The following is a 576,716-nucleotide window of genomic DNA, read 5'->3' on the forward strand; positions in this document are numbered from 1 at the left end:
TGGCAGGTGTGCGCGCTGAAATGGTTTTATGGCTGGTTGAGCCTAGATGCTATCTTGCTCGGCCACTGGGAGGGAACTGACCTAACGAGTTCGGCCTGGGGCAATGGTTCTAACTTGTACTGGGGTCAGGGAGAAGTCGATTAAGGAGTATGTGTCCTTGTGGAATCAAATTCAACAGGATTAAGGCCTATGTAAAGGGCAACATGTAGCTAAGGGTTTTTTAGAATGTAAATGACGATTTCGAGGTGAAATCGTCACTCGAATACGCCGAAAATACATGTACTTGATGTACTCGTCATTCTCGGTCTTTTGATACCAAATTCGTCCTATTTCGACGAAGTTTTTATTCTCGAGTCCAGTACTATTAGATGAATCCAGATTTTTCAGAACCACAGACCCTCCTTTTGCCCTTACATAGGCAATTAATCTATCCTCATGTTAATCTGAGTCCAGATCTATATTCCTAAAGTCATTGAGATGTTGCTGCAACATCATTCTAGTGCTGAGCTCATGTCTTGACAGAGGCTTCCTTACACATAATGTAGCGCAGAGGCCACATATTGCAGGAGCACACTGTATGCATAGACAGAACAGGAAAAGAATGGCTAAGACCATCCCAATGACCATCAGAATTTTCCATCCCCAGGCAGATATCAGTTCCCAGAACCATCCCATTAACGACCAATCTCCTTTATCCACATGAATAGATTCGGAAATCTTATGCAGTTTGGAGATGGCCTTGTACACTGTTGGAGCATTATCTGGAATGAAAATGCAACAACTGGACTGGATCAATTTGCATACTCCACCTCGGTCCGCAAGTATTACATCCAAAGCGACCCGGTTCTGAAGGGTCATAAGTCGATCCGACTGGAGCTCAGCAGTCAGGTTACTAAGGGCACCAGCAGTTTCAATCACGGTGGATTCAACTACCCTTGTCAATTGCCTTATGTTTCTGCTGTTAGCCATGGCTCCCCAGAACGGCAGAAAACCCATTGCAAAGTCACCGAATTCTTGACCTGCAGTGTCTTCTTTACTCAAAACACCTCTAACTACCCTTGTCCGATGGTAATCCGCCGCTGCTGTGTAGGTGGGAGGTAAAAGGAATGAAACAAAACATGAGCCCGAGAAATCAGGGGGCAACCATGTATAGGCTCTATCATGGCAGATGAAATAAGTACCCTTAGCGGCTAAAAAGGCAGGGGAAGTCTGAGATCCAAAAACATACGTTTCCGTACAGACACTCTTCCCTAGCTGAGCTCTGGGATTCCTGCCAATACCTTGCAGACACAGGTGACCTTGATGTGGTACGATCCAGATAGGGGGCGATCTTTTGGCTTGCTGTTTCTCACTTAATGTAGTGCCATATCCGGTCACATTCCAACCTACATATGCAAGTATCTCATCATCCGGGGTATCTTCGTAAGAAGTTACTTCCTTGATCATGTCAACTATACCTTTGACTAGTGCGCTAGTCTTGAGGTTGTCTTTTACAGAACGTAGGGGTTGGATTTCTCGTGCATATATGAACATTGTCCTATATGCCCATACTGACCCATTGCGACTAAATGGCAGGACCAAATAGGGGATACCTCTATCCGTGGTGTGGGGCATGAGACCACACACCCAACAGTTAGTTGTGTTCATTACAAGTTGGTGTTGGTGTAATAACTGAACGAAGGAGTTATTGATGAATTCTAATCTCCTATTTGATTCGTGGTCAGGCAAAGGGTGGAAAGAATGAGAGGAAACAGTAGGAGGAGGTATGGGTGATGTAGTGGGCGCAAATGTCACGTGAAAAGAGAATAAAACATAGCTTATCAAAAAGACCATTACGCTGAATAGCATAAAAATACACACTACTATAAAATTTTTCTTCGTCATCGTGCTCAAAAGTCTCTGCTTAAAGTTCATTTGTTTGGCAGGCCTCTCCACATCAGGAAACTCCATCCTCTCTAAGGTGCTGCCCGCGGTGGTAGGTTGTTTCTGCTAAAGGATGCTTCCGTCAGTCTAGGGCAGCTCCCTTGGACCAACTGGAACCAGCGACCTAACGTCGTCAGCTGCACCCAAAAGTCTTTAATCAACCGCGACCCTAGCAGCGGAACCCGGATGGCGGTTCAAGAAAAACAAAAATAAGCAAGTTACCTAGATGGGAGAATCTGCACTTTCAAAAATAGGATTTGGGGAAAAACGCATTTTTTATTAGTCCACAGGTTTTTCTCTCGGATCATAAAATAAATCACTTTTACTTTAGTCTGTTTTTCTTGGTCGTAAATTGTAGCGCCTTTTCCCGGGTACTGTCTGGTCCAGAAATAGTAGTTCAGGTTCCACAGAGTTCAATTGTTCTGGTGGTGGCGCAGTTTCTTGAAAAATGTTCCCACTTTCACAATCAGGATTGGCTTCTTTTACACGTTCATAAGTTGTGCGCTCTGAGTCAGTGCCTCCTTTCCGGACCCATTGGTCATGTGGCAGAGGGAAGGGTATCTTCTTACAATGGATCCCGTGGACCCAATTTGCCTTCCCCTCCACCCTAACAGCCGACCTTGTAGACAGGAGGACGAGGTGAGGCCCGGTCCATCTGGGCTGGTCGTTTCTTGTCCTCTGGAAGTTTCGGACAAGCACCCAGGAACCAGGGTCAATGGAGTGACCCGGTGTCTCAGAGACCGGAGGCAAGGTGTTGTGGACCTGTTGATATAAAACACGCAATTTAGCCGTCAATTCATACAAATAGTCAAGCAAAATGGGGTGTTGCAGCTCGCTAAACTTTGTGGGCCTAGGCACTCCCCATATGTTGGCTGGCCGACCAAAGATTATTTCATAGGGGCTGAGTTTCATTCGCGAATGCACAGTCATTCTGGTGGATAGGAGTGCTAAGGGTAGAGCGTCAGGCCATTTAAGACCTGTGCTCGCTTGGATTTTGGCCAATTTAAGTTTAAGCGTGCCATTGTAACATTCCACTAATCCAGCTGATTGGGGGTGATTTGCAGCGTGGAACCTCTGCCTAATGCCTAGCCCTTCACACACTCTTTTCATCACACAGCCCACAAATTCACTTCCGTTGTCAGACCAGACCATTCTAGGCATTCCGAACCTGGGGAAGAACTCTTTCACAAGGGCTTTCGCTGTGGACAAGGCAGTATTGTCCCTTAGGGGATAGGCTTCTACCCATTTTGAGAAGGCACAAACAACCACGAGCACGTATTTTAAGTTGTTGCACCTCTCCATATGTATGAAATCTAGCTGCAAAACCTCGAACGGATACGTAGGAGGTGCAAAATGACCAGCTGGAGTTGGGGTTCCCCTACCAGGATTGTGCTTCAGACATACCATGCAATTCTTGACAACATTCTCTGCACACTTGGGAATCCCTGAATTCTTCCACACTGGGGCCAACAACTCGCAAATCCCTTTCGCGCTGATATGGGCCATTCCATGAGTCATTGTAACCACTGCAGGCACATATGCATCAGGTAACAACCATCTCTGTTGCTCTGTCGATTCGATCCAAAAACCATTTGCATCCATTCTCCCTGTACTTTCTCTCCACATGCTTAACTCTTTCTCCGTGGCCTCAGCTTGGATGGACTTCACACTTTCTATCGTGTCTTCACATATTCCAACATCACCAGTCCATCTTTCTGGGCTCGCAACATACATTCGGCTCCTCATATTCTTTGCAGTTTCCTTAGCAGTTTCATCAGCGAATGCATTTCCACGACCAACATCATCAGTCACTTTCTTGTGAGCACTACATTTCACGATCGCTACTTTCAGGGGCAACGTCAGTGATTCAAGAAGCTCATTCACCAACTGACCATGCTGAATCTTAGCTCCATGCGAAGTCAGGAACCCACGTTCTCTCCACAATCGTCCAAAACTGTGAGCCACTCCAAAAGCATACTGGCTGTCGGTATAGACAGTCACTTTCATTCCTTTAGATAACACACATGCTCTCGTCAGTGCCACGAGTTCAGCGGCTTGAGCTGAACCATGTGGTATTCGCGCAGTTTCAATGACTGTGTGCAAAGTTGTGACAGCATATGCTGTAGTCACGTTACCATTTGGGAGTTTAAAACATGAACCATCCACCCATAATGTACCATCACATTCAGCAAGAGGAGTGTCGAACAAATCAACTCTCCCTTTCGTCTCTTCCTCTGTTCGAAGGAAACAATCGTGCTGTTCTGAAGCATCCGATTCCTCTGCAATTGGTAACAATGTGGCTATGTTCAAGGTACTGCACCTTTTTATGTGCACATGGCTCGCTAGTAGTGTCAATTCATAACTGGACAGTCGAGCACTAGTTAAGTGCTGTGTCTTGGTCCTATTTAACAACGTGTCTACTGCATGCGGGACCATCACGATTAGTGTATTATTCATTACTAGACCTGCAGACTGTCGAATAGAAACAGCTGCTGCTGCTGTGGCCCTTAAACAACTTGGCAATGCTCGTGCTACCAAATCCAAAGTTGACGAAAAATAGGCGCATGGCCGCTGTCTATCTCCGTATAACTGAGTCAGCACAGACAATGCACAGCCCTCCTTCTCGTGGACATATAATGTGAAAGGCTTACTGTAGTTGGGGTTACCTAACACAGGGGCCGAACATAATGCTGTGCGTAATTCGAGAAAACTTTTCTGACACTCATCAGACCAAGGAATGGGATTGGGTGTGTTTGTACACGTTAGTGCCAATAAGGGTTTGGCTAATAATGAAAAATTTGGAATCCACTGTCTACAGTACGATGTAATGCCCAAGAAAGCACGTACTTCTCTCTGTGTTCTTGGCACATTCAATTTTGCTATTGCCTGAATTCTTTCTGGGGTCAGTTTCCTTCCCTCCTTCGATAAGAGATGACCTAAGTAGGTCACTTCTTGTCGGCAATATTGAAGCTTGGAAAGTGACACCTTGTGATGCAGATCACATAGATGACGCAGTAATGTCAAAGTGGCCATTTTACAGATTTTCTCAGTATCCGCAGCGATGAGCAAATCGTCCACGTACTGTACGAGAGTGGCACCTTTGGGCAAAACCATTGTGTCAAGCTGACTTTTCAGAGCTTGACTGTATATTGAGGGGCTTTCACAGTAGCCTTGAGGGGCGCGTTTAAAGCGGAAACTGCGACCTCCTAAACTAAAGGAAAAAATATCCCTGCTTTCCTCAGCAATCGGGATACTGAAGAAAGCATTCTTCAGATCAATCACCGAAAACCAAGAGGCAGAGACTGGAACCATAGTCAATAATGTTGTAATGTCGGGGACAACTGGGAATTGTGGCACCACTATCTTATTTACTTCTCTGAGATCAATCACGAATCTATACACAGGTGGCTGAGAAGGGTCAGTTCGTTTTAAAACAGGCAGAACAGGACTATTGCAAACCTTGCCTCGTGTTTCTTCAATTTCGTCTTTTTCAATCAATTCGTAAACAATCGCTAGCAAAGCTTTTTCGCCCTCATTGGATATTCTGTATTGGGGAATTCGTGGCATTTTGACATTCGACTTCAATGTTACAACATATGGTGGAATTTCTAAAAGGCCTACATCATTTGGACCAGTAGCCCAAAGAATATCTGGGAGAAGTGCCAATTCTGTTGGAAGTGCATTTCTCGACAAATACATGGGAGAAACCACTTTCTGACCTAAAGTAAGTTGTACTCCCGAGGGAGAACAGTACAGAGTCGCATACAATCTTTTTAGCAAATCCAATCCTAGCAAATTTTCACCACAACCTGTTGTCAAAATAAGGGGTGCTTTGAATTCACAAGGACCAACAGAAAGAGATAAAGGGTCAGAAATTGGATTTCTAACCGGGGCGCCAGAAAAACCTACGGAAACGTTCATTTCGCCAGACAAAGGTGCGCCAGGGAGTTTGGAGTGCATAATAGAACTCTTTGTAGCACCAGTATCCAACAGAAAAGGTTCTGACACACCCGATGTAATCACCTCAACGTAAGGTCCACTCTGATCTACTGGAACTGAAACAACTCCCTCTCCTTGTCTAAGGCTGTCCTAGCAATCATTATTCTCCCACTGCTCATTTTCTGTGTAATACTCATCAACGTAGTATTGGGCTGTCCTGTCAGATACGTTATTTTGCTGGTCAAACCTGTTCATAGAGTTTTGTGGTGGAAGGGGACGTGCGTCCTGAGGGGCGTTTCCACGCCCTCTACCTCTAGGCGCTTGCTGACTGCCACGACCTCTTACGCTAGAAATTCCATTTGCACGTTGTGGTAGGGCAGGACAGTTATATTTGTAATGACCCTCTTGTTTGCAATATAAACACTGGTTGGGACCTACGCGGTTTTGATTGTAATCGAATCTTTGCAAGTTTCTCTGATATTGTTGAGGCTGCTGAAAAGTGTTCTGGTAGTGATTCTGACCATTATTATTTTGATTACCACCACCACGTGCCGGATAGGCTTGCTGTAGCAAAACCTTCGTTTTGAGTTCTCTAGTTTTCTTTTCTACTTTATCTTTCTCATCTTTGTCTCTATTCTCGTAGTACTGTGCGGTAGCTAATATCTGGGCTGAAGATGAGACTGCCCAAGAACTTTCCGAATCTTTTAATTTCCTACACAAATCTGGAAGCAGATTGTGCACAAATTTATCGACAAACAGTCTCTGACCACCTTCTGTGGTCATATCTTGACCGCTGTGGTCAATGAATGTTTCTTCAAATCTGGTGAAGAAATCTGAAACGGTTTCTTCTTTCTTTTGCTTGCATGCAGATAACTTATCCCAATTTACGCGTATTGCAGGCATTATCGTTTTCATGTAATCTACTATTCTACCAGGTAGTTCCGCTATCAGAGGCTCAGGCTTGGCACCACCAACTTGTCGTGCATCTGCAGCAGTAATATTAGCCCACGTGTCACCTAATTCCTGGTCATGATCTACATGACGAATTTTTCCCATAAAGGCTGTGGAACAACGTTCCCGAATAACATATCGATATCGGCCAAATTCATTATACATGACCCAGCAGTTTGCGACAATTCTTTATAGTACCCTGCAGGATTTTTACGCGGATCTGGTAGTGTTTGTTTGAGTGCTAAAACTTCAGCTCGCTTCCATGGGACATGTACCCATACACGGTGAAAGTGTGGCAGGACAGGTGGGACAGCTGTCGCGTCACCCTCTCTCCACTGTGGGGGAACTTCTCTCATAGGGTATTGTCGTGCCTTTTTCCTACTAGATGCACTAGATTCCGATGGTGACCCAGAACTGCTTCCCTTACTTCGATATGAAAATAGCATTTCAACTGCTCTTTCCACATCGGGACCTACAATCATACCCTCTCCAAATTTAAATCGTACACGACACATCTCTTGTAGGATGCATTCTTGATCATTGTCTTCTAAATCTTCGCCAAGAAAGACGCACATCTGTTCGAACACATATCTCTGTGTCGCTGCTTCCCATTGGTGGAAGACTTCCATGACAGACTGTACATCATATTTTGCAGTGTCCATGACCCATTTCCGAGCTAAACTATTCAGGGAATCTCTCTCTTGATAATCAGGCAGTTGACTTCGCAACTGTCTTCTTCCTATGTTAGGGGTCGTAGCAGGCGACCCAAAAAGAGGTAAAAGAAGATTAGTAACAGTGCTGGCCATTTTCTGCCGAAGGGAAGGTGAAACTGAAGGACAAACAGATGAAAAAACGGGGTGAGATAAGGCGGGGTAGAGATGGCAGAAGAGGTATCAGGAATAATAGATGTGGTACTAGGCAAAATCATAGAGGGGGCATTAGGAGATGTAGAAAATACAGTAGGCAAAATCGTAGAAAACATAGGTGAAACAGAAGTGGCCGGTGGGCCTGGAGGAGGCTGCACCGGAAAAGTAGGAGCCAGCTGAAGAACAGCTGGTGGGTGCTGTGGAAGAGCCAGAGGCGCAGCTTGTGCAACTAAAGGTTGCGGGGGTGCTGTGGCGTTCTGCGCATAGGGGGGTGGTGAAGTTAATAATTGCGACATTAATGGGTCTTTCTCACGTTCTTTTGCTGCCCCTTGCTGAAGAGACGGCAAAACTGGATAACACTTATCTATTGCCATTTTACGTTGCCTGTGCAACTGCTCATTTATCTGCTCTTCTTCATTATCTTTAAACTGCACGGCAGCTTGCATTACTGAAAGTCCCCCTTCTCTCTTATTTTTCTTAGCTAATTTAATTTCTTTTTGTTTGGCTCCTTTGCGCCATAAGCGGAAAGAGTCAAACATCGCCGGCCGGGCTTTCTTTTTGAAGAGTTTAACTTCAAGGTTGTCTAAGATTTCAGAATCGAAGCTACCATATTGGGGCCATTTTAAAACACCATCTTTCCTAGTGTATTTAATCCATACCTCGTTGTAAACGATGGGGCCTACCCCATGTTTAACGTATAGTTCGTAAGTTGGAGTTCCAACTGGAGGAACCGGACATGAGTCCTCCAATCGGGAGTCCCTATTATTACTACCAAGAAAAAACCAATTCCCGAGTCTAAGACTAGGCATCCTCGCTCTCTAGTCTAGTTCCAAAACTTCAAAGGATTTATCGATTACGATATTTCTCGTGAATACACGAGTCCTTCGGTTATGGTGCTTGCAAGAACCAATAAAAACCTTTTGTATCTCCAAGATACCACAAAGTAAGTCCAACTAAGGACTGGGAGACGCTCCACTTATACTTAACTGAAAAATATCGATGGAGTCACCAGAAGACTCGTCTCAGCGTTTCGCTCTACCGAAAATTTCAAGGGTCCAACATCAGGGCGATAGCCAGGGCAGCAGTCCTTGTAGCCGTCGGGAAGCGTGGAACCTCGCAGCAAAGACCTTCGGACCACGTCGACATGCAGGGGTCGATGAGGTGGTGGGCCCTCCTCCGGAATTTCCACACGAAGCTCCTCACGATCTTCAGGCTGACTGGTACCACTGGAATCGCCCCAAACGCTGGGCGCCAACTGAGGTACTGGGTATTTAAGAACCGGCACAGAACCGGTAACCCAGCGGCGCCAGGGGATCAACACCCAGAGACCTCGGGTTCTCCTGAGTCAGACCTACAGAAACTCGGAGTCTTCGAGGTGAAGTCAAAGATTAGTTTATTGGTTGCAACCAAGGTAACAGGGTCCTAGAAGTATAATACGAGTATATTCTCAGGAGACTGCACACTTTCACGAAGTCAGGCTTCTCTTCTTATACGTAATTTTCAGCCTTGGGCAAAACATTCCTAGAATTCGTGGTATTTCATTTATAGTTACTGATTACAAAAGAAAAGCAGAGTCATGATGACATGTACATATTTCACGTCGTGCTGCCCATAACAAATTATCCGGCAAGGCCCAACATTTCATCAGATATCGCTGGACCCCTAATAAAAACGGTCACCTCCCCATCATAAAGTAAGTGAAGAAAAGGAGTGGAGAAAAGATGTGAGCGAGATATGGCAGGTGTGCGCGCTGAAATGGTTTTATGGCTGGTTGAGCCTAGATGCTATCTTGCTCGGCCACTGGGAGGGAACTGACCTAACGAGTTCGGCCTGGGGCAATGGTTCTAACTTGTACTGGGGTCAGGGAGAAGTCGATTAAGGAGTATGTGTCCTTGTGGAATCAAATTCAACAGGATTAAGGCCTATGTAAAGGGCAACATGTAGCTAAGGGTTTTTTAGAATGTAAATGACGATTTCGAGGTGAAATCGTCACTCGAATACGCCGAAAATACATGTACTTGATGTACTCGTCATTCTCGGTCTTTTGATACCAAATTCATCCTATTTCGACGAAGTTTTTATTCTCGAGTCCAGTACTATTATATGAATCCAGATTTTTCAGAACCACAATCTGACAGGCAAGAATTGGCTCCACTAACGCACGTTATTAGCATAAGTGCAGTTGTTGGACGGGTATCGATATAAAATGTGTACTGACCTGTGTGAGAATTAGGTCCTCCCTTCCAGGAGTCTGTGGGTGGGTGCCATTAGGCAGGAGATACTAAAAAAGACATAATTGTTTTGTTGCTCGCCAGTTAAACTAATATTTTTGAATGGTAGTCACAAGCTCTTACATTTTAAATTTCTCGATCCTCTGTGCTACACCTTGAATTGATGTCAGGGGCGGCCTGCATCGCTTTCATGTAGGGAGACAGGTGCGGGGGCTGCGGTGGTGTCGTGGAGGTGTCGCGCAGAAGGGGTGCGGGGTTTAGAAATAAAAAATTACCTCAAGGCCGGGTCCCGCGTCTTCTGTGCTCCTGCTCTCCTGAGTCCGCTTCCAGGAACAGGAAGCAGGCAGCCAGGCTCCTTTCCTTAAGCCAATCTCAACGCTGCAGTGCTGTGATTGATCTGAACTCTGTGACACTGCGCTCAGTTAGGGGCTGTAGGGGTGGGCATCATTTCCATGCTGGTTGTAATGCAGCCTGCATAGAGAACAGGGAAGTGTGCATGACTGCTTTGGGCAGCCTGAGAGTGCCGACCAAACAGTCATTGCGCACTTGAGTGGGCAAACCAATCCGCCCCTGCCCTGGTCATTGAGCAGTGCAGCCCCGCCCACCCTCCCGCCCACAAAGAAAACATAACATGATAATCACTGAAAGTTATTATCATGTTTTTATTATCATGTTATGTTTCCTCTTCTCGCACTGCTTGGAAGCAGTAGGGTGACGCTCCTACGCCATAGTGGGAGAGCCGCAACTGATTGTTGTGTACATTTGATGTTTCTATAAGGGCAAAATGTCGACGGGGTCCCATTAATACAGCAGATTTCTTGTACTTGGCTTGGCTAACCATATCTGCTTTTTGGGAGGAGATGAACGGACTGCTTGTGGATATTCTGGGTTAACCCATTCAACTTTACCTCTGGTGGCATTGGTGGGGTCTGTGGCAGCCATTTCCCAAGCTGGAGCTAAGAGACTCGCATTCCTTTTGTTGCTCCTGGCCAAAGGCAGAGAGGCTGTGGCTTGGTTAAAGCACCCCTCAACACTGCCCTCATTAACGATTGGATGCAGGATGCGGACTTTTGCAGTGACTGCAATAAGCTCAGATGTATTCCAATACATGGTCACCCCCGGGCCTTTGGGGATACTTCTGGACTTATCCTTAGAGATGGGTTTTGACTGAATTACAGTTGTGTTCTTCGCCAATGATAGACTCAATGTGATTGATCTGGCCTCGTTTTTCTTAGGCCCTGATAGTGATAATATGACACTTGTCGATGGGGAACTTTATTGCTTTCTGTAGTAAATGGGACATGTTATGCTGTCTGATCGCCATTGATAATTGAGTTGTATGGTTACACTTAAAATACTAAATAAAGGTTTACAAAATATTGCAGGCAATTAGCAAGTCATGCAGTCTCAATAAGAAGTGGCAAGCTTAAATGGTGTCGTACATTTTTTAATCGCGAATACCTTTGGTGCAACTTGATGGATCTCCACGAAATCTGGCAGAGACATATCATGTTTAGCTGACTCTTTTTATTTCTAAATTCATGCAGGTTCCTCAAGGTGGGCACATTTAGCCACATGTTCATTTATAATAAATGTGGCACGGTTTGCAAAATCCACACAAAATTTGACATACATTTATCACTTTCCGCTTTCAGTTGATATGTCAGATTGAGCAAAACCGAACCAACAAAGAATAAAAGCTAAGTGTTAACACCAGACTATAACACAACATGAAAAACAAATACTATCAGCATTGCTTCTATTGTATATTAGGGTACAGCCACCATATACCAGGCCTTATCCCTAAATAGCTAAGTGATGGTGAAATATTTCTTGGGTGCTGCCTATAACGTCAGTGACCTTTTCAAATATTCCCAGATTCTGCTAATTGAATGGCAATTACTGTGACAACCTGCCAGATGCAAAGGCGTTTTAATGAATGGGCAAAGTGGGCAATTGCCCAGGGCCCCCACCTTCCAAGTGCCCCTGATATAATAAGTGGACAATCCAAATTCCTGCCAAACATATGAATCCTTATAAAAAAAGGTTTTTTTTCTACTTTTACAACCTAGCATGCTTAACAGAAAGTTATGCCCACATTAACTAAGGATTTGCACCAGAGAAAAGTTACACAACGCAGCACAAACTCTTGCAAGCGTATTTACATTTCAAAGCAAAAGCAGTTTTGTGCAGGGAAGGTGCCCTTGTCTCAGCGCAAATAGCACTTTGCTCTGTTTTGCATAAAGGGAGCAATACTTGAGTGGATAAACGCAAGTACCCATGTTCTTTTTTTAATTTTAATGCTAAGCCTTATCTCCTAAGGTAGTCAGAATGGACTTTGCGTCACAAAATAATGCCTCCTCGAAGCAGGCACTAGCAAGGAGAAAGTTTACATTTTGTTGCGAACATTCTATGTGTGATGCACTGTATAACACACATACAGTGTGTGGCATGTTTAAGAATTTGCCTATGCATAGTATATTTTACTGCTAGGGTATGTTTCCAGTACAAATCCTATGCTTGACAGCACACACCCCTCTGCGCCATGGTGCAAGGTTGTTCACTGGCATAGCGGTAGTGAGCAGCAGTCAGCAATTTTTAGTAATATAACTCTGTGCTGCTATCTTCCCCTGGAGCATCTCAGCACCGAAAATTTGGTTTCTGCCATGAGTTGCACAACAATAATCTGCCCCCTTGTGTGCATCCGTGGCCTGCCCATCCTTAACCCTCACACTCTCAAGTCTTTGGTGGATTTCCATGTTGTTTCTCTCTCCTTACTTCACCTCACCTTATCTCCCTTAACCATGTCTCTTAACTTTTCTACCACCACTTCTCTATGTACCATCATCCTCAATTTCATCTCTCTCTACCCCACCTTTGTCTTCCTCTCTCACAATATACCCTAAATACCTCACTCAACGTCACCACTGCTTCTCTCTCATGACCTGCTCCTCTCCCTATCACTCTGTGCCTTTGTCTGTGGGGCAATGTCGCTCAAGTTGCAAAGGTAAAATGGCAGGCTGTTCTTCCTGTACATCTCCACATTAAATGTTGACCGGTTCCAATCCGAGAGTAAGCTGAAAATATATATTTTTATGTCCGGGGCATTTTTCAATTTCCTGGCATCGTTCTATTCTTGTTGCACATAGATACCCATTGTATTTTTCATTTATATTGCGAGTTGACATAACATCTGCCCAGGACTTCCAAAGAGTAAACAACGTGTGGGGAAAGAGAGAGCACCACAGGTATTGGGTAACCATTATGTGCACATGTTCCAGATTAACTGCAGTCACGAACATTTTCCCAGGGGCCAAAAAAGCATGATCTCAGGCATGACCAAAGGCCTCAGTGATGCCAATAGGTTGAAGGTCAGGGAAGGTGTAAGGTGGGCATAGGGGAAGCAAAGCATTACTTCATGTAGACAGTGAGTCGTGAAATCATTTTGATGGTTAAATCATGTCCATCCTATACCTTTGCCCACTTAATTGCCATTATGTAAGCTAGATGCCTGCCTCTGGCTCAGCTTGAGGTTTTCTTGGATCTTCGAGCCCAAAGGGACCCGAGCTTTCATGTGGTTTCTGTCTATCACCCACCCTTCAACTTCATGCACCAACAATTAAAGACAAAGCAATAACTTTTGATTTAAACCATGTAAAGGAAAATGATACACATCTAGAGGCTGAATGGTACAATGCGAAATCAGAAAACCTGGGCTCAATCTTAGGTTCTCCACTTGAGCATATTGAGTTATCCCAGGCAATTGGTTTCGTTCATTTTGCCTCGTTTTTCTACATTATCACATTTGAGAACATCTTGAAATATATGAGTTCAGGATGTGCAGTGTACAAAAGCTCGTCTTTTGTGTAAGTTTATTAACTAAAATGTCGATTCAAGTATGACAATAACCTAGGTACCCACAGAGTGCACATGAAGAATGTCTTCCCTCTTGGTTCATTAATGGCATTGTAGGTAAGGTAGGAATATTTCTAAGTTTATGTCTGAAAACTGTCACTTCTCACAAATGCCTCCAATGCAGTGAAACTAGGGTGACAACGGTCTGCATGTTAATGAAATAATTGTAATTTTTTTGATTTTGAAGAGGTTTGGTCATATTTCTACATTTCTTGCACAATGTTTAACATTGATCTTCACGTGTAGTTGTTAGGAGGGCCGCACTTTGAGTATCCCTGTTCCAGATGGCCCTTAGTGGAGGTTCGTATTGTTGGGCAAATTCACAGGCGGTAAAGGCTACAACCCAACTCAGAGCTCCAAGTACCCCGTGGCATAGGACCCTGATTTAATCATCTACGGAAGAGAGCTACGCACTTTAAATTTTTCTATCCCTGCCTTTTCTTTTTTCAAGTCTTGCTAGTTTTGACTGCATTCTATCTTTTTAATACGTTTCCCCTTGCCATTTATCTTTCTGCTGATTGCACCCTCTATCCATTCATTTTCAATTTCTCTCCACTAAAGTTCCTCTTCTCTTGATTTCCCTTTTGTTCTTCATTTTTAATTATCCCCTGGAATAGTTTCTCACCTCCTGTTTGTCTCTGATGTTTGTATTCATTTTCTATTGTTTATGGCCATAAAGGGTAGTTTCTCCACAGGTGCAGTGGGCCCTTGAAAGGCTGGTAGGGGTGGTCAGTTTCAGTGATATGTCCCTTGCAGCCTCTTCGTCTCAGTCTCGCAGATTCCTTTACATTTCGCCTTTTTTTCCCCTTTTGTCACTGTTTTACCTTTGGTGTTTTACTTTCTCCCATTTCCACTATACACTTTCTCTGTGTCGCTCTTGGTCGAAGCCTGGTAAAGCAAAAATAAGTTATGGTCCCCACCACCTGCAAATATCGTCACAAAGTAGGTACTGGGGCTAACGCCGATGAGCGAGGGTTAGTCCTGAACAACTCTAGTCACTCGTGTTTAAAACTGTGTCTGCCGACAAGTCTCTTATATCACCCTATTTACTGTAACCATCTGACGTCTTGCCACATCAGGAACTTGAGAAACCTTGCTCAGGCACACAGGGCAGTCAGCGTTTTAGGTGTGACATTAGGTCGCCAAATGGACAGATGGGCCTGGATATTCACGCAATGACACTCGGCAAATTCATTTCCTTAACTTTAATTTCGTTCAGGTTAGTTCTGCCCATCTGTCCCAGAGTTCCTGTCAAAACAGGTGTCTGAGGTATTTTCGTGCCAGTTCTTCCTCCGAGGCTGGCAAGTTCACTGACACCACGTGCCATATACCGGAAACCAAGCACTTACTGCCCGGAAAAGTGAGCATTCAGAAACTGACACACCGGAACGGAGGGAGGAAATCATCTGTGTCCGCAAACCGCTCAGTCGCGTGGCCTGCTCTGCGCATTTGCTCGAACCCTAAATACTCTTACGTCACTCAACTCGTCAAGGGACAAAAGAGTCCCAGACACGTGTTTCCAGCCACCGGGAAAAATGTGCCTAGGAAACGCCCTGGACTGCTGCCATGACAGAAGGTCACATTGGTCGCAATTAATAATGTCATTGCATTCGTCCATTTGCAGCCGTCACCGCGTTCTGCCCGTCAGTGACCTCAGCGTGCAACGTCCGCCTTAGCTGCAATTGCAGGTTCGCATCCTGCCCACGGTGAGGACATTTCTCTCTGCCAGTCACCGGGTCAGACTGCTGTCTTCAACTTTCAGCTGCTGCCGCGTTCGCCTTGGATATCTATTAAGTATGAGTTTATTTTGTGCATGATATTGTCAGCATGCTAAAACCGAACGTTCGCTTTTCGCTCTCTTAAAGCGTATTCTTGTTCTTTGCGGGCTTTCGCTAACCTCAGGACCAGAAATATAGGCTCTAGGGTGAGATAGTTGGGATGTATGTAAGTCTTAGGATAAATATGTTGTTTACAGCTTATAATAGTATATCTCTAGATCCACTGTACATGGTCTCTCATACCTACCAGGGGGTTTGACAGCAGGACCCTGGGATGATTTCCAGCTGACAGGAGTGACGTCCACGTGTGTACTTTCTAAGTAGATTGGGACATCGCTGTAGGACTTCATTCCAGCCTGCGATATCACTATAGGAACTATATAATACTAAAAGTCTGCACGTTCAAACCCTTTTTTAGTTTTGGCTTTAGTGGTGGTTTGGTGTTATAGGAGTGGCTTATTGCTTTAGCAGCAACAGACAGTAAGGAAGTGAAGCTGTACACAATCCTGCATGCTGGTGTGTCTGTGCTTCAGTGAAACTGGCGCGTTATTATTGCTTGGTTTATGGGGGGACTTCAAGAGCGAGAATATACCTGCGAGTCATACTAATGTCCTAATTACTTTCTACTAGTCTTCCTTACTGAAAGACATGCTCTTCCTCCTGACAATGACGCTAGTATGCGGGTGGTCCACTGAAGAAAACAAAACAATTGATAAGTGGAATGCTTCAATTAATCCCAACCACTTTGTAATTACTCAGGCCGTATCCGATCCATCAGTTTTTGCCCAGCATGCCACCTCACAGAGACCGTACACCAGCCAATTTTGTTACTGCCCCAATAGAAACAGGGCATTCCAAACTGACAGAATATGTAATGTAATGTAATGTAATGTAGATCCACTTATATATCGCACTATCACCCAAAGGGTATCCTGGCGCTTAGAGTTACCAATCAGCTATTGCGAATACTACCCACAACAATAGGGAGCTAATCTCTGGGAAACAGGCTAGTTTTCAGTGTTTTTTGGAAACTTGACAAGGTATTTTTTAGTCTCAGCTCCAAGGGTAGGGCATTCCAAAGTCTGGATGCTGTGAATGAGAAGGATCTACCGCCCATACGGACCCTAGTCACACAGGGAACACAGATCAAATTAGCTGAGGAGGAACGCAGGCATCTAACAGGAGAGTACCATGTGAAGTTCCTTTACCGCATCTTTGGTCCAATTTTATGTATTGCTCTAAAGACAATACAGAGTGCCTTAAATTGGACTCTTTGTGCAATGGGCAGCCAGTGTAGATCCTTTAAGGCAAGTGATGTGGAGGCTCTGCGTGGCTGATTAAGTGCCAGCCTAGCCGCCACATTCTGCAGTCTTTGTAGTTTTTTTTTATCAAGGAGGCAGGAGTGCCCAATAGGAGCGCGTTGCAGTAATCCATTCTGCCTAGGACGATACTCCCTACCACCATAGATGTCGCTGCGGATAGTAAAAAAGGGAGTATCTTCTGAAGAGCTCGAAGCAGAGATAGACAGGTGTTCCCAGTTTTATTTACCTGGGAGTCTAATTGTAGATTACTGTCTAACATCACTCCTAAATTACGCACTGCCTTAGCCAGCAATAGGGTGTTATTAGCCGGACCTGGCCAAAAATCCCCAGGGAGAGGACGAATATGTAATATCTGAACGGGAGTACAAACAACCCTGTGGCTTTTTTGGCCTATTTGAGGCTCTGCAGTAAGGTTAGAAAGCTACCCAGAGCGATTGGCAGTGGTTTCGCTTTTTGCAAGTCTTCCTCTCATCACCCTTTGTGCAGGTCACCAACTCCTCAAGAAAAGCATGTTGCTAACTCACACATAAGGAAATAAACCCTGAACACTGTTTCACCGCTATGTTTTTCTTTCTTTCTTTTCCTTTACTACTCTCCTTCCTGGGGGAGATTAAAAACGGGCCTCTTCTATGACCACAACTTGCATAATCTACCACTGCAGTATCACTAGTGACAAAATGAGATGGCAGCCACTGGGAGGCAAGAAGGAAGTAGAAGTGTGAAAATACTTAGTCATGGCATTACCACTTTGTCCTTTTTCCTTGTCGCCGGTTAATATGATAGAAGTACTGAATAGGCAGTGATCGAGAATTTTGTCACAAACAAACACTGACATCATACGAAGCTGCAACCATCTATGTATAATGTCACATAGAGAATTTACAAAGTATCTGATCTGTTAACTGACAGGCCAAAAGTGGCACAAACAACAAGGTGATGGAAGGAATGATTAAAGTATTTCAAACAATGTTAGTCACTTAGAGTCACATTCTAATCAACTGTTTTTCATCCATTATTCCACCGCAGAAAGATCAGTCATATGTGAAATAATTTTACCATATGCACATTGGGCCCATAAATTCAATTCACCATATTTTATCAATCGGTAACCTACACTCTACTACCAGAAACCCAGTTCCTTCCTATTTATTTGTAATGTACCCAACTTCCCAATCCACTGTCACGGGTACCTATGATCACCATGGATCAGGGAGCTAGCTGTAGAGGAAGGCAACACCAAAATACAAATACCATTTATATTCTTTGCACTCATGTAATAGCCAGAGACACGAGAAGTTTTCAAAGTCTTTATCTAATCTTCTTCAAGGTCAGAAAGTAAAATGTTTACAGCAATCAAACTATCAATGATAAGAAGTACGAAAATTGTATAGCTATGCAAGAAAAGGATAAAGCCAACCATTTAGGACTCTAAAGGGAAGGAAAAGAAAAGGAACATATACTATATGGAAACAATTTATCAATTGACTAAAAGTGTGGAAAAATGGAACACACTAGTATCAATGGAAACACGTGAAAATATGCATTTACCCAAGGACGGGGAAAAGAAGGAACATATGAAATTTAAGCAGTTTGCACAATTAAGGTAGGGAGAGAGAAATGAAATACACAATAATACTTCAAATACCCACACAGACTTATATTTACCTAGGATAGAGTGAAGACCAACCCTGGCCACGGGTTAGTTGGAAAGACAGGAAGGAACCCCAAGGATTTAGGTGTCAGTTGACGAGCAGGTGCAGCTCATGGACAGTCAGGACAGGATAACCCCAAGATTTTGGATCAGGACCGGGTTCACCAAAGGGTACGACCAACACCTGCAGCTTCGGTTGCAACGCCTGCGCTACTCCCTCTCTGCAAGGAATCTGCCAGTAACCCCGATTGGGTTCTCGAACCTCCCAACAAAGTGCTTCGCCAGCACTTAAGGTTTCCAAAACTCCGATTGGGTCTGTGGAAAATTCGGACAGAGTGCTCCGCAGCTCTCTGTACCAGTCACCTATAGAGTGCGTTGGGTCAGTGACAGGTCAGCTATTCGGACAAGTCGGACAAATTCTCTAGCTAAACCTAGGCTAGTTATACTGTTTTCGGGTCAGTGCACCCCCCCCAAATGTTTCAAGAATCCCCAAATTTGATTGGACAAGAGGAAAGGTTAAGTCATCACACAACCTAAAATGTATACTTTCTCAGGCTTAATATTCAATTTTCGTACCCACCCCTTAAATTCTAGTTTCCCATGACACAAGATGTACAGTGAACAATAGAGTATACAGCAGTTATTACAAATGTATCGAAATCAGGTAGAGTTCAGCTGCGCCGGCTGGGTGTTAGGTCGATTCCCAGGAGCATCTTGGCTGTGGCTGCCAGCTGGCTGAGTTCCACCACTGCATGGGTTTCTTTTCCTCATCACGTGACAAGTACCATACGGGCTCTTCAAGATGGAGTAGCAAGCGCCTCCCAGGCCCAAAGAATATGATATATGAAAAGCAAGCAAAAACAATTTAGAAATACAGAAAAAAATGATTACACTGTATACCATGAATGGCTACACTACATCCCTTACTTCATAATAACTACAGCATTAGGATAAGTGCAGAACAGACAGCTTTGCGAAAGCGGCAATGCAAGCTCGGAGCACATGAGAAAAAAGCGGCCATTTTAGCTGTATTGCGCATGAGCAAACATTTTCCCACCAGAACTGCGAGTACGTCACATCACATGGGTATGACCGACGCATGCGCAGTCTAAATTCTCGCAAAGCAGCGGCCATTTTAGAGGCAAGCGTATTAGGAATGAGTAAACACATAAGCAAGCTTCACTGGGACACCCGTGTAGTGTAAAATATGCAATATTAGTAACACAAACATATTGATTTAGTTCAATTAACATTATTTGAAGTTCATGAATACAAGCAAGTCGCATAACGTGTGAATCCTTGCTCCATCAATCCCCTCTTTGATGAGATTTACTATCATCACTATTAATGGAACCAGATGCCAACTTTTCACATTTCATCCAATTCAATTTCTTCAAACTTTCTATTATGTCTTTTTCCATTATCCTTATTAGGATAGAAATTCTTTGCTCTTTTGTAAATCTGATTATTCAGCTCTTCTAATTCGAGTTCATCAACATTTCTCTTCACTCCTCTCTTATTCACAGCATACTTCTTTTTGTGTTTTCTACATTTGCAGCAAATAATTATAGTAAGTACAAATAACCCTATTCCCGCTATTGGCATCAGTATTTTACTCACAAGACTTTTACCTAAGTTAGAAAACCAACTACCTATAGAGGAGAGACCATCAGTTAGTCTCTTCCATGCACTGTCAACTTCCAGTGGTTTGAGCTCTTTTTCCAAATTCGTTATGTTTCCACATATTTATGAATTTCAATACTTTTGTCAGGAATGTAAGTGCAACAATGTTGCGCTTTCAACACTCTGCAGACTCCACCCTCTTTTGCTAATAAGGTATCAAGAGCAAGTCTATTTTGCAAAACCATAGATCTGATCGCAACCATTTCGGTATTGACCATCAGAAAACCTGCAGCAGTGTCAGTTGATAACCGATCTACTACTGTAGACAATTTGCAGATTCTGTGTGTATTCAGAGTCACTCCCACTGAAGGTATCAATGCACTAAATATATCACCCATTATTTCTCCTACACTTTCTCTTTTACTACGTACTAATTCATTAGTGTTTTCATTGCTTCCAGAGACTTCTTTCACATGGTATATTTTTGGGAAGACAATTCCAAAATAGCAGCTTCCATACCAGTGATCTGTCAATTTGAAATAGGCCTTGTTCCCACATATATAATATATTCCAGGAAACACAGGTTCTGACCCATTTTTGAAACCCCAACCTCCAATTACCTTATAATTGTGTTCGCATTGACTGGAACCAATGAAAATGTTATTATAATAACTAGTATTTTCTCTGTTTCCCTTTCTTTTCGAAATCCAGCAACAATGCAGCATTTGCTCCACCATTTGAGGTGCTCCCCATGTTTTCAGCCCACTTAGGAGTTTTCTGCCTTTTATCATTCGCTTTTCTTTGGAAACTTTTTCTTCTCTTCTCTGCCATATTTAGAAACATTTTCTCTTGTTCGTGTAATGAACAGGTCAAGTAATCTCTATGAGCTTCTCCTAAATCTATTGTGCCTATAGTTAGAAAATATTCTCCCATATAACGTGTTACATCACACTTATTATGTTCAGGGTTCAGATTTCCACGTATAGGAAGTTCAGAAAATATTACATCTGAGTAAGAATAATAGTACTGTAACGGTCCTCTTTTATAGAATAAACTAGCTAAAATACTACAAGAAATCCCATATGTTAGTGGCAAGTGAAGATAGGTCTCTCCCTCAGCTACAGAAGTAGGTAGCTTCATACAGACATAACAGTCTTCTATTTCCATTGCTTCTACATAATGTACTAAAAGGTTTGCAAATACATTTAAATGAGTTCTATTCTTTATTCTGTGATAATGTAGTCCTTCCTCATCTGGTGCATCTAGGTCCATTCTAGTTCGTCTAAGGCTAAGTGCTTTCTCGTGTCCTTCTATATTTTGTGGTGTATCTTTCGTTTGCAGCTCTTCTGTGTCTTTTGTCACTGTCTTTGTATGGTACAAATTAGTATCTTTACTCATCATGTAAGGAATAGCTATAGTTAGACCTATCCATAATATAAGTACTAAGGCTATACTACATAAACCTACCTTGCAGCAGGGGTGCTGGGGAAAAAGGACGGTGAGCACTTGAAAAATGTCCGCATCTCCGAGAGACACGTAGTATTGCTGCTAATAGCTGGAAGTGCACACATACACTGATTTGTGTGGGTTTGTGTACATTAAGCACCCTTTAAATGAACCATAGAATATTATGCACATCATAATCAATGATTTTTAAGGGTTGGAGTTCAGCAGAAAACTAAAGAAATGCACAAACCCACTGGGCCATGAAAATAGGAGAAAGACAAGTTCTATGGAAAAAGTATAAAGACATAATAAAATAGACATAGGTAAACATCCATTGGATCCAATGTCTCGCTAGATTACAGTGCCCACTTCAGATTTGACAATCTGAAACTAGACAGACTAATAGCGTGTCCATCTTAAATTCAGGTTTCCACTCAAGCAATGATAAACCAGTGAAGAAAATGTCTTCTACAGGAAAAAAAGAACAAAGGATGGCTTTGCTTACAAAATGGATTTATGTGATAAAGGCTTGATTGATGTTACCCTTCAGGTGTAAAATAGTCCCTTTTGAATTGGTAACAATGGAGTTACCTCAGGTTAGCAGTGAAAGGGTACACAACATCCCATCAGAATACTGTGAGAGTTAAATGTTCCTGAGCAGAATAAACGCAAACATAGAGTGACAAGCCATTAATAACTGAGATAGACAGCATAGCCAATCAAAGATGAACAGGGGACTGACCCAAAGGCTCTCTAAGCAAATGTTATTTAGTTGAAATAATAGGTCTGTCAACAGGTCCCATCTGCCGTGAGGTATGGAATTTATTTTATATGTGGATGCCAGAGGTCATCATTCCTTGATACTGCTACTATTCACCCCCCAAAAACCTATCAGTGTTACCATTTTCTCAGGCCTGTGAAGAGTTCAAGGTGGCCAACCTCACAAGATACAAGCTTGGGTAAAATAATGGAGAGTATATGCGTCTAAGAGCACAGCAAAGGGTGATCTTGGTCTTTCGTCTCTACAATAAAAGAATATCATTCTGAAAACAAGCATAGTATCTTGTAAAGGACATACAACACAACATATTTTCAGATAATGCCCACTGGTGGATCCAGATCCATTAAGGTCTTACAAATAATTGTCTAAAGTCCAAACAGAGACATGCACTTTAATCAATTATATTTTTTTAAAAGAGAATTTTACACCACGCATAAATTTCAAATAACTTATAATGAGAGGCAAATAAACTTGCAGTTGTGTTTTCAAGGTTAGACATAGTAGTTTATTCATTAAAATAAACTACTTGTGGTATAGGGAGGTGAGTAACAGGAAGAGAATAGTGAAAACGGAATTGTGAAGTACAAAGCAGCATCAGCTCACTTTAGAAAGCATGTGTGTTTTTGGGATGCATACTTCAAAGAATTTGTCTCTAAGTGCCTGTCACCATATCATTACCTAGGAGACAGACCTTGGAAAAGGGGATTTTTTTCCCAATGTTCAACCCTAGATCTTTAAATCTCCAGCTTTCCAACATGGGCACCTTGCATTTGACTTGGCCCAAGAAATTTGCCTCTTATGACCGGATCACTTTATTTACGACACTACCAATATATACATGAGATAAAAAATAGTTTTAGAAGAAAAGAGCATTAACTTAAAACAGCACAGTTCTTTAACTTATTAGCTGGAACTGGGGAAAAAAGGTTCACCTCCATCACTTCTTTGAAAATGTAATGCATGATTTCACCGCAAGTATAAACAAAAAAAATCTTTTAAGTATGATAAATAACTCTCGTCTGAAAAGATTGTTTTTGTCAGTCAGTGCAAGAAGAAAAGCAAATAAGAGAAAAACTACAAAAAATAAACTAAGTGCACAAAATGCAAAAAGAATAAGGCACACAACAGCATTAAAAAGCACTTCTTTTCATGCATGCAAATTCATTAGACAAAGACCAGGTGTTTTCTTCTTATTCCCAAAGTACCCGTGTTGCAAAGTAGATTTGTTTCATTTTTAGAAAGTTTAGGCACATTTAAAAGTCAGTTTTCCGCAGTGGAGATTAATTGAGCATATCATTTGGGTTTGTTAGGTGTGATTATTTTCCCTTATGTGAGTCCAGGTTCTGAATTTACATTATAAAAGGATGTACAAAGAATAGTCGTTCCCGTTGACTTCCTCATTGCTTACTATAGCACCTACGCCATCGCAATGAAATCTGAGAGTTGTAAAGTAGCAGATGTTGTTTGTTGTTATCTGAATAAAGATTACTCAATGAAAAGCAAACCTACTTACAGCACCACATGTGCTTTTCAAAGCAGGGATTCCAGGATCATTTACCCATACTATTACACAATTTCTAATTAGCCACGTTTAAACTAAAGATCAAAGGGAGAGCTTGTGTACACAGCGCCAGAGTATTATATAGGTATGCAGGCTCTTGAAGATGCTCTGCCAGGGGCGATAGTAAGAGCAACAAAACACCTCCAGACACTGTCTGACATACAAATCTAACGGGCCGCGGCAGAGTGCAAAACGAGTCTGGGTGCGGTTCTTTATTCTTTCTCTCAGCCTCACCTTGAATTATTTTATCAGTAAGCTGCAGGCAAGTCAGAATGGTGGTCTCCACGGGCACTCTGACTTCTCGACACGACGAGAGGCGGGCGAGCGAGCGTATGGGGCAGTGAGCGCGTAACGCGTCACACTGCTAGAGGGCTGGCCAAAAATGTCCTCCAGGGCCGTCATTGGTGGCGCTCACGCACTCCGCACTCGCTACCACTGATTGACGGCCCTGGAGGACTAGTGTCTGTGCCAACTTGATGGCTGGGTAACGGCCGGGTGTATTATCGAAGCGCCCTACAGTCACAGAGGCCGTTGCCTCGGCTCGGCATCCCTGCAGTCCAGACAGTCAGTGCCGGCCCGAGCGGCCGCCTCAGGAAAGGTGCCGCCTGGGGCGGACCGCTCCCCCCCCCCGCACCTCCCTAGCTACGCGGGTGCCCACTCTGTATCTAAATAGATTTGTCTTTTGGTTCTTATTGGATCGAGTGTTAGGTCGATTATCGGGACCCAATCATCTTGACTGGTTCTCGGCTGTTCTTCCTCAGCTACGTCAGGATCCGCTTCTGGAGACCCCTCAGCTGCACAACCTTCAGCCCCAGTTTCTTCGTCTTCTGTCACCTTTTTCGTATGGCTGGCATGGATCCACTGTGGTACACCTGCACACTTCACCGCTGTTGTGGTAACAAGAATCACTTGTCTTTTCTTTCCCCACTTCGGTGCAAGGCAACTCTTCCGAGTGTGTTTCTTAATTACAACCCAATCACCAGGTTGCAAATCATGGGCTGGAGCTGCTGGCCTCGCGACGGCGTCTTCCCCAATCTGGCGAGAGATAGAACGCACTTGGTCACCCAGTTGCTTGCAGTACTCTAGCACTAAATCATCAGAAATGTTTATCAGTTTGTGTCCTGGCACCCATGCCTGCCGCATTACTCTTTCCATCAGAATCTCGTGGTGACTCAGGCCTGTCTTCCGATCTGGAATACTTCTAAGTCCCATCAGGACAAGGGGCAAAGCATCTGGCCATTCCATTCCAGTAGATTCACACATTTTTCCCAATCTTGACTTGATAGTGCCATTCAGTTGTTCTACCACTCCAGAAGCCTCTGGGTGATATGCACAGTGTAGTTTTTGTGTAATTTTGAATGCTTCACAGATCTGGCCCATTATTTCGTTTTGGAAATGACCACCTCTGTCTGATTCAATTGTGACTGGAAAACTGTACCTGGGTATCAGTTCCCTCAGTAACAACTTAGCTACAGTGATGCTATCATTTCTGCGTGCAGGATAAGCTTCTACCCACTTTGAAAATAGGCAGACAATGACGAGAACGTACTTCATTCCTCGACAGGGGGGTAACTGAATAAAGTCAATGTGTAATCTTATGAAAAGACCCTCAGCTTTTCCAATGGTACCTGGTAACACTACTGTTTTCTTTCCGGGATTGAATAGCTGACATACTAAGCATCTCTGGCAGAGGGCCTCTGCTATGTTTCTGAATTTCGAATTAAACCATGTCTGTCTGAAGACACGGACCATTGCATCTCTTCCTACATGTGCATCCCCATGTATCAATCTAGCTATAGGAGCAAGCAAGCAATCTGGCAACACAGGCATATCATCAATGTAAAAAATGACACCATCCTCATCCCTTTTTCGACAACCAGAATCTCTCCATCTTTTCTTTTCCTTTGGTCCTGCTGCCTTTTGCAAATCTATCAGTTCTTCCCACGTTTGTATTTCTTCAAACACCATAAGTTGGCAGCTGTTTCCACCTAGCCCCAATTTGGTATTGATTGCTATTTTATGTTTAGCACAATGTTGGGCCAGTTGGTCAGCATACCGATTACCTGCTGTCACTTTGTCATTGCCAGATTTGTGAGCAGAACACTTGACCACTGCCAGTTCTTTTGGTAACTGGATTGCTTCCAGTAATTCTTTCACGAAATTTCCATTTCTGATAGGAGTACCTGAAGAAGTCAGGAACTCTCTCTGCAGCCACAACTGGCCAAAGTCATGCACAACCCCATCCCCATACTGGCTATCAGTGTATATGGTTATTCTCATGTTTCTCCCAAATTTACAGGCTTTTGTCAAAGCAACCAATTCGGCTATTTGTACAGACTTGACTCTGAATAAATAGGATGCTACCACCGGGCCTCCTAGAGTGCATACAGCATAGGCGGCACTTAAGCCTCCATCCTCATGTCTCAGGCATGAGCCGTCTACAAACAGCTCATAATTTTCGTCAATTAAAGGGTTTTCTTTTATATCTGGGCGAGGTTTTGTACTGAATTCAGTCAGATCAAGGCAATCATGCTCGACTTCAGTTCTGCCGTGAGAGAATTTGGTAATAGGGTAGCTGGATTCAAAATATTACTTCGGGAAATGTTTGCATTTGCTGCACCTACAAGGATTCTCTCGTACTTAGTCAGCCGACTAGGTGTGAGATACTGGGTTTTAGTTCTGGTCAGTAAAATTACAACTGCATGTGGAACATACACAGTTACAGGATGTCCCATAATGATGGATTCACTTTGTTCAAGACTCATGCAAGTTGCAGCTGCTGCTTTCAGACATCCAGGTAATCCAGCAGCCACTGGATCCAAAGTAGCAGAAAAATATGCCACTGGACATCTGGTTAGACCATGAATTTGGGTCAGGACTGAAAGTGCACAATTGTCTCGTGTGTCACAAAACAGTGCAAACTCTTTCGAGTAATCAGGCATTCCTAATGCGGGAGCTGTACACAGACATTCTCGTAATTTTGTAAAAGCTGTCATGCTTTCGTCATCCCACTCCACTGGGTCTTTTGCTCTTTTCTTTGTCATTTTTATCAATGGTCTTGCTAGGACTGCAAATCCCACAATCCACTGCCTGCAGTATCCTACAACTCCAAGGAACATTCTGATTTCTTTCTGGGTATTGGGTAGTTCTGTAGGTCCTGTACTACCCTGTACTTCCCACTAGGTTTCTTGATTCCAATTATGGGCGAATTACAAGGACGGCTCATCACTTCTTACATGATATTTGCTTCTAACAATCTTTTTATTTCAATGGCAACCCCTGCTTTTACTTGGCTATTTTAATTGGGTCAACATTTGCCATTAATCCTACATCTTTTCCAGTAAAATCCCATACCTCTGGTTTCACTGTCTGTTGGAGCTCTTCAGGTAAGTCTTGTATTGTCAGTCTTTTAATTTCTGAGTCAGGTCTTATTAACATTAATTTGTATATTCCATCTTCATCTGAGGTTTGAATTTCGACGCCTTTTGGTGTGCAAAAGATGGTGCAATTCATTTTGCACAGCAAATCTCGTCCTAACAGATTCACAGGACTGGAATCACAGACAACAAATCTATGCATTTCTTTGAAATTTCCAATTTTGATCTCCATAGGTTCTGTAACTGGGGTACTAATTAACTGATTAGAAACACCCACTACTTGGATTGCTTCTCCCGAGAGGGGTAGGTTTGGAACGTCTGCTGTTCTCATAGTAGAACGGGTAGCACCAGTGTCCAACAGAAAGGTGACGTCATTTCCTTCAACCTTTCCTTCAATGTATGGTCCTGACTGGTCTACCGGTAAGGAGGCGCAAAGCACGCACTCCTCGTCCTCCCCCCTCAGGCACCGTCAGTAAGGTTCATCACAGAGGAATGTATCATTCAACAGAAATTGCGAAGTTGCTGCATTTCTATCTTCCTTTCTTTCCCAAACCTCTGCTTCCTCCCCCTTTTGTGCTTTGCTTCTATAATTCGGCCTAGGTGCGCCAGGCAACTGATGCGGTTTTACCTGTTGCTGTGTCTTTCGTGGTCCCTCATTCTGCGCCTGCGGATTTAAATCATTAATTTGCACGTTATCATTCTGCACATCCTTGCACTCATCTCTCCAGTGCCCTATCTTTCCGCACCCGTGACAGAGAACTTTTTTTGTGCTTCTTCTAGGCTCATTTTTACTCTGGGCTTTCCTCCACCCCCAGGGCCTTGATTCTGATTATTTGCCATTTTACTTAACTGCTGTTCTTGGTGCTCTGCTAATTTTACTTGTGCCCACATGACCTTTTCTTTTAATTCTTTTCGTTTATTTTCAAGCTCATCTTCACAATATTTGGCATACTTTAGGACTTCATCAATAGGTTTAGCTTGCCGACAGATTTTATTGTCTTTGATCCACTGCGAAATCTCAGGTCTTAACCCTAACACGAATCGATAGATGAAGTGGGTCATGTCCTTCATCTCAATATTATCTAGCCCACTGTACGTTTTGAACACTTGTAAAAGTCGTTCATAGTATGAATGTACAGTTTCATCACGATTTTGGGTAGTTCTATCTATGCGGGTCCAATCAGTTTCTTTTGCAGGCACCTTTCCTTTCAAATACAGTATGACCTGGTTGTATTTCCTCATTACGTCTTCTGAAGGAGCTCCTGTCTTTGGGTCTCTGGCATATTCTTCACTTGGCCAATCAACAGCAATTTTACATTCTGTCCATAAATCTACGGGAACTACAATGTCAAAGAACCCATCTAGATCTTTCAGGAGGTACTTTTGGAGTTTAATAAATCTCTCAAACTGTCTGTACCATTCTACAGGTTTTTCTCGTAATTTTGGGAAGGTCATTTGTAAATGACACAATATCCTGTCTGGACCATGGCACATGTAAAATCCTCCACCTGGCACTTCTCGCATAGGGTACAGTTTTTCCACTTGATCTGCTTCCTTTAGAACAAATTCAGATGTTGTTTGCCTTGATCTACTCTCTTCCTTTTTTTTGGCCCACCTGGTTTTCTATTTTTCTAAATCTCCCCATTTTTGCAACAGGTTTAACAGTTCTCTGATCTGTACTTTTTTTTCTGACACATTCATGTTTTCCAAATCTTTGTCTGAAAATTCTGCTCTATAGGGTTTTTGCAACACTTTAGATTTGCTGACATGTATTCCCATGTTAGCTGCAGTGTCCATTAATTTCTCATGGAACACTCTGGTGTTTCTTGTAATACTTTTGCAAATGAAGAGTAACTCCTCCTCACTAAGGGTGTTTAGTCTGTCCAATCCCACAGTCCCAGCCATCAGTTCTTCCAATTCTATTCTTAATTTGTATATATCTAATGGTTTTGGCTGAGGATTTGGTTTTTCTAATTCTCTTGACCATCTTTCGATTTCTTCAGGAGTCACTACCGTAGCACTTCTAGTACCTGAAGATGACTCAATCTGAACTTCTCTTGACCTAACAGGTGTGCTCCTTTTCTGTGAACGGTTTTCTGGTTCCCTAATGGGTAGATCCATAAGAGAAATTGCAGATTCGCATTCACTTGCCTGATCATCCACTATTAAGGGCTCTTTTCTTGGCTGCACTACAGATGGTGTAATAACTGGAGTTTTTGGACTAGCCTGTTTATCCCCATATAGAGGAACAACTGTACCAATAGTTACTGGAATTGTCAGAGCTTCTGGACTTGAATTTAATTGGGATATTTTCTGAATGAGTTCAGCTCTCTGTTTAGCTAAAGCTTCTCTTTCTCGATCCTGTAATACCGTTTCCATGGTGGTTTCATGTACTACTTGTGGAATCAAGGGAGGGTAAAGATTCGGTGCACTTGGATTTGCCATACTTGGTCCCTCACTACAGGATGGCCTATAATATGGAACAGTCAACTTGGACGTGCTCAACTCCTCATTACCGATAGGCCTATAACACGGACCAGTCGGATCAGATGTGCTCGCTCCTTTATTACAAGGAGGCCTAAAGAATGGATTTTTCGTGCTCAGGGACCTAGATTCCTCATTATATGGCGGTGGATTCTTCATTAATAAATCCTCCAAGTATTCATCTTCAGAATCACCAATAGTCATTAAGTGTCTAGTTTTCTCTGTCCTTTTACCTCCTACGGGTTCGTCTGCAGTAAATACTGGGAACATTCCTTCTATCATCATGTTCTGTCTCCACTGCTTCATTTTTTTCTCTTTTGCTTCTCCATGCATTTTCGGGTACCATTTACTTATTCCTTTGTCAATTCTAGGTCTATCTCGCTCAAAGGCCTCAATCTCCCATTCTTCTAAAGCCTCATATTGCGTCAGTCTGGGTTTCGGATGTAAATCATTCATTTGAGTCCTCAAATTAAACAAAATTCTACCATTAAAGGTACCGTCTAAAGGAAATGCAAAAATTCCATCATCTTTTGTATATTCCACCCAATTTTCCAACCATACACAGGTATGATACCCTTTGTCAAATAACATGAATGATGCAGGAGTATTAGGTGTTGGAATAATTATACCTTCTCTAGTTTTGATGGGTTTATCCTTTTTGAAATAATTTTTAACTTTTTCTACGAAAGTCATCTTTCTCTTGCTTCCGTACATATTATAAGGTCTGCCTTTTAGCATCTGCTCCTTAGCAAACCCTAAGTATTTCGGATCAGGTAAAAATTCTGGATACCACATATACTTCGTAAACCTAGATCGTGCGTGAATATGTACTCCTGTTTACTATATTCTTCCAATGCTAGCGCGTCTTTTAGTTTTCGGCAACCAATCAACACTGTGGTTGCAAACAATTTCGACCAATGGGTGCGCGGCCTTTTCGTGAGACAAGTTCTCACACTTCTGCGCTCACCCCTCCTTCACAATACCGCTCCGCTACACTCCCGCTGTTTCGACCAATACCAGCGCGGCACAGAGTGACGTCAGCGCAGCTCCGCAACTGACTCCCTCCTTCACAAGGTAACGGAAACTCAATTTCTTTTCTTAAAGTGCGAGTGCTTTATTTAATTTACAACGTAAATACATTCGCCACTGTACTGGAGTGTCTAGAAAGGAAAGATTTGTTTCACTGCAAGTAAACCTCTTCTGTCTACTTTTCATACACTACAGATAGACCTCTTCTGCCTACCCTTCATTCAAGCATTAGAGAACCTGCTACTTCTTCGACTCATCCACTCTTTTCGGGATATATACTAAGTCTAAAGTTTCACTAGAGAACTCCTTTGCTATCAGTCAAGCTCAGGCGAACCTGCTACTCCTCCTGTGTGACCCTTACTAGGTTGAATCACAATGGAAGTTTCGCCAGTGAACTCTTTGCTATCATTTATTCAATTATTCATACAGAAAAACCCTAATTAGTGCTTCCAGTCCTACCTAACCTGCACCGATTTTTCTCGAGCCACTGAACTCACTTGCGAGGTGGATTCTCCTTACCACCCGCTATTCTGCCCCCGGGGATTCCAGACAAACATATAACAATCACTAACGAATTGTGTTAATACATATATCACTATAGCAGCATTTCAGAGAAAATTTTTAAAACACTTCATAACATTTCAAAACAAAAAAACACTTTCATTTGATCGATCGATACTTTTAGCAGCAATAGAATTTTAGCAGCAATTTTATTTCATACAGTTATTAACCTACCTATCTAAACTAGTCCTTAACCTTTAACTAGTCCCTAACCTTCCTCTGCTACCAGAAAATTACTGATAGAGCGCGCAGGTCACCCGACTATAATTTTACCATATGCACATTGGGCCCATAAATTCAATTCACCATATTTTATCAATCGGGTAACCTACACTCTACTACCAGCAACCCAGTTCCTTCCTATTTATTTCTAATGTACCCAACTTACCAATCCACTGTCACGGGTACCTATGATCACCATGGATCAGGGAGCTAGCTGTAGAGGAAGGCAACACCAAAATACAAATACCATTTATATTCTTTGCACTCATGTAATAACCAGAGACACGAGAAGTTTTCAAAGTCTTTATCTAATCTTCTTCAAGGTCAGAAAGTAAAATGTTTACAGCAATCAAACTATCAATGATTAGAAGTACGAAAATTGTATAGCTATGCAAGAAAAGGATAACGCCAACCATTTAGGACTCTAAAGGGAAGGGAAAGAAAAGGAACATATACTATATGGAAACAATTTATCAATTGACTAAAAGTGTGGAAAAATGGAACACGCTAGTATTAATGGAAACACGTGAAAATATGCATTTACCCAAGGACGGAGAAAAGAAGGAACATATGAAATTTAAGCAGTTTGCACAATTAAGGTAGGGAGAGAGAAATGAAATACACGATAATACTTCAACGGGTTAGTTGGAAAGACGGGAAGGAACCCCAAGGATTTAGGTGCCAGTAGGCGAGCAGGTGCAGCTCATGGACAGTCAGGACAGGATAACCCCAAGATTTTGGATCAGGACCGGGTTCACCAAAGGGTACGACCAACACCTGCAGCTTCGGTTGCAACGCCTGCGCTACTCCCTCTCTGCAAGGAATCTGCAGGTAACCACGATTGGGTTCTCGAACCTCCCAACAAAGTGCTTCGCCAGCACTTAAGGTTTCCAAAACCCCGATGGTCTGTGGAAAATTCGGACAGAGTGCTCCGCAGCTCTCTGTATCAGTCACCTATGGAGTGCGTTGGGTCAGTGACAGGTCAGCGACTCGGACAAGTCGGACAAATTCTCTAGCTAAACCTAGGCTAGTTATACTGTTTTCGGGTCAGTGCACCACTCCCCAAATGTTGCAAATGTAAGAATCCCCAAATCTGATTGGACAAGAGGAAAGGTTAAGTCATCACACCACCTAAAATTTAGACTTTCTCAGGCTTAATATTACATTTTTGTACCCAACCCGTAAATTCTGGTTTCCCATGACACAAGATGTACAGTGAACAATAGAGTATACAGCAGTTATTACAAATGTATCGAAATCAGGTAGAGTTCAGCTTCGCCGGCTGGGTCTTAGGTCGATTCCCAGGAGCATCTTGGCTGTGGCTGCCAGCTGGCTGAGTTCCACCGCTGCATGGGTTTCTTTCCCTCATCACGTGACAAGTACCATACGGGCTCTTCAAGATGGAGTAGCAAGCGCCTCCCAGGCCCAAAGAATATGATACATGAAAAGCAAGCGAAAACAATTTAGAAATACAGAAAAAAATGATTACACTGTATACCATGAATGGCTACACTACATCCCTTACTTCATAATAACTATAGCATTAGGATAAGTGCAGAACAGACAGCTTTGCGAAAGCGGCAATGCAAGCTCGGAGCATATGAGAAACAAAGCGGCCATTTTAGCTGTATTGCGCATGAGCAAACATTTTCCCACCAGAACTGCGAGTACATCACATCACATGGGTATGACCGACGCATGCGCAGTCTAAATTCTCGCAAAGCAGCGGCCATTTTAGAGACAAGCGTATTAGGAATGAGTAAACACATAGGCAAGCTTCACTGGGACACCCCGTGTAGTGTAAAATATGCAATATTAGTAACACAAACATATTGATTTAGTTCAATTAACATTATTTGAGGTTCATGAATACAAGCAAGTCGCGTAACGTGCGAATCCTTGCTCCATCATATGAACATCTTGGTCCTGCTCCAGTAGGAACAGTGCAGCCTAATTTCCCTCTAAATGGGAAAACAAGCAATCACCTCCTTAGGCCTTATATGTTAGGCGAGTCTGGGTGTACAGTGAGCATGGGGCCCATATCTGGGTATACCCATCACACATAAGACTTGTACAGTAACAAACAGCTAGGTGGTGGAAAGACTGCTTGAACTAATTTTACACACTAGGAAGTGCTTGGGCTGCATTCCAGTGCATCCGTTTCATCCACTGTGGCACTGTAGATGGTGACTAGTGGCATCAGAGAATTCCACATGAACATTGAAGGAGGAAGGTAAGATATAGAAAGAGGTACAGTCACCGCACAACTGATATCCTCCATGAAACCCCATGGCGCTAAAACTAAGAATCAGCAGTACAACACATAGAATGTCCGTAGGCAGTAACAGGTAGGATCAGAGCCTGCTTTTACATTATGGACATCACCAGCTGCACAGATCCACTGAAGATAGTAGTGGAAAGTTATAGTCCATTATGCACATGACCATAAGTAACAAAGGGAATGGAAACCAGGTAAGGAGAGGAGCTGGCCTAACGGCTAGGGCGGTTGACCTCGAATCTGGGAAACTGGGTTCGAGTCTCGGCAATGACACTGAACATCCTGTGATTCTGGGCAAATTACTTAATCTACCCGTGCCTAACAAAAATGAATGTGTCCTCATGTAATGCAACGTGTGCTCTGTAAAGCGCACTGATACCCGATTCGGGTCAAGTTTGTGCTATATAATACTCTATAAAATAAAATCCAAGTATGCCTTCACCGCCATCGAGGTATGGCAACTCAGCTCCCGCCACTAAAGACGGATGATAGAACAATGTGCTAATTGGAAAAAAAAATTTGCCTTGACCTTGATGACTACAGATGGATAAGGATGAATAAAAATAAAAAAAAACTGTTGTTCCCGTCAAAGCAATTCTGTAAGCTTACCTAAGGAGTATGCAGAAATGACTGCCACCTGGGTATGGTCTTTTGCAAAACAATCTTCCATGGGCACAAAAGGGAAAGGCTAGAGAACTTGGAGAAACAATCATTGGCAATGCAATAGGTCTCGCATTTTAGAAACGTTGACCTATTGGTATTGTAAATGACAATGACTTTCATTATTGCAGGTTTTTTTAAAGACATAAATAAATGGCACTGACGTTTCCAATGCCAATTGGTAAAAATCTTGCAATTGCAAGACCTATTGCATTGCAAATGCTTGTTGTTTACAAGCACCCCAAGCTGCGCTCATACAGCATGCCTCACAGAGCAGCGCATGCGCTGCCCAGGCTCGACCTAAAAACGGAGATGAAAGCGGCTGTCTGTGGGGGGTTGGCTGCTCCTGGGAAAAACAGCTCTGGAAATAGAGTATGTAAGAAACAAATATTCGCAAAGGCTCCTTTCCCAGTGGAGGTTGAGAAGTGAGAGCATTATACAATAATAATCACTTCCCAGATGATAACGGGCATCTCTTCCAATTACAATAATCTACAAAGGAGGGGGTTTTTAAACCTTCAATCGACAGAGAATTCATGTGCATTGTTTTAATTCTAGGAAACAGTTGCTTAAAAAGCAGCTAGATGTGAAGAAGTGTTGTTGTTTTTGTACTTGTATAGCGCACAGCTACCCGCAGTGGGTTTCCCGGCGCTTGTACGACTACCGCAAGGGAACGCTTCCTGGCTTTCCCTGTGAAGTGTCCACTCCTGGGCACCCCCATGGTGCAGACTAGGCATCCCTCGCGTTGTGGGGGCCATTGTGGAGACTAAGCAAGGTATTGCCCAGTTGCAGCACGGGACCCATGATCAGAATAGGCACTGAGGCGAGAATATCCGGTCAGGGGAATTAATGAGCCCGAGACCCGCTGAGGCGGGAATCGAACCCTGGTCCCTGGCCAGAGCTCTGCATCAAGGTCTGCCTGCTCTAACCATTGAGCCACACTTCTTGAACAGGCTCGAGTTGACGATCACATGTGTCGATCTCTGACTAAGGAATTCGTTTCTCCCATTTCACACAGGAACAGAAAATATGACGCAGTTCGACTGGCCCCCACTCCAGAAACAACATGCGCTCTGACTTGTGTTCAATCTTGGTTTTAAAATGACGCATTAATATTACTTCCTAATACGTTGTTTCCAATAACAACCGTGCATAAATGCTCCCAATTAAGCGTTGTAGGCAGCGCTTTTACCCAAAAAAGCATTTTTTTGTCAAGTTGACACATGCATTTTGAGTGTAAAAGCGCCCTATGAAAGCACACATGGCCCGCTGAATGTTGCAGGAATGCGTGTTGTGCCTTCAGTGAGAGAAACTCATTAAAGAAAATAGTGCTTACAGACTAAATAACAAATACCATGTAACAACCGAAGTAAATGGGCCAGTCCTCATGGGAGGTACACACTCAGAAACACTGACTTTAAAAACACTCCCCGGCAGAGGCCAAATGAGAACGCCGGGAGACGCAGGACCGAAATAGGTTTTTATGGGGCAGGACCTTTGACAAAGTAAGTTGGGACCGGGTGGTTTTCCTCACGGACAGAAGGAGCACATCTTTGGCATCTTTTACTTTAGCGAACCACACCCGATACATGAGTAAGGAATTATGTGTTTTCTCTCCTTTTGTCTCCCACTCAACTTGAACTTACGTTAATCGCATCACAGAGTGTGACTAAAAAGCTACCCTTATTACCGCTCCCCTTTAGATATTTGCAATCCACCATAATTGGGTAAGGACGGCGTGGTGTATGAATTATCAATGATGAATGAATAGTGATATTAACATGATGTGCATGCGTATGGCTTGTCATGGTATGATTTTGTGATTATATATATGTTTAAACGATGAGCTTTCTATAAATTGATGTTCACGGATTGTTAATAACATGCGGGCACTTTACGCACGCCGCATAACCCGACCAAATGGGACAAATAAGTCCTCTATGAGCGCACCATGGGTGACCACAAATCATCACGTGTGTTCAGAATGAGAGCACTTGATGACACCTGGTATGTTGTTACTACACGGGTGAAAATATTATATATGAAGTGTAATATATTAAATGTTTTTGTTCGCCTTTCTCTTACAGGTGGATCTAAGACATACGAAATGGAATGGAAGATAAGTATATCTTCCATACCAGTTGTTGAGAAAGTAGCTTTCTGCTTTCTACATTCGAAAAGTTAAGGAAATCCCTTTTGAGTACAACCAGGGAAGGAACCTCTATTTGCCCTAAGGAAAGCCCAGGACCTAAGTGGCCTCTTTGAAGGGCTGAAACATGTCGGCAAGGCACTAGGGTCATAGGACTATTACCTCCTGAAGACCCATGGTATATATTTTTTTTTATCCCCTACGCCTCCAACAATAGAGGGATACCTGGAGTCGGAGACAGATTTTTATCTTTAGACCGCATGGCCTATCTCTCCTCAGTGCTCACTTGAATATGGTTGAGCCCACCCTGACCTTTAGGAGTCAAGGTGAACCTTATGATGAAGCATAGAAACAGTTTACAGGAGTATAACCCGTTAACCTAGATGAGACCGGGTAAAGTTTGTAACATACGACAATGTCTCAACTGGAAATCATTTAATTAGGACAAAGACAAAAAAAGTGTTGTAGATCACAGCAGGAAGGGGAGAAAGGAAGGAAGACCACAACGGGGATGGTAAAGAAAGAGATGTATTATTTGTAAGTAGTTATAACAGGACTACAGTACATATTAATATACAGTGACCAATAACACACAAAGTGAGCACTGGACATGCTAGTGATAGTGAGCGGCTCAGTTACACAAGGGTGAGGATAACAGCATAAACGGCGAACAGAGTGATACTAGTACAGTGGTCAAAATAATGTAAATGAGGGTTTTTATACAGTGTAGATATTTAGCATTCAAGACAGGTAAAATGACCACATTAGCGCCGATGTTTTTACACAATTACATTTATCTAAAGATGATGGTGCCAAATTTAGTAATGATACACACATGATTATTGAACTTCGGCAGGGCTCTTCAATTTTATAACAATATGGGCACAATACAGTTTGTTTTGGGATTTCATTCAAGATGACATAGAAGGACAGCCTGGCCTGTAGGCCTGGGAAGATGGGTAGTTGTAAATCAGTGCTACAACTTTCCATAGTATTGCAGTGGTTAACTCTTCGTTACTCTCTGGTTATCTAGTAATTTTAAGGTGCCACATTTTAAAACCATCTTTGAATATATTACACACCTCTAAATATGACGGCAGGCTGTCTGATTGTCTCCTTCCACATCGGCCACCAAATCTTACTTCACCGTGGGCCAGATGTAGGAAGCGTAATTCCAGTCGGTAACGGCCGAAATTACCGAATTACGGCCGTTACCGACCGGAATTAGTCTTTTCATATGTAGGTGGCTTCATTTCAGATTCGGTAATTTACCGAATCGGTATTTAAGAATTCGGTAAATTACCGATCCTTAAAAATACCGAATCGGTAAATTACCAAATCTGAAATGTAGGGAGCACTCAAATGAGTGCGTTTCCCATTTTAGGATTCGTTATTTACCACCAACTAGAAGTTGGTGGTAAATAATGAAAACCTTAGAAAAAATATTTTTTTTGCTTTTCCAACAGTGCCATGTTGCAGACATACATGCCCTAAGGGCATGTATGTCTGCAACATGTGCACCCATACACATTTGAGGGGTGCAACAGGGTGTCAAAGTGACAACCTGCTGTCGTATTGTGCTGGTCACCTGTAGCGCATAGAACACAGGATAATAGGTCTGTGATTATATCTTCTTTTATTCGTCGAGTGGGAGCGTGTCACAGCACGTCTGTCCTCTTCATTGGTCGAGGTTATACTGTCCTCTTCCTGTCCCTACAGGATGTGGTGTCCAGTGACCTGGTCACTGCCCTGCGACCCACAGGGTCCTAATGCCCTACGTCTGTGGTCAACCTACTGTCAAGCTATTACATCTCCCCTTTTGTCACAACAAAGCTTTTGTCACATGCATGAACATCAGTGTTCTTTATCGTCGTCTCCTTTTCGTTTTCTTTAGCTGATAAAGATAAAGAGAGAGAGAGAGAGAGAGAGAGAGAGAGAGAGAGAGAGAGAGAGAGAGAGAGAGAGATTCTTCGTTCTTCTTTGATGATCAGATTCTGCCGTCACCATTGATCCCTTTACTTTGGTCACTACTAGCGGATCTTTTGAAAATGGGCTGTCCGACTTCCGTTGTTGTCTCTGTTTCACCAACACCAGGTCCCCTTCCTGTAACTGATGTTCTGACGCGTGTCTCTTCTTGTCAGCATATTCTTTCATTTTTCTCTTAGCTTCTTGATCTCTTTCCATTATGTCACTTCGATCCGTGCTCCCCTTTGCATCTATTTGAGGCAGTCTTGTTTTGCTTGATCTTCCCAATACTAGTTCCGCTGGACATCGACCTGTGGAGCTGTGAGGGGTATTTCTGTAGTCTCTCAGCACTTGACATAATGCTTGTCCAATTGATATCTGTGTCAGTTTTGCTCGCTGGACTGCTTTCTTTATAGTTCCCATAAATCGTTCTGCCATCCCGTTGGCCTGCGGCCACAGGGGTGTTATTTTCCGATGCTTTATTCCCAGATATTCCATAAATCGATGGAATTCTTTTCCTGAAAATGGAGGTCCATTGTCTGTCTTTAGTGTTTGAGGGGAGCCCCAGGCAGCAAATATATCGTCTAATGCTGGTAACGTGGCGTTTGCTGAGGTCGATGGTATTTCTCTCACAATTGGGAATCTTGAGAATTAATCAATGACTACTAATAGATACCTCCCGTTCTCTAGTGGACCATAGAAGTCTGCTGCCAACTCTGTCCATACCGCTGGAGGCAGTTCTGACATTTGTAAAGGTGCTGGTTTGGAGGGTGGTCCCGTTACTTGACAGACATGAAAGTGTGCTACTTCTTCTTCCACCATATTGTCTAGTCCTGGGAACCACACCTTTTCTCTCAACATCTTCTTTGTCGCTACAATGCCTCGATGCGATTCGTGAGCTAGTTCAATTGTTCTTTTTCTTAGTCGGTGAGGTATCACTATTCTTGATCCTCTCATCAAAATTCCGTTCTCGGTTTCAGATAACTCTTCACTTATCTTTTTGAAAGCCAGTAGTTCTTCTTTTATGACTCCTTCGCCTGCGGGGCTGTTGTTGTTGATGTGTCTCCATCTCTGCTGCCGCACCACTTTCCCGATTGCCTGCATTGTCGGGTTTCTTTTTGTTTCTTGCTCTAGTTCTGCAATCGTTATTGACACCGGAGTGTTTTGTTGTAGGACGAAATTTAGGTATTCCTCTGCCATGGTGGTGCCATTTTCTCGATATGGTAGTGGGTGTCATGACATGTAGTCAGCTGGGTTGTGCTCTTTTCCGGGCTTGTGGACAATTTTGAAGTTGTAGTCCATCAGCCTGATTCCCCATCGCTCCATTCTTGGTGGTATCTTGGCATTTGGATTTCCGTATATGGTAACTAGTGCTTGGTGATCTGTAACAATCGTGAATGGCTTCCCATAGACGAACATGTGGTAGTGCTCACATGCCCATACTACTGCCAGACTCTCTTTTTCTGGTTGAGAGTATGCTCTCTCGATGTCTGACAGGCTCTTGCTTCCATATGCTACAATCCGTCGTGGCGAGTCTCGTCCAGGCTCGTGCTGCGCCAGTATTGCACCCAGACCTACTGGGCTGGCATCCACTGTCAACTCGGTGCATAAGTTCGGGTCAAAATATGCTAGGTGGTCTACTGCCGTTACTGACGCCCTTATCTCTTCAAATGCCTTGCTGCACTCTGCGGTCCATTCAAATGTTTGGCCCTGCTTCGTGAGTTCTAGTAGAGGGGTGCTTACTGTTGCGAAGTCCTTTATGTATCTCGCACAGTAGCTGGCAAGGCCGAGGAATGAGCGAACTTCAGCTACATCTTTTGGTTCTTTTGCCTTTTCTAGAGTGACCACCTTGCTGCGATCTGGTCTCATTCCTTTTTTCGAGAAGATGTGTCCAAAGAACACCTGCTCCTCTCTTCCCAATTCACATTTCTTTTCATTGACTGTCAGGCCCACTTCCTCTAGTTGTGAGCATACTTTCCTCAGTGCTTTGTCGTGTTCCTCATCTGACTTGCCAAACACCAGGATGTCGTCGCTGTAATTCAGGCTGTTTTTTATTGGCCTAATTATTTGTCTGATTGTTTCCTGGAAAATTTCAGATGCTGACGATATTCCAAAGCTTAATCGCTTGTAGCGAAACAGACCTAGGTGTGTTGAGAATGTCGTTATGTACCTTGACTGTTGGTCCAGCTCTAGTTGATGGTACCCTTTGCATAGGTCTAGCTTGGAAAATCTTCTCATTCCCGTCAAGCAGCTAATCATGTCATCTAGATGTGGCCCCGGATGGCGTTCTCTTTCAAAGGCTGTGTTGGGAGTTCTCATGTCCACACATATCCTTATTTGTGCACTGTCCTTTTTTGGTACAGCAACTATTGGGGACACCCACGGCATGGGCCCTTCCGCCGGCTCTATGATGTCTTGCTCTAGCAGTGCCTTTATTTCCTCTTCTACCTGCGGTTGTAAGTGAATCGGTACCCTCCTGTGGTGTTGGGCGACAGGCCTGACTGACTCGTTTATGTGCAGGGTGATCTGTCGTCCTTTCAGCTTTCCAAGTCCTTTTGTTAATCTCGGGTACTCCTCTAGGATGTTTCCTTTGTCGGACACGTGATATGTCATCTGTAACAGGCCCATGACCTTCGCTGTGACATTGCTCAGTAGACATGGTGCGGGGATATCTCCTCGTAGTACATGAATTTCTTCTGTGACTGTCTTGCCCTTGTGCGTCATGGTGTCCGTGAATTTTCCCATGTTTGTTACTGGATTGTGTGCACCCCAAGTGAACACTCGTACGCTTGATGGTTTCAGGTTTTCTCTTAATTTTTTCGTATTCAGTGGCACACATGATGTTGCATATGGCCCCGCTGTCTAGCACAAATTCCGCTTGGTGTGGCCCTACTTCAATGGTCACCCAGTCCGTCTTCTTTATTGACTGCTTATCCACCAGTCTGATGTGCTCTTCCTTGTGTTCTTCGTCTGTGGACATGAGGTATAGGCGTTCTACTCTCTCGGTAGTTTCTTCTTCTTCATCTCCCGACTCCAGCGACGAGCTCCTTGTGGTCACTTCCATGTGGCGCACATGTCGGTTAGTTGTTATTCTTTGTCTCCCTGGCCTGCCCCTTTCATTTTTGAATTGCATTCCTTGGCACATGGTGGCGAAGTGGTTGCTTCTGTTGCATTTTCGACATATCTGACCAAATGCTGGGCATGTTCCTCGATGCGGAAATTCTAGACCGCACCTGTAGCACTGGGACTCTTGTTTTCTTGTCGCCTGGTCCTTTGACCCTTTCTTCCAGCTTCCAGTTCTACTCTTGTCTGTCATTCTGTGGACTTGCTCCTCTCGTCGGTCCATCTGTCTGGCATGCGCCATTGCTCTTGCCTCTGCTCTCGCTAAATCCAGAATCCTTTCTAGTGTGGTTGGTTCCTTCAGTATTCTTGTACGAAAGTCTGTGTCTCGACAGCCTTCTATCAATCTTAGACGGATAGCCTGTTCATTGTCGTACTTCTCAAATTCGCAATGTGCTACGAGTTTCCTTAGCCTCGTTGCAAAATCATCCATTGACTCCTCCGGCTGTTGAAAAGCTATGTTGAAGCTATATCTTTCAAAATCAATGTTTCTTTGAGGATCGAATTTGCTTGTTAGACACTTTATTAGTCCTTTGTATGTGCTCCTCTCGCTCTTTGGGAGCGTTATTAGAAGGTCATCTATGTCATCTCCCGCCAGATTTAGGAATAGTCCTAGCTTTTTATCTTCGACTACATCTGTCGCTTCCATGTATCGCTCAAACTTCACAATCCACTTTTCCTATCTTATTCCCACTTGTGGCTCTGATATGCTGAATGGCATCGGTCTGTGATACTGTGCACTTTGTTTTGTATCAGGCATCTTTTGTTACTTTTACTTTGATGCTCTTTTCTTCTCTTTGTCTGTCTGGGGTGTTTGTAGTGCTCTTGCGCTTTCTCCTTTTGTTTCCCTCTTTGATCTTTGTTACTGCGAGGCTCTTTTTGTGCCTCCTATTCTTTTTCTTCTTTATTTCCTCTGAGTTCTGCTTATTCTTCGTTTTTGCCTGTCTTTAAAATGGCCGCCATGCACTTTTCAATGTTATTTTCCTTTTGTGTCCCAACACAAAATGGCCGCCGTGTTCGCGCGAGATTTCACGATCGAAATCTCGCGTTGCCTGTTTCTAATATGGCCACCGCGTTGCTTCTATGCCCTGATTGGCTTTCCTTGCCTGACTGTGCAATGGCCGCCGAGATGTGCCCCTCTCACGAGATCTTGCGCTTCCAATTTCGGGCACTAGCGCTGTTCAGTGAACGCTCCTTACCGCGCTCAGATGATTTCGTGGACGCTGTCGGGATGGGCTCCCGTGTAGCTCCTCGCGTCTTTCTTTCGCCGTTTTGCGTTTCGTCCGACTTCCTGCACATGTGAATTCGTCAATTACCCTCGTCGCCAGATGTCGTATTGTGCTGGTCACCTGTAGCGCATAGAACACTGCACAATAGGTCTGTGATTATATCTTCTTTTATTCGTCGAGTGGGAGCGTGTCACAGCACGTCTGTCCTCTTCGTTGGTCGTGGTTATACTGTCCTCTTCCTGTCCCTATAGGATGGGGTGTCCAGTGACCTGGTCACTGCCCTGCGGTCCTAATGCCCTACGTCTGTGGTCAACCTACTGTCAAACTATTACACCTGCCACCCTTCAATGTTTCCCCCATTTACCGAATCGGTATTTGCAGATTTGGTAATTGACATTCATTCCTATGGGCCACCAGGCCCATAGGAAGGAATGGCAATTACCGAATCGGTAAATACCGATTCGGTAATTACCGAAACTTACCGATTCGGTAATTATTTTTAAAAAAATTACTTACATCCCATTTGCCTGTTCTTAAATATCGAATCGGTATGATTCGATATTTAAGAATCGGTAATCTGGAATTACCTACATCGGGCCCCAAGTCTTTACTTCAAGGGGTGTCCCATGGGACCTCCTTAAGCCGTACTTTGTTCAATGTTTATATGCCCCCCTGGCTTCTTGAGTTGAATCTTTCTGTATCAAAGTGGTTTCCTATGCAGATAAAATTCAGTTCCTACTTTCTTTTGAGTGTGACTCGTCCTCCATGCAGCAACCCATCATGGATTGTCTTTCTGCGGTTTTGATTTGGATGCTGGACCGTCACTTGAAATGTAATTCTGAGAAAACTGAAATCCTTTTGTTTGGTATAGGGCTAGGCCATTCAAGGTGCTGGGCAAACTGCTGGTCCTCTTCTCTACAGCCCTTTCCCAGTCTACTTCTGCGGTTAAGAATCTGGGTGTAAGGTTTGATTCTCAGCTTTCTTTGCATCCTCAGATCTCCTCAGAAGTAGAATCCTGTGTTTTGTGTCCACTCTTGAAAAATTGTGATATGCGCACACATTACTTGTAGATTGGACTATGCCAATGCCTTGTAGTTAGGCCTTTTGGAGCAAGTTATTAGATGGCTGCAAGTGGGCCAAAACCCTCTTGAATGTCTGATTTTGATATTACCCCAACAAACCCCATCTCAAATATCTTAGTTGGCGGTCAGTTGATGAGTGGATTCTCTTTAAAACCTTGCTTTTGACTCTTAGGGTCTTGCATTCCATGGGACCACATTATTTACTGATAAGATTCAGTTCTACCATCCATTTAGAGCACTCCGTTCTTCTCATGCTGCCTTGGCTGTTGCTCCCAAAATCCAATCATCTTGAAGCGGGGGCTGCTTCTTTTTGTTTCTGGCTCCTATTGCATGGAACTGTCTTCTAGTAGAACTCTGCACATTGAAGACAAAGTGACTGTTCTGGGGTCTCATTCAAAAAGGTAAACTTAGACTTTTGTGCAGGTCTTCTATTTTTGTTTTGCAATTCAGCAACTACAAATTAATAGTTGGTTTACGCCTGCAGAGACTAGACAGTCAGTGGGGAGAACTCCGCACATAAAAGATAGGACAGTCCAATCTTTTTATATGCAGAGTTGTAACTAAATTGTCCACCTATCTATAACTTCACTTTAACCTGTGTTTATTCAGTGAATTTCTAATGTTTTTTTAAACGTAACATAATATTTTATTACTATACGTAAAGCCACCCTGAACAGTAGTTATGGAGTTATTTTTTAAAAAGAAGATATTTAGATATCTGAAGACGTGGATCCTATGCGGATGCACTTGCGCAGAATCTGTGGATTCAGCACAAAAGCAAAGCCCTGATTGGCTGACGGCAACTTGAGACAAAAGTTGCGGCCGCCATTTTCTTTCTTGCATAGGGCTGGGGAGGGGGGGGGGGCAGAAAAAACTGACATGAGTGGTCAGGATACTGATATCCTGATCCCATAGGAGAGATGGAGGGGTTGGATCCATCATGGGCAGAGCTTTTTATCACACCTAACTATAACGTTACTTTAACCTTCCATTTTTCCAGTGAATCTCTAGGTTTTTCAAACATAAAGTAATAATTTAATTACCATATGTAAATGCACCACCCCCGACTGTGTGGGGAGGGACTGGCCTCTCCTTTTGGACCCCTCTCTCAGATGACGGGTGTGCATAGTAGGGTGTGGGGAGGGACTGGCCTCTCCTTTCAAACCCCTCTCTCAGATGACAGGTGTGGTAAGTAGGGTGTGTAGAGGGACTAGCCTCTCTGAGACCTCTCTCTCAGATGATGGGTGTCCTTAGAACGGTGAGTGAGGAGGAACTGCCCTTCCCTTTTAGACCTTTCTCTCAGCTAACAATTGTGCATAGTAGGGTGTGTATAGGGATTGGCCTGTACTTTCAGACCTCTCTCTCAGACAATGGGTGTGAGTAGTAGGGTGTGAGGAGGGAGTGCCCTCTCCTTTTAGACCTCTCAGATGATGGGTGTGCATAGTGAGATGTGGGGAGGGACTGGCCTATTTGATGAAACCTCTCTCTGCAATGATAGGTGTGCATTGTAAGGTGTGGGCAGGGACTGGCCTCTCCATTTAGACCTCTCTCGCAGATGACAGATTTGCATAGTAGGGTTTGTGGAGGGACTGGCGTCTCTGCTGAGACATCTTTCAGTAATGACATATGTGCATAGTAAGGTGTGGAGAGAGACTGTCCTCTCCTGTTAGACCTCTTTCTCAGATAACAGATGTGTGTAGTAGAGTTTGGAGAGGGACTGGCCTCTCTGCCTAGACCTCTCTCTGTAATGATAGGTGTGTATATTAGGGTGTGGGGAGGACTGGCCTTTCCGTTCAATCCTCTATCTCAGACGATGTGTGTATGTAGTAGAGTGTTTGGATGAGCCCTAACTCTACTCACAACTCTTCTCAAACCAATGAGCATACATAGTAGAGTCTGATAAGCACCATCTCCAGTAAGACTCCTTCAAACAGCAGCAAGTGTGCATAACAGAGTGTATTCTATGATCATTTACTCCTTTCTATGGTCCACGATCCCGCAAGAGTCTTGCAAGATTGTAACTTTTTTTAACATAAGAATTAACCATCTATTCATCACAGTACTTATCTCTTACACACTTCCTTTCAAAAACAACCACCACAATATGCATTCCTACTAATGGAGTGTATGGGGAACTCATATACTCGTTTATACTGTTCACGATCATGGGAGAGTCCCGTAAGTTTGTAAAAATGTGTTAAAAACAATACACATTTATTTTATTCACAGTAGTTATACCTGAGACGTCTCCTTTCTAAACTTAGGGGGATTGCACGCCTTTCAGCTGCCCCCTTATATAGCATTTTTATTTCATTTCCACAACACCTCCAATTTTTCACAGTAAACAGTAATGGCGGCCATTCCATTTCTAAAATTCCAACAGCCAGCCAATCAGAGCGCTCACAGGACTCTTGGGAGCCTCTTGCTCCTCCGAGAGCATGATGGCTCATGAGAAAAAAGTGCCTTTCGACCAATCACAGGGCTCCATTTTTTATTTCGCTCTCTCACGAGATGCCCACAGGACTCTCATGAGCCCAACTGCCAAAAAATACTACTGTTTTTTACCCTTAATGTCTCAAAAACTACATTTACAGCAAATTACAAAAAAATACACAATCTGTGAACCAAGATCTAACAAAGGCTCTGTCAATGGAAAAGCAGACCTTACTATAACTACCTACTGGGTACCACCAGTAGGATACATATATATATATATATGTATCCTAGTGGTGTGTATGTGTGTGTGTGTATATATATATGTGTGTGTATATTTTATATATATATATATATATATATATATATATATATATATATATACACACACACATATATATACACACACACACATATATATATTCTATTATCCATAGGAAATCTGCAACATTCTATTTAGAATAACTTTGGCGCCGATTGACGACTCTGAGCAAAATTTTCCACACTTTTGGCCAGCTCTGGTCCGCTCCTATCCTGAAAGTTTCACGATGATTCATCAAGCGTGGGCCGAGAAAAAAGGGGGGTCCCAAAACGTGTTTTCCCCATGTACTTTCCCATAGGACCTTTAGCCGCAGCTACAGCCCAAACTGCTGAACGGAATTACACCTAATTTGCCACAGAGGTAGTTCTTGGTTCAGATTCGTGCCTTTTGCTTATTTGGTGTAAATCCGTACAGTAGTTCCTGAGAAAATGACATTTAAAGTCATTTATATATCTACCAGCGCGGTGGATCCGCGTACCTATCCGCTTACCCTAAGCGCAGCCTACGTGCACCCTGCCGTGCACGAGCTGTATTTTAATTGGCTGTCAACACGCCAAATCAGGAAATGTTGGCAGCTATCTTGTGCCTTGGTAGAACCGAGGCACAAGAAACCCCCCCAAAAACGCCGCAAAACGTGAAAAGGGGGCAGGGTAGACACACCCTGACCCCCTAGGCCTGCTCAGGGGGTCCCACAAAGTGGAGAAGTGTGACTCAATGGTTAGAGAGGCAGACCCTGACGCAGAGGTCTGTTCCGGGCCAGGGTTCAATTCCCGCCTCGGCGGGTCTTGGGCTCAATTTCCCCGGACCTGACAATTCTCGCCTCGGTGCCTATTCTAAGCATGGGTCCCACTCTGCAACTCTGGGCAATAGCTTGCTTAATCTCCACAGCGGCCCCAACAGCGCTAGGATGCCTGGCTTCACCTTGGGGGTGCCCAGGAGTGGGCACTTCACAGGGAAAGGCCAGGAAGGGTTCCACAGCGGTATGTGTACAGCGCCTTGAGACCTCTTCGGGGGTGATATGTGCGCTATATAAGCACTACATTTACATTTACATTTACCCCAAGGCCCAAACAATGTAATTCTTTTTAAATCGCGGGATGCGCGTAGGATCCGCACATCCCGCTGCTGCCAAAAAAACGAAGTTCGGGCTCCCGCGCTTTGAAGGTTATTAGTCTCCGGGGGGCCGAATCCCAGGTCCCAATTCCCCCACACTGCCCCTAGGAAACCGCCACCCCGGGGCTCTAACTAAATATAGACTGGGCGCTCACGGCCCCCCCGCAGCCCTGGGGTTCACCACCCCCCGGGGCTTGTTTGAAATGGGTGGGGGGCTCTCAGGCTGAGATGTAATGTCATCAGTGATGTCATCAGTGATGTCACTGACCATGTCATGAATGATGTAATATGTGACATAATCAGCAGTGGATTGCGGGCGCACGAGTTATAGTTAGTTCAACTAACTATAACGGGGGAATTTCAATGGTTTTGTACGAGTGAAATGCCCAACTAACTATAACACCCCTAAAAGCTATGGTTTTTTCAGTGAATTTTTAAGGTTTTTTAAATGCTAATTCCAAAATATATATATATATACATATATATATATACAATGCTAATTAACTGTGTTAATTGAGACCCGTGACATAAATTGTGTGTATATATAGTGCATAGCGATATGGCCAGATGTTAGTGAGCAAGGCGGGAGCAAGCCGCCGAAACGCGTCTGAGCAGAAACTGATCTTGAAAATAAACGTTTGAATTAAGATACACGGAGTCAGCGCCTTCTTTTGATGGAAAGTTTGGTATGGTGAAAATACGAAGGGCCGTTTGTCCTGGAAGCCCTACGCTGACCCTCCTCGATTTGGCTGCACTGTGTCGCAAAGGACAACCAAAACAGAACTTTTGAGGAAAAAGACACACAGTGCCCCCCAAGAACCGGAATGCAAAAAGGACCCGAGTAACCTGCGAAACCATCGAAGATCGGCCACCCGGAGATCAACGATAGCTGGAGAAGCGGTCGGAGACTTCTAGGTAAGCCGTGAAACGGTGTGAATAACAGGGAGCGGGCGCAGAACGGTGGTTCAGTGGGAGAGTGAGCCCTTGTGTGGTGAACCCAACAAACACACGGGCAGTGTATCTATACAAACGCGAAATCAATCAGGAATCCATCAGTATGGCTGCTGAGTGGGAAAGGGGAAGAGAGGAGGCAGCATTAGATATATTTACAGATACGGACACTGGCAAAGGCAATAAAACCAACTCAGGCGCACAAGCACAAACAAAAGAAAAAGATGAAACAAGAACACTACTTAATGAATTGGAAAAATTACGTAAAAAAGAGGTCGCAAAATGGTGGGAAGTCAAATCATTAACAAGATATCTTGAAGTAGGCAGAGTACCACGGGGATTAAGAGTCCTAGTTGCACCAACATATGAGGACCCCGACCCCCTGATGCTACAAATGTGGGCAGAAAACAGTGCCAAATCATCAGAAAATATGTTAAAAATACTCACTCAATTTGCGGCCAGTGACAGAGACAAAATAATCGCACGCATTGAAATAATTTTGAAAGAACTGGATTCTAAAGAAAATAAGGATGAAATCGCGGAATAAATGATAGAGATCAAAGCAAGGATAGAAAAACACGAAAACGAAATTAAAGAAAGAAAAGCCATTAAATTCCAAAGAGATCGGAATGATTATATCAATGGTAGGATATATACATTTGCACAGAAATTCGACCAAATAAGACGGGAACCTCCTGATTCAACACGTAAGAACCAAGATGGTAGAGTGGAACAAAGTGAGCCTGAAATTAGTTCTGAATATGACACTGACAATGAGAGCATTCGAAGTGCGGAAAGGTCAGGCCCAGCACCAACTCCAGCACAAGAATTGATTTTTTTACGCACACAGCGCCTCAGAACATTGCGTCCCCGGACGCCACAGAACCGAGGAGAGGAGTTTGGCAAGAAAAGACAAAATCAAAAGCAACAACTAAAAGCCGGAGGAGAAAGAACAGGAGATGGGGAACAAGAGGTGCAAAGACAAGACAAACCGAAATACAGAAGAAACAGGCGCCGATAATGGACACAGTTAGAGATAACACAGTAATTAATCTAACAAACATGGAGCTATCTCAACAAGAACTGGACATTTTATCTTTGGGGCTAACTTTCTGTAGTAACACCAATTTTGATTATACTCAAACGCGAATCGACTTGTTTTTATATGTGCGAAAACTGAAACTTCAAAAGTATTTTTCCAATTCAAGTCAACACACCACTGAGATACAAACAAACAACGACCCTATACTAATGCTCAATGTAGAGCACATGGAAACGCTACAAAATCTAATAGATCTGGAACAACTAAATGAAAGTGGAAGTGAAGAAATCACACCAAGTGGGGCAGCCATGAGCTCTGATATCAACATTTGGCAGTCAGTTCAAACAGGATTTAAACCGAAATCTATATTCATGCCAACAATGCCTAAAGATGGACTTGACCTCTTTGCTGAATATGTAATCAAAGACCTTAAAGAACTTTCCGTCCAAAGTATAAAACGAAATCATCAAGACAACCAAGACCACAACAGAAAATACAATGCACTAATGGAAAAGATCAAATCAAGATCAGACATAGTCGTAAGGTGGTCCGACAAAGGAGGCAACATAGTACTCTGGCCTCTGGAAATGTACAACAGTGAAGCATTGAGCCAATTACAAGAGAGAGAATGTTATGCAAGAATTAGTCCAACACACCTTATAGGAATCCAAGAAAAATACCATAACGAGCTATACAAATGGAAAGGAAAAGGACTACTGAGCAAACAGGAATTTGAGTTCTTAAAAAATGATTATCCTGTGACAGCACAAATGAATCTAATCCCAAAGTTTCACAAAAATGACAAAACACCACCAGGAAGGCATATCATATCGGCGATTGGGAGTCTATTTGAAAATACAAGCATCTTCATAGACCACTTTCTCCAACCTGAAGTCCGAAAACTTCCAGCATATATAAAGGACACAGGAGATTTTTTAACGAAAGTGTACGATGTTAAATGGAAGGAGAACTATCTATTTCTAACATTAGATGTCCAATCGTTATATACGAGCATCAGACATAAGGACGGCCTAAATGCCATAAAACACTTTTTGGGGAAAAGATCAATAACCTTATTTGAGCACACCAAGATGCTTCTGGAAATGACAGAATGGTGTTTGACAAACAATACATTTATTTTTGACAGACTATTTTACCAACAGGTTCAGGGATCGGCCATGGGTACTTGCTTCTCCCCCAGCTATGCAAATCTACATATGGGCTGGTGGGAGGAGCAGGTACTTATGAAAATGTATCATGGAATTATGACCAAGAATGTGATTATCTATAAAAGATGTATAGATGATATTTTCATTTTGTGGGAGGGCAGTGTGGAAAGTGCAATGGAGTTTACAGAAAAACTCAATGAAAATGCTTTAAATCTGAAATTTACTTGCAATACAAGTAGGGAAAATATACAATTCCTTGATGTAGAACTGTTCATCCAAAATAACAAAATACAAACACGCACTTATTGTAAACCAACTGCTGGAAACACGATCCTTCATGCCAATAGCTTCCATCCTACACCATTAAAACAATCAATCCCCTACGCAGAATGTCTTAGGATGACACGAAACTGTAGCACAAACGAAGGACTAGCTGATGGTAAACAAAATCTCTTCACGAGATTGAAGAAGAGAGGATATTCTGATAAAACACGCAGCATTGCCGAAGTCAAATGCAGTACCAAAAACAGACACGACCTACTGTTCCCAAAGGTAACAGAGGGTGAGATAGCCACACAAGAAAGACAACCCCCGAGGCTAATCACTGGTTTTAATCGACATCACGCAAACCTTCGTAAAATCCTTAGAAGGCACTGGCCTCTAATCCGCAAGAACACAACTATAGGGAACTTAATGGGCGGGAAGCCATAAGTTTCCTTTCGCAAGGCTAAATCTATGCGGGCAGAATTGGTGTGCAATGCCCCGGTTGTCAAGAAGAAGACAAACTGGCTACAGTCCCAATTGGCTTCAGAAAATGCAGTAAATGCAAGGCATGCATCCACGTAATTAACACAACTAGTGTGGTAACACCATTCAGAAAAAAAACCCTTACCATCAGAGAACAGTTTACGTGCAAAACAGAATTTGCAGTATACGTACTCACCTGTGAGTGCGGCAAACGATATGTGGGATCCACTATCCACCAAGCACATGTAAGAATCCTACAGCACCTACGAGCCATCACGAACAGGGATCAAACCTACCCAGTAGCACGTCACATTCATTAAGCGCATGGTGGAGATTCAACAGGTCTGACGTATTTTGTCATAGACAATATCCCCAAAAAAGTGAGGGGCGGGAATCGTAAATTGGCATTACGCCGATTGGAATCAAGATATATCATCCTCTTGAATTCCAAGATCCCGTCAGGGTTAAATGCAGATGAAGCCCTTAGTGTCCATATATAGCTGCCCCACGTCTCATCCCCAAGTACCCCTTTGAAAACATCCACCATCTAAGCACAACCATTGTACTATTACAATAAGATGTCATAACGGGCACCTAAACGCACTACAGATATAGAGGCAGCATCAACATGACATATCCTCCAAATCCCGTAAATCCGGTAAATCCCACTACACATGTATATAATTAAAATTGACCGTGTGACAATCAGCCAGCGCAATCCGAGCCTATGCACACGCACTTACCGGCACAATGCCGCATTCAGGGACACATGCTCCGATATGTGAAAAATGTACCGTGCAATGGCTCCGTGCACCAGCAAGCAAACCAGGTACTGGCGGCATGGTTACCAAGGTTATACACATAACAACATGGCCTATCCAATCGGGATCAGGTTACCATCCCAGCCACAAATAGACAACGTATCACGACAGCGAACACAGACTTTTGGCTTAAATGGGAGGGGTAATTTGAATGTCAGGAAATCACGGAGGTTTTCGTGTTTATGATATATGAGTAGCCCTAATGCGTAAACAATTCAGTTGCATACCCTTGTATATAAAAAATATAAATGCAATGTTTTAAACATGTTGTTAATGCTTTAAAACAGCATATGAGTTGACGAAAAAAAAGGATAAAAAGTCTGCCATGAAATTAATGTGCTAAGTCAGGGAACTTGTCACGTCACTCCTAAGGATGCAATTTGTTTTACCATAGCAACCAAACAATGCTAATTAACTGTGTTAATTGAGACCCGTGACATAAATTGTGTGTATATATAGTGCATAGCGATATGGCCAGATGTTAGTGAGCAAGGCGGGAGCAAGCCGCCGAAACGCGTCTGAGCAGAAACTGATCTTGAAAATAAACGTTTGAATTAAGATACACGGAGTCAGCGCCTTATTTTGATGGAAAGTTTGGTATGGTGAAATATATATATATATATATATATATATATATATATATATATATATATATATATATATATATATATATATATATATATTTATTTATATTAACTGTCGCCAGTAGGTAGTTATAGTTAGGACCAAATTTCCATAGGAAACTCATTTTTTGTTTTCCCAATAACTATGGCGCTGGTTGACGAATCTTCACAACATTTTCTAAAACTTATTGCCCACTCTGGTCAGCTGCTATCTTTAAAGTTTCGGGGTGATTTGCCAAGCAGGGGCCGAGAAAAAAGGGGGGTCCCAAAACGTGTTTTCTCCATGTTAATTCCCATAGGAAACTTTAGACACGGCTACAGCCCGAACTGCTGAATGGAATTACACCAAATTTTGAAAAAAGGTAGCCCTTGTTTCAGAAAGAACTCTTTGTGTTAAATGGTGTAAATCCGTTCAGTAGTCCCTGAGAAATTAAAGAAAAAGAGGTGAAAAAATGCATTTCCCCTTGGAAACTTTAGACACGACTACAGCTGGAATTGCTGAACGGAATTAAACCAAATTTGGTAGAAAGGTAGTGCTTGGTTCAGAAAGCACTCTTTTTTTTAAAATGGTTTAAATCCGTTCAGTAGTTGCTGAGAAAAAAAAAAAAAATGTTGATATATAGAGGCACGGAGGATCCGCGCACCCTGTCTATCACAAGCTGCATTCTAATTAGTTGTCAACACTTCAAACCAGGAAGTGTTGGCAGCCATCTTGTGCCTCGGTAGAACCGAGGCACAAGAAAACAGAAAAACAAAGGCGCAAAACAAGAAAAGGGGGCAGGGTAGAAACACCCTGACCCCCTGGGCCTGCTCAGGGGGTCCCACAAGGACCCCCAGTGCCCAAAAAAGCATTTTTTTTTTTAATCGGCTGAATTTGCGCTGGGTGCGCGAATTCTGGCGAGAAAATATAACAAAAAACGAAGCGCGGTCTCCCGTGCTTCACTTAATTGTAGCCCTTGGGGTGGGCCAAGTCCGGGGGCATGTAAAAAAATGTGTGGGGTGGCCCAATTCCCCCCACACTGCCCCGGGGACCGCCACCCCCTGGGACTTTGCACAAATATTTGCAGGGGGACACAGCCCCCCGCAGCCCCGGGGACCGCCACCCCCCTGGGCTTTGTTTTTTATGTGTGGGGCCTCCAAGTCCCCCCAAGCCCCGGGGACTGCCACCCCTGGGGCTTTCATTAATAAATTTGCTGGGGCACACAGCCCCCCACAAGCCCTGGGGACCGCCACCCCCGGGGCTCTTATTTTTCAAATAATACCTGTGTGGGGGAGCTCGAGCACCCGCACATGCCCCAGGGACCCCCACCTCCCCAGGGCTCTAATTATTCAAATTTGGGGGTCTTTGACGGACCCCCAGGCTCCGGGGACCACCACATCCCCGGGGCCCACCACATCCCCGGGGCTTTGCCAATGGTGGGAGGGTGGCCGCGCGGCCCCCCTCCTGGAGCCAGTGATGGCCCTGGGGACCACCACCCCGCAGGGCCAACTCCTGCAGTGTCCCAGGGTGCCCATCCCCGGGACACTGCTGTTTGCAATGACAGGGCGGGAGCCTCATGGCTCCCGCCCTGTCACTGTAAACTGCTTTGCTTCATTAAAGTGAGATCAGGGAAACCTGAAGCAATGAAGCAAAGCTGAATTGCTTTTCCACACGGGGATCTGAAAAAGGGTGAGCAACCCAATATACCCTTGCGGGCTTGGGCAAATGATAAATTCAGAAAAGTGGGCCAGCAAGGAATTTTATTTGAGTTATTAATATCAGCAACTTTGGGACTCTAGTTAATTAATAACCCACACTACTGTAAGTTAGTGGCTGAAAATAAAAAGTATCTCTAATACAAAAGAATAATGTTACCACACTAACAAAATAAATGAATACAATAACCAGGTTTTTTGAGTCAAAAGATTATTATTTTCTTGAAGACAAAATAATTTGTTTGATAATATAACAGGGTACGGAAAAATGCATTTCAGATATACAAGGGGTATCTCATACACTCCTATAATACATCAGAAAGTAGGTCTAAACTGCTAAGATGAAACAATGACTTCAAATCCAAAAGTAAATGAAAATCAATCGTGGTTGATGAATAACGTGCAGAATTAGACTCAATAGTCGACGTTTTTATGCATCTAAGTGATGACCCTTCAAAAATATGGAACATCCACTTCCCATTTGGGTCAGTGATGTTAGTTGAGATAAATCAATTGATGAGGACACTATGTCAAATATTAGAACAGGAACTTCAATGTAGAAAATGCTTTAGAGTATATTTCAAAAGAGAGGCAGAAAAATGCCACCATTCATTTTCATTGTGTTTGTTACTTCAATTGTAGCTGGTAAGACAACACGATTTATCAAATCGAACAAAACGAGGCAACACCGTTGTCAACGTCGGCAGCAGCAGCGTATCTGGCAAAAACAGCTGATATGCAGTCCCCCTTCTCTAAAACAGAACACTGGGAAGTCTCTGGAGGCCATGCCCCCTTTACCACGACTCTGCAAACGCGCCTCCTGGCGCAGTGGTAGTTGGGAATGAAATCTCCTTAAATGCTAATGGTCTTTGAGGGACAACAAGCTCTCTAGTTACCTCCAGTATGTCCCAGATCGCGGGATTGCTGAGAGGTCTTGAAGACCACGCCCCCTTTCCCCACCACAGTTTAAGGGAATCTGCAAAATACAAGTAGGGACTGCTAAGGACACCACACTAATGTTCATATACAAGGTATAAAAGGTGTGTTTCAAAAAAGGGGCAGCAAATCAAACATGAGAAGCAAATAAATGCCCCCAAACTGGGGGTTCGAAGTGCAAACACAAATGTCTCACTTGGATTCAGGGATGGGATCCAAGCATCCCTCCCTTCATCACGTATCCCCGTTCTTATTGACTTGTAAACTCGGAAGTCTCAGCCGTTTGATACCGTCAGAAGCGGGAGCTCTATTCCCCGTGTCCCACACGAGGAACCCGAACCACGGCGCCCTGAAAACCCTGTCTGGGTGAGTACCTATGCCCCCACTCTCTTCCATTTGATCCGCCCCACTGTAGTGTTATACCGATTTAGTAGCCCTCCCATGAGGTACGGTCCGCTCCCTTTTGGATAACTGGCATTTTTTGCAGATTCACTTAAACTAAACTACTCTGTCTGTAAATCCTGGGCATGCCCTGCTCACCCAGTGTCTACCTTCAATCGGGGAAAGTTGACCCCTTTAACTCTTCCCTGCAGTATTGTTGTTACTGCAAATATATCATCCAATATACATCTTAGATTGTTTTGGTATTGCCTCAGCAAGCCCCCCGGCCTCAGTTGGTGCATGTTTAATTGACGCTAGTTAACCCGCCTAATTTTTCACGGATACCAAATGGATTGTTCTCTTCAGTTGTATCCCTATGTACGTGTGTAGTTGTATCCCTATTTACGTGTGTTTGCGCTCACTTCTGTGCCTCTTGGTTACATCCTATCATACTTCCTGACCTTCCTTTATTCAATCACTAGCAGCCCATCCCGACGTTGTCGGGTACGAAAAAGAATGTCTTAAATGGTTAGATTAGGCAAGGCAAAAGTTTTTTTTAAAGTTCATGGCATAGTACATTTATTGTTTCATGCGACTTGCCTGTGCGGCTGCTCAGAACCCCTCTGCCGAGGCTCACAAATGACTGAAGCTTTGTTTTTGTTCCCGCCGCAAATACTGTGAGTGTTATCACAGTATTTGCATACATCGTGAGCGTGAATGGGCTTGCACAGGGAAATCGGCGGCCATTTCAACTCCAAGGATGCCATTTCTTTATGCCAGCCCCGGCCCCTCTGACAACGGTGACGCCCACAAAGGCGTGAATGTTGCACCGAGTGAATAGTGCACTTTTGAAAGCTGCGTCCCTTTTTTTGATGCCAGCCCCTTCTGCCAACGCCGAGGCTCACAAATGAGTAAAGCTTTGTTTTAGTTAGCGCAGCAAGTACTGTGAGTGTTATCAGTATCAGTAATGGAGCGTGAATGTGCGCGCATATTTTATTATCGTTTTTTGTTTTGGGCCAGGCCCCTCTGACAACGGTGATGCCCACAAAGTGCAGGTTGAGACGCCCATCGCTACTTTGACACGCCCACGCTACTTTGACACGCCCATCGCTGACAGCAGAACGCCAATGCCCACAAGGGACTACTTTACCCCTAAGGTTGTTTGACCTTTCTAATGTATATGGTGGCCAGATGTATAGCCTATGTCCATCTGCTGCAACTCCCCTATACAATACTGTATTGGGTTTTGTGATTGGTGCTGTACTTCTTGAGATTACCCACCTCAAAGGTTTCAGCTCTCTCTTTATTATAGTAGTATAGGTCGCTTTCATGAGTTCATTCGTCTAAGGATCCCGCATTTAATCCTTCATCCATGTGCTCCTAGAACTTTTGCTATGTGTACCTGGAGCCCCAGAAACTCGTGTTCTTCACGAAGTACTGGTAAGACTTTGGATCACTACCACTATTAGTACTCCATAACATATTCCTCTACAGGCATCGCTATTCTATTTCTTTGATTCCTTGGTTTACCCTTATCCTTACAGATATTTTCCTTTGAGCTGATCCCAACTTCTTTTCCTTGTTATTTATCGTTTGGACCATTATGTTCAAGGTATTTATAACTCATTGTCCGTACCTTTTGAGATAGGTACTTACAGCATGGATCTATGGGCACTATTTTGTTTGTTCACAGTGATACACAGTGTCCGTCTGGGTGAAACTCTTTCTTTGATAAAAAACGTTTATGCATTAAATGTCACTAAGTCTCTATTGGTTGTGGAACCCACTTCTTGCTTTACCTACCTTTTCCCTGGTGCACGCTCGTCCCGTTCATGTATTCTTCTCTTATCGTGAATAGTATCGCATTTATTCCTTGAGTGTCTTGTGGCTAACATTTTTAATTGTTTGAAATATCCTCTTGTGAAATATATAAATTTGATTCCGTCATACAACTAAATCAATAATTAGGTATTTATATGGTGTTAACTAATTTTTTGTTTTGATTGTCCCATATTTTGGTATGTTTCCATTGGGTCTTTTTCTCTTTTTATATATCAGGTTTTGTCCTCTGTGTCCCACACCTTGTACTGTTGTCGCCCTGATGAAGGTGTAGCCCGCATTGGTTGAAGCACCGAAACGCGTTTTTGTGCTTTTGAATTCAGTTACAGTCCTCACATAAAACCTTACACACGATAGTCCTTCATCTATACATTGACTCTGAATTTGTTAACCTGTTTTTATAGTTCTGATTATGGTTAGAATGTGTCTGATTGAATATTATGTCTGAGTATTTTTGCATTGTTAAAGTGTTGGATGATTGTTGGGTCTGAAGGTGAGTGCGTGGGACCTGATGTACATATATATGTATATATGTCTGTTGTTTTTCATTCTCATGTCATTAAGGCTATATGCATCTGTTTTTGATTTTTTTTCATGAATATTTATTATGAAAATAAATGTAAATACATTTTATAAAAATGCCTCTGTGATGTAATGATGATCACTTGTACCCTGTTAGCCCCAGGATATGTTGTATTCACTGACCCCTTTGGGGCATAGTTTATCGTACATATAGGTTTTTGTAGCAGTAATCTGTTTGGACATCAGTGGCGGCTCCCCCATAGGGTCGTTGCCCTACTGCTTTCTCGCACTGCGAGAAGGCAGAAACATAAATGGTAATAACTACCATTTTATGTTTCTGCCTTCTCGCGCAGCGAGAAAGCAGAAGTGCCTGGTTGGGGGTGGGCGGTCCTGCTCGAGGGCAGGGGGAGAGTGGCTTGCTGTTGTGCATACTGGGGCCGCCCAAACAGTCAGTATGAACAACAGTGGGCAAGCCACTCCCCCCTGCCCTCGAGCAACACCACCCACTCTCCCTTTGAAAATATGTAGGCAGGCTGCTGCAGAGAAAATGGCCCAGGTGGGGCGCGCTCTGCTGCACCTCACAGCGTTTTGATTGGCGGACGGGACGGAGTGAAGCTGCCTGGCTGGTGATGACGATGCAGGAATTTAATTATGAAAATGCAGGATGGCGGGAGTCGAACGGTGGACCCATCCAGAAGCTGAGGTGGCAGCTGCGCAGGACGGTAAGTTTTAAATTATTTTATATATATGTTTTATTTTTTTAATTAAACAAACCCCTCCTGCCTCCCCCCATACCCCCGGGATGACCCAATTTCCACCCCCTCTTCCGCCACCCGTCCGTCATGCCGGCCGCGACTGAAAGTAGATTCTAAGTTCGTTATTAATCAGTCACAGTAGAAGCGAGTGCAGCATTTAACCCATTCAAGACCTCGTATTGTGTGGCATGGTCATTCATTCTACTGAATGCGTAGCATTAATGCTTTGATGCAGCACGGACGAAACGAAAGGAAAAGACGAAGAACAGGTGAGAGAGGGAGTAGGAGGCAGGGTGAGGGAGAGAGAAAGAAAGACGATGTGAAAGAAATAAGGTGCAGGAGAGCATGATAGGGGTAGATAGAAACATGGTGAGAGATTGCATGAACGAGAATGAAATAGTTGACTATTGGCAGGGGAATAGATTTGTTACAGACACCTGACAGTCTCCAAAACCTATTGTTTATTTGTGGCTACGCCTGGACCCTTATATCTGCCTGGAGTGCATGCTATGTGAAGCAAAATTAGTCATAACACAGTAGGTATTCAAACATACAGGTTGTAGTTTCATGAGCTGTTCCCTGAAAAAAAACGTTTGTGTTCTTTCAGTTTTAAAGTTAAAAAAGATTAAATACAATAGCCATTGTTTTTGCATTTTGCACCGCTGCACAAATGCCTTTTTTTACGGTTTACTTGAAGAAGCAAGTGAGAATATGATGTGACAGGGCTTAGGATGGAAACATTTTTAATTTATGGTGATATTAAAGAATAAGCAGTACTTCTTTTTTGTGCTTATAGTCACAAAATGTTAGCACTAATTGGCCATTTTTTCCACACTTATGATTTTCTTTGTGATGTAACTAACCATTTAACGTTTCACAGAGGCAGTTGGGTAGCTTAGTGGTACACTTTCTTAGTATAAGGTATTGCACCTGTGAGTTATTAATGCTGAGCAGACCTAGCAGATGATGGAAGCAGTGACAGGAGACAGGCTGTTTAAAAACATAGTGACAGGCACACAAACTCTAGAAATGGAAAGCCTGTAAATGGCTAAAGAGCAAAACGATTACATTCAAAGAACCTATGTGTTAGTGAGCGTGCAAAAACAGTCTACTGACAGAAACTGGACATATTTGGGCTTTTCCTGGCACATAACTGGGCATACAGAGTATATGGTCTGTCACAGCCAATCAGTATGCACGCAGTATGACCTGAAAAGTGATAGAACTGCAACATACATGTGCAGGCTTAAAGTTAAAATCACTAATATTTAAGGAAACACACTGTGACCAATAATGTGACACCTCTATGGTCATAATTACTCATAACTGCCACCTATTAAGTTGGGGAACGTTTTCCATCTTGGAAACATGCACTAAGGACTTCTACTAAAGATAATATCCCTCATTCTAGTTTAGCATTAATATGTGCTGGCTCCTAGTTCATGTACTGTTGTAGAACCTATTGCGCCTTTTAGCTTTTTCTATGATAACTGTACAGGAAAATGCATGATTTTGCCTTATTTTTTTAAAGAAGAAAATTTACTGAGGGATAACTGCCGTCACACCACTCTGGAGTATGTCATGAAATTCGGGCCAGGTATTACGCCTCACCTTTTTCAAAGATCACCAGCCGCCACTGTTGGACATCCGGTTTAGGCCACATGGGCCAAAGTCAGGCCTGGAGCTTGGTACGTCTAGGCCACCTTCCGCTGAGCCTCTGGACTCTGCATGCCCGTTGCACAGAGTCGGTCCTCACCCGCCCGTCCTATACGATTCCAAGCTCAATCTGAGTGAATCACACCAATCCCCTCGCCTACCGGTGGTCCGTAGGAGTAGGTTCTGTAGCTCCCAGGCTCTCAGGGGCCACAGCACTCCTTCCAAGGCAGCGAAGAGGGATGGGGACTTGCATCCAGGCATCAGTATCAGCAAGGCCCACAAGTCACCTGGGCCTCCGTAGTTCCTCTCCATCAGCTTCCCCTCCACTCTGCTTTGTGCTGTGGGGGCTTGCCGCAAACATATGCCCGGATGGGACCGGATCACGGGTCTCCCTGCGGAGCATCGTTAAAGCGCATGACCATCTTGCTGTGGCTAGTCACACCCCTAATTTGCAGCACTTGTAACAGCTTTTTTGTTGCCTCTTTCCATTCTTCTTTGTTTATTTCTTTCCATGTTCTTTCCTTCTTTGTTGCTTCCTTTCTTTCATTCTGTCATTCTTTTTCTTTCTTTCATTTTTTCTTGCTTTTCTCTTTTTTCATTCCTTCTTTCCTCCTATATTGCTTTCCTTTTTCTTTCTTTCATTTCTTCTTTCTTGCTTTCCTTTTTACTTTCTTTCCTTTTTTCCTTCTTGTTTGCCTTTTTCTTTCATTGTTTCTTTCCTTTTTCTCTCATTCCTTCTTTCCTTTGTTGCTCTCTCTCTTGCCTTCTTTCTTCCCTTCCTTAACTTCTTTTTCTCTTGCCTTCTTTCTGTCCTTCTTTCTTGCTTTCATTCCCTTTTCTTATTTCTTGCCTTAAATCCTCCTTTGCTTTTTTCTTGCTTTCATTCCCTTGTCTATCTTTCTCTCTTTCCTTCTTTCTTGCTTTTATTCCTACTTTCCTTCTTTCCTCCCCTCTTTCTTTCTTTCCTTCTTCTTGCTTTCTCTTTTTCTTTCTTTTTCACTCTTCCTTTTTCTTTCTCTTTCCCCCGTTCATGCTTGCCTTCTTTTTTGCTTTCATTCCTTCTTTCTTGCTTTCTGTCTTTCTAGCCTTTATTTCTTTCTTTCCTTTCTGTTTTTCTTTTTAACCTTCGTTCTTTCCTTTCTGTCTTTTCTTTCTTTCCTTCTTACTTACTTTCTTTCTTGGCTTCTTTTTTTTTTTTTTTTGCTTTTTTTTTTCTGCTTTCTTTCTCAAATGAAAGAGGCTGGCAGCCAATGGCACAATGATTGGCATTTTCAGTTCTGTGTTAGCCAAGACCTTTTGATTTTACTAAAATGATGTGTAAGTATGTGAATGATGTGATTACTTATTGTTTTCAGTTCCAGTTGTCTGTGCCGTTACATTTTTCTCCAACCCCCTCAAGTTTGCATCAAGGGGCCAAAGTCAGCACACTTCTGCCATTGGCTGACTTCATTATGAGTTAGGTCATGCTGCCCTCTCCCAAGGAGCACATCCACACACAATGATGTCCCCTTCATAGCCCGGGAATACTATGGTAATGAGTGCTTTTTCGAGACCAAAATACATGTTTGCCTTTCCTCGATTTTTTTATATATATTGACAAACTCCGGGCAGCTTTCCAAACAATTACGTTTTCCTAAAGCCATGACAAAACAAGAATACCCAAAAAGACTGGCAAAGAACGCCAGGTATATTGGTTTTTCTCATGCTTGTTCTGAGAAAGGTGGCTAACCAGCCGTGGCTCTCAGGAATAATGGATGCTCGTCGCGAGGGGGCGCTAAGCACTACAAATACTGCGACACCGGCTCGGTGCAGACATGGAGCTCAGCACATCGGACTGTGGCAGACGGACACGCGCAGGTAAGGACTGGCAGTTGTACCTCTTCCTGCGAGGCACGCGCTGCCTTGGTATTTGTGCGTTTCTGCCCCCTCAGGCATCGCGGTGAGCCCTGCCCCCGAGCCTAGTGCGAAAAGGAAGATTAGATAGTCCGGTGAAATCCGAACCCGGGGGAACATGTCACCGAGGGTTGTGCGCAACGAGAGGTGGAGGAGCAGTACAATTTCAACTCCGTTCGTTTTTCGGAGCTTCAGGGCTTTACGGTATAAATAACCAGGTACCTTCTTTTGGAGTCTTCGGGACCTCGAAATAGCCGCCGCTAATTCGCCCGAAGCTGATTAGGTGTCACCGGAGCGGAGCGCGCGCGCCACAGTGAGGTTATGTAGTACAGGCACTCTCCTCGCGCCGGGTCCGTGTCCGGCTCAGCCTTTCACTCTTTCTGAAGTCAGTAGGTGAATACCGCGCGCCTTACTTTCTGAAGTCAGTAGGTGTGAGTACAGCGCGCCTTACTTTCTGAAGTCAGTAGGTGTGAGTACAGCGCGCCTTACTCTGTACAGTGTCTCTGACAGAAGTGCTTGCTTTATAACAATTTGCCACTAATAATACCACATTTTTTACTGTTAGCATTTTCTACAAAAATCTTGTTATAGTTGTGCTATAGTTGTCATTGTAGATGGGGCTGTGATATTTTTAGATGTCTTTTACTAAGCACTGTGCAGCATAAGCATGTCGCGTATCTTCTGTCTGCCAATTCCCGAGCTCTCTAAGCAACAGGTGTTACTGTTACCTGACGTTACCCCCTCGGAAGGATGGAAGTCTGAGTTGGCCCTCTTGTGATTCAAACTCGTAAACTGCAGATCACCACGTGTCAGCAGCTGGCATACACCTCATTGGGCTTTCCTGCTACCTACCTTCTAGGCACTCTTCAGGCACTATTGTGCGCCACATCAGTCTCTCTATCCAATGGCATGTCCCTTTAAATAGGTCTAAGTTTACTACAATGACACACTCAACACTGGCTGTGCCTGTTTTTGATCTCCTATGCTTACATGGTGGATTCACCTGTGGTTCCCTCTCCTCTCCCTTGATTGTACGTTGCTCCGGGTTCAGGTCCACACTTCGGCTTCACCCTTTCAACCCTGCCCACCCTTCCCTTGGAGACAGGTGCCTCCTGTCCTGTCAGCGAGGAAGAGCCTACGGTGAATGAGGTGAGGGGTGAAGACCGTGCCCTGATAGGGGGTGAGGAGGAAGACGGCGCGGGGTTGAGGGGAGAGGTACAGGTTCACCGAGTCATTGTCCAGTTCCTTCTTTCTCAACCTGTTTTACCTTTTTACCTCCTATCTCCCTAAACCACGGGGGCGATTATTTTGGGTTCAGGGTTTAGTCTGATGTATGCAAAGTTTTCAGCAAGGCATTGGTGGAGCTGCACAAATATACAGCATCAGAAAAAGTAGTGCTTGAAAACCAGCAGTGGAAGCAGCAATGCCAGCCAATCAAAGAGATTGTAAAGGGGACATTCTACATAGGAGAGAGAAGTATAAGATTAACAGGCTGGAAGACCAACAAGAAACAGGCAAATGAGTGACAAGGAAAGCAAACCAATGAGTGGGGTCCGAGCCAATCTAAGTTCTTGATAAACTGCAATATGCCTAGCAACAGACAGCACATGTTCAGTCCAGTTCGCTCAATCAAAAACATGCTAAATCATCTTGAATCTCTGAGTAGTGATGTGGATCTAATCTTATGTGGTGCAGTAAAAGTAGTTCATATAAAGTTTTACGCAATGGCAGTGAAAATAACAGTGACCCATTAACACAGGTTATATAACACCTGTAGTAGGATACACACATTCACACTTTTATTACTGCAGTGCAAATTTCCAAATTTCCCAGCGCACAAAAATGGCATAAAACGAACACTTTTACTACATCACAGATTACAGATATCAACTACTTTACTAAGGGAAACAACTCTCTTAATAAATATACGTCTCTACAGTATGATTTTACCTTTCTGCACAAATGTAAACTCTTGAATCCTGCGTTTGTTTAAATAACTCTTGTTAAAACAAAGATACATGAAAATGCCTTGTCATAAACCATATATGCAGATGCAGAGAGCATATGCTATTTTGGTTAACCATTGTTGAGGGAGGGAAGAGGCATCATGACTCACTCCAGGCTTCATCTTTTGTGAGTCATGACACTTCCTGAAACTCAACGAAGGTAATGGATAGCATATTGCCCTCTGCGCATTTGTATATATACTATATATTCCATTGTAGTCAGCAGCAGCGCAACAGTAAGGCACTTATAGGATATCCATGTCTCCCTCAATGTATGTTGACAGACTTGCACACTTTGAAAATACACTGTGTGACAGGAGGAGATGGGGCCTTTGATGGGTGGGACCTGGAGTGGGAGTGAGGCTCTGAACCCATCACTACCGTGCCAACCATGGGAGGGGGCATGGACAGAGGGTGGGGCTAACGGTCTGACACTGCCTGAGCAGGTCTTGCCAACCTTTCCAAAAAAACGTTGCAAAGGCTTCTGAGGCTGCCACCAATATTCTGGAAAGTTGCAAACCCCCGGATGGATGTCTGCTGTGCAGAGCCTCCACACCTGAGCTGAAAACCTGCCCTACAGGAGTTTCCAGCACACTTACTGCGCAAATGTGATGTCAGCTCTTGGCCGAGAGACTCTGAGGAGAGCTGATAATGCCGGTCACGCTGTGGTACAGTGTGAGTTGGCGGGTCTGTGTTTACATCAGGTTGGAGTGTGAAGCATTGTGCACCATTGGTCTGGATGACCACTATTACACGTTCCATCTCAGTCCATTTTCATCCCAGGACGTTGAATAAGTAACTAGGTTCAGGAGTGTGGGACCACCAGTTGTGACAGTCATGTGCCAGTGATCAGCTTTGAGATCATATGCACTGCATACCATTCTGCTTTTCTCAATCAAACTGTGTCCTCAAAAGGTAGATTCAGTGCAATCAAAGCCTGGAAAATGCCCAGTCTTTTTTAGATCTGATCTACAGGTAGGTAAACGGCCTTGCAAGCCTAAAATAGTGCAAAAAATCATAAACATATATGCATGCAAGCTAACATAGATGGGCTTAATGAGCCTCTTCCATAGGTCTGTTCAGTTGACACTGGCATAAGTCACCCTTGTCTTTAAAGTAGGTTTTCAGGTTACAGAAACTCAAAGATAATATAAAATTTTCTAAGCAATAATTAGACCCCACTTTTTAAGCAGTGTGCATTAAAACTAAAATGGATTTTCTATACCTCTCCCAAGTACACCTGCCTGCTAGGAGGCATGTGTTGTGTTGTGGAGCCAGTGAAGGGCGGTAGATCTGAGCAGGATGGCCAGTAGGTAAATGCGGGCCTATCATGCGCAGGGTATAAGCGCGCTTGCGCTAAATCACTGAGACCACACCGTTAGACCGTTGAATGTAATCGCGGGGGTCTTGCTACTGAGCCTGCCGCACGATCATGCACATTTATTTAGAACCGCTCACCTAACGTGGGCTCAACCAAACTCACACACGCCATCGGGGTGAGCCTATGAAAAGCCCTGGAAACATTACAACAGTATGCTCAGCCTGACAAAAGTATTGTGACAGGCGATACTATATTCCTCCCAAAATAAAAATTGAAAAATACTTTTAATCATATTACCGGGGCATAGACCACCAAGATCTCATAATGTTCCACCACTGCAGGTCACTGCCAGGATCTCCGTTCACCAGTGTACTCATCTAGCAGTGATAGTCTCTCAGCCTGCTAGACGGCTGGGGGTTGTGTCTCAGTCCATACTGTGTCTGATTCTCACGACTGCCCTCTCTGGCTGCATCAGGGGTCACGGGCGATACTGGGAGTTCTTGGCTGACTCCGGGGCTCCTTCTTGGGAGACCAAGCTCCTCTGGGTCAGCTGCTTTAGCTTCCTCTTCTGACCATTCTTCCCCGTCCATCTTATCCCTGTTCACATCACTGCTCTGGATTGTTATGCTTGGACCAGGGTGGGACCTCTTAAAAGCCGAGACATACCTCCTGATGGACTCCAGACCTTTCTGGGCCATGACTTGCGTGCCTCTCAGGAATGTGATGCGCCACGGATCCTTCTCGAACGGCAGCCTGAATTTACTGCCAGGGTGCCGATCTTGGACAAGTACCAAATTTCTCACCTTGTGATGTGATCGCTGTCCTCTGTGATGCTTACTGACTTGTTCATTTGACCTTTTTCTCCATATGTCCACAGCTTGGTCATCAATGGCTTCAGGTGCCTACCGTGGGTGATGAGGGTTGGAGTCATTGACTACTCTTCCCATTGAGAGATGACCAGGGGCACGACCTGTTGTAGCATGTGGCGTTTGTCTGTAATACCTTAGGAAGGAGTAAATGGATTGTTCAGGAGAGTCACCATTGCCAGAAGCAATTCTGATCACTTTGTTCAAAGTTCTCATGAAATGCTCAGCTTCTCCATTGGCTTGCAGCCATTTGGGAGTGATCTTCCGGTGGACAATCCCCAGCGAGGCAAGATATGAAGCAAATTCCTGCACCTGGAATGGAAGACCGTTGTCAGTCCTTAGTTCCATGATTAATCCATGGGTGGCCATTACTTTCTCCAGCTTCGTTATTACTTCCCCGGCGCTCAAGGATGACAGCACTTCAACCTCGGGGTACTTAGAGTAATCATCGATCACCACCAATGTGTGTTTATCATCAGGGAGGTATCCAAAATCCATGCTGGCACAGATCCATGGGCCTTACAGGCCTTCATTCTGAGGTTCTGTGAATTCTGAACCCGTGGGTTCCATTTTGTGTATGGCAGCCATTTTGTGTTTGCCCTCACATAGGCCAATGATTGTGGCTGAACTAGTCTTTTAAGGACATGTACACCTTAGCTCTAGTTCATGCTGACTCCTGTTTGACCTGAGTGAACTGACCCTGTTGCCTGAAGCTGACCTTGTTAAACCAGTTCCTGCCCTTTAGCTGATCAAGATTAAGGATCAGAGCACAGGACATCATAAAGTTTTATTGCACACAAACATGCCTTATCCTACTTCTATCTGTTTTGGTCTATTTACTATATGGGTTGTGGTCCTTTTTATTATGGGTTTGTCCGGCTTGTCTAAAGAAGAATGTTGGGTTTGTTCAATGATTGATTATGGTCCGGACAACTGTAAAATGGGTTTGTCGTTTGGCAGACCTTGCATGTCCATGTTAGGCATTTTTTGCATGCTTGCAAAAGCAAGGACTGCCCCTTACTTTTATGCTGAGTTTTGTAACCCTGAGTATATATATGGCCTTTGTTCTTTGTACTCCTCAGACTACCTCATTCAGTTGCTACGGCTTCTATGTGACGTGGCCTCACTTATTAAATTTAATAAAGATGTTTTTTCATATTTTCAGCTTCTGTGCCAAGTTCTTTTTTCTATTAGTAAGTATTCCCTGAGAATGAAGATTTCATTTCTTCAAATCCGTCACAGTCAGTGCAGGAGGGTTTGGCTCCCCAGTCGCTTGACACCATGAACAGGATCGCACTGCATCCTCCACTTTCTTATCCATTAAGAGGAACCACACTTTTGCTCCAACATGGCCTTTTGTCTTCTCCATTCCCTGATGTCCAGCATGGATTAATTGCATTGCTTGATCTACTAACAACACCGGGAAGACCAGGCGATGGCCCCTTAAAAGGCACCTGTTGGGATCAGCACTCAGTTCTTGTCTCACCTGGTACAGGCTCTTTGGCACCCTCCTCACGTCGGGAGTTAGAATAGCCCCTTGGCTTTTGAGATAATGCCCCTTGTTTGTTTTTACCGCCTCAAAGGTTTTCTGTAAACACTCCTCCTGACCAATGTCCTGACATATATCCCCAAGTGAGACGGGCAAGGGGCCACCACATAGCGGACATACTCCTCTGTCTCCTCTGCGTCCTCCATTTTCGATGTGTGTGGCGGCTCAAGGATGACAGGACAGAGTCTGCCAGAGTGCCTGTTTTTGCTTGATACTCAATTCTGCAGTTGTACTCTTGCAGCTGGAGCATACATTTCTCTATCCGTGGTGGAGGCTTTGATGCGGTCCCGGTAAAGAGTGGAATTAGAGGCTCCGTAGTGATGAGGAAGGGCTTCCCATATACATACAAATGGAAGTGGCTGCACCCCCAGTGTATCGCAATGGCCTCTTTTTCAATCTGGGAATATCTCTGTTCCATGGTAGTCAGTGATTGGCTTCCTAAGGCCACAGAAGCCCACTCATCTTCTTCGCTGGGGCGTTGCATCAGGACAGCTCCTACCTCGAGGGCCTGCCTCCACCGCTATTAGAGTGTGTTGCTGCGGGTCAAAGTACCTAATTGTGGTGGAGCTTGAAAGGGCATCTTTGGTGGCCTGAAATGCTGCTCCCTGGTCTGGCCCCCATGACCAGGGAATTGAGGCCTTAGTCAACTTTCGCAAAGGTGTCGTAAGCCAGGCAAGGTCTTTTATGAACGGCCACAATAGTTGAACATGCCAAGAAAGCTGCGCATCTCCGTCACATTGGTGGGTGGGTTCTGGAGTATCTTTAATATCCCATACTTTCTCTTGCTCGGGGGCCACTCCTTCTGCAGAAAAGATGTATCCAAAGAACTGTAGTTTCTGCTGTAGGAACTCACATTTGTCGCAATGGAGGGTAAATCCGGACTCTTGGATTCTTTGCAGCACTTGTCCCAGCCTTGTGTTGTGTTCTGGTATTGACTTTGCGTGGATCAGAATGTCGGCGCTGACATTAACCACTCCAGGGAGGTCAGCGAGAAGTACTCTGATGGTGTTCTGGAACACCTCTGCAGCACTGGATATTCCGAAACTCAACCTCTGGTATCGCCGTAGGCCGACATGTGTGGAGTATGTTGTTATGTACCAGGACTATTCATTCAGGACCAGTTGGTGGTATCCAGACCAGAGGTCAAGTTTTGAAAACCAGCTAGCCCCACTTAGTTCACCAATCAGATCATCAATTGTTGGGGTCAGATGTCTTTCCCTCTTTATCGCGGCATTGGGGAGGCTCATGTCCACACAGATTCTCACCTCCCCGGGTTGCTTGGGTTTTCGCGCAACCACAATAGGCGAGACTCAAGGAGTCGGTCCTTTTACCTTTTCAATGATGCCTGCCTCTTCCAACTTGTTTAGCTCCTTCTCCACTAAAGGTCTGAGATGGAATGCAAGGTGCCTTTGTCGAAAGCTACCAGCTGTGCGGAAGGATCGATGTGCAGATGTATTTGCTTTCCTTGCAGGCACCCTATGCCATTGAGCACTTGAGGAAACTCATTAAGGATGTGACTAATCTCTTCTTGGTGTATTCTGAATGTGACAGTGACTATGCCCAGAGCCTCTGCCGACCGACATCCTGTAAGCATTCTATGACCCTCGTCTGTCACATACACCAGAGCTTTGACCGTCTTTTGGTCATAGGTGTTGGTGGTCTTGAATTTGTATCTGATAACAAGCGGTTTTGGTTTGTCCATGCGCAAAGACCTTGTTTTTGGCTGGGCCAACTGTGGTGGTGAGTTCATTTTACCATAGGCATTGGAAGACATGATATTTATAGTGGCTCCCGTGCCTATTATCTCCGTGGAGGAACGCCCTCCGACTAGTTCTTGGCACTCGGGTAATTGACTCGGTGTTTGGGATGCCGACCCTACGGTGAAGAAAGAGTGGACGGTGTGTTCTCTTCACTGTCATCCATGTCACTGCTTCTTTCCTGGACCTCTGGGATCGTGTTAACATTGGATCTCAGGGTCCGTCCTTTGCTGGAGTGACATACTTTCATAAAGTGGTTAATTTTTCCGCACGTCATGCACTTCTCGCCCTTCTCGCCCTTTGCTTTTCACTCCAGGCGATGAGACAGTAACCGCATCTTTGGGCTCCGCACCCTGCTTGACTGCGACGGTGTTTGGGGCGACAGCATTGACTGGCTCTGTCTTGATAGGTTTTTGAAGAGCAGCCTCCATGTGTGCCGCCTGCACATTTGAGAGTTCTTTGGTCTACTCCAGGGTGAGAATATCAGCTAGTGATTTCCCTGACTCCTCTAGAATCTGTTCTCGTAGCTTCGCTTAAGCACACCCCTGAATGATCTGGCCTCTAATTTCTTTGGTTTCAACTTGAAAGCCACACGTGCCGGCCAACTCCTTTAAGCGCACATGAAATACATTCAAGGACTTCTCTGGCAGTTGCCTTGCCTGCCTGAAGATGAACCTTTCATAATCTTGATTGGCCATGGGCTCAAAATGTGCATTGAGAGCCGCAATAAGTGTGAGGTGTGTTGTGGGTGCTCCTTCCACCACTGTCTTGGAGATTTTGTAAACATCTCTCCCTCCTAGGTGGAGTAGCATGGCACGCTTTTGCGCATTATCAACTTTCGTGGCTTAAAAATACAAGAGAACTCGCTCTACCCATTCCTTCCACCTCAGGGCTTGTGCTGACGGGGCCCCTTATACAACAAAAGGTTCCATAGCAGGAATGCGGGCCATGGTAGCTGCATGCTCTATAGTGTCCCTCTCTGTTCTGAGCCTGGCTTTGGTTCTAGTTAGCGGTTTTGTTGCCTGTGTGTTGCTGCTGTCCTTTAGTGTGCAATGTCCCAGTAATACACCACTCACGGTTGTCTGCCTCATGAACACGACCTCTTGCACAGTTCTGTGGGAGCTCAGCAGGTCTCATCTTTTTGCCACCACGTGCTGGTGCGATCTTCTGGGTGTGGTCCCCTTCTGCTCGATGGCTACCTGCTGTGGCTTATCTTGTTGCTGGCAGCCCCTCTAGAGATGCTTCCGGGTGGTCAGAGGGCGTGCCTCCCGATGCAGCACGAGCATCGCGTACGTGTGGAGATGGTGCATGGCCGCTGCAGAACACTCTGGATGAGCCGGGCCCCACTCGTCATCAAATGTTATGTCGTGGTGCCCGTGAAGGGCGGAGATCTGAGTAGGAAGGCCAGTAGGTAAATGTGGGCCTATTTCACGCAGGGTATAAGCGCACAGACGCTAAATCACTGAGTCCACACTGTTAGACATTTGTACGTAATCGCGGAAGTCTCACTACTGAGCCCGCTTCATGGTCATGAATGTTTACTTAGAACCGCCCACTTAACGTGGGCTCAACCGAACTCACAAACACACACCGTCAGGGTGAACCTATGCAGACTCGCCGGCAACAATGTAACAATATGCGGGGCATGACAAAAGTATCGCGAACGGCGATACTACAGCATGCATGCTGTTTTACTAACATTTTATGACATTATTATTATGTTTAATAGCTACAATTTTGATTGCCAGCATATGACTGCCATGTTTTGTCCTATTTTGGTTTTAGTTTCTGTCATATGCGTGCAATAAAAGGCTCTGACCCATTGGATTTGCCAATGCTTGAACATTCTTGGGGAGATGACTGCGTTCATGCACAGTGCTCATCTTTCCTGGCTTCTCGCCATTTATCGGTCTCCAAGTACCAACACATTCAAAGAGCGCTCACAGTCCACCTCTGCGTGACTTGCAGCCTACCTCTGCGTGACTTGCAGCCTGTATTAGAATGACACAAGGGGGGCCTGGAAAGTTATTAACTCGAATAAATTATGTAAAACTTCATAGAACACAGTGTGCATGTATATTAAAGACGAACAGAGGGTTGAACATTTTGGGAACATATTTTGCCACTGGGACACCAATAGATGTGACACTGATCAAGAACCATCGCCTTATCCACTTTCTCTCCAGTTCAACTTACACGAAGTGGAGCTGCTGTTAATAAAAGCGCCTCTGATAAAGTCCGGGGGTGGAGGGGCGTCCCCATGGATCTATATAACTCAACATGGATCTTTGGGCCCCATTGATTGTTGTGCTTGTTCTAAATGCTGTATGCATTGCAGGCCTCCCTCCGTCATGGCATTTTGCCTTAATTGTGGCAGTCTTTAAAAAGGGTAACCATAGCAACCCTAATTATTACCGACCAATTGCCCTCCTGGACTCTACAGTAAAAACTGCAGGAAGGGTAGCTCTAGACAGAATTCCTAACATGGATTTCAGAGTCGAACATCCTCTCGGAGTACAGAGGGTTTTAGAGAGTATTTGGAACACTTGAACAATGGGTAAACTTGCATTTGTTAATAAGTAATTATACGGTAGCACAATTTGGGGGGGGATTCATTTGGCATTCATGTCCTGCTAGTACCCTCAACAGTGTTTTAATAGATGTAAACTGTGGGGTGTACTTCAGAATATGGGACTCGCAAGTGAGTTAATGGATTTCCTCCACGCCCTTCCTCGTGAGCTCTCTGACACAGCAAGGCATGGGGACGAAGGCGAATGATATGTGGTGGTTCAGACTACATCGGGGGTTGAACCCGATCTTGATATTCTAAGACATATTCTGGAATAAGTACTTATAAACTTTAGATTGGGCATTATTAGCTGTTATCTGTCTTTTCTGTCAGGACAATACAAAACAGCCTCAGTCTGTATTCGCTCCGGCTCTGAATTATCACCACAATCAGCGTTACATCTTACCTTTTTTTGTAACTATTATGAGCCTTTTATGAATCGTCATTAGATACCTCTTTTGAAATGTCTGGGTTTTGATAGATGAAGACAGCCTTATGATTTACAAGTCTTCTCCACTCCACTCCTGCGGTCTGTTTCCAAGTTGTCCTTTTGTTTTTTAAAACCCGCCATCCGGCATTGTAACTGTCTTCTTTTACAATAATACCAATCTTATATGGCCGACCTTCAGTGAAATGTAAACCTAAAAATATTGTATTGATTGTATTTATATAATCCTGGTTTAACTTATTGCTTTTACGTGCTATTTATTGGCATTTTCTGTGCTTTTATGTTTTTTTTAAATATATTCGAATAAAGGTTAATTGAATGACAATATTAGAACACTCGCAGAGCCCTAATATCGCACCCCTATCTTTTGGAGTTTGCTCTGACATATATTTCTGCAGAGACCCTCACAGCGCTCTTGAAAATGCATTTCCTGGAACCCATTTCAGGGGTAATTTGAAGCACACCCTTTTTTCTGATGAACTTACTCCGAGGTTCAGGCACCGCCACCGCCACTAATGTTGAAGTGAGGTGGCTTTACACCATTTACGAATTTCTCGTTCAATCAAGCGTTCCAATTTATTAAATTGTGCTTTCAAGGTGTTTGAAGTCCCTTTGCCATCACCTCTCTCAGAGCCTTGCATGGGACTGCATTTGAAAACATCTGCTGCTTCTTCATTGCGTGCAATTGAAAACAGGGACCCCTCGTACCCAGTAGCGAGGCATTTCTCTCAGTTTCACAATAGTGATTGGAATCTTCTTAAATTCTTTTGCATTTACCAGGTTCAGCTCACTGTGCGTGGTGGAAACAGAGAACTAAAATAACGAAGACTCGAATCTTGATATATAATTGATTTGCATACAATATTCCATTTGGCCTGAACACTGAAGAAGAGTTGTCCATACATTTGGGTTAAAATTACCATCTTGTAATGTAAGAGTGAATTCCAAAATGATACTGAGGCTGCAATTGAAAATTGAATGATATGTTAGTATTATGACCATTATTAGTCACTCAAATATAAGCTGCAATGAATCATTGTTTATTTGATTTTGGATTAAGATGAATTTAAAAAGGAATTGCTTATGACCAATGAGTTAGCCCATCTAGGGCTCAATTGTGTTTCTGTTCCTCTTTTCTAGAAAAAAGGTTTACGGAAAGGCGGAATGTATTGTCATTTGAAAGTTGAATGAATTGATTTTTTATTAAGTCATGATGTAATGATTTAAAATGCCCATTCAGGGCTCAATTGTGTGCTATTTGAAAGTGGAATGAATTATTCTGAATTTCAAATTTCAATAATCATGTTTTGAAACTGATGTTTGTAATAATGCTCGGCATATGCATGTACATTCAAAGATGGTGCTTGTATTGATGGTCAAGAAGCAGTCCACTTTCTATGACCAGTAACGGCTCCGAGTTCTAGCGTGAGAATTTGTAAATAAAATGGCGCTTATTTGCTTTGTGCAAACAAACAGTGGGAAAAAGGCATGTTCGCCGAAACGCGTCCTGCGCGTTTTGTTTTTGCTGAATAAAACTTGAGACCTGTGAATTGACCATGCGAGTGCAGCCAATCCTTCCTTTTTTCCTCGGGGGGAGGAAAACTTTGAGCGGATTTGTTACGCGGAGCCACCGCCGCGGACACTGGTCCGCACCCACTCCTGAGTGCTCGAGGCGACCGTTGGTGGAAAAAGGAGCATTAATATATATATATATATATATATATATATATATATATATATATTTCACACTTACCTGATTACATTTTCATTCTAAAGGCATTGCATGGTTAGGGCGTGCGTTGTAACGGCATATATCCAGGGCTGAGTTGGTTATGGTGACAACCCCATGATCAAGTTGCAGGCCTTTTTTCTTAATGTGAAACGCTATTAAAAGGATAGTAGGCCTCATGTATGTATTGTTGAAGCCAATAGACTTTTAAGGGAGAATTGTTATTGCACTGGGTTAAAGCCGGTAGACTGGTATGGTATCTTGTTACCTGGAACCTTACATATTACAGTGGTAGGCAAAGATTTTAGTATTGCTTAACCCCTTCTGACAAACCCTGGGGGTAGAAGATTTTCCCAGCGATAATCCTTTTTAGCCTCTCTTATTAACGTGTAGTAGATTTTGGCTATAATTACACCTGGGTAGCTCATGGTGCCACACCATTGGTAAACATTATAAGCCTGATTGGTTTATTAGGAAATACTATGTCAGAGGTCATAGATCTGATCAGTTCTTTCTGAAAACTTAAGACAAAGGCAGTGGACCTTATTTATTGTGAAAACCCTATGTTAAAGCCTAGAGGGGTATTTTGTGTACATCAATTATCCTAGATTACCATGGGGCAAAGAATTTGGTGCGGGTTATACCTCCGGCAAACTCTGGAGGTAAAGAAGACCTGTCTTGTGATAATCCTGATAGGCCCATATAGGGCCAATTGTACTTTTTACATAAAAAAATTTAAGATTGTATACTTAATTGAAGCTTGTGAGAAAGATTATCCTCATTACTATTGGTCTGAGTTGCTTATTGTGTCAAGGCAATGATAAAAGCTGTTGGCCTGATTGGTTCATTGGGAAATGTTATGTCATATGCCGTAGGTCTGGTCTGTTTCTCATGAAAAGTTATATCAAAAGATGCAGGCATAACTTATTTATCACTAAAAGCATGTGTCAAAGTAGGACTTTCAGAGGGGGAGTGTTTCAAAGTGAATAGATTTTGTTATTGTATTGCATGAAATGCCATAGATTGCCTTCATAGTCAATGGTTTGGTGTTGACTACCCCTATGACAAATGCTGGTAGGTAGAAGGTTGAGATAATCCTTACTAAATATTGTTAGGAAGTACTGATTTGTTTAGTTATCTGCAATGCTCTTAAAAGCAAATTCTTTAAAAACACATAGAGAGCCTTTAGATCAGCCATATTCTGCGTTTAGTTTCCTTCACATTCTGCTTCTGCCTATGATTGAAAACAGCATGGCACAATGGGTCAGCCCATTTCCACCAATGGCTCTATTGCCCACTGAGTGACAGCATTTAATCTCTTCGTTTGTGAAATTCCATCTAAAAAAGATTGTGCTTCAGTGCCAGGATTAGTAGACACATCTTTTAGATTTCCACTTTTCAAGTAATTTCTTCCGTCCTTTCTCCATTTTTTTAGCATCCTGCAGCTCCATAGATAGTGCTTCCAGGCAATTCCTTTCCTTTATCTGCAGTGCACCACATCTGGCTCATCCACCGCTTCTAAACTGAGCTGTCTACTTGGAATGACAGTGTCCAAAGTGGATAATTTATCTGATAGAGACATTTAGCCGCAGAATTCTTACCTTAGAATATCCCAGGCGTCAGACTGTAATCGGAAAACCTTTGCTAGAGCAATACCCTTGCACGCTGGTAGGTGGCGTTGGTTGGTTCAACATTTTGTCATGGATGTCCACTTCAACTATATAGGCACCACCTCAGCACGTTGACATCAGTTCTTTTCTTTCTATGCCAGCTAGCGTAGATCCGTGAAGAGAGCTACCCCACTGTCACTTTTTGAAAGGCGTTTTTCAACATTTTGTCAAAAATGTTTTGGTGTGTAGGTTTTTCCTTGATGTCAAAGAAGACATCTGGATTCAAACCATGGAGACCTGCCACTTTGTCATGTCTGTGACGGGTCTACACTTAGGGGCCGATTAGGATGGAGGATTTTCTGCCTCCTCCGGGCCGGCGGAAGCCACCTCCGGCCCGGAGGAGGCGGAAAATCCTCTGCGGAGTCACCAAAGACCCACCGCCGCATTACGATGGCTGGTGGGTCTTGGTTTCTGTCCGCTGCTTTTCCGCCGCGGTCGGATTACAACCGCGGCGGAAAAGCTCTCATTTGGCTGGCAGTGTCTATCAGACACCGCCAGCCAAATTAGGATGCTGCATTTTTAAACATGCTTTTCCGCGGCGGTTTTTCCGCTGTGGAAAAGCATGTGTACTTTTGATTTTGGGGGCCCGTTGCGGGCCCCCAGGGTGTAGGCGGGTGGGGGGTGCACATGGGGGGTACCTATGGTACCCCCCAGTATTTACATGCACAAAGCGGCAGGCGCCGCGCGGTGCCTGCCGCTTTGTGCATGTAAATGTAAAACATGCACTTTTAACATTGCGGCGGGTGCTGCTTGAAGCAGCACCCGCCGCAATGTTAAATATCCAGGATGTGACCGCCAGGGTGGCGGTCACATCCTAATTTGCACGGAGCGACCGCCGCAGCCCATGCGGACGGTCCCTCCACCTCTGGGATGGCGGACGGACGCAAGTCCGTCCGCCATCCTAATCGGCCCCTAAGTCTGTCTCTGGTGTCTGGATAGTGACCAGGACTCGAAGTCTTGCTTTGACTGCCAGGCCATGTCTCTGAAAGGTTTTTAGAAAGCAGTACCTAAAACTGCTTGCAGCCTGGCGTTTGACTCCACGCCATTCACCTCAGAGGTCTTGTTCCCTGTTGAGGAGCAGGTCCTGGAACTGCTCCGAGAGTCCTAAGCCTCCTCGCCCTCCCACTCGAAGTTGTCAAGTTAGTTAGGTAAGAGGCATATGAAGCACAAGAAGTTAAAGCGTGCATCAATGTCTCCCAGTCCATCGACCGACATGACGGAGGACCCTCGATGCCCTAGGCCTCGTTCTGCAGAACCCATGCCTGGGTCGGCTCCGTGCTTCCCTGCCTTTCCAGGAGCCAGGGCGAACTCCGCCTAGTTAAAAGAATTCTTTGATGCCATGTGCCTCATATTTGGGTGACCTGAACCTCTCGGCATACCTTCGGAACCCAGAGGTCAGAAGGGGCTCCATTAGTATGGTATGTTTATGAAGAAGTGTAGTGAGCGAGGCAGTATAACCGTTTTTGCTATGGCCACCCTACCAATTACTGACATTGTTAGTGGACCCTAGAATGTCACTGAAGCTGTTAGCTCGTTTAGCACCTGTTCCAAGTCGCCAGTCAATATGAGGTCTTTATTGTGGTAAGACTACACCCCATTCACTTAGACATAGTTAGAGCTCACCATTAGTGCTTAATTTGTAAAACAACATAAGTGACAGGGCCTTCGTCAGGAGGTCACTGCAGCTTGCATCACCTGTAAGCAGGGCCAGTGCCAGTACTAACACAGCTACTAAACATAACACATGTCAGACTATTCCAGGCCTGAAAGCTTTCAGAATGGCTTGGATAGCATGCATTAGTCATTTTAATGTATATTGAATTAATCAACAACTGTCGTTGTGCTCATCTCTAAATTAGACAAAACAGTGCCATATGTCATAAGTACCAGTGCAGACAATTAAGTGCCGTTGCCAAGCACAACCACTGTCTCAATTGAAGCACTGCGCCATAGTGGGCTAACATCTGGTTAGTTAATGTTGACTATATAAATTTTAGTAGTTTGAAGCAACTTTGGAGTATTATGTTAATATGGGAGAAGAGCCCAACGTGTGGTTATGTAGTTAATAAGAGGGACTCAGAACGACTACAATGTAGCCGTTATAAAGCATTATAGTAACAAGAAACAAGAAGTTTCAGTTCACTATGTGTAGATGTCATATTGGTGTAACTTGATAGTGCCGATTGGGAACGCTTTATGAAGATAAGGGTTGTGTATCATTCTAATAATTTTAGTCTTATGAGTGAAATTTTTTACATTTACATGTTTGATTTTTGAAATATTTTCATTAAGTATATTAGATCTCATTCACGTTTTTAGGTCAAGCATTCGAGACCTCTTGTATGTACTTTAGTATATACTTTAGTATATATACTTTAGTGTATACTTATACGTGTATGTACTTTGTGGGCTCTGGAGATCAGCCCTAGGACTTGTCTGCTTCTGCTTAGGGACTTTTTTCTGTTCAACTGCCTCTATTTAACTGTCTTGATAGAAAACGACCAGCAGAGGTCAGAAAAATACCAGAATTGCTTTCTGCTGCGGGACTTTATTTTTTACATTTTTCTGGCTACTGCCTCTATTTAACTTTTTTGATAGAAAATGACCAGCCGAGGTCAGTAAAATACCAGAATAACTTTTGCATTCTTTAGATTCCTGTCCATAGAAATTGTCTTCCACAAGCACCTGTAGACAATAATATTTTTTTCAAATCTTGAATTTTCTGTGATTCGACCACCGAAGGCCCTGCTTTTATATTAAAAACAGAGCTTTGAACTATACCATTTACCGCTGAAAGGCAATATTTCTCTCCATGTGTTCCCATACCTGGCATGTCACGCAGTTTGGTGCTTACTTTCCCTCCATGTTAAAGAACAGTAGATGTTTCAGCACCCAGGCTAATGTGCTGCATAGCTAAATACATATAAGATCCCAAATGCAAGACCGATTGCATTGCAAATGCTTGCTTATGCCTGTTTTCACGATTAGATGAGTTTCTTATTATTTCTGTTTGGTGTCACTTTCAAGATGCCTTATGTAATACGGTAGTTTCTTTTTTTTTCCTTGAGTGTTTTTACACTGCTCAAATATGGCACAGCCCCAATACGCCAATATTACAGCTGATTTGGAATGACTTTTGAAGAAGACAGTTATTTTGTATTTTTATGATTATAGTCTTATGAATTACTTTTTTTAAGTTCACATGTATGGTAGTTGATAGATGTTCATTCAGAGCATTAGATTTTATTTTCGTTTTTAAGCTCGTTTCATGATTAATATGAGTTTCCTACTATTACGCTATGTCTTTACTTTCAAGATGCTTCCTGCAATACAGCAGTCCTCTTACTCTTGAAGTGTATTTATAGTGCTTCAATATGACACAGTTTCAGAATGCCAATACGGTCCTTGCGGTATGCAGTAAGAGTACTCTCCTAGCTGGTAAGACATGATGGAGTACAATGGGTTCTCACTGATCATTGCATAACTGGTGAGGATTTTCTTTTCATACTTAAATATGAGTGTATTTTTTATACTGTGTTTTTTGTGGATAGATTTTTTCCGATTATCCATATGGTTTTTGACATTAACTGTTATATCCTCACATACGGGCTGTTATACTGTACAATAGGAGGTTTTACGTAGTGACCTGGACACTATCATATGAATCCAATAATATAGGATTTGTGCTGATTAAATCTTCCCCTTTGATATGGTTGGTTTGCATATTTGACTGTACACTGGTATTATCACATGGCTATATTGAAGGACAATATCCAAAACTTTGATCTATTATTTGATACTCTGGTTCTATCAACTGTTGAGTTGATGTATTGCGTATGTGATAATTGCAACATAGATCACCATCAGTGCTTAATTTGTAAAACAAACATCAGTGCAAGAGCCTTTGTCAGTAAGGCACTGCAGCTTGCACCACCATTGGCCCTGCCAGCACTGCCAATGGCAGTACCAACACAGCTACTAACCATCACACACCTATAAGTGTGACATTTCAGACTATTCCAAGCCCGAAAGCTATAAGAATGGCTTGGAAAGCATGCATTAGTCATTTTAATGTATGTAGAATTAATAAACAACTGTTGTTGTGCTCATCTCTAAATTAGACAAACAGTGCTACAGTGTGGCAGACTATCATAAATTCCAGTGCTGACAATTAAGTGCTGTTGCTGAGCACCAGAAACCACGGGCTCAAATGAAGCACTGCTCGCCATAGAGGGCCACAGCCCGGTTTGCTATCACCATTGAGTCCTGTGATTTCAGAGGTCAATTACAAGATTTTCCCCAATTGACTTTCAGCCCAGAGGAGGCACCAACATGGTTCACCATCAACATATTTGGGGCAAGAGATGCATTCATGTTCCTTATTTATATATTAAGGTACACCATCTGCATATAGTGAGCTATTATGACAGACGCCTGCAGCCTTGGTAACTATTTCATTTGCTTTTTGGACTTCCTGATAGGCCAAGGGCTTCTTGGCCAATGTAAAGAAGAGTGTGACAGTGTGCACCCCGTCTCGTACCTCTACTCACCGGCCAGTGGTATAAGAGAACCTCCCCCATTCTGAACCTCATGGTGGATTTGGTGAATGATAGATTGATCCATCCCACATATTCCCCTCCAAAATCATATAGTCTAAATTCTGATGCAAATGGTCCCATCTCAGAGAGCAGAATACTTTTTCTGTGTCCAGTGATGCTACCGCTGAGACATGGTCATTGTCTAGCAGGGTTGTGATCAAATGAATCGGTCTCTTCAAGTTTAGGGAAGTATATCTGCCCAAAATAAAGCTGTTTTGATAATGATGAACAAGGTCTGAGAGCAAAAGGGTAACGATCTATGTGCTAGCACTTTCTCCAGGGTCTTATAGTCTAGGTTAAGCATAGAAAGTGGTCTACACAAAGTCCTATCAAAACTATCACAGTCATGTTTCAAAATCACTACTAGGATATCCTCCTGTGTCATTTGTGGGAGCAAGTGGGAGGTTCAAGCTCGGTCATAGAGCTCTAGAGTCAAGGAGTCAGCAGTCTTTTGTACGTCGTGTAACATTCGTCTGGAAGGCGTTCCAGGCATGACATATGGCCTCTAGACATCACTTCTATGGTTTGTCTAATTTCAGCCAGGGCTACTGGTGCCTCCAGAAAAGGTTTCGATTGATTCTCTGACAGAAATAAAGAGCCCAATTCCCTACGCAGAACACCAATATCTCCCAATGGCGGTGGTGCATACAGGTGGTGTAGTAATTAAGGAAACTTTTATTGATGTCAGGCTGGGTAAAGTGCACAATTCGAAGCACCTCCACTGACATTCCGGCCCTTCGGTGGCTAGGATGTGTGCCAACAACAAGCTTGATCTATCACCCTCTGAGTGTTACCTGCCTGTGAAAACCTTAAAATCTAAGCAGATTAGTCTGTTTATGATCTTGCTATATTTTTCCATACATGTTAGCAGTATATCTTTGCTCACTCTGTCAACCACAGAATTCCTGGAAAGAGCATGCATGACGCATACCTCCCTCTCTAGCATCATTCTAGCCCCGTTACTTTCCTAATACACACACTGCTCGAATTACTAGCTTAAACACTACCAATTCGCTAAACGTGCTCCCTGTTGTCCCTTACTTTCCCTCAAATAGTCCACATTGGTATCTTTCATACTACTACTCCCACCCCACATCAAAAGCTGCAGTGCTGCCGGCCTGCGGGTTCTGTGTAGGAATGCTGATGGGCAGTATACCTCAATTCGATGAGTTGCATCTTAGCTTCCAGTTAAGTTCTCCTTTGTTGTTTTACTTCCAGGGTGAAATCAGAAAAAATCAGTGCCTGTGAATCGCCAGTCGTGTATGGGCCATCCAGGTAGGTCAAACGCTTTTGTGGGCCATGGGGCAAAAGATTAGTTCTGGTACTTTGACCCAAAGAACCTGGTTTCAGCCCGGGCTAGCATGACGAAACCATTAGACCCTTGGCAATTACTTTTCTTTGCTGTAATTATGTTTCCATGCCCATTACATTTATAAGCACCTTCAAATAATTAAATTAAGGATGCGCACAGTACAAAAATCTCTCGTATATACGGTTCTCTATGTCACAATATTGCTCGTTCTAAAACAACATTAAAGCCTATATATGACGCAAAAATCAACTTATTGTGAGGGCAGAAGAGGGAAAGAACGAGATGTCCATCCAGTGGCTTAATAGTGCAATCGGTAATCAAGAAACCTTGTTTCAACTGTGGCTTCCCAGCTTGACCAAACTGTGTGACCCTACTTAGTTACTTTTTTCCTCTGTGTCTCCTTTTCAACGATTATCACATTTGAAAGCACATCGAAATCGTTCAGGTCAGGATGTACAATGCACAAATACCTCTCTTGTATATTGTTTAATAGACCATAATGTTGCTCCATCTGTAACATTAAAGGCTAATATAGGAGGCACAAGACAACTTACTTCACTCCAGAGTCGTTATTAACATCATCAGGCAAATGGTGTGTGGTTGACTGTTAAATCTAATAAAGGCCTTCCAGTGCAGTGATATAATCTAGTGTGCCGAAGTAAAACAATTGAAAACTTCATTGTTTTGTTTAAAATGTCATATCTCAGCTATGAACAAAGTGACAGCCAGTGGCGCTTACAGCAGGCAGGACAAGAGCTGTAAGACCCAGAAGATAACAGCTATTCCCTTCTTCAGTGCTGTTCTTCCAAACAGGTTGCAGACTGGACTACAGAAAATTGTGGAATCTGTCAGCGACTCACTACAACTGCCCTGCTTGCGCTGACTGATAATGGGTGGAATATCCTTGGCTGCTGGGTGAAGGTCCTATGGATGTCTACCCCCCACATGCTGTCATCTGCTAGCGTGGCCTGTCTCTCAGCATGGGCATGGGCCTCCTTCATGGCATGGGCTTTGATTAGGGACCTGTCCGTGCTGCCAAACATGCTATGCGAGGGCAGACACGTCAACCATAGCCTGGGGTAGAACCTCTTCAAGGAGTGGGGTCCGAAGAACATTACCCCTTCTGCCCACCTTTTGATGGTGCTGGGGAGATCTTGCCTAGCACACTGCAGAATGACAATGCTGTAGTTTAACAGGTGTTGCTACCACGTTTTGTGTGCCAGTTCAACTGAGAAGGACTTGGTCAGGCGACGGGTGCAACTGTTGTTCTCAGTCACTCTACAAAAACAACAGCTCAGAGCTCTTGCCCTGAGGTCTTTCCTGGAGGTCCACAATCTGAATGCTGTTGCTCATAGCACTTGTACTGCATCTCTGGCCCAGGATCCAGGACTCTTATTTGGTCTTGCATGTCCTCAAAGTGTTCCTAAGAGCTCACATTGCAGAATTCACTGTTGTCAGTTATGTTTGAGCTTCTGATACGAAACCTGTCAGTTTTCTTCTGATCCCCTCTGATCAAGCTTTCCCACAACACTTCAGCGACAACTAGAATGCCACTATTTGCTTGTTTCCAGTGCTACATGGATATCATGTGTAGCCAGCAATATGCGATTTAGTCTGTCAGCAGTGTCCACTGTTGCAAGGCCCACTGTGGCAACAGTCATAGATGTTACAGTGGTATGTGACTGGCTATTAAGATCTTCCAATAGTGGAGGCACCGTATGGATCTATCTAGGTTATCCCATCTTTTTTGGATCACCAAGTGTGATCTATGCAGATGCTTAGGGGTGATTTACCTTGTCCTAATCCTCTTTGGTGTCTGAATCATGCTGTCATTAGACAGTACTGACAGAGGAGTGCCACTGCCCTCTGTTCCCACTTGGCAGGCTGCCCATTCTCTAGTTCTACTATGCCACAATATTCACCTCTTACAGAAACGTGTATGCATAATTAGCGTTAAGTAGCCTCAGGACCTTATGGGTTGGACTACCATGCATTAGTGTGGTGATACAGTAATCTTACAATATCACAACCATATGCTCATTGCAGCAATCATTTTTTTGCACAGTGGTGACCAGCCTACTTACAATTGCGGCAAGATCATTCTTTGCTATTCTCCCGATGAGATTCTCGTCATGGGACAGGAAGTGTTGCTTCCAAGAGTCTAGAGTACTCCTGCTGTCTCGCTCTCCCAACCTTTTTTAGGTCGTGTCTAAACAGCGTGTGCACTGTCGCTTGGCGACCTGTTGTATTTGGTTTGTGGAGTTTAACTCTGCCCATTTCTTGACAATTGCTTTTCATATGTCTATGTCAGTGTCCTTTAAAAAGCTTTGCTTGCTGGTGGTCGGTCCTGCCTCTTTGTCCCTCCTTTTACTCTTTCATTCGTATCATTACGCTATGTTTTTTTTATCTGTTCTATGGAGGACTATTTGTTTACAAGGTGTCCTGCTCTGTTACAGTCTGCCTGTGTTTAGCTTCGGTGCCATGGCTGCTTACATTTAAATATATTATTCCTCCCTCCCCCCTCCTTTTAATGCCCACGTTTGTGTTAGTGCTGCCTCCTGCTCCGTTGCTTGTATTTTTTCGGTGCCTTTTTTTACTCTTTTTGCAAATTTCGATGACTATCAGTTGTGCTTTTTAGGTCTTGCTAGAGTCAGCACATGCGCTGCTCTTGCGAGAAATTTAGTAGGTGGTTTAAAAGTGCTACCCAGGCCGACCACCAGCTTCCTATTACGCGCACAAGCGCGCGCGACGTGCACAGCACTTTTTCCCGTTGCGCGTGCGTGCGCACAACTCGCTTCACCACTCGCGTTTTTTGACATTTTTTAGTTCATTTTGCGGCTGCGCTGCGTTACTTTTACTGCCGCGCGGCCAATGCTTATGTTTCAGAAGCAGGAGTGTGTTTTTCAGACTGGCCCCAGCAGGGCCCTTCTTCACCTCCCCCTACGCCTCCATCTCTCCCCCCCTTCAACAGGGACCAGGCCGGAAACATTCTGTTCCGCACAGTTTATGCGTGCACCCTGTAATCACGGGGGGCACAGATGTCACCCTGGAGATAGGATGATTAGCCACCCGCAGCTGCAGGTATTGCAATTACTGGCTTTGGGGGAAAGTCTGCATCTTAAGGCGACAGGCACACCGCCCGCAGGGGGTTCGGAAGGTGCGTGGGACACTGGGAGTATATCTATTGAGTTATATACATAGCGCTTTAAGCAACGGGTTAGTGTTCTTCTGCACAGCATTGACGCCTTCCTTACAATACAGAGACTAGTTCGCAAGTAGCGCCGCTGCGAGGCGCTTTGGATTAAGTTGATCATATCAGGTGACGCACTGAGGGTGCTGGGGACTACATCGCCATGATAGCGCCAGTTGCTCACATTCCTTTCCAGTCAGAGCCTCACACATGTGCCCTCTCCAAGCTTTTCACATGTCCCACGTGCCCCAAGCGCTTCATCCTAGCCACGTGACCCAAGCTTGCTGAGCTGTACTTAAGTGCCCCTGTAACCTCACACAAGCTGCCCAGTGCACCTCTTCTGTGTCTAATATTCCCCACACTATATTGGCCCCACTTACTGACGTGTATTATGCCCCAGACTCCCCAGACTATCCATGTGACATCAGGGCTTCATTCTGTCCATACTCCACAAAACCCCCTCGCTGACTGTGTGTCCCAAGCCCCTCTCTACTGACAATATACCCAAAGGTTGTCACGCCCCAATGTGCCCCAAGCTCCTCACCTGTCCACGTGCCCAAAGTTTGTCACAATGCAAAAACGTGTCCCATATTCCTCGCAGTTTGTGTGCCCAAAGCAGGGCTCACGAGAGGCGTGGGAGAGTGGGGGTTTCTCTGCAGGGTTGGATTGGGATAAAAAATCGGCCAGGGCACACCAAAAAAAAGCATTGGCATAGCCAATAGGTCTCACTTTTGGGACCTTATAAGTGTTTAGCCATGCAACAGTTGATGTTGTTGCACCAAGGATATTGTGCTGGATAACTAAATAATTATAAGGTCCCAAAGGCGAGTTGGGTAGGATATTGGTTTGGTTTTGGGCTTCCTTTTAAGGGAGATTACGCTTGTTGAAGTCTTGTTTTTAGTTGTGACTGAGACAATCCTAAAAGAGAGGCGATGTTGCAGCAGGACAATTTGAGTAAAAACTATGATAACATTGGGTATTGCCTCAACACACTAGTATTTAAACTTTATCCACCTAAGGCATTACTTTATCTAAATTGTTGTGTACCCGAGCGCTGCGCTTCATGTTTCAGCACGGTGCCCGCTTTCATATTTTTCATGTTACGATGATTTTGCCTGTAGTGTGCGTGTAATGTCTTGCCCCAGCACGCACTCACAAAGTTCCCATATCACTGACACCGTTTATCCGCCGCTGGTTTAATCTTTTTTCAATTTTCAATTACGACCGGCAGTTGAGCTTTTTTTGGAAGGATTTTGTTTAGTTTTGGGCTTCCTTTTGAGGGGGATTGGGTTTGTTTACTTTAGCTGTGACTTGCATGAAATTAATTCTGCAGCAACGTAACTGCCCAGACAGCTATAACCGTGCTCGCTATAGGTAATCAAGTGCCACCTTAACTAGTGCACCATAATTCAAGGAAGTGATGTACCTTCAACTTGTTTTTCTTGTTGGCTTTGGTTCCAGGGCAGGGTTGTGAACACATAACAATCTTAATATATCACTGTATTTTCATGATGAGTCTCATAAAGAAACTCCAGTAACAACTATGAAGGGCCTGCTACAGAGCACGGCATGTTTACTATTTCATTTAGCTTTCACAACACGCCTCAGTAATGCAAACTGTAGTGCTTTCTAATTAGCATGAATCTAACTTGTAATTATACATCATGATATTAACTAAGAGCACTTTCAGCCCACTCGGACACTTATGATTAGTACTTTTTAATTAACATGATGAACAGATTAACATGAAGATCAGATGCACAGAGATGGTGTCTTAAGTGCGAGTTCTGTCTAATCCTAGGAGCTATGAAGGGCTCGCTTCTGGGCGCTACATGTTTAGTTTCAGATTGGGGTTTGCAAGTGCATCACTGTATTGTAAACTGCAGTGCTTTATAATCAGGATGGAATTCACCATTACATTTACCTCATGGTATTATCTTGAAGCTCGAAATGCCACTGCTTTTTAAATTCACACATTAACAGATGTAACCAACAGCAAATAGTCCTCCTCCAGGACAGCAATAAATATAGGGCTTTGAAGTCTGTAGACTTAAAAGAGACACTATATATAGCATGTGGACGTCCTTCGTGAGAGGTAATAAACCAGAGGCAAATTCAGCGATATGCAAAATATTCAGAAAGTAGGTTAGTCACCTACATTGTTTCTGGTAACCTGCGGACTTGCACTCCTTTCACCACTGTCAAAGTGTCAATGCTATTTTATAGGCCACAGAAGTCGACGCACAAGCAAACTGTGCTTTTTTGTACGATTTCTGCCCCAGCTAGACTTCTAGACAGGAGTCACTGTAGCTACCAAGACCCGCTGTGAAGGACCTGCTTATGGCCATCGTATGTGCAAAAATAGATTGTGTTTTCACAATACGTTTCAGTAACACCCAGTGCAGCACTCTCTATGTTACACGCATTTCACTATTACTTTGTATTGATTTCTGCACTTTCCGCATGTGCGGCTACACACGTGCAGTGTGCTTGCAACAACATGGACAATTGATGGACTGTCATAGTGCTTTTAAGTAGAAGCCTAGAAGGGCCTGCTTCTTGTTCTAACATGTTTAATATTTGATTGCGTCTTCAGAACTTGCCCTGGTAATGTAAATCACAGTGCTCTCTAATTAGCATAGATTTTGCTTTTAGATATACATTGTGATAAACTAGACCTTTCTTTCTGTTTGCTTAACATGGAGATCACAGGAACAGAGATGGTGCTTTTAAGTGTGGTTTCTTGATAATTCAGGCAGCTGTGGTTATAAGGTCGAAGCCTACCTTACGATTGGCATTGTGTTTAGTCATTCACATATGCTCCTTTCTGTACACTCGCCTTATTTGCATTTTCACCCGTCTATCTTGTCTTTGTTCCTCCCTACCCCCCCCCCAATCGAGCATTGCCTGTGTATTTTTAACTTTTTGATTCACAGCTTCAGTTTATTAAACATGTGATCATTTTTCGACAATTATTTTTATTTATTTTTTGCTCTTAAAGTGCTTTATGAGTGTGCATGTTTTTTTCCACATGTCTTCAATGTGTGATTCTCTGTCAACTCCAGTACTTCACATTATTTTCCCTCCTATGCAGGGCTGGAGTGGTAAACCATGCATTCAAGGTGGTAGGCCAGTGGCTGAGGCAAAATTGTTTTTTCCAGCTTTTTTTCGGCAGAGCAGGAGGGCAAGGTGGTTGGTGTTGATTATTTTAAGGTGTATGAGGTTGATCCTCCAGGCATTTGTTTAAAGCAAATCCCATTGAACTCTGTTCTTTTTTGTTATTGTTAAAAGACATTGGGGCATATTACCAAGCATAAGCGAAAAATATCGCTAAGCTTGGTTAGCGGCTATAATTATATCGCCGTGCTTCGCCTATTTTTATCGCTTAGGAGCCTTGCTATTATCAAGGTTTATCTTCTAAGCGATAAAAATTGGCCGAAATGCATGAATATCACTGAAAAGTCAGCGATATTCATGCATTACCGAGCAAATGCTCTTAGCCATGTTATCCACCTACCATTGGATAACATAGCTAAGAACTGCTCTGGGCAGGCGTTAGCTTTTGGAGATAATCGCGCTTAGCGCGATTATTTCCAAAAGTAGGTAATAGGAGATAGCAATGTTAGCGACTGTTTCCAGTCGCTAACATCTTGGCACGCCCACTTTGCATGTCATTAGCGATAATTATCGCTGACATGCAAAGTGGGCCCCAAGATGATCGCTATCTCCTAACAGCTGTCGCTAACTGGTGTTAGCGACAGCTAGGTAATAGGGCGCTTAAATTATCGCCGCTTTAGCGGGAAAAATTCCCGCTAAGGCGGCGATAACGCCCTTGGTAATATGCCCCATTATCATTTACAACGCCAAAAGCTCTAACTCTTGCAAATGCGAGACCTATTGCATTGCAAATGCTTTTTCCTTCCAGCCTTCCTTAAGTAAGCAAAGAAAAAAAAAGATGTCATCAGATCCCGCGGGGCGAGCTGTGCTCTCTGGTTACAAACCTTCATTGGGAGTCATATTTGAAGCGCTGGCCGCTGACCTAGAGACTTATTTAAAGTGTGGCAAATGTGCTGGAGATCTGCCAAAAAGTGGTGCATCACATGTTGGCCATAGTTAGAGAGCCATTGACGTCAATGTGCTACTAATATGGCGTTCGGAACATTCGCCACTTTTGAGTGGTTTGTCCTGCATCAGAATAAGCCCCATATTGCGTTTAAATACCCATTTCAATAGGAACAAGCATTTACAATTCAATAGGTCTCGCATTATTAAAGTTTGAGCTATTAGCATTGTAAATGACAATGCCTTTTATTCATTTGTTTTTAAAACCTGCAATAGGTGCATAAACACGCACTTTGAACGTATAGTCCTTGCTTACGATGAGCAAGGCTGGCAGTAAAAGAGACTACCAGCCTTGCTTCTCATAAGCATGGACTATAAGTACAAAGTACTTGTTTACGCACCAATGCAAATGAATAAAAGGCATTGTAATTTACAATGCCAATAGCTCAAACTTTAATAATGAGAGACCTATTGCATTGCAAATGCTTGTTCAACCTTGTCCAGGAATCCTTTGTACTGGAAAGTAAAACACCCTTTGCAGACTTTGCAAGCGTTTCGCATGACTTTGCAACGGTGCAACGCTTTAGTAATTCTAGACTCAAATGGCAAGTGAAGCGCGTTCAAACAAGGGTGCACGCGGGGTTTCGAATACGTAACCTACGAGTGGTCTAAGCTTTATGTAAAAAAACAGTGCTGTGCAGCACAGCTTACTCTCCTGGGATTGTTTTTACGCAGGGGTTTGGAATGGGCAGACCTGCCAACTCATACGGTGCCACACGGTATGTGCTCCTTTCACACGGGTACCGGGTGAGAAGCCGATTTCACATGGGGGACACACAATTAGCTGGACCCCCGGCGGAGAGCAGGTTTCCAGGTAATTGTTTGGAGGTTTAGCAGTGCGGATGTACATGAGAGGTGTGAGACTCCTCCCCCCCCCCGCCCCGAGCATCCGTGGCAGCTTGGAAAGCTTAGACTTTCGTTTTTGGAGGGGTGCAAGGCGGTGGCCCTGAGGCCCAGGGCTTGTCGTGGGAGGGGTGGAGGCGTGTCGTGGGAGGGGGACTGTGGATTTACAAGTGTCTCGGGCTGTGCACTAAGCCTCCTGGCCACGCCCCTCCTCACACGCGAATAAAATCACAAATTGGCAGGTGTGAATGGGGCAGACATATTACTAGTCCCTCTGGGTGGTTTATGTACCATACCCCGAGGGGGTGCTGGGTGAAAAGCCCTCTTCAGTACCGGAACAGCCAACGGCCTCATGTGCACACTGTGAATCCGGCCCTACGCTGGTTTCCACCTTCACTGCAGTTTTTATAGTTGGCATGCAGGCGCTAGATTCAGAGGTGTAAGTACCTATCAGACTATACAAATAACATGGCCATGGGACCCGGGGCTATGTAAGAAATCTTTCAAGAATTGAACTGGGCAAATCTAGAGAGAGATAATCCCAAAAGAGACCAGAGCGAACCAGAGAATGAATATTGATGACAGCCCACACTGTGGGAGCAGCGCTTGGACACCCCTGGGTGGGAGCATAGGCTAGTACTGTGGTCGGTGCGGGCAAGGGCAAGTACCAAGAGGGCGTGGCCTTGGCACATATGGCTGAGTGTACGGGCCAGTACTGAGAGGGGACTTTGGACAGAAAGGGGCCACAGGCAATGGAGCCCATGGGGGCGGGCGCACAGGTGGGGAGTGCTCAGGCCAAAGCTGGGGGTGGGGCTGATACACCTGGGGTGGTGGCACAGGCCAGGACTGTGGGAGGGGCTTAGTACAGATATGTGGCGTAAGTCACTACTGTACCAGGAGGCGGACACGCATGGAGTAAGGTAACAGATCAGTACTTTGTGGGTGGTCTGTGGGACAGACAGGGCAGTACTGTGGATGGGAGTGGGTGAAAGCCCATGGGATGGCGCACAGACCAGTACTGTGTGGGAAGTCTTTCAACCGACGTAGCACAGGTTAGTGCTGTGAGAGTGGAACTGGAAGACACTCAAATTGGGGGGTCCAGGCCAGTACTGCGGCAGGGGGCTTTGAACATCATTGAAGGAACAGGGCAACCCTGTGGGAGCTGTACTCTCGAACCCACATAAAGTGGGGGCGCCGGTACTTAGTGTAGGTGGAGCTGGACACACAAGGGCAGGGGGCATAGGCCAGTATTGTGGGGCGATGCGCAAACGCACATAAAGTGGGGGTACCGGTACTTATTGTAGGTGGGGCTGGACACACAGGGGGAGGGGGCACAGGCCCGTGGGAGGCTGCTCCTTGGAGTAGTGGGCTTGGTCCATTACCAGCAGGTGCTGCTGTTACCCAACTCAACTGTCTTCCTTTTTTGGAGCTCTAAATGATGATGAGCTGGTCCTTTTGGAAGCCGATGTTCTCACCTGCTAATTACATACATATCTTTGCAGCCGAAACATGAACTTTCTAAGGTGAGCTACTCCTTGGATTTGCTGCTGGGACTCAGATCGGCCCTGACCTCACTGCTTACATTTCATTTAAAATACACAGCCAGGCGAACTTTCATCCTCGAGTTGCCATGCCTCCGTGACTGGGAAAAGTTGAGCTAATCGAATCTGTTACCTCCTCTCGCAGTTCTTTGGCTAACCTTTGGCGCGCGTCCCGGAAGGCGCCTTCCCCGGAAAGCCTTCCTTGCTGTCAACGGGAGCCTGGGGCGGAGTCTGACTCTTGTCAAGCCAGTGTCTCTGAACAGCCAGTTGGACTGGTGCAGAGACCGTCACACATCTGTTCCTTCCGTCTGTGCTTGGGTGTAAAGACAACACTCACCATACAACTCCGACACAATGACACCACCATCGGCTGTGGAGACATCTGCGTCACGAACACTTCAAGCATACCATTAAAGGGCTTTCCTAGAGCCCTTAAAATTATTATTTACCATGTGGGCGTTCTGTTACCTCTAACAAAAAGGCCAGTTTGATGGCCACTTGAGCAGGACGGGGAGACGGATTCCTGCAACGACATTAATGTACCACAGGCCCCGATGACGCACATAACAAATACACTTAAGAAGTTGCTTTACAGTTTGGTAACTCAAACAAAAAGGAAGCACGAGGCAAGGATGTTTATTATTTGGATTAAAAAGCAAGTAAACACGGTATACAGAGCTTATGCAAGAATTGTCTCTTTCCAATCCAAGCTTACATTTGCTGCACACACGCCATCTCAAGTTTTATTGTGTATGTCACTGTCCACTGCTTAGTACATGTTCACCTTTATGATATAATAGGCTTTGGCCTGACACCTTATCAAAAGGCCAATAGAGTAATGAAGAAACGGTCACCGGCCTTCAAATCCGCACGGTGCAACCTAAGAAACTTCCTCTTAGCATCACACTGGCCAGCCTGGTGCTCCCTAGCCGTGTTGAGAAGGTTGTGAGTGCAGGAGGGCATTTGGCTTTTTACAATCTTGTATAAGCAGTATTTTTGTGTGTTTGGCCTTGTTGAAAAAACTGACATGCTTCTATAGAAACACTGAAAATCTTCAGTTTGGAAAGGATCCAGGAGCAGTTTCCAAACCTGAATTAACTACTCCGCAAGTATTTGCAATGCAATAGGTCTCACATTTACGTCAGTTTAAGTTCTTGGCATTGTAAATGACAATGCGTTTCAAAAACCAAAACATACATAACAGGCTATGTCATTTACAATGCCAATAGCTCAAACTTGCATAAATGCGAGGCCTGTTGCATTGCCGATGCTTGTTTTCATGTGCTACTCTGAACTGATGCGGACCGCACTGCAAAATAATTAAATAAAGCAGCATGGCCGCTAAAGTGAAAGCAGACCGTGCTGGAATAATGAAAGACCATTAAAGAAAATAGTGCTCACCCACTAAATAACGGAGCCCGTGTTACGAGCCAAGTAAAAGGTCCAGTCGTTATGGGCAGTAACAAATGCAGACAAGGTGGCACCAAGGCGGGACTAACAAGCCTATGTACGAATCAAAAGCCAGCATTTTCGAAGGTCAGTGACATAAGCCAATGACAAATATGGGTGGGGAGTGGGTGGGGCTTTCAGTGCATACCCTAATACAGCATGCCTCGCAGAGCGAGCAGCGCATGCGTGCTGCAGCTAGGCTCGACCTAAAATCAGACACTGTGCACATCTGACCTTGGAAAAATGAAGAAAAAAATCAAAATGCCTAAAGGCAGATGGGCATAGTTTCTATTTTTGGCTATTAATTGGATCTCATAGTTAAATGTTAGGTATTGTGATTTTTCTTTTAATATTCTATCATTTAACTGAGAAATCCAATTAACAACCTAAACAATAACTAAAAAAACTCCTAAGTAAAAACTTCAATATTCTAATACTAGGAAAGTAAAATAAAAGTACTAGATAGGCATAATGAATCTGGATGCTCGCCGAGACCCATAGAACTGTGTTGTGGCTTATGGTTGCTGGCGGAGCTAGGCATCTGATCCCATGGGAAGATCAAGTTTTCCAGCATCCCGCATTAAGGCTGAGATACTCTGTATTCATTAATCAAACTGGGATGCAGAACCAGGTTGCAAGTAAGTAACTTATTCTCTCCCTTTTCGGAATCAGCCTTCAAACTGACCAACTATGCAAGAGCCCGAGAACTGGAATGTAGCTGCAGATGTTCTTGCTAGAATTTTGCAAATTGTTTTTCTTCAAAGATGTCTGAGTCTCAAGACCTCTTGTAACCATTACCCTACCCTCAGTCCACAAAGCACATGATTTTGAATGTTTGGGAACACTGCTTCGTTATTGTTCGGAAACAAAGCTCAGGGCTCAATGTGTTCTACACTGGGTTTATCAGTTCATGATGCTTACCCTTGAACCCTGTGATGAAACCTACGTTATCGATCCCCAGTGAGCATCTACCCTCGACGCCGGTATCTCAGAGCCAGCGATCTCTGATTTGACCCACCATGCCTTTGGCCTTCACCCTCGACAAACATTAGGCCTTCTCCATCATTTCTCAGAGAATGCATCTAGGACAAGGGCATGGAAAGAACTCCCTTTTGATTCTGCTCTACATGTAACAACTAATACCCATGGAGTAAGTGATGCAGCGCTTCTCCGGAAATAATTTCTAAATCCATGTCACCTATCCTTGAAGTATAATTTCTAACATATTCTCATCAGTGGGGCTCATAACACTGCATATCACTCATAAAACACTTACACTCTACCTCATGGATCGGTGAAAATCAAAGGAAAAGCTGCTGTATCATAGTGGAGTATCTAAAACTAAAATTGAACATTTATACTATTTACACCTGCAGTATAGATTCGTTTACCATGGTTTTCATTAAATACAACATTTTATTTAGACACACCACCATTGAAATCAATGGATCTGCTAGTAAAAAAGTAGGCGTAGGAAAACTCAAGACCAGCTTAATTCTCCATTTATCTAATTTTTATGAAGAGCAAATTCAGCATGTCTAAGATTTTTATCACTTTATTTATTTCTTTATTTTAAGAGATGACATTTAAAGAATAAGAGTTTAAATTCAAGATAGCTAGATTCATGTAAGGAAACTCGAAATTAGACAATTTCATTTTATTTTATAAAGCAAGTATTAGCAAAAGACAGATAGTTCCCAAATAATCACTATTTCTCCTAACATCCCTAGCTAAGCTCTCAGCTAAAGGGCATCTCCCTGTGAAACGAAATAAAAAAAAAAAATATTCAGAGTCTTACGTCTCAGGCAAATCAGCATTCCAGCAGCATCTCTGGTAGAAATCGAAGAGAAGTTTTTTTCTTCAATAAAATCAGCATTTTTTATACCTTTTTCACTAGCTCTATCTATCTAAAAGTGTAACTTTCAGCCTAAATTCGAGTTCTGATTGGACAATTTTGGGGTGGATGAGCATCATCTCGTCATCATAATATTACATTTTCCTTCCGTCCGCAATTTTCTAATGGGTCCTTTGTTTGGCCTAGTCCTGTTCTCTACTCGCAACTTTAGCATGTATTCCCATGTTCTGAACCATTGTGCTCTTCCTTTTGGCAGCCATCTATACTTCCAGGCCATCATGTCCTTGAACCGTAGTCACTCCAGGCACAAGCAGCTCGCATTCAGACTGTGCTCGCGCATGCGTATTTCTTTTGTGACTACAATAATCGAGTGACTCCATTTTCTTTTAGGCCTCACGAGTCAAAATGGGAACTATCATAGATACAAACACAAACAAAACTTAATTTAAGAATTTTAACCCTTCTGTTTACCTCCCCCCTTACTAAGGTTTATCCTATTGGTAGTTACCTAGCAAATAAGCAACACTTAAGCATATTATACTCACCTAATCCCACGATTTTGTCACTATAATACATAAACAAAAGCACATTTATGCCGCATTCCATTATCTTAAAGCTGCTCATTAGTTTAGGACATGACAAAATCACATAATTAGTTAATTATGATTGCAACACAAGCAAAATTAGTTCCTACGTGTATTCGTGTAGGTGCATTTCTTATTCTAAGTTGATTAATCAGGTATACCATTCCATTAGTACAAATTAGGGTTATGGAAGTGTGACTTTGCAAGGGGTACACAAAATTTTGCTTCTCCACCTCGCTCCATCATAAGCAGCAAAGTATTTGAAATCTCTGCCTTTTACGAGACCCACTCTGAGGCCTGCTTCACCTTCCGCTGCAAGAAAATTCTGAGATGTCTGTGAGAAAGAAGGATAGCTTACCACCAGATGCAGAGACAAGCATTGTCGGAGTCACTGGACATCTTCAAAGACCTGCCAGGGATCACAGGAGAGGAAGCCTGACCACCAGGCATTCCAATTCAGCAAAATAATCATGAACAAAGGTACAGATTAAATCTACTCTTTAGTTCACAACTAGACATCAAACTCCTAATGAATATCACAGACAACCCAATTCATAAAAAACTGTGGTCATGTGTTCGTGCCAGCGCAACGCTTCAGGAGATGATGGAGAAGTCGACGTTTCGGTCTGTTAATGCAGTCGTCAAGAAGACCATCATCAGGACAAAGTAGTTAGTTGCTGGGACAACCCCCTGAAATTTTCAAGAATGAGCTTGCTTCTCGTATCAATACATGGCAAAAGATGTAGGACTGGGTATCCACTAACTTGATAGGGATCTATAATAGGACATAAGGAGGTGTTGGACCCACTAGTCGTAGGGAGATCAGCGTCGTTCTGGGGATATTAGCACCGTTCAAGTCGGCTGAGACAGTGTAACCTGCAAATATGCGTAATTCCGCTTGGATCAAACCACACTAGTCGCTAGGCATCCGACGTGATGAGAAGTTTTAGAAGTCGTAGTCAGCAATGCAGTGTCAAATCAACAGCATGCCCGGTCATTTTTTCGTCTTTCAATGACCGGGCTGCTGCTTTGTCCTGATGATGGTCTTCTTGACGACTGCATTAACAGACCGAAACGTCGACTTCTCCATCATCTCCTGAAGCGTTGCGCTGGCACGAACACATGACCACAGTTTTTTATTAATTGGGTTGTCTGTGATATTCATTAGGAGTTTGAGGTCTAGTTGTGAACTAAAGAGTAGATTTAATCTGTACCTTTGTTCATGATTATTTTGCTGAATTTGATTTCTGTGTCCTTGTCTCCCCAGCCCTATTATTTGATGCTTTGGCACTTATTATAAAATATTTTTTTTGAATACATTTTACTTCCTCCGTGTTTTTTCTCCTTCCATTTGGCTTGATGTGTTCTAGCTTTCTCCTAAAGTGATATCTTGTTGATACACTGGAGTACGATACATTTGTACAACTCCTAATTGAAATTGAGTTTTTCATTAAATTAAGCCCCTTGTAGCACACTTTGACCTGAAACGTCCAGTACCCAAGCCTACAAGGGTTTATTGGGTTTCCCCTGTTTATATCTCACCAGGCATTCCAGCATGTCGAGCAGGATACGTACATTCTCTGTCGCTGAAGAGAAGGAAGAGTTCCTTGAGTCTGAAGTGAAACACACGCTGGCCCTTGGGCCCAAAAAAAACCAGGTCGACTACATGTGCCTCAAAAGAGCCCCAAAACACTGAGTTGAGCTGGAAATGGCAAAATCCTTTAGGCTTGGCTCCTCTGGGACCAGGATGCCACAGACTCGAGATGCAGAGTCGAAACTAGTGATGAACCATCCAAAGGCAATGAAGTGTGTGACTCTTTGACAATGTCTCGACCCTAAAGCTCTAAAAAGCTGCATTCTGGACTAGTTTGATTCCAACGGCATCAAAATCTGCGACAAAGTCTTCCTTGGTGCTAGAATCATACACCACAGAGAGGTTGATCTTCAAAGCAGTTGGCGGTCCTTGATGGAAAACAAAAGAAACTTTTAACACCCAGACAGATTCTTGCTAAACTTCAGGTTCCAGAGATCATCCAGATCCTGAAAGAATGATGGCTAGCTTTTAAGGAGGATCAAAGCTTCGACTCCTCGAAGCCACCTACCCCTGAAAGGGTGAATGACTCAGCCACCAGCCCAACACTGTTCACTCCCTTACCCACAACACTTCAACCACCACACTCTCTTACCTCCGACCCTCAGCACACTGCTTCAGATCTTGGCAGCCTCTTCTCCTCGCAAGGCCCCTATGATGAGTCTTCAGGCCACGTTAGGGAGACAATCCATGGGAGCACTATATGCTACCTAATATGATCCCAACCTTGAACCCTACCCTGCTAAGCCATCACCACCCAATCACACTACCACTTATGATGCACTAATACAGCGCACAGCACCATCAGCTAAAGATGCACACAGTGAAGGTTGAGGTTGACTTCTTGCTTGATACCCTGCCTAAGACTGAATACACAGTACATTACCTTCCCATGCAAAAGGGAATGCTCCGGCTGCCGCTGGCATCTTTGAAGAAAAAGTCCAGTTTAAGAAGATAAAGGTGAGGGACATTCAACTCTTCCCAAAAATGCGGACAAGAAAGAGTGTGCCAGAATAAGGGATTCACCACAGGAACATCCCCAAAAAAGGCCCATAAAGTTCACGATAAAGGACCTGCGGACAAAAGCCCATCCTTAAAAATAGGCATAAAAAAGAACATTGTTGTACCTCCGCAGGACCAGAGAAGATCAGGCCAGTGCCTTCTATACCCAAGGTAATATTAACCTCTGAGATGAAAAGGGCGCCATCAGATCCCTCATCCAAGAAGAAACTAATGGCAGGAATATCGACATCGTCATCAGCAACGGTAATGATGATATCAATATCGTCGTTGAAGACATGATCGACTGTGGTGTTGACAACATTGTTGAATACCATCTTGTCTATGGAGAAAATACGAACAACTAAATCAATGTCAACGGGAGAGACATTATCAACATTCTTTTGACACAGCAAGTAACCCTCAACTGATCTGATGACACTGTCAACGAAGAAAAAGGACGTTATTTACTTTACTGAGAAGGGTATTCCGATCCCTATTATGCTGGAGCAAACCTCACCCAGTAAGGTATCTCCTCAACCACCTGAACACCTTCTGGAGATTTCATCCTACCCTACCCTGAAAGAGGAGGCGTGTCTCTAGCACACAGATTTTAAATACATTTCTTTTTTTGCGTTTTCCTTCTACAGTATTTTATGGGAAAATGAAGCCATATTTATTTAAATTCTATTAACCTAGTGGTGATGGTAACGTGTGTGTTATTGGAATTCTCATGGTTTCCTATTATATTGAAACAACAAGCACATAATGCTAGTTGTTTCTAGAAGATTGCATGCTGTCTTAAAATGCCTCCACAATATGACCAAACAAGCATTTGCAATGCAATAGGTCTCGCATTTGCGAGAGTTTGAGTTAATGGCATTGTAAATGACACTACCTTTTATTTATGTGTTGGTTTTTAAAACAGATAAATAAAAGAGATTGCCATTTACAATGCCAATAGCTTAAATTCGCGAGAATGCGAGAGCTAGTGCATTGCAAATGCTGGTTAGTAAAAGTGCCCCATGCCGTACTTTCACTTTAATGGCGGCCACACCCCTTCCTTTAGATGCAGCTTGTCTAAAGAAAGGTGCCCAACCGCCATCAAAGAGAAACCACGGTATGGGACAGTTTTACCAAAAAAAAGCATTTGTGATGTCAAGATGACAAACAAATGTTTTTTAGGAAAAAAGCGCCCTATGTTGTTCTTTCACTTTAATGTTGCCCACGCCCCTTTCTTTAGATGCAGCTCATCTAAAGAAATGTGCGCACCCACCATTAAAGTGAAAGCGCGGTACAGTGCGCTGTTTCAAAAAAAGAAAACATTTGTCAAATTACAGATTACACCTAACTCCTATTAATTTAATCTACCACTTACAATCTGGGGTAAATGCATGCCATGGTTTCCTTATGAAGGCACGACTACTACCAATAACCAACAATAGCCTCCCCAAAAAAATATATGTAAAAAAATACTACTAACTCTTTGTTACGGAGCAGCGTGATGTCTGGCTTAAAGTACTACATTACCTCTTCAGGGATAGTGTGCTATAGAAATACAATTACAACACAATACTATGTATAACTTTCCTGCCTCATACTAATACCAATTCCATAGTAGTTGGGCAGTCGAATGTAGTTCACACAGACAGCATAATCTTCCGCATAAGGCAAAATTGCTATGGGCCATCTCAATCACCCAGCACTGTACCAGTCCACGGAAATAAACTACCGATCACCAACTCAAGTGCTGTCATGAAATAACTGAAGAGATCTGCTCTGAGAAGTTGGCCTGGTATATGCTGACCACTAGTTATAGTGGGCACCTTGTACCAGTCCAAACAACCCTACTTGATGAATAGGTTAAAGACAACCTTTATTGAAAGCTATCCTAGTGGTAGCTATGGAGAGCAGCCTTCATGCTAAGTCTTGAAGGAATGTAAAGCAGACAGTTTTACCTGATTGTAACCTCCTGAATGACCAAATGAAAGGAGAACCACACAAGTGTTATTATAAAAATATGTATTTATTAATAAACACTCGCTACTAATCTCTGAGATTAGAGCACAAGATAGATAATATTAAATCACTAGAACAACAGTAAATAGCACAATACACAGGTGGCTCCAGGGGTAGACCGAACCATGTACTAAGAAAGTGGTATAACAGCTACGACTTGACTAGACACAGTGCCTAGAGCACATAGAATCACTGGGACCCCAAGGAACCACCCAAGGTAGTGACACAGGAGACCCACGGATGACATGTGCAGTGGGAGAACACAGCCACGAGCTCCGTACAACCCTATGGGAAAGTCGCGGTTGGAATTTTAAAATTTGAGAACACTTAGGAGAGGACTTTGAGCAAACCCTTTCAAACTTAAGGTTCTAAGGCCAGCACCCATGTGAACACTGGAGTACTTGTGTTACCTAACCCATGGAAGTCGGGGGCTAGGTGTCAAATGGTGTCGGGAATCTTCGTTGTTTTCAGTGGCGTGATGCTGCAAAGTGCTGCTGCCATGAAGAGGAAAAGTGTCCCCGGTGACCCAAGCCTGGATCGAAGCTGAAAAGAACCTGAAAGCAGAGGGGACAGAGTCTGGGTCACTTGCCAGTGACCAGGGGCATGATGGACAAATGCCCACCGATGTCGGGTGCTTCAGATGAGAAGAGGTGAAACTTGACTCTGCAGCCACAGGGACCAGGAGACGTCGAGGATGACCAAAGTCTACAGGTGAGCTGTCCTACAAAGGATGTCGAGTGCTGGGATATCAGTGTCTGGATTGAACACCAACAAGCCTTGGCAACTGCAACCCACGTGATCAGAGAAAAGATGCTTCGGTGAGGACCAGCAAGGTCCTGGTGACTCCCTAAGCAATGGAGAGTCAGGGCACGTCTGGAGCAACCAGGGAAGCCCACTGAAAGTTGCCTTCACAGGGACCCACAGGCCAATGGACTAGGGATCGCGAAGGGACCTCGAGAGGAATCAGAAAATACCAGCCCACGCAATACTCATGGAGTGTAGGCCGGTAATCTTCAGGGTAATCACTGCTCGGGGTCTGGACTACAAGTAGCCCAAAGCACAGCTTCAGGGGTCACCAGAAAGCAGATGATTCTTCAAATGGACACAGTGCCCAGGGGTTCGGGTTGCACGGTCCCCATGAAGGATACGGGTTTTAGGTATGCTGAGTACACTAGTTGACCTTGGGACTCTTGGAAACCCACCTCCTGTGTTGCAAAAGTCTTCGGAGTCCTCAGGAGCTTCAGAGTTGCAAACCGGTCAGATGCATCTTAGGTGCTTGCTTAGCAGGGGAGTAACTCCTTTACTCCAAGGGAGATTCTTCGGTCACCTAGCGCAGTGTAGATCATCAAAGTACTTGGTTTCTGTAGCAGAGTTTGGTCCAGATAAATCCAAAGTCCTGTAGTCAGCGGTTCCTACTTTATACCCAAGGAAGGGGTGGGACAAACTCTGGGGACCCACCAATGGGAGGGTCAGGACAGTGAGGTGGCTACACCCATGTCCTTTGTCCAGTTTTGCGCCAGAGCAGGAGCAAATGGCTCCTGCAACCGGTTTGAGCTGCACTATGCACAGGGACACCAAATGTGCCCCCAGTGCAGACATCAAAGCACTCTCGGAGTGCACCCACCCAGCCCAATACACTAAAGCCTGTCTAGGTGGTTACACCTCCCTCTGACAGGAAACCTATTGTCCAGCCTCCCTTGCCGGAGTTTCATCCAGCAGCAGGAGGGCAGACTGATGTCTGTGGCTGGCAGCATCCATCTTGTGATGCCAGGGTCGAGGAAAGCTGGTACCGGGTAGACCGGTGCCCCTCATTAGTGGTTCTACCATGGAGGAATCATACCTCCCACATCAGTTACTGGTGGGGAGGTAGGATGCCAAGGTGTTTGCCACCAAACACGACGTGTTTCTGTGTAGCCGTTTGAAGGTTAGCCTTTACTGCAAGGTTATATTGTGCTTAAGAGTATATGGTATGGCTGCTTCGCAGAACAACCCTGGAGAATAGATTCCGAAGGCTGCAGAGGGGCTCTGCTCATGCATGGGCACCCTCTCACATAAAACCCAGCACCCTGCCTTCAGAATTGATAAGGCCTGCCATAGGGGTGACTGAAAGGTTTATATGTGTAGTGATAAGGTAGATATAGAGAACCTATATCTAAGTAAGGGGTGTATTCACCACCTTTCTACATGCTGCAGTAGCAGACCTGTGGTGTCAGTTTGAGTGGTCTCCCAGGGGTGACATAAAACATACTGCAGCCCCTGGGAGGCCTCTGGGGTACCTATGCCCTGGGTACATAGTATAAAATATACTAGGGACTTATAAGGGTACCCCAGAATCCAATCTGGAGTGTACCTAAAGTACATGCAATCAATTTAGAGGAGAAAGCAGCTAGGCTGGGGTCCTGAATAGGAGGACCCCAGCCAGACTAAGTCAAAAACAGTGAAACATCAGCAAAAAGTGGGGGTAACTATAAGAAGCAGATCCTTCTCTCCTACATCTGCCATTGACCGCTACTCAACGGAGGACTTTAATTTAGTCCAAGGCTGCAGGTCCCAACTAGCTACTGCTTTTAAAGGCTCACAGTGACAATCATATACAGAATGATAGTAACAAAGTCCATCCCAGCAGATCTCTGATCCATACCTTCCTGCAAACTATGCCTGCTCAGGACCATAAACCTTAAACAAGATATCTCAGACTGGACAACCGAGTGCAGTAACCTGCTAAGTGGACAATGAAAATAAGAAATATAAAGAGATAGGATGAAGTGCTTAAAGCTTCCTGTTTACTGAAAACCACTCACACTTGTTTATCTGTTAAGTGCTGCGTCTGATACCACTATAATTGCACCTCGGTGATCATCACGCACAACATGGAAACACTTCTCACATAGGATCAAAACAAAGACAACATCCTTCCAACCACACACCCTGAGCGTGCTTCCCATGTTGGCTATAGCTTCAACGCCCCAAATAGGGGAAGTAAGCACTCTATAAATGTTACAATACAATGATTGATGAAGAGAATGGTCACTTTAAAAGAAGTACAACAAACTTGCTCTATAAAATCAAAATCTTAATTTTTTTTACTTAACAAAATGATGGCAGTACATTGTGCCAATTCTTTTAAATTACAAAGACTTTAATGGGTTGAGTAAGGAGTACCGATAACGCTTTAGACTTATAATTCTTATTAAATGTATGTTTTCAGAAAGGACGATAGTGTACCATGAATGTTTAATGTACCATTCAAATAATTCCAATCTGGCTATAGCAGGCTATTAACAAGTGGATTCCTTGCTCTTAGGGGCTGCCCGTTTTGCCCTCCATGAAACATATTGAAGGACAGTTTTACGTCTGGGAAGTTTACCTGGCAGGGACCTTTGCCTTGCATCGTGTAGGTCAAACAAGGATACACAAAGTCAGTGGCTGCTGCCTTACTGAGCCAGGTAATCCTCTATATTGATTAATCCCATTTTGCATGAAAATAGGATTAACTGATCCAATTGAAGGAGTTTTCTCAAACAGTGGAAGTATATTATCGACCTTCCTGAAGCTGGATGGATGAGCCCTAGACAATAAAATAGGGAAAAAGAAGGTGTGACTCCTTTTAGAAATGTGAGTATCTCCCTTTGCTGCAGGATCTGCTGATTAGCCTTCCTAACCACTGACATTTGGTTGTGAGCAGGGGTGAATGGCGGCACTGCAGTATCTCGTTCAGAATCTGAACAGTCCTTTAGGTTAAGCCAGCCTTTTGTCTCTTTTCCTAATCACTGTTCAGAGTGGCTGTTGGTAACCAGGTGCAGGTGCTAACACTTTTTTGTGCCTCTCTTTTGGGTGCTCCAATCTGGAAACAACCATTCTATGAAAATCATCACTCTACACAAAGGGTGTGTCTGGGGGACAGCCTAAAAAGGAGACATGAGAGAAGACTCAACCTAATCTGAGAGTGCCAAGAGTGCAAATAGAATCCTCATCCCTTTATTGTTCTATCTGTATAACAGTGGGAACTACTGACCCACTTGTTGCTCCAGTGACAAGTTCTATTTGACCAAGGAAGGGAGTGCTCTTCAGAGTACCCTGCGGACTGCTGTGCAACCAGGGCTGGCGTCTGCCTGACAGCCAGCTTCCCAGAGGTGAGGTTAAATCACCTGGAGTGTGACCGGTAGAGAAGAGTTTTCTCCTTGTCCTTAAATACTTGGAGGCTGACCTGCCTGAGAACAAGAGAGAAGGAGAGTCCCAAACCTGCAATAAGATGCTGACTGCCAGGGCGAGCGGAAGCATCTGAGCCCAGAGATGAGGGTCCATTGGCTCAGATATACTTGAGAGAGTGACTAGTGTGCTCCCAAATTGAAGCAGCTGCACAGTGGCTGTGAGAAAGTGTGCCAAGAACAGACATCCCTGCAGTGACCCTAAAAGCATCCGGCACCATGTTCCTGTCCTAAAGTGTGTCCAAGCTATGACCCTGACCATTTCTGGCCAAAGCAGGCCATGGTGCTGCAGGTCAGGAACTGAGGAAGAAGCAGATCATGCATGGTAAAGGCATCTGTGTGAGGCATACATCCCTCTCAGAGATGTGCAGCAGCATTGTAACTAGTTTCTCAAAGATGTTCAATGATCACAGACCTCAAAGGTGGATTTAATGGGAAGTGAGATCCCGGATCTCTCAGGAATGCGTAATTCTTGCGGGGGGGTCAAGGAGAGGCCAAGCTGTTGCTAATCTGTAAATCTGATAGTGTGGTCACGGGCACACATCAGTGGCTAACGAAAGTTGAGAGGGCCCCCTGCAAAGTATATGGGGGGCCCCCCTCCTCCGGACCCAGTCTGTAGCTTTCGGGCCAGGAACCCATAGCCTGTGAACAGTGCCGAGGGAGCCCCTGGAGCTCGACCGCCCCACACCGCATGGGCTGCGGGGGATAATGTTACGCTACTGGTCTAAATATCGGGGAGACCTGGCTTTTTACTTCACTTTCTCTTTTCAAAGGTGCTCCTCATACCCCTTCCACTGACCCACTTGTTCATCTAGGCTCTACAAGTCATTCATGGCAGTAGCTGCTGCTATAGCCGCCAACTTATAGCTATAGCACCTCATCAGGGAGAGATTACGTAACTGGTCTCCGCGTGATAGGAGCCTATATTGCTATCGAGATTCTTTGGCCTCATGTTATGTTATGTTATGTTATCCGGATTTATAAAGCGCACAGATGCCCCAGCAAAGCATGGTTTATACATATCCCCTGCACCCTGAGAAGGCAATATAGGACAACATTACACGTTACTCATTGTGTATTTTTATACTACATGAAGTATTCTTTGATTTTAGTAGTGTTTAGAAAGGTTTGAGGCATTGACCACTATTTAGTATTTATTGTTTTTCTTAAGAATGGAGTTATGTCGGAGGAATGTGTGTTTTTGTTGGAGATACTAAAATTTAAAATATATTTTAGGCAACAATACATACTATTTAGAATTGGAAATCCAGTTTTAGATGCAAAGCGCATAATAAGGAAATTAGAAACATATTCTAAAATGTGATTTTGTTCTGTAGTTCATTGACTTTATAGAGTAGTTTTAGCCAGACCTATATAAGGATAGTAAACGAAAGTGCAATGTGGAAAAGTGGAACTCTTTGCAGACAGGGTTCTGCTTTTACAATGTTTATCACCGGGGAGGATTCATTGGTAGATGCTTGCATGAAGGGCAGGTGAGCAACTACACTGCAATGGGGTTGGGAAGCAAAACATCCACAAATTAATTATGTACAATGCATCTTGGACATTATTCACAATTAGGTCTCTTTTCTGTGAGATAAAAACTTTGAAACCACTGACCCACAATCAACAAGAAAGCTTACCCCTGTAATTAGAATATATGCAGATTGATCACCTTGTCTACATATTGATGATGACCAATTTAGTGATCTAGCTCTTGGTTCATTATTCACACGCACTGTTACTACCCATCTCAATAGCACTTTACATAACTGTCTGAGAAAACACAGGGTCACTCCTTTATGTTACACAGAGATCTCTGCAGCAGTGGCCATTACCCTCTGAACCTTCATTTCTAATGAGGCGACTAAAGTCAAGTGCGACCTCACAACTGGCTGCTGTTGAGAAAACCAGAAAGGTGTGTTTTCACCTATGAGTCTCGAGGCCTCTGATTATGAGAGGTTTAATTAATGGAATGGTAGCTTTCCAAGTTCTGCTAGTTCACTGAGGAGGCTTTGGCCTGCTTTCCGGAACGAGGCCCTCTGGAGATCAGGCGGAGAAAACCCTGTGTTAGAAAGTGCTCCTTTTAGATGGTCACTCCCCACTTTTTGCTCTAAATGCTGATGGTTAAGACACTGATAGTGCACTGGAGTCTGCTGCCCAGACCCCAGTGACTGTGCTCTCTCCCAAAACTGTTATGTTCGACTTGATAATACCCAAATAGGCAAAGACTTTACCCCCTTATAAGTTCCTAGTATATGGTACCAGGGGTACCCAGGGCATAGGTGGTAAAGGGGTCATTAGGGCTGCATCAGAGTCTTGTGCCACCCTGAGTGACCCGGGCAATCTAATGACAGCAGGACTGCCATGACAGACTGCAGTAGCAGTGCAAACTGCTCAAACTTGACCATTTGTGGCACAGTCAATACACTATTTGTAATATATCAGACACCCCTAAGGAAGGCCTCCTGAGCCCAGGATGAAGGGTGCAGTATATTAAAGGTGAGGATATATAAGTAAACGCATATATGTCCCTATAGTGGTGTTTCCCACTGGAAAGTACAATAAGTGAAAGCGGTCCATAGGATAATATGGGCTGCCACCAGGGCAGTCTCAAGGTTGGCAGCCCCATTATGGTACTGAAGAAAGACGTCATGCTTGGTATCAAACTACACACCCTTTCCCCTCTGACACAAATCTCGGGCCCTGGGTGATGTTGCAAGCCCCCGAGTGGAAACCTTAGAGGTTTCCTGCCTAGTCGCCCCAGCTTTTATGTGCTCTGGTTGGCAAGCCTGTGTTTCCTGTACCTGCTGCTTCCAAGACAGGATTCTGACCTCCTGCCAGGCAGTGTGATCACTCCCAGTAGTCCAGAACAAAGGCTTGGGCACAAAGCAGGTCACACATCCCTCCTCCCAACAGCCTAGTGATGTGGCACATCAAGGCGGTGAGCTTCAAAGGCTACATCACCCATGATATGCATCAAGCTAACTCCCAGTGGAGCAAACTGCCCTCCCCCTGCCTAAGGCACATTTGCACAGGCAAGTAGGACATTACTTATGAAAGTAGGTCTACACTCCCATAAGACTAGTCACACTTTCAGGGTGAGCAGACTGGTCTGTAAACATAAATTCGATTTTATCCATCTTTAGAAGTGGCAGAATAGGGGGTTCTGAGCAGAAAAGGGGACCCCACCCCGAATGTGGTCACCTCAGGAGCGGACTAGCTGCAGGGACAAGCTGCCCATTGGCTACTAGCTCCTACACACCTAACTCCCTTAAATCTAGGATTTAAGGGACACCCTCAGTCACCAGAAACTCATTTCTGAACAACCTGCATCGAAGAGTACAGAAGGAGAGCCCTGCACCAGCGACAACAAAACTTCCCCAAAGCAAAAGAAGCATACCCTGCACCTGTGGCAACACTCTTGGAACTGTCTGATCAAGACTTGTTCTAGGCTATTTCTCGGTTCTCCCAGCCAGAGGGACCCCCATGGAAGCCTGAAGCACCCTCAGACTCCCCGGGACTAGTGGCATGTGTCCCCTGCAAACTGCAGGTAAAACAATGCTCCAGATTCGAAGAATCGCTGGCAATCGGGTTCTTCGAGGGATCACCCAAATCCAGATGGACTAGTGCACTGTGGAACTGTAGTCTTGCCTTCCACAAAGTCACAGGTAGCTACCACGTTCCTTTAGGAGACCGGACATCGAAGTTACTTTCAGCACTGCTTACCGGTGCCAAAGTTTGTTGGTCGCCTGCCAGGCATCTGACCCCATTACTCAACACTGCATTAAGAGGGAATTCCATCCGAACTTCGACCAACGTCAGCAACCACACCCTTGTTGTCTTTTTGCTACTTTTTACACAGCAGCAGTGTTTCAGTGGCAAAAGCAGTTCTCCCACGGTTCCCGTTCAACACCAAGGACAGCCAGGACAACTCTGCTCCCGGGCTCCACAGGCCAAGTAGAATTTAACTGACTGTTGTGGCTTGGTCCTGGGACCTGCATCACCTTAACTCTGCAAGGGTTCAATGCAACTCGGCCTGCAGGTTACCGATTGTCACTAGTGTTTTTTTCTCAATGACTGCAATATTAACTTTTTATTGTATTATTTTGCACTGATTTTGTAGTGCTTAAAACATCTATATCTCCAGTTATATGTATGTTATTCTGCTCATTTTGGAGTCTAAATTAACATAAAATTACTCTCTAATTTGAAACATTTGTGTCAGATTTCTCTTGAGTCATATCAATTAGTTACCATCCATGTTGGTACTCTGAGATGCGCAAAACACGTTCCTCCAGTAAAGCCTGACTGCTCTTTGCCACACTACCAGGTCTGAGCTAAGGATTTATTAATGTGAATCCAATGAGCATCTTTGGGGTATCTTGATAGTATTACATGGTGAGGACTTTACCCCCCCCCCCCCCCACCACATAATACTCCACTTTCCTTCACCCTATTTGAACATGAAAGAGAATTACTGGCTAGGTCAGAGTTTCTGAAAGACCATTAGGCCTGGGGAAGAGTCAGTGGCTAGTCGGTCCAGTGCCCCTGAAACGAGACTGGGCCTGGGGCAGAGGCAGTTAATTGTCAGTCCAGTAACCCGGATAGATAACTGGGCCTAGGGCAGAGACAGTCGCTTGTCAGTCCAGGGCAGCTGAAAGATCGCTGGACCTAGGGCAGAGTCAGTCTCTTGTCAGTCCATGGCAGCTGAAAAAACGCTGGATCTGGCGTAGAGTCAGTTGCTTGTCAGCCCAGTGCTTCTGAAGTAGGACTAGGGAAGAGTCTGTCCACCACAGATCAGTGCAGTGTGCGTTTGGATATGACATGCGGATGTGTATGTGGGAGCGGTAGAGACTATTTACGAGAATCAATTATTGAACCAAAGTAATATTTTAGGACCATCTCCAAAGGCAATTGCATCAACGATTGCATTAATGTCACTTTTGGAAGTGATTCCTTCATACTCTGTGACAGAATCCACGAGGGCTGCCGAAGTTATGGAACATGAGTGGGATAGGGAGGTGACTGGATGGTGTTAGCAGTAACTTGACATGGAGAAGTCCACAAGCTTTGGTGAGAAGGGCTTCCTCTGTGCAAATGTTTTAGTTTTTCCCATTGGAGGAAAGGGCCAACAAGTTGTCCCAATAAATCACCATCACTTTAGCTAGAACTAACTATTATTTACAAGGAGAGTAATAAAATAAATCACTGAGGCATGGCTGAAAGATGAGGGGTAAAAGCCAACGAGCGGGCTGCAACAGAGAATAATTTGCATTTCGAGCCAGAGGGATAACATGGCGGCTAGCTGAGAGACCTGGTTGTGAGCTCTCCCTCTCTGGTGGGGAAAAGTGCATGTGTTGGAGCACAAATGCAACACCTTAACTTGCCACGGTGGGCTTTCGTGTAACCCTAGGCGGTTTTGGTGGGCTCTGGGAATTGTTGATGGGTCTCTGGGCTGCGGTAGCGGCGTCCGGGGGAAAAAGATCACGGTGAGGGCAGAGGGGCCGGGTTGTGAAGAGAAGCAGTGCTAGGGCTCCACAAGGACTGGCGAGCCTCAGCTCAGGTTTCTGTCTGGGGGACACCAGGCACAGTCAGTTCAAGCTGGCCTGCAGATTCACAAATGAGTACATGGAAGGAGACTTCAGATTACAGGCGACTAATGAGTCTAACTAGAGGGGCAGTATTAGGTGGTAGAGGAAACACCCAGGAGTCACTTACTTTGCCCTCATCAGCAAAGAAGATCAGAGGAAAAATGCTTTTGCTTCTGGGGGTAGGATGTGGTGCAGTGGCCGAGCCAGTGGAGGGTAAATAATTAATATACATTACGGAACATCAAAATCAGAGTAGAAACCCAAAAAAGAGACTAGTGGCATTAGGTAGCGAGGTTCAGATGATACATTGACTACGAAAGGATACGGAAGTCCCTGACTCACAAGTGGACAGCTCCTCTCTGGCTCAAGACATACTAGCACTCCCCACCCCCAAAAATAGGCAAAAACATTGGGAGGTGTAACAGTGTCAAATCATTCAGATCTTTGTTTCAAGTCCAATCCAAAAAAGAGGCAAGCATGCAGGTTCTACTATACCAAGATAGTCGACTGAACCTCCCGTATCCTCAACAGGATAACACTTGCGCTATGAATGGTGATAGACAGGACACAGAGAGGGACACAGTGAGCATTAGCACTGAAAATAGATTCCAGGCAACAGCGATATTAGAAAAAGTGTCAGAAGCAGGCCAGGCCGGAGGTCCTCAAATACAGGCTCAATGGACACAGGGGAACACACAAGACACTATGAAACAGCTAGGTGTAGAAAATCTCTTGGCAGCTCTGGCCGTTGACAGCGAGAATCTTAAAGGATTGATGATCATTTTGTTAAAGTAGTTATTACCATTAGTAGAATCTAACTCATTGTGATCTAAAGAACAGATCCTATCAGAGCCCTAAAGGCAGGCTGTTTCAAGAAAGGCGAATGAACCTTCCTCATTGGATCGGACATTTCAAGGACTACACAGGCTAGGCAATGGGAGATGGGGAAGAATATCCAAGATTTTAGGCAGCTGGGAGCTACTGCTCTGCGGAAGTACCCCGCAACCTTGAAAATTATGTGGAACAATAACATGCACAGTCTGAGACAGCCTTGGGAGGTGGAAAATGTAATCAAACAAATTAAAGTATATCAGAAGTTAAACCTGAAGTTATAACGAGACTCCTGAACAGAGGTGGGCTCAAACGGGTACAACAAGGATACCCGTAAGGGAAACAGGGAAGGTTCCCAAGGGAGGGATGGGCTGGGGTTTTCCCAGGACGAGGGATGGTGTGGGGAAGATAGCACCGCGTGGGGAGCCTTTGAGGAAAAATGAAAAAAAAGGAGGGTCCTCATTTGTAAGAATAGATGGCAAAGAGACAGAGGAGCGAGGGGTTCACACTATAGGGGAGTAGTTTTCTTAGGAGTATAAAGATAGACTCAATTTAGACCCTCCCTTTGCGCATCCGATCATGTAATGTGAACAGTCTCAGAGTGAAAAGTAGGAAGAGGAATATCCTGGAATATCTAAAACAATTAGACAGTGGAATAGTATTACTACAGGAGATACGCCTACTGAAAAAAAGGAATGTGGGGGTGTCCTAAAGAAACAGAAATGGATTAGTGAATTGGCATGCACTGATCAATTGTGCTATGCTATAGGGAGTGGACATTCTGATTAAGGGATCTTCTCAGGCAATTTCGAGTGAATACACAGCAGACCCAGGAGGGTGGTGGCTAATAGAATATGGTATCCCTTGTAGGTCATTATGGTCTGAATATCGACGACCCTGCCCCGTATAGGCCTTGTATTCTCAGCTTTTGGAGGTGAAAGTCCCTATAGTGATGGGGGAGTTTTTAACATATTACAGGACCCTGCTCTTGAGAAATCCATGATGAGAGGCACCGCAAATTCTCCCAAGATGAGGTCACATGTGAGGCAGATTATGAAAGATTTGAGGTTAGTTGATTTTTCGAGACAAAGGGCGAACAGAAGGAAAGGCTTTAATGTTTACAAAAAATATGCCCACACCTCCAAAATTGACTTTTTTCAGGTTGACACTAAGTAATAAAGTTAAGGAAATAACCCACCTTCCTGAGCATTTATCAGATAACTCTGCAGTAAGTTTGGAGCTGCTTGTTGACAAAATATCTCTCCTGCCTAGATGGTCTCCGGACAGGACACTACTTCTGGATCAGGGGGTAATTGGCAAGCTAAAACAAGACACAGTAAAAATGTTTCTAAACGAATAAGGGTTAGACCTCCCTACATACAATATGGGACATTTTCAATGCTTTTATTAGGGGACATCAATAAGTCTAGCAGCACATAAACATGAAGAAGCTAAGTGTAGACTGAGGGACCAAGAAAGAAAAATGTAAGCAATGCAGAAAGGCCACGATGTTAAGTATAATTCTCAAGAAGGGTTGGTGTAGCATAATAAAATGAGTGAGGCAAGAGGTGAATTAGCAGACTATCCGAAAGGAAATATGCAGGAAAAATGGGGGGGGCCATTAAGCTTTCTCACTGTGAGTATGGTGAAGGCTGTGGGAAACTGTGATCCTGAAAAACAAAGGTGGAGAAGGTGAAAAATAATATTAAAGGAATTGAAGTCAAAAGGTCGGGTAAATGGTGTGTAGATGATTTAGAGATTGAGCTGGCCTTTGCAAGTTTCTTTCAGGAATTATACACAGATGATTTAGAAGCCTCTAAAGATAAGATGCACAGCTGGCTGGGAATGGTCCACTTGAGTCGGAATTAAAGCAAAGCTCAAACAAGAAAATTCATCTTTAGGAGGTGATGGAGGTAATAAATGCATTAGATAGAGGTAATATGGCAGGCTATGATGCCTACCACATGAGTTGTCTATTTCTCTAAAAGATGAACTTGCTCTGATATTAACCAATTTACTAGTAGGTATCTTTTTCGATGGTCTCGCCCTGCCATGATCCTGTGATGAAGCTATAATTAGTTTTATTTTAAAACCTAACAAGGGCCCCACATTTTGTGAATCATATAAACCGATTTTGTTGCTAAACTGTGATTATAAGATACACATTTGTTAGCTAAAAATCTGGTGAAGGTGGTAGGGGTTTTAGTTCATGAAGATCAAAAAGGTTCTTCTCATGGGAAGGCAATCTATGAGTTGACACATGATCTGATGGGAGCGATTGATATGGCAACAGAAGCGGGAATTCCGTTAACTGTACTAAACTTCAATGCTGCTATGGCCTTTTGGCAGGGTGAGCTGGCCTTTTCTATATGGTGCCATCAAACATATGATTTGGGGGAGGAATTTTCAAGAGCTAGCAGATCAATTCATAAGGAGCCGGTGGTAAGATCTATTGTAAATGGGTAAATGACTAAACAGATCTCTATAAGGAGAGGGACTTGGCAAAGATATCCATTGTCCCCCTGTTTTTCAGTCTGTTTATTGAGTCCTTAGCACGGAAAATTTGGGAAATCAGGATTATTGTTTCTTTCGAGTGTAAGGGATGGGTGAAAAAAGTTGCGTTATACGCAGATGACCTGGTGATATATATTTTGGGAGGATTTCCAGATATTCGTTAAAGCAACAAAAAACAGAATTAATGACATGAGATACTCAATGTGATAGGCCCTTGGTAAAGAAAGAAATATGCTATTTGCAGATTCAGTCGTACAGGAGCTGGAAAAAATGCCCAAATTGAACTTTGATAAACTCATAGTGAAGACCAAGAAATTGCTGAGAGCATGGGGCTGTCACCCTCTCATAATTATCGGAATAACCAATACAGTAAAAATGGCAATACTCCCCATATTTACTTTTATTTTTAACACAATTCCCCTAACTTTTAGATTAGTGGTTTAGAAATTACAGGGTGAAATAACATCCAAAGGAGTGAGGATCGCACAGAAAAAACTTTGCAGGAACAAATTTGAAGATGGTTTGGCAGTACCAGAATTTTAATTCTAATGTTGGGCTTTTCAGCTAAAAAAACATTGTTAGTGGGTAGGCTCCAGCAGAGAACTCCTCTATTTACAGCCCTGGTGAAAAATGTGCTGCACAAAAGTGCGCATTTTTAATGTAAATGTGGCCATTCCAGACTTTAAAAAAAGATCAAGCTGAAGACATTGAATGCTGCTTGTAATCTTTGGGTTTAGATCAGGTGGGTGCGAGGGATACCCTACTACAGTGAGTTTGCCTCAATCTGGAAGTCACCCAGAACTACGTTATGTCTACAGGACAGTCTAGCAAGTCCTTTGATGGAAGCTGGATTATTGAGGCTGGAACTCTGGTACCCTGGGGAACTCTATCCCAAATGATGGGCAATGGGTTATTTAAATTTAAGTACTATCTGTTGCCGAGTTGGGCACAATGATTATGCAAGGATGGAGAAAGGAACTTGGAATGGGAAGAAAAGCTACCAGGATGTGCTCCCCAAAAAAGAGAGGTGGCGAAATTGCACTGGATGCTAGTGCAAGGCGTCGATTGAGTCTTTACCGTGCCAGATGAGACCTGGGGATGGCACCTGCCAACACTGGAGTTAACACGCTTGTGGCAAGTATCACTGTGTACTCTTTGGGACTCAGTAATATATGTATCTTTTAGGAAGAATCATTTACTTACAGTCCACAGAACTTATTGAACTCCAAAGAAATTGTTCAGCTAGGAGGTTGTGGGACGAAGATTTGCTATAAGGGAGGCCTGGAGAAGAGGGACGATGTTCGTATGTTGCTGCATGTCCCAAAATCCAGTTGTTTTGGCGAGAAGTGGGAAAGGCTCTATCTGTCGTACTGGGCAGAGAAATCAAGGTAAGCCTTGCACAGTTGATCTTCAGCACAGAGAGTGATGAGTCCTCGAGGAAATTGCAAAAGAAATAACCATCTCTTCTGTTAATATTGATATTGGTTGCTCAAAGGGAAATATGCGTAAAATGGGTGTTGTCTATACCTCCGTTGTTCACGGATTGGGTGATCTTGGCTCAACTTGTCAACAGGCTTGACCGCTGTTGCCAGCTCGTTAAAAGGGTGGAAATGTGGGTATCTTTCAAGAACTGGTGTAAGGAAAGATTGACGAATTACATCACCACAAGAGAGATCCAGTTGTCCAATGATTATGATTATTAAACCACCAAGTGAGGTGGTACTAGGGTTATCCTGAAACCCTGTCGAAATGTTGGAAGAGGTAATTGACCTCGAGATAGCACACAAGGAGAGAGTAGGTAATAACTTTCGTAGTGACTCCTCACCTGAGCTCCTACTATCTGCCACAAATGTGGACAAAAAAAAATAGCCAATGAGTGATGGAGATCAGGTATGCATCCTTCAATAGCTCTGTTGTGTATGAGGCCCGCCTCCTAGGCTCCTGATGGCACATGTGCAGAAGCACACATCGGAACGGTGTTGGCATTCATGTCTCAGGCAGACTTCAGTAATCCCCACTGCGTGTGCAAAAGTAGGAGATGCTCGTTAGACATGTGCAAAATTTTGATCACGCCTAAAAACTTCACTAATGTTGGAATTAACACAATTCGTGAAATCCGTGATCTTCGTGGTCATTAAGGTTTGCTTATTTACTTTTCTGTGGGAGACTGGTGTGGGCTGTATATGTCCTCTAAACAGTCCACTAGTTGGTATCGCGTGAATTTGAATGTGAGGTATGCACTTGCATTCCATTTCCAAGCGAAGTCATGAAAAGTGAATGTTCAGAATTTTCACAGAGCAAAATTTGCAATTTCATATACTTTTAATTCCTGGAGGGTCTCTTCATCTTTCCACACTAGCATGGAGCCTTTGATGTTAGTAATGAGGTATGAGGTATGGCTCAGGCCAAAAAACAGACCTGACACTGGAGTAACCATTAATGTCATGACAGATGTTGAGTTTGTCCTAGAACCCACAAATGTAAACATCTATGTCTAAGAATGGCCTCAATACAAAGACTGGTTCGCACTTCATATTTTCACTTTGGGCCTCAGGGTGACTTTTGCAACTATGTCATAGAAGTGGCTGCTGCTACAGAGCACCAGTTTAGTTTCTGATTTCCAACCATGTTAGGTCTCATTTTGAGAGTAATGTCTTTGGGCCTGATTCATAAAGGTAAACTTACACTTTTGTGTAACATTATGGTAGTTTGCTATTTACAAAGGTATTTTACTAGTAATATCTTTTCAACTTCGGAGTTGCCGCACATAAAAATATATTACAGTCCTATCTTTTAATGTGTGGAGACTCTGCATTTGTAAATATATTACTAAGGCTACTGGAATTAAGTGTCAAGGCAGGGCCAAATTATGCAGCAGGGTTGAGTAAATTATGCAGCAAGTACAAGCAAATTATGCTGCATAATGCGGCACATTTTGTAGTAGTTACAGTTCATTATTCTGTCATTTTTCACTCGTAAATCACGGTCTGGGCATTGGTTATGCCTCTTTAGTACCAATGTAATATCTAAATGCAGCAATAGGCAACAGAAAGGTCACTAGTCAACTTTTGCAAAGGGCCTTCCAATGCACGGCAACATGTCACTGTTTTTTTAGTACCTTTTGAACCATTTGAGCTAGAAACAAAATGATTTTTTTGTTAAAATCTGAACATTATGCAGCAGATAGGATAAAATGTATAAAGCGCACTTATACCCGAGGGAGTCAAGGCGCTAGGCAGATGGGGGTAAAGGGAGAAGCATAAGACATTCGACTAGGATGAGAAAAGCCATGTTTTCAGAAGCTTTCTGAAAGCCGGAAGAGAGTCTGCATTAGAGATAGAGGAAGGCATGGAGTTCCAAAGTTTGGCGGCCACTACCGAGAAGGAGCGCCCACCCCACCTGGCCCTGAGGTATCTTGAAGAGATCAATTTTTTTCTGGGCGTGGGATCTCAGAACAGATGACAGATTATGTGTCAAATCCATAATTATGAGAAAACGCTGCAGCTGCCCAATTGCATAATACTAGTGGCCCTGGGTACTACTAGTAAAATACCTTTGTGAATAGCCAACATTCAATCGTAAACTTACACAAAAGTGTACTTTTAAATGTAATAATCAGGCCCTTTTTTGACAACTGAAGCCGTTCATATTGATGACTCCACAAACTTCCTAAAACATGTAGCTCAACGCTTCAGAGGCTTCTCATACAGAATTCGGAAAATGGTAGAACCTGAAATTAATACTCTGCTTCAGCAAAACATTATTGAACCAGTGTGAAGGTTTACATAGTAATCTGGTGCCCACCAGACAGTCAGGTGGGCACATTTACATCTGTGCTCACTTAGGTCAAGTTCCTACCCCAATCATCCTTGATAACCAGAGGTCCACTGCCCATTCTCGGGTAAAAAAAGGGCCAAAACCAGAGTTTGCCTGATTTATGGAATATCTGGCACCAAGCTATCTACCTGATTTTGGCCAACCATGAATCCATCATGCAAAGTACGATAAAACATTAAAACCACCATTCATCTCACCCCCACACCAGTACCACCCCAGACGCACTTGACAAAAGGGACGGGTGAGCCAGTGAAAAGACGTCCAGCATTGATTCCAGTATACAGTTGTAGGGCATCCAGCTAAGGAAAAAAGAGGTCAATTTCAAGACCTCTCTGTCTTAAGTTGGGCTGACCGGTCACCCTGCAGCAGTACCCCACCACCCCATTAGACACCTTCCAACCAATCCGAGTGGAAGCAGAGTTTTGTCAGCTGTTGCAGTTCCACCTTTCCCCGGCTCCTGCTACAGTTCCAAAGATACCAATTGCTTCGCTATTGGCCACTCCTCCTCAAACCCACATTGGCCCGCGCCTATCTGCATGGGATCCCCATGCAATCTTAAACAAATCTTCACAACAAAATAAAAGTGCAAGGACAGCGGCTGCACAACTTTCCATAACACAAAGAATAAGCCAAGGGAAGGTGGCAGTAGCACAAGGAACATCACATGATGCACTTGTACATATGGGACTGGTACTACAGATGTAGCTAACACACCAAAGAGGGAGAGAGTGGTGTTAAAGGACTTTTGTACACTCTCCGTAAACAGACATGATCATATAAGAAATAGAAAGTTCCTAAACCAAAACTCAATGAACCTCATACTAAACTGGATAGGACAAACCGACCTCAAGATCAACCCATCAAAATGTGAGATTCCCCCCTGGTTTCCCATAAATGGAATGTCTGGGACAACTCTTTATGGCCCTGCAGTACGCGTGACAGCCCCATGCCTGTTCTGAAGGCTAGAAACTTGGGCATCACTCTGGACACCAAACTGTATTTAGATAACCAGATCTTAAGTGTCCCCAAAGCATGGTTTCGTCAAATAAAGCTATTGGAGAGAATGATGCCCTTACTGGCCTTCCCTTATAAAGTAATGGTAGCAAATGCATTTGTCCATGCCAGACTTGACTACAGCAATCCCATATTAATGTCCTTAATGTTCAGGAAATCTCTTACAACCTGCCGTTTACCCAGTACTGCTTTCTTGCTCTGCTGCCTGTGAGAAATACTAGTGCCAAAAGACTCCTTCTTAAGTGGTTGTTTCGCTAAATAAAAACCCTTAACATAAACTCGTGCAAGAAGCAGCAAGAACCAAAACCAATTCTGGAATTCCCATATTATTATCCACTGATATAGGGTGATGAACCCTCATCTACCTAGTGTGGTATGCTTCATCTGTGGGTTCCACGCGTAGCACTGGGAAGCATCCAAAAGTATTGAGATTCACTAGCTGCACAATCTACTAGTTGTGGGTTCCCTAGTTGAGTGAGATAATGTCCCTTACATCAATGTTTATGTACCCACTTTGATATACCTATGTTAAAATTGTGAATGGGTGAACTAAGTTTTTTTAGTGTTTTTTTTTTACTAATGTCTCCCTACCACAAGAATAAAAACAGGACTATAAAACAATAGACTCTGGACTGGTTCTCTTTTCTGTCAGCACGTTTCAGCGCCTTATGAGTTGAGGTGACTTCCTTAGGAATATAGGTACGTTACATTAAATATTGTGAAATAGTCCCTGATTCATAGGGCATGCTATTCAAATGCAATCAAATATTTCTTTTGTTTTTTCAAAACATGGGTTAACTTCAATGGAAACACCCCCTTCTTAATAGAACTGGCACACCTTAGACGTAAACAGGGCAAGTTTTCCGAATTACAGGGCATGTGCAAGTCAGGCAGCTGCGGGTAAAGCTTTGCTTCCTCACAGAACAGGTACATCATGGCAGTTGCGAAGCACAATTCCCACTCACACGGACTACAGCAAATGCAGTCTTCGATTGCACACTGAATAGATCAGCATGGAAGCTGGTGAAAGATGTATTCGCTCATAGAATGCATACTTTCTGATGAATATTTATAACTGCAGGTATGTCACCTTTAGAATATCCCCTAGGTTTCAGACTGGAGCAGAAGATTTATAAGCAGAGGACCTGTTTGCCCTTAGGTGGATCTGCGTTGTTTTTGCATCGACTCCGATCTTCTCTGGAAGTGACGCTGAAGCTAACTATATTGATGCGACCCAAGTGTACCCTCAGTACGGTCTGTGCCTCCTGAACCCGCATTGGGTTCAGCTCTGAGCTTAGTGTCAAACCCATGCTCAGCACCACTATCCATGCCGGTTCCTCCCACATCTCTGCTGGCCCCAACGGGGGAGGACGTCGATCCCATTATCCTGTCCAACTCCGAACTGAATCCATCCACTGCACACTCACTCAATCTCTCTACATCAGCATGGCACTATCGCCAATAAATTTGCCCCTTTCGAGGCATCATAGTGATTTTGCTTGAGTAGCACATCATCCGCATATAAGGTAATTTTATATTTCCCAGAGTCCAATTTAATACCTGGCGAATCTGGCAGGCACGACGATCTACAAAAGGACGAATAGCCATGGCAAGAGGGACACACCTGTCTGGTGCCCTATAGCAAAATAAACACACCAGTTTTGAGGCTATTTAGTGCAATTATAGCTGGGGAGGGCGGTGGGGGGGGGGAGGGTTTGAGTAGCTAGAAAACACCATCTTTAGAAATGGTGATCTAAACCCCATTTGCTGAAGAATCAGACCAATCCATTCAGTCAAAGGCCTTCTCTGCATCCAAGGATCTGGGAATCATAGGTATGCCCTTCCGTGAGGCCTTTTCAACCAAACGCATTGCTGCCCAGTTGTTATCATGGGTCTGGCATCCCATTACAAACCTGCTCGGGTCTGGGTGAACCAAGAAGGGCAATACTTCGTCAAGGTGGGAGGCCAGGATTGTTGTATAGAGTTTGGCATCTATATTAAGGAGCACCATTGAACCATAGGAGACACATAACATCCTTTTGGGAATAACTGTACCGGTAGCCTCGCTCATTGTGTGCGTCGTGGCACCCGTACTCGCAAAATAATTGAAAATTAGTTAAAGAAACCAGACATGTTCTCCCCGTGTATAACTCGGAGTAAAATTGTCTAAATTCACTGATCTTCAATTAAAGCGTCTCCCGTTGAGGTTTGAAATGCTTACATATTCTTTCTCCTAGCCTTTTTTCACGACAGAAAGCCAGTTTAAAAAAATGTGCGGCATTCACAGAGTTGCCAGTAGCACCACACACTATCAGGAGGCGGCCCGGCCCCTGCTATCGGAGGAAGATCAACAAGTGTATAAGAAGGAATGCCGGGAATAAAGGTGAGGGCCTCGTAAACTCACTCCTCACATCCCACCTCAGCCAGAGAATCCTTTGGCGTTTGCTGCCTGTTGCTGCCTTTAACAGTCACTCCTTTTGGGCACTGTAATTATCCTACGACTTGCGGAACCCGCTCCGCGGGTCCCGCTGCGCCTCAGAGGGCAAGGGAAGACTGTGTTGCACCCGCGTGGACGGACCAGGGCTGCGAGCGAGCGGGGCAGGACTTCCATTCCCAGAAGTCCCTGCTCACCGCGCCTCTGACCAGCTGGCCGCTCTCCCTGGCCATCACCGCGCCCCGCCTTTACTTCTTTAAAGGGCGGAAGTGGATCGTCCGACGTGGGAATCCTTTGGCGTTTGCTGCCTGTTGCTGCCTTTAACAGTCACTCCTTTTGGGCACTGTAATTATCCTACGACTTGCGGAACCCGCTCCGCGGGTCCCGCTGCGCCTCAGAGGGCAAGGGAAGACTGTGTTGCACCCGCGTGGATGGACCAGGGCTGCGAGCGAGCGGGGCAGGACTTCCATTCCCAGAAGTCCCTGCTCACCGCGCCTCTGACCAGCTGGCCGCTCTCCCTGGCCATCACCGCGCCCCGCCTTTACTTCTTTAAAGGGCGGAAGTGGATCGTCCGACGTGGGAATCCTTTGGCGTTTGCTGCCTGTTGCTGCCTTTAACAGTCACTCCTTTTGGGCACTGTAATTATCCTACGACTTGCGGAACCCGCTCCGCGGGTCCCGCTGCGCCTCAGAGGGCAAGGGAAGACTGTGTTGCACCCGCGTGGACGGACCAGGGCTGCGAGCGAGCGGGGCAGGACTTCCATTCCCAGAAGTCCCTGCTCACCGCGCCTCTGACCAGCTGGCCGCTCTCCCTGGCCATCACCGCGCCCCGCCTTTACTTCTTTAAAGGGCGGAAGTGGATCGTCCGACGTGGGAATCCTTTGGCGTTTGCTGCCTGTTGCTGCCTTTAACAGTCACTCCTTTTGGGCACTGTAATTATCCTACGACTTGCGGAACCCGCTCCGCGGGTCCCGCTGCGCCTCAGAGGGCAAGGGAAGACTGTGTTGCACCCGCGTGGACGGACCAGGGCTGCGAGCGAGCGGGGCAGGACTTCCATTCCCAGAAGTCCCTGCTCACCGCGCCTCTGACCAGCTGGCCGCTCTCCCTGGCCATCACCACGCCCTTCGCTCTGATTTGCGGGACTTCCTCTTTAAGTGAAGGTGAACACCGGCTACGCGGGAGCGTGCGGGAGCGTCCCGGGAGAAGCCCGGGACAAGGGCGGGACCGTCTGTGGCCGTCCGGGGCCGGAGGAGGCTGGGCTGGGCCCCACCACTAACATCTTCCTTCCAGACCCTTTTAAACAATCTAATTGTACCTTGGTCATTTTTAATTTTTATTTTTATAGTTATAATTTGTGTTAATATTATTGTTAAAGTCCCTTTATTTGGTTAGTTTAAATTTGTGCATTGAGTGGCTTTGCCACCTGTTCAGGTTGGTCACATTTTTGCCTGTTATACCCTAAAAAAAAAAAAAAAAATTTTTTAGCAAAAATGACCCTTAGATCAGGCAAGGAGAGACAGGTTCAGGTCTCCACCTCTAATGGTACTTTTACTGGTACAATTGATCAATTTTTTAAACGTTCAACTGCCATATTAGAGAAGGAGATCGCCTTAGTTGAAAAACGCCTCTCATTTGATATCATTACTGGCAAGCGTTCTTCATTAGGGAAAATAAGTGAGGCTGTCTCCCCTGTCCCACTCTCTATGTTGAATGCGGATAGCAATGTAGATGTAATGTTGGCACCTGTTCCTGAGATTCATACTAGGGAGATTATGAATTCTAACCAGGAAAATGTTTTTAATACTGCACATGAGAACTTACCCAATGGTGGGACTATTTGTTTTGATCAGTCCGGGGATAATTCGGGTCTTTCAAACTCTCCAAAACTTAATATTAGTAATGATCCTATGGACTCTCCCTCTTTATTAGAACAGACACCGACTCAGAATCCTGGGAAACGTAAGAGGGTAGCCTCACCAGATCTGGAGGAACAAACAGAGGGGGTGGTAAATGCTTCAGTTTCACCCCCACAGTCACCTGACAATAACGCCTCGACCCAACAAGGGGGGGGTGAGACTATGACTATGACTAGCATCTCAGAAGAAATATTTTTGGCCAAAATCGAGTTGCTATTTAAATCTATTGTTTTACCTCTTTTTGAAAGGACAAGGTTGCTAAATGTAAAAATGGACACCTTAGATCTTCTGGTGAAGGATAACTTAGCGACTTCTGATAGAATTCTTTCTAGCCTAGCAAAAGCAGGTTTGTCCCCTTCTGTCCCGTCCAACCCGAAGCCCATAATTGTGACAAATAATAATGCAGGGGGTATTAATACACAAGTAGGAGTATCTAAACCAAAGGCCCCGCAAAAAACAGGACCCGCTCATATGAAAATAGTCCCTTCTGAGAATCCTACGAGGCCTAAGCCCACCAAAAACCAGCAGGTTCAGAACAACCCTACACCAGCTAGGGGCCTAAACACCACTCACCAACCTATTGCCAAACCTATCCGAAAGAAACAGTGTGTGAACCTTCCACCGGAGTCAGTGCCCTATACAATCATTTTAACAGGAGTGGCTCCACTTGTACCCGGTAAGAGGGAAACACACAAGGATCTTTATAATAAGGTCACATTTTGGCTTAATAAAAATCGGCCACTCCCTCCCAACTTAAATCCTGAAATACTCAATGTAAGGAGGGTGGATTGGATAGGTTATGGTAAGAAAGACCTTGAGGGGGACTGTGTGGTGGTTAGTTTCAGAGAGCCCTGGGTAGCCGAACTCATTGGCAGGGAACCAAGATTTGGTAGAGTTGGGGACGTACAAACTTTACTATTGCACTATTTTTATCCAGCCTTACAAGCTAATAGATCCCACACTCCGTTCCAACATACGAGAAGGGACAGGCCCAGAGGGAGATTTCATTTCGATACCCCGCTCTATCCAATATTCTATCCTCACCTTACGAACCGGTTTGCTCCCCTTTCCGGCTTAGAAGGTGTGGATTGACTTGATGTAGAACAACTGAATATTGGGAGTACTAGTGCTGTACTAACTTGCTCTCCACAAATAGTGTGCGTTTCAGGGGTAGAAACTGTTTCTATACCTAGCACTAAAACTAAGAGGGTGGAAAAAAGGGAAACATTCTTGTTAGGTAACCCCAGACAGAAAATCACCAAGGCCACTGTTGACCTATCTGCCAATACGACAGAGAAAACAACATATACCCTTGCAGTCTTGTCTTGGAATATAGCGGGATTGAAGGGGAAAATGTTAGAGGCCGCTTGGGGCTCTTTTGTGGATCTGCATGATGTAATCATCCTGCAGGAAAGCTGGTCAACAGAAGCTATCTATCGGGTGGGCTATCTTAATTATTACAAACCAGCCAGCAAAGGGCCGAAGGGCCGTCCGTCAGGGGGTTTAGTCATTTGGATCAAACAATCCTTAGCTATTACCATCACTGAACTCCCTACTTTGAGTAACGACATCCTAGCTCTGAAATTAACAGATAATAACAATCAGGTATTTTTTCTGTTTAATATATATGCTAGAGGGATACCAGGTGGGAAGCCGGCGGGAGTGGTAGCTGAACTTGACTTCTTATTGAATGACATTAGCAGTGATAGCTGTGTCATGGTGGCAGGCGATTTTAACTGTTGTTTCGAACCATTCCCCAACCTTGATAGTGGGGGATATGGGGAAATTGATCAAATCTGGAACATACCCCCTTTGTCTGTCGCCCCTATTAAAAAAGTCACGGAGGCAGTTATGCAATGGTTGGGTTTTTGTCTTGAATGGGACTTACGCGCAGTGAATGGTAGGACCAAATCAGACCCGATGGGTAAAGTCACATTTGATAATTCCATTAACTCAAGTCGTATTGATTATTTTCTACTTAAGATAGAGTTCTGGAAAATGTTGGTGGATATGGAAGTAGTCAGCAGATCCGAGAGCGACCACAATCCCTTGGTGATTTCATTATTGGTATTTGAGGGTCTCTGTATGAACCCTGTTACAAACATCGAAACTGCAGATGTTGGCCTCACAAACGACTGCAGAAGGGTAAAATGGGCTGGGCTCCAAGACAGCACCGCTACTATTAGCAGCGTTGCCATGGAGGTCTTAGCGGCCACAAAACAGATGGCACCCATACTAGATGCTGGTACTTCACTTGACCAAATTGGTACAATTCATGAGACTCTTTTTAATAAAATTAAGTCTTTTTTTATTAAAACTGTTAAGGGAGGAAGTAACAAAGCCCAAGCACATCCTAGGCTGAAATGGTACGATAAGACCTGTGGTATTGCCCACAGCTCTCTGCTAAGTGCCATTAAATCTAAATCATGTGTGGATATAAGGATAGCTAGGGTGAATTATAAGAAGGCATTAAAAGAGGCAAAAACTAGATGGGATGACCAGCGTTGGTTGGATTTATACCAGGCAAGTACCTCATCCAACCAACAACGATTTTGGGAGGTTGTGAAATGGGGAGAATCGGGGGAACTACATAGTCCGGTAAACTACGTTCCAGCAGAGCAATGGGTCAAACATTACGAGGCGCAGTTCAGCCACACGGAACGGACCTCCCTTACTACCATTAGGGAAGATGCCAGTGTGCAGTCTGAATTGCCCTCATTTGATCACGTTGTTTTTACAGAAACCGAGGCCATCTCTGCTCTTAAACAAGTGCAGAATGGCAAAGCCCCCGGCATAGATTGTATCCCCGCGGACCTCTTCAAATATGATCAAAAACACTGGGTCCCGTATATATTAACATTAGCAAATGCTATAGCTAGGGGCACTAGGATCCCAAATTCCTGGAAAGGGGCCGAGATTTTGCCAGTGCATAAAAAAGGGGACAGATCGGATCCGGGAAATTATCGTCCCATCAGTCTCATCGACGCCCTTCAAAAAGTAATAGCCAGAATGTTGTTGGGGAAAATTCATCTGTGGATGATAGACGTAGATATCCTGTCTCCAATGCAGGCTGGGCTTAGGGCACACATTAGCACAGTTGATCAGATCTTAAGATTTGTCATGATTTATTGGAAAACTGTGTTACTGAGAGATGGGAAGATCTTCGCTGCTTTTGTGGATCTCAAATCAGCGTTCGATCTGGTTCCTAGAGGGAAGATGTGGGCTGCATTGAGAAGGATGGGGGTTCCTTCTGCACTTTTAGATCTTACCATTAGAATGCATGAGGGTAACTTTGCAAGGGTCAGATGGGGTCGTCAGGGCCAGGTCACTGAATCCTTCCCCGTGACTCGTGGTGTGAGGCAGGGTTGTGTCCTGGCCCCCACCCTATTTGTGCTCTTCATTAATCAGGTGGTTGAGTTTCTTTCAAACACCCCCACTGATGCTCCTTCTCTGGGTGGGACAAAATTCCCCCTTTTAATTTTTGCAGACGATACCCTTATATTGGCCAAAACGCAGAAGGGTTTACAGGTTGCAATAAATAAATTTATGGACTTTTGTAATTTGAATGATCTTGAGATTAATATTAACAAAACCAAGTTTATGGTCTTGACCAAGAAAAAGCCATTGAGGGGCAACATTTTAATGAATGGGTCCAGATTGGAACAGGTCGATGTAATGACTTATCTCGGAGTTACTTTGGATTATAGGTTGAAATGGAAAGAGCAAGTAGAGGCACTCTGTTTGAAATTTGCCCGCTTGACTGGTTGTCTAGTAAAAGAGCAGCGGTGCTCTCTGACCAAAAGAGTACTGCCCGCGCTCAAAATTTATAGTGCAAAAATCAGCTCAGCGATATTGTATGGGGCAGATATCTGGGGTTGTGTGGACTTGGCTGTCCTGGATAGGATACAGAATAAATTTCTTCGTAACCTAGTTAGTCTCCCTCCATCAACACCAGTCCTTCCACTTTTGATGGACATGGGCTTGCACAGCATTAAACATCAGGCCCAGTACAGGATGGTGGCTCTATGGAGACGCATATGGTCCACCCCGGAACTGGCCATGTTTGCCCGTGAGTTGCATGATGTGAGACTGCAACAAGGGGCAGGTAACATACCTTGGCTAAAGCAAATTAAGAACACCCTTACTGAAATGGGCCTACCCTTGCTATGGTCAGAGCCGGGTTCCCAAAACTTTCCTACCAAGGATGAATTCAAACACTTCTTCTGGTCCATGGTAAAAACGGAACATGTTGCACTTTCCGAGAAAATGAACTTGACAGGCCAGTTCTTGCTCCACAAAGTAATTCCTAATAAAGAAGTATATTGGGATGCAATCCTTAAAACATTAGACAGGAAACTGTATCATCAGTTCCGTGTGGGCTCGTTGCCCCTGAGGGCCTTTAGTAGCGGCTGGCAGAGGCGGGAGTCTAGCTTCTGTCCCTGTTGTGCCGCTTGTGAAGAAACACTAGGCCATTTTCTATTTGTTTGTACTGCCTATTGCGAACCCCGTAATAAGTGGCTGAAACCTGTATGTTCTAGACTAAACACCCGAGTGAGCAGTGAAGCATTGTACACCTTGAAAACGAATACTTCTGAATGGCTAACTATAGGGGTGGCGAAATTCCTCGGGTGGGCTTGGCTGATAAGGTCTAAGTCAATCAAGTCAATCAGTTCATAAATCACGATCCAAATAACCTGTATACTATGTTCCCTGACTGTTTCCTTGGTCTATGAATTTAATAGTATTGATGATCTGTTAATTTTATATATGATCAAATGATTTTATTATCTTTTTCGACGTCTTTATATGCACGTTTAATTGAGATCTTAACTTTATTTGTTTTGTCTTCAATGGATTGGTTTTGTTTCTCTTCCTTTCTTTTTTTGATTACTACATGTATTTAAATATTTATATCGTTATGACTCTGATGTATCCATTGTAGATTATGTAAATTTTTTTGTATATATGTGTCTTTTATGATGAAAAATCGAAATAAAGACGTTAAAAACTGAAAAAACTGAAAGGTGAGGGCCTCGTAAACTCACTCCTCACATCCCACCTCAGCCAGAGATGCAGTGCTGAGAGGAATGTAGTCGCCGTGTCATTTGTAAAAAAAACAAGCATTAGAAATGCAATAGGTCTCGGGTTTATTTGAGTTAGAGCTAATGGCATTGTAAATGGCAATGTCTTTTAGCCATGTGTTATGGAGTGTATGCATGTGGTGTGTAGTGAAATTATGTGGATTGGATTGGAATTGTAGCAATGGTGGCATGCTGCGCTTTAGATGAATATCTTTAAAAGTAAAGTGCACCATACTGCGATTGCTACAATAGTTAATTGTGGATGCGTTAACAATTGATGTGTGCACTGATGGCTGGTGGTGTGTGTGCCTGTAGAAATTGTACACTGATGGCTGGTGGTGTGTGTGCTTGGTGGAAGCGTGCACTGACAGCTAATGGTGTTTGTGCCCGGTGAAAGCGTGCACTGACGGCTGGTGGTGTTTGTGCCCAGTGAAAGTGTGCAGTGATGGCTGGTGGTGTGTGTGTGTGTGGTTGTGTGTGTGTGGTTGTGTGTGTGGTTGCGTGTGTGGTGGTGAGTGTGTGGTGGTGAGTGTGTGGTGGTGTGTGTGTGGTGTGTGTGGTGGTGAGAGTGGTGTGTGTGTGTGTGGTGTTGTGTGTGGTCTTATGTGTGTGGTCTTATGTGTGTGGTCTTATGTGTGTGGTTTTATGTGTGTGGTTTTATGTTTGTGGTCTTATGTGTGTGGTCTTATGTGTGTGGTCTTATGTGTGTGGTTTTATGTGTGTGGTCTTTTCCTGCGCACTCACTCTTACTCTGCAGTCATTCTGCACGCACTCTGCAGTTATTCTGCTCTCACTCTCATTCTGCACTCATTCTGCACTCACTCACACTCTGCACTTATTCTGCACTCATTCTGCACTCATCCTGCACTCACTCACACTCTGCACTCACTCTGCACTCTGCACTCTGCACTCATTCTGCATTCACTCTGCACTCGGCACTCACTCTGCACTCTCACTCTGCACTCACTCTCACTCTGCACTCATTCTGCACTCCCTCTGCATTCACTCTCACTCTGCACTCACTCTCACTCTCACTCTCTCTCACTCTGAACTCACTCTCACTCTGCAGCACTCACTCTCACTCTGCAGCACTCACTCACACTCTGCAGCACTCACTCACACTCTGCAGCACTCACTCACTCTGCAGCACTCAATCTTACTCTGCACACACTCTGCACCCACTCAAACTCTGCAGCACTCACTCACACTCTGCAGCACTCACTCACACTCTGCAGCACTCACTCACACTCTGCAGCACTCACTCACACTCTGAAGCACTCACTCTCACTCTGCAGCACTCACTCTCACTCTGCACACACTCTGCACTCGCTCAAACTCTGCAGCACTCACTCACACTCTGAAGCACTCACTCACACTCTGCAGCACTCACTCTGCACTCATTCTGCACTCACTCACACTCTGCACTCATTCTGCACTCACTCACTCTACAATCACTCTGCACTCTGCACTCACTCTTCACTCTCACTCTGCATTCATTCTCACTCAGCATTCACTCTCACTCTGCACTCACTCTCACTCTGCACTCACTCTCACTCTGCACTCACTCTCACTCTGGACTCACTCTCACTCTGGACTCACTCACACTCTGCAGCACTCACTCACACTCTGCAGCACTCACTCTCACTCTGCAGCACTCACTCTCACTCTGCAGCATTCACTCTCACTCTGCACACACTCTGCACTCACTCAAACTCTGCAGCACTCACTCACACTCTGCAGCACTCACTCACACTCTGCAGCACTCACTCTCACTCTGCAGCACTCACTCTCACTCTGCACACACTCTGCACTCAAACTCTGCAGCACTCACTCTCACTCTGCAATCACTCAAACTCTGCAGCACTCACTCACACTGCAGCACTCACTCACATTCTGCAGCACTCACTCACTCTGCAGCACTCACTCTCACTCTGCAGCACTCACTCTCACTCTGCACACTCTCACTCTGCACACACTCTCACTCTGCACACACTCTCACTCTGCACTCACTCTGCACACACTCAAACTCTGCAGCACTCACTCACACTCACTCTCACTCTGCACACACTCTCACTCTGCACACACTCTCACTCTGCACACACACTCACTCTGCACACACTCTCACTCTGCACACACTCTCACTCTCACTCTGCACACACTCTCACTCTGCACACACTCACTCTGCACTCACTCACTCTGCACTCACTCACTCTGCACTCACTCACTCTGCACTCACTCTCACTCTGCAGCACCCACTCTCACTCTGCAGCACTCACTCTCACTCTGCAGCACTCACTCTCACTCACTCTCACTCTGCAGCACTCACTCTCACTCTGCAGCACTCTCACTCTGCAGCACTCACTCTCACTCTGCAGCACTCACTCTGCAGCACTCACTCTCACTCTGCACTCACTCTCACTCTGCACACACTCTCACTCACAGCATTTCTGAAGGGGGCAAAAGTAACACTTCCCAGCTCTCCGAGCTTTGGCACTTTACGTCCCGATCCCTTCCAGATGGAGAGGGGCGGCAGCATCTGTCCAGAGGGGGGAGGGGTCCTCTATCGAGAGGGTGGGTGAGAGGAGGTTCTGCACCTTAATGTCTGTTGTTGAACCGGCCCCATCCGCATGTCTCCACTGTGTACATGTGTGTGGTGGGCGAGGTCAGGGCCTCACGCACCGTTATATATTATAGTAATTGGACACACACACGTTAGCTGGAGGGTATGCCGGAAAAGACCCCGAGCGGTCTTCCGCGCTTTTATTATATACCTCGGGGCGTGCCCGTCCCGAGGGTGAAGGCGTGCATGTGTGCGAGTTGTTACAGTGTTGTCTAGAGGCCGGGTGGCTCTCTACATCCCTCCTTCAATTTAGATCATGTCCCAGACTGCTCATGCACATAGCTAAGGGGAAGTGCACACAAAGTCTCGGAGTCTTTGGCTGGGCCCGGGATTGGGCCGCAGGTGATATCGGTGATTGTGCCGGACAGGAGATCCAACAGCTCCAGCCGGGGCTGTCTCATCGTCTCGGGCGGAAGAGGTATACCCGGGTGTCTCACTTTGGGGCCTGACAAGTTGTCGTCTGTCCTCTCGTGGCTGGTCATGGTTCTGGAGGGGCTCGGAGTTTTGGTCCCCTGATCTTACGTCATCCTGACCGCCCGATCCGGCCTCGATGGTTTCATCGAAGTCCCTGGGAACCCCATCTGGTCCCCCTATCCTTTTGAAGCAGGACACATTGCGTGTGACGGTCTGTTGGCCGAGACGGGCAGTCACCATTGTTCCCCGAATTTTCTCCACGATCCATCTTTCCGGTTCAAACGGGGTTCTGAATTTCCACCCAGGGTGCCGATCGTGTATCACAACGGTGTCTCCTTCCTGCAACCCGGGGTGTTTTGCATGTCTCCTTTCACTGGCTTTCTGGTTCGTGACAGTTCTCCGTGCCTGGATGGCGGCACCATCTCTCTCTTCCGGGGTCCACGTAGAGGACGCAGGGATGTTGCCCCTTGGTGCCCTTTTGAACAAGACATGTGCCGGTGCGCAATGGGTGGTGCTATGCGGGGTCTGTCGGTAAGCACTCAGGAATTGGTCCAGCGCAGCTTCCGGATCTTTGCCATCATTGACGGCGATGCGGAGTGCCCTGTTGAGAGTCCGCATGAGCCTCTCCACTTCGCCGTTCGCTTGCGGCCACAACGGTGTGATCTTGCGGTGTTTAATCCCCAGTCCAGCCAGATACGCCTGGAATTCTCGCCCTTGAAAAGGGGGTCCATTGTCCGATTTCACCTCCTCTGGGAGTCCCATGGTGGCAAAGATGTGGTCCAATGCCCTTTTGACGGGTCCGAATGCTGTGGAAGATAGCAATTCCACAACGGGGAATTTCGAGAAGGAGTCCACAACCACCAGCGTGTGCCGCCCGTCTGGGAAGCTCCCGAAGTCTATGCTCAGTTGAGTCCAGGGTGTTGTCGCCGCTTCTGCGGTGATGACTGGGGCCGGAGCTGGGTCTGACCCCGTGATGGTGCAGGCATGACAGGAGCGCACCATCTCATCCACCATGCGATCCATGGCTGGGAACCACACTTTATTGCGTAGCCGGGCCTTTGTCTTGGCTGTTCCCTGGTGGCCCGTGTGGGCGATCGCGAGTGTCTGTTGTTGGAGGCTTGCCGGTACCACAATGAGATGTCCTCGCAGTATAATGCCTTCATCACCGACGCTCAACTCATGGCGGATCTACCATAGCTGTTGTCGGGCATGGCTTATTTCCGGTCGAAGTCCTTGTGCTCCGTCCAGAAAACGAGTCCAGCTTCCTGTCTCCAGGGCCTTCTTGACGCGGGTTAGAGTCTCATCTTCCGCAGTAGCTTCTCCGATCTCCGGCAGGGTGAGGGTCTCCGGGCAAGCGGCCATGGATACCATGTGGACGAATTCCTCCACCACTTGACCATCCGCCAGCGGGGTTGCTTTCCTGGTGACATCGGGGTGTCTGGACAGATAGTCTGCGGGGTTATGGGCGCCCGGCCGGAAGACCAAGGTGAAATTGTAGCCTTGTAGCTGGACGGCCCATCGTTCAATCCGTGGGGGGCAAGCCTGGAGGATCCAGTGAACAGGGGTAGGAGTGGCTTGTGGTCAGTTACGACGGTGAAAGGTTGGCCACAGAGGTATAAGTGAAAGTGGTGGCAGGCCCACTTGATGGCTAGCGCCTCCCGCTCGATTTGAGCATACCGCGTTTCGGTGTCTGTGAGGGCCTTGCTCGCATACGCTACGGGCTTCCATTCATTCTGGCCATACTCCTGCAGTAGAACTGCGCCGAGACCTACCGGGCTGGCGTCCACGACCAATTCGGTCTTCCGGCACGGTTGGAAGTAGGCCATCGTGGCCTTATCCAGAAGGCTCGCCTTGATTTCCTGGAAGGCTTGGTTCGCCGCGCACGTCCATTCCCATTCTTGGTCCTGTCTTGTGAGTGCGCGAAGGGGCTCGGCCAGGTCGGCCAGGTTGGGTATGAATCGGCCACAGTACGTGGCCATCCCGAGGAAGCTCCTCACTTCGGTGGGGTTCCTGGGCGTGCTGGCATTCTGGATGGCTTCCGCCTTCTTTGGGTCAACCCTGAGCCCTTCGCGGGTGAATCGGTAGCCAAAGAAGTCTACTGCTTCCTGGTAGAATGAGCACTTCTCTCTGTGGAGGGTTAGTCCGTGTTCCTGTAGCCTTTGTAGGGTGGCCCTAAGATGTGCATGGTGTTCCTCCAGTGTGTTTGAGTAGATGAGAATGTCGTCGCTCAAATTGATGACCCCACTCAGCCCGGACATAACTTCCTTAATTGCGTTCTGAAACACCTCGGCCGCTGACGACACTCCGAAGCTGAGTCTTTTGTACCTCCGAAGTCCGACATGGGTGGAGAAAGTCGTGATATACCGGCTGCTTTGTTCAAGTTCTAACTGGTGGTACCCCGCGTTGAGGTCAAGTTTAGAGAACCACTTCGCTCCATTGAGGTCAGCGACAATGTCGTCCATGGTGGGCGTGATGTGGCGCTCTCTTTTCACTGCTGTGTTTGGCAATCTCATGTCGACGCACAGTCTGATGGCGCCAGGCTGCTTGGGTTTGGGGGCTACCACCAGTGGGGACACCCAGGGAGTCGGTCCCGACACCTTCTCGATGACGTCAAGGTCTTCGAGCTTCTTCAGCTCTTCTTCCACCTGAGGGTGGAGGTTAAATGGCACTCTTCGGTGTCGCAGGGCGACAGGACGGATGGAAGTGTCTATGTGCAGTTTGACTTTCTTGCCCTTGAGCTTTCCGAGGCCACTGAAGAGTGCAGGGAACTCTGCAAGCATGTTGTCGGCGTGTGACTGGTGGACTTGGTTGGCAAAGAAAACCAGTCCCAGATCTTCTGCTGTGTTGCAGCTGAGCAATGTACCTTTCTTCCCTTCGGTTATGTGGAACCGGGCTTCTGTCGTGTACTCACCATTGCGAATGGTGGTGCTGATGACGCCGCGTAGCGGCATGGGTTCTGTGCCCCCATAGGTGTATATCCGGGCGTTCGACGGGTTGAGAGTGGGTTTAGGCGACATTTGGTCATACCGGTCAGAGTCCATGACGTTCACGGAGGCTTCCGTGTCAATAAGTGCTCTGATTTCGGAGCCTTCCACGGATATCGTGCACATTGGCGGCGGCCTCTTCCGGGTGGCAATCCTGCTGACATAGGATACTACATACACCTCATCGTCCTCCTCGTCTTCATAATACGGCTTCCGGCCCTGGGCTTGCGTGTCTGGAGGCGGGTGTTCTTGTTCTAGTGATAGTTGTCTCACTCTGGATGTCGCCGACCGAGACCCGTATCCGCCTCGCGACCTCGGTGCATTGGGCCTGTATCTTCCTCCTTGGCATACAGCGGCAAAATGATTGAGTCTGCCGCACTTCGAGCACGTCTTTCCTTTTGCGTTGCACACGGCGGTCGCTGCATGGTCTCCCCCACAGTAGGCACACTGAGCGTCCCGGGGTTGCCACTGTCGTGTTCTTCCGCTCGTCGGTCTTCTTTGTATTGCGTCAACGGTTTCCTCCTTGATGGGCGCTATTTTGGGCACGGCCTGCGGAGCTATGGGGGACCGTAGCGCCAGTTCCATCTCGTCAGCTCTGGAGTCCGACAGTTCGTGGGAGCGAGCGAGGACAAGAATGCCGTCCAAAGTGATTCCCGGTTGCCTGAGGATGAGCTTTCGGAGTAGTTTAGATTTGCAACCCACGATGATTTGGTCTCTAATTTCTTCGCGCGGGTCGGCGAATGGGCAGCTGCTGGCCAGCCGGCGCAGCCTCGCATAATACATGTCCACGGATTCAGCCTCCGTCTGCCACGCCCGCTTGAACTTGAACTTTTCATAGTCGGTGTTCACCTGGGGGTCAAAGTGGGTGTTCAGCGCAGCTACTGCCGCATCATAGTCATCATCTTCGCCAGTGTTCGGGAGAGACTCGAAGAGGTCGTATATTTCGGGGCCTCCATAGAGGAGCAAGAGCGATCTCTTCACGGTGTCATCGGTTTCTCGGGTTCCCCTAAAGTACAGGTTTAGGCGCCCCAACCATGCCTTCCATCGCGGCGCCGCAGTGGCAGGGTCCGCAGTCTCGCTGAATGGCGGGATGGGGGCCGCCCCGGTGTGGGCATGATTGACCACGTGGGAAACCGCGTCTCGGCGTGGAGTAGGTCCAGCTGGTCCCGGCACTGCGGCCGTCGTGGCAGTCACTGTGGGGGCAGTTGTGGCTGGCGCCGTGGATGTGCCACCTGTGGTGGGGTCGGACATGTTGGTGACCTCTCCTTTGAGTCACTCCACCCCTGCGCCGGCTGCGCAGTGCGAAGTGAGGTGGGCAAACGGTGGCGCAGGCGATTAGCACTCTGTGTGGGTGGATGGATGAACACGGGTGTCGTCCAGGAGAAGTGGCGTGGGTGGTGGTCGGTCAGCCACCTTATAATGAATGTCTCCAGGCGAGACAGCAATTGCACTTGCCAGTGCTTGATGAATCCTTTCACTCCCCTTCCTTTTTTTTTTTTTTCAGTGTGCAGGGCCTGAGCAGGCCGGCACCGTTGCGCAGGACACAGCGAGTGGAGGCGGAGGGCCAGACAGGCGTTGGAGGCACCACGTGGTCGGGCCTCGGGGCTGACGTGCTGCGTCTCCCCGCTTCACCCCTCCCCCGCCGGGGCAGCACGCTAGGAAGGCGCGCTCGCGCTGCGCGCAGAGCGGGGCGAGCCCCAGGCAGCAGCTCTCGCAGCGCGGGGGGCCGGGCAAAGGCCGCAGGGGCGAGGCACTCACCAGGCGGCTCCCGCCAGCTGAACACGCTCCGACCTGGGAGGCGCGTGGGCGGGGAGCCGACTTCGAGCAGACACAGCAGGCCGGCGGACGAGCTCCGCGGCCAGAGATACCGCCAGGCAGAAGCGGCCGGCAGCAGACAGCAGGTGAGGAGCGAACGGCTCCGGCAGGCGGCCAGGCACGCGTGGGAGCGGAACCGGCCTCGTCGCCAGTGTGGTGGGCGAGGTCAGGGCCTCACGCACCGTTATATATTATAGTAATTGGACACACACACGTTAGCTGGAGGGTATGCCGGAAAAGACCCCGAGCGGTCTTCCGCGCTTTTATTATATACCTCGGGGCGTGCCCGTCCCGAGGGTGAAGGCGTGCGTGTGTGCGAGTTGTTACAGTGTTGTCTAGAGGCCGGGTGGCTCTCTACATCGTGGACAGTCGGGTCAAGCACATCACCAGGTTGCACATGAGTTTAGCATGTCACCCCAAACATCAACAGGATTGTGCAAGGGGTTAAGTACATCCTCCTACAGTCTGCATGAGATAACTACAGCATCACACCATCCTACGGGATTGAACAGTGGGTATTGACCACCTTGCCCTCCTGGGGATAGTACAGAGGGTTATAACGCACTTCACTACAACCTCCTACAGAATAGTACAGTCAGTGGGTTATTATGCTTTTTGCCACCGCCAGCAGGATTATACAGGGGATTTAGTTTACCCTCCCGTAGAATTTACATGGAGTTAAGCACATCACTGCATTCTCCATCTAAATAGTACAGGCCATAAACACATCACCATACCCTCCTGCAGCATGTTCATTTGGCTAAGTGCATCATTACTCCCTCCTTCAGGATGGTATCGTCGGTTAAAAACGTGACGTAAACGGCAGGATTGTACAGGGGTAAAGAAGATCACCGTGCCCTCTGCGAATTTTGCAAGGGGTTACATTAGTTCAATACATTTTGAAACGTGCTGGTGAAGTTCCACAGAACAGTGCTATGGTGCAAGTTAAGCACATCACCTTCATCTGCAGGAATGTACACAGATGGCCATGCAGCTGCTGCGCAGAGTATACTGCTACTTATGTAGCCTACATATCCTGTGCATGGGCTGAAGAGAAGCTGGTGCAAGATCACGGGGCCACCGTGAGAGGTGTGGGGGGGTCTGCACTGAAACATGCGTTCTATCTAAGCACATACTGAAGTGCTTTTCGTGTGCTTTGCATGTGCCATACCATGATAATAATTGTGAGACAATTAAATGTTACTAATGACATCTGCTAATAACTATATGTACAAGGGTATTAGTGCAATTGTGAATTGAATGGTGTGAGCACGACACATTCTAACTAACCGTCTTGTAAGAGGCCCATGTAATGAGATATTTCATTTCACTCGTGTGATTTAACCTCGTGCTCAGAATCACCCTGGCAGGAACCCGACGTGCACTTCTGCAAAGAAGAATACGCTATTTAAACGGCTTTGAGGGACAGACATGGCATCCCCGGAAACTCCCCGTGTCCCTTGCTGCACTCAGTAACGATAATAAACAGCACTGCGCACTCTGGGCATCTGCATACATCACATGCATGTATATTCGTGAGTATGTAGTGTTTGTGTACACACAGATTTCTTTTAAATAAATACAGTGCTGGCAGATTAGCAAATGGTTGCCAGAATCAAGGCTGTGCACACAGTATTTGTAAGGATGACGGTAAATACGGTTGATAAAGTCTCTAGGGCGCCCACCTCAAGCAGAGGAAGCTACGGCGACGTGACTTAGTTCAGTGTATCCTATGTGCAGATATGCGCGGGGGCCTCCCGGACTCCCTGCTCGCCGTGGCCCTCAGGTATGTGCCCCCCCTCTTCCTGAGAGAGGAGGCGTGGGGGTAGTGAGAGTAGGGGACAGTCAAGAGTTTCACTCACACCACTCGACTGAGGCAGTAACCTCTTCCCCATGTATATAGAGATAACTCTAATCACCAGTCTCTTCTTTGTGTGACTTTACATCTTGTACATTTGCAATTTTTTCTGTGTTTATCTTTTATGTAACGCATGTAATCCTTAGACCTTATGTTTTGCAACTGGTTCTTATGTAAAGCGCTCTGACACCTTCGGGTAAAGTTCGCGCTATATAAAATCGCATTAAATAAATAAAAATAAAAATAGTGATACTAGAGGTAGCAGTAACACAGCATCTCAACCTCCTACGGGGCCACGGAGGAAAGGAGGCTGCTGGCTGCACAGCCTATAGCACACTGAAGCCATGCCAAAGTGCGTATGGGCGCTGCAGAAACATGTCTAGTATAAGCAGTAATACTAGTGCAGCTTGGCTATCACCAACCTCCACAGCCCTGAGTCACGCTGGGGTCGTGGTGTTACAGAAGAGCCACCATTAGTCCAGCCGTCCTGGAGTTGACTCGCGTTATGGCATCAATGCGCTGAGTTCGGCGATTCTTTTTTGCATTCTCTTGTGCCCATGATATGACGGGGGCTTTCCACGGTGCGGGCTGGCCCCGGTCCTGGCCCGTGACAGTGAAGCGTAGTTGGTTCACCTCCTCCCGGTCGATGAAGTGCAGCACACTCAGCTAAAACCTCCCAGTAACTTGAGATCGCCTCGGAGTCGGAAGCCGCAAGTGGTGCGCGCACACGCCATATGCGTTCAATTATCGCGCCCGTGCCTGTGCCTGAAATGCGCGTAATAGACACCAATAGGCCAGGGGCAGAGCTATGCGCCCGCCTCTGGCCTATTAGTGTCTATTTGACAAAACAACACGCAGTAAAAGGCCAATAGCAGGCCGAATATTGAAAATCACACGGACGAGCCTGAGGAATGTGCATGCCTATTTTGAAACCCCGTTCAAGAGGGCTCTCTTCCGAGCCCTAATAAATGCGGCGATGTAAGTTTTGCTCATGGGACTGCCGCCGGTAGGTGGGGCCAGACGTCTTGGATTTCCCCGGACGGTCCCGGTTTCCTGTGGTCTGTTCCAGTAGTTATGATTAAAAATAATAAATGTCTGGGTTTTGAGGGTAGGGTCTTGAGCGTGCATGTTCGGTTTTAAATACGAGTACAGGTCCCCTTTCGCTTTTCCCCTCTCCTGTTACATCACCAAGGATAAGAGTGACCTGTTCAACAGTAGTTCTAAAGAATCCCCTGCTGTGCTGCAGTGTTTCAGTGAAGTGGGCGCATCAGCATCTGGAAGACCCTCAGCTGTTGCCCAAGCTTTGCCCTTAACTTTAGCACAACTTTTGCGAGAGAAGGAAAGGGCTGATTTATCGAAAACTCTTCTTCGTGCTATTTTCATTTGAAATGTAATTGTGGTTAGCAAAACGTCCATGCTATATCACGTTTTAAAAAGAGGCCCTTTTATGTTTTCTGTCTAGTTCCATATTGTAGCACACATGTTTTGGGCGGATCCTTGTGCACCTTCCTTTCTATCGCGAAGGCACCTATGTACGCTTGTCAAGTCCTGGCTTTCTGGCACTTTCAGTTCTGTGTTTACCTTTTATAGATGCAAAACTACAAGTCCCAGTAAGCAACCAGACTGAATGAGCCACTTATGGGGCAACATGCCATCTCTATAATGTATTTGGTTTGTGGAACATAGGATACAATCTCTAAAACACAGATTTTGTTTGTCTTGCGAACCTTCCAGCCTTCTATAGGTTTGTGGGATGTGCCAATGTAGTCCTTATAACGCACTCATTGAAATTGTTACATTTCGGCAGGTTTGACCTGCCAAAGTTTAATGGGCCTTGAGGTATTTAACGAATCTGATTATTGTATATGGTAAAGACCATTTAAGTTGTAATCCCAAACCGTGCGTAAACATTGATTTATGCAGGGGTCAGAATACATTGGCCACATCATAATCGGACCCTGTATGTAAATGTTGCATTTAATCATTGGTGGCTAGTAAGGTAGGGGCGTGGTGAGGCGGGGGTGGTCAGGCGTTTTGAATTAAAAAAAAAAAAATCCTGATCTGCCACGTCTTTCCCATGTCGAGTGAGTCTTTTCCAGGGACCAGGAAGTACCCTGGCTCCCCACAGCCAATTACAACTCTGCAATGCAGCGTTGTGATTGGTAAGCACCCAGGCCCCCCTGAGCCATTCACAAAGCTGCAATGTAGTGTTGTGATTGGTTTGAGCGCCATGGTTCGGCGCTCAGCCAGGGAATGGGGCCTGGGCATGATCTCCATGCAGGCTGTAATGCAGCCTGGGCGGTCAAAAATTCATGCACACTTTACAGAGTGCACAACTACTCCTCCTCCCCGACGTCATGGGAGCCAAGACTGACCATATAAAAAAAAAAAAGATAACTTCAGTTATCATTTTATTTTTTCATTTAAACTGCTCCGTGAGCAGTGGGGCCACGCGCCTCCGTCTTAGCGGAGGAGCCGCCACTGCATTTAATTCCTCTTAATGCCATATTGTCTCTCTTTCCTATGTGTCAGTGCTTCTCTGTGCCTCAGGCCATGCAAAATTATACCCTACTGCTCCTATGTTTGTGTGCCGTCCAGGTTTTTGTTTTTCAAAATCTGGTACCGCTAGCCTATTAGCCCTGTGTGAACTGAAGCCAAGCCGCCAGCTTCTGCAGGGCCAACCAACTATCCTTGAACTTCGTCCTCTCCCAGTGACCTTGAGAAGCGGTGACGTGGCTCCAGCTCGGGCAAAGGCGAAGCCTGCACTGAACAGATAAGGGTCCGAGCCTCGGCCTCCACAGCCACCGCTGCTGCCAGATGTGCCGGAACTGCCCCTGAAAGGAGCCTATACCAGACGCTGCAGGAAAGGCGAGTACTCTGGGGCCTGACGGAATGCCATTACTTGGCAGCGAGGGCATGCTTAAACTGTAGCAGCCTCCTGGTCGCGTGCAGTGCGTGTGCGGTGAGGGGGCGGGGCGGTAGTGGGAACTCTTTAACTGCCGGGAGGGAAGAAGGAAAAGGCCCCCACGCCAGATCCTCCTGGAAAGGTGACAGGCGACTACTACGGCGCCTGCTTGAATGTCAATGTTTACCGTGAGGTCCGCTAACAGGCCCTCTGTGTGTGTACTCTGGGGCCTGCTCGTACCATTTACATTTGAGGATATGTTGTGTCATAGGGAGTGCGGCAGAGGGGCCGGAGGAGCTTAGAAACACTGCAGGAGAGGGCAGAGGGGCGAGGGGAGCCCAGAAACACTGGAGGAGAGGGCAGAGGGGCGAGGAGAGCCCAGAAACACTGGAGGAGAGGGCAGAGGTGCGCGGGGAGCCCAGAAACACTGGAGGAGAGGGCAGAGGGGCGAGGGGAGTTCAGAAACACTGGAGCAGGGGCGGCTGGTGACATTTTACAGTGGTGAGGCGCAAACTGATTTGCAAGTGCGGGCCCCAGACCACTCAGGCCGGCGGCGACCTCCCCCCCACCTACACAACACTCACAGAAATGTATTCACACACGCATACACACAAACACATCCATTCACAACACTCTCCCCAAACATTCATGCATACACGCACGCTCGCACCAAACACTTTAAAATAAAAGAAAAACACACACTCTTACCTTGCTGCCGGTCCCGCTCCGCGCCACCTCTGGGCTCTGCTCCCCACACGTCACAGGCTCACAGCGCCCTTGGCCAATCCTGGCGCCAGGGGCACAGGTACCCTCTCGCCCGCAGCACGGCCATTAGGGCTCCTGATGGGCATGCGCAAGGCCGCAAAAACACAAGTGCGCATGCGTGGGCACGGGTAAAAATTCACCCTCCGTCCCCACGCATGCGTACTTGTGTTGCCGCCTGAACAATCATGTCAATCAATCAACATGACGCCCGCCCGCCGGTCTGACGTCATGTTGATTCATTGACATGATTGTCATGAGGGAGCTGCGGGCGGCGTAGGGCAGGGGGGCTACGCCCCCACGCCCCAATGGACGAACCGCGCCTGCACTGGAGGAGAGGGCAGAGGGGCGCGGAGAGCCCAGAAACACTGGAGGAGAGGGCAGAGGAGCGAGGGGAGCCCAGAAACACTGGAGGAGAGGGCAGAGGGGCGAAGGGAGCCCAGAAACACTGGAGGAGAGGGCAGAAGAAACACTGGAGGAGAGGGCAGAGGGGCGAGGGGAGTCCAGAAACACTGGAGGAGAGGGCAGAAAAAACACTGGAGGAGAGGGCAGAGGGGCACGGAGAGCCCAGAAACACTGGAGGAGAGGGCCGAGGAGCGAGGGGAACCCAGAAACACTGGAGGAGAGGGCAGAGGGGCGAGGGGAGTCCAGAAACACTGGAGGAGAGGGCAGAGGGGCCAGGGGAGTCCAGAAACACTGGAGGAGAGGGCAGAGGGGCAAGGAGAGCCCAGAAACACTGGAGGAGAGGGCAGAGGGGCGAGGGGAGTCCAGAAACACTGGAGGATGGGGCAGAGGGGCGCGGAGAGCCCAGAAACACTGGAGGAGAGGGCAGAAGAAACACTGGAGGAGAGGGCAGATGGGCGAGGGGAGCCCAGAAACATTGGAGGAGAGGGCAGAGGGGCGAGGGGAGCCCAGAAACACTGGAGGAGAGGGCGGAGGGGCGAGGGGAGTCCAGAAACACTGGAGGAGAGGGCAGAGGGGCCAGGGGAGTCCAGAAACACTGGAGGAGAGGGCAGAGGGGCAAGGAGAGCCCAGAAACACTGGAGGAGAGGGCAGAGGGGCGAGGGGAGTCCAGAAACACTGGAGGATGGGGCAGAGGGGCGCGGAGAGCCCAGAAACACTGGAGGAGAGGGCAGAAGAAACACTGGAGGAGAGGGCAGATGGGCGAGGGGAGCCCAGAAACACTGGAGGAGAGGGCAGAGGGGCGAGGGGAGCCCAGAAACACTGGAGGAGAGGGCAGAGGGGCGAGGGGAGTCCAGAAACACTGGAGGAGAGGGCAGAAGAAACACTGGAGGAGAGGGCAGAGGGGCGAGGGGACCCCAGAAACACTGGAGGATGGGGCAGAGGGGCGAGGGGAGTCCAGAAACACTGGAGGAGAGGGCAGAGGGGCAAGGAGAGCTCAGAAACACTGGAGGAGAGGGCAGAGGGGCGAGGGGAGTCCAGAAACACTGGAGGAGAGGGCAGAGGGGCGAGGGGAGTCCAGAAACACTGGAGGATGGGGCAGAGGGGCGAGGAGAACCCAGAAACACTGGAGGAGAGGGCAGAGGGGCGAGGGGAGTCCAGAAACACTGGAGGAGAGGGCGGAGGGGCAAGGAGAGCTCAGAAACACTGGAGGAGAGGGCAGAGGGGCGAGGGAAGTCCAGAAACACTGGATGAGAGGGCAGAGGGGCAAGGAGAGCTCAGAAACACTGGAGGAGCGGGCAGAGGGGCGAGGGGAGTCCAGAAACACTGGAGGATGGGGCAGAGGGGCGAGGAGAGCCCAGAAACACTGGAGGAGAGGGCAGAGGAGCGAGGGGAGCCCAGAAACACTGGAGGAGAGGGGCGAGGGGAGCCCAGAAACACTGGAGGAGAGGGCAGAGGGGCGAGGGGAGTCCAGAAACACTGGAGGAGAGGGCAGAGGGGCGAGGGGAGCCCAGAAACACTGGAGGAGAGGGCAGAGGGGCCGGGGGAGCCCAGAAACACTGGAGGAGAGAGCAGAGGGGCCAGGGGAGCCCAGAAACACTGGAGGAGAGGGCAAAGGGGCGAGGGGAGCCCAGAAACACTGGAGGAGAGGGCAGAGGGGCCGGGGGAGCCCAGAAACACTGGAGGAGATGGCAGAGGGGCGAGGGGAGCCCAGAAACACTGGAGGAGAGGGCAGAGGGGCGAGGGGAGTCCAGAAACACTGGAGGAGAGGGCAGAAGAAACACTGGAGGAGAGGGCAGAGGGGCGAGAGGAGTCCAGAAACACTGGAGGAGAGGGCAGAGGGGCGAGAGGAGTCCAGAAACACTGGAGGAGAGGGCAGAAGAAACACTGGAAGAGAGGGCAGAGGGGCGAGGGGAGTCCAGAAACACTGGAGGAGAGGGCAGAAGAAACACTGGAGGAGATGGCAGAGGGGCGAGGGGAGCCCAGAAACACTGGAGGAGAGGGCAGAGGGGCGAGAGGAGTCCAGAAACACTGGAGGAGAGGGCAGAAGAAACACTGGAAGAGAGGGCAGAGGGGCGAGGGGAGTCCAGAAACACTGGAGGAGAGGGCAGAAGAAACACTGGAAGAGAGGGCAGAGGGGCGAGGGGAGTCCAGAAACACTGGAGGAGAGGGCAGAAGAAACACTGGAAGAGAGGGCAGAGGGGCGAGGGGAGCCCAGAAACACTGGAGGAGAGGGCAGAGGGGCGAGAGGAGTCCAGAAACACTGGAGGAGAGGGCAGAAGAAACACTGGAGGAGAGGGCAGAGGGGCGAGGGGAGTCCAGAAACACTGGAGGAGAGGGCAGAAGAAACACTGGAAGAGAGGGCAGAGGGGCGAGGGGAGCCCAGAAACATTGGAGGAGACGGCAGAGGGGCGAGGGGAGCCCAAAAACACTGGAGGAGAGGACAGAGGTGCGAGGGGAGTCCAGAAACACTGGAGGAGAGGGCAGAAGAAACACTGGAGGAGAGGGCAGAGGGGCGAGGGGAGTCCAGAAACACTGGAGGAGAGGGCAGAGGGGCGAGGGGAGTCCAGAAACACTGGAGGAGAGGGCAGAGGGGCGAGGGGAGCCCAGAAACACTGGAGGAGAGGGCAGAGGGGCGAGGGGAGCCCAGAAACACTGGAGGAGAGGGCAGAAGAAACACTGGAGGAGAGGGCAGAGGGGCGAGGGGAGTCCAGAAACACTGGAGGAGAGGGCAGAGGGGCGAGGAGAGCCCAGAAACACTGGAGGAGAGGGCAGAGGGGCGAGGGGAGTCCAGAAACACTGGAGGAGAGGGCAGAAGAAACACTGGAGGAGAGGGCAGAGGGGCGAGGGGAGTCCAGAAACACTGGAGGAGAGGGCAGAAGAAACACTGGAGGAGAGGGCAGAGGGGCGAGGAGAGCCCAGAAACACTGGAGGAGAGGGCAGAGGGGCGAGGGGAGCCCAGAAACATTGGAGGAGAGGGCAGAGGGGCGAGGGGAGCCCAGAAACACTGGAGGAGAGGGCAGAAGAAACACTGGAGGAGAGGGCAGAGGGGCGAGGGGAGTCCAGAAACACTGGAGGAGAGGGCAGAGGGGCCGGAGGAGCTCAGAGACACTGGAGGAAGAGGGCAGAGGGGCGAGGGAAGCCCAGAAACACTGGAGGAGAGGGCAGAGGGGTGAGGGGAGCCCAAAAACACTGGAGGAGAGGGCAGAGGGGCGAGGAGAGTCCAGAGACACTGGAGTAGAGGGCAGGCACTATGGCGGGAAAGGCGGGGTAGAAGCAGGTACTACTGCTTGAAAGAGGGGAGAGAGCAAGGACTGTCTGGGAAAGAGCAAGGAGTGCATACTGCTATGGGACAGAGCGGATAGAGGCATTAGGTAAAGGGATTACACACAAATACAGGATGAATAATAACTATACTCGATAAACTCCATCTGTGGCAGAGTTCGTTCCATCTTTCAAGACTCACTGCCTGATTTAGTGGAAGGTAATTTCGCGTGCAACCCCCCAAAATGCGCTGTGTTACTCATAGTCTCCCCTCTTCCCAATAAATGTGTTCTGATGGGTACACGTGGGGAGTAAGCTGTCTAGGCTTGATTTGAGCCAGGCTAGTCTAGGAGATTGGAAGCGTTTTTGAGTTTGTGTCCTTAAATCTTAAAAGGAAGGACACCCCTACCCTTATTACAGGTGGCTCAGGGATACCGCTCCAGGTAATTCTAACTTTCTCGTTGCGCCTGGGCCTAGAATTACTCGGTCCGCAAACTCCAGACCAGGTAACAGGAGCCCAGAGACACCACATCTGGTAGCCACTGTGCTGGTCTTACGGGGGCTTTTACTGGTCTGAACAGGGCTTTAAGTGAGATGAAAAAACTGGAGGGTCTCTCAATGGGGTGTGGCCAATGTAATTAAGGGCGTGGCTTATAACACTTTTTAAAAACACTTAAACTAAAAATCTGTGCTTAGCATAGTGAACCGCGGGACTTGTATTTTGCTGTTTCAGTCATTGCATCCAGATACATCATACAACAAGTAACATACCTACAACAAGTCCGGGCTATTGGCTTTGTCAATGGTTGTTAATTGCATAAGATAAATAAGCAGCAACTATGGCTTCTATTTAATATTGAAAAAGCTTCCACTTAAAGCCCTGGTGACACCACAACAATGTTGCTGCTCCTGAGTTTCAAAAAGAGAAGGGAGATCCAGAGCAAAAAAACTCTTTGAAGGATTTCCCTTCCCCTACAACTCTCACCTGGCATGACGTCATGCTGTAACTTCTCCACTAGTGAGAAGTGTGAGCACGCGCACACCGATGTGCCTGCTGTCACTGCAGTCCTGGAAAAAACCAGGCCAGGGCACAAAACAGAGCCCAATAGAGACCCGTTTCGAGGCCCCCCTTTAAAAAACTGCCTGTGCTCAGACCCGGTGAGACCCGGCACACTTAAAACCCTGGGTCTGAATATTATTCCCCTAGGGAAAATAGCTCATAATCCCCGCATTTTGATACATGGATAGCTCCAGCAATCGGAAATTCCAGCCCATCCAATATCCCCAACAAAAATATGGGAAACTGGTAATGAGGGCCTGAGACACTATCAAGGGTGTAAAAAGAGATTTGCTCATGCACAGGAGCAGTGAGTACACCACTTTGCAGGAGGCCTCTGTGTACTGTGGCAATGTTGGAGGGAGGATGGAAAGATTCAGGACCTGGACAACTTCTTTAGCATAGCAGTCAAATGGAACTTGGATATCCACAGTTCCGCGTATACAGCAATGCAAGGGCCTGCGTATGTTCTTTAATCCCAACCTCGCACATTGGCTACTCCTGCAGGGGAAGCACACACCACTCTGCAAATGCACCCCCCATTTTCACCCTGCAGCATCTCCTGTTATTTTTGCTCTGCAAACCAAACAAAGCTCTGTATATATGCCTCAGTCCTACCCTGCGGCATAGCTACCATTCCTGTAAAGGGACCCACATTGCTTTACCAATGCTCTTCAAAATTGACATGCAAACACCTTCTCTGGTGCATCTACTGGGAACACTCCAAGCCTGTGGGTGAATCTCAGTCCTATCCTGTAGACTTTAAAAGGTGGCTCCAGTAATACTGTTTTCTTTGGGGGGGTTACACCAGCGGCCAAAGTTGAAACACCTGAGGCCCAAAATGGACAATCATAAAGAGGGAAAGATTACCCTCACATGTGTGTGTCTAAGTATATTGGACCAATAAATGTAATTTTGGGAAAAAAATTATTGGATACAGATTTACACATGTATTACTATAGTGCAAATGTGCTATTACAACAGTAGAGTGTAACTTACTTGAGAACATACTAATTAATGCCTCACAAATGCCATTCTAGAATAACTTTTTAGAAAAATTAAAATGGTCCCCCAATTCTTATACCAGATACATTATGCTATTTATAACCACTTTCGAGTGAGGTAAGGGGCAAAGTTACCCAAAGGGCTTTGCCTTTCATTAATCTTCCCACACTGAACAATAAAAATAAACAGCATATTACACTCTGGACATCCGCATATTTATTCACTGTACTCACACTTTTATATAGACATGGTTATGTGGTACATGAGAACCAGCAGAACTCGCCTGATATGCTCTATTATTACTGACCGGTAATGACATTACTCCTAGTCCATCTCCCTCGCCATCCTTCATTTTCCCTCCCGCCCTCCAGGTATGAAACAACTGAGTTTCTGGTTCAGCTTGTTTACGTACAGGAGGAAAGGGGGATGGGAGGAGCTTTTCTTTGGGGGTAGGGGATGCCTGATTGGAGGCAGAGAAGCCTCATTTGTATTGAAGTATGGCGACGGAGGGACGCGGAGGTAATGCAAGTTATCCGACCTTTTGTAACATTATGGATGCTAGTCTCCAAATCTGTCTTTGTGCCTGTACCATGCTATATATCCAGTTGCTTGAAATGGTCATTATGCCCGACTCCTTGATGTACCCGGCGCACAGCCATTGCTTGAAATGTTATTCTTCATGGCCCCCTCCACCCCAGGGAGCGGTCTAATTGCAGCCTTTGGTATGGAACATATTTATTTCAGCAACACTAGGTTTGGCAGTGGCGGCCACCATAAAATAAAAATGGGGGGCGTACGGGTGGGGGGGGGGAGGGAGAGGCAGGGCTGGGGAAAAGAATAATTTTTTATAAGTACCTTTCCTCTCTCTGCCTCTGACGCCAGCCTCGGTGCTTTCTCAGCAGTCTCTTGGGAAAGCACGCTCCCTACCCAATCCAGACACTGCTCTCATGATGGTCTGCCGCTCAGACAGTCCCTAGGAGCTTGCAGCTTTTCTCCGATCCGGCTGTAAACACAGCTGGGTTGGAGTAATAACAAGCATTTACAATGCAATGGTCTCGGCATTATTAAAGGTAGAGCTATTGGCATTGCTCATGACATTTTTTTTCTTTTTTTTAAAAAACATAAATAAATGGTATTGTCATTTACAATGGCAATAGGTGAGCATTAGAGAGTAGTAGAGAGTATTCGCGGACACAGAGCCACACACACCGAAAGCCACACACACACACACAGAGCCCCACACACACACACACAGCGAGCCCCCACCACACACACACAGCGAGCCACACACACACACACATACAGTGAGCCACACACACACACACACAGCGAGCCACACACACACACACACACACACACACACACACAGAGCCCCCCCACACACACAGAGAGCCACACACACACAGACAGAGCCACACACACACAGACAGAGCCACACACACAGACAGAGCCACACACACAGACAGAGCCACACACACAGACAAAGCCACACACACAGACAGAGCCACGCACACAGACAGAGCCACACACACAGACAGAGCCACACACACACAGAGCCACACAGAGACAGAGCCACACACACACAGTGTGTTACAATGCAACGGTCTCGCCTTTGCAAAAGTTAGAGCTATTGGCATTGTAAATGACACATTTTTAATGTATGTGTTGGTTTGGAAACAGATAAATATATGGCATTGTCATTTACAATGCCAATAGCTTAATCTCTCTCAAATGCGAGACCTATTGCATTTGCACCCACACACACACCACCCATCAAGAAGGGCCATATCAGTTATATTTATGAAAGACAAGAAAAATCTTGAAAAAGTAATGGAATGCATGCTTTCATTGAAACAGCATAAAGCAGTAGACGTGTTAGAATTAAAAACAGACTTATCTGAGACTGAAGCATGGAGGTCATTTCTAAGGGCTTTTACAAGCCTTAACTTGCGTGTCTGTCAAGTAAAGGAATTCCACGTCTCAAAAAACTTTCCAGTTTCATAAATGCGAAGTGTTTACACCATCATATTTACTTAGAAACTAAAGCTAGCCATCTCTGTACTAATGATGCGCTGCTGAGGATAAATTAATGCACATGGCTCCACCTGCAGAAAGTCATGAAATATTTGGACACTGGATTAGAGTCCAAAACCTTGCCAAAACGGGAAAATCCTTATTTTTGTCCATATTAAAAACAAAAATCCTCATACCTTACCAGGAACACTCAAAATCATAAATGCCATTGATTAATACCCTGGATCGAATTAAATAACTAGGAAAAAGTTCAGGAGAAAAAAAACACTCATGGGCAAACAGGCAGCTGTACCCTACCATCTCAGATACTCTTGACCCTGCTTGAAATACCTGGAATTCGTCGAAGAATGAGTGGGCTCAAATCAACCCCTTAAGGACAATTCCATCAGGACGGAGTTCATTCTCTTCGTCAAAGAATCATCCCGTGCCCATCTCTGGGTTGAAATTCTCATTTTAGAATGTCCCCAACAAAACATCTGAATGATCACATGACTTTTGAACCGCACACCACCATAAAATCCAAAGTCACCCACTACCACATCTGCTAAACCAGATCACTCTCGAACAAGGCTCAGTTCTGATTGCAGCTAAAGGTCCCACGGAAATTGTCACAGGTAACACCAACCTGAGTGCACCCTACACGCTGCCAGCCTCAATCAAATGGTGTCATGGGAGTAAGCTAGGCAAACAACCCACCTTTACTCCCCCGAGTTCTCCTCAAATGGATCCGACAAAATGAAGGGTAATACCCGTTTTATTCTGGAAACTACCTGAGAAAATTGGCCTGACTGACGAAGCTTTTTTTTCTTGGAGTAACTGAGTTTCACCGACTTTGGAGGTAAGTTACAGCGGTATACCTTGGTCAGATCCACAGGCCATTTTTCGTGAAGAGTTCCAATATAATTTATGCCTACTCACAAAAAATGTGGGTAAGCCTTACTTTAAAAACTCATGATAAAGTCAAACATAAGCCTGTACTATGCTAAACCTTCTCAAAGAGAATGATTGGTGAATCATGTCTGGCTATTTGAGGTAACTCACGCGAGCAAGGAATTAGACAGACCTATTCATAGAAAAGGCTTTGTGAATCGAGACCAAATAACATGAAATCAAACCACATCTTCAGCTGTTTTGTGAGCATGGAACATTCACCATCAAGAATTATGACAGGCCGCCACTCTTCTTTGCCTTCACCTTTCTGCGAGAATAGCCTAATTACTTTTTCCGTCGACTGCAGTTGTGAACACATTCCTTTTTTGGTTCAAAAGTGTTCTGGTGCCCATGTGCTGGAGTTTGGGGAACAGAAATAAATGTGACCTGCAATCTAACACTTGAACCCCAAATTGCTACTTCTGGAAGTTTGTGTCGCATCACAAACACACAGCAGTACCTAGCAGTTACGGAAACGTGTGCTTTAAGACACACTGTTTCTAAAAGCAGTTTAAATGGAGTTAAGGACATCCAAAAAGTGCCATCCAAAGTTAACCGATGTATAAATCTTTTTTAACATAGTAGTATTAAATTAGGGTTCAGATCTACAAAATTAAACCCTGATGCATAGCAAGATGCACAATTCCACCCAATACTGTAAGCACAAAACAGAAGGCACAAAAGGAGAGTACTAGAGGGTGTTTTCGAAGTCACAGGACACGCCATCACCAAATTGTGAAAGGGAAGAGGGTACACCAAGGCCATCACATGGCCTTACCTGTCATCCTCGCCATCGACCAGCGGTAACGACTTCATGGGAAGAAGCTGACCAGGACCCGCTAGACTGCCACCACTCCCTTCCAAAGAAGTTGAACCGCCTATTCCTGAAATGCCTTCGGCGATGATGGACTGCGGCAAACCGGCCACCGAGTGCTCCATGAGACGCCTTGCATCTGCGATCTGATTTGCCACTGACTGGACGAGTGAGGGTGCAAAGAATTGAGCAGAACTTAGAGGTAGGTATCTGGTGTGGCATGTGCTGGGACACCGGTACACTGGCAGGATAGTGAGCAACACCCTGAGGCCCGTTATGTACAGTGGGGGGCTGGGACACGACAGGTGCGAGGCCCAGACCAGCAGAAGCTGTCAAGCTGATCTGGCTAACAGCGGCTGAGGCAGGGGGAATTGAGCTGACGGCCGGGATCTGCTGATTACTCATTCCTTGAAGCACGGGTTCCAATCCTTGAGCCTGGGGTTTTGCGTGAACGGGGGCGTTCTGCGCTGCCATGACCAGTTGCTGAGGAAGACCCTGCGGGCCCATCGGCACCCCCTGGGGCTGAAGCGCTGCAGGAGAGGTGTAGTCAGAGTGGGGGCACTCTGCTGCATAACGGAGGGCATTCCTTGGTTAATAGCTGCTTGTGCTTGCTGCGCCGTGGAGGGCAGATTCAAGTGCTGACCCACTGCCACATTATGACTGGACTGCGACGCAGTGGGCAGATTTAAGGATTGACCCACGCTGTGACTGACAGGCATTGCAGGGGGAAGATGTATTTGCTGGGGCACATTCTGACTGCTGGCCACTGACGTGGGCATCATCATGGGTGCATGTGCAGCAGTTATAGCAGAGGCCGTGGATTGTGCTTGAGCAGCTGTGGATTGCATGTGTGCCGAAAGATTGTGCCCGGGGTCCGGGAGCCCTGGCTGTCCTGGCGCTACAGAGGTCTGCAGCTTATGGGGGTGCTGCAAGTAATCGGCCACGCTCCCTGTAACAGTAGTCTGAGCAGCCGACATGGCATGGCTCTGAGGGATGAGGGCGGAGGGAATCTGCTGCTGGGCTGCATAGTGGAGCTGCTGGGGCAGAGTCTGTACAGGCTGTGATGTGAATAGGGGGGTTGTTGGTGCACGGAAGGCACGGCCCCCATATTATGACCAGCCGAAGGGTTCAATGGAGGTTGGTAGCCCGGCTTTTGCTGTCCTGTCCATAGCCGCCTTCAGGCGGGTGCGATTGTGCTGGCAAGGTGGCACTCTATGCCCCGGGCTCCGAGTATCCCTGCTGCAGTGTCGGCCTCCTGCAGATTGCTGAGGTTCTCCTCGGATGAGCTGCGCCTCGGCGCGCCTAGGTCCGTGGCCCGGGAGAGGGAGGCGTCCAGGATCTCGGAGGAGGACAGCTCTTCGGTGTGTGACTCGTCCAGGTCGTCGTAGCTCTCCTTGTCCTCGGCGATGCTGTTGTTGGAGCTCAGGCTGGCCGAGGCCTGCGCCGGGGTCACACTGGTGATCTGGAAGCCACTCTTATTTTTAGGCCCAGTGGTCTGAAGTGGGGGCTGCGGGCCCAGCAGCGGCTCATCCAAGCTCAGCTGGCCCACCGAGGCGGCTCCCGTGGCGCTGCCCCTCCATCTTCCTCACCTCAGGTGGAGCCTCGGGCTGCTGCTGCATTGTGTCCCGGAGAGGGCGGGTCGCCCCTGCTCGAACAGTCCGCAGTGAGCTGCGGGCGGCCGGGGCACAGGGGAAGAGCCGAGGTAGGTCCGGCTGGGGGAGATGTGAAAGCGCGATGGGCGGCACAGCAGAGCAGCTCTAAGAGGCCGCAAGCTCTAAGAGGCCGTAGTGAGCTGCGGGTGGCCGGGGCACAGGGGAAGAGCCGAGGTTCGACTGGGGGCTATGTGAAGGCGCGACGGGGCGGCACAGCAGAGCAGCTCTAAGAGGCCGCAGTGAGCTGCGGGCGGCCGGGGCACATGACAGATACACACAAATACACGCAGCAAGGACTTACTGGAAGAGAGCAGCTTAGGCGACCGCAAAATGGCGGCCGCAAGCATCCGAAAATTTCGGAATCGGGGGCGTGTTTTGGGCGTTCTGAGTGACGGATGACGTCACAGGGCTAAAGAACGCAAAAAACACGCCCCCGAATCCGAAAGAGACGGGGCTTTATTGGAGTGACTCCCTTCTCCTCCAATGGCTGGCCTCCGTTTACGAAGCCAGCCAATGGAGGAGAATGGAGGAGGCCTGCGCCGGGGTCACACTGGTGATCTGGAAGCCACTCTTATTTTTAGGCCCAGTGGTCTGAAGTGGGGGCTGCGGGCCCAGCAGCGGCTCATCCAAGCTCAGCTGGCCCACCGAGGCGGCTCCCGTGGCGCTGCCCTCCATCTTCCTCACCTCAGGTGGAGCCTCGGGCTGCTGCTGCATTGTGTCCCGGAGAGGGCGGGTCGCCCCTGCTCGAACAGGCCGCAGTGAGCTGCGGGCGGCCGGGGCCCTGGGGAAGAGCTGAGGTAGGTCCGGCTGGGGGAGATGTGAAAGCGCGACGGGCGGCACAGCAGAGCAGCTCTAAGAGGCCGCAAGCTCTAAGAGGCCGTAGTGAGCTGCGGGTGGCCGGGGCACAGGGGAAGAGCCGAGGTTCGACTGGGGGCTATGTGAAGGCGCGACGGGGCAGCACAGCAGAGCAGCTCTAAGAGGCCGCAGTGAGCTGCGGGCCGCCGGGGCACATGACAGATACACACAAATACACGCAGCAAGGACTTACTGGAAGAGAGCAGCTTAGGCGACCGCAAAATGGCGGCCGCAAGCATCCGAAAATTTCGGAATCGGGGGCGTGTTTTGGGCGTTCTGAGTGACGGATGACGTCACAGGGCTAAAGAACGCAAAAAACACGCCCCCGAATCCGAAAGAGACGGGGCTTTATTGGAGTGACTCCCTTCTCCTCCAATGGCTGGCCTCCGTTTACGAAGCCAGCCAATGGAGGAGAATGGAGGAGAGAGGCGGGTTTATGCCCCCTAACTCCAAAACATTAATTCTTCGGGACTTCGGGCAGTGAGAAGCGACAGTCCCTCAACCTAAAAATGTGCATGTCCAGGGCCGGACTGGGAACCAAAACCAGCCCTGGCAAAGTGCTCAGCCGGGCCCCCAAGGGATTGGGGGTGCAGCCAAGCTGTTTGCCTGGGCCGGTTTCTGCCGATTTTGTTACAGAGGCCGATTTTGCAGCTATGCTGCAAATAACGTCCCTGTAACAAAAACGGTCCCCAGGGGCCCAAACCTGGCACCCACCCTGGCGGCTATCCGGGGAAAAGCCCAGTGCCCGCTACGGCCTGGTAGGCCCTGCGCAGGTCTGTTTGACTTGCCTAAGACGTCCGTCCAAACTTACATACGCATTTCTAGCCCCCAGATTCATCAAGAACACATTTTGCTAATCCTTAATAGCGAAAAATACCGATTCGCTATTAGGAATAGCAAAATGCTATGCATCAAGAAATCACTAAAAAAATAGCGATTTCTAATAATTCCTTAATTGCGACTCGCAAATTGCGAGTCGCAATTAAGGAATATCTCTTCATTCATTCCTATGGGCCTAGAGGCCCATAGGAATGATTGGGAAGACAATCTCAATTTGCTAATCGCAATTAGCGATTTGCAAATTGAGATTGCGATTTCAAGGGTGCAGGGGTATCCAAAGGACATCTGTTGCACCCCTGAAATTGATGTGGGCACATATGGTGTGCGCAACATGAAACTTTGAAAAATGCACTTTAGTGCATTTTTCAAAGTTTTTGCAAATTACCATGAAGTTGTACTTCATGGTAATTTGCGTGCCCTAATAGCGAATTCGCTATTTTTTTCACTTTCATGCATTGCATTTAAGGAATCTCAATTTGAGATCCCTTAAATGCAAAGAATCGCAATTTAGCGAATTCTTAATTAGCGATTTTTGCATTTGGGATGATGCATCCCAAATGCAAAAATACCGCTCGCAAATCTGGCCCTTGGCGAGCGGATTTTTGTTTGATGAATCTGGCTGTAAGTGCCCCACACTCATCCCGGCCTGCCCTACATGCATGCCTAAACCAGTCACAGAAAAATAAAATGATGTTGTTTTATTATCATTACAGAGGAGCCGCTCCAGGCACTGGATGAGCTCCCGAAGGGACTCTGGACTTAGGAGGGTTTTGGAGTCAGAGGGAGAGAGTACCATAGACCTTTGACTCGCAGTAACCTGGAATGCTCCTGAGTCCAGAAGACTGACAATAAAAGAAAAAATAATATTAATATCTTATGGCGTACATAGCCCTCAATAAAGCGTCTTAAATAATAGCCGAGCATCTTTCAAGGTAAACGAATAAGTACGGCTCCCTTTCCTAATGGTAACTTTTGAGTCCCTCCTCCAGTGGTCATCAATCTACTGAGCTATCCCCCCAGAAGATAATGTATTTGTGCAAGAGAACTGAACCCCACCAAAGCTGCACGTTTCAAAGGAAGCGTATGAGTCAGTTACTTCTCAGAAGGGGCCCGGAAGCGGAATTAAGCCATTTCCTCGGCCCAGTGCCTGTTCTCACACCCCACCTGTCTGTGACATCGCTTCCGGGAGAGCTGACTGCCTGCTGCTGGAAGTGCGAATGGAGCACTTCCTTATACCTCAAAAGCACGATCGAAAACAGACAAGTACATTCAAAGCCAGTAGGTCTGGCGTTGTCTGCCTGCTTTGTCAATGTTTGTTTTGTTTTGACATGATTTTATTTTTTACATTACTTTGTTGTTGGGGGATCTTTTAACCCTTGGCATTGCTTAAAAAAATAAATTGTTTGCTGAAAGACAAAATACATACTTAGTTTAAAAAAGCGCACATTGCTATAGTTGTCACTAGTCCTAAAGTGAACTGCTTACGGGTGTGCTCTGCGTGAAAGGGGAGGATGCAGTCGCTCATAGTGAAGTTAACCAATGACTAAAGTAGGCTGACCCACCGCCGGTGTTGCTGTAGTTGGTGGAAGGAAAATATGAATGACACCAAAAATGACCAATGGATGAAGAGGGCAGACTGAAAGCCCCTATAAGTATACCTATGATTAATCCAGACACATATGGCGATTGCTCGTAGGCTCGAGACGGCAAACTTCTGGGGTTCTCATTCTCCATAAAACTATTTCTGACCTCCCACGGGTGCAGATTTGTGTCTTTTTGGAATTTACAATAGCATTCCGGGTTATGCGTAAACATCTGTAATAGTTACATTGTAGGGATGTTTTCTTCCTCTTTTCACCATGGGAAACATTTGATTTCTGGCCTTGACAGGATAACAGATCTAACTTATTACCTTAGGAAGGAAGCCAGGGAGGAGTTTGTGTCTATCCTCAAACATTTAGTTTGGCGGTATTGACAACCTCACCGAGCATTCCTGTCCTATAATGTCCTTTCACCAGTGCTTTAAATGGGCAGGTACTGCCCTCCAGTAGTGAATACGTACACTTCTTTAATTTGAATGGGAAAATTCCTACACTTCTCAGCACTGCTGCAATACGTTTAATGGTGAGAGTACCGGCACTTCTCAGGAGCAAACAGGTGCTTGAAATAGTATCCACTCTTCCATATTTCCATTTAAAGCACTGCCTCGCACCAACCTGTAATATAGTTGACAGTCTAGTAGCTGGGGTGGGCGGAGCTAGGTGGGCTGAGGGGAAGAGGAGGGGTCAATACAGGATGAGGGCAGTTAGAGTAGGGACAGGGTACAGGCTAGATGCAATAGAATAAAGCTCCAGTGATCCTAAGCAATGGTGTCTGTGGTTATTGGTAGCAGGATGCTACAACTGGCGACGAGGGTGGGATAGAGTAAAACCCACAAGCCACAGCACCTCGAGAAACCACCCTGTCCCCGCAGCGTCGAGAAACGAGCTCCGCTGCTGAATGAAATTGGCGCCGAGAAGAGGAAGTCGGCAGCGAGTGACCCCGACCCCAAAGACGCTGGGGAGCCCCGAGAGAGTCACGACCGTGAGCGCAGAAACGCTCGGTGCATGAAAGCATTTCGTGCCGAAAGCGCGAGTCCCGCCGGATACGTGGTGCCTAGCATCCCAAAGGAAACAGGAGTCGGGAGCCCACTCCGACCTGTCCAGTGCCCCCAAAGTGCAGAAGAGGTGCCCTGGCGAAGAGGACGCTGTCCCCGAGAGCCTTCTGCCAAGCGCGGCTGAACGCGCTGGAACCGGAGCCTGGGTGCCGTCGGAAAACCTCACGCCCGATGCGTGAGGTTTGGCATGCTGTCGGAATAAGAGAGCGGGAATTCAGGAATCGAGTTGGGAGCTCACCCCAACCCGATCTGGTGACTGTGGTGGCCAAGAGACGAGTAAACCCTGGGGTAGATCGCCCCACGAAGGCCTGCTGTCGCGCGCTGCTGAGCGCGCAATAATTGGAGCCTGGACTCCGATGTCGGAGAATCTCACGCTGGATGCGTGAGCATTGGCCTGTCGCCGCCGAGGACCCTGCAAGGGACGGCGGGAGCCCACCCCAACCTCACCTGACTGCAGTGGCGACCTGGGGGAGCCGAATTAGGAAGATACTGCTCCCAGAGACGATGGCCGGTGAGTCCCGAGTGAAGAGAGGAGCTGAATGCTGGGAGAGAAAGTAATGCCTGCAGACATCCACGGCGGCCATCTTTGAGTCAGGCGACTTCTGGGACATCCTCCCTGTGCAAACTATAGGCGGCCATTTTGAAGTCAGGCATTAAGCAAAGTGAACAAGCACTGGCAGCAGAAGGAAACAAGCATTGATAACAAACAAGCATTGGCGATAGAAATAAAACAAGCATTGGCGACAGAAATAAAACAAACATTGGCCAATAGAAGGAAACAAGCACTGTCAAGAACCAACAAACAAGCAGTGGCGAGTAGAAACCAACAAGCACTGGAAAAGCAAATAAACACACATTAGCGAGAAACAGCGAACCGGCACGAGCACCTCCAAAGGTGATGGTGAACACATACCGAAGAGCGTAAAGGGGAGGAGCTGCTGGACAGAACCGCACGAGGTTCAGAGGAAGGCAAGACTGCGAAGGACGGTCCCGGAAACAAGCACAACATACACGGAGGTGACTAAAGGACTTGCACTAGCCTCACCGCGGAGAAGGAGCCCTGCGACTGGCACAGTGCGGCTGGGTAGTGGACATCTCGGAACGCAGGAAATCCAAGTTCTAGTCACTGGCGCATACGGTGGTGGTTGCAAGGATTAGTAACGCCCCAGCAGATGACCAGACCCAAGGCCTTGACCAAAGAGGATTAACAAAAAAAGAAAAAAAAAAAAACTACGAGAAGCCGAGTGAGCAACCCGCCTGAACACAATCAATCAGAACCCTCTTCTCATGGCGAAGGAAGAAGTAGCACAACGACGCAACCCTTGCATCAGAGCACCACCCCTAGGAATGCAGTATGATACCTGGAGTCTGTGTCTTGAACAGAACCGATGGCTGGCGACATTGGGTGACTTCCTGGACGCCAATGGTGAACAAAGAGAGAGGAAATGTCTAATGTTGCTCCTCCATTTGGTGGGTCCAGAGGGCCGATGCCCAATCGAAACATTTTCCAAAGAAGACACAGAAATCTATAAAAGATTCCAAGAAAAGCTATGTGCCCGTCTCTCCGCACAAGCGGAAGTGGATCAAGAGCGCATCGCTTTCAACACAGCTCGGCAGGAACCAGGTGAACCATTGCCAACTTTCATCGCTCGGTTGCAAAACCTGGTGCAAGGCTGCCACTTCAACACCTTTACGAACGAGGACGCAGTTCGACTCCGGATAATTGAAGGCTGCGCAAACCCCGACACAAAGCTCAAGATCTTGCGAGGAAAGTGGTCGCTAGAAGAAATAATCAGGAAGGCCGAAATTGGAATGCACGTCAAGGCAAGAGACAAATCAAGGGACCCGAATCTGAAGGCAAATTATCAAGTCGCCCGGACAGATGAAACTCGGAAAACAGACAAAACAAAAAATAGAGAGAGGGAAGGCAGACCAATGAAAAGACAATGGGAAAGACACAATGACAAGGAGTACTCTGAGTCCAGTCAAAGGACAACCTCAAGGAGTTGTTCACTCTCAGGGTATCATCCAAAGTCTGGCCAACGGGAGAGACACAGTGACAAGAAATACTCCAAGTCAATCAGTCAAAGGACAACCTCAAGGAGTTCTTCACCCTCAGGATGTCATTCAAAGTCTGATGAGGGGGGAGCGTCCAGTGGGACAGATAGCACCCCTGGACAAAATGGCAACCTACACAACAAGAGAGTAAGGAAGACGAACTATAGAAGGAGAGCTCCGAATGGTCAAAACTGGAAGTCGGCGCAGGAACACTCTTCGTCAAGTTGTGAAGAGGAGTCTGAAGGAACATCATCCAGTAGGAGAACACATCACACCCACATCATGGGTATCCGAGCACCAAGTAAGTGTGAAGACGAAATAGGTCGCATAAGACGAACCGACCCTCCCCAACAACGAACAGGAAAAGACCAACGCATCAATGGCACCGGGGACAACGAAGAAACTGAGAAGACGTCGTTGACATGTGAGAAAGGCAAAGATGGAAAATCTCAAGAGCAAACACAAAGAACAAGCACGTGGTTGCTGAACAACTTCTCGGATGAAACAATGCCAAAGACAAGTCGACGAAGGCGCCCGGAGAATCGTTTTAAAGACAACCCTGAGTCACCGAACAACGCGTCACGGCCCACTTATTTCAGACATCCAGCACCCGATACACCCTCAAAGGAACGCTTCAAAAGGAGTATGGCCAGGAACTCCTCTGATTCAGAGAGCGCGTCCGTTCGATCCTGGAAGTCGACAAAAGACTTCTCTGACCTAGAAAACACGTTTATGGCCAGGAACTCCTCTGGTTCAGAGAGCACGTCTGTCCGATCCTGGAAGTCGACAAGAGACTTCTCTGACCCAGAGGGTTCGCCTGTTCAATCCCGTGAGTTGACCGAGTCATGGTCCCGACAACAGTCATGGCGTCAACCACCCAAACGCACCATGGAACCAAAGGACATCCTTCACATCAAGAGCAACACGTCACACACTAAGGACTCTGAATACTCTATCATGTCACAAGACAATCTGTCATGTCAGTCACAAGTACATCTGGACATAGATCAGACACCGTCACCCTTGAAGGGGTCCGCGAGGCTGACCCAAAGGACCTACAAAAAGAAAACAGAGACACAGGACCTCAGTCACCAGATGGGAAAGGACCAGCCATCCACTCCGCAAAGAAAACTGGACATGTCGGCAGAGAGAGATCATCAGATAAGAGAGAAACATGCCCATGCACAGATAGCCCACGAGCTCGCCAGACAACCCGAGGCCGTGAACAAGTTATCGAGCCACACCGTACTGTCTGGTATGTATGACCCTGGATTGGAGAGCAGTGTTGCCCTCGACTGGACAAGACGAAAGGAAGTAAAAGTAGATGCTGGTGCTCAGAAGAGGACCCGAACATTATCCACTCATGAAAACGATCGAGCATCTGAACCAACCGTTACACCGCAGGAAGGAAACATGATGACTGCGGAGTGTGAGAGTAAACAGTTCAAACGCAACGTGGTCAGGAATACCCTGATCCAGACAACAGAAAGACTGCCCAAACCAAGCCCACCACTGATTCAACACTACTGAGGTTTGAAGAACCGACCGTCCGCCGACCAGTGTGGTGGATTGAAGAATTGCGAATACTGAAGACATTAAGCTCATTTTGTTAATAAAGGGGGAGATGTAATATAGTTGACAGTCTAGTAGCTGGGGTGGGCGGAGCTAGGTGGGCTGAGGGGAAGAGGAGGGGTCAATACAGGATGAGGGCAGTTAGAGTAGGGACAGGGTACAGGCTAGATGCAATAGAATAAAGCTCCAGTGATCCTAAGCAATGGTGTCTGTGGTTATTGGTAGCAGGATGCTACACAACCCACTTCAAAGATTTTTTCAAATGAAATCTTTGATTAAAGCAATCTGCAAGCATTAAAACACCTTTCTCAATTTCAAAAGTTTTTTTTCACTATTGTGATAGCCTATTTACACAAGTTTGTGGTCTTCCTCCATGTGGAGGTCAGCATAACATACAAAGGAAAAGACCCAATGATAATGCTGTTGCGGCACTGAATGGCGGAGAACCAAGATATACCGCCTGACGCTGGTGTTCGCATATGAGGGTTTTTACTATTATGACCCAATGCACATTATCATAGACCCTGGGAACACAGGACAAGTGGTTCATTCCCCCCCTACTTGATTTTTTGCTCTAGTCCAAGGAAGCTGAATGAACTACGACTTCTTTTTCCCTCCCCAATGACTTTTTGTTATCCTCAAATAGGCCTTTATTCATATTAAATCTGTTGCATAAAATAATTAGCGAAATTTTGGCAGACCGTCTCTACTCACACCTCCTGCTGTTGATACACAAAGTTCAGAATGGCTTCATCCCATAGCAAAATACTTCTCTAAATATTAGGAGGCATTTTAATGTACTTGAGGAAACACCTGCAGGATTGTATTCGGACCCAGTTATTCTCTCATTGGCCTTGCAAAAGGTGTTCGATACGGTCAAGTGGAGCATCCTGCGTGCAGTGATGAAGCTCATGGCTCTAGGTGAAAGGTGGTTCCTGTGGGTCACCCTGCTTTATGCTGCAGTTAGTGCGAGGGTCTAGACAGGCCGCTGTATATCCAATCCTCAGGGAGACGCAACAGTGCTGCCTTTTGTCGCAAATGCTCTTTCCATTGGCAGTGGAACCATTTGCCAGCAAAATGAGGGCCGTAGAAGTGGCATTCCTCTGCATGATGGGTGAGCAAAATGTCTCTCTCTATGCAGATGAGTTCCTCCTCTTTTTACGAGATGCTAGTGAGGACATTGGGTTGAGTGTGAAGCTGCTTGAGGACCTGGGTAGAATCTCTGGACTCGGCACAAATTGGTTCAAAACTGTAACATTTTCGATCTCCTCAGATATGCAGCAAGCCCCAGCGTCAGTGATACAGGAGGGCATTAAATGGGAACCCCAAACCTTCTGGTACCTGGGGGTGAATGTATACCACAAAGATGAGAAAACATAGGAGAAGAGTCTGGGAAGAACACTGTGCGCCATGAAGGGCAACATAGATTTTTGATGCTCCTCTTAAACTGCCCACAATGGCTCTAATTGCATTGTCCAAAATGGTGATGCCCTGTGGCTACTATATCAGAACTGAGAACTATCTTATATGGCTCTCTCGATCTTGGTTTAGAGTACTGGGTGTGCTGCTGAGGGAGGTGATCTGGGATGGAGTTAGACAAAAGGTATGAGTGACCAATTTGTGGTGCCCGATGCAGAAGGGTGGCCTTTAGGTCCCAGATTTAGAACTCTACTATCTCGCAACACACTTGCAGTGGCTTGCTAGAGGACTTGATGGCCATGGGCTAGTGGAGTTGGGGTATGTGAGAGAAGAAAGGCCGGAGGGTGCAATGGTCACTCTGTGACTGGGTCTTAAAATGCGGGCCTCTAGACACTCCAGACTTCTCAAGATCAAATTGTGATGTTGGAAAAGAGTAGTTAGAAGGGTACCTGGTCGTCATCTGTATTCCCTGCCCTTTCATTGGTGGGCATCCCCAGTGCTATGGGTGGGCACCTCACAACTAGATGAATGCGATGTGGACAGAAGCACTGTAGGGGATTGCTATGAATAGTGGAAGTTCAGTGAATTTGAAATCATGGTTGACAATGACTGACTACCGAAACCCCAGGTCTTGGTGTACACTGCCCTGCGGAGGTCTCTGGGGGCTCTGTCGAGAGGACCATCACACTGAATCGCCAATGCATGAGACCCTGCACGTCTTACTCACCTTTGTTATGTTATGTTATGTTATGTTATGTTATGTTATGTTATGTTATGTTACTCACCTTTGTGGTTGGTCGTAAATTGATATCATGGCTTTACAGATCCCTGCAATCCATGACTAGGAACATATTGACGAAGTTGATAAACTACTGGGAGGGCGAAGTGAGGAGGGAGTTGAGGGACAAGGAATTGGTTGTTGTGCTGGACCATTCACATCCGGTATCTAGGAACTCCAGGTTCATCTTCCTGCATCCCGCCTGCCTCATGTCATGGTTGGGACTGACAATAAGCAATGTCCTAGGTGTGCACTGATAGATGTAGGTTTCTTCCATATGACATGGACTTGCCAACAGTAGCGGCCTTCTAGCATGTGGTCACTATTGAGCTAGAGAGGACAGTGGGGAGGATGGACTTATGTACTTTTTAGATATGCCTGGTGGGTTTGTATGCACATCCTTGGAAGTAGAGGTTGAGCTCGAGGTTTCTGGATCTGGCCTTGGTACTTGCTAGGCATGCCATAGCGATGCATGGTTATCTCCGGAGGGCCCATCTAGGTGCAGGTTGAAGTCAGGAAGTGGGCTACGGTGGAGGGTGTGGCATTGCGTGACTAGGAACAGCTGGTGCTGTGTAAACAGTCAATCACCAGCCTAAAGATATACCTGGTAACCTCATTCACTGATCCCCCTGAGTAAACATGGTTATCGTGACCATCAGGTGCACTTTCATCACTGGGGAGGGCATAAACTGGCATTTGAGAGACAATAGATGCAAGTGCTCATGTGGAGGCGGGAGGATATACCCAGAGGTAGTAGCATCAGGTGAGAGATAAATACTGCACTGGGCTGAGCCAAAACATGATTGACAAAGTCTCAAGCCAGTAGTTGAAACAGGCAAATCCAAAACCTGCATCTAGTGTACTGTTAGCAGTCAGTCTATTTTGCAGCTGCACTGTAAAAAAAAATATTTCGAACAAGGCAATGAACCTTAAACTAGGATGAGTTGTAAGCAGATCCACTTAAATTATGCAATTCTGTGGCCACAGTTTTTTGCACATAATTAAGGATTTTGCCGCATTTTACATAATCCATCATCTTCTGCATAATCCGCAGATACAAAAAAAATATTTGTAGCTCAAATGGAACAAAAGTTACTAAAAACAGGGCGATATGTGTGTGCGCTTGTTAGAAATCCCTTCACAAAGGTTAACTGGTTATATTTTAAGATGCTTATTTATTAATTTGGCTGTTAAACTGGTACTAATGGAATGAAATCTTTGCCCACACAGTATTATCACCCGTAAAAATGACAAAATATGGAAGCAATACTATCAGAAAAAGTTGCTGCATTATGCCCATAATTAGCTTTTTTTCATGTCGCATAAGTTAGTCAGCCCTGCCGCATAATGTGGTTCTTCCTGCCGCATATTTGCAGCGGCCCTGGTTGTAAGTGAGTTATCGTCTGTGCTCTGGTTTGACTCAATTTAGTGAAGATACCAAAACGCACACCTCTCCAAAAGCTGAATAGTTTGCACGTCAGAGCATGCTGGAACTGAGGAAATAAAGGAACTCCATGTAGATCACTTGAGGTTCAGTTAAACCCTTTAGATAGTTAATACTAGAAGCATGTCCTGCTTTACCAAATTCCACCAGGCCTCATTACGGACTGAGCCATTACTGAAGCAATGGCCTGCCGAGGTAGTGCTCAATATATAGAGACAGATTTACGTTGCCTGACGCATCTCTGCAAATAGGCAGAGATGCGTCAGGAAAGATACGGCACGCAAGTTCATCCTTGCGCCACCCATGATGCGCCGCATTTACAATGCGGCACACCATGGCGCAGGAATGAACAGATGCGTGTCGCATCTTGGGCGTAAAGTTGGCGCCGTGCTGAAGTTGTGTTGCGTGCGGCACGCAACTCCAGCACTTTTCCAACTTGCCCTATCCTTAACGTGGTGCGTCAAGCCTTACGCCTGCTTCAAGCAGGCGCAGGGTTTTGACGCATCAGCGTTGGGAAAGTGACTCAGTGAAATCTTGTAGATTTCACTGAGTCACTTTTCAGGGGCGTTCCTGCGACGGAACGCCCTCCCCCTGCACCGGAACGCCTACATGAAACCTGACGCAGGTTTCATGTGGCGCAGGGCCCTACACCGTGACGCATCTCCATAGATGCGTCACGTTGTAAATGCCTCGTAGGGATGCGCCACATTTACGCCGCCTTGCGTGACGCAACAGCGGCGTAAATGTGGCGCAAGGGGCTTGTAAATCTGCCCCCTTGTATCTACAGCTCCCACCTCTGCCCCTGGCGTAGGGCTTACCATTTTGCTTACATTTCAGACAATGTCCGTAATGACCTGAAGGCAGGTGGTCAATCAAGACACAATTCACTGGCGTAACGAAACCGGAGCGGGCCCCCCTTCAAGGTACGTGGACCCAATCAGGAGCTCTCAGACCAGAGTACTGGGCTGAGTGACCCCCTGGAGCGTGGGGACCCCCCCCCCCTGACCGCGGGGGCTGCGGGGGCCTGTGTTACACCACTAATCCAATTGTCCAGAGGGGACCCTTCTTGCGTTCAGTTCAATTCTCAGTCACACAAGGGTGACACACATTGTGGTGAAGCGGTGGACTCTGCACGGCTAGGCACAATGCCAAAGATGACTGGGAGGGGTGACTGCAAGGCCAGCAGTATCAGTGTGCAGGAAGCAGCAGTTACAGTAATGAGAGCTTAGTGTCTGGACCCAGGCCAGCCCTTGAGCTGCAGGCGAGGGGGGAGAATGTGTAATAGAAGTGATACAGTGATGTGAACAATATAACCAATGCAATTTAACATATGACCATGTTATTGTATCCATTGCATTTAATTAGAACTGCATCAAAAGTAAGAATGTCATGGCTATGTTTTTGAAGAATGACATATGTTTGATGCTCTGGCCAGGAACCAAGGTCCCGTGGCTAGTGGAGCTCACCTGAGAGAGCTTTTAAAGCCCGTCCTTGTAGTGCTACAGTGATGTGATTGGGCCGTTTGACAGGGATGTCCAACCATGGTCCAGCATCCGATGTCCTTATCATTCCTATGCACTGGCATAGATTTTAAAAGCGTCTCTATGACTAAGCTGGTGTGGTAGTCGGGGGTCTTATTATATTAGGCAGTGCACCCAGAAGCCAACCATTGGCGTCTGCAAGGGTCTTGTGGGGATTGGGATACTAACAGAGCTCGGTATGTCTTTCCATCATGGCCAGGGAGGTATATGTGTACACAGCTATCTGTGAGCCCATGTCCCCTCAGAATGCCATGTGTCGAAGTGGAGTGAATGCCTGTCTCCCTAGCTTTGAGCTTTGAGCAAGATGCCTCTACTTGTTCTGGGTGCATCATCATTCCTGAGGCCCACCTGGCTAGGACTGAGGTGGCCCCTAATAAAAGCCTTCGGAACAGCATTATTCACAACCACATTGGGCCTTCTATGCACTCCCAGGACTGGGAAAAGCCACATGAAGGGCTGTGGGGCTAGGCGTAAGCGGATAAGGTCTCAAGCACATAGAGAACCTGTTGGGTAGTGGGCGCTATGTAGATGTCTTATGCTAAGCTAGCATCCCTCCCAAGTTGGAAACTCTCCTTGTGTGGCGGAGCGCCAGCTCAAAAGCCATGTTACCTACTTGCAGCACTCCTCAGCTATGGTTGAGGGCAGGGCTGGGTAGGCACAACCCAGCTCACACCTCTACCCATAGGAGCACATATATTGTGGTCTAGTGTGATAGACTCAGGGGGCAATTAGAGATCTACCCGCACTGTGGCAGTAATAGATTTAATACAGGATGGCAGAAGGATGTGTGGATCCATCTGCCCATTCTGTTCGTAGTAAGGTGTAGGAAGGTAGATCCCTGACTATGGTTGCCCCCAACTTTTTGCCTGGTGTTTTGCTGGTTTTCTGACTTAGTTGACCTGGGACCCTGCTATTCAGGGCCCCAGGCCTACTGCTCTCTCTGTAAAATGGATTCCATGTACCTTAGGTACATATCTAAATTGGATACTGAGTCACCTTATCAGTCCCTGTACAGTGTACCTTAGGTACCCAGGGCATAGGTGTACCCAGGGCCTACCAGGGGCTGCAGCATGTATTATGCCACCCCTGGCTGGCCATCCAAATCTGACACAACTGGCTGCTTGACAGCTGGGGCAAGGTGGTGTAATCACCCTTTGCTTTAGATATAGTATACCTATATCTAACCCCAAAATGGACACACAGATCTCCTATCAGTCACTCCTATGGCAGGCCTTAACAATCCTGAAGGCAGAGTGCTTGGAATCGTGTGAGATGGTGCTCTGGCATGAGCTGAGCCTGTCTGCGGCTTTCGGGATCTATCCCTTAGCCGTTTCCATGATATCGCATACCATATACTCTTAAGTGCATTATAATCCTCGCGGTTATATGCCAACTCTGGTATCGCTTTATCAAAACATGTCGAGTAAGGTATCATACGAATTGGAATACTAACCCCTCGCCAATTCTGGCGACGGGGTTAGCATTCCACCCTTCTAGAGGGACACAACATGTATGTAACCCCTAACCCCGGTTAAAGTCAAACAGAGCCTCAGCTCCACAAAATGGATGCTGCCACCGAGACACAAGTCTGCCCTCCTGCTGCTGGGAGTCCTCCCAGAGCAGGAGATAAGGACAAAGGGTTTCCTGCCAGGGGCGGTGCCAGCACCGTCCCAGACAGGATTTTGTGTATCCTAGGTAGGCAGGGCTTCAGAGGAAGGTGACTGCAAGTGGCACCCCGGTGCTCACTATGCATAGGCCGGCTTGAACCAGTTCCAGGGACACTCCAGACCCTGAGCTGGGGAAAAGCCCGCCAAGGAAGTGGGTGTAACCACCCCCCTCCTGGTCCCACCCATAGGGCAGGACCTAGTAGCGTGCCAGCCCCCTTTTTCTCAGATAAAGGTAGGAGCAGGCCCCCTTCCAGATCAGATCATCTTTGAATCCTGAAACTACTTTCCACGAAAGGAACTCAAGACTTCTTCCTAAGATTTCTCCCTTGTGACTAAGGAGTAGTCACCCTGCATCCGCAGGCACCATCGCAAGAACACTGCGGTCTGCTGTGAGTCCTTCCTCCGGAATCCGACTGCCCAGCTCGACAAGACCCGGCTTCCCTGGCACCTCCGACCTCTACTCACCTCTACAGCCAAGCTGAGAACCGTGAGTGCGACGAGACCTCAAGGGACCGACTATTGCCAAGACTGCACGACTTCTGCACAGCAAGCCCGCCGAGTAATTTCCTGGCGAGTGCTTTGGGGTCCGAGAAGCCCCGACCCTGAGCAGCTCCAGCACCGAAGAGCAGCCCCCCAGCATCTCCACGATCGGCGTGGGGCCCTTCTGCTTTTTGCTGCTCACCGCGTTGTTTGGCTACTAGCCCGCTGGCTTGTGGCCTTCTGAACGACGCCCGACGACATCACTGCTGCTGGTCTGGTTGCTCCAGACTGGCCCTTGCTCCCTTCCCGAAGAGGAGCACCCCGGACCCTCCTGGTCCACTCAAGACGCCATTTCGAGTCCACCGCGTGGGCTTGAATTAGCCAAGGCTTTGTTGCCCAATCCGGGTACTTCGACGCCGACAGCTTCATCCATCGTGGGACAGCTCGCCTCTCCATCCTGGTCGCCGACAACGCCTCCTGGTCCGTGAGATCTGCAGAGCCAGCGTCGCCCACTCACCTAGTCGAGGTGACTACCATCCGGTGCCCTCCTGGTGCCCACTGACTACTGGCTAGTAGTCACGAACTTGGTCCCCTCTGCTTTCAGGTGTCATCCATCTTCCAGATCCAGGCTTGGATCAACTCGAACTATCTTCAACTGGTCGCCTGCCAGCATCTTCCTTCCAGGCTCCTGGTCCGGCAACGAGGATTCCCGACGTCTTTTGAGACATATGCAGCTGCAGCCCCTGGGCTAGGTAACTTCGGCATTTCGGTGCCCCAGCATAGCCTCACTATCCAAGGGTCAGGATCCACTGTCGTTTTCTCCCTACCAGGTCGGGTTCGCCCGTGAACACTAACTTTAGCGTTACTAGCTACCATAGACTTTGTCCCGCATCCCGCGTGAGAGTGCACACTCTGCACCCGAGTCCCCTAGGCCTCCTAGAAGTAATCTAACGATTCCCTAGTCAAGTCCTAGCGATTCCAAAGCCTATTAGTACTGTACTTACCTGCTAGTAATTTCGCATTCCACTTTTAGAGTATATGGTTTTTCGTGCCCCTCGGGCATTTGTATATACTGTGCTAACTTAAGTATTTTCGTAAGAGTTTTGTTGTGTGCCTAGCACCCTGTCCTCATAAAGAGTACAGGGTTGTTGTGATTCTAATAAATACACTGTTTATTTTCATAACACTTGTGTGGTGTCCTTTCACTGGGTGTTCAAGGGGTAATGTGATGGTAAAACAGCTGGCTTAACATGCCCTCTAGAGTCTTAGCCTTAGACTGCTCGTATCCATGCTACTAGGATAGCTGGTCTATAAGGTTGACTTACAACCAATCATCAATAAGGGTTGTTTGGACTGATATATAGTGATCACTAGAATAGTGAACACTGCACATCAGGCCAACTTCTCACATTGGTGAGCAGCGGTTGGGATTTGAGCTTGCTGTTGTTTTACCACACATATCCTAAGAATATCTTGTGAAAGATCACATAAGTACTAAAGGTACATATAACTTAGCTTAGAATACTCTGAGTTCTACTGAACCAGCTGTTGTAGCTCCTAGGGCCTAGCACACCCTAAACTACAACTCTAGCAAGGGATCAGTAGGCAAACACATAGTGTAGGTAAGTGCACCACTGACACCTCACTAGAAAAGCATGTCTACCCAGGGAGAATCTACTGAGACTCCCGTGGTCAGTGTTGACCCTCCACAGGTCACTTCAAGATATGCAGCTCTCAGTTTTCAGGAGATGAGACAAGTCTGTACCTCCAGGAATCTGAAGCAGGGGTCTAACCCCACCATTCCCTTTCTGATAGGTCTCTTAGAGACATATGATGCCAGAAAGATTTCTCAGTTACATGAGAACATGCCAGCCTTAGAGGGAACCTCTGGGGATCCAGACCTCCCCAACACTGCAACTGCAGTTGTTGAGGAGGAGGATCAAGAGGAACTCTCTGGGGATGAGGTAGACAAAGGTCTTGAGGTAGTCAGAAGGCTAACTAGGGCCAACTTAGACCTACTTGGGGAAGGATCTGGGGGACCCCCAGTACTGACCCTAATGAGGCCTAACCTTGGAGTTAGGAGAGATAGATCTCCTTCTAGGGACTCCATTAGATCTCTGCACTCTAATGCCTCTTCTCAGGGGAGAAGGAACTCTCCCCAGAGGAGATTGACTTCCCCTCAGAGAAGAGAGCATGAAGCAAGGATGAGACAAGCTAGACTGAGGATTGAAAGGGAAGAACTTGCCCTGGCCAAAGAAAAGCTTGCATTTGCTAGAGAGCAGCAGATGAGTGGGTTAGCTCCCACTGGTGGCATTAATCTCCCAAGAGAAAAAGAGAAGGGTTTAGATACTAAACACCTGACTAAGATAGTGCCCCCCTTTAAACAAGGGGATGACATCCAGAAATGGATGGCTGCTTTGGAGAGGGCCTGCACTGTGCAGTGCATTCCCCAGAGTCAGTGGGCAGCTATACTGTGGCTCTCCTTTGATGGTAAAGGTAGAGATAAGCTCCTCACTACAAGAGTGGAGGATGCTAATGATTACCAGGTCCTGAAAAATGCACTGGTTGATGGGTTTGGCTTAACCACTGAGCAGTACAGGTTGCTGTTCAGAGACACCCAGAAAACTCAGTCTCAGGACTGGTCTGACTTTGTTGATTGTGCCACTAAGGCTTTGGAAGGCTGGCTACTGGGTAGCAAGGTTACTGACTTCACAGGATTGTATAATCTTATTATGAGAGAGCAAGTCTTAAATAATTGTCAGAACCAGTTATTACACCAGCACCTGGTAGACTCTGATCTGACCTCTCCACAAGAATTGGGTAAGAGGGCAGACAAATGGGTCAGAACCAGGATTAGGCCCAAGAACCAAGGTGGTGACCAGAAAAAGGAATCAACCAAGCCTCAAGAGAAGGGTGGGAATAAATCTACAGATCAAACCACATCAGGGCCCCAAAAATCCTCTGAGGGGGGTGGGTCCCAGAATCTTTCCAATAACCAGAAGAAACCTTATTGTTATCCCTGTAAACAGGTGGGTCATTTAAAAACTGACAGCAGTTGCCCAAAGAATAACAATAAGGAGAACATACCCCCAAGTAACATTCCCAAACCTCCTGTTACTACTAGTAGTAATCCCCCAGGTGGTGGGAGTGCCCCCAAGAATTTGGGTGCATTTACTTTGGGAGTTCCTGGGGACTCTGGCCTAACCAGGTCCCCAAACTCAGATACTCTTGTCTGTGAGACTGGCATGGGGTTTGCCAACTTCACAACTTGTCCCAACACTTTGGGTAAGTACAGACAGGAGCCCCTCATCAATGGAATGAAAGTTGAGGCCTACAGAGACACAGGGGCTAGCATCACCATGGTGACTGAGAGTCTAGTCCCCTCAAGGCAACTTTTACCTGGTGCCACATACCAGGTGGTAAACATTGATGGAGTGAAGAAAACTCATCCCATGGCAGTAGTAAATCTCAGCTGGGGAAGTGTCACTGGCCCCAAGAGAGTGGCAGTGTCATCCAACTTGCCTGTGGATTGCCTACTGGGGAATGATTTAGAGACCTCAGCCTGGGCTGAGGTAGAGCAAGAAACCCATTCTAGAATGGTAAACCCCCATGGTAAGGTTAGTGGGGCAGTGTTAGCCACAGCCCCAGTCCAAGATGTCCTCCCTGAACAGGTCAGGAGGGTTGTGCCAGTCACAACCCAATCTCAGACAACTCCCTTCCCAGAACAGGTTGTCAAGGCTGTCATGGTAACAGCCCACACCCAAACTGAGCCCCCTCCTGAAAAGGCTGGGAGAGTTGTGATGGCCACAGCTCAAACTCAGACAGATGATAGTGTTGTGAAGCCTGAAACTATGGATCACTCCACTCAGACAGAGAGCATTGAGGAGGAAGAGAAATCTCCCTCCCACCAGACTTTAGGAAAAGATCAGCCTCCTCAGGGAACTGATCTGACCCCTTGTGAAGAAACTGCCACAGAGGTAGTCAGGCCTAGCCTGGCAGAACCCCTGATGTCAGTGGACCCTTCCAAGGTGGGACCCAGTCTGGAGCAGGTAACCTGCCCCTCTCTACCCTGCCTCAGTCAGCCCAGGGCTGTCGAGGTCAGGGAGGCCAGTGTTGGACCCCAAGGGGCCCCCTGTCCAAAAGAATTTCCCAATCAGCAGATTAAGGGCACTGAAGCTAGTAGTCCTAGCCAAGTGAAAATAACACATACTCCTGAGGGATCCCCCTTAAAATTAGTTAGGGACCTCCCACAGATGGACACTGCTGGGCACAGCCAAACTTGGGACCTGAGGGCCCCAGACCTGACCTGTCCCTCCAGTAAGCCAAACAGAGGGACCCAACCTCCGGCTGTAGGTAGCCAGAGGTTGACCCTGAGAGCCCAAAACAACTCAGTCTTGGAAAGAAAAGCCTCTTTGGTGGATGATGATTGGAGGAAGCTGAGCCCAAAATTAGTGGAGCCTCACTTCAGTACTCCATCTCAGCACCAGCCTTTTTTTTTTGACAAAACACACCACAGGTAGAGATTCCCTATGGTGGAGACCCTCAGACACCCTTAGGGTGAGGGATTGCTTAGTGGACCATGAGATAGGGGGTAACCATGCCAGTGCTGGTACTTCCTTATATGGCCACTCAGGCAATATAGGCTTACCTGGCAAGGCTAGCCTTATCTCCTTTCGTTTGGGGGGGGGGGTTATGTAGGAAGGTAGATCCCTGACTATGGTTGCCCCCAACTTTTTGCCTGGTGTTTTGCTGGTTTTCTGACTTAGTTGACCTGGGACCCTGCTATTCAGGGCCCCAGGCCTACTGCTCTCTCTGTAAAATGGATTCCATGTACCTTAGGTACATATCTAAATTGGATACTGAGTCACCTTATCAGTCCCTGTACAGTGTACCTTAGGTACCCAGGGCATAGGTGTACCCAGGGCCTACCAGGGGCTGCAGCATGTATTATGCCACCCCTGGCTGGCCATCCAAATCTGACACAACTGGCTGCTTGACAGCTGGGGCAAGGTGGTGTAATCACCCTTTGCTTTAGATATAGTATACCTATATCTAACCCCAAAATGGACACACAGATCTCCTATCAGTCACTCCTATGGCAGGCCTTAACAATCCTGAAGGCAGAGTGCTTGGAATCGTGTGAGATGGTGCTCTGGCATGAGCTGAGCCTGTCTGCGGCTTTCGGGATCTATCCCTTAGCCGTTTCCATGATATCGCATACCATATACTCTTAAGTGCATTATAATCCTCGCGGTTATATGCCAACTCTGGTATCGCTTTATCAAAACATGTCGAGTAAGGTGTCATACGAATTGGAATACTAACCCCTCGCCAATTCTGGCGACGGGGTTAGCATTCCACCCTTCTAGAGGGACACGACATGTATGTAACCCCTAACCCCGGTTAAAGTCAAACAGAGCCTCAGCTCCACAAAATGGATGCTGCCACCGAGACACAAGTCTGCCCTCCTGCTGCTGGGAGTCCTCCCAGAGCAGGAGATAAGGACAAAGGGTTTCCTGCCAGGGGCGGTGCCAGCACCGTCCCAGACAGGATTTTGTGTATCCTAGGTAGGCAGGGCTTCAGAGGAAGGTGACTGCAAGTGGCACCCCGGTGCTCACTATGCATAGGCCGGCTTGAACCAGTTCCAGGGACACTCCAGACCCTGAGCTGGGGAAAAGCCCGCCAAGGAAGTGGGTGTAACCACCCCCCTCCTGGTCCCACCCATAGGGCAGGACCTAGTCGCGTGCCAGCCCCCTTTTTCTCAGATAAAGGTAGGAGCAGGCCCCCTTCCAGATCAGATCATCTTTGAATCCTGAAACTACTTTCCACGAAAGGAACTCAAGACTTCTTCCTAAGATTTCTCCCTTGTGACTAAGGAGTAGTCACCCTGCATCCGCAGGCACCATCGCAAGAACACTGCGGTCTGCTGTGAGTCCTTCCTCCAGAATCCGACTGCCCAGCTCGACAAGACCCGGCTTCCCTGGCACCTCCGACCTCTACTCACCTCTACAGCCAAGCTGAGAACCGTGAGTGCGACGAGACCTCAAGGGACCGACTATTGCCAAGACTGCACGACTTCTGCACAGCAAGCCCGCCGAGTAATTTCCTGGCGAGTGCTTTGGGGTCCGAGAAGCCCCGACCCTGAGCAGCTCCAGCACCGAAGAGCAGCCCCCCAGCATCTCCACGATCGGCGTGGGGCCCTTCTGCTTTTTGCTGCTCACCGCGTTGTTTGGCTACTAGACCGCTGGCTTGTGGCCTTCTGAACGACGCCCGACGACATCACTGCTGCTGGTCTGGTTGCTCCAGACTGGCCCTTGCTCCCTTCCCGAAGAGGAGCACCCCGGACCCTCCTGGTCCACTCAAGACGCCATTTTGAGTCCACCGCGTGGGCTTGAATTAGCCAAGGCTTTGTTGCCCAATCCGGGTACTTCGACGCCGACAGCTTCATCCATCGTGGGACAGCTCGCCTCACCATCCTGGTCGCCGACAACGCCTCCTGGTCCGTGAGATCTGCAGAGCCAGCGTTGCCCACTCACCTAGTCGAGGTGACTACCATCCGGTGCCCTCCTGGTGCCCACTGACTACTGGCTAGTAGTCACGAACTTGGTCCCCTCTGCTTTCAGGTGTCATCCATCTTCCAGATCCAGGCTTGGATCAACTCGAACTATCTTCAACTGGTCGCCTGCCAGCATCTTCCTTCCAGGCTCCTGGTCCGGCAACGAGGATTCCCAACGTCTTTTGAGACATATGCAGCTGCAGCCCCTGGGCTAGGTAACTTCGGCATTTCGGTGCCCCAGCATAGCCTCACTATCCAAGGGTCAGGATCCACTGTCGTTTTCTCCCTACCAGGTCGGGTTCGCCCGTGAACACTAACTTTAGCGTTACTAGCTACCATAGACTTTGTCCCGCATCCCGCGTGAGAGTGCACACTCTGCACCCGAGTCCCCTAGGCCTCCTAGAAGTAATCTAACGATTCCCTAGTCAAGTCCTAGCGATTCCAAAGCCTATTAGTACTGTACTTACCTGCTAGTAATTTCGCATTCCACTTTTAGAGTATATGGTTTTTCGTGCCCCTCGGGCATTTGTATATACTGTGCTAACTTAAGTATTTTCGTAAGAGTTTTGTTGTGTGCCTAGCACCCTGTCCTCATAAAGAGTACAGGGTTGTTGTGATTCTAATAAATACACTGTTTATTTTCATAACACTTGTGTGGTGTCCTTTCACTGGGTGTTCAAGGGGTAATGTGATGGTAAAACAGCTGGCTTAACACGCCCTCTAGAGTCTTAGCCTTAGACTGCTCGTATCCATGCTACTAGGATAGCTGGTCTATAAGGTTGACTTACAACCAATCATCAATAAGGGTTGTTTGGACTGATATATAGTGATCACTAGAATAGTGAACACTGCACATCAGGCCAACTTCTCACATAAGGTTTCCCCTACAACCCATAGATATAGGAGATCTTTTTTAGATGGAGACAATTCATACCACATAAAAATACGAGCAGACTTCTCTTTATAGCTCTTATTCTTGTCCTGTGTCCTCTTTCAGATGGTATTATGATATTCCTCTTTGCAAACAGATTTTGGACTTTTATTTTACAACTTTTTGCTGTCTGTGAATTTCAGCCTAGGTTTGCTCGAAGTGCACCTTTGGACTAACACACCTAATAAGAGGTGATTTTGAAAAGAAAAGCTGCGACTGGAAAGTGGTGTTCGATGATATGGAGTCATGTGGTCATCCTATTCACGCGGCAATGCACGGCTTCTGTGATTTTTAAATCAGGACTGGCGTAAAGTCTTGCTCTTGAAATTAGATCATTGGACAGCTTTACATAAATTTGATTAAAATACAAAGGTCTTCTTTTGTGCGTCATTAATTTAAACAAAGTCTACGAGTGTCATTCGTAGAATAAACCTGTTGCTCTCTGGGCTCTAGGTTCACGTTTCCTGGAGACTTTTCTCTGCTGGACCAACAACATTAAACCCATCTGTGCCTCTCACTGTTGTCAAGGCTAGCAATATTACAATCTCAAATAGGAGCCTTGTGGGTGATAGTGCACTTTACAAATACACATAACATAACCTCTGTAGGTTCATGATTGGGAATGATCCTCCTGCGTTAACTCTGGATGAATAGCTGATCACTTTTGCCTGATAGTGTTTGTTAGAACTGGTATGCCCGTTTGGGCTGAGGTATGCACGAGGCCAGGCATAATCACCACTGAAGTCATGGTAAGCTAGCTACACACTAAAAGATAATCTGTGCTCACCCTCCGGGAGTCAGACTTATCTAAAGAGGCAATGTGCCAATGTTTAGAAGTTGAGATATAGAGTATTAAAGGAATAAATGCAGTAAAGCTCTTGGAAGCAAGTAGCGCTAGAAAGGTTATTTTAGATCGCCCTCGGCCGGGGCAAAGTCAAAGTTTGGGCCAACCACAATGGAGAGCCCGTCGGCTACAGGACCCATGCAGGCCCCGGTGAACAAAGTACCTTTCCTGGTTGCAAACAATGAGATGCGTCTATCTTCTCCATGCAGTGAAGACAATGTGTTAGTTCTGAAGACTCGTGCCGGAGTCGAGAGGCATCAAACGATTGCTCCGGATTCTGCCACACAGTTGAGGGGCTGCACCAAATTCACCAAATTGCGGTGGCGGGGATATGCTGTTCGATGCGTCCGTCTCCGAAGGCAAAGCACTGGTTCCGATGTGATATGTCGATTTTACTCCCACAACTGGGTCAATGCGCCGGTTTTACTACACACAGACTGGAGATACCACAAAATCCATGTTGCAAGTATCTGGGCTACTTCCAGTGAGCCAGGCACAGGAGCAGGGGTAGAGACTTTGATAACCCTGAATCTCAAGGAACAGGGGGCAAGCAACAAGCCCTTGTAGATCACTTGGAAGGAAGGGAGAGTCCAGCTCTCCTTCAGTAGAGTCAGAGAGCAGCAGGGCAACAAACAGAAAAGCAGGCCTTTCAGATTAGCAGTCCAGTTTAGTCCTTTCAGCAGCACAGCAGTTCTTCTGACAGAGCTTCAGTTACAAGTCCAGTAGTGTCTGATTTTAGTGGGTGAGAGACCCAGTACTAATACCCAAAAGTGCCTTTGATGTGGGGGGTGACTTGAAAGCAGCTCTCTGAAGCGTGCAAATACCCCTTTCATCCCAGTCCTGTCTACCAGGGCATCTGTGGGGAATAATCAGTTCTTTGTGTGGGGACAGGACACAGCTTATTCAAGTGAAGTGGTAGCCCCTCCATTCCACCCTGCCCTGGCAAGGCCATCAGAATACAGATGTATGTAGATGGGTACTCAGACACACTTATCATTCCTGTGTTGTGGCTGTCTATGTTCTGTTATGTTATGTCATTTTTAGAGCACAAACAAATACCCAAAGATCTCAAGGTGCTATCGCAGTGGGAGAAGAAACCACAAGTAAAGTAAAATGACTTAGGGAACAACCATGTTTTGAGGTTGTTCCTAAACAGAAACAGGTTCACAATAGACCTAATGGAAAGGGGGAGTGCCTTCCATTTCTTAGCAGAGGAATTTACAAAAACTATTCCTCCCCCGTTTAATCCTTTTGACAATTATTTTTCGGATGCCTGAAGACCTTAAGCATCTTCCTGGAACATACCATGGAAATGAATGACTAAGAAACTAAGTTCCCATTCTGTGTAAAGCTTTGTGGGCAAGGCAGAGGGCTTTAAATTGAATGCGCTGCCTGACAGGCAGCCAGTGGAGATGTTTAATAGCTTCTGCAGCTGTCTGATGTTTAGGGATTCCAGTTAACAATCTGGCCGCTGCATTTTGCAGGACTTGCAGCTTGTTAAGATGTTGCTGCTGTATGTTCAGATATAGAGCATTGCAGTATTCGATTTTGTAAAGTATGAGAGCAGTGATCACCGTTTTTTGGTAGTTGAGTGGAATGGAAGGAAAAACCTTCCTAAGCATATTAGGACAAAAAAGGTTTAGGATGTGACTGCAATAACCTGTAGTCCAAAAAAGTCAGCTTATTGTCCATGATCTCTTTCAGATTTCTGGCCTTGGATGCAGGTGTAGGAAGGGAACCCAATTATTTTGACCAACCGGACGGTGTCCATAAGGAAGGAGAGTTACCAAACATTATGACCTGTTTTCCCTGAATTTAGTTTTAGAGAGTTCAGGCTCATCCAGTTTTCTACAGCAGTTGATACAGTCATGACAAATGGAACCTGCTTGGCTGTTTAAAGCAGACAAAGTCACCAACATCTGGGTATCGTCTGCTTAAGATGTAAGATTGAGCCCAAATGATCTAATGAGGAGGCCAGAGATTTAACATAAATGTTAAACAATGTGGGGCTGAGTGCAGACCCCTGAGGGACCCCACATGGTATTGAGAAGAGAATGTACAAAGTGTAGCTGTCACTCACCCCAGACCTGTTTTAGAGACAGGCTGTCAGGCACACAGAGCAGTAAGTGCAGCTAAATGCCCACTTTCTAAAGGTTGCATTTCTAAAACAGCAATGATAAATCCAAATTCAACAGTAAGGGGGATTTATCATTACCATTCCAAACATATGAAACATGAACAAGCTACTCCACTCTGATCAAGAATTACGGCTTAAAAGTGCATTAAGGAATTCCCGATTCTGGCCTATGAGAGGAGTAGGCCTCACAGTAGTGAAAAACAAAATGGGCTTTTTGTCTCTACCAGGGCATGATGAACATAAAGGTATGTGTCCTACCTTTTACATACACATCTCACCATCCTTAGGGATAATAGGTCTATCTTAGGGGTGACTTATATGTAATAAGAGGAGAGTTTGAGGCTTGGCAAGTAGTTTTAATTGCCAAGTCGAGGCGGCAGTAAAGTGATATATTGATAGATGTTCCTTTTTGGATACGACTGCCAATAAAAAATTTGTTTACAAAAAAAAAATGGAGGTGGCAGTAAACTGTACACACAGGCACTGCAACAGCAGGCCTGATACTGGTTTGAAAGGCTACTTTTGTGAGTGGCACAATCTGTGCTGCAGCCTACTAGTAGCATTTGAAGTACAGCCCTGGGTATATGTTATTCCACTTTACAAGGGACTTAACAATACAACAAATATACCAAACAGGTATACACCAATGATATCATGTTTAGAATAGAAGCACATGCACTTCCGCACTGGTTAGCAGTGGTAAAGTGCACAGAGTCCTTAAGCCAACAAAATGAATCAGTAAAAATAGGAGGTAAAAAGCAAAAAGTCTGGGAAAAGACCACCCTAAGGATGACAGGTCTCACAGTGTTCCTCGATCTTACAATAGCCATTGAGCTCTATTGACAATTGTAACAATAATTTCTAATTAAAGAGTCCCTGTGCTTAAAGGTTGAAATGCTAAAGGCATATATTTGATTGGATAAAATACTTGGAATACATTTGAAGGAACATATACTGGTGTAATTTAAGGTATGCATAATTTACTGCAGGCTCTCAAATCAGATTGACTTTATATAAAATCAGGACATTTGGTTTGCTGCCAGGTATAGTCCTACACTATAAGTGGAAATTTTGACTCTCTGAAACGTTTTCCAACATATCGATTGATTTCTGTTCAATACACGTATTGGTGCACAACGTAGTCCATAGTCCACAGAGCTGCAGTAGCTGTTGGCTTGGTGTCTATTTCAGGCAGCATGTTAGGAAAGGTAGGGAAGGCACTTTGGCTTTGTATAATGTGTTTACAATTTGTTTTTTGCATGTTGATGGCAGTGAGTGCTTTATCATGCCAGTCACCTATTAAACTAATGTTAATTACAGCTTTTAATAGCATTTAATTTCTGAATAGTACTTTTTTCATGGCGTGCTTTGAAACATAGTTGTTTGTGCACAGTGAGAAGAGTAATGACAACAAAACTCACATGGGATGACTTCATTAGCCTCTGAGGTGGATCGCTGTGTCAGCCCGGTCAGGGTTCAAGCATTTTGCTTGTTTGTGGCAAACAGCTTGCTGCAGCAGGCTCATTTAGCCCATCAGCTTTTTTTGCAGTTGATTGTGTGTTATAATATTGTTGTCCTCTCGAAAATGGATGTCTTTTCCCTCCATGTTGTTACCCACAAGCAGAAACAGTATGTAGTCAGTAGCCAGAACATGCGCCTGATTTTTCTAAAATCTAGGTACTGAATAACAAAAAACAGGATCTTCGGTATCAAGGGGTGGAGGTGACTTTTGTTGGAGTCTGCGCTTGGAGCAGGAACACAAAGCCAATGAAGACTAGACAAAAGTCCAAAATCAGAGGTAACATCCTCATTTCCTATATGTCATATGCCAGAGCAGATAAATAGTGTGCCTCCAGGAAAAGTGTTGTGTTCGTGGCCACTATATTATATGATCGTCATAGCAGAGGTGACGGATGTGGCATACATCTGTAAAGTCTGATCTGTCAGATAATTAATTACCTGAGTGGCTGCCTTATTTGATGAGTGCATGGGTTCTCCAACCCCTTGGATCATTGGCCTGGATGCAAAATTGTTAATTGTGGGTGGTAATAAAATAACAACAACACACCAAGGCAGAACACAGCATAATACACAATACCGTATAAGATGGCTGTGATACATCAGGTATTAGACCAACACAATGACACAAAAGACAGCACAATCCCAACACCAAAAACACAACTCACACATCAGAACACAATAATCAACAACAGTGCAATACAAGAAAACAGCAAATTAGTAATACAGAAAAACTAAATATGAGAACGTGCAACACAACAATAAAACACAACGCAACAACAAAACAGTAACTGACAAAAATACAGCAAGCACCAAGGTTTCAAACATACACAATATTTCAATAACACTAATCAAAAACAGAACACAGTTAACCAAGAACACAATAGCACAGCATAAAAGAACACCAAAAAGCAATAAGGCACTGCGCAATAACAGACACAAAAGTATCCAACAAGATAATTTAAAAATAAGAGGAATTATCTCAACTCAAAACATTATTACATAATTAAAACAAGAACACAGCACACCAGTACAAAACAAGATAACAGAACAACACAATTGTGTTGTGTTTTTGTGTCGTGTAGTTGCTTTGTGCTAGCATGTTGCTGAGGTTGTGTTTTTCTAGTGGTGTGTATATATTGTAATTTGCTGTCATAATGGCGAATTGTGTTATTATTCTATATTGATGTTTGATGTGTGACTGGATGTACGTTGTTACAACGCATGCTTTTACTACGCATGCCTTTACAACGCAGGTTTTTCAACGCAAGTCATTACAACGACTTGCGTTGGGGGGTGCTGGATAGTGAATAGTTTAATTTACTATTCCAACTCCAGTCCCCGTGGATAGTAGGGAAGGTGTTGGATAGTAAATTAAACTATTACCTATCCTAGAGAGCCCCCCAGCGCAATTCGTTGTAATGACTTGGGTTGAAAAACCTGCGTTGTAAAGGCACTGCATGGTAAAAGTTGCGTCGTAAAGGATGTTTCCCGTGTGACTTGAGCTTCAATTGCTTGTACTGGTAGGAAGGTCCTGGGCCCAGATGGGGTTCCCATCGATCTTTTCTTAACACATCTGGAACTGGACCTGTGGGGCCCCCTGCTAACAAATGTGTTTGAAGCAATAGCCAGAAAAGGCCCTTTAGCTTTGTAGAACTCTGGTTTAATTATACCGATCTTCAAAAAAGGTGATAAAGAGAACCCCCAGAATTAAAGACCCATCTCTGTGCTGGACACCACCGCAAAGCTAATGGGTCGCCTATTGTTACACAGGATGGAGAAGTGGGCTAGGGAGAAGAACATACTGATTGTAGTGCAGTATGGTTTCCATAACTGGATAGGTACCATAGACCAGTGCCTCAATCTTAGTTTCACAATCAATAAATATTCTAGAGCTAAGGGAGGTCAGACTTATTTGGCATTCATGGACCTCACTGCTACTTTAGATTCTGTGACCCATTCCAAATTATGGAACCTAATGGAGACTATGGGGATTGAGGAGGCACTAATAAACTTTATCCACCAAGTGTACTCTAACCTAACAACCTCCCTTCATTATGGGAAAAATGGGGAATGCACGCGCCAATTTAAGATCACCAGGGGGTGGGTAAGACAAGCATACGTCCTCGCCCCATTTTTATTTCCAATTTACACACATGGGGTTGAGGTAGCCCTTGGGGAAGCAACACTAGACGTTCACGTTTTTGATAACTTTAAAGTACCAATTTTCGTTTACGCAGACAATGCGGTTTTAATTGCCAGAACAGGGTTGGCCCTTCAGCGCCTAATGAAGTAATATGCAGCCTTTATGTCCTCTCTGGACCTAAGGGTTAATGAATCCAAATCCTTTGTCCTTATAACAGGGCCTCCTATAGCCAAAAGAACATCACAATTCCATATTGGTGCTCAAAGACTGGAGGTGGTAGAGTCCTTCCAGTACCTTGGGGTCACGTTTGACAAATATCATTTGTGGTCGAGCATGGTAGAGAACAAGGCCCTGGAGATGGAGAGGAATTTGGGTGCAATTTCGGGCTTTGTTAAGAAGATGAGCTCAAAACCATTAGCTCCAATCCAAAAAATTTATCAAACAAAAACTGTATCAGTTGTCTCCTATGGGGCAGATGTGTGGGGAATGGTCCTGGTAGACCAAATACAAAAATTGGAAGATAGATTCTTTAAGGGCATTGCCTCGCTTCCCAGGACTCTCCCAAACCACATCTACCATCTAGAGCTGGTCCTGCCATACATGTCGGATTGTATTCATTTAGCTTAAATCATTTTTATGACACTCCATATGGCGGAGGGACACAGTCAAACTAACAAAGACCAAAATAAATAACTGCCTGAAATTAGGCAACTCTCATAAAACCACCTGGCTACAGTATGTGAAATTAACCTTGACCTCACTTGAGCAAAGGGAATTGTTTGAGGAACCTAGTCCATGCCGGAAGATCTCAAAACATGAACTAAGTACCTTTTATTTTGATAAGGCTGCTTTTGATTGTCAGTAAGCAAACCTTTTAAAGAAATCAGTCACATTTTATTAACAAATACCCACAATTCCATATGGCCTGGTACTCCCCCAAGTCCCCTTTTCCACCTTTGGTACCCACGGCCAGCCCTTGCCCGGATGGGGTCTCCCTCCCTCCTTCAAGGCAAGTACTGAGACCACACCAATGTTTTGGATTAAGGGTGTAACCCCCCGGCCGTATTTATTTATTACAAAATTAAAAACATTGTTTATTAACATTATGTACAATTACGCAGAAAGGCTACATACATTGTTAGACGATGATGTCACATGGCTAACCTTATCTCTAATACACACGACACTCCTACTGTAAATCTAACAATGCATATATACGCTTTCTGCGTGTCTCCTCTAGAGCCTACGGCAAGGTCAATGACTGCAACCTCCTGATCCCAGCAAACGACGAGAAATTACTCCACCGGAGTCGGCTTACGCAGGGGGTACAGCTTATCGGACAGATTCTTTCTCCTGGGTCCCCCTATGCCCTGTGCCTTAAACTCCATGACAGGGGCTGCAGAAATTCTGCATACTTGCGCCCTGATGCACATGGGCATGCGGGGGTGGCCACAGGCCCACTGGGAAGAATGACTCCCCCGGCCACGGCACCCCCGACAGCCTACCTACCGGCTGTCACTGCCCCTGGAGTTACATGTTTCTGACCGCTAAGGACCGGAGACTATGCTTACCAATCATGACCTTACCGCCTGACCGGAGACACACAACTAAATACGACATTATTACCTGAAATCAAATAACATGTACTGACATTTATTCAACATTACACACTTCAATTAGATAACTCAGTATTAACCAATCCTGTACTTGACATGCTTAAAATTATTGACACTTTTATTATAAATTCACCAAAACATCACATTTACATTAACTACCTCCTGAGATACCTGCAAGAAAGTAAAAGGAACAAAGCAAACACATAACATTTACATTTCTTCTATCTCCTGAGACACCAGCAATAAAATGTAAAAGAACATAAATACATTACTGAGACATCAATAACATGTACCCCCTCATCAAGCTCACGTTAATGCTATCTCCTGAGATACCTGTAATGAACAATTTTGGAGAAACCTCAAAATACACTCCTGACCAACACATTTAAATTGCCTGCCTTAGGGGATGGTGGGTGGGGAAAAAGAAATTACGGGCCGCTGTTGGCCCGGGTGCTGTGCCCGTGGGGAGCTTCAGAACAAGAGACTGTTCTGCTCCCCACACCCCCTTTTAAAAGGGGGTGCACGGGCCAGTCTAAACTGGTTGGACCCGACTGCTGGGCGTCCCTGTGAAACGGAAGCACTAAAGTGCTTCTGGTTCATGCTCCGTAGTAACCCGCCTACTGGACGCTTATTGGGAGAGGTGGGAGTGCTCCCACCTCCTCCTTTCCCCCGGGGTCAGGCTAGTCCGCCATAAGGACGGCGTGCGCTATTCTAGCGCTCCGCCTTATCCAGTGGGGGAGTACTTCTATTTAGAGATTACAAAAATACCACAGCATAGATACATTTTATTGAGATTTCAAATTAATTTAATCCCTTTGATGTTAGGCTTTCCTGCAGGGAAATGTAGCCACTCTGATTTGTCACCCTGCCCCTGTGATAAAGATTCAAATCAGTCTGATCTCCACATAGTTTTATTCTGTGGTTTTTACAAGGTAAAACGGGCAAGATTTATCCTCCCGACTCTTAAAACGTTTTAATTTCAAACAATGCCGTGTAGTACTTTATTTTTAAAGAGACTTTCCGATCCATTTATGTCTCGTTCAATGGCTTCTTTTTCATGGGCTTGTTCTAGAAGAAGGACAATTCTGCATCATAGCACTTTATAATTTACTATGTTGAATTGTTTTTGCCCGCTAGTCATTATGGCCCTAATTATTAATGTACTGATTATGTTTGGGGCACATTTGAGCTTCTTTTGCAGGGCTTCTGTATTTTGAAATGGACTCTGCACCTAGAAATGAATTCTGTGATAATATGTTTACATATTTTTTTTACATTTGTTTTTATGTGCATTTTTGTACTTTTATGATCTGTATTTTAATTGGATCGAATAAAGAATGTGAAGATGGTGATTATTGCTTGTGCGTTTTTAAATGTTATTTTGAAAAGAAGTGGTTTGAGTTTTTAACCTTTTGTGGAAAGTGCATATGAGTGTTTTGCTACAGAGAGTTTGTTATGCTGCTCTGTCCTTAGTGTGTGTTTTTGATGGGCTGTACATCATTCTTTGCATACATGTGTAGATGACTCTCACAAGTAATATCTGTATGAGCTACCCTGTATTATGTGTAATACAGGCATTTATGGCATAATGGTGACTACCCATAGCAACAGGTAGGCCCTGCCATAATGGTGCTGTTTTTTCTTAAACTGTAGACATCTGTGACATGATGGTACCCATGTATGCATAATGCAATGCTGGCCCTAGCATAATGTGGTAAGTATTGACAGATTGTGGACATCCATCGCATATTCATACCCACCACCCATCGCAATGCTTCACATGGCATAATGCCATTAAGTTGACATAGTGTGGACCACCAGGCATGATGGCGCTGACTATTGTGTAATGCACTTGCAGTGGCATAATTGTGTTTTTTCCTATAACGTGAGTGTTAGTGAAACAATAGTGTGTAGCCATGTGTTATGTGTATTGGTATTTTGGCGATTCCTGACATTTTAATAACACTATCACTTTTGTTGATGTCTTGGTATTTAAGAGTGGCTTATCTAGTCTGTATTCATCCTTGCAAGTACTGCTCCCGATTGCTCAGCCACTCATCCACGGATTCACACAATAAACCATCTATGCAAGGAAACACACAAATTATTCATGCATTCAGTCACACATTCTTCTTTCCAAGCACTTTCTCATTCAACAAAACGTTAGGGCATTCTTACAGTCACCCGCTCATCCGTGCACAGAAACTTGGCAAGCAATGAATAAGTATTTTCAAAATAGTGAGACCTATTGGTGTTGCCAATGCTTTTTTATAAGGACTCAAGACACACCTCTGGTTTTTGACTGGCATTTTAACCCTTAATTGCTGGGAATTTGTGGGTACCCGTACTAGCGTATTATTTAGAAGATATTTTTCAAAATGTCTTCTTATACACTGGCTTTTATTTGAAAGTATCAAATGAAGTGAAACCCAATTGGTAATAACAAATGTTCTACTATTCTATTTATTTATTTAACGATTTATAAAGCGCCTGGTGACCCGGAGGCATCCCCGCGCTGAGAAATTATTGGAGACCGGAGGGAAAGGAGAGGGGTACTATTTGGGGAAAAGGAAAGTTTTCAGTCTTTTACGGAAGAGGGGGTAACAGGATTCCAGACGCAGGCTGCGGGGGAGTGAGTTCCATCCTGAGGACGCTTTTACCGAAAAGCGTCGACCACCGGTGCGTACCTTCCTGAATCTAGGGACAGTGGCCAAGCGTTCGTTGTCCGAGCGCAGGAATCTGGGGGCTTTGTAAGGGGTGACCATATCTTTCAGGACAGCGGGGACAGCACCGTTGATGAGTTTATGGGCAGTGCATAGAGCCTTGAATTCGACCCTCTGACGCACAGGAAGCCAGTGTAAGGCCTTGAGGGCAGGTCTGGCCGAGGCTCTGGGGGGGAGGCACATAATGAGCCGCGCCGCCGCATTTTGGGTGCATTGGAGTTTAGCCAGGGTGGATTCAGGGGCCCCGAGGTAAACGGCATTGCTATAATCAAGCCGGGCAAGAATAAGACCTTGAACCAGTAGTTTCCTTGATACAAGTCTTCCAATAAAAATAGCACCTCACTTTTTTTGTCAAAATTATTTGTATTCATTTATTAGGTATATTGCAATACGGCAAACAAGAGCCCTCAATGGTAGTAATCCCACATTGCAATTTGTAACACCTTTCGAAAACACAATTTGTAGCTCAGTGAGGAAATCCGTGTTTAGCCTTAGTTTGTACATGAACAAAGCAGTCATTGCAAACAATGAAAATAATAAGCAGTAACAAAACAAAAACCAGTGGGGTTCAGGGTGTTTGAATGTCTTATCATGTAGCTGTGTGTGCAGGCATGAATCAGTGGGAGCTGTTGTTGGTCTATCGTGAGTGCTAGAAGTGGCGGAAGAGTCGGGCGAGGGAGAAGGACAGGGTCCGTCCTAGAGCTAGAACGAAATGGAGCACCCTCATACATGTGGGGCAGGCTGTCGGTGGTAGGCCCCTGGACAAATATGATACCAATGGGCCCCACACAAACTCAACATTTTTTAAATCTTCTAAGAAGATCCCAGTCATCCTTTCTCCATGGTGAGAGCCTGCTAAAGGCGGGCATGCCATTGCATGATTGCTGGAGCCTCTTTCTTTTTCCATACTGCTGAGATAGCCATCTTTGCGGTGCCTAGGTATAGCCACATAATGACTTTGTCGTAGTGTGTCTGTCTCTTGAGGGTGTCAACACATAGTCCCAGGAGCGTAAACCCTACTGTGTCTGGAATCGGGTAGCCTAGTATGTGTTAAATTTGTGCCAATATCTTGTTCCAGAAGGGTCGGATATGTGGGCAGTCCCACCATATGTGGCGAAAGTCTCACAAATACCATATGCCCTCCATCAAAAGGCACAAATCCTAGTCAAATAGTATTTTATAGTGGGATTCCCTCAGTCCTAATGAGCGATTATATTTCAAGATATCTTTCCACAATGTGTGCCATTTTCCATCAGCAACAGTGTCCCCTTAGATACGCTCCTAAAATCGTAAATGTCGTGGCTTTATGGAGCAAAGGGCTAGATGTACAATGCATTTTACCAGTCGCAAATGTCCCATGACTTGCATAGCTTACAGCAGTTAATTTTAACGCTGTTAATTGTAACTCAAATCCCTTGAAAATATCAAACTTCGGTAAAAACCACACATTTTCCTCAAATTTGTGTGACAAAAAGTTTTGAAACCTTGGGGGAACCACAAACTTCCCAGACTTCTCCCAATAAGCACAGTAACCATTGTGTGGGTGGGCCAAGAAAACACAACACAAAAGGCCCTACAACACTACGTTGAGAGATAAGTAATGGGAGTAGCTGCCATATTTAGGGCTGTGCTTTGGCTCCATCCATCCAAACCTATGAATTACAGGCATTAATGAAAACTAGACAACCAGGGGATTGCAGGGTGGTGTGTCTTGCTTGAATCCCACACAGTTTTGTTACTCACAACTGTCTGCAAACCTCAAACTTTGCCTGAAACAATGCATTTTACTGCCATTTCTGTGATAGAAACTTCTAGAATCTGAAAAATACCAAGCACCCAGCACTACCCCACGTGTGCCGATAAAAACACTGCCTCACTTGTGTGGCTAGGCCTAGTGCCGGCGACAGAAACCGATCACACCAAGGTCAATGGGAGTCTGTGTGACTCCCATTGGGAGAGGAAAACATCATTTTTTGATCCCGGCAGTGCTGCCCCTGCTCACTGAGTTGGCTTACACCAGTGTCAGTAGTGTTCTTTGGGGTCTGTGTGCTCCACCAGGAGAAACAGAGAGGGACCCCTTCTCACCAAAGGAATAGGATACTAAAAACAAGTAAAAAAAGAAAATCTTCCTTTGGTAACCTTAATACTCTGCACCACTCTCATTCAAACACCAGGCCATACAGTGCCCAATCTAATTAAGCTCAATGGAGTCTAGTTGGCAACTCAAACCAGTCCCCCTAAGATACTTCAATAGTAGAAATTATACATGCCTTTTTATTATAATCGTTAAAAACAGTGATAAAGATTAAAACAGAGTTAAAAATATCACAATATATTAAATCACATACATTTCAGATTCCTATAATGAAGCATCAATATTATAGCAGCAGGTAGCAGGAAAGTTTGCTACCACATATAGAATTAACCAATCAAACAAACAACATTGAAGACAATGAGAGTAATCAAAGACAATACACTTTGTCATAAAAAGCACATTTGTGTATAAGAAACGTTAAGACTGGAACCCGATATGTTGAAAATCGTTGACTATCTATGGTCCCAGCCACCAACACGAATTGTGTGCCAAGACTGGCACACAATTCGTCTGTGTGCGCTGAACAGGAAGTGAGCATGCCTCCATGCTGTAACCCTCTGTTGGTGGGGTGCTCTGCCAGGTCTGAGCACTAATTGCCTCAAAGTGCTCCATGAATCACTACATGAAGCACAGCCTGTATTTAAGAGTCTGTGACTCTTTGCCACAGTGAAATACAGAATGCTTTAAAAACATTCCATTCGTTGCCAGGCATGACTGACGTGGATGGAAGGTGATAATACCACTGTTAAAGCTGCAACTGGCATGCATACGTCATCACTGGGCGGGGACTACCTTGACTCTGGTGTAGTCCATTCCTGAATGCACTCAGTAGCAGAAGAATCCGTGTCGAGGTAAGGGATCCTGGCTGTTCTTAGACTTGGGAGGCAGGGACATCTTAAGGATTTTGGGGGTCTGGGGCCAATAGTTTTTAGAGGGCCCTGTTCAGGACAGTTTTGAATTTATGATCCAGTTTCAGCTTTTTCATGCCCTCTTAGGCCAGGTCACTGACAGTGCACAGGCAGACTCGTCCAAGTCTAAAGTTGTTACATCTAATGTTCATGGATAGCGGTGAGTGTTTTTAATATTGTAGCACAGCAGCAGCTCACTTACATTACTGCAAATAATCTTTGTGACACCTGCCCACTTCTCATATATGAAGTCCTGCTTTGATCTAAATTACACTTTATTTATGGATGTTACATGAAAGAAACACAACGTTTCGCTGCAAAACCTTTGTAATAGACTTTCACGCACCACTCACATCAGAACTAAATTAAAGAGAAACAGTATTTTAAACAATCTGTCTATTAATTATTCAAGGTCATCAGGGCAAGCCTTGCAGAACAGAGCTGGCTCTATCAGGGCCCCCCTAAAAGGCTGGGGCCCTGGGCCAGAGTCCACTTTGCCCATGTCTTACAACGTCTCTGTTGGGAGGTCGGGCTGTGTAAATCATTTGCACTTTCTCCAAATTCCTGGCTGTTTCCAGTTCCATGTTGAGGTAAAGGGACCAGAGAATGTATGCGTATTTTACAATTGGCTTGCTGCGCTTAGAGCAGAAAATGACGATTTAGAAAAGTGACCTAGATTAAATAATATGCTATCGTACAGGTATCTGAGATTTTCAAACTGGAAGAGGAAGAAGCAGGTGTTCATTTGAAATGTTATGAAATCTGCCATTTTAGATATATGTTTTGGACAGCTTGTATTCAAACCTGCAGTTCTTGGCATGAAGGGTTTCAGATAAACCAGCAGGGATTTTCTTCCTGTGAGGTACACTGTGCACTGTCGCTTTGCACCTCGGATAAATTTTGTTTTGTGGAATTACTGATGGGAAAAGTGAAGACTATTCTTTCAAATTACAGTGACAAGAAACTGGTCTACAGATCACCTCAATTGCGGCAGCAGTAGACTGGAATGTCGAATAGGGAATATTGTGGTACCTTAATATCGTAAATTATATATTACTAGATTTTCAGGTACATATATGTAGAGTTAGGTACTAAAAAGCTATACATACTTACCTGTCGATATGTTTGTCCTTGATATTATGGCTGGGATAATAAGGTATAACAATATTCCTTACTCAATATTCAGGACCCACTCCGTCACTCCACCTTAGAAATGTAACTTCATTGAAGGACTCTTACCTACTGGCTGGCATTAGGTGAATTCAGGAGTGATTGCCTTGTGAAGGTGATTTGGCCTTCCTTCTCCTGCCAGTCTCATAGGGTCTGATGCCCACATACAGATGAAAGGTACAGTGCTCGTCCGCCCTGTCTCTTGAGGTCTGCTAGTAAAGATGAAGGCTGCAGCAGATGTCTCCCCTGACGAGGGATGGGACCCCTATAGAGGAGGATAGCTTGTTGCCTTAGTGCCATGTTTTTCTGCAAGTCTGGGTTTTAGTGATTGTGTTGCTCGAGTGCACAGTGTCTCAGGTGAATTCTGGGTGGGTTTCATGACTGAACTGATTGTCTCCTGGGGGGGAGAGAGGGTGCATGCGCATTTCCCCTGTACTTGATTATTAGTGTCTTTCTCTCCTGGGCGTGAATGTGAACTCCCCTGAAGGTAAGTATGTATCTGAAAAGTGGAGAGTTGTGTGCAGCGTTGTGAAATCACCTGCAGGTGATTACTGGATCAGTTGTCTCCCCTGAAATTTAAACTGAAGTCCCCTAAAATAAATCTGGGAGGTAAGAGGTTAGATTGATGTGTCCAGGTGTGACATCCCATGCAAGTGAGAACTGAAGTAGTTGTCTCCCCTGACTGTGGGTGTGAAGCCGTCCTAAGGGTAAGTGTTGGACTTGTTGTCTCTAATGGCGTCCCTCGCAAGGCACCGCCTGCAGCCTCTGCTGCACTTGTTTTGGAGGCAGGAAGTGGTTGTGGTGTTATCAGATCTGCCGACTTTGGAACTGAGGCTGAGGATCGAGTGTCGGCGTCGGCTCAACATCTTGTGATTATGGGCAATCACTTACAGGTAGATTCATCAAGCATTTTTGCGAGCGCAAACGGTGCAAATCGCAAAATTTGGCAGTTTGCACCCGCAAAAATGGCATTTGAGATTCATCAATGGTTCATGAACTCGCAATTTGAAAAATCGCAAATAATTGCGATTTATCAAATTGCGATCGCATTTAAGGAATCTCAATTTGAGATTCCTTAAATGCTATTCATGAACCTTTTAAAAATTGTGAAATCGCTATTTTTGGCCGCTATTTACCGCGAAGTCTGACTTCATGGTAAATAGCGAAAACTTAGAAAAATGCACTTTAGTGCATTTTTCTAAGTTGTATGTTACTCACACACATGTCCTTTGGACATGTGTGTGCGCAACATCAGTCTACATTTACATTTCAGGGGTGCTACAGGGTGTCCTTTGGACACCCCTCGCACCCTTGAAATCGCATCCTTATTTGCGATTAGCAAATTGCTAATCGCAAATAAGGAATGACTCCCCATTCATTCCTATGGATTTAGGCCCATAGGAATGAATGGGGAGTCATTCCTTATTTGCGATTAGCAATTTGCTAATCGCAAATAAGGAAGCTGTAGGAATCGCAAATAAAATTGCGATTTTTACATGAATCCCGTTTTGCGAGTCTTAATAGCGATTCCTTAATAATCGCTATTAAGGACTCGCAAAATGGGACAATGATGAATCTGGGGGTTTGTCTCTCCGGGCTTAAAAATAAATACAATGAATGTGACCTTGTGTAATGTAAGTGGGGATTGTGGAAAGCACTCTAATAAATTCAGGGCAAGTTTGCACTATTGGAAACTACAAAAATAAAGTCACCCATGGCTAACTAGCTCATGCTGGTATTGCTCTGGTAAACAGGTCCTATCAGCAAGCTGGTTTTCCAAGGAGTGCTAATGTTTTTTCAGTAGCAAGAGATCCTTACATTTGCATATGAAAGGCTGTCTCTGCTCTCTCACCCCCTGGGCTGTTTGCTCGTGTTTGCCTTCAAGAAAAACAAGCATTGGTGAATACAAAAGGTCTCGAATATGGGCAAAGTATTGACTTTGTGAATCGGGGGTAGTTGTGAATGGGAGGTTGAGTGGGTGTGATGAAGGAAAGGTGGTAGTAGTGAGCAGGAGGGCAAGTGGGTTTGAAGAACAGGACGGCATTCTGAATCAAGTTTAAATTCCGTAGATTTTGGAAAACATATCATTATATCTAATGAAGCACTTAACGCAGCTTGTTAATACTCGTTTACTAGAAGAGAAGATGCAGCATATTTTCCTGAAGTGTTCCTTTTTGTTTAAATTTGCTTTAAGTATCTGAAATAAAACCTCACAACACATGGTACATTTTTAAGTATGAGTGAACTAAAACCATACAACACATGTAAGTGGGCAAAACTCTCTACAGACCACGTATAGCTGAGGGTTATATGTGGAAGAATTGAATCCTGAGTCAGCCGGCAGTACTTCCCTTATCTCAAAGAGACAGAAAGAGTTAGTCACTGGCTTCTCAGCTTGTAAAGACTCTGGCTAAGTCATCAAACAGAGATTTTGTGATTTCTGGATAACTTTTGGCAAAGTGGAGAACCTTGTTAAAAAGTCTCATTCACCCTGCTGTCCCCGAGCCGTTTACAATGCAACTCAAGAATCAGCAGCACATGCTTGACGAGGCGAATTATTCGCTGTACGACAGGCAGGGAATGGGCAGAGTGTAATCGAAAGCTGCTGGCTCATGATGTTGGCACTGCTACCGAAGAGAGCACCCAAGTACCCGCTACAGGTGTACTGCATATCCGTGGCTTCAAATAGGAGGCTGTGATCAGACTAACCCGAATGTTTGTAATGTCTATTTCACTTTGGGCTTGAGTCCATTCTTATTTTACATATGCAGTGCGGGCATAGTAACCCACAGAGATCGACATAAATGAACAGGAGGCGGTGTGCTTGGGAGCGACATTGTCACAGTAGTAGGACTTGGAAACAGTAGAAGAGCGGGTGGGGGAACAAAATGAAAAAGGGGCAAGAAGTCACAGACGTGGGCAGGTGGGGGGGGGGGAAAGAAGCAACATATGGTAAACAGCCTGAAAAACAAGAACTCATTTGGAGTGCTTCAACACAAACAAAAAGTAGGTCCAAAAAAGGGAGCAGTGAAAGAACACAAGGGGCCTTATTTATGAAAGCCTTGCGCCACCGATGCGTCACTTTTTCCCATGTTAAAAGTGACGCACCGGCGGCGCAAGGCCTGCATAAATAAGGCCCAAGGTACTTGGGCCATGCTCCAGGGAAGGGGTCAAACATGAGAAGAGCATATGATGCAGGCATGCTAAGACAAACACGAACAAAGCAAATTAAAGTGACTTCGGGCTAGCCAATGGTAAGCTATGGGCTAGCTGCAAGCCCCCTAAGTGAACAAAATGCCTCGAAGACACAGTGCATGTGCTGTCTGGGAGAAAGCCAGGCATGAAATTCTATTATGCATTTTGAATCTCTGCGCTTTGGCGCTAGGACACGGGATACAATCATCCTTTTTTAGGTCGAGCGACCTATCTCAATGCGCATGCGCATTGAGCGGGAGCTCAATATATAGGGGCTTAAATAAGCTTTACCTAGACTGGCGATTGACTGGCGATTTGGTGCTGTGCCCGTGCGCTTAATGCGCGTGCACATCATCAAATCGCCAGTCAATCACCAGCAGCACTCCTCCCACACCTTTGAAGTGAAGCTTAGCTTAGCTTCACTTCAAAGGCCCCTGCTGCTTCACACCCTCATGCCGCTCTCCCCGCTCCGCCCTCTCCCGCCGTGTCGCATTTCTCCTCCCCCACTTTCACTTTGACGGCCGCAGGCCGTCTCTCGTGTTTCTCCTTGTTTCCTCATGCTGTTGTTGTCCCCCACCCCTCCTCCCTCTCTCTGTTGTTCCCCAACACTGCCCTGCTCTCGCTGTCCGTTGTCCTCTTCCCTCCCGCTGCTGTTCGTTGTCCCACACCCTCCATCGCTCTTTTCACGTTTTGCTTGCCACCTTCTATATCCCCGAACTGCATGTTTTGGAAAATATTCAGCTACTCAAATGACGCACTGTAAGGGATACAATATAAAATAAAGGTTCTTGAAAGTTATCAGCACTGTGTATATTCTGTCCCTTCTGTGTTTCTGCAATTTTCGTGCTTCTGTCGCATACGCTTAACATAAACCAATAGTGTTCTCGAAAAAAATTACGACTGGGCCACCTGGAGCCGCAAATCCTCCGACTCACTATTTTACGATGTTTTCCTCCTCAAGCTATCGATAGAATAAATAGGGCATTATAATGGGCATCTTCGGTGAACTGCAATTCCACTTTCACTTTGACGGCCGCAGGCCGTCTCTCGTGTTTCTCCTTGTTTCCTCATGCTGTTGATGTCCCCCACCCCTCCTCCCTCTCTCTGTTGTTCCCCAACACTGCCCTGCTCTCGCTGTCCGTTGTCCTCTTCCCTCCTCCCTCCCGCTGCTGTTCGTTGTCCCACACCCTCCATCGCTCTTTTCATGTTTTGCTTGCCACCTTCTCAATCCCCGAACTGCATGTTTTGGAAAATATTCAGCTACTCAAATGACGCACTGTAAGGGATACAATATAAAATAAAGGTTCTTGTAAAGTTATCAGCACTGTGTATATTCTGTCCCTTCTGGGTTTCTGCAATTTTCGTGCTTCTGTCGCATACGCTTAACATAAACCAATAGTGTTCTCGAAAAAAATGACGACTGGGCCACCTGGAGCCGCAAATCCTCCGACTCACTATTTTACGATGTTTTCCTCCTCAAGCTATCGATAGAATAAATAGGGCATTATAATGGGCATCTTCGGTGAACTGCAATTACAGAGGGGCTGGTGCAAATAGTGCCAGTCCTCACTCAGGCCACGTCGTTGTATTTTCCTCCATATTTTCCTTTCCTTTCCTTTTTTGACAATTTCTTCACCGTTATGTATTTGGGTCATTAAGGTAAACTTCTGTGCAAACATTTGCTTTATGTACTGAGCAATTAAAACATTATAGACACATGTACACAAGTATTTGTGTTTTTTGTGTCTGTCTGTCTGTCAGGATCTCTTTTACCATTCTACCAGGGAACTGTTTTACTGCTAGCCTCATGATAACAGCTAATCTGACTTAAATGTACTCTCACAATGGAGTCTGAGAGACACATTTTGCACTTACCTAAGGAGATGAGACACATTAAACATTAGTGCTCGAGTTCAGATTCATATGTGGGGCACATTTCCCTCTGTCCAGCTGCATACGGCTGCCCCGAAGAGCTGTATAACTCATCTAGTTTGAAAATACTATTTTTCTGCCCTTGGTCGATAAAGTCCGTCATTCGGTGAAACATGTCCACCTTGACAGTACCCACTGGCCAAAACAACGAGGTACTGACGTCAGTTTAATTACACATTGTCGTTGTTCATGGCAGCCATAAATGTGAGCTTTGGTGGTGACATGAGTGTTTTAATAGCAAATGTTACCCTTTTGTACAATAAGATTAGTCACTTCCCCCTACACCTTCCCCCCCTTTCTTTCCCATCCGAGTCTGCTTCCAGATACTCAAGCCTGGGTCGAGGAACTCAAAAAATGCATTTTAATTTGCAATGTGTGTGCTGATGTTAGGATATGCCACACTGACATTCCAGGCCTATGTTACCCAGTGTGCACGTTGGAGTGTAGGTGCACGTCTCAGCGCGCTTAGTATGGTTGCATACCGATATTTGCCCACTTGTGCTGCTGCATAGCAAAGATGTTTATGCTCATACATACATTGTAATCTGATCCCATCCTAGCCGTGCATTTTATTTAACTGAGCCCCCAGTCATAAGCTTTCTCGACATGAGAGTTGTAATTTCCCCAGATATATGCTGTACCCCACCTGCCTGATTCAACAGCTGTGTAAAAGCTTCATTCTTTAATGCTCCTTCCCGTTGATGCTCATGAATTAATTTGGTGTTGTCTCTTACCTTGTTTGTCTAACTTTCCGTTTCTCATTTCTTGACAATAATAGAACACATGTATTAACTTTCACGGTGAAACACCTGAGGCTTCCTTGTTTCTTTCTCTTTTCCACCATATGCCTGCTCCCCCTCCCCCGCCCCCCACGCCTCGCACCAGACTCCCCTTCCCTCCCACTGGCAGCCTGCGGCCACTGATCACAGTAAAGGCTTTGATCTATCTCACACCCCTCTCCCACTCCCTCCTCCCACCTGCTCCTACTGCCCATGTAATGGGGACGACACTGCAACAATGGCTGCCTCGCCAGCAATGGCCATCTGTCGACCCCTTCTTACATCTTCCAGACATGGCTGAGGCAGCTTCTTCCTGCAGTTTGTTCTTACGTCCATGCACACCACAATTTCGCCTTGCTTTGTTGTATTTTTGCATTGTTAATGTTCACATTTGTTCGCAATTCACCATGTGCCTTTCATTTCCGTCTCACTCTCTCCTGCCCCTTCCCTGTCTTGGCCTCTCCTTTCTTCCTGTTTTTGTCTCACTCTCTCCTACCCCTTCACTGTCTTGGCCTCTCCACTCTCCCTCTATTTCTGTCTCACTCTCTCCTGCCCTTTCACTGTCTTGGCCTCTCCACTCTTCCTCTATTTCTGTCTCACTTTCTCCTGCCTCCTGGTAGATTTATAACTATTCACTTTACAAAAAACAAAATTAATACTTTTATAATTTGCAACACCAAAAGGTCAAACTCTTCTATTGCGAGACCTATTGCATTTTCAATGCTCGTTTTTTTTCAATCAACAGCATGTTGAAGTTTTTCTTTTAACAGATTCATAATGGGATCAAACTCCCAGCATGCAAAGTGCTGTTGGCTAAAATGCCAACATTGCCTGGCAGTGTTACACATGACATGGCATCTATTGTCAGCTGTCTTTTAAAATGTTCAGAAACTCAGCTTCTCCACTTGAAAAACTGTTTTTTTTACTTGTACGACCAAAAGTAAACTCCCCTCAAATATTTTGCAACTGTTCATTCTTTCTCTTACATCATGCTTTTTAACAGCATTGGCATGGGGGATTTTTGTCTTCCTATTTTGAGTGTCAAGTCAAGTCAAAGTCCACTTTATTCGATTAATTAAAATCATAAAAGTATTCTACAACATATATCATACATTCAAAATGTCTTGGAAGCTGTGGAAAGCTTTATACCGCGCTTCTTCACAACATGATAACACAGATAATAAGTAAAGGACAGGTGGCAGCAGTAGAAAGTACAACACATGATTCTTTTACACATATGGGCCAGATACAACACACGTAACCAATGCAGTAAAGAATGAGTCTGAGGCATTAAAAAAAGAACTTGTGTACTTTTCGTACGTATACTTGGAATAGGCGTGATCATCGGATCCCATCATTCTGCGCAGCCTCATCTGTGCTGCATCCTGTCTGCAAAAAAGTACTGTGGATGGTTAAGGGAACAGTTTGTGGCTCAGCCTGGAACTCCACTCTTCTGCAAATGTTAGCAACTGCTACTTTATTTATAACATAAGTACGAACTCTAATGGGAAAAAGTGTATTTTGGATTGTTTCACTTTAGCACCCTAGATTATATCACTGCTTGAAGTGGTCTTTATTACAATTAGTGAACTGCACCCTTTCTGCTGTGACAATTGTACTAATGACTGAAGTGGCAAGTCAGTGGTCTTGTATCCTCCTATATAGGCCTTTTATTTTTATAGATGGAGCAACGTTATGTTCTTTTAAACCATACACTAGAGAGGATTTAGTACAGTGCATATCCTGAACTAAATTAACACTGATAATGCTTCTGTTACCTCCCTCCATAGAGTGGTGACTAGATATTAACCTAATTTGATGTTTTTCACTTGTGTGATTCTGCTATCCGCATCCCATCCGTTTTTAGGGATTTTCCCGGAGAGTCATCGTCTATTATGAAATCTGTCTACAGATAATTTGTTTATGAGGTTGCTTTTTCTTTCCTGTTCACCGATGAAAATATTTGTAACACTTTTATTGTTTTGTTTTGCATTAGTTGTGCACTTTGAGCTTTTATATACACTGGTATGGTTTCACAAAAAAATCGAATCAAGTTATATGAAAAAATATATAGATATTCTTGGCAACAATATTTGTGGTTCACCATATTTGTGTGCCATGATATTTAATTTCTGTTATTTCTGTCGCCCAATACTTTTAAACTGATATTTTCTCAAAACACCCAATCTTTCATTTCCTCAGAACAGATCCAGCATTGCGTAGTTGTGCACGTTTTCACCTCTCACAGAACATGAACTGTTAAGGAATGAGGGACATGCATACAAAGGTCTGAAACAGGTGCTTAAGTCACTCAGAGGATTGTGGATGAGTGAGTGAGAATGCGACTTCTGACACCATTCTCACTTAAATGATATTCCATGACAGCACCCTGAAAATCCTGTTGCAGTCACTCTGGGATCTGTTTTTTATTGTTTCTTTGTTTTTCCAAATAACGAGAATTGCAGTAACCTAGTAGTCATTGCTGGATGGAGCACAGGTGTCTACCTCTTAAAACGGGGTTGAACACGTGTGCATCAGGCTGTGTGCAAGCCCAGCCTTGATGCTGCATCTGTTGCTGCTGTTGAGGGCCAGCAGTGGTTGTCTCCTCTATGGTAAGGTTGAATGTTCCGTTCCAGTGGAAGACTTGGTTGCAATGTCTACTCATCAAGTCAATACTGAGTGGTTAGCCGGGCATAGCGATGAATGTAATAACATTGTGAGGCTTGTGGGTACTTGAGTCGTTGTCCCCTCCGAGAAGTACAGTTTTCTGCATTTGTGAAACCATTGGATGCATTACATGTCCTGGGTTCCACAACTAGCTCACCACTACATGACAAGGGCCAGCCGATAGGGAATGTATTAGATCTCAGGGCCTATCATTAATTGAACCCTTGTTAATGCTGGTAAGATGTGCTCAGGGGTGACTCTGCCTTCATCGAACTGGCCTTTTTGCTCCCGGTCATCTCCGTCTGTTTGTCTGCTCTATGCCTTGTCCCAAACCTTTGGATGGTGGCCTGTGGTTACATGGTTTAAGGCGAGTAGTTCGTCCCTGATGTTAGTTCCCATGCAAGGTGAAGAAATCTGTAATTTTGTGTTTTGGGTTTTTCTCAATAGCATAGCAATACTTATATACCAAATCTCTTAGTGGAATAAGAACAGGAGACAGCCAGTTTTGCAAGTGCAATTGTTGGCTTTGTGAGTGGTTGAAATGTCAGTGTCTTGAAACACAAAAGTACAGATTTCCTCACCGTCCTTTACGCACTCACAGATCTTGTGATAAGGCTTTGTTAGTCATTCCTAGGATTCATGCCTCTAGATTTGGTGGCTTAGCTTTCTCTTACACGTCTCTGAGGACATGGAATCAAATTCCTGTCCATCTGCGCATCTGAGTGGATTCCACCCAGTTCAAGAGACTTAATAAAACCTGGCTATTTTAGTGAATGTTTGTTGTACTTGGAATAGGCTGAGCGCCCTTTGGGTGTGCTTCGTTGAGCTGCATAAATAGGGGAACAGCATCTTTACCATGCATATGCCTTTACCACGCATATACCTTTACCATGAAAAATGTTAGTATTTCGTGGATAAGTCCAAAGCTGTAGGTAGTCGCCAGTAGGTCGTTATAGTTGGGACCATGTGTCTATAGAAAAAGCATTTTTTGACTTGCTTATATCATTGGTGCAGTTTAATGAATCTTCACAAAAGTGTCCAGAAAAAGTGGCATAGTTTCAATGTTATGGTGAATAGGAGCAGTGAGAGTGGACAGCTCTGTCGCATTCCCCTGCTAACTGGTCAACTTACCGCAGCATAATTTATCCATCTGCACCCTGGCCGTGGGGCTGGTGTTCAGAAGCCTCACACAACTTCGGGAAATTGTGGACCAACTCCTGTGGCCTCCTGACCCGCATGAGGTACCGCCAATCTACTGTATTAAAGACCTTGGCAATATCAATTGAAACAAAGGCAAGCTCCTCGTCTCGACCCTCTACCTTGTGAAGGACATACATTAACCTCAGAATGAATGTTCATAGTGGTGTTACGACTGGGGGTTAACCAACATTGGTCTTCATGTATTAATTGTGTAATTACCGGGCGTAATCTAAGAGACACCTTACAGAGCAGTTTCATGTCTATGTTGAGCGGCCGATATAACCATGGGTCAGAGATATACGACCCCGGATTTAGCATTCTAGAGATGCAACCCTCCCACTTGAACATTCGGGAGTACACCAGTGTCTTTGGCTTCTAAGTAAACCTCAAGGAAGTACTGAGTAACAGAGGGGGAGAAGGTCTGATAAAACTCTGCTGGAAAGCCGTTGCTGCCCTGCACCTTTCCCTTGGACAAGAGCCGAAGCATTACCCAAATCTCTTCCAGATAGGCCTCAAGGTCCAAGACAACATCCCGTTCCAGCCGAGGAAGTGTCACCGTAGTTAGAAATGCAGTTATGCAGTCTGGGTTAGGAGGATGGTGGTTATTGTTTACTTGCCCCAAGTGGTATTCGAACACGTTGAGTATTCAATCTTGGGTATATGTATCTCGACCCTGGGGGGATTAAGATGGAGTTACGGGGAGAGCCAGGTCTCCTGCCTGAGGAACCATGCCAGAAATGTCCAGAGCTATCACTACTCCTTATACATAAGTTTGATATATGATTGCAATGTGTAAGTATCTAGTCAATTCCAGACTTCCGCCACCTGTTGCAGGGCCTCTAGTTCCCTTTCTCTCCCCACCAAAGCATCTGGAAAAAGTTGTTGAATACATGCTAATTCATCTTCCTTTCGAGTCAGGTCTGCCTGCAGCACACTCCTAACTTCACATGTGAGTCCAGTGCTGTGCCCCACATCCCAATCTTCATTGCCTTCTACTCAGAGGACATATGGCCGGTTCGAGGACCAATTGATCTTAAAGAAAAATCTGCCAGTACCTCTCTACCCTCCGCATCCTGGAGGATCTCAGGTCGGAGTCTACAGATCATGGGTGAGTGGGCCCGGTCCCCCTATTTTACCTTGCAGCATACTGGCACATGATCCAATAAGTATGTAGAAATATGGGCCACCTTGACAACCTCCTCCTCCTAATGACTCTAATCTACTGTACCTATTATGCGTGGGGCAATAGCAAGTAAACTCTTTCCCGGAGAGATGGGTATTTCTCCATATGTTGCCTAGCTCCAGGTTTGTGATGGTTTCCTGCAGTGACAATGTCAACCTAGGCTTAGGGCTCTGGTGTGCCGGATGCTTATCTCATTCGCCATTTAAGATGCAGTTAAAATTACTCACCCAAAGGGCCAGCGATGCCCCATCTTGCACTTTCAAAGAAGTGGGATCTTCCTGCTGCTGTGACACAGAGTTTTGCTGACTAGAGAAGCATATTCTTAATGTTTATCTCCAGCAACTTCTTTTTCACCTCCAGGAAGGATTGTGGTGCTCCTGCACTTTGTGGGTGTAGTCTGGATAGGTCGCAATGTTGTGATTCTCAAATTGCAGGTTTGATGTTCCTCTGGCAGCTCTCAAGATAGTGTCTCTATCCCTGTAATTAAGAACTTTAGCAATTAGGGCATACAGCAGTGCACCCGGAGGAGGAGCAGGATCCAGGGCACGGTGAGCCCTTTCAATGACAAAGAAGTCAGACAGGTTCTTAGGCGTAGTGTACACTTCACCCGGGTTTCAAGGGACTGCTCTGCCAAGGGACCCTCTCCTCCCTCCTTTGAGGAAATCCAAGGAGGCATATATTATTTCAATGTGTTCGTCCTTCTGTTTCCTCCACTCGGCTTTCCAATGTTTTTGTAACCACTGTCATTTGGGAGACCTATTGTTTAAGCGGACACACCTTACTCTGGAGAAACATGTTATACATCTCTGCATTGTCCAATTTATCTGCCACTTTCAAGAGATCAGCAGGCAGGAGGGTTATTTCAAAGGAGACTCACACAATTTGCCCCTCCGGTGCTGCTGTAGATCCCTGTGTAGCCTCCAGAATGGCTGCAAAGGAAGGCACCCCCAGCCGTTCTGGTGAAAATCCTGGATTCACTGATAGGACCTGGTGAGGATGTCTAAGTGTAGGATGTTGTGGGGGGTTCACTATCAGAATATTGATGTGCAAAATACAGTTGTTAAAAATATTGATGAAAAAATATAGAATTAAAAAATATTGACTCCCTATAATTTTAAACAGATAAGTACAAAAATATCGAGAAGAAAAATATTGATGTAAAAAATATAGTTGTACACAATATCGATATTTATACATATATATATATATATAAATAAAAGAATAAATATTACATATTTTAAATAATAAAATTAATATAAAAATAAAGTAGATTTAATATACATTTTAAGATATATTACAAAATAAACATAATTAAAAAAAGTTAAACACACAAACATAATAATTAATATATATATTCACTTTAAAACAATTAATAAACTATTAATTTACATTTCTTTATCATTTTAAAGTTATATAAAAAATTACAAATATATATGTATATATACACCAATAACACAAAATCTAATAAATTAAAACATTTAACTATTTGAAAATCTTTAAACTTACATTTCCCACTCCAGTCTGTGCCACAGTAGGGAAAGTGTTGAATAGCAAAGGGGTAAAAGCTACTATTCCCACTCCAGTGATTGTAACAGTAGGGAAAGTGTTGGATGGTGGAGGGGTAAAAATTACTGTTCCCACTCCAGTGAGTTGTATCAGTGTTTCCCTCATAGACCATGATACTTTTACCAAATGACAATATTCACATCTTTAACAAATACATTTAAAAAAGTATACCCCTGAACAAATCAGTTTATCTCAAAATATCTTTTTAATTGTATCAAAGGTTTATCATTATATTTGTATAAAAATGTTTTTATCTTTTTCTTTTTTTCAACACATAAAAACATCAAACATTTAGATAAAGGATTCAACCCTACAATACATATGGTCATTGATACATATATTTCTTTTCAACCATGATCATTATAAAATATATAAATATGAAAACATTTCTCACTACACTATTGTTTGGATCCAAAATCCAGTGGATTCTTTTCGGAGGTGTCATCGGGAGGCCGACATGGAGGCGACTGTTATTCGAAAACAAGGTATTTTACATTCACCGCTATTTTGGATCCAAACAATTTGCAGCAACAATACTTATACCATGGGCTTGGCCCATTGGAATTGAGAAGGACGTTACCTTAGTTTTTAAGCACATCGTGGTATCTTTAAACCCTCCGCCATATTGGAATAGGATACTTCCATATAGCCGACTATGTGAACCACGTACATCTGTTGCTCTTTTGGGAAGTGTGGATAGGATCTCCCCACGTATCGATTGGACGACTTTGGTTGCTACAAAATACCCATATCAATAGGAATTCCGTGGTCCAGACTTGTATGTCCCCTGGAATCTACATGTGGTATATGTGACAAGGTCCTGAAGAAGGTGGTTGTCGAACACCATATAACCCACCGAAACGCGTGTAGACCAATCTAGTGCAGAGTTTCATACATTGCCATTGATACTTCTTGAGTACCGTGTTTGGATATAGTTTGCATTGATGTTTTGAGAATGAAAGCAGTGGTATGATTGTTGGTACGAGTGGTTGTGTGTGAGGTGATCCAGGGGGGTGTAGTGAGAAATGTTTTCATATTTATATATTTTATAATGATCATGGTTGAAAAGAAATATATGTATCAATGACCATATGTATTGTAGGATTGAATCTTTTATCTAAATGTTTGATGAATTTATGTGTTGAAAAAAAGGAAAAGATAAAAACATTTCTTATACAAATATAATGATAAACTTTTGACACAATTAAAAAGATATTTTGAGATAAACTGATTTGTTTAGGGGTGTACTTTTTGAAATGTATTTGTTAACGATGTGAATATTGTCATTTGGTAAAAGTATCATGGTCTATGAGGGAAACACTGATACAATTGTATGCTCTTTCTCCTCTTTTCCCTGACCGCATTGGTTCTACAGAGGGGGTCCCCAATCTTTACACTCCCACTCCAGTGAGTGCCAACAGTAGGGAAAGTGTTGGGTAACGGAGGGGTACAAATTACTACTCCCACTCCAGTGAGTGCAACAGTAGGGAAAGTGTTGGATAGCGGAGAGGAAAACATAACTATTCCCACTCAAGTGAGTGTAACAGTAGGTAAAGTGTTGGATAGCGGAGGGGTGAAAATTACTATTCTCACTCCAGTGAGTGTCACAGTAAGGAAAGTGTGGGATAGTGGCGAGATAACATTTACTATTCTCACTCCAATGAGCGCAACAGTAGGGAAAGTGTTGGATTCCGGGGGGAGTAACAATTAATATGCTCACTACAGTCCGTTCAAAATTTAAAACAAACAAATTATTAACAACAGCAAAAATGTAAAAAACAAAATAAATAAAAATATATATAAATCTTAAAATAAAAATACAAATATATTTATTATTAAAACAATTTTTAGAAACATATAATGTTTAATACATATGACAAATACCTACAAATATTATAATATATAAAATAATTTTTTTTTCAAACAAATATTTTTAATTGCAAATTATTTAGGAACAAAAACATTAATTATTACATTAATTTACTTTACTTTTGATTTCCTACCCTATAACACCACACAATTCACAAACCACATCTACATTTAAAAAAAAATTACTTCCATAATCAACATTATTAATTTCCAATTAAAGAAATATTATTAATTAAAAAACAAATTAAAACTCATAAAAAATAATTAACTTCCCACACTTTACCCCTATAACCCCCACAATGCACAGCTTAAAATTAAACTGTAAAAAAATAATAACAACATAAATTAAAATGTATTTTTAATTAAAAAACGAATAGTATTTAACAACTAATTATAAAGTAAGTAACATTAATTTACGACCCTTCCTTTACCCCTATAAAAGTAAAACCCACACACAAAAATATAAACAAATACCTTAATTAAATATTAATTCATTCATTAATAATGATCAACTAATTATTAATTGATTAAACATAAATTACTTCCCACCCTTTACCCCTATAAATCCCACAGCCCACACCTAAAATTAATTACACAATTTCCATCATTAATTTACAAATAATTAATTGATATAAATTATCAACTAATTATTAATTAAACACAAATTACTTCCCACCCTTTACCGCTATATAAACTCCTCAACCACACCTAAAATTAATGACACAATTTCCATAATTAATTTTCAATGAATTAAATAATATAAATGAACATCTAATTATTAATTAATAAAAAACTATTTACCACCCTATACCCTTATCAACCCCAGAACCCACACCTAAAAAAATTACACAATTACAATAATTAATTACTAACGAATTAATTAATATAATTAACAACCAATTAATAATTAATTACAAATAAATTACTTCCCACAATTAACGATATAAGATCTCAATTAAATGAATATGAATAAATAAAAATAAGTATTACTTTATTATATTGTAATTACTTCCCCCCCTATTCCCCTATAAACCTACAACCAGCTAAGGAACTAAAAACGCAAAATGTAATTAAAATAAAATTGATAACTACTAAAACTGTAACACATATATTAAAAAACATAAACAATACTTATACAAAAACCATACATCACATACATTTAAAATATAAACTAAAATACATAACACTAATTAAAAAATCGATATTTTAAACTATATTTTTGAAAACGATATTTCTTACCTTAAATTCGATATTCATGACCACAATAGTCTTGCTGTCAATATTTCTGTGTCACGATATTTCCAACTCGATATTTGTGTCAGTCGCCATTTCCAACTCGATATTCTGTTTACATACCGTTGTGGGGTGGTATACTGCGTAATGGTGTTATCCGGTTGGTGCAACTGGGGCCTACCTTTCCTCATATTAGTAGGAGGGAAAACAAGTCATCCTAGCACAGTAGTTCAGAGCCAGAAGGGACCAGTGGCAGAAGAAGGAGACCTCCCGGTGAGGATCTGAAGCTAGTGGGTCTCTGTCTCAGGGCCTTCAGGAGTATGATGGAGTGAGCGAGTGACCAATGACTCTGCTGTGTGGCCCTCGGGAACCTGAGCTAGTTGGGCAGGGCTCCCGCTGTAGGGCACACCGGCAATTGTCATTCCAAGGCCCAATTCCAAGGGGGGCACCTCACCCCCGGCCAGGTAGGAACTGATGTTCACAACCGGTTCACTGCAGGCTGAGAGAAGTGTGAGCTGCCGTCCCTGCTCCCAAACTTCTGGCAACAGGTTTTGTGCTGTACTTCTTCATGCTCTGCCCAGTCAGGTACAGGCAGATGTCCATGGCCCGCCAAGGCCCCAAGGAGAAGCAAGCGAGTAGGCACCCTCCTGCACAGTACGGTGGGGGCCCCAAGCCAGGCCAGGCCCCCAGTCTACTCACTCCCAGGGCACACCTTGTGGGGAGGACTTATTGGGTGTGGGCGCAGGCCAGGAGCCCCATTCCTCTGCAGGATGGCGCTGGACTAATCTCGTCGCTTGGTGCCTAGGCCCCGGGCAATCCAACTGGGAGCCACTCCAAGAGCAGCAGGGCCTGGTCTCTGCGCCACCGAGGGGGCAGCCCTACTCCCCCAATCCCAGCAACAGGACTCCCATGGAGGATGAAGGTGAGGTGAAAGGTTAGTGACTGGGCCCTCCGCAACCCCCACAGCCAGACTCCTCCATTCCCTGCATCGGCGGTAACCCCCCCGATCCCAGGGGGCCTCACAGCAGCCCGTGAAGGCCCAGCGGCAAACTAGGAAGACTCCCCAAGCAGGGCATCCAGTCTCCACAGTACTAGGGCACCCCTGTTATAGTCACCTTGGGGAAGGGAATCCCCTTCAGGTAGGTGGCAATATCTCGAGGCAGTGCCATGCCGAAGAAGGCTGTCTCGCCGGTCATGTGGACCCACTCACAGTACCCCTGAGGGCAAAAGCAGGGTGTTGGCGGAGCACGGCCAGCAGCAGTGGTGCACTCAGCCATTTCCACTGCAGGTCATCGTCAGGCCCACCGAAAGAGGCAACTGGCTCCCTGATGCATGCCGCAGCCGGGTGACATTCCAACACCGCGATAGCTCTGCGACAGGCCACTGAGCAGGCCTACGGGCCCTCGTAGACCTCTATACGATAGGGAGAGGCCACCACTTGGCAAGAATCCCCCTTCAGCAGGTCCAGGTAGGATGTGGCATATGGATGGCTCGGTAGACTGGAGTTGGGTGCCGGATTATTACAGGACTAAGCGGTGGGGAGACAGAGCTCCTCAAGGGCACGCCTGTCGGCCATCTTGCCTGACCATGCCCCGAGAACACATTGCACTTTAATGCGTAGGGTATTCTCAGATTTGTCACCATCACACGGTTCTAACTCCGGTAAGTGATATTCTCTAGTGAATAAACACCGACTGGGACCAAGTGATAGGCAATGCGTCTCTAAGGTAGCCTGATCCCAAGCTGATTGCTTCACTACTTCTGGTTATTTACAACAGTATCCCCGGACATCTATAAGAGCCTGACATTCAGTGTGATTTGTGTGCGTGAGAACCTTTGTGTTTTGGTCAGTGTGCCTGTAACCTCAGTGTCCTTATGTGTCAGGGTCTTTGTTAGTCTGTGTGCACATGGATGTTTGCAGGTTTGACTCTCTATATGTGTGTGTAAGAGAGCCTTTGTGTTTTGATCTGTGTGCAATCCCTGCGTGTATGGGCTGGTACCGGTATGCATGTGGTCTGTGTTATGTTATGTTAGTAGGTATTTATTAAGCGCGCGTCCACCCGAAGGTTTCATGGCGCTGAGTACTGAGGGCTGTTGCGACCAGGATACTATGCATACGCTTGCTCAAATAGCCATGTCTTCCAAGACTTTCTGAAACTGAGGAGGTCATTACAGCTTCTCAGAGCCAGAGGAAGAGAGTTCCATAATCTGGGGGCGAGGTGGGAGAAGCTGCAACCTCCCAAACGTTCTCCGTCTGAAAGAGGAGGTGGTAAGCAGAAGGTGATGGGAAGAGCCGAGACTGCGCCGCGGGGTGTATTTGGTGAGCATGCCACAGATGAATCTGGGGCTATTCCCAGGCAAGGCCTTAAAGGCTAAGCAGCCTGTCTTGAAGGATACTCGGTGAGCTATCGGGAGCCAATGGAGTGTGTGTGCGAGAGTCTGTGTACATGAGTGTTTGCAAGGTGTGTGTATTAGAGACTTTGGGCCTGATTTACAGTTTGGGGTATGAGATACTCCCCCACTAAAGAGTAATGTCTAGCTCACATATATGGACTTTACCATTCGCCAAACTCTGACTAAGGCCTTTTGTGTTTTTGTTATGTGCGCTTATATTCTCTGTATGTATTGGACTGGTCTGGTAGTGTGAAGTTCTCTGACAGTGGTTTTATTAGTTTGCGTGTGCATATGTCTTTGACTGTTGCTGTGTGTTTGCGTGTGATGCTTGTATGTGTGTTGTGGTGTCTGCATATGTGCATGTCATCTCCCATTGCTCAGTTAATGCACAGAACACGGAGCTATTGGCATTTTCAATGCTAATGTATGAATAGAGTTTAGCTTCTAAAAAGCATTTTGTACAAGTTTGGCCAAAATTCGACAGCTTCCTTTTTTTCTTACACAAGTGGACGGAGGAAAGAAACAGAAATAAATTATATTTAATGTATTGTTAATGTGATCTTGTATAGCGCTCCATCTGTCTGTCAGCTGTGTCCCGTTGCCGAACTTTGTAATTGGCGCTGTTTCGAAGCTTCCAAACTTCCAAACTTGACTCCACTTTGGTTTTGGAGAACATCATTTAGCAAAAAGTGGGAGTTCATCTCGTGCTGCCCTACTTCGTGTACACGATTTTTGATACTTTTTACAACTTCCAAACTGCAAGGTTTATCACAAAGTTACGGGACTGGGAAGGGATAAACTTCACAACTTGGCACGCCAGGAGTTTTATTACCCTGTGGCCAAGTGCTTTTATCACTTTTAGGGCTCTGACTCTGAAAAGGCTCATTGTATCTGCATACTGGCCTGCTGCTAAATACTCGACCGAATCTTCGGCAGTGACTGAAAACTGTAATATACTATTGGGAAAGTAGTAGAGGGCGGGGCTGAGGAAGAGGTGCTGCGCTCCGTTTGCAATTAAAGGGGGTGCTGCTGGCCAGGGGCGTTACGGAGGCCCGATCAGCCCTAGTGGTGGTGGGGACGGGGCCCAGAGGGGGCACAGGGTTTCTTGTTCTGCAGGCTGCCCCCTTACCCTCATACCCCTAGATGCATCAAGCATCCATTTTGCGATTCCTTATTAGCGAAAAATAAGGATTCGCTAATAAGGAATTGCAAAATGCCATGCATCAAGAACTCGCTTTAAAAATAGCGATTTCTTAAAATAGTTAATTGCGACTCGCAAATTGCGAATCGCAATTAAGGAATACCTCCCAATTCATTCCTATGGGCCTCGAGGCCCATGGGAATGAATGGGAAGATATTCTCAATTTGCGATTAGCAATTAGCGAATCGCAAATTGAGAATGCAATTTCAAGGTTGCAGGGGTGTCCAAAGGACACCCTGTTGCACCCCTGAAATCTGCATATGGGTACATCTTGCACACACACATGCACTAAGGGCGTGTGTATGTGTAAAATGGAACTTTGAAAAATGCACTTTAGTGCATTTTTCAATGTTTTTGCAAATTACCATGAAGTTCAACTTCATGGTATTTGCTACTCCTATTTGCGAAATCGCAATTTTTTTTAGTTTGATGCATTGCATTTAAGGAATCTCCATTTGGGATTCCTTAAATGCAATCGCAATTTAAGGAATCTCAATTTAGAGATTCCTTAATTGCGATTTTTGCATTTCGGATGATGCATCCCAAATTCAAAAAATACCGGTCGCAAAGGGGCAGATTCTGAGAATCTGCCCGTTTGCGACCTGTTTTTTGCTTGATGCATCTGGGCCTTAGTAAGAGTCTTAAGCCACGTCATTGCCTGCCTTCCAGAATGCGTGCAATGGCATGGGATAAAAAATAGTTAAGCGCTCGGGAAAGCCACTCTGCTTTACCGAGTAGACCCCCCCGCAGTGTAGGGGACCACAACCGTTCAGAGGGCCCCCCATTGAGCCCCTTCTGCATGGGGAGGGGGGCGTCATTTTGCATTAAGCCACTGTGCCTGCCCTCCGGATGTTTTTAATCAGTGTAGGTTGTACATCTGTGTCCACTTAGTTATGTTACTTCCCATCACTCTCTTTGTAATTCCCGAGCACGCGGAGAGAGGCTTCACGAGCACCATGGGACCCATCCCTTTTCTACTTTTTTGGCACATTCTTGTGAAACTCCTTGATACTGGAAGTGCATCTCTGAATGGTGGTACAAATATTTGCAATTTTGATCATGAGTTAGTAAAACAAGTTTCTTTATAGATGGAATTTCTTGATGTATGTTTACCCCACCCCTGCAATAGACTTGTTTCTCTTGGTGCTAGCATATGGGAATTATTGGCATGTTTATGGCATGTGTATGTGGTTAGGCTCTGGGGCTGGAATGGTTTTCAGAGTGGAGGCTCTTGCTATCAAAATCACCTTCATAAAGGATTTGGTTTGTGGAACCTCTACCTACTTCTTAAAAAGTCTTTGTGCCAAATGGGAGAGATCCCATTCTGTGGAGCATTTGTGGGGCAGTTGGCGGCCGAGTAATGCATTTTGGACTACATTGTCAGAAGTATATGACTGAACTTGGTGTGGTAGGGCAGCGCTATTTATAGATAGTATATACTAAGTAAACATTACTTTTTGTGCTAATTAATCCCCCAAAGCTACCCTTGAACCAGCATCTTGGTTTTGAATTTGGAAAGAGCAAAGCTTTAAACATGTTCATTTCTTCTATTTGTCTGTTTTAAAGACAGACATGAGGAACCTTGGTGTCTCAGCATGAATGGGCACTTTGCTAGGAGGCATCCCACCTATATGTGAAGGAGTATTGTTTTTCGAGTTAAATAAATACTTTTTAAAGAATTCCCGCATATTGACCATAGGGAGAGTGCACATACTGGGCAAAGAGCTTCGCATGCTCAAGTATAGGGAAAATTAAAAAAAGTTTATTAACCTAGGAAACGTTTGTAAGAATATTTTTATGTTAAATTGTAATGTAAATACTTTTATACATCTATTTATTTTAAATGTAGAACCAAAGGAAAACATGCTACAGCACTATTATCTTAATTTTGAATTAAACCTTAATTAATGTAAATATATTAAATGTATTTTCTAAAGTTTAAATAAAAAAAATTAATTCCCACCTAAAGTCACTTTTTTATTATGCATTAATGTCTATTAATAGTGGTGTACAGAAGTAATTACAAGTATTGCAATTATATTTTAAGAAAAAGCACTACATTCATTTTCAAATCAAAAAAGATTATTGAAATATTTTTATAATTAAAGAATACATATGTACTCTCTATATATTTTTCTAACATTAAATTATAAATATTTACTTTGCTAAACATTTTAAATAATTGAATTTCATTTAACATTATTTCCTATGGGGTTTTAATGTAAGTCCCTGCCTACATTAATATTTATGGATGGGTGTTGCAGTACTAGTGGATGGCCCTGTGTGGTGTTGGACATACCACTGTTTTTATTCAGAGGTAATTTACACTGGTAAGTTTTGCTCCAGCCCCCTCCACACTTTTGAGTACCTTTGCGTTCAGATCTTGTGAATGGCCACAAGTAGTTAAGTTACTCAAAAAATATAAGAGTAAGTTAAAAGTGTAATTTACATGTGTGATTTGCCCCAATAGTTTTAAAATCAAGTCCACATCCCTAGCTGTGTACCAAGGTCCTATTTACTCTAGAGAGGCTTTAGGAGGAGGAAAGGAGAAAAAACAGAAATGAAAGTGCCCTAGTCACAGAGGTAAGTTTGCATGTGTAGATTTACTCACATGTCTGTTACACCTAGACCTAGGTGTAAATCTCCTCAAGGATGGCATTCAACATTTCCATTTTTAGATTTACACCTGATGCAGACTTAAGAGCCTCTATCCCCATAAATGAAGGACTGAGACTCCTAGAACTGAATTTATGACCAAAACGTTACTATTACTAACTTTTGCCTCTTTGTGGAGATCTCCACCACCACAAGGAAATCACCCAATAGAAAGTAATAGGGAACTGTAAGAAAATACGGAAAAATATATGTATTATGAATAATAACACACATTTCCTAAACTCTTATTCACCATGAAATACAAGAGTAATGGAGCAATATACCTCCACTAAAACTTAAAATATGACTCCATTTTAAGTTAATAAAATTATTTTATTTTTATTTAAATAATGTTACAATTATATAATATATAATAATTACATGAATTTAAAATAATTTCCATATATTTGATTAAAAATCAATGTCACATTAATTTTGAAATTCAATAAAGGTTTTGAAATATGTTAAAATGATAACATTATTTTTAGATGTTTTCATAATAAATTACATTTGTTTATATCTTTAGCTATTTTGAATACATTACTTTATTTTACCATGGTTTCCTCTGGGTTATATTTCAAGCCCCTTCATCCATTATTTTCAATAGGAGGGTGTTGCAGTACCAGTGGTTGGCCAGGTGTGATGCTTTAATTACTTCAGCTCTGAGCTGGAGTACATGTACTACTGTTGTGGGCCCTTTTTGGCTCCAGTATATTTTTTGAAGTGCAGTTTGTAAATAGGAATGGCCTTACCTGTTTGTCGGTGGGTGCACATCCCTCCCTTATTTTCCTCATATCTATTTCCGAAAGTCGTGCCCTTTGGCGGTAAGTATTCTTACCACTTACATCTGTCTGTACCACATTTATTAAACTACAGGGTATACTTGCATGTGCCCAGACTTAGCAATCGGGCGGAGATCTCTGTACAGAAAAAGATAGGAGAGGCGGAGGCACAATCTCTGTGTGTAGATTTGTGGATAGCGCTTTGTAGTATGTTAGTGGTACTAGGAAACCTACTAGAAAATACGGTTTGTGAATATACCTGCCAGTGCGGACTTACAATCTCCTATGGGACATGGTTTCATATTTTGATTTCATTCTTGTATTTTGCATCTTTTTAGATATAAGCACTGTTTTTAGAGGAACTTGAATTCAAGTGTTTAATTCCGGGCAGTTTGCTTGCTCTTAGTGAGATAGCACTGACAACAGTCATAAAAGTTGGTAAAAAGCAGATTTCAATCTTTAAATGTGACTACTAAAGAAAGAATTCCATTACTTGCAGGTTTTAGGGCAAAATAAAATAGCTCAGTGGGTTAAAGCTCCTGCTTTACGGATTGCGGTAGAAACTGCTGTAAATTACATTCTCAAATCCAGGATACAAAATGATAAATGGGTCCATTGTCATTCAGACAACTAACCTTTTGTGAGCAGCCTACCTGTGCTGGAAATGACACCCTGTAATCCGGATAGGGATGATAACTTGATATCCTTCTGCTCTGTCACAGTTTGTCCTTTTAGGCGATTGCCAACTCCCTCCCAAGCTACAAAATAAATGTGATGTATTATATCAAAGACTCTGGTGCGGATTGTGTGTTCTGGTGTTTAGTGAATGCACACCTGGGCAGGGTTCCCATTCTTGTACAATGCCGTGGAAAGGGCGAGGACAGGTCTAATGGGCCTGGCTGTGCACCGCATGGGAAGGAGACGGGGGTTTAACAGGGTTGGGGGGAGGGTCCCTCATGGGAGGGGCCCTGCTGCTTCGTAAGCAAGCGTCCCGAGTGATTCCTCACTCCCTTTGGAAGCTTGGCTCAGTGCATAGCAATCTTTACAGGTGGCGGCGAGGAGCTGCAGGCAGCAGCTAATGTGATGAAGGAATGAACTGCCCGCAGTAGAGCCGGCCCACAGGTTGGCTCTTGATGTAGTGTGCCACCAGGAATAAATCATTCTATCTATCTATCTACCTGTCTATCTATCTATACTTCTATCTATCTATCTATCTATATCTATATATATACATATATATATATATATATATATATATATATATATATATATATATATATACATACAACACATATCTATATACACACAGATATATGTCGTGGAAGACTAATGAGGCCTTTTTTTTTCATAAACATTTCCCTTTTCCACATAAACTTTTTTCCATGGACAAGGTATTTCATCATTTTGGCATTTCTCCAAAATTAGGTTTCCTCAGGCTGATTTGGCTAGGCTGACATTCTTTATTTTGGAAGAATTCCAGACGGTGTGTATTCCAGGACAACAGGAGCCCCAAATCATACACAGAGAAGGGCTGCCTTAAAATTACTCCAAACGACAAGATAGACAGACAACGCAAGAAAATGCTCTCTGCTTCTACATCACTCTAGAGAAGAAATCTTCACTGTCTCAAAAGCCCCCTAACACCTGGGATGAAAAGGACTAGACTGGCATAGTGGCAGCCTTAGAAGCTGATTCCGGATATCAGCATTTTAGGCTAAGATGGACCCAACAACAGGAAGGTGCGCCCATTGATAAGGTTTATTCATCACTGTGGGAGCTTGCAAACATCTGCAGAGATGGTGGCCATGCAAAGGAAGTAAGAGCCAAGATTATCCAAGGGCTCTCTCTGGGTTATCTAATGCTCCGCCAACCTCGAATGACTCCTGAACAGGCTTGCTTAGTGAGGTTGAGTCCGCTCTGGTAGTATTATCTTACAAGGGTGGGATGAGGGAGCCACTAATGAAGCGTGACACGCCACACACCATGGGCAAGGCTTCCTCATCCAGAAATTCTGGATTCAGGATTAGGACCTAGGGTTATTATACAAAGAACACATTACTTGTTCTATATACAAGTTCTTTTGCCCCCCATACTCCTTGTGTTTAGAAACACATTTAGCCGACCAGGAGTTTGTAACCACCGTGTAGAACTTAAAACAGCAAGTCTCGAATTTTGACTCCCATATACATGCCGGCCTCACACATACAATGGAAGTCGGATATCTATAATCTGATTTAAAAGTAAAATTCAAAAACTTGAAAAAAGGGCAAGGGGAACAATTTTGATTAGTTAATGCCATAAATCCTGCATCTGTACATCTTACTGTGAATTCCTGATAGAGGTCCTGGTTACCGGCTAAACACATCCAAAGAATTACCTGAATGTCCAGCTTGCCTCAGTGAATCAGTCCCAAAGACTAGCAGCATAGATCCAGAAGATGAAAAAGCCTCAAACCCAAAGTCCTCCCGAAGAGGGTATGCAATTAAAACACTGAGGCACAGAACAAAACAGAGTGAAAAAGGGTGTCTTCACAGCGCAGATTGCAGTTGCTGATTCTTCCCACTGAGGCTTGTGATTAAATGTATGTTTTAAATACACAGCCTTTCACCCAGGAACTGCCACTTTAAAGAGAACACTCGGCTGCATGGGGAGGGCAAACATGCGGTGGCAAATGGAGTGTCAGGTCAGGAAGCATTCTGCAGTTGCAGGAATGGTGAGGTTATATTAGCACCAGGAAAGAATCCATGGGAATTGCATTGTGCTTTGACAAGAGTGATGCTGGGTGCAGTTCTGAGATAAGTAGATTTACCTACTGAGTGAGTTGGTGAATTATGGCAAGCTATCATATGTATTGTCTGAAGCTGTGTAACTTTGAATTTGTCCACCCCATCCCTTCATGGAGATTCTCATTGTTAGTTCAGTTGGACAACATGGAAAAAGTGAAGGAAGATGGCTCTCTCTCTCTCTCTCTCTCTCTCTCTCTTCTCTCTCTCTCTCTCTTCTCTCTCTCTCACTCTCTTCTCTCTCTCTCTCTCTTCTCTCTCTCTCTCTCTCTCTCTCTCCCCCCCCAGCTCTAAAAGGGCTTCTATAAAGTGTGACATCGCTTTCCACCTACCCATGGAATATATTTCGCACAAGCAGACCTGGGCGTGAGCTTTAATGGCTATGGTCAGTGTGAGTTGGATTTATTTGCCAGGCTTTTCCTCCCTGGCGTCTCTCGTACCCTCGCCGACAGGACGGAAAAGACTGTGAGGAGAGGGGGTCTTGCAAGACATATAGTAACATGATAGCCAATGTGAAATTACTAATTCATTCTTTTTACACTGCCTGTAATAGCAATTAATGTTTAGAATGTTTCCTTGCTTCTTAAGGAATGTTCTCTAACAGCATCGCTGTGGAGGGTCAGGCTTGCATGACAGTCAAGGAAGTTCTTGAGCTATTTCTTGAAGGCCCTTTCATGATCAATCACGTTTTTGTAATTCATGTGAAAAGATTGCTGTACATAGGGCACAATCTTCGTAAGTTGCTAATTGGACAAAACCTTACAACCACCCAGGAGAGAATTTTTTGAATTGTTTTCTGCCTTGGTGCAGTTAGGAGATGGCATTTATTACCCGCCATTTTTAAAGTTCACAGTCCACCGCTGCTCTATTTTTAGAGCTCACTGGATGTCTCAGGAGGGGAGAAACTACCTGTTGCAAGTCAGAAAAGAGGTACATTATGAGAGCTTTACAAAAGTCTCAAAACTGGGATACCAGTGCACGGCACAAGACAAAACAGAGGGGCAGTGTCCCAGAACTACATGGATGTGCCAGTGGTGACGTCGCCATACATGGTCCGGGTACTTCATGAGAGCCTTGTTCATTCCATTTGGGCATATTTATGCTTCCTCTGGTGAATACATATAGTTGCAATCCTAGATATCATTTTTTGTATATGGTGCAACCTTTTCTCATAGGCACATACATACATACATGATTCGCTACTTTTGATGAAATAATGTTCCATGGTGTTGTGGGCAACTCTGAACTAAAGCAACATTTCAGTAGTTCCACTTCATGACCTCCTACAATTATAATCACCTGTTAGCCAATAGTTTTTAAAGTTCTGTTGTACAACTCTTCCTTTTGTCCCCAATTTTATGAAAAACAAATTTGTGGTTAGAACTCCGCCAAACGTTGAGGGAGAGGGTGTGAAGTAACGGCCAGATCTGCCAACTTTGGAGCTGGGGAACGACACTCGAGTCTCGGTGTCGACTCGCCATCCTGTGATTCTGGTAAAATCAATTAATCTCCGTGTGCCTACCAAAAATAAATGTGTCCTTGTGTAATGTAACTGTTGCTCATGTAAAGTGACCCAACACCTTCGGGTCAAGTTCGTGCTACATAAAACTGCAAAAAAAAAGTTTGTTACACGCACTCATTCGGTGCAATGGTGGCCCAGAATGAGCCTTTTCCCGATCCGCTCCCTCTCTTGCCGTCATTAAGCACCATTAATTCTGGGGACAGTAACACCTGTCAATCATTGGCTTAGAAATGCTAAAACTGCATTTATTGGCGCTCTGTTAAAAACACGATATTATTGCAGTGAGCACAAAAGTCAACTACATCAACGTGTGGTCCTAAGGCTTTTGTGCTTCTTATATCAATATAATGTTAGGCAAAGTTCACATGCTTTTGACAATTTGCGTAAATCAACTGCAACGTGCTTTGCGTGCATTTTTTTTAGCAATTCTGATGATATAATGTAGTTGTTTTACTCTTTGTAAGAGTACGTTTTGTATGCGTTTTTAAATTGTTGCTCCAAAACTATCGAATAAAGAAAAAACATCTGCTTGCCCACTTTCTGATTAAAAGACCTTCTTCTTTTTGTTAGGAATTTAGACTGGTATTTCCTCTTGTTTTTTCAAAAGTTACATTCCAGTAATTCTGAATTCAGATGATTTTTGTTACAGTGAAACACAATCTGATGTGGTCGGCTTTCTTTTGCAATACAGAGAAGCCCTCTGTAAAATAATGTTGAAAGCGTTCTCTTTCTAGTAAAGGTTAACACAGTTTACTACTGGAAACATGATTGTGTTTTTTATCACCAGTCACTATCAGCACACCCAACATTGCGCAACCCGCTGGACTCTCCAGGGACATGTACTTGCAGTGCCTCCCAAGCAGTAAACAACACGAAGTTCAAACTCATGCAAATGGTTTAATCAGGGCTTTAAGAGGGCCGGGTCCTGCCGGTGGCTCAGCAGGTGGCGAGACGGGTCCCTATCGGGCTCTCCATTTTTTCCCTCACCCTCAGGGTGAATACAATCTTAACCACCCTTCATTGCCTTTGTAATAGTTCTTTCACTGTCTCCTCATTTCAGAACGGAAACCTTTTCAATAGTATATACAACGAATCCATAGTCGTTGCTTATTTATCTTATGCCACTAACAACCATTGACAAAGCCAATAGTCCTGGATTGTTGTAGGTGTATTTGTTACTTGTTGTGTTATATATCTGGATGCAATGACAGAAGCAGCAAAAAAAACAGTCGGGCGGAACACTATGCTAAGCACAGGTTTTTAAGCTCCTTTGAGATACCGCTCCCACTCCCCCACCCCCAGTTTTTCATCCCACTTAAAGCCCTGAGTTTAAGGATATGAATGCGGGTGCCTTATCTTCCTGTTAACAAACCAGCACACACTACATCAGAGCAGTGCTTAATATGTAAAAAAAACAAGCATTTGCAATGCAATAGGTCTCGCATTTACGCGTTTGAGCTATTGGTATTGTAAATGACAATGCCTTTTATTTATGAAAAATAAAGCATAAATAAAAGCATTGCCATTTACAATGCTAATAGCTCAAACTCGCTTAAATGCGAGACCTATTGCATTGAAAATGCTTGTTCATTTTGTGGTGAAACTCTCGGCTGCGGGAACGAGGTGTGCTATGGCATGAAATGTACCCGAGTTCGGGCCAAAATCTATTGGTAAATGGCGCAAATCGTCTGTTTTTGTGTGAAACACACATGGGGGTTATTTACTAGCCCCTTGCGCCACCCGTACGTCACTTTTCCCAGTGGCGCAAGGGGCTTGTAAATAGGCCCCAAGGTCTTTAAACTTGAAGCACCGGCGTAGGGCCGCAAATAATCTACTATCCCTGGAAATATACCTTGATTTCAGAGTGAACTCCAATCCAATGCATGAACACCTCCCTACTCCCCACCCAACACACCTCTCACCCACCTCCCCCGGCTGCGAAGGGCTGCAGTGAGTGTTTTCACGAGAGATGCCCCTTCATTTGGGGTGAACGCCATCTCACACCAGTTGGGTAAGTGACGCAGCGAGCCTGTTAGCACGTGAAAATCAAGCACCTTATTTTCAGGATGCCCTCCCCCACCCCCCTAGTTAAAGGGCAGCAATGGAGCCCCCCCCCTTTCTACCGCGGGGGAGTCTGGAGAATGGGCAGTAATTCTTCACACCACCCCAGAACTCGTGGGCGAGTGAGAGCCCCAGCGGAGCCCTCGGGAGAGCGGCGTCGCCCAGTCTGGGCCGGGGTGACTCGTTGCGGCCTGCCCCCGCCGAGGCTCCCATGCCAGCCGAGCCGGCAAAGGGGAACAAATCGTGAACAAAAGCAGCGCCGCCTTCAATGCGTCCGCGTCGTTAGGACAACCCCCAACTATTCGTGCCACAATGAGCCGCACTTCAAAGAGTCCCCGTCCAGCGGTGACTCTCCTCTCTTCCTTCTGCCGACGCCCCCACCCCTTTTCCCTGCCCTCCATTTGGGGGGAAATTCATCGGCAATGTGTTTTTTTTTGCCCTGTTAATTTTTAAACAATCGGGCCGCTCTTGTACCAAGTAAACAACTCCTTCAGACGAGTGGCGCTTCGGTTTCAAGTGGGGGAAAAGGCATCGGGATTTAATGGGGTTTAGTAAAGTCAGCTCCGCGCCCCTACCACGCACCCAAAAATGGGACACAGGCCAAATAAAAATGAGCTGCCCTGATGAAGTGAAAATAGACTGAACTAACTTGCCATGAAACGAAAGGTCAGCGCAAACGTGTCTTAATAGAGTGTCGCGAATCGGGTGCGCCCTGTGAATGCAGCCAGCCTGTGCAGCGCCCATTGCCATGGCAATGCCAGCAACCCGTGAGGGCGCACCATGCGGGCAGAGGCTGGCCTGCCAGGGACAGGGCTTTGAAGTCCTTGCAGGTTGGGTAGGGGCGCTGTGGGCGGAGTCTGCCCTGTTTGTGTTTATACACAAGGACATGCTGTGTGGGAGGACTTTAAAGGTGAGGGAGCCCGTAGGAGTAAGTTGTGAGGTCACCTGTGTGTGCGTTATGTAATGGCTTTTTGTGAAGTGCACTTCTACCATTTGATTGTAGGCACTTGTGCGAGGTTCCGTGGGTCTCCGGTGTGTTAGATCCTTGCAGGCGCTGCCCGGGTGAGGAGCGAAGCAGCCCCTCCCGCCCGGCGTCGACGAGTCTTCCGTTTCCAGGCAACGGCCCCACTGGCACCAATCCCAGCGCGGCTCCTCCTCTGACGTCAGAGGAGCTGCGCTCGGGATTTCTGAGGCTCCCGAAGTTCCCGGGCTGCGGCGGTGTTTACGGGGAGGCAACTTAGAATTTCCCTACAATGCCGCTGTGGGAGTCTATACCACGCTGCCTTCCTCAATATGTGCTGGCACAGAGCTCCACAGTGCCTTCCCATGCGTAAGGGGAGAGGAGCCCGGTGAGTGGGGTTGAGGGTGGGGGTGTACGCGCGTGTGTCTGTTTGAGTGTGTCTGCGTGCGTGCGTGCGTCTGTCTGTGTGCGCGTGTGTCTGTTTAAGGGGGGGTGCGTGTGTGTATGCAGTGTGTGTGTGCCTGTGTATGGCTGTGTATGTGCGCATGCGTGAGTGTGGCTTTGTTTGGAATGGGAATATGAGGCACGGCGACGTGCGCGCTCCCGAGGTCAAATCTCGGCCTGAAAAAGCGCATGGCACTTTGCTGTCCAGATTCCCCCAAAAGTAACAACATAAGTTGTCTCGCCCTAGACAGCAAAAAGCTTCGCTTTTTGCTTTCGTCTAGGCGAGACCTAAAAAAAAGTGCAGGTGCTGAAAATTTTGCCAAGGAGGCCACAGTGCACTTCTTCCTCCTGTGAGCCCCACTTTCAACACTCTCACTGCCTCAGTCTCTATCTTCTAACTTTGATCTGTTGTCTATCCCCTACGTGTTTGCTCTAAGAGTCTATCTTCTAACCTCTCTAATTGTTTTCTATCATCTTTTCACACCTGGTGTATTACCTTATTCCCTGCATTTCTGATTTGTCCTCTATTCATTCTACCCCTGCCCTTTTTCCTCTTCACTTTTATCCATGCGCTGCTCTCTGTCCCCTCGATCTTGGCTCTTTACGATCACTCTTTTAGCAGTGATTAGCTGTGTCTCCATTTTATCATGTGTCTGCTTTTTTTCCTCTGTCCTGTCCTCTACATCCTTTAAGTCTATCTTCTCTCTTCTTAATGCTCTCTTCTTCACATCATGGCTGCTTTCTCTTTGTATCTGATTTGCTCTCCTTTTCTTCTACTTAGCTCTGTCTTATCTCTCTCCTCTCCTGTTGTTTCTTTCTCCTCTTTACTCCTGCTCTCTCTCCCATCTATGACACTGCTGCTGCCTGTGACCCCTGTCGTTAGCCTGAACATGTCCCTGCTAATTTGAACTCTGTATTTTCCTGTTGCCTTTCCTAAAGAAGAGGAAGATGACATGTGTTTTACTTTCTTACTTCCAGGAGTGCAAAAACAAAATGTACACCAAATGAAAATGCTTTTTTTGCATATATTAATCAGTGCAGTATAACTGGGTTATTTGCAGAACAGGTAGCTGCTCGAGCAGAGCAGGTGATGCCACTACTAGTGCTGCCTGTAATTAGTACGTCCAGCGAAGGCGACGGCTTTGGCATCCACTGCTCGGCTTGCTGTGACCCTACCTGCTACAGCACAGACATTGTCCCCACCCGTAATGCTGCCAATGCAGGTAAGTATGGCTGTGGTGCCTACTGGACTCACGCACGCTCAGCAATTACCCTGCTGGGGTGCAGCGCACAAATTCTACAGGTGATACCATGGCGCACAAAAGTTGTGTTGGGCCACAGCCGCATCGAGCACATTGAGGATAGCAGCAATGCAGGGCTGCAGGTTATGCTACTCTGGCTACACAGCAAGTGGAAAGTCCACTTATACTTTTATTTATTCTTCCTCAAGAGCCCTCACTCCCAAGTTCCAAATGCCTTCTCGCAGCTTCCTTGCCTCATCTCCATCATGAGCCAGCTCCCAGCTACAATTATCCAATGGGAGGCTTAGGCTCAGGCAGTGGCAGGGTGCAGCAGACTCGGGGAATAGAATGCAAGACATAGTTTGTCGATGGATTTGTGATCGGCGAGATGACATCATCACTAACTTGGTGATACACAATCATGCCTGCCTGGGCAGGCATATGCTGGCCTGTCTATGAACATTTACCGGCCAGAAACCATGCAATGTATGTTATTCTTTTTATTTTGAATTTGAACAATTAATATTGAGACCACCACCTGCAGGGTCAGAAATTGTAGCCCCGGCCCTGTGAAAGAAGTGCAGGTGCTGAGCACCTCAAAGCTCCTGCTCAAATTAAGCCCTGCATCAGAGCACCCTTTACAATATGGAGGCGAGGTTAATGCTTCGATATCCTGCGTTACCATGTGCGCCATCACTTCACTACGAGAAGTTGTCACTCTGAGCGCACATGGCCAGCTCTTGCTGAATGGCGGTCGTTGCCTTGGCACGCACATGACACCTCACGATTAACGCAAACAGCCGTAGACTGCTAGCTTGCACGTGAACACAAACAATGGGAGCTCTTCCTGCTGAACTTGAAATATTCTTTAAGAATTTCTTTTTGAATAGCTTTATATGTTAGATTATGAAGTAATCTATATGCTTAAACGTTAGTATTCAATCCAATGGATTGGTTGTTTTTCAACTAATAAATTGGCTGTAGCCCTTGGTTCAGTTCACAAGCCACATTGCTGGTGTTGTGTTTTAAAGTAGAGAATGTCCCAAATACTTACTTCAGTACTCCTAGGCCTACTCTTACCGCCCCGTCTTTACTTATGAGGTGATCCCAGTTCACTGAGACACGAAAACATAAGGAATTCTAAAAGTGAAAACGTGCCCACTCTGCTGAGTGCCATAAAGAGACTCTCATTCCCAGCAAAGGGAACATTCTCTGTAATATCTCCATTTTGAAGTGGATCCCCTTGACCCACTTATTCACATGTTCGAGATTGATTATCATTATGATTCCCTCCCCCCTCCTGAAAACCTGGGCATCACGAAGATTGTGGAGTACACTACCTTCCCTTTTTCAATTCTTGACGCAGGAATCTCGGCCTTCTTCAAGCAAGATCCTGAATGGCCTGCGCAAAGACAGTCCTTTTCTCTAAACACTTAGGGCTAGATGTAGGTCGGTCGGTAACGGCCGAAAATCGGTATTTTCGGCCGTTACCGACCGGTAAATGAGAATTGGTATGTAGGGCCCATAATTTTACAGAATCGGTAAATTTACCGATCGGTAAATTTACCGAATCTGTAAAATACCGAATCGGTATTCATACCTATTCGGTATTTTTGATATGTAGGTGGGACTCTTCTGAGTCCCACAACCCTTACCGATTCTGTATTTTACCATCAAATATATTTGATGGTAAAATACCGATTCAGGTGTGCATGCACATGTGTGCATGCACACCTGTGCCATATGACAGGCAGACCTGCCCTTAGGGCAGGTATGCCTGCCACATGGCCCCCGATTCTTTTTTGGGGGTGCTAGAGGGTGTCAAAGTGACACCCCCTGCACCCATGGCAAAATCGGTATTTAACGATTCGGTAAATACAGAATTTTACCGATTCGGTAAAAGGAACATCTGGATGTTCCTACATCTCCACCCCTTAGATTTACCGATTTTTAATTACCGAATCGGTATGATTCGGTAATTAAAAATCGGTAAATCTATTTTACCTACATCGGGCCCCTAGTCCACAAAGTTTCCATAACTCCTGAGTCCGGGAGATGAGACTCAAATTCAAATATCCACTCCTGATTATTTGGGAACTAACTAATCTAAAATGGATTCGTCCTGGGTTACTTTGAAGTACTGAATCCTCACTGTAAATAGGCCACTATTGGCCATCTCCAGCATAGTCAGGATTTCTGTGACCTATTGGCTCCTTGTTTCTGTTTCTGTTGCACCTTTAAGGATGGCTTATTCTGTCATATAAATTCTCGCTACCAAGCTCCCCACCATTGAATCCACTGTAATATAGTCAGGAATTATTCAGTCCATCTCATTTATGGAGCAGTGGTGTTGTATGAATTTTGGTAGCAGATTTTTTCTTTTTCGTAGTACCACAACCATGACCTGCAGATTGATAGGAAGACCAAGCTGTGGAGAATGGACAAATTGCAGAAGCAAAGTCTTTGTAGCGGTGTATTACCAACATATTGCTGAAAAAAATATTGTGGTACACAAATATGGTGTCTAAAATATTGTGAAATCAAAAATACCATGGTAGAAAATATAGAAGGTAGCAAGCAATATTGTTTTAGGTCAACAGTATTGCCTTTTAAATATCGTGTATAATATTTTTTTATTGAAAATAATTACATAAAATATTGTTTTTAATTCATTTGATACTATTAGTTATTGTGTCATAAGGTATTTGTATTATAGTAATATGTGACTTTACGTTTTTAGTGTAGCTTGTAATTTTTAGTGTGAAATTTTCTTTTTGTAATTTATTAGCAGCTGGTTGTTGAATTTGTAGGGGATTAGTTTGGGAAGTTATTGAAAATGTAGATTGTTTTCAATTTATAATTATTTTTATGTAATTTATTATTAATATATTTGTTATTCTAATTATTTTTAATTATTTGTCAATTGGTTGAGTTTATTTAATTAAATTGTGTACATTCATTGTCTTTGTTTCAATTATTCTTTTATTTATTAATACATTCAATAATAATGCTTCCTTTTTACTTTATTTTTTAATTTCAATTGTTGGTGTCTGTTTTTGAGTAGTAAGGAGCTAAGTATTTATTTGAAATATTTCTATTTTTTCTATATTTCTAATTATATTTATTTGTTTTTATTTTGTTCTATAGTTAGTTAAAAAAATCAAAGTTGTAAGTGTAAATCTGACCCCACCAACGTCCACCACTTTACCTACTTTTGCGAGCGCTGGAGTGGGAATAGTGGAAATATTAAATCTAACAGCTCCAAAGTCCCTCACTTTTTCTACTGTTGCTAAAACTGGAGTGGGAATGTACTGTTGCTCAGACTGGAGTGGGAATATTACATTTAACCCATCCAAAGTACAACACTTTCCCTGCTTCTGCTTACATTTCAGTCAGAAGAGTAAATGTAACCCCATCAATGTACAACACTTTCCCTACTATTCTTTAGATAGGAATATTAGTTTTTATTTTCTATGCAATGTTGAAATTATTTGTAAGATTAAATAATTTGCATTTTTATGTATATTTAAATGTTGATTTTTAAATTATTTTTTAATATATTGATCTATGTTTTTTAATCTTTATTAACAATTTAAGGTAAATATTTTGTTTCAATATTTGTTCATAATTAAAAAAAAATTATTTTACAATATATATATTAAATCTTTTAATATTTATTTTCACATTTTATTATTTTAAAAAGTGTAGAAGCGTGGCTCAATGGTTAGAGCGGCAGACCCTGATGCAGAGGTCTGGCCCAGGACCAGGGTTCAATTCCCGCCTCGGTGGCTCTTGGACTCAATCTCCCCAGACCTGATAATTCTCGTCTCGGTGCCTAGTCTAATCATGGGCCCCACTCTGTGACTCTGGGCAATAGCTTGCATAATCTCCACAATGGCCCCAGCAGCGCTTGGATGCCTGTCTTCACCTTGGGGGTGCCCAGGAGTGGACATTTCACATGGAAAAGCAAGGAAGGGTTCCACAGCGGTATGAGTGCAGCGCTGAGACGCCCCGTCGCGTGGGCAGCCATGCGCTTTACAAATACAACACATTTACATTTTTACATTTATTTTAAACTGTAATATTTAAAATATATTACCTACAAATATTTTTATATATATATATAAATATATATATATATATATATATATATATATTTCAATATACTTACCTACTATTTCTTGATTTTCAATATTTTTGTATTTACAAACAGCATAAGTAAACATAATATTTTGGTACCTGATATTTTTGTCACAATATTTATGTATCACAATACTTTGTTCCTGATATTTTACCATATAAACCTTTGTAGTTGTGCAAGGCTCCTCTGGGGTTGGGAATCTCATTATTTTTTTTAATGAGACACAATCGCTGGGAGCAATACTTTGCCCACATACTTGCTACCCTGATCCCGAGAGGGACTTTCATTGACATAATTTCAGATCCAGAAGAATCGGAATCTGAGATAACAGGGGAACTCTTCTGTTTGTCATGACCAGACACCTCTTTCTTGTCTATTTCTGCTATAGTCTCCAGAACGAATCTTTTATTTATGTTATTCTCTGATTCCCTGGTTACAGATTTAGTCCTCGTGGACAGTGAGGAAGAATATCTTGACCTGAAACTGCCCAATGAAGAAGGAGAGATTGCTTCCTCTTTCTGTCATGCTTTCTCATGGTCAACAGCAAATAAGACATCTAAAACAAATCACTAGCCTCAATCCTGATAGTCAAAGGTTTGTCAAAATACCTCTCTCTATCAATTGTAGCCGTTCATAGGACGCATTTTAATTGTTCTCCTTGCCTGGGCTGCAAAATGAAAGTGTGTGCATGCACGTTCACTTTCTGCCTCACTGCTAGTGCTCCTGAGATCCTTTCCTCCCTAGAACAGAGATGTGGAGCTTAACACAGTCAACATGATCCTAACTTCATGATCCTCAATACACCTCGAGGTAAGGGTCCACAAGAACTTTAAACAAAAACATCGATCTGCTGTTCTTTCGCAGAGCTTCCAGAAATAGCAAAGTAAACTGGCTGGGAAATGGTGACACGAGTCCCTAACAGTAGCACACAAGATACTATACTGCGTTGGTAAAAAACACTGGCATTTCTTACAAACTGTGGAACGTGATCACTCCTCCTCCCAAGCCCAGCGGGGAATCAATCAATCAACCAGTATTTGTATATTGCGCTTATCACCCCGGGTGTATCCAGGCGCTGCGTGGGGTCGGGCTATTCGATGAATCATTCCAAAATAATGCAAAGAGATCAAGGCCAAGGCAAGACCTTTAACAATTCAACAGTCTTTGTCTCATTTGAGACAGGGGGACACAAACAGTACCTGTACTTTCACGGCCGGGCTCAGCTCCGCCGCAGCGCCGCAGCACCACCAGCAAAGGGCCGGGCCTTGCTCCGCCTGTTTCCCGGCCGGGCTTGGCTCCGCCGGGGCCCCTCCCACCACCAGTGACGCCCTCACCAGCGCCAGGAGGCGCATAAAGGCAGCGCCAGGGCCAAGACTCGTTGGGGGACACAAACGGTACCTGTACTTTCACGGCCGGGCTCAGCTCCGCCGCAGCGCCGCAGCACCACCAGCAAAGGGCCGGGCCTTGCTCCGCCTGTTTCCCGGTTGGGCTTGGCTCTACCGGGGCCCCTCCCACCACCAGTGACGCCCTCACCAGCGCCAGGAGGCGCATAAAGGCAGCGCCAGGGCCAAGACTCGTTGGGGGACACAAACGGTACCTGTACTTTCACGGCCGGGCTCAGCTCCGCCGCAGCGCCACAGCACCACCAGCAAAGGGCCGGGCCTTGCTCTGCCTGTTTCCCGGCCGGGCTTGGCTCCGCCGGGGCCCCTCCCACCACCAGTGACGCCCTCACCAGCGCCAGGAGGCGCATAAAGGCAACGCCAGTCCCTCGTCCCGCGGGACGCGCCGGGAGAAGCCCGGGACAAGGGCGGGGCCGTCTGTGGCCGTCCGGGGACGACCAGGGACGGGACGGGCCCCCCCCTTTGGTTTGGACTTTCCGTGACAGGTATTGTCTATCTTGGACTGGGTTAGGCCGCCTGATTGTAATATTGTAATTGATTTTGTGTTTTTTTTAAATTTATTTTTTTATTTTGCAGAGTTTTATATAGCGCGAACTAGAACCGAACCGAATCAGTTATCAGAGCGCTTTACATAGCACCAGTTAAGTTACATGAGGACACACTTTCATTTTTAGGCACGGGGAGATTAAGTGATTTGCCCAGAATCACAGGGGGTTTTTGGCGACGTTACCGAGACTCGAACCCAGATCCCCAGGTCCGAGGTCGAGCGCCTTAGCCGTTAGGCCAACCCCTCTCCCCTAATCCTGTTATCCTGCTGTTGCCCTAGCAAGAGGGGGGATAGGGGTTCAAGTTAAATAGATACAAAGAGTACCGAGATATTTAGTCATCCAATAGAAGGATCATCTGGTCAGCCCCCTGGGGTGGAGAGGAGGAGAAGAGTTAGCCCACAATCTTACATATTATGGCCAATCACCCTAAAACACGTTCGGCTGTGAGCAAAGTTCGCCAAGTTGTAACCCCTAAACAAACCCTGGCTGAAATAAACGATCTAGCCTCGAATATAGTGAAAAAACCCACCGCTATCGATTTGATGTTGAAAAAGGTTTCCGGGGAAATAGAACGCATGGAAAGAAGCTTATCCGCTTCACCCAACCCTATAGTAGCCACCTCAATATTGTCCCCAGATCTCACTTTAGCAGACAGCCCAAATATGATTGGGAACGCAGCATCTCCAAATAACCTAACAGAGGCTGTTCCCTGTGCCCAACACCCTCTTTCCTCGGGGGTCGACATCTCAGGGCATAGCGAAGTAACCCCCCAGAGAAAACCAAAACAACGGGGGAGGACTAAGGGACAACAGAGACAAAATAAGCCACTTACAGGAGTTGTTCGAGCTAAAAATAAAAATAGCCAAGAGGTCATCCTGATAGAGGAGAGGGTGCATACATCTACAAATCCACCGGGTTGGATTGAGGAAATTGTAGGAGATCTTAAAAAACACTTGAAGAATCTCGGTGGTAGAAGACGACGTTGGTTCCCTGAAGACGAAAATGGCGGCGATGGAGTCTGCTCAGAGGGGCCTGGCGCACCGTGTGGAGGATGCCGAGGGGCGCGCACGCCGAAACAACCTCCGCTTCGTTGGCTTTCCGGAGCGATGTGAGAAGGGGAACATGGAACAATTTCTCACACAGTGGCTGGAGAGCTGGCTGCCCCCGGGAGTTCTGTCCACCTGCTTTGTCATTGAACGTGCTCATCGAGCTTTGACACAGAGGCTGCCGGAGGGTGAACGACCCAGAGCAGTGATAGCTAGACTCTTGAATTACCATGATCGGGACACCATTTTGAAAGAAGCAAGAACCAGGGATGCTCTTCTCTTCGAGAATCGAAAGATCATGATCTTTCCGGACTATACTAGGCTCGTGCAGCAGCAGCGCCACTCCTTCATGGCCGCCAAGGCGAAGCTGCGAGGCCTGAAGCTCCAGTACTCTCTGCTGTATCCAGCCCGCCTGAGGGTGATCTTCCAGTCGCGAACGCTATTCTTTGATACTCCGGAGGACGTGTTCAAATGGACCGACGAAACAGTGAGGGTCAGGCCGAATGCCCAGCCGGGACTGAACCCGGGCTCTTCCAGGGGGTCGTCGCAAGAACGAGGAGATCGGACGGGCAAGAGCAGGAGAAATCGGAGGTCCAAATCACGGAAGCGATCAGCCTCTGTCGATGGGACGCAGGGCGGTGCCAGGACGGAGGACTCGGACCAATCTGGGAAGGATCCTTGAGGGCCTCGGAAGGGTCTAAGCTCCTCACTTGTTGATTTAAATCCCGGCTATTAGGAATGAGGGTCTCATAGTCTGGATGCATGAGCACTGCCTCTGTGACTGATCGAACTTGAATTATTGAACGTGAGTGGGAGTGTGGGGTGGGTTTCGGGGGCTGCCTACTAGGGGCTGCCACTCTCCTACTAATGTGGAAGTTGATAGGGGGGGTGATGAGTTCACTGTTTTCCGGGGAGTTGGGATCCATTGGCATGGTTGGTCCTGGGTCCTCCGTTTTGGGCTCGGGGCTGCCCATGCCGCGACAGATTCTTCAGAGTTCCATGAGGTATAGGGAGGGGGGATGTGGGGCGAAGGTAGCCGGGGAGGGGGGAGTTGAGTTGGGGCTGTGCCGAGTCAAGGTATGTGGGGCTAGGGAGACCGTTGTTGGGGGGGGTTTGGGGGTGGGTGGGGGAGCGAGGGAGTTGCTCTCCTTGTTGCTGGTTGGGGGTTCTGGGGTAGGTGGGGGGGCTGCACGTGCTGTTTACAGATGTACTGGAGAAAATGCAGAGTGGGTGGAATTGGCGCAGTGGGCCTACTTGGTGGGTTCCGCTTGACTATGGCTGAAATGACTCATTGACTCCCCGAGGAGTCCCTGCGAGTGATCACAGGGAATGTTAGGGGGATACTTGACAAGATTAAACGTGGGGCGGTCTTGCGCTGGGGGAAGAGGGAAGTCGCAGATGTGCTCTTGCTCCAAGAAACTCACATGATGGGATCAATGGTGCTTAGTCTGCAGAGGTTTGGCTACCAACAAGTCTTTCACGCCGGGTTTTCTAGGGGGTCCAGAGGGGTGGCTATTTTAATTCATCGCAGAGTGGCCTACGTCCATGAGAAGCAGTGGGCAGACCCACAGGGTCGCTATATCTTTGTTAAAGGAATGGTGGGCGCTGAGCCTGTGGTCTTTGGAAGTGTATACGCCCCCCCTCCTCTGCAGTGGGCCCTGTCCGAGAAGTTGTTTACAGTGTGGGAGGATATCCCAGAATCCCTGGCCGTAGTTGGGGGTGATTGGAACGAGGTGATGGACGTATGTATGGACCGTCTGAAGCGGCGGGAGATGCTGGCGCACCCCCCCCTACCAGGCTGCATGCTATGACTGAAGGAATGGGTTGGGTGGATGTGTGGCGACATATGCACCCTACAGTGCGTGAGTACACGTATGTCTCTGCTGTACACGGCTCCTTCTCAAGATTGGATTATGTGTTTGTGCCCAGTGTCTGCCTGAGCAGGGTGAGAGAAGCGGATATATTGCCGAGGGGACTGTCCGATCATTCCCCAGTATCGGTCAGGGTGGAACTACTTAGAAAACGACAACCATTCCGATGGAGGATGTCCTCGTGGCATCTCCAGCAACCTGGCTATGTCTAGCATCTGCGGGAGGCGATCGATCACTATTGGCGGGAAAACCTGGTGGGCGACATTGACGCTGTGGTGGTATGGGAAGCAATGAAGCCCACTATACGGGGGGTAGACATCGCGTGGTGTACTGCGGCCCGTCGTAGACGTCGGGAGGCGATCACTGAAGCGGCCGCGCTGGTGGAGACCCTGGAACAGCGAAGCCGGGGAGGGGGTGATGACGTTGCGATACGGCTACTTCTCCAGGCTCAGCGGTCCTATGCATCTATCTTAATGGACGAGGCTAAGCAGGCGTGGCTGGCCACACGGAGTAGAGTATACCAGTGGGGGGATAAGTCATGTACAATGCTCCATAGACTCTGTCAGCGCAGTCTTCAACCTCTAACTCTGCCGGGCCTCACCGCAGAGAACGGAATGGCAATTACGGACCCGACTGAGTTAGCAGCGAGCTTTGCTAGCTACTTCAAGACACAATATGCTCCGCGCGACTGTCTGTCAGAGGATGAGGTGTCTAAATTCATAGATGACTTGCCGCCTGCAGCGGTGTCCGATGAAACCAGGAAGGTACTTGACGTTCCTCTTACTGCCGAAGAACTGGGGGAAGCCCTGGGACAACTCAATACAGGGAAGGCCCCCGGGCCGAGCGGCTACCCAAGTGAGTTCTTTAAGAAATTCCACCTTCAGCTAGGATCCCATTACAGATGTGCACTTGAGACGGCGCGTGAGCGGGGCAAATTACCTCCTGACTGGCGTCATGCTGAAGTTGTGGTTTTTCAGAAACCGGGTAGACCCCCTGACAGGCATGACTCATATCGTCCATCTCCTTGCTCAATATAGAGGCTAAAATACTTGCAAAAGCTCTGGCGAACCGCTTGCTCCCTTACGTCACAGACCTGGTACATCCGGACCAGGCGGGCTTCATGCCTCATAGGGCAATGCGTCATAACATCCGACGCGCACAGGTGCGGTAGATACCATAGGGGCCACCGGGGAACAGGCAACTTTGTTACTAGCTGATATAAACAAGGCCTTTGACTCAGTCAGCTGGACGTACCTATTCGCGCTCCTGCCCCGTCTCAATCTGGGCCCGGTGTTTCTGTCGTATATCAAACTACTGTACACGGACATCACGGCCTCGGTGCGGGTCGCCGGGGCGATATCAGAAACATTTCACATCGGACGAGGGACCCGACAGGGGTGTCCACTGTCCCCCTACTTATTCGCCCTAGCCATGGAGCCTCTGGCCGCTTGGGTGCGTATAGACGCACAGATGCGGGGCTTTGTGTGGAACGAGAACCTATCGGATAGAATCGCATTGTATGCGGACGATGTCCTCTTTTTTCTTACCGACCTGCGACGCTCGGGGCCACGGGTGATAGAAATTATGCGTATCTTTGGTGAGGTATCGGGCCTTTCCCTGAATCTACGCAAGTCCACTTTATGGGTACTGGGGGGCGGAGCTGTGACAGATCCTTGGGCATCGGGACTGCAGGTGGCGACCGGAGGATTGAAATATTTGGGAGTGTTTCTGTCGGATTCAGTGGGCGTTGTTTGGGAGAAGGTCCAAGCAGATGTTAGAACGTGGTCTCGGATGCCCCTCACTATCTTCGGCAGGTCTGCAATTTTCAAAATGGTAGCGCTCCCACGCCTTTTATACCAATTGCAGAATTATCCCCACCCCATCACGCCCCAGTGGTTTCGGCAGGTCAATTCTGTCTTGGGCCGCTTCCTGTGGGACGGGGGGGCTGCCAGGGTGGCGCTGCGTACGTGCTTCTTGTCCACGTATTGTGGAGGCCTAGCCACCTCGGACCTGCTGTCCTATTATCAAGCCTCCCAACTACTAATTCTGAATGAATGGTGGTATGGCGACAGTGGAGACCCAGCATATGCCCTGAAGCGCGCACTGATGGGGGACAATACGCTACATACGATCCTCTACTCAGCCAGGTTGCGGCGGACATTGCCAAGTGTCACAAGAATTGTTTTTGCTGTGTGGCGACAGGCGCTACGTCGCATGGGCTGGTGGGGTAGACTCACTGCGGAAACGCCACTGTGGCACAATGGACGACTCCCCGAGTTATCCACGCTGCAGGGGTTCGATGGCTGGGATGCAATCGGGATTTCGTCGTTGGGACATGTAATGTCCGGAGTTACCCTCAAGAGCTTGGCACTGAGTTTCATATGCCCCAGACCCAGTTCTTTCGCTATCTGCAGTTCCGGCACGCACTGACACCCAGCATTGCCAATTTAGACTCGCTCCCTGAATTCAGTCCGGTTGAAGCAAAGGTCTTCATGGGTGACCTTGGTGATAAGAAGGTCTCCCGTATTTACCAAACGCTGGTCACTCACTGCTCCTCCACCCTGCTTCCCCTGAAGGCGGCCTGGGAGGCCGATATCGGTCCTCTGGACGAAGATGATTGGAGGGAAGCCCTAGAATCACCGCGGGGGACTGCCATTGCAATGCGGCTTAGGTTAATCCAATTTAAGTATCTCCACAGGGCCTACTACACCCGAGAGCGGCTTTGGAAGGCAGGACTGATAGGGTCACCAGAATGTCTGCGTTGTGGGGCTGCAACGGGGACGCTGCTGCATACGGTATGGTCGTGCCCTAGACTAATTGGTTTCTTGAGGGGTGTATGGGGATGCCTGTCTGAAGTTCTGGGATGGGACCTTCCACGTACTCATCGCTTAGGGCTGCTCCACATCCTTGAGGGAGGCTGGTGGTTGCTAAAAGGGATCTGGCCCGAGCGTGGAAGGATGAGAGAACCCCCCCCCGAGTGCTTGGCGGGCCGGGTTGGACTTTTGTATGGGTCTAGAACGACCAGTGTTTGAATCGTGTGGATGCCCCCGTAAACACTTTAAGATATGGAGGAGGTGGGCGGATTATAGGGGGTTGACATTAGATCCCCCGACAGAGCAGGAGGAAGATGCTTAGGTGAAAGATGCTAGATGGGCCTGTGTACTGCGTCATGCCTACCACTCCACGACCGCGTACAGAATGCAATCTATACACACGTGCACTGGGTTAGGGAGGGATAAGGGGTGGGTAGCGGGTTAGTTGAGTGCTGGGGGTTGGCCGGGGTAGGGGCGGGGACGGGGGTTCTTTTTCTTTGTTTGCTCTTTTATTCTTGATTTGTGGAAAAGTAAATTTTGCCATGTTCTGTGTCCCTACGCCTCATCCATCATATGTTATGTGTGCATGACCAATATGCATATGTTATTCCCCATGTCCGATTAATGACGCAATTACAGTTGTGTCCACCTTTAGTATGCTAGTTTCCAGTCCTCGTGAATACTACGAATATCAGGCCTATGTAAAGTTACGTTGCCACGTTTCTCAGTGTGCACGTTATTCCATTATAAAGTCCCCGTTTCCAGGCCTCAAAAGGGCCCGGACCACAGATTCAGCTCCTGTCTCCTGAAGTCTCGCTGAGGAGCGATACAGCCCCCACCTGTATCCTCGACCCTTCACTTACTTCCTGCCTCGCAGTGCCCGGTGCAGCCTGGCTCTGCCTCTGAGTCTGCCAAAAGTATGTTATAGTTCCAGTTATCAGTTCAGTCCTCCTTCTCTGCATTCCTAAGCTACTGAACTGCATCAATAGTTCCCGTCATTGTCTAGCCTATGCGGCTCCACGTTAGAGAAATACTGTATTTAATGGTCATTTAGTATTCTTCATCACACACTACATGTAGAATAATGCATGGTCCAGTCTTAGAATCAAGTTAGCCTTTCCCCTCATGACTTCTAGTTTATATCAACATGTTCCCTAAACATCAGATACTAGATAGGGTTTAGGTACAAGTCGCTCCGACCCTCCAGACTTTAGTCTCTGCTCCTAGCACAGAGTTCATAGCCCCCAGCTTCTCCTAGTAATACGTCATTGCCAGTTTGCGTGCACCACCAGGTTAGAGGTCCCGGCTCCTTAGGTAGCCCCCTCCTATGTTTCCGCCCCATTCATGACATATTCTGTTACGTTTGCACCACATGTCTATGTATACGCCCAGTTACACCTACTTTTACTGTTATCTTTCGCGACTGCTACGCGTCACGCCTTCTGCTCCACCCACTGCTACGCCTACTGCAATGTAATGCTATGTGTTTGCGCTATGTATATAAGTTCATGTATTGTTATTAAAAGTTAGCGCGCTCATCCCAGACCCGGCCCCAGCAGCTGCTGGGTCATCCTATGCAGGTTGTCCTGATCCTGTCCTTATGCTGTAATAAACCTGCAGAAACTCCTACTACCTCGAATCTTGACTCTTATTTATTGAGCTATCTGTTATGCTATATGCCTAGTCAAAAATAGGGTATTATTTATTTATTTACCACATAATGGCGCCCGAATAGGGACTTGCCCTTTCCCCACGCGTCGGTGAAGCCACGCCGACCCCCTGACCCTCTACAGTCGTGACGGAACTCTTCTGCGCAGTGGCAGATATTTCTGCTCAAGTATCCCTCAGGCCCACGGAGGAGACGGAGGAGGCGGTCCAGCATCCGAACGAGACGGTGGAGGAACGCGGCGAGTCCCGACCAGAGCCCAAGCCGAGAGTCCAAGGTCCGAGGTATCCGGAGGCCCACCCGTAACTGAAGTCCGAAGTCCGTCGTCGTCAGCCCAGTCCCGTCCGAGGCCTTCCGTTCTTGCTGCCCGGTGAGTACCATTGCTGGGGTAGTATCTAGACAGGACCAATCTAAATTGACTCCTGGTCCGTGGGTTGGTGGTACCCAGACTCACAAACGAAGTGTTCACCTAGGTGGATACGGGTCTTGATGCGTTCCTTTATGGGACCGGTATGTTCCGTACTGTTTCAGCAGTGCATCCAGTAATTCTAGTCTGTTCCGTTCTCGAGAAATTCTGTTCTGTTTCTGTTCTCAAGTATTCCAGGTAATATTCTGTTCGAACTGTTATGTTATGATATTGTTTAATGTAATTCCAATGTCGTGGTATGCCTGAATTGTTTTCCCAATTGTTATTGTTCTTCGTGTATTGTATTGTGTTCCGATTCAAGTTTACAATGCCGCTCTTTTCAAGATTACGTCAGCTAAAAACTAGAAAGGGTTTATTAGAAGAAGCAGTTCCTGTCCCGCCTAGGGACAGTCCAGGTCACTTTATGTATCAGAAACATGGCATAAGCGCCATATTGTATCTAGATTTATGGGTAGAGTATACCAAACAGTTAGAAGAAAAGTATAGATGGCCCGTATCGGGTACATGGGATGCCGAATGTATCATGCGAGTAGAAGAAGCATTATGGAAAAAGAAAGCCAGACAGTCACAGAAAGATGCCATCGAGTTATGGCGTAAAGAAGCGCATAGAAGAACCGAAAAGGAAGTCAGAAAGTCAGAGTTAAGTAGAGAATCCCAAGAACGAGCCCAAGAAAGAGAATTAATCGAGATAGGTGAACGAGTCAAAGCCGAACAGTCAGACAGACAGAGGCATGCCCTCATTAAGGGTATGTATCCTCTTCTTGCCGAGGGCTTGCCAAAAGCGACCCCAGAGGCATCCAGTAATTTCCCGCCACCATTACTTCCGACCAAGCTACGTCACAAACCGACCGCAGCTGATATTTTTTTTTTTTTTTTCGTCCTACTTGGACGACACAGTCCCAGAATATGCAAATCCTGTTCGCGCTCCGCCAGTCCCTGTAAATCAGGCACTTCCCGCTCCTCCAGACACCGGAGTACCTGTTACGGTACCCCCGGTCCAGCCCGCCATACAAGTCCAGCCTACATTTCCATTTCCCACTCTGCCAGGACGTAGAGCCTCAGTAGACGACTCCAGTTTAGGGGCTGCAGGAGGAGGTCCTCCTCAAACCCCGCCGCCACACAAGCGTTTAACGTTAGCCGAATTACATGCACAAGCATCACAGCGTACGCCTAGGTATCAGTCTGTTGCAGAAATAAGAAAATCCCTTGCCGAATGTTGCTATGATCCAGTCCCAGGCGAGGATAATATGGTTTTATATTCATTTCGCGTAAGAAAGGTGGCCGAGTATCTAGTCACCTTACCGAATATGAAAGAAGATCTAGACAGAATATATCGTTTCATCCGTACAGGGGATGATCCAGAAAGTATTAGCGAGACTATGTCTCAAAGGAAAGCCGAGATCCAGCTCATGATATTAAAGTTCCTGATCAATTGTCTAATAAGAGAACAAGATTACCCGTCTAAAGATTCCGCCGAAATGAGAATCCTGACAAGGTGGAGTGATAATATAGCCGAGGGTAAGCACAAGACCGTCGGTGCTATGGAGAGTATGTACAAGAAAATCCGTAAAGAGATAATAAAGATACACGAACAGCGTAAAGCAGCACAAGTAAGCGAGAAAGAAAGTATCTCTGATCCCGAAGAAGAAGAGGACGAGAATCCCGCCAGAATAGCGTATGTAGGAAAATCTAGATTTCCAGATCGCCATTTACGCCTAGAACCCAAGTCTATTTTTCATCATTCAGCACCAGAACAAGGTTCTCTAGAACAAGTATTTCAAGCTACCGATCACATTCTGAAATCACGAATCGGTTATAGTGAGTTAAGTACCATGCATGAACAAGAACTAGCCCGATCAGCAGTCCGATGGATTACTGATTCTACCACTTTTCCAGACGAAATAGTGGCACAAATGTTTCTGAAAATGCCCCCAGCCGAGCAACGACTGGTGGGTATGTATATGATTCAGCACCTCATTACTCTGTATGAGGGTCAACACTCTGATCCAGGTCCGTTACATGATATCCTGAACGAGTTACTCCAGTACAGATGGAGAGGTCTAGGTACCGATTTAATTAGTGTCATTCTAGAACAACGCCACAAATATAGAACGTTCTTGAACCCACATTTTGTTCATGTCTCACCCCCAGAAAGTAAATCATTCTACATAGACCGACAGAATCCGTTACGAGAAGTCCACCCAGTCAGAGGGACGGGTGGCGAAATACAACGAGTGTTTGTATACACTCCAATAACAAAGATGGAACTTCTTGAAATGAAGAAATTAATTCCCTGTCATGACAAAGATCCAGCAGGGTTCCATAGAGAATTAAAAGACATGCTCCGTATGGGAGAATACACTTACCCAGATATCATTAAAATGTTAAAGGTCCTGTTACCCGCAGGGGTGTATGAAAAGCTAAAGGAAAAAGAATGGGAGGTGGGAGAGAAAAAGATCGATTGGACAGCTCTAGAAGCTGAAGACAAGGCCCGAGTACCAGGTACCGGTCTTGGAGATAAATGTAAAGAATTACCAGAATTATTGATTCAAGTTTAACCCAGATTATTGACAACTAGAAAAGAAGACTGGGATGCAATCTCAGCCTGTAAACAGAAACAAGACGAAGATATTAGTGATTTTTATTCTAGATTTGAAAAATGTTTTAGTATTAACAGTGGTCTCAAGACAAGTAGTGAGTCATACCCTCACCTTTTCGTTACTAAATTAGTCGAGAATTCAAGTCCTCAAATTAAAAATCGAGTTTTGAAAGTCGAAAGCACCTGGCAAGCAAATACTCCGTCCCAGATGCTCCAGATGCTCCAATACCACCAGAATAGAATCAGAGAAGAGCAAGAACACGAAAGAAAACGTATGAAAGACACGAAAATGAAAGTGCTAGTTGCACAATCTGTTCCTCAAGACAGTCAGAAGAGGGGTCCGAATCAAGCCAGTCATCCTGCAGCTCCCGTTAAAGGGAACTGCAATTATTGTAAACAGCCAGGTCATTTTATAAACGAGTGTGCAGTTCTGAAACATAACATAGCTACTGGTAAGACTAAAGAAAGACCACGTCCGCCTAGACAAGAACAAGTTTCACAGACTCCTCAGTCACAGAATGCACAACAGACAGTTACAGTACCGCAGCCTATTGCTGCAACACAGCATGTCACATCACAGATGTACCAGTATGCACAGTCCGAGTATCCAGAGTATCAGCCATATTCATGAAACAGCCTAGAGAGGGAGGTAGGCTTGCCTCTCATCGAGATACCTGTAGATCAAGAAGGTCCCTATGTTCACAGTCAAGTATTAGGGAAAGACAGAAAGTTTTTGATCGATACAGGGGCAAGTAGGACCACAATTAGTCATGCCGAAGTTCCAGGGGCTCCGCTCTCAGGCTCAAGAAATGTTTCCCTTGGATTTTCAGGAAAACCCATTATAAATGAGATCTCAAAGCCAGTTACTCTAGAAGTAGGTCCATTGTCCCGCACTACTGATCTGTTACTTACTAAGTCATGTCCAGAAAATCTATTAGGCATTAAGACACTGAAAGAGTTAGGTGCAGTCATTTGCTGTTCCCCAGAGGGAATACGTCTGTTCCTACGTGACTTTAAGGGTCACTATGTATTACGAGATTTTGATTCCAGACTGTCTAATGTTCCGCAGCATCTATGGGCACAAGGTCCAACAGATGTAGGTTATATGCAAATCACACCCTATCGTGTGACTCTCAAACCAGGTGTAGTGTTACCACGAATCAGACAGTACAGATTGCCACCTGAGGCTGTAGCAGCCTTATCCAAAATTATTGACGAGCTCATGGCTCAAGGAGTAGTTGTAGAAACTGACTCCAATGTATGTAATTCTCCGATCATTCCAGTCATGAAACGTACTGATCCAAATTCACCCCCAGTATATCGATTAGTGATTGATTTACGAGAGCTTAATAAATGTATTATTCCTCAGTACCCAGTAGTCCCAGATATCTCTTCCCTATTAACAGCCATTGATTCTGAAGCCACGTTCTTCACTGTCATAGACCTCAAGAATGCATTTTTTAGTGTTCCTATTCATCCAGACAGCCAGTTTCTTTTCGGATTTTGTTTAAATGGAAGGAGCTATATGTTCACACGCGCTCCTCAAGGTTTCACAGAAAGTCCTAGTATTTACAGTCAGGCACTTAAGAGACAACTAGACAACATTCACATGCCAACGGACACTGCCCTGCTCCAGTATGTCGATGATCTACTGATCACAGCCCGTTCTGAACGTGCTTGCGAGCGAGCATCACTTACAGTCTTGTATTTTCTAGCCGAGATGGGGCACAAGGTGTCCCCTTCGAAGCTTCAATTCTGTGTCCAGCAAGTGGTCTACTTAGGACACTTACTGTCCAAGAGGGGTAGGCAGTTGACACCCGACCGTATCCAGTTAATAGCGAGTCTTCCCCAGCCCAGAACCCAGAAGGAGGTACGTGCTTTTATCGGCCTTACTTCTTATTGTAGACAATGGATTCCCCAGTATGCATTTCTAGCCAAGCCACTGATACAGTTAACGACACAGGAGGCAGCCGTATCGACTGTCCTCCCTTGGACATCTGAACATACACTTAGTTTCAACGAGTTAAAGAAAGCCCTATGTCAAGCTCCAGTTCTAGCTACACCGAACTACAGTAAGCCTTTTACACTTTTCGTTACTGAACGTGAAGGTACAGCATTATCTGTTCTCACACAAGATCAAGCAGGACAATCCAAGCCCTGTGCTTACTTTTCTAGCACATTAGATCCAGTCGCCCAGGCGTTGCCTGCGTGCCTTAAGTCAGTTGCAGCCACCGCACTAGCTATCAGACAAAGTGATTCCATAGTTTTAGGACATTCCCTGACAGTACAAGTTCCACATTCCGTGGAAGTTCTTTTAAACCGAACACAAACTCAGCACTTGACAATTGCACGTTTAACAGGTTATGAATTGACACTGTTCCAGCCACACATAGAAATTAGACGCTGCAACGTCCTGAATCCTGCTACACTGTTACCATCAGTCAGTTTGAACCCTGACCCACATGACTGTGTGGAAGTAGTTAACATTACGACAAAGCCAAGACAAGACCTGACAGACATTCCGTTACCAGATCCTGACCTGACACTTTATGTGGATGGTTCATGTATGAGAACTAGTACAGGAGAACTAGTCGCCGCGTATGCAGTGACTACTGACACCGAAGTTATTGAAACACACCGTATTGATACCCTGTCCGCTCAAGCAGCAGAGCTAGTTGCTCTGACACAAGCCTGTATACACGCCAAGAACCTGAAAGTTAATGTTTATACAGATTCACGTTACGCATTCGGAGTTGTACACGACTTCGGAGTGCTCTGGCAGGAGAGAGGTTTCATGACTTCTCATGGAACCAAGATTCAGCATGGTCTCCTTATTCAAGCTCTGTTAGATGCCATACATTTACCGACATCCATTGCTATCATGAAATGCAAAGCACATACGAAAGTTACTGACATTATTTCCCAAGGTAACGATCTAGCAGACCGCACAGCCAAGCTTACAGCACAGACTCTAGACATTCCAGTTAATCAGACACATACTCCAGATCCGACTACATGCATGACAGTTAAGGACCCTACACAAGATGTCATAGATATCCAGTTACATGCTACTCCCGAGGAAATCAAGAAATGGTCCGAACAAGGAGGGGTCCAGACAGATCAAGGATGGTTAACAAAGGGTAGAGCCACATGGTTTCTCCCCGACTCTATGGTTCAAGTCATTATCAATACCGCACATAGTCCAGCACATTTAGGAGAAAAAGCTATGTTAGACAGTATCCAGAACATTTGGTTCAACAAGCATTTACGAGCTGCAGCCAAGCAGAAAGTCCGTACCTGTATGATATGTTGTCAGTTTAATCCAGGTAAAAGTGTCCCGGTGGAACAAGGTGGTTTCCAGCCCCCTGACCACCCTTTTGAGGTCCTCCAGATGGATTATATTCAAATGGAGCGATGTCGAGGTTTCAAGTATGTCCTTGTAGTAGTATGCGCTTTGTCCAGATGGACAGAAGCATTTCCAGTCCCAGATTACACAGCCGCGACCACTGCCAAGCAGTTGGTTCGTGAATTTTTCCCTAGGTATGGACTCCCTAGAGTCGTATATTCTGATAACGGTCAGCCATTCTCCTCAGAGTTAATGAAGCATGTTTCCCTGTTGTTAGGGTACCAGTGGAAGTTCCATTGTGTACGCCATCCTGAAGCAGCCGGTCTAGTCGAGAGACATAATCAGACCCTGAAAATCCGTATTGCAAAAGTTTGTAAAGAAAAAGGTGTGGACTGGCTAGTAGCTCTGCCAGTTGCTCTATTTTATATGCGCATGGTCGCACATTCCAGATCAGGTCTGTCCCCGTATGAGGTCGTATTCGGCCGCCCCCCTAACATGTGGGGTACTCCTAGACCCCGAAGTATTACCGATGTTTCATGTAATATGTTGACAGATTACCTAGCTTCCTTGATGTCTGCCCTCAACTCATGTCGTTCACAGGTTGCCGCCGCCTTTCCAGACAATACCGAGGTGGCACCGCATGAAATCGTTCCAGGTTCCCTTGTGATGGTCCGGAATTTTGACAGATCAAGTCCGCTGGAACCTCGTTGGAAGGAGCCACGTCAGGTCCTCTTGACCACCCGTACTGCCGTCAAGCTGGAAGGCAGGAAGGGGTGGGTCCACCTTTCTCATGTAAAACTTTTCAATGGATTGAAACCCGTTTCTAAAAACATTTCCAAGGAGTCCCAGGATTTTAAAGACTGCCGAAATATTGTTCCTAAGGACTGTCCCGCAAAAGACATTGTTACAACCCCTTCCCTGTTAGAGAAAACTCCGCAACAGGAGTATAAGCAAAAACTACGGTCTAGTAAGTCAGTCAGTTTGATTGTATAAGTCCTCCCCTAGGTGAAACGGTTAGATTGTTTCTGACATGTATAAAATAGACCCCCATAGTGAGAGAGTCAGTAAAAACTCAATTCAATGTATCGTTTTTCTAAGTTTCATATTATTCATCAGCCTAATGATTTCCTGCACCAGTCATGCCTTTTTCCTATATTTTCCAGTTTCTCATGTAAATAAGTCTGCTAATGCTACAGTAGAGCACACGTTTAGTGATCTGCCTCCTCACGAATATTCTTACCGCCTCGCTATGCGTAATAATTCATTTATCCGTATGTTACATTATTCACACCAGACCAGCAATGCCACTAATTGTTGGGTGTGTGGTCGACTCCCCCCTTTCCAGACACCGAAGGGAGTTCTGCCACTCTTTCCTTATCCTTTTTCACATAATGGTTCGTGTGGAGCATGGTCCACGTTAACGTCATCCGCAACAGATATGTCTTTTCTTAACAGTACATGTTTCCCAGACAAGCAAGGTCTCCCCCACAGAACCGGGTTAGATCTAGAAAATGAAGTGTATAATTTAGGTAATTATTCGTCGAATTTCATGATCCTGAATGTTCAGTCTGATACTACTCCAGACTCACCTGCTATTTCAGTACTACCAGTCAAAGGCGAATTATGTGTCCGTAATTATGGTTCTGTACACGTAGGCCATAGTGAATGTACTACTGTTATTCAGTATAGTGACAGTGGGAAATCTATTTTTAAAGCCTCACGTCATTCTTATTTTGTTTGTGGTCAAACTGCATATGTTCGTCTGCCCCTCGATTGGGAGGGAACCTGTTACATTGCCTTCCTACTGCCGCCTGTTTTTCTAGCCCCACCTGACTACCATAGGAATTCCTTCCTAGTACATACTAGACACAAGAGAAATCTCCCGATTGTCGATTATACTGAAACTGCCGCAGAGCAATTCATTGATATAGATAAAGGTGTTTTCCCTTATTTAGGCACAGTTGTAAATAGTAAGCTAATTCGTAGGTTAACAAGAACCCTTGAAGCAGTAGTAGATGAGACTGCCTCCGCTCTAGGTAACTTAACTGAAGAGCAATCCTTTATGAGAATTGTCGTTTTACAGAATCGTCTCGTCCTTGACGTCATACTGGCCGATAGGGGCGGGGCCTGTAGAGTCCTCGGATCTAGTTGTTGCATTTTCATTCCAAATAACGCGCCGTCTGTTTATTCAGCTATAACCAGACTCCATAAAATTGCCCATCTGTTACATCAAGATCCAGGCACCTGGACATGGTCCGGTTGGTTCTGGAATATAATTTCCGCATGGGGATGGAAATTCCTGTCCTTTCTAAGTATTGCAGTAGCGATCATATTTAGCTGCTGCCTCTGTATACAATGTGGCCCTGCGATTTGCAGCATGTGTGCTACCTCTTGTATTCCTAGTCCTAAGCCCCGTTCTAAGTCCCGTTCCAAGATAATTCGAGACGAGCAAATGGTACTGTATGAAATGATAGATGGTATCATGAAAATTGATGTTTCCTGATGGAAACGTAGTGACAAGGAGGGAATGTGGAAAAGTAAATTTTGCCATGTTCTGTGTCCCTACGCCTCATCCATCATATGTTATGTGTGCATGACCAATATGCATATGTTATTCCCCATGTCCGATTAATGACGCAATTACAGTTGTGTCCACCTTTAGTATGCTAGTTTCCAGTCCTCGTGAATACTACGAATATCAGGCCTATGTAAAGTTACGTTGCCACGTTTCTCAGTGTGCACGTTATTCCATTATAAAGTCCCCGTTTCCAGGCCTCAAAAGGGCCCGGACCACAGATTCAGCTCCTGTCTCCTGAAGTCTCGCTGAGGAGCGATACAGCCCCCACCTGTATCCTCGACCCTTCACTTACTTCCTGCCTCGCAGTGCCCGGTGCAGCCTGGCTCTGCCTCTGAGTCTGCCAAAAGTATGTTATAGTTCCAGTTATCAGTTCAGTCCTCCTTCTCTGCATTCCTAAGCTACTGAACTGCATCAATAGTTCCCGTCATTGTCTAGCCTATGCGGCTCCACGTTAGAGAAATACTGTATTTAATGGTCATTTAGTATTCTTCATCACACACTACATGTAGAATAATGCATGGTCCAGTCTTAGAATCAAGTTAGCCTTTCCCCTCATGACTTCTAGTTTATATCAACATGTTCCCTAAACATCAGATACTAGATAGGGTTTAGGTACAAGTCGCTCCGACCCTCCAGACTTTAGTCTCTGCTCCTAGCACAGAGTTCATAGCCCCCAGCTTCTCCTAGTAATACGTCATTGCCAGTTTGCGTGCACCACCAGGTTAGAGGTCCCGGCTCCTTAGGTAGCCCCCTCCTATGTTTCCGCCCCATTCATGACATATTCTGTTACGTTTGCACCACATGTCTATGTATACGCCCAGTTACACCTACTTTTACTGTTATCTTTCGCGACTGCTACGCGTCACGCCTTCTGCTCCACCCACTGCTACGCCTACTGCAATGTAATGCTATGTGTTTGCGCTATGTATATAAGTTCATGTATTGTTATTAAAAGTTAGCGCGCTCATCCCAGACCCGGCCCCAGCAGCTGCTGGGTCATCCTATGCAGGTTGTCCTGATCCTGTCCTTATGCTGTAATAAACCTGCAGAAACTCCTACTACCTCGAATCTTGACTCTTATTTATTGAGCTATCTGTTATGCTATATGCCTAGTCAAAAATAGGGTATTATTTATTTATTTACCACAGATTGGACACTGGTCTTGTGATGTAAACTGTGCCAAGATACTTGGTGGCACTCTCCTGACTGTGGGGAGCCACATGTTTTCTTTATTCTGCCTGATTCACTCAATAAATCTGTTGTGAAAAAAAAAAACACTTGGAAACTTTCATAATTGCTCAGTTGAAACCCATCATAAGTAGAGTGGATAAAATAGCGAGCGAACTGACCAAACAAAGTAAGACACTAGAAGTTATATCTAAGAAACCCCTTTCTGGCCCTAACCAACCGACTATTGCGGCCACTAACAACAACACAGTGACAAATAACAACTGTGTAAGTAATATCCAACACGCGATTGCCCAGATACATGATGTCCCAAAAGTTTCTCAAGAGCGGAGAGGGGGATCCAATCTAGAGCAGAGAGAGGGATCAAATCATAAGACGAGCTCTAGAAATATTGAGAAAGCTCCCCTACAACCGTTAATGCATAGGGGCCAGGAAGACCACCATCTAAGAAATGGTCCCCTTAGCACTCCCCACATGGACTTTGACCCTTTCTATCTCCCAGATAGTTCCCCCGCCCATAAATCTACCCCCAGAAGCAAGTCCCTTTGTAATAGTATTCGCGGGGATTCCGGAACTCCGGACCTCTGACAAAGAATCGCATTCCCAATTACATGCAAAAATTTCTAAGTGGCTGAATATACATAGACCATTAAATAACGGGGAAAAGGGGGAGATACTCCATGTAAGAAGAGTTAACTGGCTTGGAGGTAGGCAAAAGGATATAAGGGGGGATTGCATTGAGGCAAATTTCAGAGACACTAGACTGGTGGATTACATCCTGAAGAATTCTAACCGAAATTATACCAGTACAATTTGTGCGCTCCCACTTGGGTACTTTTACCCAAGGAGACGGAGAAATAATAATCCTGACAATGCAATGTGGAATCAAGGAAGGCCTCAATATACCCAAAGATCCAGACCTGCAAACTACCTTGATCAGTCTCTGCCCCCACGAGATTATTCTCAGTGGAGAAACAGATTTGCCCCTTTGCAGTCGCTCGACGAAAATGACTGACTACCTCCTACAAATAAAGAGCCTGCAACACCCACAGTACCAGGGGAATTTCTCCGTCTTGTATCAGAGGTGGGATCTGTTAGTTCTAGGACTGAGCAAACAGTGAGGATAGAAGAACCCCCTAATCAGAGGGAAGAGAATGATAATACCCCAGATTGCCAAGAAAATAGAGACTGTAGACTAAAGGTGCTCAGCACAAAGGGAAGAAAAGATAATAGTGCAGGATTAGCCCTTCTGTCTTGGAATGTAGCAGGCCTGGGGGGTAAACTTAACAATAAGGAGTGGAAAGAATACATAAGGGGCTTCCATATTATAGCCTCATAAGAAACTTGGGCGCGAGATTCTGACCTCTGCCAATTAGATGGCTATAAATGTTTTTTCAGGCCGGCCCAAGAAGTCAGATCTGGGAGGGCGAAAGGAGGGCTAGTGATATATGTGGACTTAGACCTAAGGGGCACTTGGTCCCAACCACACTGGTTGTCAGATAATATACAAGCAGTTACACTCCAGAGTCAAGGGCAGAGATTTTTATTTTTAAATTTCTATAACCCAGGCCCAACTGATGGAAACTTCCCTATATTAATAGAGCTCGAGAGGCTAAATGAGGAAACAGACCTAAGGCAGGGGGGGTCTGAACCAATTGTCTTACTGATGGGGGATTTTAACTGTCATTTGTGCTCAAAGTTATCCCCTATCTCCCCTGATTGGTCTTCTTGCCCTATAGAAAAGGGACCCCATTTTGATCATACTAGAGAGGGCACACTTCTGATGAAACTTTTAGATAGCTTCGCCCTCACCCACACAATGGACCTATCACCAACGAAAGTAGGGGAGACTCTCATACCCACATTTAAGGGAAGAGGTTGTGCGTCTATAATAGATTTTATAGTAATCTCTGCTTTTGCTAAAGAACAGATTTTAAATGTAAGAACGGAGTGGAGCATCTTTAGCGACCCCAACCCACTTTGTCTTGAAATTAAATACAACGACCTGCCAGTAAAAAATCCGAGGGGGGATATTATAATCCAACCAACGGACCAAGGGAGGCGCATAAGATCGGCAATGATCGATCCACAAGATTTCTATAGTTCCTTAGTGGGCAGTGGGAAAGTATACATAGAGGCTTGTTTAGATCTGGCAACAGAGGGTAGAGAAGTGGTTCTTGCATTTGAAGCCCTAACCAAAATAGTGGAAGGATTATTAAAAACTAAAAGGCCTACTAAGGAAATATCTTCCCCAAGATAGTTTGATTCGAATTGCTCACGGGCACTGAGAGAATTAAAACAGTGCCTAAAGAAGTCCCCAAGAGACAAGATTGAAATTGCCCATTTTAGAAAGAACTATAAAATGCAGGTCAAGAGAAGGAAGAATGCACTCCAAAATGAAGTCTGGGCAGACCTTAGAGAAGCAGGAGAAAATAGGGATTATGCCCAATTTTGGAGAATTGTAAACAGACCCTGCTTCCAAAATTCAAGCTCCCCAGTAATCAGCACTAATATACTCCCAGACCAATGGACTAATCATTTTAAAAGTCTATACAATCAATTGGAGGTAGTTAGCGGTGCTGGAATTTGGGAGGGCCCCAGAGCAACTGAGTTAGAATTCTCCTTATCGGAAGTCTTAAAGGCAGTGCTAGGGCTGACGCGTAACAAGGCACCAGGCCCGGATGGCACCCCCCAGACCTTTTCTTGAGTAATACTGACTTATGGGCACCGATTATTACCAGAGTACTCAATGCTGCAATTAAATCTGGTCTACCACGTTCTTGGTCAACCGCAGTGATTGTTCCCATATATAAGAAAGGCTGTAGGGATAATCCACAGTGCTACAGGCCAATCTCGCTGATTGATGTTTCAGCTAAACTATTAAGTAGGGTAATTCTTAACCGTTTGATGGATTGGACTGAAGCACATAATACCTTGGTGGATACCCAGTATGGGTTCCGAACAGGCAAGTCAACTAGTGACCAATGTCTCAATTTATACCTTCTAGTGGCTAAATATACTAAAGCAGATAAAGGGACCATGTACATGGGATTCATGGACCTTGCAGCAGCATTCGATAATGTAAATAGAATTAAACTCTGGGCACTTATGTTCAGATTGGGAATCGATCCAGACCTGATTAATATACTTAAGGAACTTCACTGGAACACCACTGCCAAGGTCCGCTATAGCGCGGGGGGGGGGTGAGTACTGATCCCTTCCCGTGCACTAGCGGGGTGAGGCAGGGGTGTATCCTGGCTCCATTCCTCTTCTCTCTTTACATAAATGACCTGGAGAGTGCGCTGCTGACACTGGGGGCTGACTGCCCGAGGGTGGGATCGCGTCACATACCGGTACTTTTGTACGCGGATGACGCGGTCCTTCTCGCTCGAACAGCTGTGGGTCTCCAGCAGTTAATCAGTGGCTTTGCGAGGTTTATGAAGGATTTAGATCTCTCTGTTAACCTGACTAAATCTTTTATGATGGTGGCAGGGAAAAAACCTTGCAAGAGATGTGTGTTCAAGATAGGAACTCATGTCCTGGACACTGTAAATACTTTCCCATATTTGGGTCTCTTGATTGATGGGAAGATTGGGTTTGCCCCGCTGATTGAGGAAAGGTCCAGGAAACTTGTCTCAGCAAATGGTGCCTTATTTAATTTTGCGAGAAGGATGGGTCGTTGGTCCCCTGAGCAAGTTATGACATTATATAGAGCGGTCAGTACATCTAAAGCTATTTATGGGGCAGAGGTGTGGGGTGTTAGGGATGCACATCAGATACAAGTAGAGGAGGATACATTTTTAAAGAAACTCCTAAAGTTACCCCAGAGCATCCCGGCTGCAATTACACATAAGGAGCTCGGTATCCCATATATTTCAGACCTCATTAAAGTGAGACCAATTCTGACCTGGTTTCGAATTTGGCTAAATCCTAACGCTGAATTATCCAGACAGATTATTGATGATTGTCTTCGGAGAGACAGATGGCAGCAAATCCCTTGGCTAAAATACATCAAAGACACCCTAGAGTCTATTGATCAGCAAATGTTATTTACTGTCCCCTTAAATATTGATAGCTCTTGTAAAAATCGAGTCCAGAAGCAGCTATTGGAAAAATATGAGGTCAGGAGGAATCAATTTGACTCTAATAAATCATCTGTAGCAGCACACTCGCTTGTGAGTAATGAAATGGGCATGGAACCGTACCTCTTTTTAATGTATAGTCAACACGAGAGGTTTTTAATGACTCGTTTTAGGCTCAATCTGTTACATAATTTACTTGCTTATCCGTCTGGTTTTACGTTAACAATTGAGCAGAAGGGTGCCTGCGGCTGCGACAATAGGTCTCTGCAGGACACCCTTCATTTTGTATTATTATGTTCTTTTTATAAAACCCCGCGTCGAAGATTTTTAGTGGATATTTTAAAGGAGTCAAAAATTTACCATGCTAAAACTGCCTTATTATTCCTCCAAAGAGCAACCGAGACGCGCACTCTGTGTTCTATTTTGAGTTTTTTTTTAATTGTGGTCAGACTAAGAAACACCAGGGGTTAATGTAGGATGAAATGAACAAATTGCTCCCTCCTTCTGTTTAATGTTTGTAAATAAGAATTTTTTTTAACATGTGTTTTTAATAGTGTAATGTTCAGAGTAACAATGTAAATGACTATATGTTGATTTGTAATGCATTGTGTAGTTTTTATGATGGTTTTTAACCACCGAAATAAATAAAGAACTGAACTGAACAGTGTGAACACAAGAGGATGCTGGGAATGAAAGCCTCTTTATGGAACCCATCAGGGTGGGAGGGTTTTAATTTTCGGTATTCCTGAATTTTACATGTCTCGGGGCCAGATGTATCAAGCAAATTCGCATTCGCAAAGGCTGAAATTCACAGAATTTCGGCCTTTGCGAATGCAAATTTGCTAAATGGAATGTATGAAGCAAAATCTGGTGCAAAATAAGGAATCGTAAAATTTGTGATTCCTTATTTTGCAATTTCATTTAAGGAATCGCAAATTTTGCGATTCCTTAAATGCAATGTATGAAGCAAAAAAAATTAGCAAAATGCCCTTTAAGGAATCGCAAATTACCGAATTCCTTGAAAAATGCACATTTTCGCATGTATATGCGCCACATGTGCACCCATGCATATTTCAGGGATGCAACAGGGTATCCTTTGGACACCCCTGCACCCTTGAAATTATTCTCAATTTGCGAATAGCAAATTGAGAATAACTTCCCATAGAAATGAATGGGAAATTATTCCTTAATTGCGATTAGCAATTTGCTAATCACAATTAAGGAATTTTAAGAAATCGCTAAAAAATAGCGAATTTCTACTTACATCCCAATTTGCAATTCCCAAATAGCGATTTCTAAAAAATCGCTATTTGGGAATCGCAAATGATGGTGATGATACATCTGTCCCTCAGTGAGGTGGGATCACCTCATAGGTAATATTTTGGACTTTCACACAGCAATAAATAGTGCAAGGCTTAGCCACATACACAGTCAGCTTCGGGCGACTGCAAGAGCATGAGGAGCTCTTTTATTACCTGTGCTACACCACATCTGACACCACAGATGCATGCTCACAGCATGTGCAGACACTCGTGACCATTCATAAATGGCCCACATCCTTGCCGGGAACTGTGGACATGACATCCCTCACAAACCAGCCTCCTTACTCCATATCCTCTGGTTGAGATTTTAGGTTTTGGTTTTGTTTACTTGTTACAATTGGGTTGCTTCACAGTGTCGGCATCCTTTGTGAGGTGAATGATGTGTTCTTAGCTTTACACAACGGTGCCTTGCGGCATCTTATAATAGCGTGCGCCATCAGTTGTTGTAGTCTTCCCATGTCATCGTGACCTCAGACCACTTCCCTTTACGGCGTGTGACCTGCATCCTGAAAGCCACATATCTCTCACAATCGCTCACGTTCCTCTTCGTGGTTGTCCAACCCCTTGCGACTCTCACAGGCCTTTTTAGTAACCTGAAACGTTCTGAAGGATCTTTCTGGAGTGTGCGAGAGCCCAGGTTGCTGATAGTGATGCATCAGAAGACTTCTAGAGAGAGAGGTCAGTGCCAACAACCGTTTCAAAGACATTCCCCAGTGAAAAGTCTCACAGTTTCAGCTCCAGGATGATCTTGCTAAGTGCAGCAAACATTTTTGTTCAGGTCACAAGTCTTAAATGCTGGGGGTAAATGCTAGGCTGACTGGCACCACAATGAGCTACATCACAGGAAAGGTTGATAATGAAAATGATGCCACAATCTTATCACTCTCACACTTTAATGGTAATACTCTTTAATTTAAAAGTTTAATACAAATACACACACATATATATGATTTTATGAGTTATATATTCACTGCATTTATAACTGTGTATGTATATTGTATTTCTATAACTCAAATGTATCCAAAAGACAGTGCACCACTGTACATGGTCAGACAAGTGTGAAGTCAACGAGTAATAGACGAGGAAGCTGAGTTGTCGATGGTTAATGCATTGTAATGTACTGTTGTTTAAAGAGGTGAGTCGCCAACTCTTTCATAAATTGAAGCAGCATTTAGGCTGTCCTGATGGATATGGGGATATTGTTCCAGATTCTGGGTGCTTAGATGAAAAGGGCATGCAGTCTTGTTTTTTTTCTTTTATAAGCTTCTTAGTCTGCAGTACGACGTGTCCTTGCTGCAGTTGTCCCAAAATCCACCAGAGATAATTTTGTGGTTTTATAGAGTACAAACCAGACCCAGATCAGCAACAAAGTAATTTGCATCGGAACCCATTATATGAACCACAAAAAAAAGATGCATTGAATATACATTCACAATATAATGTATTGTGTCCTGGTGGTTGTTAAAACAGGACATACCACTAACATGACATATCATATACATATGCACACTGACAATAAATCAAATCATCCCTACGGGTGGAGTCAACCAACCTAGGCATTCTTAATGCACAGGTGGTAAGGAGAGACGATTTAGGAATAACAAACATTTCACCACTCCTGTGATCGAAATCAGGGCTCAAAACGTAAGAAGTTATGCAGAAACAAAAGAGATTTCAGCTCTCTTTTGAAGTATTCATAAGGTGAATTTCTTCTAATAAATAGTAGAAAGAAGTTCCAATTGTTGGGCGCATTTCCAGAGGCATACTGTATGTTCTGTTCTGTTCTTTTTTTTCTGAATGTTCAGTGTTCAAGCAGAGGGGTGCCAGAGCTCCAAACTGTCTCAGGCTGCCTGAAATGACAAGTCTGTGGGATAGCTAGATCAGAGGTTTGAGGATAATAGAGGTGAGCTCGAGAACACTCTGTCGTCTGTAGTTAGTCACTTCAGTGAGATCAACATTAAAGTAATGTGGTTGTACTTAACGGAGCCAGTAACACTGCTTTTAAAGCCACTTTGAGAGAGTCTAGGTGTACGCTAGGGATGCCAGTGAGTAAAAAGTTGCTGCTGTCCAGGTTCCATAGGACTGGTCATGGAACAACTAGCTTAAATTATTCCCCAGTAAGGGATGGTTTAATTCCTTTATGGAGTCTGTGTGTCTCACTTTGTATTACATTGATTCAGAATCCTGAAGAGAAGAAAGCCCAGAGATCTGGAGTGTTCAACAGCAGATGGTCAAAATTCCAGTGTGATTATCGGGTTCAATCAGGAATGCGCGTATGTGGAGAATCTCGTTGGGTAAACAATTCATCATGAGATCAGTTTTCGGAGAAAAGGGATTTTCTTCTAGGAGTAAGAAATTGCAGTTTTGGCCATTTTTTTTAAATCAAAAAGACATGTATTTTATTTTCATATTACAAAAGTACAAAACAGATTTATGATCCAAAATTCATTAAAAGCTCTAATTTATATTAATTGTTTTCATTGATTTGAAATTAGGGGTTGGCGGAATGTTTTGTTCCACCCGCAAAACTGGCAGAGATTTGGTCACACAGTGTTACTCCTTAATGTGGAGTTCTAGCCAAATACAACAAATTGCCATCTGGCGAAAATGTTCTCCTGCGAGGCTCCAGAAAATGCAAGCTAGCGAGTGTGAGCAAGATTTGGCATTCCCTAGCGTGATTTTCTAATGCAGGCAGTAGAGAGTGGTCGCGAGCTGTAGTGGTTACAGGGCTACCTTTCGTGTAGATTTGCATCTGCTCGAGTAGATTTTCTACTCGAGGGACAGCCAAATCAGCTTGAATGGCCGTGCGCTCTTGCCCAACGCATGGTGTTGTTTGAGCTGATTTTCAGCACTGCTTGTGCTCCTGGCGCTAAATTGTAATGAGGACTGCATATTTTCTGCCCATTGGTGGAACTCTTCAGAATCTTGCAGAGTTCTTAAGTAACTCCACAGAATTCCACAGGGTGAAACTCCACTAGCTCTACTCACCCAAATTTGAAATGCCTTTACATAGTAGCACTTTCCAGAGCACAACTGGTTTCAAAATCACCACATTTAGTGTGCTTTATTCACGTCCTTTCATTCGGTTATAGGCCATTGAGTCACATATATTGTCACAGCCATGTATTCATTCTGTTCTTTTGTTAGCCATTAGATCACACCTAATGTCACACCTTTTTCCCAGAATCCTCTGCTTCTTCAGAGCTGTGGACCGGTAAAACAAATATAAATAATGACAATGTGTGTAATTACTTTAGCATAAAATACCTATCTACATTACATGCGAGTACCACACATTCTCTAATAGAAATATCTCTGAAATCATCCTAATAATTTCTACAAAGCATTAACACTTCCTTACCCAGATCCTGAAAACATGAAGGTAAATCGTCTGAAAACTGATAACAATTTGGATGTATTTAAACATTCATGGTCCTGAGCATATCCACCAGGAGAATGACAGAAATCTAACACGTATAAGCATTCACACAAAAAAGTTGTTTACTTTTGGGGAAAAAAATGCTAGTCTTCACATTTTAAATGAAAAATACACTTATTTTGTTTTAGTCCTCATGTTAATGAGGACCTTTGCTTAAGTCAGTTGTTTCCAGACTCAGCTATGGTGGAGGTTTTCCCCTTGTTTAAAAAAGGCCCCGAAAACGGAGCAAAAAAGTTGGAAATTAGAATGTGTTAGCAGTAGCATTGGAATCTGGGGTGACGGTGGTTCAAATTATATCACCAAATTGGTTGATATGCAAAGACCAGTCCCAGGTTCTACCAGGTCAAAGAAGCAGCTTAAAGTAGAACCTTCATCAACAGTCCAGCAGGGTGCTATAAAGAAGCATAAAACCAAAAAGATCAGAAGAATCTCTGAACGTAAACAGAAAAAATTGAGATTCCCTAGCTGTTACGCAAAGGTTTCTAATGTGGAGTTGTGAATGGCACTTGGGGGCAATACTTTGTGCTCTCCATCCTAAATTTGCATCCTGACCTAAGTAATCTTACATTGGATGAGAGAGCTGAGCCAAATTTAGTCGAAGTCCTTATTCCTTCTGTTGATTTTCCGCTTTCCCTATGTCTTCCAAATACTGTATTGAATGCTCCAGTTGCTCAGACAGGGACGTGGGTTCAACTGAAAGTATGGCACCTTCATGGACTCCAGATGCCAAGGGGTCGAGGATCATTAATGCTCATGTAGATTTACCTCGGCTCTATGACAGGGATAATCTTTAACAATTTAAAGACAATCTGGGTAACTTGGTTCATCAACCCCTGTGTACTCATAATGAGTATGAACAAGGTACCCTAGCGGTTTCTGATAATATTAAAACTCGCCCCTCGATCAATTAGTGTTTTTGTTCAGAGGTCGATTGGCCCATTAAGGAGGAGTGTAGATCGTAGTCCCTGTGAATTGATACTCAAGCAGAGCTTAGAGTTTACTACTTCAGATTTTATTGTATCATTTGGCAATGAGTCACTCCTGGTTGAATAGAGGCCCTACCCTAAATTCTTTTCTTAAGGTTTGTAATAAGTAGTGACATCAAAAATGTGTTTATTCACTCAACTGCATTGTTGCCTTACTGTAGAATCACCTTTGGCTCAATGGTTATTGCAAACCTGGTTCTGTAAAATAGTGATTTTTTTCTTAAAAGGAGGGATTGATGTTGTGCAAGTTGTAGAGCGTTTAGAGCCCCAGATGCATCAAACGAACCCACCTAATAAATAAGTCAATGGTGGTTACTGCAATGCGTGGCGATAATGGTATCTTTCAGGTGAATCCAAATGATAAAATTGCCTCTTTGGGGAAGAGAGAGCGAGTGCTAAAAATTATGGAGGGCCCGGCTGTCAACCCCCAAGTAATAGAGTTGAAGGATGAGTTGTCTAGGTGGAGTTGGGTTGCAGGATTCCTGAATAGTGGCTATCCTATGTTAAAAAATGTCAAGTCACTGAGGTAGCTATTGTGAGCTTGTTTTGTCCTGGAACATGGCTGGATTGGGACATGATGATGCGAAATTACATTTTTTGAAGTTTTTTAATCCATTCATTTTACGTTTACATGAAACCTGGTCTTCCACTGACTTTATATGTGGTGATTGGTTTGTAATTTCTTGGAATGCCAGACATTCGGAAAAGGGGAGCTGATAATTTTAGTTAAGAATAGTGTGAATTGGAATCAGGATTTTTTTAATCAATTCTTTGAATCTATGTCTCTGCCTGAATTTGGCCTGCCAAGATGCAAGAGGTGATCCATCCTTTGTCTTGTTAGTTAACATGTATATTCCTCTGGGTAAATCCTATGACCATTTGGTGAGTCAATTCTTTACTTTTGTCTTTGATATAAGTGTGACTGAAGATTGTCCACTGGTAATTATCATGGGTGACTTAAACACAAAGGCTTCCAATTCTGCTTCCACTATTTTTGCTAATGCAGAAAAAGAGAAAGTGTGAGCTAGTCCGGGGATTACTTTTCTGGAAAAATTAGAACAGATAAACGTGTCTCTCTTTTACTTGAAACTCTTAGAAAATATGATTTGGTCATCTTGAATGGTAGGCTTTCCAGGGTGAGCCTGCACCTTATACTTTCGTCTAGGCAGAGCTTACTTGATTATTTGATGTTTTCTTATGAGTTTGCAATTTACTGTGTTTCCTACTGATTTGATTGACCATAGCATAGTGGGTACAGCAGTTGTTTTTAACCTTTAGGAAGTAATACCTGGGAACCCTACAAATGGTGAGGTTGGCCTTAATAGATCTAATGGGCGCACCTTTTAGGTGGCCAAGAATATAGAGTCCGTAAGCTTTAAAATTCAATGTGTATTTGCTAAATCCAGTGATCCCTACTGATGCAACCCTATATCCTCCTTTTAAACTCATATAGATGCTTTGTGAAATTTAGGCTGTAGGGGGGCAGGCCATAGACAGTTAAAAAATGGCAATCTGAAATTGAAGATGTTAAACCGGGAAATAAATGTCCAAATTAGGAGTCAGGATCTGCGATTTTCTTTTCTAAGACAGCATGAAATCTATTGTCTTAAACCTATTAGATTAAGACATAAGGTGCAAGAATATAGGAATAAATGTAATGCCAAGTGGGCAGCCACATATTCTGGGGACTCAAGGAAGTACTGGTGTTTGGTGGCAGAGTATTGTGACTCTGGGTGGGACCCCATGCTATTTCTATTCCTGAAAAATTTTGGGTGGGGTATATTTCTAGCTTATACTCTAGCAATTCTGGGAAAGCTGATCCCATAGTGTTTTGCTTAGATGAAGGGATGTTTGAAGGATATAATGCTCCTTCTCAAGCAGAGATTGGTCGTTTTATAAAAAATGCAAGAACCTCTGGACCGATGGGGCCTGATGAGATACCAATTGTGGTCATTAAAAAGGACGCTATTGAATGGGGATTGTCCACTTTTTGAATACTGTTATCCGGTGGAATTAATTCCTTGCTCCTGGAAGGGTAGTATCCTCAACCTGCTTAAAAAAGGGCCCCCCATTTTCTCCAGCAAGTTTCAGACAGATTGCATTATTGGATTCGACAGGTAAACTATTTTCTAGAAGTTTACTTTCCCATCTTCAACAATGGGTGCAAAAAAGAATATCCTCCCCGAACAAGCCGTTTTTGGGAGAAACAATTGCACTATTGATGATATAGCTTTTCTTCAAGCAATTATTGTGAAATACCCACTATCTCGGGGTATGCCAGTATATACCACCTTCATTGATTTCTCCACAACATTCAATAGAGTAGATCGATGAACATTGTGGAGAAAGCTCATCTGTCTGGGTGTCCTGCACCATCTATTAAGGCTCATCATTGAACTTCATTCTGATACTTGCTGGTAGATTTTCTTGGGAGGAACTCAATGTCTTGAAACGAAAGACTACAACTCATAATGGTCTGAAGCAGGGCTGCTTGTTGACTCCCCTGTTGTTATATATATATATGTGATGAAGGCCATTGTTTGGCCGAAACGCGTCATGGGCAGCACAAGCACAGAATAAACTTCTAAATTTTGGCACAGCTTACTACTGAAGTCCGTTGCATCTGTTGGCGCTTCCATATGCGTTGGATGCGTGTTTGTTGATATATATATATATATATATATATATATATATATATATATATATATATATATATATATATATATATATATATATATATATATATATATATATATATATATATATATATATATATATATATATATACATATATATATATATATATATATATATCCTGCCACGCATTTTAGGTCAGATGCAGGGGGTCTGCCAAAAATTGGATATATGTCCATTGGCTGTTTTTGTATCCTGATGATGCAGCTATTGTGGAGTTAAGCCCAATTGGCCTACAACATCACCTTATCGCTTTCAAGTTAGCAAGAATCCACTTTCTAAAAATAAAAATATCTAAAAGCAAAATATTGATCTTGTGTAAGAGAGGTACAAGAATAAGAGGGACGTTTAATTGCTACCTGGGGGAAGATAAATTAGAGGAAGTAGACTCGTACCTGTACTTGGGTAGAATCTTATCCAGTATGGGCGGGATGACGATCATGTTAATCGTTGTTCGAGTACAGCCAACTCCATTTGGTCATGTTTTGTCTGTTTATCAGATTAAAATTCCTTCTGCCCTAAGTTACACCTGGGAAGTGTTGGATGTGGGTTACTGGTGCTCTTTTGAGGCAATAGAAAGTCGGATTTTTCACCAGATTTGTGGTTTGAATACACTGACATCCCCCACATGCTCTACAGCTGGAATTTGACATAAATGTTGGTTCTGGCTGCTGTTTTGAGATGGGGAAATCTGTTTTCGGGTAGAGAAGCAGGCACACCCGTGCATGCCTGAAGTGTGAAATATTTGCCCTTCGAAAATAAAAGAGTGCCTTCTTTAAGTTTTTTGAATTGGCCAAAGAAGCCTTTCGGTTAGACTTGAATGTAGGCTCTTGTTACCCTAAATCTCTTTTAAAGAGCCATGTAAAAAATGCTTCTTTTACAATATAAACAATTAGTCAGGACAGAGATATTGCCCTGTGTCACTTAAGGGTGCAAACTCTGGTGGTACTGGAGAGCAATCTTGGGCTCAAACCTCAACCATATTTAACCTGGAATCTCTCTCATGGCATCCAAAGATTGTTCCTTCTGATGACAATGGATCTGCTTCCCCTGCTGTTATTACTGGAATGTGGGCTAATGTGCCAAAGGAGGAGAGACTCTTAGAATTATGTTCAAAGTTGTTTACAATGTAATATTTGCAGGTCCTGTGTTGCACAATGCACGTCGTCACTTTCCAAGGCCGCTCTTTCTTAAATATAATATTCACTCAGTAAAGGAGGCCCATTTGTGCTAACTATACCATCAATAATAAAGATTATGCGGCACTTTATTTTATTGTTCGGAACTTTGCATGTCTACGTATTGCTCATGAAAGGAATAGTCATTATACATCATATACGTTAAAAACGTGATATGGGACATGCTTGTAATCATTATGTTTGATATGATCTGATACACTTAATGTGCCTGCCCCTATTATTACTCCTAGGGATTCCTGACTTTGTGGGCCGCTTTTAAAACACAAAATACAATGCATGCAATCGCCCAGGAAAATGTCAAAGAAATGTTTTCAATTTCCTTTTTACTTTCCTTAAATCCCATGCATGTTTTCAATATACAAAGGGGCACCAGAGTTCAGAATGACTCCTAGAGATAACTTCTTTTGTACCTGGCAGGTAAATTTATAAACTGCTGAATAAATAAAATGTGCTGACTGACTGTTTTTTTTTAAAGAGATAATGGTTTGGTGCTAAAGAACTTGAGACTTGCTGGTGTTTTATAACCCGAGTAAAAGAAGCCTTATATGTGCCCTCCGGGCTAAGCAAGTGTAAGTGGTGGGCAGCGCCCTCTGCAGTTAAGAGGTCTTACTAGAGACGAGTGCAGCAGGACTGTTCTCAGATGTACAGAGGGGGATTATGTTTTAGTGGTGGTAGAGGTTTAAATTTAGCCCAGTTACACATGCAGCCTTGTGCTGTGCCACAAGTGAACTTCAACTCTTTTTATGATAAGGTTCCCAGCTTCCACTCCTTAATCAGCTCAAAACGCCCCAGGCACTTTACTACGTGGGCTCCGAGGACTGTGTAGCGCCTCCAATAAAATGTAGGGGTTGCCACCTTGTTGCACCAATCCTCCAAGAGGTTCCCGTGTTGAAGGTACGTCACTTCCGGCTTGTTCTAATCAACCATATCACAATTACCCATTTACTAAGGTGTGCCCCGTCAGGTGTGTATTCATGATATTTGTATATAGGGGTGTTGCTTGCAGTTTCATAGCACTATTCAGAACCGGTCATACTGCTATGCCACATTAGTGCTAAGGGCGTTATTTAGTTCTGAAGGATGGGCGATGTCAGTGACCTGTGAGGATTCAGACCTGTGAACTGCACAAAGGTTTCAGCAACAGGCACTTAACTCGCCGAGATTACCCGATTTTGCTGTTTCAACGGAATGTCTATCACTTTTCCTGGAATTTACCGATAAGAGGGTCATTGGATCCTCCCAGGGCACAAATGCTTATGATTACACGAGAACATGAGATAACGGGCCCCTGAGGAATACTCTGTGTCGTAATCTTCATGGGCTTTCAAAAAAGTGAAGGATGAAATGCTTGAATTAATCTCAGCTGCTGGTAATTACTCTGGGCCGCATCCCATTCCATCATTATTTTGCACACTATGTTACCTCAGTAGGGACCCATCTATATACAAATCAGACCTGAACCTTCTCCAATGGAACAGTCCAGCCTGAACCGCCAGGCCAGGTCCTCCCTGAACTGCCAGGCCAGGTCCTCCCTGAACTGGAACACAAACAACTTAAGACCAGTTTCACTCTTGTTATGGGCTCATCAGCCGTGTATAGCTTGGTTCCAGTGATACAGTGTGCATGTGAGCCAAGTCTGGGCATACCCATTCCACTTAGGGCGACACACTAAATTATACAAAAAAGGGATGGATGGAATGCTTGAATTAATCTCAACCGCTGGCTCACTTTTTGTATACTTCAGTAATCTCTATTGGGCCAGTATCTCTCGTTCTCACTTGGAACTAGGCTTAAACTAGGCTTTGGGGAGAGGACGTGGCATAATGACCAGAGCTGTTGACTTTGGAGCTGGGGAACCAGGTTTGAGTCTCAGCGTCGACTGTGAATCTGGGCAAATCACTTAATCTCCCTGTGCCCACAAAATATGAATGTGCCCTTATGTAACATGTGCTCATGTAAGGCGCTCCAATACCTTCAGGTTGAGTCTACACTATACAATAACTGCACTAAAAACAAAAGTATAAATTCTTTGTTAACCCATCACAGGTGTTTCAGTTCACCTGCGAGCCTCTCTGCTCCAGCTGTTCAACCACTAGGTCTTAAAACTCAATCAAATCAGGCAGTACGTTTATTTTCCAATCAAGTAACCCCACACTTACTCTCTAAACCCACACTTACTCTCTAAACCCACAATTACTCTCAAGTCCATTACCAACACAGACCACTCCAAACAGGCATTATTAAAGGCAGTAGGTGTGGGGTTGACTGCCTGCTTTTTGGCTTTGTCAATTCTTGTTTTGCTTCGTTCTTGTAAAGGTTTTGATATTGGGGGAGCTGCCAGGGCCTCACCAATAGAAAATAAAATCTTGTCTAAAAGCAAAATCATGTTCTGGTCTCAAATAGCACAAATTGTCATAATAGTCCCTGGCAAAGAAAATAACTACTTTTTTGTGAATGAGTTGAATGTGGAAACTCATAATACTGTTAGCCTATGGCACTAGAGGGCAGACTCACTGCCTCATGCTATATGGCGTGGGAAAAAAAATGGGAATGAAAGAACAGACCAATTGATTTTATTTATTTTTACAGTTTTGTCTAGTGAAAACTGGAACGCAAGGCATTGGAGCCCTTTACAGGAGCAACACTTACATTCCTCAAAGTCACATTCATTGTTTTTGTGGGCACTGGGAGATTAAGGGATTTGCTCAGAATTTCTGGATGTTGAGCCTGTGCTTGGACTCAAACCTGGTTCCCCAGTTCCAAAGTCGGAGGCTCTGGTCGTAAAGTAAGCTATTATATATATATATATAAAAACGCCTCACACTTTTCTCTGTTAAGATATAAATGCAATTTCAAGATATCAGTTTGCAGCAAAAATTTTGAAAGCAAAGGCTATAAATGAATCCAGGGAACGCTTGCGACAGATGAAGGGCATCTGTGGTGCCAAGAAAATCTAGCTAAATTCGAGTAATGGCCGTATGTGACATTGAAATGTTTGTTCCCGGCTGAATCTAACACTTCCTCCTCTTTCCCCCCTGCAGATGGCAGCCAGACGCAATCAGGTGTATCTGGTGACTGGTGGCTGTGGGTTTCTGGGTTGGCACCTGGTGAAGATGCTGGTAGAACGTTCCGAAGGTGAAATCGCTGAGGTGCGAGTATTTGACCTGTACCTTGATGACAAAATGAGGCACCTTGGCACAGGTAAGAGTTGGAAAGCCATATCACTCTGCACCCAGAATTGCACCTATCTCTTTACGTGTAAAGTGATAGCATAGAGACAGAGCAATATTGCATGCCGTTCTGGTAGTATTTCTTTGCTATGAATCAGTGCTTGGTTTGAGCCGGTGGTTTCTGGTGCTCGACACTGGCACTTAATGGTCAACACCGGGACTTATGACAATCTGCCACATGGTGGCGCTGGATATCTAATTTAGAGATGAACCCAACAGCAGTTGTTTATTCATTCAATATACAGTAAAAATGACTAATACCTGCCACCCAAGCCATTCTTATAGCATTGGGGGCCTGGAATAGTCTCAACTGTCACACTGTAGGAGTGTGATGGTTAGTGGTTGTGTTGGTACTGTAACTAGCAGTGCTGGGAGTGGCAATAGGTGTCACAAACTGCAGTTGCCTCATGACGAGGGCCCTGGCTCTTTTTGTGTTTTTTAAAGATTTAGGGCCAGATGCATCAAGCATCCATTTTGCGATTCCTTATTAGCGAAAAATAAGGAATCGCTAATAAGGAATAGCAAAATGGAATGCATCAAGAAATCACTACAAAAATAGCGATTTCTTAGAATGATGATGCATCCCAAATGCAAAAATACCGGTCGCAAAGAGGCAGATTCTGAGAATCTGCCCCTTTGCGACCGGTTTTTAGCTTAATGCATCTGGCTGATTGTACTGCTATGAATGCAGTCCAGTTCGGTGTCCAGTGACACCAGCACTGTCAAGGTAGGGCCCTGCGTATATAACTATGGAACAAGGCAGAGGCAGCTGTGGCGATGAGGAGATGATGACAATGCAGGCAGTGCTGTCCACCGATGAACGACATCCCCTCTGAATCAACAACAGGCAGAGCTCGAAGTAGACAGGGGAAAGAGGGATCAAAGTTTCTAATATTTACCAATTTGACTAAAACTGTTCCCATACTTTTTTCTTTAAAAAACAACCATTCCTGAGCAATTGCATTGCTGCAGGTTGAAAGGGGAGAAGAATGGACTCCTTTAACTGTGAAGTGAGAGGCATAAGACACAACTCAAAAAAACAAACCTTCTCTCTAGGGTGCCTGCTACCTCAAAAGATTTTTAATGTGTGCAATCGGTTAGTTCGCAAATCTGAAGGCTGTTTTGGGAGCCAGCATAGGTTGTAATAGACTGATAGAATCTGGAACATGTCATTTTAAAGGAAGCCTATAAAAAAGATTTGCAGTGGCTACAATCAGTGCATTACTAAAGTCATAACTTTTGAAAGCACTGTAAATATTTAAAGAAAATATTTTGCGACCACCTGTGTGCAACCTGTTTTATGCTGCGTGTAATACGTTTTAAACTATTGACTTAGTTCACTTTCCTTTCTGTCACAGGCTTGGACCTCTTACCACTAAAAATACCTCACTATTTCCCTAGGGCACCAACCAGGATTAAAATCACTGACCCACAGATATCTGAAGTGATCCCATTGGCCACCGAACTGTCCTACCAGAAAAACGTGTTTCCCACAGTTGAATTAAAGTTACATTTGTTTTTTATTTGTGGTGGGTTTATTTTATTTTATATGCAGTTACCTGTAGCTCAAGGGTTAAAAAAAAATTACAATATAGTTTTTTTTTGTTGCCAGCAACATCTCCAATCCCACTCTGGCCACGCCCCCATTGTACTCAGGACCACAATTCCCACACTTTTCTTTACTCACTTCAACGCTGCTCAACAGGAGTTCCTTTCCTCACACATCCTTTGGGCTTCTCTCCTCTGCAGAAGTGGATGAGTGAGTGTCAGTCAATGTCAAGCAGTCAGAATATATTCTGGGAGTTCCTGCCCTGCACATGGCTTCTGCAGCCCTGAAAAGCATTGATGGTGCTGTCCCTTTTGTAAGTCAATTTCACTGAAGGGTCTGACGTGACATTGAATATAGAGGGCTGGCCCCAGGGGGATAGTAGTGTGAATAGTGTGGATGTGATAATGTGAAGTGTTTAAAGGGGGAATTATGCAGTTACTGTCCCCCTAAAATTATAGTAGCCTTGCGTAGCAGAGAAAAACAACAAGCGATGGGTGGAAGAGCTGGAATTAAACTAAACCACAGGGTGTTAACTAGTCTGGTGCTTTCATTTCCATAATTTGCTGGTGACTGAGATTACAGCATAACTACTAAGAGATCAGCTCGATTAAAACATTTCCATCCTTTTTTCCCCCCTAAGTGAGTCACTTCTAGCAGTATGGGTGTGCCCCAAGGTGGGTACCTAGCTCGCAGTACCAGAGGGAGCCAGGCTTTATCACACTGATGAGACCTGACTAGACTGATGTGTCCCTGGTTGTATGAAGGACGTTGTCATCACAGTTCGAGCGGGACTAGTCACTACGGAAATGTACCAAGACTCATTTGCATTTGCTCGGCCTACTTGGCTGCTAATGACAAGGGTAACTCGTCATGGAGTTTCCATTGATTTCAAAGGAATTAACATTGACCCCATGAACATGCCTTAGCATCCAAGTGGTTAACCACTTGGATGCTAAGGCATGTTCATGGGGTCAATGTTAATTCCATTGAAATCAATGGAAACTCCATGACGAGTTACCCTTGTCATTAGCAGCCAAGTGTGGCACATACGATTTAAAAGCGATGGAATGTAATACTCATGGAGTAAATAATTCACTGTTACCGGTTCTGATTAATTCCCTAAAGGACATGGATATGCACAGTGGTGCTAAAGTGGTGTTTGGTGGCAAATCACATCGGAGGAGCGCAAAACACACGTAATTTACACGATGATGTAAATATACACATACAAATCACTTACCTTCCACTGCTGCTCGATGTTCTGCAGTACGTCCTTGTTGTTCTGAAGCACGTCTTTGGAGCGTGAAGTTCCCAGCCAATTTTCTCATCCAATCAAGACGCAGTTTTAATGCTGTTAAGGAGTATGAGTGAAGCTTTTTGATTGGCAGGAGTAGGCATGCTATACGGCCCTTAAGGCGCTGTGGGTCTGTGCCTGCTCTCCAACCCAGCTGTCAAAGACAGCCGGGTTGGAGAGGTTTGAATTGTACATGTCGGTTTGGTCGTAGAAAAGTAGCCGACCAAACCAACATTTGCAATGCAAACTTAACCCCTTCGCCGTGGCGTGAATTCTGCTGCGGTGTGAGGGGGTAGGGGTGGGCGTGGCGCTGGGGGTGCTCATGACGGCTCCTGGCCGTCATAAATCACTGTGGGCGTGTGCTCATGACGGCCGGGAGCCGTCTGAACTCCGCCCACTAATCAATTCGCCTGCACAGGCGGGGAATTAATATTGCGTGGGAGGAGCGACCGCGTTCGGACGGCTCCCGGCCGTCATGAGCACACGCCTACCATTACTCATGACGGCCAGGAGCCGTCATGAGCACCGAAAAGGTTAAGTTGGCACTCCTCACTGCTGCCATTCATTGGCAGCAGTGACACACTGGCCCCACCCTGCTCTGTTTGCTGGCAGAGAGCGAAAAATAAAATGGTAATAAAATCATTATATTACCATTTTATTTTTAACGCTTTCTGCGCAGCAGAGTGGGTCGAAGGGGAGACCCTCCTCCTTTCCCATGGAGCAACCACTGCTGCGCACTTTTGGAAGCTGAGAAAAATTTGGGCTAGCATGAGGCCTTTTCAGTGTGGATATGTCCTTGCAGTTTGGGCTGAACAATCCCTTTGTCTGTGGGACCTTGTGGATTCCACAACTCCACCCTCCTGCTGTAATAGCTCAGACAACACAAGAATCATTTTTTTGTGTAAAAGTGCACCATCCCTCCTGAAGCACTGGGAAAGTCAGGTTAGCATATTTCGGTACTTCTTAGAAAGACTGACTAGTGTGAATATAGCAGTCCCATTGAAAAGTGCTAGTAATGTGCATACACTTGCAGCAACCTTCCTGAGAAGGGTTGCAACTGTCCATTACTAGAGTAGCAGCATGTATGCAAAATGCTGGTAATGTATCATAAGAAGTATGGCAGCTGTGCTGACCTGACGGGACCCTAACCTATGTTTCAACTGGTCAGCCCATGAGCTACCTGCCATTATTGCCTGTTCCCTCCACACATCTGCCTCCCTCATCCTACATCCCACTCCAATACTCCCCCAACCTACTGGTCACAGGGAGTTCCCAGGGTACTATTTTTTCAGTATCCTCAATGCTGAATATTCCTTATTGGATGTAGTTATATAAATCAAACTAAATCATATACATCATGCACACTATGGCCTTGATAACAAGGCTGGTGGTCCATGGACTGCCAGACTCCCGGGGGCACGGCTGTGGTGTTCTCCCACCCGCCCTATTACAATCCGGGTGGTGGGACTGCTGATGCCCTGCTGCAGCTGTCAGGGAACCACCATTCCCTGGCAGTGGAGCGGTGGTGTAGAGGCAGTAATATGCTTGGAAGGACCACTGTGAAAACCGTGAGAGAGAGTGCACCCTGGGATGCACATGGGGGGCACAACATGTGCATGCACACCAGTTCTTGCATGGCATGGACTTTACATTGTGTTGCCAATTTTCAGGACAACGCCATGGGAAAGTCAAAAACAAAGCCCAGACAGTAAGAAACTCCGATTCTGGCGGGTGGCCTGACCACGACTTTGGCGGTGCGGCAGCGGAGCGGACCCCGTGCTGCACCGCCAAAGTCGTAATCAGGCCCTAAAAGTGAAAAGCTGAAATACTTGAATATTTAATTATTTTATGTTGAACATACTGGTTTACATTAGGTACATGAGTAAGATCTTTCAAAGTTTAACCCTTGCATGAGACAGGTTCAAAAAAGGCAAGGTATATCATTTGTGCACAAACATTTTTTTCACCGTTTTGAATGCATTTCAAGATTATATTGTTATTTCCACTATAATTAGTTTTAAGGATTACATGTTAGTAATCAGGATTTACACTCCTAAGTAGCCAGTCGCTCGTGAAAGATGCCCTTCAGCATCATGCCAGGTGCCCAATGAGCTGTTAGCAGCTTGTTGAAGGAAGTGACTCGATTAGGGTCACCCGGGACCACCTCTCAGCCTTCCATACAAATGAAGAGTCGGTCAGATAAAAGAGAATACAAACCAAAGACATTTATTGAAAGTACACTCGAGTAGAGTCCGGTCTGACCAGCCTCCTTAGATTGCGGCAGACGGACTGACTTCAGTCAGCATGGTAAGGCATAAAGTACATTTCCAACACGCCTAAAGACACGCCCAGACTGGAATTTTCCAGTTAGTAGCTAGTGAACAAAGGAGATACTAAAAGGGTGGGTTGCAATCCTGAGACGGGGCACACATTATCTTGCAGTCAAGGTTACTCTGCCTACCCTCCTGCTCTGAGCTGTGGGAGCAGGCCTCTCTAGACAGAAAGGTATGTGATTTAAAAAAGGTCTATTCATTAGCACAGCAAAACTCAACCTTGGAGAAATACGTAAACAGGGAACGCATTGGCAGCTGCTTTTCGGTGAGGCAGACACAAAATGAGATAGTGCTCAGTTTCGATCATTGCTCAAAATGGCGGCTAATACAAAATGGCGCAGCTTATGCTTACTTAAATCGCACAGTGCATATAGAATTCGTCGAAAATATTTTTCCAGTCTAACATTGTCTCATTACCATGTTTGGGCCAGCTGCCTACTTCCTCTCCTTTCAGCATGAGGGGAGCCCTGCAGAGAGGCCAGTGTTTGAATGTGCACAGAACTTGAACTCCTCAGCACGCCCTGCCCACACTAAAGTGGGTTCATTCTTCCAGAGAAGGGTCAGAAAAAATGAAGACTTTCCATTGCTTGCTTCTATTAAAAGTGCAATAAAACCCTGCAGCTTTTATACATTTCTTCCTTTTTGCCTTAACAAATTTGACAGCGCTATTGCCAATGACTTTAATGTCCCACCTAACACCCTGACAGTCCAAAACTTGCATAACCACAAAACTTGCAGAATCATCTACCCCAAAATATGTACCCGCACTTCACAATCTGCAGTTTCTGGTGGTTATTTGACAGTTACCTAAAGCATGGTTTTGAACAGCAGTCTCTTCCTGACTAGTTATTTTAAGGCTGGAAGGAGGAGTGCATGACGATTATTCCTTGGAATTAGGCCAGAATCCCTGAAACTTTGGCTCAGGCACTTGGGAGTTTCCCTATTGTGCAGCTTCAGTGCACAGGCTAAGAGATGACGTTTCACCCCCTCGCGACTAGAGGAGTCATAGTTTATTTAAGGAGACAGAGGAATGTCAATACTGAGTCATGTGTTATTTGTCAACTACACTATGCTTATGCACGGCTTCCAACCCTGGGCGTTACCACAAGCTGCTATTATAACCACCTGACCCTTTCGGACTTTGAAGCCTGAGAGCAGTGGTCAAAGTGCATAAAAACATAACAGAGCTGTGATGCTGCACGCAAAGGGAGGAGAGTGAGCTTAAAGGTGGGGACAATGGAGAGGCTACAAAAACCAAAATATTCTGTGACTTTTTTCAGTCTGTCACCTTCAGGTAACTACATATGAAATAAGGCACACCATAAATGAAAAATAAAGGCAAGTTACGTTATTCTGTGGGGAATGCACTACCATACATTATGAAACCTCTATTAGTTAACACACGGTAGAGGTCTGTGTCTTTACCCAGAGAGCCACAGAATTAAATCCTGTTTGGTGCAGTGGAGAATAGTGACTTGTGTATATTTAGTGCTATGAGGTCCCATTCTGTGACAGAAGGCACAGTGAATAGGTAAGCCATTATTTTAAACTTGCAAAACACACAGCATAAGGTTGCCTGCTACAAGATGCACAGAAAGGTTTAAGATAAAAAGGGCTCCAAAAAATAGATTTTAGTAATACCCAGGCTCTACATGGTGCAGTTTTCGTTATGACTCTCCTTTAAAAGCAGGCACTTCACAGCTCAGCTGGTAACTCTCTAGCAATGCCACTCAAAAATAATGATTTTGTGTCACCAGGGAGCTTCAAGTGATTCCATCAATTAAACCAATACCGGCTTCCAAGCACCCTTTACATTTGCAGATTAACTATTTGTCCACTAGGGGTGGGCAGAATTCCTGGAATTTGATTCTGTGCAATCACTCGTCATTACATAAAAATTCCACCAGATTCCTCTTGTCTTTAGATATTAACTGCTATCAGTAGAGGCCAATGCCTAGTGGATTGCCTTTTTAAACTGATGACTTACAGTGTCTATTTTCTCTCTTAATCCCATTCCTCTTTCTCCGGGTTTACGGTTAACTCACATATTGCTTCTGTGGGTGGGTAGATGTGAATATTGAAAGTTCAGAAATTTACATTCCTCCCACTTGATCAGAACGACACGTTTAGTGCTTTCTGGTCGTGATCCGGCTGCTGTTCGTATGCTGCCAATGCGCACACATCATTCGGAGATGGGATCTGTCATCACCATAGGTCTCATTCAGGACTTGCTTGACTACAATTATTGTCCTGGTTTCTTACAGGTCATCTTCATTACTCCAAGTCCTAGTCTTCCTTTTCACGATTGTTACCTGCTTGGCGGCTCACCCGACATGCATAAGGTTTGCGATGCGGAAGACGGATATGGTGGTAAGAGGCAGCACTAGTAGTAAGACAAAAGTTACCATAAAGCAGCAGTGGTTTTATCTGATACCGAGGCACAACCCTACGCCAGAGATTCCTAGTGTGTAGAGGTGCCCATTTGCCCGCTCAGGTGACAAACACAGAAGGATGATCAGTTGTCCTTTGTTAGTGATACTCCAATTAGCGCCTTGTGACCAATTTTGGTTAAAAGGCTCTCTACTAATTTATCTATTAATATATGGTGTGTGGAATTGTGGATTTTTCCGGCAAACTTTGTGAAGGCTTGCTTTTTCAACCTTGCAAAAAGTTTAAATAAGGTGTTTTTGAAAAAGTATTGCTGAAAATTATGTGCAATATAAACCTCCCTCAAAATACATTTACATAAACTTCTTCTGTAAATGATGCAGCGATGTCACTTGTAGAAGTGTACAGGAGCAATATATATGCCTCACACCCCTGGTTATTAGTAGTAGAAATATACAGTGCAATTATTTTCATTTTAGCAGCTTGCAGAGTTAGGTCTTTCCCGGCTCTTTTTGGCACCTCCTTTGCACTGCCTGCCTGGGTGATTCCCTGGTCCTTAAGTAGGGGTGCTAGCTGTTCTCATCAGACATTCTCTAAAGAGTCTGCTGCCCACCCCGCCTTCTGTCCTTCACTGGTTTCTGACAGCCACACTAATCCAATGTAACTACTCATGCTAGTTAGTGCTTCAGCCTTCTTGTAGGTGGAACCCATCGTGATCTTGAGTTAATATTTTCCGATCTGCATTTGGCCAACTGTAAAAGCAGTTTTATGATCCATGGGTGTACCTCTTTCCCCTCTGCATTAGTCATTGCGTGGTTTTGCCTGCAGCTCACTCTGGGTGTTTCCTGTTATTAAGGATTCTGAGGATAACTTAATTCGTTACGTTTTCCATGCAGCTTGTTATTCCCACTGAGGGTTTTCTTCATCTCTGGCTTGACAGCACAGCTGTCCTTGACCTGGTGTGAGCAACAGAATAAGAGCTTTCAAAAGTACGACTAAGTGAGGGGCTTTAGCTCAACCCGCAGGTTCATTTCTATGAGTACAGAATTTGATTGGACTGGAGTTATGTGCTTCCGCTGAAAGAGTGCTTGCGTTGCCCTCTTTTGCCTTGTTGAACAATTTAAGACCATTACAGCAGGACTGTATTTGTTATGGTGGCAAGCTAATCACCAAGGTTATGAGATTCAAATGATTATTATGAAAAGTTATGACAAAGGCAATAGACCTGATGTATTTATTGTGAAAAACATATGTTAAATTTGGTACTCATTTAAAGGTGGATTATAAATACTCTGGGGCAGTTTTCTGCATGAAAGGTGCACGCAATGGTTGTTGCTGTGGGTGTTCCACCGCACCACTTATTGCTTTTTGAAGCTGACCCTGATTTGCAAGGATCTGTAAATCTTAGGTGGTGCCATGCAAAAGCAGGCGTTAGATTGGTGCAGCAAGGAGAAATACTTTTATTTCTCCTCGTTTTTTGCTTTCTGCAGCAAAAGAGCAAAACGCCATTAACCCGTTGCGTGCTCGTGACGGAACGGTTCCGTCACGAGCCTCGGGTGGGCTGTGCTGGTGACGGAACGGTTCCGTCACGGCCCGCTCTCCGCGGCGCGAATTCCGTGCCTGCTCTGAGCGTTCTCAAGAGTGGGCGGGGCCGTGACGGAACCGTTCCTCACAAGCACAGCTCACCCGAGGGCCGTGACGGAGCGGTTCCGTCATGAGTACGGGAGCGCCGCGTGGCCCCGCCTCCCCCTTAGCGCTGCGGCGCAATAGCCACCGCAGCTAAGGGCTTAATGACTGTTTTTGTGCAGGAAGATGTCCCTTCCTGAACAAAAACAATCATTAGATAACGGTGATCTGTTACTGCTATGTGTTCTGCAGAATGCCGCACACATAGAAGTACCTAATCACCAACTCTTAGCTTGGGTGACTAAACTACACTTCGATGATTCTCTCAGGTCCAGCAGGCTCGAGTGCAATTTCTGAGGGTCGGGATGCGGTCTCCCAGGCTGCATTGTGATTAGCAGGGAATCTTGGCTATCAACTCACCGAGGCATGCTTTTGAGGCCCTGTAACTGTAACAGGAAGTCAGCCTACTGACTCTTGAAGTCACTTCTTCTGTCTGAGGGTCAGAAAAGACTTTTCCTCAAGCAGGTCACCACAGCCACAGTCCTTTCTTTGCTAGCCCAAGGTGCAGCAGGTGCAGTCCAGTCATGGTGCAGCCTCTCTTTACTGGGTCAAGGGAACAGGAGGGTAGTCCTTATTTCGTCCACTCTTCAGTGCAAATGTAATCTGAGGTCTGAGGTCTGGGAACTTGCCCTCGTGGGATGAGGTGGCTACTGGCCAATGACCTTCCAGGTCCCCAACTGCCTGATAGCAACTTTCTGCAAAGAGTGGCATCTAGCTATCCCAGAGTGCAATATTCTGCCTACCCCCAAGATGGCAGAACCCTTCTCTTGGTGTGTGGAGCTTGGTAGCCCACCCTAGAGATGTAGCTACCTAAGGGCTTCATGCCTACAGGAATAAGGTTTGGAAACTGATTCGCCCTCTCTGTCCCCAACGTCAGCCAGTCTATCAGAACAAAAGAACAGCTCCCTCGTGTGTGTCCAACATTTGCCCTTCAAAGGTGGCTTCCCCTTTGAAGCTCGCCTTTTGAACTTACTCCCTGTTTGGCCTTCCTGCCATGGAGAGGTAACACGTCTTCCAACGCCAGACCCTTTGTGTTCCTTCTTGGGTCGTTCACACCTCCCCCTCAAGAGGGCAGAAGGCTGTCTTGTGGCCAGCAACCATAAATGGTCACTGGACAATGTTTGGAAACAGAGCTGGAAGTTTTCAAAGTTGCCATTCACACAAAAGTTACATTAAATTCGACTTCAGTATCAGGTTGGATTTAATGCAAAAGTTCTTTTCATACCTCAGAGTACCAACGTTAGTAGTTCCATTCACAAGTTAGCACAGCTGAGTGGTTAGCGTATAACCCTGAACTCCCCAATGGGGCTACAAGCCTTTCTACAGTAAAAAATACATTAAGCACATGTTACACTTTTTAATAAACAGCACATTTCCTTAGGGCCTGATAGGTCTGCCTTAGGGGTGACTTATAAATATATTAACAAGCATTTGCAATGCAATAGGTCTCGCATTAGGAAAGTTTGAGCTATTGGTATTGTAAATGACCAATATTTTATTTATGTGTTGGTTTTGAAAATAGCGAAATTAATAGCTTTGTCATTTACAATGCCAATAGTTTTAACTTTTGCAAATGTGACACCTATAGCATTTGTAATCCAATATGTGTTGTATTTATGTGACTTAGATGTATTGATATTACAAATAACAATGTCTTATTTTTTTAATAATTAATACTTAAATAAAAGTTATTGTGATTTGTAATGGCAATAGCTTAAACTTTTGTAAACAACTTTTGTGAAGATTATGATCAGTGTATTTTATTGTGACGAAAATCCAAGAACAGAGGTGAAATATTAACATCTTTTTGTGACATTTGTAATAAAGCTTGAAACATTGAGAGAACATATTTGAACCAGTTGTTGTTGAATGGTTGCAAAGATTGATGCTGTGGTGGCGACGAGTGATGTTGTGGTGGCGACGAGTGATGCTGTGGCGTTCAGTGATGCTGTGGTAGCACATAGTGATGTTGTGGTGCCCCTGAGTGATTCTGTGGTGCCCCTGAGTGATTTTGTGGTGGTGCTGAGTGATGCTGTGGTGATGCGATAGATAAGTGCGATAGATCGAGTGAGGGCGATGAATAGATAGAGGGAGGGTGATGGATAGATAGAGGTTGGGCGATAGTTAGAGTGAGGGCGTAGGGTACTGCCCCTAGAGTACCCTATTCATGCTACAAGCAGCACACAGCATTGATGACACATGGACTGTGCTGCAAAAAGTGTACATTTGTGGTCCCTGAGGATCAGTTTTTGCCCCTTTGCTCTAAGATAGCAAAAGTGAGAAAGAGCGAGAAATAAATAGAGTTAGAGGAGGGGAGAGAAAGAGACAGAGAGGGAAGGATGACAGAGTGCAGAAATAAATGTAAGAGAGAAAGAAAGAAAAATAAGGCAAGCAGAGAAAGATGATATGAAAATAGAAGAAATAAATGAGGATAAATAGATAGAGAAAGGAACAAAAGAAAGGCGGTGAAGGACAAAGATACATGAGAAGAAAATGAAAGGAAGAAAAAACAAAACAGTGAAATGAATGAATGAATGAATGAAAGGAGAAGAAGAAAAAAGAATGACAGAAAAAGGCATAAAGAGACAAATAAGGAAATCAGAACGGAGAAAGAGGAAAGAAGGCAAGAGAAAAAAAGACAAGAAAAGGATGGAAAGTAAGGCAAGAAAAAAATGAGAGGTACAAAGGCAAAGAGAGAAGAAGGTAAAATAAAATGGGAAAGAAACAAAGAAGGAGATACATGGAGAAACGTACAATAAATAAATACAAAACAAGTTTATTTACAGGAATTTAAAAGTTGCGTTCGAAAAAAAAAATCTATAGCATTTCCTTTCACATACACCCCCAACTCAGCAAGATTGTCACATAGTTCACTTTACCAAATGCTTTCACTCTGCAGTTAAAGAACATTTACCTCCAAAACACCAACCTCCATGTCAGGAGAATAAACCATTAATATGACAGAAGGCATACCCACTAACCTCCATGTTAAAGAATAGGGAGCAAATTGGCAGCAGACACAACCCGATATTTGACCTTAGCCTTTTAACGTATGGCAGATACGACGAGCTGAAAAAGTCATCTTTATTGCTCATTCCCCTTCTGAACTTGGTTATTTTGAGGTGCTGCAGTACCGTCCACAGTCCCGCTTCCTGCGCCTATGTATCCTCTATTTTCAGTGGCAACCTTCGCACATGCATTATTTATGTCCTGTGTGTATAGGAGCAAGTACCAGGTTACAGGAGACTGGATGAGCAATTTAAAAAGCGCTGCAGAGGCCAGTAAGGGATACTCATTGGCAGACACAGGTAAAAAGGCCTGTCTCGCTACTTCAGCCCAGGAAGCTGAAGACAGTTATGCTCTGTATAGAGAGTGCACATGTTTTGTCCCTCCAGACAACAGACCCCGCCGGCACAGGGCCACAGTCCGTGTCACAGAAAAGGCATGCAGTGCACTTGCATGATTGCGTGTGTGCGGAGGGGTTAAAAAACCTACAGAACTTGCTCTGAACATGAGGCAGGTGCACTTGCACTGCAGATACCTGAAGGGGGCTTTTTTCTTTTGCAAAACGTCTTTGCACAAACATGTAAGTTGTGCCGTTAAAGTGGGCCCCGGTAAAACTTAATTTAGTCCTGGCTTTTTAGCCAAATTCTTTTTGGATTCTGGAACTTGCAGTTTCTAATTTCTTTCAAGATTCTAAGTATGGGCTTTGAAACTTTGAAAGTCAAGGCTGCACTAATAAATATTTTGATACACAAAACCGTATTGTGTCCCTGTTTAGACACTATTACCAAAAGGAATGGCATCCTGCCCTAAACCATGGGAGATTTAGAGAGGATAATGGGAAAGATTAGCGTAGAAGAAGATTGTAAAATGCGACATGTTCTGAAGCACATATTGTTTTCGCACACACACGCTCTTGTGAACTAGTGTGAGGCTGGGGCTAAAATGATAAAGCACTGGCAAAGCCAGTAGGTCTGGCATATCACTTACAGTGACTGGATGTTTCCATCCATGCTCTCACTCATTCATTCATCTGTATACAGAATTCTTACTCAACATCCATGCAGTCAGTCAATCACCGTTGGCTGACATATGATTTAAAGTGCCCGACTGCATCAATCCGCCATACCAAAGAGCATGAATTTTGATTTTGTTAACAGAGACTCATTTTGCAATCTCTTTGGAGCTATTGATACGCTCCACAATGCAGTCAACAATTCGTTGTCCCGAGTACAAATATACCAGACATTGGAGTCTCCATTCAACAAAGAAAGCTCTGATCATTTGGCTCGGATGAATTACGAGGTCACCATGGCAACATATGTACCCTTTGCATGGACAGGAGACATTGCCCAGACATGGACCGAAATCTGCAGCACTGAACTAACAAATGAGCATGCTTTACAGAAACAAATACACTTTGTGCTTCGAGACATAGCAGCACAAGTCCAGTGACAGAAGAACAAGCCGGGTGGCTGTCTGCAGCAAAGTGAGCCTCATGCGAATGCTATTAAAAAAAATACTATTAACGGGGACGGATACCTGTGGCTGGCAAAGCCTCCAGTCTCTACGTGCAATACATTTGTTTACCCAGCATGTGCGAATAGCACTTCAGTAGTCTTGATGCCTCGTGACCGCCATTGCAGACGGACCCGGAAGCTCTTGGCCGGCCGGCCAATCCGCTCGCGGCCGACCGGAAGTCCCGCCTCCCCAGGTCCGCGAGCTGCCGGCGCATGGAGCGCCCTGCCGTCCGGTGTAGCCCGGGTCCCCAGGAGGGGGCCGGGGAGAAGGAGGAGTGTGGCGCCTGTTGCGGGGCTCCTCTGACCTGAGGGAGCCCCGATTTAGATGGAGACGCGCCGTGAGGAGCCCCGCCGGAAGAGCGCAGTTGGTGAGTGGGGCCCAGGGCTGATGTAAAGTGCGTGCGTGCCTGTTTGTATGCGTGGGGGGGGAGTGTGTGCGCGAGGGAACGTGTGTGCACATGCGTGACTGTGTGTGATTGAGAGAGAATGCGAGGTAGGGGATAGTGTGCCTGTATGTGTGCCTGTATGGGTGCTGTATGCCTGCGTGTGCATGCGCGCGCCTGTGTGTGTGTGTGTGTGTGCGTGCATGCAGAGAGGTGGGGGCTGCCTGTGTGTGAGCAAGGGCTTTGCGCATGCGCAGCGGCTTTGCGCATGCGCAGCTACCAGACGCTCGCTCCCGAGGTCAAATCCGACGCTCGTAACACTTTGGTGTCCACTCTCCTGAAAACGGATCACATTAGTTGTCGAGCTGACAGCATTCATGCTTCGCATGAATGCTAACGTCAGCTCGACCTAAAAAGGAAGGTCTAGACTTTGTCATTATGTTAAATGGCAAAGTCGTGTTAAAAGTTTGAAAACAGCTCTGCCAGCCAACAGTGGCATGCTGGGAGCTATGCTTTGCTTTGTCACACTCATGATGGCCCAAATAGTACTGCAGTCCTCGAGGGACTTTAATTTACAGGCACTGGAAACCCCTGGTCCCATATACTAGGGACTTATATGTAAGTTAACATATGGCAATCGTGGTTGAACCAATTGGACATACACCTTTTAATGGTCTGAGCACTGGCACTGAGTTCTGGTTAGCAGGCCTCATTGCACCTTCAGAGTCAAAAAACCAGCCACATCGGTCCAAAGGGAATCATGCAAAGAGAGGCATTTCCTTACAGGCTTGTAGACAGCTACTTTTTACTTGTGTCTCACAGATGACCACAGTAAGCAAGGGCTTTAGTGGTGTTCCTCCTCTTTGACAAACCCTAGAGGTAAAAGATTTTCTCTGTAAGAGTTCTTCTTCGGCCTTTGAGAAAGGTTGTATACTGTTTTGCCAGCTGTAATATTTGTACATATTTGTGATTGAATAACGGGGTGCTAGCTTAAGAGCAGGTCTCAATCAATCAATCATGCCATTTGTATAGCGCACTACTCACCCGGGAGGGTCTCAAGGCGCTTGGGGGGAGGGGTATGCTACTGCTCGAACAGCCAGGTCTTGAGTTGTTTCCTGAAGGCGAGATGGTCCTGGGTCAGCCGAAGGTGGATGGGGAGGGAGTTCCAAGGCTTGGCATCCAGGTAAGAGAAGGATCTTCCTCCGGCGGTGGCTCTTCGGAAGCGTGGTACGGCTGCGAGGGCGAGGCTGGTGGACCGTAGCTGGCGGGTGGGCGTGTAGAAGGTCAGGCGGTGGTTGAGGTACTTGGGGCCCAGGTCGTGGAGAGACTTGTGTGCGTGGGTGAGGAGCCAGAACGTGATCCTCTTGTCGACGGGGAGCCAGTGCAGGTTCCTCAGGTGGCTGGAGATGTGGCTGCGTCGGGGGACATCCAGGATGAGTCGGGCGGAGGCGTTCTGGATGCGCTGGAGTCTTTTCTGTAGCTTGGCTGTGGTTCCGGCGTAGAGGGCGTTTCCGTAGTCCAGTCGGCTGGTGACGAGTGCCTGGGTGACAGTCTTCCTGGTCCGGGTCGGGATCCAGCGGAAGATCTTGCGAAGCATACGCAGGGTGTTGAAGCTCTGAATTGTTTATGATGACAATACCTGTGATAAAAGCGATAGGAATGATTGGTTCATTGGGAAACGTTATGGCAGATGCAATAGGTCTCATCTTTTTAATATGAAAACGTATTACAAAGGTAGTAGGCATGATTTTGATATTATGAAACACACATGTTAAAGCCAATAGGCCTATAAGAAAGGATTGTTATTTCAATATATTAAATCCTGCAGACATGTGTTTTGTCACCTGGAATTAGTAGGCAAGGTAAATGGTGTTGATTACCCTCTTTAACCAGCTCCGAGGGGTTAATAAGAATGCACTGTAATAATGTTTTCAGGAATTTCTTTGTTGGATCCGGCCCCGTGGCGTGGTCCTCATTGACCCGTAGTGATCCCTTCTAACCCGTGCAGCTCCCCATGGCCCTGATTCCCCCGACCATTCCCCCATGACCCACATCCCCGACACTGGGCTTCCCCGTCCTCTCCCTCCATTTTCCCTGGTACCCGAGGCCGATGCCCATGTCCCTGCACCTAAGATGGCCGCCCCGGCCCCAGCCCGACCTCGGCGCCATACCCGGCCAGGGGGTAGAACGCTCCCCGTGAGCGAGAGAGGGAGGAGTAGCTCGATCACACCCCCACCTCCCCTCGAGAGATGAGTTTCGATCACCCATCCGGCCTCCCCGAAGGCTGGCTCCAGGCCTGCTGAGTGTCTGGGATCCCTCCAGACCCACCTTGAAAGGATGAAAGGAGCCGCCGAGGCGGAACCCACAACAACCGACCCCCAGGTGCTAAGACCTCCGCCTGCGAGGACTCCGGACATCAAAGGCGAGATGGCCTGGAATAATTCCTAAACAGATTCTTGCAAATACGGTTTTGTTTAATTTCTTTTAAATGTGATTGATGTGAGGGAGTCTAGTACTATTTTCAGAGAAATGTGTTTTGTTTCATGCAACAACCATAAAAAAGTGAACTATAAAAAAGTTAGATCCAAGCGGGTCCTCACATATGAGAAATTGGAGGATACAACAGAAATTATTCACTTTAAAATTAGTGGACTGCTGCTTTGTTACAACAGTGAAAACACATCACTGTCTCTGAATAATAGATGTAAACGCTTTTAGAATTTCGACTACAGCGCCTGTGCACCGTTAGTAGCCTGGCTTAATAGAGTATGGCAGAGCTGAAAGTAAATTATTTAAACTCAAATCTGTACTGAACAGGGGTCCCCAAACTCCCAAAATAGTTTTTGCCCAGGGCACCCAAAATCCCTAACATGTCCATGCCATCACAAAGTCTGTCAGACAACATTGCTCTGAAGTAAAATAGACAACATAATTAATACTTTATTAGTTTTATTTTTTTAAACATAAGCCTGACGTGTCCTAAACCCCCATTGCTTCAGGCAAGCAACTTATCGAACCACTAAGGAATTCTTAATTAGGTGTTCGTTCAGCGCCCTCTCTGCGGACTTTCAACTGTCTTCGGATCCATAACTGGTTGGTGGGCAATTATCCCATTATAATGCTGCCTAAGACGTTTGTTAATGATTTCTAGAGAAGATTTGTTTCTCGTGTATCAGCTCTGAGCTAGGGAGTGCTTGAAAAATCTGACAACTCTGTCTCCCTTACTGTCCCTGTCTTGGCTGAAAATGTCTGCAGAATATTCTGATTTGGGAGAAACTGCTATCAAAAGTCTCTTGCCTTTCAGCTTGTCCTATTTATGTGAGATTAGGTTCTCAGCACTTGCAATATTAAAGGCTAAGTACGGTTCAAGACTGGATGTGGAGCACAACCTGAGGATGGCAGTAGCAAAAATCCATCCACAGATTGACCGTCTCTGAAAAACAGGCACACCTGTCACATTTATGTTGGTGGTGTTATTATCAATCTATGTCCTTTGTAAAACAAAGCATTCTAGTAAAAACAATTTGCGCACATTTTATCTTGGAAAGTGGTGTTTTGAGCTGTGTAATACGCCTCTGTCATTTCACCACACCCACTCACAAACCTGCAGTTTACTAAACACTCTTATTGTATTGAACATTTGCTGTATATGCCCGAAATATGCCCGTGGGGGTCGATTCCAGACATTTCCGTCAGGTGGTGGGGGGGGGGCCAACATCTAAAAAAAATTCAGCCGGGGGGGCTCAGCCTACAAAAGTTTGAAGACCTCTGTTGTAGGGTGACGAGCACTATCTCCTTCCTTTGTTGCTTTCTGTGCAGGTTGTATGGTGATTAGCAGTATCTCCTACCTCTGTCACTTTCAGTACAGGTTGTGGAGTGCTGAGCAGTATTTCCTTCCTCAATGGCTTTTAGTACAGGTTGTAGTGTGGCGGGCTGTATCTCCGTCCTCTGTTGCTTTCAGTACAGAATGTAATGTGACGGGTAGTGTCGCCTTCCTCTGTTGCTTTCAGTACAGGTTGTGGGGTGATAAGCATTACCGCTTACCTCTATCGCTTTTAGTACAGGTTGTAGTGTGGCAGGCAGTATCTCCTTCCTCTCTTGCTTTCACTACAGAATGTAGTGTGACAGGTAGTGTCGTCTTCCTCTGTCGTTTCATTACAGGTTGTGGGGTGATGAGCAGTATTGCCTTCCTCTATGGCTTTTAGTACAGGTTGTAGTGTGGCGGGCAGTATCTTTGTCCTCTGTCACTTTCAGTACAGAATGTAGTGTGATGGGTAGTGCCTACTTCCTCTGTGGCTTTCAGTACTGGTTGTGGGGTGTTGAGCAGTATTGCCTTCCTTTGTCACTTTCAATAAAGGTTGTGGGGTGATGAGCAGGATCGCCCTTCCTCTATTGCTTTCTGTGCAGGTTGTATGGTGATTCGCAGTATCTCCTTCCTCTGTCGCTCTCAGTACAGAATGTAGTGTGACGGGTAGTGTTGCCTTTCTCTGTCGCTTTTAATACAGGTTGTGGGGTGATGAGCAGTATCGCCTTCCTCTGTCGCTTTCAGTACAGAATAAAGTGTGACGGGTAGTGCCGCCTTCCTCTGTCCCTTTCAGTACAAGTTGTGGAGTGATTAGCAGTATCTTCTTCCATTGTCGCTTTCAGTACAGAATGTAGTGTGACAGGTAGTGTCGCCTTCCTCTGTTTCTTTCAGTGCATGTTGTGGGGTGATGAGTAGTATCGCTTACCTCTATCGCTTTTAGTACAGGTTGTAGTGTGGCGGGCAGTATCTCCTTTCTCTGTTGCTTTCAGTACAGACTGTAGTGTGACAGGTAGTGTCGCCTTCCTCTGTCGCTTTCAGTACAGGTTGTGGGGTGATGAGCGGTATCGCCTTCCTCTGTTGCTTTCAGTGAAGGGTGTAGGGTGACGAGCAGTATCTCCTTCCTCTGTAGCTTTCTGTGCAGGATGTATGGTGATTAGTTGTATTTCCTTTTTCTGTTGCTTTCAGTACAGAATGTAGTGTGACGGGTAGTGTCTCCTTTCTTTGTCACTTTCAGTACAGGTTGTGGGGTGATGAGCAGTATTGCCTTCCTCTGTCGCTTTCAGTACAGAATGAAGTGTGGCGGGTAGTGTCGCCTTCCTCTGTTGCTTTCAGTACAGGTTGTGGGGTGATTAGCAGTATCTCCTTCCTCTGCCGTTGTTAGTACGGAATGTAGTGTGGCGGGTAGTGTCGCCTTCCTCTGTTGGTTTCAGTACAGGTTGTGGGGTGATGAGCAGTATCGCCCTTCCTCTGTCGCTTTCAGTACAGGTTGTGGGGTGATGAGCAGTATCGCCTTCCTTTGCCGCTTTCAGTACATGTTGTGGGGTGATGAGCAGTATCGCCTTCTTCTGTCGCTTTCAGTACAGGTTGTGGGGTGATGAGCAGTATTGCCTTTCTCTGTCGCTTTCAGTACAGGTTGCAAGGTGATGAGCAGTATCGCCCTTCCTCTGTTGCTTTCAGTGAAGGTTGAAGGGTCTTGAGCAGTATCTCCTTCTTCTGTTGCTTTCTGTGCGGGTTGTATGGTGATTAGCATCCTGCCTCTGCTGCTTTCAGTACAGAATGTAGTGTGGCGGGTAGTGTCGCCTACCTCTGTCGCTTTCAGTACAAGTTGAGGGGTGATGAGCAGTATCTCCTTCCTCTGTTGCTTTCTTTGCAGGTTGTATTTTGGTTAGCAGTATTTGCTTCCTCTGTCGCTTTCAGTGCAGAATGTAGTGTGACGGGTAGTGTTGCCTTCCTCTGTTGCTTTCAGTACAGGCTGTGGGGTGATAAGCAGTATTGCCTTCCTCAGTCACTTTCAGTACAGGTTGTGGGGTGATGAGCAGTATCACCGTCATCTGTCGCTTTCAGTACAGGTTGTGGGGTGATGACCAGCATCGCCTACCTGTATCGCTTTTAGTACAGGTTGTAGTATGGCAGGCAGTATCTCCTTCCTCTTGCTTTCAGTACAGAATGTAGTGTGACAGGTAGTGTCGCCTTCCTCTGTCGCTTTCAGTACTGGTTGTGGGGTGATGAGCAGTATTGCCTTCCTCTGTCGCTTTCAGTATAGGTTGTGGGGTGATGAGCAGTATCGCCCTTCCTCTGTTACTTTCAGTGCAGGTTGTAGGGTGACAAGCAGTATCTTCTTCCTCTGTTGCTTTCTCTGAAGGTGGTATGGTGATTAGCAGTATCACCTTCCTGTTTTTCTTGCAGTACAGATTGTAGGGTGATGTGCAGTATCGCCTTTCTCTGTTGCTCTCTGTTCAGGTTGTCGGGTGACAGGCAGGTTCACCTTCATCTATCACTTTCAGTACAGTCAGCTTCGTAACTGAGGTCATTATTTGCTCCTTCTAAATGTTCTCCCTTTATTTTAAGCACTTTCTGTGAGTTTAACGTCACTGTTCTTTATTCTAAGAACGGTCTTACTAAGGTCGAGCAGCACAAAGCATGAAATACACGTTCTGTTAGGTTCTCTGTCTTTGTCCCTCATTGACACATATAGGGCCTGTTAGAAATTGGGTTTCTGGTTGAAAGAGGTTGCTCCCTGTCCAAGCTGGAACCACAATCCTTGTCAGGTTAAGTCAGATACACACTGTATATGAACCTGTGCTTGTCCTCTGGTAGCTTGGCACAGAGCAGTCAAGCTTAACTAAAGAGGCAATGTGTAAAGTATTTGTGCAACACTTCAAACAGTTAAACACCACACAAAACGATACCACACTTAGATAGAAAAATAGAGCTTAATATTATGAACAAAACAAGACCAAAATGACAAAAATTCACTAAGTAGAACAAAAGTTATGAATTTTTTAAGAATAAACTGAAATGTAGTGCTTAGAAGAATAAAGCGCCAACCAGGTCTTTCTGGTTGCACTAGACTGGGTCAAATCCAAATTTTTAGGCCAACCACGATGGAGTGCTGGTCAGATATGGGGACCAACCTTGTCCCACTGCAAAGTACCTTGTTGCATCTTTGACGAGGGCCCGATGGGTGGAGCAGTGGACGCAATGCGTCGTCGCCGATCCCTTTGGATGTAGTCGATGCATTGTTTCCGAGCTACGCAAGTCAGTGATGTGTCATTGTTGAACTACAAGATGTAGATGATGCATTGTTGTCGAGGGAGATGCGCAGGTTCCGGTCCGCACAACAACGGCAATGCGAGGATTTTTCCTGAAGCAGCATTTTATACCCACTTCCAAGGGCCCAGGATTGGATTGGCACCACTTGGCCGGGAAGACTCTCAGATGGCAGAGTCCAGCTGCTGTAGGTGGATGGTTGGAAGCCTTTGATGTCCCTAAGACTTCAAAACAGAAGACAATCGGACAAGCCCTTTGAGTCACTTTTGTTCTGGGTTGGAGAGACGCAGGTCCATTCCTTCTCACTTACAGGCAAGAAGGGCAGCAGACAGAAGGGCAGCAGAGCAGGAGTCCAGCAGAGTAGCAGTCCAGCAGAGTGGCAGTCCCTTCAGCAGCACAACAGCCCTTCTTCCTTGCAGAGTATTCAAAGGTCTAGAAGTGTACTGAGTTGATGGTGTGAGAGGTCCAGTGCTTATACCCAGTTGTGCCTTTGAAGTGGGAGAACATTCATAGAGAGGCCTTTGAAGTGCACAGAGTCCTTCCCTGGCTCCAGACTCACTACAGGGAGGCATGTAGCTCTTTGTGTGGGAGCAGGACACAGCCTATTCAGGTGTATCAGCTAATCTCTCCCTTCCTGCCCAGGACAGCCCATTATGATGTGGATGGCCCATCTCTCACACCTAAGCTCCTTTGGGTGTGGCTGCCCACAAGGAATGCACACAGCCCAGCTGTAACTCACCTCAGATGTGTATTTAGAGACAGGCAGAGGGCACCAAATGGTGAAAATAAGAAAACACCAACTTTTTAAAAGTGGCTTTTTCAGGATTACAATTTCAAATCTAACTTCACCATAAGTTAAGGAGTTTAAATTGTGATTCCAAAGACCTCAAACTTGGGGGGGGTCATCTCTTCCCAATTGGAAATTCCTCTTATAAGATGTAATAAGGTAATCCCAATGTTAACCTATGAGAGAGATAGGCCTTGCAATAGTGAAAAACTGATTAAAGAGATTTCTTTTACTACTAGGGCATGTAAAACTTTAAAATACTTGGCCTACTTTTAAAGTACACTGCACAATGCCCTAAGGCTGTCCAGGGCCTACCCGAGGGGTATTATATGTATTAAAGAGGAAGGTTTGGGACAGGAACGACGGTTAACTTGCCAGATCGACTTGGCAGTTTAATACTGTACACACAGGGTCTGCGGTGGCAGACCTGAGACCGGTTTAAGAGCCTACTGAAGTGGGTGGCACAATCAGTGCCAGAGGCCCACTAGAAGCATTTAATTTACAGGCACTGGGCACATGTAGTGCACTTTACTAGTGACTTGTAAGTAAATTATATATGCCAATTGTAATAGGCCAATGTTACCATGTTTAAAGCAGAGAACACATGCATTTTAAGACTGGTTATCAGTGGTAAAGTGCCCAGAGTCCTAAAAGCAGCAAAAACAGGAGGTCTTAAGGCAAAAAGTCAAGGAAAACCACTCCAAGGATGCTAGAACTAATAGATCCCAAGCAATCAAATCTGTGAGCAGGTTCTTAGCATATGAAAAGGTTGTTACTGCCAAAGACGTTCATTAAAATGCATCATACCAGGATGAAAGGTTGTGTGTATTTCTAAATGTATTCATGTTGTTCAGCCTCTTATTGGCACAGCTCAATTTTATAAACTAACCCTTCGCTTGGCTTTGCTGCATTTGATTTTCCTGTTAAGCATTTTGCTGGCCCTGTGCGTCTGTGTCCACCAATGATGTCGTTTGTGAACCATGCACCTCAAAAACATTGCTGGCTCTGACTTCTACTAGTGTCTCAAGTAGCTTTTTTCAGTGATGCCCTGGTTCTGTCCTGCTGCCAGTGTTTGGTGCCAGGAGCCCATTGGACTCAAAAGATGCCAGAGCCATGTATTTTCAGTATAATTTTAAACTTTATGTGGCAGCGAATGCTGGCAGGATGACTGTGTGTTAAATGCTCGCCACTTAGACATGCTGTAATCTGAAAACCAGGTGTGCACCACCAGCAAGGTCAAAAAAGCCATCCATCTTTATGAGGATAATCAAAAGTTTAGAGTGATATTTGCGATGATATGTGCCATTGCACCCACACTCGCAGTCGAGTTCTTGGCGCACTTTGAGACCTTACACTGCCACACAGAGGAAACAAATTAGAGGGAACATTGGTAGTGAGTATACTCTACTTAACATCTTTGGCACTATATCCACGACTTCTTTGCATTCTCTTTAATGGAGTTTTTTACTTTCCTCCCAGAGTGGATGATTCAATAAAACGGAGGTTCTTCACTTTTCTGGTATTTTCTCTACTTGTACTACTAATACTTATATAGGTACCATGTTTACCTATTTTTATTATTGGCACCATGTACTTTTGCATTCTTTCCTTTTCACCATTCCTCCTATGATGGACAGGGTAAATACGATGGTAAATGTTTTTTGTTGTTTCTTTGGTCTTATTACTCTTTTGTATTTGACATATTGGTATGATCTAGGTTATCCATTCTTAACATATTACATGCACTTTCTCTTTGGAGTTTCCTTCCTGGCATTCATTTGGGCCTAACTTGAATGCAGGGTTCTTGTATTCCTTGCCTTTTGCTTTGCTAGTTAAAGTTATCAGCCTTATATATGCATTGCAAATATGTGTTCTTCAAGCCCTTAAGAAGTCAACTTGACGAACCACCTGTTGGCTGTACCTTTCCTATCTATTATGTGCGGCTGTATCTGCTATGCCTATTAAACCAACATTTAATGTGTTATCAAGATGAACATGTGCCGAAGACTTTGAAAGGTCACTGTACTTACTGTACTCTGCTGACATATAGGACAGCATACTGTTCCTCTGCTGTTAGATTAACTGTATTGCACATTTGGCTGTATTTTAATACATCATCTTTGTACACATAATTGTGTGGTCTACTGTATGGCTTAAGTTTTATATTTGAATATATTTTACCATTATTGAATTATATGTGATATACTGTCCACATAATATTGCAGTGTGCTTCAGATAAGTCTGTGTTTTAGCACCTGTAGTTGGGCATGTGATTCTGGACTTAATCCAACTCTAAGCTGGAGTGCATCGGCTACTGTTTTGGGTTATTTTTTGGCTGCAGTAACATAGAAGTGCAGTGGTGAATAGCGATGGGCTAACCTTCTGTGGGTGGATGCATTTCCCTCATTTAACATTCCGCTAGAGCTACATAGCCCCACCTTACCCTCCCATTTATTCCTAATTATTCCACATTTTCCAGCCAGAAAAGGTAGTAGAGGTGGTGGGGTAGACCTCTGCACGTAGGTTAGTGAATAGTATTTTTAGTGGATTAGTAGTAGCGTTGTAGTATTACAAAATGCAGTTTGTGCTCTGCCCCTTGGAGTATTCACAACCCCTATGACTTCACTGATGGACAATTGATTGCAGCAGCCCCACTCTGAAAATCGTTCCAGCATCACTGTCCATTTTGTCACATTTCAATAGAGGAGGCTACAGTCAGTTGCTGTTAACGTCAAGCGAATCCATGCAGAATAAATTAGAGAGCTGAAAACGCTGTCAGGTCAGACTCTTGCCAATTAGCATATCTCAATCCCTAAAAACACCTCGTTTTCGTCAGTGGCCGCATTTATCAGAATGCAGCCAACTAGTGTGTTTCATTTACAAAAAATAAGCAGTTCCCGCAGTTATCCGAATGAGTTCCCAGAAGGAAGCAAAGAGCTCTGTTGACGATTAAGGAAATAAGGGTCACATGATCCCCTGAGTTCCATTTCCACTTTGGACACCCAATCCCTACATTACTGTAAAGATGACAGCTAGACATAACGGTTGCAAATGTTTCATCATTGTGGGGGAGCAACGTCTGTTACGTTCTCCTCAACTACTCTGGCTCTACCCCCCCCCCCCCCGCCCATATCAAATACAGCCACTCCACCATAGAATAAACACAATAGCACATGCACCTAAGATGGCACATTGTGAAGGTGGAAATACTATTAAATGCTAATACAGCACTACAAATACCCGTGATGTCCCTGTATGGTGCTTCCTTCCTTGTTTCAGGCCTTTTCGCATTACCTCCTTTTCTCCTTACTCGTCCAATTACTTGCTAAATTAATTGTGTAAATGAGCCCATTAACTGGCCCAGGATCACACTTTCCTAAATCTGTTCTCTTTTCTTTATACAAAGGTAGAACCCACCCATAAAAACACCCCTGCAAAGACCTCCTCCTGTATTGGTTTTGTGTCTTTCTATTCATAGGGCTGATGGAAGGGTGCGTTGGCACCTTCTGGTTATGGGGTTTTGTTTGTTTGAGGATGCTGGGGGCCTTCAGAACAGGGTGAGCCGCAAATTTTGGAGTTAAACAGGGTAGGTCTTGTTTGTATTTCTCTCAATGTGTCCCCGTGGTGCAGGAGGACAGCAGGACTTTTTATTGTAGAAGTCGACCTTCTCTTAATCTTCTCCCAGTGCAGCAGCCTGGGAGACTTTATTTTCTGTCACAATACCTCCTTGCTTCTGGATATTCAAGAGAGCACCAGTTCAGTATTTTTTTGTTTTCTAAAGCAGCAGGCGTAAGAACGGGACCCTCTTGCCTCACGTGGTGCAGGCGGTCCACATTTGCTTTGCAACAGAGAGGACTGTTGCAGTGCAGGGCCCCACAACTTGTTTTTTCTTATGGTGATGTGGCCCATTCTTTTCATTAAAGTGCTTACAGGGTCCTTCTTAGAGAACTCACTTTTAGAATGTCTTCTGGCCACTGCAATCACTCTGTATGCAATCCTAAAGTATCTAGGTCTTGCAGGAGGAGTGCTCCTTTTTACAAAAAAAGAGTCCTTAAGCTGTCGATTTTATGTTACAAAAGAAAAGAAGAAAGAATGAGGGTGAGGACGTAAAGTAGAGGAAATGATGGCACTTCGTTCATTTTTGCAATACACTCCTTCTGCAGGTAAACTTGAGCTGTGGTTTTTCCCCATTCTTTTCAGGCAATGTTTGGGGTCTCCTAAAAGTAAAGGCCCCGTGGGCTGTATATAGAGTCTCCTCCTTGCTGGCTTGTTTTTAATTTGTATTCCTGACTATTGCAGCATAGGGATTCACTCACGGAAGGGACATCAAACTTCTCCCTCTTTCCCTGGGAGAGGTACCTTCATGAAGTTAGAAGCCATGGACCAAGATCTCGATCTCCTCCAGTTTTGGAGAAAGATCTTCAGGAGATGGCTAGATCTTTATCTGAAGCTTACATTCACCAGTATGTTAGGAACTTTTCTTTTCAACTGCTTCCTCCGACACAGGGATCCTACTGATTTTGATGAGGAGGGAATGGATTTTGCTAGCGACTCCTCAGCTCCACGGAGAAAATATGTTTTGAAGGAAATTGTCAAGCTGGTGATCTCCAGTCTCTCCTCTAATCGCCAGTTTCCAGTAGAAGAAGTTTTTTTTTTCAACGTCTTTTCATTGATTTTGCATCATACAGTTAGCACATAGCATACATTTGTTATTATGTTACTTATACAGGAAACAAGATTCAATAGGTATCAGTTCTGTGTCCATCATACCTTGACATGTTGCAGTTGGCACTGCCCAGAGTCAGGGCCTTACTTGAAACTATTTACCACACTGGTCAATTTGAGTGCACTGATTACCACCCTCCATTTCTCTAAAGGCCTTCCAAGGTCCCCACACTTTTCCCCACTTTCTCAGACACCCTGCCCTTTGTATAGCACGTGTTCTGTGTTCTGTCCACATTCCATGTCTGACATCCATTCCCTTAATAATGGAGGTACTGATTTGCCCCATGCCCTGGCAATGTTTCTTTTTGCCCCTCCCAAGGCTCATATACGGTGATACCTGGGCCTAGGCTCATCCCCGGGTATATTCATCAGTATTTCTTTTAGATTCTTTGGGACCGTTTCGACCAGTAGAAGAGCTTAAGCCTAGCACTAGTGGGGAATGGTCCATTCAATTGCAGAGTTCCTCCTTCTCTAACGTTCCTGAAGCTCCTGAAGATAGAATGGAAGGATCCGATAGAGTTTCTGTCTCAGGTTCATTGGCAGGATATACCCTCTTGCAAAGGGAGAAACCGCGCTTCTGCAATCATTGGTGGTAGATCGTCCTCCGGAGAACCTGGTGGGTAAACCGGTGGTTGATCCTCCTCCAGAGAACCTGGTGGGTAAACCCTTGCTGCACACTGAAGAGTATGTAATGACAGATCCTGTAGATAAGCAGGCTGAAAGTGCTCTCAAAAGATCCCATGCTGGTCCTAGTTTGGCTATGAGATCTGAGATATTTATAGTCTATGCCGCCCAGTTCTTGATTAACGACTTCCAGACCTTGTATTCCAGTCTTCAGGAGAGTGAGGATATCTCTCAGTTGTTGGGGTGGATGGACACCATGTTCGATCATTTTAGAACTTCTGCTGTGGCCTCAGCTGGGTTGGTTGCTGGTAGGCGCCATTCACATCTGAGGAATTGGAAGGTGAAGATAGCCCAAAATGACTCCTTTTTATGGATGCCATATGTATATTCTACACAAACAGAAGGGATGTGAAAGCGGCAGAAAGAGATCTGAGCTCTATGAAAAGAGGAACGCTGATTTCTATCATAACAACTCTCCTTTTCAGCACGGATGTCATTTAGAGTTTTCCGGGGGTTGCAATTGTGACCCATAGCTTGCCCCTTGCGACCCGTGACACTACCCTAGCAACCCCTTACCCCGGAGATCCCTAAAGTAGTGTCAGGAATAGTAAACAGGGCTTTCCCGAGTTCTATGTATTTTTTTTTTACTTTGCAGCTAACATTAACATGATGCCTGCCATAAAAAAAAAACATTCAGCAGTGTAACTACACTGCACGAAACAAAATGTTACTATTTGTGGCCTGTGGTGTGCAGCGTGCTCTCCAGCAAGAAACTAGCATCGCGGTACCCGAAACTAACACAACTTTGCAACATAATGCAAGAAACTAGCACCGTGGTAACCGGAAAGTAACAAAACTTTGCAACATAATTTATTGGTGTGGATTGAGAGTGCCAGGCAAAAGGTGCCTCCATGTCTCTTGCTGTCTAGTGTGAGGGAGCTCATATAGAAAGAGGTGGTGCAGTTGGGAGAGAGGAACATAAACCACTGAGCAGAGAGGGAATGGACAGGTGACAAATTTTTCAGAAACAGGCTGCTGAGAGAGGGAGGAAATAATCTAGAGAAGTGATAGGTAACATGCAGATGAGAGGTGGGTAAAGGGACTGGTGCAGGAAAGATGATATAGAGAGACAGGTGAGAAAGGGAAATAGATACTGTGGCACCATTTTCTACCAAGATATCCCGCCTCCTCACACCGAGTGCTCCGTGGGCTGCTGTTTGGTGAAATCGCTCGAGGTCCTCTCGCGATTCCTGTGCCTCCTGCCTGTGAGTCCCCTTGAGTGTATAATGTGCTGTTCTTGGGCACCTCTGGTTGCTCCAGGCTTGCCCTGACTCTCCTTGCTTTGGGTGAGTCTCCTGGACCTTGCTAGTCCAAACCGTAATCTTCTTTGACCTTCTATGTGGGTTGCTGTTGCCAAGGCTTGTTGGTGTTCCCGCCGGACACCGACCCCTCAGCACTTGACATCCTTTGTGGGACAGCCCATATACGGCTCCTGGTCATCCTCGACATCTCCTGGTCCCCGTGGCTGCAGAGTCAAGAACCCCCATCAACGCACCTGAGGCACCCAACATCTGTGGGCATTTATTCACTGAGCCCCTTGTCCCCTCTACTTTCAGGTACTCTTCGACAAAAATCCACCTTTGGATTCCAATGGACACTTTTCTTTCTTCCAGCAGCGGCTCTTCTTCGAAGTCCTCCATTGGGTTCGACAGCAGTTTCCGACGCCACTTCAGACCTATTCACCTGGCTTCCCTGGGATACGGATGTATCTCAGTACAACGCGATCTAAAAGATCGCGGTACTTGACAACGAGGGCATTACAACGCAAGTCGTTACAACGACTTGCATTGGAGGGGGCGGATTTTGGAATCTTATAATTTTATATTCCAACACCAGTCCACGTAATAGAATGGAAGGTTTTCCAAAATAAAATTACAACATTCCTTGCCCAACAGCGCCATCCAGCGCAAGTCGTAGTAACGATTTGCGTTGTAATGGCAGCGTTATAAAGGCACTGCGGTGTAAACACCGCATTCTAAACGATGTTTCCCCTGGGATACATACCACTGGTACTATGTTATCCATGGGTGGGGTGGCTTTCCAACCTCCTGACTTCCACTGGGTTTCTTCGAAGTCCACTGGGAAGGGTCCTAAAACTTCAACTGTGACTTCTCCGTAGAATTGTACGGCGCACGCTGTCGTGTTCCCACACTGCACCCATCCTCCATGGGGTACCTACGTACTCACCTTGGGTGGTTCCTTGGAGGCCCAGTGATTCTACGTCCTCTAGACACTGTCTTGATTCGAGTCATGGTTCTTTTACCACTATTTTAGTATATGGTCTGGTCTCCCCCTGGATCCCACTGTGTATTTGTGCTATTTATTATTGTTTCTGTGCTTAATAGTGTGTGCTTTGTGATTATCTCCGTGTAGGAGATGCTGTGTCATACTAGAGTGCTATATTAATAAATACATGTCTTTATAACTACTGTGTGGGTCTCTTTTCATTTAACCAATACTATAAGATTGCATTCTGGTAAAACAAGCTGCTTAACATTCCTTCAAGATGAAGCCTGAAGGATGCTCTCCACAGCTACCACTTGGATAGCTTTCTAAGGTTATCTGTGCCCTCTTAAATCACCGTAAGGGTTGTTTGGACGGGTACAAGATGCCCACTTTAAGTAGTAGACAGCATATACAAGGCTAACTTCTGACAGACTACTATAAAGCAAGCAGCAGTCACCTTGCATTCACTTCTGAAAGGATGAATCATGTTAACTGGGGAGAAAGCTGTCTTTAAGTGTGTTACTTGAACATGTAATGCCTTGAAAAACAAGAGGCATTTGGCAAAACAGGGTCAGTTCATTTAATTAAACAGTGCAGTCGGGAGAACGTTTACGGGCTTAGGGTCTGAGGACTGTCACAACTTACTATCAATCTGGACTGGGCTTTATAGAATTCATTGAATGCCATAAAATAGTTCCAGATATCCTTTTTTGGTAAGGAAGTGAACCTCTGTCTTTGGAGCCAGAAATGAATGTACTCGATGAGGAATCCAGGTGGGCCTCAACCTTGCATGGACACAATGCAGCCAGCGTGTAACGTTTCCAGATGTCTGGCATTGGAGGGTATGATTACTGTGTGTACTGTGTTTGTTGTGTCCTGGTTGGCTATGTGTTCCTAACTTCATGTAGCATCTTACTTTATGGTGTTGTGGGAAGACGTGTACCCCTCCGCCCATGTGTGCTTTATTGGGGCCAATCTCCCTGGACCTTTGTGCTGTTGCTGCACCTATCTGTGGGATTGATCTGAAGTTGCCTGTTTGCGCAGTTGTCTGTCGACTATGTGCCTCCCCACCTGTGACATCTCAATCAGTGACCTCACGCCTGGGTCTCAGCGCCTGCCTAACTATGTATTACTGAGTTGGGGGTTGACGTGTACTTCACAGTGGGCGAATTTGTCAATAAAGATGTGATTTTGTTTTCATTCATGAATGTATCGTTATTCATATTGACATCGAGTTTCTCAATATTAACAAGTGCATTGGTGTCTAAGAGAAGTGGACTGAAACGAGAAGTCTCTGTCTCTACCGAGTCCTACAGTACAGAAGAGTGCTAGTAATATGGTTGTAATAAACATTTTGTGGTCCGTCTCCTGTGGAGCCACATAATCTTATGTACTCAGCATCCTGCTGTCTTTTAGTCCAGGCGAGTCCAGTGTTTATTGAACTCCAGTTGTGAACAATTGCTCAGATGGTGGGCTGCTTTGTGGTAGTCCCTGGCTTAAAGCAGTCCCAAGCCACATGTCCCAGTGCCTTCAGGAATGTAGTTGATGTGCTTAGGTTTGCACTGCCAGACAAATTGCAGTGTGTCCCTTTGAAGGCCTTAGAAAAACCGTCTTCTCAGTGTGAAACTGGAGGGCCTGAAATACTTAACACAGTCAGGCAATAAGATTCATATTAATAGCTGCAATATTCCCAATCCTAGTTAAATTCAGACGTTGCTACTGGAATAGTCTGTCTTGATCTCTTGTCACACGGCTGGTATATTCTCTTTATGCAGTCTGCCAAACAGAGATGTCCGGTTTATCCCTGGACGCTGCATTGATTTTGAATGCACTCTAAAAGGTACAGAGTTACCCAAAATGATCATCTCTATTGTGCAACATTAACGGGCATAAGGGCTGATTTTTTCATTGTGTAACACAATACTTGTTTAAATTCCTTCAAGATCCCTAGAAGTGGCAGGGTCTGACTTGTGGTTCTGCTATAGACAACATTACACCTTCAGCAACAACAGATTTGTGGTGTTCTGAGACTTCATATCCGATCCCGCTAATGGCATGTAACATGACATGATTTTTTTGGCTAAGGGTTCAATGAATAAAACAAAGTAATGAAACATTGAGCAATTCTTCCTTGTGCCTCTGTGCATGTTAAAAGGTGAACAGAAGACAGTCCCCCTTTCAACATAACACTGGCTTGCTTTGTTGTCTAACCTGTCATGGCCATAAAAATATTATTTACTCAAGTTGAAATTGTTTAGTATCTTTCATAACAAAATCCTGCTTAACCTGTTGAAGGCCTTTCCACGCCAAGAACGATCACTGCAGCTCTGTACTTTTTTTCTTTTTCAGTTTTCAGCAAGCTGAGGTTGTCTATTATTTTACATGTGTGGAAAGCTCTAAATGTATTTCTTAATGTTACATACAATGAAGGCTTGATTATAGGCTGTTTGTGCTGTTGTGCTGTAAATGTATTATAGTGTTGCTAAAGTGCAGGGTGCCCTGCTCATCTAAATGCAGCTAATAATATGTGCTTGATTGCCATACTTTTCTTAGACTCGCTCAGGCTGGAGAATGGAAATTACCATTCTCTGATGCTCCTTTACAAAACTGGCAGTGAAAATGTGGCTAAAAGGAGACGTGACCTTGTGAGTTCCCTGTTGTAGTAAGAAGGAAGAAAGCTAGCAGTAAGCTTCATTGTTCACTCTCCTGCGTTACAATGCAGGAGCCGAGCATGCGTTGACCTGTCTTTGCTCCAGAGGACACCATGTATATGAAAGGTATAGAAGATACAGAATGCAGGGGTGCGGCACACAAAGGGATTGCTGAAGAGATGCTGTAATATGATGTCTGGACTTCAGGCCTGTTGACTCAATAAGGCACATAGGGAGGGTTTTTATGATCTTGCATAGTGTGATAGACTTATGTTTTTATGCTGCTAGACCTCAAGTTATAATTTAGGTAGGGTTTTAGACTAATTGATTCGGAATGCATAAGGAAATATGTTTGAGGCTTATCTAACCTTTACACTATTAGGTATAATAATTTCTGACTTCCTAACATTTACCATCATATATAAATCACATGATTTGCAGGTGACTAGTGTATAATAAATAACCATATTGTGTAAAATAACAACTACTGTATGTACATACTATTTTTGGGGTGTGAGACGGGGTATATGTGCTATATGCTGAGGAGAGATTCTATGGCCAATTTTGTTTCACTCTTAAGACTCTTACCTACTCGAGTATAGCTCAGTAAAGAAGGAGTGAGAGACATTTTTCTTTTGTGTGAAAATGTCATACAGATTCCTTTTGGGACTTTAGAAATCTACTTAGTGTGAACCTAATAATTTAGGGATAATGCAACATTGTCAAATGTGTCTCTACTTACAACAAAGCCTGGTGGAGCTTTGTGTGGTAGATCAGGGGTGATTAGAGGCAGTCTATGAAACTGGACATTTGTGTATATTTTGGCATCAACATTTAACAATGCTAGTGGTTAGTCTTAGGAGCACAGTTGAACAAGTTACTTGGTAGAAATGTATCTGTGAGAAGCATATGTTAGTTATAGATTCTTTACCTTAGAATTACCCCCAGATGTCAGACTGGATCCGGAGACTTTTTTGTTAGCACTACCCCTGCGTGTCGGTAGGTGGTTTCGGTCAACTCTGTGTCCGTTGTCGGCATCGTGGTTGCTGGGATGACATTCGGCGCCTACATAGACGCCACCCCTGCACGCTGAGGTCAGATCTGACACGACTTTCCACACCAGAAGCGCAGAGCCATGAAAGACACTGTTCACTGGTGCGCCACAACTAGGGCCTTAAAAAGGAGTCCCTATCCCTAGAAGTCAGTTTGCAGAGTGGAGAGGATTGGTGGGGCTGTAAGGAATCTATAACTAACATATGTCTCTTACAGATACATAGTTACTGAAGGTAAGTAACTTGTTCATTGAAAGAGACTGTTAGTTATAGATTCCTTACCTTAGAATAGATACCCCAGCAATACCAACCCAGGAGGAGGGTATGCGAACTAAGTTCACACCAGAAAATCCTGGAGGATATAACGGGCAAAATAGCCATCTCTCTGGACTTGGCTTTCCAGGCACTAATGTCCGGTGAACATGTGCAAGGATGCCCACATGGCTGCCTGGAAAATGTCAAGAAGTGGAACTCCATGTGCTAATGCAGTAGTTGCTGCCATAGCCCTAGTGAAATAAGCACGCAGCCCCACAGGATGTTCCTCATTTGTTAAAGCGTAACAGATTTTAATACAAAGGACAACCCATCGAGAGATGGGATGCTTCTGAACAGCCCGACCTTTCTTCGCACCTACATAGCCAAGGAAGAGTTGATCATCCACCCGGGAAATCATTGGTGCGGTCAAGGTAGAAGGACAAAGCATGTCTAGGGTCCAGACGGTGGAGTCTCTCCTCCTCCTTGGAAGGGTGCGGAGGTGGAAAAAAGGTGGGCAAAGTGATGATTTGTCCTATGTGAATTGGTGTAGCCACTTTAGGAAGGAACATGGGCCTCATCCTAAGCACCACTTTGTCCGGATGCACAGAGAAGAAAGGGGGCTTAGAAGACAGAGCTTGAAGCTCACATACCCTGCGAGCAGAGGTGATTGCAACAAGAAAGGCAGTTTTTAGAGTGCGGAGCCTAAGAAGACAGTTGTGGAGAGGCTCGAAGGGAGCACTCATAAGATATGTTAGAACAGGATTCAAGTCCCACTGGGGCATTATGAAAGAAGATGGAGGAAAGAGATAAGTAATGTCCTTAAAGAATCTATTTACAATAGGACACTTGAATAATGGTGGCTGATCTGACAGCCGAAGAAAAGCAGACATAGCAGCAAGATAGCGTTTAAGAGTGCCCAGAGCAGAGCCTTTCTCAGCCAAAGAAAGTGTATAATAGAGAACCTCTAAAAGAGAGGCAGAAAGGGGATCCACAGCCTTTGTTCATCTGCAGGCATATACCGTTTTAAGTGGAGGGACGCCTTGCTGCCAAGATGATATTACAGACTTCGGGTGGAAGATCAAACGCTGCCACGCTGCCAACTGTCACTGCTCAATCTCCCCGCAAGGAGGTGGAGGCTAGACAGGTTCAGGTGAAGAACCGTCCCCTGCGATAGAAGATCCTCCCGAAGGGGTAGTCTGATCCGATGGATCGATGGCCATGCTCAGGAGCTTGGGGTACCAGACTCTTCATGCCCAGTCCGGAGCTACATGAATGACTTGGGCCCGGCCGCGCTTGATCTTCTTCAGCACTCGATGCAGAAGAAGATCTTCTGCATGTTGAGAGTAAACCCCAGTGAGTGCAGGAGTTCCGCTGTAGTCTGGAGGTGGGAGACGAAAGTCTGGCGCAAGATAGGGGAAGACAGAAAAGCCTGATCTGCGCAGATGAGCTGCAACCACTGCCATCACTGTCGTGAACACCTGAGGGGCATTGGTAAGACCAAGGGGAGCACTGTAAACTGAAAATGCTTATGGACTACCGTGAACCGTAGGGTGCGTCTATGGGCTGGCAGGGCAGGAATATGGAAATTGGCATCCTGCAAGTCCAGCACCACCATTCAGTCTCCAGGGTCGAGGGCAGACAGGACCTGAGCCAACATGAGCATTTTGAACTTATCCTTATGGAGGAAGTGTTTGAGGGCCCGGAGGTCTAGAATAGAACGCAGGCCTTTGTCCCTTTTGGGCACCAGAAAGTCGCGGGAATAGCAACCACAATCTACTTCTGACGCAGGGACCCTCTCGATAGGTCCCTTGGCCAAGAGAGCTGAGACTTCCTGGCAGAGAAGCATCAAATGATCCTCTGACATGCGATCGAAAGATGGTGGCATGGAGGGAAGGGTAGTCTCGAAGGGGAGGGAGTAGCCCCTTCGGACTATTTGCAAAACCTACCTGTCCAATGTGATGGATTACCAGTGGGATAAGGTGATGGCGAATCCTTCTGCCCACTGGTCGTTGATGGGCCTGAAATGTCAGACTAGGAGGTTTTGGAGGCTGCAGCAGGGGGTAGAAAGGGTGGACTGGCCCACCCGCTGGCTCACAGACCTGGAGGTCGCTGGGTCCGACATCTGCATCCACGCAGAGGCTGGACGGCTTGCGCAAGCCAGTGGCTGGACTGGGACGGATGTTGCTGGGTGCCCCTTCCATAGCCACAAAAGGGGTGAAAAGCAGACTGGAGTGGTCAGGAGGGCGCAGCGAGGCCCAAAGATCTGGCCATAGCACGGGAATCTTTAAAGTGCTTGAGCACCAAGTCTGCTTTGTAGCCAAAAAGAAGAGGTCCATCCAAGGGCATATCTAGCAAAGTTGATTGGACATCCCCCAAAAAAACAGGCGTAGTGCCTAAAGACTACCAATGTGGCAATCGTTGTGCCCAGTGAGTTGGTGGTATCCAGTCTGCATCTTATTGTGAATTTGGCTGCATCTCTCCCATCTGCCACTGCCTGGGAGAGAATGGCCTGGGCCTCCTCTGGGCACTGAGGCAGCACCTGCGCAACCGTATCCCATATGGTGTGGGAATATCGGCCCAAGAGACACACCGTATTCACAGACCAGCGCCAAGCTTGAGGAAGAGAACATGCACTTCCCAAGGTGATCCAGGAGGAGCATAAGGGAATGCACCGTGTGAACAAGAGGCTTGGACCACCAAGTTCTCGGGGGAAGGGTGTTGGGTGAGGTAAACTGGGTCACCTGGGGCTTGGCGATGGCAGCGGGTAATCGTCCTTTCCACAGGAGCCCCTGTGCTGGCCTTGGACTAGGTGCCCAGGAGGACGTCAGTGAGGGCTTCGTTGAAGGGCAGAAGGGGTTCAGAGGAGGATTCCACAGGCTGAAGCAGATGTCAGGCGGTTAGTCCTGACTGCCACTGAATGGAGCTCAAGGCCCAAGACTTTGGCTACCCTTCACACCACCACAGTGTAGAACGCTTCCTCCTCCGTGGCCCGGCAGGGGAAGAAAGCATGCCAAGGTCTGGAGAAGTGTCCAGACCACTGGCGTCACCCAGGTCCTCTCTCCAGTCCAGTTATTCCAGCTGGTTAGCTAAAGGGCCCAGCGACCCCTCCCAGTCCTCATCACCACCTTCTGGGCAGTAGGGAGCACCAGGGATGAACAGGGGAACAAAATTACCCTACGGCGTTGGCACTGATGTTGACCTGCATCGGTCCGGCTCCAGGTCCATCTCGGAGTTGAGGATGGGGATGGTGGGGGCACGACCGGCGCCGGGAAGGTCAAGTAAGATTGACCGGTGTTGATCCGGATCCAGGCCTGGATCCACAGGGCCCTTCCGGAGCCGGGGCCAGAGCCCTCGATATTGAAGGTTCAGGACCCCCGACCAGCTCTGCAGGGCCCGAAAGTGTGCCAGTGGAGTCGGCTACCCAAAGACAAGGTGGAGGGCCTTGTTGAACTTGTGAAATTTTGCAGCGGATGCTCTGGCTCCTGGAAACAAGGGGCGGAGCGGAGTCGTCCCTAAAGTAGGCACCAGGGACAGAGCCTTAGAGCGATGACGTTCCGAGACCTGCGTCGGTCAGCTGACCGAAGGGGCGAAGGCGAATAGCGCTGGTGCTTCTTCACCTTGTTCTTTTTGGACTTACCCAAAGACGTGGAAGACTTAGCGTGCGAAGAGATATGGGGCTCTGCGAGTGGTCTCGAGACCGGGAACGATGCAGTGCCAGACACCAGGCCTCCAATACATTTCGGGGCCGCTCCCCAAAGACTTTGGATTCATGGTCCAACAGTTGGAGCACGACTTCAGGTTGTGGTCGCTCTCCAGACACCAAAGACACACGAGGTGCGGATCCGTCACAGACATCAGCTTGTGACAGGAGTCGCAAGGCTTAAACCGGGTCTAGCTTTTGGCATCCCTCGCGTACCAGGAGTCATTTGGACTCGAAAAGAAGTTGATAAAATGTTGAAAAAAGTTAGTCAAAACGTGACTAAGGGGTAGCTCTCTCTGCATCTGCACTAGGCTAAGAAAGGACTGACGTCAGTGCACAGGGGCAGCATCTATGTAGGCACTGCAACATCATCCCTGGGTCTGGTGGCTCAGTGGACTAATGCGTCTACTGCATGGGCCTGTGTTTGACCTCATGGTCACAGGTTCAAATCCGGCAGGTCCACACAGCCTTTCATCCATCTGAGGTCGATAACATGAGTACCATTGAGTTGGGTAACAACAAACATCTGTTATTCAGCGCCAAGATACCCGTAGTGGTGAACGTGCACTTTAAAAATACACATGTTATGTTGTTATGTGTTGTTATCCCGGCGACCACGACGACGGCAGCAGAGTGGAACAACGTCACCTACCGACTGCTAAGAAAAAATTCTCCGGATCCAGTCTGACGCCTGGGGGTAATTCTGAGGTAAGAAATCTATAACCAACAGTCTCTTTCTGATGACTATTTTTATCAGCCTTGGGAATCAGAGATTGAAGGGGGCCCATCCTTTCCAATGAGGTGAGTGATTTGAACATTCAAGTCAGTAGTGGTGTGGAGACATCCCGGTAGCAGTCCTCAATATACCCATCTGAGCCCATTGTCTGATTCCATTTTGTATCATTAATGATGAATAGTTCTTGTGAGTTCTCATTCAGTGACTTTAGTTCTGATCTCTGCTCTTTTGTTGGAGTCGCAAATGCAAACCATGCAAACCATCAAAAAATGCTACAGTTTGCCCACATGAACAGAGACTGAGGCCGCCGTCCTGTTTTAATTGTATAAAATGTTATCAACCTGAGAACATAACTATAAAGAAATAGAATACCCTTTTATAGCGGTTTTTAATTGGATTGTTTTAACTATATTGAAAAAGTCTCGTGAGTTTTTAATGTTGTTACAAGTTGTGCTTTTATGGTTTTTAAATTATGAAATGAAAACCAAATACAGCTCTTTTTGACTTTTGACTTGGACTATGGGCTTCATGTTGTTGGGTGCTGTGGCTTGGAAGTTGAACAGGAAGTGGGGTGGGGTGGGTTGTGCCTCCTCTATTATGGGTCAAGGGTGAAGAAGGCCGGCCATGTTAGGAAGGGATGGTAGGACTAGAGCACTAAATTGCTTGAAGGGTTCTGTTGGTGAGCTGAAGCTCACTACATAAACCACGTGGCGAGGAAGACTATATGAGGAGGTAATTAACAATTCAATGATGACCTCCCCTCTTGTAAATACTACCAATGGTCTTTCGAATGGTGCCGTTAAAAAAACAAACTTGTGTCAGGGCTCAAGGTAGACAAAACACATAGATTACCCATCAGCTGGAGAAGCCAAGAGTCTGGGTCCACGCTATGGCAAGGACCTGAAAAGGAAAAGCTAAGGCATGAATTCAAAGAAGGAAGAAAAAAGGAGTAGAATTAAAAGGAAAGAAAGACTAAAGGAAGAAACTGGAAGGAAAAGCTACCAAGACAGGAAAGAGGAAGGACAATAAACCAAATAAGGGGAAGGTTAAGAAGGATTTTTGTTCAGGCAGGTAGAAGACACCAGCGTGAGGATGTTCACAAAACCAAAGGGAAACCAGTGCTTTTTGGAAAATTTAACATGCAGCAAGAACACCCCCTGGGGGATGGGCCACATCTCACCCCTAAACCGAGGGGGAAGCAGGGGCCTGACACTCGAACCAGAATAGGTCAAACCTGTCGAGAAATGGTTCCCAAACTTTTTATAACCATGGCTCCCATTTTAGAACGACAAAGTTTGGCGACCCACCTACCTTTAATGGACATAAGGCGGGAGGATTTTTTAATGTAACTAAAGCTTTGTGTGGTAGTGCATTGTCATTTACAGACAGCGCATTTTCCATTGAAATGGCCTTTAACTTTGCCCAGACATACAGTTTTACTGATAATTCTATATAGCACACAAATTATATAATATGTGGAAATTGGGGTTCTGTGAATATTTATCACGTGCTTTATCACTGAGTAAAGTGTCTTGATTTGTTATGATCGTTTTAAAGTACCTGCTTCCAGCACCCTTCAGAATTACAAAGAAAGGGCTTCATGTTTGCTTTCCAAACTACTGAATGCATACAGTTCATTTACAGGTATTTTGCTGTGTGTTGCAAGAAAATCAAAAATACAACAGCCTTTCTTTTCACATTCCCTTTACTTCAACGAGACTGTCACATAATTCACTATTAAGACTTCTCAAACTTTGCAGTCAGAGAAAGAGATTGGTGGCCACAAGACCTAGGAGCGGCTCCAGAACCCAAACAGGTTGTTAAGGATCTAGGGATAAAGATAGATCAAGAATTGTCACTAAAGCAACACAGCAACCTCGTTGTAAGCTCCTGTTTCCATACCATCAACCTACTACGAATTTTTTTTCCCCTGCTTCCAGATTCGTTCCGAAAAACTTTAGTACAGGCTCTAGTCTTAAGTCGAATCGACTATTGTAATGGCCTATTACTTGCTGCTAACAAGGGTGTGTTGGACAAACTACAAGTTATCCAGAATACAGCAGCCCGTTTAGTCCTAAATGCTCCCCCTAGAACAGCATCGCAACCTCTTCTGGACCAATTGCACTGGCTCTCAATCAGGCAGAGAACGAAGTTTAAAATATGCTGTCTGATACAGAAATGCCTCAACGGACACGGACCAGCATACCTGATAAAGAAATTTGCCCCATATATTCCCACCCGCTCCCTTAGATCCAGCGACCAATGTCTTCTGTTGGTACCGCGTGCCAGAAAGGCAAGACATGGTGGTAAAGCTTTTTCAATAACGGGCCCCCTACTATGGAACAAACTCCCATTGCCCCTCAGACAATGCTCAGAGCATTTTAAATTCAGGAAACAGCTTAAAACCGTGCTGTTCTGCAATCAGATCTAAATTCCATCACTATCAGTCTGCTCTCTCATGTCCTTGGCTCCTAAGCGCAGAGATACTCCGTTGGAGTTGATTCAAGCGCTATACAAACCCGCAAATAAATAAAATAAATAAATAAATCACCGGTCCCGCAGCCATTTGTCAGAAGCCATAGTCTGGCATTTGACCTCTGTCTTTGAAGCACCTGCAAATGTTACAAGTTAAGTGAAGAATTTAAAAGCCCTTTATTTATTGCTAGGACTTTCCTGACCTACCAAATCTGGGAAGAGCTGCTGTAGAGCACCCTCATCACAACTATGTAAGCAGAAAAGTGTGCGGTGTGCGGGGAACATAGGAGAGACATTATCAAGAAAAGAAAGTATATTTTGAAACTCCACAATTAGGTAGTTTTTAATTTTATTTTTTGGAACTGTTACTAATGCAATGGATATGTTTTTCCCAGCTAAACATTCCTGAGTAAATGCCAGAAAGGCTGGAAAAGAAAATATAAATTGTCTTTTTTCGTTTTTAGGGCGAAAGAAGGCAAAGTAAAACAAGCATTTGCAATGCACTAGGTCTCGCATTTGTGAAAGTTACATCTATTGGCATTGTAAATTACAATGTTTTTTACTTGACGTTTTTTTTTGCATTGGAGTTATTAGTGCTTGTCGTTCTGTGGTGTTTATGTAAAGAGATTTTACACTAAAAATGCAACAACTATGTTTCCTTTCAATCTGTATATTGCCATGTTGGATGGTGCTTTCGAGCACATAGCAGCAATCAGCAATACCTAGCTCTCTAGCTGTGGCTACAGAGAAGCATACAAATAGCACATTTGGTACTCCAATCTAATGATAAACAAGACTGGTCCTCAACCTGCCAAGCCACTGCCACATCTCCCAGCACCTGCGCACACTCCATTGGCTCCCCGTCGAAGCTAGAGTCACCTTCAAGATGCTAACACACGCTTACAAGGCCCTCCATAACACCAGACCAGCATACCTGAACAGTCGACTCAAATTCCACGCACCCCAAAGGACCCTACGATCTGCCCAGCTCTCCTACGCCGTGGTCCCCCGCACCAGAAAGACCAGATCGGGAGGCCGCTAATTCTCCTTCTGCACGGCCAGTGCCTGGAACGACCTTCCGCTCCACCTCAGACAGATAACATCGCTCCCCATCTTCACAAGAAACCTCAAAACCTGGCTCTTCGACAGACCGTTAGTCAAAGGGGAAATCCCTGGAGTCAACTAGTCTACTAATCACTATAGGCCTTTCTTGTTGTGAAAAGAAAGGTCACAATATGCCATGGGTATTCTGACAAACATAAAAATAGGTTTCCACAAAGAAATAGTCTTGTTTACAATCTAGATTTATTAAAATTACATTTTAAATGAACAATAAAAACAAGATAAATTCATACAATTAATCCGAAACAATTAAAATCCAAGATGAAGTATCTTGGAGGGATAAAAATGATTATTCAACAGTATTACACAAACACAATATTACGGTACACGATAAATGGAAAAACAATCAGAATATGTTCACAATAAACAACAGACTAAACGTAATCACAACAAACCCCTCATGTATAAGTGGCCCACTTGATATCTCTGCCACTGTATTTCACTAGATCCAATGGCCGTGGACAATTTGGTTACTATAAGACTTTAGTTGAAAGATTTGATACCCATCTAAAGTTTCACCCGGCCCTAACTGGATTCTTTTAGACCAAACAGTGCGTCGACGCGTTTCGGTGCTTAACACTTGATATCGTGGCACCTTCCTCAGGACTTCTTATTTCTGGGGTTTCGGGGAACGGATGCATACACCGTATCCTCGGGACCGAGTAGGAAAACGTTCCTAGATGGGGTCTATTTGAAGTATCACTTATTGGTGCTACAGATGTAGTTCTTGGAGCCTTCTGTTAATTAAAAAAACTCTCTCCTGTAAGGGGAGCTCCTTTGAGTGGGGTTCCTTGGTTTTTTGTTTATCAGGCGATTGCCCACTTGTCGTGTATCTCAAATGTTTTTAAAACGTATTTAGAACGGGCATATAAAGTCGTTGGTCTACTCCTGAACTGGATATGTTCGGGTTAGCGCTGTTTGTTGGCTTCTGCCTCGTTCCTTCACACAGATCTTCGACAGACCCCCTTCTTGATGGACTGGTGCCGCTATGGCCAGTCTGGGCCTGGAAACGACAGACAACTATCAATAGGCAACAACAACAAAAGGTATCAATTATACTGAAACATGCAGAATTCTTTCTCAGAGACCATCTATGCAGCAGAACTTAGGGACTGGACAAAAACCATAACAAATCCCTACAATCCCTTTATGACTCAGCAAACTGCTGCCCTCTGAGATGCAGAGAAGTAGGCAGAGTACCGCTTTCCACACGTATCATTCTGTGTCACACCAAAGCGGTCATCCAAACATGAAAGAATATATATTTTGTGTTTAGCTAACTTGGAAAAGATACATTTAATAATAGACTGAATGGAGTCAGGCTCGCAGAGTATATTAAACATGACAATGAGCAGCCTCAGAAAATATTATTCTTTGACACCTAATTGCTCGGAGGGTTCTTAAGCTCAGGGTAGCAAATGGATCTAGAGCTTGCGTGACACAAAGGAAGGAGATTCCAATTGACACTGCTCCAAAGAGCACACATTGCATGACACAGGGAAAGACAAGCGTCCTTTCATCTCCATTTTTATAATACAAGTTTAACATTTTCCAAAAGCAGGATGCCAATTCTGCATTTAATGCTTTTTTCTCTTGATTTCAAACCCGCCATTAAACGTTTGGACGCTTATGTGTTGGGTGAAGTCCCCATCCAACCTGAACACTCACGGCTGGGAGAAGGTCAGCAGAGGAAAAGGAGCTCACCCGAACAACAAATAACAAAGGCCAGTGCCAGAAAACTGTACTTTGCCAGTGCTCCTCAGCCATAAACCGAAGTGAGCTATTGGCTGCACAACGAGTACGAAGGCAGCAGAGCTGAGCGACGCTGGATTGAACCTATCATAAGCTGCAGGCGGACTACAGTAATTTTATTAAGTCCAACAGGTCTTGCAGACAGTGCATGCGTGCTGTAGGCTTGACCTAAAAAAAGCCTAAAGAGGACATAATGAAAAGAAATTAATAAAAGAAGTCGTGAATAGTAAATATAGAAGTAACGAAATATTTAGGAAGGAAAGAACGGGTGAAAATATGAAATTAAAGAAAGAGACAGGGTTTGGTTTTATATATGCATTCTTACACTATTTTTAAATCTATAAATAAAAGGCAAGCTTTATCTGAAAGTCATTAGTAATAGACCTAATAGAATAAACGTTTGTCTTACCGTCTTATCAACCCTTGACTTTGGGGAAATTATGTACGAGCCCACAAGATAATTAGACCACACTCTGGTACTTACTTCGGAGCGTGCCACACTCATAAAAGTTACACTTCGCAGGGCAGGGCCAGCAACTTAGCCAAGGAGCTGTGCAATAGCTTTAGATAACTAATAGTACCTGTACCTCCTTTAAAACAACTTTAAAGTATTTGCTATCTACTTGAAAGTCAAGATAAACTCCCACTATCACAGTACTCCTGCACAATATCCTATTATTTGCCCAGATACTTCAAATGCCTACACCTCTAGCCACATTCCTCAAGGTCACCTCAATTTCTGAATATATATGGTAATACCACAGCATCAACCCTTTGCCATTTAACGTCTGCAACTGAAACCCAACAGCTGTCAAGACTGGTTGAAGTCGCCATCATCATCCAGATTAGTAAAAGATCTCTCTTGATCGTGCGATAGACTTCATTATGCTCAATCATACTCTTACCTCTTCCCCTGTTAAAAGTCGCCCACTGATAGTGACATTGTTTTTTAACAGCTTGTTTTTTGGCATTTTATATTAAGAAACAATAACATACAATTTATCTTTTGTTGACTAACAGTGGTGAGGACGTGATGAAAAAAGAAAGGGGTGTAACTTTAAAATCTATTAAGGTAACTAAAACCAAATATTCAGCTGTGGTTCGATTCAAGTATGTATGTCTGATGACCTAGTATGTATAAGGATTTGACTCATTTAATAGTGCACTTGTGGGTGAGGTAATAATTATGGCTCGATGATGATCTATCATAATGATGAATTTGCTGACTGATAATGTTATTGGAACCATCCCTTTGCCTGTGACGTCCTTGTGTACCTAAATGGTCTTGTGCAATACATTTTAGTGGTTATGAATATGTAATTCCACTCCTTGTCACAGACACATCTGTCCAAAATAATGTTCCATGTATCTCTTAATTTGGACATGGTATTACACTTTATCTTCAGCGGGGCACAATATGACCAAGTAATTAACACTGCCTCCCTGCAATGGAGGGGATTCAATATCTATAATGTCCCAATATGTCCGTAGGGCATTAGTAAGGCTGTGATTTTTATGAGTTGGCCTCTGCATATACTGAATTTAATCATGATTGAGTCAAACGACAGAAGCTGACCATTCTAAAACAGGTTGCCAATTATAAATATACCTGCTTTGGCCCACATCATTAGGTCTTTATAATGAAATAACATCTTATCTTGGAGGTATATAAAATGACCATTGGATGTCTTTCTGTGACTTCGGTCTAATCACATTCCAGTAGGCAACCCACCTAAGATTAGGAAGTAAGCCTATGATTGTGTGTTTAATGTACACATCATATTAAATAGTTTGCCATCTGTTATGGATTCAAGCGGGTATCCTGTTTCGTTGATGTTACGCCCAACTAGCCAGTGTGTTAATCACTGAAGTTGGGATGCTAAGTAGTATTCCATATCTGGTGCCTCTAGTCGTCCTTTGTCTGTGGAAGCTTTTCATCTGAACAGGGCAACTCTTTTCCTCACATGTGTCCCTATCAGTTTCCCCAAGAGGCTCTCTCATTCCTAAAATACAATTTGAAGGCACCAGTGCTGGTAAATGAATGAAGGGGTAGAGCAATCTTGGAAGCATGACCATTTTTGCAATAGCCACACTGCCCTCTGGGGCAAAAGGCAATCTTTTCCCCAAACAATACCTGGGATCTCAAGGAGGCAATTGAGGCTCCCATGTTTCTCTCTGATCTATATCTCTATCTCTGTGACAGATTGTGATCCCCAGATATCTAAATGTATACATATCCCATGTTATAAACACAAGCCTATATATGTATGTTTATATGTTATATGGTATTTCTGTACCGCAAACCTAGCCTTAAGGTAGTGGAGTGCTGTACATGGCCAAACACAGACAAGCATAAAGTCAACAAGTAAAAGGAGATGGAGCTGGTTTGGGAGGGGGTACTGCATCTTGATGTAGTGTTCTTTAGAGAGGTTAGTCTTCAACTCTTTCATAAATTGGAACAGTGTTGTGGTGGTCCTGAAGGATGCGGGAAGGATGGGGGAATAGGTCTGGTGTCTTGTTTTTTTTCCATTTTACACTTCTTAGTCTGCTGTCAGATTATGTCCTGGCTGTGGGCGTGCCAAGATCCAGAAATGGTGAAGTTGTCTACAAGATAATTGAGTTTGCTGGTCGCAATAGCTTACAATTGATGCAGCTGTTTTTGAAGATGATGCGGGCCAGCAAGGAAAGTCAATAGAGTTTCACCAGTTTGGGGGTGATGTGATCATGTTTCTTCAGGCCCTGTATGAAATGTGCTGCAGCGTGTAGGATGCCCCTAAGGGGTTTCAATCTTGCCTCTTGGAGACCATGCAGTAGGCATTACCACCATGCAGATGCAAGAGTAGAGAAGAGAGATCTGGTACCCTGGATGTTTTTTTTTTCTTGGTAATGTGTGTTACTTGAGGGTGAGGTTGGTATCCTGGGTGAATCTAAGTGAATAATGTGAGAAGGATGAGTGCCCTCTACACTGGAGTATAAACAGGATTTAGACAATTCACATTCAGTCCATTTAGATTTTTCATTTTGTGAAGAACTTATAGGGTTTAATTTCATTCCTACATCTTTGATAATTATCACCATGCCATTCTCCTAAGGGAGACCTAGTATGCCCCATTCTCTTAGGGGAATGGCCCATTCTGCTACAGTTCTTTTTAGAGGCTCAGCAAATGTCTCTACGGCCAGTGCAAACAGAATGTGGGATGGGGGCACCCCTGCCTTGCCCCCCCCCTTCGATATTATATTGTTGCAAGATGGAACGTTCTATTTTGGCTATTGCAGCGGGCTGAATATATCGATTGGAGCATGTGGTCTCTTATGCCAAATTTGCATAGTGTTAAGAATAAATATCTCCATTTTAAGGCATCAAAGGTCCTCTCTTTATCCAGTGTGAGTATGACTGAGTATGGGTATGATTGGGAAACTCCTTGTATCACACATAACAGGTGTTTGATACTTAATGATGTGTCATGCTCTGGTATAAAGCCATTTTGTTCCATGCGAACCACCCTGAAAGCAATCTCGCAGCAAGGACCCTGTTTAGCAGTTTATAATCTGTATTAATAATTGAAAGAGGGTTATACAATGCCATTTGAAGTAGGCTTGGTTAAGGTGACAACTTGAGCCTCACGCGTAGTAGGTTGGAGGCAGCCCAACTCAAGAGAGGATCAAAATAGCTCCTTCGGTTTGGGTGTCAATAAATTACAGAAGCTGGGATCAAATTCAGACGGGAAGAAAGTTGGTTGTAATAAATAGCATCTCCATGCTTGACTATTGCAATGGCATCTACTTTGTGCTCACTTGCAAAATGCTGAACAGCCTGAAGCCTCGACAGAACCAAAGACTTTTTAAAGCCTATGCAAAGTGGACAATTCAAGATTGTTTGGCACTGTAAAGGCTTGAATTAGCAGATAATGTCTAAATCAAAAGATGTTCCAGACATGGGGCACCAAAAGATATATTGCCTGGCGACCCAAGATCCTTAAGATGACAGTGCACAGAACTGTGCTACTCTCTGGGTTACTGCTCAAAGTAGTCTGACTATATGTCCACGGTGCTGAAAACTCCACACAGGCGGCCGGCCAAATCATCGCATTGAGGTCAAGACTCTCTGCCTGCCTCAAAAGCCGTTTGTGGCCTGCTGTCTCCTACCTCAGCATAACGCTTTTATATTCTACTATCTCATCAGACACTTTAGATCATAAGGTGATCCTTCTAAAGCCTGCGGATCACCCACGGGCAGAAGTGCCTGCATTTTGGGGTGATCGATGCCTTTCCTAGTATCAGGGCTCCTCCCTCTGGAACTCGGTGCCAGTGCATCTCCTTCAGAACCCACTCCGTCTGTTCTGCTTTGCTTGAATTGCCTTTTCCTGCACTCCCTATTACTCCATCACTTAAAACTTCAGGCTATAAGTAAGAGGCTCAACACTTTTTTATTTTTTAAAGCGTAAATAAAATATATTATTCAAGTCTCCTGATGGGACATGTGGTTAATAAACAATCCACAATTTTGTTTTCTCTCCTAACAGTTTTCTGTGTCTTCTCCTGCTGCCACGCTGCCTCGTTTCTTTCGCCCACCTTATACCCGGCCCCCACCCTCCCCGCCGTCCATTTCTATGCCGGATTCATTCATGTCTTCTCTTCTCATTAATTCTGTTGCTCTTGACGCTGGCCTCGAGGCTGTCGTCGTATTGTCTGTCCCGTGAGAGCTGATCCAGCAGAGGCATCCATCCCACCCAGTGATCTCATGCAAGGCTGCACGCTACGCACGGAGGCCCCCCGGTTGCTGGGCTACCAGCATGGACATGGAACGCTGAGCGGGGAACAAAGGCCAGGGCTGCTAGGTTTTCCAAACAAAAACGCGGCTCAGGCTACCGACATAGTGGTAGGATTAAAAATTGTCCCCTCTTGAGCCAGAGAATCACTCGCAACCTGACGTAGAAGGACGGCTACGTGGTCGTATGCCACAAACCTATAAGATGTCAGAAAGACAAAACTCTTGTTCCATTTCAGAAAGTTCTTAGTTGCCCGAGGAGGAACTAAAAGCGAGGTAGCTGAGAGATCCTAATTGCTCCAGTACCGTAGATTATCCTTGTATCCACGGACTGGTAGTTCTGCATTTATGAAGGTACACACAAAACTACACGTACAGTAAAGAACAAACTGAGATCTGGGTGTTCTTTTCTTGAACACGTGTTTTTGCAATGTGTAGAGATGCATTTAGATCTGTACTATGAATTATTTGCATTCCCCATGCATGGAACCAAAAGAAAATGTGCAGGGCCAAATTTTTCAAACTTGAATAGAGTATTAGAAGCGTGCTAAACTCTGTCGAATGGCCAAGGGACTCTGCAAAAATAATGTCATACTAACTAACCTCTCCATCCCCCATGATATGATGAAGATCAGAGAGGAAGGTAAGTGAAACGAAACATTAGCTAAGAGTGCCCTCCAACGCCGATTCAACCCTCTTAAATCCTGCTGTGCTGCATGAAGGGGGTGAAACAGGCAAGGAATATGGGTGTAGCCATCAATGGTGCAGCATGTGCAGTGACACCAGGGCCCAGAGGCCTGAGGGGTCCACCCAATCCTGATTATTGTTGAATGTTACTAGTCAACCATCAATCACTGAGTCACATTTTCCTTGCTTGCACTAGGCCCCATGATACCCTTGCTAACCCACTGGCAAGGAGCCAAGTATTTTACCAATAAACTTGTGTGCACAGTTTGATCTAACTAGCGAGCGTTGGTGTAAGAGTGAACACGCTCAAAATTGGAAGTCATGCGCATGCTCGTCCGACCCACTCTCCAATGTAGTGAAAATTAAAATAAATGTCAGGCCGCCTGGAAGACGTGGAAAAACCGGGGCTGCCGGGCAGATGTAAACACGACACGAGTACTCGTTTGGGGTTTTGGTAGCACCAGTTCCCTGTAGTGTGGACTCCTGAACTCCCTCTCAAGATACACAGACTTACCACAGAGTGATGAAAATGAACACAGAATGGCGTCAAAGCAATGAGTACCCCACCTTTCGGAAGGCATTATGGGGGAAATGGCAGTAGGCATTACACAAATGCACAACATAACATAACATAATAATCATTGGTAAATGCATTAGGTTTCACCCTTGTGATTAATAATAAGCTGTTGTAAATTGTAGCTTGCTGAGTAGTTGTACAATATATGTTACAGAAAGTCTGTTAAAGTGTTATGCCTTAATTATGTACAGAAAGGCAATATATTCTGCCGTTACTAGTGGTATAGTGCGGCTAAGTAATAGCAAAAGTTTGAAAAATCAAATGCACGAGCGTTCAGGTGCAATCGTGCGTGTCACTCAAAATATCAAAAATTTCTACGATGTGATGACGTGGAATAATTGAGGCATGCTCACTGAACCAGTGCCGCAATTGCGTGTAAGTGAAAAACCATTCGGTAGGAGGAATAGCAGTAAACCTACCTTGTGGGACCCACAGCGTGGTCTTGAATACACTTATAGACCAGGACACACTATAAGTGTATTCAGAAGAACTCAAATTTACATAACTGGAAGGTGGAAGAAGGGGAACGTGAGGTGGGGAATACTGAGGCAGATGAGAATGACAAGGCCAAGTAGTCAGGGAAAAACAAACCTGAGTATGCTGCAAAGATGGGCAAGAAGGATGTACCACAGGCCAATTGGCCAACACTTGTGTTAATGAACCAATAATAACATTAGTCCAAGGAGAGTGATGGGACTAACAACAGAGAGGGTATTACCACCAGAGAAAGGACAGACGAACAGTGCACAGGCAGCGTAAGTGAGTCTTGCCACAATTATCTTATGGATGGAACACAGAGTTTCTCCGAGGGGCTAGTTAAGTGGCCTAAAATGAAAAATTATGGGGGTAAGCAAGCAATATAGCAGAGACATGGTGAATACCACTGGAAGTCGCAAGAGCCACTTACCAGAGTCGCCAAAGTAAACACGATGACCCATGGCTGGGAGCAAGTGACTAGTGGAGTGGCCGGCAAAAAATACACTAAAAGGAGTGTGTGCGCATCTGCACAAGGGGTGTGCCTATTGGCGGCCATGATGGGGAAATCGGAGAGAGTACTGGTAGGAATTTGTGGCGGCCATCGAACAATGGTTCTGCATTAGATGGATAGCAATACAGCGAGATAAAACATGAGGTATAATGAGCCATACAGAGACAGGAGAAATCGAGATCCTTATGTCATAGAACAAATACAATGGTATATTTTATTAAAGTCAATGAAATTGTATAACCGCGCAGCCCTTCACAAGATTTTAGCCTACAGACTACATCCGCTGCCCCTCAAAGAATTATACGCCTCCGGACAGGTCGCCTTAGGAGTCCGGGAATGTAGGCTTTACAGGTATAAACGAGAGTCACTGGCCCATTTTCTATTCTGCTGCCCGGCCTTGCGTACGGCTCGCAGTCTTTATCTCAGGCCAATCCTAAGACAAGCAGGGTCACGTACTTCAAAGGAGGCGATCAACCATCTCTACACTCTGACCACGGTAAAACACATGGCCTCTTTCGGAAAGTTTATCCATCAGACATGGTCCATGTTGATGGCCTCTGATGGTTCGAACATATAGAGACTTTGCAGATCCATGTCTCACCATGTACCCCATTTACAGTATCCACCAGTGCTCAGGGAGCCACCACATAGACTGATCTCCCGAAACTCCCTTGGTTTTAACTTTTGTAATTTTGTATTTTGTTTTTAATGTAATGGTTTTGAGTAACCAAACAATAAAGTATCATTCATTCAAAATATAATCGCAGTTAGTTAGCAATCAAAAGTGTGGCAGCCGTGTTGGAAAGGTACTGCTACCGAAAACATGTTGTATTTTTGGCGCATACCTGGGTGCATACTATATTGAAAGGTTCGGAACCCAGGAACCAATTGATTATCAGTGTCATCGAGTTGAATTGAAAAAGGAAAAGCAAATAAGTATTTATTTTGTTTTCCCAATCGTTGCTTGAGACGCTTAAAAGAAATTCCACGAAAGCGGATGAACACAGCACTTTGCAGATGGGACGCTGATAAGAGAAACACACATGTAAGAACAGGAAATAGAATGCCTACAACCAATAGAAACGAGGAAAAGTTAAGTGACAAGCGGAATAATCAAAAAGAAGTGAAGGTGGGATACAAGTCCATTTTAAGATATATTTAATACAATAGATTTCACAACAACAGCACAAGCACTGTGCAAGGGAAACCTAAAAACTTGCAGCAAGTTTTATATTATCCAGTGAATGTTTAAACCCAGTCCTTACATAATTTAAAGACTGAATTATGCTCGAGGTAGCACTAACATGCAATGGGCTATGGGCTGATTTGCTCCGGAAACGTTGGCACATTCCCAATACGAAGCAAAAAGCAAACTTTCTTGCCACAGAAAAGGTCAGTAGTGCCACCTAGAGCATGTAATGTAATATGGTTTATAGACAGATGGCAGTACATAATCATCTCACGCCAGGCCAAGACCTGGAATCAGAATTCTTTTATTTCGGGAGCCCATAATTGGGGACCAATGTGTAGCAGGGGAAAGGGGGTGGAGTCATAATGGGCAGAACTTGTGATCTATTTACCGACATCAAGGTGCTGCATGCAAACTGTAAGACATGGGTTTACATCCTTGTTCTTTTTTTCTCAATCTGTTGTCATTCTAAGGTCGCAAATTAATGTTCCTTTGGGATGTAATAAAGTCTTTTTATTATTATACAACCCCAATCACAGTGTTAATGTTTTATATCCAGACTTTGTGTTTCTCTGACCATTCACTCATAACATTAAATGTCTACAATTATGGATGATATTTGCTTCCTTCGGTTGTATGACAGAAGTACGCATGCTTCTACAACGCAGTCCCAACAACGAAAGTGTCTTAACCACGCATTCTTTTACCGCCCATGCCTTTATCACTCAATTTCATTGTAAAGGCATGATTGGTAAAGGGGTATGCATGGTTAAGATCTCCCTAAAATCTACCCCGGCCACAGCCCCCCTGGCCCTAAGCCCTAAAACTGCCTCAGCACTGAAAACTGCCCCCCCCTCCCTAAGCCCTACATCTCGGCCTCTGCATCCTAAAAAAGACCCCGATCTTAGGCCCCGCCCTAAATCTCGGCCCCGGCCCTATAAACTACCCTGACCCCAGCCCTCCACCCTGGTCCCTAAAACCTGACCCCCACCCCTGTAAACTACCCCACCCCCTGCCCTTAGCCCTAAAACCCCGCCTCCAGCCTTAAAAACTACCCTGATACACCAAAAGTCCTGAAACCGGTCCAGTCCTAAAAACTAGCACCCACCCACCCAAACCCTGCCCAAGCCCCAAAACCTACCCTCCTCCCACCCTAAACCCAACCCCAAAAACGAACCCCCATAACCGGGGCCCAGCCCCACTTACCTGTCTGCGTCTAGACAGAGCTTCCAGTTCTGATGCTTCCCTTCCTCTCCCCGCCCATCTGGACACTAGACCACGCATTGCCTTAACCATGCGTGGTTAAGGTAAGCCTGCTTCCGCTTGCTGGGAAATGGCAAGTGTGGCTCAGCCCGCGTTGTAATGGCCATTTCCCTACACTTTATAGCCAACATTGTCTCAGGCAAGATTTTCTGTTCAGTGATCTACACACTTGTATGATTTATTGAGTCTGTGTGTGATGTAAAGTGCTCTGACACCCTACACTGGGATGAGTAGCGCTATAAAAGAATAAAATAAGAAGAAATAGTTATTTTTGTATTTATTTTTAAAGTTTTATATAGCGCGAACCAGACCCTTGCGGGTATCAGAGCGCTTTACAGGGTAGGTGACATTGTTACATAAATACAAAGAAAATACCATAGGGTTCAATGCTGGTCCTTGATGTTAGAACCTACTATCATAAATAGATACATGGGTATTAGATGCAAAAAAACAACCAAAAAAAACCTTCAGTGCATAACAAGCAAAAATATAGTTACAGTATCCAGGAGACCAGACTGGCCAATGTACAATAAAAGGATCTGTGGAGAAGAAATGTTTGCCATTTAAATCATTATTTGTGTAAATACACCCAGATATACTCGGCATTCTTACACTGCATGCACATCACTTACATAGGCGAGATGAACAAAGTTAAAAACCTGCCTCCAATAGTTTCTCTTAAGTTCCTGTAAAGTGATAACAAGTTGTGCACGTTGGTTTCTTTCCATTGCATTTGCGTCTAGTTGATGGGTTCGATATGGCTTCCAAGGATGATACTTCAGGAAAAGAAAGGTTGGTGGCCCTTTAATTCCGTCCTTTGGGGCCTGCAGGAAGTTAAAATAAGAAAGCCCCTTCCCAAATGCAGGTAGCTGCTTCGAACACACAGACACCATCCAACGCAACATGCGAGCACTGCCTAATTGTGTCCTGGTTTCAGAAAAAGTCACCAGGACAAATTCAGCATATTCCCTGGGATGGGCAGATCGCAGATCAGGCCCACAAATAGCTGCTGGATCCAGGATCCCCGGTTTCCCTCTACTATCCAGCACTGGCCCAGCCAGTGTTGTAAAAATAATGGCACAATTTCTCCAATCATACACCAATAATCCTCACCTTCTCATCTGGTATTCTTAGATGAATATATGTTGGTTCTACGCATGGAACCATGATATGTGCATTATTTTCCTTGATGCGCTTATACCTGTGAGACCAGCCGTGGCTTTGCAGCAACATAAGTTTATTTCAGCTTTCACCCACTTAATACTTCCTCCAGACCAATGTAAGCTAATGGGGATGCACTGGCGAATCAAGCCCCATCACACACAGAGAAAACTAATCCTGGCGCGTACTAACCTTTTGAGCAGTGCTAAATTTGAGCCGGTGATTTTGTCAGCAGCGGTACTTATTTTTTTTAACTCAGAGATGAGCACAACAACTGTTGTTTATTAATTCAGTATACATTAAGAATGACTAATACCTGCTGCCAAATTCATTCTTTTAACTTTGGGGCTCTGAAATTGTCAGAATTGTCACACTTGTAGGAGTTTCACTCATTTGTTATGCAGTTACTGTAATTGACACAAGGAGATGATGGACGGACCGCTGAAACTTTTCAGACACTCACCCCCAGTCACAGATTTGGGTTGAATGCATCATCGTTCTTTAGCTCATTTCAGACACAGCTATATGCAAATCAGTCTTGACCCTGTGCCTCATGGGAACAGTCCAGCCCGAGCTGCCAAGCCATGTCTTTTCTGGATCGGAAACTGTAATTGACAGCGGCAGTGGACAGCACAAGCGTAAGTGGCCTACTGATAAGAGCCTTGGCACTTATTTTTCTACAAATTAAGCACTGCTTTTGAAAAGCCATGGTATGTTTTTACATGCATGTGCCTTTAGAGCCTACTGTGCTGGGAAACAGGCAGTCTTCCCGCTGATTCCTCAGAGAAACCAGGCTGGTCTCTTGAAGGCCAGATCCCCCTTGAATGTAGTAATGTCATCTTCCTCATAGCCAGGCTACAGGTCCTAAATGAAAATAGACTAATTTACATAACCAATGTGCAATTACATAGCACAGTGTGACATCAATGTTACAGGCAGTGATGTCACAACCTGTCATATCCCTCACTTTAAAGGGTAAGGGCCTATTTGTCAGTCAAAGCTGTGATATGTACACTGTTCTCTATATAGGATGTTTGAATGCCAATGTGTTTACAAAATATGTATTCAAATGTAACAATGTATACATCTATAGTGAACGCAAAGCAGTAAATATTTTTGGCAATACTCAAACCTAGGTTAAAATAATACTGCATGCATATGTAAACCATCATTCATTTGCATATTATGAGATAATGAATCTCAGCTTCACGTGGTCTGAAATGCTACAGCTTACATTATGCCATAATGCCTGATCTTCTGTGGTGTGCCGCCATCTTTGAGCATCTGGCTAAATTGCACCTATTGCGCCATGCACAACTCTCATTTTTAAATAGCCTTGGAACGTGTCACAAAGAAATTACTGGCCAATGGTACATTTGTCTGCAAAATAACTTTTGCCAGAATGTCCCATCTAGGAGACAGTGATTATGATCAGCAAAGCTATTACTATATATTCCAGGATTTGGTTGTGCCTCCTTCGATGGTGTGTGTGTCCTTTTTTTTATGACAACCAAAAAGTGGAACTTTGTCATTTTTCTGTTTTGTGCAGTTTCTTATCATTTTGTCTTTCAGAAATTGCTGAAAACATGGTTGTTTACTGATGGGGAAATACTGGCACCCTCCCAGGAGCATATCATGAATGAAACTCACCAGACACAGCAGGTTGCTCAGAAACAGAGTGAAGTTTATTTATTGGTACCAAAAGCATGCATCATTGCTAATTAGCAAGGAAGAAGTCAGATCTGCCACCTTAGGGGCTCTCAGACCGCTTCTTCCCAGAGTGACAAGTTTCTAGGTCTTATATACTGTATGAAGTGCCATTTCAGCTGAACTACAGTAAGGCACCAAGCCAAATATGGCTGACATGGATGTGCAATGTCTGCACCATGCAAAACAGCCAGATATGGGCAGACCAGAAAGGCAGGCTCTGCACTGTGTAACATTTGCATATCATGTAGTCAAGACAAGCAAGGTGACCTGTAAGGGTGTACAGAATAGCTTGCTGAAGCTTGTCCAGTCAAGGTCAGATAGGAAGCCATTTTGAGCTCCAGGCCTCATGTTAATGTGATCTTATATAATCATGAACTCTTTGGAAGTACATGCAAATGAATTTATATGGATATTCATATATATTTTGTAACAATCCCCCCTTTTGGATATACCTATCCAACATTAATGTAAAACCAAATATATATATGTCTATATATGTAGGAAACATTAGTTACATATCTTTGGATGGCATTACACAGGCTTTGCATAAAATGCATATATTGTCACATTGATACATCTTGATGATATCAATATTATATCAACAGGCTGTTGTGATACCAGCAGTAAGTGTCCAACAAATATTGTCTCTGTGCAATGCATAGTGCTACAGTGACACTTCTTACTCAGTTCCTGGGCATTTTTGCAAGTGTCAGTAATTTAAAGGCACGCAGTGAGCGGTCGTCTTCTTCTCTTCTTGGTCCGCAGTCGTCTTGTTCAGGGGCTATGTCACGGACCTGCCCTGTGTTGTCCTCTTCAGTCTATTTTTCTGCAGGTGCAGGTGCAGACTATCATGTGTACTTCACTCAACAGCATCAGTAGATGTCGATGTCGCGTCCCTCTGATACTTTATGATGGGCCCTCATGGATCGTGGAAATGGTCTGGTCTGTCCTCTTCTTGACTGCTGTGTTGCTCAGGTCCTCTGGTGACAGATGGTCATCTCTTTCTGGTACCGTCCTCTCAGGCGTTGGGGCGCGCTGCCTTGCTCTTCTCCCCTCAATCCATTCATGGCGTTGGTTCACCGTCTGTGGTCCAGTCCACCTAGAACTAAAAGAAATAGCTTTTATTTTTCTCGCAATGACCATGTATCCATAATCACTTTAGAAGTCCTTGCCACATTGCAGGCAGTCCTAAATTCAGAGCACCGGGCCCTTTCAGGAATGTTCCATCAGTTGCTTTTACTAATAATAATTATTATTTTTTTTTGTTGAAAACCTTTATTGTATCGTTCAACACAAAATACAGAAGTAGCCCTGCATCGACAGGGGCCGGTCACCACATGTATGCAGAACGTATCAGGAAATCCAGTAACACAGCTCTTCAGCCGACAACCCATGGGTCCGGCAGCGGTAGAGGATAGACGATGTATTGAAAACATTTCGAGATCAAGGATATGCCTAAGGTTTCATTTTATAAGTAACCCCCCCCCCCCAAAAACAAGATAAAGAAGAAGATACAGGATATCCGGAGCTACACACTGGAGGTATAAAAATGCGGGTAGGCGTTAAAAGGCAGTCATGTATCAAGACCAACAGTAAAAATGCAAGCGCCAGTATGTGCACTAAGGGAGAAGAACAAAGCTACCAATCTATCATCATAACCACCCACCCCAAACCCCGCCCACTCATATGCTGCAGGATGAGATCGAAAGTATTCGCTACCGGACCCTGCGAGAAAAAAGAAAAGGGGCCATAGAACACAACAAAGGCAAAATAACAAACCCCCCCACCACCCTGCACCCCTGCAATGGCTACGGCCTAACCCACTAGCAGCGTGCCTGTCGCCCAGAAACGTCCCTAAAAGAGAGAAAGAAGCGGAGGAGGAGAGACAAAAAAACACACTCCCGGACTCCCTTACCCTCCACCAGACGCGACCACCCGGAAACAAGTGCAAAATAAATGTAGCGAGAAGCACAATCAATCCGGGTAAGTACGAAACATACCACCCGACTCCCGCATTTCACAGGTCACAATCCCAGCAGCAGATTAAATTATTTTCCCGTATCCTAAAAAGTCCCACAAGTTAACCCTGGCCAGTACGAATGTCCACTGGAGCCCTTATAACCCAGGCCACTGCAACAATGAGAGAGGTAAAGGTTTCATGAAAGTTCAAGTCAGTATGAGCAAGCCAAATAAAGGATAAAAGTTCACGATCTCCACAGAACCAGCGAGGAAAAGCGTGGAAGGATGATAAAACTTTCCAATAGTCACAGGTGATCTTGTTAAGGCAGTCAAGGTTGTCCATAATGATATTCGGCGAGATAGGGTTCAAGCAAGGGACGCTGACAATGTCCACGGGCGCGCGGTCTGTCTCATAGGAATCAGCAGCGCGAAAGGGATCCGGCGTCTGCACAGGGACCTCGAAGTTGGATACACGATGTTTCATTGGTGGCACCGCCGGCTGCGATGATGGCAAAAAGCCGCTGTAGTGTCCGGTCTCCGGCAAAGATCCTCCATCGTTACCGACAGTGCCTGGTAGTTGACGATGATCTGTGAGTGGAGCGCTCTAATGGCCGCCATTACGGCGCGCAGCTGTGGTGTGTCTTTCGTCCCCTCCATCTCCTCTCGTAAGCAACAGATCAGGTTGCAGACCCCGGAGGCCGGCTACTCCGGGGAAGCAGGCAAATCTGGAGCGGACACCAACCACGGGCGCTCTCACCTCACAATTTTGCACCTTCGCCGCTGGTCGGGGCTCCCGTCCGCACCCCCCCCGACAAGCTTACTATGTCTCCGGGCGTCGGATACAGGGCCGCAGCAAACGATGTGTCACGCCGTGGCGTGTGCGTTGCAGGCAGGATACGAAATCGCCGTTTAAAACAGGTAGATTATGTCCCCGTTCGGGAGACTGGACAAAGCCCAAGGTTCACAGCCGATGTTGTTCAATTCCAGCCCGGATGGGTTAGAAGTTGAGGCCCCGGCTTCCACTCCCAGGTAGGCCGAAAATGAAACACGGCGTATCTCTGTCATCCGGTGTGATAAAAAGTTCTGGATTGCGCCTTCAGAGTCAGTCACTCCTCATATATACGGGAGTCCGGTTGGAAAACAGGATAACTTGCAGGATATACGAGCTGCTGGCGGAGGTCGGCGGAGCCGGGAGCTTATGCGGCCATCTTGCTTGCTAGCGTAGCTCCTCCCCCCTTTTACTAATAATTTATTCCTTTATTTTTATTTTTATATTGGAGTTAATTTACTCCTCCTGGCCTCAAGTTGGAGGGTGGTATGGGGTATGCATGTTATACTTTATTCCCAAAACCAACCTCTTCAGCATAAATGTAGGCACTAAGCGATCTCCTTTGTATCGCTATTTATGCCCTGGTGTGTCCCTAGCCTTGGAGAGATGGCTTTACTGAAGTACTGCGCCCCAGTAGCTGCATTATTCTTCCCTGTTGGATACACCTCCATTCATTTTGAAAACATATCCACCCACACCAGCAAATATTTATATCCCTTCACTGGGAAGCAACATGCATCTGCGCATTCATCCTCCGTTGTGCAATATCAGAGGTTCCCTTTCACTGGGAAGCAACTTGCATCTGCACATTCATCCTCCCTTGTGCAATATCAGAGGGTCCCTGCTCCAGTCTTGTAAGGGAAAGTTTAATACTGCGTGGGGACACAGGCCTCTATCTCATCCTGGTAGGCCCATACTCTCTTCATTATTCAGCTCACATCCATCATCAATCCTCTCTCTGTTCATCTGTTGTTGCAGACCATTGTGCTTCCTTTACATTAGCTTACAACAATTGTCTCTGAATGAGCTGTATTTTTGGAATGTTTGTTCATTAGTCCCATCTGCACTGGCTGTAACATGCTTTCATTTAATGCTGTTTCAGCAATGGCATCATCTTTGGCTAACTTAGTATTAGCTCCTGTGTATGCTTCACATTTCATTACCGCTATCCTAGTGTACAATAGTATTTCTTTTAACAATATCCTTAATAAAGGACCATTTTTAATAAGGTGCCCTGTTTATGTTATGAATCCGTGATACTTCCACAGCTGGCCACAAATAAGAACTGCAAAGCATAATGTGAGTCAGTTTAAATGTTTAACAATTTTACCCTTGACTAGTATTTACTATTTTGTTCCAGCATACAGCTCATCTTATTGGGTAGATGTTCCAAGTGGCAGAGCTGCACCTCAGCTATTGCTATGGCATACCCTGCTCTGAAATCAGTGTCTATCAGGAAATTAGTGTCTATCAGTCTGCTGGAGGAACCATCAGTGTACCGCTCCTATAGTCTACCTTTTTTAATGGTGTCTAATCTTGGCGTGGTGCCCTTTTCTACAATCTCAACACCAACTTACTTAGGGGTCATATCTTGTCCTAGGAGAATGGATCTCATTAGAATAACCTATTGCAGGTAATACTTTTGACAAATTAACAGGTGGGCATCTTACATGGTGCCATTATAACCTGTGTGCCTGCTAGCAGAAAAATGTTGTGTCGATCCAGACAGCAACCACTGCACCAAATATGGCACCTAGACAATACAGGTATAGTCCAACACAATGAGAGCCGTCCTCTCCACCATCACAGCTGCTGACCCCTAGTCACTGCAGAAAGCAAAGTCACATAGTTGTGTCCCACAGGCCTTTCTTTTCCAGCTGTGTCAGCACATCATTGGCAGCATCACTTCATTTGCAATGTTATTTTGCTCTGAAACAGAGATGGAAAGGCAGTTTGTAGTGAGGCAGTCCAGCGGTCCCCATGATGTTGCAGTACACAATGTCTCTTTCAATTTCTTGAAACAGTTTGCAAGTTCATTTTGTAACAGTCATAGCATCTGCATTCATTATCCATTGGTGGCAGCAGTTCATCATCCCCAGGAAGGACATCATTCCTTTCTTGGTGGGCAGGAGCTGAATGCCCTGAATTTAATTCTGTCAGGTGATATGCTGCGGGTACCTTGGAATATCACAAAACCCAGGTAAGTCATCTCTTTTTGGCAGCACTGGCATTTTGACAATGAGGCTTCTCTTCTCTCCTGGAGGTAGTTCAGCAGAGCTACAGTGTCTTTTGTCACAGTCTTTCACAGGCCTCAAGTGATGGAGATGTCACAAGGAGCTTATCAGCTTACTGCAAGACAATCTACCGCCTTCCAGGCATAGGTGGCCCAAGTCTCTCTTTACTGCCTGCGCATTGACATTGGGACTCACAGTGAACATAGTGGATTTGGTATCTCAGTATGATGGCAAAGATTTTTCCACCCAGTGGATGGACTTTAATGCTAAAACCCACTGAGGAGAGAATAATACTCTGCCTCTACAGGTATAAATAATAATATTGTACTGGTGTCAGGCACAACAGGCTCTAAAGGGACCACAAGTTCAAGGTAATCACTTTATGGGGACAGCATTTTTTCACCAGCCGCTGTTTTTTTTTGTTGAACTTTTTATTTATTTATTTTAAATATCACTTTGTTGTGAGGGCATTATATCCTTCGGTATCAAGTTTGCGCTATAAAAAACTTTATAATAAATACATTTATCCAAAACCTCGCCGTTCCCTATATCTATAAACTTCTTGTTAGTTATGTGTACATCCATCCATTTCCTTTTTAAATGTAACAAACTGCAGTCTAACAGCATCATTCATCATCTCTCAACACATCTATATGTGCACTACAGAGGTTGTATACAACAGAGAATCCTTACTGAAGCTGTAAACAGTACTTGCCCTGTTCTAACCTATCGTTAGGTATTCGTGAATAAATTCTATTTAGTCCAATTTACCTTTCAGGGTTAGCTTTTTCACTCTTGACTAGCGCCAGGACACCGGTTTGTGTATTTCCTTGCTAAACAAATTCATTAAATAAGTAAGTTATATTGTATTGTATTGCAGCAATTATATAGCACTTACTACCCCTATATGGGGCACTGAAACACTTGCTTACATGAGTAGCACACTAGACCATGTAGGGTGTGTGGTTGGAAGTATGTTGTCTTTGTTTTGATCCTATGTGCAAAGTGTTTTCATGTTGTGCGTGATGACCTCTGATGTGCGGTTATCAGGGGCGGCTGGTGACATTTGAAAGTGTAGGGCGTAAACTAATTTGCATATTGCACCGCAGCCATCGAGCACAGCGAGCGAGCCCGAACCACCTTGCATCCATCCATACATCATTCATGCATCCACCCATCTATCCACCCACCCACCCTGCATCCATACATCATTCATTCATGCATCCACCCATCCATCCATCATGCATCCACCCATCATGCATGCATCCATCCATACATCATTCATACATCCACCCATCCATCCACCCACCCATCATGCATGCATCCATGCATGCATCCATCCATACATCATTCATGCATCCATCCATCCACCCATCCATCCATCATGCATCCACCCATCCATCCATCATGCATCCACCCATCATGCATGCATCATCCATCCACCCATCCATCCACCCATCCTGCATCCATACATCATTCATTCATGCATCCACCCACCCATCCATCCTGCATCCATCATTCATGCATCCATCCACCCATCATGCATGCATCCATCCATGCACCCATCCACCCACCCATCCACCGAACAATCATTAATGCACCCACCCTGCATCCATCCATCATTCATGTATTTTTATGACCATATAAAAATAAATTATGGACTCTAACAAGCCTTTAGGATCGATGTTGAAGGATGTGCCAGTTTACATATTACATCACCCCTACCTTTTTGTGCTGGAAACCTTCTACCGCCCATGTATTTGCCATCCTGTAAGCCCTAGGTATGTACTATACAAATTCACATACAAACATACACCAACATGCATGCAATAATAAATGCATATATCATGCTATTCCGCCTCTACCGTTTGTTAACATTTTGAAATTTTATAACCTTAGTTCAAAGAGTACATTATATTTGTGGTGACAAAGTTGTTAACTCATTTTCTGGAAAATGTTCATAAAATGAAATCTGTTGAAGGCTGTTGTTGCAACTATCAAAATAGAAATTCTGAGAATGTTTACATTTCCAAAACCCCATGCCGTGAAATAAACGGGTGGACTGGAATAGACGCAAACATTTCTGCAGCAGATGCTTTAACACACTGAACTATCTCAAGTCATTTGTGCAAGCTAGCTTACTGTAACACCGAAAAACACACACTCTTACCTTGCTGCCGGTCCGCGCCACCTCTGGGCTCTGCTCCCCGTCATAGCGCCCCTGGCCAATCCTGGCGCCAGGGGCACAGGTACCCTCTCGCCCGCAGCACGCCTATTAGGGCTCCTGATGGGCATGCGCAACGCCGCCAAAACACAAGTGCGCATGCGTGGGCACGCGTAAAAATTCACCCTCCGTCCCCACGCATGCGTACTTGTGTTGCCGCCTGTACAATCATGTCAATGAATCAACATGACACCCGCCCGGCGGTCTGACGTCATGTTGATTCATTGACATGATTGTCATGAGGGAGCTGCGGGCGGCGTCGGGCAGGGGGGGCTATGCCCCCACGCCCCAATGGACGAACCGCGCCTGGCGGTTATGATGTTATGGGACACAGCGTGTAGCAGTTTGTTGAGTGATGAAGTGTGAGAGACATATGTTCAGTTTTATGGTTTCAGTATGCTGGAAGCTTTGAACAGCTCTGCAGTCCACTTTTATGTATTTCGTATGACATTTTGTGCTTAGCTGGCCACTGCACAGGGTTGTCCAGTCTGAGATTGTGTGTATAGCTGTGGTACAGAAAGGGGTGGAGAGATCTGCTGGGATGTGTATTTTTAAAATCATCCAATATCTGATTGTCTTTGTGAGATGTAAAGAAGCGGTCATATATATATATTTTTAGAGTTTTATATAGTGCAAACTAGAACCGAGACATCGGGTATCAGAGCGCTTTGCATGAGCACCAGATTCGTGACAGATGAACACATTAATTTTGTTAGGCACAGGGAGATTAAGTGATTTGCCCAGAATCACAGGATGTTGAGCGACGTTATCAAGACTCGAACCCGGTTCCCCAGGTCTGAGGTCAACCGCTCTAGCCGTGAGGCTACATCCTCTCCCTAACTGTATAGATATTTGGTTCCTGCTGTGGTGGAATACATTAAGGGCCAGATGTAGGTAGGAATCATTTACCGATTTTTAATTACCGAATCATACCGATTCGGTAATTAAGAATCGGTAAATAAGAAGGGGGGGTATGTAGGAACATCCAGATGTTCCATTTACCAAATCGGTAAATATCTGTATTTACCGATTCGGTAAATACTGACCGGTAATGCTCCATTCATTCCTATGGGCTTTGCAGCCCATAGGAATGAATGGGGCATTACCGGTCGGAATTTACCGAATCGGTAAATACAGATTTTGCCAAGGGTGCAGGGGGTGTCACTTTGACACCCTCTAGCACCCCCAAAAAAGGTTCGGGGGCCATGTGGCAGGCATACCTGCCCTAAGGGCAGGTCTGCCTGTCATATGGCACAGGTGTGCATGCACACATGTGCATGCACACCTGATTCGGTATTTTACCATCAAATATATTTGATGGTAAAATACAGATTCGGTAAGGGTTGTGGGACTCAGAAGAGTCCCACCTACATATCAAAAATATCGAATAGGTATAACTACCGATTCGGTATTTTACAGAATCGGTAAATTTACCGATCGGTAAATTTACCGATTCTGTAAAATATGTGTCCCTACATACCAAAGCTCAAATACCGGTCGGTAACGGCCGAAAATACCGATTTTCGGCCGTTACCGACCGACCTACATCGGGCCCCAAGTCTTTTAAATTGTCCAGGAATGTGTGACAGATCTCTTCAGGTATTCCATGCTTGTTCATTTGGTGCAGGCTGTTTTTTTGACTGGACAGTGCAGGTGATGGACAACTCTCATAACAGGTATGTCTTATGTGAATTCAAGAGGTATAAGTTACTAATTGTTGACCATTAGCAATATGGTTTTAGTACCATTGTGGGCCTTAACTGTTCTATATGTATGTATGTATTAAACTCATTTTCTTCCGGTTAAATAAATAACCATAAAAGTTACAAAAACAAGATAAAAGCATTAAAGTGCTTTGACACCTTGTCAGGGTAGTAAGCGCTATATAAATGCAATTAGAATTACACTTTGATCGTTTCTCTGAATTTTATGCTCTGTGCACTTTGAGTTTTGTAATCATGTCTGAATCTGGTTTTTTTATTCTTCTTTTATCTTCTTTTATACCTTTTTATAGTTATTTATTTAACCAAATGGAGAGTTTAATACATACAACTGTTCTATATAGAAGTACATAACTATATAATGTCAAGGCGACTCATATGTCAGCTCTTTTTTGCTTACCAGCATATTGGAAGCAGTTTGCTGGTTAATGCAATTCGTGGGTTGTACTCTGAGGACTGCAGTTGAGGGTGCAACTTTTTTCTGTGTTCTGTTGCCAGGATGTGAGTTGTGCAGTTAGATAAGACATAGCTATGTTTTCAGTTGTCTTTGGAAGTGTATATACTCCTGAGTGCTTCTAATGCTGGCTGGCAGTGAGTTCCAGAACTTTACAGCTGGTATTGAGAAAGCAGTGCCTCCTACGAATTTCTTATGATAAGGTGGTATGGTATGGTAAGTGTTGCAAGCCTGGAGCGCTGGTTTCTCTTTGGTATATATTGCTTGAATTTAACTTGTAGGTATAGCAGTCCTTTTCCTTGGGAGGCTCTGTGGACAATATGCAGTGCCTTCAACATTGCCCTTCTAGCTATAGGTAGCCAGGGGAGCAATTGCAAGATTAGACTCATGCATTCTCTTGGATGAAAGCAGTGAAGAAGTCTTTTGGCAGCATTTTCAAAGAGTTGGATTATGCATATAATGAACGCTGGCGGGCCATGGTATGGGCTGTTGTCATAGTCAGGCTTGGAGATTACGAGCGTGAGACTGGCTTGCAGTTTTTGTTGGTGTGCAAGGTATGTGCCATAGTGTTTTCATTGTGTAGAAGGCACTTTTTATGACGGTGTAAGCATGTTGTATCAAGGGTAGATCTGAATACAAGGTTACTCCTAGATATCTAACTTCTCTTGATGTTATTGGAGGGGCTTCAAGTTCATGAGGCCAATGGCGGTACAGTGGTAGGTTTGTTATTGTCTGCAGGTCATAATCTCTTTAGATAATGTGCGTTCCAGCCATACAGTTAAACATGAATTAATGAATACAGAGATTGCTTAAGAATCTATTGTGTAAAAATCGATGGACTTTTACATTTATCTTTCATATTTTAAACTTTTTGAGTTGATACGAGAGTTGATACATCAAACCAAAATCAATTTTTGTGATACATTAAACAAGTATCTGCAATGCAATGGGTCTCACATTTATGCGAGTTTGAGCTATTGGAATTGTATATGAGAATGCCTTTTATTTATGTTTTGGTTTTTAAAACATGAATAAGAGACATTGTCATTTACAATGACTATAGCTTAAACTCTCACAAATGCAAGCCCTATTGCATTGCAAATGCTTGAAGGCATCGCTGAGTTGCCCCCTTCTGTCTCCCATGGCACCTGAAGAGCTCCCCGTTTGCTACAAGTTAAATAAACAAGCGGATGGTCACAACTGCGTACTAGAGACCCTCCTGCAGTAAGAAAAACGTATTAAAGAAAATAGTGCTTACAGACTAAAAAAGACGTACTGTGTAATAACGGAAGTAAAAGGGCCAGTCCTCATGGGAGGTTACAAATGAAGACGAGGCGGTACTAACAAACCTAAAAATGAATCAGAAGCCAGCATTTACGAAGGATAATGACACAAGCCAATGACAAATATGGGTGGAGAGTGGGCAGGGCTTCAAGTACATGTTCCAATGCAGCATGGCTCGCAGTGCAGCGCATGCGCTGCTCATGCTCGACCTCAAAATGTGACTTTGTGAAATAAGACTTGTAATCAAGTTCGTTTTTTTTTAATCGCTCTGAAGTGACCTCCTCACTGCATGAATGCTTTACAAAAATATAATCACACATTAATATGAGAAAAGATACTTTTTACAAACTTTTTTTGTAAATCATATGTATGCGTTCCACACATAGAGGTTATTGAGCTTAGAAATAACAAAAAAACACGCGCCCATATGCCCGATGCCACATCAGCGCTTCAAAGGTTCCCAGTGTGGCCTGAGTCAGATGGCTGAAAATCTCTTCAGTTGTGGTGGCTCTATTTTGGCGGGACCTGGCAGGTTAAATCTAGAGGACTTCCTAGCAGAGGACTTCAGTGCATTTGCGTGGATGAAAGAATGAGAGGAACCTGGAGAAGGGGGCGAGTCCCCAGTCACCATCTCGTTGACACGATCTCCTCCTCGTGTGCATTGATGGGTCTGATTGTAAGTGCTATTTTACACCTGTAAAGTCTAGTCCTGCGTATAGTGTTTCATAAAAACAAGCGATGGCGAACGATGCTGAAAGAAAACTTGTTTATTTTGAATAAAACTCTTTGATGTGTACAATGTACTGGGAGCAGGCTACAGCAAAGATGAGACAAGAATAAAATGCGATTGATTAAATTTTTTAATTGAATTTAATTGTTTGAAAGCATATTTAAAAACAATTCAATAAATGTGAGCACTTATTACTTACATTTAAAAACTGTTGTTTTCATTGAATAAAACGAATTGAAAGGTGTTGGTGTATGTTTTTTTTTCAGGAGCTCTTTGGTGTTCATGCGTTGTTACTTGCTGGTTGGTTTAACCACCGTCAAAATAGTAATGCATCACATTCCCACATTCTAAGGAACGAAGGTGCCACTGGTGGGCAATTCCTTCCTCGTTACCCTCTCCTCAGCCATTCTCAAAGCCAACAAGCACTGGCGTTGCCAATAGGTCTCGCAGTATGAAAGTTTGAGCTATTGGTTTTCTAAATGACATTTTTTTTTTTGTTTTGTGATTTACAATGCCCATACTTTTAACTTTTCCCATTCGGAAAGTTTGAGCGATTCGTATTGTATTGTATTGTATTGTAAATGACACTTTTTTAATTTATGTGTTGGTTTTGAAAATAGCAAAATTATTAGCTTTGTCAGTTACAATGTCAATAGTTTTAACTTTTCGCAAATGTGACACCTATTGTATTGTATTGTAAATGAGATGATCTTATTTCAATAACATTTAAATTTGTGTCTGCAATTACAATGTGATACAACCTATGTCCATCTAATTCTTTCAAAATGCCATGTGCCTCAAATATAAAAGACATGCACTGTTTATTCAGCACGTTTTATGCTTTTTTTTGTCCCAGTGAACACTCCGAACTCTATCATTGGCTATTTAGTCACACAAAAAAACGAGCATGCATTCCATCTAGACATTATTGACACTATGCAGCTCTGGGGCCTAGCATTTGGGCTTAAACAGCCTCTGAAAACTGAATCCAAGGGACTGTTTCGTTTGGCAGGAGGGAAATATAGCGCCAGCTATGGGATTTATTACGCTGGCATTAACTTAGCCTAACAAGTCACTTGTGTAACATTAATATTTAAATGAGCCTGTGTTAAAGTTTACACCAGGGGATCCCCGCTTCAAAAGGCTCAATCGAGTATTACAGGCCATTGATTTGCTGGCACTGCAAGGACCAGCGAGCAGACCCCACTGCAACACACTGGGAAGAGAACTGAAAACAAATATCTGAACAGCGCACGATCAAGGCAGAGGCGTCGCGGCTGTTCGCTCAGAAGCAAACTGCGTTTTTAAAGGAGATTATGAATTTGGCAGCGTTCAGCCCTTCAAATCCTATAAGTAATTTTGACTACATCTATTGCCATTTTTGCGGCTTTCTGCAGCCTTTGTAGTCCGGGAGTTAAACGCGTGTTTACTGCACACATTTATTATAGCAATATTCCACTTGGTAACAATACTTTTAAACCGTCTTAATATCAGGTAAACCACAGAACCAAATAAAGAATAAAAATAACGTGTGTGCTGTTGTTCAGTGGGTGTGCCGGTTTCTACTTAACCAAGCATTGAGTAGCCGGCTCCAGTGAAGGCACTCATTAGCCGGGAGCGCCTTCGGTTTCACTCGGTGTCAGACACATGTCACCCCTTGAATGGGCTGTTGTGGTGCACAAGATATGGAGCCGATCGATACGTGTGCAAGCTTGATTTAAAAACAAGCCAAAAACGGGAAAGCAAGAAAAAAAAAGCAGAGGGGACAAGGAAAGCCGTAGGGGGGGGGAGGGGGGAGGGGGGGGGGCGGGAATGCGAACGAGGGGAGAAGTGTGGCAGGCAGATGGCTGCGCGGAGGGAAGCCGGATGGGGGCGGGAGAGCCTGGTGGGGGGGGGGGGGGGGGCGGGAAGGTATAGAATGACGAGCAACGTGATGAGAAAGGGAGGGGGAAAACAAGAAAACAATGGGAATCGAAAACTAGAAACGAAAGAAAAAATGACAAGCTAAAACCGGGAAAGCAAGAAAAAACAAGGAGAAACACGAGAGACGGCCTGCGGCCGTCAAAGTGAAAGTACGAGGAGAAATGCGACACGGCGGGCAGGGGAGGGGGCGGAGCGGGGAGAGCGGCATGAGGGTGTGAAGCAGCAGGGGCCTGAGACGAGGCCGCCTTGCCTTTGATGTGGTAATGCAAGGCAAGCGGCTGGTGGCATTGTGCACGCGCTTTCACGTGCACTGGAAGAAATCGCCTGGGAATCGACTGATCTCGGTAAGCTCTGTTTAAGCCACAATATATCAAGCTCCCGCTCAATGCGCATGCGCATTGAGATAGGTCGCTCAACCTAAAAAGGATGTTGCCAGGAGGATGTGGGGAAAGGGAGTGAAAGACCCCCCCCACCCCACCCCACCCCACCCCACGAGGACACATAGAAAGTGTATGAAAAGCAGCAGGTGCAGGGAAGGAAAAGAGCAAGGTGACACCATGAGTTTCAATGTACAAGAAAGGGACTCCTCAGAGATTCAGTCGGCCTCGGGTTAAGGGGGATGACTGTGTTCACCCATGTCTGCCCAGTGCCTGCCTCTGTGTTCAGTCAGGAGTAACCCTGGGCAATGAACTCAGCTCCGCTAGCGGAGCTTTGTTCTTCCACGTAGTGGAGTCAGCTACAAAACTGCACCCACAAATGCTTTGATAAAGCAACTTTACATGTTAAAAAGCATATAACCAATTCACAAAAGTGAACTTTAAAATATCAGGCAAGGAGAGAGGTGATGATTTTGGGGTTGCCCCTAACCTAGGGGGAGGACCAAGCAGATGCCTTGAACACAAAGAGCATATAATGCTGAATGATTCAGTGGTGGTCCCATCCTCGTAGGACCACCCCAAGCACAGTTATGGACAAAAATGCAATCCAAACCAAAGGCCCTGCAAAGCATTATGGGACGAGATTAGCAGTGGGCAGTGAATATTATAGTATCCAATATCAAAACATTCCTCGAGGGGCAGCAGCACTCTGGCTGAGCTGAGAGCTAATACTATAAATTCTACAAAGAGCTGCAGTTCCACTAGTCGTTATTAGGTGTCCCTCAAGTCAAATGCTTTTGCATTTGACTCATAAGGGACACCTAGTAACGACTAGTGGAACTGCAGCTTAATGAAAGGGTGTCAATGCTTTTGCATTTGACAAGTGAGGGACACCTAGTAATGACTAATGGAACTGCAGCTTGATCTAATAATCTCAATGCTTTTGCATTTGACTCGTGAGGGACACCTAGTAATGACTAGTTGAACTGCAGCTCTTTGTAGAAATATTTTGATATTGGATACTTTACTATTCACGGTCCACTGCTAATCTAGTCCCATAATGCTTTACAGGGCCTTTGGTTGGGATTGTATTTTTGCCCAAAACTGTGCTTGGGGTGGTCCTAAGAGGATGGGACCACCACCGAATCGTTCAGCAAGATGTGCTCTTTGTTTTCAAGGCATCTGCTTGGTTCTCTCCCTAGGTTAGGGAGGATCCCAAAATCATCACCTTTCTCACTGCTTGCTAAATTTTAATTTTCACTTTTGTGAAATTACTATATGCATTTTAGCATGTAAAGACGGAGATACTTGTCATTTTACCAAAAGTATAAGAGGTCTCTGTTTTATTAATTGGGAGTCAGATGGAGCGAATTTGTGGAATTCACGGATTCCGCCAACTACGCCCACCCTTAGTCAGGAGGAAAAAATATTGTGGGACCAGCCTTGTATGTCTTGTGATTGTCAAATTTGACAGTGAACCTTAAGTTGGGAGTTTACCCGATTTCCCCCCCCCCAAAAAAAAAACAACATGCCATAGTTAAACAGACCTCTTTTTTCACAGAGGACGTGAAGGTGACGCTGAGACAAGGGAACATAGCCAACCTGACTGAGGTCATGGCAGCCGTTGAAGGTGTGGACGTCGTCATTCACTCAGCCAGCATCGTTGACGTATGGGGGAAGGTTTCGCCGGACAAAATGAAAGAAGTAAATGTCAAAGGTAAGGCACTGGGGTAAGGTTTTGCGACCGAAGTGTGTGTTTGTGTCATACAGGCCCAAAGGCAGCTACGTAGTCATATAAACACATTTATCAACATTGTTACATATGCAGTGTTATCAGTGACGTGGTCATACACACAGTCAGTGTTGTTAATGTCTGCAAACGAGAAGATGCATCCACAACATCATCATATTTGCTCTGGTATTGACAGCATTTTCAATAACGTAACCAATATGGCTGATATAATCATTCACACAACTAGCTGTGCAACGTCATCCGATTCCCCGCCATCATCATCATTCATGTGGCCAGCACCATCTACATCGTCACTCACACATCTAGTTTCACTGCAAACATGGCCGTTCTCCTATCCCCAACTAGCCATATGAAAACGGATTCAAATATTTTGTAACATAAGACATACAGAACATTCGAGGCGTGGTGGAAGGTTGCATCAACGTCCACGTGCCAGAATGCTTTCTGCCGCACCACATGCTATATTGGGAAGACTCTTACGGGCCACTGTATACAGGGAGTATTTCAAGAGTGAATAGTTTATAGAGACGTGTTCTGTGAAGGGCTGCAAATACAGAATAGATACGTTGTATAGAGAGAGTGTTTTTCAAAGAGGAGCTATATAGAAAGTATTTTGTAAAGGCCTGCTGTACACTGGGTATCTTGAATGAGTGTCTATTGTAGAGGAGGAAACGGTCTGTAACAGCATTCTGTATGCAGGACATGCTTTGTGAAGGCATAATACCTACATCATAGTACATCTTCCTAAATGGGCATGTATAAGTAGGCAAATGTCCAGTCAAGATCAATCGTTCACAGGGATTAGTTCTAATACTTATGCAGTCCTAGGATGTACGTAAAAGTTATATTGGGCTGTTGGAGTCTGAGCTGTAGGCATGATAGAAGGTAAAGGCATGCTTGACAGATTTTCAGCACGAAAGGACAAAGGTGATTTTTGCCTGGGTTCTCCGAACTAAAGAAATGGAGAGATTTGCCAGATCATTTTGAGGTAGCAGGAAGACCTACACATGAGCTGGCTTTTAAATATGCGACAAATCTGATCCCACGAAGATGCCAATGTTTTTAAATGCTTTATTAATTTGCGCTGGCACATTGGGCATCTTACTAGGGTAGATGATGGTGGGAAGCAGTTTGTTGCAATAAAGGAGTATGTTTCTTGTCTGACTTGAGTATATAATGGTCGAGGAACATGTAATATATAATTGTATGCAGGCATGCACTATAGGGGAACTGTAAGTGAGGGACTTTGTGTTGACCTCAAGGGCGACTTGAAAGTCATCTGGCAGTTGTACACAGGGAGATGGAAGGATTAGATGATGGGTGGAAGTGGAGTGATGTTTGCATTTGTGTGAAGGGGTAATAGAGTTAGGAACTGTGCGCCCTGCTAAACTACAACTGTGCTGCGAAGCTGAATGGGGTAAACAGACTATTTGCGCTCTTTGTTAGAGTAAGGATGATATATAGCCTATACCATGTTTCTGACTCCCAAGTGATGCCAGCAATCTATCAGTATAGAGTGGTTTACAAAAGATTGAGCAGTGTTGCAAAAGATTGAGCTTGAGATGATTGTTGAACATGAAATGTCTGACTTTGAAAAGTCTTGGTTTTATTGAGGATATGTCCTCTCGGGAGGCTTTGCTCGTTTTAACGGAAGCTGTGTGTGTGTCACTGTGGATGGAGGTGGAATAGATCATGCTTTAAAGAGGGAGGATGTCATTGTAGAGCTGTGTTGGGAACTCCTGATGGCAAGCCAATGCCTAATTTGTAAAAGAACGAGGGTCGGTGTCCAAAGTGCTGCTCAGAAGCCTGCGGCTGGCACTATTACGTGTTGGCATGCAGAACACCATGACTGCATAGTCAGGATTACACCTCATGCCTATTTAATCCCCTACCAGGCACTGCCTACCCTTTATCTCACTCTTGCAGGCTCTTGCTTGCTTAATTTCTTTGTTACCGTTTTTCCAACTTTCTCATCCTCCTTCTGTTCCCTATGTACGAGTTTCCCTCTTCTACTTTCGGTGTGTAGGAAAATAAGTGCTGACCCTCGAAAATGGGCCCCACCACCAACAATCGACTCGAATTAAGCCGTGTGGCGAGCGTATTTCGAGGCAGCCTGTCTGGAGCACAACTCCCATTTGTTGTCAGTCAGGGTGGGGTGGTGCACAGTCTGAAAGATCAAGGATTGTGAGAGCTGCTGCTTCTAGAGGTCATTCCAAATGGGCGGTCAAGACTTCTCTGGACGGCGTTAACATGGCGTGGTCTTGAGTGACTGAGTTTCATGGGATTCCTGTTGGGTGGGGTTCATGTTCTATGAGGCAACCAGATGTTCAAGACTGGCTTGTACCTTTTTGGATTTTCAGAGTCCTTTGTGACTTTCTTAAGTAAAGTGTTGCACATGCAGCTTGTAGTTATCAGGGCATGCAGGTTTTTAAAGGTGCTGTGTTTCTAGGGACATCCATGGCAGCACTAAGCAGGATGAGCTCCATCTGCCGCTACCCACACCTTCCAAATCCAGGGGATCCACGGAGAAGCGATGCTGTGCTACCTGCAAAGTGTGCGCTACGCAGATGCCACACACTATAACATTCTGTGATGTCATACAATGTCCACCTTCAGAATCAGTGCAATATTATAAGAACAAATCGTATGAAAACACATCCCTCCTTAAACCATCCCTCCCTCATACACAAAAACATACACATCTCAATCATGTGTCTATCCATAGAGCATGGGCCCAGCAACCAATGATAATCGTTAAACGTTTGGAAAAATACTGTAAACACATTACTGTAGGTTCAAATTGATTTATAAATTACTTGTAAAACATAACGTTTCAGACACTGCCCTATACATTGTGTAGTACAGAGTCGAGACGTGACCTCGTGCACGTCTTTGATGCCCTATCAAGCTCTGCCTGTTTCTGTCTTCAGGTTCCTCTGGCGTTCCCACACCTTCACCGCCCACCAATGACTCATTAACAGAGGTAAATCCTCTGCATGAAACAGGGACTGTGGATTCTCACCACAGCCCAGACGCCCCAACCCCCACAAGAAGCACCTTTCTTTGAGGTGTGCACATGTGGGTGACTCATTTTTAGTAATCAGGTCACACAGGCGTGTTTAGAAGGTGGGATGTTGCTTAGAAACAACCCCAACAGCATTAGCAGTAAACATTTCCATTCATCGATGAATTAAAACACTTACAATACATTAAGGAAAACAATATAAGCCGAGTACTTTCAAAGGCTGCATTTCGCTACAGAAATAGGAGTATTAAGCATGCGATTCTCAAATAAAACCTTCCACATGTAAATAAGAAAAAATGCTATGATTCATCTCTGACCATCAACATGCCAGGTACACTCATCATCGTAATATTCAAATGATAGAATAAGTGTGAATGAATGTCATCTACAACAACACCAATTGCTGACTAACTTTTCATACTAATGACACATGTGATCACTTATCCTACAAAACATGTCGCCACTGCCCGGTTTACGGTTCTAATGGACAATTTTTGAAACCATAATCCCAGGCACTGGTTACGCTCTTGAAACAAACCATCACACAAACGTAAGTGCTGTGAGGAGTTCTAAGTGCACCCTGTCGAAAAACGACAACACAGACCTTTTACCTTCAGGCTATTTTCTAAGACGGGGCATAATGAAACAAGTCAAAAGCGTCGAAATGTATGCGTAGTCTTTTAGCTTATGGATTCAACATATTCATTTTGGCTGATAATCAAGTGTTATTGCCCTCTCCCGCGGGCAGTAACATCTGATACTTACTCTCATGCAGTCAGGTAAGGGCGCAACAAGAGCAACCATTGCAATTAATGCCCGGTTACTTACCGGTAATACACATTACTCCGAGTCCTGGTCTCCCCGTCCCATTCCTGACAAGTGAGCAGCTAGTCTGCTCCACAGAAACCCCTACCTAGCTGAGCTGTTTGCACTTCCCCCTATGATGACGTCACCATCACGTGACTATAAAGGGGGAAGTGCATCTAATCAACATCCTGAAAATACCAAAGAAAATCAGAACGAAAAAAACAAACAATCACCCAAATAAAAACCCAAACCAGGGAGGGAGGGAAGGGCTCAGGAATGGGACGGGGATACCAGGACTCGGAGTAATGTGTATTACCGGTAAGTAACCGGGCATTACCTCCTCGTCCTGTCTCCCCGTCCCATTCCTGACAAGTGAGCCCATACCCAAGCACACGGTGATTGTGAGAAAAAACAGACCAGAAAGGAAGTGCAAAAAACAGGTCCATTTAATCATCAGAAAACAGTACAAACTATAAATCATGTACAGAAGACAGGACACAAGCCCCAAAGGCAGCAGAGGCCGCCATCCCCAACTGAAGACGGTAATGTGCAACAAAAGTATGGGGAGAAGCCCACGTGGCAGCATTGCAAATGTCCCACAACGAGGCCCCCTTGAACATGGCCCAGGAGGACGACACGCTCCTAGTCGACCTACCCTGAAGAGAAGAAGGCAGAGGACAGTGGGCAGAATCGTAAGCAGAAACCACAGCGCCCCTGACTCAACGAGACAAGGTGGACAAAGAAGGACGAAGCCCTAGTCCCGAGAGGCCATAGGTAACAAAGAGGGAATCAACTTTACGGAAACCAGCCGTACGCTCCAAGTAGATTCGGAGAGCCCTCAGCACATCTAACGAACGGAGGAGCACCTCCTCAAGGAGAAGCAGGAGCCGGAAAGAACACCGGGAGAACAATATCCTCCTGACAGTGAAAGGAAGACACCACCTCAGGAAGAAAAAACTGACTCGGACGGAGAATGACGTTATCATCGCAAAAGCACAAGAAGGGAGGGCAAGCCATCAGCGCCCCAATCTCACCAACCCTCCGCCCAGAAGTAACGGCCACCAGGAAATTAGCCGTAGCAGAAAGGAACTTCAGGGCCACGGAGTCCAAAGGCTCGAAAGGAGGACCCGTCAAAGCACGGAGAACCAAGGGAAGATCCCAAGGAGGCACAGGAGAACGAGAGACAGGACGCTGAAGCAAGAAACTCCGGAGAAGGCGAGCCACCAACGGGGAGACAGAGGATAACAGAAGAACCCCGGAAAGCCAGAATGGCAGCCCATTGGGCCCGAAGGGAAGAAACCGCAAGCCCCAAGATGAAACCATCCAGTAAGAAGTCCAAAACCTTCACGGCTTCACAGGAGGCAGAAGAGAGACCCCTCACAAGACACCAAGAGGAGAAATTTTTCCAGTGACGGGCATACGACTTCAAGGTGGAAGGACGGCGAGAAAGCTGGAGACAACGGGCAACCTCAACCGAGCAACCCAGACCCAGGAAACTCATCCTCTCAAGTGCCAAACCCCCAGCCGGAGGCGACGCAGGGAGGAAACCCCCAGAAGAGGAGCCCGCAGCGGGGAGGGAGACAGCGGAAACCTCCAATGAGGGCAAACCGAAAACGTCAACAGAAGGGGGAACCAAGACTGTCGAGACCATTCCGGGACCACCAGGAGAACCTCCGCCCGACCCCAACGAATCTACCGGAGGACCCTCGGAATTAAGGCAAACGGAGGGAAGGCAAACAGCAGACCCCTAGACCAAGGAATCGAGAAAGCAGCGGTAGCCCACGCCAGCGGAGAGGGAACTATGCAGCAAATCGAGGAAGAAGGGCGGAACCCACCGAGGCAAACAGAGCCAACCAAGGAAGGCGGAACCGGAGGGCAATCAGGTCGAACAGATCCGGGGACAGACAAAGGGACACCGAGGAGGGGAACACCCTGCTCAAAGAATCCGCAGGCCCATTCTCCTTCCCCGGAAGACAGACCGCCGTCAGAGACAAGAGAGTTGACTCGGCCCAAAGGCCGAACGCCCGCGACAGGAGAAACAGGGCACGACACATGCCCCCCTGGTGAATCACATAAGAACGAACCACCTGTTTGACCGGCAGCACAGAGACCGCCCGACCCCGAAGGAGAGGAGCGAACCAAAGAAGAGCCAACCAAACCGCCCCAACTCCTCCCAGTCCGATGACAGGAGGGACTCGAAACCGGACCACCGACCCTGAGCCGTGGAGGCACCCAGAACGGCACCCCACCCCAAAGCACTGGCATCCGTGGACAACACAAGCACAGACTGAGGAGGAAGGAGATCGTACCCCCAGGAAAGAGAGAGAGGGGACAACCACCACTGGAGAACCGCCCGAATCCCCGGAGTGACAGGGACCAGAGTCACGTAGTCCAAGGAGGCTGGATCCCAGAGCGACAGGACATGTCGCAACAGGGGCACAGACGGAGTCTGGACCAAGGAAGGAGATGCAGAGTGGAAGCCATCTCCCCCTGACTCCGCAGCCAGAGATGGGCAGACACCCGGGAGTGGGACAGAAGCCAGGAAAGGTGATGAAACAAAGGCAACTGGCGCTCCTGCGAGAGAAAAACCAAGTCCAAGTCCATGCGGAAGAGAGCCCCCAGGAACTTCAGGGACTGGGAGGGCACCAGGGAGGACTTCCTGAGGTCGAAAAGGAACCCAAAGGAACCGAACAGAAGACACACCTGGTCCACAACCGACAGAGCCTGCGAAAAAGAAGGAGAGACAAACAACCAGCCATCCAGGCATGGAAAAACCAGAAGACCCCTGGAATGAAGGAAACCCACCAGAGGGGCCAAGAGCTCGGCGAACACTCCGGGCGCCGAGGAAAGGCCGAAAGGGAGCACCCGGAACTGATAGTGAAGGGCCCCCACAGCAAATCGGAGAAAACGCTGGTTTTCCATATGTACAGGAACGTGCAGACACGCAACCATGAGAACCAGGGACGCCAGGAAACCTCCCGGCAGGACCAGAGGCAGGACGGACAGAAGCGTCACCACCTGGAACGGACGGCGGACAACGAAGCGATTGACCCGCTTCAGATCCAAAACAGGACAAAGATCCGAAGTGTCCTACTTAGAGACCAGAAAAGAGGATCGAATAGCAACCCCTGCCCCACTCCAGAGGAGGAACCTCCACAAGAGCCCTCTACTCAAACAGGAGTCGCACGCCTGCCAACAAAGCATCCCTGCGCAGAGGAAGACGGGGCAGGGGAGTCTGAACAAAAACCGGAGGAGGAGGTCTGAACTGCCCAGGCATCCGGAACCGACAACCACAGGGCGCGGAAGGACTGGAGGCGACCACCAACCGGTAAAGGCAGACAGTCACCGAGAAGAGGAGGAAGCGGGGGTGGCACCACCGGCAGCGGAGCGGGGCTTGGCACTTTCAGGGGCCCCCCGGACATGACCCCTGCCACGAAAGGGCGGAGAAGCTCCACGAGCAGGAGGCCCAAAACGTGACGGTAACCAAACCCACGACCCCGAGAAGGAGGGTGGACCGGGGCCAACAGCCTGCGGTACCCAGCAGACTGCTCGACCAAACCCTCCAGCTGAGGACCGAACATCCCGGAGCCTACAAAGGGAAACGAAAGGAGGAACAAAAGAGGCGTGGCACCCTCGCCGTCGTGACAGCAAAACTGACAGGGACCGGAAATCCATAAGGAGCGACTGAACCATATAGGAAGAATACGCATTCGCCCGGACAGAAACCCAGAAGCAGCACAGGAACACCACACTGTCCCTCCACAGCATCCGCAGGAAGGGCACACATAGAAACGACCAAACCCGAGAGGAAAGGCCAGTCATCAAACGGCAACCTGCACAGCCTGAGGGAACTCAGTAGCAAAACCCCCAAGAAGGTAACGCCGGGACAGGAAACGAGGAAAAGAAGACATGACCACCTCCTTCCATACGCGAGACAGCACATAGCGAACCGTCTCGCACAAAGGAAAAAGTCAGGAGCAGGCAGGACATACTGCGCAAAAAAGGCAGTCTCCGGCGGTGGAGAAAAGCCCAAATCGGACCGCACATGGGTGAACAGTTCAGCGAGCTCAGCACCCTGAACAAAACGACCACGTACACCCCCCTCAACAACAGGACCAATGACAACCTCAGCAGCAGCCTGTGGAATCAAAGAGACACGAGGCACCCTGGGAGGAGGTCCAGCCGCGTTCCTAGACAGGAAAGCAGCAGCCACAGCCTCATCAATAAGGAGGCGCAGGGCAACAAGAGGGGTAGCAGAGGAAGAAGCCCCTGAATCCATGACAGCAACCAGTCCAGACTCAAACACTAAAAGCAGGCAGAAGCAAGGACCAAAATGCAGCCAGGAAGGACCCCACTCAAAGGACACAAAGTCCCGAGGATCCGGACCCACACAAGAGCAGGAAAAAGGAGGCCAGAATAAAAAAAAACAGCCAAACGCCAAACTCGCCCCCCCAAAAGCACAGGAAAATCCAGCGCACCTCAACCTCCACAAGCAGAAACCCCCGCCCGCTAAAGCAGGGCCCATCGGGGACAGCCAACACCAAGGAAACAGCCGCTGAAGCAGGCCCAGTAAACAAGGTGAGCGAGGACAGGCAGATACGGCCTCTAACGCGAGCCGCGCATAGAAGCACAGACCACCGGCAATGAAAACCAGGCAGCGCGGGGGGGGGAGAAATAGCATAAAAGACACAAAGGGCGGCCGCTAAAGCAGGCCGCCGAAATACAACATAAAAGTCAAAAGGAACTTACCCATAAGAAGGCAAACCTCCAGCACAGCCAGGTAACAGGCAACTGCGTTCGCAGAAAAAAAAGAACAGGATGTTGATTAGATGCACTTCCCCCTTTATAGTCACGTGATGGTGACGTCATCATAGGGGGAAGTGCAAACAGCTCAGCTAGGTAGGGGTTTCTGTGGAGCAGACTAGCTGCTCACTTGTCAGGAATGGGACGGGGAGACAGGACGAGGAGGTAATATCTGTTCCTGTCCTGCAGAGGAGGGAATAAGGCTCCGCACAAAAACAGAGAGTGCTTCCGGACCGTGGGTAGCCTCTTACCCGAGTGTGTGTGGTGGAAACAGCTCTATCCTCCCCTGGCGATCCACCAGCCTCTTCTCTAGCAGCAGCGGAACGCAGATGGATGACAAGGCCTCTACTAAATCAGTTGACATTGTTCTACTTTTGTTTGGTTTATTGGGCTTCCCTCGAGTCAAAGGTAGAAGGAGGATCCCTGACACCGTGTGTGAACCGGCAGCTGCAGGAGATGAGACTGGGGGATCACAGAGGGAGGCTTGAGCCCTTTCCACCCTGACATTCAGGTGAGAGGCTGCTCCTGATCCTGCAATGCTTCCTGTTCGCATGAAGCGTACAGGAGCGTTGGTGGAGGCCAGCCACAGAATGCTTCCTTCGTAGGCCTCTAGAAACTTCCACCAGACTCCTACTTATTCTCATCAACCACTTCCTTGATGGAAAGCATCCTGGGCTTTAAATGGGCCGGGTCCTGGCGGGGCTCAGAACTGGCAGTTCTAAATCGGGCTCTCCATTTTTGCCCTCAGGGTGAAAAATAAATCTGACCTCTGCAGCAGTACCAGCCTTCACTGCCTCTTATGTAACATGAAAGAAACTCGTTATGCTTCTTTCAGTCTCATCATTTCAGAACCCAAGCATTTTCATTATTATATCAAACGAAGCCATATTGTTGCTTATTTATCTTATGCAACTGATAACCATTGGCAAAGCCAATAGTTCTGGCTTGTTGTAGGTGTAATGTTACTAGTTGTACTTTGTATCTGGACTTAATGAAAGAAGCAGTTAAATACAAGACAGCACACTATGCTAAGCACAGTTTTTGAGCTTAGGTTTTTTTAAGTCACGCCCATAACTGCGTCGGTCACGCCCCTTTGAGAGACTCTCCCCCCAATTTTTTTCATCCAACTTAAAGCCTTGTATGCATCACTGGAGGCTCTGTCACCTACTCTGTGTACCCTGCATAAATGAGAACCTCATCTTCCCTTCATAATAAGAGATATAGGGCCAGATTCATCCAGCTTAAATCCGCTCGCAATGGGCTAGATTCTGAGAATCTGGCCCTTTGCGAGCGGTATTTTTGCATTTGGGATGCATCATCCCAAATGCAAAAATCGCTAATTAAGAATTCGTTAAAGTGCGATTCTTTGCAATTAAGAAATCTCAAATTGAGATTCCTTAAATGCAATGCATGAAAGTGAAAAAAATAGCGAATTCGCTATTAGGGCACGCAAATTACCATGAAGTACATCTTCGTGGTAATTTGCAAAAACTTTGAAAAATGCACTTTAGTGCATTTTTCAAAGTTTCATGTTGCGCACACACATGCCCTAAGGGCATGTGTGTGTGCAACATATGTGCACACATCAATTTCAGGGGTGCAACAGGGTGTCCTTTGGACACCCCTGCACCCTTGAAATCGCAATCTCAATTTGCGAATCGCTAATTGCGATTAGCAAATTGAGATTGTCTTCCCATTCATTCCTATGGGCCTCTAGGCCCATAGGAATGAATGGGGAGATATTCCTTAATTGCGACTCGCAATTTGCGAGTCGCAATTAAGGAATTATTAGAAATCGTTATTTTTGTAGTGATTTCCTGATGCATAGCATTTTGCTATTCCTTAATAGCGAATCGGTATTTTTCGCTATTAAGGAATAGCAAAATGTGTTCTTTATGAATCTGGGGGATAGTGTTGAGTTTCTTAACAGCGGATTGCCAGGAGGCAGGCAGGGTAATGCACCTGCTGCAATTTTATACGCACTCTAAACATACGTGGTAGGGAAGGCATTTCTTTCCAAGTACAAAGAGATAGTGCTACCAGACCTTCTTCCTTGAAAGTGTTTCATTTTACCAGGTAGGAGGGTCACTCGCAGCAGGGCAAAATTCCCAACCAATATAAACATAGAACTACAGTCCACTGACAGTACCACCAAGCGTCTCAACATGCACCCATTCATTTTGTAGGTCAGGCCAAGACACAGACATTGCTGTCTCACCAGCCTCATGTGTTTGTAAGGATTAATCAAAAATCTATACACAGACATAGTGGCCATCTGTAAGCTCTCCTAATCCATTCGTTTGCTCACCTGTCATTCACATTTTCCTTACGCCCACCATAGCATTCAGCATGGGGCAATAGGCTATCCAACTTCAGCATTTGAACTGTGAGTAACAAAATTGTGCCCCATCACATCTGCACAGACGTTTGAAGAGGAGTGCACCTCTGTGCCAGGTCTGGTGTGCCTGCCACAAAGGCTAGAAATATTGGCTTTGCCAATGTTTGTTTTCAGAATGTGTACACATTAGCCTGCTGCCTGCAGCATAGTGTGCCTGGTCTCGGAATAAATTATTGCATCTCTTTACTAATTCTCTTGCTTTTCATTCAACTATGTTTGTGACTAGGGGTTCTTGTGCTAAATATTGTTTGCAAGAAAACACCCTGATGGGGAGGGAATGAACCCCTTTCACATTACAAAAGAAGTTACTAAAGTCGTAAGAACGAGAGCAATAAGGGACACAATAAATAATACCCATGCGCCATCACACCAGTTCTAAGGGCACATAGAGTTCTGTAGTGACCTACACATATATATATATAAGCTTATGCAGCTTCTAGGGTGAAGGCAGGGCAAATTTGCTAATGCACAGGTCTACAGAGGGTGAACATCAGTGATCTCATCAGTGATGTCATTTCAGATGTCATCAGTAATGTCATAGAACATGTCCTGGGTTATGTAATTTGTGATATCATAAGCAGTGCTCAATGGGGCGTAAGTTATAGTTAGTTCTTCTAACTGTAACTGGTGATTGTGTTTTTTTTAGTTCAAAACGTTAATGTTGTCACTGACATATTCACCTAACTATAACGTTTTTTCAGTGAATTTCTAAGTTTTTTTTTAAACAAAAACAAATCCTATTATCACACCTAACTGTAATGTTACTTAGACCTTTGTTTTTTTCAGTGAATATCTTTTTTTTCTGCAAGGCAATATTTTATTACCATACATAAAGCTAACCATCTGCCATGCACTGCCTTTGGCCATGCATAGCAGTAGGTTCACAACAGGGCCTGGTCTGTAGCCAGGTCCAGCAGCAAACTGCCCACAGCCCTCCAACCCCACACTGCACACGCCCTTTTGCCATGCGCAGCAGGCGTTCGCCAGGATGCCTGGTCTGCGGCATCAGGGACTCAACTCCTGGGGTCGTCCTTTCATTTTAAAGGGGAGGGGGACCGCATGGCTCTTGTCACAGAGCCTCATTAGACCCTGGGGAGCCGATTTCCCAAGGCCAGGGGAGCATTTTTTTAACAGGTGAGGGAGGCTGCATGGCCCCATCCCCCAAGCCACATTAGCCCCTGAAGACTCCACCCCCCCAGGGAGGTATTTATTTTAGAGGGTAGGGGGGCTGCATGGTCCCCCTCCCTGAGGCTCATCAGTGCAGGCAGGGAAACTGATCAAAAGTCCACTCCCAGCAGGTGAGAGCATTTTTAAAGCTCCCACTCACTGAGAACAGACCAAGGACCTGTATTATGAGTCTGGCAGTCCGAGGACCACCAGACTCGTGGTGGCGAGGCAGTGGCAGTTCAGCCACAGCCGCACCGGCGCTCCTACTAACCCATTACAAGTTGGGGGCTCGGACCACCCTGGGACCACCACCAGAGAGCTGCCATTCCTCGGAGGTGGCGCATCGGTCAGAGGCCCAATATGCTTGGTGGGACCTCTGCGGTGACATGCACGTTCCTCCTTGATGCCAAACCAGGTGGAGAGGAAATAAAGGGGGCCCTAGAGGGCCCACTGTGCCTCCTCCGCTTGTGCATGGACTCAGAAGGACATAACATGTGCCCCCCTGTGTGCATGCACAACTGAGCCTACATGGCATAGACTTTTCAGTACATGCCGTGCAGGAACCTGGTGAGGTGTTCCCATTGCTGAGCCTTTTTCAAAGCACTACGGCCTTCGAAAGAAGCACCACCCTGGGAACGCTATGCCTCCCGCCCGCCAGGCTACAAATAACTTGCAATGGGTGGGCGGCGGCGAGCCTCGGCGGTGCGGGGCGTGGTGGTGGAGTACCACCCACCCTCGCACTCTGAAATTTGTAATCGGCCCTTAGTGTTTGCTCCGATTTGGTGGAAGTTTTCAAAATGCTCCCATCAAGCAGGAACAAACACAAGTTTCTCTGCCCACACTGGTGTGGGCAGGGAAACTGCTGTGTCCTGGGATGGGCTCCCCGGGGCACAGTATGTGAGCCGTCCCCAGAGAATGGGATCCCCGGGGCCAATATTGACTCAGGTAGGGACCGCGTGCCACCCGTCTTTTGGCATATTTAAGCCCCATGGTGGGCTCCCCATGGTATACAATGGTTTGGGGAGATCTATGTCCTTCCTCTCCAGGTTTATTAGAATGAGCCCCAGGGGATGGGGTCCACAGGGCCGTGGGTGGCCTGGGGAGGGGGACACGTACCCCCCTGTAAAAGAAATACTAGGTACGTTGGGCACCCTGGACGTAGCAGGAGCCAGCCCTGGGGGGTGGCTGTCCCCAGAGCCATGCATGGCTCCAGGATGGGACGCGTGGCTCTTCTCCTATTTGCACAGGCCACCTCAGGGAAGTGGAGGTCCCAGGGCCCGAGATTGGCCCAGGACCCGAGGGCCACATGGCTCCCCCCTTATTATAAAACACAAAATCCCCAGGGAGATGGTGGTCCAGAGGGTGCAAGGAGGCCAGCGCTGCCTCCGGGAACAAATTCACATAAGTCCCAGGGAGATGGTGGGCCCAGGGGAAGTCTGTGTGGTCCCCTGCACCATCTTTACAATTTAAGACCCAGGGAGGTGGTGGTCTCCAGGGCCGGGGGGGGGGGTCTGTGCGGCATTAACCCCGGGATGTGGTGATCCTGGCGCATTATGAAGCCCATGGGGGGGCCATATGTGTCCCCTCCATATTTTTAAAATGAACTCTGCATGCCCCTGGGCTTGCCCCATCTGGGGGCTTTGGTATAAACAAGAGTGCACGCCCACACAGTTAAAAAAAAAATAGAAAATGCTGCAAATTTGCACCTCCATCGCGTTTACATGACAAAAATAAAAAGCACAGTTAGGGGGTGAGGGTATTCCTACCCTGTCCCCTTTTCTTTTTTAAAAACTTTTCTTGTGGGACTTATCTGAAGCTGAGTCCCAAGATGGCTGCTAACACTTCCTGGTTGAAGTGTTGGCAGCCAATCGGTTTTCAGCACAGAGACTGTCAGATCCTTGTAGGATCTGTGTCCCTATATATACACAAATCTGTTTTTATTTCAATATCTCCAAAACTACTGAACGATTTCCACCAAATAACAAAAAGCACTCTTTCTGGACCAAGAGTTAGCTTTCTGCAAATCTGGTATAATTCCGTCCAGAGGTTCAGGCTGTAGTCATGTTCAAAATGCCTATAGATAATTAACATAGAAAAAATACTTTTTTTTACCCCCTTTTTTTCGGCCTCTTCTTGGCGGATACTCTGGAAACTTTCCATGCACAACAATATTCACTGGAACACTTTTTTGGAAAAGTTCATGAAGATTTGTTAAACTATCCCAAGATATAGGCAAGTCCAAAAATGCTTTTCCTATGGAAATATATATACATACAAAGTCTGATTTCATCTTTTTAAACAAACTAATCTGCTTTGCATTGAAAGGTAGTTGGAAAAATATGTATGCATCTAGGTGCAGTGTCTGTTTTTTTTGTTCTGTGTCTCCCCTACTACATTCATCTGCTATGGTGGTGTGGTCCAAGGAAGGGCATGACAAATAGAGCTGGCGCACAGGCCTCATCTGCCTCTCCCTCTCTAAAGGTGCCAGTGCAGGACAAGCCTAAAATCGCCATTATTGTGCCTCATCAAGACCAACTGTATTGAGTGCAGTTCCCAGAATAGGCCAATACTTTCTATGTGGTCCTAATTGCAAGACCTTAATCCTGCTGACACTAATCATAGAAGACTGGAGTGTACCACCTTCCTCAGATTGTACCTACTGGAACAATAATACCAGGGCAGCCTAAAATCAGGAAGGCCCTAGGGAACACCAAAACACTCAAAGGGGACCTGCATAATAACTCATAGCAGCCAACTAGGACTCATGCACCATAGCAAAATGCTTCCCATAGAGACCACACAACAAATACAACATCCTTCCACACAAGTAATGTGCTTTTTTACCTATAAAGGGTGTAGAGGAGCTAGTTGATTATAGATGTAATTACAAATGGAGTCATACCATAACCATGGAATGGGTGCAATTGTTCAAGGAGGTACACTGAAAACTCGACTGTTTCACAGTGCTGCAGACTGCAGTGGTTTCTGGGCTCTTCCCCTAACTGTACCTCTTATTTGTACCTGCTCCCCGACATCTGAACGCATTCTTGAACTTGTTCTCCCTCCATCACTACCCCTTTTATACAAAGCTTATCAGTCAATTGTGTCGAACGTAGAATGAAGTGGGCTGGATCCATGTTATACTTCCTGAGCCATTGACTATTTAAATAAAGTCCATTAAGATGTTTTGTAAATATTGTGGATACCTTGAAAATCTGATCCGTATCTGGTCGTCCTGGACCTTTGCGAAGCATCCCTGATAAATCTAATGCAGATAAGGCGAGCGAGTTTCACATTTTGAGCCTTACATCTTATCTTTATTCTGCTTTCTACTGAGATCTGACTGCTGTCTTTCCATGATGCTTTGTTATAGGAACAGAGAACGTGGTTCAGGCATGCGTGGACCATGGGGTACAGTACCTGATCTATACCAGCAGTATGGAGGTGGTGGGACCCAACGTGAAAGGGGACCACTTCTACAGGTGAGCTCCTAAGGAGATATGAGATTAGCCTCTTGTTGACCCCTGCCTGCCTCTTATGTGTCTTTCCATTCACTTGGTCTTATTTCTGTGTCTTTTCTCTGTTCCTCGCTCAGTTGCTATTACGTATTCTTGCCCTGCCTGCTCTTCTTCCACTGTTGCTTCTTCTTCATGGTTGTCACTCCCTCCCTCTGTTGTTCATATCCCTTTGTCTTGCACTTGTTTTCTGGCAGAGTTTCTTCATCACTTACCGTTATTGGTGTCTCTTCCCGCTTCTTATCTTTATTCATCCCTATGCTGTTATTTTCCTTTATTGTGTGATGATCTTGCCGTTTCTCCCTTTCTTCCAATTAGTTTTGACTGTTTTACATGTTCCGTTCTCTATTTCTGCTACTCCTCGATGCTTATTTTCCAGGTTCAGCTTCTAATGTCCAACTTTAATCCGCCCTCTGCTGGAGTTATTCTTAGTTCTTCTTTCTATTTCTTGTAATGTTATGGTATGTAAAGTTGTATTTATATAGTGCATTTACTTCAGACTTCTTTTTGCTGAATAAATTTTTTTTAAAACTACTTGTGAACAGACCTGAAAAGGAGTCTAGAGAACGCAAAGCTAGGGTTGGGGCGGTTTGCTAAATTTCAGAATGGAGTGTTGCACACACAAAGACAAAGTTAAAGAATACCATATTCTGGTCACAGCAATAGAAGAGCCACTGTGACCTTGTGTACAATACTAAAGTTGTGTACAATACTTATATCCTTGAATTGAACCCCCTTCGAGATGGGTACCTAGTGCACACTGTAAAGTTGCACAATCGTGATCCCATGTGCTCAGAAGTCTTGCAGCCACAATTTGAAGCAGCTAAAGATTAATTGATTTCTTCTTACCTTATGATCTGTCGCTGGACCTGATGGCCCGGCTTCTTGCAGCTTCAGTTTGCATTTCCTCAGCTCTGACGGGCGGGATCCTGGCATTTTTGGGCGCCATCTTGCCCTCTTCCTTATTTACATAATGAATTCTGCAACTTTATTATTGAGAAGACCTGGAATGAAATGCCATATAGTTTATTGTTATTGACTGAATTGTTGTTTATTTGCTTCCTGGTCACATCTGATTATATCACAGCTTGTTTAGCTCAATTTAAGGCATCCAGTCACATTGCAAGTGTTCTCCCTTGATTGCTCGCTCCCTGTATTCTATAGATGTTATGTCTTCTCCAGTTTCTGCTTGATCATTCTTACTATTCATCAGGTCAGCTGAATTTTTCTGCTCTCCAGGTTTTTTTTCCTGTTGGGTAAATTCAAATTCAAATTCAAAAGAGACTTTATTCGGTGTGTTTCAACCATAAAGGTGCATAGACAAACATTACATACAAAAAATAAAATACAATTACAGATGTTAAAAGGACTCGCTACATTAGGTCCATAGTGCTCAAGTTCATTATAATCACATCAGTCATTGGTCCAAACAGATTCGCAGTTTAAGAGACAGTTTTAAAAATTCAAGAACTTGGAGGACACTATCACTGTGCAGCAATTGTAAATATAAAAAGGCTGGTCGTATCTGATTAAAATTTAATTTCTTTAAAAGAGCAATTAAAAAGCGTTTACGTGGGTATTCATAAAATCTGCATAAAAACATAAAATGCAACATATCCTGTGGAGACTTTCCGTCGCAGCCACAGGATATTGGGTTTTTACAGAAACTCTCCTTTTTGGGTCTGATAAGCAGATGTTGAAACAGATTAAATCTGAATCTTGTTAATAAAAACTTATCGTGAGTGCTGAGAGTACCGAGTAGGTAAGGCTCTGTTGTCAGGCAGGTTTTAACCATAGTAAATTTCCTTACACTTACTTTTTGTAACTCAACACCCTCCCTCAGAGCCTTCTTACGCAGAAGAAAGGTCTGCTTGACTAGATCAATGTCCCCCATTCCAATTCCCGACGGGTGTTCAAACAGATCAGGAGGACCCATCTCAGAGAAGCAGGTTTTCAAATACTTCATCCAAGGAATGCCCAACGCGTTATCATGAGCCATAAAATCTTTAACAATTAAATGTGTTAGGGGGATGTCTTTGCATAACCACATTTTCAACCAACAGGTCAGAGGTCGTAGGGATAGGATATCGCTCAAATACCCCACTCCTAGCTCCTCATGACCTGCAAAGTTGGAGGTGGAGGCCGGGACACACAGAAGCCGTTTGTAAAAAGAATTGTCTGTGATCTGAAGTTGATCCCCAGCCATGTAACCCCAAAGCTCACTACCATAGGCTGCGGTTGCTACAGATTTTGCGTCATATAATTTTATCATTTACCAAGTTTTGAAGCAAAATTAAAAATGGAGGCATTAACCCTAGTCACATCACATCTTTTCTTCGCAAGTTGTGGGCCCCACGATAATTTAGAATCAAAGAGAACACCTAGATAGGAGAATGTATTAGAAAACGGTATTACTGCCTTATCTAGTTTGAAAGTATATTGTCTCTTTGACTGTTTCCCGACTTGCATGATGTATGATTTTGAGTTGTTCACTAACAGATCTCTATCTTCCATGAACTTTTTGAATGCATTAAGTAGTAGTTGAAGACCTTTTTCAGTTCTTGCTAACAACACCGCATCATCTGCGTATAACAGGACAGGAATACTTCTTTTCCCCACTCTCGAACTGTCTGCTTTCACCTCCTGTAAAACGCCATCCAGCTCGTTTATGTAAAAATTAAAAAGGAATGGAGCTAATATGCAGCCTTGCCGCACCCCCTTCCCTGTTCTAAAATCATCAGTTACTGACAGGTCTTGGCAATACCTTATATTTGCGCTTGTGTTACTATGGAGGTCAACCAAAAAGTTTATAATACCGTTGTCTACTCCCTTATCCCTCATGGACCCCCACAGCTTCCCCCTGTTCACACAGTCGAAAGCTGAGGATAGGTCCATGAAGGCCAGGTGGACTGTACCCTTTTGTACAATAGTATATTTGCTGAGTATTAAAAAGAGATTTGAACATTGTGTTATGGTCGAGCGGCCATTACAAAAACCATATTGAGTAATAGACATGATGTTATTGTCCTGTGTCCACTCAGAGAGACGCCGCAGTACAATTCTCCCCACTAATTTCGCCATGGAGTTAATTAGGGAGATAGGCCTGTAACAGAGGGGGCTATCCCTATCCCCCTTTTTAAATATAGGCACAATAGTGGAGAGCCCCCAGGATAATGGGCATCCGACTCTCGCGGCTGCGTTAATAACCGCCACAATAATCGGGGCCCAGAAATTGGGATCAGATTTGAAGAGATCCGGTGGTATCCCATCGGGGCCTGGTGATTTTCCCGCTGTAAGTCCCTCTATTTCCATTAAGACCTCTCCTATACTAACATTAAGGCATAAGCCCCCTTTGGTACATTCAGGAAGTACAGCGTTGACCTCATTACCCCCATACAAATGTTTAAAATGTGCAACCCATTCATCTTTTGTTATAACACATTCTAACCCCTCATCCGAATCTTGCACCAGGAAGGGTTTCTTAAGCACCGCCCAAAATCTAGCGCTATTTTTCAGTGTTTGTGGTTCCAGGATCTCAGCCCAAGCCTCATTCTTCAATACCTCCTTCCGTGAGGCAATGACTGATTTGTACTCTTTGCGTGACCTCTGGACTAATTCCTTGTTTCTTGGTATTATCGACAAAGCAGGTCTAAGGTCACGAGCAGCTTTAGAGCATTCCTTGTTGAACCACCTCGGGCCCTCCCTCCCTCTACTCTTTACTGGTTCTGTCATTAGAATAGCTATTTTGTCTGTTAAGGTCTGATAATCAGACAGGACCTGAGTTGGAGTAGAGTCATCCTGTGTGCATCTGGTGATTATATCACTGCAGGTGTTTTTGATGTTCTGATATATGAGGTCCGGGGTGCACATAGACCATTTTAGGCGGCGTCTACCATCCGTTACTGTTACCCTACCCCTGGCCATGTTGCGACTTACGCTAGCCATCCAGGGCCCCCTTAATTGTACGGTGAGTGGGTTATGATCACTGAGTGCGTTATTAACTATAGAAAATGAATGCACAAAGACCTGCATGGGCAGGGTTAACAACATATAGTCGATAAAAGTCCCCTTTCCATGCCCTTTAAAAGTTGGGGTGACAAAGCGCTTGGAGGGGTCACAGAGTGCCATTGCTAGAGTAAGACCATGGTCATTAAGAAAATTATTAGAACGGACCCCCTCCACGGTGTGTTCCAAATGTAAACCGTTTAGTCTGGGGCAATGTAATTCCTGGAGGTTTTTCCCTAGGGGGTCACCACAGGGGTGAATATTAAAATCGCCCATGATCAATAAATTGTGTGAACAATCCCTCATTGAGGTACCTATATAGTCATTTAAAAATTCTAGGTTGCCATGAGCTATGCCAGTGTTAGTAGAATTATAAAAATTAATCAGACCAACCTTACAATTGCCAGCAGATAAAATTAGGCCTTGTATACCGGGGTTGCTTGATGCCCTGCTATCAATTGAACATGTCAGTGCTACCCAGATAAACATTGCCATGCCACCCTTAGGCCTTCCCCGGTTTACTGGTATAGCAGGTACAAAATATGCCTTGTAACCTTCAATACACATTTCCTGTTGGGTATTATATCTTGAACAGTTACATCTGGCATCTGGTGCTAATACTGGAGCTAGTAGGGCCATTCCTATGCACGAATAAGTCTCTCCAAACGTTGCAAAGAAGTCCTGTTCTTGACAGAAGATAGTCAAAGATTTGCTCAGCTAATCCTAATGACTTACTATTCCCGCAGTCAATCCTAGATTGTATTAGGGTGGTTTGGGGTTTGAGCCAACAATTGGCAGAGTGCAGGATTTTCAAGTGCTGAAAGTGGAGCTGAGTACAGAGGCAACATGTGGATCCGTGGCTGAATACTGTCCTTTTATTACGCTCCAGTGACTGATACATTAATGTAACATCCTTTCAAAACTTGAGGCCTTCCGATACCCCAATTATAATGTGCTCATGATTTATGTTTCTTTCCATGACTTTATCATTCCACTTTGGAGCCTTGGGAAAGATCATTGGCTATACAACCTGAGTGCAACACGGGTTGGCTGGAGCACAAACTTAAATCCTAAAAGAATTTAAACACTTCATGCCACATGTGGATTAATTATCTTTATTTTACCTGCATTTCGAGTGCAGATTCTTCCTCATTAACTAATCTGATTCATCCTGGAAAGTATGGTTCAATGGAGGGGATTTCAAACCACCATCCTGTACGAAGAATCTATATTGTTACAACAAACAAATAGAAGAAATGAATCCACCTCTTTACCAATAGGAACTCCACATCTATCTTCCAACCTGTGGCTCCAAGAATAATTTATGATCAAGTGTTACGTCCAAGTTTCCTGCTGTGTTTATAGGGATCGGGCCAACTCCCACGGACGTAGGTCAGTTAATGGAAGTCCAGTGTTGGTGTGCGCTGTCAATCAAGAAAATCTTTGTGCTCAATTATAAGTACTTAGCTGATTTTCACCATCACACTTCTGATAGTAAGGTTGATTAACTGGCTTAACATCATGTGGATATTTCTCTTGCTAGACAATTTGAACATGTCCAGTGTATCATCTGCATACTTCTAAAAGTCAACTATTAGAATGCACAGAAGACATTTCAAAAGCTGCATGTTCATATTAAATGGCAGTGGGCAGAAAATCATCGCCATCAGGGGGATATCCTTCTGCAGCTTCCATGGGTCAAAGGCACTGTTTGGGTCTTGTCTATCAGGAAGTAATTTAGCCAGGCAAGCATTTTACCCGCAGACAATATCTTAGCATCTTAGAACAGAATGTGGTGATTGATTGTGTTGGTGTGGTTGATAGATCAAGTAAAATGAGTGTTCCAGCATCAACATCACCCACCTTCGATTGCATTCTGCATAGGATGCAAAGAACAACCAGTCGGTGCTTTGGTCTGCCTAAACCATTTGAAGGTCATTACAGACTATTATCCATATCAAACATCTGTATATGGCCATTACCAACTTCTCTATAACTTTTGCAGGTGAAATAGTATGGAGAAAGGTCCATGGTCGGTGATTCCTTTTTGGTTCAATTTGGACTTTTGTAAGAAGCAGAGTTACAGTCACTGTCTTCTAGGCTGTAGTGGACATTTCAGTATCAAATGAACTGTGAAACAGTATAGAAAGTACAATAGTTGAGCTGGGAGTGCCGGTTTGAGCAGGTGAGCCAGACAGGATCTCTAGGAGAACTACAGGGTCAAATAGGAACGATAATGATGGTAACGTCATGTGCCATGGTCAGGGTAAACTTCAATAATGCATTATCTTGCAAAGGTTTAAAAAGATTTGCTGGGCAGGGAATGTGCCCCACTTCGGACACTGTTCCAATGTTGGGCATTGCACAATTCCAGATAAGGTTGGTGAGGGGATTGTTGTACTGAGGGATTCAACAATGGAGAAATTCTTCTTAAAAGCTCATTTGAAATGTAAGGGGGTGTGATCTGGTGCTGCAATACCTATTTTAACCTCTTGCAACCCAGTGGTATATTTTTAAGCTTTGTTGTATATGATTTACCAGCCACTGTGAAGTAAGCTATTCTCCTGGTCCTCTCGAGGCCCTTTGTAGCTAATTTAAGTTCGATCAGTTCGCTGAGGAACCAGCTGTTGGTTTGTGTCTCTTTTTTTACATGTTTAGGGGCTAGTAGACTTATGTAAGGTGCTCCGTGAACAGGAGAGGCCTTGATTTGTTTTTGTGATGCTCTTTTGCCAGTGTTCCTGCCTATTTGCAATCTCTCTTTCTTCCCCTGTGTGCCTTATTCATTGCTCCTATCGCTTTCGTAGTTTATTTCAGACACCTCCACAATACTGATGGTCAGAGTTCTACTTCCTTGATTCCTCATCGGTCTCTCTTACTTACTCGTAATTTTGGTGGTTCTTGCCTCTTTTCCACATTTATCCCTTTGTTGTTCTTATCTCTAGCTTGCCTGTTTAAGATGTCACCACCTCCCTACTTAGTTCGTAGTCCTGAGTCTTCGGTTTGTTTTCATGCTCACCCGTCTGTCATTTGTTATTGTTCCTGATATTTCTTCCTTTCTTGCCTTACTCCATTCCTCTGTTTCTCTTGTTCCTGGTTCGTTTACTTGGTTCCCGGCCCAATCACTCTGTCTCTTAGTGTTATTTGTGATCCGTCTTCCTCTTTCTTGTCTTCCTTCATCACTCTGTTGCTCTTGTTCCTGGTTCGTTTGCTTGTTTCCAGGCCCAATCACTCTATCTCTTAGTGTTATTTGTGATCTGTCTTCCTCTTTCTTGCCCTACTCCATCCCTCTGTTGCTCTTGTTCCTGGTTCGTTTACTTGGTTCCATGCCCAATCACTCTATCTCTTAGTGTTATATGTGATCCGTCTTCCTCTTTCTTGCCTTACTCCATCCCTCTGTTGCTCTTGTTCCTGGTTCGTTTACTTGGTTCCATGCCCAATCACTCTATCTCTTAGTGTTAGTTGTGATCCATCTTCCTCTTTCTTGTCTTCCTTCATCACTCTGTTGCTCTTGTTCCTGGTTCGTTTGCTTGTTTCCAGGCCCAATCACTCTATCTCTTAGTGTTATTTGTGATCCGCCTTCCTCTTTCTTGTCTTCCTTCATCCCTCTGTTGCTCTTGTTCCTGGTTCGTTTACTTGGTTCCAGGCCCAATCACTCTATCTCTTAGTGTTATTTGTGATCCGCCTTCCTCTTTCTTGTCTTCCTTCATCCCTCTGTTGCTCTTGTTCCTGGTTCGTTTACTTGGTTCCAGGCCCAATCACTCTATCTCTTAGTGTTATTTGTGATCCGTCTTTCTCTTTCTTGTCTTCCTTCACCACTCTGTTGCTTTTGTTCCTGGGTCATCTTAAAATTTCCTTGCCTGATTTTTACAACTCTGCTTTACTTACACTAGCATGGTAGGCGTCGGCTGTATGTCTATGTAAGCTGTTGAAGTGCTGGGTTCGCAGGCATCCTACACCTTAATATTTGCCGCAAGCAGGCCAAACCATGCAGTGTATCTGGATGGAGGCAAACAGCAAAATCTCCTGGCAGCACAAAGGTGCATCGTAGGAGAGAGAGGATTAGGAAGTCAAGCAGGGTTGTAAACTGTCACTTGGGTGCTAAGGCTATCTCGCAATTTACTGTATATTTCCATTGAAATGAATGGGCACTCCATGACGAGTTACCCTTGTCATTAGCATCCAAGTGGTTAAGAATGTAGGCTTCATCTATCATGGAGTCCAATTTCACATAGATGTTACAAACTAGTTGCACCTCCGACAGCAGGGCTACCTTGTTTCAAGTCGATTTTCGGGGATATATTGTTACAGTGTAATTCACCACTTTAGGATTTAGAAACAGATTATATGAATGGCATACGAGCCCCCATGATTTGTTTAACGTATTTAATAGTCTGCTTCTAAAGTCTAAACTAGTGAAATATCTTGAATCAACAAATAACATTGCCTCATTCCTGAATATATGCAATCTGTGTGAACCTAAAGGTTAGCTCTGCCATCTAAGCCATGGACAATATGTAAGAGTTGTCTAATTTAATCCTTAATATTTCCCATCAGTGGATTTACTAGGCTCTCAGTTAGTGGTAATTCCGGGAGTGGGGTGAAGATATAACAGGGATTCCTAACGCATAATCAGGTGGCAATTCAGCGTTATACTGCAACATGTACAAAACACAGAAGCGTTCAACATCAATTACCAAAGTCAACAGCATAAAGCACTGTCTGTGAGGTATTTGGAACAATAAGTGAATAAGTGACGCGGCTGCCTTAAGGCAGCAGTGAGGGGCTATCAGTTTTCACTGAAATGTCATAAGGATATACCCAAGTGATTAGGGTATCTGTGGCAGGCGTGATGAATTATTTCATACGTGGGTTGGCAGGTTAGGTCAGCGGTGCCCTGAGTGATATATGAAGTCAAGGATGGATGTGGCTGTTGAGGCCATACCGGCCCCGCTGAACGGACCTAACCATTGAGAGTATGGAGGGAAGCGAGGGGTCATTTACGGTAACTAACATATGGGGCCCCTGTGTTTGGTAACTCACTTGGTATCGAGTGCATTCAACTGAGCTGAACAATCTTGTCCTATTTCTGACATGAGGAGAATGTAGCCCCTTTTAGAATGGTGCCATTCACCTGCAAAAAATATGCCCGTATGTAATAGTAAAGCCCATATATGTGGCCGATCTGCAGTAGTATGAAAAAGAAGCTGGTTGAATCCAGTGTCCTGGCCCAGCGTGTGTTTCTTCAGGTGCTTGTGGGTGGTTCTTCCATTCGTTCACATCTGCTTTTCTTTAATTTATTTTGCATACATGGAAAACGGGACTCATAATAACATATTTAAGTACTTTTGCACAGACTTCACATTCCTAGCCAAGGTGGGCGTCGGGAGAGTGAACACATTTTCCATTTCTTAAATTCCTGTTAAATACACTGAGACCTCGAGCTCGGAATACACTAGTCTTTGGCCAACTCAGGCAGAAGAATGCGCCAACCGAACTCCAGAGGAGAAAACCTGTGCAGTGGCACCATGCACATGGCATGATGGCAGGCTTATCTATAAACAGAACCTGTTCTGGAATTCGACATCCATGCCTCAAGAAAGCCCCATGCCTGTGCGCCATTTAAAGGGGTGAAACACATGTTGGCTGAACATCTGTGAGCCTGCCAGTATGTAAACAAGCATTTGCACTGTAATAGGTCTCGCATTACTGTAATTTTGAGCTTACAGCGTTGCAAATTATAACGTTTGTTAGATTTTTTTTGTCAAAAAATATCCCAGCAGTAGCATAACCATTAATATAAAATCCACAAAGGGACTCATATTAGCAACATAAGGTACTGCACACTTAATGCAATTATTAAAAAAAAGATTACAGCTGAGCTTGCGTTTCCATTTGTGTTTATTGGAAGTGTGCTTAATTTCAATCTTTCTTTTTATAATTGGATTAACAGTGCAGTATCTTATGTGGCTAATAGAGGTCTGTTTACAACTTCACAGGGACACCTAGTAACAGCCTGTGGAACTGCACCCTTTACTTGCTTTGTGGATTTCTTTTATTACTTATGGCACTGCTGGGATATTTTTTGACAACAAAATGAATCTAACAAACATTATTATTTGCAACGCTAATAGAGCACAAACTTACACACTAAACTGCCTTTAATAATCCTTTAACTGGCTTGCACTATATCTGTGCAACATGACAACTAGGAAGAAAAAAGCTGAAAACTAGAGTGGTACCTATTAAATAATATGAACATATTATCCAAACTGCCATTCATACTGTAATGGCTGGTGCATTGTTTTACAAAACTCCTAGAACGTTACTCCAGGAGCCAAATAGGTTTAGGCGGCTGTCAAATATCTGCAAGTCGCTAGGCTGCAGAAAAATGCCCCTTGTTGTCAGTAAATACAAAAACTTAAAAATTGCTAATTCAGACAGACTATTTCTCTAATGCGGTGGAGAGAAGGTTTTCTCTAGTAGCTGGCAGTATATGTGCTTGTGGTGTAATGAACAAAATAGCATCCTGACTGACTTCTTAAGGATATGTGGACTGCATAATCCCGTCAAGCATATAGGTTTAGTCAAAGCCCTTCCCGGGACAGTGCATGCATTTAAAAAACTGGAAGATATGCTGCAGATTTCACAAGATCTCCATCCTAACATGGGTAGGAAACGTACCCACTGAGTATAGCTGTGTAGACCAGTGATTCTCTGCAGTCATTTTGGTGCTTGCTGACCCCTGCCTGCCACAGAACCGCACCACCATGTACCACCGGGTGACATCAGTGCAAGATTCACCGACCAACCACACTGAGCCTGATAGCTGCTCCCTTGAAGAGACACAATGGCGTCACTGCACTTTTTCTGTAAATTAAATAAACAATGGTAAAACGGAAATAAAATTACAAATGACGATCATCAGGAAGAAAAGCCAACATCAAAGAACCAGCAGGAAATAAAATAAATAGTCCCCAAAGGAACAAATATAGACCTACAGCTTAATGAAACTATAGTTGGCCGGTGCTCCCAAACGAAAAACGGAAGGGATGTATCGGGAGCATCAACCAAAAAGGAGCCAGCAAAGAACACCAAAGCACAAGTGAACCAATAGTAAGGAGCAGGCGGGATTTCACTCGATAGAGGGAATACAACAGGTCTTGCAGACAGCGCATGCGCTGATGCTCGACCTAAAATTGGGGGACTGAAGCAGTCCAGTTGAGTTGGACCCACTGTTTCCTGATGACGAACAGGACAGTGGTGTCATACTCCTTGGTTGATGTGTGATGTTTGACTTTCCCTCTAAAAAAAGTACACCGTGACTGTTGTATGTATTGAGGCAGCAAAGGTTTTTGTTAAAGTACGTTGCCCATTTAGTTTAAGTATTGACAAAGTTTGGTTTGGTGGGAGTTTAATGGAATACGTAGATGCTGCCCAAGACTTTCCATTGTACCTACAGTGGCTCTTTGGAGAAGTGCTATCACACGAGGTGCTGTACACTCCATTTCATCTGCCAGCATTATTGTTATTGCAGTTTCCTTGTCTTCCAACTTAAATAGCTCTGAGCCAGATACCATCTGCATGATGTGCTTAAACCTATTTTGTAGAGTTAGTAAGGTGGCGTCTGCCAATTTGTGGTGAGCCAGTGATCAAATACTAGAAAGAGCTTGTGATGCTGTTGAGCAACAAACAGAAATAGTCAATGGTGGGCTTATGAGCTACTTCTTACCGCATAGTCCTTCTGTATACAGACGAGATGTAGAATCAGGACTATAGACCTTCCAGAGTAGCAGATAGAAGGAGGATTGCACTGGTAACTTTGGCATCTGTGACAAATGGTTTCTTAACATTATTCTCCTTTACTATTTGTTTATGCGTGGGTGGATTGATGGTAAGGTTCGCCCACGCCTTCCAGGAGGGACAGCAATTACTGATGTAAGAGCGCTCCGGGTAGGATTTATTTGGGAATGTAGACCTTGCTACTAGGGTGACTGTAGGGTTTAGAGGAGGCGGGAGAGCAGTAAAGAATTGTGCAAAAGAGTTGGCTGTGGGGGAGATGTAGGAAATGGTGCAGTCTGCTCGGTGTGAGGGAGTAGCAAGGAATAGTGCAGGACCGCTCAGTGTGAGGGAGTAGTGAGAGTACAGCCAGACCAGAATGGTGTAGAACTGCTTAATCTGAGGAAGTGTTATGGAATGGTGCAGGACGGGGAAGGTGGTGGAGTAGTAAGAATATACAGGACTGCTCAATGTGAAAGGGTAGCAGGAGGTGTGGCATGATGACCGCACAATGTAAGGGAGTGGTAAGGAATGGTGAGGGGCCACTCAATGTGAAGGGGGTAGTAAGAAAAGATGCTGGACTGCTGCTGACTGGGAGGTACTTCTAGGGTTTGTACAAGACCCCTCACTTGGCATGATCCGTAGGATGTAGAAAGTTGACCCTGTAAATTAATGGCGGATCTTAAGATAGTCTGCTTTAAACTCCCTGGCTGCATTCTGCTTTTCAATTAAGTGCTTAATTTTCAATGAAACACTACATAAAAAATAGGCGTAGACACCTACTGCATCCTTGGTCTATGTTTTGAAATCCTGCTTATTCAAGGTGCTCTATCTTTTGTCAGACCTTCCTGGATTTTTGAGCTTGGCCATTTAGCTCTGCGTGCATAGGCTTGGTGTCTTTTCCTGAAATCACAGGATATTGGGAAGGATGGGAGCGTACAAGCCAGTTTTCTCCACCATATATCGCGGTTCTTATAAGTCCCCATAGTGGTTTATTTTCATGATTTTAGTTGTTTCCCCAGGAGTAGGAGAATGTTGCACTAGTACCCTGCATGGGAACCCTGCGCCGTCCCTATCGGGGAACAAGCCTACAGACCTAGTCTGTCACTTCCCAGTGATCAGGGCTTGTAAGTGAATTTGCGTGCACCGCGTGCACGCTCTCCATTACTGCTCGGCGCGCGCCTTCAAGTATGTATGTATCTTGGGATTTTGGCTTTTGGTCTGACGTCAGTTTGCACACATGTGCGGCCAAACGGGCTTCCCCAGCACGAGACACAGACGGAAACACGCCGGGGGAATCAAAAATTTGCTAGCATTCGCGACAAGAATTTTCAATTCTATTAAGGACACGGAGGCGAGGATTATGCTTCTCAAACTTTACTGCATCAACACAGCAGCCAATGAAAATATATTATTTTCTCAAGTAAACAGTAAAATTACTACATTTCCCATGAACACCATGGTTATAGGCACGCCCCCACAGTCCATAAGAACCCCCAGCGTGCACATCACTTCCTCTTTCTTTGAGGCGATAAGTCCATAACGTGAACCAAACAAAACAGTCCATAACATGAACCAAACAATCCTCCAACGTGGAAGAAGAACTTCAGATCGTCATCTCGACGTCAGTCGTCTGTCAGTCCGACTTCTTATCCGATCCTGAAATAAAGGAAACAACACCCCGTAATTCTTGCATAAAAGGGTGGGTAAGCTTAATACATACAGTACATTAAGCCGGGTGGGATAATCCTCGCCTCCGTGTCCTTAATAGAATTGAAAATTCTTGTCGCGAATGCTAGCAAATTTTTGATTCTATTACAGGACCGGAGGCTTCAGATTATGCTAGTTTAACGCTGTTTAAATACCACAGAAGTAATATCTCCCACCGGCTTGTAATAAAACGTCTTAAACGTTGAATCAGAGGACCAATCTGCACAATGCATAATATCTTGGATACTGGATCCTAAACCATAAGACTTGGACGCCATCGCGCCTCTAACTGAATGAGCACCAAAAATACTCGTATCCACACCAGCTTCCTTCATAATGAACCGAAGCCATCTAGCAATAGTGGCAGCCGCCACTGGTTTAAAGGGCTTTTGAATAGAGATCAACAATTGTGAACAGCCCTGCGGCCGCAAGGCCTTCGTACATTCCTCGTAGGTCTTCAAACAATGGACCACACACAGTTTTTCATTGTCAGGAAAAGCATTATACGATATATGTCGAGACATTGTTTTAGTACGACCTGTAATATGAAAAGAAACCCCCTCTGGGGTAAACACTCTACCTGTTACGTCGAGCGCTCTGACATCTGAAGATCTTCTGCAAGAGGATAGACAAAGCAACATGGCTAATTTAGCCCACAATTGCTTCCTGGACAGGAGAGAATTAACCGGCCATCTGTCAAGCAAAGAAATGACCACCGAGACATCCCACAAACCTGAATACTTGGGTTTGGGAGGGTTGGCCACCCTGATGCCTTTCAACAACTTACAAACAACCGGGTGCATGCCTACTGGTTTACCATCCACCAGGGCATGCCCCGCCGAGAGGGCTGAGCGAAAGTTGTTGACCGAACGATACGCTAGGCCACCTGCCGCCTTCTCGGATAGAAAATTCAACACTTGGGGTAATCCTGCCCCCACGGGATCCAGACGTCGTCCCACGCACCAATCCACCCAGTTCTTCCAGGCAGCGGAGTATCGCTTCCTGGTGGAAGGTGCCCAGGCCTGCTTGATAAAGTCAGCAGCCTTGTCCGAAATTCCTGGCATTTGCCACTGATCCCTGAAAGCCTCCATGCCATCAGGGATAACCTGCCCTCCAACAGCAATGGGTGCTGTTCCTGACGAGGGCCCTGCAACAACCACTTCAAATCCGGCAGCAACCGGGGGCGGTCGCAGCTCCACTGTAACAACTTGGGAAACCACGCTTGTGACGTCCACCACGGAGTCACCATGACAATTTCCGCCGCTTGCCGTATCACCTGAGTCATTACTCTGGGAATCAACAGAAAGGGGGGAAATGCATACTGGGTTCCCACCGACCAATCCTGGAGAAATGCGTCCGTCGCTTCCGCCATCGGATCCGGTCTCCAGCTGAAGAACCGGGGAAGTTGATACGTCAACCTGGAGGCGAACAGGTCCGTCTGAAAAGGACCCCAAATCGCTTGTAACCAGAGAAAGACCTGGGGAAGCAGCTTCCAGTCGCTGTAATCCCTCAAGTGTCTGGAATGCCAGTCTGCCACTTGGTTGGCCTGACCCGGGATGTACTCCGCTATGACTGAAATCTGGTTCTGTAGACAGTAATGCCAAAACTCCTTGGCTATCTGGACAAGAAGAGACGACCTCGTGCCGCCCAACTTGTTGATATACCTCACTGCGGACACATTGTCCAGGCGCAGGAGGATGCAACATGATGTCTGCTTGGGGATAACGTGCGGACCGCGAACGATCCTGCCAGTAATTCCAAACAGTTTATGTGAAGTTCCAGATCCTGAGACGACCATCTGCCGCCTGTGGAAACCTCTCCACAGCGCGCGCCCCAGCCCCATCTGCTGGCGTCCGACTCGATTACCACATCTGGTCGCGACCCGAAGATCGCTCTGCCGTTCCAGGCATCCACGTGGCCTAGCCACCATTGTAGTTCGTGCCGAACCTCGTCCGTAAGCGGAACTGAGTCCGTATACGAGAGACCCTTCTGAAGGTGCCTGATCTTCAGACGTTGGAGGGCTCTGTAGTGCAAAGGACCCGGAAATATCGCCTGGATAGAGGACGCCAGGACTCCTACAATCCTGGCCAGTGTTCTGAGCGAGACCAATTGCCTGTCCAGCAGTTTCCTGATCTCCTTCTTCAAGTCCCTCAACTTCGCCTGTGGAAGAAGCAGCTGCGCCGTGAGGGAGTTGACCGTGAACCCCAGAAAGTCTATTACCTGAGTCGGGGTCACTACTGATTTTGCTAGATTTATCACAAACCCCAGGCTTTGTAACAAGGAAGTAGTCATGGTCAAGTGTTGCTGTAACACTGACCGGTCCTGCGCCATGAGCAGAATGTCGTCTAGGTAGATGATCATGCGCACACCCCTCTCCCTGAGGAAAGCCACCACTGGCTTCATTACCTTGGTGAAACACCAGGGAGCCGAGGAGAGACCGAAAGGAAGAGCTAAATACTCGTACCACTGGCCGCGCCACTGAAATTGCAGGAACCTGCGGTGTGGAGGAAAAATCGGAATAGAAAGATATGCATCTTTCAGATCTAATCGCACTAACCAATCTCCTTCTTGCAACAAATCCGCTAACATGTGGATACCCTCCATTTTGAAATGGTTGTACACCAGATGTTGGTTGAAATCTCTGAGGTTGAGCACAAGTCTGTTGCCACCTCCCTTCTTTTGGACTAGAAAGACATTGCTGGCGAAGCCGCGAGGACTTCTCTGGCAAAAAGCGATCGCGCCCTTCCTCAGCAAGTCTGCCACCTCTGCTTCTATAAAACTGTGATCTAGTTGGGAAAAATGGAGAGGTGGCGGGGGAAACGCTTGCGCAGGAGGAGAGTAGAACTCCAGCTTGAATCCCTGAACAGTCTGCAAGACCCAAACATCTTGAGTTAACACCAGCCATTGTTGCAGACAATGTCGCGTGCGACCCCCCAAGGGAAGGAGAGACACATCTGTGAGACTCACCGGAACTCTGATGGGCCTTGAAACTCGCCCTGTTGTTTCCCGACTGGAAACGGCCTTTGTTGAAACCTCTCCTGGACGGATAGAAGGTGCCACCGCGGGTGGAGTCCCACTCGCCGCGGCCGCGGCCAAAGTCACCTCTCTGGGAGCCTCTCTGGAATCCTCGGCCTGACGAGCGACCCCCGCCTCGCCCGGCCCTGTTGAAAACACCCTGCGTGAGGGCACGCTTAATACCACTCTGGGCTTTGTCCAAGGCGGTGAAGGTGCCGACATACTTGGTGACGTCCTTCACGAACCTGTCTCCAAAGAGACATCCACCGGCCAGAGGGCCCGGTTCCGCTTCCGCCAGCTCTGTCAGATTGCTGTCCATGCGCATGAGCAACGACTTGCGCCTCTCTGAAGACACTGCGCAGTTCGCGTTTCCAAGAAAGCAAATTGCGCGTTGAGTCCACTCCGCCAGTATGTCCGGATCCACAGGAGTCGCCCCCTCCTTGGCCGCCAAGGCCATCTCCAGGATCTTGGCTAGTGGCCCAATAACATCAAGCATCTTGTCTTGACAGCCTCGCCAGGCCCTGTCAAGCCCCCTCTTAGGGTCTTTCGAAAATTTTCTCAGGAAAGTGAGCATACTGGCATCTATTTCCGGTGTGTCCGCGACACCGTCCGGAATATCCGGACGCGGACATTCCGACCGCAGCCGGTTGCGCACCTCTCGAGGGAAGCTCTTACGGAGGTGGTCGTGAATGTAATCAGATACGTCCGCTGGCGGGACCCAGTCCGAAGACCGAGGGTGGACGATGTCCGAAGGGTCAAAGTGGAAGGCCTTAGGGGCCTTGTCCTCCACAGGCGTAGAAGCCGGTCTGGCCTTCTTAGGGGGCGGAGGATGCTCCTCCGAAGTATCAGTATCGGTATTGGTATCAGTGTTAGTGGTGGTGGTATCCGTGTCCACCACCACGGGACGTTTACTTTTCGCCTTGCCGCCAGAACGTGGCTGACTAGAGCATTCTTTAACCGGAAGGGAAGCCAAGGACTGCGCATGCGGCCACGATTGGCGCTCCTCCGGAACTGAAGTAGAGGTAGACGGAGCATCGCGCTTCTGCTTCTTGCGTTTATCGTAGCCATGACGCTTCGCAAAGCCTTCCAACTGCTTACGAATGGGGCGCAGGGCCACTGCGAGTGCTTGCTGCACAGTCTGGGGGACCTTCGTCTCCATGGCTCTGTCAACTGAAGCTTGGACCGAGGCATCCAAAGCTTCTACAATGTTATCCTCTAGAACAGCGTCCTGCTGCCCTTCATTAGTATCCTCCCCATCTGCCTCTTCCTCCTCAGGGTATTTAACCCAATTTTCCATGGTATCAAAATGGCACTGAAATATAAGGGAATAACCCTGGCAGCCTTTGGGGGTGGTGGGGGGGGTCAGCCCACTGCACACAACAGGTAAATACCACACAAACTGTACCCAAACCCCCTCAGCAAAGCTGTAGTCAGGAAGGCCAGTGGCCAAGGTCCTCAAATCTAGAGAGCGTGTGCCCACTCTGGACTCTCAATTTTCCCACCCTGCACAGGCGATCTAACAAGAGGCAAGCCGGTGTGTAGAACGCGCAAAACGCGCGTTCCAGGAAGCCAGGGAGACGTGCCGAGGCGCGCCGCCCAAAACGCGACCAAAATACTACTAAAACCAGCCCAAATGGTCAGCGTCTTTGGGCGCGCGCGTCGGCCGTGAGCCACCCGGCCTGAACGCAGGGCGCATTAGGGAGCCTCCGCGCGCCTTCAGGCAGCCGGTACCGGGCCCCAGTGATGAGCGCGGATTGCCCCTTGCCGGTCAAAGACCGTAGAAAACACGCGCTGACAGCCGCGCCCTCCACAACGGAAGCAGCGCGCTGACAGGCGCTCGCTCCACCGCGGGAGCAGCCCCTTGAACAAGACGGCCCAAGCAACGAAGCGCAAGGTGAGCGCTCGAATCGAGAAACACAGAAAACCAATAAATGCAAAAAACAAATACAAATGCCACCAGAGAGCACCCCAGTCCTCAATTCAGAAGCGGAACCACCCGCATTAGTCAATAAATCTAGACTTTTCCCAAGACACCCCCAAAGCAACAAGCAGAGTGAGGGGACAGGGAAGTTGCACTTAACTCTGGCTTGTGAGCAGCAAAGAAAGAGGAAGTGATGTGCACGCTGGGGGTTCTTATGGACTGTGGGGGCGTGCCTATAACCATGGTGTTCATGGGAAATGTAGTAATTTTACTGTTTACTTGAGAAAATAATATATTTTCATTGGCTGCTGTGTTGATGCAGTAAAGTTTGAGAAGCATAATCTGAAGCCTCCGGTCCTGTAATAGAATCCCACCCCCGCCCTCGCACCATGGCAACCCCAGTCACAGAACAGCAACAAACCTTTCGTTTGACCGCTAATGTGAACCGGCTGCATGGCGGGTTCCGATGCGCAGTTAAAAATGAATGAAGTAAACCAAACTAATTCTAACACGACAGGGCGTTTCTTTACATTCCCTTTTCTGCATTCTTTGTTTATTTTTTGTTTAGAGTGAGTCAGCTGTGTCGAATCCTGTTTCTAAAATGCAGAACTGTGTTTATGCACGTTTGAGGCACCTGAATCCACACTTTTTGGACCTTCTGCAACCTCACCATCTAGAGCCACATTACCAGCTGCCTGTTATAAGGTGCATACCTTGAATCACAAGTTACTGGCCCCAGAATTTAGATTAATTTTTGAACTCATTTCCACATGTTAAACTAGATCATGGGCCTGATAACGAACCCTTTTTCTTTCCCATTTCAGTCCCATCAAGTTTCCCAGGTCCTTGCATGATGAATTGCCCCAGTCCAGGTCTTTTCTTTGAATTCTGTGACTTCCAATCTTGTTTGTTGCATTATGAAATGGGACTACAAGTCCCAGAATTCAAAGAAAAAAAAACCTGAACTGGACCAACACATCGCACATGGACCTGGTAAAGTTGGCACTTACCACTCTCTTACAGCGGATAATAAATGGAATTGTGGAGATTGATGCAGGTCAGGGGAACGGGGGTGAGTGGTTGGTTAGGCGACCAGGGCCTGCGGAGGCATGTAGGAGGAGGAGGGGGCATTGCTGGGAAGGACAGGTGGGCACAGGGCTGTGCTTCTGCCCATAGCTCCTGGCTCTCTTCAGCTGCAGTTCTACTGGGTGCAGTCGTGCAGATCTGCATCCGGTAAAAGCTGGGCGGTTTTTACCACTCTTGTCCGGAAACACTGGACCACTCATAGTATTCAGAGGAGAAACAACCCCACCATACTCTTATTGAGGCCATAAATCTACACAAGGCTCTGTAAAGTCACGCCTGACCTGCGGTCCTCACCCGCTCAGTCTTCTGAGTCTCGAAGGAGGATTAAAGTGTGTGGCTTTGCAGGATTAGCCTTTAAAATCAATGGAGAGTCATGTATTTAATCTACTACGAGATAAAGGTTTGTTACTGCGGGCAGGGGCTGGCTTTAGGGCAGTGCAATAGGTGCGGCTGCACTGGGCGCTGACAGGGGAAGGGGAGGGGGAGGGGGGTTGGGGTTGGCGATGCTGACCTCAGGTAAGGTTTAGCAATAACTTACGATTTAAAAGCAACGGATGCAGAGTTCCTTCTATGCCCAGGTTTCAGGCAGCAATAAAAATGTCAAAATAACTTGTGAATAATGCTCCTACTAGAGAGAGAGAGAGATCAAAGTTGTGTCTAGTGGCTGTTTCACTTGACATAAAGTAGTTCAGAGGGATAACATGCCTGCTGCAAAGAATAGATCAGTATTCAAAGTAGATAGCTGAGTGGAGTAGTAAAGCCAGCCAATACGAACGCTTTATAATCAATGAAATGTATGCGAGAGAGGGGCTATGAAGAGATGAGGAGCCTTTTTGCTGGGTGGTAGTGAGGGAATCTGAGGAGGAGGTCATGGAGGAGGCGCTAAAAAAGATTGTTGTACTGGGCGCCACTGATGCTAAAGCCGGGCCAGGCTGTGGCTGTTCTATTAAACCCTCTTGAAGGGATGTATGATGTTACAACGCATACTTTTACAACACCTACCTTTACATCGCAAGTTTTACAACGCATACCATTACAACGCATAATGCTTTTGGGCGCTGGATAGTGAATAGTTTAATTTACTATTCCAACTCCAGTCCCCGTGGATAGTAGAGAAGGTGTTGGATAGTACATTAAACCTATTCCCTATCCTAGAGCGCCCCCCAGCGCTATGCGTTGTAATGGTTTGCGTTGTAAAAGTTGCGTTGTAATGGTAGTTCGTTGTAAAAGTTTCGTTGTAAAGGCTGCATACCCTCTTGAATTGAAGCAGAGACTCTCAGCAGTAAGCTCATGACCAGAGGTTATCCCAGGAGACTTGTGCGTCGGGCATTAAAACGTGCCTGGTACTGCCCGAGGGATATCTTGCTGGAACCTAAAGAAAAGAAAGCCCAGACTAGATTAGTCTGTGTCACCACCTTTAATCCCGTCTCTAATGCTATAAAGAAGAGCATTAACAACCATTGGCCCATCCTTAATGCTGGGTGTCTAGATTTGGAACGCCCTCTCTTTGCATTTAAAAAGACAAAGAATATAAAGGAACACTTGGTGAGAGCTGCTATTCCATCAGAGAACAACAAGGGCACAATTAATGAACTGTGGGGGCTCCCACCATTAACTGGGCATGTGAAATGTGGTTCTTGCAGTGTCTGTGAGTGTGCAATTGAAGGAAAAGAGTTTATGTTTGGTTCAATTTCTTTTCGAAGACAACACTTCACTAACTGTAATAGTGCCAACATAATTTATGCCATTATTTGTCCTTGTGAATTGATATATATTGGACAAACCACCCAAAAGGCACGCCTGCGGATAGGCCAGCACAAGAGCCGCATCTGCTGCAAAACACCCAACGCCCCATTGGTGGATCATTTTGAGGAGAAAAAACATACTGAAATGGACCTGAGATGGACAATCATTGACATTGTGAAAAGCCCACCGAGAGGGGGTGACTTGAATGGACTTCTGAATAAGGAAGAACTGAAATGGATACTTCGTACTAAAAGTATCCATACCGGATTGAATCGCCTGGAGGACTGGACCTCGCTCCTATAATCCCTCCAGAAATAGACTCTACTGAATATGAACGTCCAGTTTCATTTTTTTAAAAATTGAAAAATGTATGATGAGAATTCTTGTTTTTAATTCATAATGTCTAGAGGTTTGTAACCCGTTTGCACAATGGTTCACCGTCTCCTCTGTATTCACGGTTAATTCACTAATTTAAGGCACTCTGCTACACCTAGGTCCACTTTCACTGCACAGTATTGCACATTCTAATATGGCCACCCCAAATTTTCGTAAAGTGACTAGATGGTTCCTTAGCGCCCGTGTCCCTTGATGCTGATCACGTGGTCAGCGCGCATTTGGTTACGTCGCGCCCGGCGATGCTTCAGTGCCCAAACAAGCATCGGCTTCTTGGCAAGTGGAAACCCATTGCGGCGTCTTCCACGGTAAGCACTTTCCTATACAAGTGTCCCGTTCCACTGTACAGCCCATTCTGGCCAATTGCCTTGATCGCATCTAAGACGCTTTTTACCTTGCAGGGGCTTTGATTGGAAAACCCCGTGTTTAAATGACCGGCTACTCTCGGTAAGCGTCCAGGTACTTTAACCCGACTTCCTAAAAATTGGACGCGGTATTATTTTTGCCGCCTTGTAAATATATACCTCTGGTTCTTTAGGTCATTATCAAGCAGACCCCGTTATCCACCATAACCACGCGAAATTGCGGTAAGCGTTGTCATCACCTCTCATGCTTACATTAGCAGATCATTTGTAAATCACCTAATGGGTCCCTCCTCTCTTCGTGGCACCTCGAACGCTTATTTTAATGTATTCACTTCACGGCAAGGTTGTCCCTCTGCACTTACCACCCCTTCACGTCCATTTTCGCAATTTTTAATTCTGCACCTCCGCTCGATAGCGGGTTTGGCTGGCTATTTTCTACGTGTAAGAATAATTGTCTGACTTGTCGGGTTATTTAACTTTACACTTCCACTTGCTGACGGACTCGGCTGGCCAACCGTTATATGTAAGAACAAGTGTCAGACTTGTCAGGTTATGTTATCCGGCTAGTCCTCGGGATCAGCGTGATGCAAAAGATAAGCCACCTCCTGATCTATCCAAACCTTGATTGCTACAACAGCCAAAGGTTCAGGAAGGATCAGACGAGGGCAATAAAGCCCGCGGGGAAGGGGAGGGAACAGCAGGGAGGGAGATCTGAAATGACAAAAGAAAGGAAGGTGAGTATCCCCTTCTTCTGTTCTACTCCAATCCCACACAACAGACAAGCACTCAAAATTGCTAATGACGCTGACCCAATATATACCTGTAAATGAGAAACAACGTAGGGCCTCACTGGAAGATAACTCTCTTCACCCTTATCCACTTTGGGAAGTAATAGGACCACGCTAGCCACACCTGAGAAGACAAAAGCACACCGTCATACAAACACTCATGATATAGTGAATGAATGAACCAACACATACACTGTTCTTGCACGTACCCCCTTATAAGTAGACCACTCTTCTAAAGGGGCTTCTTGAATGGATAGCGTAGCCAGAGGTAAAGTCAAAACATAAAAGAATCCTGTGGGGTTCAAATCACCCTCTATAACCACAAAGACACAGTACCTTGAGGGTCCTTTGTGCAACGACTCGAAGAACTGAAGAACATCAGTATTCACCCACTTTCGAACTCCATCCGGTATACAGAAATCACCAGGAAATAAACCCCAGCCGGGGTGTCAAGACACCAAGCTCCTGGGTTGTGAATATCGTGATCACCAAGCCTGGTAATAACGGTGGGTACCTGGAGCGTTTTCGTCCTCCGCATGAGCCGTGGAACGCGGCTCCCCAACGGAGGGCAAAAGTTGCAAAAACCCACTTGAAGCGGAAAACGAAGAAAAAACAATAGACCTCCGCAATGAGCCAAGTTATTTCATTCAACGGAGGGCACAAGCGGTTTAGAAATCCAGTTAATGTCACTGTAGCGTTCGTCCTCCGCATGAGCCGGACTGGCTCTCCAACGGAGGGCAAAGCGAAGGAAAACAATCAGACAGCCGTCTGACTGCAGAATCCAGGCAGCGCAATGCAGATCGGCCAGGAGACAGGGACCAACAAACAGCAGTCTACCAAAGAGGCAGCAAGTTCCAAGAATATCCGACGCCCTCTGCAGGATGCGAGTGTCCTAAATCACTTCCTGCTTCACGCTAAGGATTCTGGGAGACGTAGTCCCCGCTGTGTCTGCTCCTTCTACAGTTCTGAACAGTGGCGCTCAACAGGACTATAACAGGTTATGTGTATTTAGTCTAATTTACTTTATTTAATCCCTATGCCTTCTTTCTTCCCATTACCTACCCAGTTTTTTTCCCCAAATTGTGTATCATTGTTCATTGTTAAATGTCTTGTATTGTGATTTGTGGAAAATGGTTAATTTTGTGTTTAGGCTGGATTATGGTTCATAGTGTTTAAGGCATGAATAATTAAATGTCCTGATGATGATCCTATTATTTTAAATGGATCGAAACGCCGTCGACACCTTACACTGGATGATTTGATTTTTAATTTACTAAATCACAACAGTGTACTTCTTGTAAATATCGTCTGCTACATTCTGAATAGATGCAGGCAGCCAACTCTTGCCTCACTTGTCCATGTATGTCGTTGTACAGTAGTAGGACACGGCTGTGTTCCACTTTGATATTGTATTGTAAATACTGAATATTTGTAACAAATGTGCAATTAAATCCTGTCCAGCTGGACAGTCGCTATAGATTTCAATTTTGGTCTATATGAATTTCTTTCAGTAGCCTTTGAATGCCAAGGACCACTGTTGTTTGAAGTAATGCATACCCTCTTGAAGGCATTCTATTGACTGGAGAGGTATGAGCTTCTCCTCTACACACCTACGTGAAGTTAACGATTCGTGTTTCAATTCTTGTTTTCTTTCTGTCTTGTAGGGGGAACGAAGAAACTGACTACAACATTAACCATGTGAAACCTTACCCCCAGAGTAAGGCCGCAGCAGAAGCACTAGTGATTGCATCCAATGGCAAACAGGTAAAACTGACACAGTGTTTTGATAGCGTGATTTGCTGGGACAGTCTTTTCCCTTTTTTTCTGTTTTGTATAGCATTAACTCAACCTAAAGTATTAGAGCACTTTAGGAAAGTATTGGATCACTTTAGGAACGCCCCAAATTCATTACACAAGGACACATACATTTTTTAAGCACAGGGAGATTAAATGATATGCCCATAAATTCAGGTTGTTGTAACCTGACACCTAGACTCAAACCTGGTTCCCCAGTTCCAAAGTCAACAGCTTTGGCCATAACACCACATTAGGTTTCTCCTTAGTGTCTGTTTGTGTGTGTATTTTATGTTGTATTTTATGTTGGTAAACATTGTCAAGTAAGCCATTTTGTGCCTCAAACTCAATACATTATAGTCCTACTTCTATGTTTGTGTATTGCCCTGTTGTTTTGGTTTTCAACATCAGGTCACTCTGTTTTAACCAATCAGATATCTTCATGCCTAAGCTGGCTCTCACAGCCTGTGCCTCAACCGTTTTAGTCTATTTTATTTGAGGTATTTATACAGCAGGGACCAGGTATTGTGGGGTTACAGACTCCTTACATAATAATGGAGTCCTTCTTCAATCTTACACAGAGGGTCGCAGACTCCTCTTCAAGGGGCATTAGTTAAAAAGTTCCATCCCAGTCACTATAAAGTCAACTCTCACCCATGTACAATTAAACACTCGGAAGATGCCACAGGTCTTTGTTTGATCCAAACACAATGCAGAGCCTGTAAAGTATTCTACAGAGGTAGCTGGAACTAAAAGATTACTATAGTACAGGAGACACACAGAGGATAGTGAGTATTGAAATACAGTTCAGAATAAGAAACCACTTCAGAATGAGAACCCATAAAAAGTGCCCATCAGCCCACTCAATAGTGGAACTTCGTCATCTGGGATTTCATGTTCGAAAAATGGTGTCCAATCAGCCCTTCCTCAAGCAAAACTTGAGGCTAGCTTAGGACCCAATGGTTGAACCCTCAACCAAAGAGGATGACAGAGTTTGAAGGCTGATAGGGCTTAGTTGCAGTGCTCAAAAAAGTGTAAAAGAATATTTGAGACAGAAAGAATGGTAATCCAAGTGATTAAAAATACCTATCTTGATGTCAATAAGAAAACTTTATTAGGTCTGCCCATCAAGATGGTATGATTAAAAGCAGAGTGATAATAGCAGAAAGAATAGTTTGCTATTTACCATATATGTTGTGTGTCTCCTGTACTATAGTAATCTTTTAGTTCCAGCTACCTCTGTAGAATAATTTACAGGCTCTGCATTGTGTTTGGATCAAACAAAGACCTGTGGCATCTTCCGTGTGTTTAATTGTACAGTTGGGGGACAAGATACCACAAGGTCTATAAACTAATTCCCCTTGGGCCCTTCTCCACTCTGTTGTTCTAAGTAACTCTCACCCATGGTCAATTGCTGCAGATGATGGGAAGTAGCAACTGATAGAGCACGCAGGTCACCCGACTAGTCCTTTACCAAAAATATTCACCTGGGCCCATAATCAATAAAACGTATTTTATAAAAAACCAGGGTAACCTTCGCTCTACTATCAGTGTATTTTATTCATTGAGGACTTTGACCTATCTATACCTTGACTTACCAATCCACGTCACCGGTACCTAAAGTCCTAAGGGATCAAGGGTGTTAGCATAATAGGAAAAATAACATTTGCACTCATATAATAACCACAAACTCTGGAAGTTTTAAATTCTTTATCTAAGTTAAATGTTCATTATCCACAGATTAAACACCAAAGGACTTTCAATTATGAAGATCAGAATCAAAATGTAACTATGCAAGAGATGTATTAAACTAATTTTGATCATTTAGCAATAGGGAGGGTAAAGAAAAGGAACATAAAAATACGATCAATATGATTTTAGGCATTTAGCGAAAGGGAGGGTAAGAAAGGGAGCAAATATCACAATCCTGACATGTAGGGAAGGGCAAAGAGAAGGAACATGATATGCTATTATCAAACATGTAGAATTTAGGGAGGGGGAGAGAAGGAAACAAGTCAATGACGAACCCACATGGATTTATATTTACCTAGGATGGTGTGAAGAACTAACCCTGGCCACAGGTCAGTTTAAAGGACAGGACCCTGAAAGTTGCAGTCACCAGTAGGCTTGCAGGTGCAGATCAGAATCAGGACAGGTAATACCGAATTGGATCAGGACAGGATCACCAAAGGTTGAGACTGGCACCCGCAGTTAAGTTGCAACACCTGCGCTATTCCCTCTTTGCAGCTAACAGCCAGAACCCGATTGGGTTATCGATCTCCCCGACAAAATGCTTCACCAGCACTTCAGCTTCCCAGAACCCCGATTGGGTTATCGAATTTTCTGACAGAGTGCTCCGCAGCCCTCTGCTCTTGGTCACCTATTGAGTGTGTTGGGTCAGTGACAGGTCAGCTATTCGGACAAGTCGGACAATTTCTCAAGCTAAACCTACTCTAGTTATACTAATTTTCAGGTCAGTGTACCACCCCACAATGTTGCAAATGTAAGGATCCCCAATTTCGATTGGACAAGGAATGAGGAGAGGTCATCACACCATACCAAAATGACACTTTTCTATTGAATATTCTGTTTAACGTTCCCACCCATCAATTTTTATTTTCTCATGACGTCTTTATTCCACCCGACAATGAATGTATCGGTTTTGAAACATTTTAGTTCATATTAGAATTCTGTTTCCTTCATAAAGTTCAGAAGGTGAGATTCCCAGGCGCATCTTGGTCAAGACTGTCCTTGGCACTCATTTAATGCCATGACTTGATGGATTTTCAGACTCTAGTGCGCAGGTTCAAGGGTTTCAATATGGAGTTCAGCGACAGGCATCAGGCCCAAATTAATACACATGTAAAAAATAGAAAATAAACAGTTTGAGAACACAGAATAAAAAGATGCACTGTATACCACTTATTTCTACTCTATTCCCATTACTTTATTTTTAACTATTGCGTTATGGTTAAGCAGAACGAACAGCTTAGCAAAAGCAGCAGTGCAAGCTTCATGCATGCTGTAACACAGAGCAGCCATCTTAGTTCTAGTGCGCAGAAGCGAAAATTCCCTCCAAAGCAAAGAGTACGTCATGTCACGTGAATATGACAGACGCATGCGAAGTAGAAAATCCCGCGTAGCAGCAGCCATCTTAGTTGCAAGCGGATTACAGTTAGTAAAAGCACATATGCAAGCTTCCCTCGTATGAATGTGATGCAGTATTAGTAATACGAACATGTTGGTTAGTGTATTAACGTTATGTCGAGAGGGTTGAATACAAGCAAGTCGCGTTCCGTCCGAATCCTTGCTCCATCACAACTCTCGACTGTGGGTGGGAGTACACAGTGCATAGAGCCACTGCAGCAGATATATCTGCTCTGCAGATGAAGCCAAGAAAAAACACAAAGAGCACTTCCAGTGGACTAATAAATGGTGTGACAACCTCCCCATCGAGCCCCTAGAAACAAAAAAAAGTGGTGCAGTTATGAGCACAGTGTGAGTAGAACATTCGTCTCTACTTTACATCACGTAACCCTGAAACATTGTAAATGACTCCAAGCACATCCTGCGACAGTGCATGCCTGATTAATGGGGTCCTTCATTTACTGGAGGAGGCACGTGGCATCTGTCTCGCACACATTAACCAAGAGTACTCGTGTTTATGGTTTTCATACCATCAAACACTGATTGTAGCACAAGATGGAGGCTCGCCACCTTGTTGTTGTTAATATACCATACTTCCCGTAGCTTCCATTTATGGCTCATCTGGAGGGTTTGAAAGATTCATATTCAGTCTGCCTAGGCCCTTCTGGAGAACAATGGACTGACTGGAACTATTTTGACTGATGCGTCTTTTTCTTCATGTCTGTCCCTCCTTGTGATGTTTGGCTTGCACCCATCCTATACACACGATAAAGCCTTTTGTAGCTGTTATACCTGCTGTTCAGGCAGTGTGACTGTGCTTGTGGAATGTTGGTGCTTGAGAGAGTCAGTAGGAGGATGGGCTGAGCAGCAGGAAGACTGCCCTTGGTGGGGCTCTACTTGATAACATCTATCCTGAATAAATCTACTTGCTTAATTTACACGGATTGCGAGACATCTTTATTACAACAAATGTTGGCGACGATTTAAAGTGGAACCTGTACGTGTGAACTTGAAGCAAGAAAAAGAAACTGTGGAAACCAAATCTACAAAAAGGAATACACTCTACTAAGAACTAGAGCTTAAAGAGACTCCACAAGTATGAACCATCAACAATGCTTATGGTATGGGGTTTATCAGACAGACCTGCAGCCCTGAGCCACACCATTGACCTCATGACCTGTCGGCCCCAGCACCGCCTCCTTGATCTGTTTACAGCTGAATACACCTTTAAACAGAGTTGATTTGTGGTGCATTGCGTACAACCAGCAGCAAGCTAATTAAAGGTATTTTGGAGGACAGGACATTGCAATAGTTGATGACACCAGCAGTGTGCTTATGATGGTAGACTCTTTCAAGAGTGAAGGAGTGTTTCAGTGACATTATACACGTTAAATGAATAAAATCTAGCCGAGACTTTAATGTGTTGTCAGCTGTATGGCGCTGATCTGCAAAGCGAAAAGCAGTACATCTTAGGTCTGTGAACCGGATGCAGGACTTGTGAAGTGGCTTTGGATTTCTTTATTTTGTCCACATATCTATTTTTGTGGACTGCGCTGGGGACATTGCTGTGTCGTTGCGTACTGGCTGTTGTTAAAGTCACGCGGCATTTGAATAGGCCGCGAGGTGTAGCACACATGCTCTTACCTTCTCCAAAGGGTCGGGTGAAGATGTCCGATGGTGCTGCAGTGACGTCGGCAGTGTTCTCTTTATTGTTGGCATGAACACAGCACCCTGAGCAGCATCAATGTGCCCGGAGCCATTCGGTGTTCTTCATGTCGGCGTGTGCGTCTCATCGGCCTCATCGTAAACTCTGTGTTACAGAACAACAGCAAGTGTTCAGCCGATAGTCCCTAACACTGAGGTAGTAATGTAATCTGTTCCCATTGAGCACACATGAATGATGGCAATGATGAGGCAATACAATCCAAAGGAGTTACCCTGAGCCGGCATCATTTTCTTGTGAGGATGTGCATCTAATTTACATCTGAGTCAGTGCCAATATGCAAAGACAGGATGATTTCAGTGAAGAACCACATAGTGGGAAAGAGGCAAAACGTTTTTTTTAGATGCTGCACCATGTGATGACCATATCTCTGGAAGTTGATGTTCTACAAACTGACAAGCATATGTTTTAATTTGGTGTGGGCGGAGCAACATCGTGTCTTAGGGATAATCTCTTCTGCCCTCGTTGGGAGGACTATCCACACATCTGTAGGGCGTTGTCTGAGTGCACCCTGGGAAACCCAAATTTGATGCAACCCCCTAAATTGAACGGGTTATGTGTGAAAGAAAAATGTGAACCTTATTATTGGAGAGTATTGCTCAATACCTATGCGTTTGTGGTTTGTGAGAGTCGTCTTTGGGTCCATAGTATGTCTTCAAGCTGACATGGAGGCTGTGGAGCACTAGTGTAGCAGTTAGTGTGTTTGCAGTGGACTTAACATTGATTTTGTGAGCAGTCACTATGAGCAGATTGAAGTGGAGTGTGGTAGATTGAGAGCATAATGGTGTGGCAGAGTTTTGTGGCAGAGTTTATGCCATTTGAGGGTTGATGTGTTTTAAAATGTTGTGCCACCCTTCCTCCGGGAAATGGCTGAAGGGCAGAGAGGAAGCCAAATAAATGTGTTCTTTCCACCGTTCCTACGGGGTAAGAGTGAGGGGCAGTATTAAGCCAACTCATTAGAGTTTGAGGATTTGATGTGTGAGTGAAATAGTTTTTTCCCCCCACCCAGCCTATGGGGTAAGCGTGAAGGGCAGAGTGGAAGCCAGCTTCTTTCCACCCTTCCTATTGGGGTAGGGTGAAGGGCAGAGAGGAAGTCGAATTCTTTTGAACTATAAGTGAAGCTATTTTACTTGCTTGGTGTGGAGTGGTGCTCCACACTTACCACCCTTACTACGGGTTTGGGTGAAGGGTAGTTAGATGCTACTTGGTTGGTGTGGAGGGGTGTTCCACTTTCCACTATTACTATGGGTAAAGGTGGAGGACTGTGATGATGTTTTTTTTGGTTGGTGTGGAGTGATGTTCCACACTTACTTTGCTTATTGTTGCCGTTGTTTGGATGGTTCACTACCGCGCCGTGTAGTCGGTACCCTATGTACTACTTTCATGTTAGCCTGGCCAGCCGGCATGTTTTTTGGTATCAAGGTTTGGTTTGTGGTTTTGTAGTGTGGTAATGTGCGGGTTTTGTGTGGTTAGAAGGGGAGATGGTGTATGTGAAAGTGTATTCCCATTACCTTTCACTGTGTTTTCTTTGCTTGTTTCATTTTAATATTTGTTGTGTGTGAAATATTTCCATCTGTTATTTTCGCATCAGCCCTTTGCTACATTGTTTATATGCGTGCAATTGTTCTAATGCAATTCTTTTGCGTGCACTAGTCCAAATGTCATTCTTTTGCATGCATTAGTTTTAATGTCATCCTTTCTAGAGTTCCAATGCGATTTGTGTAAAGAAAGGAGATGTGTTATACCTGCTTCTCAGCCAGTGTGACTGTGGTGGTGGAATGTTGGTGTGCGAGGTGGCTGTGGAATGTTGGTGAATGAGAGAGTAAGTTGGAGGATGGGCTGAGCAGCAGGAAGGCTGCTCCCGGTGGGGTTCTACTTAATAACATTTATCCTGAATAATTCTACTTATTTAATATACATGGACTACGAGACATATTTATTACAACAGTAGTGTCCCCTTATTTCTATTTTAGGAGTTGTCCGGAAAATACAGCTTTATTTCCTCAGTACCCTTGAATTATTAGGATTATTTTCTTCCAAATGCAGAATGACGCAGAACGCTAATAAACATGAACATTCAGAATATCGAATGTGCCTCCCATTGAACAGTAACTCAGTTTACCAGTTGGTTGGTGCCTTCAACTGGGTAATAACTTCCCTGCCAGATTACTTTGATTTGCCTAGAGTGTTCAAGAAGCTGTATGGTACCAGCTTGTAAAGCTGGTTGCTAGGATAGCCCTTGTTGTGGGTCCCCTCCAAGCCAAGTTCAAAAGAGTCCTATGGTATGTAAAGGAGGACCCAAAGAAGTGAGCTGCCCAAGAAGTAAGGCCAATGTGCTGCCAGTTGTCTAGATGGCATCCTCTTTATCTGAGTGTCAAGAATGTGCTAGGATCAGTGAAGTCCTGCACCGGGTGGTAAGCCCTGATTTCCCTCAAGAGCTCAGCTCCAGTTCGTGGGAGCTCTGTCTCTATTTCCAGTCTGAAAGGGACTCAAAGAGTTTTCCCTTTCACCCTATGTTTTAAGGTAGTGTCATGATGGTAGAAGCAGGACAACCTCATCCCGAAAACATTTAAGCCATCTTTGCACAACTTATGGTTCCTGAGATATTATGATGTGAAGGTACGATTGGACTCGGTTCCTAAATATCAGTTCCCCAGTTTGCTTTCTGGAACCACTTGCTGCATTGGGTTCTTCTTATCTCATGAGTAACTAGGCCACCTCAGAATTGTCACTGCGACCAACTGGTTAAGAGATCTTAAAATATGTTAAAACTTTATGTACTATTGTGAGACCTATGTCAATTGCAAGAACCTAGAGTCTCTGCGTTTGGACACTGATTATTTTTAGACCAATTAGAGCTTTAACTGGTCTCAACATAAACTGTATCCAGTTCCGGCACTGTTGACAAACTCTGGATGAATTATCTCCTACTTAACTGGACACTTGAACTTTAACTTTGAAACCAGTTCTTTGGAACACTAACATCTTTTTGGGTTGGGAAATAGACAAAGGACTGAGCTATGACCTTTTTTCAGTGTATAGAGTGCACTTCAGTAGGTCAACTTCTGTTTATCCGGGAACTTTGAAAATCATAACAACTCTCCAGAATGTAGCTTCCTTTGGAGAATCAAGTGTAGAAACGAAGTGACTTGATTATGCATTTTTATGGTTTAAATCTTTTTATTGGTTTATAATCAACAAAAGACACCAATTTATATGACTCTAGTATTAGGACCGTGCCAGCTATACAGTGTTATTAATCAAGCCCCCCCCCCGTACCCACCCCCTGGACCAGGTGACTGCCGCAAATAAAAGGGAAAGTAGAAAAACATGTGAAGGGGGGTAGTAGAAAAAAGAACTGCCTGCGCTCTCTAACAATAGTCTCTGGATCTGCACGACAGCCAGCTATGGGCGACCGGCCACAACCATGATTTGCAGATTCTTCGCTCACAGGGTCAGATCGGCCTTCCCCGAAGTGTTCAGGAGCGGATTCCTGCAGATCAAGGAGGCGGCTCGCTTCTTCCACCGAACGTATCTGATGCAGTATCCCCCCCCCAGGCGGAATACGATTCTGAAGGGGTGCCCCCATGAATAGGCCACTCCCTTTTCTCGGAGGCATGAATTAGCAGGTCGGAAGGCCCTGCGTTTTTGCGAATGGATGCTGCTAAGTCTTAATACAGGACCGGGGACTGACCCTGGAACTGGATGGGATGTTTTCCCCATGCGCATATCAACATTTTCTCCTTCAGGGGGACGTCGTGGATGCAAGCAGGATATCTGGCAGAGGACCCTCTTGGGATCTTCTGGGCACCACCCGGTGGGCGCGATCAATCTTGGTCTCTGAGCTTGGAGGGGCTTCCAGAAGGGATCTGAACAAGTCTTGCACAAACTTGGTGATGTACTTTCCCTCCGCCCTGGGCGCAACACCTCAGATGTGTATGTTGTTACACTGGGATCTGTTCTCTAGGTCCTCTGTGTGAGCTTGCAGATCTAGGTGTTGGTCTGTAAGGCGGAGGATCTCTTGTTGGAGCTGCTCTATTTCTTCATCACGCCAGTGCCTGCGGTTTTCCAGCGTGGAGACGCATTCGCCTAGCTCTTCAACTTCTCAGCGGAACTCTCTGAGTTCTCCAGCCAGTTTAGTGGTAATGGACCGGAGGTCTTCGAGCAAAGAAGCTTCTAGATAAGGGCGTGTGACCGGCTCCTCTGTGTGTGTCATGTTTATGTGCTCCTCCGTGTGCCCTAGTGTGTCTGTGTCACCCGCCTGTGCCCCTGACTGTTGGAGGAGCTTGTCTTTCACGTTTCTGTCCCTCTTGCCTTTACTCGAGGCCATGATGGTAGGTAGGCACTGTACGTGGATCCCCCCTTTTAACAGGAATAGTAGTCATTGAGTGAGGGGGCCCAAAATACAAAGAAGAGACCACCAGGAGTGATTCTCCTCACCAGAGTCCAGAGGGCGATACAACTCGCTGAAGTACGGCACCGGGTAATCCCCATGGCACGGATCAGCAGGAGGAGGGATGTGCAAGAGTGTGCAACATAGTAGTGCTAACTGGGGCCTTATCTACACTTTTCTCAGGGAGCAATGCAGCCTGTGTGCTGATGAGGGAGCTGGGCCGCCCAACGGGGGGACTGAAGATGGCGTATTGCAGGGGCCCACCACTGCTGCTTTGGGCGATGGGAAGCGGCATAGGAAGCGAGGGGAGGCGATCATTGCAAGTGCTACAGTCAGCGGGCCCACCTCCTCCTCACCTTCTGTGCGTCAGTGGTCCAGCGTAGAATGAGGGGCCACCCAGATCATCTTCTGCGGTTGCTGCCTGGGCCAATGGGAACAGCAGGCCCCACGGGGGCAAGAGTCTCACAGGACCGAGCTGTGCCTCTTTGCAGCTCAGCCACCTCGTGTCTGCACTTCAGAAACTCAGCTGTGGGTCCCCGGGAAGCACGGATCTCCATTTATTCTGGTGGACCTCAGCAGCACTAGCCAGCCAGTTGTGTGCCGGCTATGCCTCTTACTGCGGCCTGATGATGCAGTCACCACGTCGTTTAAGGGAGGTCAGAGAGGCAGGGTCGTTGCCCTGGCTCTCACAGGGCGATTATCTGCCAATCCGACCCCTCAGGGCCCGCCGATTCGCAGCAGTCTGCAGGGCCAGTCCATGTACAACTCTGCCAGGTTAAGCCAATTCAGGTCAGGTGGCCATCGGTCCTGCTCCTTGCTTCCCCGGGTTGTCCAGCGGCCATATGGTCTCCAGAGCCAGGCAGGGAGAGGGGGCCGCTCTACTTCCGTGTGGGTCCAGCAGAGCAACGACCATTCAGGCCATTGGCAATCCGGGCCTCAGCGGACCCCCTGCAGCAGCCCAGGACTCGTCAGCCAAGAAGTCATTCCTGGGTGTGCGCAACACCCTCTGGGGGTTCAGAGCTGCATCCGGAGGGGCAATAGTTATTGGGCCTAGCGGCAGGGAGCAGAGAGAGCCTAAAGTGCGATTCACTCGTCGGCCATCTTGGCCATGCCCCTGGTTATGCATTTTTAGTGCAATACCCTGGGATATAAGTGGTAGTAACAGGATCAACAAAGTTTACACTCTACTAAGAAATTATTGCCCGAGGACACAGAGAAAATGCATCACTCATAATTACAGTAACACTAGAGACAGGGGAAGGACTTTAAATGGATCAGACAGAGGGCTGCTTATTTAATGGAAGCCAGGTGGTAGGAGACAGGAAAAGTGAGAAGAGGTGGGTTCTAGTTGTAACCTCTTGATGACAGTGTGATTTGTGTTATCATGAGCTGAAAATGGAGTCACTTCTTGAACCGATGCAGGCTAGCTTCCTACTGGAAGCAATGTGCTTCCTCTCAATACTTTTGATATGTAAGTGATGTCCTTGTAAATTTTGCCGCCATGTCCTTGTTACTCATGAGCCTTTATAACGTTTGTTACTGGAAATTGTACAATCCAGAGAGCTACTTCTCACTCCTTGTGCCTGCATAGCTTATGAAAAGACATTCTCTGCATGGCATAAATATCTCTCTGCCTCCCAGGTATTTGTATAGATTATGTAACTGTGAACTCTGTGGCAGGCTCTTTCTCACTCCTCGGGTCTTTTGACCTATATTAAATGCTTTCTGCTCAGAGCTAACTCTTGCCTTGCGCCTATACTAAGTAACTCCTCTGCCTGTGCTTTCCCCCCAAAGGTGAAAGATGGGAAACAACTGAACACATGCATTCTGAGGCCTACAGGCATCTACGGGGAGAAACACGAGTTGATGCGGACGTTTTATGAACAGGGCCTGAAGATGGGGCGACGCGTGTTCCGTGTGATACCAGCATCTACAGAACATGGTCGTGTGTATGTTGGTGGGTATACAGTATGCACAAAAAAACCATCCTCTATTTTCCTCCAGAAAAAGATGTATGGCCCTTTTTCGCACATAGTGCTGTCCATACCCCCAACGTTCTGACCAGCAGCACCTCTTGCTATTGCATTACTGTGGTCTATAAGATAACTCTGCAAATGCACATCCATCCTGGCCTACATGAATCTTTGCAAATTTTTCCAGTGTTAGGAAACCAGCACAGCTCTGCCACTTCAAGTCAATCATGTACTGCCCTTGAATTTCAAGTCTAATCTACACTGATTTCAGCTACTGTGTGATCACAACTCTTTTTTGTTTGCAGGTAATGTGGCCTGGATGCACTTGCTGGCTGCCCGGAAGATCCAAGAGAGTCCATCAGCCATTGGCGGCCAGGCTTACTTCTGCTATGACAATTCACCATATCTCAGTTACTATGATTTTAACATGGAATTCTTGGCTGCCTGTGGCTTTCGGCTAATCGGCTCCCGTCCGCTGGTCCCTTACTTCATTCTCTTCCTTGTGGCGTTGTTGAATGAGCTCCTGCAGTGGCTGCTTCGCCCCTTCTTCTGCTACGCCCCCCTACTAAACAAGTACACACTGGCTGTGGCCAGCACAACGTTCACTGTGGAGACAGACAAGGCTGAGCGACACTTTGGATACAAACCACTGTACAGCTGGGATGAGAGCAAGGCTCGCACCATCAACTGGATTAAAGCCTTTGATGGTGAACACAGCAAAGAACAATAGTGAAGCTGAACTCAATAAGTGTTTTAAGTCACTTCGCCCATGAAATATTTTAAAAGAACTTCAAGCATAACTTCCACAGCAAGTAGTATGGAAGCTGGTTTGTCAGCTGGTACAATACCCTAGTCCATACACACCATCTCTAAATGCAACAGGAAGCAAGTCTGCCTGCCAGTGCAAGGCATTAAACACACACAGGAGGGTGGGAGGATGCTTGCAATAAGTCTAACCACTGCAAAGCATTTGACCATAAGCAACCACAGAAGAAGCAATATTCACACAAGCACATCTACTTGGATAAAACGTTTGGACATCCAGCTGGTTTAAGTCCTGTGACCAAATCCACAACCGCAAGAAACGCTGGCAAGCTCACCTGTCTACTGGCTTGGTACCTTGAATGAAATTCACATCAAGAAGCAATAAATAACCATGACTTTCAGTTTGGCAAAGGTTTGGACAATAATCTCCAAAGCAAGACCTGGTTAGGAAGCTGGCCTCATTAAAGTTGCTGCTCAAAGCTCAATCCACTGTGTCAAGTTCTTCGATAAAGGCCACCACATCATGGAACAAGTAGGCAAATCTTCAGGTGAAGACCACCACATCAAGATAAAGTAGGGAAGATGCCAGTGCACTGGTTCAAGACCTTTGATGATGACCACTGGAGCAAGGAATGGTAGGGTCCATGCATCCCTACTCATAAAATACATATGCTCCTATTTTCTGTGCAATGGGGCACTGTAGTATTATAGAAAGGGCCACAGACGCTTGCGTGCCACTTCTGTAATACAGATAACATCAGCACACATACAGGGCCAGTGGTATCTCAAGAGGTATTTCCCTCATTTGCACAGGGGCAATGCCCCATGTAGATGAGGAAAAAAACTTTGCCTCTGAACCAACACTGTATTATGACAGTGGACCCAGAGGCAAAAAGGCAGTCAGGAGGCACAAAAAAGGTGACAGTGGGTGCCCCCCCCCCCCGGATGACCTTTTAGAGTGTGAAAGGGGGCCCCTGCAGACATTTCCCTACAGTCGGGTGCAGTCATTCATTGCTCCCCTCAGCTGTGGTCTCTGTCAAAACCCCAGTTGAATTGCCACCTGCACAGTGAATGATGGCGGGCTGTTTCAATCAGACATTTAGTCTTTCAGTAATGTGCTGCCTCAGGGGCAGTGCATTGATAATGGGGGACTCTGTCCCAGTTTGCACCTGGTACACCTGTTTGAAGGTGCGCTGTGGTGCTAATGGGGGCAGTGCACCTGTTACGTAATATGTGCTCAGGAGGTTAGAGCTGGGGACAGATTTACCATTTGACGGCCTGTACTCTGTTAGAGTGGCAGAGCACATTATCTCATGATGGACTATAGTCTATCAAAATTAGAGATGACCACAGGCCCAGTGGTCATCTCTGTACATTGAAAGAACCCGCCGCCCAAAGTGTAGAAGCTTGTGTATATTAAATAAAAAGTAGGGAGTACATATTCTGCGTAGAGCTGAGGCGATTTTAGCTGGGGTGAGTTCTTAAATAACATAAAGCAGCAAAGGCGTCTTGTGTATATCGTGCCAGATTACCTCAATGGGGTTTTGTTCTGGGTTCCTGGGTACCATTTTGGAATCCTTATAGGAAGTATTATCCAACTCTGGGAATCTCAGGAGCATTGTGTCTGTTTCTGGACATCAGGACTAGTGTGCACATGCTGAAAGTCACATCTTGAGAAGATGTCCAACAATGGCATGTCTACTGCAGTGGGAAGATGGCCCCTCCCCTTATTTACCTGAGTGGATAGAACTCCTGTCATTGAAGTCTCATTACTGCCCAAGTCTAAATTAGGCCCTTGCCCTCTGAAGTGCATTGCTTGTACAGATGGGGTGTTAAACCTATACCATCCCCTACGTTGATTCCTCCTTTTTGTCTTGTATGGAGTCTGGCTCCTCATCGCCTACTTTTCTAGCTGTGTCCCAAGTAGGTGTTAATGCATTCTAATGAACTAACTGTCAAGATACAGCAATCACAGTTCTCTAATTATGTGTTTTTTGCTCTAATGGTTTGGCTGAAATAGCTGAAAGTGGTAAATATGTGTAAATTTACATGTGATCTGGGGGCAAAAGTGGGAAGGGGGTTCTATGAAGTCATAACTGGAGGGAAGAATCAGTAGTAAGAGATCTTAAAATCAGACTGGAGCGGTGGACTGGTTGAAGATGGCATGCCTGAAGCCTTGAAGAGGATCACAGAATGAATGGGTTATTACTGGAGCCTAAAGTGGAGGCTCATGATTAGGGGCCCATTGCAAGCTGATTGATAAATTACCTGGTATTTACCCTGCAGATGCCAATGGCTGGCACATTAGTAGACCAATGGAAGGAATGAGAGCACAAACCAGCCCTGGGAATATTTTTTAATCCCATATCCAAATAGCATTAAGTGAATAAACATCACAAAGAAGCCCGGTCCTCCCTACTGGAATATGGGGTTGGTCCTTAACACAATTTTGAAAATAAATATTGGGCCAAATGGTGTGTTTTAGAGCACTGTTTGTCAAATATATTGGCTCTTCGGCATTAAACATTACAGTCAGTTTGGAAAATGAAGGCGCTAATCCAAAAAAAAGTATGTAAAAAACCATAGTTAGCCCGCTTCCACATTGTCCCAGCTTTTAAAGCACCACTATCAAGCCAGTGCCCTGGAATGTAAAACACTATAACCATGAAGCCTTGCCCTGGTGTAAAAGGCACAGTATAGCCAGTCAGATTCAGCCAGGCCCAGGTATGCAACCCCTCAGTAAGTGCTGGGGATTAGTCAGGCAAGTATTCACTACTTCTGAAGCATCATCACTAGACCATTATCCATAATACCCTAGTATGAAAGTGTCATCCACAGCCCAATATTCATAATGCCCTAATATGGAAAGCACCATTGCAGACCAGTGTCTAAAAACACCTGCAGTATCCACTGGCCTGTGGTCATGTCCCCAAACTTCCGTGTGTGAGAAGTTGGCCTGGTATATGCTGTCCACGAATTAAAGTGGGCACCTTACACCAGTCCAAACAACCCTACGGTGATTTAAGAGGTCAAAGATAACCTTAGAAAGCTATCCGAGTGGTAGTTCTGGAGAGCAGCCTTCAGGCTTAGTCTTGGAGAAATGTTAAGCAGCTTGTTTTACCAGAATGCAACCTTATAGTATTGGTTACATTAAAGGAGAACCAACCAGTAATTATACAAATATGTATTTATTAATATAACTCTATCTAGTACAACACAGTATCACCTACACGGAGATAATCACAAAGCACAAAATACTGTAGCACAGAAACGATAGTAAATAGCACTTATACACAGTGGGCCCCAGGGGGAGACTAAACCATATATTAAGAAAGTGGTATAAGAACCACAACTCGAGTCAAGACTGTGTCGAGAGCACGTAGAATTGCTTGGACCCCAAGGAACCACCCAGGTGACTTAGCAGGGATCCCATGGAGAACGGGTGCAGTGTAGGAACATGACCACGTGCTCTGTACAATTCTATGGGGAAGTCGTGGTTGTAGTTTTAGAGTTTAAGGACCCTTCCAAGTGGACTTGGAAGAAACCCTGTGGATCACAGAAGGTTGAAAAGCCACCCCATACTGAAGTACCAGAGTTGCCTATCCCAGGGAAGCCGGGTGCCCAGGGCTAAAGAGGATTCGGAAACCACCATCGATCTCAATAGAGCATTTAAAAAAGTGTCACTGCTGAAAGGAAGAAAAGTGTCAGTTAGAATCCAAAGGTGGATTCTGGTCGAAAAGTACTTGAAAGCGGAGGCGACAGAGTCTGGGTCATTCAGGAGAGGCTCTGTAGATGAATGCCCCCCGATGTCAGGTGCTCCAGGTGCGTTGAGGGAGTCCTTGACTCTGCAGCTACGGGGACCAGGAGATGTCGAGGACAACCAGGAGCAGGATAGGAGCTGTCCCACGAAGGATGTAGAGTGCTGAGGGTTCGGTGTCCGGCGGGAGCATCAACAAGCCTTGGCAACGGCAACCCATGCAGAAGGTGAAAGATGGTTATGGTTCAGACCAGCAAGGTCCAGGAGACTCACCGCAGCAAGGGGAATCAGGGCAGACATGGAGCAATCAGGGGGGCCCAAGAAAAGCAAAGATGACCCTCAGGTGGACTCACAGGTCGTAGGCACAGGAGTCACAAGAGGACCTCAAGCGATTTCACCAAACAGCAGCCCACGGGGCACTCGGTGCGAGGAGGCCGGAGTTTTTGGTAGGAAAGGGTGCTAGAGGTTGGGGCTACTCAGAGCCCAGTGAACTTGTTCAGGAAACGCCAACAAACATATGCACTTGCAAATCTGCGCTGTGCACTGGGGTTCAGGTATTGCAGCCCCCACGAGGCATTCTGACCTCAAACTTGGTGAGAGGGCAACTCAGACCTCGAGAGACATAGAAACCCACCCCTTGTGTTGCTGAAGCCTTCGGAGTCCATAGGAGCTCATGGTCAGCAAACCAGACAACAGTGGAGTGACTCCTTCACTCCAGGGGGGATATTTTTGGTTGTCCTTGATGCTCCACAGGTCCTGCATGGAGTCTGTATGGTGAACGGGCAAAGACGGTGCTTCAGACTGAGAGGGAGACAAAGTCAGGCCCAAATGAAGTCCAGCGAAGTCCAGAATGTCCATATAGTCAAAGTTCAGCGGTTTCTGGTTCAGAATTTTGTCCAGGTCGATTCTAGAGTCCTACAGCCAGGTAAGCTCTTAAGTACCCACAGGAGATGGGTGGACAGATTCAGGGGTCCATCCAGCGGAGGGTTTGGACAGTGGGGTGGTTACTCCCATGTCCTTTGTCCAGTTTCGCACCAGGACTGGTTTGAACTGGACAATGCACAGAGACACCAAATGTGCCCCTCATACAGACTTTTGGTCGCTGGCATGCGCACCCACCCAGCTCTTATACACTAAATCCTGTCTGGGAGGTGGTCACACCTCCCTGTGACAAGATGCCTATTGTTCTGCCTTCCCTTGCTCGAGCTCGGCTCAGCAGCAGAGGGCAGAAATGCATCTCTGGTCGGCAGGAATCATTTTGTGTTGTCCAGGACTAGAAAGCTGGTACCGAGAACACCAGTGACCCCACGAAGCTCGGTTCTGAGTGGTGGAATCATACCTCCCACACCGGTTACCTGTGTGGGGGTATGATTCCAACATATTCGATACCAAACACTACAGGGTTACGCGCAGTCCTTTTCTTGATGGTCATCACGCGTTTGCATAATGTACCTCTACCATATATGTATGATGACTGCTATACTAACAACCCATGAGAATAGACTCCGTAGGCTGCAGGGGTGTCCTGCTCATGCGGTGGCACCCTCTCACTTAGAACCAAGCACCCTGCTTTCAGGATTGTTAAGGCCTACTATAGGGGTGACTTATAGGTTCCAAGTGCTGTGACTCTTAGATATAGTAAACCTACATCGTAAGTCAGTGGTGCATGCACCAACATAAACAGTCTGCAATGGAAGACCTGTAGTTCAATTTTGCATGGATTCTCATGGAGCCCATCGGAGGCCTCTGGGGTACCTATGCCCTGGGTACATGCGTACCATATACTAGGGACTGACAAGGGTACCCCAGTATCCAATCTGGAGTGTACCAAGGTACATGTCGTAACAGTTTAGGGAGAAAGCAGATGGGCTGGGGTCCTGATTAGCCGGATCCCAGTCAGACTAGTCAAAAGCAGTATTACGTTTAGCAAAAAGTGGGGGTAATCATAAGAAGCAGATCCTACTTTCCTACGCGGTGTTTAGCTTCTCCAGCTCCACTTGTGAGGTATAGTGCAGCCAGAGGTCAAAGATAACCTTAAAGCTATCCGAGTGGTAAGTTCTGGAGAGCAGCCTTCAGGCTTAGCCTTGGAGAAATGTTAAGCAGCTTGTTGTACCAGAATGCAACCTTATAGTATTGGTTAAATGAAAGTACAACCAACCAGTAATTATACAAATATGTATTTATTAATATAACTCTATCTAGTACAACACAGTATCACCTACACGGAGATAATCACAAAGCACAAAATACTGTAGCACAGAAACGATAGTAAATAGCACTTATACACAGTGGGCCCCAGGGGGAGACTAAACCATATATTAAGAAAGTGGTATAAGAACCACAACTCGAGTCAAGACTGTGTCGAGAGCACGTAGAATTGCTTGGACCCCAAGGAACCACCCAGGTGACTTAGCAGGGATCCCATGGAGAACGGGTGCAGTGTAGGAACATGACCACGTGCTCTGTACAATTCTATGGGGAAGTCGTGGTTGTAGTTTTAGAGTTTAAGGACCCTTCCAAGTGGACTTGGAAGAAACCCTGTGGATCACAGAAGGTTGAAAAGCCACCCCATACTGAAGTACCAGAGTTGCCTATCCCAGGGAAGCCGGGTGCCCAGGGCTAAAGAGGATTCGGAAACCACCATCGATCTCAATAGAGCATTTAAAAAAGTGTCACTCCTGAAAGGAAGAAAAGTGTCAGTTAGAATCCAAAGGTGGATTCTGGTCGAAAAGTACTTGAAAGCGGAGGCGACAGAGTCTGGGTCATTCAGGAGAGGCTCTGTAGATGAATGCCCCCCGATGTCAGGTGCTCCAGGTGCGTTGAGGGAGTCCTTGACTCTGCAGCTACGGGGACCAGGAGATGTCGAGGACAACCAGGAGCAGGATAGGAGCTGTCCCACGAAGGATGTAGAGTGCTGAGGGTTCGGTGTCCGGCGGGAGCATCAACAAGCCTTGGCAACGGCAACCCATGCAGAAGGTGAAAGATGGTTATGGTTCAGACCAGCAAGGTCCAGGAGACTCACCGCAGCAAGGGGAATCAGGGCAGACATGGAGCAATCAGGGGGGCCCAAGAAAAGCAAAGATGACCCTCAGGTGGACTCACAGGTCGTAGGCACAGGAGTCACAAGAGGACCTCAAGCGATTTCACCAAACAGCAGCCCACGGGGCACTCGGTGCGAGGAGGCCGGAGTTTTTGGTAGGAAAGGGTGCTAGAGGTTGGGGCTACTCAGAGCCCAGTGAACTTGTTCAGGAAACGCCAACAAACATATGCACTTGCAAATCTGCGCTGTGCACTGGGGTTCAGGTATTGCAGCCCCCACGAGGCATTCTGACCTCAAACTTGGTGAGAGGGCAACTCAGACCTCGAGAGACATAGAAACCCACCCCTTGTGTTGCTGAAGCCTTCGGAGTCCATAGGAGCTCATGGTCAGCAAACCAGACAACAGTGGAGTGACTCCTTCACTCCAGGGGGGATATTTTTGGTTGTCCTTGATGCTCCACAGGTCCTGCATGGAGTCTGTATGGTGAACGGGCAAAGACGGTGCTTCAGACTGAGAGGGAGACAAAGTCAGGCCCAAATGAAGTCCAGCGAAGTCCAGAATGTCCATATAGTCAAAGTTCAGCGGTTTCTGGTTCAGAATTTTGTCCAGGTCGATTCTAGAGTCCTACAGCCAGGTAAGCTCTTAAGTACCCACAGGAGATGGGTGGACAGATTCAGGGGTCCATCCAGCGGAGGGTTTGGACAGTGGGGTGGTTACTCCCATGTCCTTTGTCCAGTTTCGCACCAGGACTGGTTTGAACTGGACAATGCACAGAGACACCAAATGTGCCCCTCATACAGACTTTTGGTCGCTGGCATGCGCACCCACCCAGCTCTTATACACTAAATCCTGTCTGGGAGGTGGTCACACCTCCCTGTGACAAGATGCCTATTGTTCTGCCTTCCCTTGCTCGAGCTCGGCTCAGCAGCAGAGGGCAGAAATGCATCTCTGGTCGGCAGGAATCATTTTGTGTTGTCCAGGACTAGAAAGCTGGTACCGAGAACACCAGTGACCCCACGAAGCTCGGTTCTGAGTGGTGGAATCATACCTCCCACACCGGTTACCTGTGTGGGGGTATGATTCCAACATATTCGATACCAAACACTACAGGGTTACGCGCAGTCCTTTTCTTGATGGTCATCACGCGTTTGCATAATGTACCTCTACCATATATGTATGATGACTGCTATACTAACAACCCATGAGAATAGACTCCGTAGGCTGCAGGGGTGTCCTGCTCATGCGGTGGCACCCTCTCACTTAGAACCAAGCACCCTGCTTTCAGGATTGTTAAGGCCTACTATAGGGGTGACTTATAGGTTCCAAGTGCTGTGACTCTTAGATATAGTAAACCTACATCGTAAGTCAGTGGTGCATGCACCAACATAAACAGTCTGCAATGGAAGACCTGTAGTTCAATTTTGCATGGATTCTCATGGAGCCCATCGGAGGCCTCTGGGGTACCTATGCCCTGGGTACATGCGTACCATATACTAGGGACTGACAAGGGTACCCCAGTATCCAATCTGGAGTGTACCAAGGTACATGTCGTAACAGTTTAGGGAGAAAGCAGATGGGCTGGGGTCCTGATTAGCCGGATCCCAGTCAGACTAGTCAAAAGCAGTATTACGTTTAGCAAAAAGTGGGGGTAATCATAAGAAGCAGATCCTACTTTCCTACGCGGTGTTTAGCTTCTCCAGCTCCACTTGTGAGGTATAGTGCAGCCAGAGGTCAAAGATAACCTTAAAGCTATCCGAGTGGTAAGTTCTGGAGAGCAGCCTTCAGGCTTAGCCTTGGAGAAATGTTAAGCAGCTTGTTGTACCAGAATGCAACCTTATAGTATTGGTTAAATGAAAGTACAACCAACCAGTAATTATACAAATATGTATTTATTAATATAACTCTATCTAGTACAACACAGTATCACCTACACTGAGATAATCACAAAGCACAAAATACTGTAGCACAGAAACAATTGTAAATAGCACGTATACACAGTAAGCCCCAGGAGGAGACCAAACCATATATTAAGAAAGTGGTATAAGAACCACAACTCGAGTCAAGACTGTGTCGAGAGGACATAGAATTGCTGGGACCCCAAGGAACCACCCAGGTGACTTAGCAGGGATCCCATGGAGAACGGGTGCAGTGTAGGAACATGACCACGTGCTCTGTACAATTCTATGGGGAAGTCGTGGTTGAAGTTTTAGAGTTTAAGGACCCTTCCCAGTGGACTTGGAAGAAACCCTGTGGATCACAGAAGGTTGAAAAGCCACCCCATACTGAAGTGCCAGAGTTGCCTATCCCCGGGAAGCCGGGTGCCTAGGGCTAAATAGGCTTCGGAAACCACCATCGATCTCAATAGAGCATTTAAAAAAAGGGCCACTGCTGAAAGGAAGAAAAGTGTCAGTTAGAATCCAAAGGTGGATTCTGGTCAAAGAGTACCTGAAAGCGGAGAGGACAGAGTCTGGGTCACTCAGGAGAGAGAGGCTCTGTAGATGAATGCCCCCCGATGTCAGGTGCTCCAGGTGCATTGAGGGAGTCCTTGACTCTGCAGCTACGGGGACCAGGAGATGTCGAGGACAACCAGGAGCAGGATAGGAGCTGTCCCACGAAGGATGTAGAGTGCTGAGGGTTCGGTGTCCGACGGGAGCACCAACAAGCCTTGGCAACGGCAACCCATGCAGAAAGTGAAAGATGGTTATGGTTCAGACCAGCAAGGTCCAGGAGACTCACCACAGCAAGGGGAATCAGGGCAGACATGGAGCAATCAGGGGGCCCAAGAAAAGCAAAGATGACCCTCAGGTGGACTCACAGGTCGTAGGCACAGGAGTCACAAGAGGACCTCAAGCGATTTCACCAAACAGCAGCCCACGGGGCACTCGGTGCGAGGAGGCCCGAGTTTTTGATAGGAAAGGGTGCTAGAGGTTGGGGCTACTCAGAGCCCAGTGCATTTGTTCAGGAAACGCCAACAAACATATCCACTTGCAAATGTGCGCGGTGCACTGGAGTTCAGGTATTGCAGCCCCCACGATTCATTCTGACCTCAAACTTGGTGAGAGGGCAGCTCAGACCTCGAGAGACATAGAAACCCACCTCTTGTGCTGCTGAAGCCTTCGGAGTCCATAGGAACTCATGGTCAGCAAACCAGACAACAGTGGAGTGACTCCTTCACTCCAGGGGAGATATTTTTGGTTGTCCTTGATGCTCCACAGGTCCTGCATGGAGTCTGTATGGTGCCCGGGCACAGACTTTGCTTCAGACTGAGAGGGAGACAAAGTCAGGCCAAATGAAGTCCAGCGAAGTCCAGAATGTCCAGATGGTCAAAGTTCAGTGGTTTCTGGTTCAGAATCTTGTCCACATCGATTCTAGAGTCCTACAGCCAGGTAAGCTCCTAAGTACCCACAGGAGATGGTTGGACAGATTCAGGGGTCCATCCAGGGGAGGGTTTGGACAGTGGGGTGGTTACTCCCATGTCCTTTGTCCAGTTTCGCACCAGGACTGGTTTGAACTGGACTATGCACAGAGACACCAAATGTGCCCCTCATACAGACTTTTGGTCACTGGCATGCGCACCCACCCAGCTCTTATACACTAAATCCTGTCTGGGAGGTGGTCACACCTCCCTGTGACAAGATGCCTATTGTTCTGCCTTCCCTTGCTCGAGCTTGGCTCAGCAGCAGGAGGGCAGAAATGCATCTCTGGTCGGCAGGAACCATTTTGTGCTGTCCAGGACTAGAAAGCTGGTACCGGGAACACCAGTGACCCCACGAAGCTCGGCTCTGAGTTGTGGAATCATACCTCCCACACCGGTTACCTGTGTGGGGGTATGATTCCAACATATTCGATACCAAACACTACGGGGTTACGCGCAGTCGTTTTCTTGATGGTCATCACACGTTCGCATAATGTACCTCTACCATATATGTATGATGACTGCTATACTAACAACCCAGGAGAATAGACTCCGTAGGCTGCAGGGGTGTCCTGCTCATGCGGTGGCACCCTCTCACTTAGAACCAAGCACCCTGCCTTCAGGATTGTTAAGGCCTACTATAGGGGTGACTTATAGGTTCCAAGTGCTGTGACTCTTAGATATAGTAAACCTACATAGTAAGTAAAACAGGCTGCAATGGAAGACCTGTAGTTCTATTTTGCATGGCTTCTCATGGAGCCCATCGGAGGCCTCTGGGGTACCTATGCCCTGGGTACATGCGTACCATATACTAGGGACTGACAAGGGTACCCCAGTATCCAATCTGGAGTGTACCAAGGTACATGTCGTAAAAGTTTAGGGAGAAAGCAGATGGGCTGGGGTCCTGATTAGCAGGATCCCAGTCAGACTAGTCAAAAGCAGTATTACGTTTAGCAAAAAGTGGGGGTAATCATAAGAAGCAGATCTTACTTTCCTACGCGGTGTTTAGCTTCTCCAGCTCCACTTGTGAGGTATAGTGCAGCCTGCCATCAATCATGGTGCTTGTTGAGTGTGCTGAGTGTCTCTCTTTCTCTTTCCCCTTCTCTTATCTCTTGCTTCTTTTTCTGTCCTCTTATTCTTGAACTCTTCTTCTTTATCCTGTGTCTCACTCTCCCTTTGCTTCGGAACTACCATTTTCTTTCATTCTGTTCAGTGCTTTAAATGAGCAGGTAATGTATGGTACTGAGCACCTGCACTTCCTTAATTTGAAAGAGAGAGTACCTGCATTTCTCAGCACTGCTGCAATACATTTATTGGGAGAATACCTGCACTTCTAAATTTCCGTTTAAAGGACTGGTTCCATTCCTCCGAATACTGCCTCTCTTTTGCATTATCCTTGTTTCTCCCCTATCTCTCTTGCACACTGTTCCTTAGTAGTCTTCAACGATTTTTTCCCATTGTACATATGAACCTTTGTTAGTTGACATAAAGCACTGTTACAGAGAAGATATCAACAACACATTTCTAGCTTGTGAAGCCTATGTGACTCCACAATAAGGACCAGAAATTACCTAATGTGGAAAGGATTTTATTTTGGATTACCAATCAATCCAGTCTATAAGCAATCCCAAAATAAGTTCAAGTGATAAAGCAATACCGCAGAATGCTGAAATATCTCAGTAGAGTCATGATAAAATGAGATACAGGATTGTGATAGCCACAACAATAAAGGAATAGATTAAAGCAAACAGGTGTCCCATTATGAAACTTCCCTTCTCTCTTCTAAACAAACATTAAATATATTATCATCTACTAAGGGTCTCTATTTAGGGGGAATCGAAGGTGTCATCATGATCAGACTTCAGTAGAAATCCTGGAAAAAAGGAAATACGTGTTTAGCATAAAGCTTCACACTTGCAAGAATCAGGCTATCAGAGAGGTCTGTACCTCTCAATGTCTAAAGGGAATCTCTCTGCCTTCCAACTGCAAGAACACCAAAATTAACAGGAGATTCACAAACATCCTTATCTCGTTTCACGCCAACCGGAACCAACCAAATCGTTACTCTAAGTGGGCGGAACTTGCAGAGTTTCACTCCGTGAAATTCCACGGCGTTACATATAAACTCTGCGAGATTCCATGAAACTCAGCGAGCGGGCAGAATTCTGCATGTTGCGCTGATTTTTAGTACTGGGTGGTTGTTCCACGCTGTAGAATCAGTGTGAACAGTCCCACATGGTGCACCAGAGGGCGCTGCTGCATTCTGCCGCTCGAGTAGATTTTCTACTTGACCGGCACCTTTCTCAATTCAAACACAACCTGCTGCGACCGCTCACATTGAGAAATCTCGCCGGGGGGAATTCTAGCTCCCAAAAATCATGCTAGAGGACAAAAATGTTCAATTGTACTCGCCAACTTAACATAATCATCTGTGCTTTTGGTTATAGCACATTTATTTATGCAAAAATAATTTATGTAAAACTTTAAATAATTTATAGAACATTTAAATATGCATATATATATTGTGATCTATCGGGGTAGTCGTGGGTGGGTTAATATTTTAGATGAGTGCTGAAACTTCTACCATGTATGCCAGTGGGTGCGTGGTAATTCTGCGTGGCTACTCTGATAATTGTGCATTTTTGCAACAGTGCCTGTAGGCATGCCGAGGACAAAGGAGGACCTTGCAACCCTCTAACAAGGCTGTCTCTATGGTATATTATGCTTACATTGTAAGAATTGTGTGCACAATTCACTCTGAATGAATTCAATAAAATGTTGTATTTGATTTTTATGCGTGACAGGTTCCTGGACTTGCCTCAAACTTAGCTATATTCTCTATTTTCTCCACACAAACACCAAACACAATCCAAGACACCCAAGCACTTAACCACATCCAGTCCATGACGAATTACATCTTAGAAGCTGTACCACAACCACTGCAATAAAAAAACAATAAAAGTGACATAGTTAAAAAAAAAAGAAGGGGGGCAACACCAATATTTTTGTAAGACCTTCTACAGTGCTGTCCTTTTTGTGTGCCATATTTCTTTACTTAAATGTTTAAGGGTGAACATATACATATAAGTGCTGCCCATCATCATGGACTCACAGAAGGCTATTTATAATGCAAATATTAATATGCTATTAAAGAGTAAAACTACATAGAATAGAAGGAAGAAAGAAAAAAGAAAATATCAAGTATAAGACAAGGAGAAATTTGCAGAAAAAGGAAATTTTGTGTATAGTATATATATATAGTAATCCAAAACCATAATTGCTCATAGTCAAAGGATAAATTAAATAGGGTGAATCATTGGTGTGAGGAGAATATGCGGAACTACAAAGTATTGGATATATAAAAGGGTATGGTCACTGAGGGTGATGGATAGTCATGAATGAGAAAGATTGGCGTCTCCTACCAAGAGGAAGAAAGAACAGAAAGAATAGGAAAAAAGGGGAAAGGAAAAAAAGAAAGGAGAGAGGGGAGGGAAGGAAAAAGAAAAGGTAACGTATACAAAGCAGGTAAAAAGAGAAGGGAAGAAGGTATAGGGGATAAAGGGAGGAGAAAAGAAAGAAATGTGGAGATGAATAGGAGAGAAGTAGAGGGATCAAGAGAAGAAACGGGAGTGAGGATAAGGAGGAGGAGGAAGGGTGAAATAGGGGAAGAAGGATAAAAACAAAACAAAAAAAATGAAGGAGTCACGAAGAAAAGGAGCCCATGCTTTTTGGAACATATCCTCTTGATCTTTTATTCGCTATATTACAAGTTCATGGGATGCCGTCTGGATCATCGCTACCATCCAATCCTCCTGTGAGGTGGAATTGGGTGATTGTCACTGTCTTAGGATACACATTTTGGCTGTGGAGAGTGTAGTGTGCAAAAGACATCTTTGTGGGCGCGCAATGCCAGGTAAACTCCCAATATCCTGCAGCAAGATGATGGGATGGGTAATAGGAAGTCATTGTGGTATTTCCTACATGAGTCCAAAAACATTGTATAGAAGGACATTCAAATATTATATGAGGAATGTCACAGTTAGCTCCTACACATCTCCAGCACTTGGAGTGTGACAGTAGTCCTGCACATCGCAATTTTAAAGGTGACCGGTACCAATCATGTAAAGTTTTGAAAAGACAGAATTTAAACGCGCTCCCCTAGCACCCTTGTCTAGGGCTTCTAATATGTCCGGCCAAACATCTTCAATTATAATATGCAGGTGTTCCTGCCATTTCTGTCAGAGGGCATTAAGGAGTGGTTGTGAGTATAAATGATTAGTAAACACACCATACAATCCCGACATCACTCCCTTGTGTCGCCCCCAAATAAGGAGATAGTCTAATATCTGTGAAGATTTTAACGTCCAGGGTTGGGGACCAAAGCATCGCCTAAAGCAATGCTGTTTTTGCTGATGCCGAAAAGCCTTGTGTAATGGGAGATCAAATTCTTCACGGAGCATGTCAAAAGATCTCAATTCTCCATTCAATATTACTTGGTCTAGTATCTGACTTCCTCTCGATCTACAACTGGGCCAATAAAGTACACAACCATTTATCCGGCTACTCTCGTTATTCCAAAGTGGAGCTTTAAAATGCAAGCGATAAGCAACCCCAAGAAGACGGTGTGCTTGTTGCCTTTTTTGATATGTTGCTTGCATCACTGGGTGTGGAGGGGGCATTTGTGGGTAATGGATTCCGTATAGTGTTGTGTAGTTCCTATAAAACCTATACAAGATCTGTACGTTTAGACAACATACTCTGCGGTCTTGGTGTCCAAACTGATTCCAGACACCCCCACTGGGTATGTTGATCTGTCTACGAAGTAGCTCACAGTGCCACTAGAAACTCCTCTTACCAAGGAGAGAATAGTTCTTGGCAACTATCGAACATGACAACCCTGATCCCTCAGAACTGTGGAAACAGTGAAACACATTTTGCTCAAGAACTCGTGCTCACTTTATCTCAGAGAGATACACAGAATAAACAATATTGAAGTTCTCCAATAAGTATTTATTGAACCTTCGTCATTCTAGTATAAAATAGGTGTGCTGAAACAACCACTAGACAGAAACAGATATAAATGATTAGAAGCACTAACAAGCATTTGCAATGCAATAGGTCTCGCATTAGGAAAGTTTGAGCTATTGGTATTGTAAATGACAATTTTTTTATTTATGTGTTGGTTTTGAAAATAGCGAAATTAATAGCTTTGTCATTTACAATGCCAATAGTTTTAACTTTCACAAATGGGACACCTATAGCATTTGTAATGCAATATGTGTTGTATTTACGTGACTTAGATGTATTGATATTACAAATAACAATGGCTTTTATTTATTTTTAATAATTAATACATAAATAAAAGTTATTGTAATTTATAATGGCAATAGCTTAAACTTTGGTAAATAACTTTTGTGAAGATTATGTTCAGTGTATTTTATTGTGACGAAAATCCAAGAACAGAAGTGAAATATTAACATCTTTTTGTGACATTTGTAATAAAGCTTGAAACATTGAGAGAACATATTTGAACCAGTTGTTATTGAATGGTTACACAGGTTGATGCTGTAGTGGCGCTGAGTGATGTTGTGGTGGCGACGAGTGATGCTGGGGCGTTCAGTGATGCTGTGGTAGCGCATAGGGATGTTGTGGTGCCCCTGAGTGATGCTGTGGTGATGCGATAGATAGAGTGAGTGCGATAGATAGAGGGAGGGCGATAGATAGATAGAGGGAGGGCGATAGAGGGAGGGCGATAGATAGATAGTGAGGGCGATAGATAGATAGATAGACAGAGTGAGGGCGATGGATAGATAGATAGATAGAGAGATAGGGTGAGGGCGTTAGATAGATAGAGTGATGGTGATAGATAGAGTGATTGCGATAGATAGACAGAGTGAGGGCGATAGATGGATAGAGTGAGGGCAATAGATAGAGTGAGGGCGATAGATAGAGGGAGGGAGGGCGACAAATAGATAGAGGGAGGGTGATAGATAGATAGACAAATACAATGATGGCGATAGATAGAGTGAGTGCGATAGATAGACAGATAGAGTGATGGCAATAGATAGAGTGAGAGCGATAGATAGACAGATAGAGTGAGGGTGATAGATAGATAGAGTGAGGGCGATAGATAGGGTGAGGGCGATAGATAGAGGGAGGGAGGGCGATAGATAGATAAAGGGAAGGTGATAGATAGAGTGAGGGCGATAGATAGATAGATAGATAGAGTGAGGGCGATGGATAGATAGATAGATAGATAGATAGATAGATAGATAGATAGATAGATAGATAGATAGATAGATAGATAGATAGATAGAGTGAGGGCGATAGATAGATAGATAGAGTGATGGCGATAGATAGAGTGAGTGCGATAGAAAAGACAGATAGAGTGAGGGTGATAGATAGAGTGACGAGAGAGGCAGAGAACGTGATGAGAATTGCCGACCCGCAGGCCTCCATTTTTGCTGATGCGCATGAATCTCAGTAATTAGTCTGCACACAAAGTGATACATTTACCCCCCCTATCCGTAGCTGTTGAACCACTGGCTCTATGTGTTGCATGCTTGCGTTAACGAGGCAGTCTATTTTGGCCAGCAGGAGCACTCACAACACAATAAAAATGAACTACTGTTACCCAATGTAACGGTACTCAATTCATCCACCTTAGAAGCTGGAAGTGTGAGTTGGTCCTGCCAGGATGTGAACTGATGACCTTTATTACATAACTGCGGATGTCTGCAGCGAGTGTTTAAAAACAGAAAAATCTTGCTGTGAATGTATGTGTGTGTGTGCGTGCATGCATGTGTGTGAAAGAATTAGCACTAAATAGCACGTGTGTGAGTTGGTCCTGCCAGGATGTGAACTGATGACCTTTATTACATAACTGCAGATGTCAGCAGCGAGCATTTAAAACACAGAAATATCTTGCTGTGAGTGTGTGTGTGAAAGAATCAGCACTAAATAGCACGCCTTCGAGAGGGTGAATAAATGACTGATTCTTAAAGTAGGCTTTGAATAGGTCGACGTATAGTTGAGGAATACCTGTGATTTTCCGTCCGCCCGCCAACTCTCTAAATCAGGCTGTCATTGACAAAGGTTCTAAAAGCCCTGTTGTCCACGTTACCCTCAGTGCATTTTGTCACGTGTTTCAAATCCCGCGCGACATGTGACGTCTATCATGCAATGAATGCCTGAATTAGGCGCAGCAAGGGCTCACGAGGGTCCATTGTTCCTTGCATTGTTGGTGCTATCAGCAGTATACGTGGCCGTACAATTATATTTATTGTTAACATTTGTGAAATATATACTTTCATGAATTGCCTTAAAGGGGGTGCTGAAAGATATCATGCAGAATCAATAACATTAATAAATATTGGATAGCACTCTAGCACATCCAGGAATGTGTGCCAAAATCTGAGAGTGCGTCATTTTTACTTTCTGCGGTGTGATACTGTTCAGCGTTTGGCACGCGGGTATGGGTCAGTTCAGCGTCTGGCTGTGCCTGTGTATTTTGGCCACCACGCACACTCACAACACAATTAAAAGGAACTACTACATAGCTGCAGATGTCAGCAGTGAGTGTTTAAAACGCAGAAAAATCATGCTGTGAATGTATGTGTGCGTGTGTGTGTGTGCGTGCGTGTGAAAGAGTTAACAGTAACAAACAATACCAGATGTGGACATGGCTCGGGTGGGCGCTGACTGCCAGAGAATTATAGGTGGTGATGAACACAAAAAGGAGCACAAGCCGGACGTCACTGGCTCTTCCAAGCTCTAACAGCCTGAGATAGTCTTTAGCCAAACTTAACCTGGCAGTTGACTGACCTTACCACTCCATGCCAGCACTGAGCTCTTCAGTGTAAACCCAAAGCAACCCTAGCAGCCATTAAAACCAAACGTAAATATAAACAAGCATTAGCAATGCAAACGGCGTTAATGTGGGAACACATCGAAATATAGGCATACACAAATGCAGTTTGCATTCATCAGCATATCAAAATCAGACCTGTTGAGTTTGCCAATGCTTGTTTACACTTAGAATAAGCTGCGTATGGCACCTGGTAAAATGGAACACGCTTCTAATGGTGTTCCGCATCGGGTTTTTGACCCAGGACCCACAGCAACTTCGAACACCCTACCTTCAAAATATATACTGGAGAGAAACAACAGTCAACTCTGCACCTGCACTTTAAAGTCTTCAATGCTAAGGCTGCCTTACCCCGCCCCTTTCTACGTTATTTCCGTTGCATGCCTCTGTCGTGCTGCACTACGGACAGCCGCACATGCGCACACATGCGCACACCTGCCCGCCTCTGTTGGCAAGTTAACAGCACACGAGTGACAGCAAGGACAAACACTAAAGAAACAGAAGCTGGCAGTGCAAATAGTTTTTGTCTCTTTACGTACCGGGCACACAAAATCTTAGCCTGCTGAATATTTGACGCTTGACTAACCTATTACTGGCTGTACATTTATATGATCATCTAAAGCGGAAGCAAACAAACGTAACATAGCTTGATTAAAGTGTCATGTGTAACACGGGGCCATTAGGCAGCTGTTTTTAATCTCACCTTCTGTGGAGCCAGTCTTGGCCCTATGGCCCCTGGCGCTATAGCCCTTTATAGTATCTGTTAAATGTCCCAGTCTCATGAGCAACACATCCAGCCAGCTCTGTCATTTGAACTTCCAGACCTACACATCACCGGGCACAAAAATACTGGCCTGAGATATTCAGTCAATCTACACAAACATGACATTACCTAAGAAACAAAAGCCCTGTGCAAAGGGCCAGTCCCCCACTCTCCCTAGTCGTCGGTCAAACTCTCTTCGCAAAATCCTCACAAGAATGTCTCTGCCAGCCTTCCCTCCACCTCATTGACATCAAAGTACTTTATTTAAGGGTTAAAAAGGTACACTGGTGCTCCGAAAACTAGAATATTTTTGGGTAAAACGACGAGTTAACACTAAAATAAAAAACACGTATCGCCCTTCACAAAGTGTCCCGTGTGAATTTATATATATATTTTTAACTCACCTCGGAAGGATGAATGGTTCAGTTGGGCTCAGCAGAAATTATAGTTTTACAGATATCTGCCGCAGGCGCGTAGCCCACTGAGCTACCTTTCCAACAGCCAGTTGTTCCCTTTCTGTGATACTGCAATAGCGGTGAATGACTGCACCCGGCCTGACATCACATCAACTGGTGACAGGACTTCCCAAGCTGTGTGAGTAGCTTTATTTATTTTATGCGTTTTTATATAGCGCGGACTTTACCCGAAGGTGTCAGAGCGCTTCACATTAGGAACAGAACTGATACATGAGGAGAACACTACAAGTGAACAAATTACAAAAGCAAACGTTAAGTTACATGAGGCAAAAGTGACAATTGTGAGCAAACCAAATACAAGAGGTAGCAAACTGCGCTTTACAGGAGGAAAAAGTGACGTGAGCAGGTTACAAAGGTATACAACGTACAAGTAGAGCATGGGCGTCCGCAGACATTTTTCCAGGGGGGGCAAAATGTTAACGTCATCACCATCCTCCGACATGATGTGTGCCAGGTGGGGCACAAGAAACACTGGGGCGCAGAACTGGGATAGACTCAATTAAATACCAGGAATCCAGGACATGTGACTGACCCCGCCACAGGCCAACAAACACCACCTGTAGGGAAAACGCTAAACTTTCTGACATGGTGCTTTATCTCTGTCTGCTAGGTGTGCAGACTTCCGGGTCCTCTATCCAACACCAATCAAGGCTGTCTTCAGCACAATTCGATTTTTATCAGAATACTTTAAAACGGCCTATGATTAAAGCACCAGATTAAATATACTGTATGCACAGTGTATGTTAGGGATTATTTGTAGCACACATGTTTACCAATATTGGCTTCTTGGTGCTAGAATTCATGATTACTTTTATCCAAAGTTAAAGCACAACGTCAAAGTTAGTAATAAATAATGCATCAATCACACACGCTAGTGATTCGCCAATGGGTGCTCCCTTTACTAGAATTCCCCGGGCCTTGCTAAATTTTACACACATTCAATTAATTTATACAAAATAAAATGTATAGGTCCAAATGTTAGCACCGTAAATGTGTGGCACATACGGCGCCTGCAGCCGCGGCACATCACAGGTCCAGGGATGCTGAGTCTTACACAGTGGTCAAAGTGGGGGAAAAAGTAGGGGAACAGTGGGCGTGAATAACCCAAGGATTGGATCTGTGGGTGGAGCCAGAGGTGTGGCCAGAATGCGCAGACATCCCAATTTTTAGTATTTGTTTGGCATTTCACTGCCCAGTTTAATCAACCAATGGATACACATTATTATTTAAGGTTATAATGCGTTATTGACATTAAAATATATTCACAAAGTGGGATATGCTTCTAATCACAGAATGTACCAAATACGATAAAATGTGGAAACACAAGCCATTTGTCTCCGAGCCATGGAGTTTCTGTCATCAGCACTACTCCATTTTTCCACAACAGCAGTTCAAACATGAATGGCAAAATATCCTAGTTTGCAAATGTTTTCTCTAAAATTATGGCTCTGCCATATTTGCCTCATAATGCAAGATCTGCTGCATGATCTGACCATTTAAACTAATAAATTGTTTGTAGCTCAAACATATCAAAAGTTAATATAAAATGTGACTTGTGTTGCTGCAGAGTGAATGGCCTATTGTAAAGGTTGACTGGTCACCTTTCTCACTGCTGCTTTTGTATGTTACACTGGTACTAATAAGGCAAAATCTTTCCAGAGACTGTTAGCATGTGTACACATGTCAAAATAATAAAATATCTGAAAATATACTAAATTACGCGGCAGACTTTTTTTTAATGCATAATTTAGTCAACACTACGGCATAATGTTGTCATCCTTTGCTGCATAATTAATTCCAGTGGCCCCACAGCAGGCCGCACATGTTAAAAGTGCTTGTGAATAAAGCCGGGTGACTGTAAGTTTGCGACCTTAGTTTGGTGTGTGTGCAAATCATGCATTGCCAGTCCCTGGTGAGTTGCAGCTACTACTGCTGAAACAAGGCCAATGGAGGTACCTATGGGAGAGGCAGACTGGCCTCAGGGGCAGGGGCAACCATAGCACTGGTGGTGTCCTGTGCATTAATGTTTGTTAGTGCCCCCCAATGACCACCTCTGCCATGGATTCCCTCACTACCACCCTTTAACTGTGCCCCCCCAAGTTTCCATAACCACTCTCTCTCAGTTGCCTTTCATTTGATTTACAGCGCCACTCATACCATTGTAGGGTGTCAGAGCACTTTACATCACACACATTACACAGAGACAATCAATATGTGTGTAAATCACTGTACAGAAAATGTAACATAAGACTAAGGATTACAAGATGTAGGAGTCACATGACAACCATACTAGTAGCCCGTATAGCTTTATAGTGATTGGTCAGGACAAACACAATACCCGGAATTTAAAACGTAATACCATGGTTGGGGGTTCTCCTTAATAATCAGAATTGATTTCTGTCCAAAAGAACACTTTTTGGGACATTAGGATAATCAAAGACTGGGGGGAGGGGGGGAGAGGGGGACATAACACTCTAATTTATACCTTGCAGTTTGTATGCAGCTCTTAGATGACAGTTAATAGCTCACTGTTCTAAGTTAGGATTTTAACTTATAAACTGCAAGTAACAAAAGGATCTCTCTGACAAAAGCAGTAGCCCACTGACCTATTTACATTATGTGCACTTTGTGATCTGCATGGCGCATGTTCTTTGCAGTCGGTACATTAACCCTCTGAGCTACCTCTCCATGAGTCAAAACTTACACTAGACAAAATTCTGATCTCTCTCTAGGAAGAACATTAATCACCAGAGTCATCATGACATTTTTATTGTTGCCGAAAATTGCTGGAGGTCAGGAAGGAGGCAGCAAGCGTTTTTAAAACCATAATATACTTGCAAACATGATGCCTCCACCTAAAGTCAGCACCCGGTGCGGTCACACTGGTTGCACCGCCCTAGAGCTGGCCCTTCTCAAGGGTCCTGTGACCTCAGTGACTGTTGTTCTAGGGTGTGCTGCTTCATAGTCCTTCCCTCGAGACTGGAGGTGAACTTCAGTATGGATAGTGGTGGACAAGCCTTGAAGGTTAACCTACACTTGTCATGCTAGGGTCCACCTGCTGGTGCGAAGACACCAGGACTTCTAAGGTGTTGCAAAACCTTCTAAGGTCTAGCATGTGATTGTGCTCTCGCAGGAGAGTGGTTTGGTGGACTGGTTATTAAGGCTGAACCTGGTTCCCAGTTCCAAATTCAGCAGCTCTGACCATAGTGCCACATCCTCTCCCCCACTGAACACCGTACTGCCCCACTGAGAAAAACTCCCACTGTATTCAACTACAACCCAATTGTTGCCTACTATTAACACCTGGATGCGGCTCAATTTAAATTACGCACTAGACAAGAGCAATATGCGGCCTACAAAAAAAAAAAGGATCAACATCCTGGAAAAAGCAAACACTTATAGGGAATGCAAAATTTAGCAAACGCTGGGAAATGTAAGCAGGAACAGCATGGTTACCTTAATGCTTTTGCACTCACTATTCAGAAATCAGTGAGTGCTTTTGCCTGAAAAGTTAAGGATGTGACTACAGGGCCCTGAATGGACCCATTTCAATGGCTATTGCTTATATGCTTACAAAACGTAAGCAGTATGATAAAAAGACCACATCCCTGGACGCAGAGCCGCAGCACACATTTTGTTTTCCAATCCACACATTGCAGTACCTCCAGGATTGGTGCACTAGTTCCAAGTCCAGGGAAAACAAAGACAAGAAAACAGAAATAGCGCTTCTCTGGCAAACTCTGTAAAAGTGGCGCTAATGTGTTTCAGTGTGAATAAAATCAGTTTGGCCAGTTTGCTACCACTCTGTCTTACTTTAATTAGTTATTTATCTATTTTTCATATTTTTAGTCTTTTATTCCCAATGCTGCACTTTGGAATAAAAATTTCAGAAAAATATGACATTTCCAGCAAAAGCGTCTTTCTTTTTTTGGATCCATTTCACAGGGAAGCAAATAAAAGAAAGGGGAGGAAAGAGAGTGAGAACCCCGTTTCGAAGTCACGGTTTTCATGGGCATCCGCAGGGGGGGCAAGGAGGGTCGCTCCGGGGGGGGGGCCCTCTGCGGACGCCCATGAAGTAGAGGTATAGTACTGCAATATATGGCAGACACTCAAACACAAGAACACACGTTACGTACGCAATGGTGGCACTTGTGCAAGTATCGAAAGCAAACAAAATGTAAGAGGTAGCAAACCGTGTGTTACAAGAGAAAAGTGACGTGTGCATGTTACAAAAGAGTGCCAAACACAGGTAGAAGGATAATACTGCAATAGCTCAGAAAATCCAGACAAAATATGTCCATGTGCAGAACTCAGTGAGTCCATTTCAGTGGGATACCAGCACTGTGGTACGAGATCGGGGGTGCTGGCCAGCAGGGCCATGCCAGGAGCTAGGAGGGAATGTTAGATGTTCAGTAGAACTGCATGCAGAGCTCCTTACGTAGCCCTACTGAGCACCTTCTGTGGATCTGTTCCTCTCCCGTCATACCTGTGTGAACTCCTTGTGTGCCCCCGCTGACCTCCGCCCATGGCCCTGCCAAGCTACATACATCCTGCTGTGTGTACATTGTTAGATAGCGCCTTGATCTAATATCTGGCTGCTCGCCCAGCTTTGCTGTGCGCTTTGATCAGTCCCTTTCTACAACTCCATTGTGCTTCCACAAGAGACGAAGAGTGAAAGCACAGCGGAGTTGTAGAAAGGGACTGATCAAGGCGCACAGCAGAGCTGCGCGAGGAGCCAGAGAAAATCTGCCTGCTGCTCTGGGCCTTCTGCCCCTCTGGCCAAGCCAGGGTGGGGAGGGAGAGAGAAAAGGGAGAGCCAGACAGAATAATGGGAGGAGCTGCTGCTGCCGCCTCTCCCATCTGCTCCCTGGGCAGCCTTCCAGATAAACAGGGATTGGGGACATCGGGGACAATTAACCCACGCGCTGGCCTGTTTATATACCTGCTCAGACCATTTCATAAACACTGCTCTCTGACTGAGCCACGGGGAAACTATAAGCCGTTCAAGCTTCCTCGCCCAGTCTGGTTCTAAGAAACCCCCTTTAAAAAGATATAGAGAACGAGGCTAGACAGTGAGGATAAAAGGATGCCCAGAATCACACAATGTAGTCTCGTGGAGGAGCAGGGATTCGCACCCTGTTCTTCGAATGTATACGATGGTAAATAACAAGGACCCCCTGATTGTGGATCAATTTCCTGGGTCAGGGCAAGCAATATAATGACAAGTAACAACCCCAGGCAAACCAAAATTCCAAAGTGCAATGAAAACCAGCAAATTAAAAATGACACTTTACTAAAAAACGATTTTTATAAAAAATCATCAGAGTATCGTATAATTTTCTTAATACAAATTACACAAAAATTCATATATGTTCTAAAACACCATATACATAATAATTAAAACAGACATGAACATAAAATTTAAAAATGATGGTAAGGGTGAAGTAGTGACGGTTTCTTCAACGCGTTTCGACACCAAGTGTCTTCGTCAGGAAAGTACCATCATATAATTAATCTAAATTTAAAATTAGAATAGACAGTCTTTAATACAGATTTTTACAGACTTTTCTACCTAAGTACATTAATAATTGCTTCTACATACATAGTCATAGTTCTAATTATTTTAAACAAAACCATAACAGTTTTTGAATTTACATTAGGGAGTACCCTAGAGTGGGCTTCGAGGAAACAGAATTCAAGACAGAGCGTGTAAATAAAGAAATAGCACATATAGGCCAAGAACTAGATACCCAAGATCATTTTTAATTTGCTGGTTTTCATTGCACTTTGGAATTTTGGTTTGCCTAGAGTTGTTACTTGTCATTATACTTCAAATGTATACCTACATTTGGTAATTACATGCCACTTACTACCCCTGACGAGGAGGTCAGTTCGGTTAATATCGCTAGGTACCGGAACACAAAGCACACATCGCACAGGAGGGACAGGTCTGCGACATTTAATGTGGTACCGGAAGAGAGCTCAGTTCGGAGCAGGGGGGCCCGGCTGGCAATCCTAGCACCGAGTTCAGTTTCCTTGCCTTTGCCCGAGCACCTAGTGCTGAAAAACCCCTGCGGGCTCTTCTCTTAGTGTAACACGCATTCTTCGAAGGCAGAGGGCAGCTCGGGTTACAAGCTGCCTTTGAAGAACTTCACACCAGGCAGCTGAAATATGTGCAGATTACGTGCCTGGGTGCAAGTTTAAATCAGGCTGCACTAGGAGGGGGGCTGGGCTACCATGCCAGCAGCATTCTAACTCACGAGCAGATGGTCCTCTTTAAGACGTGCGAAAGCACGAGATGAGCGGCGGGGAGTGGCTGAGGAGAGCAAAGGAATGGTGGGATTAAAACAAGTAGTCCCTAAACAAAACGAACAAAGCCGGACCGTGCAATAAAACAGTAGTTGATCGGTGCTGCTTCCCATAGAAACGGAAGTGATGCATCAGATCAACAGCCAACAGAAACAAAGATAACAACAGCAATGCCAGAGTTAAACAAATCACAAGGGGCAGGAGAAATTTCACGGACTTTCAGCCAACATAAAGATTACTTTTGGTCTCGCTGAGACATCGCATGCGCTGCATGTGTTGCTGCTAACGCGAGACCTAAAAAATGTAAAAGGATGGTAGGTTTCTACTGTCCTGTGTTGGACAGGCCACATGAAGGGCTCGCTCCCTCCCCGCAGGACAGGGCCCGGGCCGCCGTCAGCACCATTGCCCGGCCCAGCCGCCATCTTGGACACGGCACCACGCGGCCGCGCGGCCTCAGCCCGACCCCAACCCTGGGCCTGGCCAGGCCCCGACATCCCGGCACCACCCTCCACCCAGGAGGTGAACGGACCACTTGGCAGGTCAATGGGAGTAAGAAGTGTCGATGGCTCTCCCCCGCCAGGTGCCGAGCACCCCCAGCCTCCTCGGGCGCTGGCTCCACCCCCCTGCTGGGTGTCTGGACTCCCTCATCCCAGACCTCCCGACCTCCAAGAGCGAGGGTCCGGACATCAAAGGGCGCCAGACCTATAACTGAGGCCGCCCCAGGACAGGAAGGCAGTTGTATCCTGGAGTCGAGAGACACCGCGACGAACTCATCCTTGACGGACTGCTGGCGCTGCCACAGCCCTGCCTTGTGAACTATTGTCCTGCCTGCTGGCGCTGCCGCGGCCCTCTGCAACCTTCATCCTCGTGGGACCTGCTGGCGCTGCCGCGGCCCGTTGTAACCTTCATCCTCGTGGGACCTGCTGGCGCTGCCGCGGCCCGTTGCAACCTGCATTCTCGTGGGACCTGCTGGCGCTGCCGCGGCCCGTTGTAACCTTCATCCTCGTTGGGACCTGCTGGCGCTGCCGCGGCCCGTTGCCACCTACGACCTCTTCGGGACCTGCCGGCGCTGCCGCGGTCTGACCCATCCGAACACCGAGCTCGAGGATTGTGAGCTATCACCGTTACACCTCAGTACCCGTGGGTACCAAGACTGTCCCGCTACCCCCTTCCCTTACTAGAGACTAGAATTGAGAGGATCATCGTGTCCTGATCGCCTTGTATCGTACCACTCTACTACCAGAAGTGCCTATAAAAGGTGTTACCCTGATCTTTGTGTGGTGTCCATCTGTGGGGGGGAAGTTACCTGTCTGTGCGATCACTGTGCTCGGCCGACCCTCCAGGTCCCCGTCTAACATTGGTGGCTAGCGGCGGGATCCGAACCAACGCGTACCGTACAGACAGTAACTCACCCTACGACTAAAACCACAATGACGACCAAAGAGAGCGGATCGGCGGAGAAGTTTCAGATGGAAAAGCTGGAAGAATACAACCACCGAGAGCTCAAACAATTTTGCATGGACTTAGGCATTGCTACCACCGGGCTAAGCACAAAAGAAGACTTCAAAAACGCCCTAGAGGCATGGACAGAGACAAATACCGCAACCCCCCGGGACCCCGCAGCCCCGGAAGTCAACACCACCCGGACGGAAGAACGGAGAACAGGCCCTTCCCGTGAAGAGATCCAAGAGCGGGAAAAAAATAGATTACACGAGTTAGACTTGGCACGACTCAGATTAGACGGAGAATTGAAACTGGCGGAACAAAAGATAAACTTAGAACACTTACGGCTCAGAGAAGAGCGAGAGGAAAAACAGAGACAGAGAGACCTCGAAGAAAAAAGACTGGCATACGAGCACGAGTGCAAACTAGCAGAGATAGAAATACGCAAACTGAACAAAAACCTAGGGGTGCCCGAGCAACCGCACTCCCCGGGCCCTACCGAGCAGAAGGTCCACATCCCCAAGGATGTGGTCCGAGAATATCACCGGAACGACGACATACAGCAGTGGTTCAAGGCCTATGAGATTGCCATGACCGCCCACCGGGTCGCTCGAAGTGACTGGGGAGCCGGTCTATGGGGGAGATTCGTCAACGAGGGTCGTGATGCCCTGCTGCAGCTGCCGGACTGTCAGGGGGTCCCCTGCTCGGCGCAGGCTGAGCTAACCGACTCTTCGTCTTCCCCACAGAGCGGTTGCTACGGGCCCTTTAAGGACAGCCTGGCCTTGCAGTTCCCCGGACCACCTGACTTTGTCGGCCTATCAGGGCCGGCCTCGCGGCTTAAGGAGGTGGATCCGGAAGACGCCAGCGCTTGTGAGCCGCGGAGGATCACGTTGTGGGAATCCGACGTGCAACGCCAGGAGAAGCAAGCCGACCAGGACACCGAAGGACCTGAAGAGGACGTGGAGGTGCCCCTGCTGAGTGACGACGGAGACGGGAGCCCGACGGACGGCGTAGCAGAAGCAAGGAAGCCAGGAGGCCAACGGTTCTGTGTTCCGCCCAGCCACGCGAAGGAGGACGCGTGGCTTCTTCAGGTGCGTGGGCGTTTGCGTGCACTGTTTCATTGGAAGAGGGGAGGGACCGGGTAGGCAGCGAGGCGCTGTTTGGGGCACTACAAACTCCCTGTGCACATACTCACGGGTCGCTCTATATAGATGTCCTTGCTAAGCGGTGGTGGTTGCCTGTTCCCTCACTCCCTACCCTGACTGTAACCACGACACTGAGGGAAGGGAAAGGCCCATCCTATATCTGAGTAGAAAGCTGTTTCCTAGGGAGGTGGCTTATCCCACGATAGAGAAAGAGTGCTTGGCGGTGAAGTGGAGCATAGAGAAGCTCCGATATTACTTGGATGGCCGACGCTTTACCCTCTTCACGGACCATGCACCTTTACAGTGGCTCCAAAGGAATAAAGGGCGTAACGATCGTATCCTTCGTTGGTTCTTGTCCCTCCAGCCTTATGAGTTCGATGTCTGCCATAGGAAGGGTTCTGAACAGACCAATGCTGACTATTTGTCTCGTTACCCTCTTTCCCCCGAACGGGAAAAGTCTGGGGGAGGGATGTGTCAGGGGGTCCCCTGCTCGGCGCAGGCTGAGCTAACCGACTCTTCGTCTTCCCCACAGAGCGGTTGCTACGGGCCCTTTAAGGACAGCCTGGCCTTGCAGTTCCCCGGACCACCTGACTTTGTCGGCCTATCAGGGCCGGCCTCGCGGCTTAAGGAGGTGGATCCGGAAGACGCCAGCGCTTGTGAGCCGCGGAGGATCACGTCGTGGGAATCCGACGTGCAACGCCAGGAGAAGCAAGCCGACCAGGACACCGAAGGACCTGAAGAGGACGTGGAGGTGCCCCTGCTGAGTGACGACGGAGACGGGAGCCCGACGGACGGCGTAGCAGAAGCAAGGAAGCCAGGAGGCCAACGGTTCTGTGTTCCGCCCAGCCACGCGAAGGAGGACGCGTGGCTTCTTCAGGTGCGTGGGCGTTTGCGTGCACTGTTTCATTGGAAGAGGGGAGGGACCGGGTAGGCAGCGAGGCGCTGTTTGGGGCACTACAAACTCCCTGTGCACATACTCACGGGTCGCTCTATATAGATGTCCTTGCTAAGCGGTGGTGGTTGCCTGTTCCCTCACTCCCTACCCTGACTGTAACCATAGACACTAGGACAGTCCACTAAAGCCCGTTATTCTCTTTTTCTTTGCATACGCTGGAGTCCGGACGCCTCCACCCAGGGGAAACTACGCCTGAAGCCTAGGATCCTGGACTTTGCCTGCGTTTATACACCTGCAACCCTGTGTTAAAAACATTAAAAAAACTGTAGAACTGTCGCCCAAGTGTTGGCTCCTTCCTTCTTGCACCCTCAAAGGTGACACGGACCATCAAATGACGTCCTATGACCACATGAAGGCCGCCCTCCTCAGTCGATATGGGCTTACACCCGAAATGTATCGGCAGAGGTTCCGCAACTGCACCCGGATCCCAGGTACGACGTGGTTGGAATACGTGAACTATTTCAGCCGAGCCTTCGAGGGGTGGATCAAGGGTAACAACGTAACCACTTACGAACAACTCTTCAATCTCATTGTGTGGGAGCACCTCTCCAACAACTGCTTCGTCGAGCTCAGGCAGCACCTCCTCGACAGTAAATTGACTGAACCCCGGCAGCTCGCCACCGAGGCTGACCGGTGGGAGAGCACCCGAGTGGCCCGGAGTGGGCCGAATGAGCAGAACAGAACCAACCAAGGTCATCATCGTCCCCGAGGAGGAGGAGGAGGCCCGGGCCGGGGCCGAGACGCCGTCCCGGCCGCGCCCACTAACGCCACCCCGGCCCCAGCAGGCCGGGGAAACCCCCCGATGCGCCCGGGGTTCCGAGCTAACGTGACGTGTCATCGATGCCAGCGAGTCGGCCACTATGCCAGTGACCCGACCTGCCCGAAGAACCAGGTCCCCGGGCCCCGCCAGATGGCGGCCGCCGCCCTGGGAGAAGAACAAGTCTCCGAAGACACGGAGACCTATGAGTCGGAGCCGTTCGAGTGGGAACCCGCCGCCATGACCCTGGCATGCCTGGGAGGAAGAGACATGGTCCCGCGGACTCCCCTGCCCGCCAACACTCGGAAGTACAGCCAATGGGTGAGCATCAATGGGCGCAAGGCCGAGGCCCTGCGTGACACCGGGGCCAGTGTGACGGCCGTCCGTTGTCACCTGGTGACCCCAGAACAAATCCTACCAAACGTACTTTGCCCCGTCCGATCGGCAGATAACTCGGAGAGCCTGTGTCGGATGGCCTGCGTCCCCTTCGAATGGGGAGGAGTGTCCGGCATGCTGAAAGTAACTGTCCGCGACGATGCCCCCGTGGACTGCCTCCTGGGGAACGATCTCGAGAGCTCCCCGTGGGCCGCTGTGGAAAGAAGAGAGCATCTGGGGATGTTGGGTCTCCCGGACTGGGCGTGCGTAACCACCCGGTCCATGGCCACCCGCACCATCCCTAGACCAGAAGAACCAGAATGGGCAGCACCTCCGCCCTCGATCACTCCAGAAGAAGACTTCCTCCAGACCGACCACCCGGACCCCACCACAGAGGGGTCCACACAGCCCCCCGAGCTTCCCGACCTGGCTCAGTGGCGTCAAGAAGGGGGGCCCACCCAGGAACAATTCCGGCAGGAGCAAAAGACCTGCCCCTCCCTCGAGGGATTGCGACAGCAAGCGCTCGCCCAGAGCCAAGGAGACACCACCGGGGCCCACTGGGTTTATTGGGACAATGATCTCTTGTACAGCGAGCAGAAAATCGCAGAACTGGGGGCCGGACGAGTGCTGGTGGTGCCCCTCCACTTCCGAGACTTCCTGTTGAACCTAGCCCATGATGTCCCCCTGGCCGGGCACCTGGGCCAAGACAAGACCTACCACCGCCTGGTGACTCACTTTTTTTGGCCCAAAATGAGAAATGACGTCTCCAACCATTGCCGGTCCTGCCCGACCTGCCAGGCCAGCGGGAAGAGCGGGCGCAAACTCAAGGCACCCCTACAACCATTCCCCGTGGTGACCACCCCGTTCGAAAGGGTGGGAATAGACATTGTGGGGCCCCTGGACCCCCGAACAGCACAGGGGCATCGCTTCATCCTGGTCCTGGTGGACCACGCCACCCGCTATCCTGAGGCGGTCCCCCTTCGTACTATAACAGCCCCAGTAGTGGGTCGAGCCTTGATGGGGATCTTCTCTCGAGTGGGCTTCCCCCGAGAAGTCGTCAGCGACAGGGGTACGAACTTTATTTCAAAGTATATGAAATCCCTCTGGCAGCAGTGCGGAGTCACTTACCGCTTCACCACCCCCTATCACCCCCAGGGGAACGGACTGGTCGAGCGGTTCAACCGCACCCTCAAGGGAATGATCATGGGGCTGGAAGAACCCCTACGCCGCCAGTGGGACGTGCTACTACCGTGCCTCCTCTTCGCCTACCGAGAAGTCCCCCAGAAGTCCCTCGGCTTCAGCCCCTTCGAACTCCTGTACGGACACCCCGTTCGCGGGCCTCTCAGCCTAGTGAAGGAGGAATGGGAAATGGCCCCCCTAAAGACCCCTCCGGACGTCTACAAATACCTCCTGACCCTCCGAAATCAGACCCGGAAATTCAGGGAGATCGCTAAAGCCAATCTGGAGGCCAGTCAAGAGGACATGAAGAAGTGGTACGACCAACATGCCTCCTCCATCGAGTTTGAACCGGGTCAGCAGGTATGGGTGATGTCCCCCATCGAACCGTGTGCCTTGCAAGACAAATGGACGGGGCCCTTCAAGGTGATCGAGCGCAGGAGTCCCGTCACCTATCTCATCGACCTGGAGTCCCCCCGGAACACCCTCCGGGTCCTCCACGCCAACAGACTCAAACCCCACTTCATGCGCTCAGAGCTCAGCCTGCTGATGGCGACCGACAGTGGCACAGAAGGAGACTCCGAGCCCCTCCCTGACCTACTGAGGACTCGGGAAAGAGATGGCTCGGTGGACGGGGTCCGACTCTCCGAGGTCCTGACCCCAGAGCAGCGTCAAGATTGCCGGGCCCTCCTGCTGCCGTTCGCGAACCTGTTCTCCCTCGCACCCGGAGTCACCTCCTGGTGCCTGCACGACGTGGACACGGGGGACAGTCCTCCTGTCCGACACCGGGCGTACCGAGTACCGGATCGGGTACGTACATGCATCCAAGAAGAAGTCTCCAAGATGCTCGCCCTCTGGGTCATCGAGCCTTCGGACAGTCCCTGGGCCAGCCCGGTCGTCCTGGTCCCCAAGGCCGCGGCACCGGGCACCACGCCGGAGCTCCGATTCTGCATCGACTATCGGGGGCTGAACGCGGTCACCCGAACCGACGCTCACCCTATCCCCCGAGCAGATGAACTAGTCGACCGCATGGGGGCAGCCCGCTACCTAAGCATCTTTGACCTGACAGCGGGCTACTGGCAGATCGGCCTCACCCCCAGGGCCCAAGAACGTTCCGCTTTCTCCACCCCGGACGGGCACTACCATTTCAGAGTGATGCCCTTCGGCATGAAGAACGCTCCAGCCACCTTTCAAAGACTGGTGAACCAGGTATTGGCGGGCCTCGAAGAATTCAGCGCCGCCTACCTGGACGACATCGCGGTATACAGCCGCCACTGGGCAGACCACCTCCACCACCTCAGAGCGGTCCTGCAGGCCCTCCAACAGGCCGGCCTCACCATAAAGGCCAGCAAGTGCCAAATCGGCCAGGGGTCCGTGACCTACCTCGGACACCAAGTGGGGAGCGGTCTGGTGGCCCCCCTCCAACTCAAGGTAGCTGCCATCCAGTCCTGGCAACCCGCCCGAAACACAAACAGAGGTCCGAGCCTTCCTGGGGCTCACCGGATACTACCGGCGGTTTGTCGTCTAGGAACAACCCAAAACGAGTCAACTGGACTCCCGACTGTCACGCGGCCTTCGAGACGCTGAAGGCCGCCATGTGCACCGCTCCGGTGCTCCAGGCCCCCGACTACAGCCGCGAGTTCATCGTGCAGACCGATGCCTCCGACCATGGTATTGGGGCCGTCCTCTCCCAACTGAACCCCGAAGGAGTGGACCAACCCGTGGCCTTCATCAGCAGACGCCTACTGCCCCGAGAACAGCGCTGGAGCACCATTGAGCGAGAGGCCTTCGCAGTGGTATGGGCCCTCAAGAAGCTCCGGCCCTACCTCTTCGGAACCCATTTCCGGGTACAGACAGATCATCGGCCCCTGCAATGGCTCATGCAGATGCGGGGGTAGAACCCCAAACTATTGCGATGGTCCATCTCCCTGCAGGGAATGGACTTCACTGTGGAGCATCGCCCTGGCCAAGACCACGCCAACGCGGATGGCCTGTCCCGCTTTTTCCGCCTCGACGAGGAAAGTCCCCAAGAAGATGGGTGACTCTCCCCGCCTTCAGCTGGGGGGGACGCATGTTGGACAAGCCACATGAAGGGCTCGCTCCCTCCCCGCAGGACAGGGCCCGGGCCGCCGTCAGCACCATTGCCCGGCCCAGCCGTCATCTTGGACACGACACCACGGGCCGCGCGGCCTCAGCCCGACCCCAACCCTGGGCCTGGCCAGGCCCCGACATCCCGGCACCACCCTCCACCCAGGAGGTGAACGGACCACTTGGCAGGTCAATGGGAGTAAGAAGTGTCGATGGCTCTCCCCCGCCAGGAGCCGAGCACCCCCAGCCTCCTCGGGCGCTGGCTCCACCCCCCTGCTGGGTGTCTGGACTCCCTCATCCCAGACCTCCCGACCTCCAAGAGCGAGGGTCCGGACATCAAAGGGCGCCAGACCTATAACTGAGGCCGCCCCAGGACAGGAAGGCAGTTGTATCCTGGAGTCGAGAGACACCGCGACGAACTCATCCTTGACGGACTGCTGGCGCTGCCACAGCCCTGCCTTGTGAACTATTGTCCTGCCTGCTGGCGCTGCCGCGGCCCTCTGCAACCTTCATCCTCGTGGGACCTGCTGGCGCTGCCGCGGCCCGTTGTAACCTTCATCCTCGTGGGACCTGCTGGCGCTGCCGCGGCCCGTTGCAACCTGCATTCTCGTGGGACCTGCTGGCGCTGCCACGGCCCGTTGTAACCTTCATCCTCGTTGGGACCTGCTGGCGCTGCCGCGGCCCGTTGCCACCTACGACCTCTTCGGGACCTGCCGGCGCTGCCGCGGTCTGACCCATCCGAACACCGAGCTCGAGGATTGTGAGCTATCACCGTTACACCTCAGTACCCGTGGGTACCAAGACTGTCCCGCTACCCCCTTCCCTTACTAGAGACTAGAATTGAGAGGATCATCGTGTCCTGATCGCCTTGTGTCGTACCACTCTACTACCAGAAGTGCCTATAAAAGGTGTTACCCTGATCTTTGTGTGGTGTCCATCTGTGGGGGGGAAGTTACCTGTCTGTGCGATCACTGTGCTCGGCCGACCCTCCAGGTCCCCGTCTAACATCCTGCATTAATCATGAATACAGGCAAGTATATAAAATACATGACAATAAAATGCGTAATCCTACAATGCTACTCTGACTAGATGTACCTAAGTGTACCTAGCATGTGTGTAGGTGTTAAGCCAAGAATCCCTCTAGGATACAGTCAACCCCATTAATTGAATTGAGAGACTGTGGGACCCCATCTTGGTCTCGAGCTGGACACCCCAAAAAGGATATTAGACTACTGAGAGCTGGAGTATGAGCATGCAGGAACCTCAGCGTCCTGCGTCAGCATGGAAGTCGTGAACTCCTCCGACTATCTCAGCAAGATGTGATGTTTATGTACTGTTGGACCCGGCCTCGTGGCGTGGTCCCGCTCCTCCCCGCATGGCGGGCCCGGGACAGCAGTGACCCCTGTCCTCCACGACGAAGCTACCTCTCCAACCCTCAACGAGAGCCGCCACTCCTGGCGACCCCCTGCTCTCCCCCTCAGGAACACGGCGACCCCTGTTCGCCCCACTCTGCTGGTCCAGGGCCTACCCGGGCCGCCATCTCAGGCCCAGACTCCATCTTGGACCCTCCACGTCCTGACCACGTGGCCTCGGCCCGTCCTCAGCCGTGACCCCAGCGAAGCCCCGACATCGAGGCACCAAGATCCGACCAGGTGGTAAAACGGCCACTTGACGGATTAAGGAGGAGGGGAGTTTCGATGGCCCTCCAGCCGTCCCCGGACGCCTGGTTTCGATCGCCCTCCGGCCTCCCTGGGCGCTGGCTCCACCCCCCTGCTGGGTGTCTGGACACTCTCATCCCGGCCCCTCTGACCCCCAGGAGCGAGGGTCCGGACATCAAAGGACTCCAGACCTATATCTGGGGCAGCTCTGGAATGGGTCAGTAGTTGTATCCTGGAGTCAAGAGCCCTGCTGACGCTGTCGCGGCTGACCCTGAGAAGAACTCGCTACTTTGAACCCTGAAACCATCTTCGAAGCCTGCTTGCGCTGCCGTGACCCAACCTCGCTGAAACCATCTTCGAAGCCTGCTGGCGCTGCCGCGGCCCAACCTCGCTGAAACCATCTTCGGAGCCTGCTGGCGCTGCCGCGGGCCAACCTCGCTGAAACCATCTTTGGAGTCCTGCTGCCGCGACCCAACCACGCTGAAACCATCTTTGGAGTCCTGCTGGTGCTGCCGCGGCCCAACCTTGCGGAACCCCCCAGCTCGAGGATTGAGAGCTGTGCGTAGGGTATCCCCGTACCAGGCTGGTACTAAGGCTGTCCCGCTACCCCCTTCCCTCAGTTACCGAGACATTAAGGATCCCTCGATCCGTTTGTACATATTGCCGAGAGAACCAATCGTTATTGCTGATAAAGATTCTAAGAAGTTATTCTCTTGTGTGGTGTCCCTTTGTAGTGGTGTGATTGCTCTGCTGTTACGATTCTAGGAGAGGAACCTCACCCAGGAGGCCTCTCGACGGCGCTCAGCCAACTCCATACGGAGAGGTGGGTCTCGGGGTGGACAGTCAGACATCTTCTGTCTCCCCAGGGACCGCCTTTCTAACATGTACCCAAAGGTATCCCCAGGGATTCTACCTTGCTGTGCCACTGTTGGACTTAGGATGACGTCAGGAATGAACCTTGTACATAGTTATTATGCAGGAGATGGTAGCCTTGATGAGTATCCAAGAATCCAAGGATCCTCATGCGTAATGTATGAGACTATTGTTCAGGGAAAACCCCACGTTTTGTAAGCAGTACTGTAACTAGGTAAAGAGTCAGTCCTAGCAGCCCGTTATGTATGTAATGTAGGGACGCATATAGGTGTAAGGTTGGGATGTTACCCGGGCCTATATTGGGGTACCTATATGGAATATAACATCCACTCCTCATCCGACCGGATGACATAATCTAATTCTAACATACTACCTGTCTAGGTACTGGTACACAAACATATGTAGTAAAAACCATAATTCTGCTAATAAAAAAACTCTAATAAAAGTGCTAAAACAATTGTCACTCAAGCAACAGCTCTAATGTGTCCGTATATATAGTTCGAACAACTACAAGCATTGGAAAGCCATGCTCCCACTGAAATAGCATTTTAAACAAATGTTTCACAGAAGGTGCGCGTGTAAAGCACCAAAGCTGACCTTCATCCTTTCATATCCCAGGCCTTCTGTTTCTGCACTGATTCTTTCATTTCTTTTATTGACTGCCTGGAGGAAATAGCTCCTGAGCACATCTTGTGAAGTCATTGTATTGCCAAGTCATTGGAGGGCCGCGCTGTTGACATGGTAGTAAAGTGTGCTATTTCCTTGCACTGATTAATGTTCTTTGGAGAGGTGCATTATAATCTAATCCCCTCACATACTCATTCTGAAGATCTTTATACGCGTTTCTACTTTTGATGATCGAGCTATTGAATTGCACTTGGTTTGCGTAATTCATTTGTAGAAATATATCTGTAGAATGTTAAGATTTGAAATCTATTTCTTTCTGTACAGGTGTATTGATGTAATTATGAAACACAGCTATGAAAAAGCATTGGTCTGCTAAATAAATCTAGAAGAATAAAGAGAGGGTTGTGAAATGTGTGTCTGGGAAAACTGCCTCAAATTCTAATTTGTCTGCTCTGCAATATGTGTGATCCCGAGCATATAAATTCACCCCATTTTATTACATTCTTTTTCACTGACAAAATTAGGATTACATACAAAACAATCATTTGCAATGCAATAGGTCTCGCATTTACGCGAGTTTGAGCTATTCACATTGCAAATAACAATGCCTTTTATATTTGTTTTCGTTTTAAAAACATAAATAAAAGGCATTGTCATTTACAATGCCAATAGCTTTAACTTGTGTAACTGCGAGACCTATTGCATTGTAAATGCTTGTTCACTGTGAAATTGTGGTGTGTCCACGTTGCGTTTTGCACAAGTGAGGTACCATTTTTCTCAGAAGACTTTGGGGAACGCGGGGTGGGTGGAAATTTGTGAATCCACGCAGATTCCAGAACTTTCCACCACAGAAATGTGAGGAAAATGTATTTTTTTTAAAAAATGTTTTAGGTTTGCAAGGGATGCCGGGGTAACAGAACCCAGTGAGGCAGTCAAGTCACCCCATCCTGGATTCCCCTGGGTGTCTAGTTTTAAAAAATGTATAGGTTGCCTAGGTTTCCCTAGGTGCCGGCAGAGAGTGTGTTCACGTTGCGTTGTGAGACGTTTCCTGTCGTGGCCACTATCCCTACCCACACAAGTGAGGTACCATTTTTATCGGGAGACTTAGGGTAATTCATATTTGTAAAGCAACTGTTATTACCTATTGACTTTCGATGCATTTCTGCTTTCCAAATGACAGACAATGTGTAAAAAGAAGTAATTTTGAAAAATGATCGATAATTCTCATGCTAGTATTCCCAATTTCGAAAATGTGCAAATATTTACTGTTTCTAAAATCTATATTTCGTTCCCATTTCAGAAATACATAGGTGTCTTTCATAATGATTTTTCCATGTATACATTTTCCCAGAATAATTGCTATATACCTAGGGCCTCATTTATGAAAGCCTTGCGCCACCGGTGCGTCACTTTTTTCCATGTTAAAAGTGACGCACCGGCGGCGCAAGTCCTTCATAAATAAGGCCCCTAGTACATAATAAACAAGTCGCTGCTCAGCAGTTAAGGGGTTAAAAAGAAACGTGCACGGTCTTCACCAGCAAAATTAAGTAAACTTACAGTTTGTATTCAATTATAAAAAGGTAATATGCGTCGTTTTATACAATAATGAAAGTAAATGACAGTATTCATTTATTAAAGAAACCATGCATTCTTTCCATTAACGTGCTGTCATATAAAGTGATAAAATGAGCAACTCCAGAAACAGAATGCTCTGCTCTGTTTATTCAGCAATGAAAAGGAATGCGCACATCACTGGTCAACAACATAGAGTAATCTCCAAGGACGAACACAGCCCAAAGTGAAATAGCTAACTCAGGATCCTACCTCCGAGCTTGGGACGCGTCTCCGGAGCCAGCTGGAAGTAAACAGTGATGAGCGGAAGTGGAGCCGCCTGGCCCACAGATATGTGGGTGGTACAGGGAGGCTCGGCTTCACTCCATACGAGTGAAATGATAAACACGTTATTAGTCACGTTCCAAAAAGATTATTGCAATACCATAAAACATGTAGCAAACTGAAAAAGGGGGGAATTTAAAGCAATTTTTTGGGGGTTTTGTGGCAATGATGAGACGGCACTGACGGCTGCACTGTGTTTCCTTCCCCATCTATGTTGGGCAGTTGCTCTTGAGCAACGGTCCTAAAGCGCGGAATGAAGCTGCTAAAATGGCAGATTATACCGCTCTCCAGACATCACTTCTCGTCCGGCAAAACCCCAGTGTTAGAGTTGCTGTACATGCGCATCAGTACGTCACAGGCTTAACTTCCGTAACTTTTCGAGACCAAACCAATAAAAAATAAATAAGAATAGAAAGTTATGTAAATGGAATCGGACAGCAGAGTAAAAAAGCACACAAAGCTTTTAAGAATAAATAAAATATTCGGGCAATGCAATAAAAAAATATGTAAACAAAGGCACACGAAGCAAGCTATAACATGCTGCCCGTGAAAGTAAACTGTATGCACCATTAACAAGCATTGAAAATGCAATAGGTCTCGCATTTGTTTGAGTTAGAGCTAATTGGTATTGTAAAAGGCAATTTTTTCCCTATGTTTTATGAAGTGTATGTATGTGGTGGGCAGTGGTATTATGTGGGTTGTGTTGTAGTTACAATACCAATTAGCTCTAACTCAAACAAATGGGAGACCTATTGCATTTTCAATGCTTGTTAATGGTGCATACCGTTTATATGGCCTGGCACTCCCCCAAGTCCCCTCTTTATACTTGTTTTACCTACGGCCATCCCTTGCCCGGATGAAGTCTCCCACCCTCTTTCAAGTCAAGTATTGAGACCACACCGATTTGGGAATTTTTGGAGTAGGGGGAGTAACCCCCCCGGCCGTATTTATTACAAAATAAAAAAACATTATTAACATTGTTTACAATTTCGCAGAAAGGCGAAATACATTGTTAGGCCAATGATGTCACATGGTTAACCTCAACTCTAATACACATGACACTCCTACTGTAAATCTAACAATGCATATATACACTTTCTGCGTGTCTCCTCTAGAGCCTACGGCAAGGCCAATGACTGGCAGCCTCCGGATCCCCGCAAACTCGAGAAATTACTATGCTGGAGTCGGCTTGCGCAGGGGGTACAGCTTATCGGACAGATCTTTTTTCACCGGGCCCCCCCTACGCCCTGTGCCTTAAACTCCATAACGGGGGCTGCAGAAACTCTGCATAGCTTGCACAGGGGGTACAGCTTATCGGACAGATATTTTCCACCGGGCCCCCCCTGTGCCCAGTGCCTTAAACTCCATAACTGTATCTGCGAGCATGGCTCCCCAATGATGACGCTGATGCTTCTCCTCGGACCGGAGACCTGAAAACGGACTCGCCCGCAGCTTCGGGCAATTTCACCATCGCAAACAGGGTCAACCGCTCCACGAGAAATCCGCCCGCCGCCTGAAACAAAAATAAAAAGAAATTACAGGCCGCTGGGGGCCCGGGTGCTGCATCCGTGGGGAGCGTGGGAACAAGAGAACGTTCCGCTCCCCACACCCCCTTTTAACAGGGGGGCACTGGCCAGTCTGAACTGGTCTGTCCCTCCTATTGTGCGCCCGTGTGCGGTTCACCCCGCCGTAGCCGCCCACTGTAGGCAAATGAGGGAGGGGGAGTACTCCCCCCCTCCTCCCTTCTCCCGGGGACGGGCTCGACCGCCATAAAGGCGGCGCGCACTATTCTAGTGCTTCGCCTGTTCACTTTCAAGTGCAGCCTGTTATAGCTTGCTTCGTGTGCCTTTGTTTACATATTTTTTTATTGCATTGCCCGAATATTTTATTTATTCTTAAAAGCTTTGTGTGCTTTTTTACTCTGAAGTCCGATTGTGTGGTGTGGAATTGTGCAGATGAAATAAGTGGCATGGCGTGCTGTGGAATTATGTGATAGTGATTAAATGTTGATAGTAAATAAATGGTATTAAGTGTACTGGAATTATGTAGTGTGAGATTGTGTGTTATGGAGTTTATTATGTGGAATGATATTGTGTGTTGTGCAGTGGCATGTTGTGGATTTGAATTATGCTTATTAAAATTACGTGTTATTGTGTGGATTGCTGGTATGTGTCATAGATTGCATTTATGAGGGTTGTATTCACGTTCTATTGAGTAGAATGTAATTATGTGGAGTGTAATTATGCAGTGATGAGTGGTATTAGGTGGTGTGTAATTATGTTGTGTGGTGTAGAATTGTGTCGCATTGAATTGTGTGTTGTGTGGGATTAAGTGGGATGGTTTGGAGTGGAATTATGTGGCATGGTGTAGAGTAGTATTATATGGTGAGGGATTATTTGCCATGTTGCAAAGTTGAATTTTTTTTGTGCAATGCTAATAGGTCTCGTATTTGAGATAGTTGTAGCTATTGGCGTTGTAAATGACAAAGTCTTTTTTTACCCATGTGCTATGGAGTGGAGTGAATGTATGTGGAGTGGAGTGGAATTATGTGGGTTATGTGGGTTGGATTGGAATTGTTGGTTGTGGATTTGCGTAGCGTGGAAATGTGTGATGTGGAGTGGATGTGTGTAGTGGAATTATGAGGCATGGTGTGCAGTGGAATTATGTGGATAGTATTTATGTTGGTTTGAGTGTACTGGAATTATGTGGAGTGGGATTGGATGTTGGAAAGACTGGAAGGGCTGGGGCAGTGTTAGTGGAATGGCAAACCCTGCTTGACGTGCAACTCACTGCCACTGAGAATGGTGGAAACAATGGTGCTTTTTAACAAAAGAAAAAAATTACATGTAACAGCGTTACTGGAAGGGCTGGGGCAGTGTAAGTGACACAGGAAGTCCTGCTTAAAGTGCAGCTCACTTCCATTGTAAAATACAAATAATATGGTGGCTTTTAAAACTAAATATAAGCTATAAATTTGAGGGACGCTGTTGTTCTTTTGCCCTGCCGGATTGTTGAAGCTGCAAAAGGGGGACCGCTGTTGGTTTGTGGCCGCTGCCGCTCCCAGAGTCTAAATCGCCACCTAGACGGAGGGGACTACACTACCCAGAAGCCTGTAGTGGCGCTGCCTTAGCGCGTCACTACCGAGCGCCAGGAGGTGCTTAAAACGGAGGCAGGCCCCACGCAGCGCGGGACGAGTGCGGGCGCTGCGCGGGCGAAGCCCGGGCCAAGGGCGGGCCCGTCCCGCACCCGTCATCGACCGGAAGAGGCTGGGCAGGGCCACCACCCTAACGTTACTCCTGGAATCTAAGTAAGACTTTGAGTAAGATTGCTTAATGTTGCTTAAATTATTTTGCTATTGTGTATTGTGTTCTGACTTCAAGCTAATTTGGTACTGATATGAACAAGAATAAACGCAAAGGGGGGGCAGGAGTGGTTGGGACCCTGGATGCCTTTCTTATTCGTGCAGAAAGTGTGCTTATGCATGAAATTGAAATCACTGAAAGGAGGCTTTCATTAGATCCTTTAAGCCTACCCCCTGGACAAGCCATCATTGAAGTCCAAACTCCTGGTCCAAGAACGCGTTCTCAATCATCATCTGTGTCTAGTGGTAGAGCCCAGTTAGACTCCCCCCATCAGGCCAATGATGTTAGGTCTTCTAGTACCACAGCAGCTATTTTTAGTAAGGCACGAAGTAGACAAAAGAAAGCAGTAATAGTTCCAGGAAGTGCCGTTCAAACAAGGAAAAGGAAGGCACGTGATGCTCCAAGAACGAGTGCTCAGGTTGCAAAAGTAGCTAAAAATAGGAGCACAGGTCCTATAAGGGGAGGGTCTAGTGTGTTATCCGCTGAGCCAGTTCATATTGGGGACGAAGCAGCAGGTACGGATCGACCACATCATGGGCAGCCATATTTAGATCCCAAAGAGTTTAATGAAGCCTCGATTAAGCAACTTAAAGATCTATTCTCTGTTTTGTTGGATCCGCTAATGTGTATATTAAATGTAATAGATCAAAGACTAGCCAAAATAGAAGATCATTTATTTAAACATCAGCTAACTCTAAAGGGAGTGGTATTAGTGAAGCATTAGGGCCCTTACAGGCAGGAACCTCTGCGAATCTTCAAGTCCAAAAACCGGCCCAAGCAGATCCCCCATACCTTATCCCTCCTCCGGTGTGCTCCAATAATCTTTTTGAACCGGTGACATTAACATCTAATGTTGTACACCCACGTAACCAATTGTCCAATGGCCCCGTCCCAAGGCCTCGGTTGGAGGGCAGTGGCGAAAAGATCCCAAGGGTATTTTTTAGATCTACCCCCAGAGGCCACACCGTACACCATAGTGCTGGCAAATGTTCCGCTTTTGGGACCACGTGAGGAGGAACATTGGTCCTCACTAAAAAATAAGGCCCTTCATTTTTTGGATGTAAAAACGGGGCTTGGGAACCATCTATTTGAGGAATTTTTGATGGTTAGAAGCGTGGCTTGGGTGGGTAAATCTGTAAAAGGTTTGGCCGGGGACAGTATAGTTATCAGTTTCAGGTCTCCCAAGCTAGTTAGGTGTATACTGGAAAGGGCAGCTTCCCCCCTAATTAGGGAAGACGTTTTAAACGTTCTTCCCCTTGGATTTTCTACCGTGCTAACCTATCCAATAGAGGGGGCACCCATAGGTATCAGGGTCAAGTATTAGGACCTATCAATTGTGTTGTCCCAATCCGTAACAGATATGAGGTTCTGAGTTCCTTGGAAGAAAATGATTGACTTGGTTACCCATCTAAAGATTGTAACTGTGTGCAGCCTGTTAACAGGGACTCAGGTGAGATGGTTATCATTAATTTTAGTCATCAATAGAGGGGTTTTCAATTGGAAATATTTACTCCTTTAGTTGGCTCACCTCATAATGAAAGTACTATAGAGGCTGGTGAAAGTCCCCCAGAAGTATATATGGAGGTAACTAGTCCCCAAATAGTTAGGGCTGGTATATGTGTTGAGGAGGATCTATTGCGGTGCGTAATGGCGGAAATTTTCGAATTGAGGCAAGTAATTTCGGCCTTATCTCATGGAATATAGCCGGGCTGAAAAAAAAACGACAGTCAATAGATTGGCGGTCCTTTATTGACACTAACGACATTGTGGTTTTACAAGAGACATGGTTAGTGGACCCGGTATTTATATCTGATTATATTAATTTTTACAAACCTGCCATTGCTACGCATAGGGGGAGACCAATGGGGGGGGGGCTTATCATCTGGGTAAGGCAGAGCGATAGGTATTCAGTCCAGCAGCTGGATACGGATAGCAATGACATATTGGTAATTAAGATAAGTAGAAATGGTGCAAAGGACCTTATAATTATTAATGTATATGCAAGAGGGTTACACGGAGGGAAAGGCTCAGGTACTATCACCCTTCTAGATTCATATCTTAATTTGTACAAAGGAGTGAATGACATAGTGGTCGCTGGTGATTTTAACTGCACTTTTGAGCCACTAGATTTAAATTATATAGATTTTTGACATGAAGAAGATCTGTTATGGGAAATCCCCCAATTATCCCTGGCCCCGATCAAGAAATGGTCGGAGGCGGCCATAGAACTTAAAGGTGTATGCTTGGAGCATGGACTCAGAGTGGCTAATGGGAGGACTACATCTGAATGGTTCCCCCACTTATAGTTGCGGGTCAAGAAGTAGCCGTATCGACTATATACTTGTTAATAAGGAATTCTGGCCAAATTTAATCGATATGATCATTGAGGAGAGGGTGGAGAGTGATCATAACCCCTTGGTGCTGACAATGGTATGTGCAGGTAAAAACTCAGATGATGTGCTCCCAGTTGGAGTAGAAACTCTTCTAAGTAGCGACACCAGAAGAGTAAAATGGTCATAATGTATGAATTTTCTTCTTAATTAGCTTCTACCTGAATGGAAAAACAGACTCTGTGTTACATATAGTTTGTGATGGGATGTAATCAAACAACTTTGAGCGCCAGACTATTGTTACAATGTTGCAAACTTGCTGTATTTTCGTGCAAAAAAATCGATTTCTATAGCGGGCGTCTATGTTACAATTCTCTACCATGATTCCAAACAGCGTAATAGATGCATTCCATCTCCTCGTAAAAGCTCAGAAAGCCTAATATTTGTTGTCTCTCTTATAAAGCGTGATAGCGGAGCTTCATCATGGGCGATTATAAATTAAAGTCCTTATGGAAGAATGCTTAAATATCCATTGCGTACCTTAATTATTACGGCAGTATTTCTCTCCACGCAAATACACCACTCGGATTGACGCGTTAGCTCTCTCGTTCTCAGTTGGCAGCGTCGCGTTCATTTTGACGTGCCGAAAATCCGCCTGTATCTGGGAAATGTAGTTTACGTGTCTGCTGGGTCTGGGTAGTGTAGTTCACTGACGCGTTTCTTTAGGCAGCCGTGATAGTCTAACTTTATTTATAAGCGTTTGCTTGTATGCAAAAAAGACTCGGTCTTTCTTCATTTGTTGTAAGACCCAGTAATTGTAACAAAGTCTATTTGCTCAAAAAAGATGGTAAGAGTAGAGGTGACTGGTGAGCCTTATGAAGTGTTTAAACGGGTGAAATCTTAAGTGTCCCAGGCATATGAATTCCGATTCAGAGGTCCCCAAATTTGCTACCATTCTCTGTGCTTTGGCTGTTAAGCGAGTAGTAGTTTAAACCCCGTACTTCGTAAGAACTTCTGCTGTGATATTTAAAGGTGGTACAGCTCAGACATTTCATTCAGTCCTTTCACTGCCAAATTATATTTTAAAATTAAGGTCGCTTCTCTTTTCGCCAATTTAGCCTCCAGGACACCTCCTTTCGGATCTGGTTCGATCTTTGAGATGACCGTCCACTTCACCTCATTTTCAGTATGGGCGTACTCGTTCCAATGTTGAACTAATGGCGCTGTCAAGATATTTTTGGGGATCCTTTGGGGATCCTCAATCTATGTTGCGTGATCTGCTGTTTGACCTCCTGGCTGGTCTTACCTATATATAATTTTTGACATGGGCATAAAATGCCGTAAATTACATATTTGGTTTTGCAGTTTGTGAATTTTTCATGTCTCCAAGAGATGCCATTGTGTTGGAACAGATCTTCTTCTTCAATGGTAAAAGGGCAGCACACACATGTTCCACATTTGTGGTGGCCCAAGATTGGTGGTAAATTCACATATTCTCTCAGAGTCGGAAACATCATTTTTGGAAGTGCCGCTCTCACGATGTGATTTGCTATGCTTTTATCTTTTTTAAAAGCAAAAAGGGGAGCTTCTTCTAGTTTGGTATCCAAATCTCTAATTAGGTGCCAATTTTGACATATCAATTCTTTAAGCCAGTTAGATGTTGGACAAAATGTTGAAACACATACTATGCGGTTTTGATTACTTTTTTCTTTTTTAGAGAGCAATGTTTCGCGTGGTGTCCACCACGCTCGTTTCATATCGCGTTTCAGCAGTTTTGAATGATAACCTCTCAGTAGTAGTCTTTCTTTTAAAGCATTTGCATGTGCCATATATTCATCTTTGAAAGAGCAATTCCTACGAATGCGTAGGAATTGTCCTAGTGGTAGATTTTCTTTTAGGCTCCTTGGGTGGTTGCTAGTGAAATGCAATGCTTTGTTTCGATCAGTTTCTTTCTTAACGAGCATGGTTACCAGTTTTCTGTCTGAGCAGTAGACTTCTACATCTAAAAAAGGCAAGAAGAGGATCTTTTCAACCAAATTACCAACAAAACTATCAACAAGGCTACCAACAAGATCCCCACCAACCACAACAACAACCTTTTTTAGGACGGGGCCAACCGAAAGCACAAGCCAAAACCAGATTTGTAGAATAACCATGGGAGATGTCCACAAGGAGACACAATTACAAGAACTAAAATCCACAATTTACAATCTATCAGATAAAATTTTGACTACAATGGAAATAAGCGTCCTAGAAAAGGGATTATCATTTGTACCGACCAGACCAACAGACTTTGTGAGATTAAAATCAGAATTCATAGAGTTCTATAGAAAATTGCGCCTCACCACTTTTTTTGCAGATCAAATCCAATCACATACCCTAGAAACGACGGGTTTCAAGAGGAAATTAAAGTTCTGTCCTCCAGCAAGCAAAGTACCAAAGGAGGTTCTCACTTTTGAAAAAACAGTTCTCTCAGCGATCGCTACACAAGAAAAGAAAAAAACGGGATTCATAAAGCCAAATCTGTCAAAAGCACAAAAAGATGCCTTGCAGACTCTCAAGAACGACAATAATGTGGTGATAAAACAAGCCGATAAAGGCGGATCTATAGTAGTATAGGGTATCATACAATACACTGCAGATGTTAATAAACAACTTTTGGAAAACGAATGCTACAGAAAGATAGACAAAGACCCGACCCCTGAATTACAAAAAGAACTATTTGCAATCCTCAATCAAGGGTTCGAACAAGGGTTTGTAGGTAAAAAATAACTGGATTTCCTACAGAATAAACACCCACGAATACCCTTGTTCTATGTACTCCCGAAAGTACACAAGGATGATAAACAACCACCCGGAAGACCGATAGTTTCAGGGTGTGACTCTCTCTTTGAACCGGTCTCAAAATTCGTTGACTTTTTCTTAAAACCATTTATGACTGAAGTGAAATCATTCTTACAGGACACAATGGACTTTATCAACAAATTGGAGGCCCTACCATTTATTGAAGAGAAGGACTTCCTAGTAAGTATGGACATGGTATCGCTCTACACACAGATACCACAGGAAGAAGGCCTAGAAGTATTACGACTATTCTTAAATACCACAGAAAGACCGATGAAAGTACCAACTGAGTTCATTCTAGATTTGGCAAAAATGGCTCTAAAAAGGAACTATTTTAAATTCAAGGACGACTTCTTTTATCAAATTAAAGGAGTCGCTATGGGCTGCCCTTTCGCTCCAGAGCTAGCGATTCTCTTTATGAGTCAATTTGAAGATAAATTTGCCTATGAAAACATCCCATTTAAACAATGGATTGGAGGATGGGTCCGCTACATCGACGAGGTTTTCCTGACCTGGACAGGTTGTGGTAAATAAATAATTAAATACCTGTTCTATTTTTGACTAGATATACAATAACAGATAGCTCAATAAATAAGAGTCAAGATTCGAGGTAGCTGGAGTTTGCAGGTTTTAATCAGGCATAAAGGACAGGAACAGGACAACCTGCATGGGAATGGGATGGCAGCTGCCGGGGAGCAGGATCTGGGAGCATAAGGGGTAACTTTTAATAACAGTGCACAATATTTATAGTTAAACAATTGCATTACATTCAGTATAGTAGGCGTAGCAGTGGGTGGAGTTCATAGCAGTCGCGAAAGATAAGGCATAAAGTGGGTGGAACAAGAGGCGTATACATAGACATGTGATGTAAACGTAACAGAATATGTCATAAACGGGGCGGAAACATGGAGGGGGCTACCTAAGGAGCCGGGACCTCTGACCTAGTGGTGCGCGCAAGCTGGCAATGACGTGTTACTAGGAGGAACTGGGGGCTATGACTTCTGCGCTAGAAGAGGAGACGAAAGTCTGGAGAGTCAGAGCGACATGTACCTAAACACTATCTAGTATCTGATGTTTAGAGAACATGTTGATAGAATCCAAAAAGTTATCAGGGCAAAGGCTAACAGACTCTAAGGGCCGGATGTAGGTAGCCGAATACCGGTCGGAAACGGCCGAAATCGGCCGTTACCGACCGGTATCTGGAGATCGGCATGTAGGTGACAGAAAATAGGCCGAATCGGTAAATTTCCCGATTCGGTAAAGTTACCGATCGGTAAAGTTACCGATCGGTAAAGTTACCGATCGGTAACGGTACCGATCGGTACATTTACCGATCGGTAAAGTTACCGATCGGTAAAGTTACAGATCGGTAAAGTTACCGATCGGTAACGTTACCGATCGGTAAAATACCGATTCGGTAATTAAGAATAGGTAAAATTGAAGTTTGAGATGTAGGGAGGCTCTGAAATACCGATTTTGGGCCAAAATCGGTATTTAAGAGTCTGTATTTACCATGGATTCAAATCAGGTGTTAACCAGGTACAGCCTATAAAAAAGGACCCAAAATGCAATTCTGTTTGCAAAATGGCTGCATTCTATGTAATTGCAAGACGGCTACGGCTACAGGAGGAAGGAGAGAGGGAATGGCTGAGACAGGAGCAGGTCTACAGGCAGAGGGTGACCCTGTTCATGCTCACAGAGGAAGAGATTGTGCAAAGGTACAGGTTGGCTCCAGACACCATCATGGAGCTCATCAGGGACCTCAAACCCCTGTTGGAGCACCCCACCCCAAGGGCACATGCAATACCAGCACATGTTCAGGTGCTGTGCAGCATCCACCTGCTGGCGTCAGGGAGCTACCAGAGCGTGGTTGCTGTGGCGGGAGGGGTGACCCAGAGCAGCCTCTCAAGGTTTTTTCACAGATTCCTTGACGCCATGTTGCACAGGATGGACCATTACATTTCTTTCCCATCCACCCATGCAGAACTGGTTCAAACCAAATCGGACTTCTACCAGATGGCAGGATTTCCCCATATCATCGGATGCATTGATGGCACACACATCCCCATTTGTCCCCCTGCTGCCACAGAATACATTTACCGCAATAGGAAATCAACCCACACCATCAACGTGCAGGTGATTTGCAATGCTAAGCACTACATCACAGACCTCGTAGCTAAATTCCCGGGAAGTACCCATGATTCATATATATTTCAGAACAGTGGCATCTATGACCGGCTGACTGCAGGGGAATTTGGTGAAGGCTACCTCCTAGGTAAGACACAGTGTGCAACACCTATTAGACCTATTGCAATTAGCAGTACATGTATGCATGTGAGTAATTTATTCCCTTTTCTTTCCAGGAGACAGTGCATATGCCCTTCGCTCATTCATACTAACCCCCTACCTCAACCCCTCAACACCCAGCCAAAGGAGGTACAACCGGGCACACAAGCGCACACGCAATGTTGTTGAGAGAACATTTGGAATATGGAAGAGCAGGTTTAGATGCCTGCACAAGAGTGGAGGTGCAAGGTAGTATACCCCCATCACATGCTGTAAGATCATTGCTGCCTGTGCCATGTTGCACAATCTGGCTGTTAAGAAGGGGACTGAGGTGGAGTTAAGTGACTATGAGGATCACGACGACGACAATGCTGTGCCTGAAAGACAACCTGCAGGAGTGTCAACACCAAGTGATGGCAGATTAAGACGTGAGGAGATTACACGCAACTATTTCTAAGTAAGTGAAGACACTGAGCTATAGTCAAAGCACAAGCTTCTGTTTATTTAGGTTTCATAAACAGATGGTAAAGTAAAAAAGAGCACCAGTAAGCATTTGACATCAATGCTCACAGTGAGCAAACACACTCAGACAGGTCTTGAACCCACCCACCATAGTTGCATATTGTCACTAGGCTTGTTTAAATGGCACAAATGTGCAAATTTAACTTTAACAACTAAAGAAACAAATGTCCACAGGCAGTAGGCCATAGTAACAAATGTTCATTTTCGGCCACGCTTTGCACTGCCAGGTGTTTGTGGCTCAGCCTGTACACTGGGCGTTTGGCCTGTAGCCTCACCCTGTCGCCTGCTGCTCCTCCTTGGCTCACCACCATGTGGGCTAGCTGTGCTGCTCCTACTGGTGCTAGGTTCACTGTCCGGCACGTCAAGAGCAGAACTTCGTGCACTTTGTGCATTGAGTAGGGCCTCCAGCGCACCAGTCATTCCAGCTATGCCCCTTGTTAACTGGTTGGTATTATTAGTCAGGACTTCCTGGCTATTGATGCTACGCCTGCATAGCAGGGATGTGGCTGTTGCCAGGCGGTGTAAGGATTTCTCTGCTCTCTGTGCTCGCTGCTTGTCCCTGTGCCTTGCAGCAATTTCAGAGTCAAGTTTAGTGCACAGTTGCTGCATGCCTGTTGCCATGCACTTGTTCACCTCCACAAGCTCTTGTATGCCCTTGCCAATGTCCTGAATGTTATTGTTCATGTTTCGCATTTGTCTCTGACAGGCCATGATGCCCTTGCCCTGCATCCTCTGGATCTTGACCATCGATCCCTCCAGGCCTTGGAAGACACTGGACCCCTCCCCACGTGCACCTGCACCCCTTCCTTGGACTGTGCGCCTTCTAGTGGTAGGTGGTACAGGCTCTGTGCCGGGCTGCAGTGTGGCAGTGATGTCAGCCTCAGACAAGTCATGTGACTCTACACCCACCATTTCCTCAGCACCTATATCCATTTGCAGCAGTGGGGAAACAACATGCCTCCTGCTAGGGTGTGCAACAGGTGTTACCAATTCCATGGATGCAGGCATTTCTGGTGATGACACCAATAGTGGTGACTGTGAGGGAATTGGGGATCCATGCATTTCCTCACTGATGTCTGTTGCTTGGGAGGGTGGCTGCCCACTCGGAACCCCTGTGTCCTGGGATGCACTGGGCCCTGGATCCTGACTGTCATCCCTCTGGGGTGCCGTGCCTTCTGCCTCCTCGGACTGCCTTCTAGATGTGTGACCTGTGGACATATGGGCACATATCAGCTAGGTGCTAATGTGTCACAGCCACTACAATTAAACATATCAATTTGCACTTTGAACATGCTGCCTGCCCTTCATTTTGTCTGCAAACATTTAAATTACTTGTTGGTAACAGTGCTATGTCACATGTTCTTTCAAATACTGACTACATGTACCATGATGCTTTGCTACAGTTTTGCACACACACCATGGGACTGGGGTAACTGAGCTGCAAGGGGTGAGGGATGGATGGGGGTGGGAGGGGGATTGCTGTGCATGCATCTTACCTTTTGTTTTTGCAGATTTAGCCGAGCTGTCCACTTCTCCCAGTCCATGGACACTTTCAGTCTCCAGGGTTGTGGCTACCAGCTCCTCAAGCTCGGTGAGTGGGGGTGCTGTGTTCTTTCCTCCACCTGTTTTCTGTGACTGTTTGTGGCGATCAGCCAATTTTTTCTTTGTGAGGCTCCTTAGGTCATAGAACCTCTTCTTTAAGTCTTCTGTCACTCTGGTGGTCACTCCCACAGCATTCACTTTATCTAGGATGTCCAGCCATGTTTTCCTTTTTGTGGATTCTGGCACAGTGAGGGACAGTTTTCCAAACAGTCTGTGGTGTACCTTCACCACCTCCTCAACAAGCACCTGTAATTCAGTGCTACTGAACTTAAGTTTCCTTTTCCTTTCTGCTTGCTCACTTTCCCTGCTGCTTTCCATTTTAAAGTGTTCTCAATTCACGAGCTCTGCCTGCTGCTGCTGCTGCTCCCAGTCTCTCTGCTCCAACTGCCTTTCCAGAACCTTCTAATTAGTTGCAGCTGCCTGTGTGCACACTTCCTGCCAGGAAGGGGGAGGGTGGTTGCACCTGATTGGCTGTTTGTGTTGAGTTTCACTTTTGGTTGCTGGCCGACGCGGGAAATACCGATCGGTATTTACCGATCGGTATTTACCGATCGGTATTTCCAATGCTTTCCTATGGGACTTTTGCCCCATAGGAATGCATTGCCCATACCGATCGGTAATTACCGATCGGTAATTACAGATTTTATATTTACCGATTCTTATTTACCGATTCTTACCGAATCGGTAATTGGAACATCTGGATGTTCCTACATACCCCCCCTTCTTATTTACCGATTCTTATTTACCGATTCGGTAAATATCGGTAATTAAGGATCGGTAAATATTTTTTACCTACATCCGGCCCTAAGACTGGTGCATGCATCATTCTATATGTAGTGCGTGTTGAGGAATATTAAATGACCATTAATACAGTATTTCTCTTACATGGAGACGTAAAGGCTAGACGATGACTGAAACTATTGATGCGATTCAGTAGCTTTAGGAATGCAGAGAAGGAGGGCTGGACTGATAACTAGAATCATAACATACTCTTGGCAGACTGGCAGGCAGAGCCAGGCCGAGCCGGGCACTGTGAGGCAGGAAGTAAGTGAAGGGTCAGGGATACAGGTGGGGGCTGTATCGCTCCTCAGCGAGGGTTCAGGAGACAGGAGCTGAATCTGGTGTCCGGGCCCTTTTGAGGCCTAGAAACGGGGACTTTTATTGAATTAACGTGCACACTGTGAAACGTGGCAACATAACTTTACATAGGCCTAATACTCGTAGCTTTAACGAGAACTGAAAACTGGCATACTAGAGATGGACACGACTATAATTGTGTCTTTAATCGATCATAAGGGAATACATATGCATATTAATCATGCACATATAACATAAGATGGGGAACACGTAGGGACACAGAACATGGCAAAATTTACTTTTCCACATTCCCTCCTTGTCACTACGTTTCCATCAGGAAACATCAATATTCATGATACCATCTATCATTTCATACAGTATCATTTGCTCGTCTCGAATTGTCTTGGAACGGGACTTAGGACTAGGACTTGGAATACAGGATGTAGCACAAATGCCGCAAATCGCAGGGCCACATTGTAAACAGAGGCAGCAACTGAAAATGATCATTACTGCTATACCTAGGAATGACAATACTTTCCATCCCCAGGCAGAGATTATACTCCAGAGCCAACCGGACCATGTCCAGGTGCCTGGATTCTGGTGTAACTGATGGGCAATTTTATGAAGTCTGGTTATAGCTGAATAAACAGACGGCGCGTTATTAGGAATGAAAATGCAGCAACTAGATCCGATGACTCTACATGCTCCTCCTCTATCAGCCAGTATGACGTCAAGAACGAGACGATTTTGGAGCACGACAAATCTCATAGCAGATTGCTCTTCGGTTAAGTTACCTAGAGCAGAAGTAGTCTCATTCACTACTGCTTCAAGGGTTCTGGTTAATCTACGTATTAGTTTACTATTCTGGATAGGTCCTATAAAGAAGAAGAAACCTTTATTGAAGTCTGTATACTGTTCTAGAGCAGTTTCAGTTTGATCGACAATCGGGGACTCAATCTCCCTTCTATGTCTAATGTGTACTAGATGTGTGTTTCTATGATAATCGGATGGGGCTAGGAAAACTGGTGGCAGTAGGAAGGCAATGTAACATGTTCCATCCCAATCGAGGGGCAGACGAACATATGCGGTCTGACCACAAACAAAATAAGAATGACGTGAGGCTTTGAAAATAGATTTCCCACTGTCACTATACTTGACAATAGTAGTACAATCACTATGTCCTACATGTGCGGAACCATTTTTTCGGACACATAATTCGCCTTTGACTGGTAGTACTGAAATAGTAGGTAAATCTGGAGTAGTATCAGACTGAACATTCAGGACCATAAAATTCGAAGAATAATTACCTAAATTATAAACTTCATTTTCTAGGTCTAACCCGGTTCTATGGGTGAGACCTTGCTTGTCTGGAAAACATGTACTATTCAGAAGGGACATATCAGTTGAGGATGACGTTAACGTGGACCATGCTCCACACGAACCATTATGTGAAAACGGATAAGGAAAGAGTGGCAGAACTCCCTTCGGTGTCTGGAAAGGGGGGAGTCGACCACACACCCAACAATTAGTAGCATTGCTGGTCTGGTGTGAATAATGTAGCATTCTGATAAACGTATTATTTCTCATAGCAAGACGATAGGATAGCTCGTGAGGAGGCAGATCACTAAAGGTGTGCTCTACTGTAGAATTAGAAAACATATGTACATGTGAAACTGGAAAACATAAATGCAATGCATAACTTGTGCAGGTAACCATCAAACTCAAAAATAAAAGAAAACATAAAATAACGATACATCTGATAGAGTTTTGACTAACTCTCTCACTATGGGGGTCTATCTCATACATGTCAGAAACCTGTCTAACCGTTTCACCCGAGGGGGCCTTAGACAATTAAACTGGCTGACTTATTTTACTAGACCGGAGCTTCTGTTTATACTCCTGCTGCGGAGTTTCCTCTAACAGGGAGGGCTTTGAGTCAAAGTCAATAGCGGGACAGTCCTTGAGAATAGGGCAATTTTTAGACTCGGAAGTGTCTGTAGAAGTATCATCGAATGTTTTAGTTCTTAGTCCATGAAATTTCTTGACGTGAGACAGGTGGACCCACCCCTTGCGGCCTTCCAGCTTCACGGCCATGCGGGTGGTCAGAAGGACAAGTTGAGGCAGTTTCCAGCGGGGATCCAGCGGACTTGAACGATCAAAATTCCGGACAAGCACTAGACTTCCTGGAACGATTTCATGCGGTTTCACCTCGGTATTGTCTGGAAATGCGGCGGCAACCTGTGAACGACAAGAGTGTAGGGCAGACATCAAGGAAGCTAGGTAATCTGTCAGCATATTACTGGAAACATCTGTAATACTTCGGGGTCTAGGTGTACCCCACATGTTCGGGGGGCGGCCGAATACGACCTCATAAGGGGACAGACCTGATCTGGAATGTGCGACCATGCGCATATAAAATAGGGCGACTGGCAGAGCTACTAGCCAGTCTACACCTTTCTCTTTACAGACTTTGGCAAGACGGATTTTTAATGTCTGGTTATGTCTCTCTACGAGACCTGCTGCTTCAGGATGGCGTACACAATGAAACTTCCACTGGTACCCTAACAGAAGGGAAACATACTTCATCAACTCTGATGAGAATGGCTGGCCGTTATCTGAGTACACGACCCTAGGGAGTCCATAACGGGGGAAGAATTCACGAACCAGCTGCTTGGCAGTGGTCGCGGCTGATTAATCTGGGACTGGATATGCCTCTGTCCACCTGGACAAAGCGCATACAACTACAAGGACATACTTAAAACCTCGACATCGCTCCATCTGAATGTAATCCATTTGGAGGACCTCAAAAGGGTGGTCAGGAGGCTGGAATCCCCCTTGTTCCACCGGGACACTTTTACCTGGATTGAACTGACAACATATCATACAGGTACGGACTTTCTGCTTGGCTGCAGCTCGTAAATGCTTGTTGAACCAAATGTTCTGGATACTATCTAACATGGCTTTTTCTCCTAAATGTGCTGGACTATGTGCGGTATTGATAATGACTTGAACCATTGAGTCGGGGAGAAACCATGTGGCTTTTCCCTTCGTCAACCATCCCTGATCTGTCTGGACCCCTCCTTGTTCGGACCATTTCTTGATTTCCTCGGGAGTAGCATGTGACTGGATATCTATGACATCTTGAGTGGGGTCCTTAACTGTCATACATGTAGTCGGATCTGGAGTGTGTGTCAGTGTTGCGTTAACTGGAATGTCTGGAGTCTGGGCTGTAAACTTGGCTGTTCGATCTGCTAGATCGTTACCTTGGGAAATGATGTCAGTGACTTTCGTATGTGCTTTGCACTTCATGATAGCGATAGCTGTTGGTAAATGTATTGCATCTAACAGAGCTTGGATAAGGAGACCATGCTGAATCTTGGTTCCATGAGAAGTCATAAAACCTCTTTCTTGCCAGAGCACTCCAAAGTCGTGTACGACTCCGAATGCATAACGTGAATCTGTGTAAATATTAACTTTCAGGTTCTTGGCACGTATGCAGGCTTGAGTCAGAGCAACTAGCTCTGCTGCTTGGGCAGACAGAGTGTCAATACGGTGTGTCTCTATAACTTCAGTCTCAGTAGTCACTGCATACGCGGCTACTAGTTCTCCTGTACTTGTTCTCATACATGAACCATCCACATAAAGTGTCAGGTCGGGATCTGGTAATGGAATATCTGTCAGGTCTTGTCTTGGCTTTGTCATGGTGTTAACTACTTCCACACAGTCATGTGTGGCAGGATTTGAAGTAACTGACGGTAACAGTGTAGCAGGATTTAGAACGTTACAGCGTCTGATTTCTATGTGTGGCTGGAACAGTGTCAATTCATAACCTGTTAAACGTGCAATGGTCAAGTGCTGAGTCTGGGTTCGGTTTAAAAGAACTTCCACGGAGTGTGGAACTTGTACTGTCAGGGAATGTCCTAACACTATGGAATCACTTTGTCTGATAGCTAGTGCTGTGGCTGCAACTGACTTGAGGCACGCAGGCAGAGCCTGGGCTACTGGATCTAATGTGCTCGAAAAATAAGCACAGGGCTTGTATTGTCCTGCTTGATCTTGTGTGAGAACAGATAATGCAGTACCATTACGTTCTGTGACAAAAAGTGTAAAAGGCTTACTGTAGTTCGGAGTAGCTAGAACAGGAGCTTGACATAAAGCTTTCTTTAACTCATTAAAAGCAAGTGTATGTTCCTGGGTCCAAGGGAGGACAGTCAATACGGCTGCCTCCTGTGTCGTTAACTGTATCAGTGGCTTGGCTAGAAATGCATACTGAGGAATCCATTGTCGGCAATAAGAAGTGAGGCCGATAAAAGCTCGTACCTCCTTCTGGGTCTTGGGCTGAGGAAGACTCGCTATTAACTGGATACGGTCAGGTGTCGACTGCCTACCCCTCTTGGACAGTAAGTGGCCTAAGTAGATCACTTGCTGGACACAGAATTGAAGCTTCGAAGGGGACACCTTGTGCCCCATCTCGGCTAGGAAATACAGGACTGTAAGTGACGCACGCTCGCAGGCACGTTCAGAACGGGCTGTGATCAGTAGATCATCGACATACTGGAGCAGGGCAGTGTCAGTTGGCATGTGAATATTGTCTAGTTGTCTCTTAAGTGCTTGACTGTAAATACTAGGACTTTCTGTGAAACCTTGAGGAGCTCGTGTGAATTTATAGCTCCTTCCATTTAAACAGAATCGGAAAAGAAACTGACTGTCTGGATGAATGGGGACACTGAAAAATGCGTTTTTGAGGTCTATGACTGTGAAAAATGTAGCCTCAGAATCAATGGCTGTCAATAGGGAAGAAATATCTGGGACAACTGGGTACTGGGGAATGATACATTTATTAAGTTCTCGAAGGTCAATCACTAATCGATATACTGGAGGTGCATTTGGATCAGTACGTTTCATGACTGGAATGATAGGAGAATTACATACATTGGAGTCAGTTTCTACAACTACTCCTTGAGCAATGAGGTCGTCAATAATTTTGGATAAGGCTGCTACAGCCTCAGGTGGCAATCTGTACTGTCTGATTCGTGGTAACACTACACCTGGTTTGAGAGTCACACGATGGGGTGTGATTTGCATAAAACCAACATCGGTTGGACCTCGTGCCCATAGATGCTGCGGAACATTCAATAATCTTGGATCAAAATCACGTAATACATAGTGACCCTTAAAGTCACGTAAAAACAAACGTATTCCTTCTGGGGAGCAGCAAATAACTGCACCTAATTCTTTTAATGTCTTAATGCCTAACAAATTTTCTGGACATGATTTCGTGAGTAGCAGGTCAGTAGTTCGGGACAATGGACCTACTTCTAGAGTAACTGGTTTGGAAATCTCGTTAACAATTGGCTTTCCTGAAAATCCAAGGGAAACATTTCTAGAGCCTGAGAGCGGAGCCCCTGGAACCTCGTCATGACTGATAGTAGTCCTACTTGCCCCTGTATCAATCAGAAACTTTCTGTCTTTCCCTAATACTTGACTGTGAACATAGGGACCCTCTTGATCTACAGGAATCTCGATGAGAGGCAAGCCTACCTCCCTCTCTAGGCTGTTTCATGAATACGGCTGGTACTCTGGATACTCGGACTGTGCATACTGGTACATCTGCTGTGTAACATGCTGTGTTGCAGCTATAGGCTGCGGTGCTGTAACTGTCTGTGGTGTATTCTGTGGTAACTGGGAAGTCTGTGAAACTTGTTCTTGTCTAGGCGGACGTGGTCTTTCTTTAGTCTTACCAGTGGCTATGTTGTGTTTCAGAACTGCACACTCGTTTATAAAATGACCTGGCTGTTTACAATAATTGCAGGTCCCTTTAACAGGAACTGCAGGATGACTGGCTTGATTTGGACCCCTCTTCTGACTGTCCTGTGGAACAGATTGTGCAACTAATACTTTCATTTTCGTGTCTTTCATACGTTTCCTTTCGTGTTCTTGCTCTTCCCTGATTCTATTCTGGTGATACTGGAGCATCTGGAGCATTTGGGACGGAGTATTAGCTTGCCAGGTACTTTCAACTTTCAAAACTCGATTTTTAACTTGTGGACTTGAATTCTCGACTAATTTAGTAACAAAAAGATGAGGGTATGACTCACTACTCGTCTTCAAACCACTGTTTATGATAAAACATTTCTCAAATCTAGAATAAAAATCACTAGTATCTTCGTCTGGTTTCTGTTTACAGGCTGAGATTGCATCCCAGTCTTCCTTTTTCGTGGCTAGTAATCTTGGCAAAACTTGTATTAACAGTTCAGGTAATTCTTTACATTTATCTCCTTGACCGGTACCTGGTACACGTGTATTTTCTTCAGCTTCTAGAGCTGCCCAATCTATCTTTTTCTCTCCCACCTCCCATTCTTTCTCCTTGAGTTTTTCATATATGCCCGCGGGCAACAGGACCTTTAACATTTTAATTATATCTGGATACGTGTATTCTCCCATACGGAGCATGTCTTTTAATTCACGGTGGAACCCTGCTGGATCTTTATCGTGACAGGGAATTAACTTTTTCATCTCTAAGAGTTCCATCTTTGTAATCGGGGTGTAAACAAATACTCGTTGCATTTCACCACCCGCTGTCCTAACTGGGTGTACTTCTCGTAACGGATGCTGTCTGTCTATGTACAAGGGTTTACTTTCTGGGGGTGAGACGTGAACAAAATGCGGGTTCAGAAACGTTCTATATTTGTGGCGCTGTTCTAGAATGATACTAATTAAGTCGGTACCTAGACCTCTCCATTTATACTGGAGTAACTCGTTCAGAACATCATGTAACGGACCTGGATCGGAATGCTGACCCTCATACAATGTAATGAGGTGCTGGATCATATACATACCCACCAGTCGCTGCTCGGCTGGGGGCAGTTTCAGAAACATTTGTGCCACTATTTCGTCTGAAAAAGTGGTAGAATCAGTAGCCCATCGGACTGCTGATCGGGCTAGTTCTTGTTCATGCATGGTACTAAGTTCACTATAACCGATTCGTGATTTCAGAATGTGATCGGTAGCTTGAAATACTTGCTCTAGAGAACCTTGTTCTGGTGCTGGAAGAGGAACAGTTTTCTTGTGTTCTAGACGTGAATGTCGGTCGGGAAGTCTAGCTTTACCTACATACGCTATTCTGGCGGTATTCTCGTCGTCTACCTCTTCAGTAGAAGAGTCGTTTTCCTTCTCGCTTACTTGTGCTGCTTTGCGTTTCTCGTGTAACCTTATTATTTCCTTACGAATTTTCTTGTACATACTCTCTATACAACTGAGCGTCCTGTGTCTTCCCTCGGCTATATTATCACTCCACCTTGTCAGGACTTTCATTTCGGTCGGATCTTTAGTCGGATAATCTTGTTCCCTTATTAAACAATTAATTAGAAACTTTAATAGCATGAGCTGAATCTCAGCTTTTCTTAGAAACATGACTTCGCCAATACTTTCTGGGTCTGTTCCTGTACGAATGAAACGATATATTCTGTCTAGATCTTCTTTCATATTTGGTAGGGTGTCCAAATACTCGGTCACCCGTCTTACACGTAATGAATATATAACCATACTATCATCACCTGGGACCGGATCATAACGGCATTCGGTAAGAGCTCGTCTGATATCTGCAACAGACTGATGTTTGGGCGTGCGCTGTAACGCACGTTCATGTAACTCGACTGACGTTACACGTTTGTGTGGCGGCGGGGTTCCCGGAGGACCTCCTCCCGCGGCCCCTAAACTGGAATCGTCGACTGATACTCTTCGTGCTGGCAGAGTGACCAGTGTAGCGGGTACTTGTAATGTAGGCTGGACCGGGGGTACCGTAACAGGTGCTGTAACAGGTGCCCCGGTGACTGGAGGAGCAGGATTTACATTATTTACAGGAGCTGGCGGAACAGGATTTGCATATTCTGGGACTGTGTCGTCCAAATAGGACGAGAGAAAAATATCAGCTGCGGTCGGTTTGTGACGTAGCTTGGTCGGAACTAAGGGTGGCGGAAAATTACTGGATGCCTCCGGGGTTGCTTTTGGCAAGCCCTCGGCAAGAAGAGGGTACATACCCTTAATAAGGGCATTCCTCTGTCTGTCTGACTGTTCGGTTTTAACTCGTTCACCTATTTCGATTAATTCCCTTTCTTGGGCTCTTTCTGAGGATTCTCTACTTAATTCTGACTTTCTGATTTCTTTTTCGGTTCTTTTATGAGATTCTTTGCGCCATAACTCGATGGCATCTTTCTGTGACTGTCTGGCTTTCTTTTTCCATAATACTTCTTCTACTCGCATGATGCACTCGGCATCCCATGTGCCTGATACAGGCCATCTATATTTCTCTTCTAATTCCTTAGTGTACTCGACCCATAAGTCTAGATATAATATGGCACTTATGCCATGCTTATGATACATAAAATGACCTGGACTGGGGGGAACACCGACAATCTTACCTGTCCTTCTGCCATCGGGCAGTGCCGTGAGGGAAACGGCCGGAGGTGCAACTCGCCGGGAGGCACCAGGAGGAGGTCGCCATCAACAGACCACACTCCCCAGCAACCTCTTGGGCGGCGGCGCGCCCGTGACGCGTGTGGAGCGCCCGGAGGCGCCAGTAAAAGCCTGACACCCCCTCTCGCCCCGCGAGTCGCGCGCGGGAGCGCCCGGGGCGGAGCCCGGGCAGAGGGCGGGCCGTCTAAGGCCGTCCAAGGACAACCAGGGACGGGACGGGCTACCCCCCTAACAATATGGGTAAGCGCAAAATTGTCACTCCGGGTCTGGGCGAGGTTAAGGCCAAGGTACCCAAATATACTACTAGCATAATTACTTATCTTACTACCAAAGTGGATGAGCTTTCTACACAGATTGCTGTTTCTGAACGTGCGCTAAGCCTGGAAATGTCTCCTGTGGGCTCAGTTAATACTAGCACAACTCCTATCAGCTGTGTGCCTCTGGAGCCGAGGGTCATTATTGAATCGTGTAGACCCAACAGGGCCCAGTCTCCTACAGTTCTCCCCTCACCTGAGCTGCCAACTACAGTTATACCCCCTGCATCTGTGGGTTTGGACAATATAGAAAACAGGACATTACTGTCAAGTCCTCAGCCTGGGGAACAGCGTGCTACCTATATCACTGAGGAGGGGCTGTCATCCTTACTGGAAAAACTTTTTTCTGAGAGACTTGAATCAGCCCTGGTGCAGATTGCGACAGACATAACGGAGACTTTGAAGGATTGTGTTAAAGACCTGTTAAAAAAATGCGAGCGCATTAATGATTTACTAAATAGTCAGGTTCTTTTACCACCCCCACCTACACCAATTTACCCTCTAGTTCCTCAGGCTTCCGTACCTGTTGTATATGACCCCCCGTCCAATATAGTAACTAGTTTGCCGGCCGGAAACCCTGTGTATAACAAAGGGAAAGTTGTAAATGGTAAATACATGCCCACTTTGCAACCAGTGACTAATCCAGTTTCTTCGGAGGGGCAACTAGGGTTGCAGGGAATACGGGTACGTGAAGTGCCCCCGGTACACTTACCTCCAGATGCAGCGCCCTTTGTTGCAATTCTGGAAAATTGTGCCTAAACTTACTGATGGGGTAGAGGAACAGCATGAAACCCTCCTTAACAACATTTAAAAATGGTGCAACGCAAACTGTACGGGGGAGGGCGATATTGCAGCCAATATATTGACGGGTAGAAGGGTAAACTGGGTGGGAAAAACTAAGAAATGTATCGCAGGGGACTGTGTTATAGTACATTTTAAATCACGCAATGTCACTAGTCGTCTATTTTGGGATGCCTCCCCCTTGGATCCAGCTGGTAAGGGTGTGCGGGCCATGCCTTTGGGGTTTTTCTACCCACCTGCATATATGACAAATGGCAGTGGACATGGGAGGGCGCACCTCAACAATATGAATGCCAGTGTAGAGGGCAGAAATACTACCCCGCCGCAAGGGAATGACTGGGTAACAAAGAAATCCAGGGGGGGCGGTTCGGCTACTTCTGTTAGAAATATGATCACAGGAGATAGACGACAGCAAGAAAGACATGTTACTGAAAGCCCGCATCCCAACCTGATACTGGCAAATAGTTTTACCCCCCTGGTGGGCTTAGAAGATAATGACTGACAACTAACACCCACTCAGCCAGCGTCATTAGCCCCAATAGGGGAGGGGGAACCTATTCCTTGCCAGTTCCTTAGTTGGAATGTGGCGGGCACAAGAGCCAAAAGACTAGATCCCACATGGATAGACTTTTTAACCAGTAATCATGTAATTGCACTCCAAGAAACATGGGATACCTCGCCATCTTTCTGGATGGATGGTTTTTCAAGTTTTACTAAACCAGCATTACAGAGCAGTTCAGGAAGAGCTAAAGGTGGGCTAGTTCTGCTTTTTTCTCTTAAACTGGCAGGGACATTTAAGCAAGTAGAGTCTGATTCCCCAAATATTTTAATTATAGAGTGGACTATTTCACCAGGTCGCGTCCTAGTGGTTATAAATTTTTATAACTCATGGGTCAGACAAACAGACACAGCCCATGTGGATCACCTGGAAAATGTCCTTAATGATTACAGTCATAAAACACGCACTAATTTCGAACTTATAATTTTAGGTGATTTTAACACACATAAATGTGCCTTAAAATGTAATTTAGGAAATTTGGAGGGCCAGCCTGACAATGGTAATCTACAGTTTGTCCACACCAAAGTGGGGGAGGCGCTCGAATTCTTTCTTGCTAGCCTCAACATGTTCGAACCCCACAGTACAGGTAGTGGTGATCCATTGCCTACTTACAAAGGCTCAGCAAGTGGGTCCGTGATAGATTTTATTTTTATTTCTCATGGTTTAACCTCTAAGGTGTCAAAATACGAGGTAATTGCCTCCCCACATAGTGACCACAACCCAGTCATGGCTCAGATTCACTGGAGTGACTTATGGAGCAAACACCTGGGTTCTCCCAGGGCTTGCACATCGACGGTGCCCAGTGATCAGGGCAGACGGCTCAAGTGGGGTAAGGTGGTCCAGGAAACCTTTATGGCTTCCCTGCTCCCAAAGATAGAGGAGCCCATGTGTATCTGTCTAGACCAAAATGCCACCAATAGTGAAATTATTTTAGCTTTTAATTTTATCTGCTCACAAACAGCTAAAGAACTCACAGCTCCCCAATCCCGTTTGCCATCTAAGCCCCACAAATGGTTTGACAGAAATTGTTCTAGAGCCCATAGAGACCTGAAAAATGCACTGAAAACCAATTAAGATGGGAGTACAAGCTGGTTATCAAAAATAGGAAAAACACAATTAAAAATAATGCCTGGAATGATCTACTTGATGTGGATGTTCTACGCAATAGTAGGAGATTCTGGGACATTATAAATAACCAATTCTTCTCGGGTGAGATCAATACAATCTCCGATTGCATTATCAGTGATGAGAAATGGGTTGACCATTTTAAAAATATATATGGCAGTAATGACACTCTGGATGAAAATGGCATGGGGTTAGGCATGGGGCTTTCGGTAGTAGAATTCACCGAGGAGGAGGTGTACAAGGCAATAATGGACTCCACCAAAAATAAAGCCCCTGGCCCAGATGGAGTCCCGGTAGACTTTTTTTAGGTATGCCCCAACCACTTGGTCCAAAGTCCTCACCAACGTGTTTAGGGCAACAAATGATGGATGCTTCCCAGAAACTTGGACAACATCAGTCATAGTGCCCATTTTTAAAAAAGGAGATAGGGAGGATCCGGGATGCTACCGACCAATTTCTTTAATAGACTCTGCCTTTAAGATCTTGGGCAGAGTACTATTGTCTAAATTGAGAGCAAACCTGGAGCTCTCTGGGGGCCTTGCAGAGATACAATACGGTTTCAGGGAGAAACGGGGTACACTAGAGCAATGCTCGAACTTACATCTACTAATATCCAAGTATACAGTGGCCGGGGAGGGTTCACTATATTTAGCTTTTATGGACCTCTCCTCGGCCTTTGACTTGGTCAATAGGAGCAAGCTCTGGGTTATACTCCGTGAGCTCGGCATTGAGGACTCATTGGTGGCCCTTATTGCTAGTTTACACCAGGGGCTTTTTGCGAAGGTCCGGGTTACCAGGGAAGGGCGTTGCTCAGATAGCTTCAGGTCAAAGAAAGGGGTTCGCCAAGGTTGCATCCTGGCCCCTCTTTTATTTACTATTTATATAAATGACCTAGGGAAGTTTTTGTCAACAGGCAATGCAGATGTACCGCGGGCAGGTGGGAAACAGATTCCGGCTCTCCTTTATGCGGACGATGCCGTTCTCATCGCCCGCACGGGCATTGGTCTACAGACCCTTTTAGAGCTTTTTGGTTCATTTATGGTTAACTTAGACCTAAAAATTAATGCAATTAAATCACACACAATGATTGTGGGCCCACAGAAAAATAAATCATATACTAAAATCTTTACATGTAGGGGTAAGGTTCTCTCCAGGGTCCCTGTTTTCCCATATTTAGGGGTCCTGTTTAATGAGAAAGGTTCTTGGGCTCCGCAGATTAAGGCCAAGAACATTTCCTTAGCTCGGTCCACAGCAGCCCTGATGGCCTTTACGAAAAGATTAGGGGCTAAACCAATGGAGGCTGTGTTAAAAGTTTATAAAAGTAAATGCGTTTCCATTGCTTCATATGGTGCAGCTCTGTGGGGATATGCTAACTTGGATAGCATACAGAGGGTTGAAAACAAGCTTATTAGAAGAATTTTATCGGTCCCAAATTCTACCCCCACCTATTCCATACATGAAGAAGTTGGCCTACCCTATATTACAGATGGACTGAAATTGGCCCCTTTACTTTTCTGGGCCAATACCTGGTTAAACACAGAGTTGTCTTTAAACCATATAATTCTTAAAGACGTGATTGCAAGGGAGGGGGCAATGAAAATATTATGGTTGAAATATATAAAGTCATCTTTCACTGCCCTCGGGAGACCAGACCTATATACAACACCTTCAAACATCAGGAAAAGGGACATTGCTTGGATTAAGAAAGAATTCCAGGGGAGGATACGTTTAAATAGAGAGGAGTTGGAAGTCAAGAAACCATTAGTAAGAGCACATTTGGTCTTGTCCTCTTCCCCCGCTATGGAACCATATCTGCAATTTGTTACTAAACCCCTGCATAGATTTTTATTAACCAGATTTAGAATGAACTTGATCCACTACTCACTAGGCTGTTTCCCCGTATGGGGAAAACCTGAGCATGCACCACCTTGTGAGTGTGATCAGTTCTCTAATCAGGATACTCTCCATTTTATTTTTTTTGTGGGCTTTACAATTTGGAGAGGGGAAAATATCTACTACCTCTCTTGAAAACCATGGGCTTTATACAAGTGAGACCAGCCTTGCTTTTTCTTCAACGGTTACCAGACGCACATGTCACTTTCTGTGTTGCTAGTTTTTTAACAGCCGCTTCTAGAGGAAAAAACAAAAGAAGCCCGAGAACTGTATTGTTCTAAAATAAAAGTGAACCTCTATATATTAATTTTAACTTTAACTAAGTGACCTTTTTAAGGATGCTGTGTGAAATAAATGTTTTGTGGGTATTTTTAAAATGTTTTAAAATGTTTTAAATGTATGTATTATTCCTGCCTTTTATGATTTTAACAAAAATCGAATAAAGTGTATTTTGACTGACTGACCTGGACTGTCCCTAGGTGGGACAGGAACTGCTTCCTCGAGCAGACCTTTTCTAGTTCTTAACTGACGTAATTTTGAGAACAGAGGCATGACGTGAACTGGGATCTGGACACAATACAATACACAATGAACACAATAATGACTTGAGACTGATCACTCATACCACGACATTAAAAACACATTGAAATGACATTTAAAATAACAGTTCGAACAGAAACATTACCTGGAATACTTGAGAACAGAAACACATGAATTTCTCGAGACTAGAACTTACTAGAGTTACTAGATGCACTGCTGAAACAGTACGAAACATACCGGTCTCATAAAGAGACACGTCAGGACCCGCATCCACCTAGGTGGATACTTCGTGTTGGATTTGCGTACCCAAACCCACGGACCAGAGACAAATTAATTGACCCTGTCTAGATACTACCCCAGCAACGGTACTCACCGGGCAGCAAGAACGGAAGGCCTCGGACTGGACTGGACTGCTACGACGACGGACTACGAACTTCGGACTTCAGTTACGGGTGGGCCTCCGGATACCTCGGACCTTGGACTCTCGGCTTGGGCTCTGGTCGGGACTCGCCGCGTTCCTCCACCGCCTCGTCTGGATGCTGGACCGCAACCTCCGTCTCCTCCGTGGGCCTGAGGGATACTTGAAGCAGAAATATCTGCACGTGCACGGTATGGTTCCGTCACGGCTGCAGAGGGTCAGGGGGCTGGCGTGGCTTCTCCGGCGCGTGGGGAAAGGGCAAGTCCCTGTTCGGGCGCCATTATGTGGTAAATAAATAATTAAATACCTGTTCTATTTTTGACTAGATATACAATAACAGATAGCTCAATAAATAAGAGTCAAGATTCGAGGTAGCTGGAGTTTGCAGGTTTTAATCAGGCATAAAGGACAGGAACAGGACAACCTGCATGGGAATGGGATGGCAGCTGCCGGGGAGCAGGATCTGGGAGCATAAGGGGTAACTTTTAATAACAGTGCACAATATTTATAGTTAAACAATTGCATTACATTCAGTATAGTAGGCGTAGCAGTGGGTGGAGTTCATAGCAGTCGCGAAAGATAAGGCATAAAGTGGGTGGAACAAGAGGCGTATACATAGACATGTGATGTAAACGTAACAGAATATGTCATAAACGGGGCGGAAACATGGAGGGGGCTACCTAAGGAGCCGGGACCTCTGACCTAGTGGTGCGCGCAAGCTGGCAATGACGTGTTACTAGGAGGAACTGGGGGCTATGACTTCTGCGCTAGAAGAGGAGACGAAAGTCTGGAGAGTCAGAGCGACATGTACCTAAACACTATCTAGTATCTGATGTTTAGAGAACATGTTGATAGAATCCAAAAAGTTATCAGGGCAAAGGCTAACAGACTCTAACACTGGTGCATGCATCATTCTATATGTAGTGCGTGTTGAGGAATATTAAATGACCATTAATACAGTATTTCTCTTACATGGAGACGTAAAGGCTAGACGATGACTGAAACTATTGATGCGATTCAGTAGCTTTAGGAATGCAGAGAAGGAGGGCTGGACTGATAACTAGAATCATAACATACTCTTGGCAGACTGGCAGGCAGAGCCAGGCCGAGCCGGGCACTGTGAGGCAGGAAGTAAGTGAAGGGTCAGGGATACAGGTGGGGGCTGTATCGCTCCTCAGCGAGGGTTCAGGAGACAGGAGCTGAATCTGGTGTCCGGGCCCTTTTGAGGCCTAGAAACGGGGACTTTTATTGAATTAACGTGCACACTGTGAAACGTGGCAACATAACTTTACATAGGCCTAATACTCGTAGCTTTAACGAGAACTGAAAACTGGCATACTAGAGATGGACACGACTATAATTGTGTCTTTAATCGATCATAAGGGAATACATATGCATATTAATCATGCACATATAACATAAGATGGGGAACACGTAGGGACACAGAACATGGCAAAATTTACTTTTCCACAAGGTGACGAAGAACAGTTACTATCTTTCCATCAATGGCTCAACAATCGTACGAGTGACATCAAATTCAGCCTACAACATTCAAAACATAAAATGCCTTTTTTAGATGTAGAAGTCTACTGCTCAGACGGAAAACTGGTAACCACGCTCTTTAAGAAAGAAACTGATCGAAACAAAGCATTGCATTTCACTAGCAACCACCCAAGGAGCCTAAAAGAAAATCTACCGCTAGGACAATTCCTACACATCCGTAGGAATTGCTCTTTCAAAGATGAATATATGGCACATGCAAATGCTTTAAAAGAAAGACTACTACTGAGAGGTTATCCTTCAAAACTTCTGAAACGTGCTATGAAACAAGCGTGGTGGACACCACGCGAAACATTGCTCTCTAAAAAAGAAAAAAGTAATCAAAACCGCATAGTATGTGTTTCAACATTTTGTCCAACATCTAACTGGCTTAAAGAATTGATATGTCAAAATTGGCACCTAATTAGAGATTTGGATACCAAACTAGAAGAAGCTCCCCTTTTTGCTTTTAAAAAAGATAAACGCATAGCAAATCACATCGTGAGAGCTGCACTTCCAAAAATGATGTTTCCGACTCTGAGAGAATATGTGAATTTACCACCAATCTTGGGCCACCACAAATGTGGAACATGTGTGTGTTGCCCTTTTACCATTGAAGGAGACCTGTTCCAACACAATGGCATCTCTTGGAGACATGAAAAATTCACAAATTGCAAAACCAAATATGTAATTTACGGCATTTATGCCCATGTCAAAAATGATTTATAGGTAAGACCAGCCAGGAGGTCAGACAGCGGATCACGCAACATAGATTGTGGATCCCCAAAAATATCTTGACAGCGCCATTAGTTCAACATTGGAACGAGTACGCCCATTCTGAAAATGAGGTGAAGTGGACGGTCATCTCAAAGATCGAACCAGATCCGAAAGGAGGTGTCCTGGAGGCTAAATTGGCGAAAAGAGAAGCGACCTTAATTTTAAAATATAATTTGGCAGTGAACGGACTGAATGAAATAAGGCACTATGGGTAACTTACATACAGGCTCTTGTAAATGCTATTGCAAAGGGCTCCCCAATCCCTGAGTCATGGAAAGGGGCGGAGATCTTACCCATTTTTAAAAAAGGGGATAGATCAGATCCGGGCTATTATAGGCCCATCAGTCTAATTGACTGTTTACAAAAAGTGACAGCCAGGCTGGTGTTAAGTCGTATTCAAGTTTGGATCGAAGAGTTTAATATTCTCTCCCCCTTACAGGTGGGCTTCCGCTCACACCAGAGTACAAGTGACCAGGTTTTTAGATTTTTTTAATTTACTGGCGAGTCGCGTTTTTAAATGGCGGCAGATTATATGCCGCTTTTGTAGACTTAAAGTCGGCTTTCGACTTGGTACCTAGAGCCAGGTTGTTGAAAGTTAGGCTGAAACCGTCAACATTATCGGCGCCCTCTTGCTCTTCTCGAACCCTTTCACGCACATAAACAGCCGCCATTTTGAACACCATGGCTTCCCTGCCCCTTTGCTGATAGCCAGCGCGTCTCTCTCCCTCTCCTAGCCTCGCAGGCACCCCCCCCCCGCATACCGACAACCCCCTCGCCCTCACATGCCTCGGGTCATAAACCCCTCTTCAGCGCAGCTTTGCCTCGGAATCCCATCCTGTTCTCAGCACGACACCTCCCTTCATTCCTTTCATGGTCCCAGGTCCTTTGATACAAACCCCTTTTTCCCTGTGTGCCCGTTTGTCTTCCTCGTTCCCAGGCCACCACCTGACTCTGCGGATACCGTTTATTGCCCCCAGTACAGTAGGAAGCTTCTTCCCATAAAAGGACCCTCGGGTCAATCAAAGCCCCCACCCTACGAGATCCGATCGAACCCCACACATTCCGTGAATCGGCGGAATATCCAGCTGCGCGATGATCATCACCTGTTGTGACCGGGGTGGGGACTTCAACTGTAACTATGTGTGGGAACGGGCCTGAAGGGGAGGTTCCGAGGATGTCTTTCCGTACATCAAAGGATTAACGAGAATGTGTTTCATGCAATAAAGTGATTAACTTGTGTATAAGAGGCCAGGCCTCAGAGATGCAGACAGAGCACCTCAGAACGATACCTGCTGTCCGTTTTGCTGTGTTCCCCTCCGGAGAGAATAAAAACCTTGTTTCCTGCCTTCCAGTCTCCAGCGCCTGCCTCTTCAATAGTTAACTTCTTTGTGGGTTCAAGAGGCGACACCGCCGGGCAATACTTAAGGATCTTATATTCTGGTTGGTAGCGTCACCCCTTTTAACAATTGGCGTCCCAAGCGTGGGGCCCATCAGCGACCCGTGGATCCAGTGGGAGAGGTCCTGACGACAGAGTGAACGACTGCAACGATCGGGAACGCGTCTGTCCGATAGACCCTCGTCTGACAGCCGATCATCCGAACTTCACTGGTTCCGAACAGACCTCTCTCGAGTGATCTACGGTCCTGACTGGGAACCATCAGGAGTGCCGCGAGGATAACGGAGAAGAGAGGACGATCGGGCGCTGGATTCGGAAGACAAGAAACTGTCCATGCGGTCCGGGTAAGGTCGTGTAATCACGACAAGTTGCGAAATGATTGCTTGATTGCTTGATTGTTTAAAAAAATACTAGTATTGCTCTCTTTATTTATTTGGAGATTCACTGTCTGCAAACGGAGAAACAACGGGCTCTCTCTCTTTGCAAGCAGTGGAGGATAGGTAGGGCAGCAGCCGTGCTTATTTTTTTCTCCCCCACTCAATAATTACTTGAAACTGAACTGTTGTTCGCAAAACTATTGTTTTCTGGAGATTCTCTGTCTGCAAACAGGGAAGAGACCACCCTTTTTGCAGATAGTGAAAAGGGTAGGTAACGCAGATCTTTGCGGACCTACTCATTCTCCCCATTGAATATTTATTGGTCTTTTTGTTATTTTGATCCATGAGGTATTCACTGCCTGCAAACAACGTAGAATAGAAATATTCTGTCCAGTCTTTGCACCTAGTGATAAGATAGGCAGTGCTGACTTTTTAGTCCCTCGTTACGAGCCGTCATGTCTGTCTTCTCCCCACTGATTAGTAGCCTGTTTAGCCCGGACCGCTTATTAGAGATGGACCATCCAGCCCCGCTGGAAGGCACCCCTAATAAGGACATGTTCATGAAGTATGGATTGACCGCTATAGCCTATAGTAAACTATGGCATAAATATACGAAAAAGGGTCAAGAAAGTCAGTGGCCCCTGATAGGATCCTTCGATGATGATAAAATAAAAACGCTAGAAACTGCCCTGGGTAAAAACAAGACAACACCCACTATGCTTGACAGTTTCGGCATGTGGCGAAAAGAAACTGAACAACGTAAAAAGAAAACTGAGAGTAGGTTGGAAAAAGAGCTGCGAAAAGCAGCCCACCTAGCTGCCCAGAAACTAGAAAAAGAGATAAAGGAAAGAGAGAAAGCTAAACAGAAACTAGAAATGGAAACACCAAGCCAGTGTCCGGTTAGAACTCCCTCCATGCTCTACCCTGATTTACCCTCGAAACAACGAGCCAACGAGGATCTGCTGTTAGGTCCTCCTATCATCTACATGCCCCCTCCATATGCCCCTTCCCAACCCTTGGCGCAGCACGCGCCACCCCCAGGTACAAACGAAGGTACCGCCACAGCTTCGGCCCCAATGGCCTCTGTGCCAGCCGAACCCCTTGTATTAAAAACCGCATCAACAACAACGTTAGACGACCATGAGACTCGAGGGGCTGGCCCTGCAAGAACAAGCAGACTAAGCAAAGATGAGCGAGCGGGGATCGACAAAATAGCAAGGACACTGGTAGAAAGGAAGGATGATGAAGAGTACATCACAGATATGTTCAGCTCGTATACAGGGAGTCGCAGACGACATTTTACCGTACGACTGTGTTATCATGTCTTGAATGCATACGAGGACCGATATCGAGACAACGGTCCCGGGAGCCTAACGACTCTGTACCGGAAGGTCGATATCGGGGATGAGGGCGAGTGTGATGTGTCGGACCTCCTTACGCGTACGCTTGAGGTTTTCCGCCACCTCACTGAACGAGAGCCGGGAGCTAAATCCGCGACCTCCGTAGTGACCAAACCACCAACCGAGCAATCTAACACCATGATGCCGATACGAGAGGCTGCCCCTTACTGGGTTCCTCCCCGAGGTACAGGGACTCACGATGATGCAAACAACCAAGATGCGAAAGGAAGGGTAGTGTACAACTGGGTCTACCAGCCATGGGACCGGCAAGAGATACTGACATTCCGAAAATCTCTACCCGACCTACGTAAAAACCCCACTGCCTTCTATACTGAATTGGGTACAGCCCTGGGCTCAACGATTATGACCCTGGCTGACATCGACTTGTTCTTCGGGTTATGTCTACCAGCTGATGTGTGGAAGCAAATCAGGAAAGTCGACCACCTTGAGCTGTTTGGACAAACCTGGTCACAACTCAATGACGTGGATAAACAACGGGGACCAGGACAAAAGCCTTTGAAATCTATTCTAGACCTTCCAGATAAAATCGTAGAGAAATTAAAAACCCTGATCCCAGAAAAGAAAGTGGACTGGTCGATAGTAACAGCCTGTCGCCAGAAACCCCAGGAGGATGTATCAGAATACTTCTCCCGGTTTGAAACGGTGTTCTCCGATTACAGCGGCCAGGACATGACCACTGCAACCGGACACCATCTGTTTGTCCAGAATTATGTTAAGGGCCTGTCATCGGAGATCTCCCAGAAACTACAGGCCAGCGAGAGTAGTTGGGCAGCCTCCAAACCTACAGCGATTCTCCAAATGGCCCAATATTATGAACATCAGAAAAATGAAAACGATAGGGCAACCGAGAAAAAGAAGAAGGACTTGAAAGAGAGGGTGATGATTGCCAAACTACAAGGGGTGACTATAGGACGAGACCAATACCGGGGAAACTACCAGACGAACGTCCCCAAGACTATATTTCCCCAAGACCGCACTCTGACTTCCTACAGTGGGCGCACAGACCTTAGAGAGAACCAGTGCGCTTTCTGCAAAGGGACTGGCCATTGGAAATCCCAGTGCCCAGTTCTTCTGGAAATGATCAGAAACAAAGACCCCAGGGACGTAGCAAACGGACCGAGACCTAAGGGAAAACAGCGAGGGCCCCCAAATGACGCGACTAACGACAGATCAGGCAGACCAAATACGTTCGATCGACCCAGGCAGAACCAATATCAACAATCTGACTATGAAGACACCCATAACTTCGCATAGGACAGCCAAGGGCAAGGGAGGGATCCAGTCGAGCTCTATGTTGACCAGCAGGGCCCTTACGTCACTGCTAAGGTCCTGGGTACCAAGTCACCATTTCTGGTAGACACTGGCGCAACACGTAGTGCGTTATCTAAACGACTGATTCCAAGGGCACCCTTGTCTGGCTCACTCATAACATCGACAGGTTTCGATGGAACGCCCTCCACCAAACCTTTGTCTGCCCCGATTCTCTTTGACGTAGAAAACAACACCACCGACACCACGTTCTTGCTCTCCTCCAATAGCCCTGACGCCATTATGGGACTTGACTTACTGAAACACTTCCGAGCGACGATCAGGTGTTCTCAAGATGGAGTTCGAGTGTTTCTCTACGACAACCCCGTTCTGCTTAGACTTTGCTCTCCCCGACACATGTTTTCCATCACCGACGTTGACGCATCCCTGCTTGACACTCTGCCTCCGTATCTGTGGGCCAAAGCGGATTCGGACGTAGGGCGTATGTTAATTGACCCAGTACGCATTACTGTCCGACCAGACGTAACACTCCCAAAACTCCCCCAATATCGGATATCGCCAGAGGGCGAGAAGGCATTGGTAATGATTATCCAGTCACTGATAGACGCAGGAGTGGTAGAGGAAGTGGTTAGCAACATTTGCAACAGCCCTATCTTGCCCATTATCAAGAAGCAGGGAGAGGGAGATGAGAAAGCATACCGCTTTATCATCGACCTCCGAGAGATCAACAAAGTGGTGGTACCCCAGTACCCTGTGGTCTCAGACATCACCACCATCCTGACCTTGATTCCATCCACTGCCACCACCTTTACCGTCATCGACCTCAAGAACGCATTCTTCTCCATCCCCATCCACCCAGACAGCCGATATCTCTTCGGCTTTACCCTAAAAGCCCGCTCATATAGGTTTTGCCGAGCGCCTCAAGGCTACACGGAAAGCCCTAGCATCTACAGCCAGGCCCTCAAAAGACAACTAGACCAAGTCCAGTTACCCGACGGAGTGGTGTTGGTACAATATGTCGATGACATCCTTTTGGCAGCCGACACCACCCCTCTAGCGGTTACCGCCACCATTCAACTCTTGCACTTCCTTGCGGAAAATGGCCACAAGGTCTCCAAGAAGAAGTTGCAATTCTGCCTACCCCAGGTCACTTACCTAGGCCACCTTTTGTCCAAAGATGGAAGAAAACTCACTCCTGATCGAATCCAAACCATTCTAGATACCCCTGTCCCTAAGACCCAGAAGCAGGTTCGCTCCCTATTAGGCCTCACCTCCTTCTGCCGACAATGGTTACCAAACTTCAGCCTCGTTGTAAAACCACTGCTTTCTCTGCTAAACAAAGACGTCCCTTTCCCACTCCCGTGGACCCCTGAGTGTCAAACTTCCTTCACGGAACTGCGAGATGCCCTTTGCTCAGCCCCTGTCCTAGGTACCCCTGATTACAAAAAGCCCTTCTCCCTTTACACTCACGAAAGGGAGGGGTGCGCTTTATCTGTCCTGACCCAGGCCATCGGCCCTAAGCAACGACCGTGCGCTTACTTCTCTGCCACTCTTGACCCTGTCGCCAGAGCCTTGCCTGCCTGCCTTCGAGCTGTAGCTGCTGCTGCAATCTCTATCCGACAGAGTGAGGGGATTGTACTCTCGAATTCCCTCATGGTACTGGTACCCCATGCAGTCGACACCCTCCTGAACCAAACCAAGACGCAACACCTGACGAGTGCACGACTGACTGGATACGAACTGACCTTGCTTGCCCCCCATATCACCCTGAAAAGATGCACCACACTGAACCCGGCAACTCTGTTACCCTTGCCAGAGAACGATCCCAATGTGCACCCCGTGCATGACTGCGTGACTCTTACGGACGAACAGACCAGGAGTAGGGTCGATCTCAGAGACACGGCTTTCCCTGACCCCGACGGGGAGCTGTGGGTGGACGGTTCTTGCATCAAACTCTCCGATGGTACCACTTCCGCTGCCTATGCAGTCACCACGGCTCGAACCGTAGTAGAAACAGCCCGCATCACCCAGCGATCTGCCCAGGCAGCGGAACTGATTGCTTTGACACGAGCCTGCATCCTGGCAACAGGAACCACAGCGAACATTTACACCGACAGCCAGTATGCCTTCGGGGTGGTTCACCATTTTGGGCTCCTTTGGAGGGAAAGGGGATTCTTGACCTCACACGGCACACCCATTTTGCACGGGGATCTAGTCTCCGCCTTAATTGAAGCTGTCCTCCTCCCCAACAAGCTTGCCGTCATCAAATGCCAGGCACACAAGAAGGTGACAGACATTATTGGACAGGGAAATGCACTAGCCGACATCACCGCCCGAACGACAGCTGAAAATAGGACGACAACACATATGTACGTGACCAGATCACAAGCGGAAAAATGGACTGACGTTGGAGACACTATCAGGGACATTCAAACGGCTAGCACACAACACGAGTTGACTGAATGGACACGGGTGGGATTGAAAGACGATGAAGGCTGCTGGCGGACAAAAGACACGAACAAATGGTTGCTACCAGATTCATACTTGATTCCCATATTGACCATGGCACACTCCCCTGCCCACATAGGATCAGCCCCCATGATCGAACTTGTCTCCAGGGTTTGGCACAATGATAAGATCCCAGATTCCGCCAAACGCCTGGTCCAACAATGCTTAATATGCCTGCAACACAACCCCGGGAAAGGAACTGTAGTACCCCGGGGGGGATTTGGGGTCCCAAACCACCCATTTGAAGTCCTGCAGATGGACTACATCCAGCTAGACAGATGCCAAGGCCTGAAATATGTACTTGTTGTGGTGTGCGCATTTAGCAAGTGGGTGGAAGCATATCCAACCCGTGACAACACCGCTATGGCCACTGCAAAGGTTCTGTTAAAGGAGTTTTTCCCCCGTTATGGCCTCTGTCGTGTTTTATGGAGTGATAATGGCCCCCACTTCATAGCCAAAGTGCGCTCTACCCCCACCCGACATCACTTAACTCCTTATGAAGTTGTCTTCGGTCGACCCATGAGCGTCTGGTCTGCCCCGAAACCAACTTCCATTCATGACGTTCCGGACGTCCTAATGTCTGATTATCTGTATAAATTGACTGAAACTCTGTCTGTCATTCATCAGCAGGTGCAGCAGGCCATCCCCGATGCTTCTAGGGGTCCGGGTCACGCCATCCAGCCGGGGGACTTCGTGCTGATCCGAAATTTTCAGCGATCAAAGAGTTTGGAACCCCGGTGGACGGGCCCCTGGCAAGTGCTGATCACCACTCGGACCGCACTTCGAGTGGAGGGGAAGAAGCACTGGCTGCACGCCCATCACTGCAAAAAGGTCTCCCCAGCCCTGGCCACGACAGACACCGTCAACACCCAAGAAGAGCTCCTGAACCAGGACCGACCATCGTTGAATTGCTATCCTGACACAGAGACACTTGAACTTTCAAAACATCCTGACCCCACTGTACCATCTCGAAAAGGGTATTTCCTGCGTCGAAAGGAGGGAGCTTCGGCTAAGTAGGCCACGGACTAGGTTAAAGGATCTCAGAACGGTGACCCAAACTACCAAGGGTTACCTGGAGAGAAGCTAAACTAAGTCTGTGGTCCTGCCCACTACCGAGCACCTTGAAAACGAAGATGATGGAAGCGCCAGATAAGAAGATGATGGAAGCGCCAAATAAGAAGCCGACGGAGACAGCAGGAAATACCCACTACAGAAATCCGAGAACAGACAGACTTCATCGCTCAAAGACGATTGCACTCTTCATCACAATCCTCTTCTGTTTTCTCCTCATGACCACGCTCTGGATTATGGAAGAACATGCGCCTGCTCACGAAACATTCCTAACCACTGCTCAACCTACCACCATGAAGGAACATTATCTGATTTCGCTCTCTCCTCAACTAAGAGAGAGGCGAAGGGAGTTTTGGAACAACTCTTTCGTGCAGCTACTTCACCAGCACAATCTTGCCACCAATACCACCAACTGCTGGATCTGTGGGTTGCTACCCCATGCCACTGGACATTCAATACCATTCATCCCTTCACCCTTCTCTGTTCACGGCTCCTGCCTTGCTTGGCTGATCCTCCTGCAAGAGAGCTATAAGGACAATGCCACCTCCAGCAGAACTGCAGCACATTCTTCTCACAGGGTCGGGCGAAACAAGACAAAGACACACTTCTGCCCGCTGACCCCCAGCGACTCAATCCACATGGACATCCCTGAAAAAGAACGAATTGAAATGCAGGTGTTCAACAATCCAACCAGACCCACCTTCTCCTATCTGCGGAAACGAACGGCTGCCACTCTGACTGTGGCCCTATCGGTCATCAACGTCACAGGCCACATGTGTGTAGAAGGACTTGGGACGCAGCTGGTGGGCCGCAGCGCTTGCCGCTTTACCAGAACTTTGGATTCCACGGACCCACCTTCCTTTGTGTCGTCCCCAAACATGTATTTCGTCTGCGGCACAAAAGCCTACACCTGGCTCCCCAAAGGCTGGGGGGGCACTTGTTTCATCTCCTTCGTCCTTCCCCCTACTTATGTGGCACCAGCGAATCACCATAGACAAAAACGAGCCAAAGACATTGAGCAAGCCGACTCAACGGGAGCGCAGTTCCTCGATGCTATGAAAGGACTCGTCCCCCTCTGGGGCCCGATGGCAAACAGCCGTGCCATCCGACATCTGACTCAGGCAGTTGAGACAACCATGAACATCACAGCTGGTATCTTTGCTAACAACACTGCTGAGCTCCAAGCGGTCCGTCTGGTGGCTCTTCAGAACCGCCTTGTTCTAGATGTGGTTCTGGCGGACCGTGGAGGAGCATGCCGCATTATTGGGTCCAGCTGTTGTACATACATACCGGACAACTCACCCTCAGTGTACAAAGCCATCGAACATCTTCACAGACTCTCTTCAGAAGTCCGCCAAGAACAAGAAGAATGGTCACTCGGTGGTTGGTTCTGGGGCACCGTTAAGAACTGGGGCTGGAGACTGCTCACCATTATCCTGGTTCCTGTAGTTGTAATATGTGGTTTATGCTTAGGAATTCAATGTCTGCCACCTCTGTGTTCTTTATGTGCAAGTTGTATTTTCCCCAAAACTGTGGACTTTGGAAACGAACACATGAGAGCGTTGTATGATGTCGAGGTTAGGAATTTGATGAAAATTGACATTGAGTAAGCAAGTTGGCTAGATATGTTGAAAAGGGAGGACTGTTGAAAGTTAGGCTGAAACCGTCAACATTATCGGCGCCCTCTTGCTCTTCTCGAACCCTTTCACGCACATAAACAGCCGCCATTTTGAACACCATGGCTTCCCTGCCCCTTTGCTGATAGCCAGCGCGTCTCTCTCCCTCTCCTAGCCTCGCAGGCACCCCCCCCCCGCATACCGACAACCCCCTCGCCCTCACATGCCTCGGGTCATAAACCCCTCTTCAGCGCAGCTTTGCCTCGGAATCCCATCCTGTTCCCAGCACGACACCTCCCTTCATTCCTTTCATGGTCCCAGGTCCTTTGATACAAACCCCTTTTTCCCTGTGTGCCCGTTTGTCTTCCTCGTTCCCAGGCCACCACCTGACTCTGCGGATACCGTTTATTGCCCCCAGTACAGTAGGAAGCTTCCTCCCATAAAAGGACCCTCGGGTCAATCAAAGCCCCCACCCTACGAGATCCGATCGAACCCCACACATTCCGTGAATCGGCGGAATATCCAGCTGCGCGATGATCATCACCTGTTGTGACCGGGGTGGGGACTTCAACTGTAACTATGTGTGGGAACGGGCCTGAAGGGGAGGTTCCGAGGATGTCTTTCCGTACATCAAAGGATTAACGAGAATGTGTTTCATGCAATAAAGTGATTAACTTGTGTATAAGAGGCCAGGCCTCAGAGATGCAGACAGAGCACCTCAGAACGATACCTGCTGTCCGTTTTGCTGTGTTCTCCTCCGGAGAGAATAAAAACCTTGTTTCCTGCCTTCCAGTCTCCAGCGCCTGCCTCTTCAATAGTTAACTTCTTTGTGGGTTCAAGAGGCGACACCGCCGGGCAATACTTAAGGATCTTATATTCTGGTTGGTAGCGTCACCCCTTTTAACAAGGTTGTGGGATATTTTAGCTGAACAGGGTATGCCCTTGGACTTGTTGGCATTTCTGATTAAACTTCATGAAGCAAACTTTGCCCAAGTCCGTTGGGGCCAGCATGGCCAAGTGACTGATAAATTCCCGGTTGCATGAGGGGTTCGGCAGGGGTGCGTATTGGCACCGATCCTATTTTCACTTTACATTAATAGGGTGATGAAGTATTATGATAATCACCCTACTGATGCTCCGATTTTAAATGGAAGTAAAATACCCCTGTTAATGTTTATCGACGACACCCTGCTATTATCAAAAACCCAGCAAGGTCTGCAGATGTCTATAGTAAGGTTTGAGCTATTTTGTAAGGACTATGGTCTCATAATAAATGTAGACAAGACCAAGTTCATGGTCCTTCATTAACAGAAAATAGTAAAAGGGATAGTTACCATGAACAGTGCTATACTTGAGCAGACAAATGTTTTAACTTACCTTGGTATTACACTAAGTCCAAAACTTAATTGGAACCCACATTTGGTCATGTTGTTGCTTAGACATGTCCAACTGTCTGGTGCTCTGTTAAAAGAACACCGGTTATCCCACACCAAGCCAATTGCCCCCATCTTGAAAATTTACAATGCAAAAATTACAGCTTCAGTAATGTATTGGGCAGAATTATGGGGTTTTAGTAATCTATCTGCACTCTCCACCTCGCAAAATAAATTTATGAGGGCTATTACGGGCTTACCTCAATCCACTCCTCCACTACCACTTTATTATGATCTGGGAAGCCAGTACCTAGAGGATGTGGCTCGTTTCAGACCCGTGGCTTACTGGAGGAGGCTCTGGGTTACCCCGGAGCTTACTGAGTATGCCTATGCTCTCCTGGAGGTCAGGGATGCAGTAGGTGCGGGAAAAATCTTATGGCTAAGGCAGGTTAGGACAACACTGTGTGATTTGGGGCTTGTTGTGTTGTGGCAAAACCCAATTAATGCTACATTTCCGTCCTGCAAAGAACTAAACGGGCTTTACTGGAATATGGTTATGATGAAATGCTTTTCATCTCCGATGAGTTCTTCCCTGTCAAGGGACTTTTTGGAGACTAGACATGTACCCGTTTACGAAAAATATTGGGACCTTATAACGGTTCCCTTTGATAGGAAATGGTACCACCAATTTAGGATAGGCACCCTTCCTATCAAATCATTTACAGGTAAATGGGGTACAGGTTCCAGTACGGAATGCCCGTTTTGCCCAACACAATCAGAATCTATTGCCCATGTCTTCTTCATTTGCCCAGTCTATAAGAACCTGAGGCATAAATGGTTAAAGCCCATCTGTCAGTTGATGGGGATCTGAAGCCTTAAGGATTCTAAAAACAGATGGAAACGAACTAAGCATAATCGCGATCGCCGAATTCGTACATGGGATGTGGATAATCTGTGCCCATAGTTTGAGTAACTAATGAATGTAAGAGACGTGATTGTATTAATTGGTTTTACTTTCAAACCTGGTATACAGATGGTGGCTGTTTTACTGATATTACTGTTTTTTACAATGATTTTTATACTAATTGTATTTTTGTATGTCCGGTACAAGTAGCTTTGAATTATTTTTATGGGAATCTTGTATTTTGCAAATAATTAATTCTAATGTTTTTATGGTTATTGTTTTAAAATGTAAATGTTTTTTATGATTATGTAATCGAATAAAGACTATTTGAATTGAGTCTGCACACAGACCGCACATCAGGAAGGCTGCATAATTTGTAATCAGTAGTAGCACACAATATATCTCTTAATGCAAACAATACAACTACAAACTGTCACAAGGCAAACTAACACTCATAATGTGCATTGTTGAAGGCAAATGATCTGACCTTAATTGACTAATGCTCTGAAATTGCATTTGCACCAGTGAACTCAAGCACTCATCAAAAATTCATTCATATCTATAGCAAGTCGTGTTTAGGATAAAGGCTCTAAAAGTACTGTCATTTGCCCTTAAGGCCTCCCTGGTTGACACAGGCACTCTGACAAATTAATTCCCAAATATGCTTTTATCCTTAATGAACAACTTATAATTACATTTATTTCACTTATTTATGCCCTGCTTTTTAGGAACATATCCATTTCAGTTGTTTGCACTCATACAATTTTATTCTATGCAACCACAATTTCATATTTAGACGTGCATAGAATAAACAGCATTGGGCAAATCAGTTGAAATAAAAATGTTTCTCTTCTGGCCAGAGGTAGAAGAATTAAAAGTAGAAAACATCCAATAAAGTGTAAGCATCCCATTAACATATGGTCATTTTGGGTGATTCAGTATTTAGGGCCCATTTACTGTGAATACTTTTAAGGTGCATGATAAGATCTCTGCAGGCTAAGGAGCCGGCCAGCCTGCTTTCTTTCCATATTGTCACTTTGATGTGCACAACAAGTGAGCGAGGCTTTCAACCTATGTGTCAAGTAGTGGTTGTGGTTCACTTCCTGGGGGCATTTTTATCTTTCCATTACGTTCAAATTATGGGCACAACTTGAAAAAACAAGCATTAAAAATGCAATAGGTCTCACAATTGTTTTAGTTAGAGCTATTGCCATTGTAAATGACAATGTCTTTTACACAAAGATAGATTGAAATGTTTCAAAAACTCAGCGCGCTTTCAAGTCGACATTCTTCAGAAAAGTAACATAAAATGCCCCGGGGCCCCTCACCTGTCCGAATACGCGACATTTGGGTAGTAGAAGTTGCAGTCAGACACGGGCAGAGATAAGCCCCAGATGTAAAGGACTTCTAACTTTACTACAACTAAATGCCTTCTGTGAATACCAAAAGTAGTAAGTTTAACCAAAAGTAGTAAGTTTAACCAAAAGAAGTAAGTGCATTCTGTGAATACCAAAAGTAGTAAGTGCCATCTGTGAATACGAAAAGTAGTACGTTTATTGATCACCATTTTTTTGAATTCCACGATGGCCCCAAATGCATTAATCAGTTTCTGCAGGCCGATGGGTGTCCTAGATAGTAAAATGGTGTTTTGTTTTCAGCATAGAACAAGATGGAAACAGGACGGCCTGTCATGAATTAGAAAATAAACCCATTCTCATTAAAGTCTTGGGTTTGATAGGGTTGTGACGGCACTTCCTGTGATGTTATTGTGCAGTACATATGCTAATTAGCCCTCACATATCTTTAGGGTTTAGAGGCACTCTGCCCTGTGTGTGCTGCAGAAAGCAAGCCAAATTGTACCTAAAATATACACACAAAATATGCCTCTGATAATTTCCAAAATATATTTAACTATTTACAAAATATGCACATATAGACCAGTAACACTGTGCGGTAACAACTTTATAGTGCGCCTTCAGGTATTTATTTGCCTTCGGTTAATATTGTTGTATTGACCTAATCTGCTGTGGTAACAAAACTATTTTTTTTACAGTTAATGGCTTTCTCCAGAAATTATTTTCTGATATTTTGATTGTTTTAAAAACAGAACTGAACAGTTTCATAGATTCCAAATTGTGAGGCACATTACGCGTTCAGTGACAGATCAGCTGCCCCTCAAAACGAAGGCAGAATTGCTACCACAAGGAATGTTAGATTTCACAATTGACTACAATTGGCTGACATTATATTCAAAATATTCTATAAAACAATTCTAAAATATGTGCAAAATTAGCAACGACACAAACGCTACATGAGTTTGAATGTCTCCTACACACATGCATGTAATTGCTCGCATTTTAAAATCATGTTATCTCCAGATAAGCACCAGATTGCAAGTGAAATATGTATCCGAGTGCTTCGAAAACATGAATCGGAGAGCTAATAAAATAAATATATCTCTTATGTCATAGGGAAGCAGGCTGTTCATAAAGTATGCATCTGATTCTTAATTAAAAAACGCACATTAATGCCATACAATATGCATACAGTTTCCCTCCAACCGGGTTATTTCATAATATGTATGCGACATTCAGTATCTAATTGCTAGTTGAATGTATATTCGAAACGTTTTACAATGTGGCATAGACTGATTCTAAAAAATGCATCAGGCTCATTCTAAAGCTCTGAAACTAATTCAGACTTTCCAAAAACACAAAATAAAATATGAGAACCGTGGGAAAAGATAGGTGAACTGAAGGGGTAAAAGGGGCTGCAGGAAACTGGATCTCATCTTAATGAACAAGTGGGAGGGAGGCTTGGGCCACCAAGCTGACGTCATGCCCAATCTGATGACATCTGAGATGGGGTCGGGGAGGCAGGTGCATTCTTGTTCTGGAGGTATTCCTGTGATGCCAGAGTTTATAACAAATTCAAAATAGGTTGTTCATGAGATATTCACAGCTCCCACAGTGGATGCGAGTACTAGCTGGGGCAAAGGATAATATACCCGCGGTTCCAGCTCCTGACTATGCACCAACTGTGAATCTACGTTCAGCAACCGCAAACTTGATCAACCCATGACAGAAACAGAAAACAGCCGGCTCAGGTGCCAAAAGAGTTTCGTTGTAGCCCACTAGGCACATCTGAAGACCTGGACTCCTTCGTCTTGATTCCATCTCACAAGTCTTTCTTTCACTGTCTTAAACTTCATGCTTTTTAGGTCTCGCCTATTTTAACACGTGAGTGATAAATAGACAAGAGTATTGAGGGCAAACCAAGCTCTGAAACCACCAGGCGGATTACGTCGAGTGCATGTGCTCGTGCACGCGCTTACCATTTGCTCCCCGAGCCGCCTGCCTCCGAGAGCTTCACTTCTAAGTGATCCGCTCCCCCGCCCCCTGCTTCACACTTTTCACGGCCGCCAGGCCGTGTCTCACATTTCTCCTCCCCCCCTCCCCACAGCAATGCCAAGAGCTTTTTAGTTGAAGTCATTTACTTTGTCCATTACCTTATAAACTGGCATTAATAATGTTACCGCTATTTTGCCAGGCCGTGTCTCGCATCTCTCCTTCCCCCTCCCCACAGCAATGCCAAGAGCTTGTTAGTTGAAGTCATTTACTTTGTCCATTACCTTATAAACTGACTTTAATAATGTTACCGCTATTCCGCCAGGCCGTGTCTCGCATTTCTCCTCCCCCCTCCCCACAGCAATGCCAAGAGCTTGTTAGTTGAAGTCATTTACTTTGTCCATTATCTTATCAACCGGCTATTGAGGGGCTAACTAACATGCAGAAACACTGCAGCCTTTCGTGGGGAGGGAGGGAATCCTTTTCAGCCCAAGTTCATTACATATCTGCGAGGCATGCTTTATTCAAGACTCAAGCAGGGGAGGAAACCTGCCGTATAATTATAAGAAAATGGCCTACAAGAGGTCCAACAGACTTAATAACACTCTGAACCCTAGGTGGATATCTCACAAATGAATCAGCACATAAATATTATCAAAACCAGTTCATTGTTTATTATTGTAATTCATTTTTTTTCTTTTCTCATTTTCATTATATATTTTAGTAATGTGGACAGACATATTCAAAGACGACAATTATAAATATACAACGATAAAAATGTTGGAAAAGAAGGATTAAATCCTATTCATAGCCCATACTCCCACAACTCATACCACCAACACACAGACACAATCATTCACACATCATGCAACACTTCACACAATAGCCACAGATGCAATGGATGGATTAGGGACAGATGACATAGAGTCCCAGTTGGTTTAGTAAGTTCCAATGGTGGAACAAGCGCCGACGCACGTTTTGGTGTATAGCCCAGTTCGGGCTACACCTTCATCAGGGCAAGGGTGAGGTGGAGGGAGGAAGGGCCACAAGGGGACGACGATTATTTCATAGAAGGCCTTAGAGGTTCCAAGGGTTAGGGTGTTCACTGAGTAGGGTTTAATCCTTCTTTTCCAACATTTTTATCGTTGTATATTTATAATTGTCGTCTTTGAATATGTCTGTCCACATTACTAAAATACAAAATGAAAATGAGAAAAGAAAAAAATGAATTACAATAATAAACAATGAACTGGTTTTGATAATATTTATGTGCTGATTCATTTGTGAGATATCCACCTAGGGTTCAGAGTGTTATTAAGTCTGTTGGACCTCTTGTAGGCCATTTTCTTATAATTATAGGGCAGGTTTCCGCCCCTGCTTGAGCCTTTTTGTTCCCCGTCGACCTGCCCGATATTGATGTGGGGTCCCCCGTCCCTTTGAAGATGCTTTACTCAAGAGCCTCGGGCCTCTTCACATTCTGCAGGGGGGAGGGGGTGGGGGGAGGCATCATTTTGCGCTCCGCCACTGCAGGCTGCCTCTGTGCCCGTTCTGCATTGGGGAAGGCTTGTACCCCAACTCGCACGCAATTCGCGGGGGCTCGGACAACGGCTTTTTAACTAATTTAAATGATAAGGTTTGCGGCTATCACTTTACAACATTACGGTTGTGTACCCTATTACACTAACCACTTCTGCTCTGCCACACACCTCTTATAATAAATCAGATATTATTAATAGTATTATTACGAGCTCCTACTTTGCCGATGCCACATGATTCGGTCCTCAACTCATTACCTGTTCACACTCTTGTTATAATCCTACAACGTATTTGCAGTTGATCTAGCGCTAGCCTCACATACAATCAAATAAGCGTGTGCCCCCAACCGTCTTTTCCGCCTCTTTTACCTCCCCATCCGCCCCTACAGTCCCATGCCCTCTTCACCCACCCCCTCCCTCCCTCCCAAACCACCGCAACACCTCAGCTGTCTCCTCCCCTCCGTCTCTCCCGCCCTCCTTTCCCTCGCTCCCTCCCCTGCCCCCCACCCCCATCCGACTTGTTTTTTTATTATTTAAAAAGTGAAAGCTTGTTCTTTTTGTGACTTGCGGTACAGTTTTGTTTGCCTTTGTAATAAAATCTCTGTTAGCTCTCAAGTGCTTGGCAATTCTCCCCCCCCCCCTCCAAAAATCGTCATCGCTCCCGGCCCCGCGGCCAATGCTTGGTTTTCCTTGCTCTTGCCCAAATCACTCTCATGAACTCGAAAAGACAGTGTCAGGCACGAGACAAGGATGCAGCCGGCTCAAGCTGGGCCAGCACCGAGGACTGGCTAATTTTACTACTTTCACGGAAACTTCAAAAGGCTTCGGGGCTTTAATGGCAGCCGGGAACAACCCCAGAAGTCTGCTAAAACGCTGCATAAACAGAGGATTAGGGCCAAGAGGGGGCCAAAAGCTACTTGCAGTTTGTGTTTACATTGTCATCGGACCCCGCGGGGGAGGGATGCGGCTGAACCCATGCTTTAAAGCCCCGTGGTGTACAGTGACGCTTCAGTTCACTCAACTACATTTCCATCATATTTATTTTTAATTTACAGGCGGATCCGCGGTGCTAAACTCACCCAAGGCCTCAAAAACAGAGAGGCGTGTCACCTTTCAATCCGGCCTACAGTCATTCTGACAGCCTCTTGGGTGTAACAAAGGCTATTCCCTGGGCAGACGCTGTTTGTTATAAATTGTACGACACATGAAAAGTGATTTGGAGGAATACATGCAGGATACATTTCCTGCAACTGGTATGCATTTTTTTCTCTCTTTGTTTTATGCAAAACATTATCTGCTGAATGCACAAATAAACCAGTTTGCCCAACCTCCTTTATGCAAACCGCAACATCACTGCAAAATAGTTTTGCCCTTTTTTTGCACTAGTGTAACATTTATATAACGTGGTCTCAGCTGCCAAGGACACAAAATCTCTGTTAGCTCTCAAGTGCTTGGCAATACTCCCTCCCTCCCATCCAAAATTCATCATCGCTCCCGGAGCGCGGACAATGCTTGTTCTTTTTGTGACTTTGTTCCCTCTCCTCACTCTCCCCACTCTCCTCTCTCCTCTCTTCCCTCTCTTCTCCTCTCTCCTCTCTTCTCCTCTCTCCTCTCCCCACTCTCCCATCTCTCACCACTCTCTCTTCCCTCTCTCACTTCCCTCTCATCTCAATCTCCCCTCTCCTCACTATCCTCACTCTCCCCACTCTCTCCTCTCACACCACTCTCTCCTCTCTCACCACTCCCTCCTCTTTCACAACTCTCCTCTCCTCACATTCCACTCCCTCTCTCACCTCCCTCTCTCCTCACTCTCCCCTCTCTCCCCTATCACCACTCTCCCCTCTCACCACTCTCCCCTCTCACCACTCTCCCCTCCCTCCACTCTCACCTCCCTCTCTCCCCTCTCCTCACTCTCCTCTCTACTCCCTTTCCCCTCTCTTCTCTTCTCTACCTCTCCCCTCTCCTCACTATCCTCACTCCTCCCACTCTCTCCTCTCTCTATACTCTATCCTCTCTCATCAGTCTCCCCCCTCACCACTCTCCCCGTTCACCACTCTCCTCTCTCTCCTCACTCTTCTCCTCTCTACCTCCCCCTCTCTCCTCACTCTCCCCTCTCCTCTCTCACCTCTCTCCTCTCTCATCCCTCACTACCCTCCCCTCTCTCCCCGGCCCGCTCTCCCCTCCCCTCTTCCCTCTCTCCTTACTCTCCCCTCTCCTTCCCCTCTCTCCTCACTCCTCCTCTCCCCACCCTCTCTCCACTCCCTCTATCCTCACTCTCCCCTCTCCTCACTCTTCCCTCTCCCCTCTTTTCACTCTCCCCTCTCCTCACTCTCCCGTCTCCTCACTCTCCCTTCTCCTCACTCTCCAAACCCTCTCTCCCCTCCCTCTCTTTCCCCTCTCTCCTCACTCCCCTCTCTCCGCACTCCCCTCTCTCCCCTCCATCTCCCCTCTCCCCACTCTATCTATCTATCGCCCTCACTCTATGTATCTATCGCCCTCACTCTATCTATCTATAGCCCTCACTCTATCTATCTATCTATCTATCTATCTATCTATCTATCTATCTATCTATCTATCTATCTATCTATCTATCTATCTATCTATCATCCTCACTCTATCTATCGCCATCACTCTATCTATCGCCCTCACTCTATCTATCTATCGCCCTCACTCTATCGCCCTCACTCTATCTATCTATCGCCCTCCCTCTATCTATCTATCGCCCTCACTCTATCTATCTATCGCCCTCACTCTATCTATCTATCGCCCTCACTCTATCTATCGCACTCACTCTATCTATCGCACTCACTCTATCTATTGCATCACCACAGCATCACTCAGCACCATCACAGCATCACTCAGGGGCAACCCAACATCACTATGCGCCACCACAGCATCACTGAACGCTACAGCATCACTCGTCGCCACCACAACTTCACTCAGCGCCATCACAGCATTAATCTGTGCAACCATTCAACAACAACTGGTTCAAATATATTCTCTCAATGTTTCAAGCTTTATTACAAATGTCACAAAAAGATGTTAATATTTCACTTCTGTTCTTAGATTTTCGTCACAATAAAACACATTGAACATAATCTTCATAAGTTATTTACAAAAGTTTAAGCTATTGCCATTATAAATTACAATAACTTTTATTTAAATATTAATTAACCCCTTCGCTTCGGGGGTTAATTTTCCGCTGTACTGGGGGAGAGGGGGGCGTGCACGGCGCCCGCATGCTCATGACGAGCTCAGCTCGTCACAGGTGCATTACCTGCCATGGAACGCTCAGCACAGCAGGGGAATTATTCCCGCGTGTGAGCGTTCCACGGCTCATGATGAGCTGAGCTCATCATGAGCACCGAAGCGCCGTGGCTCATGACGAGCTCAGCTCGTCATGAGCATGGAAGAGGTGAATAAAAAAATTAAAAGCCATTGTTATTTGTAATATCAATACATGTAAGTCACGTAAATACAACACATATTGCATTACAAATGCTATAGGTGTCACATTTGCAAAAATTATAACTATTGGCATTGTAAATGACAAAGCTATTAATTTCACCACTTTTAAAACCAACACATGAATAAAAAATGTGTCATTTTCAATACCAATAGCTCAAACTTTCCTAATGCAAGACCTATTGCATTGCAAATGCGTGTTTGTTATCTCACTGTTGCCAATTATTTTTCCACTTTGCTTACTCTCTTGGTCACTCTTTTCCTCTCTCGCTTCGCCTTTATTTCTTTCTTTTCTGCCTTTCTCCCGTTTGACTCGGTCAAAGTCTGATGATAAAAAATAGTTTTGGTTCCCCAAAATGAGTTTTAGTGCTCACCATTGACAACCACTGGCACAAAATCATCACTAACCAAAGATCATTCAGGCAGGAGCAGCTGAAACATCAGGGTAGATACTTTGAATCCAGCCCCAAGACTGTGCTCTTGAAAATGGTTGTCAGCAGAACTTTAACTGCCAGATACGGGTGGCAACTGCACAACATTTGACAATTTCCCTTCGGCTCCCATTTGGATTTTAACATCTACCCTTGCCAGTGGCGTAACTTAAGCCCCGCAGCCCCGGAGCTCCAGGGGGTCCCTCAGCAAAAGTGGTCGGTGGTATGGTGGGGAGAGGGCCCCCCTTGTACTTTGGAGGGGGGCCCCTTCAAGTATTGTGACACTGCTGATTTGTCCCTTGCCCAACGTAGACTTGTCTGTCAAAAATCTTCGACGTATAGAAAAAACAATAAGGCAATGAGCAGCACTTCTTAAAACTTCCCAAAAATAAATATATAAATACAGATCACATTTTATTGAATTTTTAAATTATATTATGAATTAAACTAACATGAGGTTGTTTTCAAATTATTACTCAAATTACTCGTAAAATACACCCCTGGCGACTCACAATATATGCATTGGACATCAGAAAAACAAGCATTGGATTTGCTATAAAAGGTGAACTTTTGTTAATGTACACCAATCTGTTGTGAAAGAAAATCTGCCCCGACAAATTCGTCTGGAGTGAACAAAGTCAAGATTATGCAATGGGCAACACATAATAAATGTAAACAAAGTGGCATATTTCCATGGGGATGGTGCTACAGGAACGCCACTTTTACCGAAGTTCCCATGGCTCAATACCCTGCACCATATTTACAAAGTGGCTTGAAACCACTTTTTGTGGCTTAACACTCCTTTGTAAATATGGTACTGTATGAAAGGGGTGTGCAATGGGTGTTGTTGTGGGTGTTCCATCGTAACACCTGCAACTTTTTGATGCTGCACCAGATTTACAAGGATCTGTAAATCTGAGGCAGCTCCAAAAACGAATGCCATGCAATAGCAGGTGTTAGAAGGGCGCAACAAGGAGAAATACTTTTATTTCCCTTCGTTTTTTGCTTTTTCTATGTGTGCTGCATTCTGTGGCACATAGTGAAAGACATTTCTTGAGATGACATTAGTGATGTCACTGGCCATGTCATGAGTGATGTAATATGTGACATCATCAGCAGTGCATTCCGGGGGCGCGAGTTATAGTTTGCTCAGCTAACTATAAGGGTCGAATTTCTCTGGTTTTGTACAAGTGAAATGTCACCCTAACTATAACGTCCCTGAAACCTGTGTTTTTTTCAATGAATTTCTACGGTTTTTTAAATGTGAATCCCTAACTATATCGTCCCTAAAACCTGTGTTTTTTTCAGTGAATTATCAAGGTTTTTTAAAATGCTAATCCCTAACAATAACATCCCTGAAACCTGTAGGCTTTTTCAGTGAATTTCTTTGGTTTTTTAAATGCTAAGTTCTAACTATAATGTTGTAGTTGCATTTGCAGAGTGGTGCAGAAAGGGGGCTGGGCCTCCAACCAGCGCTCAAGAATTCCACTGCGTAAGACTTACAGAAGGTACCAGGAGGGCTTCTTGGTCACCAAAGTCCCTCAGGAGTAAAGTAGACTTCATCCCCAACCAGTAATTTGTCAGGAGGCGCGTTTGCAGAGTGGTGAAGAAAGGGGGCATGGCCTCTGAAGACCTCTTAGCAATCCCACTGTTTGGCACCTACTGGAGGTACCAGGATTTATTTGGGGGCCAACTACCTCTCCTATTACCTCCAGTAAGTCCCACACACACAGAAGGATTGCTAAGTTCTCATAGCAGGCCACGCCCTCTTTGCCCACCACTCTGCAAACACGCTCCCTGGTGCACTCTTTGATGGGGATTAAAGTCTCCTTTGCTGCTGGGGTCCTTAGGGGCTAACTAGCTTACCCCTTACCTCCAGTAAGCCTCAGATAGTGGGATTGCTGAGATATGGACACAGGTCATGCCCCCTTTCTACACCCCTCTTGGTTAGAGGATGAAGTTCCCTTGCCTCCTGAGGGTCCCTGGGTTGCAAACTAGCCCTCCTGTTACCTCCAGTAAGCCCCACACAGCTGGATTACTGAAAGTGGTCAAAGGCTACACCCCCTTTTTACACCACTCTGCAAACATGCCTCCTGACGCACTGCTGCTTGGAGGATGAAGTCCACTTTAGTTCCTGAAGTCCTCAGGACACAAGGGTACCTCATCACCCCACCAGCAGTGTGCCAAGAGGCAAGTTTGCAGAGTGGTGTAAAAAAGGGCATCGCCTCGTCCCACCTCTCAGCAATCCCACTGTGTGGGGTTCACTGGAGGTACCCGGTGGCCTAGGAGTCTGATAAAGACCCTTAGGATTCAACGGGACTTAATCCCCCAACCCAGATCACGCCAGGAGTTGCGTTTGCATAGTGGTGCAGGGAGGGGGTGGGGCCACCAGCAAGATGTCAACTTCTCTTTTTTGTTTCCTTTCTGGAAGGGGGGCTGTGTGGCCCCCCTTCCCTTAATACATTTTGGGCCCTGGTGACCCCATCCCTCAGGCCTGAGCCATTTTTTAATAATTTTTTTTAAACACTCCCCCTCTAGCCCCCCGCCCCTCCCAGAGGCCGTTTTCAGCCCGGGGCTTTGCCTATTTCAATTTTTTATTCTATGGGAGGGGGGCCGCGGGGTTTCCCTTCCCTAGGCCACCTTTGGCCCCGGGGACCCCAACCCCCGGGGCATGGCCTGCCGTTTCTTAAAAAACAATTTTGGAGGGGGGCCGTGTGGCCCCCTCCGTCGGCCATTTTTGGCCCGGGGACCCCATCCCCCGGGGCTTGGCCTCTCGTTGGGGACCGCGGGGGGAGCCCCAATGCACCCGCTGTCCCACTGGCTCCCCGCCTCCATTGCTTTTGGGCAAAGGGCGCTGCTAACATGCGGGTCCCTTTGCCCAAAAGCAATTCAGCTTTGCTTCATGGAAGTGAGAGAAGGTTACCTGCTCTCGCTTCCGTGAAGCAAAGCAGTGTTTGCTATGACAGGGCGGGAGCCGTACTCCCACCCTGTCATAGCAATCTGCAATGTCCTTGGGTGGGCATCCGGGACATTGCTGGAACTGGCCCTGGGGGATGGCGGTCCCCAGGGCCAATGAGGGCTCCATGAGGGGTTCCGCTCAGCCCCCCTCCAACATAAGTTTAAAGCCCCAGGGAGATGGTGGACCCCGGGGCCCCGATACAGACCCCGTATTTAAATTACTCTATGCCCCAGGGAGGTGGCGGTCCCCTGAACTGCGGGGAGCTGCGTTCCTACCCGCATATCAAAAACAAAGCCCAGTGGAGGTGGTGGTCCCCAGGGCTGCATGGTCCCCTGTGGGCTGCCGCACCATAATTATAAATTGCCCCTGAGGCAGGCCTGGCCCATCTGGGGGCTTCAAGAAAACAAAGTGCAGGAGACCGCACTACGTTTTTAAAAAAAATGTCTGCTGAATTTGCGGACTCTACGTGAATCCCACTGAAAATTTACCAAACAAAATGCTTTTCTGGGCCCTCGGGACCGGTTGGGACCCCCTGAGCAGCCCTAGGTGGTCAGGGTGTTCCTACCATGCCCCCTTTTCTCGACCTTTTTTCTTGTGACTCGGTTCAACCAATATATATATATATATATATATATATATATATATATATATATATATATATATTCACTGAAAAAACCATAGGTTTTACACACGTTATAGTTAGGAATTAGCATTTAAAAAACCTAGCAAATTCATTGAAAAAACCATAGGTTTTATATCAGTTATAGTTAGCTGGACAATTTACTCATACAAAACCATTGAAATTCCCACGTTATAGTTAGTTGTACTCACTATAATTGGCGCGCCCGCAAAGCACTGCTAATGACGTCACATATTACATCACTCATGACATAGTCAGTGACATCACTCATGACATCACTGATGACATCTCAAATGACATCACTGATGACATCATCCTTGTGAAAAAATGGCAGGATCTCTCTCAGTGTAATATAAGTTTTGATACACACATTGAAAAATAGAATCAAATAATTACAAAACAATGGAGAAACTAATTCCACTTACAACAATCTATTCAGAAATTGCAAAATCTACATACACATTCGCTCATTCACCAACATATCTATATAGTTACTCATACACACACTCAATCATCATAAATACTCATTCATCTATACATTTTGTTACAAAACGACACTCATCCTTAGAGTTACTCACACAAGCAAATAATTATAAAACAACCATACACTTGCTTATACAGCTATACATACACCACTACTCTTACTTCTACAGAAACGTACACATACTTTTTTACTAAAACTATCTCTTATAGGAACAAAAAAGTATTTATACAGAAACTCTTACAATTTCTCACTCTCACACATACTTACCTATATGCATCAATTCTTACTTATAGTAATTTAAAACATATGTAGTTACTCATAAAGAAATGATTCTGACAGTCATTCACTCATTAACACACCTATACACACACTCATCCATCCATACAGTCGTGCACACATGCTGTCTTCAAAACATATGCAAACAGTAAGGCACTCATTCATTCATATATGCACAAAGTAATACCTCCCACCAAACTTAACAGACACTCATACTAATACTCAAAAAACGAACTAATAACCCATATAGACAATAATGTAGCTACTCACCAACCTAAGCATCCGTCTATAGATAAAGGGAGACAGTGATATAGATATTTACAATTTTAAACAATATTTGGTAATACATATATTTAGTAACATACACTTAATAAATTAGTTATACAATCAATTAAAAAAACCATCCATTTAAACTCTAATTTAATCGTTTGTTTTTCCATCGATGTTTAGGTACACATATATAAAATATATATTTTTTTTATCAGAAAGATACACATTCACTGGATGATGTCATCAATGATGTCATTTGAGATGTCATCAGTGATGTCATGAGTGATGTCACTGACTATGTCATGAGTGATGTAATATGTGATGTTATTAGCAGTGCTTTGCGGGCGCGCCAGTTATAGTGAGTACAACTAACTATAACGTGGGAATTTCAATGGTTTTGTATGAGTAAATTGTCCAGCTAACTATAACTGATATAAAACCTATGTTTTTTTCAATGAATGTGCTAGGTTTTGTAATTGCTAATTCCTAACTATAACGTGTGTAAAACCTATGGTTTTTTCAGTGAATTTGCAAGGTTTTTTAATTGCTAATTCCTAACTATAACGTGTGTAAAAACTATGTTTTTTTAGTGAATTTGCAAGGTTTTTTAAATGCTAACCCCTAAATAAAATATGTGTAAAATTCTTTTTTTTAATTATGAATTTAAATACAACATCAAAACACTGAAAGTAGTTTTTTTTCTCCTTTCTTTATTGCCCTTCCTTTAGTTTTTCAGTCCCCTTAACTCACTCCCCTACCCTTAGTCCCCTTCTTTCAGTTACTCTTCAACTCCTCTTTTGTCACTCACCATACTCCCCTTTTCTCACTCTTTCCCTCAGTCCCTTCCTTCCCTCAGTCATTTCAATCACTCATTTATGCACTACGCTTTCATTCAAAAAAATGAACGACACAGTGTTTAAGAATGTAACTCGTTTTAGAGAATTGAATGAGTTCTGAAAAGAAGTGTTTTTTTTTCTTTTGTTGTTTTATATATTTTTTTCCTTTTTTTAAATTTTGAGAATTTTTTTTTTTTTGAAGAAAATTCAGGAACTGCAACAAGGAAACTGTTCAACCGGAACAAAATAAATGAAAAATAAAAAAAAAAATATCTCCTTTCAGAGCATTTATGATTCTGAATCATGCGTTCAATTAGATTCAGGCTCTGTTCTCCATAAACAATAATATCAAAACATTTGTTGCACCGCATATGCACATGTGCCAAATATGGCCTAACGTCCATTTCTGCTGTTGCTGGCGATGGAGGTGGAGCTGTAGATGTGCTGGCCACAGCTGGTGGAATCTGCTGGGCCAGAGCTCTTGTGGCTGCTTGGGCATAATGCACAGGGTGCACATTTTTTACATGTCTTACCATGGTATGGATAGAAAAAGAGTATTTTTTAAGAGGGTTTCCCCTTTACTTTAGGGGCATTTACCTTTTTTTGATGCTCAGGAAAAGTAAAAAACTTCCAAATAAAAGAAGATTTCCCTTTCTTAGCTGGCTGGCGATATTCCATGTGGGAGTCAGATGAAGAAGATGATGTTTCTTGTCTTTCTGCCATCCTGTTCCTTATTCTGCTTCCAGCTCCAAAAAGGGTCCTTCTTCCAGGAGAATAAAGCAAATAGTGAGGGAAATGGGTGGGGTTTTGAAGATTCTAGATCTGAAACTACTATGAACCAATGAAAAATGTTGTTTTTGAGTCACATGACGACTTTAAAAAAAAAAATTCAATTGTGAGGTGCGCGACCGGGTGCGCACACCCCGCAAATTGTTTAAAAAAAAAAAAAGGGGGGTTTTGGCCCGTCGGAGTTGTTTTGGGACCCCATGAGAAACTCTATGGGGTCAGGGACTGTCTATTTTTCCTCCTTTTCAAGTTTTGAAACTGTTATGTAAATCAGGTAAAACGCCATTTTATTCCGACGTGCGCGACCGGGTGCGCGCACCCCGCAACTTTTTAGTAAAAAAATAAGGATTTTTTTGGGCTTGGGGGTCCTTAATGGGCCCCCTGAGAATACCTAGGGGGTCAGGGAGTGTTTACCAAGCCTCCTTCTCTCGTTTTGAAACTTTTATGTAAATCGAGTTAAACGTCATTTTGAGACGGGGTGCGCAACCGCGCTATTTTTCAACCCATAGAGATTCTTCTGGGACCCCTTGAGAAGGTCTAGGAGGTCAGGGTGTCCCTACCTTGCCTCCTTTTTACGTTTTATGAAAATCGGGCAGACCGCCATTTTAAAGTGACGTGCGCGACCGGGTGCGCGCACCCGAGCGCGCACGTCAAGTCATGTGACTCAAAAACAACACTTTTCATTGGTTCATAGTAGTTTCAGTTCTAGAATCTTCAAAAACCCCACCCATTTCCCTCTTTATCTGTTTCAATCTCGTGGAAGAAGGACCCTCTCCAGCTTCTCTGAGAAATAACTGAAATGGCAGCCAGACAGGAATCATCATCATCTGATTCTGATGAACAGTATTGACTTCCTCAACGGCGAGTGAAGGAATCTTTTATTTGGCAATTTTTTCGATATCCTGAAGGACTAAAGAAGGTGAATGCACCTAAAGTCACGTGCACCATTTGTGACACTGTCCTTTCTAGGGGAAACCCTTCGAAAACATATTAATTTTCAATTCACACGATGATGAGACATGTGAGGCAAGTGCACCCTGCGCAGTTTGCGAAGGCATCCACTAGGGCCCTGGCCACAAAAATGCCACCAGCTGTGGCCAGCACTTCATTGGCAACACCTCCATCTCCTTCAACTGCCGAACTGGACCTGAGGCCATATTTAAAGAAGGTGCACATGAGGTGCAACAAGTGCAACAACATTCTTGTATACTCTGAACAAAGCCTTGTGCTTGTTGAAAAGCGCATCATGGAGCATGTGTGCACAAGAAGGCGATCATTTTTTTAAATTTCAGTTTTTTGTTGTTCCTGTTGAACACTTTTGAAGTTCAGGATTTCAGTTTGCGTTTCAAAAAACCCCAAAAAAGTATAAAACTTTGTTAAAAAAAAATAAAATACAAAATAACAAAACCAAAAAAAAAAGTTATTCTCAGAACGAACTCATTTTTCAAAAAAGAGCTCTATTTCTTATGCACTGTGTCATCTTTCTTTTGAATGAATGTGTAGTGTATAAATGGCTAACTGAAATGAATGACAAAAATGGAGTTAGGGACTGAGCAAATGAGTGAGGTAAAGGAAGTATAGTGACTGAAGAAAGTGAAGTAAAAGAGTGACTGAAACAATGAGGCAGATGTACGTTACATGGTGCATCTCTGCAAATCAGCAGCGATGCGCCAAGTAACCTACGACATGCAAAACCACCCAAGTGCCATCACTGATGTTCCACATTTATAATGTGGCACACCATGGGACAAAAACGGCACAGATGTGTGACGCATCTGTGCCGTAAAGGTGTCGCATTGCTAGAGTTGCGTCGCATGCGCGATGCAGCTCCAGCAATGCTCCTGGGGGGCCCATTCAACTAATGCTGCGTGAAGCCTTACGCCTGCTTCAATCAGGCGCAGGGTTTTGACATAGCATTGGCCTAAAAGTGATTGAGTGAAATCTTGTAGATTTCACGTAGCCATTTTTAGCAGGCGTTCCTGCACAGAAACATCCCCCCCTGCACCATAACGCCTCCTTAAGGCACAGGGCTTTACAACGTGACGCATCTCCCAGATGCTTCACGTTGTAAATAACACGCACCATGGTTCATCTTTTGCACCGCCGCTGTGTCACAAAAGTGACCAACGCAGCCCCCTGGCACATTTGCAGAGGAGGAACTAATTCCCCTTGCATACTGGGGGTCCCTGGGGGCCAACTAGCCCACCAGGAACCTCCAGTATTTCCCAGGGGGCTGCATTGCAGAGAGGTGTAATGAGGCCACACCCTTTTTTACACCTCTATGCAGCGCAGCCCACGGGCGCGTTTGCAGAGGGGGAACTAATTCCCTGGGAGGCAACTAGCCCACCAGGAGCCTCCAGTATGTGCCAGGGGGCTGCATTGCTTTGCCCCGGAGGGCGGCGGTCCCCGGGGCAGTGTGGGGGGGATTGGGCAACCCCACACTTCTTTATCACTATGCCCCCACAATTTGGTCCCCCTGGGGGGTAATTTTTAAATAAACATACCGGGGTTTTTAAAAAAAACATTTTTGGCCTTGGGGGTCCTTGTGGGACCCCATGAGCAGGCCTAGGGGGTCAGGGTGCTTCTACCCTGCCCCCTTTTTGTGTTCTACACGTTTGTTTTTCTGCTTTCCTCGGTCTGCCGAGCACAAGATGGCTGCCAACACTTCCTGGTTTGAAGTGTTGAAAGCCAATGAGCATGCAGCTTGTGCTCGAGAAGTTTTAGAACTCAAAAAGGGGGCAGGGTAGGAGCACCCTGACCCCCTAGGCCTGCTCAGGGGTTCCCACAAGGACCCCACGATTTTTCGAAATTTCTTTTTTTTTTTTTGCCTTGGGGTCCCAGTGGGACCCCCTGAGCAGGCCTAGGGGGTCAGGGTGCTTCTACCCTGCCCTCTTTTTGAGTTCTACACTTTTCTTTTCTGCTTTCTTGTGCCTCAGTCTACTGAGGCACAAGATGGCTGCCATCCATTTCTGTTTTGGAGTGTTGACAGACAGTGGCAGCCAATCAGCATGAAGCTCGTGCACGGCAAGGTGCGCGCACGGTGCGCGCTTATAGATATATAATTGATTTCGAATTTAATTTTCTCAGGAACTACTGGAGGGATTTACACTATTTAACCAAAAGCATGATCTGCGTACCAGACTCTACCATTTTGCCAAGTTTGGTGTAATTCCGTTCAGCGGTTCGGGCTGTAGCCGTGTCTTAAGGTCCTATGGAAATTAACATGGGGAAAACATGTTTTGGGACCCCCCTTTTTTCTTGGCCCCCGCTTGACGAATCTACCTGAGACTTTCAGGGATGGAGCGCAGCGGAGCTGGGCAAAATTTTGGAAAATTACAAGCAAATTCCTCAACCGGCGCCAAAGTTATTCCCAATAGAATGTTGCGGATTTCCTATGTAACAAGGTCCTAACTATAACTACCTACTGGCGACCGCCAGTAGGTAATACATACATATATATATATATATATATATATATATATATATATATATATATATATATATATATATATATATATATATATATGTATATATATGTATATATATAACCCTTCGACGTCCTCCTCACGGACACTGGATCCAGTGGCTCTCCGTTCACAAATGGCAACAATCCATGGTGGGTAATTACTTCTTTTATTGAATAATTTTCAGTATCCAAGGCAAATGTTTACACAGTCTTCATTCTATCTGTCAGAATAGGTTGACGCGTTACAGCGAATTGCCTTCTACTGGGTTTACATACATATATGTGCCGAGCTGTTGACTGTACGCAGGCTGTCGAACTCTGGTCCCCACCAACCTCCACCCAATCCCTCTCTCCATGGAGCCATCACAATAAAATTCAAGTACAACTGATGAATCCTTTGGCCCTGTCAAACCCAGATGGAGATAGCAACACCTTTGCCTGCAGCCTATCAGGAAGCAATCGAGCAAAGGCGGAGTAAAGCAAATGAATGTGGTGATACTAGGCAAGAATAAGTATGTAAAACATTTTCAGCCCGTCACTTAACAAAACCAATAGAAATAATCTCTACTAAATCCACAAATGTAAGGTTTTGTACATATGCAGCTTGATGTTCCAATCATTCAGTTGCAAATTCTATAGTGGCTTATAAAATGTGAAAGCAAATTGTTTTTGCTACTTGACGTTTGACATAATTTAACCTAACAGAGCTAGGGATTAAGTGAAACTATGCAAAGATTCAGACATATCCCTTGCAGGAACTTGGTGATGTGTGTAGGGGGTGCATAAGCCAATGGCCTATTTTCCTAAAATTGCATCTTGTGATGTGCAGGTTGCACACATTCTGCAACAAAAGCATGAACGCAATGAGAAGTCTTTTTAGTATCCAAACGTAGGGCTACAGGTGATCCACATTGCTCAGCAACTGGTGCATGAACCCTATAAGTTGTTTTATGATTATTAAACCCTGTGACCTGTACAGCATGCCCAGATCTTCGCAGTGAAAGCATTAACTTCCAGAGCTCTCTCTTAATTCAAGTAAGCATGAGACAGACTTGTTGGATACTCGAAACTCTCTTCAGGCAGTTCCTGTGGCACAAGCAATCCTAAAATGTGGTCTAATTGTGAGTAATGTGAGGTTCTTTAATTTTGACTCCATTTTACATTTGTCATGAATTTGTGTTGCCTTTACACAGACTGCTCTATTCATGAAGTGTTTCTGCCCTTTGGACTGCAACGTGTAGAAAACCCCCCTCTGTCCTTGCTTTGAAAGCAATCTCAGACACTAGCTGGCCTAACTGCATACAGACACGTTCTTCCATTACTGATTGACCTATAAGTGCTGAAGTTGATTGACTTATGGGTTGGGCAGAAACACGACGTAAGGGGGACATTCTGGTTACATGATGTTTTTCTATTGGCTAATATTTTGCAGATCTTGTATGTCCATATTAGGTATTTTGTATGCTTGCAGAAGCTAGGACTGCCCCTTTCTTGTATGCTGAGTTTGTAAATCCTAAGCATATAAAAGACCTCTGTGTTCTGTATTCTTTAGACTACCTCATTCACTTGCTACGGCTTCTGTGTGACGTGGCCTCACTTATTAAATTTAATAAAGATGTCTTTTAATATTTCAGCTTCTGTGCCAAGTTCTTTTTGTATTAGTGAGACCCCTGAGAATGAAGATTTCAGTTCTTCAAATGGCGCGGCCAACGCGGGCTTCATCAGAGAAGTGACTTTCTGCGGGAGTGATCTTGTCAGGAGACAGAAAGCTACTGAGGAAGACAAGACAGGGTTCTACTAAGAAGGTACTCAGTGCACAGTGATTCTGGGGATTCTTCGTCTCTGCGGCCCAGTGTATTTCTGCTCTTCCTGATTTTGATCCTCCACATGATGTCACTCCTGACTGAGAACCTTTTTGGCGTGAGTATTAAAAAAAAAAAAACAACGAGACCGTTAGGTCATTTAGAACTTGACAGTCAGAATTTGGATAACCTTTTTGATTGGTAAGAGTAAGGTAGTTTAGTAACCCTTACTGTAGCTTTGGAAGAGTAAGGTAGTTTAGTAACGCTTACTGTAGCTTTGGAACTTTGGAATTTGTGTTGGCCAACTTTTGGATTTGTATAGGTTTGTATATGCGAATTGCAATTTGTGTAGACAGGTAATGAAGAGAATTTCCTCTATTTGGTTTAGTTGAACGGTGCACGTACTAAAAGTACATTAAGCACTATTTTGATTATAATATTGTATATTTTGCACTATATTTGGGCATGCCTGTTTGAAAGCTCACATGAGAATGTGTTGCTTTATATTTGGAAGGTACCCTGTTGTGATGTGAAGTAAATTAGCCGGCTTCCCTAGAGGGAATATCTAAATAGGTTTAGGTATATAAACATATTTCTTCCTTGGTGATTTTGTATCCCCAGGGAATTAAAATATGGACATAATACATACAAGGATCCTTTGTTCTGTGCAATTTTATGAATGAAGATATGCAGAGCGATTTTCGGTGTTCTGCTAGTCAAAGCTAGTGAATTGAGTGTGTTTTTGCTTCTTGGACATCAGTCTGTTGGGCTGTTTTTGCTGTCTTTTGGAACACAATTGAGAAGCGTTTCTTGTAAATATGACTTACAACTAGTATTTACAAATGGTTTGGTTTAAGTACAGTCTGTGGGCTGTCCTTTATTTCTGTTCTGAGTATTGATATGTGGGTTAAATGTGTGTTTAAATGTCAATGTGGTTTTCCCATTAGTGCAATTTCTGTACATAGCGTTGGCGCTATTCACGAAATGCATGGCTAAAAGCGCGCCATATTGTGTGTCCTGAGTGTTTGACCCCTTTCTGTTTGTCTGAAATGAGCTCAAATGTGTGTTTGTGTTTCTTTTTGATGTTTTCAGTCTATTAAGCAAGATGTCTAAATGTTTAAAAACTAAAATGTAAATTCACATTCACTAGGAATAAAAAAGCCCCCAAAAACTAAATTGGGTGTTTTGCAAAAAACATAAAAATAAACTTACAGCATTTTCCTTAGATACATTGTGTTAGGTATTAACAGGTAAACAGATCAGCTGAAGTAAATTTCTGCTGAACTCAAAATAATATAGAACACACATTGATATGTTTTAGTTTGAAAAAGACTGCCAGCTTGTTACAAGCACTTACAGACAAGCTGAATAAACAGGAATTTTTATTTAGCCAGGATTTCCCCTCAGTTGCACAGGTGAAACGTTGCATTTCAGAATGTTGTTTTAAAAAGGTTTCAAAACTAAGGTTCATTATTTTGTATTATGGGAAGACACTTTAATTAAGGGTTTTCCTCTCTTTAAGCATTTCTGTAAGTATATTCTTGGCTCAGTTGCTAAGTAATAATTAACCCATGTAGTGAAGAAACAGTTAAAAAGAGGGAAACCGTAATAGATGCTGAAACCAGATAGGGCAAGTCAAGGAAACTAAAAAGTTAATGATGTCTTGAACATTGATTGGCAATCTCAGATAAAGATCAATCAGGGAAATTGGCTTTGCGAGGTCAGTTTCTTACAGTTCAAACTGGTTAATGTGTAAATGACCTGGGGAGGCCAGGCCACTTTGTTCTTTGCAGGCCTATGTGGCACAGAGAAAAAAAAAAAAGAAAATGATAGGGTTATAAAAATAAGTGCTACGAAATTCGTTTTTTACTATTCATGAAGCTTAATACTTATACTATGACCTCCCAGCATTATAATTGAATTTAAGTTATGGTATACTGCATAATGAGGAAATTAGCATATAGAATTTCACTTGACTCAGGCGTGAAAAACTCTTCTCAGGATTTGCAAGAGATATGTGTAATGTTCAATCTCTGCAATTTGTAAAGAACATTCTGAGGATGATTAATATGTAACATTATTATAGGATATTTATTTTTAAGTGCCCCAAATGTTAAAGTCGAATTTGGGTAAAATTTGGGCATTTTTGCCATTTACAATAGCTTTAAAAGTGCTTTAGGCTTCAGTAAATGCATACATTTAGGTATAATACAAATCTGCAGGTTATTCCCATTTGGGTTTCCTTTTAAATAGGTCAGTGAGCCAATGTGCCTGGTGCAGAGGTTTGAGTTTAATATCAGGGTGGAAGGTTTTAACTTTTGCTGGACCTAACTGAGCCTTCATCCATTTAAGGTAGATGAAATGAGTACCATTGCAAACAAGCATTTGTTCTAAAAACTGGTATGTGTGTTATGTTCTGCGAATTAGTCACAGTAACTGTTTTAATAATCTAAGTATAGAAATAAATTGTAGCCCCTAACAGGAGTAATATATATATCATGTGTTTTTAAATAGGGTTGGTTATTGCAGGTTAGAAAGAGTTGGGAAGGTTTTTTTTTTGTCTTTTTCAGCCTTAGAGTGAGGTGAGAGTTAGGAGTAAGTGTAAAGAGATGGAGAAATTATTGCTTGGAAAAACAGGGCCTTAAAGGGTGTTGGCGCACGGGACACGCAGAGTGTCTGTGAAAAAGTTTTTGGAAAGTTAAAAGGGTTTAGCATGTTTTCAAAAGATGGTTGTTACAGTTGATATTTTGTGTGTTATGTGCAGAAATGTTCGTGCGTTTTACATATTTTTGCATTTTATCCTTTTATGAATTGTTCCTGGTGAGGATTTTAAGCCTGACAAATTAAGCAGGCCTGAATATTCTGTTTTGGGCTGCAGGTTCACAGTGCATAAAAGTGCATGCAATAGTGTTGTGTGTCACCGCTTATTTACATATGCTATTGTTTTGTCTATGCTTTTTGTGCTTGATATACGCAAGTATATCTAATGGCTTGATATGTGCGTTTTGTGTGTGGTTTTTTTTTAATGCATGTTTTTGTTTCATGTTGCTGCTTTTTGATACTATTACAAGTTTACCACAACAGTTGGGTAGATTTGCTCTGACACTAAATTTCACAGATAGACAGACAACACTTCATCAGTGTATGTCAAATTTGGCTTTAATGGTATTTGAAGAAAAATAAAAAAGAGATATACAGAATCAAAGTGTGTCATCTGCAATTAGTCACGATACTGTCCTCTTCCTTTAAGGAACAGGCAGCCCTAAAATTATGTATCCTTGATTGGATGTAAGGATAAATTATAGATTTGTGACTCTTGTACATGGTGGCCTAATTTCTATATTACCTTAGTCAGTTTTGTTCTGCTTCCTAAGTAGTGTATGGCTTTTTACCTAGTCCCATTTCCCTTTTCCAAATCCCTTTCACCAGTTGGTGTATTGCTCAGGTTCACACTTCCAGACTGCAGTAATGTACCAGAGACCCCATATTATGTATAATTCCCTTTTGTATGACCAGTCTGGTTTTCAAACATTTTCTTTAGGCCTACTCTGATGTTTTTCCAGTCTGACTGTTAAGGTAGTGATGGACTGGTTAACTGACCCAATACTGTAGTAAGACAAGTTTTCCACCTCAATAGGAGACACCTTACGTTTTGTTTGAATATGACAAATTCAATGCCTATTCTAATTTAGTTTTTAGTTCCTTTTTCCTGCTGCTTTAATTTTTGATGGACCAGATGTATTTTAAATAATGGAAATACCAGGACTCTCTAGTTCTTGTCTTTTGTTTCCACATTTTGATCATTAGCTTTTGTATTGTATGGTCCACCTGATGCACAGTTATTAAGGGGAGGTATCTACATGTCCCTGATAGTGTGTATGATGTGATCTCTCTTTTGAGGTGCTCTAGATAAGGAATTTAGGAACACCTATATGTAATCATTTAGAGAAAAAAAATGTGTTTGCCCCATTAGACAATGCCACTATGTGTGAGGACATCCATTCAGATAGAATTCCCATGTCGCTATCTACCCTTAGATGGTAGAGGATATGCTCTCATATGGAAACCCAATTGAAGAAATCAGAGGCACTGTTTTGCTTATTACCTTTGTTTTTGTATTCTTTCAGAATAACAGTGTGTTCTAGACCAGAAATGCCCCATGACGTATGGCCACTCCTTTAAAGATTGCAGGCCACTTGCTTGCAGTCCCTTGTTATACAATGAACTGTTTTTGTACTTAAATTGAAGGAAACAACTGTGTCACCTTTCCTACGTCACTAGGTTCTGCGGGATCTTCCAGAGTCAAAGGGAGAATGATACCCTGCAGAACGGTGATAAAGATGAGTTCTAATTCCCATCAGTGTCAGCTACAGATGAGGGCTACATACCTTGGCCCTACAGTCCCAGCACCCAGACAGCGATCGCCAGCGTGCCATCAGTGATATCTCCAACGTATTGTGCTTGCTTCATCAGAAGGCGTTGAACATCAGAAAAGAAGGAGTATCTGGTTTTGCCACAGAACCAGAATTTCAGTGCAAAGAGCGAAAGAGAAGGATTCTTGTTGTTTGAGGCTTCAGTTTTCCACCCACCTGTCATGTGCTGGTTAACCTCTGACAGTGTGCAGTCCCTTGAGCCCCTTGGCCTGAGTTTTGGCCACACACACCCCCTTTTCCTTTGCTCCAACGTAAGTGCAGTGCACCTGAGGATTTGAGATTGGCAAAAGGCACTACATTATGGTGCCCATGAAAGAGCAGCCCGAGCATCCTCTGACACTGAATAAGAGAGTGTTGGAGCCTGAAAGTGTTGCTGAGAGTGACAGTCTGTTGCTCTTCACCGATTAATAGTACTTGGGTCTGCATGAGATGATCTGTGCCCTTGATCAATGAAGAGCACGCTATCTGTAGTGCCTGCAGCACAGGAAATATTGGTGCACTGCATTGAGACATTGAGACTTTCAAGTGAGCTGTGAGTGTTTGCCAGGAAGGCACTCCAACGGATACTGAATAACATCATTTTCATGAAAGGCTTGAATGAAGAGGCCCATGCGGAAGAAAACAACAGAAACAGGATTTGATGGACAATAGAAGCCTGCCAGAAGAGGCTTTGACGGACTCTGGGTATTTCCCGTGCGATTGTATAGAATTGGTGTTTGGAGACTGATTCTTATTGTTTTATTGGCATTGTCAATAGTCACTGAAATACATAATGTTCGCAAAATAATTTTAGGATTTGCCTGTGTAATGGCAAAAGGGAGGGAGGTCTGAGGTTCTTTAATTTTGACTCCATCTTACATTTGTCATGAATTTGTGTTGCCTTTACACAGACTGCTCTATTCATGAAGTGTTTCTGCCCTTTGGACTGCAACGTGTAGAAAACCCCCTCTGTCCTTGCTTTGAAAGCAATCTCAGACACTAGCTGGCCTAACTCCATACAGACACGTTCTGCCATTACTGATTGACCTATAAGTGCTGAAGTTGATTGACTTATGGGTTGGGCAGATACACTAAGTAAGGGGAACATTCTGGTTACATGATGTTTTTCTATTGGCTAATATTTTGCAGATCTTGTATGTCCATATTAGGTATTTTGTATGCTTGCAGAAGCTAGGACTGCCCCTTTCTTGTATGCTGAGTTTGTAAATCCTAAGCATATAAAAGACCTCTGTGTTCTGTATTCTTTAGACTACCTCATTCAGTTGCTACGGCTTCAGTGTGACGTGGCCTCACTTATTAAATTTAATAAAGATGTCTTTTAATATTTCAGCTTCTGTGCCAAGTTCTTTTGTATTAGTGAGACCCCTGAGAATGAAGATTTCAGTTCTTCAAATGAAGTAATCCACAATGGCTATTATGTTACATAGCCAGGGCACGATTCGGAGGTACATGAGGGTGGACCCCCCCCCACTATTTTAACAGGGTGGACGCCATCCACCCTGTTCATCAAAAGCTGGATACTCAGAAAAGAGTGCACCAACCAAGCATTTTCAGGTGATTGCGGCTGAATCCGGAATTTCTCGGTCTACCGGTCACTACGCCCCTGCACTTAACTTTCTTAGACAGAGAAGTTGACTTGCCCGCCCATCTCTCTAGGCTACCTTTCACAGCTCTTGCCTTGCCCTTTGAATCTGCCCCAATCGCCTCTTATCCTTGCCGGGCTGCTGGGGCTCGCGGGGGTGTGCTTCACTCCCCCGCCCCCGTGTGCGCAATGTGTAAAGTTTGTTTTTACAGGTGACACCCAGCAAATGTGGCCTTGCTCTTGAATTGCTGCAGGTTCAGCCGTTTAGGTTGACAGAAGGGGTTCCAAGCAGGTGCCTTGGTAACATCTAACTCCCTCCTACTGCTATGAACCCCCCCAAAAAAAGTTCCTAGACCTTCTATCCTCCCACTATTCCCTTTCAATCCAAATAACGGACTAACATGTTCACTGCTCAAATTAATTTCATATTTCCCTATCCTGTGATGTCCCTTTCTGTGATGTCACACACCATGATGGCACGCAACGTGATGTCACTTCCTGTGATACTACCTAACTTGGAGAGTCCCCCCACTTCTTTTTTTAGGACTTGTGCCCTGTACGTAGCTATGTGTTTGGTCACAGAACATTTTACGCTCAATTCTATTATTACATGTCCTCTGTGGTGAATATTGCAGTGTTTGAGTAGTGTTTTGTGCCAACAACCTTTACCACCTAGATTTGAGGTAGTGCTATTGTGGTATAAGGGAAGTAAGGGAAGTTTTCATGCTTAGGGAGATGCTTTACAATTGTGGTGCAAAACAATAAAACATAATACATTGTTACATTACAAAAACGCATGAAGACAATACCATGATGATACAACAGTAATGCAAGCTCACACCACAACATAACAAAAACACACCAATATAAATAAAATATAGTAACACAATACTACAACACAATGACATATTACAACAGTATCAAAACAACATAACAGTCCAAAAACACAACAAAGTGACATACAATACCTTACCGCACAAGACAATTACAATACAAAAAGCACAACATAGAGAAACACAACAAAGGTAAAAAATAACACCATTACAAATAAACACCACAACAGAACACAAAAACAGAAAATTAAAATACAACACCAACATAAAACAAAAACACAAGAACACAACACAACGTGTCATGATGGAAGTTATCACGGATGTCATGCTTGGGCTTAGCAAAATGGAAATAACTTTATTGAAAATGTTTACTTCTTTAAAAGAAGATTTGGAAATAGTTAATATCTCCATCTAGCTATCATGTTGTTAGCGATAAAGTGTCCCAAATATTGCTGTAAGGCAGGGATACTCAAAGTGCAGCCTGGGGACCGCATGCGGCCCTCCTGACCTTTAATTATGGCCCCTTGGTGAATAAAAGCACTGTGCTGATGTTCTTGAGAGAGCAGGAACATTCAGAAAGCTGTGAAACAAATGGGTTTCCTTTATTTACATGTTAACTAAAGTAACAGTAAACAAGAAAAGATTGTGCCTTGGACAGCTTATCTTTAGGAACAACTTTACTTTAAAAGACATTTTGCACTAAACATGTAAAAATATGACACACTTTTTTGAAGTTTGCAGAGTTGATTTTATTCACATGCAAGAGCGTTACTTTGATTTTAATTCTTAGTGCATGAGAATAGAGCGTTGGTGGCAAACAGAAGTCATGTGTAGGCTCGGTTTTCTGCTTCACGCCCCCCTATGCCCACCTTTCATCAACTCGATCCTCGCACTGCTGGCATCAGTGCGGCCCTCTGGCATGCCACAGACAGTACTTTGCGGCCCTCTGGAATATGCTTGTGAGTACCCATGCTGTGAGGTTTGCTTTCGCAAAAATAATTTATACTGACTTTATGGATAATCAAAGAAATGAGTGAAATAGAACCATTGCATTAATTCCTTCTTCTGGGCACTGGCAGCCACCATTGTTGTATCAAACAGCCACCCTACACATTCTCCCCTCCTTGTCCCAGGACTTTCATTGAATAGTTTATATCAGGATAGTCCATGGAACTCACACCATCAGTCTTATATCTTGTTAGACTTTCATGATTTCCCTCGACTCTTGTATATCTCCCTCTTGGCCCCCATACACCAGTCCATATCAACTAGTGATCTTCAGAGCCCGTCTCAAAATTACCCCTTTGGGGCAGCAATTTAACACCCTTTAACGTTGAATTTAATGCACATTGGGGCAGTGGACCTGGTAGGATGAAAAATTCTGTGTTCTATTTTCTAGGACAATCAAAGGCAAATGAAATATTCTAAACACACTGGGCCCTTTTGAATGAGTCTCAACATAATCAGGTAGGATGTCAGTATATGAGACAACGCTCTTGCTGTCATGGGCAGCTGCCTAATGTTTGGGCACTATTAGCACACTGGATGCAGAAGCTGCAATCATCTGTAGTGCACAGTAACCCCGAGTTTCAGCTCCTCAAATATTCATGATTTTGACACTCCCATAGTCTAAAATGCAACGCACATTTAAAAAGATGTCGGCAGTAAAGCAACAGGAAAAAACAAAACAAATCAGAAAGTGAAAGTATCCATGGTGCTGCTACAGTAAAGACCAGATACCCAAACTTGCAACATAACAAGGAACATTAGAAGCAACAGAATATCACATAGCAACACCTTTTGTGAAAATATTTATCAACAGAATTTTCTTTTTCGAGGACCATCCTCCTGCTAACCTTTCCTTCTGCCTATGACCTCCTCAAGCTCTACATTTCTAACCCTGATAGTCTCTGTTGTCCTAGCAGCCCCACTGTCCCATCCCCTCTAGCTGTCCCTATTTATCTACGGGCACAGCAGAATGTCCCAGGTAGGATCATAAAAGGTCTCATTGTTGACACTCTGGAGAGGATGGACAGTTTCCAGGCTCTCAGCAGCTCTCACTGCCTGCCCTGGTGCTCGGTGCACTAAGCTCTAAATCTGCCACCTCACGCACACACATATCTGCACTTTGCTGCTCCACATTATTGGTCCTTTTCCCTTCCCACCCTACTTGTTAGTGGTGAGTGGTTAGAGGCGTAAGGCAGTGTATCTACAAACCACTGTCTGTTCTGTCTGGGGGAAGACCACTCCACCTGCAGTTCTCCTTTCTCATTCCCCTTAGTGTTTCTCCTCATCTCCTCTGCCCCTTTTATTTCTCTTGCCCCGCCAGCAGTGGTTTGAGGTCCCCTATGTCACATAAAGAAGTATACAAATAGCATCATAAAAATTTTAGGACAGCCACAGCTAAAACACACACAGTCCCTGATCATTCACATGCTAAATTATAACTTTAAAGCAATACTGGGTTACTTTCACTCAGTATCACTTTTGGTATTTACAAGTTCTTTGCCTCTCGGTCTCTCTCTCTCTCTGCCATCCTTTCTATGAGTCATTCTCTCTCTCGATCTCTCAATCTCTAATTGATCTTTGGGCCTCTCTCTTGGTCTCTTGACCGCCCATAGTGTAGTGTGAACATCAGCAAGATGGTAAACTAGTGTTCATCCATAAGAGAAATTGAGAAGGAATGTGTAATTTTCATTAACCAGTCCTTCATCTTCCAATCCCTCCTCTTGGCATCTTCCACCCCTATCAACCACATAGTACCACAGCCCCTGTATCCTACCACACCCAGTAGTTCCTCCTCAGGCCCATGTCCTTCACTCACATCCTTGACCCTTATCCGTCTCTCTTCACAATTCCCACCCTATTCTCTCTTCAGGCCTTACCCTCATACAGCTAGTGTTTAATATGTGCCTGTGGTTGCAGGTGGTGGGTACCATCACTAAGTTTCTGTGAGAGGGACTTCTTTTTCATCACCGGACTTTGGCTTAGACTTAGAGCAAAGGACATCAAGGCAGAGAATGTATGGCGAGCAAAAGATAGGAAAACAGTGCAAAAGGAGAATGCAGGAATAAACAAAAACTTGCAAGAGCGAGTTACAAAGACAGGATCTGTCGGGTAGAGGAAAGAGGAGGCAAAAGACAGAATCATATAAACAAAACAAAAAATGGAAGGGAACCCATAGAAGACCAACTGCCAAGCCTCAGTGTAGAGGTCCTTCCAAGCACTACCTAATTGAAATAAAGGAGACCCGGATCTGAGGCCGTTAATTAAAGGTTGCAAATAAACCTTGTACATTGGATCCCTTTGCCCCCCCAAAAAATAATAATAATAATAATAATAATAATAATAATTAATCTCTGACCTTGCAGTCATGAAACAAAAAGAGTACTTATAAGTTGTGATAAACGGTTTGTCTTGAGTTTTTGTAGAGAACAGTCATTAAAATGACTTCTCTCACTTTAACCTAACCTTAGAGTCCTCCGTACCTTTAATATAAAGCCCCAGAACCGGTCTCCTTTAGTCGTAATCTATCTAGGCATCGTTAACCCTGGCATTTGGCTGTGCACAGCTGGCTGCTAATAAAAACGGTGGCCCCTGTGCTAAGTAATATTTTGTGTAAATAAATTAAGTATACTCACAGCTGCTTTCACCCTGAAATCTTGATGTTCCTTTAACCATGTCTCCTCAGTCTTTCCTCTCCCCCATCCCTCCCTTCCACACTGGTCCCATTCTCCACTCCATTCCATCTTCCTCCTCTTCCCTAATTAACCCATCTCCTGTTAGCAATTTCTCTCATCCTACTTCATTCTGTACTCCACCTCCTGGCCTTCTAAATGTGCTGCCCTGCCACCTTACATTTCTTCTCCAAAAAGAACCAGGGCACAAGAATCCTGCAAATCTGGGAAATTTCCAATCTTTTCTTCAAAGGTTCCTAGGAGAGCAGATCTTTCAAGTGGACTTCAGTTCGTTTTTACAGATGACACACTCCATAATGTCAGAAATTAGGTCAACTTAAAAGGAAGGGTGTAGGTTGTTAGCAGGTCACCATGCCTAGTGCCAGCTGGCAGCTCATAACTGCTCAGTGTCTTGGGTTGCACGGCTAGTGGTTCCTGTCAGCAGTCATTTGAGAACTGCTTGGCCATATGATGGGGTACCAGCCCAGTAATGTCCCCAAGTGGATTGGATATTTTCATAGCAGTGCTATTCCTGCAGTCCTGCCTTTTGTTGTGTTCTGCTTGTAAAGAGGAACGGATCACTGACATAATATCGACGACACAAATATCGAGATACACAAATATCGAGTCAAAAATATCGATTGACAAAATATCGACTCCCTATCTTCAAACAGGTAAGTACCAAAATATCGACTCCAAAATATCGACTTACAAAAATATAGACTGTCAAAATATCGATTTTTTAAAATGTCTTAAAAGTAAGTTAAAACTAATATAGTAATAAATATATTTAATATAAACTTAGAAATAATTATTAAAAAAATATAATTTTAATAAATAATTTATATAATTAAAAAAATTATATCACCAAAAATTACACACACACATATATATATATATATATATATATATATATATATATATATATATATATATATATATATATATATATATATATATATATATATATATATATATATTTAAACATATTATTAAATAAACATATATAACATTTTAGAAAATGTTTAAAATTTATTGTTACAACTATAGTGAGTTCAACATTAGCAAAAGTGTTGGATAGCGTAGAGGTAAAATTTACTACTCCCACTCCAGTGGGTGCAACAGTAGGGAAAGCGCTGGATAGCGTAGAGGTTAAAATTACTATTCCCACTCCAGGGATGTATGACGTTACAACGCATACTTTTACAACGCCTACCATTACAACAAAACTTTTACAACGCAAAAACTTTTACAACGCATACATTTACAACGCAAGATTTTACAACGCATATACCTTTACAACGCATACCATTACAACATAAGTATTGGTAAGTATATAATAATTTTTTGAATATAAATTAATAAAAAATATTATAATATAATTTAATATAATTTAATTTTATTAAATAAATGTAATTTAAATGTAATTTTACTTTATTTTTACAAAGTACCCCTGTACCCCAAAAACCCAAAACTGACCCTGAACCCTAAAAATACCCCTTTACCCATAAACTGAAAACTGACCCTGAACCCTAAAAATACCCCTTTACCCGAAAACTGAAAACTGACCCTGAACCCTAAAAATACCCCTTTACCCAAAAACTGAAAACTGACCCTGAACCCTAAAAATACCCCTTTACCTACAAACTGAAAACTGACCCTGAACCCTAAAAATACCCCTTTACCCCAAAAACTGAAAACTGACCCTGAACCCTAAAAATACCCCTTTACCCAAAAACTGAAAACTGACCCTGAACCCTAAAAATACCCCTTTACCTACAAACTGAAAACTGACCCTGAACCCTAAAAATACCCCTTTACCCCAAAAACTGAAAACTGACCCTGAACCCTAAAAATACCCCTTTACCCAAAAACTGAAAACTGACCCTGAACCCTAAAAATACCCCTTTACCTACAAACTGAAAACTGACCCTGAACCCTAAAAATACCCCTTTACCCCAAAAACTGAAAACTGACCCTGAACCCTAAAAATACCCCTTTACCCAAAAACTGAAAACTGACCCTGAACCCTAAAAATACCCCTTTACCCAAAAACTGACAACTGACCCTGAACCCTAAAATTAAAATATTTATCAATTAATCAATTATAATTAATTACCAATCATATTTTAATTAATTACCAATTAATAATTAATTAACAATTAATTTTTTAAAAATATCAATAAATAAATTAACATATTTAATTAATTATAATTAAATTACTTCCCACCCTATTCCCCTATAAACCCACAACCCGCTACAGAAAATAAATTACTAAAATTAAAATATTTATCAATTAATCAATTATAATTAATTACCAATTATATTTTAATTAATTACCAATTAATAATTAATTAACAATTAATTCTAAATTATTATCAATAAATAAATTAACATATTTAATTAATTGTAATTAAATTACTTCCCACCCTATTCCCCTATAAACCCACAACCCGCTACAGAAAATAAATTACTAAAATTAAAATATTTATCAATTAATCAATTATAATTAATTACCAATTATATTTTAATTAATTACCAATTAATAATTAATTAACAATTAATTCTAAATTATTATCAATAAATAAATTAACATATTTAATTAATTAGAATTAAATTACTTCCCACCCTATTCCCCTATAAACCCACAACCCGCTACAGACTTATATTACACAAAAAATAAAAATTATTATTAACTTACCTTAAATTCGATATTTTTGTTGTCTATATTATGTCTAGTCGATATTATGTCCATTCTATATTTTTGATTCGATATTATGTCCATTCTATTCGATATTAATTTTCTCTAGTCGATATTTTTGTTGTCTATATTATGTCTAGTCGATATTATGTCCATTCTATATTTTTTACTCGATATTCTGTCCAGTCGAAATAATTGACTCGATATTATGACTGTACACCAAGAGGAACACAGCACCACTATTTGTAGATGGGTATTTCTGACTTTGTATTTTTTGTTACCAACAAACATAGCACTCATATTAGTAAAGTGCAAGTTCAACCCACAAAGTTTGTTTGGCTATTGAATGGTAATACTTCCCCAACTGATTGGTACTCATTTTATCGACCTCAGAAGGATTGGGTACATTAACTCATTTAGCCACCGTTGTAACACAAAACTCACAATACATCATGTTTTGGTCAGACAATGATGTTCGGTCAGTGACTTGACACATAAACAGTCGAGTATTTTGCTGCTACTGCCGTTCATCTCTGCAAAATTGCTAATTAAAAAATAATCATCAAGCAACAGCAGGGGCAGGACGGGCTGGGAACAAGGATGGCTAGGTTTTGTTTGAACTGCAACTATTTTCTTGGTCTCCCTGTCCTCAGAGCAATCTGTGACCACCAAGGGGGCACTCTGCAAACCCACTGACTCCTAGCAATCACTGCAAACCAGGCTGACCTGATATTCTTTGTAAACCTTGGTGACATCTGACACTCTCCAAACCCACTGCAGCCCTGCCAAGTGCCACGCATCTAGAGTGAAACTAACTCATTTCAGTGCTTGACCCCGCATAGCCGCACTGAAATGATATGTCACACAATTCATAGCTGCTACTTTTGCTGGGATCGAGGGCTGCACTTTTAATCTGGCCAGAATAACTAATCCCAGCTCAGAGCTGTTTAATTACCTGCTGGGTGCCAATGCAGTTTCTGTGGTAGGGTAGAACTGCCACTGTACTAGTTACAGCCATGCTGGAGGCTGGACAGGCTCTTCGGCCTCTCCAACTCACGAGTGTGCCTGCCCTACACTGGCGCAGGAGCTTGCACACAGTGCATGCCCAGGATGGGCTCAGTATACCGTGCCAGAGCAAGGCGAGTTGTGCAAGAGGTCAGCTGAATTTAGGGGCTTTGTGCGGACCTCTGGTACACTGCTGGCACCTTGATCCACACAGAGAACGCAGCCCCCGGGTGTGACAAGCAGAGCACCTTGAAACTCCGAAGTCTGTGCCAGTGACTCTTGCCTTAACACTAGACCTGGGTGGTGTATGGGGAGTTCCTCTGTGCGGAACTCGGCAGAGTGACCCAAAAACTCTGCCGCGCTACACGGAGTTCCCCAAACAGCAGAGTGGATTTGGTTGTGCTGATTTTTAGCGCCAGGTGTTTGTCTTACACTGGAAAATCAGCATGAACGGCACCAGCAAGAGGGTGCTGCTTTTTTCTGTGTGGCAGCTTTCTCAAAGCAAACAGATGATTTCTCAACGCAAGTGGCCGAGACCCCCCACAATAAGAAATCTCGCTGGGAGGTCGTAACATTGGATTTTCCTCGCTCGTGCTTGCCAAATTAACGTTGGCGAGTGCAACCGAGAAAAAAACCCTCTCCGTGAAGTGGAGTGGAGTTTTGTGGAATGTCATGTAGTTCCTAAAAACCTATATAGGATCTGCACGTTTAGACAACGTAGACTGTGGGATTGGTGTTCAGACTGATTCTAGACACCCCCACCGGGTATGTTCGCCTGTATACCAGCTAGCTCAAAGTGCCACTAGAAACCCCTCTTACCAAGGAGAGAATAGTTCTTGGCAGCTATCAAAAATGACATTTCTGTCCCATCAGGGATCATGGAAACAGTACAGTACTTCACTCAGTCACTCGTGCTCACTTTGTCTCAGAGAGATACACAGAATAAACGGTGGGGACGTTTTTAATAAAAATGTATTGAACCAACGACATTCTAGCGTAAAATAGGTGTGCTGAAACAACCATAAGACAGAAACAGATGTAAAGGATTATAAGCACCAACAGAGAAAAAGGATGGTAGATTTCTATCACAGTGCTAAAACAATGCATACAGGCAGGTATAAAAATACATGACAGTAATAATCCGTACTTCTACGATACAACCCTAACTAGATGTACCTAAGTGTACCTAGCATGTATGTAGGTGTAGAGCCAAGAGTCCCTCTAGGATAAAGTCAACCCATTACCTGAAGTGAGAAACTGTAGGACCCCATCTTGGTCTCGAGATGGAAACCCCGCAGGGGATGTCAGACCACTGCGAGCTTGCAATGTCATTGTGCAGGAACCTCAGCGTCTCTCGTCAGAGTGTCAGTATGGAAGTTCTTTTTCTCCTCTCCCTGCCTCAGTAAAGATATGGGGTGTATATACCCAAAGTGGTATCCTCAGGGGATCTACCTTGCTGTGTTATGTCGGACTTAGGATGACGGAAGGAATGACCCTTATACTTAGTTATTATGCAGGAGATGGTAGTCCTGCTGAGTCAGGGAAAACCCCACATCCTGTAAGCAGTACCATAACTAGGTAAAAGAACCGTTATGCAGTGAAATGGCAGGGGAAAATATAGGTTTGGTTGCTACCTGAGCCTATATTGGGGTACCTATATGAAACATAAAAGGAACTCCACGTACCCAGCGGATTGCGGAAAACTCTGCAAACTCTGCAAACAGAGTGAAGTTCATTGCTCAGGCCCACTTAACACACGTGGAGAGTCCTGTCCACGTCTGACGACAGGACTACAGCTCTGAAAAGAAAGCAAACTGCAGTGAGGAGCCTTATGGAGGAGCAACTCTCCCTTTCCTCTGCTAGCGCTCTTCTCTGACAGTAAGAGTTTCGGGCACAACAGAGACTTGGCGGGAGCACTGCACACCTCGCAGAAAAGCAGGTGAAACCTTGAATACACAGCAAGGAAGAGGTCAGAAAGTATTATTTGTTTAGGTTAAAAAAATGTGTTCGAACTTCATTGGTTATTTGTTTTTTTATATTTGTTATGTTAATCGTGTATTCAGGTTAATAACGTCATAACACACTGCCTACGTGTCGGACTTCCTTCCTGTACTTTCTTAACCCATGCCAGCCAGGCTCCCTGTGGCATACAAACCCCAAAATGCTGTATTACAATCAACACATTTTACTTATGGTCAAAGTGAAATGATAGGCTCTTGCACAAAACTGTTTCTTGGAGCATTTGTATTGCTTTTAATATTCACAAGTTCTTAGGGCAGTTCTAACTCATGTTGCTGACTCCCAGCCAAGGCCATGTGCTTCAGGTGGTTTGAGTCCTGTTGGCCCGGTGTCTGCAAAATGAGAAATAACTGCCCTGAAAGGGAATGAATGTGGAAACACAAACGTTAGTCTTGCTTTTTTCTTTTTCAAGAAACAGTTTTGTGCAGCATCCTGTCGTTTCCTTCCACATTGTTGTGTGTTGATTGGGAGTGATGCAAACTCACTCACGAATCCAAGCTACACACCGAAAGGGTACTAAATAAAAACAACAAAAAATTAGTAATGCTCATACTCTGCTCAAATGAGGCACAAATGAAGAGCAAGGCTCCATGAGAAACAAATGTATGCTTTACCCATTTCTGCCAAGGGTTCTATGTCATGTGTGACATCTTTACAAAAGTTCTGCTTTTTTAGCTCACAGTACATGGCATTGTGGGACTTCTGATTTTACTTTAGCCACTTTAAGTATGCATTACAATCCCTGCATTGAAAGTGGTATAGCTACAAAAAACAGAACTGGCTAAGTTTGTCACACATAAGATGGGGGAATTGGAGTGAAGTAGACCACGAGCCTCATCCTTGAGAAGAGACAACAATGGGCTTTGCCCTTCTACTTCAATCAAAGTTCCAGCACTGATCCAGCAGCCGCCTTATCGGTGGTCAGTCACAGAGCAGACTTTACAGTCGATTATGTACTGTTCATTCCAAAAGGCAATATATGCAGCTGTAAAAATGCTTTCTCCAGCGTGTCTTCACAAGGTTTATTTTTGTGGAACATTGGGTACCTAAGGGCGTCGGATGTTCAGTTCTGAAGATGCCAAAGGGGGTTGGAGGGTGCATAAGAAGGATGTAAGTGAGAGTAACAGTGTGGTGTAGAAAAGAACACAAACGAAAGCAGGGATAGTGCCAGATACAAGAGCAGGATGCAAAGTTTCTTAGGAAGGGTTCAAGAAGTACCACCCAGGGAAATGGAAGGTAATTGAGGGTGGCATTAAGACAGCAAAGAGAGAACTTGAGAAGAATGAACAGTGCCAGAGTGCAGTGACTGTTTGTGTTGGAATGTAGGCGAGAGAGAATCTGAAAGAAGGTGGATTCAGGAATACATGGAGAATGGAAGAGACAATATTAGTTGATGTGGCTGACAGAGATTACTTGAGCAGCAGTAGACTAGAGGGTACATGAGAAGATGGAATGGAGAGAATGAGGGTAAGGAAGAAGAGAAAGTACCACTATGGGATGGAGGAGAGAGCGTATCCAAAGATTATGAAAGGGACACTACATAGGATTCCTGAGAATTTGATTGATTGCTGGGAGGAGCCAGGGGGCCCAGTCGGCGTAGGCTGGCCAGGGTAGGATTTGTTTTTCTGCCGGCCAGTCCAGCATCACAGGTGTCCCACATAATATTTATATTTTTCCCTCATCTTCGTTGCTTGATTTTGCTCACAAGAAGGTTTCACTCATAGTTGTTGAATTGCACTCATAATTACACTGAAATTATGAAAATGTCACACATAAGCAATCTGAAACCTTGGCAGGCGGATCTGCTGTTACACCTGACACACAACGCAACCCTAACTTACTCAGTAAAGCCACATATCTTCGACAAACTCTAAAAAACAGCTAACCCACAACAAATTCTGCAAATCTCACAAAGTTAAAACACAATGTAACCCTCACTGTGCACGCAATATATTGCAAGCATGCACAACAAACGAGGTGTAAAGCAACAAAAGCAGTAAAATTCATTTGTATTAGCAGAAATGAAGACCTACTTGGATGCCCTAATGTAGTAATAAGGGCAAGAAAGAAAATGTCTCAGCTAAAATAAAGTGCAGTGCTTTAACCCCTTCGGCGCTGCACACATTTTCGCCCTGTGCGGGCGATGTACATAGTGGGCAGGATTCGAACGGCCAGGCGCCGTCATCCGCACACGCCCACCGTGACGTATGACGACCGGGGGCCGTCATGTGCACTGAAGGGGTTAAGTAGTCAGCGTTTTTATTTACCTAAGGCTGTGATGTGCACGAGGAGGGGGAGGGGGCAGTCTTTGGGTGCTCTGGGCTTGCTTGAGTGCTGGGGTAAGAACTGCAAATAAGTAAACTGCAGCTTTCAGGTGCTCACCTTCGGCGATTGGTATGTGTGTTCTGCGGGGACAGCAGTTATTTGTTGGAGCCTTCTTTCCCTGCAGGTGCAGTCGACACTTAGAAACAACCATTTCCAATGCAATGGGTCTCATATTTGCGAGAGTTAGAGCTATTGGCGTTGTAAATGGCAGTGTCTTTTCCCCACGTGTTTTTGTTTTGAGTGTTGTGTTTGGATGTGGTGGACTGTAATTGGAATTGCATTTATATATGGCACTAACAAGCCAAAGATGAGCCAGCAGAGCGCTTAGAAAAGAAGGAAGCAGGACGTGTTTGTTATTTAAAACAGTGAAAGTGACAGCCTTAAGCATTGTCCATTTGAACAGGTGACACAGGCCAGCCGGGAAAAAAAACACGCGACAAACAACTAAACAGCATGAAAACTAAAATCAATTACAACAGCTTTTAAAATAAATCCACTTACAACCAGATTGGGTAACTTGACAGAACGTGGGTGAGCATACACAGAAACAGCATACATCCTAAAAAGTCCAACTCAGGAGTGTTTTTAAAACAGCTGGTGGTGGGGGGAGGACATCGCACAGGAAAATTAGGTAGTGAAAGCAGGGGAACCAAAGACACAAGGGGAAAAAAAGACAAAATCTTGGTCTTTGAATGAACAGCAACCCCGCCATTTAGTCCTGCGCAATGCTCTTTGCTGCTGGCAGGCAGTCGAACATTATGCGCAGCAATCGTGGATATGAGCCAAGTTATAGTGCCAAAGAATAAACAGTGAACCAGTACCCAAACAGATTACTATCAGGAGCCTAAAACAATAGTGCAAATACAATGCCCAACATGCACCACAAAGAAGACGTGTAGCAATGATAGCACTTAAAGTTCACGTCAAACGAAAGAAATACAAACTAAAATAATCCCGCCAAAAGTCAGCAAAATGATGGCTGTGCACGAAACGTCAAACCTGAAAAACATTAAAAGATAGCTTAGAGTTTGGTACCTGATACCTAAAACGCATGGGAAAGCAGAACCATCTGACACTGGTGAAGTATAGTGAAGTAAAATAAGAGTACCTGGAGGACAGGTTGTCTGCATGTGGCTGGGTGCACCCAGGAACCACGTGTAGAGAAGTCATGACCATTTACAACATTGAAAAATGTGGATACCGGAGTGGCAGGCAATAATCCAGTCGGACTGGCGAGTGGACAGGGATGTATGACATTACAACGCATGCTTTTACATCGCATGCCTTTACAACACGGTTTTTACAACGCAAACCTTTACAACGCATAGCGCTTTGGGGTGCTGGATAGTGAATAGTTTAATTTACTATTCCAACTCCAGTCCCCGTGGACACTAGGGAAGGTGTTGGATAGTAAATTAAACTTATTCCCTATCCTAGAGTGCCCCCCAGCACAATGCGTTGTAATGGTTTGCGTTGTAAAAGTTGCGTCGTAAAGGCAGTGCGTGGTAAAAGTTGCATCGTAAAGGATGTTTCCCAGTGGACAGACAAGGAAATCTTGGTCAGACCTGTGCATGCCCTGTGCATGCTGATAGAGCATCATGTTATTCTGAAATTGTAGGGGTGCATCATGATCACTGTTAGTCCGCACCCACATGTAACCCAGATTGAATGTAACAGTTAATCATTAGAAAATGTAAATGTAATAATGAATTGTGTACGCATATTGCTATAAATTTAGCTCATGATGATTGAAAATGTAATCGACATATACATTGTGACTGTTTGTTGCTAATGCTTTATGAATTAGTTCATGTGTAATGTGGTTTAGTAGATTTAAACGTGCCATATAAAAGTCTGCACGTGTAGGAATGACCATAGTGCCTAAACATGAGAAATGCAATGTCGAGAAATGTAGGCTTGAACATGTAGAGACCTGTATTAAATGAAAATTCACGTTTTCCCATTGAAGGCCTGTTTGTGGTTTCTTATGTTAGCAGAGTCGAGAATGCCTGAAAATGTATTTCTCCTTGGGAAGGCTCTCAATAGAATGTAGTCAGCAGAATTTCATGTACAAGGTTGTTCAGTTCTCATGTTTTCCGTTGCAGGTGTAAGGACATTTTCCTCGTTAGCTAGACAGATGCTCATTATTTTAGGAGTTAGGTATGGAGGAGACCTGTTACAATGTTATGTTGTAATCTCGATAATTGGAAGCATGACAGAGAAGCCTGGGACCCAAGGACACGACAGAGAAGCCTGGACCCAAGGACAACTCAACCATTTTTGGAAGAAGCGCTAGTTGTGGAAAATCACCTGCCGAAGATGTCAATTGTCGCTTGTTTAATCTTTTTAGAATTGCTGATTCTTTTTATCTTGCATCGAATTAGGTTAATTAGAAGAATGAATTATGTATTAGTGCCGATGTACTTTTTCAACCTCGTAATGAGGTGCTTGTATGTTCAGTTGTTTTTGACTTTGTAATAAAAACCCTTAACTTGGAGATAGAGTCAGTGATCTTTCCGAGTTTACATTGATGAGTCTTATCGAAAAAGGTGACTTTATTGGTTTTCTCCCTTTTAAACTTCTTAGCAGATAAAAAGATCCAGATGACCGAGATCCTTATAAATGGTAACACCTGATAAAATAGAGATAAGGATCTGGCGTAATCAATGCCAAACGTATAAGTGTGAATTAAGTTAATGGGCAAAGTAATACCTGAGCCGGTGAACCCCGAGCATGACTGCGTGCAAAAGGATATCAACGACAAATGCATGAACTCTGTATTAACACAAGGGTGAATGCAATCAGTCTCAAATTTGTAAGAGTTTGTGCTATTGGTGTTGTAAATGACGATGTCGGCTCCAGCCACACTCGCACAATTATGGGATGCAGGCAAGCTGCACAGAGGAGCAACCTAGCCTGCTGGCATCTTACTCTCGGCTAATTGGGGAGAGTTTGTGATTTAAACCACACCCACCGCGCATACGGGCAGACTAATAATAAAAAAAGCTAGGATTGAAACTGGAATGTTCGCAATCGGCCTTGCATTTGTGAAAGTTAGAGCTCTTGGCATTGAAAATCACAATGAGTTTTACTTCTGTCTTTTTATTTGCAGTAGAGTGTTTATATTTAATGCAATGACCCACTGCAGCGCCAGCGGTCTCAAACCAGGATTCACGCCAAAATAGGATGATGACAAGAGCTCCATTAAACAAGCGCGATGTGGAAGTGCACCGTGTCCGCGTATGCTGAGATGCAAATGATGTGTGTGCCAATGCAGGCGGGGAAATTGCATGGAACAAGTGCCCTTGGAAGCATTTGATGAGTTAGGGTTGTGTGGGGGGATTGCGTAACTGTGCTTGCAACATAACAAACAGAGCTGTCGACTTTGGCCCTGGGGAACCAGATTTTAGTCTAGGTGTGGACTGTTTATAAAACATATGTTGAAAATTAAATTTAAACTCATAATAAATATTATTAAGAATGTTTGAATATGTACTATTACATGATGTTAACAAAAGAAAAAAAGTGGAAGGGGGAAGTGCACTGCTCAGTCAGTCAGTCAGTCAGGATTCTTTATTCGATGATTAAAAATCACCATAAAAGTACAAACATACAGTATGTGTTTCCCCCCATTATTTCCCTTATCTTTAAAAAAACAATTTAATATACATGAATCCCAATGTTAATACAAACAAGTCACACAATATATAAAAAAAGGACATAACTGATCTTGAAAACCTATCCCTAATGTCTCACAATTCCCCCCCCCCCTCTAGTTGCTCTTAGGCGTACCGCTACTTTGATAAAATTAATAATGCAGCACAATGTAAGCGGATCAGTCGCTTGCTGTAGAAAAATCAAAGCTTCTTGAGCACTTTTTATGTTAGCATGTTTTAAAATGTCAACCAAGAATCTACGCCTGGGCTCAGAATGAAAAGAACATAACAATACAAAATGAAGGGAATCCTGCGGAGACCTATTGTCGCAGCCGCAGGTTCCCTTCTGCTCAGTTGTAGACGAATACCCTAATGGTGTTGCCAATAAATATGCTAAAAGATTGAGCCTAAAACGGGTCATTAAAAACCTGTCCTGCACATTATATATCAGGTATAGGTAGGGTTCTATTCCTTCTGTAATCTTTACGAGGTTATAGGCGCACACTGTGGTTTTGGTCCTTTCTTGCTCTATTCTCTGTGTAGCCCTATGGGCCAGAAACGCTTTTTTTACAATCATTTTATGCTGTGGAGTGATTGCTACTGAATCAGAGAATAGATTTCCAAGGCCCAAGGTTTCCAGTGCAGTCTTGACATAACTAAGCCACGGGATTTGCATCCATTTATCTCTACCCAGGCAATCATTCATAATTTCCCTACTTAAAGTTGCCTCAGGGTTTACCCAGATTTTTAGCCAAGCTAAAACAGGCCTAACCTTCACCAGGTCTTCAAGATAAGGTATCCCTAACTCCCTGTGTGTGATTGATGCAGCTAGGCTCTGTGTGCTCCCTTGGAATGCGTCTGCTGATATGCAAATGCTGTGCATGCCAATGCAGGAGGGGGAAGTGCATGGAACAGGCACCCTCATAAGCATCAGGGAGTCAGAGATGGGGGAAGTGCATAGCTGTGTCTGCAACAACTGCAACGAAAAAGTTATTAACAAAAGAGTGCTTTGATACTGTAAATAAAACATACAAAGTAATGTTACATGTAACAGGGACAGTCCTTGTGGGACATGACGACTTCCAACCTTATGCTAAAATTCCCTATTCATCAGGCAAGTCCACCCTATGTTTTTAAGCGTATTCCTCTTTCCACAGCCCCTGGGACACAGGTTTGACCAGGTGAGTCCAATAGGCCTTGAACTATACACATGCAGTATATCTAGTGAAGTAGCTTAAGCTGCACCAGTCGAAAATCAGCTGTGGTGGCAACTGTTCAGGTTATCGATGTTGCATTCTCCTGTATTGTCATTAAAATCTCCCATATCTCTTACCCATCTGGCTCTTACTACCCCCAGGCAGTTGGGTATATTATTGTATCTATGCAGTACATGTGTGAGCTATATATAACTGAAGAAATGGTCTTGGGAAGATCACATTCCTCCTCTAAAGTTTCATATGTTTTCATGTCTGAATCTTCTGAAGGTTACTTTTTGTTGTTTTACTGTGTATTGAGGATGATATCAGGATTAGAAAGACAGTAGGCTAGAAAAAGGATGGAGCATTTGGAGGGTTTCATGTTGGAAACTGTGTGCCCATAACAACTTGACTGCATGCTTAGTTTCATTTAGTACTCCAGTTTGTGGTGAGCACTTCTAGGGAATAGGCATTATTTTCAGTATTCAAGCCCGGTATTATAAAAAGCTGGTGCCTGGCACAGCATTGCATTGTTGCTTTAGTTCTTCCACTTTCAGTTTGAGTTTACACTCATATTCATTCCCAGACCTTTGTTGTTTTCCTTCTTTGCCAATTCCGCTCAGTTTAAGCCTTGAGTCCTCTCTGCCCTTAGTTCTTATGTTTCTTGCCATTTTTCATGTCTCTAATTGTGCTTCTTTCTCAGTGGTTGTCTTTGATTGCACTGGAATCCAGTTTTTTTTGGCTGGTACCCAGTCTGTCAAAGGCTCGCCATCACAACATCTACGAGAGAAGCGGGTAAGCTGTCATTTACTACTCACGGCTATGATTAATTTGTCTTCCAGTTGTAACCTCTTCCTAACTGTTGCTCTCCTCTTCCCTGTAGTTGGTCTCCTTCTCCTCTGGCTACACGCGAATACTGAGGAATAGGGCGTGCCCGCAATACAAAGATGATTCCATTAAGAGACTAAAGAGGGTTCTCAACTGGACTTCTCTATCTCCTGACAGATGGAATGCCATAGAGGATTGGAGATCTATAATCAATTGCTTGCATAAGATTTTCCAAAACCTTGAAATTAACTGCAATCCTTGATCAATCATCAAAACTAAAAGAAGACTTGGCCATTTCTATTATGTCACCCCCAAAATTTTGGCATTCACCCTCCTGTTTTCTGAACCTGTTTGGTAGGTCTTTTGGACTCTGTGCACTTTACCACTGCTAACCAGCGCTAAAGTGCTTGTTCTCTCTCCTTAAAACATGGTTCAATTGCTAAACACCCAATTGGCCTATTTATGGGATGCGGCGTGCTGCTAAACGGCGACTACGCGGGAGCACTTTATTTAGTTAGCTATGTGTGGTGCATGTGAGGTTTTTTGTATATAAGTGAGCGGTGGGGTCCGAAGTGACAAAGTGAAGTTAAAAAATACCTGGCACGTGAGGTTTACAAAAAACTTTAATGAGCCCCCGTGCTGGTACTGTTAAAAGGGTGATTAGGAAGTATTTTGTATTTTAATGTACAGTACATTGTGTGTGCGTCGTCGACGTGTTTTGAAGCTAAGCTTCTTCTTCAGGATGGGGTGCACAGATCCCCACCTTACTCACGTCTTTCAGAAAATTCTGGTTATTTACAGAAAAGTGATATTAAGCTAAAAAAAGGTTAGTATGTGCCTAATTCTCTACTCAAAGGTATCTGCATTGACAACCTGAAAAAAGGAAAAAGAGAACACAAAGGAGAGGAAACGTATTGGTATTTGTAAATTAAATATCCAATGGTGCAGGTTCAGTGACCTAAAAAAGTGTGAGGGCAGCAACTGCTAGACATAATTTGTCATCCTATTGGTGGTGGTGCGCCCTTAAAAAAGAACGAAGACAAAACAAACACAACATTTAACATAAAACACACGCTCTAGTCGATTAACCTGTGTAGATATTAGGACAGGAATCTATACTTGTTAGCAATATGGGAAAAAGACTTGTATGCATACTTGCTGCCAAAGTATTGATGGCACCATGAGCCTCCAAACGGTGGGGTTGTAGTGCTAATTAGCACCCTGTAAAAAGGTATAATGCTCAGTTCAGCTTGACGCCTAATATTCACTTACTTCTTATGCTGGTGATCAAAATACCTCAATGCCTAGTTTTACTCACTGCTACACGGGATTTCCTGAGCCTAACTGCCCCACACGCGGCTCCGATGAAAGTGAGGAGAGCCTGGTTCCAGCGCTTTAAATACACCCACCAATGTTTGTTAATTGGGGTTAATTGGATCCAACCAGGAAAAATAGGGGGCCAAAGTGGTGGACGTAGAGGCCGGCCAGGCTTGTAGCAAAGGTGCTCCCCATGCTGGTTCCGTGGCTCTGTAAGTATAGTGTATGGTTATACTCCAAAAAGTTTTTTTGTTAGGGCAATAGAAATGCACTCGAGAACCACACCCCTAGGTGTTTTATATTTCCATGTGTGAATGTGTGAATGTGTGAATGACCTGAACTGGACTATAATTGAACAGCTACCCTCTGAAAAAGTTCTTTTTGAGACATAGCAACGCTGGGTGTTCCGGCTGGGCACCCTCGTGGTCGGACTCAACGACGATATTCCGTGGGGTCAACTGAATTAACTATGTCCCGTTAATAGGTCAACATGTCACCGGCACTATCAACCCATGGTGCCTTGGGAGATGATAGGCCAAACATTGATATGCTGCTAGTTGAGGTTTCCTACCCTCATAAGTTCCCTGTTCTACCAGTGTACACGTAACCTCACAGCTTTAAAAAAAAAATCATCATGCCCATGGGCGCGAGCCCTTCTATAATAAACATCTCCAATAAACTAGCTTAGGATATTTGCCTGGTCTATACTAGTACACTAGACTCATGTATAAACTGTGCTAAGAGCTATTCCCTTTATATCAAGGGCCAACGACGATCGCTTCTGTGAAAACATCGCAGTTTATAAAACCCACCGTTATCAGCTAAATATTTTACTGTACGGTGTATAAACAGGAACCAAATATTACATGGAGGCCGGCCAGCATAGCTCTGACACCTTTTGCGGATGCGAGGCGCATGTGCAATACCCGAGACATTCCGTCTCGTTTTTTCGCACATGCACGATAGCTACGTCACGCCCTGCGCAAGCGTCACTTCGGCCACACTTGCATGGAGCAAACTACGAGTCCACTAGCCGCCCGGAAAAACCTGATTTGGCCCCCTATTTTCCCAGTTGGAACCAATTAACCCCAATTAACAAACATTGGTGGTGTATTTAAAGCGCTCGAACCAGGCTCTCCTCACTCTCATCGGAGCCGCGTGTGAGGCAGTCAGGCGCAGGAAATCCCGTGTAGCAGTGAGTAAAACTAGGCATTGAGGTATTTTGATCACCAGCATAAGAAGTAAGTGAATATTAGGCGTCAAGCTGAACTGAGCATTATACCTTTTTTTACAGGGTGCTTATTAGCACTACAACCCCACCGTTTGGAGGCTCATGGTGCCATCAATACTTTGGCAGCAAGTATGCATACAAGTCTTTTTCCCATATTGCCAACAAGTATAGATTCCTGTCCTAATATCTACACAGGTTAATCGACTAGAGCATGTGTTTTATGTTAAATGTTGTGTTTGTTTTGTCTTTATTCTTTTTTAATGGCGCACCACCACCAATAGGATGACAAATTATGTCTAGCAGTTGCTGCCCTCACACTTTTTTAGGTCACTGAACCTGCACCATTATATATTTAATTTATTCATGTTTTTTGCAATTTTCACCCCGAGTGGACTGGGTATGCTCAGACGTGAGTCCCAGGCTCTCCACAACACTGGAGTGAAGCTATCCAGGCTGATGAAGGCTGATAGCCAGAAACCGGTCCTTGGATGCTTGATTCCGGTCTGGGAAAGACATGGCTTGGTAGTTCGGACTGGACTATTCCCATGAGGCACAGGGTCAGAGCTGATGTGCATATAGCCAGTGTCTAACCCAGGGTGGTGTGGAGTGCAAAAAAACGTTGGATTTAGGCCCAGATCCTTGTACTGGGGTGAATGTATGACATTGTTCTACATTCTGTCCATCAACTGTGTGTTTTGTGCTTTTATCAATACTTTGGCAGCAAGTATGCATACAAGTCTTTTTCCCATATTGCTAACAAGAATAGATTCCTGTCCTAATATCTACACAGGTTAATCGACTAGAGCGTGTGTTTTATGTTAAATGTTGTGTTTGTTTTGTCTTTGTTCAATTTTCAGGGCGCACCACCACCAATAGGATGACAAATTATGTCTAGCAGTTGCTGCCCTCACATTTTTTAGGTCACTGAACCTGCACCATTGGATATTTCATTTACAAATATCAATATGTTTTCTCTCCTTTGTGTTCTCTTTTTCCTTTTTTTTCAGGTTCTCAATGCAGATACCTTTGAGTAGAGAAGTAGGCACATACTAGCCTTTTTTTAGCTTAATATCACTTTTCTGTAAATAACCAGAATTTTCTGAAAGACGTGAGTAAGGTGGACCCGGTGCACCCCGTCCCGAAGAAGAAGCCTAGCTTCGAAACATGTCGACGACGCACACACGAGGTACTGTGTACATTAAAATACAAAATACCTCCTAATCACCCTTTTAACAGTACCAGCACGGGGGCTCATTAAAGTTTTTTGTAAACCTCACGTGCCAGGTATTTTTTAACTTCACTTTGTCACTTCGGACCCCACCGCTCACTTATACACAAAAAACCTCACATGCACCACACATAGCTAACTAAATAAAGTGCTCCCGCGTAGTCGCCGGTTAGCAGCACGCCGCATCTCGTAGAGGGGTGTGAGACCCCAATGATGAAGCATGACACCAAGGGTCCTTTTGGTGTGTGAGGGGTATTTAAAGAACACTGTGTGCTCCCCACCATTGTAGGGACCAATTTAAGAGGATACCCCGTGTGAATATTGAAGTTTAACTATAAGGAAGTGACTAATTCTCAAGAGATGAATCGTTCATACAGATTGATAAATACAAAATAGTGAACACCATTGTTTATAATCTAAAGTTTATCCTGAAGAAGGTTGTGTCAACCAGTTTTAATTCACCGAAACACCGCGTCAAAAACTGTTTTGCATTTTATTATAAAAATGTGTTGTATATTTTTTTAATGTATGCTTGTCTTTATGAGACTAATTGTTAGACATATTATCTGTATATGAGTGTCTACTACTACATCTACAACAGTGCACACAATTGCAAGGTGGTTCTTTGTCCACAAAATGATGATTAATATGTGTTAAACTACAATAGGAGTGAAACCATAGGAGCAATACATAGGTGGTAGATACCATATTATCATACTGTTTCCGGTCTCTGTTTAAAAAAAGATTTTATGAATTGTCCTGTTTTGCAAGACTTTTAATGCTTTATACATAATCATGTTTTCTAAAAACACTTCTTATGATCTGAATGTACTGCATGTGAGCGTCTGATTTAAACGTGTGAAAGGCAGAAAAAGAATAACACAGGGAACATTCTTTTGTTACATGCAGTTTTAAAAGTGCCATTTTAACATGGCAAAAAAAGCCTTTTGATGGGCCCAAACCTTTTTTTTTAAGAGATATATGTTACCCCTAGGGGACACCTTGGACAGCGCAGAGGGCAGGGTGACGTGTATTTAAAAAATGGGACATGTACTTTTAAGTTTTACATGTCCTGGCAGTAAAACACTCTTAAATGTGTTTTTCACTTCTGCAAGGCCTGCCTCTTCCTTATGAGAACATTAGAGTTACCTTATTACATTTAATAAGTGACATCTTTCAGTTGGGAGCAGATCGGCCAAGTTCGGTGTCTAAATAATTGTAATTAAAAGCCCTCTTTAATAGTAAAGTCCGATTTTTAATAAAAAAACTTCTAGAAAGTTGCCATTTCTTCTCCTAACCATTTGGTGCCTGCAGCCTGTTCCTGGGTCACATGATTTGGTGTATATGGCAGTTGATCTTTGTGTATTGCTCCCTGACAGTGAGTTAAAGGGAAGATAGGTGTTGACAGGATGGGCCACGAGGGGGAGTAGCTGTCACCTACCCCACTTGCACATCACAAATACTGTGCCTGAGTACTCTCAGAAAGGGGTTGTCACTAGTCTGTTTTGTCCCCAGACAATCTGGGGCCAGGAGAGGGAGGAAGGGGGTTGAAACCTCTAGAAGCTGGTGTCCATTGTCTCTTCACACTGTGATGCATTTGTTTTCTCTTTCGCTTTGCAGAGCGTTATGAAGTGGTTTTCTTTCCCACAGCCTTTGCATATCTGTCCTATAGCTGGATATTTACCTTCATGGGGAAATGAAAACCCACTTCGGAAGCATATCTTTTTATTTCTTCAATTAAAAGAACTTGTACTTATGCTTGCTTTTCTTGATCAACGCTGATTCATTATGTGCTGTTCCTGCTTCCATATTAGCAGCTTGTCTGTCTGCCCATTCTTCTGCTGTTGCAGCCATTAACGTCTTCTCTAAACTGAGTGTCTCTCTAAGCGAGAACGTCTTCTGAAAGAGTCTGAAAGACAACCATTGATGACTCTAAAGCACATGGCTTCTTCATTATTGAAGTCACCAAACTTACAGTGTTTGATAAGCACTGCTAGTCTCTCAACAAATGCATCCATCATTTCACCAGCCTGTTGCCATGCTTGGTCGAAAATATAACTTTCATAGTTGACAATCATCATCGGATTGACCTAGGCTTCCAATGCTTCTTTTATCTTTTTGGTATGACAATGCATCAGTTTGTGAGACTTATTTAGCGCTTCCTTCACTCCATCATTGGCAAAGTTTTTCAAATATTTAAGGATTTTCTTATCTTCTTGTAGCACATCTATGAAGTCATTGAACGTTATGATCCATGCAGCCTTGCTCCTTCGTGACACATGTCCGTTAATTGTCGCCAGTTGTAGCATCTTCTCCTGCCCGGGAGTAGACAAATGAACACACCACACATGCAGCTCTGTAACAGACATCTTTATTCTTCATCTGCAGATTAGACTCCTCACGCATTGCATCATAACTATTATTACAACACTGTAACACCTCCCAGCAGACTACATGATTCCTGTTTATAGTCCGGCCAGAACCATGAGGGTCCTAGCGTACATAATATCACAGACCCTACAGTGGGCACCAGGTATAAATATTGGACTTTAGACCCAACTCTTCAGTACACTTCTGGATTTGTGGAAGACTTAACCAGGAAGAAGGACTGCTGTGCTGCTGGAAAGGATGTCACTCTGCTGGACTATACCCAGGACCACTAGAGTGACTCCAAGGACTAGTCTCTTATAACCAGCACCTGGAATCTGCAACTGTGAGTACTACCCTGCCACGTGGTGCCACCCCAGTCCTGGACCCTTAGAAGTGCCAGTCAATCTGTGGACCCAGCACAATCTCCTCTGCTGCACGGTGCAACCCAGAGAAGAACAGATGTGGACTATCCTGATGCCAGGACTTTGCAGTCCACAGCCTCATCGAAACAGCCACTGGGTGACGCATCCCCAACACAGGCCCTCATATCGCAAACCACTTATAGACGGCTTAATTGACGACGACCCAGGATTTCGCATCCCAAACCCCACAACTTCTTCGGAACCAGCCGGTGTGGGATGCAGCCTCAATGCAGGACTTTGCAGCGCAAGTCCCCGTCATCTCCAGCTTCCTTGATGACGATGCAGGACCTCACATCTCAGCCTTGCAGCTTCTCAGAGCCCCGCATCCAACTACTGAAACGTTTGGTAACGTTGCTGGGATCATAAGAGATTGGACCTACAATTTGTGTTTAATCTGCATAAGAAACGGTGGAAAAGTCGATGAATCTGATCAATGAATATTAAAAAGTGAAGAGCTCAAAGAGGATCCCCGAGGGACCCTGCATGGTAAGGTGAAAGGTTTGGATGTAAAGTTTCCAAATGCTATTGTTTGTTCTCTGTTTGAGAGAAACTATGTCAAAAGATCAAGAACCTTCCCGCTGATACCTATACTTTCTAGTTGTTTAATGAGCACTGAGGGGCATATGTATGAAATAGCCTTTTTATGAGTCCTTAATAGCGGTTTTTAGTGAATCGATATTATGGACTCGCAAAAGGCTATGTATGTAGGAATTACACTAATAATTGCGATTCCTATATATTCCTATGGGCCTAGAGGCCCATAGGAATGAATGGGAAGACATTCGCAATTTTAAGGGTGCAAGGGTGTCAAAAGGACACCCTGTAGCAGCCCTGAAATATGTATGTGTGCACATGTGGCACACATACATGCCCTAAGGGCATGTATGTGCACCACATCGCACTTTGAAAAATGCTAAAAGGTGCATTTTTCAAAGAAATTGCAAATTACCACCAACCTGAAGTTGGTGGCAATTTGCGATTTCTTAAGCCAAAATTGCACAACTTTAGTGCTTCCTACATTGCATTTAAGGAACCGCAATTTGCGATTCCTTAAATGCATTTGCAAAATAGGGAATCGCACATTTTTCGATTCCCTATTTTGTGAGGGCCTTTTGGGATGATACATCCCAAAAGGCTTTTTCCAGTTCGCAAATGGGCCGGTTCTGAGAATCGGCCCGTTTGCGAACGGGAAAAGGGCTTGCTACATATGCCCGAGTGACTAATGGTAACAAATGCGCCTGAAAGATCCAAAAGGGTCAATGCCACTTTTCCTCCGCTATCCATTATCATTCTGATTTCTTCAGATGCTGTTACAAGCCCTGACTCGGTGCTATGGTTTTTCCTCAAACCGTACAGTGCATTATCTAATATCTCGTTCTCATCCAGAAAGGATGACAGTTCAGAGTTTAGGACTTTTCCAGGATCTTGGCTGTTGGGGGAAGCCGGGAGATGGGTCTATAATTGTTAACCTCATTGGGGTCGAGTGAAGATGTTTTCTTCAGGGGAAGAATGGAGGTTTTCTTCCAATCAATGAGAATTCCTGCATGAATGATCGCTTACGGCCAGATTCATCATACTGAAATCGGCTCGCAAAGGGCCAGATTCTGAGAATCTGGCCCTTTGCGAGCGCTATTTTTGCATTTGGGATTCATCATCCCAAATGCAAAAATCGCTATACTAGAAATCGCTGTATTGCGAAGAATCGCATTTAAGGAATCTCAATTAGAGATTCTTTCAATGCTATTCATGAACCTTTTTAAAATTGCGAATTCGCAATATGGGGCCGCTCTTTACCGCGAAGTGTAACTTCGTGGGAAATAGCGAAAACTTAGACAAATAAACTTTTGTATGTTACACACACACATGTCCTTTGGACATGTGTGTGCGTAACACCAGTGTACATTTGCATTTCAGGGGTGCTACAGGGTGTCCTTTGGACACCCTGGCACCCTTGAAATCGCTTCCTTATTTGCGATTCGCTAATTGCTAATCGCAAATAAGAAATGACTCCCCATTCATTCCTATGGGCCTTGAGGACAATGATGAATTTGGGGGTAAGTGAGATAAGCCGACAACCGTACTTGTTGCCGTATGCAGGATTTTTGGCATACATGGATCTGAAGGGGAGCCTGATTTAGTGGAATCCATGAGCATCGTGACTTTTTTCTCATTAAGCGGAGGGAACTCACAAAGGGTACCTACCATGTGATTTGAGTGTGCCATCCAAACTATTTCACATAGACGTGCTATTCTGTTTGGGATTGAACTTGCAGTATATTTCCTTTACCTTTTCTTGAAAAAAGGCTGCTATCTTGTCACACAGAACTTGGACGGGTACCAAAGTGTTTCGGGCATTTGGACTAGAGAGTAGTTTAACTGTTTTAAATAATTCTTTGGCAGAGTTTTTGGCGAGGTTAATTTTCTCCGTGAAGTTGTTCGATTTATTTGGTATGATCATGTTTTTATATTCAAGAATATATTCTTTGTATGTGGTTCAGTCTACATCCCAAAAGTTTTCCCTTCATTTACGTTCTTGTCGTCTACACTTTTGTTTTAAAGGTTTAAGATCTGTTTGAAACCAGGGGGCCGTAGGTTTGTTTTGAAGTTCTTTGAAAGATTGTTAGAGGGGCTGTCTGTGTTACTGCTGCATTGATCCAGACAGTGTAATTAGCAGCAGCTGCACTTAGGTCGTTTACAAGAATTGGCAGAAAGTGTGCCAGTATTTTATTAAACTTAATATTTTTTTTCTCCATGCTCTTCGTTTTATTGTCTGCGGGGCATTATTGACCTACATTCTTTTGACTAAAGTTTTTGTACATAAAATGAATAGCTTTGTGGTCAGACAACATTAATGGAATGACTGATTAAACCTCTTACTCCGTGTTATTAGAGAAAATGCCATCGAGAGTATGGCCTGCTGTGTGGGTGGCTTCAGTAACCAATTGTTTTAGGTCAAAACAATGTAAGTTATTGATTAATTGTTCAGTTTTTTGTATTGGTTAATAAAGATGTTGTGAGAAGTTGTGGAACTTGCAGGCTGGCCGCCCTGTACTACACCCCTTTTTAAATTTAGAATTATGGATTCACGATAAATTCCTTTGGGTAACAAAGCTGGATCAACATTTATCGCTCAATGGCTTTACCAAAAATAGGGTGGTTGGCAGGGTTCGATTAGAAACCAAAATCAGTGTGGGCAAGAATGTTCAAGATAGACCAACATTGTAGAATGCTATGAGTAGAATGGGGCATGGCTAGGTCCATTGCAGCCAATTGAGCTCTGAAAACAGCACCCTGGCCAGCAGCCTATTTGGGAAATGCTAGATTGGCAGAATGACTTGACCAGGGTGGCTGACGGCTAGGTGAAAATTAGATTTCAAGATTCCCAGGAAAGATTTTTGAGCAAATGACTCACTTGATCAACTTTCAAAATGTCTCGAAAAATGCATAAAATATTTTTTGTGACAAAATGTTTCCCATTGGGGTTTTGTAAATTATGCTAGCATGCTCGATTTTTTTTGGTTGTACCCAGTAAGTTCTAAATTTCTTGGAACTGCTCTGTGAGAAGTTAGCCTGGCATATGTCCACTATTCTAGTGGACACCTTGCACCAGTCTAAACGACTCTTATTGATGGTGGTTGTAAAGTCAACCTTATAGACAAGCTATCCCAGTGGTAGCATGGACCAGCAGTCTTAGGTAAAACATCAGAGAGCATGTGAAGCAAGCTGTTTTACCAATTATAATCCCTTTAATACCAAATGAAAGGACACCACACAAGGTATATATCAAATGTATATGTATTTATTACTAACACAACCCCTCTGCACTCTTTATGAGGTCAGAGATCGAATGATATTACAAGTTACTCATTAAGCATACTATAAGTTGCACAAATACAAATCTGCCCTAGGGGCCTCACGAGCCATATACTAAATAAGTGGTATAAGGACCACTTCAGGAATGGTGAATAGGCCTAGAGCCTAGAGAATCGCTGGGGCTACACTGGACAACCAAGGGATTGGAAGTAGGAGGCCCACGGGAGACGCGTGCAATGTCTAAACACAGTCGCGAGTTACCTTAGAGTTATAATGGGAACGTAAAAGTTACAAAGTAGTAGATTAAGGACACTTCCGGATGGACTACGGTATAACCCTTTTAAACTAGGACACTTCGAGAGTCAACACACATGGGAGCACCAGAGTACTCGAGTTACCTCACCCAGGGAAGCCGGGTGCATAGGTGCTCTTTCGTGTCGGGTTTCGTCGCTGTTTTCTATGGAGAGCTGCAAAGAAGTGCTGCAGGTGACCAGGAGAAAAGTGTCCGGGTGGATCCAAGGGTGGATTGAAGATGTGAAGAACCTGAAAGCAGAGGGGACAGAGTCTGGGTCACTAGCCAGTGACCATGAAGGAACCAGGAAGGAACCAGGCGATGTCAAGATGCAATCAGGTGAAGAGGTGAAGCTTGTCTCTGCAGCCACGAGGACCAGGAGGCGTCGATGACAACCAGGCGCTGGATTCGAGCTGTCCCATAAAGGATCTAGGTGTCGGTACTCGGATTGGACCCAACAAGCCTTGGCAAATGCAATCAACGCAGAAAGGGAAGATTGGCTACAGGTCAGACCAGCAAGGTCTGGGGAGCTTCTCCTTTGCATGGAAGCTGGAGCAAGCCCGGAGCAACCAGGGAAGTGGTGTAAGTTCAAAGGAAAGTCTTTGGAGGGCTAACTAGCCAATGGGCTAGCAACCGGGAAGACGCGTCAAGCAGAAATGCAAGAGCAGGCCCCACGCGGCACTCATGGAGTGTGGAGGGCTGAGCTTCAGTGCAAATGGTGCTCGGGTCTGGGGCTTCTCAAACCCCAATGCACAACTTCGAGGATACCTCAGAAGCTGCACGGTTTAGCAAAGAGCAGGTAGTACAGGGTGTCCGGTCCCACATCTCTCGTGTCCGCCACGGGTCTCAGCTTTGCTGTGGATGTGGATCGGAGTTGGAGAAGTCTGAAAGTCCAGTTTCTGAGTCGCTGAGTCTTCGGGTTCCGGCAGGAGCGTCGACAAAGCAAACCGGCAAGTTACTGTTGGTGCCTGTTTGCTCAGGGTGGTCACTCCTTGACCAAAAGGGAGATGTCTTCAGTCTTCTAGTCGATATAGAATGTCAAAGGTCTAAGAGTTCCATTTCAGAGTTTCAGTCCAGGATAATCTAATGTCTCTAGACACAGCTCCTATCTTTATACTAATCTAAGGGACTGGATTACCTGTTAGGTCCCTCCTATGGGTGGAACCTGGGAAGGGGGTGGTTACAGTTGATGGAGCGAGATAGAAAACAGAAATCTGTTTAAACTCGTGAAGTCATATTTCCATAACATAAATAATAATATTAATGATTTGTGATGTGATATGCTAACACAACCTAGATTAAACTTCATACACGGGGACATTAATATGTGTGCTCATAAACGTGCATAAATGTTGCATCTTTTGTTCGTGCAAAAATAATACATTAATTTGTCGTTTTCGTTTCTGTCATTACTAACTGCAGCAGATTTAAAAGAAGCATGTGCTTATTTTGCTTTTCTTGTCTATGTGATGTCATTTCTACTATTCTAGGTGCACATAAGGTTTAATGGATTCATGAAGACTGGTAGATATAAAATGCTGCTTATTTGTTGCTTTGTGCTAGGTAACATTAGACTAATTGGGAGGGTTAATCAATTAGTAAACGAAGGGTGGAAACAGAATAAATAATATTTCTTACATTAATACTTTTCTTGTGTTTGTTTTATACTAGAAAAATAAGTTGCCTGCTTTTGGGCCTAGTTTGCTCGAGTGTGCTAAGCGATGAATTTAATTCTGCAAGGAGCACGAGATGTCTCTGTGAAAGAAAGTTTCTGTCAAAATTGCATTCACTCAACAAAGATGGTGTGTTGTCATTATTCTGTCGGACGTGGCCAAGGTCAGAAACCGGTAGAAAGAACACTTGATAACTTAGCGTCCGAGGAAGTGTAATGGAGTCAGTGAGAAACTTTTGCTAAAAATGTTGCAAATCAAGGAAGCTTTGGAACACGTACAAGAAAGACAATGGTCCCAAAGAATATGACCGAATGGAAGTTTTGAAATGTAGGTGACATGTCACTTGTCACTCTCCGACCAATGAGACATCGTCGTTTGCAGAAAATTTTCCTTTACTTAGATTAGCTAGCATAGAAAGGTATAAAAAGTCCATGCCCTGGGGATAGGCTGGCTGCTGCTTTCTGACTTTCCGATGAGTGTGTCGTGCTGCTGGACTTTGCGTGGAGCACGTAAGAATCCTCAAAGAACTTTACCTTTTCTTTTATTTAGCTTAGCTAGGGACTTAGGATTTTAGAAATGCTAAACTTATAATTTCTTACTTAAAACTGTATTTTTCTTATGACACTTTTCAAACATGCTTGCTATAATTCTAATAAAATTGCATTTATGAAACTATATTTTGATTTATCTAAAATTAGTTAATAAAAATCTTACTTTTGAAACAAGCTGGTCTTGGTTATTCAGAAGCGTAGGTTACTATTAGCTAGATGCCATCGCCATGGTGGTCATTTAAATAGTTAGGTTTTGTTCAAATGACGTCAACATTTACCGCGGTTGTATATAGTTTGTATATATTTTGTAGATAAGGTGTATTTAGGTTTAATGTGATCACCTGATTCAGTGGGTCAAATATGTCATATTTGGTTAATGGGTCCATGAGTTAGAGTAGTAATTTATGTGGTGGATTATAGAGTTGGGTAGCATTGCTCATGACATATTTCCTATAGGCCGCTGGATCAATTCTTCTGGTAGCAGAAATTGATGGTTGCTAAGGGTAACCAAGGTGTTGCTAAGGGTAACCAAGGTGTTATTGATGCGTTATTACTATGTTATGGTATAGAAATAGGATCGATGTTTAACATATGTTGAGTTCGTTTTTCGTGCTATATGTGAGTTGTACCGGTACAGATTGTGTGATGAGAAGGTAGTCACGCAAGACATCTGATCTGTTTTGTGATATCGCCGTGTATCACAAGTGATATCGCCGTGTATCACGTGTTGTGGTCGTGCAACACAGTTTTAGGGCTAGGTGTGAATCTTGTATAGTGAGGATTATCTAAGAAATTAGAGCAGCATGAGAATAGGGACAAAGCGCCTGTTGTAAAACTCACTGTGATAAGAGTATTAGTTATATTCGAGCTTGAGTGAAGGGTAGGGTAACGTCGGTACATGATTATCTATAAACAGGTGAAAGTCCTGTAGGGGTACATGTTTTATATCTATAAACAGGTGAGAGTCCTGTACGGATAACATCGTTATTTTGCTAACGGTGCATGATTTCTATAAACAGGTGAGAGTCCTGTACGGATTTCATGTGTGTTTGAAGTTAGGGATTTTTCCGTGTGAAAGTGCGAGTTTGTTTTGTAATTTATGTTCGAGTAGAACTTTTGAACAGTCACTTGGTTGTGCGTTCGGAGGGAAATGAGTTCATAATTACGTGTTTGAAAGGCAGAGTAAAAAGATTACTCTACTGGCAAATGAAAATTATTCTATGAGAATAGGGCCGACTATTCCGAGTTGTGAATACTTGAATGTATGCAAACTATCCTATTTAGAGAAACAGACAGATGAGTCTTTATTGTCATTGTTAAAGATTAATTTTCACCGAAAAAGTGGTTTCAAAATGGCGCTGTGAAAAGATTTTGTGAAGGAGGGGTAAGCGCTAAGAGTGAGAAGCGAGAAACCGCAGCTGCTGTGTACGTCACAGAGCCGCGCTGGGATTGGGTGACATACGTCACAAGCTGTGCTCTGATTGGTTCTTGAGTCTCTGACGAACTGTAAGCTGATTGGTTCTTCAGAAAATCTTCATTTTTATTGGATGAGTAAAAAAGTGACGTAGCTCAACTCTCATTGGCCTGTTGGTGTGTTTCGCGCACGGATTGGTTGTTTTAGCGGAACATCCCGGAAATATTTTACGAACAAATTTGTTAATTGAATTTAACTTCTAAAAATGAGTTATCATTTTAAACACGTTGAGAAAAAGCCAACGTTGTTTCAGAAACGTAAAATTTTTATGTCGCCTGACAAGAAAATTGAAACGCGAGGTGGTAAATTACTTCATAAGTACAAAACACCTGCAGCGTATATGGAAGGTGAATATGGTTATCATACTGTTTTGTGGTTTGATATTTGGAAACACTACACAAAGGATGATGGTGTTTTGACCTGGCCTGATGATGGTTCATTTAATGTAAAGGTTTTAAGAAATTTGCGAGAGAAAATGAATGCTCTTAATCCAAAGCCGAGACCAACTCAATTTGAGGCTTTAGTTGAATGGGAGGATGAGATGTACCAATTACAAAGAGAAGCAAGTGGAACTAAAAGACCTCCTAAACCTCCAAGTTATAGAAGAGAAACACATGAAGACAGAATGCGAATGTGGAGACAGGGAAGCATGAGTGAGGGACTTTATTTAATTAGGGAAATGGTTTTAGGTTCTCCTGAGGGAAAAAGAACTGAAAAGAGAAATAATGCCCCTGTAGAAAGTGAATCTGAAGATGCAGTTTTAGAAGAAATCTATACTTCGGATAAAAGGAATCAGCCTTTGATACCCCCTAGATCATGGTCTACTCCGATGGTTTCTACAGAAACTACACTGAGTGCACCTCCAATTAATGAAGTTCCTAAATTATACCCAAACAATTGTGAGATTGTTGAAACTCCAAGAAGACCAGAAACTGAGACAAATGCAAATGTCCGTAATGAAGGTAGACATTGTTCATTAATTCCAAGAGCGAGGGAAGCTCCAAAACATTATGTGAGAGAAGTCAGAAATGTAGAGGCTGGAGATTCTTCTGAGTATTTACGATCAAAGGAAGAATTAATTCGACAAATAACAAAAAGCATGGAAGCTGTGACAGTTCCGGTAACTATTGGTCCTGTTCAGCCTGTTTTTGAGCAAAGAGAAGTTAATAAAACAGGGTTGACTGTTCCTTTAAATGCAGAAATTCAAAGGGTTGCTGAAAAATTTTACTCAGACATATCTGAAATTAACTCTTCAAAATCGAGAATGCCAGATTTGACTTTTTTTTTTTTTTTGTTCAAAAACCTTTATTCGAGCAAGCAAAGGAAAATACAAGAATGGGCCTACAACCTCACGGGCTGGCCGCTAATAATAAGGCACAATGAAAGAGGCAGAAAAGCACTCCCGTGGTCAGGCACAAATCAGGTACCAAGCATTACTCCAAACATATTACAGAGCATATTAATTTTCTGTTTTATACATAAAAACAACGAACACTAAAAAAGGCGAATGCACAGTAATCAAGGTCAGCCCAAAGAACGGAGGGGATGGTCAACAATCAGGAGAACATAATACGAGTCATGGGACTCTGACAAGGTCGGGGGGGGGGAGCAGCGGGGAGAACCGAAAATTCACAGAACAGTATGAAAAGGTTTCGGGAACGCCCGCCTAGGGAGATAGGGTAACATCAGTAATGCCAACAATGGGAGGGGTACAAATATCCCCACGATATTCATTCCACTGGCCCCAAATCTTCGTCCACGCCCTGGGTCTGCCCCTGGCCACATATACGGTCTTCTCACGAAACATGGACCAGTCCATGTTGTCCTCCCATTTCGAGACCTCATGGGGTCTGGACGCGCCCCAGAGTTGCGCAATATCCCGTTTTGCAATCATGTATCCCAAGGTAGCCCATCTGGTCTGGGCTACAGAGTAGTCGGTGGGTTCCCACACATTCAACAGACACCGTCGTGTCTCCGGCCGCAGGGCAACACCAGTCACAGCAGTCATCACCGCAAGCACAGCAGTCCAGTAGGCCGCCACCACTGGGCACTCCCAAAGAATATGTAAAAAAGTAGCACTCGACCCACAACCACGCTTACATAACCCATCCGGGGAAAAGCCCATTGTCACCAGACGCGGACCAGTGACATATACTCGATGAAGGATTTTAAGTTGAACCAAACGGAGACGGGCAGGGATGGCTACCTCTTTCGGAGAAGAGAGTGCCGATTGCCAATCCTCGTCGTCCAATTCCAACCCATCGCCGACCCAAACCTCCCGAAGTCGGACCAATAAGTCCGCCCGATTATTGATCAGCTTCTTATAAATCAGGGAAATAGTGCTATCAGGCAGGTGGCCATCAAGGACACGATCTTCGAGGGGGGAAGACTCGGGCAGGGTCTCATCAGGAGTCAGGACTGAGGCGAGGGCGTGTCGGACCTGCAGATAGCGAAAAAATTCTCTACCATTCAAACCGTATTCCGCCTGAAGGGTCTGGAATGACTTCACACTACCTTTCGAACAGACATCACCCACCTTACATATCCCAATCATATCCCAGCGGTCGAAGCCCTTAGTAGACCAGAGACACCCCAAACGTTCAGAGGCATAAAGCGGCGTCGCCAGTGTCATTCGATCCTCCCATCCCAAACTCACATTCGCGGCTCGCCACACAGTGACTGCAATCCTGGACGGGCCCACAAGATGGCGCCCGGCCGATCTAGAATAAAGCGCTCTATTAAAGTCCCCACCCGGCAGCTGGAGTCTATCCATCTCAAAGGCAGGATTACGACCCGGTGAAAACATCACGTGATTAACGGCAGACAACTGGGAAGCCCAATAATATCTCTTGATGTCGGGGAGCGCCATGCCCCCGTCATACCAAGGGACGGTGAGTTTCGCGAGGGCAATACGTGGACGCCCGTCCCAGATCAATTGCCTTTGAAGACTCTCGATCTCCCGGAAATAGGTCTTGGGGATGTCGTCATAGGAATTCTGGAGCGCATAAAGGAACCGCGGCAAGGACATCATTTTAAACAGAGCCGCCCTGCCCAGAGGAGACAAAGGGAGCTTACGCCAACGGGCCACGGCCAGTCGCAATCTAAGCAACGGGGGGAGGAGATTACGCTCAAATCGGAGTGAGGGGTCCAACGTAATGAAGATCCCTAAATACTTGAAGCCAGACTGGACCACCTGGATAGGAAGTTTGCTCGGCAATGGGGGCAAAACACCCGAAAGAACATACACGCAGGACTTGGCCCAATTAATAACGAGGCCTGAGTTGGCACCAAATGAAGTAAGAACATCAAATAAAACAGTCAGAGATTTACGCGGGGAGGTGAGATATAAAAGAATGTCATCCGCGTAAAGTGAGACGCGGTCCTCAAAGTCCGGTGACCAACGGATCCCTTTAAGCGAAGGCTCCCACCGAAGCCATGCAGTTAACGGTTCCAGGGCAAGTGCAAAAAGCAACGGAGACAAGGGGCAACCCTGACGGGTTCCCCTGCCAAGGCTGAAAGGGGCCGAAACTCTACCGTTTACCACAACTTGTGCTAAGGGTTCAGCATATAATAACTGCACCCAACCAATAAACTCAGGCCCGAAACCAAATTTCTCAAGAGCCGCCCAAAGATAAGGCCATTCCACAGTGTCAAAAGCCATCGAGGCATCCAACGATGCCAAAATGGCCGGCTCCGTCAGAAGCCCCGCCCTCGCAATCGCACCGTGGAGACGACGTAGGTTAAGAGCCGTGTTGCGATGCGGGATAAATCCGGATTGATCTGGATGGACCAAGTCACTAATGACCGTCAGGAGGCGGGTCGCCAGGAGTTTAGCCAGCACCTTGGGCTCAACATTCAGCAGGGATATGGGTCTATAGGACGAACAAAGGTCCCGCGGTTTACCATCCTTGGGGATGACAACTATTGTGGCCAGACGCTGATCATATGGGAGAAAACCCCGTTCCCGGGACTCCAGAAACATGGCACGAAGATAGGGCGCCACTCTGTCGGGACGTAGCTTGTACAGTTCAATTGGCAACCCGTTCGGGCCCAATGCTTTGCCCGAACGGAGTGAACGGATGGCAGTAGCTATCTCATCAATAGTAAAGGGGGACTCCAACGCTATACGATCCAAATCGGAAACACTGGGCAGAGCTATATCACGCAACAGAAGGCGAGAGTCCGCCACATCCCTCACAGACACAGGGGTATAAACCACACAAAAATAATCAGCAAAACAGTCAACTATTCAATCGGGTCCGTCACACTCGCACCACTCGATGACTGAATCACGGGCACCACACGATTAGCTCTCTCCTTATTATCCAACCATGCCAGCAACTTACCCGCTTTGTCCCCCACATCATACAAACGACCCTGTTGCTCCCGAAACATCAGTTTAGCAGCATCCGTGACCATAGACTTATAGGCAAATTGTTTCAGACCCAGGGCGTGGAGTTTCGCAGACGTGACACCCGATTCCAAAGCAGCCTCCAGTGCAGAAATCTCTCCCTCAAGGTCCACCACCTCCCGATTCCTCGCCTTCTTAGCTTCAACAATAAGGGAGAGGGCCTGCCCACGAATCACCGTCTTAAAGGCCTCCCACAGGGACACCGCGGAGGAAACCGACCCCTCGTTATCCAGAAAATATGCGTCCAAAGACTTAATCAAAAGGCTGCGGGTCTCGGGGGATGTAAGGTACCACGGGTTGATAGGAGCCACCCGGCCCACTGCCTCCACTCCAATCTCAAAACGGAGCCAGAGCGGAGAGTGGTCAGAAATGCCCCTGGGTAGGTGTACAATCTCACGCACCGCTGGCGACTTAGCCGCAGGCATCAGGAAATAGTCCAGTCTAGACAGACTCCCATGGGCCCCAGAGTGGAAGGTGTATTGAAGCTGAGTAGGATGCATAAGCCTCCAGCAATCCACCAAGCCAAATGTATCCAAAAACCCACCTAACCACTGTTGGGCCGCAGGAGTATCCCTAGGGGGGTGGCGATCGTGTAGACCGGAGAACACAGAATTAAAATCACCAGCCATAAATAGAGTACTATCAGGGAGGTCCAACAACACACGGCCCAAATCGAAAAAGGTAGAAGTCTGCAGGCCGGGGGGCACGTAAACAGTAAATAAGGAGAGGGTACGACCCTCATAGCGACCCACAAGGACAGCATATCGCCCCCGATCATCCAGAATCAAATCATCAATAGCTAGGGGGAGGGAAGCCCGAACAAGGATACCCACACCCCTAGAACCCGAGGTAAACCCCGAATGTGCTGCGAGGCGATAGCCCCACCTATTCATCGCATGACAAATATTGCCCACCAAATGAGTCTCCTGCAGGAAAACAATATCTGGAGATAAACGTCGTATACATTTCAACACCACACTCAGTTTGATACGATCCCCCAGACCGTTAACGTTCCACGAAACAAATCTCAACCCGCTACCCCCCATCCCACCCAGCAACGCCAAAACCCCCCACCAATGAGCATGACACAAGAAACATCATCAAATACAGGATAGAGTCGCCTTGAGAACAGAACACACAAACAACGAACTTCCCAACCGCCCACCCCCCAACAAACAAGAGAACACCCCCCACCCTGCACCCCTGCAAAAAGCTAAAAAGCCACCCCAACCTGCAGTGTGCCTGTCGCCCAAGAACCCCCATTCTACACAAAGACCCCGGAGGAGGAAAGGCTCCGTCCCACCCGCCACCCCGAACAAGACCAATAACGAGGAAAAACACACAACAAATCACATAAACAGTAGAGGAACGTAGGCATACAATCCTGGAAAGAGTTATTCAAAACAAGGCCCCAGGCGTAGACGAAATGTTCAGCTCTCTACACCACCTTCAGCACCGCCCGGGTGGGCATCGGACTCAGTCTCAGGAGGTCGGTCAGGCAGAGAGTCCATCCAGTCATTAACAGCATCCGGCCGATCAAAGAAAAAAATTCGGTCATTGTACTCAACCCGCAGCCTGGTCGGAAAAAGCATAGCGTAGCGCAACCCCATGTCCCTAAGACGCTTCTTGGCACCACGAAATCCCATTCGCTGCTTCTGGACCTGTTGGGAAAAGTCCGGATAAAAGTTCACTGTGGCATTCTCAAAGGCCACCGGGCCCTTCACACGTGATGCTTGCAGGATAGCGTCCCGATCCCTATAGTGGAAAAGTTTTGCAACAATAGGCCTCGGCGGGGCACCTGGCTTACCCTGGCCCCCCGGAACACGATGTGCACGCTCCACTGTGAAAAATTTACTCAGTCCAGATGGAGAGAGGTGGTTTTGGATCAGGTCCTCAACTAGGAGATCAACCGAGTGGGGTTCTGGATTCTCCGGAACACCAACCACGCGAACATTACAGCGACGTGCCCTGTTCTCAAAGTCTTCCAAGCGCCGGGTCATGAAATCGTTCACCCTACGGAGATTGCCAATCTCCGTCTGTATCTCAGAGACGTCTGCCGTGAGGCTGGATGATTTGAGGTCCAATGATTTCACCTTTTCATTGGTTTTTGATAGATCGGCTCGAATTAAGTTCACATCAATGGCCACGGTGTCGATTTTGTGGGCCAAGGTTTCATATTGTTGGCCTATCGTCTCCCTCATGCCAGAAATGGCGCCCATGATGTCCTGCAAGGAAGGCTCCGTTGACGTGTCCACGATGTGGTCAGACGCGCTGGGACCGGGCAGGGCAGCTCCGGGGGACCCCTTCGAGTGGGTATAACGGTCCATGACGTTAGATTGGACCGGACCCCCGCGCAGAGGTGTCTTCGTCTTCCGTGTCTCCCGGTCCCCTCTGCCCGCCATTTTGGAGATGCGTCACAAGGAGATTCACCAGGGTCAACGGACCGGGCACCAGAAAGTGAGGCCTCAGGACCAAAGGGCCGCAACAAGGGTACCACTAGGATAGGGCCAGCCAAATAGGAGAATAGTCCAGCCAAATGTCCGACAGCCGACTCGTGCCCCGGACCCAGCCCTGGCCAGACTCTCTCGCCGATGTCTCAGTCTGAGGCAGAATCGAAACCGAAACTTAAGAGGGGGACCCTCAAGTCCAATCCCCCTGCCGTTGTTGTTCAACTCCAAGACGGCCACTGAGCCTCACCCAGTCCCGGGCGCACCTCAAGGGCGGAGCCCAAAAGTTCGAATCACCGTAACTCTGGCACCCGGTGTCGAAATAAAATTCTGAAAGGTCCAGGTAGATCAGCCCAACGTCCTCTACACAAATCCTCGTGAAAAATCAGGATTTGTTCAGGATATTATGCCGGGAGTGGCGGGGGTCCGGGGAGCGCTGTGCTCACACGACCATCTCGGATGCCCGCCAAGCTCCTCCCAGATTTGACTTTTAATGAGGTTTTATCTCCAAAAACACCGATGGGTGCAGAATCCGATGCTGAGAGTCCTGAAGTCAGGGTGACAAAACCTAAACTTGATGTTGCAAAATTAAAAGCAAATATTGAGGAATTAATAATTGGTACGATTGGTCCTGACAGTTTAAATTATTATCGAGATGATGAACTACTGTTCATTTGCAAGAGTATTCAGTGGAAAACAAAAAACAAATATGATCAGTTGGATGAACTGGCAGCTGAACTTGAAATTGATTTGAGCAGGCAAAAGAATTTTGCAAAACATTACAGATTAGACTTTTCAGAAAGCGACATTGAGAGTTTGAACTCAATAGGAAGAATAATTCACATAAAGGATTTGATTGTTTACATTAAAAAACTAGGAGAACTGAGCAAGTGGAGAGTGAAATGGACGAAAAAGAAGGAAGATGAGAAATTGGAAAAATTGTCAAAACAATTTCCAATGAGAGAGATTGCAGGTGGAGGATATGTTCATGTCCCATGGTCAAGACAGGACATACTGCTGTTCACAAATGATTTTCCAAGATTGAGGGAGAAGCCAGTCGAGTGGTATAGGCAGGTGGACAGGTTCATCAAAGTCTCAAAAGTTCTGTGGATTGATCTGGATGGATTTTTTGACATTGTTGTCCCATCAGATCTTTGGACAGAATGCAAAATAGCCATAAGTTGGCCAAAAATAGAACCTGATCGAAATAAGGAAACCGGTGCTCCAAATCCTCTTGTTATGGAGTTTTATGAAAAAGTGATTTACTGGTTGAAAAATAAAATTCCACCGAAAGAGGTTGATTGGGTAAAAATCGAAAGAACAAACCAGGAAACAAAAGAATCAGTCCATTCATTTTACGAAAGGTTACTGTTGATTCTTAAACAATACAGTGGCTATGAAAAACTAGACGAGAAAGATATGAGTCATTTCGTCTACAGATTTGTTTATGGTCTAAAACCAGAAATTGCAGACATGATCAGAAACAGTATTGTCGGATGGCAAGCACTTTCTGTTGATGACATTTTGAGAAAGGCAAAATACTGAAGTGATGAGTTAGAAGTGAAACAAAAGAAGCTCAAGGAGAAAGCCATGTGGGCTCAGGTAAAAGTGGCTGAGCATCAGATTGCTAGTCTTGGTAATAAAAACACAAATTTTGTTCAAACTACAAATTCGAATCAAGGGCAAGGGAAGTTTAAAAGTAATAATCTTGTGAGAAAAATTAACCCCCGGATTGAAGAGATGAAACAAAAATTACCTTGTTTTAATTGTGGTGAGCTTGGACACTGGAGAGACGAATGTAAGAAACCACCTAGAAATTTAAAAAGTCCATTATTAAATCCACAGATGCAGAATGATGTTGACCTGCAGCAACAGCTACAGTTGCAACAGAATTTAAACGAATTAAGTCTTCAGCGACAGTTGCAGCAACAGGTGAATCAGCAACAGGTGAATCAGGTGAATAACCGTCAGAATCAATTGCCACAGGCACCATTTCCAAATTGTGGGGGAACTCAGAGATATAATTCAGGTGTGGGATTTCAAGGAGATGATCAGGTAATAAAACCACAAAGGCAAAGGGTGCAAAATGCAGCACAACAGTTTTTGTTAACAGAAGGGCAAGAGAGTGATTCTGATGATTGTTACTGACGGTGCCCGAGAGAGGAGGAAGAGTGTGTTGTTGGAGCCACTCTTGAGGTTGACCAGTCTGGTCCATTTGTAAATGGGAAAGTTAATGATGTAGACATCACTTTTCTAGTGGACACTGGTGCTACCCGTTCTACTGTTAGATCAGTGGAAATTGAAAACCTACCTCTCTCTGGGGATACCATCCAAGTTGTTGGAGTAAGCAATCAACAAATCAGGACTGATTTGACTGATCCAGTACCAGTTGAAATTGGTAATTTTAAAGACAAACACAGATTCGTGGTTTGTAACAGTAATCCAGTGAATCTATTGGGCAGAGATATATTGTGCAAAATTAATTGTAGAATATATTGTTCTCCTGAAGGAGTTGAATTGCAAACAATGGAGGAAGATGGCTTGTACAGGTTGACAATGATGTTAATGGAAACAGAGGAAACAAAATTGTTTCCTGCATTTGAAAAAGAAAATCTGCCGGAAGAGCTCAAGGAAACAGTGAAATCTGAGATTTGAGATTTGACTGGGAATGAGATGGGTCTGATGAAACATGTCGATCCAGTCAAAATTACACTGAAGCAGGGAATAGAATTTCCTAATATTCCTCAATATAAAATGAAAGCAGAGACAATTGAGGGAGTCATACCTGTGATTGAAAAATTCATTAAACAAGGTGTTTTAAAAGAAATTGAGAGTAGCCCTTGTAATTCACCGATCATGGGAATTAAAAAGTCGAACGGAACGTACAGGATTGTACAAGATTTGAGAAAGGTTAATCAGATTGTTGTTCCATGTTGCCCTGTGGTTCCAAATCCAGCAGTAATCCTATATCAGATTCCACATGATGCTGAATGGTACACTGTCATTGATCTTTGCAATGCATTCTTTACTGTTCCTCTACATCCAGAGAGTCAGGAAATTTTCGCTTTCAGATTCCAGAGTAGGACCCTCGCATGGTGCAGAATCCCTCAAGGGTATACAGAGAGTCCTTCAATCTTTAATGAGCTGTTAAAAAGATCTTTGGAAAATTTAGATTTACCTGGCAGGTCTACGTTGGTGCAGTATATCGACGATTTGTTGATAGCTGCTAAAACGAGAGAAAATTGTGTGACAGACACAATAATACTTTTGAATCATCTTGCAGATGAGGGACATAAAGTGTCTCCAGCAAAACTACAGTTTTGTAAACAAGAAGTGAAATATCTTGGTCACAGAATTGCAAAGGGGAAAAGACAAGTGACAGTTGAGAGAATTAAAATGATTCAAGCAATGCAACCACCCAGAACACAGAGACAAGTTCGAATGTTTTTGGGAATGGTGGGCTACTGTCGACAATGGATAAGTGGATTTTCGGTAATTGCGAAACCACTACAGAGACTGACAAGATCTGATGTAAAGGATCCAATTATTCTCAATGAGGCTGAGATGGAATCTTTTGAGAACCTGAAAAACGAGCTTATGTCAAGCTTCTGCTTTGGGCATGCCGAATTATGAGAAAGATTTTGAACTATATTGCAGTGAGAGAGAGGGATGTGCATTGTCTGTGTTAATTCAGAGACATGGGAATCTAAAGAAACCCATTGCATATTTCTCTGCAGTTCTGGATCCCATTGCAAAAGCATTACCAGGTTGTTTGAAAGCAGTTGCAGCTACAAGTGTCAGTCTTGAGCAGAGCGAAGGAATCATAATGGGATTTCCTGTGAAAGTTTTTGTGCCTCATTCGGTTGAAATATTACTGACAAGAGGTAAAACTCAGCATTTAACAAGCAGCAGATTGACTAAGTATGAGAAAATCATACTAGGTGCAGATAATGTTTCCATTTCAAGATGTTTGAATCTGAATCCTTCTACATTACTGCCTGATTCTGAAATTGTTGATGAAAATGAAGTGGAACATGAGTGTTTGGATGTCATGGAATTTTGCACCAAACCAAGGCAGGACATTAAAGATGTTCCTTTGCCTGAATCAGATGTTGTCTACTTTGTGGATGGCTCCTGTCTGAGGACAGAGGGAGGTGTTTTGAAAGCATCATACTCAGTCTGTACAGTTGCAGATGTCAAAGAAGCATCATGTCTGGAAGGAATTCGTTCAGCACAAGTGGCTGAATTGATTGCTTTGATTCGTGCTTGTGAAATATCAAAGGACATAAGAGTTACCATCATTACTGATAGTCAGTATGGGTACGGGGTTGTGCATGATTATGGACAGCTCTGGTCTCAGAGAGGCTATTTGACCTCAGCAGGGTCACCAATTAAAAATGCAGTTTTCATCAAAAGATTAATTGAAGCCATACAGTTGCCGAAAGAGATCGCAATTGTAAAGTGTGCTGCACACACGAAAGGAGTGGATTATATCTCAAAAGGCAATGCCTATGCAGATGAGACAGCAAAGTACTGTGCAAGAAAATGTTGTGCATACAATCGGGAAAAGAGTAAAGAAACTGATTCAAATTCATTAATGCTAACAACAGTTGTAGAGACATGGCAGGAGATCAGAGACTTACAAAATGAAGCAGATGATGAGGAAAAAGATCTATGGCTAAGAGCAGATTGTAGACCACGTGATGAGGATGGAGTGTGGATCTATAAAGATGGCAGAGTAGTCTTACCAAATTGTTTGATTGCTGATATGGCGAGATTGTATCATGGCCCAGCTCACCTTGGAAGAGCTTCCATGATCAGACTTTTCCGAGAGACTTGGTTCAATACAAAATTCAGAACGATTGCAGAGTTTTTTTGTCAAAGGTGTTTGTCATGCCAACAAATGAACCCAAACAGAAAATCAGTTGTTGGAACAGGGGTAATTGGTCGAGAGGGTGGTCCCTTTACCAGGTTGCAGATGGATTTCATTGAAATGCCCCTACACAATTGTCTGAAATATGTTCTTTTAATTGTTTGTTTGTTTTCAAGATGGGTGGAAGCATTTCCTACACGACATTGTGATTCAATTACAGTGGCAAAATTGCTACTCAGAGAAATTATCCCAAGGTACGGTTTTCCAGTCACTATTGAGAGTGATGGAGGAAGCCATTTTGATAACAAACTAATGAAGCTGATATGTGAGGCATTAATCATTGAGCAGAAAATACACTGTGCATACAGACCAGAGGCATCTGGAGTGGTTGAGCAGATTAATGGGACAATTAAAAACAGGATTGGAAAAATGTGTCTGGAAACAGGTGTAAAGTGGACCGATGCTCTTCCACTTGTGTTAATGTCATTGAGAAGTACACCTGATAAAAAGACAGGTTTAAGTCCTCATGAAATACTGATGGGAAGAGTCATGAGGCAAGCTTTTGTACCTGTAGGCAAACTGTTGAGTATAAATGACAGTGCTATTTTGGATTACTGTAAAAGGTTATCTGATATAGTGACTTCTGTGTCTAATCAGGTGGGAACTGAAGCACAATCAAATGGGAAAGTTCTGACACATGATTTGAGACCTGGTGATTGGGTCAGAACAAAAGTACATCGGAGAAGAAATTGTTTGGCTCCTAGGTGGCAGAAACCTAGACAAATAATTCTGGTTACTACAAATGCAGTAAAATGCAGAGGATTGAAAAGGTGGATACATCCTAGTCATACCATTCCAGTGCCTACTCCTGAGAGTTCTGATGTAGAAAGTGATACTACAGAAGATTCTGATTCAGAAGTAGAAGGTGAAACAAATCCAGAGACTGAAGATCGACAAGGAGGTCGACATCTGGAACCTGTGCCTGTGAATGAAGAATCGATGAGAAAAGACTGTGAGATAATTGAAATAGATTCTGGAGAAGAAGGGAATCTATCAGAAGGAAAAACGACTGAGGATTCAGCCAAGAAGATTAATGGAGTAAGTTCCATTGAAGACAGAGAGGCTGAACCAAAAGAAATTTCTGACCAGGAGAGTATCGAAAAGCAGAAGTTAAGCTCTGAAGTAAGGAACAGAAATCCAGAATCTGGGAAGTTGGAGGTAATTGAAGAGGAGGAGGAAGACGAATTACCGAGTACCAGTGATGGAAGACAAAGTATAGTTCCTGAAGGAGTCAAACTGCCGAATAGAGAAGTTCCTGAGTCAATAATTGAAGTTTCAGACTGTAATACTGAAGAAAGTGATGTGGATGGTGAAAGTAGAAGTCCAAAGAAAAGATCTTGGAAGTCTGAGACAAGTGCTTCAGAACCAAAGAGAAGATTCGTGAGGAAAACTGATTTTTGGCCTGGTGGAAGATTGAGAGTCAGGTTGATCAAAAAACCGAAGGAGCAGGTGGAAGAAATCAGTAGCCAAAAGGATTCTGAAAAGGAGGTTGGAATCGGGAGAAAAATCGAAGTAGTGACAAGGAAATGAAAGAGGATTATAAGGCCAAATCAGAAATATAAATCGCCTGAGTGGACTTATCTAGTCATTCCACCTGTCATTGACATTTACGATAGTAGTCAAGAAGAAGAAGAAATTGAAGAAATTAGTGACAATGATTGAAGTACAAAATTTTTTAATTGGATTTTTGGGTTTTTAGTTTTTGGCAAAAGGCTGAAGAAATCTTGTTAGGTGACACAAGGTCGAAGAAAAGTTGTTTAGTTGAAGAAAAATTTACTTGTGACATAAGGTCGAAGAAATACTGTTAGGGTTAAAAATATATATATATATTTTAAAAGGGGGGTGTAAATAATTAATCTTTTATTAAATTTTTAAAATAGTTTAAAAATTTTTTTTTCCTTTTTAAGGCAAAACTAACCAAAGATGCCTTACGTTATGAAACAGAGTACTTCAAGATGTTCCATTTTTAAGAGATGCTGTAAGATGACTCTGGTGTGTCTGCTCATTCTAATTCTGCTCTGGTTAGTTTTAGCTGTTATTATTCCATTTGAAATTAACAAGGATTTTCACAAAGCCAACATGACAAGCAAAGCTTCAGTTAGTCAAAACAAACATAGTGCAACTGGCAAAGTTATTGCTCATCAACCTAACATTCATCAGGACAAATCTATCAGTGATTTTTCAAGCAATACATTCACAAAGCTTTTGAGTGAATATGTAAAGGTAATGGATGCAAAAGACTGCTACGTTTGTGTTAAATTACCTGCTTCTGTTTCTGAGGGAGTGACATATAATATGCTTCCTCTTACATATGGTGTGACATGCAGTGTGTTAGCTAGCTTGTTCTATCAGACTGGACGCTTAGAATACTATTATTCAGATTTTGACGAGATTTTTGCCAATTTAAAAATTGAGGGTGCTTTGAATAAACATAAGAGAGCAAAACAGATGAGGGAATTTTTCCTTGTTACTAATGAACTTACCTATGAGTATGCTTACAAGAACAATTTAACCTGCAAACTAAGTGCTGAAGGAAAGAAGTTTTTGAACCTGGTTGAAGAAAGGAGAGCAATTTACAAGAGAAATGAGATAGTCAAGCAGACTAAATCCAGGTTCTGGCAGAAAGAGGATGAGAAGCTTAATGGCAAAATGCTTGATAATGTTGCAATTCACATAGACAAACCAATTAGTGGTAAGCTTTGCATTAGGAGAGACAATACACTTTTTGATAACTACTTTGTGGGTGCAAGTAATTGTGAAGATACATATCAGATCATGGGAGGTTGGGGATTCAAAGGTGGAAAAGATCCAATTTTTCCTGGGATTTATTTTGTTTGTGGTGACAAGGCTTACTACAACCTTCCTGACCATTGGTATGGAACTTGTTATGTTGGGATTGTTTTTCCTAAAATGTTCCATGTTGACAGAGATTCGGAAGGATTGTTCAAAATTCACAATTATGGAAATAGGGCTAAAAGAGAAACTTTTACAGAAGTTTTGGGAGATATTTTTCAAGCAGTGATACCTATTGTAGGTATAACCCTGAACGCAGGGAGAATCAGAAAATTGTCCACAATTGTTGACAGGTTGTCAACAGATACAGCTGATGGTTTCCAATTAGTGAATGTTGAGGTCATTGCAATCAGATCTATGGTGATTCAAGATCGCCTTGCTTTAGACATACTCCTGGCAAAAGAGGGAGGAGTCTGTGGCATTTTACATGTGCAACATTGTTGTACATATATCCCTGATGAAAGTAAGAATCTTGAGATGTACATTAAGAACATCACAGAGATGCATTCAGAGATAATTCCGTTAGAAGAAGAAGATTTTACAGAAATACTTTCAAAAAGATTCCAATGAATCAAAAATTGGTTTCATGACATTGGAAGTTCAGTTCTTGGCAAGATTTTGGCACCTTTGATTGTGATAATATTCATTTTCATTTTGACAAAAATTGGTTGTTTGTTGCATAACAGAAAGAGACAAATGAAGGAAAAGAGAAGAATTTATAAACTCAAAAAAGAAGAGGAGAGAGAGATTGAGTTGCAGGAATTACACAGAGCTCGTTATGACAATTGCAAGGATTTTGCAGAAACAGATTTTTAGAAATACTGACACAGATGAATTTGAATCATTTTCCAGAAAGTTTAAAATTCCAAATTTTGGGTGGTGGTGTGGTGATTTGTGAATCACCAGATGAGGGAGTTGATGGAGCGAGATAGAAAACAGAAATCTGTTTAAACTCGTGAAGTCATATTTCCATAACATAAATAATAATATTAATGATTTGTGATGTGATATGCTAACACAACCTAGATTAAACTTCATACACGGGGACATTAATATGTGTGCTCATAAACGTGCATAAATGTTGCATCTTTTGTTCGTGCAAAAATAATACATTAATTTGTCGTTTTCGTTTCTGTCATTACTAACTGCAGCAGATTTAAAAGAAGCATGTGCTTATTTTGCTTTTCTTGTCTATGTGATGTCATTTCTACTATTCTAGGTGCACATAAGGTTTAATGGATTCATGAAGACTGGTAGATATAAAATGCTGCTTATTTGTTGCTTTGTGCTAGGTAACATTAGACTAATTGGGAGGGTTAATCAATTAGTAAACGAAGGGTGGAAACAGAATAAATAATATTTCTTACATTAATACTTTTCTTGTGTTTGTTTTATACTAGAAAAATAAGTTGCCTGCTTTTGGGCCTAGTTTGCTCGAGTGTGCTAAGCGATGAATTTAATTCTGCAAGGAGCACGAGATGTCTCTGTGAAAGAAAGTTTCTGTCAAAATTGCATTCACTCAACAAAGATGGTGTGTTGTCATTATTCTGTCGGACGTGGCCAAGGTCAGAAACCGGTAGAAAGAACACTTGATAACTTAGCGTCCGAGGAAGTGTAATGGAGTCAGTGAGAAACTTTTGCTAAAAATGTTGCAAATCAAGGAAGCTTTGGAACACGTACAAGAAAGACAATGGTCCCAAAGAATATGACCGAATGGAAGTTTTGAAATGTAGGTGACATGTCACTTGTCACTCTCCGACCAATGAGACATCGTCGTTTGCAGAAAATTTTCCTTTACTTAGATTAGCTAGCATAGAAAGGTATAAAAAGTCAATGCCCTGGTAATAGGCTGGCTGCTGCTTTCTGACTTTCCGATGAGGGTGTCGTGCTGCTGGACTTTGCGTGGAGCACGTAAGAATCCTCAAAGAACTTTACCTTTTCTTTTATTTAGCTTAGCTAGGGACTTAGGATTTTAGAAATGCTAAACTTATAATTTCTTACTTAAAACTGTATTTTTCTTATGACACTTTTCAAACATGCTTGCTATAATTCTAATAAAATTGCATTTATGAAACTATATTTTGATTTATCTAAAATTAGTTAATAAAAATCTTACTTTTGAAACAAGCTGGTCTTGGTTATTCAGAAGCGTAGGTTACTATTAGCTAGATGCCATCGCCATGGTGGTCATTTAAATAGTTAGGTTTTGTTCAAATGACGTCAACATTTACCGCGGTTGTATATAGTTTGTATATATTTTGTAGATAAGGTGTATTTAGGTTTAATGTGATCACCTGATTCAGTGGGTCAAATATGTCATATTTGGTTAATGGGTCCATGAGTTAGAGTAGTAATTTATGTGGTGGATTATAGAGTTGGGTAGCATTGCTCATGACATATTTCCTATAGGCCGCTGGATCACACCCCTTTCCCTTTGTCCAGTTTCGCGCCAGAGCTGGGGCTGGAGTGCCCCAGCAACTGGTTTGGACCGGGCTATGCATGGAGAACCTTGTGTGCCCCAGACAGTGTCTGGAAAAGCATCTTTCCATTCAACCCACCCTGCCCCAATATACTACAGGCTGTCTGGGGAGGTGCTAGTACCTCCCTCGACAGGAAACCTATTGTCCAGCCCTCCCTTGCTGGAGTTTCGTCCAGCTGCAGGAGGTCAGACTCATGTCTGTGGCAGCAGTGTCCATTTTGTGATGCTGAGGCTCTGTTTAACTTTAACCGGGTAAAGCAGTAACTACATGTCTTCTCCCTCTAGAAGGGTGGAATGCTACCCCCGCCGCCAGGACTAGCAGGGGGGGGTTAGTATTCCAAAGTGCTTGACACCTTACACAACATGTTTTGATAAAGCCAAACCAAAGTTAGCATTAACCGCGAGGTTCATAAAGCACTTAAGAGTATATGGTATGGCTATATCATAGAACAGCTATAAGGACATGGTTCTGAAAGCTGCAGAAGGGCTCAGCTCATGCTAGAGCACCATCTCACATAAAACCAAGCACTCTGCCTCCAGGATTGTTAAGGCCTGCCATAGGAGTGACTTATAGGTATATATGTGTCTATATATAAGGGTAGATATAGGTATACTATATCTATGCAAGGGGTGATTACACCACCTTGCCCAAGCTGAGTGATCAGCCTGTGGTGTCAGTTTGGATGGCCAGCCAGGGGTGGCATAATACATGCTCCAGCCCCTGGTAGGCCTTGGATGCACCTATGCCCTGGGTACCTATGGTACACTATACAGGGGCTCACAAAGGTGACCCAATTCCCAATTAGGTATGTACCTAAAAGTACATGGGGTCCATTTTACAGAGAGAGCAGATAGCCTGGGCCCCTGAATAGCAGGATCCCAGGCCAACTAAGTAAAAAAACCAGCTAAACACTAGGCAAAATGTTGGGGTAACCATATAGTCAGATATCCACCTTCCTACATGCTCCACGTCAAAGGCTTGCAAGGTGTTCATTTTGATTTTGTATTTTGCAACCTTTGTATCCAGTGCCCTCATGAGTTGACTTAAAGTGTTATACATTCATACATGCTAGCACGGTCTGACTCAAGACTTGAATCTGGAATCTCAGCGCCACCTCGGGATTGTTTGGGATCAAGCTTTTCACCAGCATGTACATTTGGAGGAAGAACCTATCAGTATCAACAGTGAGGGGGCTGGGGTTCCTCTCTAACTAGGACTCTATGAATTTGGTCTGCAGTAGAAAGTTTGTCCTCTTGCTTGTTGTATACGTGAATGAGTAGTCACAGCCTCGCTCAAGGGTTGAGGGTATAGCAAATGGAGAAGTGTGGCTCAATGGTTAGAGTGGCAGACCCTGATGCAGAGGTCTGGCCCGGGACCAGGGTTCAATTCCCGCCTTGGCGGCTCTTGGGCTCAATTTCCACGGACCTGATAATTCTCGCCTCGGTGCCTATTCTAATCATGGGTCCCACTCTGCAACTCTGGGCAATAGCTTGCTTAATCTCCACAACGGCCCCAACAGCGCTAGGATGCCTGGCTTTACCTTGGGGGTGCCCAGGAGTGGGCACTTCTCAGGGAAAGGCCAGGAAGGGTTCCACAGCGGTATGTGTACAGCGCCTTGAGACCCCTTCGGGGGTGATTTGTGCGCTATATAAGCACTACATTTACAAATCAGGTGCAGAATAACACAGTTATCACAGTTTAAAATAGTTGTGAATGTCCAGCCAGAGCTGTGTGTACACAACACTAAAATAGCACCTAAAAAATATACTTACAGCACAAATGAAAACAAAAACATAACAAAATAGTAAAGCGGTTAGTAGATAGTTGGAGTAGTTCAACAATTGTCGCAAACATATAATAGCTGTAAGCATGATCATGGCCACAATGCTGTAAAATGGAGGATTGGAAGCCTTGCACAAGCAGAGTTGTAAACATATACTATTCACAACTATGGTGTCCGTTAACACCTGAAAGTAAACTGAAACTTCTTTGAATGATAATCTCAAGAGAGATTAGTATCTAATTAAAGAAAAAGTGATTTTAACTTTAGTGCAGTTGGTTGTGATTTATACCCTGTGCCTCTGCAGATCCTTTATCTCTGAAACATCCCAGCTGCAGACTGTGACCCCAGAAACGTTGCACACACTCACTGCACCTATGTATTACTGTACAGCAGTGGTAGTGCCTGATTCTGACATGATGACTTTGTTGTACATTATTGGCACTGCCTCCCAGAAGTTTCCTATCCTAGTGGGCTTCAGTAGATGCAAGGACTTTGCATGGGAGTCGGTTTGTGATATAGAATTTGCGAGGAGAGCACAATATCCATTAGAACCAGCATTACCAAATGTACGTAACTGTGGGCCTGATCCAGAGTTTGGCGGACAAGTAAGTCAAAAACACATAATGGATATTCTGTCAGCCTTATTACAAATGCATTAGGATTTCAAATATTTCCCATCAATTACTAACAATTTGTGTGCTACGCTAACAAATGATGGATGGAATGCTGAATGAATTATACATTCACCCCCAGTCAAGAGATCTGGGTTGAATACATCATCATTCTTTAGCTCACTTCGCCACTCCAGTTTAGACCCAGCCATATGCAAATCAGTATTGACTCTGTGCCTCATGGGAACAGTCCAGACCGAACTGCCAAGCCAGGTCCTCCCTGGACCGGAAACAAGCATCCTGGGACCGGTTTCTGGGTATTACCCTTCATCAGCCAGGCTAGCTCAGTGAGCAAGGGACCCATGTCTGGGTATACCCATCCCACTTAGAGTGAAAAGTGCTATGCAAACAAATGATGGACGGAATGCTGAATAAATCATAAATTCACCCTCAGTCAAGAGATATGGGTTAAATCCTTCGTTCTTTTGCTCACCATGCCACCCCAGTTTAGATCCAGCCATATGCAAATCAGTCTTGACCCTGTGCCCCATGGGAACAGTCCAGACCTAACTGCCATGTCAGCTCCTCCCTTGACCGGAAACAAGCATCCTGGGACCCGTTTCTAGGTATTACCCATCATCAGCCAGACTACCTTGAATCCAGTGGCACAGTGAGCAAGGGATCCACGTCTGGGTATACCCATCCCCCTTAAAGTGAAAAGTGCTACGCAAACAAATGATGGACGGAATGCTGAATAAATCATACATTCACCCCAGTCAAGAGATCTGGGTTAAATCCCTTGTTCTTTTGCGCACCCTGCCACCCCAGTTTAGACCCAGCCATATGCAAATCAGTCTTGACCCTGTGCCTCATGTGAACAGTCCAGACCTTACTGCCAAGCCAGGCAATGGATTTAGGCCCAGATCTCTGTACTGGGGTTAATGTATGACATTGTTCTGCATTCTGTCCTTCAATTGTTCTTTTTGCAATTGTCACCCCGAGTGGGACGGGTATGCCCAGACGTGGGTCCCGTGCTCTTCATGACACTGGAGTCAAGCTAGCCTGGCTGATGAGGGCTGAAAGCCCAAAACCATTTGTACTTTTTGCAATTGTCACCCCGAGTGGGACGGGTATGCCCAGACGTGGGTCCCGTGCTCTTCATGACACTGGAGTCAAGCTATCCTGGCTGATGAGGGCTGAAAGCCGAAACCATTCCTAGGATGCTTGTTTCCAGTCCAGGGAGGACCTGGCCTGGCAGTTCGGGCTGGACTGTTCATATTGGGCGCAGGATCAAGACTGATTTGCATATGGCTGGGTCCAAACTAGAATGGCATGGTGAGCAAAAAAATCTATGGATTTAGGCCCATGTCTCTGTACTGGGGTGAATGTATGACATTGTTCTGCATTCTGTCCATCAATTGTTCTTTTTGCATTTGTAACCCCGAGTGGGATGAGTATGCCCAGACGTGGTCCTGTGCTCTCCATGCCACTTAAGTCAAGCTATCCTGGCTGATGAGGGCTGAAAGCCCGAAACCAGTCCTAGGATGCTTGTTTCCAGTCCAGGGAGGACCTGGCCTGGCAGTTCGGGCTGGACTGTTCTCATTGGGTGCAGGGTCAAGACTCATTTGCATATGGTTGGGTCCAAACTGGAATGGCATGGTGAGCAAAAAAGACAATGGATTTAGTTCCTGATCTCTGTACTGGGGTGAATGTATGACATTATTCTGCATTTTGTCCATCGATTGTTTTTTGCACTAACAATTTGTGGGCCTCATATTGGCAAAATGAAGAGAAGCTACATGATAATATGATGAACTAAGATCTACCAAACAAAAGGCCTGATTTATAGTTTGGTGGATGGTCACTCACTCACAAACATGCCAGATATCCCGTCCATCTTATTACAAGTGAAGATATACTTTCAATAAGGTGGACCAGATATCTGTCACATTTGCGATGGAGGGCCCGTCCGCCAAATTCTAAATCAGACCCAAAGTCTCTCATTGGCTACCCAGACCAAGCATAAATGTTTTGTAAGGGTGTGAAATGAAGACAAAGGCCTAGATTACAACAAGGCTGCAACTGCGGGTTCAGAAGCAAACTCCTGTTTGGGCACAAAACCAGACTACATGTTGGCGGCAAATTGCATTCGATTTAGGAGTTTGCCCACATGATTTGGATGCAATACCAGTTTGCAAATCCACCAACCTAATTATATCATGCATAAATTCTGCCTCATTTCTCATTCGATGGGTTCAGTGAAAACAAGGGTGAATTTTTTGCACCTACTAATTATCTCGTCCTGTGTGGTGGTAATAGGAAGGTGTATAATTTGTAACGTGATTTGTCCATATGCTGCAGCCGTCGAGGTGCATTAAAAAAAGTATGGGAACTGTGATGCTGCATGTAGTGGGGCAGGGTTAGTGAGCATGGGGCCATATGTATGGCTAAAAAACCAAAATATTCTGTACTTTTTTTGGTCTTTCTCCTTCAGGTAACTACATATAAAATAAGGCCCATTGTAAATGAAAAATAAATGCAAGTTAATTTAATCGGTGGGAAATGCACTAAAGTACATAATGAAACCTCTAGTAGTTAATGCACTGCAGAGGTCTGTGTTTGTAACCAGAGAACCACAGAATTGAATCTTGGTTGGTGCAGCTGAGAATAGTGACTTGTGTATTCTTAGCACTACTAGGTTCCTGACTGTGACAGAAAGCACTGTAAATACCTGTCATTTTAAACCTGCTTTACACACTGTGTAAAATAAACTGGAACAAAATGCGCAAAAAGGTTTAAGATAAAATGGTGCTTCCAAAATATACATTTTAATAATAGCTGTACTTAGGGAAATTCTTTTTTTTATAACTGTCCCGCACTTCAAAGCTCAGCTGGTAACTCCTTTGTACTACCACTCAAGAAGAATAAATCTGTGTCATAGGTAAGCTTCAAGTGATTTCATCAATTAAGTACCCTTTACATTTGTATACTAACCAGTTGCGCACATTTGCATTTCTTTCAGGCTGCAGGGACCCTGGCAAAAAGGCTTGTTTCTTGTTTAGCTGTCTGTCGGTGGTCGGTTTCACAGCACAAGAGACTCCCTGAATGTAGGGTGACCAGGCGTCCCCGTTTTGCCAGGACGGTCCCAGTTTTTAACTTGCTGTCCCAGCAAATTTCAAGAAATATAGCTCATGTCCCCGTTTTTAAAGAGGGTCAACTGAAAACGTTGGGAGGTGTTTTTTATGTTTTACAAAGCTAGGATAGTTAGCAATTGTTTCAAGAAAGCAATTTAATTAACAGGCAAGCCACTGGGTTTAAAAATTGCATTTTATGTATGTTCTTACTGCCTGTTCTGTAATTCTCCGCTGAAGAGCGTTCTCATCGCTTAAAGTAAAATTGTAGTCCTTCTTCTATTTTTGTGAAATGTCCCGGTTATTGGCTTTAAAATTCTGGTCACCCTACCCTGAATGACACTTCAACAGATGCGTTTAAATCTCGGAATTAACCGTTCCAGAGTGCTTGTCTTTCACAAAAAGTAGGGGGACTGTTTTCTTAAATTAAAAAAATATGGCACGTCCCGATTCTCCGATCGCGCCCACTTTGACCTCTGATATGCAGGGATCAGGCCGTGGTGGCTTTTTTGCAGCTCTCCTTCAAAGCACCCCTTTCTAAAACGTTGCCGTTCGCCAATGTAGAGTGTGTCACTGTTCCTTGGGCGGTGTCCTGATGTTTGACTCACAGTGTTCCATGATGCTTGGCACTGTCCATTGCTTTGGGTCGTGCTTGTCGGGCTACTCCCTTGGAAAGTCTTCCATAAATAAATGACCTGGCCTAGGCGGCATGCGTTGGGTCTCGACCAGCGAGACCCATTTCAAGCCAAGTTACTGGCTTCATACTAGGACGTGAGCGGTGTCTCAAGTTGCATATGAGATGCTTCTCAAAGTAATACTTTTGTAGTTTTGGGGCATTTTATTAAAGAAACATCCACCCCAATAACTATTTGTATATTTGTTTTCTTCAAAATATATTCAAACGTTTATAACCAGAAATTAGTACTCTGCGTGACGGACGTGTGCTAGCGATGTAGTCTTATTCTTGTCTGGGTCTGCCACCTACTGTTCATTTACAGAAGTACAGCTTTCTTTTGCCAATCTGGGGGAATACTTTTTTACACGTATGGGGAGTGCATTGGTGCGTGTCCAAGATCTGGGCTCGAGAGGAGTGCTCAAGGTCGAATTTCAGTTGCACAAGAAGAAGTATTTATTGTCTCAATACTGAGTGTTGCTGCTGGTTAGGAACGAGGTGCATTTGTTGAGCTCTGTGTGCACCAGTGCTCTAAAGTTAGGGTGACTAGGCATCCAGGATTTGCCTGGACGGTCCTGAGTTTTCACCAACTGTCCCGGCAGTTTTCAAGAAATGTAGCTCATGTCCCGGTTTTTAAAGAGGGTGGACTGAAAACGTCTGGAGGTGCTTTTTTATGTTTTTCAAAGCAGAGATAGTTAGCAGTTGTTTCAAGACAGCAATTTAATTAACAGGCAAGCTACTGGGCTTAAAATTTGCATTTTATGTATGTTCTTGCTGCCTGTTCTTTAATTCTCTGCTGAGGAGTACTGTCATTCTGTGCACTAGCTTGAAGTAAAATTGTAGCCCTTCTTCTATTTTTGTGAAATGTTCCGTTTTTTGGCTTTAAAATTCTGGTCACCCTATGTAAAGTAGATGTTGCACCTCAGAAGTGAGGTGTATGCAGGGGTTTAAGTGGGATGAAAAAAGTGGTGGGGTCTCTCGAAGAGGCATGGCCGATGTAGCTGAGGGCGTGGCTTAAAAACATTCAAGCTAAACATTTGTGCTTACTAGCATAGTGTGCCACCCGACTGGTATTTTGCTGTTTCTGTTATTGCATCCAGATATTGTATACAACATTACAGCTACAACAAGCCAGGATTATTGGCTTTCTCAATGCTTCTTAGTTGCATAAGATAATTAAACAACAGCTATGTCTTTGTTGTATATAACATTAAAAATGCTTTAGTTATGACATGGTGAGACTCTAAAAGAATAATAACGACTATCTTTGCAGTTACATCAATGGCAGTGAAGGGTGGCACTGCTGCAGAATTAAGATATTTTATTTTCACTCTGACGGTGAGGGCGAAATGGAGAAACCGATAGAGACCCGTTCGGCACCTGCAGCACCGGCAGGACCCGGACCACTTAAAGCCCTGGGTGTATGGACACATGTCTATGTGTATCCCATGTTCGGACACACAGGTTCTACTGCGGATCAGGACAAAGGTGCAGTGCCAGAGCTCTGTGCACGTTTCAGAACTGAAACATCAGTGAACATGCAGTGATGTGCATTGGGGAAACCCTAGGGTACTGAAACCAAGGGGTGCTGTCAGCTGGTATTGAGGTGCGTTCGCAGAGGTTTGTCTGCGTCTGGGACTTAAATAGCAAGGGTTGTTGTGTGTCATGACTGTGTGATTCTCTATATCTGTACAGGAAGAGGAGGGGTGCTCCAAGCCCGAGGAGCAGTATTTTGGTAGAGAGCCTTATTGTTTTTGTAGTCCTAGAATAGGCGGGGCTTCTGCACCACAACATGGAGGACAATCAGCACAGCTGTGAGTTCTACCAGTGCTTGAGTATCGGGGTGAAAGGAGTTTGCATGTTAGGACTGAGGTGCATTGGCAGATCTCTGTGCTTGTACTGCTGCAGTAGGAGGTGCTGTAGGCCAAGATTGGCAAACACTGGCAGAGCTCTGTGGTGAAATGTTTGGATGTGCTGCAGGGCGAGAGTGAGGGGCGCTGTTCAACTCTGTGTTTGTCTTTGTACCGGAACGATAGATGGTGGTGACGGTTAGGATTACAATGTCTAGGTCACTGGGGGATTCTTTAGGGCTCTCTAGGCCAGGGTGGCTTGCATGATGTTATTTCCTTGGTGACCAAAGGCAGTGTGTTCTCTGTGTTGGTCAGGGTCAGTGGCAAGGATTTACGGTGCTCCACTGGCTGTGGTTGGTGGGGGACTGCTTCTGAGTGAGTGTCTTTAATTTCGGATGTACATTATGACAACGCGGGCTTTTACACCGCGCTGCAGTTATGACGCATCCATTACAACGCAAGTCGTTACAACGACTTGCGCTGTAGGCGCTGGATTTTGGAATAGTATGATTTACTATTCCAACTCCAGCCTAAGCAACAGTAGGGAAGGTGTTGGAATAGTAAATCTACTATTCCTTAGTCTCTAGCGCCATCCAGCGCCAGTCATAGTAACGACTTGCGTTGTAATGGCAGCGTCGTAATGGCAGCGCGGTGTAAAGCCTGTGTTGTCATGGCTGTCTCCCTTAATTTCAGCCCCTCAGGCTGCACTCTGCCAAGCTTGCTTTATGGTGGTGTGGTTTCTTGGCACGCTTATTGTACTTTGGAGTTCTGTCTGTCCTGTCTTCAAAATTCTGCTGCCCCTCTTGGTCTGTTCGGGCCATTGTAGAATCTGGTCCAACTCTCGCATATCTCTGGCCTCATGTGTGCCTCTCCTTCCATCAGTTGGCAGTCTTTCTGTACCAGTACGCCTTGTCTGCCCTGTCTTTTGGCCTGGCGATATTTAAATCTTGCTGGAGTAATCAGAGTAATGATCCAGAGGCGGCTCCTCCTTTAGGGCGAAGGAGCGTCAGCCCCTCTGCCAGCAATTTAAAAAATGTAAAAATAAAACGATAATAAAATGGGTTTAATACTCGTTTTATTATCGTTTTATTTGGGGCTTGGGGCAGGGCCAGGATGATGATAGGCTTGAGGGGGAGTGGTGGGCTCTACCAACACTGCAAATGTGGTTATGGCTGGCTGTCTCAGCCCAGCCAAAAACCACATGCGCAGTGAAACTCTCTCCAACCCCAGCTGCATTGATGGGCAGGGCCAGACTGGGCGTAGCAGATACCGGGCATTTCCCCGGTGGGCCGCCACTGTGGGGGCTGGTTTTGGGCCCCTGGGGGCCCGATTTTGTTACGGGGGTCGGCAATATCGGCCCCCTGTAGGAAAATTGGCCGAAACCGGACCTAGCAAACAGCTCAACCAAACACCCCTCTCCCCCCCAGGGAGGCCGGCCAATCAGTTTGCCAGGGCTGATTTCGGTTCCCAGTCCAGCCCTGTTGCTGGGGTTGGTGAGAGCAGACACAGACCCCCAGTCTGTCCTGGAGCGCAGATCATCAGTGCTCAGGCCAATCCCGAAGCCGCCCTTATGCATGAGAGCACCTTCAGGATTGGCTGCAGGGCAGGCTGGGAGCCTGTACCTGCCTGCAGTGGCAGAGTGGAGGGGAAGAGCTCGACGCGATGCTAGAGGGCAGCAAGTAAGTTTTATTTTTGATTTTTTTGTCTCGGTCGTTCCCCTTTCCCCATTCCTCCCCCATCCCCAGCTCCCTTACCTGCCTGCCTCTTTTCCCCAGTACGAGACGCCTCTGGTAACTAAAGTAATTTTGTGTTACTCTTGTGATGCAAAATTAATAAAAATTACAATCTTACACCTGCTTGCATCATTTAAAGTAATTTCAAACTAAAATTCCTACAGCAAGAGCAAAAAAAAAAGAGCCCAAACCGCAGCTGGCTGTTCACTTTTTGTTACATTTAGTGCTACTTTCTTAGAGCAAAATGCATCCTCTGGTCTTTTGTGGACCCAAGGGGGCACTTTGCGCTAAGAGAATAGCACTGAATGCAAGTCTACGTTCCTCACACAATTCCACGTAATCACAAATAATTTTGCTGTAGTTTCGCATAATTACACTAAAGCAAATTACACAAATTAATGGCCATCCCAACCTTTTTTCTGGGGTCTTGCCATTTTACCTCTGGCTGTTTGGTTGTCCATTGCTCAAGCACACCTGCTAGATGATGCAGAGGTTTTTTTGCTTCTGCACCACAGCCTTGGGACTTTGCTTCAAGGTTATTAGTTTATCCAAAACTTTGGTTCGTCTTGCCTGTGTCTTGGTCACTCCTGTTTAGTTGAGCATTGCGTCCTGGCCATGGCCATGTGGTTTCAGCTGTTGCACATTCATGGGGTTTGCATGCTGGTCTCCTGTGTGGTTGAAGAAATCTATTCCCATGGAGGCTGTCTGTCCTGCCCTCAGCACTGAGGCCTTCACACTCTTTACTGGCTGCGTTCTCCTACTGGGTGTTCTCCACTGTATGGTCACTGGATGTCTAGGTTTGAGTCTGACCTTTTCACTTGGTGTGTTTTGCTGCCTGTTTTCTTTCTTGTTGTAGGTTGCCTTCTTGACTGTCAGCACCACTTTACACATGTGACTGTGTCCATTCCACTCTTTATTGTGGCTGTGGATTAGATATAGGTGGGCCAATCCACCATTCTACATTAGAGTACATCTTACCTGAGCCTGTTTTGGCCTTTGCCTTTTATGAGGTTTTGGAACATTTGTGTTTCATTGGGTGTTTAGTGTCTTCAGATTTTCAGTGCTGATTTATGCCTTGTGGCTTCTGACACATTCTTTTCGGTCTTAGCTGTCACTGTATGCTTCGTACTGACCTATGCTTTTTGCTGTGCTGTTTTGGTTCTCACATGGAACATTTAGCCCTGGTTTAAATATTCTTCCTGTTTTTTGGACTCAGTGACTTATTTGGCTCCCCTTCCTCTAGGGCCAGCCATTCTATTCAGAAACTTTATTTCGCATTTCATTAAATGCATAAAAGTACATAAATAAAAACAATCATGTAATGCAGGCTGAGATCCACATGGTGCAGTTACAGTGCAAATCAGGATAACATGTAAATTAAAATTATTCTGCAAATGGATAAAACCTTAAAAAAAGTCTCATGTAGTAAGTCAATAAAATTGCATGTGAGAAAATGACAGTGCAATAAAATAAAAACAAAAGTAAAAAATGGAATTCATTGCGACCAAAAAACAGTTAATGCATTCCTACGTGCTAGGTATAACTGTGCAAAACTAGCTGACATTAGAGACTTAACACAATGGCCCAAAAATATTTAATTAACTCATAGGTGCATGATAGGACTGTCCAAATCTAGCTGACATTAGGAACGTGATACAATGAACGGTTAAAATCAAAGTCAAAGTCTGCCCAAGGTGTAAAATGCATTGGGGTAAAAGGGGCAGTCCATTGGAAGCCTTACGTGTTTTTAATGCGGCTAGTAGAAAGGAGGCCATAGTGCAACAAACATACAGTGTATCTATATTTTGTAACATAGCAAGAGTCAGTGTTGGACAAGAACAATATGTGCAGAGTCAATTGAATTAACTTGTTATTCCATGGGCAAGGGGGGAGTTGAGAAATTGAGAATACATTCCTTGGATGCCCCAGCATTGTCGGTATATAGTTTAGTCTGAATCTAATCAAAAGGTGGAGAAGTGTGGCTCACCGGTTAGAAGCGGCAGACCCTAAAGCAGAGATCAGCCCGGGACCAGGGTTCAATTCCCGACGCGGCAGGGTCCTGGTTCAATGTCCGGGACTCGATAATTCTCGCTGAGGTGCCTACGCTAACCATGGGTCTCACTCTGCAACTCTGGGCAATAGCTTGCTTAATCTCCACTACGGCCCCATCAACGCCGGGGATGCCTGGCTTCACCTTGGAGGTGCCCAGGAGGGACCATCTCACAGGGAAAGCCAGGACGGGTTCCCCAGCGGTATACAGCGCCAGGACACTCTGAGATGGAGTAACAGTGCGCTTTACAAGTATACTTACCTTTACCTTTATGTACCGGTGTTGGGTATTCTCTACAAAGGAGAGATATGATAGGGCCCCTTGCTGTGACTGTGGTAATCCATGATAAGACGAATCAGAAAATGTCCCCTCTACATCTAACCCAGCTATAAGAAGCAGTTTTTGTAATAAAAAGTTCCTTTAGCCTAGATTTGGGAAAGCCTTCACAGAGGTTCGGAGCGTCATAAAGATCTGATAGCCCCAGTGAAGCAAAAGTGTGTCTTACATAAGATAACCATGGGATTTTATGGCCATGGTCTAAAGAGATAATATCTTTCAGGATCTTTTGATTCAAGTCAACACTGTTTCTTTTCCACAGTGATGGCCACAGGGATAGTGGGGCCAGTTTAATAACATCACTGACTTAAGATCAGCTTCCTTGTGGCGATAAAAATGTTGCAGGCTGTTGGGACTGATAACAGTCAATTGACAAAATTGTCTTCCACCACTTGTAGAGCTGCAGTATCCGCTATCCCCCAGATTGCGACCCCATAAGTGGCAATGGATCTTGATTTAGCCAAATAGATTTTAATCATTTCCGGTATTGGCGTACTGCCCAATTGTTTCGAGAATCGGAGGATTGCCGCGATGCTCTTGCCCATAGGGTCTTCCCAGTTCTGTATCATCACCTTCTAGGACAGTTTTTAATCGAAGACCACCCCATAGTATTTAAAGCTTGACACCTGATCTATTTTTACCCTGTTGTGATAGAATCCCAGTAGTTTCTTTTTAGCACTCCGTATGGCCAAAATAAAGGTCTTAGTTTTATTTACGTGGAGGTCCAGGTCAGACATGAAGGCTGTGAAGTCAGCATTGAGATTTTGAAGCGCTTTGGGGGTTCTGGCTAACAGAACCGCATCATCTGCATATAACATAATAGGGAGGGGAGTAGTCTGTGCTTGAGGGGTGTCTTTCGATGTATTAACGAAAACTTCCTTCAAATTATTAGTGTAGAGGGCAAATAGGAAGGGGACCAGAAACCCCTGTCTAGCCCCCTTTCAATTTTAAAAGGTTTCCTGCATTCTCAATGCCTCCCATATCGAACTATAGGGGTGCATCAAAGTAGGACTCTGTAATAAAATTAATTATTGCGGCCTTCACTCCCATGGCCTCCATGATATTCCACAGTTTGCTGTGTACTACACAGTCAAATGCCTTAGACATGTCAATGAAGACCATGTATAGTTGGTCTTTCTTTGCCAAGGAGTACTTCGCCGCTAGTAGTTGTAGGAGAGTAGGATCTGCTTACTATGGTTACCCCCACGTTTTGCTGGTGTTTCACTGTTTCTCGACTTTAGACTGGCTGGGGCCCTGCTAACCAGGACCCCTGCCTAGCTGCTTCCCCTCTAAATTGATTGTATGTACATTAGGTACACTCCAGATTGGTTACTGGGTTACCCTAGTATATGGTACCTTAGGTACTAAGGGCATAGGTACGCCAGAGGCCTGAAAGGGGCTGAAGCATGTATTATGCCACCCCTGGGAAGCCTTTCAAAATGGCACCACAGGTCTGCTACTGCATCCTGGGTAAGGTGGTGTATGCACCCCTTACTAAGATATAGGCTACCTATATCTACCTTCAATCACTGACACATATAAACCTATAAGTCACTCCTATGGCAGGCCTTATCAATCCTGAAGGCAGAGTGCTTAGTTTTTTGTGAGAGGGTTCCCATGCATGAGCAGGACCCCTCTGCAGCTTTCGGAATCTATTCTCTGAAGCTGTTCTGTGATGCAGCCAGACCATATACTCTTAAGTGCATTATAACCTTGCGGTTAATGCTAACTTTGGAACGGCTGCATGGAAACATGTTGTGTTTGGTGTCAAACACTTTGGAATACTACCCCCTCGCCAATCCTGGTGGCGAGGGTAGAATTCCACCCTTCTAGAGGGAGAGACATGTACACACTGACCTAACCGGCAATAGTTTTAAAGAACCCCAGCATCACAAAATGGATGCTACAGCCACAGACACGGGTCTGACCTTCTGCTGCTGGATGAAACTCCGGCATTTATGGCCTGGACAATAGGTTTCCTGTCACATGGAGGTGTAACCACCTCCCAGACAGGCTTTAGAGTATTGGGGCTGGGTGGGTGCATTCAGAGAATGCTTTTCAGACAGAACTGGGGGCACACTTGGTGTTCCTGTGCACACCCAAGTTCAAACCGGTTGCAGGAGCACTCAGCCCCTGCTCTGGCATGAAAATAGACAAAGGGAAACATGTGTAGCCACCCCTCTCCCTAGATGCTCCCATAGGTGGGTCCCCAGAGAATGTCCAACCCTTTTCTTCAGTTTAAGTAAGGGACCCCTGGCAACAGGATTTTAGATTACACCTGGACGAAACTCTGATACATATATCCTGGAACTTTGACATTCTATACGACTAGAAGACGGAAGAATCTCCCTTGGGGTCAAGGAGTGACTACCCAGCTCAAGCAGGCACCAAAGAAGCATCTTGCCAGTTTGAATTTCCAAGGCTCCTGCTGGACTCTGAAGTATTTGCGACTCAGGACAAACACTTCCAGACTTCTCAGAGGCCGACCCGAGATCCCAGCAAAGCTGAGACCCGCAGCCCTCACAAGTGACGTGGGACTGGAACTCCTAGACACTGTGCACATTTGCTAGTGCATCAACTTCCCGAGATTTCTTAAACTTGTGCATTGGACTACTTATAGTCCTAGCCCCGAGCACTATCTGCACCAAATATTGTGGGCCTACACTACACAAATGTTCCGTAAGCCCGCTTCTAGCATTTCTGCTTGAGACCCCTTTGCGATCCCTAGTCCGTCGACTGGTGGGTCCCCACAAAGGTAACTCTACTTTCCTTTGGGCTTCCCTGGTTGCTCCAGATGTGTCCTGACTGCCCTCCAAAGGGTGAGTCCCTCAGACCTTGCTGGTCTGCACCGAAGCCAATCTCTGCTTTCTGCATGAGTTGCTGTTGCCAAGGCTTGTTGGGTCCAATCCGGAAACCGACACTGCAGCACTCAACATCCTTTGTGGGACAGCTCGAATCCAGCACCTAGTCATCATCAACACCTCCTGGACTTCGTAGCTGAAGAGTCAAGCTTCACCTTCTTCACCTGCAAACACGACATCGGTGGGCATCTGCTCATCGCCTTCCTGGTCAATGGCTAGTGACCCAGACTCTATCCCCTCTACTTTCAGGTTCTTCTCATCTCCGATCCATGCTTGGATCCCTTCGGACACTTTCCACTTGGTCACCAGCAGCACTTTTGCAGCACATCACCATTGAAATCAACAACGAAACCCAACATCAAAAGACACCTATGCACCCGACTTCCCTGGGTGAGGTAACTCGAGTACTCCGGTGCTCACGTGGGCCTTGACTCTAGTACCTCCTAGTTCTAAAGGGGTTTGCTCCAAGTCCTCTTCTAAGTGTCCATTTTCCTTAAAATTCCAACCGCAACTTTTTCCATACAAGTGAATAATGATTTGCGGCTGTGTTTAGACACTGCACGCATCCCCCGTTGGTCCCCAGTTTCACTACCTTGGGTGGTTCCTGGGGGCCTCAGCAGTTGTAAGGGCTCTAGGCCTTGTCTCTATGTCAGTTGTGGTTCTTATACCACTTTCTTAATATATGGTTTGGTACGCCCCTAGGGCTCAACGTATATTGTGCTAATTTACTGTGTGCTAATTAAGTTTACTGAATGCACTTTTGCTTCTTGCCTCATAAAGACACTAGAGGGATGTGTTTAGAATAAATACATGTATTTTATATATACACCTGGGTTGATTCTTCTTTCATTTGATCATTTACAAGATTCTAGACTCGTAAAACAAGCTACTTTACTTTCCTCCAAGACTTAGCCTGAAGGCTGCTCTCCACAGCTACCTCTAGGATAACTTTCTATAAAGGTTGTCTTTAACCTACCATTATTTAAGGTCATTTGGACTGGCGCATGGTACCCACTAGAATAGTGGACAGCATATGCCAGTCCAACTTCTCACAGTAGTGACAAATTAAGGCATTGGTCAACGGTACCCCTACCTTGTCTGAACCCATACTGAACTTTGGCGAGGATTTTCTTTTCCACCACCTAGGTTTCCAGCTTGTTTAGTAGTTTTCTACCTATAATTTTGGCAGTACTATCTAACAATGAGATTGGGCTGTAATTGAGTGAATTTGAAGCATTGCCATTTTTATAGATGGGTATGATCACTGAAGTTTTCCAGGAGGGTACGGAACCATTTAAGGCTTTTGAGTTAAAAACTACCGTCAATAGAGGGGACCACAAATGTTTATTTGTCAGGAAGATGTCCATTGGGACCCCATCGTCTCCTACTGCTTTCCAGGATGGTGATTGTGACTAGGCAATCTCTAGTTCCTCTAGATCAATAGAGAGACAGGTTTTGGCATTAATAGGAGGATTAACAAACATGAGGCATGAGCCAGCTGGGCTGTGAAAGATGTCCTGAAAATATCTTAACCATAACTCCTCCTCTATGTGAACGTCCAGGGAAGGGACGCCCTTGTCTGAGAGGAAAGCTGAATTAACCACCTGCCAGAAGGTTTAGCTATCTTTCTGGTAGGATGCTTTTTTCATATTGTAGCTTTTTCTGTCTTTCCTCCCTGGCTAAATTGTACCGCTTCCACATCTCACGAATGTAATCTTTATCTCTTGGTAACATTTTTAAAGCTTTTCGAAGGTTAGATGAAGCTGCTGAACAGTTCTTATCAAACCATCAATGCTGGGCTGTGTCTTTTGTGAGGGTTGGACAGTCAATTGAGTTTTCATGTTTTCTAGAATGTTAGCAAACCCTTCTATCACCAAATTGCTATTTAATTGCAGGGCTAAGTAACAATGGAAATGCTCAAAGTTGGTTGCTAAGAGGTGAGTGAGATGCTTAGGCTCGCCCACTTTATCCCACTTCAGAGTGAGGCCATTTGTCCTTACAAAGATTGGTTTAGGGGCGAGTTTATCAGTTCTATTCTTAGCATCACACCACGCAAGAGTGCATGTAAGCATTGCATGATCACTGAATTTAGTGAAAGAAAACTTAATCTTAGAGATATTAATTTTAATGATGTCACACGTAATTATATAGTTAATCACAAAGGAGTGTTCTATGCCTTGAAATGTAGAAGATATTTGGCCAGATAATGGATCAATTTCATTTCGATGCTCTAATTGCCAGGTCATCAGTACATTATTTAGGGCACTGCCATGTATGTTATGAATGAAATTAGTAATTGGCTCTCCCCAGTGGTCTTCTATCCCGCATAACTTTGTCTCTACCCTTAGGCTTGTCCTAATATTGAAGTCTCCTTACCATATAATTTGTAAAAGAATTGTGTGCTATCCGACAAGGTCCTCTACAACCTTACATATGTTCTCTGCTACTATTTCTGGGTTAGAGAAGTTGATATAGTAGTTTATTAGCAGAAGGTCCCAGGTGTCATATCCTTTAATTACTAGCATGTGAAAGTGAGGAGATGTTTTTATGAATTTTACTACTTTCATTGCAAGGGCGTTAGCTAGCAGTGTCAGAAGGCCCCCCCTAGCTCTGCCCCCCTATTGAGGGGGAAGCTGGAGTACTAAATGAACGATAACCATTTACAAAGATCGGGTTTATCTCCAGGTTTCTTGAACAAAGATAATCTGAAAATCAGAGAGTACTTTGAACCACTCTTCATTATGCCATTTATTATTGAACCCAGCTATATACCATAATAGAAAATTGTAGATCAGATTAGATGTGCAAGAAATGGGGACCTTTATGGTGTTATGGGATGGGCTGAGCGAATAACTATCATGACTCCGACCCGGCTTCTCCACCCATTATTCCTGCTATATTCCATATGCCTTGAACTCACATTATGGCCTGGGAGTTCAGCTAATCAGAGCCTCTGACTGTAGATCTTGAATCAGTCACAGGAGTCAAGGTTTGATAAGGGAGCGAATCTATTACAAGTTGAGGGACCAGTGCTTACATTGAGCATTGACCTACTGCCTAAGGAAAGTGCAAAAGCTGCCTTAGGAGCAGTAATACATGCGTGGCAGGGTGGTTTATAAAAGAAACCCAGCGGTACAGGAAAGATCTGGGTCGTGGCTGTGGGTGCCGGGTGGGAGTAGAATAATAGATCACCTAAGATCTGCGAATTATCAGAGTTTAAAACAATGCAGTCCCCCTGTAAGATTTTGAAGAAGGGCCTACCCAAGGAATTCTTATGGCCATGATAAGATGGCTCCGAGCTATGTTACCTAATCTATTATGGCAGGGAGCCAGTAGCATGATTTGTCCATAAGTTAGTTAGTGGATTGTTGTAATGTGGGCCTTAGTATGGGATCATTAACGAGAATTAGAACAAAGGGGCAGCCAGCAGGAGGAAGATTGGGAGTTTGTGTGTAAATTGCTCTCAAATACTCTGGGGGATGGTCTGTGCATGGCTAATAATGGGTTTACTATTGACCCTTGAGGGTCTAGGTGTGGCACCCACCGCCCATGACTGATGGATATGCAGTGTCACAATTCGCTCCCTGCACTCTTGTGCGCACCACCAGAGGGGTGCATAGTGTGACTTTCCTGTGTTCTAATAGGCTTCCAGATACTCCCCTGCATGCATATCCTGACTTATATCTATTTGGTCACTATTTGGGAATTGACATCCATTCCCAATCCATGCCGGGTTTTGTGAAAGCCAGCCTGCTCATGCTTGAAGCCAGCCTTCTAATGTTTGACACTCTATCACCTAGAATTCCCTGCTCACTACTTCGTCTCCACTCCTGCAAGCCAAGGATGGTTGGAGGAATTTAGCTCACCTGTGGCTGGCTGCTGCTAGCCTGCTCACACCTGATGTATGTGATTAAAGTGAGCTCTTTTAAGCCCCAGCTCCCTTCAGGCCAAGGTTAGTCATTATAGCTGTGTACCGGTGAGACAGTTCCTTCATTCCAGTGATTCCTGAGCTTTTGATGTCCTTGTTTCCAGTGTTTCCTGAGCTTTAGGTATTCCTTGTTCCTGAGCTGCTACAGTAATTTACCTTGTTCCCGAACTAGCACTGCCTGCAGAGCTACCTTGACTCTTGAGTCTTAGAATTCCTTGTTCCTGAGCTGCAGCAGTTTCCATTGGTCCTGAACTAGCATTGCCTGCAGTGCTATCTTGACTCTTGAGCTTTTGCTCAATTCTAGTTCCTGCTCCAGCACTTGCTTCAGTGCTACTTAATTTTCTTGATTCCTGAACCAGCACTCTTCTAGTATACCCTTGTAGCCTCCTCTTTTGTATATCCTTTTCCAGTTCCTACCTTTCTTCCCATTTCCTTGGTTCCAGTTCCTAGTTTGCTGTCTTTCTATTCTACTGTCTTCCTTCTATTCCCTTGTATGTTTGTTACTTCCTTTCTGCCAAGTGTGCCCTGTGATTTCTTACTTTCCTGTTAATCACTCCTCCTTGCTAGCTCCTTGTCTATTGTGCTTGTGTTTAGTTCTATCCCCTTGGTGTTACTTCCTTGCGTGTTCCTGTTTGATCGTCATGATCCGTAGGCACAGCTGACCCCCAGGTGGTGTTTTTTGTTCACTGCGAGTATTGTCTTTGAGTTACATTTATAACATTACCATAGGTATCAGCTCCACAGACTCTGACTTTGCATGCATGTCCTATATGTGGCGTATTTGCAGTCAGTATCTGTAACAGCAATTGTGGGTGAGGAACTTACTGAGCTTCAGTCTTACCATGTGGAGCTCCTGAGTGCTTTACCCCACATTCCCTTCATTGTTAATGTTATTTTATATATAAGTGTATTGCACCTCTGTCCTCGGTGTAGTAATTCTGTCCTTGGTGTAGTGATTCTGAATGCTGAACCGCCTCATCAGTGCCTGGTCTTTCTGAATCTTAGCCATCTTGTTCTTTCATGCAGGCTACCCCTTTGGATCCCTTTTCTCCTCTGACCTCCTGTGTGATCCTGGGCAGTGCTGTACTCCTTTTTCTGCTTAATTTTCTACCCAGTCACCAGCCTTTGCCCAAGTCCCTGACTGTGTCCCAGACAGTCCAGGACAGTCCCTGACATGCAGTTGTTCTTCAACCTACGGGTAGGTACGGCCTCAGGGCCTAATTCTGATAAAGCCTCCTCCTACTGCTATGACCTAAAAAAAAAACTATTTCACTCTTCTGTCCCTCCACTATCCTTTTCCATCAGCATAACAGATTAACATGTTAACTTCTCAAATTCCATAGTTCACTATACTAATTCACCACTAATCCTTTATGGGTTCTAGAGTAGTGTGCTACTCGCCAATAAAGCATTTCAACAACCCATTAGGGTTACCAGCGCTATATAAATGCAAACCTTTTTCCCATGTCTACCCCTCCCCAACCCTTCTCAATCCAAATAACTGACTAACATATCCACCTCTCAAATTACTTTCATGTTTCGCCATACTAATTCAACAGTAATCCTCATGGGTTCCAGAGTAGCGTGCTACTCGCCAATAAAGCGCTTTAAACCCCTATCAAGGGGTAGCAAGAGCTATATAAATACAAACCTCTTTCCCTCTTCTATCCCGCAACCTACCCTTCTCTATCCAAATAACTGAATAACATATCCACCACTCAAATTACTTCATATTTCACTATACTAATTTTCAACACTAATCCTTTATGGGTCCGGAGTAGCATCCTACTTGCCAGAAAAGCGCTACAACACCCATCAGGGGTAACAGGTGCTACATGAATGCAAACCTTTCTTCCCTTTCACCCTCCACTATCCTTCTCACTCCAAATAACTGACTAATATCCACCACTCAAATTATTTTCATATTTCCCCATACTAATTCAGCACTAATCCTTTATGGGTTTCCAGAGTAGCGTGCTTCAACACCCCATCAGGGGTAACAAGCGCTATATAAATACAAACCTTTTTTTCCCTCTTCTATCCTTCTGCTATCCTTCTGAATCCAAATAACTGACTAACCTATCCACCACTTAAAATGTACTTGCATGTTCCTCTATACTAATTCAACACTAATCCTCTATGGGCCCCAGAGTAGCGTGCTACTCGCCGAAAAAGCACTTTGATGCCTCATATGGGGAAGTAAGCGCAAAATAAATGCAATTACAATACAATACGATATGCATATTAGGATTACATCGCATAAGGTTACTCATTAGTGTGGCATTTTGGGTTCAGGACAACCATTCTTTAAAAGTTCCTCCATTTTTAAATCAATTGCGTCCAGCCGTGACAGGACAGGATGTAGGATCAAAGTAATCTTGTCAATTAGATCCTCTGTATTGTAATTTGGCTGCGGTGTCTCTGTGGTTACAGTACCGGGAGCTGTGGTAGTCCGAGAGGGTAGGGACTTTCTAGGTTTGCTAGATTTAATTGATGCTGGATCTTTTAAAGTTCCTTTTTTCCTTTTGTGAGATGTAACTATTGACGGGGTGGACATGTTTGTAAGAAGCAGTTGGGGCAGAGCTTGGGAACATGGCAGCCCGCTAGTAAGGCGGCCGTCAGCTGCTCTCCTCCAACCATTCAACCATGGAGCCCCACTGGTTCTAGGCATGCTGATGGGCTAATGTAGACACTCACCTTCATGTTGTGGAGGTGCGCCCACCCACCACTCAGCCTTCCCGGTCCATGTGCCGCACCCATGTGAACCTATGCTGAGCCCATGCTGAGTCCATCTGCCTCCCAAGGGGCTCTCTTTGCGTCCCCTTTTCTTTTTTCTCTTGTGTGACCTCTAGGCAGCTGTGTGCTTGTTGTCGCTCTCGTTGGGCTGCGAGGTGGGCGTACTGTCTGTTCCGCTCATCTCGCTGGTCTTGGTGAGAGCTCTGCCTCTGTGCCCCGTGTGCTGGTTTGGCACCCTCCTGCCTCCTGTTGCGCTGAGGCGTTTGACTAGTTGCATCTTCGTCCATATTTTGTTTGGATGTGTGTGGCCCCAGGCTTGGCACTTTTCAGGGCTGCTAGCGCGCTCGGTGAGTCCCGAGCAGTGTGTCGCACCCTGCTGCGACCTGCTGAGTCAGCGTCTTATCCCAGGGTTAGTCCTGGCATAGTCTGTTTCCTGGAGGAGCCCTAGGAAGGCAGCTGGAAGTTTGCTGATTGCGGTCTGTTTGTCTTGGAGGCTCAGGAAGGAGCTGCCAGTTCAAGGACTTAAACCAGGTGTAGTGTCCTGCCAAGACACTGTCTAGTTGTTTTGAGTGTAACCCTACACTGAGCACCCACCCACCACAGAACCACTTGGTCAGGTGACGCTGTTAATAAAAGAGGCCGAGTGCACGTGCTCGTGGCCAGAGTTACTATCCCCTAACTAGTGTCTGTGTCATTCATTCATACCACCATGTGGGCCTAGGGCCCCATCACCACATTGGCGACGAGGGTGGACGCTAGCCACGCGTGCCGCAGCTGGAAAACCCCACAAAAGAATGAGGGAACTGCCCATGCGAAGGGCACCCCCTCGGGGAAGCGGCACCGGCCGCCGAGAGGCCCGCGGGGCGTGTGCCGTGCCCCGGGCCTAAAGATCCATGAAGAAGTGACCGGGAGCCCACCCCGCACCTCGCGTTCCAGCAGCGAAATGCCCGGTGGGGAAGGGACCCCCACCGAGAAAGCGGACTGGTCAGAGCCCACCTGTACCGACCGCAAGAGAGCCTGAAGATAAGCGGACCGACCGGAGCCTACCCGCGTCGGCCGCCACTGAGAAGCCTTCGCGGAGCCCACCCGCGGATCAAGAGTGGCCTGTTGGCCGAAGGTGAGCCCATACGTATGCGGACATCAAAAGCGGAGCCCACCCGCAATGATCATAACCGCAATAATGGCGGCCACCTGCTAGCGCCGCCCGGAACTACAGAAAGCGGAGCCCACCCGCTACAAACATTGACTGTACCCCCTAAAGTGGGAGCGGTGTCAACTATTGCCTATTAATCAAGCAAGACTCGTGGAGCCCACCCGCGGCCTGCCTGCAGCGACCCCCGCCGCGCAGCATGTAACTGAAGCTGCTGCCAGGCACCAGGAGCTCGAGCGGAGCCCACCCGCAGCAACACGAGCACTCCACATCGCCCCACAGGCGCGGAAAGGACTGCGGCCAAGGAGCGCCGAAGTGCGAGTGCCCCGACGACAGCTTTGCCCCCCGCACACCAAGAACTGAAGAGAGGCTGCGGCGTGAACAAACTTAAGTGGCAGTGCCCGCAGCGTGCGAGGAGCTGCGGGACACCGATATAGTAAGCGGAGCCCACCCGTGAGGCGAAGGACCTCTGCACCGCCTCGGTGCAAACAGTGTGTGGTGCCGGTACAGCGCCCCCCCCCCAACGTGTGCTCAGCCAAATGAAGAGTGTGTAGCTGCCGCGGCGGGGGAAGGCGAAGAGGAGCGTGAGAAAAGCCCCGCAGAGCTGTGTAAGCATGAGCGGACACCGACTCCCTCCCCGCCGCGCCGCGTGAGGAAAGTGAGGCTGTGGCGGCGGGGAGCACAGAAACAGCACCCAAGCCTGCAGCGCAGCTAACATTGCCCCAGAGTGTCTACAGGAGCGCCAGCACCTCCGCAAACCACAAAGACCCTTCCACTTGCCTGGTCAACTCGGGTCCCGTGGCCTAGGCGGGCCTGCCTCCTTGCTCCGGAGCCTGATCCTCGCCTCCCGGCCAGGACAGCGAGACAAGCATCAATTAGAGAGCTGCCTGGCCTGCAGAGCCATCTAGGGGCCAATATCCGGCACGGCAGGGAAAAGACAACAAGCATTGGCAAGGAAAGGATCAAGACACTAGAGCACAGGGGAAACTGCCAAACATACAACCCAGCCAAGAGTGCATAGCCCCCAAGTAATGCCCAGAGACTGGTAGAGAACCACCTGCTGGCAGGTGGCTATTCCCAAGGAGAAGGGAACCCAGAAAAGGCAACACTGCCAGAGCACGTGACAGACCCAGGAAGGGCAACACCAAGGCACAGTGAGTACCACCATGTACAGCCAAGAACACAACAAAGCCCCAAAACTGGACTAACAGGACTCACCAGGCATCCACGAAGCCTACGACGAGGAGCCAGGGCCTCCCAGGTTTGTCCACTGCCACCCAGCGCACTAGTGGAGCCAGAGTGGCTGCAGCACCTCCTGCTCCCACGCAGCACACAGCCTAGCACCAGCAGCCCCATCAGGAGGAACGGAGAAAAGCACAAATGCTGCACTGCCATCTAGTGGCCATCCAGCACCATTGCACCTACACACACCAAAGAAGCAAGCAGTGCTCAAACCAAGTGCCATAGAAGCAAGTGGATAAGCCACATCCACGTCTGCCAGTGGTGCTGCCGCTAACACCAGAAATCAGAAGGGCTCCACACAAAGGAACAAGCCACGTGCCAACCAACTACAGAACCTAGCCCAAGACAAGCCAAGGAAAGGAGCACAGGAGGAAAGCAAGCCTGCAGCGACGCGGACGGAGACTGCTGCCAACACTCACTGCGGAGGAGAAGTGTGGTGACGCCTGGTGGCCACAGGTGCTCACCGCAACCACAGCGACGACAACAGCACCACGCTGGACAGCAGCAGAGAGTCATGACCGTCTACCGCAAGCAGCAAGGTTCAAGGACAACCGATGAAAGAGCGCAGTAGTACCCCGGACGCGGACGGTACATGACATCGTTAAAAGCGAGGAAGCCGCACCCAAGGAACCAGAATCCTAAGTGCGAAGAGTTGCACGCCACGTGGTGACAAGGCGCCACCGCAACGAGAGGGAAGCACACGTGCAATGAGTGAAGGAACTCCACACAACAGGACAGCACAGCACCGCGCAGTAAGGCGCAAGGAGTGAAGGAACTCCACACACCAGGACAGCACCGCACTGCGCAGGAACGCACAAGGAGTCAAGGAACTCCACACCCGCACGCCAGGACAGCGCAGCACTGCGCCGGGACGTGCCAGGAGCACCAGAAATCAGGGGCGCCAGAGTGACGCTGCACAGCGACACGCCAATGCCACGGACAGTCACACGACGTGAAGCACCCAAGAAGCCGACCAACCAACTGGCCGCACCCAAGAAGCCGACCCACCAAATGGTCGCACCCAAGCAAAAGAACTGACCCGCCAAATGGTCGCACCCATGCAAAGGAGTCGACCCGCCAAATGGTCGCACCCAAGCAAAGAAGCCGACCTGCCAAATGGTCGCACCCAAGCAAAAGAAACCGACCCGCCAAATGGTTACAACCAAGCCAAGAAACCGACCCTCAAAATGGTCGCGTCCAAGCAAAGAGCCGACCACCCAGTCTGGTCGCCAAAAGAAGATTGCGACGACCGGTCCAGTCAACAAGAAGAGAAGATTACCTGCCGGACATCGGCAGAAGGGACCAGCCCCAGGTCCAAGAAGCTCAGCACCACGAAGCTTACCTGCCAGTGATCGGCAGAAGGGACCCGCACAAAGGTCCAAGAAGTTCAGCCAAGGCGCGGTCCATGGACATGGACCAACAAACTTCAACTTCACAAATAATGGAAGCGACTGAAAGAAGAGGTGAAGGTCGCGACGCTAACCCCACCGCTAGTCACAAGAAGAGACGATCACAGTGTAGGAGAGCCATGCCCAGACCAGAGAGAAACAGGTGGAGTGCACGCTGCCTCGAGAAGACTGGTTAGGAAGACCAAGACAGTTTGATGACGCGAGATGGAACAGGGAGAAGAAGGGCGCGACGCCCCAAAGAAAGGGAACACAAGAAGCCAATTCGCCAGAGAATTGCAGAAGTGCCACTGAAGAAGGAACCGTAGAGCCAAAGAAACCCGATGACTAAGGAAGGGTTTCCCAATGAAAAGCAAAAGAAGTGATCAAGTAAAGGGAAGATACGACGGCAGGTCTAGTCACCAAGCCAAGTGAAGACAGTGTCCCACCGCATGGACAAGACCAGGGGGAAAACGTGTATAGGGCCCGCTACATGGAGAAGCCTGGTTAGCATGAGCAAGCAAGAAGGAAGACTGGACCGCGTCGAGAAAGAGAACGAAGAGGAAGAAGGGAGTAACACATCACTCCACAGAGGAAGAGAGAGAACCACAGTCAGCACACAAGAACATCGGTGCTGTCCAAGGAGCATTGCACCATTCCGTGTGGATCCCAGTAATCCCGACAACCTGCATTTGAGGAGACCAACCACCGAAGAACCGTATGGGTGCCCCGTGAACCTGGAGCTTGCCGAAGCAGAGCATACCCGAGCACTAGACAATCCACCCTTGTGGACTACCCAAGACTCGACTGTGGCCCTGTCCGAAGCTCCACAGAGACCCGCACAGCCCACGCGATCAAGTGGCAGTCCAGGGGACAAGGGCCTCGGCGGAATTCCTGTGACAGAGGAATCTGTATGGGAGAGGTGCAGCAGCGGCAGCTCCACGACAGGCAACAGGAAGCACGAAGGCCCCAGGTAAACACCTGGCACCGAGAAACGGTCTGAAGAAGGCACTGAACCCATGTCCTAACGGCAAGACCATCCTGGCAGATGACATTAACACCCCCGAGGACAACATGAGCGACTTGGCGGTGAGTCCGATGGCAGTTCCTCAGCTACGCATTTGCGCGGCTCATGCGAAGCCCCGCACAGTCCCCCCGGTCTCATTGTGTCCAGCAAGAGGGTCCTCCCAGCGACTCTAGTGAGAGAAGAGTCCAAGCAGGAGAGGCCAATCTTCGAGGCTCCAGTGAGAGAGGAGTCAGGCAAGAAAGGCAAGTCGGAAGGCACTCGACCGGCAGGAGGTGTGGAAGCATCAAGATCAGCGAATCCAAGGAAAGACCTCTCGTGCCATAGTCGTCTCCAGCAACCAACAAGCGTTGTCATTCACTGGACTAGGAACACCTGCGAGACCCCTCAAGGGTCACACCCATTCTGCTCCCGAGGCTCCAAGTGATGAACACTGTAGATAAGCGTCAACGCAGCAAGACAAGGATGATCTGAAGTACACCACTGAGGTGAAGCTCATCTGATTGACTTTGCAGTCCAGAACTTTTGACATCTCCCAGCCGACCGCCTGAAGAGAATCCTTTGGGGGTTGTACATTTCTGTTGTTCTGTATTCTTGCAGGTTGGACATTCGTTTTTTCCTTTCCTTAAATTTTGGGAGGGATGTAGTGTCCTGCCAAGACACTGTCTAGTTGTTTTGAGTGTAACCCTACACTGAGCACCCACCCACCACAGACGTCACTTGGTCAGGTGACGCTGTTAATAAAAGAGGCCGAGCGCATGTGCTCGTGGCCAGAGTTACTATCCCCTAACTGGTGTCTGTGTCATTCATTCATACCACCATGCGGGCCTAGGGCCCCATCACCACACCAGGTAAAAGAGGGTAGATTGAAGCATGGTACGGACTCTTTGTATTTGGAGTTGGTATTTTAACCACCTGTGGGTAAAAAGCAGGCCTCCAAAGGGAGTGAACTATTAGCACAGCATAAGGCTTATCTACCAACACCTTCCCTTACAGTGAGGCATTACTTGGTAAAAGGTATAACCTGAGGTCTAGCACTTTCCTTGGAAGGGAATCTACTCCCCAACTAGATCTGCAACCTAGACAACCACCAGGGACGGCACTGAGTAAACATAAAAATAGAAACCCTCCAGTGAAACCAGGGAAGACCATTCCTGTAAAAGAGAGAAAGAAGAGAATAGCCCCAGTACCTTCGAGAGTGAATCCCTCACTTAGGTCCTACTTCAAACTGAACCCGCAGTGCAATATGGAATCTACGGAGCAGGAGCCCCGGCAGGAAAGTCCCTGGCATTACATCCGGCCATACCCACTCTAAATAGATTTTCGGTCCTAAGCAACCTGGTTTCAGTATCAGGGACTTGTGGGTTGGAGGGGAGAAACTTGGCACCAAGAACACTTTAAGAGAGTGCCCCCGATGTTACTCTGGGCCTGGACTCGGTATAAGGGATGTTGAGTCAGCTGTCGTTAGAGATCAAGGAACGTTTCTTAACCTGTCAAAAAAGAATCCAGGACATGTGCAGTAGCCTGGAGGAAAATCTCTCAGCATTGGCACAGCGTATGAGCTGGAGAATAAGGTGGGAGAGCTGAGGTCAGACGTGAAGGATATGAAGGATAATACCCAGGAAGTGATTAGGCTTAAGATGAGGGAGAGGGTTGGCCTGGAATGTGGCTGGCCTCAATAGTTCAATCAAACACAAGTTAGTCCGGGAGGAGCTGAGAATGTACCAACCTCAGTTAGTTGCTATAACCGAAACACATATTGCTTACAAAGACCGCAATTTGCTAAAACAGCTGGGGTATGAAATTATTACATGCATTACTCAATCAGTATCCTTAAAGGGAATAGCTATTTTAAAAGATAAGAGGTTTAATGTTAAAGCGTTAAAAAGTCAATCGGACCAACGTGGTTGCTGGGCTCTTGCTCAGCTTGAGATGGGGAGTAAAACATTTGTAGTGTGCTCAGTATATGGCCCTAACGTGGAAGACCCTGTATCTTTGAATATATTAGTTTAGAATTACTGAATTGGGAGGGTGAAAAATTGATTATGGGGTATTTTAGTTGTGTCATAGATTATGGCCTGGACTCTTCTGGGAAAGGCCGTGCTCAAAGAATGCGTAAGACGTGTCCTGCTATGCTTCAAATGGCAAGGTTACAGTCTGTTAAAGATGTATGGAGAAACAAATATTCAACAATACCAGGCTATACATATTTTTCAGTCCCTCATAAATCCTATTCAAGGATAGATATGGTCTGGGTGTCAGATGGTCTAATTAGAATATCGGGTATGGAAATATGTCCCCATGTTAAATCAGACCACAATCCTATTATGCTAGTATTCCGGGTTGACATAGTAAAGAGGGAGATTAGACCGTTCTCTTTTCCGAGATATTTGCTGACAGATAGTGATTATTTAGATAATATGGCTAGGGAATTGGAAGAGTTTTTTAGAGTTAATACAGGGACAGCATCACCAATGATTGTGTGGGATACAATGAAAGCGTTCGCTCGTGGCATTTCACAAAAATAGACCTTTGCTCAGAATAAGAAACTCAAAAATGAAACAGAGTCTCTGTTGCACACTTTGCGTAATCTTGAGATGCAGCATGTGGAGGCAGTAAACAAAGACCAGATTACCCAAGACACTTTGCTCCTATCATTAATAGATGCTAGAGTATTAATGAAGAAGACCCTTTGGGAAAAGATGGCAGCTAGTTATACTAAACACCGATTCGAGAAATATGAATATGGGGAACATACAGGGCAGGTATTAGCTTATCAGACAGCAGAGGCAAAAGCAAAAACTAGGATAAGCACTATAAGAGGCGCAGATGGGCATCTGCATACCGAATCTTTTGCTATTCTGGAGCAATTCCTCTTATTTTATCAGAACCTTTATTCACTTGCATGGGCCCCGGAACCGTTCCGTCACAAGCCCAGCTCACCCGAGGGCCGTGATGGAGCGGTTCCGTCACCAGCGCGGGAGTGCCGTGCGGCCCCCCCACCGCCCCTTAGCACTGCAGCGGAATAGCCGCCGCAGTGAAAGGGTTAAACTAAGATTGGATCATCCACCTTTTGATCTCGAAATTATGTTGGGTTATAAAGATGATAACCCAGCAGTAGCGCGTCTTTTTACAATCTTGATGGCTGCTGCTAGGCTGGCTATTGCTAGGGTATGGGTCTCTGCTACACCACCTGTGGCGGAGGATTAGTGGGTGATCATTAGAGATACTTATGGCTTAGAGGCAGCCCTGGCAAAGGCAAGGGGTATTAGATCACTAGCCAAACTAGAGGCGCTATGGGGACCATTGGCTCTGGATGAACAGAAGTAGTTAGTTCTGGTTAATATGAAATAAGATGTGTCTCCCTTAAAACACCTCTGTATTTGTTATGTTATTTTGAGGTTTCTCTTTCTGGCTTATGTATCTACATTTTTGTCTTTTTTATACTAACTTCCAGATTTTGTTTATTGTATAAATATGCCCTTTTCGATGAAAATAAATACATTTAAAAATTAAAAAAAGAAAAAAGATGAGGGAGAGAGATCTATCTGAAAGGTTAGAAAGGCTGGAAAACAACTGCAGAAGAAATAACATCAGGATTCTTGACATAAAGGCGGGATTGGAAGGGGATAACATTAAAGCTTTCGTCATAGATATCCTAACTAAAGCCTTTCCGAAAGTTGCTTCCTCTTCAGTTGATAATTACAAAAAGGGGGTGGTGATGGACAGAGTATCTGAGTTAATCAGAACACTCCTACCCAGTCAACAGATCAGGGCTTTATCCATCACCGTTTTTTAGCTCACTGCACCATCCCAGTTCAGAACCTGGCTATATGCAAATTAGTCTGTCCCTGGCCCAGTGCATCATGGGAACAGGGCAAACCAAACTACCAAGCCAATTCTTCACTGGAAAGGAAACAAGCTTCCGGGGACCGGTTTCTGGCATTACAGCCGCCTTCGGCCCGGCTTGCTTGAATCCTGATGGTGCAATGAGCAAGGGACTCATGTCTGAGCATACCCTTCCACACTCATGGTGGCCAAAAATAATTACAAAAAGGGGGTGGTGATGGACAGAGTATCTGAGTTAATCAGAACACTCCTACCCAGTCAACAGATCAGGGCTTTATCCATCACCGTTTTTTAGCTCACTGCACCATCCCAGTTCAGAACCTGGCTATATGCAAATTAGTCTGTCCCTGGCCCAGTGCATCATGGGAACAGGCCAGACCAAACTACCAAGCCAATTCTTCACTGGAAAGGAAACAAGCTTCCGGGAACCGGTTTCTGGCATTACAGCCGTCTTCAGCCCGGCTTGCTTGAATCCTGATGGTGCAATGAGCAAGGGACTCATGTCTGAGCATACCCTTCCACACTCATGGTGGCCAAAAATAATTACAAAAAGGGGGTGGTGATGGACAGAGTATCTGAGTTAATCAGAACACTCCTACCCAGTCAACAGATCAGGGCTTTATCCATCACCGTTTTTTAGCTCACTGCACCATCCCAGTTCAGAACCTGACTATATGCAAATTAGTCTGTCCCTGGCCCAGTGCATCATGGGAACAGGGCAGACCAAACTACCAAGCCAATTCTTCACTGGAAAGGAAACAAGCTTCCGGGGACCGGTTTCTGGCATTACAGCCGTCTTCGGCCCGGCTTGCTTGAATCCTGATGGTGCAATGAGCAAGGGACTCATGTCTGAGCATACCCTTCCACACTCATGGTGGCCAAAAATAATTACAAAAAGGGGGTGGTGATGGACAGAGTATCTGAGTTAATCAGAACACTCCTACCCAGTCAACAGATCAGGGCTTTATCCATCACCGTTTTTTAGCTCACTGCACCATCCCAGTTCAGAACCTGGCTATATGCAAATTAGTCTGTCCCTGGCCCAGTGCATCATGGGAACAGGGCAGACCAAACTACCAAGCCAATTCTTCACTGGAAAGGAAACAAGCTTCCGGGGACCGGTTTCTGGCATTACAGCCGTCTTCGGCCCGGCTTGCTTGAATCCTGATGGTGCAATGAGCAAGGGACTCATGTCTGAGCATACCCTTCCACACTCATGGTGGCCAAAAATAATTACAAAAAGGGGGTGGTGATGGACAGAGTATCTGAGTTAATCAGAACACTCCTACCCAGTCAACAGATCAGGGCTTTATCCATCACCGTTTTTTAGCTCACTGCACCATCCCAGTTCAGAACCTGGCTATATGCAAATTAGTCTGTCCCTAGCCCAGTGCATCATGGGAACAGGGCAGACCAAACTACCAAGCCAATTCTTCACTGGAAAGGAAACAAGCTTCCGGGGACCGGTTTCTGGCATTACAGCCGTCTTCGGCCCGGCTTGCTTGAATCCTGATGGTGCAATGAGCAAGGGACTCTTGTCTGAGCATACCCTTCCACACTCATGGTGGACAAAAAATGCCAGAAACCGGTCCCCGGAAGCTTGTTTCCTTCCCAGTGTAAGAATTGGCTTTTGTAGTCTGGTCTGCCCTGTTCCCATGATGCACTGGGCCAGGGACAGACTAATTTGCATACAGCCAGGTTCTGAAACTGGGATGGTGCAATGAGCTAAAAAACGGTGTTGGATCTAGCCCTGATCTCTTGACTGGGTGAGAGTATTCTGCTTAATTCAGAGACTCTGTCCATCACCACCCCTTGTTGTAAATATTTTTGTCCACCATAAGCGTGGAAGGGTATACTCAGATGTGAGTCCCTTGCTCATTGCACCATCAGGATTCAAGCAAGCCGGGCCGAAGACGGCTGAAATGCCAGAAACCGGTCCCCGGAGGCTTGTTTCCTTCCCAGTGTAAGAATTGGCTTTTGTAGTCTGGTCTGCCCTGTTCCCATGATGCACTGGGCCAGGGACAGACTAATTTGCATACAGCCAGGTTCTGAAACTGGGATGGTGCAATGAGCTAAAAAACGGTGTTGGATCTAGCCCTGATCTCTTGACTGGGTGAGAGTATTCTGCTTAATTCAGAGACTCTGTCCATCACCACCCCTTGTTGTAAATATTTTTGTCCACCATAAGCGTGGAAGGGTATACTCAGATGTGAGTCCCTTGCTCATTGCACCATCAGGATTCAAGCAAGCCGGGCCGAAGACGGCTGAAATGCCAGAAACCGGTCCCCGGAAGCTTGTTTCCTTCCCAGTGTAAGAATTGGCTTTTGTAGTCTGGTCTGCCCTGTTCCCATGATGCACTGGGCCAGGGACAGACTAATTTGCATACAGCCAGGTTCTGAAACTGGGATGGTGCAATGAGCTAAAAAACGGTGTTGGATCTAGCCCTGATCTCTTGACTGGGTGAGAGTATTCTGCTTAATTCAGAGACTCTGTCCATCACCACCCCTTGTTGTAAATATTTTTGTCCACCATAAGCGTGGAAGGGTATACTCAGATGTGAGTCCCTTGCTCATTGCACCATCAGGATTCAAGCAAGCCGGGCCGAAGACGGCTGAAATGCCAGAAA

At 45.2% G+C, this 576,716-nt stretch overlaps 1 protein-coding gene across 5 annotated transcripts; it reads left to right on the top strand.

Moving 5' to 3' along the window:
- The first annotated feature begins 62,952 nt into the window (after nucleotides 1-62,952).
- HSD3B7 (hydroxy-delta-5-steroid dehydrogenase, 3 beta- and steroid delta-isomerase 7) lies at nucleotides 62,953-387,227 on the top strand. Of its 5 annotated transcripts, none has more exons than XM_078652477.1 (7): nucleotides 62,953-63,005; nucleotides 263,012-263,171; nucleotides 334,236-334,391; nucleotides 350,001-350,109; nucleotides 374,612-374,711; nucleotides 385,799-385,961; nucleotides 386,283-387,227. In XM_078652477.1, exons 2-7 carry the CDS (start codon nucleotides 263,012-263,014, stop codon nucleotides 386,705-386,707), a joined length of 1,113 nt encoding a protein of 370 aa, XP_078508603.1. In that variant the 5' UTR covers nucleotides 62,953-63,005; the 3' UTR covers nucleotides 386,708-387,227. The 5 variants fall into 5 exon arrangements, with proteins under 5 accessions (XP_078508603.1, XP_078508601.1, XP_078508605.1 ...); XM_078652475.1 differs by lacking the exon at nucleotides 62,953-63,005 and adding an exon at nucleotides 140,889-141,046; XM_078652476.1 differs by lacking the exon at nucleotides 62,953-63,005 and adding an exon at nucleotides 189,588-189,730.
- Nucleotides 387,228-576,716: the final 189,489 nt, after the last annotated feature.

The sequence above is a fragment of the Lissotriton helveticus genome, chromosome 7 (genome assembly GCF_964261635.1).
Source record: "Lissotriton helveticus chromosome 7, aLisHel1.1, whole genome shotgun sequence".
NCBI classification, from domain to species: domain Eukaryota; kingdom Metazoa; phylum Chordata; class Amphibia; order Caudata; family Salamandridae; genus Lissotriton; species Lissotriton helveticus.

Coding starts and splice junctions, on each gene's coding strand:
- HSD3B7 (XM_078652477.1), top strand. CDS start 263,012: ATGGCAGCCAGACGCAATCAGGTGTATCTGGTGACTGGTGGCTGTGGG. Junction 263,172..334,235: donor AATGAGGCACCTTGGCACAG/GTAAGAGTTGGA, acceptor CTTTTTTCACAG/AGGACGTGAAGGTGACGCTG. Junction 350,110..374,611: donor AAAGGGGACCACTTCTACAG/GTGAGCTCCTAA, acceptor TCTGTCTTGTAG/GGGGAACGAAGAAACTGACT.